Here is a 576716-nt window from a genome sequence, read left to right on the forward strand (position 1 = left end):
CTAAACTGAATGAACTTAGCTATTCCTAGAGCCTTTGTGAGTACGCCTGCTACCTGATCTCCTATGGGGACATACTATAGTTGTATTGCCCCACATTGAACACAGTCTATGATAAAGTGACATCTGATATCAATGTGTTTCGACCGATCATGAAACACTGGATTCTCAGAGAGTTTGATACAACTCTGATTATCGTAGTAAACCCTGGTCACTTGCAACCTTTTTCTGAACAAACTCACAAGCAATTTTCTAATCCATATAGCTTCGCACGTAGTTGTGTTGGCTACCATATATTCATATTTTTCTTAGCTCAGAGCTACTGATTTCTACTTCCTGCTACACCAAGAGATCATTCCTGATCCAACACTAAAGCAGTACCCAGAGGTACTTTTCATATCTACTGAACTAGCTGCCCCATCTGCATCTGTGAATCCATGCAATCTGACATCATCCCCTCGGGAGTATTTCAACCCATATCCAAGTATTCCAAGCACATACCTAAGAATGTGGCTAGCTGCTGCCCAATGCACCCTTTTTAGTTTCACCATGAACTGACTAAGGGTGTTCACAGCGAAGCAAATGTCTGGCCTAGTGTTGACCAAATATATGAGCGACACAATGAGTTGTCTATACAAGGTGGGGTCCACTTCCTTGTCTCTTGATGCATCTATTTTCTTCTAGTCGGTTATCATGGGAGTAGCCATGGGTCGACAATCCTACATTCTGAATCCTTTTAGAATTTCTGTAGCATATCTTCCTTGCCCAAGGAAGATCTCCCCATTCTTCTACCAAACTTCCAACCCTAGAAAATAATGCATCAATCCCATATCCTTCATGTCGAATTCTTCTTCAAGATTATTCTTGCAGTCTTGTCTGAGCCTAGATGATCGTGTTAAAAACAAGTCATCCACATATAATTCCAGAATAAGTGGCTCATTCTCTACCATTAAATAGTAGAGATTAGGATCAACATCACTGTTAACGAATCTCAACTACTGCAAGTGACTATCAATATGCCCATACCATGCTTTGGGTGCATGCTTGAGCCCATAAAGGGATTTCTTAATCTACATACATGAGTTCTCTTTTCATGAGTTTCAAAGCATTCGGGTCGTTCTATATACACCTCTTCTTCTATCACTGCGTTTAAGAATGTTGTCTTGACATCCATATGGTGAATCTCCCATCCCATTTGAGTTGCTAGGGATATAACAAATCTGATAGAGGTATATAGGGCTACTGATGCGAAGGTCTCTTCATAGCCTATTCCTTCTTTTTGTGCATATCCCTTTTCCATGAAATTAACCTTGTACTTCTTTATACTGCCATCTGAAGCATACTTGATCTTGTAGATCCACCTTGATACTACAAATGATCTATCCTTTGGTCTAGGTACTACTTCCCAGACATCATTCGTCATGATGGAACTATACTCTTCTACCATGGCATCCACCCAAACTTGGTGTTGAACAACTTCATGAAAGCTAGAGGGTTCTTCAACCTGTGCTACCAAGGCTTGGTATCTGTTACGTTGTCTATACTGCCTCTTTTCGGTTCTAGGAGTTCCAACAAACTCCTCTGCATCCCTTAGCATCTGTCATACGTCCCTGTTGGTTCTACCACTGGTTGTGGGAGGCTCAATCAAATCCTCCTCCCAGTCCTGTCATTCCATCTGTTGAGAACTATCTGGATTTCCTACTTCTGAGGAAATATTGGTATTGGTCACTGTACTCGATCTAGGTGTTTGTCCTCCTATCTATCCTCCTTGCTGCCCCTGTTACTGCTGGAATAATGGAACATCTACTAAATGGCCTTCTGTTGGCATCTCTCAAGATTTCCTGAAAGCTCTATCCTCCATGAACTTCGCATCTTGTCTCACTACAATCTTCCTGCTGCTAGGAATGTAGATTATGTATGCCTTTGAAGTCTCGCTATATCCTACGAGGTTATCCCTTTTCTACAGTCTGATCTAGTTTATTGCGCTTTTTGTCTGGAATGTGACAATATGCCATGCTTCCAAATATCCTGAGATGACTTACGTTCGACTTCTTCCCTGTGAAGACACCTTTGGGCGTTCTCTTCCCCAATGCTTTGTGAGGAGTTCTATTATGGATATATACTGATGTGTTGCAAGCCTCTGCCCATAAGAATCTAGGCAAGTCTTGATCATACAACATAGCTTTTGCTGCCCCAACAATAGTTCTATTTTTCCGCTCTGCTACTCCATTATGCTCCGGATTATATGGAGTTGTCCATTCTCTTTTGATGCCATCCTTTGCGCAGAAATTTGTGAAGTCTTTGTCTGTATATTCTCAACAATTATCTGAACGCAATACCTTTATCTTTTTCCCTATCATATTTTCAATGAGAGCCTTAAACTCTCTGAATCGATCAAAGACCTCATCCTTGGTCTTTAAGAAATAGATCCAAGTTTTTCTAGAGTGATCATCAATAAAGGTGACGAAGTAATCACCACCACTAAGAGCTCTTGTGGACATTGGACCACAGATATCTGAGCCTATCAATCCTAATACACATTCCGCTCTATTGTTTCTTATGGAAAATGTTGCTTTAACGTACTTCCCTAGTACGCATCCTCTGCATAAATCATCATGCCCAGTACTAAGGATTGGAACTCTTGTAATAGTCTCTTTGAGCATCCTCGGTGCTCCATGGTGTAAGTGTTCTATTCGCTCGTGCCATAATTCATTAAGTTCCTTTTCACCATTATGACTACTACCTATCAGTGCCAGTGGAGGCTCGAGCTGCAACCTATACATTTTGTTGCTACAAGCTCCAATTTGTCTCTTCTTCTTCCAGCTTGGATGTTTGACGTATACTTTCTTTCCAATGAAGTATATATCGTATCCCTTGTCCTGTAACTGGGACATTGAAATCAAATTCATTCCTAACCCAGGCACATGCAGAACATTGGTGACTCGGATGCTGATCCCTGCTTTCGTCTGAAATTCTATGGCACCTCTCCCTACTGGAGTACACTTCGTTTTGTTTCCCATAGTAATTTGGAAGTCCATTTGTTCTTCTTGATAGCTCGAAAAATATTCTTGTACTCTAGTCATATGGGCTGAAGCCCCGCTATCAATGTACCAAACATATGTTGACGTTGAACTTGCTAAGCATGTGAATTATTCTTCTAATCTGGAAGATAATTAGAGATATATTGATTTTCCATATTTTGTTATTTTCTAATGATCTTTGACATTATCCTACCCTAGCAACTACTGCAGGAAAAAACTGCATCTTCTCCTGAAGATTGCTCTGCGCTAAAGTTTTGCGTTCTTACCTTTGTCACTAGCAAACTTCAATTTGGAAATATTCCTCTCTGTCGACTCTCTCAGAGAGATATTTTCTCATGAGAATTTTTCCCTCCTAGGTTGGAATGCACAATTCTTTTGGGGATTCGATTTTTTTCCCATGCAGTAGTTTCGAACTCCCTCCTCCTCTTTAACGTTGGATCTTCCGGTCTGCACTCCTACTTAACCTTCCTCTAATACCATGTGAAATTTTCTAAATAGAAATCCAACTGCAATGATTAATGTTATTTCTTCAACTTATTAACTCAGAAATAAGTTATTCACAATATTTCTACTGCAAATATCGAAATAAATTCTACAACAGGCATCACAATTAAAATACTGTGGAAAGTGAATGCAAATTAAAATACTAGCACAAGTATAACCATGATGACATAGTTATTCTTGGACAACTGTCCCCAGAAAAACCCAATGTGGGAAAACCGGTGCAGCAGATGAGGGCTTCTTTATTATTCTTGAGCAAAAATCTCATGTACAAAATACAACCAGCAGAATAGAAGAGGATTCTCTGTGAGAAATTTTATAGACACTTCTCGAGGAGTTCCTGATCTAGGACAGGACCGATTTCCCACTTTGCATCTCACTGTGTGAAAACTGTGCAGTCCCAACGTCAAACTGTCTCTGCGTTGTCCCTCCTCTGCGTCACAACAGTTGCGTTGTCCTCCCTCTGCTCTGTGTCTTCTGCTTCTGATCTCTCAACTGGTGTTGATACCCTCTCTCTCCTTATCACCTACAACTCTCCCTCTGATTCGTTTTTCTCTTGCCAAACTTCGAGTAGTGATAAAATCGATCTTACTCTGGGTAACTGAGTATTTGCCTATGGTGTGATTTCCAAATGCCCCTTGATGTCCTTATAATCTTCCAGTTGAGAACCAGCAACCCAAATTAGATTCTAATCAATGGCTCAAATCATTTGGACTTGATCTTCATCTTCTTCTAGAAGTTACACCCACAATTTAGATTAATACCCATTAATTATTTTAATTCCCTAAGTTTAGACTTGGGGACCTATTAAAAATAATTAATTATTTTAATAAAACTCTCTCCAGGTGGAATTTCCCAAAACGATTTTTGGGTATTGTGGAATACATATGTCTAAGCCTCCCACAAAATTTGAGACTTAGAGCACATCCCATGCTACCAGAAATCAACAGGGTTGGTGGACGTGGCCAACTCAATTCGTCACATGCCCATTCGTAGGCTTAGGAGGCGGTGACTACTTGTTGCTCAACAACCTCCCATGGTACTTAGGTAGAGATCTAGAGACTTAAGACCTAGGCTACATAAGATCAATAAGCTTATTCAGACTCAAAGCTTTTAGAGGAGGTGTCCCATTAGCTTCCTGACCCTAACCATACCAAGGGAAGAAGGAATTGGTATATGCATTCTGATACTCTTCAATTAAAGACTCTACATGGAAGAGTTTTAAAGGAGAAGCATGAGGACAAGAGAAATATTATCTCCTTTCTCAATGATATTCAGAGTAATTCGTGGATGCAACAGGATTCTCTAGATAGACTGGAAGCTTGCTTAGCTCATATTAAAAGACACATCCAATGTGAGTTTAAGCCCTATATGCCACCTAGTTCAAGTGTGAATGATCTAGCTCCACTAACATCAGTAGACACTTGATTTGGATATTAGTTTCTAGTTATGTTTCTATAGGTTCTTATGTTTTCTGGTATTTTCTTTGGTTTGTTGTTCTTGGTTTTCTATGTAGACATTTTGAACTTTTAATACCGGCCAACAATTTTGGTTTCTTGTGTGGGTAGAGTGAGGTTGGTGTTTTTGATGATTGGCTCATCAACAATGTAACCTAATTTTTGGAGGCAATATAATTAAGTTACCAAAAAAAAAGTGGATAGCTAAGAGGTCTATGGAGCATCAAGCATTAGGGAGTAACATCTAGTGAGAGGAGTGTTAGAGAGTGATGTCAGTAGCGGCTAGCCAGATATCCAACACAAAGAACAACAATGGAAAATGGGTCATTTGTTGAACATTGCCAAAATCAACATAGCTGATGGGATTGACGAGACAAAAACATTTCTAAAACATTTGGGGAATTGATGGTTAGGAGTAGAATCGACAAACCAAAAACTAAGTGAACGACAACTAGTAGAGGAGTTATACTAGAAGAGATATCTAAACTTAGCTCTGATACCATGTCAAGCCAAGGAATAACTCCCAAAATTTTGGATGCTAGTGTGTTAATGAGAAGACTTATATGACATAAAAGTGTGACCCTTGGGATTCATCTTCCAAGATTAGTCCCTATTCTCATCGTTCATTTTCCCTTAATTTACATATTTACAAGTTATTAACCCAATCCCTGAGGGTTAGGTTGTTGAGAAAAGGTACCAAGGAGGTAGTTCCTAATGCTTTAGCCTTTTTGCTTAGGAAAACACATTAAAACACCTTTTTAGTAAGTGACTTTATGAGTTATTAAATTCATGTGTTAAAAGTCACTTTATGAGATACTTCAATACTATGTAATTTATGTTATTAAAGTCATTTTATGTTTTTAAAATGACTTTATGAAAAATAAGTACATGGTACAAAAACAAGTTATAAAGTGACTATGGGAGGGTCATTAATGAGGGGGGCACATGAAAAAGGGGGTCAAGTGAAGATTAGATCTCCACCAGTGATATATGAGAGTTGAGAATTAATCTCAGCCATAGATCAAAAGGGTTAGTGTTTCTCCTCATTATGAGAAACTAAAAAGGGAAAAAGGCAAAGTGAACTCATTATTCTTCATTTGCATTGTTGGAGAATAGGAGCAAGGAGGAAGAGAAGGGCATGAGGCTAAGATAACACTTTTGCAGTAGGAGAAGCACCCACAACAACTTGAATTCCAAGGAAGGTCAAGTTCAATCTAGGAGAGGCATGAATTTATAGAATTTGCAGGCAGAAGATTCCAACGCCGTATTCTAGGTAGGAAGAGAAGGTTTCCTGCGTCATTTTCGAAGCAGAGATTCAACTTTTCAAAGGCACGTATTTCTAGATCTGTTGGGGTATCTTCTAGCAATATTTTTGATGGTGTTTGGTCAAACATACAATAAAGAATTGAAAGCAATTAATGTTGGTCTGACAACAATGAAATCGAGGTAGATTAAGTGCATTTATTGCAGGGTTGTGGCACGTTTTTTAGGAAGAAAGAGTCAAACTTATGGCTTGAATTTCAAGGAAATTAATGATGTTTTATGGCACAGTTTCCAAGGGAGATAAGTAGCACGTGTATTTAATGTTGTCAAAAATTTCATGAGAAAAGCAAAAAAAAAGAAAAAATCCTCCTTATAGTCTAGTTTTCCCCTTGTGGGATTTTCCGGGGTTAAAGATTAACTAAAAAATACTTTCTCTAAACTTATGTGTGTGCTTATTAATTTCTCTATCAGCTTAGAAGTGAATGTGTAGAGATAGCTAAGCAATGTTTCTATTCTAATGCATATGAATTTTATCTATCAACCATGAATGTGTTGCATTGTGGACATTAAACTATATGCAAACAAACAGAAACTTGGTGGGCCGAAAGAATAAAGCTACAAGAAAACAATTTTTCTACATCGTACCAAAGCAATGAACCTTCCGCTGATAGAGAAAAGACAACAAGCGTACCTTCTACTAAAAATAGAGAACAACTAACCAAACTTCCTACATATACCCAGAGATCTGTGGTTGAGAGGGAGGAGTTTGGCAGTTTTTAGTGATTGAGATATTGTGTTGGTTGTGGAGGTCAGATGGCTACTGGTTTGAGGGTTGAAGATAGGTTGAGTAGGGCTCATAAGTTTGGCAATGGAAGGAGAGAATAATGTTGTTGCTTGGGGAGGTTGAGGTGTGGGATATTATCGATAATGTACTACAACCTCCCACTGATCCAGTACAATTGTCAGAATTCAACAAGTGGAATGTGAAGGAAAGGAGAATCATTCTTGATGTTATTAAAGACCACCTATTCCCTCATGTGATAGGGAGGAAGTTTTCCCATGATATGTGGGATTCCCTAGTAACACTTCACGAGAGCTCCAACGAGAATAGGAAAATGGTGTTGTGTCAAAAGTTAAGAAACACCAAGATGACCAAGACATACACGGTGACCTCATACCTCACCAAGATCACATAGGTGAGAGATGAGTTGGTTGCAGTAGGAGAGATTATCCCTGAGGACAAGTTGGTCAGGACGACATTCGATGGTTTTCCCAAGCAGTGGGATAAATTCACAAATGACATTGTTTCCAAAGAGCATTTTCCTGATTGGAGGAGGATGTGGGATGATTTCATCTAGGAGGAGATCAAGAGGAGTTCCAAAAGTGGTAGCTAGAGTGGTGGGGTAGAAAAAGAGGAGAACGTTTCCCTCGCAGTTAAGGGCAAGCAGAAGGCTGAGAAGGGGCCTTCTAGTGGGGCGAAGCAGCAAAAGGGGAAGTAGAAGACCAAAGAGAAGGACATGAGAAAAGTGACATACTTTTCTTGTAAGAAGAAGGGTCATTATGCCTTTAAGTGTTCCAACAGGAGTGCGGAGAAGAAGGGTGTAGCGACTTCAACAGAGGTGGATGATTTTTCCACTAGGTTTTACAATGAGTTTTCTTTAGTGGTGAATCTTGCCACTATTGTCACATCTTCTAGAGTTTGTTTTGTAGACAGTTGAGCTTCCTTCCATATGACTGGAGTGAGGGAGCACTTTATGAGTCTTACTAAGGATGATATAGACTTGGAGGTGGTGCTTGGAGATAACTCCAAGGTCATAGCTACAAGAGTGGGGATTGTACCCTTTCAGAGAGAGTCATCGCCTCCCTTGAAAGTGACGAAGGTCTTATATGTTCCAAGGTTGAAGAAGAACTTGATTTCAGTCTCGAGTATTGAGGACAAGGGATATGTAGTGGTATTCTGAGATGGACAGGTGCATATGTATCCCAAGGGATCCAACATCATTTGTGCTAGAGTGATTGGAGTTTGCAGTGGGAGACTTTACAAGTTTATGTTCCAACCTACTAGAGCCTTAGTGGTGCAAACCATCAATGGTGAGTAGTGTGAGTTATGACACAAGAGGATGTCCCACTCGCACCATGGGATATTCAATATGGTAAGAGAGATGGTTACAAGTTTATCGAAGTTCAACATTAGGCATCATGATGTGTGCATGGGGTGTGATTTGGGAAAGTATACCACAATACCTTTCATGAGCAATGATAGCAGGGTAGCAGGTATTCTAGATTTGATAAACTCTTATGTGCTTGGTCATATGTCTCATGCATCATTGAGAGGTTTTGAGTATTATGTTACTTTCATTGATGAATACTCTAGGAAGACCTAGATTTTCTTTAATAAGACCAAGGATCATGCCTTCAAGAGGTTCCAAGAGTTTAAGGCTCTTGTGGAGAACCAAGAGGGGAAGAAGATCAAGGTCCTAAAGACAGACAATTGGGGAGAGTATACCTCCAATGAGATGGAGTTCTGTAGGAGTGTGAGTATCAACAGGGAGTACATAGTGCCTTATAATCCCCAACAGAATGGGGTGGAAAAGAGGAAGAGCGAGGCCATAGTGGGTGTAGTGAGAGTTATGTTGCATGATCAGAGGCTACCTTTCTTCTTAAGGGCCGAGGCGCGTAACATCATAGTGTATCTGCAAAACAAGTGTCCACATAGAGCCTTGGGGAGTAAAACTCTCGAGGAGGATTTTCATGGGAAGAAGTCTGAGAAAGGCACATCTAGATTTTTGAGTGCCTTACATATTCACACGTCCCTAAGGAGAAGAGGATGAAGCTAGAACCCACCGTAGAGAAGGGTATTCTCGTGGGTTACAGTGAGACTTACAAGGCATATTGCATATACATTCTTGCGTAGAGGAAAGTTGTCGTGAGGAGGGATGTGAGGTTTGAGGAGGAGAGGACCTTGAGGAGGTCAAGGGAGGATGATAGAGTAGAGAAGCGGGTTCCTTAGTAGGGGGCCACACCACAAGTTTCAAGATCTTTAGGTGGTACATCAGGATCATAAGGATCACCAACTTCTAGGGTGATAGGATCACAAAGTTCAGGATCATCGGGCACAAGATCTCAAAGTACATGTTCACCACAGACCACAGGAAGGGCATCCTCATCGGGAGGAGAGTTTCTAGGGGAGAATTTTCCCATATCAATTGAGGAGACTACTTCAAGGAAGAGGGAGCCAATATGGCTTCGTGAGACCCTGGAGGAAGCACAAGAAACAATAGAGAGACCCAAGTGGTCAGTTAAGGAGAGGATAACACCAAGGAGGTTGGGTGGCTATGTGATAGATGTTGTGGAGACTGAGCCAACTAGCTACGAGGAGGGTGTGAGTCAACAAATATTGAGGGATACCATGTTGGAGGAGTATGCTTCCATTATGAAGAATTATGTATGGGAGATAATGCCGAGACCTAAGGGGATTTCAGTGGTGACTTCTAGGTGGCTCTACAAGATCAAACATGCTATGGATGGAAAAGTGGAGAAGTTCAAAGTGAGATTTGTGGCATGGGTGTTCTCATGGGTAAAGGGAGTTGACAATGAGGCGACCTTCACACCAATTTCTCGTTATACCTCTATTAGAGAAGTGATATCCATAACAATAGAGTTGGGTTGGAAGATTCACCAGATGGATGTGAAGACTAACTTTCTCAATGGGGTCATACAAGAGGAGTTGTGCATTAAGTAGCCATAAGGCTTTGAGGTGTATGTGAAAGAGTCTCATGTGTGTAGGCTTAACAAATCCTTATATGGATTGAAGTAGGTGCTAAGAGCACTGAACAAGAGGATAGATGCGTACTTGCAACAGATGGGCTTCCAGAAGAGTGATGCAGATCCAAACCCATATGTCATTATGGTTGGTGAGGTTGCACTCATTCTGGTTCTGTATGTGGATGATTTTTTTTATTATAGGAGATGAGAAACTCATCGAGTACTGTAAGAGGGACCTTGCTTCAGATTTTGACATGACCATTATGGGATTGATGCACTACTATTTGGGTTTGTAGGTTTGGCAAGAGGATGGGCATATCGTCTTAGGCCAGGGAAAGCATGTAGGTGATAGACTGAGAAGATTTTGTGTGAAGGGTTGTAGGCCTATGGTTATGCATATGACCACCAATTGGAAGAAGTTGCATGTTTTAGATTCTGAGTTGGTAAACCCTAGTATGTGTTGTTAGTTGATCGATTTGTTGATGTATCTGGTCAACACTAGGCCAAATATTTGTTCCGTAGTCAACACGTTGAGTCAGTTTATGATGGAGCCTAGGAGGGTGCACTGGGTGGTTGCAAAACATGTGTTATGGTACCTTCAAGCCACAGTGGATTATGGACTAAACTATATCCAGGGGGATGGATACAAGTTGATAGGTTGTACAAACTCAGATTGGGTTAGCAGTGCTAGTGACCTGAAGAGTACTTCCAGATATTGTTTCAAGTTGGGTTCAACAGTGTTGTTATGGTTCAACAGGAAACAAAGATAAGTGGCAGTGAGTTCCCCGGAGGTTGAGTACATTGCATCTAGTTTGTTGATTTTGGGTAGCATCGGATGTGATCTAGCCATGAAAATTGGTTGAGAGGCTAAGGCACATGAGATCTCCAAGACCCAGAAATGGTTTGGACAGATTGTACTTGATTTGGGAGATATTAAAATAATTAATATTTTTAATGGAGTTCCTAAGTCTAAACTTAGGAAAAATAAAATATTAATGGGTATTAATATAAAACTGGGTTAGAAGGTTCCAAAAGTCATGGATCAAGCCAAATCTAATCTTAGTCATTGATTAGAGATTTAATATCGGTCGTTGATGGACCAACGGAAAAGTATAAGAAGAGGCTTGAGGGTCAGTTGAAGAATACACTAGAGTGATCAGTCGTTCATTTTTCTAGAGCGGGGTTGCTAAGCAAAGTTGAATTAGTGACCAGCAGCGAGGGACAGTGAGTACAAGGCAGAGAGGCAGAGGCAATACTGAGAGACCAGCGCAGAAGCAGAGAGAGCGAGAGCAGCAGCTAGTCCAAGTTACGCAAAGCCCAACAAAGACAGCGCATAGGCCAGAGGGACTGCGTCATCCATGCAGAGGTTGTTGGAGTGACACAAAGGGTACTAGAGGCTACACAGTGCCTCAGAGGGCTGACACAGAGGATCTTGGGGTTGACACAGGTCAGCAGGAAGCTGACAAAGAGGCCAGAAGGGTCAGCACTGAGCTTCAGTTGTGCTGGAGAGGGTTTCATGGAACATGTTTTCTGAATACCTGTTTCCAAATATAGAGGTATTGTTGCTGTGTATTTTTCTCTATCGAGTGAGCCAGTTAGGCACCCAGTTGTACTTAGAAAGACTACATAATAATATAACCCTCTGAATAGCTGCACTGGTTTTCCCGCATTGGGTTTTTTCCGGGGACATTTGTCCAAAAATAACGATGTCACTTGTGTGCTTGTTTTCTTTTAGTTGATGATCTGTAGATGTTGTGACTGTATTGTATTTATTTCGGTATTTAAAAGTATTAAATAACTTGTTCGAATTTAAACAAGTAGAAGAAATAAACCTGCAAAATACAAATTAATTTTCTAATGGATTAGAAAATTCAACATAGTCAGGTCAGTTACCAGGCTATTTGGCTTCACAACTTGTTGTGTGACTTATTTGGTCAGAGGCTAAGACTAGCTATGGTATACTATGATAATCAAAGTTGCATTAAATTAACGCAGAATCTAGTATTTCATAACTGATCAAAGCACATAGAGATCAAGTACCACTACACCCGAATTGGGTTCAAAGAGGAGCAGTGAAGCTTGAGTACATATCCACTGAGAAGTAAGTTGCAAACACTCTCACCTAGTTATTTCCAAGGGGTAAGCATGTGTATCTTAGAGACAGGTTGGGAGTGGTGAGAAACACCTTCCTTGGTAAGAGGGAGTGTTGAGAAAAGGTACCAACGAGGTGTTTCCTAGTTTTTTAAAACATATTACAACACCTTTTTAGTTAGTGACTTTATGAATTATTAAATTCATATGTTAAAAGTCACTCTATGAGGTACTTTAGTACTATGTACTTTAGGTTATTAAAGTCACTTTATGTTTTTAAAATGACCTTAAGAGAAAAAAATACATGGTACAAAAACAATTTATAAAGTGACTAGGGAGGCTCATTAATGAAGGGGAACACATGAAAAAGGGGGTTAGGTGAAGATTAGATCTCCACCATTGATCTATGAGAGCTAAGATTTAATCCCAACCCTAAATCAAAAGGGTTACAACCTCTCTTCATTATGAGAAACTAAAAAGTGAAAAAGGCAGAGTGAACCCATTATTCTTCATGTGCATTGTTGGAGAAGAGGAGCAAGGAGGAAAAGAAGGGTTTGAGACCGAGATAACACTTTTGTAGTAGGAGAATCACCTATAGCAACTTGAATTCCAAGGTAGGTCAAAAGATTCCAACACAATTTTCGAGGCAAGAAGAGAAGGTTGCCTTTGTGATTTTTGAAGCAAAGATTCAACATGTCAGAAGCACGCATTTCCAAATCTTGTTAATTTGGCAGCTCAATGACAAATTCCAACCATGGGACAAGATTCCTCTCTTCGAGAAAACCAATTTTGACTATTAAAGCGCACAAATTGGACAAGGGAAAGTGTATTTTTGAATTAAAGCCCACATGTGCATATTTGATCAGGTTAGCCCTAAAGCAAATTGGACACCCTTGGAAGTCTATAAATACAATTAACCTCAACCTCAACTGGACATCTTCATGAGAAATTCTTCTATTCTCTTCTTTAGTTTTGGATCGCACCAGTCTGAGGCAGTTCACGGAAATTGCTTGCACAGGTCTGAAATTGCAGGGTCTAATTCTCACACGCATGTTTAGGGTTTTGGGTCACAATTGCAAGCTTGTAACAAGCAATTTTTGGTTGCAACCACACACAGGTAGGCTCATTTGTACAACTAAAGCCTTTCATCCACATCCACATCACATCATCCCTGCAGTTGAGACCTACGGTTTGAATTTTTCAGTTGACCGAAGATTTCGCCAATTGATCGCATGGTTCGATAGTTTACTGCAGGGAGTGATAGTCAATTGCAGGCTTTTGAAGTAAGGTTTTGATATTAGCATTGTTTATTTCATCTCATGATATTACTTAGTTGATTTTGCTAGATAGGTTTATGGTTGTTGATATGGATCATTGTACTCTCTTTTGCTTAATCATTCAATGACAATCTAATAAGAAGAAGAGTTTGAAAGGGTTTTCCCCATAGTGGCTTTTGCCCTGGTCTCCGATCAATCCTGGTGTCTCTATGTGTGAATGCTTTTCTTCTATTGTACCTTTATGTTCCGCTACATTGATGATGATGTTGCTCTTTCTATATAATTGCTTATGCTATTGAATAATGTTGTAAATCTTAATAATGTTATGATACTATGGGGTGAATTTAATATGGAAATAATAAAATGCAATTATCAAAGCAAAGAACAATATAGCCCTAAGAAAAATTATCATGGTATCAAAGTCAGGCTGAATAAAAGTCATTGAAGATCAACCCTATGAAGACACCTTTGTTGGAATCAAGACAAGATGGTGGAGACCTAAAAGAATACTAGGGTTTGAAGAAAACCCTAGGCAATTTGTGTATTAGGGTTTAATTGATATTATAAGGTTAGGGTTTGGAAGAAACCCTGGATTATGAAAAAGATTTGAGATATGCACTCTAGAAACCCTAGCATGATCATCATGAAGATGTTCAAGCACTTGTGACAGATGTAGCCCTAGATGGGATAGTCTCAATTAGGCCTAGTTGTTGATGAAGTTGGTTAAAATATTGAAGGCAACATTGTCATAAAGATAATGAATGGTAATGACTCTTGAAGGTTGGTTCAAGAGGGAGTTGACCTCCTCTTGTTAAAAGATAAGTACCTTTTAGATTTATGTTACCTCTTTGTGATTCTATCCCTGTTTGGGTTTATTGTTTTGATTATTACTTATACTCCATGCATGTATAGTTGAGTAGTTGAATACTTATAACCTCCTAATGGGTTGTGATAATCCTTCTTAAGGATCATGGCTAGTGCTGGAAGAGAAGAGCTAGCACTGGAAAACGAAAAGAGGCACCTGATGAAAAGTTGACAAAGTGCTACAACTGCCTATGTCAAATAAGAAGGCGCACAAGTATTAGAATTCTAAAAGGTACGTATGGTGGATTGTTTCAAATTGGATGGCAAGGTAAGCCCTAAGGTATGATGGGAATTTTACCTTCATGAATGACTCATATATGTATATGAAAGTAAGCTTGATTCATGGCACCTATGATGAAATGGTGCATTTGGTTTTGAGTCATGGTGAAACTATTAAGAAACATTGATTTTTGATGTATTGGTGCTCTTGATATTTGGCAAGCATATTTTATTTTAGACATGATAGATTTCTTGATCCCATAAAGAAGGCTAGCACATTGATTCTTATATATGGTAGCTTGATACTATTGATAGTGTTTGTGATAAGCATGATAACCATGATGATGGAAGTGTAACAATAATATTATTGCTCAATATCTCCTTGTTGACCTTGGCTTAGTAATTATGACATATGGTAAAATTGGATGCCTTGATTTGATGATTGAATAAATGTAAAAGAAGTGATGAAGTGATTATGATCCTTAAAATATGATGAAGCACTTGACAGATGCCCTAATCATATGACTCTAACCCTTGATGAAAATTTGATGTCATGTTCATATGAGATGATGAAGTAGTTGATGTTAACATGTTATGCCTATGATGAATATGTGTGTTAGAACCTAATATATTTGGATTTCATAATCTAACAGTTTTGTTGATGCATGGCAATATTATGATAGACAAGTTGATGACTTGAATGATGATGATTGAATTGGTTGCTCATTAAGAGGGAGAAACTCTCCATAAAATCCCTACACCTATTATCATGTGCATCAAATGTCTAAAAGATTCCTTATTGTTGAAGTTTTTTGACATAAAGGGACAAATTTATGATGTTGTTGGTCTGCAACAAGTTCTGATCTGAAAAGAGGGTTTTTCTTAGTATAAGCCTCAACCGCACAAAATAAGGCTTAAGAGTGCGATTATAGCCTCCCAATTGTACGAAAAAAGGCCTATGGGTGCGGTTGTGCCTATAGGCACAAAATCTGAAGCCTCGTGCACGAAATCAGGAAGTTGGAATATTTGACTTACTATAGAGAATGTGAATGTGTTGGTTAAACTTGTGTTTGTAAGGGACCGAATATGCATACCAACATGTTATTTTGATTTAATCATTGAAGTCAGTATATCACTGTATTTGATAAAAATTGCAAGGGTTTGACAAGATTTGGGTTGTTGGCTTGACTTCGTGAGCATATTGGCTTGGATGATTGATGACGCTTTAGAACTTTGACATGATACTTGATGGTTCATAGATATATTTTGGCTTATGGATTGTTTGAATTCACAATAATAACAAGTTAGATTTTTTTATTATCTAATTTGGTACTTGATGATTCATGATTTGCCTTGATGACAGTGCTATGTGGGCATAGTGACTTCCAGCGATAGATGTTGGCATTGATTTTGTATTTCCTTCATTGAATTTGGCACATTGGATGAAGTATAAACAATTGTGACTTATCCTTGGTATATGCATCTGCATCTAGTGACAATCCATGTTATGATGGCCTGACAGAATTTGATATTGTTTTATAACAAGTTGTTGACATAAGAATAATATTTGGACTTTGATATTAGCTTTGATTTGATATCTATACGTTGACTTGGTTGATTGGATTGCACAATATTGATTTTTGTAATGCTGAGCATATTGGTTTGGTCAAGTGTTATGTTTGAAAAAAGCATTGTATAAAGCAAGCTCCCAGAGTCTCGTGTGTCCGCATTGACAGTTACCCTATGAAGCCAAGAAGATGTGAAAATCCAAACCTATACTTTGAAAGAGGTCCAAGGTATGACTTTGATTTTGGTTTTATATATTGATAGTCTATTCTTGATAGGTAATGAGCCTCTGATGATCAAAGTAAGAGGGAGTTAGCCTTTGATGTTCGAAATGAAGAATCATGGCATAATGAATTACTTTCTGAAGTTTGGAAAAAAAAATCTACATCGTAAAGCTATTGAAGAGTTTTGGGAAAGTGGAAATGCAAATCCTTGGACACTCTGATTGAATTTCAAGAAGTTATGAAGAGATATTACTAAACCTGACTTGGAAACTGATAGTTGATTGAAGCATTGATTTTCTGTGTGAACACTCGTCTATATATTCATATGTTTTGCATAGAATTTGAGTCAATTCATGATTAACATCTTCGTACACATTGAGTTGTCGCAGAGCACACTTCGAGATATTTGCCTGGGATGATCAATTTTTGGTCTAAGATATTCTTCTTATGATATGTGACTGCATGGATGTACTGATGTTGTTTGGGATCGTTATTGATGATATGAGCACATCTGGGTGTTGTTTTAGTATGAGATATGCCATGATATTTTGATGAAAAGTCTGCAACATTAAGCACGACCAAGATTGAATATGATGTTGCTAACATGGCTAGCTATGAAATAGGATGAAGAAGCTCTTTAGAGAGTTGTTTGAGTAGATTTCGGATATGATATGGATACATTGAAATAAATGGGATCTGATTGGCAGAGAATCTCGTATATAGCTAGGACTGAGATATTTTCATATATTGAGATAGTGTTGATGTTCGAAACAAGCTTATGCTTGTAGTTGTTGCCTCCGGGAGAGGGAGGATTAATAAAGTATATTTTTGTGATATATATTTGTTCTAATATAATATTTGATTTGATGTCCTGTATGAATAGGAGATTGTTGTTATTGAGACATGATGATTACCAGATATGAGCACAATGATATGTTTCTGATCTACAAAGAGTGAGGTTGATCGAGAACACTAAGCCAACTCTTCCCCACTTTCTGAGCTCCCAAGGTGAGGAATTGAGATGGAAGGCTCCTGGGGTTGAGGGATCTTTAGACAATAAGGTCGTAGATGTTGCTTCCCTATATGTCACCCATAGGGTCAAAGATGTTAACTCCCCTATCTTAGTCTATGAGGAGTATACCCTAGTTGGCATCATACCCACAAGTTGGGCTTGTTGGGAATTGATTCGAAATGGATACTAAATCAAGAAGAAAAGGTATTACAGACTCATGTGCAGGAAAATGCGTATATTACTTAGTGCAACGGATCGAAAAGATTGCAAATAATATAGACAATTAACAGTAAGAAAACATAACAAACACACACATCAACACAACAAATAACCAAAGAGTTCACCAAACTTCCTGGTTACGTCTCCTGGTCCAGATTTCAGTGCCGACCTATATATTAAGTCTTTAAGAACAAATTATTACAAGAGTGAGCTCAAAAACAGAGTCTCAACCAACAGTGACATCAAACAGGGATCTGCTCGAAAATCTTGAGTCTAAAAGAATGCACAGACTCTCCCTCTATCCTGTTCCTCTATCCAATCTGCCTCAATTTGACTGACTGACTATCTTTCTGTGACTACCTTCAACTGACTTCTCCCCCCGTTTTCTGTTCTTGCCATTGGATGGCTTTTTAAGCCTAACAACGTTGTCTGTCCGTCTCCCTGTTTGGGCTCTCTGGCTTCCGGCCGTTTCCCTTCTTCCTCGGGATCTCTAGCTCCCGTCGAGCGTTCATGCACTCATTGTTGAAACGCTCGGGGGCACAAGGCTACTAATAGGACAAAATACTGGCGGGCACGGGTGGAACTGGCCGTTTGGCCTTCCCCTGACAAAATCCTTAAAACAATGCATTTTTGGTCTCCAAAGGAAAATACACAGAAAACATAGAAAATCCGACAAAAACACTTTCTATCGGACTTCAAATAATATCCAATCGCGTCCATAATCCCTATCGGGTCCGGCCTTTATCGCATGTCGCAAGGTGCGGCTCTTTCATATGGCTGCGATCCCCCTCCTCCGCTGATCACCGATCGCCGATATCGACGTATCGCATATTACAGGGTCGCGGGTCTTCTACATTTTTGCACCAATCCACTCTGTCGATCGCTGATCATCGATATCGGAGTATCGCATGTCGGCCCATCGTGATGTTCTGGGTCATTTCCGCTTCTGGTTATCTGTGATGCGATATTGCGATGCAATAATCGCAATCGCATATCACAAGAGTCCTTGGCCTGCGGTAAGTCCTCCCTTCGACAATATTGCAATGCGATTCAATCTCACTTCGTCGTTGAGCTGCACGCTTGATCAACAGTTTATATGTCATTGTTAATCGCAATCGCTTTGAGGCTGAGGTTTGATGTGCCATTTGCTTCTCTAATGCGATTTGATCTCATCCGTTGATCCCATGGATCCAACGGCTCTGGTGCATTCCTGCTGCGCTTCCGCTTTCCTTTGGATTTTCAGGTTTTTCCGCCATTCTTTCATTTGCGCTATTAATTAATGAAGACATTAGACTTAGAGGTTTTGTATACAAGATCCATTTTGGATCACGCCTTCCCACTGAAAAAGCTTTTGGACCACCAAAAGTTGGTTTTTAGCATTCGAGCAAGTGAGGATACTGCTCCTTCACCTGTCTAACTTCTATCCATCATGCTTTGCTTGGATTTGAACCTTTGAGTCCCACTCTCAGGTACTCAACATCCCCTTGACGCATAGTTCTTACCTTCCTGTCCAGAATTGTGTCCTCTTGTAACTCATTGAGATACTTAGGCAACAAATCCCCAATAGAAGGCCACTGACTTTGCTCTTCAGGATCTTCAATCAATGAAGGTTCATAAAATCTCAGGTTTTCTGCATTAACGACTGAATAGATCTGCATATAAGCTAGAAAATCAAGGCGAAAAGAATTTTCACCAATTTGATCAAGTATCTTGAAAGGTCCATACCTTATTGGTTTTAGCTTCTTACCTTCACCTTGAATTCTGTCTTTTGCTGATGTGCAACCAGACTTGATCACCAAATTGAAAACTATGCTCAGCTCGATACTTGTCATGTCTTACCTTGTACTTGGCTTGACTTCTTTCCAGCTGTTCCTGTACTGCCTGGTGAATTTCTTGGATTTTTTCAATGAACTTGGTTGCTTTGTCCACATCACTGTGTCCATCAACTGTTATGTCTTTACCAAAGACAAAATCCAAGGGAGACTTTCGTATAAAACCAAAACAAGTCTCAAAAGGAGATCTCTGAGTAAAAGAGTGCTTGGCACAGTTGTAAGCATGCTACACATAACACAAATGCTCATCCCAAAGCTTGGGATGCTTGCTGCAATAGCCTCTAAGCAACTAGATCACTGTCCTGTTGACCACTTCTGTCTAACCATTTGTTTGTGGATGAAATGTTGTGCTCTTCTTCAACCTGGTGTCCATCAACTCCGATAAACTTGACAAAAACTTCCTAACAAATCGAGAATCTCAATCAGATACAATAGAAGTGGGTAACCCAAAATGAACCCATACATTCTGAAAGAACAACTTTTCTGTTTGTTCAAATGTAACCTGCTTGTTATAAGGTACGAAAATACACATTTTACTGAACCTATCCACAACAACGTACAAATAATCGTGACTTTTTTCTAGATTTTGGAAATCCCCCAACAAAATCCATGGAAACACTTTCCTAAGGACGAGAAGGAACTGGAAGTGGAGTGTACAAGCCTAATTTTCTATTACTTGGTTTTCTTGTAGCACACATTGTACATCCTTTAATATATCTAGACACTGTCTCGTACATTCTCGGCCAATAACAAAACCTTTGCAATTGTGCAACTATTTTACTTACACCAAAATGACCTAATATGAGAGAAGTATGTGCTTCTCAGATTATGTTAACTCTTTCAGTTTGTGGAATGCATAACTTTCCCAAATGATATAAGAGTTGGTCCTTTACATAATAATCCAATTCTTCTATTTGCTTGCCATGACTTAAAGTTGCATATACATCTTTAAAATCTACATCTCGAGCATATTGTTCAATGTAACTTTCATGCATTACTGAGTTATGCTTGAGTATGGTAGACGCATTTATGATTGGTCTTGATAACATGTCTGCAACCTTATTGTGTATGCCCTTCTTATATCTGATGACAAGATGACATTGCTGTAGAAAACCCATCCACCTATAATGTCTTGATTGCTGCAATTTAGTTTGTGAGTGCAAATATTGAAGTGGTTGATGATCTATGTGTATTATTATTTCTTTACCCATTAGGTAATGTTTCCACTTTTTCACACTTTGTACTAATGCATACAATTCTTTATCATATGTGGGATAATTAACTACTGCAGAAGTAAATGTCTCAGAATGATAGTATATGGGTTTTTTGTGTTGCATCAACACTGCTCCCATGGCATAGTCACTGGCATTTGTCTCAATCTCAAATGGATGTTGAAGATTTGGCAGTTCTAATACTGGTGTTGTACTGATTTTATCTTTTAAGGTGTCGAAGGCTTTCTGCTGTTTACCTCCCCACTTAAACACCTGTTTCAATCTTGTTAAAGCATGTAATGGAGCTGCAATAAAAGAAAAGTTAGCAATAAACTTTCTCCAGTATTGTGTTGCCCCTAGGAAACTCCTAACCTCTGTAGCAGATTTGGGTTTAGGCCAATTCATAATGACTTCAACCTTAGAGGGATCTATCTTCAATTCACTTCCCCCTACAATATAACCCAAATAATATAAAGATGTTCTGCCAAATTCACATTTTGACAGTTTTGCATAGAGATTTTCTTTTTAAAACATCTGAACTCTGTTTCACATGCTTTACATGGTCTTCCCATGTCTTACTAAAAACAAGAATGTCATCTAAATAAACAATTACAAAATCATCAATAAATGGTCTGAGTACATCATTCATGACTCTCATAAATGTAGCAGGAGCATTAGTTAAGCCAAAAGGCATAACCAACCATTCATACAATCCTTGCTTTGTCTTGAAAGTAGTCTTCCATGCATCATGTTCTACAACTCTGACCTGATGATAACCACTTCGCAAGTCTAACTTAGAAAAGTAAACTGCTTCTTCCAATTGATCTAATAAATCATCAATACGAGGAAGAAGATAACGATTCTTGATCGTTATTTTATTTAGCGCTCTATAATCAATGCACATTCTCCACGAACCATCTTTCTTTCTCACTAGCACGATTGTAGATCCACATGGTGATGTGCTTGGTCGTATAAACCCTTTATCGAGCAATTCCTGTACCTGGTTCTTTATCTCTGCATTCTCTAAAGCTGACAACCTATACATTCCAATGTTAGGTAATGGAACATCTTGCTGCAAATAAATATCATGTACTATTTCTCGCTTGGGTGGCAGACCTTTTGGTTCTTGAAATAGAACATCATACTCCGAAACAACTTTAACTAAATCAGCTTTCTGTTTAGAATCACAACTTTCAAATGCATTGGATTTTTTAGGATCCTTTGCCTTTACAACCATTAGTTAAAATTTCTTACATAATATTTAGATGATCCCCCAACCTCTGGGTTTACATTCTTACCTCTAGCTTCTAGATGTGTGGCTTGAACTGATACATCATCTAAGCTAGTGGGATTAAACATGAGAATAGTATGCTTTAAATAACTATGAAGACCACCTATATACTTCAATAAAGTCTCAGGTGAATCTAATGATATACCTAGAGTTAAAGCTCTCTTTCTGAATTCCTGAGTATAACTTTGTACACTTTGACCCTTCAACTGATGAAGAGTTTTCCAACTCATCATTGCCTGCTGCATGTAAGCTAAAGGATAGAATTTCTTTTTGATAGCAGAAACAAATTCATTCCAAGTAGAAATGATTTTACCATGTTTTTGCAGATCAGCTTGTGTCTTGCCTTCCCACCATACTAGTGCAATTCCTCCAAGTCGAAGGCTAGCCAGCTGAATCTTCTTCCTTTCTGAATCAACGTTCTGTACCCTGCAATATACATCAATTTGTCTTATCCAATTATCTAGCTTTTCTGCATTGAGTTCTCCATCATAAATTGGCAAATCAAACTTCACATCTAATTTGATTAAGGAAGTTTTCTTCTTCTTCTTAGAAGAGCTAGAAGATGATGATGACGATGATGATGAAGGTGATGATGGAGGAGATGGTGGAGAAGGAATTTCCCCTTTCCCTTTGCCTTCTGGAGGGGCAACTAGAAAAGGTTCCTCTGCTCCTTTCTCTGATTTGGGTGTTGAAGTGCTTTCACCTCAACCCTTCTTAAACTCCAGATACATCTCTTCCACCATAGCTTGGATTGTCATAAAAATTTCTATAAACTGAGATTCTAATCCTAATGGAGCTTCTTCTGCCATTCTCCTCTGAGAATAGACTCTTCCAATATCTGGATTAGCCTCAACAAGTTCTCATTCTCCTAGTCTGAGCTTTAATCTAGTTAGCATTCAAAATCCACCACAAGCTTGTCTAACCTTAATAAAACCAAAACCAAATACTTTGATACCACTTGATCTGAAATGGATACTAAATCAAGAAGAAAAGGTATTACAGACTTGTGTAGGAAAATGCCTATATTACTTAGTGCAACAGATTGAAAAGATTACAAACAATATAGACAATTAACAGTCAGAAAACATAACAGACACTTACATCAACACAACAAATAATCAAGGAGTTCACTAGACTTCTTAGCTACATCTCCTGGTCCAGCTTTCAGTGTCGAACTCTATATTAAGTCTTTAAGAATAGATTATTACAAGAGTGAGCTAAAAAACAGAGTCTCAACCAACAGTGACATCAAAGAGGGATCTGCTCGAAAACCTCGAGTCTAAAAGAGTGCATAGACTCTCCCTTTGTCCTGTTCCTCTATCCAATCTGCCTCAATCTGACTGATTGATTGTCTTTCTGTGACTGTCTTCAACTGACTTCTACCCCCGTTTTCTGTTCTGCCATTGGATGGCTTTTTAAGCCTAACAATGCTATCTGTTCGTCTCCCTGTCCGGACTCTCTGGCTTCTGGCCGTTTCCCTTCTTCCCCAAGCTCTCTGGCTCCCGTCGAGCGTTTATGCACTCATTGTTGAAACGCTCGGGGGCACAAGGCTGCTAAGAAGACGAAATACTGGCGGGCACGGGTGGAACTGGCAGTTTGGCCTTCCCACTGAAAAATCCTTAAAACAATGCATTTTTGGTCTCCAAAGGAAAATACACAGAAAACATAGAAAATCTGACAAAAACACTTTCTATTGGACTTCAAATAATATCCAATCGCATCCATAATCCCTATCGGGTCCGGCCTTTATCGCATGTCGCAAGGTGCGGCTCTTTCATATGGTTGTGATCCCCCTCCTCTGCCGATCACCAATCGCCGATATCGGCGTATCACATATCGCGGGGTCGTGGGTCTTTTGCATTGTTGCACCAATCCACTCCATTGATCGTCGATATTGGCATATCACATGTCAGCCCATCGCGATGTTCTGGGTCCTTTCCCCTTCTGGTTATCTGCGATGCGATATTGCGATGCGATAATCACAATCGCATATTGCAAGAGTCCCTGGCCTGCGGTAAGTCCTCCCTTCGGCGATATTGCGATGCGATTCAATCTCACTCCGTCGTTGATCTGCGCGCTTGATCAACGGTTTATATGTCATCGTTGATCGCAATCGCTTTGAGGCTGAGGTTTGATGTGCCGCTGGCTTCTCCGATGCGATTTGATCTCATCCGTTGATCCCGTGGATCCAATGGCTCTGGTGCATTCCTGCTGCGCTTCCGCTTTCCTTTGGATTTTCGGGTTTTTCCGCCATTCTTTCATTTGCACTATTAATTAATGAAGACATTAGACTTAGAGGTTTTGTATACAAGATTCAATTTGGATTAGGAATACCACTCCCCATTTGGCCAATGGGTTGAGAGTGTACTTGGGGTTGTACAACCCAAGCTGATTATGATGCATATATTCTACCACATAACTCTTGTGTTGATTTATGGTACCATCAGACGTGCTCTAAGTCTCAAATTTTGTAGGGAGGCTTGGGCACATGTATTCCAAAGAATCCAAAAAGTGTTTTGGTAAATTCCACATGGAGACAATTTTATTAAAATAATTAATTATTTTTAATGGGTCCCTAAGTCTAAACTTAGGAAATTAAAATAATTAATGGGTATTAATCTAACTACGAGTGTAACTTCTAGAAGAAGACAAGGATCAAGCATAAATGATCTTAGCCATTGATTAGCTTCTAATATGGGTTGTTGAATGTCAACGAGGGGATTATTTAAGGAGGTTTGAGGGTCATTTAGAAGACATAGAGAGAGTTTAGAAGACTGAATTTTTGAAGCAAAGCAGTTGCCGGTGAGAAATTCGAAATGAGCTTTTACAGTGAGGGCAGGGATAGTATCCGAAGGGAAATATTTCCCGATCGGAGAATACTCAACAGAGAAGGCAGAGGGAGATCCAGCAGTGGCAGCGCAGAGCCAGAGGGGTTGACACAAAGGCAGCGCAAACGCCGAGAGGAAGTCCAAAAATCAACTAAAGGAATCAATTGCTGAAGCCGAAAGTCAGGATGTGAGACCGAGGTAGAAATCGAATTTCCTAAGCAACACATTGATCATCTAAAGGGGTGACGTCATCCCTAGACAGTGTGATGTTGGGCTGACGCATATACTGCGTAGAGGCAACACAGAGGCAGCTAGGGGTTGTTCATTCAGTGGCTGGATCAACCAAGACTTGCAGTGATAATGTGAGGTAATCTCACGGATCTCTTTGTTAGTGATATTCTTTGTAACTGAATTGTCGGGAAGGCATCTAGAAGTTGTATTCAAAAATTACTACCGCATAATAATAAAACTCTCAAGGTTGTTGCACCCGTTATCCCACATTGGGTTTTTCCAGGGACATTTGTCCAAAAATAACTGTCATTGCGTTGTATCTTTTTCCTATTCAATTTCTTCTTTCGGCATATTATTTTAAGTAGTGAATGTTGCAGTTGTATTATATGCCCGTGACTCTTTAGTGTTGCTTGGGTCAATTCCAAATAATGGTAGTATTAAATTATATAACAAGTGACCAAACTATCTTTCACAATGTTGTGGTGTGAAACAACATCCTCTATGTTGTATAATTAAAGCAAACCTTTGAAGGACAAAATTAGATATAAAATTCAATTCCATAAAATAAAATAAAATAAAACGAAAGAAAAAAAAGAACATGAGTTGCTTTATTATGAAACCAAGTCTTAGTCCCATGGAAGAAGTATATTTACTCAATCCCTAATACAATCAATACCCCTTGCATTTTCATGGTTGCAAGTGAATAGGGTTTTGAGCAAATGTAAGCATAGAACTATGATAGGTATCCATACGAGGTATTCTTAGTTATTACTATGATGTGATCTTTAATGTTAAAAGCTTGTTTATTCTTGGACCTGGGTTGACATACTTCCCTTCTAGGATCATTGGTAAAATCCAAATGGTGGTTTCATCTCACACTCAATCATGTTATTGGTGTTTAAGAAGATCTGCAATCTACAACATAGACCAAGACCATAATCATAACTTACAATTTTTTTATTTTGTTAAAAAACCTTTAATAAAAAAAAAGGCTTTACTTCCATTTTAGATTTTATGATAAAAGTTACATATTTTGTGAAATTCACCTAAATTTACACCCAACCACCTTTATTGAAATATGTTGCGTTCATGGGCTATCAAGATTGTTGGGCTTCCACCCAATCTCAAACGTAGTCATTAACCATGTTTGTCCTTAATGTAAAATGTACTGTATGGGTTTTGAAGCAACTTCCTTTGCTGAGAGCATTCATGGGCTATCAAGGCTGTTGGGTTTCCACCAAATCTCAAATATGTAGTTGTTAACTATTATGGTCATTAACGTGGCAACATGTATCATAAAGGTTTTGAACTCATATGAAAGTATTAAAAATGCTTTGACTTGACCACTTGATTATAATCCACGTTACATAACCATAACTTAAGGTACGATGACATTAGATAAAAAAAAAAAAATGTTTGATGAAGAATTTTATAGATATTTATATTTTTTTCTAAACAATCACATGTTATTCAACATAAATTAAATTTTTCTGGGGTTATAGTTGGAGCCATTGTATCTTGTATTCAATAGATCCAAGAAGCCTTCAATAAAAGTTTTGATAGGGTTTAATAAGATTATCCTATTCAATGAAATGAAATATACTTTTCTCATCGAATAAAAAATATTATCCTACTAGATTAAATCAAATATGCTTTTCTCATCGAAAATAATGGGCATGGACTAAAATTGGCAAAAGATAATAGCTTCTATTCTCAGAGGCTCATCATCTTAATATTCAAACAAATGCTTGTCAAGCCAAGTGAATACCAAAGAGCATTATGAGGGGTCCTTGGACAAAGTTCAGAAGGAGTTAGTGCAATCGCATTGATTACCACTCAATTGCAAATAACAACGTAAAAAGACACCATTCAAACCACATTATTTGCTCCTTAGGGTATCCCTCAACATTTTCATCTACAATGCACTGGCTGAAAATAATTAATAATCTCTGTAAAATTTGAACCTCTAATAATTTCTATTATTTTTTTATGTTTGAGCTAGCAACGCTCAAGGCTTGAATGCAACTCCATGCTATCCAGGCCAAAACCTTTGGAAGTCCTTTAGCAAGTTCAAAACTCTTATAATCTTATATAAATTAATTCTTTATTTTGAGATGTCAAAGCTCAGGGCTCAAATGTAACTCCATGATTATTAGGCATCCACACTCCCTTGTCCGCTTGGGAGGTCCACACCCAATGCATATGAGCTACATCAAAGAATAAAGTTACTTTGGAACTGAGATTACAATAGAGCTTTTCTCTATCTTCCAAATTAGAAGTTTATTGGAGATTCCTTGGTAGTTTCATTGTGTTGTGGACTGAAAATCAAGGACACCCAAAAGGAAATAGCATTACACAGTAACAAACAGGAAATCAACTTTCCCATCATACACTTATCTTGCAACCTATCTAATAGACTAGTTGAAACAGACTACGTTAGTATGGGATATCCAAAAGGAACCTTCCATGTCACTTCTTATATTCTAATCGCCAATTTTACAACTTTGTAGTCTTTGTAAATCCTGTGATATTACTACAACATAGATTGCACTACCCCGAAAGAGATATTTTATATATCCTCTATAAATTGTATTTCGCTTTCCATCAATCCGAGGACAAATACTATCACTAATATATTGGTTTAAAATCCCATTTTAATTGAAACTTAATCTTAATTACATAAAGCTGGAATGTTGGTCTTCGCCTATGGGAATAAGTACCTCAATAGAGGCAACCCTATTCTGTGAATAAGTACTTCAACAGAGGTGCCACTATAGCGACGCTAAGGCTATTTCCAAGCAATGCATACCTGCAAAATTTGAAAACAAGGCAGTGAAACGTGATGACCCAGCAAGTATGACATCTTCAAATTTACACAAACAACATTGTAAATACACCAGCTAGAATCACGTGAGAAGTTGAATAGAGAATTAAAACAGGGTGATAACTCTCATATGATATTATTAAGGTAGAGACCTCAAATTCAGGGATAAAAATACATGTTAGAAAATAAGACATATACTTTTTTTATCATTATTGATATTTGCAGTGAGCCAACTAAATTCCATTAGCAACACAAAACATTAAATTGGAAGGCCTTGAGAGTTTTCTTGTGGTTCCTTGAAGAACAAGAATCACAAGGTTCTAAATAGGAGTGACTGAACATTTACAAATGAAATACAATTGGACATCAAACACCACCAGAAGATGCAGAAAGATACATGTATGAAATATGTTAAACAAATGGGTTTTAATCTTCACATAGGCCATGAGCCAATCTTGTGGTAATATTAATTACATTGTTGTAAAATTAATCACTTTGGCTTCTTTAAGGCTAACGCTGACCTAGCTTGGCTTCCTGGGACCCTACCTCTTGGATGGTGTATAAATACACCGATTCTCATCTGTAATATTCACTCATGTGGATCACTTTAGAAAGTTATTTCCCTAATGGTGTCTTCTCTATTGTGCTCTCTTTTGCAGGGTATTATGTTATGATTACTTCTCTCTTATGTACTCCTATGGTTGTGGCTATGGCTCACTCTTTTTAGTGCTGATTTATCATTTTCCAAGGGAGATAAATATCCTGTGTATTTAATGTTGTAATAATTTTCCTAAGAAAAGAAAAAATAAAATCTTCCTTCTACACTGGTTTTCCCCTTGTGGGTTTTTCCGGGGTTAGAGAATGACCAAAAATACTCTCTAATTTTTTGTGTGTGCTTATTAATTTCTCTATTAGCTAAAAAGTGAATGTGTAGAGGTAGCCTAACAATGTTTTTGTTCTAATGCATATGAAGTTTAGATATCAACAATGAATATGTTGGGTTGTAGGCATTAAACTACATGCAAACAAACTGAAATTTTGGGGCTACAAAATCAAGTTATAGGAAAGCAATTTTTCTACATAAATGTCTAACTCTAAACAATAGATTGCGCCATTTTTATTTTATGTGTTTATGTATTGATAAGATATATTATTAGCATTGGATATAACATAAAGAATAAAATATGAGTAAATTTTGCATTAAGTAGCACAATTTCACATTATATGTCTACCATCATTTTCTTTTTAAGTCTGATTATGTTTGCTTGCTCACCCTACCCTCCATCTTTTGTGTGGCTTATGTGTGTGTGAAGAAAAATAAGGATGATAATATCAATTACACCTAAATAGTGGTATCTTGAAATCACTTCTACTATGACTATAAAATCCCCTTCTCTTCCATTTCATTGTATTACATGCCCTTGACTCTTTAGTGTTGCTTAGGTCAATTCCAAATAATGGTAGTATTAAATTATATAACAAGTGACCAAACTATCTTTCACAATGTTGTGGTGTGAAACAACATCCTCTATGTTGTATAATTAAAGCAAACCTTTGAAGGACAAAATTAGATATAAAATTCAATTCCATAAAATAAAATAAAATAAAAAGAACGAAAGAAAAAGAACTTGAGTTGCTTTATTATGAAACCAAGTCTTAGTCCCATGCAAGAAATATATTTACTCAATCCCTAATACAATCAATACCCCTTGCATTTTCATGGTTGCAAGTGAATAGGGTTTTGAGCAAATGTAAGCATAGAACTATGATAGGTATCCATACGAGGTATTCTTAGTTATTACTATGATGTGATCTTTAATGCTAAAAGCTTGTTTATTCTTGGACCTGCGTTGACATACTTCCCTTCTAGGATCATTGGTAAAATCCAAATGGTGGTTTCATCTCACACTCAATCATGTTATTGCTGTTTAAGAAGATCTGCAATCTACAACATAGACCAAGACCACAACCATAATTTACACTTTTTTTATTTTGTTAAAATACCTTTAATAAAAAAATAGGCTATACTTTCATTTTAGATTTTATGATAAAAGTTACATATTTTGTGAAATTCACCTAAAATTTTCACCCAACCACCTTTATTGAAATATGTTGCGTTCATGGGCTATCAAGATTGTTGGGATACCACCCAATCTCAAACGTAGTCATTAACCATGTTTGTCCTTAATGTAAAATGTACCGTAAGGGTTTTGAAGCAACTTCCTTTGCTGAGATATGTTGCATTCATGGGCTATTAAGGCTGTTGGGTTTCCACCAAATCTTAAATATGTAGTTGTTAACAATTATGGTCATTAATGTGGCAACATGAAAGTATTAAAAATGCTTTGACTTGACCACTTGATTATAATCCACATTACATAACCATAACTTAAGGTACAATGACATTAGATAAAAAAAAATGTTTGATGAAGAATTTTTTAGATATATATATATATATATATATATATATATATATATTTTTAAACAAACACATGTTATTCAACATAAATTAAATTTTTCTGGGGTTACAGTTGGAGCCATTGTATCTTGTATTCAATAGATCCAAGAAGCCTTCAATAAAAGCTTTGATAGGGTTTAATAATATTATCCTACTAAATGAAATGAAATATGCTTTTCTCATCGAATAAAAAAGATTATCCTAGTAGATTAAATGAAATATGCTTTTCTCATCGAAAAAAATGGGCATGGACTAAAATTGGCAAAAGATAATAGCTACTATTCTCAGAGACTCATCATCTTAATATTCAAACAAATGCTTGTCAAGCCAAGTGAATACCAAAGAGCATTATGAGCAGTCCTTGGACAAAGTTCAGAAGGAGGTAGTGCAATCGCATTGATTACCACTCAATTGCAAATAACAATGTAAAAAGACACCATTCAAACCCCATTATTTGCTCCGTAGGGTATCCCTCAACATCTTCATCTACAATGCACTGGCTGAAAATAATTAATAATCTCTATAAAATTTGAACCTCTAATAATTTCTATTACATTTTATGTTTGAGCTAGCAACGCTCAAGGCTTGAATGCAACTCCATGCTATCCGGGCCAAAACCTTTGGAAGTCCCTTAGCAAGTTCAAAACTCTTATCATCTTATATAATTTAATTCTTTATTTTGAGATGTCAAAGCTCAGGGCTCAAATGTAACTCCATGCTTATTAGGCATCCACACTCCCTTGTCCACTTTGGAGGTCCACACCCAATGCATATGAGCTACATCAAAGAATAAAGTTACTCTGGAACTGAGATTACAACAGAGCTTTTCTCTATCTTCCAAATTAGGAGTTTATTGGAGATTCCTTGGTAGTTTCATTGTGTTGTGGACTGAAAATCAAGGACACCCAAAAGGAAATAACATTGCACAATAACAAACAGGAAATCAACTTTCCCATCATACACTTATCTTGCAACCTGTCTGATAGACTAGTTGAAACGGACTACGTTAGTATGGGATATCCAAAAGGAACCTTCCATGTCACTTCTTATATTCTAATCGCCAATTTTACAACTTTGTGGTCTTTGTAAGTCCCGTGATATTACTACAATGTAGATTGCACTACCCCAAAAGAGATATTTTATATATCCTCTATAAATTGTATTTCGCTTTCCATCGATCTGAGGACAAATAATATCACTAATATATTGGTTTAAAATCCCATTTTAATTGAAACTTAATCTTAATTACATAAAGCTGGAATGTTGGTCTCCGCCTATGGGAATAAGTACTTCAATAGAGGTGCCACTACAACGACGCTAAGGCTATTTCCAAGCAATGCATACCTGCAAAATTTGAAAACAAGGCAGTGAAACATGATGACCCAGCAAGTATGACATCTTGAAATTTACATAAACAACATTGATAATACCCCAGCTAGAATCACGTGAGAAGTTGAATAGAGAATTAAAATAGGGTAATAACTTTCATATGATATTATTAAGGCAGAGACCTCAAATTCAGGGATAAAAATACATGTAAAAATCAAGACATATATTTTTTTATCATTATTGATTTTTGGAGTGAGCCAGCTAAATTCGATTAGCAAAACAAAACATTAAATTGCAAGGCCTTGAGAGTTTTCTGGTGGTTCCTTGAAGAACAAGAATCACAAGGTTCTAAATAGGAGTGACAAAACATTTACAAATGAAATACAATTAGACATCAAACACCAACAGAAGATGCAGAAAGATACATGTATGCAATATGTTAAACAAATGGGTTTTAATCTTCACATAGGCCATGAGCCAATCTTGTGGTAATATTAATTACATTGTTGTAAAATTAATCACTTTGGCTTATTTAAGGCTAAGGCTAACCTAGCCTAGCTTCCTGGGACCCTACCACTTGGATGGTGTATAAAAACACCGATTCTCATCTGTAATATTCACTCATGTGGATCACTTTAGAAAGTTATTTCCCTAATGGTGTCTTCTCTATTGTGCTCTCTTTTGCAGGGTATTATGTTATGATTACTTCTCTCTTATGTACTCCTATGGTTGTGGCTATGGCTCTCTCTTTAGTGTTGATTTATCATTTTCCAAGGGAGATAAATACCCCATGTATTTAATGTTGTAATAATTTTCCTGAGAAAAGAAAAAATAAAATCCTCCTTCTAGACTGGTTTTCCCCTTGTGGGTTTTTCCGAGGTTAGATAATGACCAAAAATACTCTCGAATTTTTTGCGTGTGCTTATTAATTTCTCTATTAGCTAAAAAGTGAATGTGTAGAGGTAGCCTAGCAATGTTTTTGTTCTAATGCATCTGAAGTTTAGATATCAACAATGAATATGATGGGTTGTAGGAATTAAACTATATGCAAACAAACTGAAATTATGGGGCTACAAAATCAAGTTATAGGAAAGCAATTTTTCTACATAGATGTCTAACTCTAAACAATAGATTGCGCCATTTTTATTTTATGTTTTTATGTATTGATAAGATATATTATTAGCATTGGATATAACATAAAGAATACATTATGAGTAAATTTTGCATTAAGTAGCACAATTTCACATTATATGTCTACAATCATTTTCTTTTTAAGTCTGATTATGTTTGCTTGCTCACCCTACCCTCCATCTTTTGTGTGGCTTACGTGTGTGTGAAAAAAAATAAGGATGATAATATCAATTACACCTAAATGTGGTATCTTGAAATCACTTCTACTATGACTAAAATCCCCTTCTCTTCCATTTCATTGTATTACATGCCCTTGACTCTTTAGTGTTGCTTAGGTCAATTCCAAATAATGGTAGTATTAAATTATATAACAAGTGACCAAACTATCTTTCACAATGTTGTGGTGTGAAACAACATCCTCTATGTTGTATAATTAAAGCAAACCTTTGAAGTTCAAAATTAGATATAAAATTCAATTCCATAAAATAAAATAAAAAAGAAAGAAAGAAAGAAAAAAAAGAACTTGAGTTGCTTTATTATGAAACCAAGTCTTAGTCCCATGCAAGAAATATATTTACTCAATCCCTAGTACAATCAATACCCCTTGCATTTTCATGGTTGCAAGTGAATAGGGTTTTGAGCAAATATAAGCATAGAACTATGATAGGTATCCATACGAGGTATTCTTAGTTATTACTATGATGTGATCTATAATGTTAAAAGCTTGTTTATTCTTGGACCTGGGTTGACATACTTCCCTTCTAGGATCATTGGTAAAATCCAAATGGTGGTTTCATCTCACATCTCCAAATTGGTGTTTAAGAAGATCTGCAATCTACAACATGGACCAAGACCATAACCATAACTTATATATATATATATATATATATATATATATATATATTTATTTATTTATTTATTTATTTTTATTTTGTTAAAAAACCTTTAATAAAAAAAGTAGGCTTTACTTTCATTTTAGATTTTATGATAAAAGTTACATATTTTGTGAAATTCACCTAAATTTACACCCAACCACCTTTATTGAAATATGTTGTGTTCATGGGCTATCAAGATTGTTGGGCTTCCACCCAATCTCAAACGTAGTCATTAACCGTGTCTGTCCTTAATGTAACATGTATCGTAAGGGTTTTGAAGCAACTTCCTTTGCTGAGATATGTTGCGTTCATGGGCGATCAAGGTTGTTGGGTTTCCACCAAATCTCAAATATGTAGTTGTTAACTATGATGGTCATTAACGTGGCAACATGTATCATAAAGGTTTTGAACTCATATGAAAGTACTAAAAATGCTTTGACTCGACCACTTGATTATAATCCACGTTACATAACCATAACTTAAGGTACGATGACATTAGATTAAAAAAAAAAATGTTTGATGAAGAATTTTTTAGATATTTATATTTTTTTTAAACAATCACATGTTATTCAACATAAATTAAAATTTTCTGTTGTTATGAAACCAACTCACAAAAAGATAGAAAAGATAGATCAACGCCTTAGAATTCAGCCTCTTCGAGGAGGCAACCTCCTTTACATTACACAAATGAATGATTCTTTGATGATTCAAATGACAAGAGCTCCTTTCCATATATAGGAGTCTAAGGAGTCACAGTATAACCCAGCCGACCTAACAATAATAATATAAATGCACAAAAATAGCAATAGGGGGATTCTATGGGGCACAGTAATAACAATATGGGGACAATAGGGGCACAACAATATTAATAAGGGATACAAATACAATAGTAATGGGGTAATCACTAGTATTATAGGGACCTAACATGCCCCTCTCATTCAAAAAAGTGTTGTCCTCAATGCTTGAGTAGTTCTGGATGCTTCTGTATAAAATTATCATCCTCCCATGTGGAATCTTCAGCGGATAAGTTTTTCCACTTGATGAGATACTCCGAAATTGATCGATTTCGTAGCTATCGAGTTCTTGTTTCTGTGACTGCTTCCGGTTCCAATATAGTTTTTCCTTCCTTGTCAAGTTCTGGCAATATTGTTTGAACTAGGAGCTTGTCGCCTATAAACTTCTTTAAACATGAAACATGGAAAACTGGGTGCACTCGAGAAGCTGCAGGAAGCTCCAATTTGTATTGCATAGTACCAATCTTTTGCAACATCTTGTACGGACCATAATACTTTGGTGATAATTTATTATCCTTCTTAGATTGCTTGAGGGACATTTGTTTATATGGTTGTAGCCGTATGAATACCCAATCACCTACATCAAAACTTCTTTCACTGCGATGTTGATCTGCCTGTTGTTTCATTCTATTCTGCGCCAACACGAGGTTATCCTTTAAGAGTTGGAGGACTTGTTGTTGATGCTCGATGTGATGTTCCATTGCTTGAACCTTAGAATTTTTTCTTAAATATGATGTGATAGATGGTGGCTGATATCCATAAAGTGCCATAAATGGGGTCATTTTTGTTGCTGTATGGAAGGAAGTGTTATACCACCATTCAACTCGAGGCAACCATTTGACCCATTGTGTTTGTTTATCAAATACAAAGCAATGAAGATATCCTTCCAAACATTTGTTTACTATCTCAGTTTGCCCATCGGATTGGGATGATAAGATGAGCTATGAGCTAACTGAGTACCGAGACAAGAAAATAATTTTGTCCAAAAATTTCTAGTGAAAATGGGATCTCTGTCACTTACAATAATCTTTGGGTTTCCATGTAGCTTTTGAATTGTTCCCATAAATACAGTAGAAACTGTACTGGCTTTAAATGGATGTGATAATGCACAAAAGTGTGCATACTTGGTAAGTCTGTCAACTACCACCATGATGACACTCTTTCCCTCAGACTTGGGTAAACCTGTGATAAAATCCATTGAAACCTCCTCCCAACGTTTTCTTGGAATGGATAAAGGTTGTAATAGACCCGGGGCCTTAATTGTTTCAAATTTATTTTGTTGGCAAACCAAACATTCTGCCACAAACTTTTGAATATCCGATTTAAGGCCATCCCAAAAAAATTCCTTCTTAACCCTGTGGTAAGTTTTTAAAAATCTTGAGTGCCCTCATAAGGAAGAAGTGTGCAATTCCATAAGAATATTTTGTTTGAGTTGGGAATTCTTATAGAGGTATAAGTAATCTTTGTACCATAACGAATCATTTTGTCAGCTAAATGTATCAGATGTATTGGAATCTTGTTGTAACTTTTGAATAAGTGCCCACACTTCTTCATCATTCTTCCATTCCTCCCTTGCTTCGTTTATCCAATCTGGTTGGATAATAGAAATGGCACACAACAATGCTTCCACATCCTCATCCTTTCTTGAGAGTACATCTACCACCACATTTTGCTTCCCTTTTTTGTAGATGATTTCAAAGTCATAACCCAACATCTTTGTGACCCACTTTTGTTGCTCTTTAGAGGATAATCTTTGTTCTAAAAAGTATTTAAGGCTATCATGATCCATTTTTACCTTGAAGTGTCTTCCCATTAGGTAGGGTCGCCATTTCTTAAGTGCATGTAGTATTGCCAACATTTCCTTCTCATAAATAGCTTTGTGTAAAAACTTTCCCTTGATTGGACAACTTTCAAAAGCAATGGGTCTTTCATCTTGCATTAAAACAACACCAATTCCATTTTCTGAAGCATCACATTCCATAATAAAGGTTTTTGTGAAGTCTGGTGTAGCTAAGACCGGTGCTTGGCACATTGCCTCTTTAAGATGTTCGAAGGCCTTTGTTGCTTCTAGAGTCCATGAAAATGCGTCTTTCTTCAATAATGTTGTTAGAGGTGCTGCTATTCTCCCATAATTCTTAACAAACTTGCGATAATACCCTGTCAACCTGAGAAATCCTCTCATATGCTTTATGGATGTGGGGATTTTCCATTCCTTAATGGCTTTAATTTTGCTAGGTCTACCTTAAGTCCTTCATGAGATACAATATGACTCATATATTCCACCTCTTGTACTCCAAAGAAACATTTGGATCTTTTTGCATATAATTGTTTCTCCTCCAATAGTTGTAGCACCTTGTCAACATGTTCAACATGATCCTTCCAAGACTTGCTGTAGATTAGTATATCATCAAAAAATACTAACACAAATTTTCTAAGGGTGAGTTTGAAAATGGAATTCATCAAACCTTGAAATGTAGAAGGTGCATTGGTAAGGCCAAAAGGCATGACCAAAAATTCATAATGACCCTCATGAGTTCTAAACGTTGTTTTCAGAATGTCTTCAGTCTTCATTCTAATTTGATGATATCCTGAACGAAGATCCAACTTGGTGAAGTAAAATGATCCATGCAATTCATCCAGTAATTCATCAATGACAGGAATGGAAAACTTATCTTTATAGTGAGCTTGTTGAGCTCCCTATAATCTGGACACATGCGCCATGATCCATCTTTCTTGTGCACCAATACTACTGGAGCAGAGAAATAACTTTGACTAGGTTGAATTATACCAGCCTCTAGCATTTTTGCAACCATACGTTCAATTTCACTCTTTTGGGCATAAGGATATCTGTATGCTCTGATGTTTGGAGGAACACTTCCTGGAATCAGATGAATAACATGATCATGATCATGAATAGGTGGGAGAGCTTTGGGAGTCTCAAATACCTTGGAATGATTGTCCAAGACTTTTTGGAGATCTGGAGAAATAGATGATTTCGATGTGGAAACATCTAGCAAACATAATTGTGCAATTACACCTATTTGTTCCTTTTTTAGAAGCTTTGTCATACTGTTAGCACTGATTATCTTTCCCGGTTTCCCTGCAATACCCCTTAATTCAACTTCCTTTCTTTTCGCAGATAATTTCATGAAAAGTTCTTGAAAATTAAAAACTATTGTACCCAAGGATTGTAGCCATTAGACTCCTAGTACAACATCAACACCTCCCATTGGAATGGAAAGCATTGGGTTAGTCAATACATATTCTCCGATGGATAGCTTGATATTATGGCACTTTCCAGAGCAATTTATTGTTCCTCCATTTGCAACCATCACTTGACACTCTGGTGCTAGATATAGGAAGCAATTCAATTCTTTTGGTACCTTACAATGAATAAAATTATGGGTACTTCCTTAATCAATCAACACTATTACCTTTTTCTTCTTGATTTGTCTTTCTATCTTGATGGTTTGAGGAGTGGTAATTCCCGCCAATGCATTACAAGTTATGGTCGGATTCATTTCTTCTTTATCTAGGCTTTGTTCCTGGAGTATATCCTCTTCTTTTGACCTTTCTTGCTCCTTTTCTTCTTCCTCTTCACAATCTATGTAGAATAATTTCTTCTCAACACACTTATGACCTTTAGTGTATTTGCTATCACAAGTGTAACAAAGCCCTTTTGCTCTTTTTTCTTCCAATTGTTGTGGTGTCAACCTTATAGGTTGTGGAAGACTAGGGGCAACAACACTTCCATCTTTATAGTTGTGAGTGGTATGCTTCCTGGTTGCCATAACTTTGCTTTCCATTTTTCTTGCTAACCTGAATGCCTTCTCTAATGAATCAGGTTTCCAAAGGCGAACATCATGTTGGATATTATCCTTTAAAGTCCCTATGAACACATCAATCCAATGCTCCTCTAGAATATTTTTTTACCCTTATGTTCAATTTTTGGAACTCCTCAATGTGCTCCATTATTGAACCCGTTTGTTTGAGACTTATCAATTGGCTAAAACAAGTGTTGCTTTTTGTATCCTCATAATGTGCTGTCAATTCTTCCGTAAAAATTGCCCAAGTGATAATTTGTTTATGAGAGCAAAGCCATTGATACCATACAAACTGATTTGGTTCCAAATATAAAGTTGCAATACGTACCTTTTTTGTGTTTTGCACATTATTGAGATCGAAAAATTGCTCCATCTGTAATATCCATGTTGCGGGATCCTTGCCATTAAACTTCCTCATATCGATTTTTGGAATATGGTGGGTCTTCGATCCCACATTAGAGTCTATGAAATCATGATTAACATTTCTTTTGTTCGCATCATGAGTTTCCTTTACTACACTTTCACCATTAGTAAGTATTTCTTGTAGAAAATTTGTCAAATCTGTCTTCAAATTTGCCATGTCTCTCTTCAAATCTATCTTCAAATCTATCTTCAAATCGTCCATCTTAGCTTCCACGCCCATTCATCTTAGCTTCCACGCCCTTTATCTTAGATTCCAGGCCATTTATCTTAGCTTCTGTTAGCTTTTGTGAGAGTGACATTTGTTGCACTTGTCTTGCAATTTTGATATATCATGTAGCATTTCTTCCTCTTCTTCATGAGTCATGCTAGAGCTTTCAGGTTGCTTACTAGGTGTTTGCATTTTCTTTCCTCGGGGCATAAGTTACCGATAATAATGCTCTACTATTCCATTTGAGTTCCTTCAAAATAATTTTTCAAACCAAGCTTAAGCAAAAATTTAAAAAAATCTACACACTTTTTTTCACTTTGTAGGAGCTCGATATTGCCTCTGATGTATCTCTATAATTTTAGATCATCCAGTTCTAAAATTACGACCTGCAGTAGCCCTTTGTGTCCTCTGTCCAATGGCACCGGTCTGATCCAAATTGGATTTTCCAAGGAAGAGTGATGCCAAATCTCCCACAGTGACCTGATTATAGACTAGTTCAGTAGAGCGAACTTGTACGACATGCCACGTGTCCATGTTTCGAACTTTGGCTCTGAAAAATATATATAGGAAACTACAGTCCGTTCTCTTTTTGTACCTTCTTACGAAACTTCAATCCGATGCTCAGAGAGAAAGTTATGACGATTTTCCCCAGGTCACCTGTTTGAAATGTAATTCAAGAGTCTGCAAAAAGACCAACTTCCTCAGATCATATCTCCGCAAATATAGCGCGAAAAGCTTTGAAATTCGGATCCAATGTTCAATGCGATTTCATCTCAAATGGGTTTTTTTTCGCTTCTGAAACGTCGCAGAAAAAAGTTATAGCGAAAATGCCACGATGACCTATTTGGAGCAGCAAAACCCTAGAATCCAAAGCTCTGATACCAAATGTTATGAAACCAGCTCACAAAAAGATAGAAAAGATAGATCAACACCTTAGAATTCAGCCTCTTCGAAGGGGCAACCTCCTTTACATTACACAAATGAATGATTCTTTGATGATTCAAATGACAAAACCTTCTTTCTATATATAGGAGTCTAAGGAGTCACAATATAACCCAGCCGACCTAACAATAATAATATAAAGGCACAAAAATAACAATAGAGGGATTCTATGGGGCACAATAATAACAATATGGGGACAATAGGGCACAACAATATTAATAAGGGATACAAATACAATAGTAATGGGGTAATCACTAGTATTATAAGGAGCTAACATCGGGGGTTATAGTTGGAGCCATTGTATCTTGTATTCAATAGATCCAAGAAGCCTTCAATAAAAGCTTTGATAGGGTTTAATAAGATTATCCTACTAAATGAAATGAAATATGCTTTTGTCATCGAATAAAAAGATTATCCTACTAGATTAAATGAAATATGCTTTTCTCATCGAAAAAAATGGGCATGGACTAAAATTGGCAAAAGATAATAGCTACTATTCTCAGAGGCTAATCATCTTAATATTCAAACAAATGCTTGTCAAGCCAAGTGAATACCAAAGAGCATTATGAGCGATCCTTGGAAAAAGTTCGGAAGGAGGTAGTGCAATCACATTGATTACCACTCAATTGCAAATAACAACGTAAAAAGACACCATTCAAACCCCATTATTTGCTCCTTAGGGTATCCCTCAGCATTTTCATCTACAATGCACTGGCTGAAAATAATTAATAATCTCTATAAAATTTGAACCTCTAATAATTTCTATTATTTTTTTATGTTTGAGCTAGCAACGCTCAAGGCTTGAATGCAACTCCATGCTATCCAGGCCAAAACCTTTGGAAGTCCCTTAGCAAGTTCAAAACTCTTATCATCTTATATAAATTAATTCTTTATTTTGAGATGTCAAAGCTCAGGGCTCAAATGTAACTCCATGCTTATTAGGCATCCACACTTCCTTGTCCTCTTGGGAGGTCCACACCCAATGCATATGAGCTACATCAAAGAATAAAGTTACACTGGAACTGAGATTACAACAGAGCTTTTCTCTATCTTCCAAATTAGAAGTTTATTGGAGATTCCTTGGTAGTTCCATTATGTTGTGGATTGAAAATCAAGGACACCCAAAAGGAAATAGCATTGCATAGTAACAAATAGGAAATCAACTTTCCCATCATACACTTATCTTACAACCTGTCTGATAGACTAGTTGAAACGGCCTATGTTAGTATGGGATATCCAAAATGAACCTTACATGTCACTTCTTATATTCTAATCGCCAATTTTACAACTTTGTGGTCTTTGTAAGTCCCGTGATATTACTACAACGTAGATTGCACTACCCTGAAAGAGATATTTTATATATCCTCTATAAATTGTGTTTCGCTTTCCATCAATCCAAGGACAAATAATATCACTAATATATTGGTTTAAAATCCCATTTTAATTGAAACTTAATCTTAACTACATAAAGCTGGAATGTTGGTCTCCGCCTATGGGAATAAGTACCTCAATAGAGGCATCCCTATTCTGTGAATAGGTACTTCAACAAAGGTGCCACTACAACGACGCTAAGGCTATTTCCAAGCAATGCACACCTGCAAAATTTGAAAACAAGGCAGTGAAACATGATGACCCAGCAAGTATTACATCTTCACATTTACACAAACAACAATGTAAGTACACCAACGAGAATCACGTGAGAAGTTGAATAGAGAATTAAAACAAGGTGATAACTTTCATATGATATTATTAAGGCAGAGACCTCAAATTCAGGGATAAAAATACATGCTAAAAAACAAGACATATACTTTTTTATCATTATTGATATTTGCAGTGAGCCAGCTAAATTCCATTAGCAACACAAAACATTAAATTGCAAAGGCCTTGAGAGATTTCTGGTGGTTCTTTGAAGAACAAGAATCAAAAGGTTCTAAATAGGAGTGACAGAGCAGTTACAAATGAAATACAATTAGACATCAAACACCACCAGAAGATGCAAAAAGATACATGTATGCAATATGTTAAACAAATGGGTTTTAATCTTCACATAGGCCATGAGCCAATCTTGCGGTAATAATAATTACATTGTTGTAAAATTAATCACTTTGGCTTCTTTAAGGCTAAGGCTGACCAAGCCTGGCTTCCTGGGACCCTGCCTCTTGGATGGTGTATAAATACACTGATTCTCATCTGTAATCTTCACTCATGTGGATCACTTTAGAAAGCTATTTCCCTAATGGTGTCTTCTCTATTGTGCTTTTTTTTGCAAGGTATTATGTTATGATTACTTCTCTCTTATGTACTCCTATGGTTGTGGTTATGGCTCACTCTCTTTAGTGCTGATTTATCATTTTCCAAGGGAGATAAATACCCTGTGTATTTAATGTTGTACTAATTTTCCTGAGAAAAGAAAAAATAAAGTCCTCCTTCTAAACTGGTTTTCCCCTTGTGGGTTTTTTCGGGGTTAGAGAATGACCAAAAAGACTCTATGTTTTTGTGTGTGCTTATTAATTTCTCTATTAGCTAAAAAGTGAATGTGTAGAGGTAGCCTAGCAATGTTTTTGTTCTAATGCATATGAAGTTTGGATATCAACAATGAATATGTTGGGTTGTAAGCATTAAACTATATGCAAACAAACTGAAATTGTGGGGCTACAAAATCAAGTTATAGGAAAGCAATTTTTCTACATAGATGTCTAACTCTAAACAATAGATTGCCATTTTTATTTTATGTTTTTATGTATTGATAAGATATATTTTAGCATTGGATATAACATAAAGAATACATTATGAGTAAATTTTGCATTAAGTAGCACAATTTCACATTATATGTCTACCATCATTTTCTTTTTAAGTTTGATTATGTTTGCTTGCTCACCCTACCCTCCATCTTTTGTGTGGCTTATGTGCGTGTGAAAAAAAATAAGGATGATAATATCAATTACACCTAAATAGTGGTATCTTGAAATCACTTCTACTATGACTATAAAATCCCCTTCTCTTCTATTTCATTGTATTATGTGCCCTTGACTCTTTAGTGTTGCTTAGGTCAATTCCAAATAATGGTAGTATTAAATTATATAACAAGTGACCAAACCATCTTTCATAATGTTGTGGTGTGAAACAACATCCTCTATGTTGTATAATTAAAGCAAACCTTTGAAGGACAAAATTAGATATAAAATTGAATTCCATAAAATAAAATAAAATGAAAAGAAAGAAAAAAAAAAAGAACTTGAGTTGCTTTATTATGAAACCAAGTCTTAGTCCCATGCAAGAAATATATTTACTCAATCCCTAATACAATCAATACCCCTTGCATTTTCATGGTTGCAAGTGAATAGGGTTTTGAGCAAACATAAGCATAGAACTATGATAGGTATCCATACGAGGTATTCTTAGTTATTACTATGATGTGATCTATAATGTTAAAAGATTTTTTATTCTTGGACCTGGGTTGACATACTTCCCTTCTAGGATCATTGGTAAAATCCAAATGGTGGTTTCATCTCACACTGAATCATGTTATTGGTGTTTAAGAAGATATGCAATCTACAACATAGACCAAGACCATAACCATAACTTACATTTTTTTTATTTCGTTAAAAAACCTATAATAAAAAAAAAAAATAGGCTTTACTTTCATTTTACATTTTATGATAAAAGTTACATATTTTGTGAAATTCACCTAAACTTTACACCCAACCACCTTTATTGAAATATGATGCATTCATGGGCTATCAAGATTGTTGGGCTTCCACCCAATCTCAAACGTAGTCATTAACTATGTTTGTCCTTAATGTAACATGTATCGTAAGGGTTTTGAAGCAACTTCCTTTGCTGAGATATGTTGCGTTCATGGGCTATCAAGGTTGTTGGGTTCCACCAAATTACAAATATGTAGTTGTTAACTATGATGGTCATTAACATGGCAACATGTATCATAAAGGTTTTGAACTCATATGAAACTACTAAAAATGCTTTGACACGACCACTTGATTATAATCCACGTTACATAACCATAACTTAGGGTACGATGACATTAGATAAAAAAAAATGTTTGATGAGGAATTTTTTAGATATTTACATTTTTTTTTAACAATCACATGTTATTCAACATAAATTAAATTTTTCTGGGTTATAGTTGGAGCCATTGTATCTTGTATTCAATAGATCCAAGAAGCCTTCAATAAAAGCTTTGATAGGGTTTAATAAGATTATCCTACTAAATGAAATGAAATATGCTTTTCTCATCGAATAAAAAAGATTATCCTACTAGATTAAATGAAATATGCTTTTATCATCGAAAAAAATGGGCATGGACTAAAATTGACAAAAGATAATAGCTAATATTCTTAGAGGCTGATCATCTTAATATTCAAACAAATGCTTGTCAAGCCAAGTGAATACCAAAGAGCATTATGAGTGGTCCTTGGACAAAGTTCGGAAGGAGGTAGTGCAATCGCATTGATTACCACTCAATTGCAAATAACAACATAAAAAGACACCATTCAAACGCCATTATTTGCTCCTTAGGGTATCCCTCAACATTTTCATCTACAATGCACTGGCTGAAAATAATTAATAATCTCTATAAAATTTGAACCTCTAATAATTTCTATTATTTTTTTATGTTTGAGCTAGCAACGCTCAAGGCTTGAATGCAACTCCCTGCTATACAGGCCAAAACCTTTGGAAGTCCCATAGCAAGTTCAAAACTCTTATCATCTTATGTAAATTAATTCTTTATTTTGAGATCTCAAAGCTCAGGGCTCAAATGTAACTCCATGCTTATTAGGCATCCACACTCCCTTGTCTGCTTGAGAGGTACACACCCAATGCATATGAGCTACATCAAAGAATAAAGTTACTCTGGAACTAAGATTACAACAGAGCTTTTCTCTATCTTCCAAATTAGAAGTTTATTGGAGATTCCTTGGTAGTTTCATTGTGTTGTGCACTGAAAATCAAGGACACCCAAAAGGAAATAACATTGCATAGTAACAAACAAGGAATCAACTTTCCCATCATACACCTATCTTGCAACCTGTCTGATAGACTAGTTGAAATGGACTACGTTAGTATGGGATATCCAAAAGGAACCTTCCATGTCACTTCTTATATTCTAATCGCCAATCTTACAACTTTGTGGTCTTTGTAAGTCTCGTGATATTACTACAACATAGATTGCACTACCCCGAAAGAGATATTTTATATATCCTCTATAAATTGTATTTCGCTTTCCATCGATACGAGGACAAATAATATCACTAATATGTTGGTTTAAAATCCCATTTTAATTGAAACTTAATCTTAATTACATAAAGTTCGAATGTTGGTCTCCACCTATGGGAATAAGTACCTCAATAGAGGCACCCCTATTCTGTGAATAAGTACTTCAACAGAGGTGCCACTACAGCGATGCTAAGGCTATTTCCAAGCAATGCATACCTGCAAAATTTGAAAACAAGGGAGTGAAACATGATGACCCAGCAAGTATGACATCTTCAAATTTACACAAACAACATTGTAAATACACTAGCTAGAATTGCGTGAGAAGTTGAATAGAGAATTAAAACAGGGTGATAAATTTCATATGATATTATTAAGGAGGAGACCTCAAATTCAGGGATAAAAATACATGTTAAAAAACAAGACATATACTTTTTTATCATTATTGATTTTTGCAGTGAGCCAGCTAAATTCCATTAGCAACACAAAACATTAAATTGCAAGGCCTTGAGAGTTTTCTGGTGGTTCCTTGAAGAACAAGAATCACAAGCTTCTAAATAGGAGTGACAGAACATTTACAAATTAAATACAATTAGACATCAAACAACACCAGAAGATGCAGAAAGATAGATGTATGCAATATGTTAAACAAATGGGTTTTAATCTTCACATAGGCCATGAGCCAATCTTGTGGTAATATTAATTACAATGTTGTAAAATTAATCACTTTGGCAAGGCTAAGGCTGACCTAGCCTGGCTTCCTGGGACCCTACCTCTTGGATGGTGTATAAATACACCGATTCTCATCTGTAATATTCACTCATGTGGATCACTTTAGAAAGTTATTTCCCTAATGGTGTCTTCTCTATTGTGCTCTCTTTTGCAATGTATTATGTTATGCTTACTTCTCTCTTATGTACTCCTATGGTTGTGGCTATGGCTCACTCTCTTTAGTGCTAATTTATCATTTTCCAAGGGGGATAAATACCTTGTGTATTTAATGTTGTAATAATTTTCCTGAGAAAAGAAAAAATAAAATCCTCCTTCTAGACTGATTTCCCCTTGTGGGTTTTTCCGAGGTTAGACAATGACCAAAAATACTCTGTAATTTTTTGTGTGTGCTTGTTAATTTCTCTATTAGCTAAAAAGTGAATGTGTAGAGGTAGCCTAGCAATGTTTTTGTTCTAATGCATATGAAGTTTAGATATCAACAATGAATATGTTGGGTTGTAGGCATTAAAATATATTCAAACAAATTGAAATTGTGGGGCTACAAAATCAAGTTATAAGAAAGCAATTTTTCTACATAGATGTCTAACTCTAAACAATAGATTGCGCCATATTTATTTCATGCTTTTATGTATTGATAAGATATATTATTAGCATTGGATATAACATAAAGTATACATTATGACTAAATTTCGCATTAAGTAGCACAATTTCACATTATATGTCTACCATCATTTTCTTTTTAAGTCTGATTATGTTTGCTTGCTCAACCTACCCTCCATCTTTTGTGTGAATTATGTGCGTGTGAAAAAAAATAAGGATTATAATATCAATTACACCTAAATAGTGGTATCTTGAAATCACTTCTACTATGACTATAAAATCCCCTTCTCTTCCATTTCATTGTATTGCATGCCCTTGACTCTTTAGTGTTGCTTAGGTCAATTCCAAATAATGGTAGTATTAAATTCTATAACAAGTGAACAAACTATCTTTCACAATGTTCTGGTGTGAAACAACATCCTCTATGTTGTATAATTAAAGCAAACCTTTGAAGGAAAAAATTAGATATAAAATTCAATTCCATAAAATAAAATAAAATAAAAAGAAAGAAAAAAAAAGAACTTGAGTTGCTTTATTATGAAACCAAGTCTTAGTCCCATGCAAGAAATATATTTACTCAATCCCTAATACAATCAATACCCCTTGCATTTTCATGGTTGCAAGTGAATAGGGTTTTGAGCAAATATAAGCATAGAACTATGATAGGTATCCATACGATGTATTCTTAGTTATTACTATGACGTGATCTTTAATGTTAAAAGCTTGTTTAGTCTTGGACCTGGGTTGACATACTTCCCTTCTAGGATCATTGGTAAAATCCAAATAGTGGTTTCATCTCACACTCAATCATGTTATTGGTGTTTATGAAGATCTGCAATCTACAACACAGACCAAGACCATAACCATAACTTACATTTTTTTTTTATTTTGTTAAAAAACCTTTAATAAAAAAATAGGCTTTACTTTCATTTTACATTTTATGATAAAAGTTACATATTCTGTGAAATTCATCTAAAATTTACACCCAACCACCTTTATTGAAATATGTTGCATTCATGGGCTATCAAGATTGTTGGGCTTCCACCCAATCTCAAACGTAGTCATTAACTATGTTTGTCCTTAATGTAACATGTATCGTAAGGGTTTTGAAGCAACTTCCTTTGCTGAGATATGTTGTGTTCATGGGCTATCAAGGCTGTTGGGTTTCCACCAAATCTCAAATATGTAGTTGTTAACTGTGATGGTCATTAACGTGGCAACATGTATCATAAAGGTTTCGAACTCATATGAAAGTACTAAAAATGCTTTGACTCAACCACTTGATTATAATCCACATTACAAAACCATAACTTAAGGTACGATGACATTAGGTAAAAAAAAAATGTTTCATGAAGAATTTTTTAGATATTTATATTTTTTTAAAACAATCACATGTTATTCAACATAAATTAAATTTTTCTCGGGTTATAGTTGGAACCATTGTATCTTGTATTCAATAGATCCAAGAAGCCTTCAATAAAAGCTTTGATAGGGTTTAATAAGATTATCCTACTAAATGAAATGAAGTATGCTTTTCTAATCGAAGAAAAAAGATTATCCTACTAGATTAAATGAAATATGCTTTTCTCATCGAAAAAAATGGTCATGGACTAAAATTGGCAAAAGATAATAGCTACTATTCTCAGAGGCTCATCATCTTAATATTCAAACAAAAGCTTGTCAAGCCAAGTGAATACCAAAGAGCATTATGAGCGGTCCTTGGACAAAGTTCGGAAGGAGGTAGTGCAATCGCATTGATTACCACTCAATTGCAAATAACAACGTAAAAAGACACCATTCAAACCCCATTAATTGCTCCTTAAGGTATCCCTCAGCATTTTCATCTACAATCCACTGGCTGAAAATAATTAATAATCTCTATAAAATTTGGACCTCTAATAATTTCTATTATTTTTTTATATTTGAGCTAGCAATGCTCAAGGCTTGAATGCAACTCCATGCTATCCAGGCCAAAAAATTTGGAAGTCCCTTAGCAAGTTCAAAACTCTTATTATATTATATAAATTAACTCTTTATTTTGAGATGTCAAAGCTCAAGGCTCAAATGTAACTCCATGCTTATTAGGCATCCACACTCCCTTGTCCGCTTGGGAGGTCCAACGCAATGCATATGAGCTACATCAAAGAATAAAGTTACTCTGGAACTAAGATTACAACAGAGCTTTTCTCTATCTTCCTAATTAGAAGTTTATTAGAGATTCCTTGGTAGTTTCATTGTGTTGTGGACTGAAAATCAAGGACAACCAAAAGGAAATAGCATTGCACAGTAACAAACAGGGAATCAACTTTCCCATCCTACACTTATCTTGCAACTTATCTGATAGACTAGTTGAAACGGACTACGTTAGTATGGGATATCCAAAAGGAACCTTCCATGTCACTTCTTATATTCTAATCGCCAATTTTGCAACTTTGTGGTCTTTGTAAGTCCCGTGATATTACTACAACGTAAATTGCACTACCCCGAAAGAGATATTTTATATATCCTCTATAAATTGTATTTCTCTTTCCATCGATCCGAGTACAAATAATATCACTAATATATTGGTTTAAAATCCCATTTTAATTGAAACTTAATCTTAATTACATAAAGCTAGAATGTTGGTCTCCGCCTATGGGAATAAGTACATCAATAGAGGCACCCCTATTCTGTGAATAAATACTTCAACAGAGGTGCCACTACAACGACGCTAAGGCTATTTCCAAGCAATGCATACCTGCAAAATTTGAAAACAAGGCAGTGAAAAATGATGACCCAACAAGTATGACATCTTGAAATTTACACAAACAACATTGTAAATACACCAGCTAGAATCACGTGAGAAGTTGAATAGAGAATTAAAACAGGGTGATAACTTTCATATGATATTATTAAGGCAGAGACCTCAAATTCAGGGATAAAAATACATGTTAAAAAACAAGACATGTACTTTTTTATCATTATTGATTTTTGCAGTGAGCCAACTAAATTCCATTAGCAACACAAAACATTAAATTGCAAGGCCTTGAGAGTTTTTTGGCGGTTCCTTGAAGAACAAGAATCACAAGGTTCTAAATAGGAGTGACAGAACATTTACAAATGAAATACAATTAGACATCAAACACCACCAAAAGATGCAGAAAGATACATGTATGCAAAATGTTAAACAAATGGGTTTTAATCTTCACATAGGCCATGAGCCAATCTTGTGGTTATATTAATTACATTGTTGTAAAATTAATCACTTTGGCTTATTTAAGGCTAAGGCTGACCTAGCTTGGCTTCCTGGGACCCTACCTCTTGGATGGTGTATAAATACACCAATTCTCATATGTAATCTTCACTCATGTGGATCACTTTAGAAAGTTATTTCCCTAATGTTGTCTTCTCTATTGTGCTCTCTTTTGTAGGGTATTATGTTATGATTACTTCTCTCTTATGTACTCCTATGGTTGTGGCTATGGCTCACTCTCTTTAGTGCTGATTTATCATTTTCCAAGGGAGATAAATACATTGTGTATTTAATGTTGTAATAATTTTCCTGAGAAAAGAAAAAATAAAATCCTCCTTCTAGATTGGTTTTCCCCTTGTGGGTTTTTCCGGGGTTAGAGAATGACCAAAAATACTCTCTAATTTTTTGTGTGTGCTTTTATTAATTTCTCTATTAGAGAAAAAGTGAATGTCTAAAGGTAGCCTTGCAATGTTTTTGTTCTAATGCATATGAAGTTTAGATATCAACAATGAATATGTTGGGTTGTAGGCATTAAACTATATGCCAACAAACTGAAATTGTGGGGCTACAAAATCAAGTTATAGGAAAGCAATTTTTCTACATAGGTGTCTAACTCTAAACAATAGATTACACCATTTTTATTTTATGTTTTCATGTATTGATAAGATATATTATTAGCATTGGATATAACATAAAGAATACGTTATGAGTAAATTTTGCATTAAGTAGCACAATTGCACTTTATATGTCTACCATCATTTTTTTTTAAGTCTGATTATGTTTGCTTGCTCACACTACACTCCATCTTTTGTGTGGTTAATGTGCGTGTGAACAAAAATAAGGATGATAATATCAAATTTTTGAAGAATTCTTCGGCGAAAATCACATGGAGAAATTTTTGTCGACGCGTTTCGAACCAACCAGTGTGGTTCACCGTCAGGACAAGTTGAATGAGCAGATCTCGCTATGCACTTTAAATAGATAGGGCAGAATATCCACTGACTCAAATTTCAGCTAAAAAGACAACAGCTAGATTTGACCTGATAACGGCTAGTTTGACCATGATAAGGGGTATTATATTAATTTATATTATTTATTTATTTTATTTATATAAAAGAAATTTCAGTTATTAATATAGAATAAATTAATATAATAAATAAATTACAAATCAATTAATTTTAAATATATTAATAAACCTAAATTAATTTAAAAATGGTTAGAAAAGTATACTAGAATAGGTCAAATTAGTAAATCATTAAATAATAATAATAAATAAATAAATAATTTCAAATATATTAATTAACAAGAATAAGAATAAAATTAATTTTAAACTGTTAAATAAAAATATTAGTTAGTTATACGGCTAGTTTGACCATGATAAGGGGTATCTATATATATATATATATATATATATATATATATATATATATTCGGTTATTAATATAGAATAAATTAATATAAAATAATAAGTAAAACATAAAATAAATTAATTTCAAATGTATTAATATATTAATAAAGTAAAATTAATAATAATAACATAAATAAATACATATATAATTTCAAATATATTAATTAAAAATTAATTTTAAATTGTTAGATAAAAATATTAGTTAGTAATATAAATATTCGAAAAAAAAAAATTAGAGAACTCGAGGGTTGGAAATATAAAAATTAATTCAAGGTCTATTTAATATATATATATATATATATATATATATATATATATATATATATAGTATATTAAAATAGATTAATTTTAAAATTCACTTTATGTATTATTAATTTTACCATATTAAAATTAATTAATAGTTTAAATTAATTATTTAAAATAGATTTAAATTAATTTTTGTAGATAAATTAAGTTTAAATTAATAGTCAAAAAGCTTTTACATATAAATTAAAAATAAAAATAAATAAATGAATAAAATAAATAAATAAATAATAATAATAATAAATAAATAAATTACCGTATAAAAAATAATATATCGATGAAATAAGGGTGGAAAAGAAAAAAAACGACTAGGAGAAGAGGGCTGGGATCCAGCAACTACTGATCTTCCAGCCATCTTCTCTATTGAGATTGTTCGGTCTCTTTTCAATCTCCAGGGCTTCCCTAAATTTCCGGTGGTGGAACTGTGACACTCTAGCAATCACATTAGCCTCCTCGATGCAGACATGATGATTGGTTTTCTCCACATGCTCTGCTAAAGCGGAAGACTTAGTTCTCATATGCTTGAGGTCAGCTACGTGCTCACTAATCCTTTGATTAATGGAGCGACCAGTCTCACCAATATAGGGGGTCCCATAAGAACAAGGAATAATATAAACCCCTTTCATGTCCTTAGGGTCAATGGGATCCTTTACAAATCTGAGGGATTTACGAATGGTGTTGAGAGGTCTAAAAGTTGCGGGGACATTATGCTTCTTAAGAACCCTCGCAATCTTATCCGTGGTCCCCTGAACATACGGAAGATGGACACTAGGAATCCGCTCTTTAGGCCCTCTTTTGGTTAACGAATTCTTAGCTGCTTTGAGGAAAGCCTTTTGTCCCAAGTGTCTACTATAACCGTTTTCAACAAAGACATTAAGGAGGTGGGATTTCTCCTCCTCGAAGCTCTTATCATCAGAGATCCTTAAGGCACGAGTTGCAAGGGTGTTGAGAACCCCCAACTTCTGGGCCGGGAAATGGTGGGAACTAGCATGAAGATACTGCTCCGTATGAGTTTTCTTGCGAAACACTCGGTGGGAGAGGGAACCATCCTCATTCTTAGAGATAAGAATATCAAGGAACGGGAGGCAACCATTAACCTCTTGTTCCATAGTGAACTTAATAGCCGAGGATTGATTATTGAGATGATCGAAGAAGAGATCTAACTCCTCTTGGCCGTGAGACCAGATGACATTAGTGTCATCTACATACCTTTTCCAAAGTTTGGGAAGGAGACGGGCTGAGTTCAGAGCCTTAGATTCAAAATCCTCCATAAACAGATTAGCAACCACAGGGGATAGGGGTGAGCCCATGGCAACCCCACAAGTTTGCTCAAAGAACTCTCCTTCAAAACTGAAAAAGGTTGAGGTGAGGCAGATCTCAACTAACCGAGCGGTATCAGGATCAGTAAGACGGTTGATCACATCCATTGCCTCATTTATAGGGATGCAAGTGTAGAGGGAAACAACATCAAAACTGACCAGAATGTCTCCAGGGTCCAGCTTGATGTCCTTGAGCTCTTCAATAAAGGAGGCCGAGTCTTTCACGAAGGATGTTGTACGACCAACTAAGGGCTTAAGATTCAAGGCAAGAAACTTAGCAAGAAGATAGGTGGGACCTCCAATGGTATTGACGATAGGCCTAAGGGGAGCTCCTTCCTTATGGAATTTAGGGAGCCCATAGATTCCAGGCGTGATAGGATTGCTCTCAATGAGTTTTTGGTGTAGGGGACTCACCGAGTCACAGGATTTAAAAGCAAGGGCCACCATCTTGGAGATCCTCTTTAATGGGTTTTTGGGAAGCTTCTTATAAATACCGCTATTATGAAGATGATCTAACATTTTACTGCGGTAGTCTTCCTTGTTAAGAATGACAGAAGCCCCCCCCTTTTCGCCGAAGAATTCTTCAAAAATTTGATATGGATCACAGAAGTCTCAATTCAATACTGATAATATCAATTACACCTAAATAGTGGTATCTTGAAATCACTTCTACTATGACTATAAAATCCCCTTCTCTTCCATTTCATTGTATTACATGCCCTTGACTCTTTAGTGTTGCTTAGGGCAATTCCAAATAATGGTAGTGTTAAATTATATAACAAGTGACCAAAATATTTTTCACAATGTTGTGGTGTGAAACAACATCCTCTTTGTTGTGTAATTAAAGCAAACCTTTGAAGGACAAAATTAGATATAAAATTCAATTCCATAAAATAAGATAAAATAAAAGGAAAGAAAAGAAAAAAAAGAACTTTAGTTGCTTTATTATGAAACCAAGTCTTAGTCCCATGCAAGAAATATATTTACTCAATCCCTAATACAATCAATACCCCTTGCGTTTTCATGGTTGCAAGTGAATAGGGTTTTGAGCAAATATAAGCATAGAACTATGACAGGTATCCATACGAGGTATTCTTAGTTATTACTATGATGTGATCTATAATGTTAAAAGCTTGTTTATTCTTGGACCTGGGTTGACATACCTCCCTTCTAGGATCATTGGTAAAATCAAAATGGTGGTTTCATCTCACACTCAATCATGTTATTAGTGTTTAAGAAGATCTGCAATCTACAACATAGACCAAGACCAAGACCATAACTTACATTTTTTTTTATTTTGTTAAAAAACCTTTAATAAAAAAAAATAAGCTTTACTTTCATTTTAGATTTTATGATAAAAGTTACATATTTTGTGAAATTCACCTAAAATTTACACCCAACCACCTTTATTGAAATATGTTGCATTCATGGGATATCAAGATTGTTGGGCTTCCACCCAATCTCAAATGTAGTCAGTAACCATGTTTGTCCTTAATGTAACATGTATCGTAAGGGTTTTGAAGCAACTTCCTTTGCTGAGATATGTTGCGTTCATCCGCTATCAAGGTTGTTGGGTTTCCACCAAATCTCAAATATGTAGTTGTTAACTATGATGGCCATTAATGTGGCAACATGTATCATAAAGTTTTTGAACTCATATGAAAGTACTCAAACTGCTTTGACTCGACCACCTGATTATAATCCACATTACATAACCATAACTTAAGGTACGATGACATTAGATAAAAAAAATGTTTGATGAAATTTTTTTTAGATATTTATATTTTTTTTAAACAATCACATGTTATTCAACATAAATTAAATTTTTCTGGGGTTATAGTTGGAGCCATTGTATCTTGTATTCAATAGATCCAATAAGCCTTTAATAAAAGCTTTGATAGGGTTTAATAGGATTATCCTACTAAATGAAATGAAATATGCTTTTCTCATCGAAGAAAAAAGATTATCCTACTAGATTAAATGAAATATGCTTTTCTCATCGAAGAAAATGGGCATGGACTAAAATTGGCAAAAGATAATAGCTACTATTCTCAGAGGCTCATCATCTTAATATTCAAACAAATGCTTGTCAAGCCACGTGAATACCAAAGAGCATTATGAGCTGTTCTTGGACAAAGTTCGGAAGGAGGTAGTGCAATCGCATTGCTTACCAATCAATTGCAAATAACAACGTAAAAAGACACCATTCAAACCCCATTATTTGCTCCTTAGGGTATCCCTCAGCATTTTCATCTACAATGCACTGGCTGAAAATAATTAATAATCTCTATAAAATTTGAACCTCTAATAATTTCTATTATTTTTTATGTTTGAGCTAGCAACGCTCAAGGCTTGAATGCAACTCCATGCTATCCAGGCCAAAACCTTTGGAAGTCCCTTAGCAAGTTCAAAACTCTTATCATCTTATATAAATTAACTCTTTATTTTGAGATGTCAAAGCTCAGGGCTCAAATGTAACTCCATGCTTATTAGACATCCACACTACCTTGTCCGCTTGGGATGCCCACACCCAATGCATATGAGCTACATCAAAGAATAAAGTTACTCTGGAACTAAGATTACAACATAGCTTTTATCTATCTTCCAAATCAAAGGTTTATTGGAGATTCCTTGGTAGTTTCATTGTGTTGTGAACTGAAAATCAAGGACAACCAAAAGGAAATAGCATTGCACAGTAACAAATAGGAAATCAACTTTCCCATCATACACTTATCTTGCAACCTGTCTGATAGACTAGTTGAAACGAACTACGTTAGTATGGGATATCCAAAATGAACCTTCCATGTTACTTCTTATATTCTAATCGCCAATTTTACAACTTTGTGGTCTTTGTAAGTCCCGTGATATTACTACAACGTAGATTGCACTACCCCGAAAGAGATATTTTATATATCCTCTGTAAATTGTATTTCGCTTTCCATCAATCCGAGGACAAATAATATCACTAATATATTGGTTTAAAATCCCATTTTAATTGAAACTTAATCTTAATTACATAAAGTTGTAATGTTGGTCTCCACCTATGGGAATAAGTACCTCAATAGAGGCATCCCTATTCTGTGAATAAGTACTTCAACAGAGGTGCCACTACAGCGACGCTAAGGCTATTTCCAAGCAATGCATACCTGCAAAATTTGAAAACAAGGCAATGAAACATGATGACCCAGCAAGTATGACATCTTGAAATTTACACAAACAACATTGTAAATACACCAGCTAGAATCACGTGAGAAGTTGAATAGAGAATTAAAACAGGGTGATAACTTTCATATGATATTATTAAGGCAGAGACCTCAAATTCAGGGATAAAAATACATGTTAAAAAACAAGACATGTACTTTTTCATCTTTATTGATTTTTGCAGTGAGCCAGCTAAACTCCATTAGCAACACAAAACATTAAATTGCAAGGCCTTGAGAGTTTTCTGGTGGTTCCTTGAAGAACAAGAATCACAAGGTTCTAAATAGGAGTGACAGAACATTTACAAATGAAATACAATTAGACATCAAACACCACCAGAAGATGCAGAAAGATACATGTATGCAATATGTTAAACAAATGGGTTTTAATCTTCACATAGGCCATGAGCCAATCTTGTGGTAATATTAATTACATTGTTGTAAAATTAATCACTTTGGCTTATTTAAGGCTAACGCTTACCTAGCCTGGCTTCCTGGGACCCTACCTCTTGGATGGTGTATAAATACACTGATTCTCATCTGTAATCTTCACTCATGTGGATCACTTTAGAAAGTTATTTCCCTAATGGTGTCTTCTCTATTGTGCTCTCTTTTGTAGGGTATTATGTTATGATTACTTCTCTCTTATGTATTCCTATGATTGTGGCTATGGCTCACTCTCTTTAGTGCTGATTTATCATTTTGCAGGTTGGTCCCACTTGACCTCTACTATGAATCACCAAATTTGGAGAAGTCCTTCATGTTCTAAGAGTTGGACCCAATCTTCCCTCTATAGACTACATAACTCTTACCAACAAAAAGGCATAATTTTGGCTAGATTGATGGTTTATCAAGGACATAAATGATGGTTTTAAGCTATGTCACCTGACACGGGGATACTGGACACGCAAATTCAAGTGTCTGACACTGATACACATGACACGCAAATTCGAGTGTTTGACACGGGGCACATAGACTTCCTGGAATAGGACATGTAGGACACATTATATATATATATATATATATATATATATATATATATATTTCAATGACTTCATATTACAAAAATTCTCATGATGAAACAAATTCAGCCATACATCTAGATTCTAGATTCTACATTGTAAATTTGTAACTTGTAACTTGTAACATTATGCATACAAATACAATCGTCACATATTCATCAATGATCCAATAGGAGAAAGACTAGAAACTGTAGTTTTCTCATTAAGTCATCAAAATCAAAATATGTTACATAGGTACTGAGTCCTGAGGACTCTTGACTAGCAATGCCAATGGAAAATAGAAATAGCAAATACAAAAACACTACAAGGTATTATGTAGCTCATCAATCATCATCATCAAAATTAGCATCAATGTCATGGTCATCACTGCTCTCCTTGCATCCTCCTTCTTTGTATCTAATGTAATCCCTGCATCTGTTGGTGTGGAGGATGACCCCTTAAGAGTATCACCATCATCAAAAGTAATAGCCTCTAGCGCTGGATCACTAAGATCCAAGTTGGTCAATGCCAACTCAACACTGTTGTCCAAACCCGTATCATCATGAAACACATCCCACATCTTTGTCTTTTCCTTCAACTACTCCTCCCCCTGCCTGTAAATAAGACGAAGGTTGGTGTGCACATACACCATTGTCTTTGCCTTGGACTGCTCAAGCATGCTCTTCTTCAAACTATACAGATTCCCATATGTGCTCCAATTCTTCTCACAACAAAAGGATGAAAACAAAATGCACTCACTGGTTACTTGAATCACCTCCAAAACCCTTTGCTACTCGCTCCCACACAGCCACAACAAGAGAGACACATTACAATGAAGAGCAAGAAACCCAAATCGGTCTTTTAAAGAGTCGTCGCACACATTTTGAGAGGGAAACGTGTCCCAAAATCATGACATGCTACTCGGGCGAATCAGATTTGCTAGGTCCACGAATCCCTTGTGTTCGGACATGTGTCCCTAGAGAATCGTGTCTGACACATGAGATTTAGGACATGTGGGGGGTTGAGGACGAATCCAGTTTCTTAGGTTTTAAAGTGTCTACCTCAAGTGATGGCAATGAATTTGATCATATGTGTAAGTTAGGGAAGTTGCCACCCTCTTCAAAATAGAGGAGATTTATTGCCATGGTAGCCAAAATTGATAGATAGTAGCATCAACACTAAAGTCACACCAACTTTGGATCTTTGCAACATATGAGCCACCTAAAGATAGCTAGTAATCTTCCACAAATTGAACCACCTATGAGTGCTTGTGAAGTTTGTATATTAGGTCAATACCATCAAGAGTCCTTTCCTAAGAATTTAACAAGGTAGCGACTCAACCTCCTAAGTTGATTCATAGTGACTTTTACAACAAAAACTTGCACTTCTGAAGATAAAATCCAAAAGCTCAAGTGTGAATCCATTGCACTCAAGAGGGGGCCACCGTCACCTCACCAACCCACTTCTCACTTCTAGCCAACTCTCCTCTAGCTCAAGAGAGGTCCTCCCTAGGATATGATTGCTAGGGCTTGGTAATTCCAAGATTTGAGTTCGAATAAAAGCTCCCAAAACACATACAATTAAGCGACTACCGGGTGCTCTTGGAGAGTAAACCCCGACAAAAGAATTTAAAAGAATTTAAAGGAAATAAGGTGATGACGGATAGAAAATCACTACCTTAGGTGGCCAATATACTTTTAGGGCATATGGGGTCGAGGAGCAACATACTCGAAGAGCAAGCAAGTGGATGTAGGTTCAAATAATTAAGGGAGACTAACGTGTGTCCCTTAGACCTCCAACCCTAGCATCCTTCAAAATTTTTAAAGATGGAATAAGTGAGCGAGCTTAGCTTAAGTCATCTCAAAAGAGCTTGATGATAGGTTCAAAGATGCTTGGAGCATATCTAACTTCAAATCTAACTTCAAGGAATAGAGTAGACTAGGCTTAGGCTAGGTTCCCTGTAATTTTCAAGGATAAATAAGGGAGGGAGCTTAACTTAAGTCACCTCAAGAGAACTTAATGAAAAACCTTGTTCAATGATAACAAAGAGATAAAAATATCAGTGAAACTATGGTGAACATTTAATAACCCTTATTCATCAACAATAAACAAGATTGAAAGAAGATAACCCATATTGAATGGAACATATCATCAAAATTCACCAATAATCATCCATTAAAATAACTCTATCCACATCAACAAGATCGTCCTCATTGAGATTTACCAATATTCATCAAGAAGAATTACGTTGGGCATGATATATCAATCAATGCCTCCTATTTGTGCCCCCCGAGACATTGGAAAGAGAGGCCTCAAGGAAGGTCACACTAGACTAGGGGCAAGGGGGGTAACCTCCTTAGTGAAGCATGCGAACAAGGATATAATCAAGAGCAATCAATCATCCAACTCAACATGTGATTCATATTAGAATGCCCTTAACATTAAATGAAAGCACATGATTACAAAAATGGTTAGTGTACCTTATAATAGATGACCCACCTTCCTTCAATAAGTATGCTGGTGCAAGAAAGCACTGACAAGACATAACTATTTGTGAATCATCATAAAGTCGTTAGCTATCGAGTCGATCAATTAGGAGAAATTTGTTTCCCCTAGGGTTACGCACTTGGGTGGGTAACAAGCACAAGATATTATATCTCACAATCCTTAAAGGATACTGCTTTGAGATAAACCTTTTGTTTATGTAAAGGAACATGATAAATTGACATGAAACATTTTGACTGCTTACCTCGTCAAATAATGAACCATGAAAACTGAATTCATGTATTATGATAAATGAATGAACCATCAAATCACATATTCTAATGCACCATGAGACAATATACCATGACAGATAGATAAACAATTATTGCTTAAGCATCTCCAAGATGAATGTAGTACAACGAAACAAGAACTTAAAACTTAAAATAATAGAACCAATTCACAAATCATTTCTATTGTTTGTGAAATCATATGACTTGTATCCAATGGGTGGACTAATTATGAAGCAACACTACAAACACTCTCATGAATGTGAAGAGAATGAGGGCTAGAGTCACTTGGTGTCTAATCAGCCAAAGGAATGAAGAGATTACAAGATTCCTAGAGATGTGGAAACTGTGCACCAAGAGATCTAGATTTCCAAATAGTTAGTTGATGGGAATAACCCACGCAAAAATTGTTGTGGATGCACAATTGAGCCAACAATGAGTAGCAAGCATTTCCTAGTTGTCAACTTTTATCTAGGTGACAACTCATAGAGGCCTATCAATGACTAAGTGGAGAGTGCCCTTATGTGTAATTATGTCCCTAGGAGTGTCCAGTGACATTGGATTAGAAAGTTGTGTATTTATGCACTTTGTAATTAAAGAGAATTATTGGCAAGTCTCTTGCCAACTAGTTAGTTTAAGGAATGAGGCAACCACAAGATTGAACCAATCAATATAAATCTGACACTTAGTGGATGAGCACAGCCTAAGTGATAGTTGCACTAGATACACAAAATAAAGCCAAAAGTGAGCAACGAAAGTGTCCTACTTATCGTTTGAATCCAAATTTGGGGGATGGTCCATGAGGCCTCTCATTGGTTGGAAGAAGAGAATTCTTTTGTGCAATGATGTCCTTGTTGTTATCCATGATACTAGTGCCTAGGATAGAATCTTAAATCACTGACGCTACCAAACCAAGTATCACAACAAGTCAACTTTGCACATCAAAATATTATACAACAGTAAATCTACTAGTGCACAAAATATACACAATTTTTTACAAAATTTGTACAATAACCCAATTTTGTTATATTGATCAATCTGATAATACAACAGTGTAGGGCCCCCCTTACCAAGAATAATGGGCCTCATACATCCACTAGTACAAGAATACAACAACTACGGCTTAGTGTCTGTCGTAATTACCACCAATCTACCTGAAACAAAGTACTCTGACCGTTTCGTTGATGTAGAGCTCCTCACAGCTGCCTTAATCATACCTTGTACACATATGCCCGGTCCTTCGGCTCTCGATCTACAACGCTTGCCTCTATCAATGCACCAAGTCCATCTGGCCACTGAATCTCGGTTCCAATCTGATCTCTAGTTGATCGTTCATCCTTCAACACATCAACACCTCGAGACTCTTGTCGAGTTGTTCACAACTTCGTTTGTGAACAACTCTCATCTACCCACTACTACTCATCTCTTTTGGGACTTTATCCCACTAAAGTCTTCCTACATTGCTCCAATGAAGACTAACATAGGGCATGAAGCGCTGCCACCTATCACTGCAAGATGTCCATCTCCCACAATGCACACAGACTAGGAGAATTGCCCTTCTTCTGTTGTAGATGTCCTTCTACACAAGGCAAGTCTAGGGCTAGTCAAACTACTCCTGGTTGATCAGACCTATGAGATCTTCTTCTGCCACAACTAACAATCCCTTGGTCCTTCAAGAGACTTTATTCTTCGGGCTTGAAGCAAGCCTCTACAATCCTCCTAGGTTGTTCTTTAGGTACCTCCAACTCTGCCTCATCTAGGCCCACACTTGGTCCACTTTCACATCGCCCTTCAACAGACCCGAGTTTCCGATACATGTTGTAGCATCTGCTCACTGCTTAGGGCATCCAATCACTAGGATCACTCTTCCTCTTGGCTGCTAACAGACTTCTAGAAACTATCCACCTGGACCCACACCCACTTAGCAACAACATAAATAAATGAAGACAACCATACCTTATCTTTGCCTCACCCAGTGTTATCAAAACCGGTTGGTTCCGCTGCTTTTGGCCCAAAACTGGTCCGAACTGGGCCTCTAAACTGAAATAGGTTAGTTCAGTATCGAACCGGCCTATTTCACCGAACTCGTTGGTTCAGGACCGGTTCCCTGCAGGACAACACAAAAAACAAAAACAAACAAATTGCCTTTTTTTTTTTATTTTTTGATTTTTTTAGTTGGTTGGCCTTCCCCCATAGGCTAGCCTAATATTCAAGCTTATGGCCCTAGCATTGTTATGCAATTCATGGTAATGTTAAATTCTTAAAGTAAAATCCTTTTACTTAAATTTTTAACATTACCATGAAATGACTCACGATGTTTGAGAGTGATTCCAACCTCATTGGATTTCATATGGAGAAAATAGAATTTTAGATTTCACTCAAAATCCAACAGACTTAAAATTTTTTCAAGATTAGCGGGATTGCAACGTTTCCATTGGATTTTTTCATGTACGAGGGTATGGAACTAGTATTTAATAAAAAGAATCAAGCCCTCTATGTACTTTGATGATAGTGGCATTGGTTGTCGAACTCCTCTATCACGACTCTACTAAAAATGTACCCATCACTCAAACAAAATCTTGACATGACATGCTACGTTTTTTCTATCTTATTTTTAAGCTTAAATGGTTATATTGATGGCAAAGACCCCAATATATGCTATGGTTTTGATGATATGTAGGCATTTGTTGTACCATGGTTTTTTTTGGATGCTAAAGGCCATCAAGAGCCTATTTGTTGATGTATTTTTGGTTCAAAGATGGATTGCACTCAAAGCTATTTTGGTTACGTGCACCCTTACATGCTATGTAAATGAAAACTTTTGCATATTTGTGTATAAATGGTTTGGATTCATATGGATCCACATGAATATATATGTTTTTCTTTAAAATATGAATATTTTATGTGTTTTTGGTAAACCATTTTTTTCTAGTTTTTTACCAGTTCCCAGTCCACAAGGTTTTTCAGTTTGGTCTTGATAACATTGAACTCACTTGCCCTTGGCTCCTGGACACTTCTGGCAAACCTGGTTGGGGTACTTGACAACCCTAATTTACTATTGCAACTACCTGTGTTTTCCTTCCAAAATAGTCCCAAAGACTGCGATGTTCCTTTCTATGACTGCGGCCTAGTTTGGCTGCCTTCTAGGCCTCTCTTCCTTCTACACGTGGCTGAGCAAAACCCAGCAATACATCAGAAAGGCTTGAGACCTATTTCAGAGACAAAACAGTCTTAATATGCTCCTCCAATCCCTGTGCTTGGACAATTGTGCATGCGGCCTAGTGTGAGGGCATTCCTAGGCCTTTCAGCCCTTCTCCAAGAGACACCTAGACAACAACAATACACCCTATCATCTGCAGTTGCTAAACATAGGAAGAAAACATCACTCTTGTGTCCAAAATCTACCCAGATCTCCTCTTCATCCCTACGGCCTCCTGCCTGTTGAATTTGGACCTCCAAACACTCTAAAAGATCCACAAAACAATTGCTCTTCTTTCCTTTGTTGGATTCTTCTCAACCTGCAGCTAACTCAGAGAGAGTACTTGATTTGTTGCTCAAAGATGTGCCTAAATGATCTCCACACACCTTATATTTATACAATAATATAAGGGCTTCATCAAATTTCTCTTGTGGCTTGCCAACCTGTCATGAGGCTTATAACACCTCAAGCCAACCTCAAACATGAACCATAAGCTCACACACAAAATTCAAAAATTAATATCCTCATTTCTACAACTCTGATTTGGATGATTTTTGTTGTCACTAGTTCCTCTCGAGGTCCTCTATTATCTCGAGTCATCACATGTGAAAATAACCTCATTGTTTCACACCCACATGCTTGGGTGCAAACACCACAGGCTTGTGTTTTAAGCCCACGAGCCATACTTGTGTGCCCATTCCTCCAAAACCCACTAGCCTAGGGTTTGGAGTACCTCCCAAGCTGCAAATCTCAACACTCCCTCTTAGCGATGGAGGTACTTCCAACACTAGGAAGTCTCCACATCATTGTCAATGATAGCACTAGCCCATCTAGTGTCCATCATTGCAGCATACTCTATAGAATGAAGCCTACAATCTCGGTAGTGCCTCTGCCTCATCTCATCTGAACCTGAAGATCTCAACATTTCCATAGGGTTTCTCCCTCTGAGTCTACACCATCTCCTTTGACTCAAACTGCTGCCGATCTCGTGTCCTACAAGACCAGTCCTACTTGTCGTCGAACACGGGCCATCATCACCACAACCCAATCTTGCAAGCACTAATCCTCCTAGATCAAACACAACCTGTGCAAATCCCTCTAATCACAAATATGCAACATCACAATACGATGAAGAAACTAGCCTGCCAATTTGCAGTCCATAACATGGAGCAATCTCGATCATATTGATCTCGTCCATGCCAAAGCAATCCTTGAGTTGTCCCAACCATCCATGACAAGACATAGGAAGCCCACGATCTGCAAACTGCCACACAACATATTGTAGTGCACCAGGTTCACCACTAATCCACCAAAACTCCCAACCCATCTCATCATGTAGCTTATCGAGACCACATCTCCATATCTTTAACAAAACCTTTTGCTCCATAATTTAGACAATCTCAGCGCCTTCTAAGCTGCCTCGCTGTGCACACTTTGATTCACTGGCCCTTCAAAGTAGCTCTGATACCATGTTGTTTTTCCAAGATACTGATGTCTAGGATAGAATCTTAAATCACCGATGCTACCAAAACAAGTATCACAATGAGTCTACTTTGCACATGTAATATTATACAACAGTATATCTACTAGTGCACAAAATATACACAACTTTTTACAAAATTTGTACAATAACCCAACTTCGTTATATTAATCAATCTGATAATACAAAAGTCTAGGGCTCCCGTACCAGGGATAATGGCCCTCATACATCCACTAGTACAATAATACAACAACAAATAGGGCTTGGGGTCTATCATAATGACCACCAATCTACCCAGAACAAAGTACTCTGACCATCTAGCTAATGTAGAGCTCCTCACAGTTGCCTTGTGTTGTAAAGTGTAACTAGGTTCAGTCTTCATAATGACATGTAATCGTGATTTTATGTAAGAGATGTAAAGAAGAAAAATAAAATTATTGTAATGCTTGCATCATGGGTTTCATGAGCAAGAGATTTTATTTTCGTATACGCTCCCATTGATAGCTCTTAGGAATTTTGCCATCTAGTCATAAAAGTATAAAGAATCATTGTCAAATAATGAAGACATGTTACACATTGTAAAGATTCACACTTGTCTATGTAAAGTCATCCTCCAACACCTTGTCACTAGCCCTCACGAAATCGGCCTACAACAAAGGAAGAATCAAGTAGATGGTGTCAGCCTAAAGGACATGGGAAAACGTGTATACAAGTACTTGGCCTCACTTGGAAGTATGTCATTCGGTCAAGCAAGTCTACAAGGAAGTGCGAAAAACATATGACAAGAAGCCTCTATCTTAGCAAGACAAGAAGGAAGAGAAGCGAAGTTAGTTTGTGAATTGTTTCGGGTATTGCATCCTCCCACGTGCGAAGGCAGAAGATACAAAGGCACCAGAAGTAGGTCGAAGTGTTTGCAGTTGCATCAAAGTGATCGTAAGTCAAGAAGAGGACCTTGCTAGAAACGGCCAAGAAGTACATTAGGTCTCTCTCTTGAGACTTCAAGGAAACCAAGATTCTCAAGGAGATCGAGATCCTCAAGGTAGCTAAGAAGAGGAGGACCGAGATTCTAAAGGAAGTCGAGAAAAGCATGAAGAAGAAGGGCAATGTTGGAGGCTAGTGACTTCGTCTTGGGAGGACTCTAGTGTCAAGGGTCATTGTCATGGTCTTAGTGTTCGTCAATTGAAGATCTATAAGAAGAATTTCATTTGGGTTTTCCCCTTAGAGAGTGAGAGGTTTTGGCCCTGGCTAACAAGCCTATATATTGTGTCTCTTGTCTCTCTATTTGTTCATGATATGGTAATTTCCTTGATGAAAGAATAATAATAAGTACAAATCAAGAAGATTCTAATTAAGATTCAAAAGACTATCACAAGCAGTTACCATAAGCATAAAAATCACTTAACCATTGATTGCCCTAGATTTCTCAACATGGTATCACAGCGAAGGTGCTAAAGTCTAGAAGGGTCATCTAATCAAGAAGACACACAAAGATCGAGTTTCAAAGGATCAAAGTGAGATATCAAGCAAGAAATCAAAAACCCTAGATCAGAGGAAGCAAAAAGAAACCCTAGTAGCATCTTCGAGATCATCATCCGTCCATCATCTAAGAAGTGGAAGCTTTCTAAAGACTAACAAAAGAACCTTCTTATCCTTAAAAATAATCATCCGAGAAGCATCAAGTTCATCTCCACCAAGGAAAAATTAGTTGAAGATTCTATCTTCTCAAGCAAGTACCTTTTCTCTTATAATCTAGTAAAATAACTTCATGTTTCAAGGAAAGTCAGAAGTTGGTTGGGATATCAAACTTCCTTGCATAAAAAAGGAAGGATGGACATAGTCCTTGAAGTAAATGAAGTCATCGATCATGTCCATGGAAAGATCTCCAAGCCATTTGAAGATCAAGCTTTATCTAAATATATGGAAAAATATCTAAAGGTTCAAAAATTCTTAGGGAATCCATCAACGATTCCCTCATTCCTCATATAGCCGCGCTGGAGATATCAAAAGAGATATATGATAAGTTGATAGAACTATTCTCTGAAAATACAATGAGAAGGATCATATCACTTGGATCTTATCTATATAAATTGAAGTTATCAAAGAATGAAGGGATATCTTCATTGCTTTCAAAAGCATCTCAAATAAAAACTCAATTGCAAGACCTAGGAGAGATGGTATCTGATAAGAAATGATCTCCAACATTCTAAATGCACTAACTGATGAACAAGGTAACCTAATATCCAATAAGGAAGAGGAAGCTATCCCTTTCACCAATTTATGGACTCTATGCAAGATAGAAGAAAACAGGTTGAAGGGACAATATGATGAAGAACCTAGAAAAAGGATTCGAACAGTTACTAAAGGAAAAAGGAAGTTCGGAAAATTTAATCCTCAAAAGAAAATTAAGAAAATGGCTAAGGCTCAATGCTATCTATGTCAAGAATATGGACATTATAAAAGAGATTGTCCTCGAAGGGACAATAACAAAAGAAATCAAGAAGAAGCCCATATTACCAAAGAAGTGGAAGACCCTGAAACAAAGAAGTCGAAGAAGGAGAAAGTAAAATATCTCTACTATGACTGAGATGATCTCCTTCAAATATTCTTCTATATAGGTAGGAAGATTTATAAATAGGATGCATCATATTAGAGAATGGCATCATAGTAAAAGCATTAATGATATAGGTAACATGTAAAATGTCTAGGATAAAAATCTATGGCTATATAGGGTATAGCTCTTGAAAACCTCATTGAAAGATACTTATGAAGAAGGAAGAGGTCATCTAGGACAAACTCATCATACATCAGTCTAAAGAAACCATCTAAAGGATAGGATATGCAAGATCCTCAAGATTCTTTGGTAGAATCTTCTCTGTAAGGTTCACCGATCATGAAGGGAAGCAAGTGCCTCATCAAGAATTCAAACTTGTGGAATTCAAGGTATGATGGTATGCTAACATAACAATATAGTAAATCAAGGGGATGAAGCTCCTTCAAAAGAAGTTGCCACAGGAAGTCTGGATGACCCAAAGGAAAGATGAGGTATGTATATATTATGGAAGTCATGTCACATAGATCACTGCTCTATATTAAGAGGCATGATAAAAGAAAGGATCTCCTGCCTCAAAGGGATGCAGGAATGCATGGGTCACATATTTACTGGATGAAATCAACATAATGTGTCCTCATATGCTATATGAGGTGGTTAACCACAATAGATAAACTCTGAAGCGCCTGGGAATGAAATGTGTGAAGAAAGGAAGGAAGAGATCGTGAAATATGCAACAATAGGTAAAGGCAGTGAACATCCAAAAGACTAGGAAAATTTGACTATGATATCTCCCAGAAAAATATGAAGACTCTGATGAAAGTCTGGAAAAGATGGAGACCCTTGACAATTCATATCTTTGGAGATGTGTAAACATATATGCCGGATGTTGATGCCTACAAGAAGATGTCATGGTGAAAAGCCTTCACAAAGGTAATTATGATTTAAGTGTTCATTACTTATTTATGAACTAGTATCTGAATGGGCTTATGTAGGACTACCAAAGGGAAGAACTATGGAAATCTTCCTAGATAACCACATTGAAAGATGAAAGACCTTTCCGAAAAGGAAAGCATGATGAAGGTAGCATAACATGAAGCAATACTAGATGTAGACCAATAGTTCACTTTCAGATGAGAGAGATGATGGCCTGACTAACTCATGGATGAAAGTGATAGATGGTTTGTGCCCTATGTAGAAGTCCCCAAAGTAAGAAGACTCCTTGAATAAAGGAAAATACATGACATTGAAAAGAGTTCTTCTAGCAGTTGGTTGTCCCATCATCTCCACCTGAGGAGTTGTAGGTCCCAAATTAAGAGGGAGCCTGGAAACAAGTTTCTTACTTGATAGAAACTTGGAAATTCCTAAGCCAAGAAGGAGCTTAGGTATGAGTAAATTTGTCCTCCCTAATTGAGAGGGAGAGAGATAGACACATTATTCTTTTCTTCACTTGGGAAGACAGAATAGAGGATTGGGTAATCATTTGGCATCTGATACTCTTTGATGATGTGATAGGACATCTAAAACAAGAGGAGTCGTAGAGGACCGATATTCTTTGAGGTTTGGGGAATCCAAGATAAGAATAGTCCTCATGGAACACATCCTTAGAACCTAGGTGGGGTATGCTCCGAGAGAGACAATGATGATGAGGGTGTCTATAAATCATTAGGTCTCACCAACATTGTGCTCGGATCTCGAGGAGAGATAGAGTTGTTAGTCAAGGCCTTGCTCTGTGACAATGTTGGTTGATATGATGCTAAACAAATGGGTTACCAATCCGATTCTTCTTATGAGAAATTCTTCAGATTGTGAATGACCAAGTACCATTATGAATACCTCCCTAGGTAAGAGGGAGTGTTGTAAAGTGTAACTAGGTTCGGTCTTCATAATGATATGTAATCATGATTTTATGTAAGAGATGTAAAGAAGAAAAATAAAATTATTGTAATGCTTGCATCATGGGTTTCATGAGCAAGAGATTTTATTTTAGTATAGGCTCCCATTGAGAGCTCTTAGGAATTTTATTATCTAGTCATAAAAGTATAAAGAATCATTGTCATGTAATGAAGACATGTTACACACTGTATAAAGAGTCACACTTGTCTATTGAAATTCATCCTCCAAGACCTTGTCACTAGCCCTCATGAAATCAGCCTACAACAAAGGAAGAATCAAGTAGATGGTGTCAGCCTCTCTCCAAGGAAAAGTCGGCCTATTCCTGAGATCATGTCGGCCTAAAAGACATGGGCAAACATGTATATATACAAGTACTCGACCTCACTTGGAAGTAGTCATTCGGTCAAGAAAGTCTACAAGGAAGTGTGAAAAACATATGACAAGAAGCCTCTATCTTAGCAAGACAAGAAGGAAGAGAAGCAAAGTTAGTTTGTGAATTGTTCTGGGTATTACATCCTCCCATGTGCGAAGGCAGAAGATATGAAGGCACTAGAAGTAGGTCGAAGTGTTTGCAGTTGCATCAAAGTGATCGTAAGTTGAGAAGAAGACCTTGCTAGAAAGGGTCGAGAAGAAGTACATTAGGTCTCTCTCTTGAGACTTCAAGGAAACCGAGATTCTCAAGTGTGAAAAATTGGTTACCCGATATTGAATGCAACAACTGATGTTAGTTCTTCTAATTATTAAATTCGATCAACCAATTTACTTGCTGTGTGCTACGACAAATATCGAATTAAATACACTGCAACCTACACAAATAAAAACTACGAAAACTAAATACAACACAGGAGAGAAATAAACATCACACACGTCTACCACAGTTATTTTTGGACAAATGTCCCCATAAAAACCCAATGCAGGAAAACCAGTGCAGCAGTTGAGGGTTTATATTATTAAGCAGTAGTTTTCTGAATACAATCTGTGGATGCCTTGTTGGCTATCTAATACAGAGAATATTACTAACAGAGAGATGAGTGAGATATACCTCACACTATCACAGGTGATCCTCACTGATGCAGCCACAAAATGGCTAGACCCTTCCTGCCTCTACGTAGCCTTTGCGCAGTCATTGCGTAAGCCCTGCGTCATAGCTTCTAGGGATAGTGTCACCCCTTCTGCTGATCGATTTGCCTCTGAGACTTCAATTTTGTCCTCCCGTTCTCACACCCCGACTTCTGGCCTCAGAAATCGACCTCTCCAACTAAAATGCAGATCTCGTGGCTCTGAGCTGCCTCTGGGTCAACCTACGCTGCTTAGCGTAGCCTCTGCGCTGCCTCTCCCGGATCTCTCTCTTCCTCCTCTATTTAGTATTCCCAGATTAGAAAAAAAATATGCAACTGAAACTATCCCTACCCCTCTCCGCAAGAAATCACTTCAAATCTCACTGGCAACTGTTGCACTACTCTCTTCAAAAATTCAATCTTTGATCTCCCACTCGATGTATTTCCAAATGCCCATCAAGCCTCCTTTTATAATCCTTTTGTTGAGAACCCACGGCCCAGATTAGATTCTAATCAATGGCTCATATCATTTTGGCTTGGTCCTCGTCTTCTTCTAGAAGTTTCACCGACAGTTAGATTAATACCCTTTAATTATTTTAATTTCCTAAGTATAGACTTAGGCCTCCATTAAAAATAATTAATTATTTTAATAAAACTGTCTCTGGGTGGAATTTCCCAAAACGATTTCTGTGTATTGTGGAATACATGTGTCCAAGCCTCCCTGCAAATTTTGAGGCTTAGAGCATATCTGATGCGACCAGAAATCAATGCTCCCTCTTAGCAAGGAACGTGCTCTAGTAATGCAAGTTGTTGAAGCATCACCCCTCTTTTTAACATCTCCCTCTATGTTGCTAATGTCTGACATAGCTGCCCACCAAGTACTGCACAAATGCTGCATCTATATTGTTGCTGACACTGCCACTACCAACACTGCATCTGTACTGCAACTCCATCTCAAATTCTACATCTGTGCTGCTACTGGCATTGCCACTACCAACATTCCATCTGCACTGCAACCGTCTCCAACTGCTGCTACCACTGCATCAATAACGGAAAAGCATCCAAAATTACTGAACAGGTGTTCAACATGATGCATCTGTTGTTGGAGTTCTGACTGCTACTAGTTTATGCGCTCACCCTCTGAAGCCTTTGCGTTGTCGTTGACTTTGCTCTGTGCCAACTGCACTGCTACCAACTCTAGCTCTATGTTGCTCAGTCTCTAGCGCTCCTAGCCACTACAACTGTCACTCTAGCACTCTTCTGCACCAACTGACACTGGTCCATCCTGCTACCTCTGATATGGGCTCCCGTAGCAAGGTATTGATCCAGGAGGTGGATTCCTTAAGGATCCTACCCATCTATCGTTATTTTGAACTATAGTTCTATATCACCCCACCTCTGGGCAATCATGGCAAACTCCTCCTCAATCTGTGCAAATGTAGCCTTCAGATCATGCTTCTCGTCCTTGTCCTTCCTCTTGAGAGGACAATGTGGAAACACTTGATCTTCGAAACATTTTTCTTCTTTTTCCGTTGCCCCTTAGATGCGAGGGTTGCATTCTCATCCTCCTCCTTTGGCTTCGTCCCACTGTTGCTCCTGCTACTATCAAGTTTGCACTCGACTAAGTCTCTCCTCATCTCTTCATGTTGAAGAGTGGCCCACATTCCTTCCCAATCCGACAATCTCTCTCTTCCCAAGATACTCTAGACAAACACTTGCCATTCTTCTGAGACTGAATTCAGGGCCAGCCTCACCATCTCAGCAAGCTGAGGTGTTGACCCCACTGCTGCTAATGAGTCTCGGATCTCCTAAATCTTTGTGAAGAATGGATCAATGTGTTCCCCCTTCTGCATTTGCACGGATCTCATCTTTTGCTCCAAGTAAATCTTCCGCTACTCAAAAGATCCTTCGTATAGTGTGGCCAATGCTTCCCACATCTGTCGAGAAATATCCTTGCTGGCAATGTGACATACTACATGATCCCTCACTCCGTCAAGGATCAACCTCTTGGCCTTTGCCATCTCGGAGTTGTACTTCTTAAGCGGATCTGGATCCATGGGTACAGCGACCACACTGTCGATGTAGGTTTTGAGATCGTGTTCATCTAGAAGGTATGAGATCCTTGCCTTCCAAATCACATAGTTGGATGCACCCTCCAACTGATCCTGATCTCGCAACCCATTAGCTTCCATCTCTGCCAATCAAACTGTCGAACTACCTCCTCTCTCCTCTGTGCAGCACCAGGCTAGCCTACACACTCCCTGCTAGAGTTAGTAGATCAGCTCCTCTCTCTTATTGTTCAACACTTCAGAAATTGGACCTCTTGGCTCGAAGTCCTCTGAGGAAGAATTCCCTCAACAGTGTCTCTCTCTCCCACTGACGTTATTTTGCTAGCAACTGCTGCAAAATATCTACATCCCAACTAAAGATATGCTCTTGCAAGGAAAAATAAGTTGCTCTCTTCTGCCTTTAGAAAGCTTCGATCTGGAGATTGAATTTCTCTATCAACTCACTGAGAGAAATCGATTTCTCCTCAAAACTTCGACCTTCTAGCCCAAGGACTGTGCTGCTTGCTAGGGATTTGAATTGTTGCCTCTGCAGTAATTTCGAACTCCTCTTCCTTTCTGCTTCTGATCTCTTCTGCTCACAATCTGTGCTTTGATACCATGTGAAAAATCGGCTACCCGATTCCAACTGCAACAACTGATGTTAATTCTTCTAATTGTTAAATTCGATTAACCAATTTACTTGTGTGTTATGGCAAATATCGAATTAAATACATTGTAGCCTACACAAATAAAAACTACAGAAACTAAATAGAGCACAGGAGAGAAATAAACATCACACACATATACACAATTATTTTTGGACAAATGTCCCCGGAAAAACCTAATGTGGGAAAATTGATGCAACAGATGAGGGTTTGTATTATTAAGCAGTATATTTCTAAATACAATCTTTGGATGCCTTGTTGGCTATCCAATACAGAAAATATGATGTTGGGTTGTGTTATATTCTTTCCACGACTAGCCCACCTAATTAATGGGGGGTTAGAAGGGGGGCAAAGCCCCCCACTTCATTGTGTCGATTACGTAGTGGGGGAATCATAGGGCGTTTGAGGGGTGTAGGTAACCCCACTCTATGGAGTCCACGGCAACGCCCCGGAAAATTTTGGTTTTGGATACTATGTTAGGTTGGGCGGACCTACCTATGGTTTTGTGCATGATTTTCGCACATGGTTTTGGATGCGATGGTTTTTGGTCCATGGTTTTGGACGCAACGGTTTTCGGTCTATGGTATTAGATGCTTCGGCATGTATAAATTTGTATTGTAACATTGAAAGGAACATAATGAAAAATCAAGCTGGTAGTCCCGAATTTGGGATCCAGGGGAAAATCTCTGTGTATATGTGTTTTATGTGTTATGCTCTCGCATTGTTTATTTTATGTGTTTTAGAATTCGTATGCAGGTAATTTTTGTACGGGGTTAAAACCTACATTTGGTATCAGAGTTGTTTTTGGCTTCAAGGGAATGCCTTTGTTGCTAAGGGGTTTCACTCGGGCCTGTGGTAGACCCTGTTCAGTAGGAGATCTGTGAGATCGATTCTGGCGTTGAAAGAAGATGGTGAGCAGTGGAAAGATAGAGATCGAGAAATTTAATGGTCAGAGTTTTGAGTTGTGGAAACTCAAGATGGAGGATCTATTGGTGGATAAAGATCAGTCGATCGCGGTAGATCTGGGTACTATACCAACAGGAGTGTCGGATGAAGAATGGAAGAAGTTGGATCGGAAGGCAAAGAGCACAATACGATTGTGTGTCTCAGATTCAGTATTGCTGAATGTATTAGGGGAAGCTACGGCGAAGGCTTTGTGGGACAAGTTAGGGATTTTGTACCAATCTAAGTCTCTGGTGAATAAATTGTTCCTACGGAAAAAACTGTATAACCTGAGGATGAAAGATGGAGACTCGGTGACAGAGCATCTGAATGCATTTAATACTATGGTAAGTCAATTATCGTCTGTTGATATCAAAATTTCAGATGAAGATAAGTGCATTAGTTTGTTGTGTTCTCTACTAGATTCGTGGGATAGTCAAGTTATTGCAATAGGTAGCAATGCAACTACCTTGCAATTTGATGAAATAGTCTCATCCTTGCTAACGGAGGAGATGAGACGAACAAATATGGAGAGCCAGAATGGTGATGCCTTGTCTCTACGAGGACGGTCCCAGAACAGGAGAACAAAAAAAAAAAGAGAAGTCATCGAGTGGGAGATTTAAATCTAGAGGGAGATCTAAATCTCCAGGAAAACCTATAAAGGTGGTGTGCTGGAAATGCATTAAGGAATGGCACTACAAAAGGGACTGTAAATCCAAAGCTCCTGACAAAGGAAAGGGATCAGATGATGCTCCTTCTGCAGAGGCGAAAACCACCTCAGATGAAGGTGGGGATGTGTACTTGGTTTCTTCAAATACACATGTAGATCATGAAGCATGGTTGATTGACTCAAGTGCATCCTTTCACTTCACTCTCCATAGAGAGTGGTTCTACAAGTATGAGAAATACGATGGTGGTGATGTCTTCCTGGGGGATGACAGAAAGGCTAGAATCATTGGTCGCGGAAAAGTAAAGCTGAAGTTGCAAAGTGGAAGGGTTAGAACACTTCTGAGTGTTCTGCATATTCCTGCATTAGATATAAATCTAATTTCTGTAAGCAAGCTGGATGATTCAGGTGTAAAAACAGTGTTCGAGAAGGATACCTGCAAGATGGTTCGGGCGGCACTGGTATTGATGCAGGGAGTTCGAATTAGAACTCTGTACAAGCTGCAAGGTAGCACTGTTGTTGATGGGTGCAACAGTTCCGTGGTTCCTGAAAGTGGAGCAGAAAATCTAGTGGTCTCTGGAGAGAAAACCATGTTGTGGCATCAAAGGTTTGGACATATTGGAGAGAAGGGCCTTCGAGTACTTCATGGTAAAGGTATGGTAGAAGGTATGAGTAATAGCTCTCTCGATTTTGATTTCTGTGAAAATTGTGTATATGGGAAGCAGCACTGGGTGAGTTCCCCCTCTAGTGGTAAGAGGGCGAAACATATATTAGATCTTGTGCACAATGATGTGTTTGGACCTGTGAAGGTTCCATCACTGGGTAAGTATGTGTACTACGTATCATTTATAGATGACTTCTCAAGGAATACATGGATATATTTCCTTAAGAAGAAATCTGAAGTCTTTCACAGGTTTAAAAAATTTAAGGCTCTGGTAGAAAACCAGACAGAGAAGAAGATAAAGGTGCTGAGGACAGCTAACGGTGGAGAGTTTTGCAGTAAGGAATTTGAAGAATTTTGTAAGAAGTGTGGTATAGCACGGCAGAAGACTACTCCATATACACCTTACCAAAATGGAGTTGTAGAAAGAATGAACAAGACATTGATGGAAAGGGCAAGAAGCATGCTCAGTGGTGCCGAGTTAGGATAGGAATTCTGGGCAGAGGCAGTGGAGACAACATGTTACGTGGTCAACAGATCACCTTCATTAGCGTTAGAAGATAAGACTCCACAAGAGGTATGCACTGGTTAAAAACCCTCTCTTTCACATCTGAGGGTATTTAGATATGATGCATATGTACATGTTCCAAAGGAGAAAAGAACCAAGTAGGATAGTAAATCTGAAAAATGCATCTTTATTGGGTATAAGGATAATTTAAAGGGTTATAGGCTTTGGAACCCAATAACAAGGTTGTGTACAGTCGAGATGTGGTGTTCAGAGAGGTGAAAGAAGTTATTAAACATGAAGTCCAACCAAAAGAACCTGAGAAGATAGAGTTTGAGTTAAAGGAGGAAGAATCAGACTCTACAACAGAGGAGGAATCAGAAGATGAAGAGCCACAAACTCCGGGTGTGAGAAGACCAGTTTGAGAAAGAAGGCAGTCAGAAAGGTATAGTCCATCTGTTTTTTGTTCAAATTTTGCTTTATCTATTACTGATGATGATCCCAGAACTGTGAAGGAAGTAGTAGATTCAGAGGATGGAAAACTCTGGAAAGAGACCATGGTTGATGAAATGGCATCTTTGCACAAAAATGAGGCTTGGGATCTGGTGGAGTTGTGACTGGAAGGAAACCCATTGGCAGCAAATGGGTGTTCAAGAAGAAGACAAATGTAGAAGGAAAGGTGGAGAAATACAAAGCTCAGTTGGTAGCAAAAGGTTATTCCCAGGTGCCGGGAATTGATTTTGGTGATATTTTTTCTCCTGTTGCCAAGGTAACTTCTATTAGATTACTTCTATCTGTTGCTGCTGCTTTTGATTTTGAGGTAGAACAGATGGATGTGAAGACATCATTTCTTCACAGGGATCTAGAAGAGGAGATCTACATGAAGCAACCTGAAGGCTTTGCGGTGAAGGGTAAGAAAAAATTGGTATGCAAGTTAAAGAAGTCTCTATCTGGGTTAAAACAGTCACCAAGGATGTGGTATCAGAAATTTGATACATTTATACGAGGACTTGGCTTCACCAGAAGCAAAGCAGATCACTGTATGTATTTTAAATTAACTGGTGACCGTGTTATTTATCTGGTCTTGTATGTGGATGACATGTTGTTGGTTAGAAATGACAAAGAAATAATCCAGGATTTGAAGACCCAATTGTCCTCCAAATTCCACATGAAAGATCTTGGTGCTGCAAACTATATTTTGGGCATGGAAATTAAAAGAAATCGGGCAAAGAGGAAGCTCTGGTTAAACCAGAGGAAGTGTGTCGAGACAATGTTGCAGAGGTTTAATATGCAGGATAGTACACCGGTGAAGGTTCCTATTCCTGTAGGTGTAAAGTTATCTGCTAAACAGTGTCCCAAGACACAAGAAGAGGAAGAGGACATGTCCCGTGTTCCATATGCAAGTGCAGTCGGTAGCCTGATGTATGCTATGGTCTGTACTAGACCATACATTGCACATGCAGTGGGAGTATTGAGCAGGTTTATGTCAAAACCAGGGAAGGAGCACTGGACAACAGTGAAACGGGTTTTAGGTATTTGTGTGGCACTAGTGATTATGGTTTGTGCTACCAAGGAAGACCAGGATTGGACAGAGTGTTGGATATTCGTGGCTTTGTTGATGCAGACTGGGCTGGAAATCTGGATCAGAAAAGATCTACAAGTGGGTATGTGTTTAATCTATTTGGACGTGCAGTGAATTGGATGAGTAAGAAACAATTTGTAGTGGCACTATCAACTACAGAGGCAGAATACATGGCAGCCACTCATGCAAGCAAGAAAGCAGTTTGGTTGCAGAGATTGTGTTCAAGTATGGGGTTAGTACAAAGAGTTATAAAGATAGATTGTGACAGCCAAAGTACAATTTTCTTGGCAAAGAACCCTGCTTACCATTCAAAGACAAAGCACATTGATGTTTAATATCACTTTGTGAGGGATATGATAGAAGACAAAAAGGTGTTGTTGGTAAAGGTGGACACTTTGAAGAATACTGCAGATGCATTGACAAAATTTGTGAGCTCTGAAAAGTTCTCTTGGTGTAGAGAAACAATGGGTGTTGCAGGGCTGGATAAATGACTAAGCTCTCTTGTGGCCCCTTGTGGAAAGAAAACAAGAAGTGGGAGAATGTTGGGTTGCCTTATATTCTTTCCACGACTAGCCCATGTAGTTAACCGGGGGGTTAGAAGTGGGGTGGAGCCCCCCCTTTCTTGCGCCGATTGCGTAGCGAGGGGAGTCACAGGGGATTTGAGGGGTGCAGGTTAGGTTGGGCAGACCTACCTACGGTTTTGTACATGATTTTCACACATGGTTTTGGACGCAATGGATTTCGGTCCATAGTTTTGGACGCGATGGTTTCGGTCCATGGTATTGGATGCTTCGACATGTATAACTATGTATTGTAACATTGAAAGGAACATAATGAAAAATCAAGCTGGTAGTCCCGATTTTGGGATCCAGTGGAAAACCTCTATGTATATGTGTTTTATGTGTTATGCTCTCGCATTGTTTATTTTCTGTGTTTTAGAATTCGTATGCAGGTAATTTCTGTACGAGGTTAAAACCTACATATGACTGACAGAGAGATGAGTGATATATACCTCACACTATCATTAGTGATCCTGATTGCTCCAACCACAAAATGGCTAGTCCATTGTTACCTCTAAGGAGCCTCTGCGTAGGCCCTGCGTCACAACTTCTAGGGATAGCGTCACCCCTTCTATTGATCGATTTGCCTCTGAGACTTCGATTTTTTCCTCCCGGTCTCACACCCTAGCTTCCGGCTTCAGAAATCGACCTCTCCAGCAAAAATACAGATCTCCTCAAGGCTCTAAACTGCCCAGCATAGCCTCTAAACTGCCTCTCCCAAATCTCTCTCTGCTTCCTCTGCTGAGTATTCCCGAATCAGAAAAAATCTTCAACCAGAACCATCCCTGCCCCTCACTGCAAGAAATTACTTCGAATCTCACTTGCAACTACTACACTGCTCTCTTCATAAATTCGATCTCTGATTTCCCACTCGATGTGTTTCCAAATGCCCATCAAACCTCCTCTTATAATCCTTTTGTTGAGAACCAACGGCCCATATTAGATTCTAATCAATGGCTCAAATCATTTTGGCTTGATATTCGTCTTCTTCTAGAAGTTTCACCTACAATTAGACTAATACCCTTTTAATTATTTTGATTTCCTAAGTTTAGACTTAAGCTTCCATTAAAAATAATTAATTATTTTAATAAAACTGTCTCGAGGTGGAATTTCCCAAAATGATTTCTGGGTATTGTGGAATACATGTGTCCAAGCCTTCCTGCAAATTTTGAGGCTTCGAGCACCTCTGATGCTACCAAAAATCAACATCAAGGAGATTGAGATCCTCAAGGTAGCCGAGAAGAGGAAGACCGAGATTCTAAAGGAAGTCAAGAAAAGCACGAAGAAGAAGGGCAATGTTGGAGGCCGGTGACTTGGTCTTGGGAGGACTCTAGTGTCAAGGGTCATTGTCATGGTCTTCATGTTCGTCAATTGAAGATCTATAAGAAGAATTTCGTTTGGGTTTTCCTCTCAAAGAGTGAGAGGTTTTGGCCCTGGCTAACAAGCCTATATACCGTGTCTCTTGTCTCTTTATTTGTTCATGATATGGTAATTGTCTTGATGAAAAGAATATAATAATAAGTACAAAGCAAGAAGATTTTAATTAAGATTCAAAAGACTATCACAAGTAGTTAAGATAAGCAAAGAAAGCACTTAACCATTGATTGCCCTTGATTTTCAACACCTTGGTCGTACCCTGTACACATATGCCTGGTCCCTTGGCCCTTGATCTACAACACTTTCCTCTATCAATGCACCAAGTCCATCTAGACACTGAATCTTCGCTCCAATCTACTCTCTAGTTGACTATTCGTCCTTCAATGCATCAACACCTCAAGATTCATGTCAAGTTGTTCATAACTCCATTTCTGAACAACTCTCATCTGCCCACTGCTACTCCTAATCTCTTTTGGGACTTTGGCCCATTATAGTTTTCTTGCGCTGCTCCAATGAAGACTAACATAGGGCATGAAGGGTTGCTACCTATCACTACAAGATGTCCATCTCCCACAATGAACATGTGCTAGGAGGACTTCCCTTCTTCTGTTGTAGATGTCCTTCTCCACAAGGAAAGTCTAGGGCTACTCAAACTGCTCCTGGCCGATCAAACCTATGAGCTCTTCTTCTACCACATCTAATAATCCCTCAGTCCTTCAAGAGACTTGTAGCTTCGGGCTTGAAGCAGGCCTCTACAATCCTCCCAGGTTGTTCTTTAGGCTACTCCAACTCTACCTCATCTAGGCCCACACTTGGTCCACTCTCACGCTACCCTCCAACATACCACGAGTGTCCAATACTGTTGATTTGGGGTAGCATCGGATGTGCTCTAGCCATGAAATTTGGTGGAGAGGTTGGAGCACATGAGATCTCCAATACTTAGAAAGGGTTTAGGCAGATTCTAAACAGATCATGAAATATTAAAATAATTAATATTTTTAATGTGTATTAATATGAATATGTGTTAGAGTGGTCCAAAAGACATGGATCAAGCCAGATCTAATCTTAGCTGTTGATTAGAGACTTAATCTCGATCATTGATATGTCAACAGGAAAAGTATAAGAGGAGGCTTGAGGGTCACTTGGAGTAGACACCAGAGTTATCAATGATTCTATTCTCTAGAGCGGGGTTTGCTAAGAGAGATAGAATCAGTGATCGAAGAGCAGCTAAGGGGCATTGAGTATAAAGAGAGAGAGAGACGCAGAGATAGTGTCGGGATAGCAGCAGAGCAGCCAGAGAGAGAGAGACGCAGTAGCAGCAAATGCTCATGTAAGGCCATGCAGAGCACCAGAGGGGCCAGCGTAGCTGACGCAGAGGCTCAGAGAGCTGACACAGGGCCTCTTGGGGCTGACGCAGGCCAAGATAGGTTGACGCAAGGCCAACGTTGGGCTAGGAGAGGCTTACACATCTAGATTGGGCAGACGCTGGGGTTTTAGGGGCAAATTGGCGCTGAGTAGCTGCCAAAGGATTATCTGGGGTTTCAGCCAACAGATTTGTCTGAAACAGAGAGGCATTACTGCTAAGGAAATTCTCTGTTGGGTAGGTCAGTTTCGGCACCCAGATTATACTCTGATATTGCTTCATAAGAAAACCCTCAGATAGCTGCACCGGTTTTCTCGCATTGGGTTTTTCCGAGGACATTAGTCCAAAAATAATGGTGTCATATGGTGTGTTAGTTCTTGTTTCTTTTAGTCGTTGATCTGTAATATGTTGAGCATGCACTAGTGTTTATTTTCAGTATTTACATTATAAATAACTTGTTAAGGAAAATAACAAGTAGGTAGGAATAAATCAGATAAAGTGCATGGAGGGTTTCTGACTAAGTAAACTTAAAAACTTCAACAAATACATGTTGTAGCATCTGTTCACTAGTTAAGGCATCCAATCACTAGGATCACCCTTCCTCTTGCCTGCTAAGAGACTTCTACAAATTGTCCACCTGGACCCACACCCACCTAGCAACAACATCAACAAATGAAGACAACCATACCTTATCTTTGCCTCACTTGTCCTTGGCTCCTAGACATTTTTGGTAGCCCTAGTTAGGGTACTTAACAACTGCTTGCTGCAACTACATGTGTTTGCCTTCCGAAATAGGCCCAAACACTATGTTGTTCCTTTCTGTTATTGTGGCCTAATATGGCTGCCTTCTAGGCCTCTCTACCTTCTACACACGGTTGAGCCAAACCTTGCAATACATCAAAAAGGCTTGCGGCCTATTTCAAAGACAAAACAATCCAAATATGCTCCTCTAATCCCTGTGCTTGGACTATTGTGCATGCGGCCTAGTGTGAGGGTACTCTTAGGCCTTTCAGCCCTTCTCCAAGAGCCACCTAAACACTTGCAATACACCCTGTCATCTGCGGTTGCTAAACATAGTAAGAACACATCACTCATATGCCCAGAATTTGCCCAGATCTCCTCTTCATGCCTGCAACCTCCTACCTGTTGAATTTGAACCTCCAAACACTCTAAAAGAGACACAAAACAACTGCTCTTATTTCCTTCATTGGAGTCTTCTCAACCCACGGCTAAATCAAAGAGAGATCACTTGATTTGTTGCTCAAGGATGTGCCTAGATGATTTTCACACACCTTATATTTAAACAATAATACAAGGGCTTCATCAAACTTGCTCTTGTGCCTTGCCGACCTTAAACATGAGCCACAAGCCCACACGCAAACTTCAAAATTAATTTCTTCATTTCTACAACTCTGACTTGCATGATTTTCGTTGCCTCTGGTTCCTCTCAGGGTCCTCTATCATCTCAAGTCATCACATGTGAAAATCTCCTCACAGTTTCACACCCACATGCTTGGGTTCTAATCCCACAAGCCATACTTGTGTGCCCATTCCTCCAAAACACACTAGCCTAGGGCTTGGAGTACCTCCCAAGCTACAAATCTCAACAATCCCTAACTTTAGAGCATTTGACGTGATGACACTACATTAGCGAGCTCTATACTTATGCCATCTTTAATTAAAGAGAATTCATGTGTGTTCAATTCTTTTGTACTTTTTTGAATCCTTGATTATCATATGGGCTTATAATGGTTTATTTCTTCTACATAGTGGGAAATATTTTCTGAAGTGCTATTTGTTAGTGAAATAAAGAAATGAAGTAAAAGTTGAAAGTGGAAAGTGGTTTGAAAACATCAATAGAAGCTTCTAGTATTTTTTCTAACAAACTATCTCAAAAAGTTAGAATCAAATAGTACAAAATGCTCGAGCCTTAATCCATTCGAATGCACAAATAGGGTATTGACATGAGGGTTTATCTTGGACCTATGAGACCTATTACCCACCAAAATGGGTAGCCCCATAAGAGAAAACTTTTCTCCTACATTTGATAGCTAGTCGACCAGTTAGCAGCTCCTCATAGTCACCACTAGCTGATGATATCCCATTTCTTCCGCCACTTGCTTCTCACCCACTTGGCATGAGCACATGGATGAAGGGGGGCTTCCACTTAAGAGGTAATTTGGTCATTTTGCTATTAGGTGCTTATACTTGTTTGTTCTTAGGCATTTAGTATGGATAATGGCGTGATCTGGAAGACTGACAGACTTTGACCATGATCTTGTTTTCTCACCTTACTTGGGGGGTTAATCTTTGTTCCTAGTCTAGTGGGACCTCCCTTAAGGCCCTTTGGGTATAGATGGGGGACTACTTGGGAAGCCCTAATTGGGATAGCGTAGTTCCATCTTCCTATATGTCATAATTAACACTTTTCATCTTACATTACAAGCATATATCCTACCTCAATTATTTGGGTTCAACTTGTTGGAATTTGAGTAGCCATGGTCGGTAATTTCATCATGAAGAAATTGGAAGATTTGAATTCGTTTTATGCCTCCCAAAATTACTCAAGTCAGCCTCCTTTTGTTCAACTCGGTTGGGCCCCTTTAAAGACACCTATACAACTCCCTTGAGAAATTTGTATATTGAAGAGCCCTCCTCATTTGGGCATCATTCTATCTCATAATTGTTGATTTCGGGTAGCATCGGATGTGCTCTAAGCCTCAAATTTTGCAAGGAGACTTTGGCACATGCATTCCAAAGAACCTAGAAACTATTTTGGGATATTCTACCCAGAGACGATTATATTAATATAATTAATATTTTTAATGGAGTTCCTAAGTCTAAACTTAGGAAAATTAAAATATTAATGGGTATTAATCTAATTGTGGGTGAATCTTCTAGATAAAGACGAAGATCAAGTCAAAATGATTTGAGCCTTTGATTAGGAATTAATCTAGGCTGTTGGTTGTCCAATAGGAAGATATAAGAAGGGGCTTGAGGGTCATTTGGAAAATATACCAAGAGATCAAGATATCGAATTTCTGAAATGAAGTTCTCAGGAGGACATTTTGATCGAAGAGATCTTTTGCAGTAGAGGGATAGGGACAGTGATCTAGAGGAAGATTTCCAAATCCGGAGAGGCAACAACACGAGGCTGACTTATTCCCAGTGCAAGAACGCGTGAGTGCAGGAACGCATAAGTGCAGGAACTCGCAAGTGCAAGAATGCATAAGTGTAGGAACACGCGAGTGCAGGAACTCGTGAGTGCAGGGACGTGCGAGTGTAGGAACGCGAGTGCAGGAACATGAGAGTGCAGGAACGCGTGAGTGCAGGAACGTGCAAGTGCAGGAACACACAAGTGCAGGAACGTGAGTGCAGGCAACACGAGTGTCGAGTTTGCTTAGGGAATATCTCTACCAGATTTTTTTGATGTTTGGATTGACAGTAGGGCATCCATAGATGTACTCAGCTTTCACTATTGCATAATAAAATAAAACCCTCATTGTTGCACCGGTTTTCCCAAGTTGGGTTTTTCTGGGGACATTTGTCCAAAAATAACGGTGTCCTATGTGTTTGTATTTCCTTGCTCAATTTCTATGTTTCAGAATCATATTTAATTTGGTGTAGGCTACTTCAGTGATTTACTTCAATGTTTCAAGAAGAAATCTGAAATAAGTTTGTAATGTAATTTACAATCTAGGTGAAGTAGATTCAGTTGGTTGCAGTGGGATTCCTGAGATTGTTAGATCTAGGAATTTTCACATGGTATTGAGGTGTTCATGTGAAACAGAAAGAGCAGATCTAGCACTGAAGCAAGGGCCAACTTGTTGCAGCAAGCAACAGTTTGAATCCCCTGAGGAATTGCACAGTTCTAGCCAGGGGGCTATATTTTCATGGGTGTCTCTCTCTAAGTGAGTTGACAGAGAGATAACATTGTCAAATCAAGAATTTGGCCAGGCAGAGGGAACCACACAAAGCATCAGCGTAGAGCTATAGGGACGCAGTTTTCTGCAAGCTGAGTGTTGGGCAAAAAAGCCGCCGGAAGAAGGAAGCAAATCTCATAGTGAGGGAATACTTCCTTAGTGGTTTCTTGCCGAGGAAATCATTATTTCTCATTTGCTGAGCTGCAGAGGAGCAACAGATTTATCAGCGTCATCAGGGAGTGTGTAAGCCAGCCTAGAAGGTACGCAGTAAGGAGAAAGAGGGAGTTGCTCAACAGTTTTCGGAGGATATGGCAACCAATGGCTTGAGGGATCAGGACAGGTTAGACGGAGCTTCCAACTACATCATCTGGAAGGCTAGAATGTCCTACCTTTTAGATGAGCATGCCCTCAAGATGTATGTTGATAGTGTGGTAGTTGTCCTTGCAAATGAAAATCCGTTGAAGAAGTACAGAGCTGAAATGGCAAAGGCCAAGAGGATGATCCTTGATGGAGTCAAGGATCACATGGTGTGCCATGTTGCTAGCAGAGCAACTGCTAAGGAGATGTGGGATGCTTTGGCCACATTGTATCAGGGATCTTCAAAGCAACAGAAGATGTACTTGGAACAAAAGTTGAGATCTGCGCAGATGCAGAAGGGAGAACGTGTGGATCCATTCCTCACGAAGCTAAAGGAGACCCGTGATGAGTTTTCGGTTGTGGGGCATACACCTCAGGATTCGGAGTTAGTGAGGCTGGCCCTAAATTCTGTCTCGGATGAGTGGCAAGTCTTTGTCCAGAGTATCCTGGGGAGATGAACATTGCGTAATTGGGATGAGATGTGGGTAGCTATAAAACAAGAAGAGCTGAGGAGAGACCTGGTCAAGGTCAAACTTGACGGAAGCAGTAACAACAGTGGGTCGAAGCCCGGGAGGATAATGCAACCCTTGCATCGAAGGGGCAATAGGGGAAAAAGAGACGAAAGAGGGACATCTCCAAGGTGAAGTGTTTCAGATGTGGCGAGATGGGCACATCCTAGGGTTGTAGCCGCAAAGATCGAATAGGAGTTCGCCATGAGAGCCAAGATACCTCCACAAGGGAGTTGGGATGATATAGAACTGTAGTTCGATAGAGCTACAGATGGGCAAGATCCTTGAGGAGCCCCACCTCTTGGATCATCACCTTGCTACAAGAGCCCATGATCAGTTGTAGCGGGATGGAGGAGTTTTTAGTTGGTGTCATGGAGTGTTGGAGCGATAGATGCAATAGTTAGTAGCGCCAGAACTTGAGCAGCGCAGAGCAAAGAGTCAGTAGTGCAAGGAGACACAGTGCAGAGCTTCAACAACACAGTGGCTTCAGAAGACAGCGTGGGACTAGCAGCAATCAGGCTTTCAGCACCGAGGTGTATCCACGGATACTTATCTAGTTTTGGGTGTTTTCAGTTGCTTCTCTCAGCAACTGAGTTGCAATACGGATGCAGTGTTAGCAGTGGCAGTGCTAGAAGCATAGCAGATGCAACATTTGAGAGGGAGTTGTAGTACAAATGTAGCATTGGCATTGGCAGTGGCAGTGGCAGTGGCAGTGGCAAAGGCAGCAATACAGTTGCAACAACAACGCAGTAGTTGGTGGACAACATGTCAGACATAATGCTTCAGAGTCAGAGCAGTATGCAATAGCAGTATATTGCTAGAGCACATTTCTCTCTAAGAGGGAATGCTGATTTGGGATAGCATCATATGTGCTCTAAGCCTCAAATTTTGCAGGGAGGCTTGGGCACATGCATTCCAAAGAACCCAGAAACTGTTTTGGGAAATTCCACACAAAGACGATTATATTAAAATAATTAATATTTTTAATGGAGTTCCTAAGTCTAATCTTAGGAAAATTAAAATATTAATGGGTATTAACTGTAGGAATTTACAGGGTAAGTTCCACAGAAGAATACCAAAAGGACACCGCTCACAACCAGATCTCAAATCAATACACCAGTATTTTTGACGTGGTTAAAACCCTCAGAGTGCAAGGAGGGAAACAGTCCACGGCCTGTCCCAACGTGGGTACAGACAATTTATTAATCAAAGAATGAAAATTTACATAAGCTTCTCTCATGCACGGATTGCCCGAACAATGACCCTCCATGCGCTTTAAATAGAACTCATGGACCAATCGGGTGTCAAGCCACGGATCAAGTGTCGGTAATACCGAGGTGAGAGTGAACCGTCGGATCACTACATATCGTGACCGTCGGATTGTAAGTTACAAAATGTACAACGGTAAAGAAACACACTTTACCTAACTCTAACCTAACTCTATACTAGACCAAGTTGAACTTAACTATATCCTATGTGTCGGAATATCCTAACATCCCCCCTTAAGAACAACTTGGGATAGGATTGAAGGATTTACAAATATGACACAATAGGAGAAGGAAGGAGGCACTAGAGCCTATCCCCCCTTAGTGACAACTTCCTGAACTCCAAGCATATATCGAAGTTTAGTGAACTTCGCCTCTGTGAGAGCCTTTGTGAAGATGTCTGCAACCTGATCATCGTTGGACAATATTGCACTTCAAGAACATGGTCAAGAATGAGCTTTCTGATGAAGTGCATGTGTAGTTCAATGTGTTTGCTGCGCTGATGCTGGACTGGATCTTTGCATAGCTGAATGGCACTTTGATTATCACACCAAAGTGTGGTTGGATGCTGCTGCTCAAAGCCAAACTCTGATAGGATCTGACGAAGCCACAAGGCTTCCTTACTAGCTTCCACGGCACCACGATACTCTGCTTCTGCTGACGAAAGAGAAATGGCAGCCTGTTTCTTACAAGCCCATGTAATAGGTCCTGAACCAAGAGTGAAGACATAACCGGCAGTAGACTTCCGATCATCAAGGTCACCAGCCCAATCAGAATCAGTGAAACCAACTAACAGAGGAGCTGCTTTGGCACTGTAATGAATCCCAAACTGTATTGTACCTCGAACATAACGAAGTATTCTTTTAGCTGCTTTCCAATGACTTTCACGGGGGTTTTGCATAAAACGAGCAACAAGGCCAACAACAAAGGAAAGATCAGGACGAGTATGGGTTAAATACAAGAGTTTTCCGACAAGTTGACGGTATAAGGTAGCATCAACTTCAGGAGAAGTACAAGAGACTGAAAGTTTGACTCCAGACTGAAAGGGAGAAGGGGCTGGCTTACAGTCTTCCATGTGAAAATGACGAAGAATATCACAAGCATACTTGGACTGGGAAAGGAAAATACCCTCTTGGGATTGCAAGACTTGAAGACCGAGAAAATAGTGTAAGTGTCCTAAGTCTGTCATTTCAAATTTCTTTTTAAGGCTGGACTTCACATGGTTTATAAGGTTGGGATCACTACCAGTAAGAATAAGATCATCAACATAAAGAACAAGGATGATGAGAGAGTTGCCCACTTTCTTGGTGTAGACAGTATTGTCAGAATGACACCTAGAAAAGCCAGATTCTAAAAGAAAGCTATCCATTTTGGCATACCAAGCTCGAGGAGCTTGCTTGAGGCCATAAAGGGATTTCTTAAGTCGACAAACGAGGCTGGAGTCTGTTTGTATGAAGCCAATGGGTTGTTCCATATAGATTTCTTCCTGCAAGTCCCCATGCAAGAAGGCAGATTTAACATCCATTTGATGGACTTCCCATTTTAAAGAGGCAGCAAGGGAAAGAACAAGGCGGATAGAGTTCATTTTGGCAACTGGAGAGAAGGTTTCAGTGTAGTCAATGCCTTCAACCTGTGAAAAGCCCTTAGCAACTAGACGAGCTTTATGTTTGTTAACTTTCCCATCTGGTCCATACTTGGTTCTGTAAACCCATTTGCATCTAACAAGTTTGCGTCCCTTTGGTAGAGGAACAAGATCCCATGTATCATTTGTCATCAATGAATGATATTCTTCATTCATAGCTGTTTCCCAATGTGGATGGCCTGAAGCTTCTGCAAAAGTGTCAGGATCATGATTTACTGGAGCTTGAGCCAGTAAAGAAGAGGCTCTTTCAAACTGAGAACGTGTACGTCGCTGATCTGTAGGATCACCGGCAAGATCACCTGCTGCATCCCGAGTAGCACGGACCCATCTTGGAAGTTGAGGATCCTGAGAAGGTGGGGAAGGATTATCATCCTCGCTTTCATCATCAGAAGAAGAAATGTTTTCAAAGATAGAAGAGATGGGAAGAGGTGGCACATCCGCCGGACTAGGCTCGCAGGCCGATTTATTTTCATCAAATTTTACATCTCTTCTAATGATAACATTTTTGGACTTAAATGGAATAAGTCTATAGCCTTTTACATCTTCAGAATATCCAACAAAAGTACATTTCTCACTCTTAGGTTCTAAGGCTTTATGCTTTTCATCTGGAATATGGGCCCATGCTTCACTTCCAAACACACGAAAGTGACTTACATCTGGTTTAATGGAACTCCAAGCTTCTTCTGGAGTGATATTCTCTAGAACCTTAGTAGGAGTGCGATTGATTATATAATTTGCACAATTAATTGCTTCGGCCCAAAAACTAAGACTGAGTCCTTTAGATTGCAGCATACAATTAGCCATTTCCTTTAAGTGCGATTTTTCCTTTCAGCTACACCATTTTGTTGTGGAGTGTATGGAACAGTATGTTGCATTTGAATTCCATTTTCGGTGCAAAAGGTGATGAATGCATTTTTAACATATTCTCCACCATTATCAGTTCTTAGCTTAAGAATTTGATGTCCAGATTGTTTTTCAACGAATGCTTTGAAGGCCAAAAAGGTGGTAAATACTTCGCTCTTGAGTTTTAAGAAGTATACCCAAGTGCGTCTAGAGAAATCATCAATGAAAGTTAAGAAGTACTTGCAGCCAGAGAATGAAGCAACAGGAAGAGGACCACATAAATCACTGTGCACAAGCTGTAAAGGGGCTGAGGCGTGCCAAGAGGCACGTTTGTCAAAACTGTCCCGATGATGTTTTCCGAGTACACATCCGGAACAAACACCATCTTTGCAAGATACCATAGGAAGACCTGTCACCATGTTTTCTTTACATAGATGCTGAAGGGAGCGATAGTTTAAGTGACCATACCGCTCATGCCAAAGTTTGCTCACTTCATCATTATGAGCAACAAATACTGAGGGAAGATGGGATGACCCAAAGTTGTGAAACTTATACAACCTTTTGGAATCATCAGCAAGACCAGTAGCTAGAATCTGTTTAGGATCTTTTAGATCCTTGATTACAACATCATGAGGTGAAAATTCAACAATTTTACCTTCACCTGAATGAGTTATCTGATAGACAGATAGAAGGTTGCAGGATAAGTTTGGAACACATAATACATCATTGAACTGACCATTGTCTAGATGAACAGTTCCAGTCCCTACAACATTAAGAGATCTATCATCACCAACATATATATTTTTGGTGTTACAATCATTTAAAGAAGAAAACATGGCTTGGTTTTTGGCCATGTGACAAGAGGCTCCAGAATCAATGAGCCACTCATGAGAATGAGAAGAAGAAGAAGATACATTTAATGCATAACCAGACTGAGATGATTGACGATGACATGCAGAAAATGCCGTTCCGGAAGTTGAAGTTGAAGTAGGCTCCAGATGGATGTTATGTTTCTTCATTGCGGCTTCCAAGGCTTCCATCTTCTTAAAGCATTTAGATTCTAAGTGGCCATCTCGATTACAAAAGTTACAATGTCTTTCAGTCTTCTTCCATTTGTTTTTATTGGGCTTATCATATTGCTGAAATGATCTTTCATCTTGAGGCTGAGTTGGTTTAGGACCATTCCTTTGAGGATAAGACTTCTTAGGATTCTTTGAATTTGGTTGCTGCTGGGCGGCTAACGCTTTTGTGGAAGAGTTTCCAAGATTAAGAAGACCAAGGTGTAAGAGTTTTTCTTGTTCTCTTATTAAGGAATCACAAAAGGAGTCAAAGGAAGGGGGCTTGTAGTCTTTGCCTTGACAAATGAAAGCTTCCCTGGTAGAATGGAAAGTGGAAACAAATACAGAGTAGGCTGGCCCAACTTAGTAAGGATGGAATAAATAAGGTTACCATCATCTTTCTTAACTTTAACACCTTCCAAGAGATATCTAAGGTTCTTGAATTTTGACAAGAAATCTTCAATGCAAGAAAAATTATTAGGATCCAAAGTAAGCAGCTCATTTTCAAGTTGATGGGATCTAATTTCATTTTTAATCCCAAAAACTTTAGCAAGTTTTTCTAATGCTTCATGAGGAGTTTCAATTTCTGCAATGTGGAATCTAAGATCAGGAGAAACAGACATTCCTATCAAGCCACGTGCTTGATCTTGTCGATTTTCCCATTTTTCGGCCTTGTCTTCATCTTTGGGTTTCTTCTCTTGGTCTGTGGCTATTCTGAAGAGACCTTTACTTCTAAGTAAATCTCCCATGTAGGACCCATTGGAAGTAGTTAGTGCTGTCAAGAATGACTTGGCATGGACTTTCCATTTTTGAAAAACAACTGAAGCTGAAGATGCTGAAAGTGAGTGGTCCAATGGATAGATCTCGAAAAAATAGGCGGTTTTAAAAAAAACGGCTCTGAAAAAGGCTTCCGGATGAAGAAGTTATGGCTTTTTGAAAAAAAATTGTTGACGTTGCCGGCAAAGTGCGCGAATGTGCGGGAATGAAAAAATCCGCCCCCACAAAATGGAGACTTGAACCCAAGACCTCTACTCTCTTAAAAGGTCTTTGAACCAATTGATCTATACAAAAGATTTGAGAGAGAGAGAGAGAGAGAGAGAGAGAGAGAGAGGGGGGGGGGGGGGGGGGCCTCGATTTGCGTGCTTGCCTTGGGAAGACTCTTTTCCCCTACAAAACACAAAACACAAAACCCAACACGAATATCCAAAGAAAAACGAACCTTACGGCTCGAAGTTAGCTTTAGCCAAAAAAACTAGAAATTTAAAAAAAATCTCAAAGTTAGCTTTTAGCCGAAAAACTAAATATTTTCCTCAATGTTTCTGATTTTCCGAGATCACACTAAGGTGCAGGGAAAAGAGCATACGCATGAGAAAAATCCTTTCTTTCTGTTTCTGATTTGCCCAGATCGCACAGAGTCGCAGGGCAAAGAGCATACGCAGAAATGAAAGGTATAGATCCGGGAAAAAAAAGGCTAAATAAACCGAAACCGAAATAAGCAGAGAGAAAATGACAGTAAACTGCAAAAAAAACACTGTATACCTCCCGATCTGAAAAATGACGCAGCTAGGGCTACCGGAAACCTTTTCGCGTGAAACGAAAGGGGTTCCTCACTGAAACAGATGCTCCGAATGCAACAGAGCAGTCCTCTCGGCCCGAAAGCAGTCAGAAACAGCAGATCTAGGAAACGACAGCCGCATGCAGTTCTACCGGCTTCAGATTTGGATCACCAACGGACGCGGCCCTCAAATAGCTCTGATACCATGTAGGAATTTACAGGGTAAGTTCCACAGAAGAATACCAAAAGGACACCGCTCACAACCAGATCTCAAATCAATACACCAGTATTTTTGACGTGGTTAAAACCCTCAGAGTGCAAGGAGGGAAACAGTCCACGGCCTGTCCCAACGTGGGTACAGACAATTTATTAATCAAAGAATGAAAATTTACATAAGCTTCTCTCATGCACGGATTGCCCGAACAATGACCCTCCATGCGCTTTAAATAGAACTCATGGACCAATCGGGTGTCAAGCCACGGATCAAGTGTCGGTAATACCGAGGTGAGAGTGAACCGTCGGATCACTACATATCGTGACCGTCGGATTGTAAGTTACAAAATGTACAACGGTAAAGAAACACACTTTACCTAACTCTAACCTAACTCTATACTAGACCAAGTTGAACTTAACTATATCCTATGTGTCGGAATATCCTAACATTAACCTAATTGTGGGTGAATCTTCTAGATAAAGACGAAGATCAAGTAAAATGATTTGAGCCTTTGATAAGGAGTTAATCTAGGTCGTTGGTTGTCCAACATGAAGATATAAGAAGGGGCTTGAGGGTCATTTGGAAAATACACCGAGAGATCAAGAGATCAAATTTCTGAAGTGAGAAGTTCTCATGAGGAAATTCTGATTGAAGAGATCTTTTGCAGTAGAGGGGCAAGGACAATGATTTGGAGGAAGATTTCCAGATCCAGAGAGGCCACAGCAAGAGGCTGAGTTATTCCTAGTGCAAGAACTCGCAAGTGCGGGAACGCCGATTGCAGGAACGCAAGTGCAGGAATGCGCAAGTGCACAAACTCGCCAGGGCAAGAACACGTGAGTGCAAGAATATGCAAGTGCAGGAACGCTAGTGTAGGAACGTGCAAGTGCAAGAACGTGCAAGTGCAGGAACGCGAGTGCAAGCAACACGAGTGCCGACGCTGCTTGGGGAATATCTTTGCCAGATTTTCTTGCTATTTGGATTTCCAATTGGGCATCCATAGATGTACTCAGATTTCACTATCGCATAATAAAATAAAACCCTCACTGCTGCACCGGTTTTCCCAAGTTGGGTTTTTCCCGGGACATTTGTCCAAAAATAACGGTGTCTCATGTGTTTGTATTTCCTTGCTCAGTTTCTATGTTTCAAAATCATATTTAATTTGGTGTAGGTGGCTTCAATAATTTACTTCAATGTTTCAAGAAGAAATCTGAAATAAGTTTGTAATGTAATTTACAATCTAGGTGAAGTAGATTCAGTTGGTTGCAGTAGGATTCCGAGATTGTTAGATCTAGGAATTTTCACAATAATGAGTTATGTTCCAACAAAGAAAGGAAGAATGGAGGGGGCCGAAAACCTTAGGAGGCTTGGCATACATGTTTCTGGTTAGATATTATCTTTGATGTCTTGTTTAACTGGATGTATTGATGAAATGAATTCTCTCTCATAAGGAATGACTTTGTTGGGTTTTCCCCTTATGGATTTTGCCCATAGTTTTAAAAACCGGCCTAGCTACCGGTTAGCGGTCTAACCGGCGAGTCAGCAGGCCCACTGGTTGGAACCAGAGCAAAAACCCAATTAAGGAGGCTGGATGGCGAGAAATGGGCCCTACCAGGTCCTAACCAGCCGGTTTAAGACGGACCCAGCCGATTTGTAGGTTGGATGGCGAGAAATGGGCCCTAACCAGTCGGTTTAGGAAGGAACTGGCCGGTTTGTAGCAAACCGGTCGGTTACCGGCCATGCCCACTGAGGCCCCACACAGCGGCTTTCTCAATGAGGTTTAGGGGTTTTGGAGGGAAACTAAGGGTGCTTTCCTTCCAAAAACACCCTCTCCAAGCCTTTAAGAGGCCCCTCTCCCTCTCATTTGTCTCACACATTTGATTTGGAGTGTTTATGAGTGTTTGTGAGTTTGTTTGAGAGCTTAGAAAGTGTTGAGTTTTTGCTAAAGTAGTCATCTTGGAGTTGGAGTTGGAGCTATTTTGGAGATAGTTTGTAGCTGTCAGTGGAGTTGGCATCTTCAAGAGGAGGCTAAGGAAGCTAGTTTGCATTTCCAAGTAAGGATTTTCACTTGAAAAATCCTCATTTGACTGCTGTCCATGAATTAAATTTTTTTGTGTTATAAATTTATAAATTTCTCACTTCTATCATCTATGCTATCAAATCTCTAGTTCTATGCTATCAAATTTTGTAGCTTGCATGTGCATTTGTTTTCCTAAATTTAGCTTTGTTTTTCCACGTTGCTTAGCTGCAATTTTTTTTTAAATGGCAATTTCTTTGCAAATTGTAACTATTTCAAGTAAACATGGCTCCAAAAAGAAAGGACAGTGCATGGGTTCATTGTGATGTAATTGATGGAAAAATGATATGCAAATTATGCCGTAAATTTATTGGAGGTGGGGGGATTCTTAGATTGAAACAACACTTGGCTGGGGTAAGAGGCCAAGTAAAGCCATGTGATGCACCAAATGCAGTGTTAGGTCCTATTAGGGCAGAATACATTTCCAAGCATCAAAAGTTTTATGAGGATAAGGCTAGGGAGAAGGCCATCCAAGATGACATTGCAAGGAAAAGGGAATTATTAGAAGCCATGAAAGAGAGTGTGTATGATGATTATGAGATTCAAGACTCAACTTCTATTCCTTCCACCAATGACCTCTTTCACTATCCTCATCCTTCTTGTGGCCAACCATCAAAAGGAAAAAAGAGAGCAAACATCCAAAGTTTTTTCTCATCTTCTGCCAACATTTCCTCTTCTAATCCCACTTCCTCCCAGCCAAGTCGTCAACCCACTTTGGATCAACATTGGAAAAAACAATGCAAATAAACTTCTTATCAATACATTGCTATATGGTGGTATGGTTCAGATATCCCATTTAATGTTGCTCGCTCACCTTATTAACAAGCTATGTGGGACTCTTTTATAGCTACAGGGAAAGGCTTCAAAGGCCCTAGTATGCATGACTTGAGGGGAGCTCTTTTGCAAAAAGAGATATCTTCCATTGATGAGTATTTGGTTGAGTTTAAAAATTCATGGCTCAAAACAGGGTGTTCCATCATGTCAGATGGATGAACCGATGGAAAGCACCGCACTATCATTAATTTCCTTGTTTCTTTCCCTCAAGGAGCCATGTTTTTGAGATCAGATCATGCATCTGATAAGGTGAAGGATGCAACCCTTATATTTGATCTTTTGGATGACATTATTCAGGAAGTTGGGGAGCAGCATGTTGTGTAGGTCATCACCGATAATGCCTCAAACTATGTTCTTGGTGGAAAGATGCTTGAGTCCAAATATAAGACCATATTTTGGACTCCACGTGCTGCACATTGCATAGACCTCATGCGAGGACATAGGCTAAGTGGAGTGGGCAAAAAACACTGTAGAACATGCCAAGTGCATTACAAAATACATTTACAACCACTCATGGGTATTGAGCCTAATGAGGAAAAAACATTGGGGTCAAAGAGCTTGTTAGGCCTGCAATTACAAGATTTCCAACTCACTTCCTCACGTTGCAATGTCTCAATGGTCAACATAAAAACTTGCAAAAAATGTTTTCTTCTGAAGAATGGTTTGAATCTCGGTGGGCTCGTAGACAAGATGGAAAAGACACCAAAAAGAAAGTGTTAGACAATTATTTTTGGAAAAGGTCTGTAGAGCTTGTGAAAATTACCGAGCCCCTTGTTCAGGTGCTAAGGATGATGGATGGGGAAAAATTGGCCATGGGCTACATTTATGAGGCTATGGATTAAGCAAAGGAGCAGATACGGGTAGCTTACAAGGACAGGTTAGCTAAATATGGCCGTATATGGGAGATCATTGATAACAGATGGAACAATCAACTTCATCGTCCTATACATGCAATTGGGTATTTTTTGAACCCAAAGTATCATTATAAAAATCAGCTAGGAGATATGCAAGATGGGGAGGTTAGAGCTGGATTGATTGATTGGTTGGAGCGCATGGTCCCTATCCATGCAGACCAGTTGGAAATACATAGACAACTTACTGTTTTCACTATGGCAGGTGGTACTTTTGGCAAAAACTTGGCAAAGATGGCAAGAGATGTGGACCAACCAGTTAAGCAATTCCAATTTCCAATTTGTTTTTCTTTTCAAGTTAAAATTGTTTACGTTCTTTACAATTCAAATTATAAACTAAGTTACTAACTAATGTCTTTTTCTTTGTAGCACATTGGTGGGAGTCATTTGGTGGCTAGTGTCCTCAATTGCAAAGGTTTCCAATTAGAGTCCTCAGTCAAACTTGCAGTGCTTCAGGTTGTGAGCACAATTGGTCTGTTTTTGAGCGTATACACACGAAGAAGAGAAACCGTTTGGAACAAAAACAGTTAAATGATATTGTTTTCGTGCAATACAACCTTCGAATGAGGAGGAACCAAATGATGAACAAAACACCTGATCTAGATCCCATTATGTTGTACGATATTGATCCAACATCAGAATGGGTGGAGGAGACTGAAGATCCTCTGTTTGAGGCCGATTTTGATATTGACATGGCTTTAGCGAGGGATGAAGCAGATTATGTGGTGGCATCAGAACCAGGATTAGTAGCGGCATCAAGGAAACGCAAAGAACCAATGGAAGGCACTATTCATGCAGGTCGACAAACTCGTGCTTCCATTAGGTCCACTTCTATTGTTATTGGTGGCATTGCTACTGAGGTTGCAAATCAGGTTGAGGCATCCTCAGACTCTGAACCAAATGATGTCTATGTAGCTCCTGATGACGATCCTATGGCTAGTAGTGGTGATGAACTTGATGATTGATCATGTGTACACTATAGACTTGTAGTAGACCAATGGCCTCATAGCATGCAGCATTGTTTTTGGACTTTAGGCCATATAGAGCCTCATTGCTTATGTATTTTTGTTATTTTGTCGATGATATGTATTGCACTCGGTGCCATTTGGATATATTCACCTTTACATGGTATATAAATGAGCAAACTTTGCATATTTTGTCTCTATTGGCTTGGAATCATGGTTTTAAATCTTAAAAATAGTTTTGTTTCATTAAAAATTAATTATTTAATGTATTTTTCTAAAACCGGTTCGTTTAGACCAAACAAGTCCCGGTTAGACCGGTTCCGGTCAGTAAACCAGTTCATTAGGTGCATTGGTCCGGTCACTGGTTCTGGTTTTAAAAACAATGGAACTTTTGCCCTGGCCATAGGCCTAAATCCTTGTGTTTCTTTTTTATTCCCACTGTTATTTCTACTTCTCTTTCATGTTCAAATGGTTGAATTTTCTTGTATAACTTCTTGATGATGCAATATGGAATTGATGCTAATTAATCATTAAAAGTAGTTATCATGTGAGAAAATTTGTTCTAGTCTACTTCTTTGGGGAAACCAACATGGCATCAGAGCATGGTTCGATTAACAGTTGAGAAAATGATTGCATTACCTCTAAACAAATCTGAAGCATTTATGTATCATCTCTAATGTCTTTGTTCTCCTTTTATGGCTTGCCAGAGCTCCTTTGGAAGGTTTAATTCTATTTCTGTTAATTTAGGTATGTTCTATGCTAGGGAAATTTATTTCAACTTTCATAGTTAGCTCAATATCTTTTTCAGATTAGCAATCACATCAGCATTAAAGTAAACTGCAGATAGAACATAAATATAAATCGCAGAAGACAAGCTAAGACAAGAGGACACAAGATGTGGCACTAACCAGGGGCAAACCCCAATGTGGGGAAACCCTCTATCAATTCTTCTTATATGTTCTTCAATAGTTCAGCAGAGAAAGAGAGAGAGAGATAGCACGTTTCCAATAGAAGTCAACACTTTGACTTATCTAGATAAGAGCATAGATCATCTCTAAGAAGATGATACATGAGATCAGTTGAAGACATGTTGCTTCAACTAATTCTCCAAGGTGACTCCTTCACCTATCGTTGTGCTGCATTTCGTCATCATGTTGCACCTCACCACATTGCACCATGCTGCACCCATAATCACTATGCTGCATCTCATCACGCTTCATTAATCATGACTGTACACATCACTGTACTGCATTATGTGCCATTGCTGCACCATGTTGCCATCCTGACCTATGTGTTGGTTGTACCTTGCTTGTTTGTTGTCCTTAGTATGCTTGTTGTTGCATGCTAGCTGTAACATTGCATGCTTGATGTATTTGCTGCTAGGTAGTATACAACTGTCCCAATGTTAGTTAGCTATCCCTTACATACTGCCCTCCTTCGAAGACAAATGCTTTAGCTGTTCCGGCAGTTCCCAGCAGTTCCGGCAGTTCCAGCGTTTCCAGAGGTTTCGGCTTTTTTGACTTTTCAGGTAGTTCCGGCTTTTTCAGCGATTCCGGCTTTTCCGACAATTCCAACTTTTCCAGCAGTTCCGACTTTCTAGCAGTTCCGGCTTTTCCGGCAATTCCGGCTTCTAGTAGTTCTAGCTTTTCCGGTAGTTTCGACTTTCCCGACTTTCCCGGTTTTTCCGTCTTTTTCGACAGTTCCAGCTTTTCCGGCAGTTCTAGCTTCCGGTAGCTCTAGCTTTTCTGGCAGTTCCAGCTTTTCCGACAGTTCCAGCTTTTCCGACAGTTCCGCCTTTCCAGATTTTCCGACTTTCCTGTCTTTTCCGGCAGTTCCGGCTTTCCCGGCAGTTTCAACGTTTCCGGCTTTCCCGACAGTTTCAGCGTTTCCGGATTTCCTAGTAGTTCCGATATTCCTGCTTTCCCAACAGTTCCAGCTTTTTCGACAATTCCGGCTTTCCCGGCTTTTCCGACAATTCCGACTTTCTCGGCTTTTCCGACAGCTCCAACTTTTCCGACTTTTCCGGTTTTTTTGGCTTTTTGAACAACGTAGAGCTTATTCTCCCATGACTGCATTTAAATCTAGGGCAGCGTATACCTAGGGCACTCCCTCTAGCTCTCATCTTCATCAAACCCAAAACAGGATGAAGTGAGATCACAAGAGTGAGTGTGTGTGTGACAAATGACTTCAAGTCCTCTTCTATTTATACTAAAACATAGAGGTTGAATAGACATGACTGTTGGGCTTCTAAGCGTACATAAGTTGCTGGTCGACTTGACAATTTGTCCATAATCAAAATGAATTCATATCTTCATAAATACTTATCAAAATCGGATGATCTTTAGATCAATCCTACACCTCTCGATGAGAGGGATCCAAGAAAAATATCAACGGCCATAAATAAGATGACCCACATGGAGTTTGGCCCTAGTTGCCAATTTTAACACTCCCTCTCAACTAGGGAGAACTCCATCCGCTGATCCATATGTCTGATTGTACTATCTCTGTCATCAGTGCCCTATACTGCTCTGCTCTACACTGATCTGTTGAGCTCTGCTTTGCTTTGCTCTGCTCTGCTTTGCCCTACTCTACATTGCTCTACTCTACTCTGCTGAACCATGAAGAAGAAGAATTGATCGAGAACGTCACATACCATTCTCTACTGACCCGAAGTCAGTTTCATCTAAAGAGAGCGTGTCACATCACTCTTACTGACTCGAAGTCAGCTTTATTGATCCCAGACCAATATCACAAGAGAGTGTCTGAAACCACTCATACTGATCCCAGATCAGTTTCATTGATCCCAGATCAATATCACAAGAGAGTGTCTCAAACCACTCATACTGATCCCAGATCAGTTTCATTGATCCCAGATCAATGTCACAAGAGAGTGTCTCAAACCACTCATACTGATCCCAGATCAATGGAGGTCATCCTAGCATAGGGAGTACAGTAGATACAACGATGCGTCCATCGATAGAACTACTACGGTCCCTATCCTCATTTCCTTGCTAATTGATCAGATTGAGAGGTACTTCCCATGAGTCCTAGACTGCATGGGTAGGATGCCTCGACAGGAGAACGAATCATCCTGTCAGTGGATGCCACAGAGAACGAATCATCCTATTCCACAGTCGCCATGGAGAACGAATCATCCTGGCCCATAGGAGAATGAATCACCTGTTCCACAGTCGCCACAGAGAATGAATCATCCTGGCCCACAGGAGAATGAATCATCTTGTTCCACAGTCGCCACGAAGAACGAATCATCCTGACCCACAGGAAAACGAATCATCTTGTTCCATAGCACACCACCAGGGGAGGGTGAGTTGCCCTGTGGTCGTATGTTGCTCCAGTAAGTATCCCAAGCCCCCTAGAGCTCCCAGAGCTTAATGCATGCAACATGCAGGACCCTTATAAGAAGGTCTCTCAACGACTCCAAGTCGTTCGGGAAAATTATAGATTTGACCTTTCCCCGGGGCTTTGACCAAAAATGTCTGCAACCTGTACACCAGTCTCAATGTGATGGAGCCTCCTCGCTCATCGACTTACCATATCCCAGATAAGGCAATATCTGATGTCTATCTGCTGGAGCAATCATCGAATACATGATTCCTCAATAATCAAATCCCACCTCTGGTTGTCACATAGAATCACAGTGGTATTCATCATCTGTACAAACAGCTCACTTAAGAGCTTCTGCAACCATGCAGCTTCACACGAGATCATACTTGTAGCTATGTATTCGGTCTCGGTGATGCTTATAGCAACCGATTTTTGCGTCCTGCTCATCCATGATATCGAAGCAGAATCCAAAGAGAACCAGCACTGAGAAGTGCTCTAGTGATCCTCCACACTACCTGCCCACTCAGCATTCGAATAATCATGCAATTTCATATTTCCGACAATGTATCTCAATCCATGAGAGATTATGCCCCGAAGATATCTCAAAAGATTCTTGGCACCTATCTAATGCGGCTCAACCAAATATGAGCTCACCATGCTAACTACAAAATATATGTCCTGACCGAAGTTCACCAAGAACATCAACGCGAATGAGTTTACGAAACTCAGAGGCATTTCCCAAATCTGGTCTGACATCACTACCATATAACTTCTGAAAGTTAATATCCTCAAGGTAGTCACAGGCTTGCAGTTTATCATTCCCCATTCGGAATCCAACTCCCTCTTACTTCTGCAAATGAGAGGGTCTGCACGTGTCAAAAATAGGTCGTCCTCATAAGGTGTCGGTATGAGAGGTCTATCATCCACAACCTTCGGGTAATGGTTTGGATCGGTTTCACTCCTAGTGAATCTCAGCTTCATCTAACAGCTATCAATCCTGTCATACTATGCTCGGGGGGTTTTTCTTCAAGCCACAAAGGGCTTTCTTCCACCTGTATACATGAGATTCCCGATCATGAATCTCAAACTCCTCGGGTTGTTCCAAACCTGTGGACCTACTACATGAGGGGAATGGTCCCCTTGTAAGATTTTGCTTTGGTACATCTCAAAATGTACTTTCATGCTCTTTTTGAATTCAGACATCCCTGTCACCATCTGACTCATAGACCTTTGGCGCTATGTGTTAATGGACATGGTCCCCAATGGACTTCATGCAACTTGATACAACCCTAAACTCAAAAACATCTTTGAAAATTCTATTTTCAAACAGGTACCTTTCCATCGATGAGTGCCACCCTGAAACCTTTGACTTCCATTGTTGAAATGGACACTAGGTTCTTCTTGCAATCAGGTACACAAAAGAGATTCTGTAAATGAATTGAGTTACCCTCATTCAATTGAGGGATAACATTCCATACACCCTTTCCGGGATAGGTGACATCGGCTCCAAGTATAATCCCACGATTGTTTCCATCTCTACCAAATTAGAGAGTGCACCCATCTATCCGATGAAGTGCCTTGAAGCACTACAATCAATAACCCAGATTCCCAAAGAATCTGAAGGAGAGGGCCAATACAAGATAACGCTTCTTTATCTTATGAGAAACAACATTTTATTCTTCATACCTGGGGTTCCTTTCTTTCTTTGAATAGTTGACCATTTCCTTGATGACCTGCATTACCTGCCATTCCTTTGATCATTGAAAATGTCCCTGGAATGATTGTTATCTTCATCAAGAGATGTGTCTCTGCCATTCGGACACTCCTTCGCATAATGGCCGAACTTATTGCAACCAAGGCATCCGCCTTTCCTTCCACCCTTAGATCCGAACTTCCCAATGAAGTGATCTTTAGGTAGGCCATCAGAAACTTCTGCTGCGCCATTCTGATAATATTCTCTGCTTCGACTTCACCCTCGATGAATTTGAAGAGGGATGAGGAATCCACTGATCCTTTTGTCCTTTCCCAACTATCTTCGGTGATTGCTCTTTCACTCTTGCTTGGGCATTGTCTTCACCTCAGCTGTGGTACCATGTTAATTTTAGGCATGTTCTATGCTAGAGCAATTTATTACTATTTTCACAGTTAGCTCAATATCTTTTCCAGATTAGCAATCACATCAGCATTAAAATACACTTCAGATAGAACATAAATATAAATCGCAGAAGACAAGCCAAAACAAGAGGACACAAGATGTGGTGCTAGCCAGGGACAAACCCCAATGTGTGGAAACCTTTGATCAATCCTTCTTATATGTTCTTCAATAGTTCAACAAAGAGAGAGAGAGAGAGAGAGAGATAGCACGTTTACAACAGAAGTCAACACTTTGACTTATCTAGATAAGAGCATAGATCATCTCTAAGAAGATGATACATGAGATCAGTTGAAGACATGTTGCTTCAACTAATTCTCCAAGGTGACTCCACCTATCGTTGTGCTGCATTTCGTCATCATGCTGCACCTCACCGCATTGCACCATGCTGCACCCATCATCACTATGTTGCATCTCATCACGCTTCATTAATCATGACTGTACCCATCACTGTACTGCATTATGTGCCATTGTTGCACCATGTTGCCATCCTGACCTATGTGTTGGTTGTACCTTGCTTGCTTGTTGTCCTTAGCATGCTTATTGTTGCATGCTAGTTGTCCCTTGCATGCTAGCTATAACATTGCATGCTTGGTGTATTTGCTGCTAACTACCATACAACTGTCACAATGTTAGTTAGATATCCCTTGCATACTGCCCTCCTTCGGAGACAGATGCTCCAGTTGTTCCAGCAGTTTCCGCAGTGCCAGCTTTTCTAGCAATTCCGGCGTTTCTAGCAGTTCCGGCTTTTCCGACTTTTCAAGTAGTTTCGGCTTTTTTGATAGTTCCAGCTTTTCCGACTTTTCCAGCTTTTCTGGCATTCTGACATTTCTGACTTTTCTGTCTTTTCCGACAATTCTGGCTTTTCCGACAGTTCTGACTTTCCCGACTTTCCCAGCTTTTCCGACAGTTCCGGTAGTTCCGGCTTTTCCGGCATTTCCGGCGTCCGGTAGTTCTAGCTTTTCCGGCAGTCTCGACTTTTCCGGCTTTTCCAACAATTCCGGCTTTCCCGGCTTTTCCGGCTTCCCGGCTTTACCGGCAGTTCCGACTTTCCCGACAGTTCCGACTTTTCCGACTTTCCCGACAGTTTCGGCTTTTCCGGCTTTTCCGATAGTTCCGGCGTTCCTGGCTTTTCCGGCTTTTCCAGAAGTTCCGGTTTTTCTGGCTTTTCCAACTTTTCAGGCAAATCCAACTTTTCCGACTTTTTCGGCTTTTCCGGCTTTTTGAGCAACGTAGAGCTTATTCTCCCATCACTGCATTTAGATCTAGGGCATGTTATCTCAGGCAGCATATACCCTGGGGCACTCCCTCTAGCTCTCACTTTCATCAAACCCAAAACAGGATGAAGTGAGATCACAAGAGTGAGTGTGTGTGTGACAAATGACTTCAAGTCCTCTTCTATTTATACTAAAATGTAGAGGTTGAATAGACATGACTGTTGGGCTTCTGAGCCTACATACGTTGTTGGCCGACTTGACAATTTGTCCATAATCAAAATAAATTCATATCTTCATAAATACTTATTGGAATCAGATGATCTTTAGATCAATCCTCCACCTCTCGATGAGAGGGAGCCAAGAAAAATATCAATGGCCATAAATAAGATGACCGACATGGAGTTTGGCCCTAGTTGCCAATTTCAAAAATTTCATTCTATAACAAGTCTCTATGGAAAAGAAAAAGTCACCCTTGTACTTTGATTTGAATAAAATGATCAGGATCCCTCATCCAAGGATTGTGGAGAAGGTCTAAAGTTCTAAGCATGATACCTCATTGAAGATATCTGGAGAAGTACTGTGTACTAGCTTGAATTATGGAGAGGAGATCCGAAATCCTGAAGTGTAACCTCTAGTGCGAACCTCCTCCTTCTATATGAATATCTCTGTGGAATCATAATAAGACTGAGCATCTATACATAATCCAAAATTCAAGGTATGTCACAAATATTTGTAAAGACTTGAGTCCAAATTCAATGTATATGTTTGAAATTGTCACCACAAGATCTAGATCCGACAAAATTCAAGGTATGTCACAAATAACATAATCCAAAATTCAAGGTATGTCACAAATATTTGTAAAGACTTGAGTCCAAATTCAATGTATATGTTTGAAATTGTCACCACAAGATCTATATCCGACAAAAAGCTTTAAAAGTTTTAAAGGATCGAGTACCCTGAGTAGTATTTGTGACATATCATTATGAAATATACAACTCTATAATTGACTCGAACTACAGAGGTTTGAGGTCTGTAGTTGATCCAGTATGAGCCCTGCTGTTGATTCATGTTCTTTGAGCATCTGTGTAGTCCTTGTGGCATTCAAATGGCATCTTAGTACAAGCCTCTGAAGTTGTGAACCTAAGCAATATGCCTCTATGGAAGGAAAGTCAAGTCCCTCTATAAAAATAAAAAATCTAATGGCATCTAAAATCTTGTGACATTTTCTGAATCTCTGGTAATTGAGGACGAGTTCTTGGCAAGTCTGAGTTTCTTCTATAGCAGAGCACTGTGTATAGGTCAAAAACATCTTTGTAGAACTATAGCAAGGTTGAGTTTCTTCTGTTTAGTACGTCGAAAGAATGATCAAGTCCAAAGCCATATGAAAAACTATAACAATTGCATTCCTGTGGTGTTGTTCAAGGCAAGACGTAATCCTTGATTCTTAATCTAAGCCAAATATTTATGATGTAGCATGATCCATCTCTGAATTCGAGAACAACTATGAAGGAAATTTGAGGTTGGAGTTATCTCTATATTAAAATCCGAAGTGAGGATCGAATTTCCTTTGTGGTTAAGTTTGCTATTGATATCACAAGAGAAATTCTGAAGCGCTGAGACCCTATGTGATATCTCCTTGATAGACCAAAGGTTGGTAGCATCTAAGATATCTCTATGGCATTTGAGCTACAGTAGTTCTAAAGTATTGTTGTAAAGTCATGAGAGTTTTATATAATGATCCATCTGAGATCTATGCAAAGACAAGTGCGAGATCCAAGTTCCAAGCCAAGTTGATTTTTGTTTGAGCTTGCACAGGAAGGAGACAAGTGTTATATAAAGGAGACAAGTCTGATTTTGAGCATAGTTCTGTGCTCATGACTTTGATATTTAATCGTGAAGTACGAGACAATCCTAACTAGAGTTTGAAGTATGCCATAATTGTAGACTATCCTCAATGATGGAGTTTGAAAGAGTCATCTTGCGCTCTATCCAAACCAAATAATCAAAATTTGCTACCTCAATAAACAATCTACCCACATTGCAAGAGTTAGAGGTCGAACTTCAATCCCCATTGAAGACTTGAACTTTGTCTTGTTGATCGTTTGGAAATGAAGAAAAATGGAAGGTTGACCTGGCCTTTAATGGTTGATAAGCTCTAGAAGGACGACATTCATTAGAGCCAACATGACAGATCAGGTATGTATCATTTGTGTTATTAATCTATGTAATGTATTATCCTATAACAAGATCCAAAAGTTGTTCTCATTGTTCTTCTAAAGTCAAGTTCAAAATGGGAAGTCTAAGAAGATTGATTTGTTGTGCTACTATGGTTAATTGGGATCTACATATTCCCATCTTACAAAATCTTGAAAGTCCAAATTGTGCAAAGGACCCATGATCCTTAAAGACTGGGGTTTCTATATTTGAAGATAATGCAACTATGAGTGTTGAATAATTTGAAGATTTTGTGGCATCTAAATATTCTAGGGTTTGGTAGACTGGACCAAATTCTAGAGTTTTGAACATTGGATTGTTTAGGGTTTGTCAACCCTAGGTAGGGTTTGGAGAATAAATTCCAGGGATCATGGACTCTAGGATTGTTTATTGTTGCTGAAAGAAGAAACCCTAGCACTAGCAAGAAGGATTAACTCCTTGAAGATGTCGACGAAGTTGATTGGATCCAAGAAGGCTAAGATCAAGATGGAGCTGACACTTTCTCAAGAGATAAGTACTTTCTTGTTTGTTCTTTCATTATGAGTCTCTTTTCTTTGTATATCTTGCTTGGCTTTATTTGTTCTTCCATGGCTTCCTATTGAGGATTGCATGTGCATAAGGAAGACTCCCAAGGTGTAGCAATCGTTGAATAAGGATGGAAGAACAAATTGACAAGAAGACTCGTGATTGGATGAGCTCTGGACTTAGAGGGAGCGGACAAGATTAGCCTAAGTTGATCCATGATGTAAAGAAGTCAGTTGAGACATCCAATATCAAGACGGCTTGAATTCTTGAAAGATGATGTTGATACAAATCTGTTGAAGATGAGCCCGTGATTCTTTTCCATGTGTTGATATGCTCTAACATGTTGATTTGGGGTAGCATCGGATGTGCTCTAGCCATGAAAATTGGTGGAGAGGCTAAAGCACATGAGATCACCAAGACCCATAAATGGTTTGGTCAGATTCTAACCGGTTTGGGAGATATTAAAATAATTAATATTTTTAATGGAGTTCCTATGTCTAAACTTAGGAAAAATAAAATATTAATGGGTATTAATATAAAACTGGGTTAGAACCAAAAGTCATGGATCAAGCCAAATCTAATCTTAGTTGTTGATTAGAGATTTAATCTCGGTCATTGAAGGACCAACAGGAAAAGTATAAGAAGAGGCTTGAGGGTCAGTCGAAGAACACACTGAGGGAGACCAGCCAGCTTGATTTCTAGAGTGAGGTTAGCTGAGAAATTCGAACTAGTGGTCTGGAGAGCAACAGGAGTCAGCAAGTACAGAACAGAGTGTCAGGAACAACACCAGGGGAACAGTGCAGACACAAAGACTCTTAAGCAGACGCAGAGCCTGCAAGACTGCGGAGTCACTGGAGGGCCTGCGTGGGTGACGCAGAGAGGCCCAGTGCTAACGTAGAGACGCAGGCGCTGACACAGAGGGTCTGGGAGCTACGCAGAGGTCAACTAGGCTGACGCTGAGACTGGGGGAAGTGCTAAAGAATTATCTCTCTATTGGGTAAGCCAGTTTGGCACCCAGTTGTATTGAAGAATTGTTGAATAATAAAATCCTCCCTTGCTGCACTGGTTTCCCCACATTGGGTTTTTCCGGGGACTGATTGTCCAAAATATTTGTGTCGATGTGTTAATTCTTGTGCATCTGTTTGTTTTTGTATTATGATGTGATATCTGCGACATAATTTATTTTAATGTTTACTGAAGGATATCCATAAATAACTTATCGGGGAATAAGTAGGTAAAATAAATCAGTTGTTGCAGTGATAGAATTTTCACATGGTATCAGAGCAAGTAATCAAAGACAGGAAGGGAAAATCAATTATGGGTCGAGACCATGATGGAGAAGCATCTACATCAGGAGACTCGCACAGATTTTCAGAAAATTGCACAACAGAAAGTGATTTTGATTTCTCTATGTTAGCTTCCAGGCTGGAAGAAGAAGTGGCTTGTGTGACTAGCTCTGCATCATCAAAGGCATGGTATATAGACCATGAGGCCTCTTAGCATATGACGGGAATCCGAGAATGTGTCTCAGATTATTGGGACGAGAAGATGAACTTTTAGATCACCGTGTGGAACAAGGCAAAATGTACTCCAGTAGGGAGGGGTACCATAGTTTTTCAAACAGAAATGAGAGAGCAGTCCCATGCTACCAATGTGTTGCATGTACCAGGATTGGGGATGAACTTACCTTCCGTGTCACAACTTCAAGGCAAAGGCTGTGACATTTTCTTCATCAAGGAGAAAGCATACGTCAAATCCCGAGGTGGAAAAAGAAAGTGTAGATCGGGATCAAAAGTAACAAGTTGTATAGACTACAACTAGAATCACCAATGACACTAATAGGCAGTCTTGGAGACAAGGATTTGAACAAACTATGGCACAGAAGAATGGGACATTTGCACCATGGGGCTCTGAGAATTCTCAGGAGCACTGTAACAGGAGTTCTGAATCTTAGTACGGAACGAGATGATGTGTGCAGAGTGTTAGTGTCAGTCTTTCCAGCCTTCCTCCAGTGATCAAATGTGCTCTTACAAAGTGGTCTCAGAGTGTCAAGGTCAAATTTTGTCATTTCAGTGAGTCTTCAAGCAAAATTTGGTCACTAGGCATTAGGTCTAGGCTTTGCCCAAATGTCAGTTCATGTCATCATTTAGCTGAGCCTATCATCATTCAGAGGGTTGTCATTATCATGTCAGTGTCTAATGAGTCTTTTTACAACTTATTCATGCTTCAGTTGTGCCTAGGCAAGGTCATTTCCCTCTCCTAGGGTTTTGAAGGCAATTTCTCTTGGGCGGCTAAATAATCAGCAAAACTCATATCCTGATGTTCATACACCTTCCCCTATCCTTAAAGTACCTTATAAAACACTTCCCATCCCTTAGATCCGCCAAATTCCTCATTTTTCCACAAACCCTAGTTTCTAGCTACAACCTGGCAATTTTCTAGGTTGGGCCTGTGTTTTGCCCTTTTGGACCCCTTCCCCTCACTCAATCACTGAGATTCCACTTTCCCCTGCTTCCTAACATCCCTCCCCACTCCCACAAATTTCCCCAAGAATTTAGAAGCCCCCTATCCCCTTCATCTCGCTCCATTTCGACAAAATTCCTTGCTTCACACATCGGGACAAGTCGCACTCAAATGATGTTCCAGAGCAATCAAAGATGAATTTTGGAAAACTGAGAGAGGTTTTTGCTCATAACATGCCAAAGAAGAAAAACCTCCTTCACTTTTTGCACAGGTGTCATTGTTTGAGAGAAATGTCAAGAATACCGTTGCCTCAGGAGAATCAAAGACACCTCTGAAGTGACCTTGGGAAAATCAAGTTTTCTCCTAGCTGGGTTGGCCAAATGATTTGCTTGATGGGTAAAATGATAACTAGACACAAAGAGCTTTCCAATGAGCTATCATGAGCTCAATTTGGGGTTGAGGAAGGCATTCAAAAGTTGACTGCAACAGTACTCTTCTTTCAGGCAGCCTCATTTGGCACTTTTTGACCAGTCTTGGGAGATTTGATTTTTGACAGGTCAAATCAACTCCAAATTGAAAAATTCCACTTGGGTTGGAAAGTAGACTCAAAGACCTTTCCAACGAGCCATCCTGCGCCCGATTCCGACACCGGGAAGGCCTCCAAAAGCCTCCTGCAAAAGCGCGACCCGTTGGGAGGTGCGCGACCCGTTGAGAGCCCTCCTGCAGTGTAAAAAATCAACGTGCGCGACCCGTTGGGAGGGGCGCGACCCGTTGAGGATTTCTCCACAAAAACTTGCCAGTGAGCTGCCAAGTGACCACAGACTTGCTCAATCTTCCTCCAAATCATCAAATTTGTTTGAGGTAGGCCTTCTACACTTCAGTTGGTGGTTTGTCATGATTGATGGCTCTCATGTGCAAAAGTTGAATTGGGCAAGTGGATGAAATTTTAAATGGCTCCTCAAACGTGTCAGACACTGAAACATATGAGCAGAGTGATGACCATTCATCATCTTCAGAGGTTCAGGTACAGAGGAGGCCACATAGAGGTGGAAAAGGTGGCCATCACAGGAAAGAGGAGCCTACTTCTTTGGCAGGTCTACAAGCTTGTCCTTTGGCAGTTTCTTGCTTTCAGTACATGTCCTGTTATGAGTTCTTTGTCTTGCACTTGCATGAAGGACATGTCAACCTTGCCGGGGTGGATTTCACTTTGACACCCGAGGTGATTGCACAGGCTACAAGGATTCCAAATGTTGGGGAGATATGAGAAAGTCCTTGATGAGCTATGGAGGATTCGAGGAGACCGAATCTTGAAAAGAAGGAGGCCCGGTGACCTATTGCTTGCGGAACGAGAGTCCATGCTCATCCAGGTGAATGCACACTTAGAAACGCTGTTGGCTAAGGCCAACCAAGAGAAAAAGCTGCTAAGGAACATGAAAAATCACTATTGGGCAAGGATGCATGTTTGCAAGGCTAAAATGAAAGTTTTTCAAAGGAGGTTGTCCGAGGCACTAAAACGGAGAAAAGGGCCAAATCCACTTCGTATCTTGGCTGAGGCATCCCTCAAGGATCATGGCACCCACTAGCCTCTTCACAGCACCAAGCACAAATTTTTTTGGAAGTTTTGGCTCATTTTTGGCATTTTTGGGAAATTTACAGGTTTTGGCTTCTCAACGGGTCTCACCCCCGGTGAGACCCTTTGTCATCGTAGCTCCGTTTTGCAAAAACTCAGCATTGCTAGATTTGTCATGCAAAGTTACACATGCTTATGGATGGACTTGAGTTTTTATGGAGTTTTGGGCCTCCAAAAGATCAAAATACAGCCAAATTTTGACTTTCTGCCCCTTTTTTGAGCTGCAGAAGTAGTCTTGGGAGAATTGACTTTTGACTGGGCAAATGACCTCCAAATCCAAAAATTCCAGTTGGGTTGGAAAGTAGACTCAGAGACCTTTCCAACGAGCTATCCTGCACCTCATTCTGACACCGGGAAGGCCTCCAAACAGGGCTCCAAAGTGCGCGACCCGTTGAGGAAGATGTGCGCGACCCGTTGAGGGAACTTTGCCAGATTTGACCAGTTCAGCCCAGAAAACGCAGTTTAGCTCCAGTTTGACTTTCTGAGGTGGATGGTGATCCTCTTGACTGTACTTGTGGCACTTTTTGGATACTTTTACTCTTCTTTAACTCTTCTAGAAGTTTCTTGAATGTAAATGGTAAATATTTAATGTATGGATAGGTTTCCTAGCTTATAGAGGAAAGTTGTTTTGACTGCCTATTATCTAGTGCTCAGTTTAGAAGTAGTTGAAACAGCTCCTAGAAGGATGAGCTCGACCCCTAGAGGTGGGGAAAGAGGTTAGATCATCTATATTATGCATTCTTTTGCTCATTTTCATGGTTGGATTCTTGAGGGAGGAGCTATCATTGTATATTTCACTTGTATCTCTGCAATTTTTAGCTAAGGAAGACCAGGGTTTTGCAGTCATTTTTGGGATTCTTGTGGACTCATGTGTTGATGGTGTGTTTCTACATGTTATTGTAAGCTTTGTTATGTGATTCATTTCCTTTCTATACTGTTGCATATTAAACAAATGAAGTGATAAAATTAGAATTCATGCTAGCCATGCTCTGCTTTTAAATTTGTTTAATTTCTATGTTTTCTGTTGTCTAAAGAGAATTCAAATCCATTGTTTGCTCTCTTTAGCCCTCTCATCTTTCTTCTTAATCATTCCTTTCAGCTAAAGACATCAATATAGGTTCCTACCTCGCCCCAAGGAACCCCCTGCAGAAACTGTTTCCAATCCCCGCACCCAAAATTGCAATTCCTCAAATTGCCACCAAAAACCCAAAAAACCCCAAATCAACCTTTTTAATCAGTTTACTAGCCTAATATCAGTGTTACCTTGTTTGTCATCTCATCCTATTGAAAATCTACCGAGATTGACCGGAGAGAGCCTTCTCCTGCCCCGTAGGGCTAGCTACGGGGCTGAATGGTTTGATGTTGCCTTGAGGTTTACCTTTCTCAGCCTGAGGTGAAATTTCAAGTGCTAACACAGAGGATGTGCTCTAGGAAAGTATGCCAAGGTAGCATTTCCTAGAAGTAAAAACAGGGCCAAGGGTGTACTAGGATTGATACACTCAGCTATATGTGGACCCATGTCCACTAAAGCTCTTAGTGGCGTTGAGTACTTCCTTACCTTCATTGATGACCAATCAAGGAAAACTTGGCTTTATTTTCTGAAGACCAAGGACAAGATTTTCTGTCGATTCAAAGAGTTCAAGGCTCTGGTGGAGAATTTGATTGGGAAGAAAATAAAAGTTATGCACTCAGATAATGGTGGAGAGTATGTCGATAAGGACTTCACTGATTTTTGTGCTAAGGAGGGAATCAGAAGAGAGTGGACAGCTCTGTACAATCCAAAGCAGAATGGAGTAGTAGAAAGAAAGAACAGGACTATTGTAGAAGCAGCTAGGGCCATGATGTATGATTAGGATATGCCAAAATTCCTTTGGGTAGAAGCATGCAACACAGCAACCTATGTTCAGAATAGAACTCTTCATCAGGCATTGGGCAAGATTACTCCAGAGAAAGTCTTCACAGGGAAGACGCTGGAAGTCAATCATTTCAGGAGATTTGGGAGCTTAGCATATTGTCGCATACCCGGGGAAAAGAGTAAGAAACTAGATTAAACTGCAGAGAAAGGATATCTAGTGGGATATAGAGAGAATGCTCAAGCATACAGAATCTATCTTCTAGGGAGCATGAAGGTAGTAGTTCGATGAGATGTGAAGTTCATGGAAGACAAGGCTTTCAGAAAATCTCGAGAAATGCCTTCCGAGGAGCAGCCAAAAGAGGAACCATTGGTCAAACCTCTTCAACCAACGAAAGAAACGAATTCTTCCTCGAGTCAGGCAGAATAACAGGATGAGGAGGAGCTAATAGAAGCACCTGCTGGTAGAGAAAGAACGAGCCGGGAACTTCGTAAGATTCTTCGAGATGCAGAGGACTTCATCAGTGCGCCAAGGAAGAATAAGAGGGAGCGAATACAACTAGATAGATATCAGGCATTAGTAGCTTAGGATGGGGAGCCTGCCAGTTTTCAATTGGCAGCTCAACATCAGGTTTGGCTGGATTCGATGGTAGAGGAGTACAACTCCATAATGGTGAACGATGTCTAGGAGGTAGTGCCAAGGCCTCAAGACAGATCAGTGGTAGGTTCAAGATGGATCTACAAGATTAAATACACTGCAGACGGCAGTGTTGAGGTATACAAAGCCAGTTTTGTGGTTAAGGGGTATGCTCAGAAGGAAGGAATTAACTATGAAGAGACGTTCGCCCTGGTAGCTAGGTATACATCTATTAAAATTGTGATATCTCTTACAGCACAAATGGGGTGGGAGATTCATTAGATGGATGTCAAAACGGCATTTCTGAACGGTGTGATAGAAGAAGAGGTATACATTGAACAACCAGAGGGCTTTGAGACACATGAGAAGAAGTCTCATGTATGCAGATTGAAAAAAGCCTTGTATGGGCTGAAACAGGCACCTAGAGTGTGGTATGGGCGAATTGATGACTACTTGCAGAAAATGGGATTTGTCAAGAGTGACGCAGATCCAAATCTCTACTATCTTGTTGTAGAGAATGAACCTCTAATCTTAGTATTATATGTGGATGACCTCTTCTTGACAGGATTATCTAGGCTCATAGGGGACTGCAAGAAGAATTTAGCCACGGAGTTCGACATGAAGGATTTGGGACCAATGCATTATTTCCTGGGGTTGGAAGTTTGGCAGCAAAAGGGGGAGATAAGAGATTCAAGATGGAGGACTGTAGACCCATGGCTACTCCAATGATAACCAACTGGAAGAAGATTGATGCATCAAAAGACAAAGATGTTGATCCCACCTTATACAGGCAGCTCATAGGGTCCCTGATGTATAGGGTCAATACCAAGCCAGATATTTGCTAGGTTGTCAACACCCTCAGTGAGTTCATGGTGGAGCCAAAGAGGACGCATTGGGCAGCAGCGAAACATGTTCTCAGGTATTTAGAGGGAACAATGGATTATGGACTCTTGTACACCAAGGGTAAAGATATTAGATTGAGTGGGTTTACTGATGCAGATTGGGCAGGAAGTTCAATGGATCGGAAAAGTACCTCTAGGTACTGTTTCAACCAGTGTTGACAATATCGCCGATATTCGCAAATATCACGATATTTTCGAGTAGACGAGATATCGCCGAGGAAATATCGTGATATTTTGTCTCCCCGAAAATATCGCGATATTTCCGAAATATCAGCAATATCTCGGGAAAATATTGCGCTACGACACAAAATATCACCCAGGCACAGAAAAAATTTATCGTCGCAGCTAGAAAAGGCCAATTTTGTTTTTTTTCATTCATTTTCATTTCTGATTGCTGGAGAAGGAAGGGGAGAGCTATGTGCTTGCTGTCAAGGAGGATTTGACTATTGAATAGCCATTATCGCCACAAACAATGAAGATTTTGTTGATCTAAAATTGAAGAACAATGAGATAATTTCATTTCTTCCATTAACAGGTATGTTCAAACAAACCCCTATGTTAATGAATTTTTTGATAGTTTTAGGATTATTCTCGCTTGCCTATTTGCCTACAAACATTTTTTTTTTTTTTTTTTCGTTTGCTATGATTTTCAAACGCACCCTCTTATTCTCATTTATGGTTTTTCATTGAATTCACATTGCAAATAATGTAGCAAAAAAATAATAAATAATGTAAAATGAGGTGGTTATTACTTATTAATTCCATTATTATTTTTTTTGGTGCCCTAGGTTTGAGTTAGCTCATTACAAAATTCAAATATGCCAAAAGCCTTGGACCCATTTTGGGAGTATGGGGAGCCTAATGGTGGGACAAATCGGGCATATCTTACATGCAAATTGTGTGGGGCCAAGATGGAGGGGTTCAACGATTGAAATACCATCTGGCTAGGCTCACTGGACATGATGTTGGGATTTGTAAAGTTTCTAGTCTGAAGCTTATACAAAATGCTCTTGAGGCAATTGATGAAAAATACACAAAGAAGGAAGAGATAGAAAGAAACAAGGCTGAACGTGTAGGTAGATCTTTTGGGATATCTTCTCCTGATTTTGATGTTGAGGGGAGTGGGAGGGGCTCCACAGCATCACCTACTACTGCTAGTGCAAGGTCATCATCTTTGTTCCACGAACAAGACATGGATCACAACCTGGAATAAAACCACTTGTTAAAAAAAGGAGAAGCAAGAAGCAGATAGAGTCATGGGGAGGTGTCTTTTCTGGAGCGACTTACCTCTCAGCATCACCAAAACCAATCCATTTTGGTAGTGAATGTGTGATGCTATTGTTGTTGTGGGCCCAGGGAACAAAAGTGCTACATATGAGGAGCTGCAGGGGCCAATTCTTCAAGCAGAAAAGCAGGACATCAACTCTAGATTGGTAGAGTTGAAAAAAACATGGGAAGTTACTGGATGCATAGTGATGTCTGATTGTTGGACAGATAGGAAGGGTAGGACCCTTCTAAATTTCTTGGTACATTGTCCTAAAGGTACCATGTTTATTAAATCAGTGGATGCATCAGAACATATCAAAGATGCAGCAACGATATGTGAGTTGTTAGATGGGTTCACTCGGGAGATTGGTGTGCGGAATGTGGTGCAAGTCATAACAGACAATGCAGCTAATTATGTGTCTGCCGACAAGATGCTTATGGAGAAGCATCGTACATTGTTCTAGACTCCGTGTGCAACACATTGTCTCGATTTGCTGCTTGAGGATATGGGGAAACTCTCCTTCATCAAGGACGTGGTTGATATGGCTAGGAGCGCCCCCAAGTTTATTTATAGCCATGTCTTCGTTCTTAGCCTCATGAGGAAGTTCACTAGAAACAAGGAGTTGCAGCGTCCTACAATCACACGTTTTGCCACAAACTTTATTACTCCTCCGTCTTTGTTTCGATGTTAGTTCGAGTTGAAGTAAATGTCTATGTCTGATGACTGGCATAATTGTAGATACAACAGGAGACATGACGGGAAAGCCATTGCAAAAATGGTGTACTCTAAGACATTTTGGTGTGGAGTAGAAGAAGCATGCTCATTTAGTGAACCTATAGTAAAGGTTCTCAGATTAGTAGATGGGGAGAAGCCTGTAATGGCTTATTTGTACGAGGCCATGGATAGGGCCAAGGAGGCCATTCATTCTTATTATGCAGACAAGGGTTACGCTGGCCTTGATAGGCATATGATGTTATGGGATGTGATTGATAGTCGATGGGTGGCCAGGGATGCTTCATTGACCCATTCATGCAGCAGCACTCTTCCTCAACCCCACATTTTCATACAAATGCAGCTTTGATTTTGATGGTGAGGTGATGGAAGGGCTCCATTCATGTATTCATAGAATGGTACCTGATCCTGAGCTTCGTAGCAAAATCAATCATGTGATACAGTTTTATCAGGATTGTGTTGGCCTATTTGGCTTTGATGATGCTATTAGGAAAAAGACCCTCTTCATGCCATGTAAGTGACAAGTCATCACTCATTAGAAATTAGAATTTTCAATTTAGAATTTCCTTACTTATAATTCTATTTTTTTTAGATTCAATTATGTAGCTTTTATTTGAAAGTTTAATTATGTTTTACGTTTTTATTTTGTTGTAGATATTTGGTGGCGAAGCTATGGTGCAAGGGCACCAAATTTGCAGAAATTGGCCATAAGAATCTTGAGTCAAACATGTAGTCCTTCAGGGTGTGAGCACAATTGGAGTGTATTTGAGAAAATACATGCAAAAAAGCGCAATAGGTATAACTTTGAGCTCCAGCCTTCATTGAGCAATTACACTTACTGTAATTTTCAATTTTTAATTTATGACCTTCAAGTGTTTTTTTGACACTCTTACAAGATGGAGTTCGCACACCTCAATGATCTAGTGTATGTGCATTACAACATCCGACTTCATGCGAGGCAAATAGAAGCACCAATTGATCCAGATGCCATTTCCTTAGACAATATTGATGTATTGTCTCAATGGAGGGTGGAGTCTGAGGAGCCCATCTTGAAGGAGTCACCTTCATGGTTAGAGCCAGATGATCCATTAGAACAAGGGCAACAAGAGAAAGAGGACTCGGAGGAGGAGGAGGAAGAGGACACTGAGGGAGCATCAGCATCAACACTATCTGTTATAGATATAGGAGAGCACGGCTCCATACCTAGCACTCATTATTTGACATAGGTGCAGAGACAGGGCCAGGGCCTTCAACTACTAGGGGCAGGCCTGGCAAACAGCCCATCATGTTTTCTCGTAAAAGGGGGAAAGGGCAGTAATTTCAGATAGATAGCTACTATTTTTATTTGTTTTGCTACATATAACTCATGATGATGAGATGCTTTTATATATGTGATGTTATTTTGTATTGGTTCTCCACATTTGAGTCCTTGATTAGAGAATTATCAAGGATCAACAGGATTTGGTATCGCCTTTGATTTATCATTTCTATTTGACATCATATATATCAGTGCTTTCTTCATATTTATGTGCCAATGTGTTTATTTCATGTTGTTATTGTTTTATATGTTTAAAACTCTGAAGAAAAAAATGAATATATTATGCATTTTGCCGGTATTTGCCAATATTTCCGATAAGATGTTTTATGGACCCTCCCCGATATTTTGCCGATACCAATATTTTCAACATTGGATCATGAATGACCTCCTGGTGCAGTAGGAAACAAAAATCCATCGCTCTAAGCTCAGCTGAGGCAGAATATATGGCCACAAACACAGCTTCGTGCGAGACCATATGGCTTAGAAAACTGCTTGTGAACCTATTCAGAAGAAAGATGGAGGCGACCAGGATCATGTGTGATAATCAGAGTTGCATCAAGCTCTCTGAGAATCTGGTGTTTAACGATTAGTCAAAGCATATTGATATCTGATGTCACTTTATCAGAGACTATTGATTTGGGGTAGCATCGGATGTGCTCTAGCTACGAAATTTGGTGGAGAAGTTGAGGCACATGAGATCTCCAATACCCAAAAAGGGTTTGAGCAGATTCTAAATAGATCAGGAGATATTAAAATAATTAATATTTTTAATGGAGTCCCTAAGTCTAAACTTAGGTAAAATAAAATATTAATGTGTATTAATATGAATATGTGTTAGAATGGTCCAAAAAAGACATGGATCAAACCAGATCTAATTTTAGTCGTTGATTAGGGACTTAATCTCGGTCGTTGATATGTCAACAGGAAAAGCATAAGAGGAGGCTTGAGGGTCACTTGGAGAATACACCAGAGTGATCAGTCATTCTATTCTCTAGGGCAGGGTTTGCTAAGAGAGATAGAATTAGTGATCGGGAGTTGCAGCTGAGGGGCATTGAGTACAGAGAGACATAGAGGTAGAGATATTCCGGGAGAGCAGTGCAGTAGCTTGGAGAATACACCAGAGTGATCAGTCATTCTATTATCTAGAGCAGGGTTTGCCAAGAGAGATAGAATTAGTGATCGGGAGTTGCAGCTGAGGGGCATTGAGTACAGAGAAACAGAGAGGCAAAGATAGTGCCAGGAGAGCAGCGCAGTAGCTGGGGAGAGTGACGCAGAGCCAGCCAGGGAGAGTGACGCAGAGCCAACCGGGGAGAGTGACGTAGAGCCAGCCAAGGCTCACGCAGGGCCACGCAGAGGCAGTCAGGAGCTGCGCAGAGCCTCAGAGAGGCCAGCATTGTTGACAGAGAGGGCTAGAGGGCTGACGCAGACCCATCCGAGGTGACGCAGGGCCGGCGCTGGGAAGAGAGGGGCTGACGTAGTCCAGAGAGAGGCTGACGCTGGGGTTTCTTGGGCAGATTGGTGCTGAGGAGCTACCAGAGGGATTTTCCGAGGTTTCAGCTAGGAGATTTGTCAGAAACTGAGAGGTATTACAACCAAGGAAATTCTCTATTGGGTAGGCCAATTTCAACACCCAGATTGTACTCTGATATTGCTTAATAAGAAAACCCTCAGATAGTTGCACCGGTTTTTCCACATTGGGTTTTTCCGGAGACATTGGCTCAAAAATAATGGTGTCATATGCGTGATTATTTCTGTTTCCTTTAGTTGTTGATCTCTAATATGTTGAGCATGCACTAGTGTTTATTTCTAATATTTACATTGTAAATAACGTGTTAAGTAACATAACAAGTAGGTAAGAATAAATTAGAGAAAGTGCATGGAGGGTTTCTAACTAAGAGGACTTAGAAACTTCAACATAGACGGTCTCCAACGAGGAGTTGTACAGTTGAGCTACACTCCTACATGAGAACAAGTGGCAGACGTCCTTACTAAGGCCCTTGGAAGAACCAAGTTTGATTATTTCAGGGAGAAGATGGGGATGATAAAGAATCCATTTCAGTAGCATGAATGCGTGTGATGTTGCAATGCAATAGCAGTCAGCAATAGCACAATGTAACAGGCTGCAGAGGGAGTTGCAGTGCAGATGCAATGTTGGGAAGATGGACTAGCAGCAGCACGAATGCAGAGGGAGCTGCAGTACCCATGTAGCAGTGGTAGTGATAGAGCCATGGGCAGCAGTACAGGACGCAGCAGTGCAAAGGATGTTGGGCAAGGAGGCTTAGCATCAGCACAGATACCAATGTTGTATGATCAGAGTAATGCTTAGTGTGGAGTATTACTAGAGCACAGTCCTCGCTAAGAGGGAGTGTTGATTTGGGGTAGCATCGGATGCGCTCTAGCCATGAAAATTGGTTGAGAGACTAAAGCACATGTGATCTCCAAGACCCAGAAATGGTTTGGGCAGATTCTAACCAGTTTGGGAGATATTTAAATAATTAATATTTTTAATGGAGTTCCTAAGTCTAAACTTAGGAAAATAAAATATTAATGGGTATTAATATAAAACTGGGTTAAAAGGTTCCAAAGTCATGGATCAAGCCAAATCTAATCTTAGTCATTGATTAGAGATTTAATCTCGGACATTGAAGGACCAACAGGAAAAGTATAAGAAGAGGCTTGAGGGTCAGTTGGAGAACACACTAAGGGAGACCAATCAGTGCAATTCCTGGAGCGGGGTTAGCTGAGAAATTCGAACTAGTGGTCTAGAGAGCAACAAGAGGTAGCAAGTACGGAACAGAGAGTCGGGAACAATGCAGAGGTTGGAGAGGCATACGCAAAGCCTCTCAGGCATATGCAGAGCCTGCAAGACTAGGCAGTCACTGGAGGGCCTCCGTGGGTAACGCAGAGAGGCCCAGTGCTGACGCAGAGAAGCAAGGGCTGACACTAAGGGTCTGGGAGCTACGCAGAGGTCAGCCAAGCTGACGCTGAGACTGGGGGAAGTTATGAAGAATTATCTCTCTATTGGGTAAGCCAGTTTGGCACCCAGTTGTACTGAAGAACTGTTGAATAATAAAATCCTCCCTTGCTGCACCGGTTTTCCCACATTGGGTTTTTCCGGGGACTGATTGTCCAAAATATTTGTGTCGATGTGTTAATTCTTGTGCATGCGTTTATTTCTGTATTATGATGTGATATCTGCAGCAGAATTTATTTTAATCTTTACTGAAGGGTATTCATAAATAACTTATCAGGAAATAAGTAGGTAAAATAAATCAGTTGTTATAGTGATAGAATTTTCACATGACAAAGGGCAGAGAACCTCTTCAGTGTGAGAGGGAACTGATTGAAAGATTGTAATGCCATAGAGCCTAGTGAAATCCTTCCTAAGATTGGGGCATGATGGATCATGGATTGTGAGTCCATGGACACTTGCTTGAGGAAGAATTTGAAGAAGCTGTGAGATGTTGTTGTTGTTTTAATGTATCCCTCTGATTGGCTCGTTGAGCAAAGAAAGGGCATTGCTAGGTGTTGTGTTGGTCTGATTGACATGAATATTTCTGTTGCATTTTGGAACATGTAGCATATTTGTGAAGTAGTTTGGCCTCAGAGGATGAATTTTGATCTATTTGATCAAGCGTTGGAATTGACCATGGTATACTCTTCTGTTGTTGAGCAGGTTGTTGATGTTTTTGACAAGCTTGGTGTGGCTGAGATTACCTCTCTTGGAGAGAGGGAGCATTGATGGGATAACATCATAACAATCTTCCTTAAGCATTGGCTAGGAGACCAAGGTTATGGTCGGGATGTTGATTTCTAGGATTCACAAAACTAGAACTATTTTAAGTATTAGGGGTTTACACAGTGCATTATATTAGATATCGTTTTTTGGATTCAACTGTGTTAAGTAATTCATTAACGTATGACCATTTCCATGAGAGGTAGTCGTAACTGACTAATTTCTCATGATTTTTGAATTGTTCACTTAGCACTCATTGCATCGGGTGATGCTCACAGGGGTGAAGAAGTGGGATTGAAACTAGTGAAATGAATCACATAGCATCAATCGTCACTTCCGGGGCTTGTACCTAATAACCAGGACTTCCCGGGAGGTCACCCATCCCAGATCTCCTCTGGCTCAAGCGCGCTTAACTGTGGAGTTTTCCCCACAATCAAGCCCACTTAGCTTGCTACCCCATTTGTAAAACCTTAGCAAGTATTGTGCCTCATGAACCATTCAAGTAGAGATCCCTTCACTCTTTTTGAATTTAAGTATTAGGGGTTTACGCAGTGCATTATATTAGATATCGTTTTTGGAATTCAACTGCATTAAGTAAGTCATTAACGTATGACCATTTCCATGAGAGGTAGTCGTAACTGACTAATTTCTCATGATTTTTGAATTGTTCACTTAGCACTCATTGCATCGGGTGATGCTCACAGGGGTGAAGAAGTGGGATTGAAACTAGTGAAATGAATCACATAGCATCAATCGTCACTTCCAGGGCTTGCACCCGGTAACCAGGACTTCCCGGGAGGTCACCCATCCCAGATCTCCTCTGGCTCAAGCGCGCTTAACTGTGGAGTTTTCCCCACAATCAAGCCCACTTAGCTTGCTACCCCATTTGCAAAACCTTAGCAAGTATTGTGCCTCATGAACCATTCAAGTAGAGATCCCTTCACTCTTTTTGAATTTAAGTATTAGGGGTTTATGCAGTGCATTATATTAGATATCGTTTTTGGGATTCAACTGCATTAAGTAAGTCATTAACGTATGACCATTTCCATGAGAGGTAGTCGTAACTGACTAATTTCTCATGATTTTTGAATTGTTCACTTAGCACTCATTGCATTGGGTGATGCTCACAGGGGTGAAGAAGTGGGATTGAAACTAGTGAAATGAATCACATAGCATCAATCGTCACTTATGGGGCTTGCACCCGGTAACCAGGACTTCCCGGGAGGTCACCCATCCCAGATCTCCTCTGGCTCAAGCGCGCTTAACTGTGGAGTTTTCCCCACAATCAAGACCACTTAGCTTGCTACCCCATTTGCAAAACCTTAGCAAGTATTGTGCCTCATGAACCATTCAAGTAGAGATCCCTTCACTCTTTTTGAATTTAAGTATTAGGGGTTTACACAGTGCATTATATTAGATATCTTTTTTGAGATTCAACTGCGTTAAGTAAGTCATTAACGTATGACCATTTCCATTAGAGGTAGTCGTAACTGACTAATTTCTCATGATTTTTGAATCGTTCACTTAGCACTCATTGCATCGGGTGATGCTCACAAGGGTGAAGAAGTGGGATTGAAACTAGTGAAATGGATTACATAGCATCAATCGTCACTTCCGGGGCTTGCACCCGGTAACCAGGACTTCCCGGGAGGTCACCCTTCCTAGATCTCCTCTTGCTCAAGCGCGCTTAACTGCGGAGTTTTCCCCACAATCAATCCCACTTAGCTTGCTACCCCATTTGCAAAACCTTAGCAAGTATTGTGCCTCATGAACCATTCAAGTAGAGATCTCTTCACTCTTTTTGAATTTAAATTCAAAATTTCCAATTCTTCCTTATATTTCATTGATGGAAATACTGACCCTGGCTACAATTTTCAACACTCCCTCTTAGCCAGGGAGGTATTTCCATTCTCTTTCATATGATTCATCATAAGGAATGCAAAACAATGATGTCACAATTTGAAACTTCTTCTTGACTTGATAGCAATTAGATGTAGAGTGATTCTTCTTAACTTGATAACAATTTGTGAAGTATTTTTACTTTTCTTGTTAGCTTAATCTTCTTCTTCTTATTAATGCATGTGTGTGTACTTCATCAAACTGCTACAAAAACATAAGAACAAGAACACAAGATGTTGGCTCTTTGCTAGGGCCAAAAACTCTCTTCTCTTGAGAGGAAAACCCTTAAGTTTCTCTTATTGAAGTTTCTTATTGATCAATGCCAAACCCTAGACCCTTGACTAGAAGGTCCTCCAAGCACAAGTCAAGTCCTTCCTCCTTTCTACACTTTGTTCCCTGACACTTCCTTCTTCTGGCACTTCGTCCTCCTTCCAACTGTTGTTAGATCTTATTGCACTTGCTCTAGAAGAGATTCCTTTGATGAGACCCCTTCCTTATGAAGATCCCTTCTTTCTCTTCACCAACCAACAAACTTTGCATCACTGCAATGGGAGGGTTGTTATGACAGCAGAGACAACATCCTTCTCCATGCACGTGTGACTGTAATGGGCTTTAGAACAACCCTATTACTTTCACTTTTCTTCCTTGCTACTTCGCTTGAGTGGGAGGCCCTTTAGGCCTATGTCTAGCCCAAATGATGAGATATGTTTCGCTGTGAGTCTCTGTTGTTATGACCTAGGTAGCCTTCCTTTTCCTCGCACGTGTGACTGTATTTTCCCTAGAAACCAGCCTCCAACCTTCACTTATGCTTCCCTTTACTTCGCTGCACTAGAGGCTCCTTGACTTCGTCCTTTTTCGTTCTTTTCTTGGCTCCTTGACTTCGTCCTTTTTCGTTCTTTTCTTGGCTCCTTAACTTCGTTGATTTCATAGATGATTGCATTGTCTTTTGAGGGATTCGACAACCTCTATATATGGAGTTTTGTCCCTCCTTTAGGCAAACTTGCCTTCTTTGCCTCGAATGGTTTCTTTGGTGATGTTGTTGCATGGAGGAGACTTGTTGACTGTTCTTGGAGGTATTCTCTTGACTCTAATACATAAACATACATTGTGTAACATGCCTTTAAGGTCTTCAACATTTTCTTTTGACTATTTGACTCACCTATAGCACTTTAACATGTGCTAGACATATTTCAATGAGCAAGAAACTCATTGACATATATTATAAAAGTAATATTTCTTTTCTTGAATAAATACAAATATCAAAGTACATTTATGAAGACCGAACCTAGTTACATTTTGATGTAGGAGCATTGAGACCTAATCAGCAATTTGATGGTATGATCACATGTTGTGGGTAACAAAGGTTTGGAAGACAAGAGATTAATTAATTTTATTAATTTAAATGTATGAGAGTGTTTTATTTGTTGTCAAAATTTGAGCAGAAAAGGGTATAAGTAGCTGATTGATCCTCCCTACGTGGAGATCAAGCCAAGCAGTTAGATTATCTGGTTTGAATAGGATATGAGGGATGTGAAATATTAAATTAGCATTTGTTTGAGAAAAGAGTGGAGTGAAGATATTCTTTAGGGAAGAATGAGAGATTTCTGGATCTGAACTAAATGAGTTCATGAATCCTCTTTTTGTATAAATTGTAATCTTTAGGAATGAGTGAAGGGTTAGATTCAGATGGAAAGATAGGATGGATGAGTGAGGGTAGAACTGAAACATTCAGGTGTGACTGTTCCTTCTGTAAATATTTATCAATATGAATACAGTGTGGATTGTGTATTTCTTTGTGTAATTTAGTATTGAGTGTGTTAGAGTAGGCAAAGTGTGTTACACAAAGGTTAGATAGTGTAGAGAGAGCTAAGTAGAAGAGAGAACAGATCAGAACACAAGATGTTTTGTACATTATGTAAAAACTGTTATGAATAAAAGGAGTTGTGTACAAAGCTTGTTTTGCGTGATATTTTGTTATGTGATTGGTTTCATATATCGTAGGTTGAATCCTCTGTAATTACAATGAACAGTTAAGAGCCTGGATATGTTTTAAGAAACCAGAGTATATAGTTTAGAGACCGACTAACTTGGCGGAAGCACTAAGTCTTGCTGGAACCTGTTAAATTCGTAAAGAAACCCCAAAATAAGTCAAGACCATCTGTTGGCTGGTAGATCCCACAGTGATCAACGATTGCAAGGGGTAGGAGAGTACGGATTTCTTGATCGTGGTTGAAGCCCCGCACTCACTTCTAGCTGTCCATCTCATATTCAACCTCATAGTTCACAGTCATTTGCGGGAGTTACGCCGTTTTTAAACCATGTGCTAGTTGAAGTCCCGCAAACCATCGATTTGATGGCCTCTTATATCCAATGGACATCGGGTCATAAAGTGATTGAACTTTAATTTCAAAATCGGACCCAAACATTTATACATCAAGGATTTATATTCATTAACCGCTCCGTAAGAGTGGGTAAATGTCACGCAAGATCCCCGTCTGATATCGCTGCTAACCGTTGGATCAAATGTGCTTTGATCAAACGGTGGAGGATCGTCGAGTAGGTTGGTTGATCAGGTGAACCATCAATCTTCGGATTGAAGGGTAAGATCAACAGCGGAAAATTAATCCGATAATATTTGTGGGTAAGGCAAACCAGATAAGAATTGAACTGGGATTTATTTTATTTGGGTTTTGGTTGTATGCGTTCGGAGTGGGTCCAGCGTTCATTGGCGGGTTTTTTGTTATTCCGTTGTTTGTGATTGGTCGGGTTTTTGTTAAAATCCACCAATGCAAAGGCTTTCGATGTATATGTGGCCCATAACTCATAGGTCCACATGGGATTTTTAAAGGATGTCAGTTACCTGGCATCATTTTTGGTATCAGAGCTAGACCAATGCTCTGTGGAGTTTGGTTGAAGGGCTTAATTTTATTCTCAGCAAGTAGCCGTGACAAAGAAGCGAATGAAGCAATTTCAGCAGAGAAACTATAAGGAAAAAGTCTTGGGATGATCAAAAGAACATTGGAGATACCTGTCAGAATTCTTAATTAGAGGCAGTTTGATATTCTGTCAGAATTGTTGAAATCTGGGAATTACTACAAGATATTGCAGATCTGGTAAGAAGATTTATTTTGTGATTTTATAGAGATTTGTTTTGAATGTCTGAAGAACAACAAGGGAATGAAAATTTCCTTTCAGGCAAATGAAATTTCCATGTAAGTTGATTGAATGATTGGTTTGATGAAAACGGTAAATTGAAGTAGAAGGTTTTGAATTTAAAGTCAAAATAGAACAGTGGATTGCTATGACTGAAATCATTTAAATGATTTGAAGATTTTTAATTAGTAAGGATTGCTTAAAGTATTGTTGAATACAATGATATTGATGGTTGAAAGAACAGAGATTGGGTTTAATAGATCTGAAAGAAGAACCACTACAAGGAATGAATTTTGGAATTTGCAGAAGCAAGACAGGATTTGCTTACAACAGATTATCAGAAGGAATTTGTAGTGTGTCATGAATTTGTAAATATAGGTGAATTTCAAATTGAATCTTAATTGTAAGATGAAGAATAGTTGCTGACTGTATGGAGTCTTTTGAATGGAGAAAGTTAAATGAAATAGTGAACAGATGAATCATTTGGAAAAGATTTAACTAATGGAATGGGAATTAGTTTTAAGACATCTTTGAAGGAAAATTGGCAGGTTTGAAAGGTACTTTGATGTACCTTGAGATAAGATTGTACAGGTCAATGGAAGCAGCGAAATTGCTGGAAGGTAGAATGAATTATATCAGCATCATAGCACATGAGCTATGTTAAAAAAGATGAAGCAAGAAGAACTCTCAGATGAGTAAACGTGACAGTACCCAACAGTAAATGAAATTACTGAATGAAAGAAGGAAGTGAGCAATTGAAGATGCAACAGCCTAGAACAAGGAGTGTTCAAGAGAAGCTGAGAACAACTTCCAACTGCAGTTGGGTAGAAGTTGTTGAGGCAGCGCCACAATTATGATTGTGGGTAGAGTTGTCTTAAAGATAACAATTCCAGCAAGAGTAGTGCTAGGTAGAATTGCTAGTGAGTGAAAGGTTCGAGGAAAGAACCAATAGATGCCAAAAGGCTAAACTCATAAAAGTTTGGTGTGGCATGAAGGAGACTTGTTACAGATGAAAGAAAGGGCTAGTTGCAGCTCACCAGTGAACAAGGAACTTCCATCAGAGGAAGAAATGGAATTGACTATTGATAGTCATAACAAGGGTACAGAGGAAAGTCACAGACAGAGGAAAAAGAGTGCCAACACAGTTGGACTCAAAAGAATGAGTAAAGAAGAAATGGACATAGAGTTGGCTGAGATGAAGGCAAAACTCAGTCATTTGAAGAAGTTGGTACAGAAAGGAATCAGAGAAGAATGGAAACAAGGATTTTATGTGCGGAAAAGAGTTAAGTGGCCTATCAAAGAATTGTTTGTTGAGAAAGTAATGCTTCAAAAAGTTGAGGATGAAGGAGTAGAATACATTTGTGAACCAAAGAAAGTATCTCTCCTTGGGGAAGGAGACAGTGATGACAGTGATGATAGTGACGAAGAGATGATCTATTCAGATCAGCATGAGAGAAAGGTGCTAGTAGCATCTTCACAGGCAAGAGAATCTCATAATTTTGGGATTAATTATTTGTGTGAATGTAAAGTTGTAGGTATGTAGCCAAATGAAATTGACTCTATGAAAGAGGCAGAGACAAGAAAAACAGAAAAGGAGATGCAGGAAGACTTTCAAGACTTCGATTGGTGGAGAAAATTAAAAGGTATGAGTAAATGGTTGTGTCTTCTCTTAGTGAAAACTTATTGGATCATGTTAGAAGGAATATTAACATGGATAGAAAACCAATGGAAAATGGGCAGAGGGAGAGAAGCTAGTGCATTGCAGGGTTGTGAAGTGAAGAAAAGCGAAGTTGACATAGAGAACTCAGCTAAAGAAGTTAAGTCAAGGAAATCTTTGAAAGATCAAAGTCTTATCATAGAAGAGAAGGAGACATTGTTGTCTTATTGACGAACTGAGTGTTGGAGAAAATTGTGAAGGACAAGGGGATGTTATGCAGACTTATGATGAAATTGTCAAGAAAAGTCAAGAAGCTGCAGTCCCAGAAGTTTTCTTTCATGAAAAGGAAATCAGATATGTTGAGGAAGAATTTCTCAATAACTTAGTGAATTATCCGAAGAGTTCAAAGGAGCATGAAGGTCTGGTCAATGGGAGTTCAGATGAAGAGCCTTGTATTTTTGAAACTGACATGATGTGTATATTTTCAAGTTTGACAGGTGATGAATAGCAATTGGACAATGTGCTTATGCATGTTGATGAAGAAGTGAAACTGTTTGAGGAAATAGTTGAAATAGAAGGATATTTTGAGCATGTATTTAATACTTTTGAGAATGATGGTATTGACAGAGAAATTGTCATGATTAACGACACTGAAGACAAACAAATGGAAATTTGTGATGATAACTAGAACGAAGTATCTTCAATAGAAAATCCAGACAGTGTGGAAAATGTGAAGGAACATATGATGATGTTGACAAATACAGAAGTTCAGGAATTCAGTGATTTTATAGTGGAATATTTTTATGAATCTGTAAACCATGAAGAAGCTTTAGAAAACCAGAATTTTGTTTATGTTGTAGGTGAAGATGAAACAACATTAATTAGTTGTACAATAGGTTAAAGGATACTTCACAATGATATATTTCAAGAGAATTTAATTCTTGAATTGTTGAATGACATTTTTGTGTCAAAACAGGGAATATTCTGTAATGAACAGGAAAGTGCCCAAATGAAGTTTATTGACAGTTTTATAAATCTCGCAGAGGATCAGTATAAGGACTTGATGACAAAGTTATCTGTGGAGACAAAAATCCATAGTAACTTTAAATCTGATAATTGTGGCAGAAATTCAGTTTTATATAGGAAAGAGGAGTCATATGCAAATGATATGCTTATTGGAGATGAGGGAAGATTCAAATTACTGGAAAAGTTATTAGATGAACCTGATAAGATAAAGGGGAAGATTATCTTTAATGATAATGAAAGGGAAGTTGTAGAGTACAAGCAATAGTTTGTAAATGACAGAGGTGAAGAAGAATTGGACATAAATTTCATAATTTCTATGGTAAGGGAGAATGTACAGTAGACAGATGTCAGTGGAGTTCAGCTAAGAACAAATTGTAAAGAGGAAGTTGAGAAAGTGTGGAAGATGAAGTTAGTTAAGAAGAGAGACAGCAAGGAAGAGAAATTAACAAAAGAAATTTGTATCAGCAAGGAAAGTGGACAACAACAACATAAGATTTGGAATCCTGGAAGAATAGAAGTGATAGTGGCAGAAGAAATGAATCAGCAGCATGATGGAAGTGATGACCAGTTACAAAGTAAAGTTTGGGATACTGGATGATCAGTAGAAGAAACACATGACCAGGAGGTCATGAAAGCTTTCAACTTTGGGAGTCTGATGCAAGAGCATTTAGACCTAGTCAGTAATGTGATGGTATAATCACATGTTGTGGCTAACAAAGGGTTGGAAGACAAGAGATTAATTAGTTTTATTAACTTAAATGTATGAGATTGTTTTATTTGTTGTCAAAATCTGAGCAGAAAAGGGCATAAGTAGCTGATTGATCCTCCCTGCATGGAGATCAAGCCAAGCATTTAGATTCTCTAGTTTGAATAGGATATGAGGGATGTGAAAGCTTAAATTAGCATTTGTTTGAGAAAAGAGTGGAGTGAAGAGATTCTTTAGGGAAGAATGAGAGATTTCTGGATCTGAACTAAATGAGTTCATGAATCCGCATTTTGTATAAATTGTAATCTTTAGGAATGTGTGAAGGGTTAGATTCAGATGGAAAGATAGGATGGATGAGCGAGGGAAGAACTGAAACAGTCGAGTGCGACTGTTCCTTCTGTAAATATTTATCAATATGAATACAGTGTGGATTGTGTATTTCTTTGTGTAATTTAGTATTGAGTGTGTTAGAGTAGGCAGAGTGTGTTACACAGAGGTTAGATAGTGTAGAGAGAGCTAAGTAGAAGAGAGAACAAATCAGAGCACGAGATGTTTTGTACATTATGTAAAGATTGTTATGAATAAAAGGAGTTTGTGTACAAAGCTTGTTTTGCATGATCTTTTGTTATGTGATTGGTTTCATAGATCGTAGGCTGAATCCTCTGTAATTACAATGAACAGTTAAGAGCCTGGATATGTTTTAAGAAACCAGAGTATATAGTTTAGAGACCGACTAACTTGGCGGAAGCACTAAGTCTTGGTGGAACTTGTTAAATTCGTGAAGAAACCCCAAAATAAGTCAAGACCGTTCGTTGGCTGTTAGATCCGATGGTGATCAACAATTGCGGGGGGTAGGAGAGTACGGATTTCTTGATCGTGGCTGAAGCCCCGCACTCACTCCTAGTCGTCGATCTCATATTCAACCTCTTAGTTCACAGTCGTTTGCGAGAGTTAAGCTGTTTTTAAACCATGTGCTAGTTGAAGTCCCGCAAACCATCAATTTGATGGCCTCTTATATCCAATGGATATCGGGTCATAAAGTGATCGAACTTTAATTTCATAATTGGGCCCAAACATTTATACATCAAGGATTTATATTCCTTATCAGCTCCGTAAGGGCAGGTAAACATCGCGCAAGATCCCCATCCGATATCGTTGCTGACCGTTGGATCAAATGTGCTTTGATCAAACGGTGGAGGATCACCAAGTAGGTTGGTTGATCGGGTGAAACATCAACCGTCAGATTGAAGGGTAAGATCAACGGCGGAGAATTAATCCGATAATATTTGTGGGTAAGGCAGACCCGATAAGAATTGAACTGGGATTTATTTTATTTGAGTTCCGGTTGTATGAATTTGGAGTGGGTCCAGCGTTCATTGGCAGGTTCTGTGTTATTCCGTTGTTTGGTGATTGGTCGGGTTTTTGTTAAAATCCACCAATGCAAAGGCTTCCGATGTATATGTGGCCCATAACTCATAGGTCCACATGGGATTTTCAAAGGATGTTAGTTACCTGGCATCACATTTCCTTCAACACTCCCTCTTAGCTACGGAGGTATTCATATAAAGTTACAAGTTGTTTGGCTATGTTTCAATCGTGAAGAATTTACATAAGAGAAACCGGATTGGCAATCCATCTGTTATAGCATCATAGTGACCAACATTGTTTCCACAGTGAGGCCTTGACTAACAGCTCTATCTCTCAATAGATCAGAACACAATGTTGGCGAGACCAATGACTTATAGACACCTTAGTCATTGTCTCTCAAGGTACATACCCACCCAGGTGTTCACTGAGTGTGACCTTCTAGGACTATTCTTATCTTGGGTTCCTAGTCCTCAAAGAATATTGATCCTCTTGCCTACTCTTGTCTTGGATGCCCTACACATCCTTAAAGAGTATCGGAAACCAGATGATTACCCAATCCTCCCATTCTTTCTTCCCAAGTGAAGACAAGAATGTTGTGTCTATCACTTCCTCTCAATTGAGGAAGACATGCCCAAGTATCCACTAACAAGGTACTTGTCCAAGTTCCTTTGTAATTGGGAACTTGTTATAACTCCCTCTTAGCTAGGGACTTGTCCATTCATCGGCAATTTCTTCTTCGTGGGCCCCACCAGCTCTCTGATCTTATTCCTTTCTTTGATGTCATGAAGTCTTTGTTTGAACTTCTTCTTGGTAGGGCACCATCCATCGATCACTTTCCTTCCTGGTTTGTCAAGTCATTGCTTCCTTCATGGAAAGTGGCCTTCTTGTCATATATCAAGTTCTCTTGTCATATGGTTACTCCTTGTCTATGCTTCAAACTACTTCTTCACATGGATGCTTCGTTGTACTTGCTTGTTCCCATGCTTTGATCTAGTAGCCCTTCATGACTTCATCCTGATATTGCTTCAACATTAAATGGTGCTTTTGCTAGATGGCTTCTTCAGCATAATATCTTCGTAGAGAAGAATCAGTTATCTGCACCTTTCATATCTCCAAGGCCTTCACAGGTGTCAAGGGTCCTTTGATCTTTTTCTTCCTTTGTCAGAGTTGTCATGCCTTCTTTCGGGAGATGTCTTCAAAGTATCTTGTCAGATAGTGATTCTTGGTGATCATGGTGTTCTTCACATGCTTGATCTCTTTCTTCACTTGCTTCTTCTTGGATAGATTGGTCAACCACCTTATGCTCCTTGTGAGAGCACTTCTTCATTGCTTGCTTCTAGGACTAGTCAGCATTCCTTCTTCACTTGCTTCTTAGTCAGCAATCTTATACTCCTTATGTGAGTATTTATTTTGTTGACCTTCATTGCATTGTAGTACATGCCTTCGTGCATGTCATTGGTAAAAAAGATTCTTTCCTACTTGATCAGGTTATAGAACTATTCCCATGACTCAATAATATACATATGATAACATGACTAAAATTTGATGCATTCATACCTCATCTTGATTCTCCTTTGATCATCTTATTTTCAATTGATTGTCCATGGTGTGGCCCTTTTTGCTTCATCTTAGCTTGCCTGCATATCATCCTTTTTCTTGAATCCCATGAATGGGATTCCCAATGAGACATCTGCCTTTGTTTATGAATCTTCTTTTGAAGATTCCATCATAGGATCTTAAAGACCCTTACCCTGCAAATATTTGTTTCCTTTTGATGATGGAGGTCTTCTAAGATTCTTAATCATGATCAATTTTCTTTTATTATGGACGAGGTCCTATTCTAGGTATGCTCCTTCTACATGAATATCTTAAGCTATATCTACCATGCTACTATATTCTAGACGATATTTCTAACCATGCATTTTGTTCTCATTTATAAATGCTCTTTCTACATGAGTATTTAGAACTCCATGTACATCATGCTTCTAGATTCTAGAAGATGTTTCTAGCCATGCAATTTTACTCTATTTCTACATGCTCCTATACTACTTAAAACTTTGAAAGAAGACTTTAAGTAAAGAGTTTGACTTAGTCATAGTAGAGATCTGGAGGATCTTCTTTCTTTTGCTTCTTTTCTTCTTCTTTCACCTCTTGAGTCATGTGAGCTTCTTCCCTTTTTCTTTTGTTGTTGTTGTCCTTCTTTAGTTTAGGACAATTCTTTTTGTAGTATCCATATTCTTGGCATCCATACGATTGGACTTTGGAAATATCTTTGTTGTTTGTTCTTCATGGACCAAACTTGCCAAATTTCCCCTTTCTCTTGGCCATGGTAGAAAAGGCTTGCTCCTTTGATCCCACATCCTCCTTTGCTTTGAGTCTCGTTTCCTCTATCTTGCTTAGAGACCACATTTCACTTAGTGGGGTAGCTTCCTTCTTGCCATATATGCTTCATGTGAAGTTGCCCCAATCCTCAGGTAGAGCATTGAGTTCTATAGTTGTCATTTCTTTGTCTAACATGACTTCCCTTAGCTCTTGAAGTTGATCCCTCATCTCAGGGATCTTCATGAAGTAGGGAGCTATTCCTTCCTTTGATATCTTCATCTTGTACAACTCATGTCAAAGAGATATCACTTCTCCAGTTGTGCTTACCGAGAATAGCTTTACTAGTTTATCATAGATTTCTTTTGATGTTTCAAGTTTGGAGACATAAGGAATGAGAGAGTCTTTGATAGATTCTATTAGAATCCTTTGAGCTCTTGTCTCATCCTTATTGTACTTGGCTAAGGCTTGAGTTTGTCCCTTAGCAAGAATAGCAGCATTCCCTTTGATGTGTTCTAGGAGTTCATTCTCCTTGAGAAGTAAATCAGTTCTCTTCTTCCATGAAAGAAAGTTATCGGTACCTACCAATTTGTTGCTTTCATTGCAAAAAGACATTCATGTATATTCAGAAGGGGACATATACTTACTTGATAGATTTTGATATGTAGTAGACTTGCTTTCTCCTTGAAGACTTTATGTATTGCCTTCCTTAGATCTTGATGTTCTTCAAGTTGCTTTCTCCAAGTGAACTTGACTTGATGATGAGAGCTTCTTGATGACTTGTAGCTTGATGTAGATCCTGCTTTGATTTGCTCTTCTTGTAGGTGCCTTTGTGTAAGGCTCTTCTTCTTGCTTTGTAGTCTTCCTTGATGAATGATAGATGGTAGACCTTCTTGGCTTGATGCTTCAACTTTTGTAGATGTCCTTCCTTGATGAGTGTTCTTGAGATGCCCTTTCCTTGATGTGTAACCTTAGCTCTGATACCATGTTGAAGAATCGAGGGCAATTAGATGTAGAGTGATTCTTCTTGACTTGATAAAAATTTGTGGAGTCTTTTTACTTTTCTTGTTAGCTTAATCTTCTTCTTCTTATTAATGCATGTGTGTGTACTTCATCAAACTGCTACCAAAACATAAGAACAAGAACATAAGATGTTGGCTCTCTGCCAGGGCCAAAACCTCTCTTCTCTTGAGAGGAAAACCCTTCAGTAAGTTTCTCTTATTGAAGTTTCTTATTGATCAATGCCAAACACTAGACCCTTGACTAGAATGTCCTCCAAGCACAAGTCAAGTCCTTCTCCTTTCTGCACTTTGTTCCCCAACACTTCCTTCTTCCAACACTTTGTCCTCCTTCCAACTGTTGTTAGATCTTGTTGAACTTGCTCTAGAAGAGATTCCTTTGATGAGACCCTTTCCTTATCATGATCCCTTCTTTCTCTTCACCAACCAACAAACTTTATATGATTGTAATGGGAGGGTTGTTATGACAACATAGACAGCCTCCTCCTCGCACATGTGACTGTAATAGGCTTTAGAATAGCCCTATTAGTTTCGCTTATCTTCCTTGCTACTTCGCTTGAGTGGGAGGCCCTTTAGGCCTATGTCTCTAGCCCAAATGATGAAATATGTTTGGTTGTGAGTCTCTGTTGTTATGACCCCAGGCAGCGTTCCTCTTCTTCGCACGTGTGCCTGTATTTGCCCTAAAAACTAGCCTCCAACCTTCGCTTATGCTTCCCTTTACTTCGCTGCACTAGAGGCTCCTTGACTTCGTCCTTTTTCATTCTTTTCTTGGCTCCTTAACTTCACTAATTTCAAAGATGATTGCATTGTCTTTTGAGGGAGTCGATAGCCTCTATATATAGAGGTCTATCCCTCCCTTAGGCCGACTTATTGTTTGTAGGCCAACTTGCCTTCTTTGCCTCAGATGGGTTCTTTGGTGATGTCATTGCATGGAGGAGACTTGTTGGCTTTGCTTGGAGGTATTCTCGACTCTAATACATTAACATACATGGTGTAACATGCCCTTAAGGTCTTCAACATTTTCTTTTGATTATTTGACTCACCTATAGCACTTTAACATGTGCTAGACTTATTTCAATGAGCAAGAAACTCATTCACATATATTATAAAAATAATAATTCTTTTCTTGAATAAATACAAATATCAAAGTACATTTATGAAGACCGAACCTAGTTACATTTCCTTCAACAGCTTCAACCTATCATGAAACACTGGATTCTCAAAAAGTTTGATCCCTCTTTGATTGTCTCAATATATCACAGTTGTATCTAGCACATGATCAAATAGCTCTAGATGGAACTTTCGTAGCCACACTGCCTCACAGCTGGTCATATTAGCTATAATTTACTCTGCCTTGGTTGTACTGAGAATGACAAATATCTACTTCCTGCTCATCCAAGAAATCATGGCAGATCCCAAGCTAAAACAGCACCCTGATGTGTAACACTCCAATCCAATTTGCATCTGTATACCCATGTAGTCTTCTATCATCACGAAAAACATACCTTAGCCCATGATTGATTCTAGTACCAGATCACACAAGCCAACAAATAGCTTCAATCAACTATGCAACAAAATCATTCATGTCATCCAGGCTACCACAGCACTCAGAAGTGCTCTTCCATTTCTCGAGTCAGAAAATCCATGCATCAGCGAATTCAACGAGTCCAACTTCTTCAAATTATGCCAAAATCTTGAACAAGGATGTTCACACTTTCACGATTCACCATTTAGCTCCCTCTTACACTAGGCATAGAGGTCCTCAACTCTTGTCAGAAACATATCATGAGCACATAGTAGGTTCATCTTCAACATATTCGGATCATCATTGCTCTTCAAAATTTCTAGCCATCTTTGTCTTGGAAGTCGCAACATATTCAAGAATGTAACTAGGTTCAGTCATCATAATTATATTTAAGTCACAATGAAATGTACTTATGAAAAAGAATTTTATTAATATTATTATGACTTATTAAAGCACGGGTTTCATGCTTGGGTAATCATTTTTTAGGTCAAAGTCCCCATTGAGGACTTCTAGGATTTATACTGAGTCATTAGAGCCATTGTACATTTAATGAAACCCTTCTTGGGCTTTTGAATCATGTAAAAAGAATTAATATTGACTCAAATAAGTTATTTGTGACCTCCACACCAATTTGGCCTCAAACTGGGGAATTCGACTTCACTAGAAGCCTATGTATTGGAGCATTTCAAATTCATTTGGAGCATTCACTCTCTCTCACTCAAGTTCGATATCGAGAAAAAAGAGCTGGAAAAGTACGAAGTAGGAAAGGAGGCTAAAAGGAGAGTGAAGTTGGAGAAGAAGGGAGAAAAAGGCAAGATCCAAATTTTGGGCTATCTATCTCTCTCTCGTGTGGACTCCTTTAGGAGGTTGAAGTCTCACTTGTCAAGCCGAAGTTGTTGTTGTTGTTGTTGTTGTTGCCAGTTGTTGGGTCGAAGTTGTTGCTGCTAGGTCGAAATTGTTGTTGAAGGGTTATCATCTGCAAGAAGGAAGAAAGGGTTGACTTGGTGTGGAGGAAGTTTGTGTCTAGGTCAGGAGTCTTGGATTATCTCTTGAAGTTATTAAGGAAGAGTTGTTGACTAGGTTTTCCCCTACATAGGGGTTTTTCCCCGGCTATCTACCTATATCTGGTGTCTGTGATTTTTGTGCTATTGTTTTAGTAATTGGTTGATGAACTAAAAGATAAAAAGAAGAACATAAAGATAAGAAAGTCACAAGTAGTTATCTATATAAAGAAAAATTTTCCTCCTTTCTGATTTTCTAACATGGTTTCAGAGCTAAGGTGAAGAAGGAAAAAGGAAGTTTAAGGATCTACTAAAAGGAGTTTCAGAAACCCCAAAAGGATTAAGCAAGGGATCATATAAAGAGATCTTATAAGGAAAGAATCTTACTATCTTCAAGAAAAATGTCTAATACAATAAAGGGAGAGAACAAATTAGAAGGAGCATCAAATTACAGGTCATGGAAGAAAAGCATTGATCTCATTCTTAATAAGAACAAAGTCTTGGATTTGGTCAGAGGAAAAGTGAAGAAACCTTCTGAAGGATCTAGTGATGCAGAAAAAGTAAAGTTTAGAGAGTCAGAAATATTTGATATGACACTAGTGGTAGAAGGTATAAAGGACAATCTTGTCCCATACATTTCCAACATGGACCATGCTCAAGAAATGTATGAAGCCTTATCAAAATTGTTCACTATCAAGAACATCGATCAAGTAGCAAGTCTTAAGAATGAACTAAGGACTACAAAAATGACAAAAGATGACATTGTGGCTTCCTTCTTTGTAAGCATAGCTAGAATTAGAGATGACCTTCAAGCCATAGATGAGATTGTACCAGAAAAATAGCTAGTGATTACTACATTATTGGGATTGCCACCTACTTTGAGTGCTTTTGCTTCAGGGCTCAACAACTAGAAAGAAACACCTTCATTCAAACAATTATGGAATGTCTGCAACAAAGAAGAGATGAGAATCTCATTAGTAACCAACAATGAAGAAGAGAAAGTTTCAAATGTATACTCTGCTTATCACAAGAAATGAAACTTCAAGAAGTCAAAAGGGCCAAGAAGGAAGGTAGACATGTCCAAAATATAATGTTTCCAATGTCATAAAATGGGTCACTACCAAAATATAATGTGTCCAATGTCATAAAATGGGTCACTATAAAAGTGACTATCCTAACAATCCGAAGAATAAGAAAAGGAATAGGGACCAAGCTAATGTTGCTAAAGAAGGATCTCCAAAGAAGAATAAAGCCGAAGAATAAGATATAAGGGACCTACACTACTAAATCCTTTACTCCAAGCTTTAGTTGTTTCATTTTTTATTTCTAGTATTTGTAGGTTTAACATATTTTGGAAAAACATATTTGAATTGTTTTTATAAGGTTATAGGTATTCGTCGAGCTTGGAGGGAGCCCTCACCAACTTCCAAAGATAAGTATCTTATTCCTTGTATTACCTTTACATTTTTGGTTTCCTTTACTTATCTAAGTTTGTTTATATTAAATACTAATCACATTTATTTTCATATTTTCCTTGTTTAGGAAAGGTTTGTTGAATACTCAAGGACTATAAAAGAAAGCCTCACAAGACAAAAGCATTGGAATTACAAGGTTTGTTAAGAAACAAAAGGTATGCCTTACACTACAAGTTTTTCTCTCTTCATGATAAAGATATATTCATTTCTACATTACTAACATTATTGTGCCTAGCTCTCTTGAATCATAAAGATTCTTGATTGGGTAATTCTTGCCATTTCAGCCCCCGATTTATCATTTTAGCCCTTTTATCCCCACAAATTGGCTTTCCTTGGCCTTGTTTTGCCTTTTCTTGACCTCTTTTGCCCTAATTTGCCCTAAACCCTTATCTGAAATTTTCAAGGCTAAATACTTGGTGTTTTTGCAAATTTTGAGGCTACATCTTCATCCAAATTTTGGGTCACTTGGGCAAGTGTTTCTACAAGGCCTTGGGCCTAGGGTTTGACCTCTAAACCCTTGTTTTACTTCAGTTTTATTACAACAGTAAAATCCAAAACAATTAAGCCTTAAAATCATATTTAACAATCAAAATCACTTAAAATTGTAAAATCTTAATTTTAATGAGTTTTGGCCACTTGGGCACTTATATTTGCCCTAGATCTAAATTTTTGTTTGCTGAAATTTTCTGCATAAATTGTTGAATCGAGCTTGCAAATTTTTCTGAATCAAATACTTAAAGAGGGCCAAAAATTTTGAATTTTCAATTTCTAGCGAAATTTTACTATTTTTGGATGTATTGGGGATTTTCTTGAGCATTGTTGGGTTGCTGATCTGTCATTTATTTATTGTTGTAATAAATAGATCAGATCTGAAATTTCTAAATCACATCTTCTTTTGGGCATCATCTTCAGTATTTTTAGCTCGCTGATTTGTCACTAATTTATTGTTGTAATAAATTTATCAATTCTTAAATTTCCGAATCACATTTCCTAAAAGCCCTAAAATTTGAAATTTTTGAGTTCTAGTGCATTTTTACTATTTTTTGGCATATTGACCATCTATTTTTTGCATCTTTAGATTGTTGATATGTGGTTGTTTACTGTTGTAAACTAACAAATCAGACCTGAAATTTTACTGAATACATCATTACAAAGTGGGCTAAATAAGTTAATTTACATTTACTAGTCAATGAGAATTTTTGTGTTTTATGTCTAACGAAAATTTCATGATTTGAAGTGGTTTCCTCGTTGTTGTTAACATTGATTAAGTCTGAATTTTTATCCCTGATATAAATTGTTATAGATCTAAAATTGGCTAATCTCATCTTTGCACTCAGAATTTGATATTGATCTTGTAGGTTGGCATAATATCTTGTGTTAAAGTCATTGGTGGATAAGTTGGTTACTTGAAATTTACACTTGCATCTCTTAGCACTCATCTTGTTTAAGATTGTATCACAACATTGTTAAGTACTTTTGCATTAAGATAAACTTCACATAAGTACTTAAATAACTTAAACGATCTTAACTCAAGATAATCTCACCCATAATCTCTTGCATAAGCACACTGGATTTAGATTGAATTAATAATTTATCTTCTAGCATAAGCTAGGTTGATAGAGATACAGGGCAACCCTTCTCACTTAGATTGAGGCGCCTCAACAACTCTTCAGTGGTTACCACGATGACCTTGCAGTCGTCAAATCATAATCTCACCCATAATCTCTTGCATAACCATACTAGATTTAGATTGCATTAATAATTTACCTCCTAGCATAAGCTAGGTTGATAGAGATATAGGGCAACCCTTCTCACTTAGCGTGAAGGGCCTCAGGAACTCTTCAATGGTTAACACGGTGACCTTGCAGTCGTCAGAGCCACAGTCCCTAGCCTACTTCCTATTGGCCTCCTTCCCACAACCTACCTTGGAGCCTAGCTTCAAAATAGTTAAAAGAAGGTTACATCTAGATTAGGGATTTAACTAAAAATAACCAAGATCTCTACATCGCACATAGGTCATAGGTTTTCATATCATTCAGGTTAGTCAATCATATTAAGCAGCCGGTGTCCATCCGGCCATTTAGTTCCAATCTACTATAAGCAAGAATTTGAGACTCCATTAAGGCACTGGTCTCATATTTTAAAATCTAATCTAATCAATAATCTTTCTCGAACTTAACCAATTGGCTAGGCCACTCATACATGTCTCCTTCATATCATTCCATAGAGACTATCCCCGATAGCCTCTTGTTGGGAGATAGCTAGAACGGAGTGGGCGGGGATCAAAGTGACAGCAGCATCCTCAACATTATCACGGTGCCTATACAATCCGGGGAACAACATTTTTTGACGCTGTTGTCGGGGATAGATTTTTCCGTTCTAGGGGTTTACGACAAATTTTTCATGCCAACGCCACAACATTTTATCGCGTCATTGCCGAGGACGAGTTTGCTCGTTGTCAGAGTTTATGACAATCTTCCTATCCTGCAATCCTTCATTTCTCTATCATTTCATTAGCCCGTCAAGCGACACAACATTTTCTGGTGCCTTTATCGAGGACCAATTTATTGGACTTTGGTGTTGACGACACTCTCATTAGTGCTCCTAATCTTCTAATCTTCCATCATTCTTCATCTTCTCATCACCTTATCATTTTTCCTTTCACTAATCCTATCATCTTGTTCATTCACACTCTTAGCACCTGGACGTTTAGGTTGGTTTCCTGTTTTGGGTGGCGACTCCACTTATTCATTCATTTTTCTCAGGCAGGAAGCTCTACTTGATATCCATCTGCTTGATCCTTGACTAACTTTTCGGTTTTTACCTTTTGGATCTTGGAGCTAGATTCATGTTCAAGTGGCGACTCCACTTCTTTCATTTTTTATAGGAATTTATGCTTGTGGATCTCTTATTTTATTGAATAGTGGTCTCTCTCGCTCTGACATCCATCAGCTTCCCTTTCCCCTTAAGCAAGTCATCATGGGTGACTTGTTCGCCCCTTGTCGCTTTACTGACATTCTTCATGATCTTCCGGGAGATGCCATTGATAATTTGCCTTCCTTCACGAGTAATAATGCAGTCACTGCTAGTGAGCACCTTACAAAGTTCATTTTTTGTATGGAAAAGTTTGGTGGCTATGCATATGATGAACATGAGGATGTCAAGATGTGACTCTTTGTTCTCTCGTTAGAAGATGATGCATTGAATTGGTTTTGGAAGTTCCCTGATGAAACTTTTGACTCCTTACAATCAATTTTTTAGGCCTTTGAAGATAAATATGGAAATCAAAGGGACCCACCTTGTGCCTCTGGTACTGGATAGAAAGTTGAAAGTGGTCATTAAGAGATTGTGTCGTATTGCAAACCTTGCAAGAAAATTCATAATGAATCCACTTGTGTCATTGCAAGACGAATCCTCGACAGTGGAAAGGCAGGGATGAGAGGTTGAGTTGGTAGCAACAATGAAAAGGAAAAAGATAAGCAACCTATCAATGAGTTAACTCAAATTATAAAAACTTTGTTCACCAAATTAGAAAAACGTGATGAGGAGCTAGAAAGCATGAAGGTCAATCACTTTGATCAAGTGGCCACCATGCAAAACCATTTGATCACTATGGAAGCAAATCATAAAGAAGAAATGAGTTCCATTCAAGTAAATTATAATAAAGTAATAAAAGACATGAAATCATTTTTCAGAACAAGTTGTCAGCTATAGAGGAAAGACATGATGAGGAGGTAAAGATCATGAAAACTAATCACTCTAATCAAATGGCTACCATAGAGGACAAGTGTGCTTGAGAGATGGAGGCTATGAAGTCTAGTATGCAGAATAATTCGATTACCATAAAAACAAATCTGTCTCTAGAATAACGTTGTTGACCATGGAGGAAAGCCATGCCAAAAAAATCAATGCTATGAAGCATGAACACTCAGATCATATGGGTGCCATGAGAATTGAAAAGATCACTCTTCAGAATAAACTACAAATAATGGAAAAGATACAGGTACATGAACTTCAGCATGGATCAAATAATGAAAGAAAGTAAGAGCCTGTGACAGATCACGAGCCTCCCGATCCACCAAAGCAATTCTCATCTCATTTCCAGGAGGTTACTTGTCCCACTCAATACAGGTTAGTTGGGAGTACCAAAATTGAAAAAGAAGCTAAGAATGGTCAGGCTTATGTGTCACCTTTGATCGAGTACATACAGAATAAGGTTGGGCATACTTCACATTCTTCAGATCCTTCATCCAGGCATTCTCAAAATCAAGACAAGAAATCTACAGTGGTCTCATTATTGACATCACCACCCACCAGGTAGAAAATTAAAGGGCAGAACAAAAGAAAAAGGAAGAAGTTTGATGCATTTGATGGTCGAGAGAAGATTGATATTTGGATGAGTCACAGTCCTAGCATTCTCAGAATTCAGCATGGCACATCCGCGAAGCAGCCCATAGACTTGTCGAAGAGTCGGCAAATGCTCAATGTGCACCATGTTGATGACATTTGATGCCATAGGGTATCGTTTTGTATAGTATCTCTAACCCTATTCCCTTTTATTTCATGTCAATTAGATAGTTTTACTTTCAGCATTTATACTATGTCGTTTACATTTCAGTTTATTAGAGCAGATTCTTCCAGCGATATATTTCTATATATGCATATGATTTCGATTTTGAATGGATATCTATTTGATGGACTTTTGTTTTCTTGGATGCAGGATTCTGGGGTTCTCACATTATTTCATGGAAGCAATGTGTCCCCATATGGAGCCAAATGTTGCACTCAAATTGTCAAAGTTCCAAGGAAGCAGAAGTGCCAATTTTTTCAACAAGGATCGGATCACATATCAGCAATCTGTGTGTCATGGTCATCCCATTCTGCAAGTTATATATTGTAAATGATCTTAGTAAAACCTTGAGTCTATGTAATAACCTAGGTAAGCCTATAATTTGATAACGAATTCCATCCAAGGAGGTTTTTAACTTCGTTGATTACCTGTGTTTTTCAACATGGCTAATCAAAAGAGTTTTTTTCCCTCCAGCGTAAACCCCAAAGCTAGGGTGAAACTTATCATCAAATTATCAGGTGAGTTCTAGTGTTTTTAGTCAAGTTTGATGTAAAAGTGGTTTGGGAATAATTTAAGCTAATTGGCTAAATTATTTTATTACAAATCACTTGGTTTACTAGATCATATTGAGTCACAAATGAGTTATGTGTCTTGAGGGTCTAAGCCAAAGATGTATTCCCTCTTTGAGTCTTGTAAATGAAAAACCTTATACATTAGAGGGTTGGAAAAATAATTAAATCCTTCATGTGTATATTAATTAATTTTTCTGGCAAAATAAAATTAAATCCCAAGCCAGAAAGTTAATTAATTAGAGTCAAATTAAATTGTCTTAGGAAAATAAATTCTCCAAATGGGAAAATCTATGGATCTTAAAAGATTCAATATTTAAAGGACCTCCACCAAGGGAATATTGTATTTTTCAAGGAAATTTGGACCCTTGGACCTTCGTGGTTAAGTCAAAGTCAATTTTTTAAAGAAATTAGCTCAAAATAATTAATTTTGAGAAATTTAAATTGGAATTAAATGATAAATTCGAAAATTTCTCAAAAATAAAAAATCAATGGCCAAGATTAAAGGATTTTAAAGTGTTTATCAACGGTGAAGATTATTTTGACAAGGATCAAAGAAAATAGCCATTATTTTTCCATTTGGAGGATTTATCTATAAATTAGAGAGTTAGTTGAGTCTCTAGTCATCTTGATCTCTGGCTAGAATTGCTACTGAAGCATTTTGTAAATTATTGTCCCACGGGGAACTATTTTTTCTACTATAACAAAAGACTTTGGAATGCAACTCGAGGTGTTCTTGTTCATTGATCTGTGTTAGTATTGACTATCTTGATATATTTTGAAATAATACGGTGTTTGCAAATACTCAATCCTTGGTCTCCAAGTTCACAGACTGTGAGCAAGGATCATCTTGCTTGGATTCCTAGTTTTTATATGGTGGATTAAATCTTCGCTAGGGCTATAGTGAGCAATAATTTTTCTGAAGCGTTTTAGCCATTCTTTCAAGAAAAAATATTATAAAATTTATTTTCTCAAAATTTATTTAAAAAACTCATGTACAATTTGTAAAATAATTTTGTAATTTTAAGTGTAAATTATTTTTCTAACTTGGGTTGGGGTTTTAGATCTATTTTGTATATATTTGGGGTTTGGGTGTTTTTATTTTCATTTTTGCAGGTTGGATCAAGGGATCAAGTGAAAGAAGAGCTAGATCTAGGCCCTTGAGGGTAAGATCTAGTCTCTGGACAATTTTGCAGGGAAATTTACTAAAGATTTGACGGCAAAATTCATATCCGAAGAACAAAAAAAGAGTAGAGAACAAAAATGTTGACCGAGTTTTCCCCTAGAGTGGGGTTTTGCCCTGGCTGCGTGCCTATATCTTGTGTCCTCTACTATTTGTTCTTTGGAATTAGTCTTCATGATAAAGAAAAGATAAATCAAACAAAAGAATAATAATAATGAAACATCGCAAGATATTGTCATAATAAGAGAAATCGATTAACTGCCACTCCTTGGATTTCTCAACAGTGTCTACCTCTCCCACTCAACTAGGGAGGATATACCCATTCCAATGAAGGAATGCACCCATTGCTATAAAAGGAATGTACTCAAGCTCCCTCTTAACCAGGGACTTGACCACGCCTCCCCTTAGCTTTGTGGAGATCATGAGACAACCAGCTGCTTGTAGGACTCCCTCTTTCAATGTCATGAATTTCTTCCTTGCTAGGGAGCCTACATCTTTTGGGACTTCTTTGTAGGCCATCGACCATCCATCACTTTCATTTATGAATCATGTCAGTCATGTCATCCTTTCTTTCATCGGAAAGTGATTCACTAATCCATATCTAGCTTTCCTTCATACAGCTACCTTTTCCACATTATATTTTCTTTAGGGTCTTATCATCCCACCACATGAGTATCAGTTATAGATGACATCTACAACTCTTCCTTTGGTAGCCCTGCATTAGCCCATCTAGATGTTCAAAAATAAAAAATAAACATCAAATTACCTTTGTGATGGTCTTACATCATGACATCTGCTTGTTGTATCAACATCCTACATTCATATTGACACATCTCCAAAAAGACATTAAATGTCGAGGGTCATCTTCCTTTCCAGACTTCTTTGGAGTCTTCATACATTTTCCATGGAGATATCATGGTCAATTATTCTAGTTATCAGATATTGATTTCCTTTTTTAGGTGACATTAGTTGCATCTTTCACAATCTCTCCTTACTTTCTTCACATATTGCTTCTCAAGGACTTCCATTTATAGTTCCTTCATTTTTATGAACCACCTCATATTCCATATGAGGACTTATTATGCTGATTTCATCTAGTCAACATGTGAACCATGCCTTTATGCATCTTTCCAAAGGAGGATATCCTTTTCTCTTGATCATGCTCATGAGGTGGAGCATTTATCCATACTATCTGGTACTATATGACATGTCTCAATTTTATCAAATACAAGCATACATACCTCATCTCTTCCTTTTGGTCATCTAGACTTCCTTCAACAGCTTCCTTGATTGAAATAACTTCAATCACCTTAACCCGCTTCACTTCTTTTGACATCATACCATCATTCCATAAATCCTATACAAGGTGGGATTCTCAGCAAGACACTTGTTTCTTCTAGTAGGTGAACCTTCCAATGAAGATTCCAAAGGAGGATTTTGATCATCCTCATCCTCCAAATGCCCCTTGTTTGAATGATGTATGATGAGCTCTATACTAGATGGATTTCTTTTTCCCATAAGTACCACTTATGCTTCTAATGAGGTTACCAAGAGCTAAATTCTTCTATAGGTGACAGCCATAGACTTCTATTTCAACTATCTTTCACACTTCTTTATGACGATGTCACGAGCTCTTGCTTTCAATCATATGCTTCTATGATGTCATCTCCTAACATGATGCATCCTATCATGCTTCTAATGATTCCTACCATGATAGTTATACTTTTCAATAGAAAACTTGAAACAAAAACTTGAAAAGAACTAGGTGAGAAAGACTATCTCGATAATAGTAGAGATCTTTTACTTCCACCCTATTGGATTTCTTCTTTTCAGCTTCTTCCACTTCTTCAATGATATGGGCTTCTTCCCTTCCTCTTTTGTTGTTGTCCTTCTTGAGCTTTGGACAATCTCTCTTGTGGTTCTCGTATTCATGACAGCCATAGCATTGAACCTTCGACATGTTCTTCTTCTTTTTCTGAGGACCAAGCTTCCCAAGCTTCCATTTTCTTCTAACCATGGCAACAAATGCTTGAGCTTGTTCGCTTTATCCTACATCGATCTTTGCCTTCAGCCTAGTTTCTTCGATTTTGCACAATGACCATAGTTCATTGAATGGAGTGGCTTCCTTCTTCCCATAGATTCTTGATATGAAGTTGCTCCATTCCTCTGGTAGTGCATCGAGCACTATGTTAGTCATTTACTTGTTAGAAATTATTTCTCCCAACTCTTGGAGTTGGCTTCTTATTTCTGACACCCTCATAAAGTATGAGGCTATTCCTTCTTCTTTTGATATCCTCATCTTGTAGAGTTATTTCCTTAATGAGATCACTTCTCCTACAATGCTTACAGAGATAAATTCTACAAGTTTGTCATATATTTCTTTTGATGTTTCTAGTTTTGATACATAGGGAATGAGGGGATCCTTGATGGATTTTATGAGAATCCTTCGAGCCCTTACTTCCCCTTTCATGTACTTTGCAAAAGCTTGAGCTTCTTTCTTCGAAGTTTTTGTGATTGAGCTCTTAACATGTTCCACAACTTCATTTTCTATGAGAATTAAATCAGTCCTCTTCTTCCACATAAGAAAGTTTGTAGACCCAACCAACTTGTTGCTCTCCTTGCAAAAAGACATTTTTATAGAATCAGATGTGTACATAAAGGTACTAACTTGCAAAGATATTCTTGATGACAATATTTTCAACTTGTTGCTTGCTTGATTTTGATGACGATATAGAGAATGGGAGATTTATTCTTGAAGAAGATGTCTTCCTACAAATAGTGATTCTTGTTTAATGATAGGGAGATCTTGATTTCTTGATGATGCCAATAGCGCCTTTCTTGCTTCCTTTGGATGAGTATACTTCAAGATGCTTCGATCTTCTATTTGAGTAGAGATAAGGGTCATTTGAGATCTTCTACCATGAGATGATGATTTGAGCAAGGTTCCCAAGAATGCTTCTAGTGTAGACTCTTTTCTTGAATGAGCTAGGGTTTTTGAGATCTTCTTCTTGTTGAGTTCCTTCAAAATGACAATGTAATCCTTGACCTTGTAACGCTTTTGAGATGAGAGGTCCTTCTTGATGATTTTCTAGAACTTCGGTCCTTGAATGTCCTTTATTGAGCTACCCTTCCTTAACTTGTTACCTCAGCTCTAATATCATGTTGAGAAATCTAGGGCAGAGATATTAGACGCTTTATCTTGCTTATGATAACTGTTTGTTATGTATTTTTAATTTTACTTCATTTGTTTCTTCTTTTACTTTCTTATTATTATGTGTTCTCTTCATCAAACAACTACCAAAAACATAAAGAACAATGAGACAATGGGCAAAAGATATAAGCGATCAACCAAGGCCAAAACCTCTCCAATTTTGAGAGGAAAACCCACCGAATTCTTCTTATAGAATCTTCAATTGATGAATTCCAACACCAAGACCCTTGACCTGAGAACCTCTCCAAGACCAAGTCAGAAGGCTTCCTTGAACAACTCTTCTTCTTCTTCAAGTCAACGCTAGTCAAAGTGACTTTTGCACCTCTGATTTCGATTGCACTGGAATTTTGGCCTCTTTTCAAAGACTTGTAATTTTTAGCCTACCTGCAATTATAGAGATCCCACATGTGTGAGCTGATTGGGGCATATGTTAGTGGCTTTTCTCCTTCGCTTGTCTTGAATACTTCTTCTTGAGATCTCGGCCAGCGAATATACCCTTTACTTGGACTAGATCTCGGTTTCCTTGAGGTCTGCAATACCTAACAGCAGAAACCCTAGCTGCAGTCACACGTGTGAGGAAGATGACCAAAAAACAATGCCAAAATACTTTGATCTTCTTCTCTTTCCATTCACTAGATGAGAGGCTCCTTTCTTCCCTTTCCTCGCACTTCCTTCTCCCTTTCAAATGCTTGATGTGTGTCTCTCCAAGTGAGGTCGAGTACTACTTTATATAGTGATCTCTCCATGCAAATAAGCCAACTTGACATCTTCCATAGACCGACTTGTCCTTTTGATAAATCAACTTGCTTCTTTTGAGGACTGACACGATTGCGCACTTGTGACAAGGTCTTGGAGGGTCTTTTGACTCTTACAATGACTCAAATAAATATGTAACATGCCCAAGAAGGGTCTCTCATACATGACAAAGACTCTTTTGACTTGTAGACCACATGACAAGCCCTAGAAGCTCTCAATGGGAGCTTTATCTACAAAAATAAAATTCCTTGAGCATGAAACCCATGTCTCAAGCATAACAAAAATAATTTTCTTTTTCTTTTTTACACCAATTACATACAAATCCTGATTACACATGTCATTATGAAGACTGAACCTAGTTACATATTTCAACACTTATTGACTCAATACACCCTAGAAGCATGAAAAACAAGCTTTGACTAGAAAATAATAATAATAATAATTTATTTTTCTTATTTTTGTTTTTACATGAAATACATATTGATACAAGTATAATGATAATTATGAAGACTGAACCTAGTTACATTTCCAACAGAGGGTTGACTCATCACTTTTAAGTCATAGGGTTTGACTAGGAGACCAATGGGATGGTCGAAGAGATGGACTGTGATTACTCTCTTAGGTCATGTTGATTGAGAGACCATTGCATATGGTCAGAGAATATGGCCTCATGAACAATGTTGATTGATTTGATGCTACCAGTGGTCTTTATGGTGAGACTAATCTCTCCCTTAGGTGTTTACCAAGAGACATACGGTTTGGTCAGAGAGATTGATCTTGAGAGAGAATGAAAAGTACCTCTCTGGCTAAAGAGGGAGTGTTGGAATTTCAGTAGCCATGATCGGTATTTTCATCATGAAGTAATTAGAAAATTTGAATTTGTTTATGCCTCACAAAATTTACTCAAGTCGGACTCCTTTTGTTCAAGTCGGTTGGGCCCCTTTAGAGGCACCTATTCGACCCCCTTGAGAAGTCTATATATTGAAGATCCCTCCTCCTCATTTGGGCATCAATCTATCTCATAATGAGCTTTGTTCCAGCGAAGAAAGGAAGGATGGAGGGGACCACAAATCTCAGAAGGCTTGACATACATATTTCTAGTCATATATTATCTTCGATGTCTTGTTTAGCTAGATGTATTGATGAATCGACTCTCTCTCTCATAAGGAAAGACTTTGTTTGGTTTTCCCCTTGTGGGTTTTGCCCTAGCCATAGGCCTAAATCTTTGTGTCTCTTGTTTATTGTCTCATTGTTATTTCTATTGCTCTTTCATTGTTATAGATCTGACCCAGAAATAATATAGATCTGATAACAAAATATAAGACAATGCAAATAAACCCAAAAATAATATGAAATGATTCTTTATTAATCAAACCCTTATGGTAGGGCAACACCATACAATCACTCCTTAAGGAAGGAGAACACTCCACAAGCCATATGCCTGTTCATACAATAATCTTTCACTATATCTCCATGTGGAGTCTTTAGCCTTTATATAGGCCTCATACATACAATACCATGGGTCATTACCATGGTTCCCTCATACCATCAACTAATACCATGGGCCCATTACATTATTATTAACTACTTGTGGTCCCTTATATGACATGGGTTAACCACCTTATTTATTACTATGGCCCATCCCATTATTACATTATTACCTTGGGTACCTCCCTTGGTACCCCATATTATCCCCCCTAGGTATATAACATTCCACCCCCCTAAGCATGTTTCGTCCCCAAAACATGGGAAGAACACCAATAATAAGATCTACTCAAAAGAGTAGTCCACTGATACCATGCACGTGCATCTAGCCATCCAAGAGAAAGGTGAACCCTCGATCTCGCTGGTTCCTCGCTGGCTTGAGATGGAAGTTGACCATGGCAGCTCTTCTGTGTTGATGTGTAGTAGGTGGATCTTCTCTCCTCGCTATCCGTCATGTGACTACTTGGTTTCCATCTTGATGGTTGTCTTGCGGGGTGATGTGGGTGATGATTTGTTGAAGTTTTAACCCACGATGGCTTTTTATTTACTTCACCCTGTTGTGGTGCCTGTTGTGGTGTCTTCTTTTTCAATATGACTTCAACCACTGAGCCCTCCTCTAATGTATCATCACCTGTAACATTTTCTTCCTCAGCCTCTGTTTGTGTTTGATTGTTGATCATCAAAGGCTCATCATCTGATATGTCAGCCCCTGGAACATCTTCCGCTTCAGCCTCCATGTGCTCTACCTGCTTATTGATGGAAATATCCTGTAATGTAATTTTCTTCTTTTTATACCAGATCTTTAGGAATTTCTTCTGCACATTAATATTGATAGTACCCATGGATTCCATCCAAGGATATCCCAAAACAACATCCATATTATCCATATCTGAAGCATAAAAATCACCATGAAGCACATACTTATCCATAGAAAGCTTCAAATCCTTATAAATTTGAACATCCTCATCATCAACCTGTGTATTTTCAATTTGTTTTGCTGGAACTTGCAATTTTTTTGCCAAATTAACATTGATGAAATTATGCTTGCAACTCGGATTTATAGAAACAATGATTTTCTCTTTCTGAATCAATCCATGAACCTGCAATAAAGATATACCAGTAGGAAATAACCCCACATGTTTCCCCTTATCTTGTTTTCTAGTCTGAGACCATTTGTCCATAAGGAGTTTTTCCATTTCTTCATTCGAGAATTTGGACAAGGCTATATGGCCCAGTGAGTTCCACCATATGGTGGCCTCTTCTTGCAAAAAAAGTGGTACCATAAACTTCCATCTCTCCTCAAATATTTTCTTTAGGTTTTGTATGAATTCTTCAATAGTAGGGCTATCATCTTTTCCAATAAAAGTTTCCATGAAGAGGGTTTGAAAAAATTTCACTTACTTTGGCGAAAATTTGAAATTGTCACAGTTTCGTCAATATTGCTCAGAATCTCTATTATAACCTGTTTTTAGAAATGGAACAATCATTCTGCATCTGCCCATGTGGTAGAAATCTTGATCCAGGCACTTGAAATTTCAGATCTGTGCTGCTACTCTCCCGCCGTCACCAAAATTTCTGCAAAAAGAGCTGATTTTAAATCAGCGATATCTCCCTCATCCGGACTCCGATTCGACTGATTTTTTTTTTGAAATTGGGTATTTTTTCCCAAAGAATCCAGATCTGCAATTAGATTTTGCAGATCTTGTACCAGGACGTCTAGATCTGCGCCGCAAAATCGCTGCCCTGAAAATTGTCTACAACCCCACTGATTTTTAGATCAGTGATATCTCCTTCATCCGGACTCCGATTCAACTGATTTTTTTTTTGAATTCGACTATTTTTGCACAAAGAATCCAGATCTGTAATTATATTTTACAGATCTTGCACCAAAATGTACAGATCTGACCTGCAAAGTCGCCGCCCCCGAAACCCTACAAAAAAAAAAAAAATCTCCACTTTTGTGCCCAAGAAAGAGCTCTGATATCAATTGTTATAGATCTGACCCAAAAATATATGATAATAAGATCTGATATGAAAAGATAAGATAATGCAAAGAAACCCAGAAATAATATGAAATGATATAAATGCTTCTTTATTGTATCAAAACCCTTATGGTAGGGCAACACCATACAATCACTCCTTAAGGAAAGAGAACACTCCATAAGCCATATGCATGTTCATACAATAATCTTTCACTATATCTCCATGTGGAGTCTCTAGCCTTTATATAGGCCTCATACATACAATACCATGGGTCATTACCATGGTTCCCTCATACCATCAACTAATACCATGGGCCCATTACATTATTATTAACTACTTGTGGTCCCTTATATGACATGGGTTAACCACCTTATTTATTACTATGGCCCATCCCATTATTACATTATTACCTTGGGTACCTCCCTTGGTACCCCATATTATCCCCCCTAGGTATATAACATTCATGTTCAAATGGTTGAAGTTTTCTTGTATAACTACTTGATGGCGTAATATGAAGTTGTTGTTGATTAATCATTAAAAGTAGTTATGATGTGAGAAAATTTGTTCTAGTTTGCTTTTGCTGGAAAAATAGCAAAACTTGTCATTGGTTCTTTGGGATTTAGCACTCATATGTCCACATTTATGGGTAGGGCCTAGAAACTTTGCCCTAAGAGATCAATGCAGCGAAAAGAAACAGAAAGAGGAAATCATGGCAACAATAAAATAAAAGAAAGAAAAAATCAAAATGCAAAAGTTAGTCAGGGATATAAACATTAGCATGCTGGCAAAAGCCTAGCATGAGCTCTACCTTACTCATATGGGCATTGTGAAATTTCCTTAGTTGCAGCAACTGGAATTTAATCTTCTATATATTAGAGATTATTTGTCTTCAAAAATTTAATTACGGAAAATAACGATTAATTCACTACTACAATATTCACAAATAAATACAGGAACTGAGAAATAATGCACACACAAAATTATTGACACTAATATTTTTTGACAAATTGTCCCTAGAAAACCCCAACGTGAAGAAAATCAATTATGCAAACAGGTTTTATATTATTAATAAATCTTCAATAAAATTAAGAAACACAAACAGCTTGCCTCTTACTGGCAAAGCTTCGACATACAATATCTCCATTGACAAAATCAATATGGAAACTCAAGTTTCCTTCTGCAAAATTAACTCGACCTCCTCAATGCAATTTGCACTTCTTGCCTGCTACACGCACTGGTTGAACTAGAAATGTGTATGGCTCTCTCTAAAATTTGCACTACCTCTGAAAATCAACTCCAACAATGACCTCTACCTCTTGAAAATCTACTAAGAAACTCGCGCCTCCTCCAACACCTATCTCCAGCAACTGGAAATCAGTGATATCAGAACCGGACTGGAGCTAATGGAACCGACCAGTCCGACCAGAATGGGGACCAAACCAATCTTGTTCGAGTTTTGGAACCAAAAATGGTTGGTTCAATATCAAACCAGCCTTTTTTCACCAAACGATCATTTTTGCATTGAACCAGTCAATTCTATATCAAACTAGTTGGTGTTGAAGAATCTAGGGCAATGAGGTATAGTAGGATTCTTCTAGACTTGATAACAATTTGTGAAGCTCTTTTACAATTTATCTTGTTAGCTTAATCTTCTTCTCTTCTTATTAATGCATGTGTGTTTACTTCATCAAACTGCTACCAAAAACATAAGAACAAGAACACAAGATGTTGGCTCTCTGCCAAGGCAAAACCTCTCTCTCTTGGAGTACTAAACCCTTTCATAAATTTCTCTTATTGATCAATGCCAAACCCTAGACCCTTAACAAGAATATCCTCCAAGCACAAGTCAAGTCCTTCCCTCTCCCTGCACTTTGCTTCCCGGCACTTCGTTCCCCGGCACTTCGTCCTCCTTCTTCCTTCTTCGACTAGAGATAAACCTTGTTTATGTGAGCTCTAGAAGAGATACTTATCTTTTATACTTAGTAAGATCCTTCACCTATGGATACACCTTCCTTCTCTTGACCAGCCAAGTTTCTTCTTGATGTGTAGTTGTAGGCTTGATGTGACAACATAGCAGCCCTAGTTTCTCACATGTGTGGGTGGTTTCCTTGAATATTAGGCTCCTTTGACCTTTGCTTGGGAGAGCCTCTCCTTCGCTTGAGCCTGATAGGCCTAACTTTCAAGCCCAAACAATAAGATATATATGACTGTGATCTTGTTGCTGATGTAACCACAGACTATCCTCTATTTCTCGCACGTGTGACTGTTTTTCACCCTAAAAACAGTGCCTTCAACTTCGGTTTAGACTTCTCCTTCTTCGCTACACTAGAGGCTCCTTAAACTCGACTTTTCTTCACCTTTTCTCGGCTATCTTTCTTCGTTGATTTCAGAGGTGTGTTGGCTTGTCATTGGAGGAGTGGACAGCCTCTATATATAGAGGATTATCCCTCCTTTAGGCCGTCTTGAGGCCGACTTGACGACTGTAGACCGACTTGATTTTTCTTGCTTCGAAATTGCTTCTTTGATGATGTCGTTGCATGGAGAGGACTTGACTTTGCTTGGAGGGATATCTTTTGACTCTTGTACAATATATACATGTTGTAACATGCCCTTAAGGGTCTTCAACATTTTCTTTTGACTCTTTGACTTACCTATAGCACTTTGACATGTGCTACACCTATTTCAATGAGCAAGAAACTCATTGATAAATATAAAAAAATATATATTTCTTTCCTTGAATAAATACAAATATCAAAAGTACATTTATGAAGACAGAACCTAGTTACACTTTCTTCAACAATTGGTTCCATATAAGTTGATCAAATATGTTTGAAACACAATTTTTTAAGAAAAAATAGGAATTTTTCAGTGGGACGACCTAATATTCAAGCCTATGGCCTTGGTATTGTTAGTTTTTCAATGTTCTATGTTGTAATAATCACTTTAACAAATTCTTCTTTCAATATCAGTCATGTTTTCCAATTTATTCCAGTCACCCAATAACCGTAAACAATTGTAGATAGAATAGTAAACAATATGCACAATAGAAGACAACCAAGATCAATGAGACAGAGATTTAGGTCAAAGACCAGGGAAAAACCCCATAAGGGGGAAAACCCAACCAAATTCTTCTTCTATTAGATGTTCATCAAATGTTCAACAGAGATACATAGTCCAAGTACATTCAACAAGTCAAAGGTCAAAGCCTTGACTATCCAAGTCAACAATCCAATATCCAATCAAAGATGAGACAAAAAGTCAAATCTGGTCAAAGTACCAGTCTGTAATTTCAGCCATGTTAAAGTCAAAGTCAACAATAGTCAACACAACCCTAAGCAGTCAAAGTCAATAGTAGTCAACACAACCCTAAGCAGTCGAAGTCAATAGTAGTCAACACAAACCTAAGTAGTCAAAGTCAACAGTCGAAAGTGCTCAGAAAATATGGTCAAGGTAGCAATAAATTCAGTCTCCTCTACCTAGTCAAACCCAGTCAAAACAATTGAAGAATTCAGCACACAAATCAATCAAAGTCAAAAGTTGGCCTATGAAAACCCTAGCTTCAGATTTGCAGTCAAAGATGGTCAAAGTGTCTTGAAAATTTCCGTCAACATACCAATCAAATCAACCTTCCAAAACAGATCAGATTCCAATCAAACCAAGTCAAAGTCACCCCAAGTCAAAGTTGGTCAAAGGAGGCCGAAAATCAGAAAGTCAACGCAGTCAACAGAAATCTCCTCTCTCCTTCACACGTATGAAATCAGACCCTGAAATCTCAGAAGTGATTGAACCAAATGAAGGAATGATGTGTGATGTGATGCCTCCAAGTGATGCCAAGTTAGGTGTATTTATATGTGGCTTAGGAGGTAGAATTTCTCCTCTAGGCCGACATGTACTTTTCAAGATGACTTGGACCCATATTAAAAATAATATTTTTCCATGTGCAAAAATCAATTTTTCTAAGTGCAAGTGGGGTCTCCTTAGGATTTGTTGGCCTTTTCTAAGGAGGGAATTGCTCCCTTAGTTGCCAATTTTCAACACTCTCTCTCAACTAGAGAGGAATTTCCAACTGCATCATAAGTCTCATCTCGGAGGTATTTGTCTCATCATCATCATTGCATCATATCATATCTCGTCTCTGCTCATCTCTGTTCATTTGTTGAACAATGATGTCTCGAGCTAAAGAAGAAGAATCATCATAGGAGATATTAATTTACCACTAGGGTAAAGATCCTTTGAACCCTATATCCAAACCCTATGTCTGACTAGTTGAACAAATAGTCCATCTAGATAATAGGCGAGATCAATTTATCACTGGGGTAAAGATCCTCCAAACCCTATATCTTCAACAATAGGGGAGATCAATTTTCCACAAGTGACAAAGATCCTCCAAACCCTATGTTGTTGAATAAAGTTGTCATTAATCACATTATAGTTGAATTGTTGAAACAAACCCTAGATATTGTGCAAACCCTAGGAGACCTAAACCCTAACTACTTGACTAAACCCTAGGTGCATGTGTATATTAATGAAATTCTAGATGCACTTGCCATAACGAAGCACTAGCAATGATGTCATTATGATATCATGTTTGCATTTTTGAAGCTAGGCATGTCGGTCATTAATGATGGCAAGCCAATAACTTGCCCTTATATGCATTGCCCAAGCTTTGTTTTAAGATGCCCTAAGAAAGAAGTTACCTCGTTGAAGATGCCTATGAACACATATTGAAAAGGCACCCTAGCCTTGTTGAATGATGCTCATAATTACCATGTGATGAAGCCCTAATCTAGTAACCCTAGATATATAAATATGTCAAATAAACCCTAGTCCTTGTATGCAATCCTAATGCATGAATATCACATGCACTAGCATGTCAAAATAGTGAAAAAAATCTAATCCACTTGATGCTCTAATTCCATAAAAGAAATTCTTTAATAGGGTTGTTATGAAAAAATATGCATATGATGAAAGAAAAATTAAATTTCCATCATTAGAGGTCATACCTTGAAGGGAATACTATATAAGCTTATAGAGGAGGTCATAAGCTTTCCAATGAGTACTCACTTGCCTCCTAATTCCTTACCGTTGAAGAGAAATCAATTTTTGAAATTAGCATATGTAAAAAATTGTCAAACTGTCCAAGCTGACTTGAGTAGGCTCATAACCCTCCGCAAAGAGATATGTCCCTTTAGAATATGGAAAAACCACTATAAATATAAACCTAAATTCGTCCATTCAAGCTTAGATTTTACGGTGGAGACAAGACAAGAGGTAGAGAAGCAGTCGTAGCTTAGAAAGGCAAGGAAGACAAGTTTGTGGAATTGTTCTTGGGTTAAATAGTCTCCCACGGGTTCAAGCTATAAGCTCGAAGTTGTCGTAGTTTCTGTGGCTGAAGTTGTCGTAGTTGTTGTGGCCGAAGTTGTCATAGTTGAAGCTACAGTGGTCAAAGTTGCCGCAGATTTCGTGGTCGAAGTTTTCGTAGTTTCAGTGCTCGAAGTTGTCATAGTTGTCCTGGTCGAAGCTGTTGTAGTTGTCGTAGTTGTTGTGGTCGAAGTTGTCGTAGTTGTTGTGGTCGAAGTTGTCGTAGTTGTCGTGGTCGAAGTGTTGATTTATTGGGATTGGAAAAATAGATCTTATTGAAGTCTTCTCTTGAGAAAAAAAGGGAAGAGTTGGAGAACTTTGTGAAGCAGCATATTGAAGATTTGTGGAAATCATTGAAGACCATGATGCATTGAAGCCATCATGAGGTGACCTTGAAGAAGTTTTGTTTGGGTAACATGAAGAGTTGTGGAGACACCTTCTAAGAAGACAAAGTTGTCATTGATGAGCTAAGTGCTTTGGAGATCAAGGGCATTGTTGAGGGTGAAGATTATTGTCAAGGTTGTTTGCAGAAGATATTGGGAGCCTTAAAGAACTATTAAACTTATCTTGACAAATTGAAGTCGTCGGTTGGAGCCCTAGAGGATAGGAGTCCTAAAGAAGACCAGGTTGGAGCCTGTACCAGAGATAGGGTTGGAGCCCCATAGAGACAAGGTTGGTGCCTTAGAAGATAGAGTCGGAGCCCTAAAGCATAGGAGTCCTCAAGAAACCAGGTCGGCGCCTGTACCAAAGATAGGGTTGGATCCCTAGAGGTTGGTGCCTCAAATTGACAAGGTTGGAGCCTTAGAAGTCCAAGTCGATGCTTGGCAAATACAGGTTGGAGCTTGGAAGATTGAAGATCGGTGTCTTCATCTAACGTTGGAGCCCTACATATATTGTACTTGATTTATTGAAAAAATTAATAAAAGCATTTATTCTTATTGTTCATTTTGCATTCTAAATATAAGTGATCTAACTGGTAAAAGTAACAATTGAAAAGGAATACAGATTCACCCCCTGTCCCCCCCTCTCAATAATTCCAACATATGTCACCCAACATGAACCTTAGTGATCAAGTGGTTGAACAATGCGCATCCTAGACGCGTCTGCCAAGGTAAAGATCCTTCAAACCTAAGTCTCCTCACTCATTGACAAGATGATTGGCAATCCTAACAAGCCCAACTTGTGGGTAGGATGCATGTTGGGGTATGTACTCCGTCAAGTCCTGAACTTGACTAGGGGAGATCAACTTATCAACAATGACAAGGATCCTATAACCCTATAGCTCCAAAGGAGTACCCCATGCCTCCCAGGAGCTCCCAAAGCTCAATGTTCATGATCAATCATGACTCCCTCCAAGAAGAGTCACATCCACCAGTCTAAGTTGCTCTATGAAGACCAAGAACTTCCCTTTCGGCAACGGCTTGGTAAGAATGTCGACTATCTACTCATCATTCAAAATGTGATGGAGTCATACAGCTCCTCTTTGCACCATATCCCAAATATAGTGATATTTGATCTCAATATGCTTAGACCTATCGTGGAACACGGGATTCTCTGAAAGTCAGATCACACCCTTGTTTTCGCGGTATATCACAGTCGTATCCAGTGCTTGCTCAAACAACTCTCGAAAGAGCTTCCTCAAGCATACTACCTCACAACTAGCCATGGTAGTAACAACGTACTCAACCTCAACCGCGCTAAGGGCCACAGACTTCTGCTTCTTGCTCATCCAAGATATCATGGCAGACCCCAAGCTAAAGCGGCACCCAAATGTTCTCTTCCCGTCAACAACATTTCTAGCCCAAAAGGTGTTGATTTTTGGTAGCATCGGATGTGCTCTAAGTCTCAAATTTTGTAGGGAGGCTTGACGCTCCAAAAAACATTTTGAGAAATTCCACTCGGAGACAGTTTTATTGAAATAATTAATTATTTTTAATGGGTTACTAAGTCTAAACTTAGGAAATTAAAATAATTAATGGGTATTAATCTAACTGTGGGTGTAACTTCTAGAAGAAGACAAGGATCAAGTAGAAATGATCTTAACCATTTATTAGCTTCTAATTTGGGTTGTTGAATGTCAACGAGGAGATTATTTAAGGAGGCTTGAGGGTCATTTGGAAAACACACAGAGAGTGGATTAGTCAGATCGAATTGTTGAAGCTAGAAGCAGTGCAGTGATTTGTAATGATCACGTAGAGAGGGGCAGAGGGATTTTTGGCTGGAGGATCATCTCTAGAGCCAAGAATACTCAACAGAGAGGTAGAGAGACACACAGAGGAGGCATCGCAGAGGCCAGAGAGGGTGACGCAAAGCCAAGAATGGCTCACGCAAGCCCCACGCAGAGCAGCGTAGAGCCTTCACGCAACAGTCTGAATTTGTTGAGGAGGCTGACGTCTCTGAGCCAGGAGAGCTGGAATCAGCTCGAGAGGGAAAATCGGTTCCCAACAGGGGTGACACAGTACCTTAGAGGTTGACGCAGGCCCACACAAGGCAGCGCAGAAGTAGCCGGGGAACTCATTGGTTTAGTTGCTAAATCAGCGGGGACTTGCAGTGTAGAGTGAGGTAATCTCACTAATTTCTTTTGTCGAGTGATATTCTTTGTACTGGATTGCCAACAAGGCATCCAGAGATTGTATTCAGAAATAACTTCAGCTTAATAATAAAAACCCTTAGATCTGTTGCACCGATTTTCTCGCATTGGGTTTTTCCAGGGACATTTGTCCAAAAACAACTGTGTCATTTGTGTTGTATCTTTCTCTATTGTTCAGTTTCTTGTTTCGGCATATTATTTAATTGGTGTAGGCTATAGTGTATGTATTTCGATGTTTGTCGTAGGAAACTACAAATAACTTGTTCATGTAAATCTAACAAGTAGGAGAAATATCATCAGTTGTCGCAGTAGGGATTCCCAGGTTTAAGGAATTTTCACATGGTATCAGAGCAGTGCAGGTGAAGCAAGAAGAACAGTGCCAGAGAACCCGCCATTGAGCAGAAAAGGAGATCGAAATAGTTGCAAGAGGCAACAATTCGAATCCCCAAAGGGATTGCGCAATCTAAGCCAGGAGGGCTAAATTTCAAGGCGGTCTCTCTCGAAGTGAGTCGACAGAGAGAAGGGCTACCAGATCGAAATCTTGTCGTGGCAGAGGGAGCAGTGCTGAGCCTCAGCATGAGAAAGAGATGGTGGGACGCAATTTTTCTGTAGGTCATTTTGCTGGGCAGAAAGACGTCAGAAGAGAAGAGAAGCACAATGAGGGAATTTTTTCCACAGTAGACTTCCCGCTAAGAAGCTTGTTTTCTTGTTGGCTAAGCAACAGCACTAAAAAGCAGTTCGACATTTTAGTGGCAGAGATGGCAACCAACGGGTTGAGAGATCAGGATAGGTTGGATGGGGCATCCAACTACGTCATCTGGAAGGCAAGAATGTCATTCCTTCTAGATGAGCATTCGCTCAAGACCTATGTCGACAGCGTGGTGGTTGTGCCTACAGATCAAGATCCGCTAAAGAAGTACCGAGCAAAAATGGCGAAGGCCAAGAGGATGATCCTTGATGGAGTAAATGATCATGTAGTCTGCCACATCACTAGCAAAGGGACTGCTAAGGAGATGTGGGATGCCTTGGCAACGCTATATCGAGGATCTTTCGAGGAGCAGAAGATGTACTTAGATCAGAAACTGAGATCTGCATAGATGTAGAAGGGGGAGTGCATAGATTGGTTCCTCACAAAGCTTCAAGAGACTCAGGACGAGTTAGTAGCTATGGGGTCTACAACTCAAGGGTCCGAGTTGGTTAGACTGGCCCTCAATTCAGTCTCAGAAGAGTGGAAAGTCTTTGTCCAGAGTATCCTAGCAGGGTGACTTTGTCAAATTGGGATGAGATGTGGGCAGCTCTTAAGCGAGAGGAGCTGAGGAGAGACCTAGTCAAGTGTAAGCTTGACGGAAGCAGCATCAGTGGGTCAAAGCCCAAGGAGGAGGATGAGAATGTAGCCCTTGCATGTAAGGGGCCACAGGAGCAATGGAGGCAGAAGGACATCTCGAAGATCAAACGCTTCAGGTGTGGTGAAATGGGTCACTACGCAACACAATGTCCTCTCAAGAAGAAGGACAAAGATGAGAAGCATGATCTGAACGTTGCACCCATGAAGATCGAGGAGGAGGAGTTCGCTATGACAATCGAGATACCTCCAGGAGGGAGGTGGGCTGATTTGGAGCTGTAGTTCGAAAGAGCTACAAATGGGCAGGATCCTTGAGGAACCCACCTCTCGGATCAATTCCTAGCTACAGGAGCCCAGATTAGAAGTAGCAGGATGGATCAGTGTCAGTTAGTGCAGAGGAGTGTTGGAGCGACAGATGCAGTGGCTAGAATTCCAAGTCTAAGCAGCATACTGCAGAGTTGTAGTAGTGCAAGGAGGCTCAGTGCAGTAGCAGCAGCAGCGCAGTGGCTTAAGAGGGATAGTGTGGGACTAGCAATAGCCAGATCTTCAACATCGAGATGCATCTATGATGAACACTTGTTCAGTAATTTGGGATGTTTTTCCATTGTTGATGCAGTAGTCGTAGCAATTTGCAGCGTAGGGGCAGTTGGCAGTCGCAGTTCCAGAAGCAGCACGAATGCAAAAATTCAGATGGAGTTGTAGCATGAATGCAGTGTTAACAGTGGCAGTGTCAATAGCAATACAGTTGCAGTAGCAGCGCAGTTGTTTGTGGACAGCATGTCGGACATCAACAAGGCAGAGGACGATGTTATGAAGTCAGGGCGATGCTTCAGTGGAAGGCATTGCTAGAGCACATTCCTCGCTAAGAGGGAGTGTTGATTTCTAGTAGCATCAGATGTGCAATAAGTCTCAAATTTTGCAGGGAGGCTTGGGCACATCTATTCCAAAGAACCCAAAAAGCATTTTGATAAATTCGACCCAGTGACAGTTTTATTAAAATAATTAATTATTTTTAATGGGTCCCTAAGTCTAAACTTAGGAAATTAAAATAATTAATGGGTATTAATCTAATTGTGGGTGTAACTTCTAGAAGAAGACAAGGATCAAGCAGAAATGATCTTAGCCATTGATTAGCTTCTAATCTGGGTTGTTGAATGTCAACGAGGAGATTATTTAAGGAGGCTTGAGAGTCATTTCGAAAACACACAGAGAGTTGATTAGTCAGATCAAATTGTTGAAGCTAGAGGAAGCACAGTGATTTGTATTGATCACGCAGAGAGGGGCAGAGGAAGTTTTCGCTGGAGGATCTTCTCCGGAGCCAAGAATACTCAACAGAGAGGCAGAGAGACACACAAAGGAGGCAACACAAAGGCCAGAGAGGGTGACGCAGAGCTAGGAAGGGCTCATGCAGGCCCCACGCAAAGCAGCGCAGAGCCTTCATGCAAAAGTCTGAATTTGCTGAGGAGGCTGACGTTTTTGAGTCAGGAGGGCTAGAATCAAATCCAGAAGGCAAATCGATTCCCAACAGAGGTGACGCAATACCATAGAGGTTGACACAGGCCCGCATAGGGACAACGTAGAAGTAGCCGAGGAACTCGTTGGTTCAATTGTCGGATTAGCTCGGACTTGCAGTGTAGAGTGAGGTAACATCACTAATTTCTTCTGTCGAGTGATATTCTCTGTACTGGATTGCCAGCAAGGTATCCAGAGATTGTATTCAGAAATAATTTCAACTTAATAATAAAAACCCTCAGATCTGTTGCATCGGTTTTCCCGCATTAGGTTTTTCCAAGGACATTTGTCCAAAAACAACTATGTCATTTGTGTTGCATCTCTCTATTGTTAAGTTTCTTGTTTCTGCATATCATTTAATTGGTGTAGGCTATAGTGTATGTATTTCGATGTTTGTTGTAGGAAACTGCAAATAACTTGCTCATGTAAATCTAACAAGTAGGAGAAATAACATCAGTTGTTGCAGTAATGATTCCCGAGTTTAAGGAATTTTCACAAAAGGAGGTGTCAAAAGGTGGTGGCATGTGGCAGATAGGTGAATGGGGTATGGAATGAGAAGGGGCAACCCTAGGTCACATGTTGGGGCACAAGGGTAGCTAATAAGAGGGAAGCCCACACTTGGGTTTATAAGGTGTAGGAGGGAGCAATCGTGGTACATGAGGTGCCCCGCCTTGATTTTTCCACCCTTTTTATATGTCTTTTGCCTTTTTATGATTTTCTTTGATTAACTGCTTGGGGCTCAAGGGGTTAGAGCATGATGTATAAGATATAGCAGTGAATTCCCCGCTTTAAGGTGGGGTGGTTCATCACCCACTAGGGGTTGGGACAATCATGGGTTCCTATATGATGAAGAAGGCTCATAGAACTTGTTGGAACCAGGGTGATGGCCATGATGATGGGGTAGAGCTCATGTATTGGCTTTTGCCCACGTGTTAAATGTTTTTTGTCCCAGCCATCTTTTGCATTTTGTGGTACTTTTCCTGCTGAATGTGTCCATATATGCTTTTAACTTTCTTTTTAGTTGCATCAACCTTCGGGCTTCATTCCAAGCCATGACCCAAGGTGTGGGCAATGGGAAGGGGTGAGCTAACCCTATTTGGACCTGATTGAGTAATGTGGACCCAAGAGGGAGAAATGATGGGCGAGGTAATAATGAATGGAAAGAGGGTAATATGAGCAAATAAGGGAGCAGGACCTTGGAACCAAAATCGGGGTTTCCCGTGAAATACCATCCCTAGAACCAAATGGTCAATAAAAGAGATCCCATGGGACTAGAATCCAAGGTTAATGCCTAAAAGGGGTCTAGGGGACAGAAGCACAGACCTAGCCCATTCTTTTTGCCAAAACCCCCATTAATCCATACCCAGAAGTGTCCATGGTAAGCAAACTACAACACTCAATTTCAAAATGACAAGGCATACCTTTAGATTCGGGAGGCCCACCTTCAAACATATGATCATGGTAGATGAGCGAGGGACCACATGGTTGGCTCAGGTGGCAGAGATAATGGCACAAAGAGCTAGTTGATGGATGCAAGGGGTTGTTGGCTACCCGCTAAGGACAATCTTCGAGAAAAAATAGCTCCTAAGGATATTACCCATAAAATGGTGGGTAATAGAGACCCATAGAGAACACTTTGTGGTGCCGCCCCAACTAGATCTTTGGACCCCACAAGAGGCAGTGAGGCCCAACCCTCAAATCATGGATTGGACATGTTTCTTCACCACCTTGGACATCACATTTGGAGCGCATTTATTGCATGATGTCAGCCCTAGAGAGCTTTCAGCTCACATGTGTGGGATTATTAGGGCATATTTCTTGAGAGCTAGTGGGTTGGCTTGTAATCCAAATATATTTTGCAATCAAACTTGTTTTACGAGTGTCATTAGGCTAGTTTTAGGCCCTACTAATATAAATAAAGGAGAGGCTCATGTTATTGAATCATCATCATTTGTGACATAATTTCAACCTCTTAAAGAGTTTGGCCTCTTAGATCCTTATGGAGATGTGATTCTATGGAGTATTTTGCATGTTGGAGCTATTTATCAACATTGTAGAAGTTACTTTGGATCAATAAAGGATTGTTCGTGCATTTTGTCTTGTAAGTAAGCCTTGTATTTGACAAATCTTAACTATTGTGTCTAATCTATGGGATGCACTATTATCTAGGGTTTTTCTATTGCGCCATTATTGTTGAAAATTGATTGTGTAGAATTTAAATAATGTCTTTGTATGCATTACTCATGTATGAAATGTGAATGGCAATCCCCTTCGTGAATCTTTAGAATAGCTCTCCCAAGTTACCTTGATCCCTCACAAAGGTAAAAGCTAGGGTTTTGATCTAGGGTATCAAAATATCCTTACTCCTTACCAAGATTTAGCCAATTTTTCACGTAAATAGACTCCATCATCCCAAGGACTAGGCATTGTCCTTGACAATTTGGTGATCACTCATAAATTCATTCATAAACTTAATTTCACTCTCTTTCCCTGATTTTCGGCCCCTTTAAGCTCTAGCAGCTAGCTAGGGCTAAGGTGTGAGTTGACCTAGAGGTGGAGTTTTGGCTTGTGGAAGGATTCAACATTGAGGGGGGCCTTGATTGCCTCAAAATCAACTTCCTTTAGTGGCCAATCTATCCATTTTAAGGTTTAAATATCTTGCCCTTGGTAGATCTAGCCCTAGGAAACCCTAGTTTGCACGAGGCTTCAACTTGAGGTCTTATTGAAGGTTTCTTGTTCCATTGGATTGCTGATATACATTGTTGGAAACCTTTTCTTGGCCTCTTGACTCTAGGTTAGTCAATTTGGATTGCTATACCTCAAGCTCTGGTTTCATTTGTGCCCTAATAGACCTTATTAGACGATGCGAGTTGCCTTTCCTCATTTGTTGATCCTTGTCCTTAAGAAGAGTTATCCTCTATAGGCCTCTAGTCACCTTGATCCTTGAACTTAGAATATATCTCATAGGTGACCTCTATAAAGGGAAGCCTCCCATTGGTGAAAGTCCATTAAGAACAGGAGGTAGTGGTTGTGGTGACAATGGGCCACACCTCATTGTTGTCCTTTAGTCTAGTTTTTTCCTTGTAAGCGTACCCCTTACAAGACCAGTTAGATTTTGAGGAAACGGGACCCAAACCTTGAATCCTATTCAAGCAACCTAGAGACTAGGTTACAAAAAGAAAAAGGTCAAAAAGTAAATTCACTTAATCATTCCATGACATGGTCAGTGATTGTGTATGTCTTCACTAGAGCTATATGGCCACCACTTACTCCCTTTTTCTCAAATATGTCCTTTATCATTTCACATCTTATATGTTTTAGGACATCTGCGATTCTCAGTCAACAAACAAGATGGTTTGGTTAACAAATTCTCTTCATGCTTACTGTCACTTGTTGCGACACAAAGTTACAGAATTCACTTATATAACAAGACCAAAATGTCCACAAGCACAGCTATAATGTATCTGAATACCATATCCAAGTTACAGTGTAACAAAGAGTTATTATTACCATGACATTCATATCAAAGGAAATACATTCCTCTGAACTCACCTTTGCCTTGGACTAACATGACTTGGAAAGCTGAAATCTTCTGGAAAGGAATGTAGATTAGCAATCTGAAATGATAATAAACAATAAATGATTACTGTATAGGAAGAAATGCAATAGACGAAATCATTCAGAAATAAGACTTGTGAATATGAAACTATACCTCATGAGGTGTGAAATACCGTAGATCCAGCTCTTGTAATAATGAGACCTTATCTTTGCTTGCTTGTCTCCAATTATACACATTTATAAATGGATTGTTTAGGGTATCCTATAGATTAAGCAACAAATATATAACATCAAACATTTTTCCAATATCAGGAACTACAAATATATGATTTAGAAAGACAAGTTAAAAGGCAGTGACTGAGAGTTATCAGAAATGTCGGAAGATTGTGCACAAGGCCCTTGCTTGAAGAATATGAGCTTTCCTTTCAAAATTTTATAGATCATAAAAGTGGTTTTGGGTAAGCAACCTACTATATGAGGATAATCATGTTTTTAACCAGTAACCCAATTTCCATGCAGTCAACATGGCAACCCTTACCATAAGGACATAACTGTATGAAAGTGCAGAGCTTTCTTAAATACTTCATCCATTATCTTGGTTCACTATTTTTCAGTGGTGGTTAAAACTTAACATACATATGGGAAGACTAGCAACTTGTATATATGCAAAAACAGGTCTGAAAATAACCATGAACAGGGTCTCTTGCAACAAAGAAAGAGATCATATAGCCAAGGGACTGCAGTAAGCATCTACACAAGATAAAAGTGAGACAAACAACTGAATTGTCAACAATGCATTAACTAAGGATGCTAAAGGATTATAAGTTTTACTCACTGACACTACAATGCTATATAAACTGCTCATAGAAACCACAACAAGTTTACAATGCATGCACTATGAGACCCTCTTCAATTCTTCTATAATGTTTCATCTTAACTTTTGCTTATACTATTGTGCTTTATAGAAGTAATCTGCAGGTATATCTCTATCATCACAAGACTACATTAGATATCCATTGAGGGGCACATATTCTCATGGAAGGTGAGATAAAGGCCCAAGCCATCAACTCACCCTTAGTATCAAAAATACACTTTCCAAGGGTTGGACAAACCCTCTAGGGAAATCTCCAATCAGATTGTGGACTATTGGTGGTATTGTTGCCATAGTAGTTGGAGCATCTTGAATAAGATCCTCCTAGTGAGGTTGATTTTATTGTAGGTGGTTCAAGACTAAGAAAATCGCATAGTTTCACCTCCAACTCCTAACTTATCGTTAGTCTCAAAGGGAAAGTTGACAAAGGAAGGGTTGCAATCACAACTCTGCAAATTGGTAAGTAGGCAAAGGTAAGACTCACTTCTCAAACATTCATTTAAAAAATTCTAAAAATTATTTTTTAGTTTTATTTTACTACTAGATTGCTACAAAATTTGTCTTTTATAGCTAGTAATACTTGGATAAAAGAGCATAATTTCTATGTGCAAACCAAGGAAAAATACATCTGCTTTTGATCTTATTTTGAATATCTTTCATGGGTATATTTAGTTAAATTTTGCAGATCTGCAGTAAGGAATTTTTGTAACAAATCCATTTCAGCAGAATTTTCACTCAACAAGGTGCTATTTTGCCCAAGTATCCAATTTCACCATGTTCTAGCTCAGATTCATTTTAATAGTTTATATCTCAAATTTGTAGCTTAGATTTATTTATTTCATCCATTAAATGTTTTATTATTAGCTGAAAATAATTTTCAGGGTTGTCTACAGAGGGGGTTTTGACTCCAAGACCTCATAAAGTGAATTTCCAGTTTGCTAGAAATTCAATTTTATTGCAGTTCCAAGGTTTAGTAGTGGTCTAGACTCTAAATTGACCAATCTTCTACCTTCTAGCATCCCCATCCATAGAACTAAGATCTGTAAGTGTTTAGGAATTTTGGACGATTGGGGTTGTTTTGTTGTTTTTAGTAGTTTCCGCAGAAATTACAGACCTGTAAAAACAAGGCAGCAAATTGATTTACACACCAACCACCCAACCAAGGGTCTGTTTAAAGAAATACTTAATTTTTGGTTAGTATATTTTTTGTACACTAAATTTAACTACTCACTATATCTTGTTAGATAGAGTATACTTCTTTGCTGCTTTAGTATAATCCCATGCAGATTTTACATAGTAGGCCAACAGGAAAGCAACATAAACTCCTCCACCTCAGTCATTTGACCCCATTACAAGGCATTGGTCTTTTATTGGTGGGCTAGAGTCACCTATTGAAGTTTGTAAGTCTAACAGTTAGAAACCCTCCATGCACTTTATTGATTTATTCCTATCTACTTGTTTTGTTAATTAACAAGTTATTAACCATGTAAATACTAAAAATAAATACAAGTGCATGTTCAACACATTACAGATCATCAACTAAAGGAAACAGAAACAAGCACACAAATGACACCGTTATTTTTGGACTAATGTCCCTGGAAAAATCCAATGCAGGAAAATCGGTGCAGCTATCTGAGGGTTTTATTATTAAGCAGTGCTTTTCTGAGTACATTGGGTGCCAAGCTGGCTAACCTGACAGAGATAAAAAATATGGCAGCAATAGCTCTCTTCGGAAACAGGTATCCGGAAAACCTGCTCCACGAAATCCCTCTCCAGCACAATATGAAGCCCACCATCAGCCCTGTTGTCCTCTGCATCAGCCTGAAACACTCTACGTCAGCCTACTGAGGCTCTGCGCAACCTCTCTGGCTCTCTGCGTCTCTCCTGCAGCCTCTGCGTGGATGACGCAGGCCCCTTCTGGCTTTGCGCAGTCTCTGTTGCCTCTGCGTGGCTCCCTATGGCTCTGTGTCTGCCTCTCTCTGCTTGTGTGCTAGTCTCTCAACACTGTCCCTGCCTCTCTCTGCTTGTGTGCTAGTCTCTCGACACTGTCCCTGCCTCTCTCTGCTTGTGTGCTAGTCTCTCGACACTGTCCCTGCCTCTCTCTGCTTGTGTGCTAGTCTCTCGACACTGTCCCTACCTCTCTGCGTCGTACTCACTGCCCCTTGCTACAACTGATCACTGATTCTACCTCTCTTAGCAAACCTCGCTCTAGAGGATAGAATAATTGATCACTCTAGTGTATTCTCCAAGTGACCCTCAAGCCTCCTCTTATACTTTTGTCGTTGACAAATCAACGGCTAAGATTAGATCTGGCTTGATCCATGTCTTTTGGACCATTCTAACACAGTTTTATATTAATTCACATTAATATTTTAATTTTTTTAAGTTTAGACTTAGGGACTCCATTAAAAATATTAATTATTTTAATATCTCCCAAACTATTTAGAATCTGCCCAAACCCTTTCTGGGTATTGGAGATCTCATGTGCCTTAACCTCTCCACCAAATTTCGTGGCTAGAGCACATCTGATGCTACCCCAAATCAACATCACCCAAAGAAAGCCTCCCATAACCATTTTGGTAGGAGTTGGGCTTAAAAGTGGAGACTTAGGGCGAGGTGACAGTGGGCCTTTGTTCTAGGTGTGTCGACCTAGTAGGTTGCATGTATCTTCAACAACCCTACTGAAAGGAGTGGTAATAACTATAATTTTCAAAAAATGTTAGTATTTACTTGTAGGCCAGATATGATATGTGTTGGTTCATTGGAGTTGGGATGTCATTTCCAAATCTCAAGTACATACTACAGATTTAGTTTACGAATAAACAAGTGATCTGGAAGCCACAAACAATAACCGCCATGTAGTAAGCCAATGATTGGCTCATTTCCTTTGCATCTTATCTAATGGATGAGAATAACGTGGTATTCAACAGATAAGATGGAAAGGTAGTAAGCCAGTGATTGGCTTACTGCATGGTGCTTATTATTTAATGAAGCGGCAAAAAATAACATCGTGCAATAAGTCAATGATTGGCTCAGAAACCTTTCTCAAAGCAAGTGTTGGTTAATAAAAATACCTTTCCTTGCACCAAGCCACCCACCACCATTTAGACAATGGATGAAAATGTTAGAAAGTGGATATATTAATGCCTTTGTTCCATTGTATGTTGATTTGTGGTAGCATCAGATGTGCTCTAGCCATGAAAGTTGGTGGAGAGGCTAGCACATGAGATCTCCAAGACCCAAAAATGGTTTGGGGAAATTCCACTCAGTTAGAGAGATATTAAAATAATTAAAATTTTTAATGGAGTTCCTAAGTCTAGACTCTAAACTTAGGAAAATTAAAATATTAATGGGTATTAATATAAAATTGGGTGAGAATGTTCTAAATGACATGGATCAAGCCAAATCTAATCTTAGTCGTTGATTAGAGACTTAATCTCGGTCGTTGAAGACTCAACAGGAAAAGTATAAGAGGAGGCTTGAAGGTCAGTTGGAGACACACCAAGATTATCAGTCAGTTCGATTTTCTAGAACAGAGTTTGCTAAAAAAATTCGAACAAGTGATCTGAGTTGCAGCGAGGGGCAGAGAATACATAGCAGAGAGGCAGAGATAATGCCAGAGGACTAGCGCAATGACTGAGGAGGCTACACAGAGGCAACAGGAACCACATAGAGGCAGCTAGAGACTACGCAGAGGCTGAGGGGCCTGTGTGGGTGACGCAGAAGGCCAGAGGGCTGACACAGGGGGTTCCAGAGCTACGCAGAGGCTAGCAAGGCTGACGCAGAGCCTTGGAGAAGCGGTGGAAGGATTTTCGTTGGGCAGACTAGTGCTGAAGAAGCTGAATATTTGCTTCCGAGAAGAGGTATTACTGCCATGTAGAAATCTCGATTGGGTGAGCCAGTTTGGCACCCTAGTTGTACTCAAGAAATTTTCTTAATAATAAAACCCTCAAAACTGCTCCATCGGTTTTACCAAGTTGGGTTTTTCAGGGGAAGATTGTCCAAAAATAACGGTGTCCCTTGTGTGTTTGTCTATTATTTTAGTTGATGATCTGTATATGAGTGAGGGTTGCATTTGCGTTTATTTTCGATATTTATATGCATAAATAACTTGTTAAAGGAATAAACAAGTAGGAGAAATAAACCAGATAATGCAATAGGAATCTCTAATGTGTTAGATTCAGAGATTTCAACATTGTATTCAAGTGGTGTGACAGGGGTTGAATTCCACCGAAAACTAGAGATGCATGTGATAGAACCTCCTCGGTACCTTCAAGGTCGATTGAGAGAATGATTGAATGCAAATTAACAACCCCTTACTTTGTCTCAAGATGACAAGGGTGTTGGTTGATGTAGTTCGGCCAGGTGTTCTAGCCTCGGGTGGTGTCAATGAGGCTAGGAACACAAGAGCGGAAAATATCTCCAAGCCCAGATTATTTTATAAGGTCAAAATGTCTTAATTAAATTAATTAATCGATTTTTAATTTTTCTCCGAAGTTTAACATCGGGAAATAGATTAATTAATTCATAATAATTGAGACATAGTCGATTTTCCTCTAGAGACTTCTAATAAAGATTCCAAGTGATCTTAGTCATCGATTAGATCATTTCAGATCTAGGTCTTGGCCACTAAATTCTCAACGAGAGATTATAAAGGAAAACGATGAGAAGTCTTGGAGATCAAGATATCCATTGCATTGAAGAGGTCACAGTAATTGTTGGTAATGTTGACATTGATGTCAAATGATCATGTTGATGATACTATGCTACGGCTGATTTATGTTGAATGTTAGATGGCTATGGCTACAAGACTGCTTGAAGTGCAAAAGCTGAAAGTGATGTGAAGTGCAAAGTTGATCATTGTTAACTATGATGATCATTGTGAAAGCTAAATGTTATTAAATATGTTGATTGGCTATTTTGATGTAAAATGGCACATAATATATTAACACACAAGCTGGAAAAATGTATGCTTTCATTAGACAGGAAAAATGTATGGTACAAGTTTGGAAAATGTAGCTAATACAAATCTGATTTGTCTCTTGCAATCATTACTATTGAGCTATATTATTTCAGCTCTATTTTATATTACAAAATTATGTTTTCCAGATTTGAAAATGAAAACACAGATTGTGAACAGCTTTAGAAGACCAAGAGACGACTCCTCATTTCATATTCCTACATAGAATACAAATAGTCAGTAAGTTATGCTTATAAAAGATACATTGTTGAATGAGAAGAGAACTTTTGGGATGTGAAAAAGTGTGTATGAGAGAATTCATGTGTGGCATTATGATTACAAGAAGAAGAGAAAAGTAGTTGAAAAGGAACAAAACTGAAGAAGAGAAGCAGATAAGATGAGCAGCAGACTTGAGGGCAGAAATTGATATCAGGTAACCAAAAAACTTGACTTTGCTTTGTCATTGGGAGATCGCAGTCTCCTTTCAAGTTGTAACTTGATAAAGAACAGGTTGTAGCTTGTTGAGGTAGGAGCCTCCTGTGGGTTGTAACCTGCAGAAAACTTTGTGGGAGTTGGAGCATCCTTGAGGTGGCAACCTATTGTAGGTTGGAGCCTACAAAAATATGATGTGATTGGGAAGGAGCTTGCCTTCACATCACTTTCAGCCAAAAATTCATGGTTTTCTTCCTTACGGATTTCCACTTAAATCTAGCATCTTCATGTGTTGTTTCTTGAATGTTGTGGGAATGCTCTTAAATTTTGAATACATATATCTGCAATTGTCTCTCTCTCCGGTAATTGTAAAAAGAAACCATTTCAGCAATCCTGGAAGGGGTTTCCAACCAGAGAAGGTTTCTAGCATTCTAGTCAAGAAGGGAGGCTGAGATTTCCAACAAAACAAGATCGAAGGTTTCCAGATCAGCCAGTGCATGTTCAAAGGCAGCAGTTCTATTTTCAATTTAGGGAGGTAATCTGGAGGAAATGTGAGTTGTCTCAATGAGCAATATAAGGCAGTGTGAATTCTAGAGGACTTCCAAAGGCAAGAACGAGTTTCCCAATGGCAGTGATATGCAATCCAGTTGGTCAGTGCATGTTATAGGCAAGAATGTGAGTAGCCAAAAGGTTCTGGAGAGAGTATCTAGAGATAGAAAAAGTTTCCTAGTAACAGTTTTGCACGGTCCAGTTACAGTAGTGCGAGTAGCAGGGAGGAGGTCGAGTTGATTTGTTGGAGGAGATTTCTCAGTTCTTGTTCAGAGGGAGATCAGGTGTGGTCAAACTCACTATTGCAGCAGTTGCAGCAGCAGTGCAATGTTAGAAGCTGAGCAGTGGCAGCGACAGTGCAGTGTTAGCAGCTGAGCAGTGGCAGTGGCAGTGTGAGGAGGATCAGAGTATGCGCAGCATTTGATGGACAATGTTTTCCAGTTGACTTCTTCACAGTGATTTCCAATGACAGGGACTCAGATCAATATGATATGTGAAGAAAGGAGGTGAAACAGATGTCAGACATCAGCGGTGTGTCCAGTCCAGCTACAGGATATTTAGGAGTATGATGAAGAGAGAACACCTTCCTTGCTAAGAGAGAGTTTTAGTTTATGGATTTGGGGTAACATCGACAGGGGTTCTAGTCTCTAAGGTGTCAAAGAGGCTAAGGAACAAAGATCTCCAAAACCCAAAAAAGGTTTCGAGAGAAAACACTTAGAAACCTCTCAATTAAATTAATTGATCAATAATTAAAAATTTCTTAAGTCGAACTTAGGAAAATTGATTAATTAATGTGTATTAATTGAGGAAATCGACTTTTGCTCTAGAGACTTCCAAAAAAGTGTATTGATGGAGTCAAATTGATCTTAGCCATCGATCATGATTAGATCTTGGTCGTTGATGCTCCAGCGAGAAATTATAAGAGCAAGTCGATGGGATGGAGATAGACACAATTGAGAGCAAGCAAGCAAGGCAAATCGAGCTACCCAATTCATAACTTCAGTGAGGACGCAGTTTGAGCTAAAGGGAGACCATCAGAGAGATGGAGCAGCAGAAATTTGGGAGCAGGATTCAAGAGAGTTTTCTAGTGTTTCTTCAATGCCAGAGTGGCAGGAGATAGGAGGTCAAATTATCTACAGAAAGGGTCGCGGAAGATAGTGTGAATAGTTAGAAACCCTTGAGCGAGTTGCCAGAAGAGAGTGGATTCAATTGTCGAAGGCTAGATTAGCTTCTAGGAGGCAAAGCGAGTCATTTCCAAAGGCAGGATAGCTCAATTGGAGCCAATTTCCAAGAAGTGTGAGTTATCCAGAGCCAGCAGTGCAAGTTCCAAGCTACAATGTGAGTAGCCAATGAGGGGTTCAATTAGGGTAAAGGAGGCCGAGTTGTTTTGCAAAGGAGATCTAGGATCTCAACATTAGTTTGCCAGTATATTTGTCAAAGGATTGTCAGTTGGGCATCCAGATTATTGTACTCTCAAATTTGTTGCATAATAATAAAATAAATCTTCATTTGTTGCGCCGGTTTTCCCTTCAGGGTTTTTCCAGGGACTTTTAGTCCAAAATAATTGTGTCAAATAATTATGGGTGTGCATATATTTCTCAATGCCTTATTTTACTTCTGCAACGTATTTAATTTCTGAAGAATGCATCAGTGAGTTATTTTCTATTTGTCGTAAGCAAATAAAATGCTAATCAATCAGGAGAATAATTTCCAGTTGGTGCATTCAAGGAAATTTCACAATGGATGTACCATGTATTTGAAGTACCAACCCGAATTATGGTGAACATACACCATAGGTCTAAGGTATTGACCTAAATGATGGTACCGTGTTGATGTTGTTGACTTACCATGTGTCAAAGATGTTTGACCTGATTATGGTAATTGGTTGATGCCAGTGACTTAACATGTGTCATAGTTGTTAACCCGATTATGGTAACTTGTTTTACCATGTGTCACAATTGTTGACCCAATTATTGTACTTGGATTTGTTATAACCTTTTCTTAGATAAATCTGTCAACATGAGAACATGTGGATAGTCATTATAAATACCTTCCTAGCTAAGAGGGAGTATTGAATTTTGTGGCTATGGTCGGTCTTCATAATTAATATTGTAATCGTTTATGTATTCCATAAAGCATGTTCATCATTCTATCTTTGTTAAAAGAAAAATGTAAAAATGCATGTTCTTCATGTCATTTGAAAAAGAAAAAAAAAATGAATTTAGTGGCTCCAAAAGAAGACATGTTGGCCTCCTCCTAGTCAAGTCAATGCAACCCTCCATGGCACCCATTCAGCCAGCAAGAAAGATATAAGAGTGATTTGACCTCCTCCAATAGCAATTTGGATCTTCATCAAGAAAAAGGATCTCTTATGTTTAACCATGCGACAAAAGGTTTTTCTTTAAACAAGGAAGAAGGGTGGTTACAAGATGAACTTAGAGTATCTTCTGAAGCAGACCGAGTATATTCTGAGGCAGGCCGAGCTAAGGCAAAGCATAAGAATTTTTGAGGTGAAACAGAGTTGCAGTACTGAATTTATGAATGAAAGAGGAGGTCGAAGTTCTACCCTAGGAGAGCGGATCATACAAAATTTATTGGGCAGACCTTGATTTGACTAGGAGGTTTTTTGGCCTAGGTTTGACCCAGCTATCTTGTTGGACTGATGTATCTCTGTTGAACTTGATCATTTTTCTAAGGAAAATGTTGTTGGGTTTTCCCCCATGTGGGTGTTCCCAGGGTAAATTCTTGTGTCCTTGTGTGGTTGTCTCTTTATGATCCTCTAGCATTTTTGTTTTACTATTGAATTTCTTTGTGTGATTGCTTTATAATGACTAATAAATGTAAGAAAATATCAATCTAAGGGAAATCATAAGAAATAATTATTAGTTTAGAGGACTATTGAAAATCAACACTATAACCTATGAGATTCTCCCATCCTGATTTACAGTTCTAGTATCTATCCTATTTTGTATTTGCTATTTTCCATTAGCATTCCCACATATAGTATCTATGGCTCAGTGAGTCAAGACTTAGTATCCATATAATACATTTTGGTTTTGATGACTTAATAAGAAAATTGTAGTTTATGGTTAATTTCTTGTGTTTGTCAATTTGTCGTCATTGATGCAGTAGAAAGCACTAGTTGTATCATTGATGAATCATTATTGTATGTATGATATACTAAGTCACCTGACACGTAGATTTGGGATTCGACGGATACGGGGATTCTAGTGTCGGATACGAACACATTGACCCCTCGAAACAAGACATGTTTGGATAAGTTATATATATATATATATATATATTAAAATCTAGATATTTCTTACACAAATTTTCATTCATGATACAAATTCATTGATTTCAAACATAGATCTCCATCTAGATGTAAGTTTTACGGTTTACAAAGTAAGTTAGTAACATTATGCATAGTACATACAAAATTCAAATACAATTGTAATTTGTGACATGTCACATAAATGATAAATGATAAATTCTGTATTCATAATACATATTCAATTCATCAATGATCCAATAGAAGAAAGACAAGAGAGTAAGATAAAGATACTGACAGTTGTAGTTTTCTCATTAAGTCATCAAAATCAAAATGTGTTACATAGGTAGTGCAATGCCAACGGCAAATAGAAATAGAAAATGCAAAACAACTACAAGTATACAAGCCTCAAGGCAATAGGTAGCTCATGACTCATGAGTCATCAATCCTCATAGTCGTCATCAAAATCAGCATCATTGTCCTCATCATCATGGTCACAACTGCTCTCCTCTATTGCATCCTCCTCCCCTGTCTCCAAAATCATCTCTACATCTGCGGGTGTGGAGGATGACCCCTCTACAGTATCACCATCATCAAATCTGACAGGCTCTAGCACTGGATCATTGAGATCCATGTTGGCCAATGCCAACTCAACACTATTGTCCAGACCCATATCATTAGGAAAGACATCCCACATCTTTGTCTTTCCCTTCAACCACTCTTCCCTTTGCCTGTAAATAAGACGAAGGTTGCTGTGCACATACACCATTGTCTCTACCCTGGACTTCTCAAGCCTTCTCTTCTTAACACTATACAAATTTCCATATGTGCTCCAATTCCTCTCGCAACAAGAGGATGAGGTCACCTGAGAGAGGAGCCTCATGGCTAACTGTTGTAGAGGAGGGCTTGTTGCCCCATGATTTGCCTACAAAGAATAGGGCTTCTTAGGCCCCTTGTCTCTAATCAAATCATATCCTGCAAATTGACCAGTGCCAGTGGAAAACTCTGCAAAGGCATCCTCCACCTCATCAAGCAATGCTTTATCCTGAAAAACCCGCCTGAATGCATCTTTCCTCCCCTATGAGATTTCACCATCCACGTGAGGAGGGAATTTGCGGGAAAGTCTAACATTCAGCCACTCATGGTTGTAGTATTTTGGGTTAAATGAGTGAGCCAAACAATGTAAAGGTGTGCAATCCTTGTCCCATATGCTCACAAGAATATCCTATATAGTGTTATGTCTCATATTCGGGGCACTCACTCTGTAAAATAATGCTCCTCACAAACTCAATCATGGAATCCTGTCTCTCATCAACCTCTCCTAGGATGGGTTGGTTTGTATCTGCAAATCGAAGCAAAGAAATGATAGGGTCAATGATTTGAATAAGTAGATCTACCCTCGCCCACCAACCATCATCTAGCACTGTGTCCTTCACTCTTTTAGAGGCTACTTGATCTGTCTTTCTTCAAAAAGACCAAAATTCCGAAATAACCATGGCCCCAAGAGCGGTCTTGACCTCCCTCAACCTCTTCAACATGATGAATGACGAGGTAAACTGTGTATCCGCAATCTTCAACAATGATAGATTGTTGTACTCCTTGTAGATAGTGAGGGCATTTGTATGATTTTGTACAAAGTTACGGATATGTCGTGCATCCTCAATAATGTTACCAATCCAAAGCACATCAGAAGCAATGGATTTTAGTGCTAAGTTCAATGAATGGACAATGCAAGGTGTCTAAAACACTTGTGGATATTTAGCCAGGTGCATTATCTGTAATGATTTTCACACAAGAATCAAAACCTACATCTTCAATAACTTTAATAAACAACTCACCCATATATTGTGCACCCTTGTATTCTCCAAGTGTATCCATTGCTTTCAAGAAAACTGGACCATTCAAGGAAGACACCATAAATTTGATGAGTGGGTGTCGTGTTGGATCTGTCCATCCATCAGAAACAATGCTAACCCCATATGTTGGCCATGATGCTTTAATAGGCTCAAGCATTTTTTTCACCTCTTTTTTTGCCTTTGTCAACAATGTGGTTCGAAACTTCTCTGAACCAGGAAGCACATAACCTAATGAAGCCCCTTGAGTTAGAGCTTGACACATCTCAATAAATAGAGGTGAGCGTGGAACATTAAAGGATATGAAGTTTTGATAGAAAAAAGGGCAATGGTGAGATCAAGCTTTTCTAGTTTCTCCTTTTGAAAAATCATGTCCACAGGACCAAGTGAAATTGCCTTTCTTTTTGTTGCTTGTCCCCCACTAGAACTCTCAAATGGGAATTTGTCACTGTCTTTCCTCAAAAATGGAAGGGGGTCATCATTCTTGGTTTTTTTTATTTTGCAGCCACATTTTCCATACCAACATTGGACTCTCTTTCCATTTCTCTCCTCTTTGGTAAATCCACTTTTGTACAAGCCCCAACTCCACAACTTGGTAAAGCCAACAAATGGCCTTTCACACAAATATGTGCTCATGAAAGTATTGTTGCAAAAGTTGCATCTCCAATTTACATTGCCTCCTCCCTTCACCTTGTTGCTTGGCCCTTGCTCTCTTGTGATATATTTCCACAAGGGATATTTCTCAATGTTACATTGAGGAGGTCTTCCTTCAACATTACTTGCAATAGAGGGAATACTTGCAGCAGGCTCTAATGAAATTGGGGGAGGAGGGGCATCTCCAATGGGGACATTCTTCCCCTTTCTTTGCCCCTTCCCTACTGCCTTTGATTGAGCCATGAATACTGTAAAAAAGATAAACCAAAAATGCACAAATTTGTAAAAGAAATGCATATGCAAACTGTTGTAATAAAAATGCAAAAAAACATAGAGAGGAAACGCACTTACCTGTTGCTTGAATCTCCTTGAAAACGCTCCCACACCCTTTGCTCCTTGCTTCAAACCCCTCACAACAAACCCACAGCAAAAGAGAGAAGTGAAAATGAAATAAAAGAACAGCAAGTCACCCGTTTTTTATGCAGCACAGCCGTCTTTTCCGGATTCGTGTCCCAATTTCCAGACACAATTTGGCACGAATCATGTCGGATTCGCCGAATTCACGACACGTCGGCCCATTTCAACGAATCTGCTTTCATAGATAATATATGATTAAATTTGTATCATCATCAAGTACATGTTTTAGATTCTAAAGTGAATGAAATTTTATCTAATATTTATTATTTTTTTAATACACACACACACACACATATATATAAAACGTGTCCTTTGTGTCATGTTCTGGGGGTTTTCCATGTCATGTGTTGGATTCTCGTATTTTCATGTCCTTCATGTCATGTGTCCTTGTGTCATGTGACTTGGTTTTGCACAAGCTTAAGTGTAGGCTTGTAGAAGTTGCCTAATACACCCTTAACATTAGCAATTACTTTAGTGATTAAAGTAATTTCCTTTATAAGAAAAAAGTGAGTTAATCTAATGAAATGCAAATGTTTTTACATTAGTGTATTATATCAACAGCGACCATCGATCTCAAGTGAGGTAAGATCTAATCTCCAATTTCAACCATTAATCACTTTGGATATTAGGCTTGTGGATTCGGTCATAACTCAAGCTTATAAAAGAAAGGTTAGGCCAAGGGAGAAGACACACAATACATCTTGAGCATAAGACAGTGAGAATGAGATCTCAGTGGTTGGGTGGAAATGAACTCCCATTCAGGTTTGTTGGGTCCAAGGAAGGTGCAAGGTAGGAAGGGAGATCCAGATCCACCAGAGCAAATCAAAGGACAAACCTAGGGCTTGATCAGCTAGATCAAATCCAAGTTCATTGTCGTGCATGTAACTTCCTCATTTGGACATTTCCCTAGTAAGGGAGCCCCAGTAGGTTCTAAAGTTATTTTTAATGAAGCACTGTTGATTGGGAAGAATATTTGTGTGCTTATGTGATTGAGTTGGTTGTGTTATTTGCTTCCGCTGAATATTTTTGTTTAGGTTAAGATCCTAGTTGTGTTTTTATTTAGTAGATCTGAGATAATCTGCTAGGAAATAAGTTAGCCAAGTTACCAGGTTTAGAATTTAACACTTTGAAATGTTCTACTATTATGGTCATTTTGTCTTTTCTCTTTTGCAGAAGACTTTGTGAATTTGAAGGTTAAAAATCTTAACTTCATTATTGAAAGGTAAATTTCCATTCAAAGCTTCATCATTGAAGGGTCAATTTCTTATCAAAACTTCAGTGTTGAAGTGCACAATTTCAAACCACATTTTTTGATGGGTAACATAGAGACCCAAAACATCAAAAAAAATGTTTGACGGGTAAAAATGAATACAAATCTTGTTAATTTTAGGTATGTTCTATGCTTAGAGCAATTTATTTCAATTTTCACAGTTAGCTCCATATCTTTTCCAGATTAGCAATCACATCAACATTAAAGTAAACTGCAGATAGAACATAAACATAAAGCGCGGAAGACAAGCCAAGACAAGAGGACACAAGATGTGGTGCTAGCCAGGGACAAACCCCAATGTGGGGAAACCCTTGATCAATTCTTTTTATATGTTCTTCAATAGTTCAGCGGAGAGAGAGAGATAGTACATTTACAACAGAAGTTAACACTTTGACTTATCTAGATAAGAGCATAGATCATCTCTAAGAAGATGATACATGAGATCAGTTGATGACATGCTGCTTCAACTAATTCTCCAAGGTGACTCCACCAATCGTTGCACTGCATTTCGTCATCTTGTTGCACCTCACTGCGCTGCACCATGTTGCACCCATCATTACTATGGTGCATCTCATCATGCTTCATTAATCATGACTGTACCCATCACTGTACTGCATTATGTGCCATTGTTGCACCATGTTGCCATCCTGACCTATGTGTTGGTTGCACCTTGCTTGCTCGTTGTCCCTTGCTTTCTCGTTGTCCCTAGCATGTTTTTTGTTGCATGCTAGTTGTCCCTTGCATGCTAGCTGTAACATTGCATGCTTGGTGTATTTGCTGCTAAGTACCATACAATTGTCCCAATGTTAGTTAATTGTCCCTTGCATGTTGCTCTCCTTCGGAGACAAATGCTCTGACTGTTCCGGCAGTTCTGGCAGTTCTAGCTGTTCCCGACAGTTCCGGCAATTCTGGCAGTTCCGACTTTTCCGGCTTTTTCCGGCTTTTCCAGCAGTTTCAGCTTTTTTGGCAGTTCCGGCTTTTCCAGCAGTTTCGGCTTTTTCGACAGTTCCGGCTTTTCCGGCTTTTCTAGTGGTTCTGGTAGTTTCAGCTTTTTTGCCTTTTTCGCCTTTTCCAGTAGCTCCGGCAGTTCCGGCTTTTCTAGCAGTTTTGGCTTTTCTGGCAGTTCCAGCAGTTCGCACTCTGGATTAGGGTAGCGTTATCCCTTAGGATCTCTCCTCCTACTAAAACCCAAAGACAAGTAGAGAGAGGAAGAGATCCCAAGTGTGTTGAAATGACTTGAAGGCCACCTCTATTTATACTAAAATGTTGAGCACATGTGGGGTTTATTTGGTTGCTCACTGACCTTGACGATTTGTCTTATAATGCAAATAAATTCATAACTCCATGAATACTTATCAGAATCGGATGATCTTTAGATCAATCCTACACCTCTCGATGAGAGGGATCCAAGAAAAATATCAATTGCCATAAATAAGATGACCCACATGGAGTTTGGCCCTAGTTTCCAATTTTAACACTCCCACTCAACTAGGGAGAACTCCATCTGTTGATCCATATGTCCAACTGTACTATCTCTGCCATCAGTGCCCTGCACTGCTCTGCTCTGCTCTAATCTGCTAAGCTCTGCTCTGCTAAACCATGAAGAAGAAGAATTGATCGAGAATGTCTCATACCATTCTCTTCTGACCCGAAGTCAATTTCATCTTAAGAGAGTGTGGCACATCACTCTTACTGACCCGAAGTCAGTTTTATTGATCCCAGATCAATATCACAAGAGAGTGTCTCAAACCACTCATATTGATCCCAGATCAATTTCACAAGAGAGTGTCTCAAACCACTCATACTGATCCCAGATTAATGGAGGTCGTCCTAGCATAGGGAGTACGGTAGATACAGCGATGCGTCCATAAATAGTACTACTATGGTCCCTATCCTCATTTCCCTACTCATTGATCAGATGAGAGGTACTGCCCATGAGTCCTAGACTGCATGGGAAGGATGCCTTGACAGGAGAACTAATCATCCTGTCCACAGGAGAACAAATCATCCTGTCAGTGGATGCCACAGAGAACTAATCATCTTGGCCCACAGGAGAACTAATCATCCTGTTCCACAGTCGCCACGGAGAACAAATCATCCTGGCCCATAGGAGAACTAATCATCTTGTTCCATAGTCGCCACGAAGAACAAATCATCCTGGCCCACAGGAGAACTAATCATCTTGTTCCACAGTTGCCACGGGAGAACTAATCATCCCGTTCCACAATTGCCACGGGAGAACTAATCATCCCGACCCACAGAAGAACTAATCATCCTGTTCATAGCACACCACCAGGGGACAGTGAGTCACCCTGTGGTCATATGTTGCTCCAGTAAGTACCCCAAGCCCCCCAGAGCTCCTAGAGCTCAATGCATGCAACATGCAGGACCCTTATAAGAAGGTCTTTCAACGACACCAAGTCGTTTGGGAAAGTCACAGATTTGACCTTTCCCTAGGGCTTTGACAAAATGTCTGCGACCTGTACATCAGTCTCAATGCAATGGAGCCTCCTCGCTCATCGACTTACCATATCGCAGATAAGGCAGTATCTGATGTCTATCTATTGGAGCAATCATCGAATACGGGATTCCTCAATAATCGAATCCCCCTCTAGTTGTCACAGAGAATCACAGTGATATTCATCATGTGTACAAACAGCTCACTTAATAGCTTCTGCAACCATGCAGCTTCACACGAGATCATACTCATAGCTATGTATTCGGTCTCGACGGTGCTTATAGCAATCGACTTCTGCTTCATACTCATCCATGATATCGAAGCAGAATCCAAAGAGAACCAGCACTGAGAAGTGCTCTAGTGATCCTCCACACTACCTGCCCAGTCAGCATTCGAATAATCATGCAGTTTCATATTTCCAGCAGTGTATCTCAATCCATGAGAGATTGTGCCCCAAAGATATCTCAAAAGATTCTTGGCACCAATCCAGTGGGGCTCAACCAAATATGAGCTCAGCATGCTAACTGCAAAACATAAGTCCAGACGGAAGTTCACCAAGAACATCAACGCGAATTAGTTTATGAAACTCAAAGGCATTTCCGAAATCTGGTCCGACATCACTACCATGTAACTTCTGAAAGTTAAGATCCTCGAGGTAGTCACAGGCTTGCAGTTTATCATTCCACATCCAGAATCCAACTCCCTCTTACTTCTGCAAATGAGAGGGTCTGCATCTGTCAGAAATAGGTCGTCCTCATAAGGTGTCGGTATGAGAGGTCTATCATCGACAACCTTCGGGTAATGGTTTGGATCGGTTTCACTCCTAGTGAATCTCAGCTTCATCAGACAGCTATCAATCCTCTCATACTACGCTCGGGGTGTTTTGCTTCAAGCCATAGAGGGCTTTCTTCCACCTGTATACATGAGATTCCCGATCATGAATCTCAAACTCCTCAGGTTGTTCCAAACCTGTGGACCTGCTGCATGAGGGGAATGGTTTCCTTATAAGATTTTCCTTCGGTACATCTCAGACATGTACCTTCATGCTCTACTTGAATTAAAACATCCCTATCACCATTTGACTCACATCAAGTACGGCCCCATAGGTAGACCTCCGGTGTTATAGATGTGATATGTCAATTGACATGATCACCAATGGACCATCGTGCAACTTGATACAAATTGCCAACCCTGAACCCATGAGAAAAAGCATCTTTGAAAATTATTTTTTTTAACACATACCTTTCCACTGATGAATGCCACCCTGAAACCTTTGACTTCCATTTCTGAGATGGACACTAGGTTCTTCTTGCGATTAGGTACATAAAAGAGATTCTGTAAATGAATTGAATTACCCTTCATCAATTGAGAGTTAACATTCCCTACACCCTTTCCGGGATAGGTGGCATCGGCTCCAAGTATAATCCCACGATTATTTCCATCTCTACCAAATTAGAGAGTGCACCCATCTATCCAATGAAGTGCCTTGAAGCACTACAATCTATAAGCCAAATTCCCAAAGAGTCCAAAGGAGAGGGCCAATACAAGATAACACTTCTTTATCTTATCAGAAACAACATTTGATTCTTCATACCTGGGGTTCCTTGCTTTCTTTGAAGAGTAGGCCATTTCCTTGATGACCTGCATTACCTGTCATTCCTTTGATCATTGAAGATGTCCCTGGAATGATTGTTATCATCATCAAGTGATGTGTCCCTGCCATTTGGACACTCCTTCGCATAATGGTCGAACTAGTTATTTGCCTTTCCTTCCACCCTAAGATCCGGTCTTCCAATGAAGTGATCTTTAGGTAGACCATATTCCGCTGCGCCATTCTGATAATATTCTCTGCTTTGACTTCACCCTTGGTGAATTTGAAGAGGGATGAGGAATCCATTGATCCTTTTCTTTCCCAACCGTCTTCGGTGATTACTCTTTCATTCTTGCTTGGGCATTGCCTTCACCTCGGCTCTGATACCATGTTAATTTTAGGTATGTTCTATGCTTAGAGCAATTTATTTCAATTTTCACAGTTAGCTCCATATATTTTCCAAATTAGCAATCACATCAGCATTAAAGTAAACTGCAGATAAAACATAAACATAAATCGCAGAAGAGAAGCCAAGACAAGAGGACACAAGATGTGGCACTAGCCAAGGACAAACCCCAATGTGGGGAAACCCTTGATCAATTCTTCTTATATGTACTTCAATAGTTCAGCAGAGAGAGAGAGAGATAGTACGTTTACAACAGAAGTCAACACTTTGACTTATCTATATAAGAGCATAGATCATCTCTAAGAAGATGATACATGAGATCAGTTGAAGACATGCTGCTTCAACTAATTCTCCAAGGTGACTCCTTCACCTATCATTGTGCTGCATTTCGTCATCATGTTGCACCTCACTGCACTGCACCATGCTGCACCCATCATTACTATGTTGCATCTCATCACGCTTCATTAATCATGACTGTACCCATCATTGTACTGCATTATGTGCCATTGCTGCACCATGTTGCCACCCTAACCTATGTGTTCGATGCACCTTGCTTGCTTGTTGTGCCTTGCTTGCTTGTTGTCTCTACCATGCTTGTTGTCCTTAGCATGCTTGTTGTTGCATGCTAGTTGTCCCTTGCATGCTAGCTGTAACATTGCATGCTTGGTGTATTTGCTGCTAAGTACCATACAACTGTCCCAATGTTAGTTAGTTGTCCCTTGCATGCTGCTCTCCTTCGGAGACAGATGCTCCGGCTGTTCTGGCAGTTCTGGCAATTCTGACTGTTCCCGGCAGTTCCGGCTATTCCCGGCAATTCCCAGCAGTTCTAGCAGTTCCGTCTTTTCCAGCAGTTCCGGCTTTTCCAACAGTTCCAGCTTTTCCGGCTTTTCTGGCTTTTCTAACAGTTTTGTCTTTTTCGGCAGCTCCGGCTTTTCCAACAGTTCCGGCTTTTCCAACAGTTCTGGCTTTTCCAGCAGTTCCGGCTTTTCTAGCTTTTCCGGCAGTTCCAGATTTTCCAGCGGTTCTGGCTTTTCCGGCAATTCCGACTTTTCCAGCGGTTCTGGCTTTTCCGGCAGTTCCGGCTTTCTGCCCTCTGGATCAAGGCAGTGTTATCCCTTAGGATCTCTCCTCCTACTAAAACCCAAAGACAAGTAGAGAGAGGAAGAGATCCCAAGCGTGTTGAAATAACTTGAAGGCCACCTCTATTTATACTAAAATGTTGAGCAGGTGTGGGGTTTAATTGGTTGCTTGCCGACCTTGACGAATTGTCTTATAACGCAAATAAATTCATAACTCCATGAATACTTATCGGAATCGGATGATCTTTAGATCAATCCTACACCTCTCGATGAGAGGGATCCAAGAAAAATATCAGCTGCCATAAATAAGATGACCCACATGGATTTTGGCCCTAGCTGCTAATTTTAACAAATCTCAACGCTAATCGCAATAAACCCCATCATGTGATGCTATCCTACAAAGCGTTATACAAATTGCAATAAATAATTTCAGGTCTGTCATATGAATTATCTTTTTTATTATTTAGCCATTGATTTGATGTAACCTGGTCACAGACATACGAGGAAACAGATAATCGGGTTGCAATCATACAGGAGCACTGGAACTGATTAGATCTTTAAATTGCCTCATCTTCAAGTTGAACTTGTCTCTTTCTCCAGGTTTGTGCCAAACCTTCTCTTGATATGACTTTCAAGTTGCCCTACGCCACAATCACCATGCCTCTGATACCGTGTTTAATTATAATATAGAGATTATGGAAAAAGACAAAGGAGAGACACTAAAAGAGAGATATATATGTATCATATCCTCAATTTTCCCTCACATGACCCTTCACATACTTTTGTGAGTTAAAATCAATTATTCATGTATTTATTACACACCATCCCTAATCCAAGGTTTCAGAGACTGAACCATATAAACACATTAAGTCCCCAGGGGCTGGGACTAGACTAGGATGCTCTCCCCACCATATGATTCTACTGAATGTTTCAAATATGTATCTCGCATTTTCTTGATGCCACAACATATGGTGACATCTGAAAGAACATACACAATAACCAAATAATAAATTATCACTAGGCCAAGGGCGACTACGATTTTCCATGATGCGAATCAAATGGGTCCTTCTAAATTTAACAGGGGACAGTGGGATTGATCTAAAATGTTGATAACTCTATAGCAGCATTGCTCAACTGTAAAACGCCAGCTTAATTAAAGAGAAGACAGGCAATATCTTGTCATAGAGATAGCTAACTAGCTACCATTATTGATATAGTTGAAATGTGATGGGAGTTTAATCATTGGCTTGATATCTCTGGGAGATATCACTTCTTCAAAATGTCAATCTTCTTTCAACGGCTTTGTTACAATTTACCAAGTACCCATGTGCTAAGATAGAGCCACCACTTTATATGATAATATGCTTTCAAACAAATTTGAAGGGTATTTGTTAAATCCAAATATTTTCCTCAGCTATATGGTCAATAAGAGAGAAATATATCAGAAGAATGGTCAAGATATTAATTCATAAAAACAAAGAAAATTCAGAAATCAGAAAGTAGAATAAATAAATAACTACTTTGCCGATGAAATCATGTCCAAAATTTTTTAAAAGAAAAGAATTTTGGAAGAGACTTTTTTCCTAACAGTTTTATAACTGACCATGCAATAAACACCTGACAGGAGATATCTTAGGAATTCATAAAAACTTGCATTCCTACCTTGGAAGTAGCAAGAAGTGAACCAGTACCCTTGACATAGCGGCCATAGCTTTTAGTAAAACAGCAACAACGTTTTGAATTAGGAAAAACAATATCTTAACTGATTAAGGGTCTTCAAAATGGTAGGATATAGGCATGCTCACTAATTGTTAGCCAAAATGGTTAGTGGATAAAACAAAGCTCACTAGATTATAAAAATAAGTCAACAGGTGCAATAAAAAAACCAGCATATTTAAAAAGGATACCCATAGCATCCCCCCATCTCTCAATCAAACCTGGTGGCACCCTGAATTGATCCCAGTCTGAATTTCCGCAATGGTCTTTAGTTTCAAAAGGAATATTGGATCTGTTTTCGGTGATGACTCCAACATAATCACAATCAGCTTGCCCAGTAAAATCTCTCGAAAAATCGAAAACTTCCTTTTCATCTATCCTACAACGTCCTCTTTTAGCATGGTGATCTTCAGACTCATCCCTAGCTTCTTTCGTATCAAGGATTTCAAGAGAAGTCGTGGAGGAATTCATTTCGGTGCAACCAAATGTATTGCTTCTGAGAATGTCAGGTTGAAGGAAATCCTTAATGGGTCTGCATGAACTATTAGTGTCCAATTCCACCTCATTCACATTCTCCATTTTGCATTGAAATGTGCCATTTAAAGAATCCTTGTCCTTGAGCAAATTGTCATCTTCACCTGAAATAAGTGGACCAATATTCGTGACCAATTTTCCATTGAATTCTGGCCTGGGAAATGACAAAGTTGCCTTTTTGGCCTAGAAAACAATTAGAAGTCAGAATGCAGTAAAGGATAAACTATATGATAAACATTAAAACAATTTAATAATTTATCAGTGAAAGTAAGTTGCAATCACCAACATTAAAATCCTTGTAATTTTCCCAAAGACAAGATGCTTTCACATGTTCATAATAATTTATATATCCTACACAAAATGTAACAATGGTAAAAGATGTATATGCAGCGTTAACAGCTTCATATGTATCTACTTCCAAATCAATTACCAGAAATTGGTCAGTAGACATGAAAAAACATATCATGCCTCACTATCTTTTTTACAAGGAAAGAGTGTAGTTTGGTCAGCCTGAAGACTTATTATCAGCTCAACAGCATGAAGGTCAGCAATGATTTTCTTGCAGAGCACTCCTCCCCTGAAATTTTCAAATGGAAAGCAGATTGATCACAGGCCTTGAAGCTAGTGACCCAACAGGACCCCCATATTTGAATCTGTGACCTCTTGGCAATATGCCTTGAAACATTCACTTCAAACCAATTGAGCTATAACCCGTTGGGCTGTCTTGTCTCATATAACATAAGGTTGGTAGGGCATATACATACAGAAAAATCTACAGCTTCATATTTAGCCATTCCCCCATTTCCAAATCAAGTTGTAGAATCTGGCTAGGCATGTCAAATTATTCAGTGTCATTTTCCTAGAAACACACGCAACTCCAAAATTGCTAAAAGTACCCAAAGGAGTGTTAATACCATGAAATCAAAATCCCAACTCAGTAAGAACTTACACAGTACACCTAATCACTTTCTCAAAGTAAAAAACTTAGGCCCGATCTCAAAACCCTGTAATACATAATTGAATCACCTATAAAGGAAATGCCAAGAACACATGCAGCTTCCAAGCAAAAAACGGGAAGAAAGGATACTCCTAGCAAAAGAAATTATAAGTTTGTAGAAAGCACTATGGGCATAATATCTATCAGATCATTTCATTCTCTCCTGCACATATGAAACACTTTGGGAAATGTATGGACACAATCTCTTGTTATTTATTGGCATTGAACTTAATGCTATTTGAGTTAAAAAAAAAATATCTTGAGCAGCTTAGTAAGATGACTGCAGGGTGGCAGAAAGCCAAAGAAGACACCAGGAGGGAAAAAATATAAACAATTGGTAGCCAAACATATAGAACAGAAGGCAGAGGAAGATGGACCCCAGCCCTTTTCTGACCTATATGATTTCCCTGAGGAAGCACGTACTTACACCCAAAAAAGATTTGGGAAAGAGAATCCAACCAACTCAGCTGGAGAGAAAGGGGAGGTTTCCATGGATCAAGAAATCGATTTAATAGTTGACATAGAAGGAGATCCTTTGATTGCAAAAAACATAGAGTTAGGAAGACCATATCTTTAAGTCAGCAATAGAAAGATTCAAGAAAAGTTGTCATCCTGTACTTTCTATAGAAAACACCATTGGACTTGTTAGCACTCATTCCTCCACTTCATATCTGAAGCTCATGTTAGCTTTTCTCTGAGAGTTTCCACCCTTTCTAAACACCATATTTGTAGGACAAGGGGCTTTCCATGAAGGCATCTTGAGCAAATCTTTCGAGAGAGATCAACACTTCGTGTTTGCTTCCTTGAGAAGACAAATCAAAGTGTGCCCCAGTGCTGAGATTAGACATGTCTGATATCAGGCTTATTTTGAGGTGTGTCAGCATTGGGGTTGGCAGATTATGCGGGCCCAGTTTTGGAGAGCCATTTTGGGACCTTGTTGTGCTTATTTCAGCAGTCGATTAAAGAAAAGAACTTTACGAGGAGGTCTTGCTTTTCTATTTTCAAAAAAGCTATTGTTATTAATCGGAAAGGAATCAAATGAAACATACAGGGAATGTGAGAATGTCACCCCGGTGCTTTAATCACTGGCCCGATTTGAACCAGAACCGGTCAAACTGACCAGTAGGACAGGGCTATAGGTCAAACTGGCCACCAGCCTGAGCTGGTGGACTGGTTTTTACTGGTTTCATACCAACCTGGTACAAACTGGTCCAAACCAGTCCTAACCAGCCGATCCCATCCTAAACCGATCATGCTGTAAAAGCCTAACTACTAAACCCTAAACCCTAAACAACCTAACTCCTAAACCATCACAATGTTGGCAATCAATGGTAATGTTAAATTCTTAAAGTAAAAGGATAAAAAGGAAAGATAAAAAAAATGTCAATCTTTCCTTTTTATCCTTTTACTTAAATTTTTAACATTAGCATCAATTTCAAGAGAATTCTTCTGGTAAATCACATTCCAATTTTTTATAGGTTGACACATTTCAAACCACTAAGTGTGGTTCATCATCAGGGCTTGAAACATTATGAATCACAGAAACTTGCATTCTGAAATTACCATCAATTGTTTTAGGATGTTTGGGAGCAGCTCCAACTTTATCGAACTTCATATGGAGAAAGTAGAATTTCATATTCCACTCAAAATTCAACACACTTGACAGTTTTCAGGCTTTTAGAATTGGTAGAATTGCAACATTTTCATTGAATTCTATCATGTATGAGGGTATGGGATTGGTATTTAATCAGGAGGACCATGCCTTTTATGTACCTTCATGTTGGTGGTATTTATTGTTGAACTACTCTAATGTTCGTGATATTGATTGTTGAACTCCTCTTCCATGACCTTAACAAAAATGTACCCTTCACTCAAACCAATATCATTGTTGAGGCATGTTAATCTTTTTCTACCATACTATAAGGTTGAGGAGATGAACCCTCCACTCAAACCAAAATCATTGGTTAGGCATCTTATGCTTTTTCTACCATGATATAAGGATGATGAATCCAAGGAGTCTAGAGACTCTGAGCCAAATGATGTTTATGTAGCCCCTGCTATGAGTACTGGTATGAGTTTGACGAGTAATCATGTTGGTAAATGATTTGTAGCAGGCCAATGGCCCAGTAGCTTGTAGCATGGCTTTTGGATTCTAAAGGCCATTTAGAGGCTCATTAATTATCTAATTTGTTGCTAATATGTGTTGCACTCAGGGCCATTTTGAAATATTCACCCTTGCATGGTATATAGATGAGCAAACTTCGCTTATTTTGTCTCCAATGTTTTGGAGTCAAGGTTTGGAATCTTAAATTTAATTTTTTCATTCAAATTTATTCATTTTATGTATTTTTTTAAATCAGTTCATCGAATCTGGCTTGATCCAGTTTTGGTCCAAAACCCAGTTTGGTAAGTGGCCAGTTTGAAAACACTGCATGACACAGGAACATATTTGTAAATTTTTTGAACATCAAGAAAGTGGAACTACATCAAACACATATCAGGATGCGGTTATGGAAATGTTGGGACACATATACATATAGTTTTGATATATTTTTTTTAATGTTAACATTTTTAAATTTTTGGTGTCCCAAGTGTTGAATGCAACAAAAACAAAATATAGACATAAAGATGTATTTTTTTCGAAAATCAAGAAAGTAGAACTACATCAAACACACATCGGGATGTAGTTATTGACATGTTGGGACACATCTACATAGAGTCTTGAATTTTTTTTTAATGTTAACATCTTTTGGTATCCTAAGTGTCAAACACATTGGGACATACAATGTTTGAGTGTTAAAAATTCATGGGACGTGTGTTCTTGTTACCCACCAAAAAGTGGGTAACCCATAGGAGAAGATATTTCTCCTCCTTGCACAGCCAGCCAGCAAAGAGCCCTATATGTGATCAAGCATAATATGAAGCCCGGATCCTCCACTTCTTGCTCCTTTCAGATTTCTCTCTCCCATCCAGCATTCCTTCTTGAAGTAAGGTGGATCATCCATCGGTAGGTACTTTAACCATTTTGCAATCATGTATTTTTACCTAATGTTATGAGCATACTAATATGGATCAAGGGGCAAACTAGATGATTGACCAATCTTGACTGTATTCTTGTCACCTCACTTCACTAGGGAGGTTAGTCTTTGACTATAGTCCAATGGGAGCCGTTACCAACCAAAAGTGGGTGACCCTATTGGAGAAATTGTTCTCATAGATATCTCTTCAGCTGGTAGCTGGCAGCCCCTGAGTCCTGACAGCCACCATTGTAGCCAATACATTGTGCCATTTGATCTCCGCTCCCTGCATCGGTCATATGTCCCCTTGCCCATCTATCGAGAGCATATGTTAGAAGGTGGGCAATCCAATCCAACAGGTGTGTTTTTCATTGTGCAATGGATGCTTATGCTTGTTTTTCCTTGGGCATCTTGGACATAGATTATTGGGTGACTTGGAAGAAGGGTGTTTTCGTAGCTAACGATTATTGGGTGACTAGTTAGGATGTTTTCCTAGCTAATGAAACAAGGCATAAGATTTTCAAAGTTCTCAACAATATTATCACATTGTGCAAGACTTGATCCACCATTAATCAATTTTCTTTGAAATTGCACTATGCAACATTGGATGAGGACTTATTTGATTATGATTTCAATATACCTTTGGAAATGTTGAATTGGCATCTTAATATCTAAGAATAGAGGTTGCATTCTGTTTCAATTGATGTTGGCATGTTGATTGTTCCTTGCAGCAACTTCTATGATTAGGGTGACAAAAGGACCTAGTGATTGAATTTCCTTCTATTATGTTGACACCCTTGAACCAATATAAAACTTTGTCAGTCGTGATGAATGTGTCTTCTAGAATAACTAGTTTTGTAGGTGTCACTTTAATGATTACTCGAATATGGACTTTTCTGAGAATAGATAAGATTTCTTCAATAATGACACTTAGCTCTCGAATTGCATCTACGAGGGTTCCTCTATCTATAGTTTGCACCTTGATTTCTACAAGCATTGTTGATCCCACTGGATTTGTTACTATTTCTTCATCGATAAGTCATTTCTTGATTTCCTATTGCATCTTCTTTTCATTTTTTTAACTTCATAATTTTTGCAAAAAGGATTTGATTATGATTCTTTAAGCAACAAATTTCTTCATATTTATTTGAAAAGTCTTTGTCAAAATTCTTCTTGACATCTTGATTCTTTCATTGAAATTTGTCATTGTATTGTGGATATATTGCTACTTCACATTAAAATATATTTATTTCTCTAGCAAGCAACCAATTTTCAAATTCTAATGTCTCTTTCATGGGCTAGGTTGAAAATTTTCATTTTGGTTTCTTTCCACCATTGTACCATTTGTTCTCATATGAATAAGTCATGGTCTTCTTCCTTGAATTAACGGTGGACTTTTGAATTTCACCAATGTCCTTCCTTGATAACTTAGTTTGGAAAACGGACCTGTGTTTAATCAATTTGAGACTAAGCTCAAACAACTGAAATGAGGTAATGTACACCTTCAAATCACCACCTATTTTATAATACTTACATTAAATACTTATATAATATATAGCTAGATTATATATGTTATTATTTTATTCTTATACTCTGACAAACGCTGCCATCAACAACCCCACTTGAAACGGTAGAATCACAAAGCGTTAATAGCTACGAAATACTAGAGTTTAGTTTTTCTCATAATGCAGAAGCAGTAAATGCCTTAGTCGCCCCCGCGTTCTTTTGTAAACCTCCACGATGGAGAGTACGGTGCTTGGTGACCATGAAACTTCTTACGAATGGTAGCACAGTTCCCCAAGAAGGGACAACCACCATGGTTATTATAATGGTTTAGTTTCCAAGAGGGTGGCTATCATGTTGCTTACGTCATGCTTTTTGGCAGTAAAATCAAAGAAACAATCCAATGTCGAGGAGCGAAAGTAAAATCAAAGAAACAATCCAATGTTACAAACAAACAGTCATGTTTGTTGACGACTCCGATGAATAACTTGGTAGTTTGATGGATGGATATTGGTGGCTTCTAGTTGAGCTGTCTAACGATTAACTAAATAGCCTCATTTCTGACTGCCTTAGCCAGAATCTAGGAAATAAAAAAATCCTTGAATCTGATTAATCAGTTGTCGAAAATGCGATTCTGACAATCTGAGTTGATTCAGAGACCATAAAATATACTCGAATCATAGTTTTGAGTTGATAAAGTTGCGGTTCTGTGCGATTATTGACATTTTCAGATGCCAGATTTGGACCAAAATCATGCTATGCTGAGAACTGGGCTATTTAGTGAATGATTAGCCCATATTGTTTCAAGTTAGCTCCAACAAGGACTCCGCCCAATAGACTTCGTAGATTTCACTAGTAGTGATGATTGTTACGGAAGTACTCTTGATTTTTCAAATCGAAATGACGTTGACATCTGTGGCGTTTTATCGGAATTCCTATGCCATGATTCGACCTTCTTAACTAGCAAGGTCAGAATATGGTTGTTGTACTGAAGCGGATTTCCCCGTGTATAATATTGCTGTAAATTCTGATTGTTCCCAATTTCACGAAACAGCAATGTTGTATAATGGCGACTTGGGTTCAACGATTGATACAATTTTTGTTTTCACGTCTTCCCAAAATGGCCAACGGAATAATATACCAATCTGATTTTCTTCTATTGGATATCGATTAATATTTTTCACGTTGTGTCGTTCAAACTTTTTTTTCGAAAAAATTGTTTTCAATTTTGCAGCGAAGTTTGGTGTGATTAATTTGACAAAAAAAAAAAAAAAACGCCCAATATGTATTCAAAGGCTGGAATTGTACAGCTTCTAATACCTTTGTTACCAACTACATAAAACATCCAATCAAAATAGAATTCAGGTGTTTTTGTGTAATAATAATAATACAGGTTGGATGGTTCTAAGGGTTAAGAGAACTTATTTCCTTTGTTGAATTTAAGCTTCTGTGATCCATAAGTTTAATAAGATTTTTCGGCTGAAATCACATCATTATAGTCTTTGGTCGACACGTTTCAAACCAACGAGTTTGGTTCATAGTCAAGAGAAGTTGAATTGTTTATGTCTAGAAACTAATTTGCATAATAACTAATTAACTATTTATATATTTAATTTGATAAATGATTTAAGGTTTTGTTTTCATAATATACATGTATTTAGTTCTCCATATATATATATATATCTTTTTTAAATCATTCGTGTTTTTTAGATAGGGGATTAATAGGTCAGGATCTTGTGAGTTAATTCTTACATTTTATGTCTATGATATTAATAATAAATGAAACTATTTTACATAATTACTCATTGACTATTTACTTATATATTTATATTAAACTAGGAAGGTATATTTTAACACATCTTTCCTTACTATAATATTGATGTATTATTTTTGTTTTATAATTATTTCACAATATACAAAATCATTTAATTAGTATTCCTATTAGCAATTTTGAGTTAGCCAAAAAACTAACTTCCTTAATGATTTACCAACCATTTATATATTTTTATAATTGGACAACTAATTTATTAATTTTCAAACAAAGAAAAATCAAATGCTCGTAATATATATAACAATAATTTTGATAATAATCATAGCTTTAATAACTTTTCCTCTCCCTTGGTCCAGTCAAATTTAACCGTTTCTCTATCAAAATAGTTGTTTCCTAGTCAATTATAGCCGTTGGAAGATCTACTCTCCCTATTTACCCTGTAGCCATGATTTGGTTCTTCAACTTGTCCTGATGATAAACCACACTCGTTGGTTCGAAACGCGTCAACAAAAACACTATAATGTGATTCCCGTTGAAAAATCTTCTCATTACACTTATTTCCTCTTATGAGGTCACATGTTGAAAACCAGAGGGGCTAGAGATATATGCTTCATAGACTTTAGCAGTCAAATTGTTGTGCGGAGGTGAGTATCTTGTCTCACAAACAAAAAGTCTCACACCAATTTAGTGTTTGGCTTGGCCATGACCTTAAAATGGGATGTTATATATATAGTATGAGTGACCATTTACAAGAAAGATAAGTATTTACTATTATTAATTACAAAAACACATATTGACTATGACTATTCGCACAACAGGGAAGGGTTATAACCAGTGTGAAAAAAGTTTGCAAAAAATCGTGATTTAATCCTAAAAACACGATTTTTTGAACTAAAAGATTTAATCGCACGACTTTTTGGCGACTTTTTCACAAAGGAAAAAATCGTGATTTTTTTGTTATACTCTCGATTTAATCTGGAGTCAACCCAAAAAGTCGGCCTCCCTTCCCAAGCCGCGGATAAAGAGCCCGCAAAGGTGAAAATGGTCTTATTTTTCGTTGTTTTCTCTCCCATTCGGCGCTATGGAGATACATAGGGGCTTGCCATTGCTTTAGAGGAGAATATTTGTGAGTTTTGAGGTGGAGATTTGGAGATTTTTCCACTGCTCATCGTGGGAGATTCAAACTTCAAAGTGTTGAATTCTTGCTGCCCAGTGCCAGGGATGTATTTTAATTTCTCTCATAGTTTCTTTTACACGTGATTTCTTAAATCTTTCTATACTTCTCTAAAATTCTATTAGTTTGTTTATGTCTTATTTTTGCCTAGAATCTAGATTCTAGATTGAAGCAAAACTTCAACTTTCAAGATTAAATTTTTAAAATGACAAAAATTCAAATTCCAAGCCCTTGTTCACTGAATCTGAGTGTTTTCAAGTGACTGGGAAAAGGCATTTAAAATCTAAAATCAACCATTGCATTTGTGTTTTCTTTTTATGTGATGGTAAATTTTTAATTTGTTTCAATTTTTTTTGTGCCCAGGTTTAAATTAAAGTTCAAAGTTTAAAACAAAATGCCAAGGATTTTGGACGCTATGTGGGAATATGGTGAACCTGATACTATACACGAATCTGGGGGATCAATAGAATGTATTTGACTTGCAAGTTGTGTGGCAAGCATATGTCAAGAGGTATCAACAGATTAAAATTCCATTTCGGGCAAATTCCGGGGCAAAAATGTTGATGTTGTTGTTGTCGTTGGCCCGGGGTACAAAGCCCCCACCTTTACAGAATTGAGAGGGCCTCTTTTTCAATATGAAAACACTAATTGCACTTCTAGATTGGAGGAGTTTAGGGCATCATGGGAACAAACTGGATGCACAGTCATGTCAGATGGTTGACTGACCAGAAAGGTAGGACCCTTCTTAACTTCTTGGTTAGTTGTCCCAAGGGGACAATGTTTATGAAATCTGTTGATGCATCTGTAAAGATGCACGTACATTATGTGAGTTGTTGGACATCTTCACTCGGGAAGTAGGCCCAAGCAATGTTGTCCAAGTCATAACGGACAGCGCTGCAATTATGTTGCAGCTGGCAAGTTGCTTATGGAGAGGTATCCTAACTTGTTTTGGACACCTTGTGCTGCTCATTGCATTGACTTGATGTTGGAGGATATAAGTAAGATTCCTATTGTGAGGGATATTGTTGAATCATCCAAGAGCATAACAAAATTTATATATAATCATGCATCTGTGCTTAGCTTGATGAGAAAATACACCAAAAACAAAGAGTTGGTGCGCCCTGCCATGACACGATTTGACACTACTTTCATATCTCTTCAGTCTCTGTTGAATTCCATGTGGGATGTGAAGAGCATGTTTCTTTCAGAGGATTGGCGTTCTTTATCTATTAGCCGCAAACCAAAGGGAGAGGGCATATGCAAACTAGTTTCATATGATCAGAGCTTTTGGGCAGAAGTAGAGGAGGTGTGTGCCATTTCAGAACCTTTGGTAAGAGTTCTTCGGTTGGTTGATGGAGACAAGCCCGCAATGGGCTACTTGTATGAGGCCATGGATAAGGCCAAAGAAGCCATTCGTGCTTATTATGAAGATAAGGGAGACGAGGGGTTATAGAAACAACAGGTCATACGGAGAGTGATTAATGAGCGATGGAACAATACCCTCCATCGCCCCATTCATGCTACAGGTATCTACCTCAACCTTGCATTTTCTTACGCCTATGGTTTCAGATTTGATGCCGAGGTGATGGATGGATTCTTCACTTGTGTCGAGAAGATGGTGTCATCTAAGCAAGAACGTGAAGATATTTCTAAAGAAATGGAGGTCTATAGGATGGGAGGTGGCACAGTTGGTTTTACCCTAAGTTGCACGAAATGGGGAAACGGAAACGAGTTTCCGAAACGGGAAGTGAAACGAAACGCGACCTCCCCAAATTTTGGAAACGGGGAAACGCGAATATATATATATATATATATATATATATATATATATATTAAAAGTATTTAAAAATTATTATTATATATATGTGCAATCATAAAGCATGAATGATACATTTACATTATATGATTATAATTTATTACATTTAAACATTAAGATTAAATTTACATCACATTTACTCATGAGTCATGAATGATGACATAATGAAAATAAAAATATAGGAAAATCCAAAATCAGCCTTTATTTATATTAGTATATGAGGCTGCAAGTACAATAAAGACTATAAGGCTGCAAGAATTATAGAGACAAGTCACAAAAGACTAATCCTCATCATAACAATCCTCATCAAAAATAGAAGCAGCACAATGCTCAACAGTGGATGGTAGTGCTGAAGAAGATGATGCACCAATTCCACTTCTAGATTCGGCCTCAATATTCAGGGCAGCAAGAGAGAGATCCAAATCAGGATTTTCTGCATCCACATCCCATTCTTTAGAAGGACCACTGTTGTATTCTGGACCCCTACGAGATGCAAGGCGAAGGTTGGAGTGCACATAAACAAGATCCTCTGCTTTCTGTGAGCCCAACCTATTGCGCTTCACAGAATGAATAAAACCATAAGTGCTCCAATTCCTTTCTGCTGATGAAGACCTTGCCACTTGTGAAAGAATACGAATGGCAAGGTTTTGCAAATGTACACCATTTGCTCCATGACAAATCCACCACCTAACTGGATTCATGGTGCTTCTCTCCTCCAACGCTGATATATCTGCATAATCATCTATTCCTGCAACAAAACTGGCAAATTCCTCCTTTACCTCCCTATGTAGATGAGAAGGAAACATTCTCATAAGGGCTTTTTTCACCCTAGTAGCCACCTCTCTATCCTTATGGGGTGTCTTCCTCTTCCCATTGCTTTTAGCAATAAGCTCCTCATCATAAAATTTGGGGTTCAAAGCATGTGCTAAAGTGTGCAATGGTGTATTGAAATTGTTCCACCTATCAACAATGATTTTCTTGATCAAACCAGCAAAATGATCATCAACAAACAAAAGTTGTGGAGACTCCTGCGAAATGATTTCCATAGTTTTCTCAACCATGGAATCCATGTCATCATATACCTCTCCCAAGAAAGGTTGGTCAGTGTCAGCACTCCGGAAAAGCTCAAATGCAGGGGTTGTGAACTTTAGCAAGAAATCTACCTTGCTCCACCAATCCTCATCAAGGCACAATCTACGCACCATAGATCCCCGCTCTGAATCTGCTTGTCTCCACTCAATCCAAAGTTGACTCACCACCATAGAAACTAATGCATGCTTAACCTCAACAAAGCGGCGCAACATCACGAAGTTTGAGGCATATCTTGTCTCAGCAACTTTTAACAACTCCAATTTGGAGTACTCTCGAAATATGGGCTGAGACTGGTGGTGGTTGGTGATGAATTTGATAATCTCCCTTGCTTCCCCTGTGAGTTCCTTTATCCAGGAAACTTTGTTGTCGATCTCCTCTAAGATCAGATTCAGATTATGGACAATGCATGGTGTCCAAAAGATGTGGTCATACCTCCCCTCAATAATTAAACCTGCAGCTTTGCAAACCGGTGCATTATCCGTGATAACTTGCACCACCTTGTTAGGCCCTATTTGTTCAATAGCTTTTATAATAACATCAGCAATGTACTGTGCATCTTTCACCTCTCCTGAGCAGTGTTCTGCCTTGATAAACATTGCTCCTTTGGGGGAAGTGGCAATGATATTTATCAATGGTCTGCGCCTCATATCTGTCCAACCATCTGAGACTATGGTAACCCCAGAGCTACTCCAGGAAGAACGAATTGGAGCTAAAATGTCCTCCACAAGGTCCTTCTCATTTTTGAGAAGTCTGACTTTCTCATAGTTGGGCCCCTTGTACCATTGAGGAGCTTTGTTAACTGCCCTTATCATATCTTGCCAGTAAGGAGAGCGAACAATATTGAATGGGATACCACATGCATAAATGCACCTAGCCACTCTGGAATCAGTTTCTTCTCTTGCTTGCACATTCACCAATCTAGCAATTCTGCTATCCTGAACTGAAGGGGATGCCCCTGGGCCTCTGGTATTTTTGGGTGCTGGTTGTTCATGTTGTTGAGTGTGACCAGCTCTCCTCTTTCTTGCTTCAACTACAATCCTTGGCTCAATGTTAGATGGAGCTTGAGTAAGCTCATCATGCCTTCTCTTAGTACCATCCGCCTCATCTTGCTCTCTTTGATATGCCCTCCTTGCCAACGGATCTGATTTTTTTGTGCAACCTGAAATCCCCTGTCCTCCTCCATGCAATAGATGCGCCTTCACTCTTGGGTAGGAGCCCTTGTACGTATTATTGCAAAGATTGCATCACCATTCCCATGAGCCACCACCTCCACATCTTTGAAGCTTCGTCACATGCCTCCAAAGAGGATAATATTCAGCCCTTGGGTTGGCCCTAGGGCTTGCACTTGCAGCTACACTTTGGCTGGAAGCCATTGCTGCAAAAATAAATTAAAAAAACAAATCTGTAAATAATAAAATTTAAAAACATTTTTCATATTTTTGGCTGTATAAACCCTAGAAAAATTGAAGAAATAGTAAGAAAAAACTAAGAAATGAATGTGGCTTACCCAAATTAATTTTCTGTGGCTGAAACTACCCTAAAATGCCAGAAAAGAGGAGAAATATGGTTGTAGCTGAGCCAAATCTGCTGCAAAAATAAATTTAAAAAACAAATCTATAAATAAAAAACGTTTTTCATATTTTTGGCTGCCTAAACCCTATAAAAATTGAAGAAATAGTAAGAAAAAACTAAAAAAATGAATGTGGCTTACCCAAAATAATTTTCTGTGGCTGAGATTACCCCGAAATGCCAGAAAATAGAAGAGAAATATGGTTGTAGCTGATCCAAATCTGCTGCCACTGAAATCTCCTGCTGAAATCTCTTTCTCTTGCTGCTGAAATCTCTTTCTCCTGTTGCTGAAATCTACTTTGCTCACTGCTCAAAACACCCTAGCTGAAACAATTGTCAGTCTCCAAGAGAAACGACTTGCTAAATAGTGTGATGAGAGAATGAGACAAACTGCTCTTTTATAACTTTAGAATAGGTTTCTAGAATTTTCCAGAAACCTAAAAAAAATTTAAAAACCAATAAAAAAAAAAATTAAAAAACAACACATTAAATTAGGGAAACGTGGCTCGTACGGCCTGGAAACGCGTTTCCAGGCCGTACGGTACGCATTTCCTGGTTTCGTTTCCGTTTCAGGGGGGAAACGATCCCTACCCCCACGTTTCCTGCAACTTAGGTTTTACCATGGCTATTAAGAATAGGACGACCAAAATGCTAGGTAAGCTTCAGTTTGTTTCAAACTTTTAAGTTTAGAATTTCAATGTTTTTTTTTTTTTTTTTATGTTTCTCATTTTTCTTTTAACTTGTAGATACTTAGTGGACAAGCTATGGTGCTAGAGTACCCCATCTCCAAAAGCTTGCCATTCGAGTGCTCGACCAAACATGCAGTTCCTCTGGTTGTGAGCGCAACCAGAGTGTATTTGTCAAAATACACAGCAAAAAGCGCGACAGGTAAAAAATTTCAAATTAAATTTTTTGAATTCATTTTTCTAATTACTATTTTACAATCTATGACCCTAATACAGATTGGAGTCCCAATGCCTTAATGACATGGTCTACATATACTACAATCTTCGATTGTGGGTGAGACAGCTTCAAACACCTACTGATGTGGAAGCCATCTCATTGGACAATATTGATACCACCTTTGCATGGAGAGTCGAAACTAAGAGGCCGATCATGGACTCGATCCCGGATTGGTTAGGTGTGGATCTAGAGGATGTAGCAGTTGTAGGGGAGGGAGAGTCAAAGGTAGAGGAGGAGGAGCAACATCAGGGTCAGGAGGCAGAGCTGGTTGAGGATGATGAGGAGGAGGTGACACCATCTAGGATGGGCAGCAGCAGCATAGGACAAAAGCCACCTCTTCCATCGGCTTCTAGAGGACTATTGAGTCCATTTGTATCCCCAAGGGTAGGGCCTTCTTCCTCTAAATGAAAAAGCAAAGCTGTTCCCTATTCCCGTAAAAGGGGAAGAGGATCTCAGTGACTGATTACTTGATGACTTTTAGATGACTCATGATATACATTTATTATATTTTTTGTTGATATTTTGACTCTTGAGAGTTGAGACTTAGACAGGGCTCAAAATTCAGGAGTTGATTCACTATTTTGATATGTGATGTAGCACTAGACTTCATATACATATTATATATTAGCTTTCTTTACATGTTTATGTGGAAATGCACTTATTTGATGTTGTGGATACTCTATATGTTAAAAAAAAAAAAATGAATAATTTTGTCTTTTTTTAATTTTGCCGACATTTTCAAAAAACTCCGGACTTTGCCAAGTTTTTCAACTTTTGAACCCTTGCCGAATTAATCCCGGTTTCGACTTTTCCCACATTGGTTATGACCCTTGGGTTCATTGTGATAATTATTTTTTTCTTGTAACATCTATAACAACTTCAAAATTCTTTCTTATATATCACCTAATTGGAGTCATTATGTATCATCTCAGCGGAGTCATTTTAATGATGTTGGTATCTACCTCAACCCTGCATTTTCTTACGCCCCATTCATGCTACAGGTATCTACCTCAACCCTGCATTTTCTTACGCCCCATTCATGCTGCAGGTATCTACCCCAACCCTGCATTTTCTTACGCTTGTGGTTTCTGATTTGATGCCGAGGTGATGGATAGATTCTTCACTTGTGTCGAGAAGATGGTGTCATCGGAGCAAGAACGTGAAGATATTTCTAAAGAAATGGAGGTCTATAGGATGGGAGGTGGCACAATTGGTTTTACCATGGCTATTAAGAATAGGACGACCAAAATGCCAGGTAAGCTTCAATTTGTTTCAAACTTTTAAGTTTAGAATTTCAATGTTTTTTTTTATGTTTCTCATTTTTCTTTTAACTTGTAGATGCTTGGTGGACAAGCTATGGTGCCAGAGTACCCCATCTCCAAAAGCTTTCCATTCAAGTGCTCGACCGGACATGTAGTTCCTCTGGTTGTGAGCGCAACTGGAGTGTATTTGACAAAATACACAGTGAAAAGCGCAACAAGGAAAAAATTTCAAATTAAATTTTTTAAATTCATTTGATTATTTTTAATATTTAAATTTTCTAATTACTAATTTACAATCTATGACCCCAATACAGATTGGAGTCCCAATGCCTCAATGACATGGTCTACGTCTACTACAATCTTCAATTGTGGGTGAGATAGCTTCAGACACCTACTGATGTGGAAGCCATCTCATTGGACAATATTGATACCACTTCTGCATGGAGAGTCGAAACTGAGAGGCCGATCATGGACTAGATCCTGGATTGGTTAGGTGTGGATCTAGAGGATGTAGCAGTTGCAGGGGAGGGAGAGCCAGAGGTAGAGGAGGAGGAGCAACATCAAGGTCAGGAGGCAGAGCTGGTTGAGGATGATGAGGAGGAGGTGACACCATCTAGGATGGGCAGCAGCAGCATAGGACAAAGGCCACCTCTTCCATCGGCTTCTAGAGGACGATTGAGTCCATTTGTATCCCCAGGGGTAGGGCCTTCTTCCTCTAGAGGAAAAGGCAAAGCCGTTCCTTATTCCCGTAAAAGGGGAAGAGGATCTCAATGACTGATTACTTGATGACTTTTAGATGACTCATGATATACATTTATTATATTTTTTGTTGATATTTTGACTCTTGAGAGTTGAGACTTAGACAGGGCTCAAAATTCAGGAGTTGATTCACTATTTTGATATGTGATGTAGCACTAGACTTCATATACATATTATATATTAGCTTTCTTTACATGTTTATGTGGAAATGCATTTATTTGATGTTGTGGATACTCTAGATGTTAAAAAAAAAAAAATGAATAATTTTGTGTTTTTTTAATTTTGCCGACTTTTTCAAAAAACTCCCGACTTTGCCGAGTTTTTCAACTTTTGAACCCTTGCCGAATTAATCCCAGCTGGTTATGACCCTTGGGTTCATTGTGATAATTATTTTTTTCTTGTAACATCTATAACAACTTCAAAATTCTTTCTTATATATCACCTCATTGGAGTCATTGTGTATCATCTCAGCAGAGTCATTTTAACATATTCAAATCTATAATTTAATCACGGGCAGAAATTGGATTGAGCAACTGTGGCATTCTTCTAGTAATTATCAGGCATATTGTTAACCTCTATGCATAATATAATCCAATAGTACCGAACCTCTGATCCCCGCATAAGTTCTAACATTAATGTCATTTACCGCCTTGTAAAGAATGCAATTGCAGGGCTCAAAAACATCCCTAGGATTCAGTATGTGTGACCTTCAAAGCTGAAATAACTTGGAAGGCTTCTGGCCCTTGAACTAGGAATCTGGATTCTGAGCCACAATTTTAGCACCGTGCACTTGTCCTCTTTGGAATAAAATTCAGAACGCCTCATTTGGAAGAGCAATTAATTGAGAAACAAACATAAAGTTATAAACATGGAATCTAATCAACTTACAAGGCAGAAGTAACGAGGACGAGAATAAGGTACACAGAACTGAAGAGGACTCAAGATGAATTCTTGTGTGATGAATCCAATTTTCTTCAAGACCTCCATCATCCGCTTGTGTGTAATAGAAGACTGGATAAGAAATTCCATCAGACCACTCTTACGTAAAGAAATTCTGTTCGTGACAAGATTGGAAGCTAATTGACAGAATTCATATAACCAACCTCAAACCCAACTACATTCTCCACAAACAACATAGTTGGAGGAAACAGTGTCAGCGAGATAAGCTCTAGTATCTTCATAAAGGAGGATGCCCGAGCATCTTCAGCATCTTTCTGCAAACCTACAAATAGAATAAGTAATCAACAAGATGGCCGATTTTCCAAAATGTACCAAAATAAACCAATGATATTAGCAGCGCATAAACAAATAAAAGGTTCAGATATTAATTTACAAAATTCTTTTTACGGCACTAACACAGAGACATTTTATTAGGCAAAAGGCAAAACTGTGCACCTTGCCGAGTGTATGGCTGACATGGAGGAGACAATAACCATGCATTTGCCCTGAATTTGTCTAACTGAGCAGCAGTTAGACTCTGGATATTTCCCTGTTTGAGTAAAGCCCAAAATATTTACAAAAGTGTTTGAAACCAACTGTTCTCTCTTGTACTATAAAATATCAAGCAACCAGTTTTTCAGGTCTCAGCTAAAACACATACACAAATAATAATATCGCTAGACATTTGGATCCATAATATCAAATATTGTTGAATTCATTGTACATATTTACAGAAGAATTTCCTCCATGAATATATTATTCTACTTGTCAATCTTCTGAGAAACATCAAAGGAAACTCCTACCCTGCCCCTGTTTCCTTCCTGGAAATGTTTCGAAACCAAAACAGGTAGGGAACTCCCCAGAAAATCACTGGAACGTTTCCAGGGCATTTCCATTTCCGTAAACATCACAGAAACATGTCCGGCATGATTCTGAACGACAATGACATTAGTTTCACAGGTTTAGCTCCCTGTTGAATGCTCTTACAAAACACAACATATGTGCAAAAGACCATGCCTAATAATATTAAAAGGAAGACAACAATCAGAATTTTTGGAGGCCTTCTTAGTGATCACTAGCAAAGACAAGCTATTAACTGGATAATATCATACTTTATTTTGATGTCTGTCACTGGAATTTCCCATTCATTAAAATGTTATTATACTCATGATTTCATTGTATGGAAAGAAAATCTTAAGAGACTAAAATTATTACTAGCCGGAAACTATCTGCTTCGGTAATTTCATTTAACATTACCTGTAGTGAGATTGTCTTTCGGATTAATCGCATCAGAAAGACAATCTCATTATCAATATGGATCACAAAAGTCTAAGATCTAGCATTACCTGTAGTATTAGGTACTGGGTTGACCTTACAACCACCTTAGAAACTTTGTTAAAACTCATTCATAAACACAAATTACAGATCTGGAAATTACTGTGTAACAATTATCATAGATCTGCCCCTGAAATTTTATTGTACTACACATTGGCAAATCATTAAAAGGCTGAATTGAAGAGCATTTAGACCCTACAAAACACTTGTATTGTCAGTTTCATGCCCACCACTCTCTACTTCACATGATGCTGGAAATTACCCTCATGAAACAGTAAGGAAGATCTATACTGTTTTCCAGATTTATACATGTGATTAAAATGTCTTGGTGGACCATTGAACAAGCTGGAAAATCAATAAATAGACTGATTTTAATGTTGTAAAAGAATAAATCTGAATGCCTATTATGAACATCATTATTTCCATCCTTATACATAAGTACACATACAATTTACCACACAGAAAACTCAACAAAAGTCTATATAAACCTCTTTTCCATGACAATTATAAAGATCATCTACACTAATTTCTCAGTAAACAGTATTTTCATTTAATTATCAAACATTTGGGGTTCAAATCTAGAAGACAATTGATATTTAGGGAAGAACCCCCCAGTGGTGATGTTTGATCATCCAGAAGTGTGGGAAGAGGAAATTGAGGTGACAACGGTAACTCTTCCAAGTTCCACTTATTTCTCATCTAGTGAAAACTTTGCATTAATAAGTCACAAATTAAGTGGCATCACATCCCTTCAATCAGCTCTCCAAATCAGTCCAAGAAACACCTCAGAAAGTCCAAATTGCTCAAATGAATTGTGAGTGAAATGGAGGGTGGGGACCTCTTTAAATAGGATTAAGGGGGCTGGGGTTACATTTAGTGTTTCACCTTCTCTTATTTTATAGATTTTTTTTTAAATTTGAGTTTAAGTGGTCCCCATCACTGGTTGTATAGTTCTGTATGGAACCAGCGAATTTTGGCATTTATGGCCAGCTCCATACGAAACTGGGCAGTTCAGTATGGAATTGACCATTAATAACTGGTGCAAAGCCTTCAATGAACCAGCAAGTTTTGCTGGGACTGATTCAATTCTAATAACACTGTGAGAGAAGCCAACTATACAATGTGGGCCCTGTTAGGTGGGTAACCGCAAAGGAAAATTCTTTTCTCGTATCTTGGACAGCTAGCCAACCAGCAGCCCTATACATTGCTCGGTTATGATGATATGCCACATTCCTCTGCCATTTGCACTAGTCATACACTTCCCACCATCCAGCATTCCTATTGAAGGAAGGTGGGTCCCCACTTGGCAGGTACTTTATTGGTTCAACCATTTTGCAATCAAGTGATTTTACTTAATGTTTTGGGCATTCTAACATGGATAAAGGGGTCACCTGGATAATTGACCGATCTTCACCATAAAATTGTTCTCTCACCTTACCAGGGGGGGTAGTCTTTGGCTCTAGTCCCATGGAACCTCCTCTGAGGCCTTAGGGTTTTAGGAGGGGCACTACTTGCAAAACTTGGATTGAGGTAGCGTGTCCATAACCATTTCATACTTAACACCTTTCATCATTCCCTTGATGTCACATGCATCCTTCGGGTTGTTGAAATATGTAACTAGGTTTGGTCTTCATAATAACAGAGCTAATCATGATTATGTATTTAATGTGAAAAGAAAAATAAATTTATTGTTGTTGTTCTTGAGGCATGGGCTTCACGCTCAAGGGAAATTTATTTTTAGGTCAAGCACCCATTGAGTGCTTCTAGGTATGTTATAAAGTCTATTGAGTCATTGTCATGTATGGAAGACCCTTTTGGGCATGTTACATATTGTAAAAAGAATTTGTTTGAGTCAAAAATGAGTCAAAGACCCTCCAAGACCTCGTCATAAATGCAAAGATCAAGTCGGCCTACATGAAGGGACAAGTCAGCGCAAAAGGAGCAATTCGACCCATTGAGAAGCCTATATAAAGGAGACTTTGACATCACTTGGAGACACACTTCACTCACTCAAGTTCGATCACAAGGACAAGAAGAAGTGCGAAGAAAAGGGAGACGAAGGAAGGAAGAAAAGTCAAGTTGTTTTGGGTTTGTTTTTGGGCTACATCTCTCCACACATGCGAAGGAACTAGGGCACGTATTGCAGCAGCAAAGCCGAGCTGTAGAAGTGAAGATAGGTCATTAAGAAGATCTATTTTGGGAATCGAATTCTCTAGAAGAGAGAATCTATCCGAGCGAAGAATAAAGGAGCAGGAATTCACCATCATATCTCACACGTGCATGGGCTAGGGTTTCTACAAAAGAAATTGTTGGGTAAGTCGAAGTTACAAAAGAAACTATTGGGCAGGTCGAAGTTGCAGAAGAAGTTGTTGGTCAAGTCGAAGTTGTAGTTGTTGGGCAAATCGAAGTTGCAGAAGGAGTTGTTGGGTAGGTCGATGTTGCAGAAGAAGTTGTTGGAAGTCAAGTTTGCAAAAGCTACTCGAAGCAAGGTGTGACTTGATCTTGGAGTGTCCTAGTCAAGGGTCAAAGGTCTTGGAATTTGTCAATTGAAGGTCTATAAGAAGAGAGACCTCTAGTGGGTTTTCTTCTCAGATTGGAGAGGTTTTGGCCCTGGCTGATCGCCTATATCTTGTGTCCTTTGCCTTATTGTTCTTTATGGTTTGGTAGTTGTTTGATGAAGAACAATAATAATAATCAAATCAAAGAAGAAGCTAACAAAGTAAAGTAAAAATACATCACAAACAGATATCAAAGTTCGATAGATCACCTACACTTGTTGCCCCCAAATTTCTCAAGACGGGTTTTGTTGTCATTGGTTCATTGGGATTTCGCACCCTCATATCCACATCCTTGAGTCAAGGCTAGAAAAATTTGCCTTGGAGGTTGATGTAGCTAAAAGAAAGATAAAAGCATAAGATGGGCCCAACAAAAGAAAAGAAAAGATAAAATGCAAAAGATGGTTGGGACAATAATTAGTGCATGGGCAAAACGCTAGCATGACCTCTACCCTCCTCATTAGCCATAACCCAATTCTTGAGCACTGGATGCTCCATCATATAATAAACGAGCCCTTGCATGTCCCAACCCCAATGAGCAAGAAACCAACTCATCCTTAAGCGGTAAATAAATCCTACAACATTAAAAGCAAGATTGGAAACCTAAGTTATGCTCCTTATCAAAGATTTATCAAAAAGAAGTAAAAGGTGCTCCAGAGGGGTGGAAAAAGTAGGCCAAGGAAAGAGGTAACTCATGCCTCCATGATTGCTCCCTCCATACATTTATAGACTCAGGATGATGGACCTCCATCAGTTGGTCCCATGGCCATGGCACCTAACCATAAAGAAGCATTTCCCCTCCATTACCACTACTATCACAAACACCAATGAATTGAAGGGTTGACCTTGAACATCTTTGTTGAAAATCTAGCAAGCAAGGTCTTTTGGCTTGAGACTTAGCCAATGAAGACGTCGAATTGTCCTCATAAGTTAGACTTCAATGATGGTGATTTTATTTCTAGTTTATAGGAATAATCATTAAGAGTTCATGTGTAGTGTTGGAGATCCAGTTAAATGAAAATTGTTGAAAATGTAACTAGTTTCGGTCTTCATAATTGTTGTACTCATTTCAATATGTATCTTATGTAACAAACAAGAGAAGAAAAGAAAAATGTATTATTATTAAAGTATGGGTTTCATGCTCATTATTAATGGTCTTTATAAGACATCATGTTTATAAGACCCTTCTGGGCAAAATGTAATTGTAAAAAGAATTATTTTTTAGTCTAGAAAGTCCTAGAATATCCAAGAGTACAAGTCAACCTTGGAATCGTCAAGTTGGAATAAAGGAGGGAATTCGACCCCTTTAGAAAGCTATATAAAGGAGCAATTCGACCTCATTTGAGACACACACACTCACAAGTTCGATATCTCAAGAAAGTGTTCAATCTGTAGCTGAGAAGCTGGAAGAAGGAGAGTGAAAGTCAAGGAGAAAGAAGAAGGACAAAATTTATTGGCTTTTGGGCTCTATCTCTCTCACACGTGCAAAATTCTAGGGTTTATGGGTTGTAGAAACAGGTCGAAGTTGCGGAGCCGAGTTGCAATAGGACGAAGTGCAACATGTAGCTAGGAAGAAGGATACTCTGTCTAGATTTCATTGACCTTAGGAGGAGTTGTCTAGCTCTAGGAAGATCTCAGAAGGAGGTTGATCTAGGGTTTCCTTGGGAGCTACAGGCCAAACTTGTAGGGTCGAAGTTGTAGCTTGAGTAGCAATGTCAACGCTGGTAGGTCGAAGTTGCAGTGTGTAGCAGTTTGGTGCAGATTCAAGGACTTGAGGAAGGTCCGACATGGTAATGGGAGGAGAACTTGTTCTATGGTTTGGGTCTTTGTATCTCATTTGAAGCAAATTCTAAGAAGAGAAGTGTTTTAGGGTTTTCCCCTTGGAGGGCTTTGCCCTAGTTGAGAGCCTATATCTGTGTCCTCTCTTGTTGTTGTTTTTTATTTTGTTTGATGAAAAGATCTAACAAAAGAACATAAAGAAGATAATTAAGATTCACAAGCAAACATCAAGTTTAAAGGAAAATAAGATCTAATAGTTGCCACTTTACATTGTCCAACATGGTTTCAAAGCTAAGGTTGAAAAGGAAGGCAGTTGGAAGGACACCAGAAGAATTCACTTGTCAAGGGAAGGAAAAAGGAAGCTCTTCATGAAAAAGTTGATTATTTAGAATCATTTTAGAAAGGAATCAAAGAAGAAGGTTTTCTATATTAAAGGAGATCAAGTCTACATCAAGCTCACATCAAAGGAAGATCTTGATGAATTCAGGAAAAGTGTTGATCTCTCTCTAGAAGAAAGTCTATTTGAAAGGCATCTTTGAAGGAAGCATTCAAGGTCTTCGAAAGTTGTTCTCAGGGACACCTCAAGGATTTTGAAGGCATCAAGGAGACTGAAGACATCATCAACGAAAATCTTGAGCACAAGTAAGTAACATATTATTACATTATATATGAATCTTCAAGTCATATGGGTTCTTTTTGCAAGGAGAGTAATAAGCTCGTTGGGGCATCAAACTATCTAGCATGGAAGAAAAGAGTTGACTTGATACTCACAAAACAAGAAGTAATGGAATATGTTACTAGGGAAATAACTGAACCAAGCAAGGGCAAGACACAAGAACTAGCAAAGTACAAGAAAGGGGATGTAAGGGCTCAAAGGATCATAGTTAAATCAATTAAGGATTCTCTTGTTTCATTTGTTCCAAATTTGAAGACTTCCAAGGCTATGTATGATAAGCTAGTGAATTTGTACTCTGTAAGTACAATAGGACAAAAGAAGTCTTTGCGGAATAAGTTATATAGAATGAAGAAATCAAAAGATGAGGATGTAGCATATTTCCTCATGAGAGTCTCTCAACTAAGAGACCACTTACAAGGACTTGGGAAACCCATTACTGATTCTGAAGTAACTATCTACATATTGAACACATTGCCACCAAAATGGAGCAACTTTGCAACAAGCATCTACTCCAAGAAAGATTCAACTCCCTTTGATGAGTTGTCGACTCAATGCATATTGGAAGAAACAAGGATCAAGGTCAAGGATGATATTGGATCAGATGAACAATCTCAAGCATTCCTAGCCCAAGTCAACAAACTAAAGAAAGGGAAGTTTGTTAAGTCCAAGAAGAAAGACATGTCCAAGGTTCAATGCTTCAAGTACAATGAGTTTGGACACTTTAAGAGGGAGTGTCCAATCCAACAAAACAACAAGAGAAAAGAAAGAAGTGAAGCTCATGTAGCCGCAGTGGGAGACCCTGAGAAGAAGGTGAAGAAGGAAGAAGTGAAGGATCTTTACTACTAAAGAAGGTTCACTAACTGTTAGGTTCTTTATGAAAATTAATCTTTCTTTTAGGATACTATGTTTTGTATAAGCATCATTGAAAGAAAACATATGATAGCAACATATTTAGAGTATACATGATTAAGTTGCTTAGTAGAGATCATCTAGGATAAAATGATAGGCCATTTTGCATATTGTTCATCCAGATATTATCTAACTTTATGTTAGAGGTTGTCATCTTGCTTAAATGGTTCATCATGATCCGACAAGGGGCCATCATTTTGGAAGGTCCTTGCGAAAAGCATCATGACAAGGGAAATGGACATTCAATGTAATGTGGAATTGATTTTGATAAAAGGATGAAGGAATGCAATGTGTCAAGTTGAAGGGTCACTTCAAAGTCATAAAGCGAGATGATTGGATGAAAGCATAGGAATGCATGTTAAAAGAAAACTTTGGATAAGATTCATAAATATATAGAATCTTGTGAAACAAAAGTTGGTTATAAAAATTATGCTCAAGTGTTTATGACGTTGGAGAATAGAATCTGACTTACTTAAGGATGTATAAGAGATGAAGACTTTCTCTAGAATATATATAATAATGATTAAAATCGAGTATAATCTCCGAAAGAATAGTTGTTGTTGATTTTTGGTAGCATCGTATATGCTTTAAGTCTCAAAATTTGCAGGAAGGCTTAGACAAATGCATTCTCTAATACCTAGAAATCGTTTTCGAAAATTCCTCCTGTAGACAGTTTTATTAAAATAATTAACTATTTTTAATGGGACCCTAAGTCTAAACTTAGGAAATTAAAATAATTAATGGGTATTAATCTAAACCGTGGGTGAAACTTCTAGAATAAGACAGAGATCGAGTCCAAATGATTTGAGCCATTGATTAGAATCTAATCTGGGCCATTGGTTATCAACTGGAGAATTATAAGAAGGACATTGACGGGCACTTGGAGAACACACAGAGGGGAGATCAAAAGTTCGATTTTTTGATGCAGAGTAGCTGCCGGAGAGATTTTCGATAGTGATCTTTGGCAATGAGGGGCAGGGATAGTATCCAAAGGGAATCTTTCCCGGTCGGAGAATACTCAGCAGAGAAAAGAGAGTGAGATCCAGCAGAGGCAGCGCAAAGCCAGAGAGGTTGATGCAGAGCCACGCAGGGCACGCAGAGGTAGCGTAGAAGCCAAGAGGGAATCCAAAAATTTGCTAAAGTAATCAATTGTAGAAGCCAGAAGCCATGTTGTGAGACTAGGAGGTGCAAATCGAAGTTCCTGGGCAGCAAATCGATCAGCTGAAGGGGTGTTGTTGTCCCCAGAGGCTGTGACGTTGGGCTGACGCAGTGATTGCGCAGAGGCTACGCAAAGGCAGTTCATTCAGTGGCTAGATCAACCAGGATTTCCAGTGATAGTGTGAGGTAAGCTCACTTATCTCTCTGTCAGTGATATTCTGTAACTGGATTGCCGGTAAGGCATCCAGAGATTTTATTCAGAGATTACTACTGCATAATAATAAAACCCTCGGAGCTACTGCACTGGTTTTCCCGCATTGGGTTTTTCTGAGGACATTTGTCCAAAAATAACTGTGTAGATGTGTTGTGTGTTTCTTTCTTGTTCAGTTTCTTGTTTCCGTATTTTAATTATGAAGGTTGCAGTGTATTCGTTTCAATGTTTACTGTAGGAAACAGTTAATAATTTGGTTTACTAAATAACAAATAAGAGAAACGTAATCAGTTGTTGCAGTAGGAATTTGGGCATCCGAATTTTCACATGGTATCAAAGCTGCAGGTGAAACAAGTGAGCAGTGTCGGGAGAGCCAAGCGCTGAAGGAGGAAGAGAGTTCGAAATCCCTGCAGAGGCAACAATTTGAATCCTCAAAGGGTTTGCGCAATCAAACCAAGAGGGCAAGATTTTCGTGGTAAATCTCCCTCTGAGTGAGTCGACGAGAGGTAGGATTTCCAGATCGAAATTTGTCAGCGACAAAGGGAGCAACACAGCAAAAGCTTCATCGAAGAGGGGTTTCTGGTGGGACGCAGTTTTCTACACGCAATTGTTGGGCAAAAAGATGTCAAAAGGAAGAAGAGAGACACTTGCACGAATTTCTTCCTCAGAGAATTCCTAGCCAGGGAATTTGAATTCTCATTTGTTGAGCAACAGCAGGAGAGAGGAGGTCATTCGACTTTTTCGATTGGCAGAGATGGTAGCCAGTGGATTGAGAGATTAGGATAGGTTGGATGGTGCATCCAACTATGTGATCTGGAAGGCAAGGATGTCGTGCCTTCTGGATGAGCATTTTCTCAAGATCTATGTCAACAGCGTTGTAGCTGAGCCCGCGGATCTAGATCCGCTCAAGAAGTACAAGGGAGAAATGGCGAAGACCAAGAGAATGATCCTTGATGGAGTGAAGGATCATATAGTCTGTCACATCGCTGGCAGAGACACTGCCAAGGAGATGTGGGATGCTTTGTCGACGCTATATCAGGGATCTTTCAAGCAGCGGAAGATGTACTTGGAGCAAAAGATGAGATCTATGCAGATGCAGAAGGGGGAACGCATTGATCCGTTTCTCACTAAACTTCAAGAAACTCGAAATGAGCTAGCAATTGTGGGGTCAACACCCCAAGGTTCCGAGATGGTAAGACTGACCCTAAATTCAGTATCTGAGGAGTGGCAAGTCTTTGTCCAGAGCATCCTGGACAGGGTGACTTTGCAAAACTGGGATGAAATGCGGGCAGCTCTTAAGCAAGAGGAGCTGAGGAGAGACTTGGTCAAGTGTAAACTTGACGAAAGCAGCAGCAGTAGGTCGAAGCCCAAGGATGAGGAAGAGAATGCATCCCTTGCATCCAAGGGGCAGCAGGAGCAACAGAAGAAGAAGAAAGATGTTTCGAAGATCAAATGCTTCAAGTGTGGTGAATTCGGTCACTATGCAACACAGTGTCCTCTCAGGAAGAAGGACAAAGATAAGAAGCATGATCCGAAGGTTGTAGCGGCGAAGATCAAGGAGGAGGAGTTTGTCATGACAGCCCAGGCATCTCCAGGAGGGAAGTGGGGAGATTTAGAGTTGTATTTCGAAAGGACTGTAGTTGGGCAAGATCCTTGAGGAGCCCACCTCTCGTATCAATTCCTTGTTACGGGAGCCCAGATCAGAAGTAGCAGGATGGACCAATGTCAGTTGGTGCAAAGGAGTGCCGAAGTGATAGTTGTAGTGGCTAGGAGCGCCTGAGACTGAACAGTGCAGAGCTAAAGTTGACATCAATGCAGTTGGCACAGAGCAGAGTTCAGCAGCAACACAGAGGCTTCATAGGGTCAGCATAGAGAATAGCTGCAATCAGACTCCAACAACAAGATGCATCATACTGAACACTTGTTCAATAATTTGGGATGCTTTTTCGTTGCTGATGTAATAGCTGCAGCAGTTGGAGGAGGTTGCAGTGCAGATGCCGTATTGGCAGTGGCAGTGCCAGCAGTAGCACAAATGCAAAATTGAGAGGGAGTTGTAGTACGGATGCAGTGTTGACAGTGCCAGGGTCAGCAGCAGTACAAATGCAACATTTGTGCAAGAGTTGGTAAACAAAATGTCAGACATCAACAGCGTAAAAAGAGATGTTACAGAACAGTGTGATGCTTCAACAAGGTGCCTTGCTAGAGCACATTTCTCGCTAAGACAGAGTATTGATTTCTGGTAGCATCGAATGTGCTTTAAGTCTCAAAATTTGCTAGGAGGCTTAGACATGCATTCTCCTATACCCATAAATCGTTTTGGGAAATTCCCCTAGAGACAGTTTTATTAAAATAATTAAATATTTTTAATGGGACCGTAAGTCTAAACTTAGGAGACTAAAATAATTAATGGGTATTAATCTAAACTGTGGGTGAAACTTCTCAAATAAGACAGAGATCGAGTCCAAATGATCAAAGTCATTGATTAGAATCTAATCTAGCCATTGGTTCTCAACTAGAGGATTATAAGAAGAACATCGATGGCCACTTGGAGAACACGCAGAGGGGAGATCAGAGGTTTGATTTTCTGAAGCAGAGTAGCTGCCAGGGGGATTTTCAATAGTGATTTGTTGTGATGAGGGGCAGGGATAGTATCTGAAGGGAAATCTTTCCCGGTCGGAGAATACTCAACAAAGAAGAGAGAGAGAGATCCAGCAGAGGCAACGCAAAGCCAGAGAAGTTGGCATAGAGCCACGCAAGGCCACGCAGAGGCAGCACAAAAGCCAAGAGGGAATCCAAAAATTTGTTGAAGGAATCGATTGCAGACGCCAGAAGCTGGGGTGTAAGAACCCTCAATTCAAATACCTGAATATGTAATTTAAACACAGAATTCAAATTTATTTATCTAATGAATACCAACCTCTCTGCTCTGCTGCGAAGCTCTACTGCAAATTGTTTTGCTGCAGTTCTTGTTCTAGTTGCAATTCTTGTTCTGGCTGCAATTTTTGTTCCCGCTGTGTTACCAAAACGGCCAAAACAACCCTGCCAAACTGGGTACTCAGTCTCAGAATGCTTTCCAATCGAAGCGATCTGATCCCCCGTGCCCAAAAACTCCAGTACAATCAAAACTCAAGTTCCCTTCATATATGTACCACCGTGTTCCAAAATTATTCTCATGTCTGCTCCCTGCATAAAAATGGTTTTTTCTCCCCCCTTTCCAAATTTCCTTCCTTCTTTTATTTCCTCATCCACCACCTTCTTCCCATCTTCATGTCAATATTTTGGTTACGTATAACTTTTATGAAATCAAATCTCATTTAATTTTGTTGATTTTATTTGGATACACAGTTTTGTTTTAATAATGTTTATTTATTATTTTAATGAATTAATTAAATTTATTTAATTTATAATTTATATTATTATTTTATTGATTTTAAATTTTAAATTTTAAATTTGTAAATTAAAATTAACATTTTCCGCTAGTTTTAAGGATTTATCATATATATATGATACTCTAGTGAGGTATTAATTCATTACCTTAATTTATATTTCCTCTTGTAATAACTAGCTTATATATAGTGCAATACATGCGAGTCCATGCATACGTAGTTATCATATGGAGATCTCGTATGTATACTAATACTCGTATTTTATTTATAAGTGGGTCATTACATACATCTCTCCTTCCAAAAACTTCGTCCCGAAGTTACGGTTTTTAAAATATATTAGTGATTAATGTGAGTATATAAGTTTTTATATTTCAAGATTGAATTCGTTTTATATGGGTATTTAAAATTATGTTTTCTTAAATATTTTAAGATTTTACAACTATAATATTCATGTTCTGCCCCGGTTGGTTCCCCAAGCTACTCTAGAATCATCCTATCGTTCCTAATCTCTTCCGCTTCCATCCTATCCGTCCTCTACTAGAGTGTGCCATGGCGTCAGCTATACTGATTAACCATTCATAGGCTCTCAAGGGTATCAGCGTCGATTATATCAACCTGATTGCCCAGTAGGCATCTGGCAGTCATCATCACACGTCTAGGGGAGCGTGATTTGCACAGTCCTCCCATGACTCCAAGTTTTGGAGGATAAATGGTGGGCAATACCTCCACCCCTCCTAATGGAACCTGAGTCAATGCTCTTTCATGGAACCTCATTAAGTCTTAATTGTACTGAAGTTTTTGTCATCACGTGATCGTTTTGGTAACAATGCTATCTGCAATGTAAACACTTGCCCATATATTATAACATTTGCATCAATAGATATAAAATAAACAGTTTTTGTACAGCTCATACATGTTTTTATCTCCAGTATAACATATGCATTAGTATATATAAAATAAACAGTTTCTGTATAACTCATACATGTTGTTATCTCCAGTGTAACATATTTGGTCATGTCCTACTCATGTTATTGGCTTTCATATTGAAATTGTAATCATTCTTTTATTTATATCTCATTAATTATATCGATATGCATAAATAAAGCAAAATTTACAACATCTTAATTCCTATCATAATTCATAATTTAGATTTTAATGCAAGATTAATCAAATATTAAATTTCACCTTGGTATCCATAACTCAGTAAGGTTAATTTAAATAACATATTTCATCTTGGTATGCATGTACCAGTAGAATTAAGCAGATAACATATATCATATTTCAATAACATAAAAATTCATGTTTATATGTGATCCTTCCAAAATGGTTTTGAGTATCTGATTTAAAGTAAAGTAAATATATACAAAATATGACTTAAAGTTCTTCAAAATTGACACAAGTTGGGATATTTTTGACATATGATTTCCGTATCTTCCCAAGTAGCCGATCCAGGGCTATACTTGTCCCACTGGACCTTAACTTGATCTACCAGACGATTCTTGAGCTGTCGAACCCTACATTCCAGTGCACGTAATGGTTCGACCAAAATGATTCCCTCGTCCAATACTTACAGTTGCTTCCATTAAAGGTTATGAGATTTGTAAGCTATGTAATGTCTTAATACAGATACATGAAATACATTATGAACTTTATGCAGGTGAGGTGGCAGTGCAAGACGATAGGTGACAAGTCCAACTCTTTCCATGACTTTAAATGGTTCAATAAATTGGGGTGACAACTTTGTCCCTTTTCTGAATCAGATAGTGCTTTTATTTGGTTTGATGCGGACGAAAACCTGATCCCCTACTTCATACTTCAGCTCAATTCTGTGAGCATCAACATAACCCTTTTGTTTATCCTGTGCTTCTTTTAACCGTTGTCTAATTTGTTTTACCTATTCCTCCATCTCTTGGATTAATTATAGCCCTACTATCACCCGATCTTCTAACCTGTCCCAACTTAACGATGTTCTGCAGGGTCTGCCATATAATGCTTCAAATGGGGGCATTCTGATTGAACTGTGGTAACTGTTATTGTAATTCGACTAAGAATAAGTATTTTTCTCAGTGTGATTGTTGATCCATAACGTACATCCTCAACATATCTTTTAGTACTTGATTTACCCTTTCTGTTTGCCCATCAGTCTCAAGATGATAAGCTGTACTCAAATTTAATTGAGTTCCTAAGGCTGACTACATGCAAATCCAAAATCTTGAAGTGAATCGTGAATCTCTATCTGATATGATCTTCTTAGGTACTCCATGAAATCTGATAATTTCATTTATGAATACTCAAGCTAGGTCGGCAACTTCGTAAGTGTCTCTTACGGGAATGAAATGGGCATTTTTCGTTAATTTATCCACCACAACCAAAATGGCATTGTGCCTTTGTAGAGTGAGAGGTAATCCGACGATAAAATCCATAGAAATTATCTCCCATTTGGTCATAGGAATGTCATGAGTTTGCAAGAGACCTGCTGGGTGACAATGATCAGCTTTCACTTGCTGACATTCAAGACATTTTGCGACAAATTGAACAATATCGCGTTTCATGCCTAACCAGAAGAAGAGTGTCTTGGTATCAGTATACATTTTCTTAACCCAGGAATGTGCACAATACACTGCTTTTTGGGCTTCCTTAAGGATGGTGTCTCGAAAATCCCCATTATCAGGAATATACATCATTCCATGAAATCGCAAAATTCCATTATCTTCTAGTTCATACCCCTCAAATGTAAGTTCTTTTGACTTTTTACTATCAAGACTAGCTCTTACCTTTAAATACCAGCTATCTCTTATAAAATGTTCTAGTACTCGTTGCCTTAAATCTACTTTGATAGGTATGAGGGAAAATGTTTGAGGTCTTCTGCTTAAAGCATCTGCCACTACATTTTATTTTCCCTTGATGTAAGATATTCCAAAGTCATATTCACTTAGAAATTCATTCCATCGTCTTTGTCTAGCATTCAAGTCTCTTTGAGTAAACAAATACAGTAGACTTTGATGGTCGCTTTGTTAGGATATTCCGACACATAGGATATAGTTAAGTTCAACTTGGTCTAGTATAGAGTTAGGTTAGAGTTAGGTAAAGTGTGTTTCTTTACCGTTGAACATTTTGTAACTTACAATCTGACGGTCACGATATGTAGTGATCCGACGGTTCACTCTCACCTCGGTATTACCGACACTTGATCCGTGGCTTGACACCCGATTGGTCCATGAGTTCTATTTAAAGCGCATGGAGGGTCATTGTTCGGGTAATCCGTGCATGAGAGAAGCTTATGTAAATTTTCATTCTTTGATTAATAAATTGCCTGTAGTACCCACGTTGGGACAGGCCGTGGACTGTTTCCCTCCTTGCACTCTGAGGGTTTTAACCACGTCAAAAATACTGGTGTATTGATTTGAGATCTGGTTGTGAGCGGTGTCCTTTTGGTATTCTTTCTGTGGAACTTACCCTGTAAATTCCTACATGGTTTCAGAGCTATTTGAAGGCCGCGTCCGTTGGTGATCCAAATCTGAAGCCGGTAGAACTGCATGCGGCTGTCGTTTCCTAGATCTGTTGTTTCTGACTGCTTTTGGGCCGAGAGGACTGCTCTGTTGCGTTCGGAGCATCTGTTCCAGTGAGGAACCCCTTTCGTTTCACGCGAAAAGGTTTCCGGTAGCCCTAGCTGCGTCATTTTTCAGATCGGGAGGTATACAGTGTTTTTTTTTGCAGTTTACTGTTATTTTCTCTCTGCTTATTTCGGTTTCAGTTTATTTAGCCTTTTTTTTTAACCGGATCTATACCTTTCATTTCTGCGTATGCTCTTTGTCCTGCGACTCTGTGCGATCTGGGCAAATCAGAAACAGAAAGGAAGGATTTTTCTCATGCGTATGCTCTTTTCCCTGCACCTTAGTGTGATCTCGAAAAATCAGAAACATTGAGAAAAATATTTAGTTTTTCGGCTAAAGCTAACTTTGAGATTTTTTTTTAAAATTTCTAGTTTTTTGGCTAAAGCTAACTTCGAGCCGCAAGGTTCGTTTTTCTTTGCATATTCGTGTTGGGTTTTGTGTTTTGTGTTTTGTAGGGAAAAAGAGGTTTCTCAAGGCAAGCACGCAAACCAAGGCCCCCCCCCCCTCTCTCTCTCTCTCTCTCTCTCTCTCTCTCTCTCAAATTTTTTGTATAGATCAATTGGTTCAAAGCTATTTTAAGAGAGTAGAGGTCTTGGGTTCAAGTCTCCATTTTGTGGGGGCGGATTTTTTCATTCCCGCACATTCGCGCACTTTGCCGGCAACTTCAACAATTATTTTTCAAAAAGCCATAACTTCTTCATTCGGAAACCTTTTTCAGAGCCGTTTTTTTTAAAACTGCCTATTTTTTCGAGATCTATCCATTGGAACACTTACTTTCAGCATCTTCAGCTTCAGTTTTTTTTAAAAAATGGAAAGTCCATGCCAAGTCATTCTTGACAGCACTAACTACTTCCAATGGGTAGCCTACATGGAAGATTTACTTAGAAGTAAAGGTCTCTTCAGAATAGCCACAGACCAAGAGAAGAAACCAAAAGATGAAGACAAGGCGGCAAAATGGGAAAATAGACAAGATCAAGCACGTGGTTTGATAGGGATGTCTATTTCTCCTGATCTTAGATTCCACATTGCAGAACTTGAGACTCCTCATGAAGCATTAGAAAAACTTGCTAAAGTTTTTGGGATTAAAAATGAAATTAGAGCCCATCAACTTGAAAATGAGCTGCTTACTTTGGATCCTAATAATTTTTCTTGCATTGAAGATTTCTTGTCCAAATTCAAGAACCTTAGATATCTCTTGGAAGGTGTTAAAGTTAAGAAAGAAGATGGTAACCTTATTTATTCCATCCTTACTAAGTTGGGACCAGCCTACTCTGTATTTGTTTCCACTTTCCATTCTACAAGGGAAGCTTTCATTTGTCAAGGACAAGACTACAAGGCCCCTTCCTTTGACTCCTTTTGTGATTCCTTAATAAGAGAACAAGAAAAACTCTTACACCTTGGTCTTCTTAATCTTGGAAACTCTTCCACGAAAGCGTTAGCCGCCCAGCAGCAACCAAATTCAAAGAATCCTAAGAAGTCATATCCTCAAAAGAATGGTCCTAAACCATCTCAGCCTCAAAATGAAAGATCATTTCAGCAAAATGATAAGACCAATAAAAACAAATGGAAGAAGACTGATAGACATTGTAACTTTTGTAATCGAGATGGCCACTTAGAATCTAAATGCTTTAAGAAGATGGAAGCCTTGGAAGCCGCAATGAAGAAACATAACATCCATGTGGAGCCTACTTCAACTTCAACTTCCGGAATGGCACTTTCTGCATGTCATCGTCAATCATCTCAGTCTGGTTATGCATTAAATGTATCTTCTTCTTCTTCTCATTCTCATGAGTGGCTCATTGATTCTGGAGCCTCTTGTCACATGGCCAAAAACCAAGCCATGTTTTCTTCTTTAAATGATTGTAACACCAAAAATATATATATTGGTGATGATAGATCTCTTAATGTTGTAGGGACTGGAACTGTTCATCTAGACAATGGTCAGTTTAATGATGTATTATGTGTTCCAACCTTATCCTGCAACCTTCTATCTGTCTATCAGATAACTCATTCAGGTGAAGGTAAAATTGTTGAATTTTCACCTCATGATGTTGTAATCAAGGATCTAAAAGATCCTAAACAGATTCTAGCTACTGGTCTTGCTGATGATTCCAAAAGGTTGTATAAGTTTCACAACTTTGGGTCATCAAATCTTCCCTCAGTATTTGTTGCTCATAATGATGAAGTGAGCAAACTTTGGCATGAGCGATTTGGTCACTTAAACTATCGCTCCCTTCAGCATCTATGTAAAGAAAATATGGTGACAGGTCTTCCTATGGTATCTTGCAGAGATGGTGTTTGTTCCGGATGTGTACTCGGAAAACATCATCGGGACAGTTTTGACAAACGTGCCTCTTGGCACGCCTCAGCCCCTTTACAGCTTGTGCACAGTGATTTATGTGGTCCTCTTCCTGTTGCTTCATTCTCTGGCTGCAAGTACTTCTTAACTTTCATTGATGATTTCTCCAGACGCACTTGGGTATACTTCTTAAAACTCAAGAGCGAAGTATTTAACACTTTTTTGGCCTTCAAAGCCTTTGTTGAAAAACAATCTGGACATCAAATTCTTAAGCTAAGAACTGATAATGGTGGAGAATATGTTAAAAACACATTCATCAACTTTTGCACCGAAAATGGAATTCAAATGCAACATACTGTTCCATACACTCCACAACAAAATGGTGTAGCTGAAAGGAAAAATCGCACCTTAAAGGAAATGGCTAATTGTATGCTGCAATCTAAAGGACTCAGTCTTAGTTTTTGGGCCGAAGCAATTAATTGTGCAAATTATATAATCAATCGCACTCCTACTAAGGTTCTAGAGAATATCACTCCAGAAGAAGCTTGGAGTTCCATTAAACCAGATGTAAGTCACTTTCGTGTGTTTGGAAGTGAAGCATGGGCCCATATTCCAGATGAAAAGCATAAAGCTTTAGAACCTAAGAGTGAGAAATGTACTTTTGTTGGATATTCTGAAGATGTAAAAGGTTATAGACTTATTCCATTTAAGTCCAAAAATGTTATCATTAGAAGAGATGTAAAATTTGATGAAAATAAATCGGCCTGCGAGCCTAGTCCGGCGGATGTGCCACCTCTTCCTATCTCTTCTATCTTTGAAAACATTTCTTCTTCAGATGATGAAAGCGAGGATGATAATCCTCCCCCACCTTCTCAGGATCCTCAACTTCCAAGATGGGTCCGTGCTACTCGGGATGCAGCAGGTGATCTTGCCGGTGATCCTACAGATCAGCGACGTACACGTTCTCAGTTTGAAAGAGCCTCTTCTTTACTGGCTCAAGCTCCAGTAAATCATGATCCTGACACTTTTGCAGAAGCTTCAGGCCATCCACATTGGGAAGCAGCTATGAATGAAGAATATCATTCATTGATGACAAATGATACATGGGATCTTGTTCCTCTACCAAAGGGACGCAAACTTGTTAGATGTAAATGGGTTTACAGAACCAAGTATGGACCAGATGGGAAAGTTGATAAACATAAAGCTCGTCTCGTTGCTAAGGGCTTTTCACAGGTTGAAGGCATTGACTACACTGAAACCTTCTCCCCTGTTGCCAAAATGAACTCTATCCGCCTTGTTCTTTCCCTTGCTGCCTCTTTAAAATGGGAAGTCCATCAGATGGATGTTAAATCTGCCTTCTTGCATGGGGACTTGCAGGAAGAAATCTATATGGAACAACCCATTGGCTTCATACAAACAGACTCCAGCCTTGTTTGTCGACTTAAGAAATCCCTTTATGGCCTCAAGCAAGCTCCTCGGGCTTGGTATGCCAAAATGGATAGCTTTCTTTTAGAATCTGGCTTTTCTAGGTGTCATTCTGACAATACTGTCTACACCAAGAAAGTGGGCAACTCTCTTATCATCCTTGTTCTTTATGTTGATGATCTTATTCTTACTGGTAGTGATCCCAACCTTATAAACCATGTGAAGTCCAGCCTTAAAAAGAAATTTGAAATGACAGACTTAGGACACTTACACTATTTTCTCGGTCTTCAAGTCTTGCAATCCCAAGAGGGTATTTTCCTTTCCCAGTCCAAGTATGCTTGTGATATTCTTCGTCATTTTCACATGGAAGACTGTAAGCCAGCCCCTTCTCCCTTTCAGTCTGGAGTCAAACTTTCAGTCTCTTGTACTTCTCCTGAAGTTGATGCTACCTTATACCGTCAACTTGTCGGAAAACTCTTGTATTTAACCCATACTCGTCCTGATCTTTCCTTTGTTGTTGGCCTTGTTGCTCGTTTTATGCAAAACCCCCGTGAAAGTCATTGGAAAGCAGCTAAAAGAATACTTCGTTATGTTCGAGGTACAGTACAGTTTGGGATTCATTACAGTGCCAAAGCAGCTCCTCTGTTAGTTGGTTTCACTGATTCTGATTGGGCTGGTGACCCTGATGATCGGAAGTCTACTGCCGGTTATGTCTTCACTCTTGGTTCAGGACCTATTACATGGGCTTGTAAGAAACAGGCTGCCATTTCTCTTTCGTCAGCAGAAGCAGAGTATCGTGGTGCCGTGGAAGCTAGTAAGGAAGCCTTGTGGCTTCGTCAGATCCTATCAGAGTTTGGCTTTGAGCAGCAGCATCCAACCACACTTTGGTGTGATAATCAAAGTGCCATTCAGCTATGCAAAGATCCAGTCCAGCATCAGCGCAGCAAACACATTGAACTACACATGCACTTCATCAGAAAGCTCATTCATGACCATGTTCTTGAAGTGCAATATTGTCCAACAGATGATCAGGTTGCAGACATCTTCACAAAGGCTCTCACAGAGGCGAAGTTCACTAAACTTCGATATATGCTTGGAGTTCAGGAAGTTGTCACTAAGGGGGGATAGGCTCTAGTGCCTCCTTCCTTCTCCTATTGTGTCATATTTGTAAATCCTTCAATCCTATCCCAAGTTGTTCTTAAGGGGGGATGTTAGGATATTCCGACACATAGGATATAGTTAAGTTCAACTTGGTCTAGTATAGAGTTAGGTTAGAGTTAGGTAAAGTGTGTTTCTTTACCGTTGTACATTTTGTAACTTACAATCCGACGGTCACGATATGTAGTGATCCGACGGTTCACTCTCACCTCGGTATTACCGACACTTGATCCGTGGCTTGACACCCGATTGGTCCATGAGTTCTATTTAAAGCGCATGGAGGGTCATTGTTCGGGTAATCCGTGCATGAGAGAAGCTTATGTAAATTTTCATTCTTTGATTAATAAATTGCCTGTAGTACCCACGTTGGGACAGGCCGTGGACTGTTTCCCTCCTTGCACTCTGAGGGTTTTAACCACGTCAAAAATACTGGTGTATTGATTTGAGATCTGGTTGTGAGCGGTGTCCTTTTGGTATTCTTTCTGTGGAACTTACCCTGTAAATTCCTACACGCTTTTGAGCATAAAGCTTCGTCCTACTAGATAGTGTCTCCATATCTTTAAAGCTAGCACTACAGCGGCTAACTCTAAATTGTGAGTGGCGTAGAGTTCTTCATGAGGCTTTAACTTTCTTGTTGTATACGCTATTACTCCTCTATCCTACATTAACTCTGCACCTAATCCTTGCTTGGATGCATCAGTACATACAGTAAAATCTTTGTCCATATCAGGGACTCATAAGATTGGTGCACTGGTCAGCAGTGTTTTGAGTTCAGGGAATGCTTTATTACATTCCTCAGTCCATTCATACTTAACACCTTTACGTTGAAGAGTTGTAATTGGCTTTGCAATTTTGGAGAATCCTTCCACAAATCTTCGATAGTAATTGGCTAAACCCATAAAGCTTCGCACTTCATGTGCATTTTTCAGTATTGGCCATTCCATGATTGCTTTTACCTTCTCAATATCTACTGAAATTTCTTCACCATATATGATATGACCTAAGTAATGGATCTTTTTCTGAAAGAAAGAACACTTGGATAATTTTCCATATAACTAGTGTTTTCTGAGACAAGATAATACTATCCGTAAATGGTCTTCATGCTCTTTCTCATTTTTGGAGTAGATGAGAATATCATCTAAGAAAACTTGTACAAATTGATCAAGATATTTGAGGAAAACGTTGTTCATATGGTTCATGAATATTGTTGGTGCATTAGTCAACCCAAATGGTACCACAGTAAATTCATAATGCCCAAAGCGTGTTCGGAATGCAGTCTTAGAAATATCACTTTCTGAAATTCTTAGCTGATGATAGCCTGATCGTAGATCAATTTTTGAAAAGACAACAGCTCTTTTCATTTGGTCGAATAGGTCACCAATTCGAAGCATTGAATACCGATTTTTTACTATAGCTCGATTCAAGTCTCAGTAATCTATCTATAATCTTAAGGAACCGTCTTTCTTCTTGACAAAAATTACAGGAGCACCCCAAGGTGAAACACTGGATCGAATGTGTCCTATATCCAATAGTTCCTTCAATTGAATTTGCAATTCTTGAAGTTCTGGTGTTGTCATTCTATAAGGTGTTTTCGAAGACTAGTTGAGTACCAGGTTTCAATTCTATTGTGAGATCTAGCTCTCTTTCAGGAGGTAATCCTGGTAGTTCCTCTGGAAATATATCTAGAAATTCGGCTAACACCAGATATTGTTTTAAAGATGGTCCTTTTTCTTTACTTACTTCTTGAACTGCATATGCCTGACAACCTTTCCTTAAGCAACGCTTCATTTGCATTGCTAATATGGAGCGTAAAGATACTTTTCTCTTGATACCTTGAATTTGGATCGTCTCTCCTTCATCATTTATACCGAGAATTCTTTTCCCATAACAGTCTACCCAAGCTTGATGAGCTTCTAACCAATCCATACCTATGACAAGATCATAATTTCCTAGGGCTGTGACATAAACTTTTAATTTAGTCGAATAGACCCCTAGATCAATTTTGCATTCTTCCACACTTAAGTCTACAGATTGGAGTTCTCCTAAGGCCATTTCTACTTATCTGAAATCATTTTGTTTGCGAGCTGCCAACCCACATTTATTTAATGCATATGACGAAATGAAACTATCTGTGGCACCAATATCAAATAAGATTTTGAATTTTATACCATTAATAATACCTGAGGATTCCACTACAATGGATTGATGTGCTACTTGATTGTTGTTGACTACTGCATGGATTCTATGATTGCCTTGGGTGTTTGGTGTTGGTTCTTTTCACGCTCTATGCAATATATTTGATAAAGCTTCTGGACAATCACGTTGAAAATGCGGTCCTCCACATCCCCAACAATTAACCTGGGTCGATCCTCTTGAATCAAATTGTGAATTCCTAGATAAAGAGCTTCGTCCTCTTATGCCACTTCCTCTTGCATTTCTTCCTCTATTAGCAGTTCCACGAGATTTCCATGGACTTGTGTTTGATGATTCAGCGGCTATAGTATTAACTGCCATGGGAGCTCTTGCTCCTACTCCTCTTGGGGTAAATCTATTACCATAAGGCGGTGGTCTTGAGCTACTTCCCCTGAAGAAGTTTCGAGGAGTCTTTCCTAGAAATCCTAGTTGTAGAGATTCTGTTGGCCCGACATCCTTTTTTATTCCTAGATGCTCTTTTGCATAACGACCACATTCTACTACCTCGACTACTGATGATGGCTTCGACATCCTAACCAAGGCCCTGATGCGAGGGTTTAACCCATATATGAAGCGTTCAGCTTGTCATTCATCAGAATCTAAGTAGTGAATGTATTTCACAAGCTCCATAAACCTTATTTCATATTCTTCCACTATTTTATTACCCTGGATTAATGTATGAAAGGCCCCGGCTTCTTGTTCTTGAAAATATGAAGGTAAATACTTAGCACAGAATCTTTCCTTGAACAATTCCAAAGGGACATTATCCGTTGTGAGATGTTGTTGTTTTTCCAGATTTCCCTACCAAATCAAGGTGCTGTCCTTTTATTGAAATATGGAAATTTTTGTTTTTGAAGAAGAAGAGTACTCTCTTAGTGTAAAACATCTATTCATTCCTTCTAACCATGGCTCAGCACGTTCTCCAGCTCGTCCTCCTGAAAATTCTGGGAGTTTAATTTTCTGCAGCTCCCTAGAAATATCTTCCTTTGATTGTGCATACTCAGAATTTTTTGGTTCCAGTGGATTTATTTCTTTAGTCTGAGGTTGCTCTTCTTTGGTTTTAGCCATTGTGGACCCTTTTAATGTTTCAAATATGGCTTCCAATGATTGCATTATTACGGTCAACTCCAGTGCTGGAGCGATTGGCCTTGATGGTGGTGGTGATGGAGATGGTGATGACAACGGTGGTGGTGTTAGTGATGTCAATGTTGCTCGATTGCGTCATCATCGTTGATATGTCCTTACCATCGTAGCTTTTCCTGTACATATAATTATAATTATGATAATCTGAGGTATATTTTAGATTTAACATGTATAATTTTGCAAATTCAAGCTCACAAACAGGTATAGTTTTTTTTGCTATTTTTACCTGCTAGGCAGGTCTTACTGGTACCAAGGTCAAGGAGCGTGGTCTCGTGACCTCCTTGTCCTAATGCAAGGTATTCTATCCTTATGTGCAATAATACTTATTCTAATGCGTGGGTCTTTAAATAGACACTTCAATCTATATAATAAACTAAATTTCTTTCAACTAGCATTTATTAATCAATTCAAAATTATGCTATGTTACAATGATTATAATAATATAATTTGAATATAATGCTCCTACATTTACATAACATAATTATTGAGAATGATTTTTTATTTCTTATTTTTGTTTTTTATTATTTTTTTTACAATCTGGTATTCAATATAATAATAATAATTTAATATAACTTAAATGGATATTAACATCATAACCTGGCATGATTATTATTTTAAAATACATTTAATTGATGAATTTAATAATTCCATTTTAAACTTTATTAAATCAATAATTAAAATATGTAAAAATATTTAATAAATTTAAATGAAACTTATAATTCAAAAATGTTCCAACAAACGACAAATAAATAAAATACTCAAAATAATAAAACAAACATAAAAGCTTATTATAATGAAATTTATTTATACTGACATTTTTAAAAATATTTTAGTTCATGACATATTAATAAATTGTATCTGCGGGAATTTGTCCATAATAAATTTCGTCAATCAAGAAGATTCGGTAAATCATATATGACATGGGTCTGCCACTACAGAAAGACTTCCCTCTGCGTGGATATGTAGAAATAATAATCTACACCGTTGTCACTATAATAATATAAAAATAAGTGGGAGGAGTTGTGTGGCATTGAATATATGTATGGATTAAAATTTAACTGACGGACACGACTAATACCTTGCTGTCACGACTAATACCGTGTTGTCGGTTTATACCCAAATCGTATTAATCCTAATCCTTTCATTTTATTTATATGTTCTGATTTGGATATTTTATGGTGATTACTATGACGGCGATGGCGATGGCTGTGTCGAACTTTCTCTGAGTACTTTGTGCTTGTTACAATCTTTTGAAGCAGCAACAACTTCTCCCTGCCCACAATCTTCTCCTCTAGCACTGACGTCAGAAATTTTCCCTTTTGGTGAATTCAATGGACTGCAGCAACATTGTAAGAGCTACCGCATATTGTAGCCTTGCTACCGGATTCATTCTGAACAAAAACTTGACCTTCAGGAGTAGACTCTACGTTTTCACCCTCTAAACCATGCTGACCATTCTTGATCAAAGCAGCAAACACTTTTGCTCTTTTTAATCTCTTTGCCTTCAAATTCTCTTTACGTGACAGGCAAGCTTTAGAAGAGTCTGCTTCACACGCTGCAGCAAGGGCTACAGCGTTTACCATAACCTTGGCAACTGAAGCATCATCTTTCGGTGTTTTTGGATCAACCAACCTCATAATAGATCCAGATGCACCTGAAATGTCTCCAGACTGCTGACGTGGCAAACAACCATCAAGAATTTATTTACTTGCAAGTTGTTTATTGAATCCTACACATTTATGCTATTGTTGACATGAACATCGTTAACCTCAACTGAGATGACTCATACTCTCGGAGTTAACACAACAAAAGTTGCAATACATCAAAGTCTAGCATCAAGCCACTGAATCCATAATTATATTACGTTGTTTAGGTCTGATTGAGGTTATTGTCATTTGATTATTTAATTCCCGAGTCCTGCCTCATTTCAACGAAAGAAACAGGAATAGAGGATTCATAATTTTAGATATCTGAATAGTTATGCAGTAGCAAGCGGACTACGGTACATTTGAATTCATTCCTAACCAATTTATATTTGAGAACTAGCTCACATTCTATCGAAGAGAATTAAATAAGAGCATTAAAACAGAATTAAAACAGAACCACTGAAACTATGGTGAGGTCTGAGAATTGCTGAAACTATGGTGAGGTCTGAGAGTTTGAACCTTCCCTCTGATACCAAATGTAAGAACCCTTAATTCAAATACCTGAATATGTAATTTAAACACAGAATTCAAATTTATTTATCTAATGAATAACAACCTATCTGCTTCGCTGCGAAGCTCTACTGCAAATTGTTCTGCTGCAGTGCTTGTTCTAGTTGCAATTCTTATTCTAGCTACAATTTTTGTTCCGGCTGTGTTACCAAAACGGCCGAAACCACCCTACCGAACTAGGTACAACCTAGGTACTCAATCTCAAAATGCTTTCCAATCGAAGCAATCTGATCCCCCATGCCCAAAAACTCCAGTACAATCAAAACTCAAGTTCCCTTCATAGTTGTACCACCGTGTTCCAAAATTGTTCTCATGTCTGCTCCCTGCATAAAAATGGTTTTTCTCCCCCTCTTTCAAGATTTCCTTCCTTCTTTTATTTCCTCATCCACCGCCTTCTTCCCATCTCCGTGTCAATATTTTGGTTACGTGTAACTTTTATGAAATCAAATCTCATTTGATTTCGTTGATTTTATTTGGATACACAGTTTTGATTTAATAAAGTTTATTTATTATTTTAATGAATTAATTAAATTTATTTAATTTATAATTTCTATTATTATTTTATTAATTTTAAATTTTAAATTTTAATTTGTAAATTAAAATTAACATTTTATGTTGGTTTTAAGGATTTATCATATATATGATACTCTGGTGAGGTATTAATTCATTACCTTAATTTATATCTCCTCTTGTAGTAACTAGCTTATATATAGTGTGATACATGCGGGTCCATGCATACGTAGCTATTGTATGGAGGTCTCGTATGTATGCTAATACTCGTATTTTATTTATAGGTGGGTCATTACACGAGGTGTGAGGCCGAGAGGTGCAAATCGAAGTCACTGGGCAGCAAACCGATCCACTGAAGGGGTGACGTTGTCCCCAGAGGGTGTGACAATGGGCTGACGCAGAGGCAGCTAGGGGCAGTTCATTTAGTCGCTGGATCAAGCAAGATTTCCAGTCACAGTGTGAGGTAACCTCACTTATCTCTCTGCTAGTGATATTTTGTAACTGGATTGTCAGGAAGGCATCTAGAGATTGTATTCAGAAATTACTACTGCATAATAATAAAACCCTCAAAGTTGTTGCACCGGTTTTCCCGCATTGGGTTTTTCCAGGGATATTTGTACAAAAATAACTGTGTAGATGTGTTGTGTATTTCTTTCTTGTTCGGTTTCTTGTTTCCATATTTTAATGGTGAAGGCTGCAATGTATTCGTTTCGGTGTTTACTGTAGGAAACAGCAAATAAATTGTTTTAGTAATTAACAAATAGGAGAAACACAATCAATTGTTGTAGTAGGAATTTGGCATCCAAATTTTCACAATTGTAACTTCGTAAACAAGTTCGATTCTTGCGCACTCTACTGCATGACGGAAACTTTCAAGTGGAGATGGTCGATAAGGATGTTGATGGTGTGATAAGGTCATCATGATGACGTAAGTCTGATTTTTAATTGTTGGTTATCTGGTTAACATATTATTTTTGCTACCTGCAAGAATGTTGCAGGAATACATCATGATAGTTGAGGCAAGTTCAATTGTATGGAAAGTATTGAGGAAATTGTTAAAAAAAAAAAAAAATTGGTGACTAGCGGAATCGACAACGATGGTGGTATCGTACTTGCATTACACAAGGTTGAATCCCATCAACTGCCACTGTAACCTCTAGGAGGAACTGCCCACCCTGCAAGGACGACCCTCGGTTAAGACAAGACTCGAACTCGTGACCTACACAACGGCATGAACGACTTAGCAGATCGTCCGCTAGCCACGAGACCAAACCTCTGCAGCCTCGGAAATTGTGAAAATTTTAACTAGTGCGGCCACTGGAAATTATTCTTCTAACTATAAATTAATTAGCAATTTATTTGCCCACAAACAACAAATAATTCACAACTGCAATATTCACCAAATTAAATTATGTGGAAGATACACTGAAAATTGAGAAATAAGCTAGCAGACATACATAAAAATTGACACAGTTATTTTTGGACAAGTCCGCAGAAAAACCCAACTTCGGAGAACCGGTGCAGCAGTTTGAAGGTTTATTTTATTATGCAGCAACAGAATTTCTAAGTACAATAATATGTCGCCAAACTGGTGATTCTTCATGCGAGAAATATTGGCAAAATAATTGTGAGCAAATACCTCAGCGGTAAAACTCATTGAATCCTGCAGCTTTGCTTGTCTCTACCTTGGAAAGTGACTCGCTTGCCCTGTAAAGAGCAGGAAGCTTTAGTTGAGGTGACAGTGGACTATTGTTCCATCATTACCCTGACCTAGTAGATGTCCCTTTAGGATCCCCTCCTAGGACCCCTGCCAGTTTGAGCAATAATAGGTCCCAGTCAGGGGCAAGGTTTGCAGGGGAAGAAAAAGAAAAAGGAGGACCTATCTAAGGTCAAGTGCTTCAAGTATGGCGAGTTTGGCCATTACAGTACTCAGTGTCAAAGGAAGAAGGACAAGAAGGAGAAGCAAAGATGGCAGCATCTGCAAAGATAGACAAATTGTCCTCCAGGTTGGACGAAGACTTTGCCATCTTTACAGCTATACCTCCAGGAGTGAGGTGGGGTGATATGGAGCTTAAGTCCCAGAGCTTCACAGAGATTTGGGCAGGGTCCAATGAGGCAAGCATCGGATGGTATTTACTTCGGATGGTGTTTCCTCATGGATCATTACCTTGCTACAGTGGCCCACAGTATTCAGTAGCAGGAAGATCAGTGTCAGCCAATGCAGTCAGATTCCAAAGTGACAGTTGCAGACTAGTACCAGTCAAACGCTGAAGAGCGCAGAGCAATGTTGATAGCAGAGTGGGAGGCTCAGTAGAAGAATTAACAGAAACACAGATTTCTCAATAGACAGTGCAGAGGCTAGTAGCAGTCAGATGTTGTGGAGACAATTGCATAAAGACAGTTGATTCAGTATTTTGGATGCTTCTCAGTAGTTGTGGTAGCAACAGCAACAGTTGAGAGGAAGTTGAGTTGCAGTGCAGATAGAGAGTTGGCATTAGTGCAGGATGTACAATTCAGTGTCAACTTCAGCACAGATGCAGAATGGTTAAGCGACAGCCAGTAGCAGATGAATAAGAGTTAACATAATAGTCGGTGGATAGTGGCAGGCAGCTACAGTGGTCAGACATCAGCAGCGTTTATGGGAGGATGTTGCAAAGACAGGGTGTTGTGAATTGGTGCAACACTAGTTGGAGAGAACACCTTCCTCACTAAGAGTGTGTGTTAGTTTTTGTAGCATCAGATGGTGTTCTAGTCTCAAGACTTGGTGGAAAGGCTAAAACGTAGGAGTTTTCCAAAACCCAAAAATTATTTCTAGAAATTCCACTGAGAGATGGCTCAATTAAAATTACTTAACCATAATTAGAAATTTCCTAAGTCTAACTTAGGAAAAGTAGTTAATTAATAAAAATTAAATGAGAAAGGTGTGAATCATTTAGAAACTCACACGGATCGACTTAGAGATGATCTTAACCATCGATTAAGTTTTAATCGTGGTCGTTAGAGACCCAACTAGAGATCATAAGAAGAGGTAGATGGGTAGATGGAGAACACACTAGTGCAGATACTTAGTGACGTAGACAGTTAGATTCTCCAGTGCAAGTGTTTCAGCAGGAGAGATTGAGTCAAAGATCCAGTAGCAAGTGTTAGAGGGGCAGAGAGAGTGATCCGAAGGAAGATTTCTAGTTCCAGAGAAGCAACAGCAAGTGACTAAAGTATTCCACAGCGAAGCTAGCCCAAAACAACAGTAAGGGTCACGCGGAATTTTCTGACAGGTTGCAGTTAGGGGCGCGCGGTTTTCCCATTACAGCCGTGAGTATCGTGCGAGTTTTCCCAACACAGCCGCATGGATCGTCAGAAGCAAAAATGGCCTGCGTTGGGGTTTCCTTATGGAGTGAGCGAGACAGAGGATGGGGTTTTCTTGTGTAGTGAGGGAGACAGAGGTCGGGGTTTTCTTGTGGAGTGAGAGAATTTTCTCTCTAAATATTTTTATCGGATTCTTGCTGATTGGATAGCAAGTTGGTCTTCCAAATATTGTACTCAGATTTTCACTATTACATAATAAAATAAACCCTCGGTTGTTGCAACCGGTTTTCCCACACTAGGTTTTTTCAGGGACTTTTGTCCAAAATAATGGTGTCATAATTTTTGTGTGCTAGGATTTCTCAATTTCCAACATTTTTACTTCCGCAACATTTATTTTATTTTGTGAAGAAATTGCAATGTGATTAATAAGATATTAATCAGTAAATTAATAAATTGAATAATAAATTAGGAGAATTAATTCCAGTTGTTGCATTTCAAGGAATTTTCACATAGTATCAGAGTGTATTTGACAGACAGGAAGCTCATGGGAAAAGGGAAAAATTTGCGGCTCAGAGGGAGCTGCAGTATGAATTTTTCAGAGGACCACGTGGGTTAAGCTTAGAACAATTGCGAGAGCCTCACGAGATTTCCCTGTACAAACACGCAAATCGTGCTAGTATAGATTGGACAGCGACAAGTGCAGCACAGGGAGCAGCAACTCAAATTTTCACTGAGAAGAGTTCTTGTCTGGGTGCAGATGGGTTTTGAAGCAATTTGTTAAAGCGGAATCAACGTCAAGTGGAAAGGAAAGTGAACACACAGAGGGAGGAATTTCCAGATTTTCCTAGAGGGTTTCAAGTTCCAATTTTCGGGAGGAGATCCATAATTTTCCAGTTGCAGAAGGTCATGCGAGTTTGCTAGACTAGCCAGTTTGAGTTGGTGGGGTTACAGCTCATGTGCCAAAAAAGGCCAATTGGAAAGGCTGAGTGAGTAGTTCCATGAAGCAACTAAAGGCGGGGCGAGGTAGTTAGAGCAGTGCTGCACATTCCAATATCAAGTGCAAGTTTCAGAACAAGGAGCCGAATAGGAAAACAAGAGATTCCAATTTTGAGCTTTTGCAGATATGGCCACAGTCAAGCTTAGAGATCAAGACAAAATGGGCAGTGCCTCCATTTATGTCATTTGGAAGGCTAGGATGTCCTTTCTCCTTGATGAGCATGGCCCAAAGATTTATGTAGAGAATGTTGTGGGAGAACCTACTAATGCAGATCCGCTGAAAGAATTCAAGAAGGACATGGCCAAGATGAAAAGGATAATCCTAGATCGAGGTTGAGACCATATACTCTCAGATATATTGGCTAAGAATAGGGCCAAGGAGATGTGGGATGCTCTCGCAAGGTTATACCAGAATGCTTCCAAGCAGCGGAAAATGTTCTTGAAAGAGAAGTTGAGGAACATCAGGATGCATAAGGGTGAAGGCATTGATCCCTTTCTCACCAGAATTCAAGAAATTTGGGATCAGCTTGCAGCCATAGGAGAAGTGCCTCAAGATACAAAGCTTGTGTGTTTGGCCCTGAATAGTGTCTCAGAGGATTGGGAAATCTTTGTCCAAGGTATTCTGGGACGATATACATTACCAAGGTGGGACAGGATGTGGTCAAACCTACAGGATGTGATCAGACCTGCAGTAAGAGGAAATGAGACGGGCACTTGTGAAGACCTCCATCGGCGACAGCAACAGCAAGAGATCAAAGGTGTGAAGGAGGAAGATAATGTGCCCCCCGCATCAAAGGGTCCAAGTCAAGCACTAGGTTCGCAGGGGAAGAAAAAGAAAAAGAAGGATCTATCTAAGGTCAAGTGCTTCAGGCGTGGCGAGTTTGGCCATTATAGTACTCAGTGTCCTCAAAGGAATAAGGACAAGAAGGAGAAGCAGGATCAGGGGCAGCATCCGCAAAGATAGACAAATTGTCCTCCAGGTTGGAAGAAGACTTCACCATCTTTCAGCTATACCTCCAGGAGTGAGGTGGGGCGATATGGAGCTTTAGTCCCGACGCTGCATAGATATTTGGACAGGGTCCAGTGAGGCAAGCATCAGATGGTGTTTCCTCATGGATCATTACCTTGCTACAGGGGCCCACAGTATTCAGTAGCAAGAGAATCAGTGTCAGCTAATGCAGTCAGATTCCAGAGTGACAGTTGCAGACTAGTAGCAATCTGATGATGAAGAGCGCAGAGCAGTGTTGATAGGAGAGCAGAAAGTTCAGTAGCAGAATCAATAGCAGCGCAGATTTCTCAATAGACAGTGCAGAGGCTAGTAGGAGTCAAATGCTTTGTAGACAGTTGCAGCGCAAAGACACAGTGGATTCAATATTTTGGATACTTCTCAGTGGTTGCAGTATCAGCAACAACAGTTGAGAGGGAATTGAGTTGCAGTGCAAAAGCAGAGTTGGCAACTGTACATGATGTACCGTGCAGCGTCAACAGGAACACAGATGCAACATGGTTCATCCACAGTGAGTAGCAGATGAATAAGAGTTAGCACAGTAGTTGAGGACAGTGGCAAGCAACTACAGTAGTCAGACATCAGCAGCACATATGGGAGGATGTTGCAGAGACGAGGTGTTGTGCAGTTGTGCAGCACTAGTTTGAGAGAACACCTTCCTCGCTTAGAAGGAGTGTTAGTTTTTGGAGTATTTGATGTTGCTCTAGTCTTGAGACTTGGTGGAGATGCCAAAACACAAGAGTTCTCCAAAACCCAGAAATCGTTTCTAGAAATAGCACTTAGAGATGGCTCAATTAAAATTAATTGACCATTATTAAAAATTTCCTAAGTCTAACTTACGAAAAGTTGTTAATTAATAGGAATTAATTGAGATATGTGTGAATCTAGAAACTCACACGAATCAACTTGGAGATGATCGCAATAATCGATTAAGTTTTAATCGTGGTTGTTGGAGTCCCAACTGGAGATTATAAGAAGCAGTCAATGGGTAGATGGAGAACACACTAGTGTAGATACCCAGTAGTCTAAACAATTTGATTCTCCAATGCAGGTGTTTCAACAGGGGAGATTGAGTCAGAGATCAAGTAGCAAGTGTCAAAGCGGCAGAGGGAGTGATCCGAAGGAAGATTTCAAATTCCAGAGAGGCAACAACAAGTGACTGAAGTATTCCACAACGAAGCTAGCCCAAAACAACCACAAGGGTTGCACGGAATTTTTTTACGAGTCACGGTTAGGGTCACACGAGTTTTCCCAATACATCTGCGAGTATCGTGTGGATTTTCCCAGCACAGTCGTGTGGATCATCAGAAGTAGAAACGCCCTGCGCAGGGGTTGGACAGCCAATTTTCAGAGGGAGAAAGAGGTCGGAGTTTGCTTGTGTAGTGAGAGAATTTTTTGTCTAAATATGTTTGTCAGATTCTTTCTGATTGGATACTCAGGTTGGCTTCCAAAGATTGTACTCAAATTTTCACTGTTGCGTAATTAAATAAACCCTAGGCTGCTACAACCAGTTTTCCCACAATGGGTTTTTTTGGGGACTTTTGTCCAAAATAACGGTGTCATAAATTTTGTCTGCACTAGCATTTCTCAATTTCCATCATTTTTACCTCTGTAGCTTTTGTTTTATTTTGTGAAGAAATTGCAGTGTATTTAATTCGATATTAATCAATAAATTAATAAACTGAACAATCAGTTAGGAGAATTAATTCTAGTTGTTGCATTTCAAGGAGTTTTCACACCAACCTAACAGATGCTCCAACACCATGTGTACTAGCTACAACTGGGCGAATGCTCCAACACCCTGTGCAGGCTCCAACCTACCCTAGCACCACCCTACTACCCTGATCAGCTAGTAGACCACGTTTTACAATTTTCAGACAAAATCTCCCTGCGCTCAAAATCGATATAAAGAAACTATAATGAAAGTTTTGTTGCTCTGCCCGATATGTATGTCATTATCAAGTTCTAGCAGTCTCCCTACATAACTCTACTCAATCTTACCACTGTACAATCATACCTCAAACAAAATCCCACCTTTGCTCAATCATAGAGCCAAATCAAACCACTGCACAATCCACACATCAAACTCTAGTTGCCACAACAACTCACTATTGCACAATATTGTTGCACTTACACTGTCATTGTTGTTGTTATACCAAACCCAACTTAGCCAAGTATATATCCAATATCCACACTATGATCATCAAGAAGTTGCCATGTATAAGAAACAACGTCAAGTACCAAAACACACTGTCAAATATCAAGTGCACTCTCACTGTCATATCACTAATGTGGTTGTAACTGTCATAGACCCACTGTCACAAATCATAGGTTACACATGTCACAATCATGTCACAATTTTGTCAAGATCAGATCATCAGGTGTATTGTCATGCCATAGGGTCATGTTGCCTTAATGGATCTATCAACAAGACAACTTTTATCATTGTAGTCAACAAGGTTCCTCAAGATCACTTCATGCATATGTGTCATAGATTACCAATTCAAATCACTGCAACATCATATTGTTGTACAATAGAGTTATTATCACTGTCAAGAGTCATATCAACATCTGCTCAAAACTGTGGCACTAAGTCACACTAGGTCAAGAGGACAATGTTGTTGTTGATATCTTTTCTTTGAAGCCACTATTTACTTCATGAGAACTGTGTAATGTCCCTTCCTAAAATAATTTTTGGTTTAAAGGGAGACACAATTTTGCAATTTTGACTATTATGGGGGCCAAGGTTCTTTTGGAAATATACTTAGAAGAATGGAGGGAGGCTGAAATTGTGTGGTTAGTGGAATGTGGGGGCCATCCCTCATGAAATACGCACCACTTGAGGGAGAAATTCGAATTACCAAAGGAGGGAGGTCAAATTGCTAGGTGAAGCGGGGCAACATGAGGAGGTAAGGAGAAATTATAAATAGAAGGAGCATGGCAGCTATAGGGGCTTTTTGACACTTCAACAAATATTTGATTTGCACTTAACACACTTGAGCTGCTTAGCCGAGTTTGCACCACAGATTTTGGTGCGAGATTCTCAACCGTTGCTTCGGTGGACTTTGAGTGCCAGACCAAGGAGGGAAATCGATTTACTTGTGGGTTCATTCAGCCTCTTCCTCAGGCCATTCATGGGAGTCTGCTTGCAGTTTTCTTAGCATAGCAAGAGAGCACATTTTGCTTGAAGGGGCCAGTAAAGAGTAGAGATATTGTTGTGGTTTTCAGGGAAGCATTACTCTTCCATCCGCTGGAAATTCTCGGGGAAAGGGACAGCCAAATCAAGGTGGAGTTTTGTTGAAGCAACGTAGCCATCTGGGTGACTGCGCAAGAGGTCTGATGGGCACATGTGGGAGTTAAGGGAGTGACCACTTAGGGTTGGAGTGAGTTGGGGATTTTGGTAGATTTTGGGAGGAGTATTTCCCTAGCATTTTGCAATGTTTTTGGAGGGTTGGAGCAGTGTTTAATGTTGTGGGCCGAAATTCCCAATTAGTGGAGGAGAATGCTGAAATTGGGGTCAATTTCGAAGGTCGAAAGTAGGCCAAACATTTTTGGGTTTTGGTGGGTTTTTGGAGAGCAGCCCAAAGTCAGTTTCCCGAAATTTTATGAGCACCGGAGGGGGGTCTTTCAGCAGGTTCTTTCCAGCAGACAGAGTAGCTTTTCCAGGGTAGCGCAGAGCATAGTTGGGGCAGCTCATTCCTACATCCAGGCATCGAATTTCTCTACTTGGGGCTTGTCTAGCTTGCCATTTGGCAAGCCCAAGTGTACTCCTTTCATACCCCATTGTACTATTGCTCCATATAATAAAATGGCTCAGCTGGATGGTTGTTTTGGAGACTTTTTGGGTGTTTACTTATGTATCTGAATTTTTGCGTATGCATGTCAGTTTTTACTTGGTTTATCACTGTATTTCCTAAGTAGGAACATTATAGTGGTATCAGAGCTAAGATCTTGGCTCAATTGTGGGGATTTTTCCTATGAACGAGGAGGATAGGCAGAACATTACTTCCCAGAGGCAAAGGTACCGGAGCAAGGAAAGAGAGTTGGAGATTACACCAGATACTGAGGCACCAGAGCAAGCAGTGGTGGTGGAAAATATGGGAGAGCCAGGGAGTAAAGAAGCAGCATTTGATAGTCTCTTATAGACCCTAAATGATTTGGCAAAGGACGGAAGACGTTGGATGAACTCAAGCAGCAGAATCAGGACAAGAGCCTTAATCGAGAGTTCCTATTTGGGGAGACTTCAAGGGCCTCCCACCAGTATGACAACCATTCACCAGCTACTCACCCACAAGCTTTCAGTGGGCCAACCAGGACTACGCTGCCGATGTTTTTGCCTTCAGCACCTAGTGAGCAAGGTGGGCAAGATGAGATGCCCATGGGAGATTATTTCCTGGAATCACAGTCAATGGGGGATGAATTTCGAGTTGCTCTCTCTTTCAACGATTTCTGCCAGCTCAAGCAGAACAAAAAGGGAAGAGGAACAGGGGGTTCCAACATGCAGAGTTTGGAGCTATAGCGCACAGTTGGAAGGATGTAACTTCCCACATTCAATGGGTCTTCTAAGTGCACGGCCAAGGCTTGCGTGGAGAAACTGGACACATATTTCTAGCTCAGCCGCATGACGAAGGTAGAGGCCATCAAGATGGCTACATTACACTTGGAGGGTGAAGCCCACGATTGGTGGTTCCATGGGCTGACTACGTTTGGGCATCCAAGCGTAACTTCTTATGAGGACTTCACACGGAGGGTGATAGAGCATTTTGATCGCAAGGACCCAGAGGCCCATTTTAGAGACCTCACACAGATCAAACAAACCGGCAACCCTGAGCAATACATTTCGGAGTTTTTGAGGGTGTCCATGATGGTGCCAGATTTGTCAAAGGCTAGGAGGGTTTACACGTTTCTTGAGGGGTTGTTTGAGCCTTTACACGGGTTGGTGAGATCTCGCAGACCATTCACACCGCCAAAGGCCGTGACTTGTACCCGGGATTTGCAGGACGTAATCCCAAATACCAAGGCACCGTTCCCACCATGAGCTTCATTCCCTCCTAGGGGTTGTGACACCAGGGCTCCACCACCACTCAGAGCCAACCAAGGGCGTGGGCAGTTGGATGAAGAGACCAAGAGAGACCTTTGGAGGAGGAAGTTATGCTTCACTTTTCAGGAGCCTTGGGCACCAAGCCATAGAGGCACTGTGGGCAAGGCCCATTTCATTGAGGTCTTCTCTGACAGTGACCAGGAGGATGACGTGGAGCTGGAGATAGGTGGGGGTGAGAGTGAGACACATGCAGAGAGGGGACCACCTCCACCACCACCACATGGGGGAGCACCTTTCACAATAGCTGGAGGAGTCTTAGCTTCACTGTGTGGGGTTCCCAAATTTTTGACCTTGAGAATTAGAGGCACAATGCAAGGATAGTGTGTCTTGGTTTTGGTAGACAGTGGAGCCACCCACAATTTCATTGATGCATAGATGGTTCAGAGGCGAGGTGGAGGAGTTTGAGGGATTTTCAATCCTTGTGTCGGGAGATAGAACCATGCAGTGTACCCGATATGTCCTTGCTTTGACAGTGACCATGGGGAACTACTCAATGATGGATCATTTCTTCGTGGTGGATGTACCAAACACCAATGTGGTGATAGGTGTTCAGTGGCTCTACTCTCTAGGGCGAGTGACAACTAATTGGCGGAAGCTAGAGATGTAGTTCATGGGGCCAGATGGGAAGTTGGTTGTTTTGAGGGGCATGCATTCATACCCACCACAGACAATATCAAAACATCGGTTGGAGGCAGATTTGAGACATGGGGACTTTGAGTGGAACTTGGAGTTGAGGATTTCTAAGGTTGGGGGTCAACTCAAGCCACCTCACATGGATATTCAAGCTATGTTGGACAGGTACCCAGCGGTATTTGGGACATCCCACCAAAACGACCACCTAACAAAGGATTTAAGCATACCATTGAGCTGGAGTCGGGGGTGCAAGTAGTCATTACCACCCCTTACAGACATCCCAAGGCTTACCGAGATGAGATCGAGAGGGCCATTTAGGAGTTGCTAGCGTTGGGGCATAAGTAAAAGAAGAATCAAATGAAGAAGCAAGTAAAAGAAGAAGCAAATGAAGTAAAATTAAAAATACATCACAAACAGTTATCATAAGCAAGAGAAATCATCTAATATCTCTGCCCTAGATTTCTCAACACTCTAGCCCTTGTAGGGCTCTTTCACCCCCAGCGTTGGCCTTTCTAGGCTTGACATCAGCCCTTGTGGGCTTGTCTCCCCTTGTGACCTTTTCCAGGCCTTTTGGGCCTTCCTTCCCTTTGTTTTGCCCTTCTAGCTCCTCATTTGTCTCTTCTAGCCCTAGTCTTGGGGTTTCCTAGCCTTCTAGCCTTTGCCATAGCGTTGTTTTCAGTTATCTTTGATTTTTGTATGGTTTTAGAGGGCTAACATTTTGGTTTTGCAACATTTATTTGAGCTAATTTGGTGTTTGCAGGTAGCCAAACTCATTGGAGATCAATCTAGCCTTCAATTAGGCCTTAAGGCCTTTTGGTTTGCTCTCTAACCCACTAATTTTATCACTGTCATAAATTTAAATTCTAAAGTATTTCATGACAGCAGTATATTGGAAGCCCTACCACATTTTTATAAGCCTAAATTCATTAATAATTAACCTAATGCATTTATAATTAATACAATGTTGAATTTGAGTGCATAGAAGTGGTTTTTGTGGACTGTTGGGTAATCTTCAGATCTGGTATGTTTGCTACAGCACATAATAATACCTACAGCAGTGATTAAATTTCATAACAGTGACATAATAACTCATTGGTAATCATATTTCATCATTATATTGTCGCTACCACACATTAGGCTTACATTTCTTGGCATAATTAGTCATTTCTGAAGGTTGTATTAATAATCTGGGGTCTGAAATTCACTGCATAAAGATCTGATATAAATTTAAAGTGGTGATAAAAGCAATTGAAGGTTATCTAATCTCACTTATCTCTTGTTTCTTGCATCTTGTGAATTTTGGATAAGCGTTTAATTGGATAATTGGGCGATTTTCCTATCGCTGCAACCATATGATTATTGGCTAATCCATATTGCATTTTTGCATAATCGTCATCTATTTGCACTCTTGCATTCACACACATAAGTGCTCTAATCAATTTGATAAGTGTTTAGCAAGTTTGGCTAATTGCTCTAAGTGACATTGTGGATTAACTCTCTTAATTTCTCATTAGATAAGTGGATTCATTGCTCATTGTTAAACTGGATATCTCTTATAAAACATCTAATTTTCTCTCTTGCATATCTAATTGACATATTGATAAATTGTCTATCACTTGAGAAATGTCTATTTGTATCACTTTCTGCCACCATTAAGTTTTGAGCACTTCTTCTTTTGTTTGAGATTGCCATTTATTTATTGTATAAGTACTTCATTGTTTCATTAAAGATTATTGCAATCAAGTACTTGAAAACATTAAGTAATCTCACCTTAAGAATACTCACACTTTTGCACTAGCATCTTAGGATTAGACCCTTGCACTAATTAATTAACTTCCAAGCATAAGCCTGGTCAATATAGAAATAGGCCCACATTTCTCATCTAGCTTGAGGAGTCTAGAAACTCTTTAGTGGTTAACACAGTGACCTTGCAGTAATCAAAGCCACACTCTCTGCAACGCTGAAGGCATCAGGTGGTTAGAACCTAAGGGGAGGCCTCGTTAACCAAGCCTTTACTTGCTTCCCCTTGGCTTCTCTCTCACAACCTACTCTAGAGACTAGCTTCAAAACAATTAAGAGGGGGGATACACTTAGAATAGGCATATAACTTAAAATAAACCAAGATCTTACATCTCACCTAGATTGTAGGATTTACATCTCATTTAGGATAGTGAAGCATCCCTTAAGCAACAATTGTTCATCTGGTAACTTGGTATATAATTTGTCTTAAAGCAAGTAATTAACTCCATTTAAGGCACTGGTTTTCCACGATAATCTAATCTAATCTTTTAAACTTGCTATTTCAACCAAGTTGTTAGGCCATTCAATTGTGTCTCTTGGATTTGTTGGTTGCCAACGAATCCCCTATCTTCACATTTCATAGGGACTACCCTCCATAGTTTGTTGTAGAGAGACAGCTAGAACAGAGAGGGCAGCGATCAGAGTGACAACCCCCGCCCTAAGCGTTGTCACATCTTGCATGTACAATTTGGGTGACAACAGAACCCACAGTGGATCATCTAAAGACTTATCATTCGAAATAAAATAGGAGTTTTCTTTCCATTTGCTCTAGATCAAATTTTATCTATCTTTACAATCTTTCAAAATTATTTTAGAGCCTTAAATGAATAGATTTACTATTTGAAGAGCTTATTAGTGCAATATTGTAAAAATATCTTGTATATATTTTCTCCTAGCCTTGTCTATAATTTCCATCTATTTTGTATATATTTGTTGGGTTTTCTTGAGTTTTTCTTTGCAAATTTGAAGAGAAGGCATCGACTTTGGTTTGGATATAATTGTATATATTTTTTTGGAGGATTGATCCCATTGAAACTTGAAGGAAAATTGTTTTTGAAGCCAAGATCAACCTCCTAGCCTAGACAGCTAGGGTTTTGAGGAACGAAGAAATTTTGAAGCCGTCTAGCCTTTTTCTTGTGGCCACAAGGGTTTGGAGGCCTATTTTGCATCCAGGTTGAATTCTCTCCAAGGGTTCTCACTTCATAGAATTTTTGCAAAATATTTTTTGAGGGGTTTTGCTTGGGGTTTGGGCCATTTTTGCTTTCCATATTTCATTTTATGGTAGCCGCTAACCTTCGAAGGCTTGTTTTGGTATATCACAAGGGCTTGGTTCATAATTTGTGGCTCAAATAATTTTCTAAAACGTTTTCTTCAGGGTCGTTAGCATTTTGGGCTCTTTCTCTAGGTCGCAAGCTGTAACGAATAAAATATATAAATAATATAAATATAATGTAAAAGATAATAATCATAAATAATAGTTAATTAAGCTAGTAATTAGGTTGAAGAGGCATGTCTAATAGGATATGACTCTTCATGAAGAGAAACTTGCTTGGTATATAAGCAAGCCTCTTGTTCTCATTTGTAAATCATATTCATTCTTATTCATTTTTATTTAATATAGTATTTATATCCTTAATGGATAATTTGATATTCCAAGTCTTTTGGAGTGATTAATTTGTAGAAGGAACTTTGTACCCTTCATTTGGTATCAGAGCAGTTCAGTCCTCTAGGTTGTTTGACCTGTGCACAAAGCTCGTTCTGCCATCCAAGTCTTTGACTATCGAAATTCGTCAACCTTGTTGCCATAATAATTGAAGCATTTTGCTCAATATTTGGGAGTTTCTCCTTTTCTCTGTTTTTCTAGGCCTTTGGCAATATAAAAAAAAATTAACCAAAAAAGAAAATATATATATATATATATAAGTAAATAAAATAAAAAGAAGAAGAAAAAAAGTAAAAGAAAAAACAAAACGGATACAAAATCTCATACCACGTATATTTAAAACTTTTATGTGAGAAGCCCGTGGTTTTAAAAAACAACCCATGGTAATTGCCCATGGTATTTTAAAAAGTTAGAAAAAAAAGAATACATTTTACTTTTTACGTGGAGAACATTTTAACGGAAGTTTAAAAACAACCCATGGTAATATAGCCCATGGTAAATACTAAAAGGAAAAGTGGGTCTCAGAAAAGTATATAGAAATTTTATATAATTATAATTTTATAATATATATAAATTAAAATTATATAATTTATTATTATATATATATATATATTAAATAAATAAATAAATATTATTATATAAAAAAATTATTAAAAGAGTGAACAAAAGAAGAAGATGAAGAAGAGGATATTTGAAATATATATATTAATATTAGATTTTTATAAGAGAGAAGTGGAAATATATTTTATAGATTAAAAGAATACATACAAATAAAAAGAGAGAGAAACTATATAAAAAGAGAGTAAAAAAAAGGGAGAGAGAATATATCATATAAAAAAAAAAAAAAATAAATAAACAAATTGTTGAAAAAAAAAGGAAAGATAAAAGAAAAAAATATGGAATCCATGAGTAAGGAACAAAGACAATCATTCACAAGAGATATAGAACAATTAATTACAATATTTGAGCGACAGATTGAGAAGAGAGAGAATGGATTCCTTCTTCGATTCTTTACATCCATCATCACTTCCACAGAATGATGTTATCCAGTGTACCAAGAAAGTGCAGCTAAAAGATCAAGAGACAAGCTTTGAGGACAAAGCTTTTTGAGGAAGAAGGCAATGTAACGAATAAAATATATAAATAATATAAATATAATGTAAAAGATAATAATCATAAATAATAGTTAATTAAGCTAGTAATTAGGTTGAAGAGGCATGTCTAATAGGACATGACTCTTCATGAAGAGACACTTGCTTGGTATATAAGCAAGCCTCTTGTTCTCATTTGTAAATCATATTCATTCTTATTCATTTTTATTTAATATAATATTTATATCCTTAATGGATAATTTGATATTCCAAGTCTTTTGGAGTAATTAATTTGTAGAAGGAACTTTGTTCGCTTCACAAGCCATTTAGGGCTTTAAATTTTTTCCCCTGATTTTATTTGCTAACCATCGTCAATTTTGCACAGATTCAAAGAAATTTTGAGAGGGTTTCACCATAATTTTTGGGCATAGAATCAATTTCTTAGAGGCTTATTCTCATTTGCAAACTTTTGAAGAGGTTGAATATCATTAGAGCCTTTTTCCTTAAGCTCAAGAGCTCCTAGAGGAGAGTTCTCTTTCACTAGGGCGAAGAGTTGATTGGTGTGGGAAGATCGAAAATATTTTGAAGAATTTTGAGCCTTCATCCTTAATCAATCACCATTAAAAATTTAATAAAATTCAAATAAAAATGAAAGTAATTTTCTTGGCAAGTCGTAAGGCCTTGAAGGTTTTCCTTCGCCCAGGTCATGGGCATTCAATAACTAGTATCCATCCTTGTTAAAGGCCAAGAGTTCTTGGAGGATTAGATCAGTTGCCTGGAGTATTTGCAATCATAATCATAAATCGATTTGATTTTGTTGATTTGGGGTAGCATCGGATGTGCTCTAAGCCTCAAATTTTGCAAGGCTTGGGCACATGCATTCCAAAGAAGCCAGAAACCGTTTTGGGAAATTCCACCCAGAGACGATTATATTAAAATAATTTATATTTTTAATGGAGTTCCTAAGTCTAAACTTAGGAACATTAAAATATTAATGGGTATTAATCTAATTATGGGTGAATCTTCTAGATAAAGACGGAGATCAAGTCAAAAATTAAAACGATCTGAGCCTTTGATTAGGAGTTAATCTAGGTCGTTGGTTGTCAAACAGGAGGATATAAGAAGGGGCTTGAGGGTCATTTGGAAAATACACCAAGAGAGATCAATAAATCGATTTTCTGAATTGAGAAGTTCTCAGAAGGAAAATTCGATTGAGGATATTTCTTGCAGTTGAGGGGCAGGGATAGCAGCTTCCAGAGAGAGAGATTCTCAGCTAGAGAATCAGCAGCAAAGAGAGGCAGAGAGTGATCTAGTAGCCTTGACGCAGAGGGTGATGCAGGTCCAGAAGGGCCATGCAAAAGCCGTGCAAAGGGAGAGAGAGAAAGTCGAAAATCAGAGCAGAGAGTCAGTTTCAGCAGCAGAAATTCGGGGTGTGAGACCGGGAGGCTGAGAGCAGTGACTCTGGGGTACTGACCAATTTCCCAGTTGGGTGGCGTTGTGCCTGAGAGGGTTGACGTTGGGACAGCGTAGAGGCAGCACAGGGCCTGCCAGGGGCACCCCATGCAACAGCCAGAACAGCCGAGACTTTTTCTCAATGATTGTGTGAGGTAATCTCACTAAGCTTTTGCCAGTATTTCTCTCTTTGTAACTGAATAACCCAAGAGGTATTCAGCGATACATTCAGAATTTGCTGCTTAATAATAATAAACCCTCAGAACTACTCACCGTTTTTCCTGCATTGGGTTTTTCCGGGGAAATTAGTCCAAAAATAACGGTGTCCTATGTGTTTGTATTTGCTTGCTCAGTTTCTACGTTTCATAATCATATTTAATTTGGTGTAGGCTGCTTCAGTAATTTATTTCAATATTTGAAGAAGAAATCTGAAATAAGTTTGTAATGTAATTTACGATCTAGGTGAAGTAGATTCAGCTAGTTGCAGTAGGATTCCTGAGATTGTTAGATCTAGGAATTTTCACATGGTATCAGAGGTGTTGATGTGAAACAGGAAGAGCAGATCTAGCACTGAAGCAAGGGCCAACTTGCTACAGCAAGCAGCAGTTCGAATCCCTTGAGGGATTACGTAGTTCTAGCTAGGAGGGTTATATTTTCGTGGGTGTCTCTCTCTGAGTGAGCCAACAAAGAGGTAAGATTTTCGGATCGAGAATTTGCCAAGGCAGAGGGAACCACGCAGAGCAATAGTGCAGAGCTACAAGGACACAGCTTTCTGCAAGCTAAGTGTTGGGCAGAAAAGTCGTTGGAAGAAGGAAGCATATCGCATAGTGAGGGAATACTTCCCAATGATTTCTTATCAAGGAAATCAGTATTTCTCATTTGCTGGGAAGCAGAGGAGTAACAGACCTACCAGCTCCATCAGGGAGTGCGTAAGCCAGCCTAGAAGCTACGCAGTAGGGAGAAAGAGGGAGTTGTTCGACAATTTTCGGAGGATATGGCAACCAATGGCTTGAGGGATCAAGACAGGTTGGATGGAGCTTCCAACTATGTCATCTAAAAGGCTAGAATGTCTTTCCTTCTAGATGAGCATGCCCTCAAGACGTATGTTGATAGTGTAGTAGTTGAACCTGCGAATGCAAATCCGCTAAAGAAGTACAAGGCTGAAATGGCAAAGGCCAAGAGGATCATCCTGGATGGAGTCAAGGATCACATGGTGTGCCACGTTGCTAGAAAAGCAACTGCTAAAGAGATGTGGGATGCTTTGGCCACATTGTATCAGGCATCTTCCAAGTAGCGGAAGATGTACTTGGAATAGAAGTTGAGATCTACTCAAATGCAGAAGGGAGAACATGTGGATCCATTCCTCACAAAGATGAAGGAGACCCGTGATGAGTTGTCGACTGTGGGGCATACAACTCAGGATTCAGAGTTAGTGAGACTAGCCTAAATTTTGTCTCAGATGAATGACAAATCTTTGTCCAGAGTATCCCGAGCAAAACAGCATTGCCTAATTGGGATGAGATGTGGGCAACTCTAAAACAAGAGGAGCTGAGGAGAGACCTGGTCAAGGTCAAACTTGACGAAAGCAGCAACAGCAATAGATTGAAGCCCAAGGAGGAGAAGGAGAATGTCGCCCTTGCATCGAAGGGGCAGCAGGGGCAACAGAGACAAAAGAAAGACGTCTCCAAGGTAAAGTGTTTCAGATGGGGTGAGATGACCACTATGCATCCCAGTGTCCCCTAAAGAAAAAGGACAAGGATGAGAAGCACGATCTTAAGGTTGCAGTCGCAAAGATCGAACAAGAGGAGGAGTTCGCCATGACAACCAAGATACCTATAGGAGGGAGGTGGGTTGATTTAGAACTGTAGCTCGATAGAGCTACAGATGGGCAAGATCCTTGACGAGTCCACCTCTTAGAGTAATACCTTGCTACGGGAGCCTAGTTTTGCAGTAGCAGGATGGACTAGTGTCGGATGGAGCCAAGGAGTGTCGGGGAGACAGTTGCAGTTCCTAGAAGCGCCAGAGACTGAACAACACAAAGCAGAGTCGGCAGCAGTGCAGATGGCACAAAGCAGAGGTCAGCAGCAGCGCAATAGATTAAGAGGGTCCACGCAGAGACTAGCAGCAGTCAATTCCAGCATTCATGTGGTATCATACTGAACACAATTAGTTCAGTAGTTTTGGATGTTTTTCAGTTGCTTCTCTCAGTAACTGAGTTGCAATACGGATGCAGTTTTAGCAGTTGCAGTGCTAGCAGCATAGCGGATGCAGCAATTGAGAGGCAGTTGTAGTACAGATGTAGCATTGGCAGTGGCAGTGTCAAGGGCAACAGTACAGTAGCAGCGGCATCACAGTAGTTGGTGGACATCATGTCAGATATCAGCAGCGCAAAAGACGATGCTTCAGAGTCAGAGCATTATGTAGCAGCAGTATATTGCTAGAGCACATTCCTTGCTAAGAGGGAGTGTTGATTTGGGGTAGCATCGAATGTGCTCTAAGCCTCAAATTTTGCAGCGAGGTTTGGGCACATGCATTCTAAAGAACCCAGAAACTGTTTTGGAAAATTCCACCAAGAGACGATTATATTAAAATAATTAATATTTTTTATGGGGTTCCTAAGTAAATTAAAATATTAATGGGTATTAATCTAATTGTGGATGAATCTTCTAGATAAAGACGGAGATCAAGTCAAAACGATCTGAGCCTTTGATTAGGAGTTAATCTAGGCCGTTGGTTGTCCAACAAAAGGATATAAGAAGGGGCTTAAGGGTCATTTGGAAAATACACCAAGAGAGATCAAGAAATCGATTTTTTGAAGTGAGAAGTTCTCAGGAGGAAAATTTGATTCATGAGATTTCTTGTAGTGGAGGAGCACGGATAGCAGCATCCAGAGAGAGAGATTCTCAGTCGAAGAATCATCAACAGAGAGAGGCAGAGAGTGATCCAATAGCCTTGATGCAAAGGCTGACATAGGGCTAGAAGGACCACGCAAAAGCAGCGCAGAGAGAGAGAGAGAGAGTTGAAAATCATAGCAGAGACTCAGCGTCAGCAGCTAGAAGTTGGGGTGTGCGACCAGGATGCTGAGAGTAGTGACTTTGGACTACTGATCAATTTTCCAGTTGGGTGGCGTTGTGCCTTAGAGGGTTGATGCTGGGACAGCATAGAGGTAGTGCAGAAACAGCACAGGGCCTGCTAGGGACACCTCATCCAGCAGCCGGAATAACCGAGACTTTTTCTCAGTGATTGTGTGAGGTAATCTCACTAAGCTTCTGCCAGTATTTCTCTCTCTATAACTAAATAACCCGGGAGGTATTCAGCGATGTATTCAGAATTTGCTACTACTTAATAATAATAAACCCTCATAACTATTGCACCGGTTTTCCCACATTGGGTTTTTCCGGGGACATTTGTCCAAAAATAACGGTGTCCTATGTGTTTGTATTTCCTTGCTCAGTTTCTATGTTTCAGAATCATATTTAATTTGGTGTAGGCTACTTCAGTAATTTACTTCAATATTTCAAGAAGAAATCTGAAATAAGTTTGTAATGTAATTTACGATCTAGGTGAAGTAGATTCAGCTGGTTGTAGTAGGATTCTTCAGATTGTTAGATCTAGGAATTTTCATAGATTTGACTTTGTACCTTGAGGAGGTTGTGTTGTGAATTTCTTTCATCATTGCAATTCTCTGAGTCGAAGAATCCTTTCCCTTTGTCAAAAGGACCTTTTCTCTTGTAACATAACAAAAAAAGATCTTGTTCCTGAGAGAGCTTGGGACCTCAAACCCATGGTATCCCACCTCCTTTTTTAAAGGGACGACTTCACTTTCTCTTTCCCTTTCTCTTAGTCTTTAGATCCAACTTACTAACTTGTCTCTCTTGCATTGCTAGTTTCATTGTTATCATAGTTTAGCTCTGATCTCTTTAGTTGCATTCATTAATTGGTTATTTGATCTAATTGCATTTGGAATAATTCTTGTCTTTGTTTCACTTGCAATTCAAGATTTAAAGTAGTTTCTCTAATATCTTGTTAGCAATCTCATTTGCCATAAGTCACTGATGCTTCTTGAAAAGACATCTTAAGAAGCATTCTTGTTAAAAGCATTTGGGACACTACTCTAATATCTAATCTAATTGGATCTTTCTTGTTTCATTGAGTGACTTAAAATTTGCTTCATTAATCAGTAAGATGTAATCTTGTGTTTTGAGTAACTATCAATAAATATTGACTATAAGTTTTCTCTATTGAAGCATCACTATTAGAATTAAATCCTATGTTGTCGGGAAACATGGATGCAGGGATGGGTACGGGCACGTCATTTTTTGAAACAGGGTGTGTGGGTTCATCGGGTGTATATTATAATTTATATATATAATATATAGATATTATATTTTATAAATTATAATATATATGAATTTGTATATTTTTCAACTTTAAACAAGAAAACTAAAATATTTATGATTTAAACTTTATATATTTAAACATGCACATCATTGAACATTCAACATTCACAATGAAATTTCAAAATTTCTAGTTTGATATCAAGTGCAAATTGGAGTTTACATATTAATAAGAATCATGATATATGCCCATTGTCATACTACATTCAAAATTTGTCCCAAGGCATCTCCAAACAAGAACTAGGGAATTTTAAAATACTAAAATAAAAATAGCTAATAGTGAACAATGGCTTCGTCAAGCCATGTCATCAACATCCAGGTCATTAGCATCACTCAGATCTTCAGTTAGCATGCTCTCCAAGTAGGAATCACTCTCATCTTGAGGCTCTTGCTCATCCATAGCAACTAGAGGTAGCTCAATAAGGCCATTTGGTTGTATCTCCTCATCCACACACATAGCATCATCTGTATATTGGTCCCATCTCTTGAAAGGGCCCTCTTTGTACCCAGGGTCTTTTCAAGATATGAAACGAAGCTGAACATACACTAAGTTCTCTGCCTTCTTTGAGCCCAACATATTTCTCTTTACTGAATGGATAAAGGCATAAGTACTCCAATTCCTCTAGCAAGATGAAGAACTAGCTACCTAGAATATTAGGGGAAGCCTGTTAAATTAATTAAATTTTTAAAATAAAAACTAAAATGAACCCCAAAGAACCCAATTTTGGGGTTCCAAGTACCCATCATCAAGGTTCTCCATACCTATCAAGACAAAAGAACCCAATTTTTTAATGAAAAACCCAGTTCTTATGGGTTCTTCTCAGAAGCACCCATACCCAAATCTGGTACTTGGGGACGAGAACCCAGGACGGATTCGAGAATCCCACCCCTGGGTTCGCAAACCTGTGCAACATAGATTAAATCTCATTGGAACATTTGCATATGCATCTTAGATCTAGATTTGTTTCCTTAAAATTTACCTCCAAACATAAGCTTGCTTGATAGAGAGTTAGGATCACCACCTTCATATCATTTTTAAGAAGCTTGACCCTTAAACAAAAGTTAAAACGAGTGATCTTTCAGTTCTCTTGCGGTCAAGCCCTTGTAGGAACAAAGGCACTTGGGTTGCTAGAAGTCCTAAGTAGGTATCATTAATGAGGCCTTAGCCCTCCTTCCCTAGCACTTCTCCCAAAAACCTTGTTTTTAGGACTTGCTTCGATAATTGAAGAGAAGGCCTTTACCTTTGAATAGGCATATAATTAAAATTAACCAAGATCTTGCATCTCACATAGGTAGCCTTGCATTCATTTATCTTTCATTTCAATTGATTACCGTAAATTGCATTGTAGAATCATTTCATACTTGCAAATCTTACATTGTTGTACTTGTAATTTTCAAGTCTATTATCTCTTGAATATCATCTTTACTTGAAGTACAAATCTTGTTTATATTGCAAGCCCATCTTTCATTGCTCATATATACAATTGTTTTAATCTCTACAACGAACTCAGTTCATTCTTCATGTTAAATACTCCAGAAGTCTTGGTATATAAAGATATCCGTTGAGATACAAGAATATATATTAAAATGTATGAATAAGAATTGATGATGCAAATGAGAGTGAGAGGCCTGCTTATATACTAGGCAGGTGCCTCTTCATGGAGAGTCATGTCTCATTCAGACATGCCTCTTCAACCCTAATTACTAATTAACTAATCATTATTTATAATTATTATAATTTACATTATTTCCTATATATTTTATTCATAACAATGCCTTCCTTCTCAAAAAATCTTGGTCCTCAAAGCTTGTTGATGCAAAAGTCTTGATCACTTTTTCAATTTCAAATATCTTCTCGTCTCGACACTGTTATCTTCGTTGATACGAGTTGATATGATCTTCTAAGTGATAAACAAATTGTCGCACTGAGAAGGGATCAGACCATCCTAGATTAATCTTTTGTTGCATGTTTGATTGCTGGAATTTTGTAATGAATTGTCATCATAGGACTAGATTGAGATTACATCAATATTCTTTAGAACATCAATTTGTTGTTTCTGTTCTAAATGGTCCCGATACGTAGCTTGGTTGAGTTGTCTACTCTCATGATTCGGATGTCAATAGGGAACCTTTTTGGTTTGACTTTCCCTTATTAGGTGTCTGGAAAATTTTTTATTCCCTTCTGGTACTACAATTGTTGAGTTAGTTACACAATCCTCGTTTGGAATTTTCATCATTTGGATTGTAACATGTGAGTGTGTTTTTTCTTCAACTGATTGATGTCTTCTCGAGTTCTACTATTGACTGATTCAGTATTTGTTTCTTTATCTTCAAATAGGGATGTTATGACTCGCGTCTTCAATACTTCCTCTTGAATCCAATGTTCTAACTTGTCTTTTAACGACTTCTTGTCCTTCTTAAGCTTTTTAATTTGTGTTAGTAATTTTTTGCTATGATCCTTAAGTCACAAGACTTTTTCATTTCTATCAGCAGTGATTTTGTCAAATTCATTTTGCATATTTTGTAGAACTTTTTACTTTCTTGAAAAATTATTTTTGAAATATCTTGTATGTCTTCTGGTGTTGTTGAATTGAGCTTTAATGTAACATCTTGGAATGTTATTTTCTTCTCCCTGTAGGAAAATGTTAAAAACTTTTTTTTTGTATTTAGAATCAAGGAACCAAGGGTTTCCATCCACAGTGAACCCAAAATGATGTCACCTTGATCGCTCCATACGGTTTGAACTAAGAAGTGCGATATAAATGTATAATCCTCAATGTTTAATTGTAAATTGGTTAGGTCATAATTTTTGTTGTCTATTGACCACTAGAGTGGCACCTGATGATTATATGAAGACTCCATGCCCAAGGATGACCCAAAGGACACTTGTACCATCAGATATCATCAGTCAATAAGAATTTTTAAACTTTACTTCTATTTTTCATGATCTTTCTTGTACCCAGATTCCACACGCTACAGGGAATTGTAATAAGTGATACTAGTAATGATGAGATTTGAGTCTGTAACAGGCCTAGGTTGTTGAGACTCGATCAGCAAACGAGTACTCTTTGGAGTGTTTTTTTTAACTAGCTAATTATCCCTTCTTTTTCATAGACGGATAATTTTTTGGGTTTTTTCACTCACTTTTTACCCCAAAGTCAGGGTGACGGTTTGAAGGTTGAGCCCTTAACACATCTTAGTGTCTACAGCCGATGTATATTACCATACTAGATCACACAAAAAATTTCGTGGAATTTGGTTAGGTCAAGGTAGTCATTTTTTAAATTTTTAGATTTTCCGCACTGCGGAAATTGCTAATAAAATTGTTTTTGTAATGTAATAAGTGATGCCTAGAGAAGTTGTATGGGGTATGGGTAATGAAATTTGCACCCCTCACCTTCAACTTTCTACTATGACACCCTTTGAGGGGTTAAAATGTGTTTTGAACCCTCAAAACCCAATTTTCCTAAGTTTAGTGGGAAACTTGGCAATTAATTAAGTCAGAAATTAAATAAATGGCGAAAAATAAATATCCACACATACTAAATGTTGTGAAAATGAGGTGGAAAATTATGGGGGAGTTAAAGTGAAGTCCCAAGGTGATGTGGACTCCTAAAATCAAAGAAAGGACATGTACTCAAATAAAATCGAATTTCTGGCATTAAATGAGAAAATTGTTTACTTGGAAATTCGAATTTGTGAAGTTAATGCACATTTTAGAGGATTTGGGAGAATATTTGGTGGAGATTTTTGTAGGAAATTGTCCCCACATGGGTTACCACCGATATACACTTATCATTCCATCATAAAATTCAAATTTGGCACATAAGGGAAGAAGAAAATGATGTTCACTTGTCAGAATTCGATTTTTATACTTGGCATTGGAGCTCCGTTCAACAAATTCGAAATTTTCTTTGGGATTGTCACTTTATGCCACTTGTTTAATCACTTCTACATTGGGATTGGCTCCCATAGTTCTATATAATAGTGCCTTGAATTCTCATTTGGATGATATTGTTACTAGCTATTGTGCTTACGGAAGCGTTGTTGCCTTGTACACTTTCAGAAATATCAATAAAGACTTTGTTGTTTCATTCATGAGGTGTTCCTCCTTTTCGAGTGTGATGAATTGTTGATCATTGGTATAATTCCTTTTACTTATGCTTTGATCTAATTTGTTTCCATATGCTCTTGTAGATTTGTTAATGTAGAGCTATCTTGCGTTGACATTTGATTTAGAAGTGTGCTCTAGGTATAGAATGCTCTAATTGGTTTTAAATAAATCTCTAGAGTCTCTTATCATTGTTTATTGTTGAATCTATATGGAACTAATTCTTAATTGAAGTTTTGTAGAGGGAACATCTTGTTGGAATCATAGAATCAAGCGTGAGGGGAAGTCTTTGGAGAAACCAAACCACTCTTGATACATTCTTAAAGGAGCTCCCATTTGTTCTTTGAGGCTTCATAGTCTTATCTTACAAAGTGGTTTGCAGGGGCTTTTGGAACATAACTTGTACACAAGCCGAGTACTTTTAAATTTAAATCTCTTCTAAAAAACATTGTACTTCATTTCTTTTATTTGCTATCTAAGATCTTGAAGATGTCTAAGCAAAGACGAGAGTTTACTCTCACTCTTTAGCTTAGGCTTTCGTGAATTATAATTGTACATATACATTTTATCTTGTTGATTTTTCCATTAATACTTAACTTATTTTGCAGTCATTGTTTGGATTATTTGCTAACTCTTGTGTGGCGGATTTTGAAGAGAAACTTCCCGCAACATCTAACAATTGTTGGCAGAATATTTGGCAAGTGTTGGGGGTTCGATTTCCAAAGATGCCATGAACCCTTTTGAGGTTTATTTTGGCCAAAGTCGAGTTCACTGGAAGGCTACCCATTTTCCTCTCTAAGCCTTGGGCATTTGGAGGAAACTTTCACCTTGTTTACCTTTGCCAATTTTTTGTGAAATCTTGTCATTACTTTCTCAAGAAAGGAGGTCTAATGTCCAAGTTTCAAGCAATTATTGTGAAGACTCTCCTTGAAGTTTAATTGAGGACTTTGAAGGACCCTCTTCTCATGGTAATATTAATAAAAGATCTAATTTGCTTGTGAGAGCTTGGGATTTCTCCCATGGTATCCTATCTCCCCATTTAGAGGGAGGCTTCCCTTGGGTGGATTGACATTTGCATGGTTTAAACTTTCAGACTTCATTCACTTATATGCATGTTTTAATTGGGAATTAACACAACCTCACTATCACATTTCATTTTTAAGTTAAAGTTTGTTACAATTTCATTTGAGTTTTGCATTTTTTATTTCATTGTTGCTTGGAGCCACAAGCTTACACTTTACTTTGGACAATTCATCATTTACATGCAAGCATTTTATATCCTTAACAAACTTTCATTCGTTACCATTTACCTTGGTAAATTGTTTCATGAGCACTTGAATACATGCTTCATTTTTATGCTACATTGTTATCTTGAATATTGGAGCAATTTATTGTCATTGTCTATTTGAAACAATTTTTACTTTCAAGCAAATTATGCGTATCATTTTAATTCATTGATGAGACACATGCAACACTTGTAAACTAATTGTATTCCTCCAATTGAGGTTATAATTGCAACTTATGTTGAACACTATTTCATTTTCAGGCATTGCAAATCAATCTCTTTTTCGAGGAAAAAATTTAAATGCATTTCATCTAGGCATTTTAGTATAGAATGGCACCAAGTCTCATTAAAATTTTACCTCCAACATAAGTTGGTTGAAATAGACATCTTAGGGACCCTCTACTCCTCTATTGACTCCTCACTGTAAGATCCATATCTTTGGGCAAGGGTGAAGTCAAAAGATTGAAGAGTTCAATTGTAATCTTGTTGTAGAGATAATTAATAAAATTAACCAAGAGCACTTTCCATTACATTTACTTTACTTGTCTCTTGATGGCTTGAGTTTTCATATGCAAAGTCTATTTCAAAAGCAAGTATTGTAATCCTTTCAAACAAGTGTTTTTTTTCATGCTTCAAGTCTAATCGCATATTGATGTCTTGGTTTAGCACTTCCTTTCTTTTACATTTCCAAGTTAATTACTAATTTTTGCGTTTTGGCAAGATATGTTTCACGTGTTTTGATTTATAAAGTTGATTATCTCAAAAGCATTGTGTATCTTACATATCTTGTGCTAACAATTTTTGTTTACATTTCAGGGTTACATTGCTTTCTCTTTTGAGAGCATTGCATTTTACTTTGAGAAAATATATCTTTAAATTGTTGAGCAAATTCCTTATAAGGCATTGGTTTTATGGTTTTTGCCATTGTCATTGTTATTTCAAGTTGCTCACATCATATTTGCTCATAAATCCTTAAAAGTAATCCATTTTCACTATAACACTCTCCTAGAAACCCACATCTTTTAACTTAACTTTTCATTAGGCACCAACCCCCTTAGCTAACCTAGGAGATAGTTCAAATGGAGAGAGTCGGGATTAGTGTGACAACCCCTTCTTTGAGTTCCCTGCCACCAACCACACCTTGTGGGGTTGAAGGCTTTTCTCACTAACTTGTAGGTAGGTGTAGGCGGTAGGTGATAACATTGCCAAAATAGTCTAATTTTTCGATTATATTAGACTCCGGGATCACTAATTGGTTTGCGACTTTAGGCGTTATATAATTTTTATCTTCGGCGGATGAGATATCAATAGTGACATCTTTTCCTGCAATGGACCATTTAATTCTCAATAGAAATGAAGCATAATTACATGAAGTTTTCGGAAATCTTCCTTCATTCAATTCCAAATTAAACTCTATTTTTACTTTGTTAAGATGAACTTGGGGTTTTTAAAAGTTTTTTTTTTTTTAATAATAAATATCCCCCTTTTCTATTTATTTTCTTTTGAATAGCTTTTATCTTACAAGGTAGGTTAGGCTTTCAATTAACTTTTAACTCTTTTTTTTATTATTATTATTTTCCTTATCTTTTGTCTTTTTGTGGATATCTCCAACTCCAAAGTCTTAGTAAAAACTTATTATATAACTTGTTTTCCAATATAATTTTCTTTCCTTGTTTCCTTTTGTATTGTAATGAAAAACACTTTAATTATTCATAACAATCTCTTGATCTCTTGTACTATCCTTGTCTTGCAGCATTTCTTATCTTATATCTTGAGATATAGTTTATTACTGTGCAAGTACTTTAATTCATATTTTAAGCATTGTTATTAAGGCACTGGTCTCTCACTATTTATCATTTTAAATGTCTCATTAATCAAATTGAATCTATTTTTAACATTTCCATTGCTCATTAATAATCATACTTGCCAATTAACTTTAAATCAAGTTATCTAGAGAAGCAATTGCATTGCCCTTAGTCTTCTAGAACTTGTTGTTCCAACAATTTTTCCCCTTCATTTACCTTTAGGGACTACCCACCATAGCTTGTCTAAGAGGGGGGCTTAAACAGAGTGAGTAGAGAATAGGTGAGGTGACAGCCCCTACTCTGAGCATTGCGCCTTAGGTGTACACTTTAAGCGACAACACCTCCTAAGTCATATACTTCCCTTACATGAACATTGTCACAAACTAAGCATCCCTGAGCCAACTCCAAGCCTCCATCTAGGAATCTGAGCTACCATTTGTTGTTTAGGGCCTAATGGACTGCTTCAAAATGCACAATGCTCTTCCTCCTAAGTAGGGTGTTCTCCAAGCAAAGGAACCTCTTCATATTATCATCATGAAAGATGTTCTCCAACAAGTTGTCAAGAGAAATCCAACACCCTAAGGAAGAATGCCAAGCAAGCACCCAACTAAGGTCAAGTAATCACTAAGCAAGATATCTCCGATGTGCAAATCCATCACAAACCATCACCCATGTGTCAATCCATCTCAGACTATTCGGGGTTTCCATGTCCTCCAAATGTCATAAAACATCCCCATAAATACTGTAAAAAATTTTGGAGTAACCCCAAAAGCTAACATAGCCTTTGGTTAAGTTATATGGGTTCTCTGAGATTTGGCCTTTGTCTGTGACTTTCTCTCTTTCCATTCGAGTGCTATTTTTCCCTAATTTTATCTACCACATTAGCATATAGAGGGGCACAAGGCCTTTTTTCCATTTTCCTTTAGGGATCGTTGGATATTTTATATCTCTCTCACTCCTGCCAATAGTAGACATTAACAAAGTCTATTTAGCTGCTTATCTGCTCTTAATAACCTTTAGATGTGGATAGCATCTTCTTGTTCCTATGAAAAAGAAAAGACATGTATGTGTTGGTTAATATCTACAGCGTATCATCAGAAAACTGATATAGATCTAGCCAAGATATGTAATCAGGCTTCTATAAACAACTGTGCCGAGATAGACTGCACCACTCCTAAAGTCTTAATGAGACTTCATATATATATACGTTATCATAGTTTATAAATTCTGAACAACATTCTGATATTAGAATATTTCATTTAGTTATTCTACTACTAAGTTTTCAATGGTCCATTATTTATTGCCAAAAACAAGAAATTCAAGATTATGTTTATAAGATGCATTTATGTCTCCCTGGCTCCCTGACCTTCATAAGCTATGAACTGCAGTAGTTCCTTGGTATTGTTTTACCAGAATGGTTCACATTTTCTGAAATAGCCATTTTCTTAGTTGCCATCGCTGATGCTATGACATATATTGCCTACATCAATCTGGACTAAATTACAGGAGTCAAACATTTTGCATCCAGCTCAGACACTAGTGAGCTCACATGTATGATGTGCTAGAAAGGGCAGTTGTACATTGTGATTTCAGGGCATATTTTCATGTTTTCCACAAGTTTTTCTTAGTTGTACAACTCATGCAGGATTAACAAGTGAAATATAGTTGGTTCACTTAGAAAAATACCTCTGATTACATAGAAGCATGATTGAAGAAAGAGATCAAGCCAGTTACACCATCTAGGTAATACAAATCAAAGGAATAGCAAAAAATTTAAGAAAACCTGATATGGAGAATGCCCAAAATTGTGCTTGTAAACCTCGTTTGCAATATTATTGATGTCAAATGCTTCCACAACTTTCGCATGAATTCCAGATTGCTGAAGAGAAAACCTCTGACATAATCAAAGGCTATAGCTGTTAGGAATATTACTTCCATTCAATAAAAGTCTGAGTAGAAAACACTTAAATATATAGAGTCATAAAAATACATTCTCAATCTAACCCACTTTTGTTTGAACAGACTCATCTTATATCAAACTAAGAGATTAAATTGGAACAAGTTTGTATTAACCTGTTCAAAATCTTTGGTCATACTAGATTTATTTTTGAATCATGTCATGCAGATTTTTGTCAACCAGTTAAAGTGTTGAAAGAAATAATTGTTCTGATGCATAATGTCAAATTGCAATAAGATAAGATAATTTTGCTGATGTCCAATGAATGACCACAAAAGTAGGTCAATGGGACTAAAGGATATATCTAGTAGGAATATAATGTGGGAGTGCAAACGCAACTCCTAGAAAATGCCAAAGCTAAAACTAGGATAAAATGAAGCAAACAAGGATACGAAGATAGGACAACCTCAAAAACATGTATATAAGTGGATCAAAAGCCCCCTAGTGATGCAAACGACTAAGTGAATAGGCCCATGATTGTGTTGAAATATTGTTAATTTTGGGTATGTTCTATGCTTAGAGCAATCTAATTCAATTTTCACGGTTAGCTCAATATCTTTTCCAGATTAGCAATCACATCAGCATTAAAGTAAACCACAGATAGAACATAAACATAAATCACAGAAGACAAGCCAAGACAACAGGACACAAGATGTGGTGCTAGCTAGGGACAAACCCTAATGTGGGGAAACCCTTGATCAATTCTTCTTATATGTTCTTCAACAGTTCAGCACAGAGAGAGAGAGTACATTTACAACAGAAGTCAAAACTTCGACTTTCTAGATAAGAAAATAGATCATCTCTACATGAGATCAGTTGAAGACATGTTGCTTCAACTAATTCTCCAAGGTGACTCCTTCACCGATCATTATGCTGCATCTCGTCCACATGCTGCACCTCACCGTGTTGCACTCATCATCACAGTGTTGGACCTAATGACCATACTATGCACTTCATGTTGCTGCTCCTGTCACCATGCTGCTCCAATCACTGTGTTGCACTTCATCATCATGATGCATCCATCATTGTGTTGCACCCAATCACTGAGCTGCTCTTATCATTGTGCTACTCCCATCACCGAGCAACACCCAACTATTACTATGTTGCACTTCACTGTTGTTTCTAACCATTTTGTCTAACATGCTGACCACACAAGCAGTCACATCAACCTTCAGTCCTTATCCTTGTGCAACCCTTAACACAATATGTTGCTGGCTATGGCTTGCGGCCTAGCCCAACAGCAAGCAAGATTGTCATAGAGTACTCAGTTATTACCCTTGAAGAACAATGTCTACCGATCAACCTTATCGCTGCACAGTCATGCCCAGAACTGATCTCAAATGTGTCACGCTGTCATCTACAACAATGTGACATAGATCTGACTTTCCTTACAGCGTCTAAGGGTTCATTCCTTACAGAGTTATGGACCTCTTAAACTTCATCATTTGGCTGATAGGGTCCTCTCCAATTGCAGCCAAGATGACCTCCTTGAGGGCTGAGACTAGGGCAGTATTTGGCCCTACTTGGACTGCGGTTTGAAGCACAAATGACAGCTGCTAGAAACCTTTATTTCGATGGCTGTAACCTTCACCTTTTACTACGGCTAGGGCAGATAGATGCCTCTTTGAAACTGCAGATTAGACTGAGTGTTTAGACAGTGGATGAGGAACCTTTTAGGCAGCGTATGGTGGCTCTCTTTGACTGCTAGAGATCTCCTCGAACTGTGGCCAAGTCTTTCCATTATCAGCGGCTAGGTTAAGGCTCTAGTCCTCCCAATATGACTGCAGCTAGGGCTTGCATTTACAGCAGTCAGGGCACATGAGAACCCTCTTTAAACTGCTTCCTAGAATAGTTTGTTAGGGCAGCGTTAGGGCATCATTTAGGCTTATTCTTGTTGTGTACGAAGGTCATGTTTAGGGCAGCATAGAACCGTACTTAGATGACAGCATCAAGCTTCTACCATACCAGCATTAAGGCTTCATATGAAACCTTCCTTCCTGACTGCGTGAGCCTTCTTCTTGCTGCGTATTAGATTTCTCCATCAGGGCAGCGAAGAGCCTTGTCCATAACAGCTTCTATGGCATCTTCCATTAGGGCAGCGTATCACCTAGGGCACTCCCTCTAGATCTCAACTTCATCAAACCCAAAACAAAAAGGGAGAGGGATCTCAAGAGTGAGTGTGTGAAATGACTTGAAGGCCACCTCTATTTATACTAAAACGTTGAGCACAAGTGGGTTTATTTGGTTGTTGGCCAACCTTGACGAATTGTCCCATAACACTAATAAATTCATATCTCCATGAATACTTATCGGAATCGGATGATCTTTAGATCAATCCTACAACTCTTGATGAGAGGGATTCAAGAAAAATAGCAGCTGCCATTAATAAGATGACCCACATGGAGTTTGGCCCTAGATGCCAATTTTAACAAATATGTAACTAGGTTCGGTCTCCATAATGACATATGTAATCATGATTTTAAGTATTTTATGAAAAGAGAAAAATAAATTTATTATTATTATTCTTGAGGTATGGGTTTCATGCTCAAGGGAGATTTAGTTTTAGGTCAAGCACCCATTGAGTGCTTTTAGGGCTTTTCATTAAGTCTACAAATCAATTGAGTCATTGACATGTATGAAAGACCCTTTTGGGCATGTTACATATTGTAAAAAAAAATTATTTGAGTCAAAAGACCCTCCAAGACCTCGTCATGGTGCAAAGATCAAGTCAGCCTACATGAAGGGCCAAGTCAGCCTAAAGATAGCAATGTGTAGCCCTCAAAAGCCTATAAAGAAGAAGGAACTTGACCTCTTTTGGACACACTCAAGCAAGTTCGATCTCCTCAAGATAGACGCTGCAAAAGGATGAAGAAGAACAAGATCGAAGTTTTGGGCCTCTCTCTCTCTCTCTCTTTTGTTAGGGTTTCTACAGTTATGGGCAAGACAAAATTCTGAAGCTACATCGAAGACGTGAAGATCCATCGAAGTTGTGAAGCGACATCGAAGCTATGAAGTTGCATCGAAGTTGTGAAGCTAAATCAAAATTGTGAAGCTACAGCTAGGTCGAAGCTATGAAAGGTTGAAACTGTGAATCCGTTGGAGAGGTCGAAGTTGTAGTAGAATATGTTGGTCGACGTTGCATAAGAATTTGTTGGGCAGAAGAAGTTGTTGGAGGTCGAAATTGCAATAGTTGCTAAGGAACTGCTAGAAGGAAATCTCGTCAAGGGACTTGGTCAAGGGTCATAGGTCTTGGAATTCGTCAATTAAAGATTTTATAAGAAGAGAAGAATTCTTGTGGGTTTTCCTCTCAAGTGGAGAGATTTTGGCCTTGGTTGATCGCCTATAGCTTGTGTCCTGTTGTCTCACTGTTATTTATGGTTTGGTGGTTGTTTGATGAAAAGAACACAATAATAATTAAGGTGAAAAAGAATCTAATCAATATAAGCAAAAATACATCACAAGCAGTTATCAAAGTAAGAGAAATCACCAATGTTCCAACTTCCACCAAGACTCTGGGACAAGGGTGCGAGGAGACGCACAGGGGGGACGTGTGGGAGTACCCTCAATTTTTATGGAAATTTACGGGGGACAAGGAGACATCAGGGTATATAGTTTTTTAATATATATATAACTCAAATTCATATTCAATAATGAAAGCATAAATATATTGATCCATACATAATTGAATTAAATAATGAAAAACGCAAATGCATATTGATTATTCATATTGGTACATACATCATTCATACTCATCATTCTTTCATACACCACAAGATTCAATAATGAAATACATTGATCCATAGTCATCATTCATCTTTCTAGAATTACAATGATTTAAAAATTAAATTTATCATTCATCATTCTAGAATGTAAATTGATTTAAAATTTAAATTCATCATTCATCATTCTGGAATCTAATTAGCACTAACAAAAATATAATATAGTAGATACCAATGTCATCCGAACCAAACCGGTGATCTATCCGGAAAACCCTCTAAACCGAGAAATGATCGCATTTAGACCAAAACAGGTAAAAACACTGGACCCAAAAACCAGTCGACCAAAAACACCTAAAATATTCAAATTTTAAAGGAAAAAATATATATTTATGTGCATCCATATGAATCCAGACCATTTATACACAATTAGCCAAATGTTCTCATTTATATAGCATGTAAGGGTCCACATAACCAAAATAACACCGAGTGCAATCCATCTCTGAACCAAAAATACATAAACAAATAGGGTCTAGATGACCTCTAGCATCCAAGAAAAAATCATGCTACAACAAATACTTACGTATCATCAAAATCATTACCTATATTGGGGTCTTCGTCATCAATGTCACCCTCTAAGCATTAAAATAATATTGAAAAAATATAGCATGTCAAGTCAATATTCTGTTTGAGCAATAGGTATATTTTTAGTAGGGCCATGATAATAAATTTCGACAACCAATGCCACTAACATCAAGGTACATAGAGGGCTTGGTGCTCTTGATTAAATATTAGTTCCATACCCTTGTACATGATAAAATCCAACGGAAACGTTGCAACCCCCCCGATCTTGAAATAATGAAAAATTGATAAGCCTGTTGGATTTTGAGTGACATCTATATTAAATGATGTAATAATGGTCAATAATAAATTAGACTTAGGCATTTAACTTTATGTTATATTTTTGTTTTTTGTCTTATTGATCAATCCCACATTCATAAGGCAGATTGACTCAGTGTTAATGTAACCTATATAAGAAAGTGTTTGCTCTCTTATTAAGTACATCGAATACCAAGAACTCTTTCGAGTTATTTCTTAACTTTCTCTATGCTCGCATTTTCTTTATATGGTATCAGAGCAAGGTTATCGAACCACGGAACTGTGAGAGCGTGAAGATTCGAGGGACTATTGTCGGCAGTGAAGGATCGAGGGATCACCATCGTAGCACAGTGGAGAACCAAAATCTTTTTGGGTCAATCGAGCGATTTTTAGGTTTTAAAACCAGTACTATGGAATTGTACGGAACATAAGTAAATTCCTGTGCTATTATTTTTTCCTGTACAAATCGCTGCCATTTTCCAGCCGTCAAACAGCTGTCGTACAGCCAACAAACAGCCGCCAAGCAGCCGTACGGTCTGTAATTTTTTAAATTGCTTGCTGTAATTTCTGCAATTTCTCTCGAATTGTGACAAATCAGATTGTTTTATAGCAGATTGGATCTGCTTGTAACTGATTTGTGAACCAGATTTGCAGATCTGGTGTTTTTAGTGTCTGATCTATTATTTTTCAGCGTTTTTGAGGTGCTTTTGATCAGTTTGGTGGGAGATTTCCCAAATTCGACTTGCAGAGATGGCTTCATTGAACAATATCATGTTGGAAAACAGCTAGAAGTTCTCTGGCAAGAACTACAACACGTGGAAACAACGGATGCTCGCAATATTTGAGTATCGTTGCTTGGATGAGGTGGTTCTAGGCAAAACTACCCGACCCACAGTTGCGGGTAAAGATCAGGACAAGTTTGATAGATATGACAAAGAGGCCATGATGCTTATCAAACTGTCAGTTACTAATGAGATGCTTCGTGAAGTTCAAACAGGCAAAACTTCAACTGCAGTTTGGACGTATTTGAAAGATCTTCATGAGACATCTGACAAAGGGCGAGCATTCTTTCTGAAGAACATGTTGTTCTCGATCACGATGAGTGAAGGTGCCTCATTGCAGAAGCATTTGCTCAAGATCGAGAACATCCGAGATCAGTTGCTAGCAATTGGTCAGAAGATGGAGGAAGAAGACATGGTGGTTATCACGTTGAAAAGCTTACCACAAGCCTATGAGCATTTCATTGAAACACTCAACATTACTACTACGAATGTTGACCTGAAGTTCAAAGAGATTTGTAATAAACTCTTACAACAGGACAAATGGAAGAAACAGTTCGGCAACAGCACTGAGACAGAGGGTTCTGAGCAGGCCTTTGCAGCTAGTTACAAAGGCAAAGGAAATGGGGCCAAGAAGAAAGGCCAGCAAAGCGGGGCGGATGGTCCCCAGGGACAGAAGACCGTCACTTGTCATTATTGTGGCAAGACAAGGCATGTAAAGAAATATTGCAGGAAAAGGTTGGCTGACCAGAAATCCAACCAAGGAGGGCCTCAGCCAAAGGCTCATGTTGCAGAGCACATCGAGGAGAAGGAATCAGCCTTCTATGCCTTCAATGCCACAACCCAAGCAGACCAGTCCAAATCATCTGCTTGGTATATTGATTCTGGAGCATCTCGCATTTCACGAACAGGCAAGATTGGTACTCAGAGTTTGGGGCATGCTCATCCAAGCATTCAGTGATATTTGGTCATGGGGCCGAGTATAAGGTCGTTGGTAAAAGACATATTTAGCTTTCCTTTGGAGAAAAAGCATTACTCTTTCTCAATGTCTACTATGTGCCAGGTATGGAACTCAATCTGCTATCAGTTAGTCAGATTATGCGACATTGTCCAAATATAGATATCAACTTTAGCAATCATAAATGCTATATAGTTGACAGGAACACCAAGAAGACTGTTGCTCTTGATATAGAAGATCATGGTTTGTTCAGGTTGGTAAACATTGGTTAGGTAAAAGAACATGCATTGGTAGCCAAATCTGCATCAGATATTGGTACACTATGGCATCTGAGGTATGGGCACCTCAATATGACTTATCTCTCTCAGTTGGCTCAAGAGAAACTAGTCGATGGACTTTCAGATATATCACTGAAGGTCCAGGGAGTTTGCGAACCTTGCCAAGTTGGCAAGCAACATCAATCACCATCTGATGAAGGGCAGGCTTGGAGAGCGCAAAGAGTCCTTCAGCGGATTCATGCAGACGTTTGTGGACCAATGAACACGGCATCAGTGACCAGTGCCAAGTATTTTCTGTTGTTTGTTGATGATTTTAGTAGAAAACAGTGGGTGTATTTTCTCAAATTAAAATCTGAAGTGTTTAATGAATTTCAAAATTTCATAGCATTAGTAGAAAAAGAGTCAAGTTGTCACATAACCACTCTTAAGTCTGATAATGGTGGAGAATTTTGTTCCAAAGAATTACAAAACCTTTTTACTATGCATGGCATACAGAGACAATACACCACACCCTACACAACACAACAAAATGTAGTAGTTGAAAGAAGAAACTGCACCATCACGGAGATGGCCAAATGTATGTTGCAGAACAGGTTTGTTCCACACAGATTTTGGGCTGAAGCAGTATTCACAGTAGTTTACTTGCTGAATAGATCTTCAACGATGTCAGTAAAGAAGAAGACATCGAAGGAAGCATGGTCTGGTAGAAAGCCTAAAGTGAGTCATCTGAAAGTCTTTGGCTCTACTGTGTATGCTTGAATTCAAGCTCAGAAAAGAACCAAGTTAGATCCAAAGAGCAAGAAATTGATGCTTACAGGGTACGGTGATACTCACAACGCTTACAGGTTGGTTGATCCAACCACTCATCAGGTGATCTTCAGCAGAGATGTTTGAAGATATTGGATCTTTCCAATCTTCTTCTAAGTCCCAAATTACCAAACACCCAGAGGTACCACCAGATTTAGGTATCAGGCTTCAGGCAGCTCCACCTGAAGGGGGGAAGATGAGACTCATAGTTCGGTGATTTCTACTCCTGACAGTCTAATTCGACAGTCAGATGATATTCCTACAGGAAGCACAAGTCATGGTGGCAATACTGATTTGGGTGGGGAAGATCCCAAGACAAGACCAAAATGGTGGCACAACACCATTGGTGATGTTCGGATAGGAGAAATGATCGAGGGACGATCATCCAGAGGAAAGAGCATACAACAACCATCTATGGTTAACTTTGCTCTTATGGCTAACCTACAGGAAATCTATGAGCCACAGCACTTTGAGGAGGCAAAAGGAAGACCTGAATGGGAGAAAGCCATGGCATCTGAACATGAGAATTTGATGAAAAATCAGACTTGGGATCTCACATCTCTTCCACCAGGGAAGAAACCCATAGGCTGCAAATGGGTCAACAAGTTCAAGTACAAAGCAAATGGTACACTTGACAAACACAAAGCACGATTGGTTGCAAAAGGATTCTCTCAACGACAAGGCATCGATTATGAGGAAACCTTTCCTCCCATAGCAAAGATGAGCACCAATCGTCTTGTTCTAGCCATAGCAGCACAGTTTGGCTGGAAAGTCAATCAAATGGACGTGAAAAGTGCCTTCTTCAATGGAGATTTTCAGGAAGAAGTCTACATGCAGCGACCACGGGGGTTTTAGGTTTCAGGAACGGAGCATTTGGTCCTTCAACTGAAAAAGGCTCTATATGACTTGAAGCAGGCACTTCGAGCGTGGTACATTAAGATTTACAGATATTTGGATGAACAGGGGTTCCAGCGGAGTCCTTCAGACTCCAACATGTATGTCAAAAGAGTTGGTAATGGCATCATCCTTCTGGTTATATATATAGATGATACCATTGTCACAGGTAGTGAAGAAATGCAATAGAACAGATAAAAATAATATAAGAAAAGCTTTTGACATGACTGATCTAGGCCTCCTACACTACTGTTTAGGTGTGTAAGTCTGGCAAACAGGTAGCAGCATCTTCATATCACAATCAAAATATGCCAGAGGTTTGTTAGATAGATTTAGAATGACAGATTGCAAAATCTCATCTACACCTATGGAGAAACGGTTGAAACTATTAGCCCAGATGGAATCTTAAGGAAGTTAATGAGTCCATATATAGGCAACTACTGGGGAGCTTGATATACCTTGCAGCCACTACACCTGACTTATGTTTTGTTGTGAGCTACATTTCCAGGTTCATGACAGCGCCAAAAGTAGAACACTGGACCGCAGCAAAACGAGTTCTGACATATGTGAAAGGGACACTTGACTTTGGCATTCTGTATAACAGAAGCAAAGAATCCAGGTTGAGTGGATATACAGATTCAGATTGGGCAGGTTTTGTTGATGACAAAAAATCCACTTCTGGATATGTCTTCAGCCTTGGCACAGGTGCAATCACATGGACCAGCAAGAAACATGTTAAAATTGGCAACTAGGGCAAATCTCAATGTGGGTCTTCTTATTTATGGCAGCTGATACTTTTCTTGGATTCCTATCGTCGAGAGGTGTAGGATTGAGATCATCCAATTCCGACATGTATTCATGGAGATATGAATTCATTTGTGTTATGTGACAATTTGTCAAGGTCAATCACCAACCAAATTGCCCCCTCTTATCCTCAACGTTTTAGTATAAATAGAAGAGGACTTTAAGTCATTTGTCACAGACACTCTTGTGATCTCTCTTCATTCTGTTTTGGGTTTGATGAAGATGAGATCTAGAGGGAGTGCCCTAGGATATACGTTGGCCTAATGATGCCTTAATGTTGCCCTAAGGAAGATCAAATCACAGCCATCTATAACACTATCAAGAAGGTGAAGGATGATTCCATTACAAAGCAAGGAGAGGCCTATATGCTAAGCAACCTAATGTTGTCCAAAGGGGTAATAGTCGCAGAGGAAGAATGGCTTATTCACAGCTAGCTGCATTCGAAAAGGGAGAGGGACCTTAGCCACAGAGATCTGACCGCTATCCTAGAGAAGAACCCTAGCCCTAAACGTTGTCTAAGGGCGCTATGATGCACAACCTAGAAGGGTTCTCTAATCCGCAGTCTAGTGGGACACTTCTATCTGTTGTCAAGGAAGCCCTATCCGGAGACAAGGGAAGGCTTGCACACTCAGCTAGACACAGTCAAAGGGAGCATAAAAGAACTCCTAATCTGTTGTAAGAAACAGTCCTCAAAGATGTGATTTAGGTGTTGTCCTGTAGCCTAAACTACAGGTCAAGAGGTGACCTCGATCCACCATGAAGAGTGATTCAAGAAACCCTTATTCGCTGTAATAAGGTGTCTCGTCTCAATCTCTGATCTCAGATGGACAGTGGAAGAGGTTAGTGTAATCACAGGAAAGATAAAGGATAGCGAAGTTCTGTTTAGGATTAATATCAATCAACACATGCTCGGATTCATCTCTGATCTAATACAGTGATAAGCAGATAAACTACAGTGAGATGTGTGATGTACAATACTAGTTCAGATGGCTTGTAGTGAACAAGTATTTCGTTATGTGGGAACTCGAAATACAATGATAAGAATTTTGGTGCTGTTACAGTGGTCACATTTTGGTGACACTTGTTTGAAAGGGCTGACAGTTGTGTTAAGTTCTTATGGTGCTTGGAGGTTGGTTGATATAGGACTGAAGGTCTGTCTTGTTGCTAGGCTAGGCCGCAGGCCATAGCCAGCAACAAAGCTATTCTCAGGATTGCCTATCAGATGGACAGAGCTACTGTCATGGGCTAATATCTATGTTGAGGATTAGTCAGGTAACAAGGATGCAGCATGGCGATAGTTGCAGCATGGTTAATGCAGCACACTGAGGTGCAACACAGTGATGATGAGTGTAGCATAGTGCAATGAAGGGTACAACATAGTGCAGCATGAGGGATGCAGCATAATGATGATGAAGAGCAGCAGATTGGGTATAGCATGATGATGAGGTACAACTCAGTGATGGTGCAGCATGGTGTAGCACAGTGATGATGGACATGGTGTGATGGTGCATCACAGTGATGATGGACATGGTGTGATGGGTGCAGCACGGTGACGATTGCAGCATGGTGATGGAATCACCTGAGTTCAGATCTGCTTCTTAGAGAAGATCTCTCTGCTCTTACTTTGTCAAGTCAAAATGTTGACTTCTGATGTATATGTACTATCTGTCTATCTGCTGAACTATTGAAGAATATAAGAAGAATTGATCAAGGGTTTCCCCACATTGGGGTTTGTCCCTGGCTGGCACCACGTCTTGTGTCCTCTTGTCTTGGCTTGTTCTTCTGCGATTTATGTTTATGTTCTATCTGCATTTTACTATCATGCTAAATGTGATTGCTAATCTGGAATTGATATTGAGCTAATATGGAAAACTGAAGTTAATTTGCTCTCAAAATAGAACATACCTAAAATTAACATGGTATCAAAGGTGAGGTGAAGACAAAGCCCAAGCAAGAGTGAAAGAGTAATCACCAAAGACAGTTGGAAATGACAAAAAGGCTCAATGGGTTCCTCATCCCTCTTCAAATTCACCAAGGGTGAAGTTGAAGCAAAGAACATTATCAAAGTGGCGCAGTGGAAGCATTTGGTTGCCTACCTACAGGTCACTTCAATGGGAAGTCTGGATCTAAGAATGGAAGGAAAGGCAGATGCCTTGCTTTGCAATAAGTTTGGCCATTATGTGGAGGAGTGTCCGAATAGAAGGGACACATCACTTGATGATGATATCAATCATTCCAGGGCATCTTAAATGATCAAAGGAATGACGGGTACAATGGCAAAAAAAAAAGGAATGCAGGTCATCAAGGAAATGGCCAACTCTTCAAAGAAAGCAAGGAACTTCAGGTATGAAGAATCAAATGTTGTTTCTGATAAGCTAAAGGAGTATTATCTTAGATTGGCCCTCTCCACTACTCCTCCAGACTCTTTGGGAATCTGGCTTATTGATAGTAATGCTTCAAGGCACTCCATCGGATACAAGGAAGCTCTCTCTAATTTGATAGAGAAGGAGACAATCGTGGAGATTATTCTTGGAGTCGATGCCACCTATCCCAGAAAGGGTGTAGGGAATGCTACCCTTCAATTGAATGAGAGTAGCACGATTCATTTACAAGAAATTCTTTATGTACCTGATCGCAAGAAGAACCCATTTCGGCAATGAAAGTCAAAGGTTTCAAGGTGGCATTTATCGATGGAAAGGTACGTGTTTGAAAAAGGAATTTTCAAGATGCTTTTACTCTTGGGTTCAGGGTTAGCAATTTGTATCAAGTTGTTGGAAGTCCATTGGGGACCATGTCAGTTGACACATCTCTTTTATCGCACCGGAGGTCTGCTCATTATGGGGCCCTACTCAATGTGAGACAAATGATGAAAGGGATTCTTGAATTCAAGAAAAGCATGGAGGTACATGTCCAAGATGTATAGAAGGAAAACTTACAAAGGGACCATTCCCCGAGGGGTTTGAGATTCATGATCAGGAATCTCATGTATGCAGGTGGATGAAAGCTCTCTATGATTTAAAGCAAGCACCACGAGCTTGGTATGAGAGGATTCACAGCTATCTGATGAAACTGAGATTCACTAGGAGTGAAGTCGATCCAAACCATTGCTTGAAGGTTGTGGATAATAGATCTCTCATACTGGCACCTTATGAGGAGTAGGACGGCCTCTTTCTAACAGGTGCAGACCCTCTCATTTGCAAAAGTAAGAGGGAGTTGGATTCCGGATTTGGAATGGTGAACTGCAAGCCCGTGACTACCTCGATGAAGCCTAACTTTAAGAAGTTATGTGGCAGTGATGTCGGACCTGATTTGGGAAATGCCTCTGAGCTTCATAAACTCATTCTAGCATTGATGTTCTTGGTGAACTTCTGTTCAGATATATGTTTTGCACATAACATGTCGAGCTCATATATGGTTGAGCCCCACTGGATTGGTGCCAAGAATCATTTGAGATATCTTTAGGACATAATCTCTCATGGATTGAGATACACTGCCGGAAATGTGAAGCTGCATGATTATTCGAATGTTGATTGAGCAGGCAGTGTGGAGGATCACAAGAGCACTTCTAGGTGTTGGTTCTCTTTGGGTTTTGCTTCGATATCCTGGATGAGTAGGAAGCAGAAGTCGGTTGTTTTGAGCACCGATTAGGCCGGATACATAGCTGTGAATATGGCCTCTTGTGAAGTTGTCTGGTTGAGGAAGCTCTTCTGTGAGCTGGTTGGACACGTGCGGGATACCAATGTGATATTCTGTGACAACCAGAGTGGGATTCGATTGTTGAGGAATCTCGTGTTCTATGATCGCTCCAAGCATATAGACATCAGGTACCACTTTATCTAGGATATGGTACATCGAGGAGCAAGAAGGCTCCATCGCATTGGGACTGATGTGCAGTTCACCGATATTCTGTCAAAGCCCTTGAGAAAGGTCAAACTCTTGACTTTCCGAGAACGACTAGGAGTCGTGGAGAGACTCTCTCCTAAGGGTCCTGTATTATATGGACATTGAGCTCTGGGAGCTCCAGGGGACTTGGGGGTACATCTTGGAGCGATGAGCAACCATAGGGTGAGTGGTTCAGCCTTCCCCTAGTGGTCTGCTATGTAGGCACAATGAGTGGTTCATCCTTCTCCTGTTGAGACAAAGCCATAGGGTGAGTGGTTCGGCCTTACCCTACTGATTTGTTGTGTACAGGGTGAGTGGTTCAGCCTTCCCTAGGATACCCCTGGCAACATGTAGGCAAGATGAGTAGTTCATCCTTCTCCTGCTGAGACATCCTACCCATGCAGTCTGGGACTCATGGGAAGTACCTCTCATCTGGCCAATGAGTAGGGAAATGAGGATAGGGACCATAGTAGTATCCATGGACGCATCATGTTACTGTCGTACTCCCTATGCTAGGATGATATTGATCTAGAATCAATTGGAACTGACTTCGGGTCAGTAAGAGTTATATAACTCACTCTCTTTTGGAACTGATTTCGGATCAGTAAAAGTGGTATGAGACACTCTCTTTTATATGGGACTAACTTCGGGTCAATAGAGGATGGTACGATACATTCTCGATCACTTCTTCATAGTTCAGTAGAGCAGTGCAGGGAACTGATGGCAGAGATAGTACAGTCTGGCGGATGGATTAGCAAATAGAGTTCTCCCTAGTTGAGAGGGAGTGTTAAAATTGGCAACTAGGGCCAAACTCCATGTGGGTCTTATTATTTATAGCAACTGATATTTTTCTTGGATTCCTCTCGTCGAGAGGTGTAGGATTGATCTAAAGATCATCTGATTCTGACATGTATTCGTGGAGATATGAATTTATTTATGTTATGTGACAATTTATTAAGGTCCAGCAACCAAATTGCCCCCTCTTATCCTCAACGTTTTAGTATAAATAGAAGAGGACAAGTCATTTGTCACACACACACTTGTGATCTCTCTTCATTCTGTTTTGGGTTTGATGAAGATGAGACTAGAGGGAGTGCCCAAGGATATACGCTGGCCTAATGATGCCCTAATGTTGCCCTAAGGAAGATCAAATCATAGCCATATATAACGCTATCAAGAAGGTGAAGGATGATTCCATTACGCAGGAAGGAGAGCCCTATATGCTAAGCAACCTAACGATGTCTTGAAGGGGTCATAGCACAGAGGAAGAATGGCTTTATTCACAGCTAACCACAGTCCAAAAGGGAGACCCTAGCTGCAGTAAGGAGGGACCTTAGCCGCAGAGATTTGGCCGCTATCCTGGAGAAGAACCCTAGCCCTAAACGTTGTCTAAGGGAGCTACAATGCACAACCTAAAAGGGTTATCTAATCCGCAGTCTAGTGGGACACTTCTATCTGTTTTCAGGGAAGCCCTATCAACAAACAAGGGAAGGCTTGCACACTCAGCTAGACACAGTCAAAGGGAGCAAAAAAGAACTCCTAATCCATTGTAACAAACAGTCCTGAAAGATGTGATTTAGGTGTTGTCTTGTAGCCTAAACTACGGTCAAGAGGTGACCTCTAACCACCATCAAGAGTGATTCAAGAAACCCTTATTTGCTATAATACGGTGTCTCGTCTCAATCTCTGATCTCCGATGGATAGTGGAAGAGGTTAGTGTAATCACAGGAAAGATAAAGGATAGTGGAGTTCTATTTAGGATTATCAGACAACACATGCTCGGATTCATCTATGATCTAATACAGTGATAAGCAGATAAACTACAGTGAGATGTTTGATGTACAATACGAGTTCGGATGGCTTGTAGCGAACAAGTATTTCGTTATGTGGGAACTCGGAATACAGTGATAACAATTTCGGTGTTGTTACAGTGCTCACATTTTGTTGACACTTGTTTGAAAGCGCTGACAGTTGTGTTAAGTTCTTATGGTGCTTGGAGGTTATTTGATACAGGACTGAAGGTCTTTCTTGTTGCTAGGCTATGCCTCAAGGCTATTCTCAGGATTGCCTATCAGATGGACAGAGCTACTATCATGGGCTAATATCCATGTTGAGGATTAGTCAGCTAACAAGGATGCAACATGGCGATAGTTGCAACATGGTTAATGCAGCACACTGAGGTGCAGCACAGTGATGATGGGTGCAGCATAGTTCAATGAAGGGTACAACATAGTGCAGCATGAGGGATGTAGCATAATGATGATGAAGAGCAGCATGTTGGGTACAGCATGATGATGAGGTACAAATCAGTGATGGTGCAACACAGTGATGATGGACATGGTGTGATGGTGCAGCGTGCTGTAGCACAGTGATGATAGACATGGTATGATGGGTGCAACATGGTGCAGCACAGTGATGATGGGTGCAACATGATGATGGAATCCACTGAGTTCAGATCTGCTTCTTAGAGAAGATATCTCTGCTCTTACTTTGTCAAGTCAAAATGTTGACTTCTGATGTATATGTACTATCTCTCTCTGCTAAACTATTGAAGAATATAAGAAGAATTGCTCAAGGGTTTCCCCACATTGGGGTTTGTCCCTCGCTGGCGCCACATCTTGTGTCCTCTTGCTTAGCTTGTTTTTCTGCGATTTATGTTTATGTTCTATCTGCATTTTACTATCATGCTAAACATGATTGCTAATCTGGAATTGATATTGAGCTAATATGGAAAATTGAAGTAAATTTGCTCTCAGCATAGAACATACCTAAAATTAACAAGACAGCATGCAGTGGCCCTTTCCTCAACAGAAGCAGAATATCAAGGAGCAGCGAAAGGAGCATGTGAGGCAGTTTGGCTCAGGAGGATGCTTTTAGATATGCGTATGCAATAAACCAAGCCCACACCTCGGGTGATGAAACTTGCCAAAAATCTAGTCTTCCATGAGCAATCAAAACATATTGATATACACTGCCACTTTATCAGACAACTTGTAGAAGATGGATCAATTCAGCTGCAGTATTGTCGCACAGAATATCAAATCGCAGACATTCTTACCATGCCTTCGGGTCCTAAAAAATATGTAAATTTCCAAGATAAGCTTGGTATAGTTAGTAAATTGACCATTAAGTGAGGAGGGTATTTAACTATGTTATAATGGTCAATAACAAATTATACTTAGGCATTTAACTTTATGTTATATTTTTGCTTTTTGTCTTATTGATCAATCCCACATTCATAAAGTGGATTGACTCAGTCTTAATGTAACCTATATAAGAAAGTGGTTTCTCTCTTATTAAATACACCGAATACAAAGAACTCTTTCGAGTTATTTCTTGGCTTTCTCTATGCTCATATTTTCTTTATAATCTAAAGTTCTACTTTCTCCGTATGAAATCCAACAAGGTCAGAACCACTCTCAAACATCCTGAGTCATTTCATGGTAATGTTAAAAATTCAAGTAAAAGGATGAAAATGAAAGATAAAGGAGAATGTCACTTTTACTTTAAGAATTTAACATTACCATGAATTGCATAGCAATAATAGGGCCATAGGCTTGAATATTAGGCTTCCCCACAAAAAAGTACTTGAAACTCAAGAGGGTTGCTTCTGGGCGTCCCCCTTTTGACGGGGTGCACCCAGAAGCACCCCTTTTGGAGAGACATGTCCCCCGCACTAGGGGAACATTTCCCCCTGTGTCTCCCCACGTGTCCCCCCATCCCAGGTGCGTGCACCCCACCCTGGGGGACACGTCCTCATGGAACACTAGAAATCACATCATCTAGTTGCCTCTAGATTTCTCAACATGGAATCAGAGTTAAGGTGACAAGACAAGGAAAGACAACTAAAAAAAGGGCACTCAAAGGCCAAAGCACTAGAAGGACTATCAAAAGGAGTATCAAGAAAGATCAAAACATTAACATTCTACCATCAAGAAGACATTCACAAGGACCGAGTACAAGCAAAGAAGACATCAAAAGCCTAGTTTATCACAAGAAGGTGTTGTTGCACAGAATGTCTAGGCACCGCGACAATGACTCAAATCAGGGGTTGTCACACTAATCCCCAATCACTCCGTTTGAGTTGTCTCTCTATAGCAGACTAAGGGGGTAAACCCTATAGAAATGGGATGAATAAAAATCAGTTGGGAACCACCTAGTTCAAGAGACACAGCTAAGAAACCAATACTTGTTCAAATTGCGCAAGATTTTGAAGGATTCAATTTAATTGAAAGGAAATGATACCAGTGCCTTGTGGAGTCAACTATCTTGCAAAAGAAATAAAGTCCAAGTAAAGGATGGGAAATTGCTGCTAAATGATTCGAGTGTCTTATATCCAGATGCAAAACTTAAAGCTATGTGAAATGCAAGGACTTGGTTAATTTTAGTTAAATGAGGAATTAAATATGAATTATGTTGAGTTATGTTGTGAGTGTTATTTAACTTAAGGCTCAATAAAATGATGATGTTAATGTGAAAACAAAAACTTATACCAACAATGTAAATGTAAAATATGCGCATGTAATCACTGAAATGTACAACAAGGCTGAAATGTAAAACGTTGGAAATAAAACACTTTAAATTCAAAAATCCATTTGCATGAAGTATTCAATCAAAGATCATTAGATGCATAAGTAAAACTAAATTTGTCCTACTTGCATGAGTATGTAAAAAAACAAATGTATTTCAACAGATGCTTTTAAATGACAAGCTGATAACTACAAATTCAGAAAATTTCCGAGTTTAACTATTCCTAATCTAGTGATGCATTTGATCTTAAAACTCATAAAATTACTAAAAAAACAGTGAAATAATATCCAGAAAATAACATGCAAAAGTTTCTGAAAGTAATTATAATTTTGAAATGTAATGACATGAAAAATGCAAACTAATTTGTTGCTAAATTTCAGATAACTAAAATTTTATGCCAGTATTAATCTTGCTTTCAATTAGATCACTCAAAGAGGTAAGGGTTTAGAGGATGTGCACCAGTCAGCCCCTAGGGGCTTGAAGATACTTGAAGATGGGCTGCCCAAGTCACTGAAAGTTTTCCAATGCAAATACCAAACTCAGAAATTTTTTGAGAATTTTTTGTTAAAATTTTTGGGAATTTTTAGGAAAACTTTAGGGAGAAAATTATGGTGAAGAACGCTGCAAAGATGAGAGGCTAAGAAGGAGGTTGGAGATGGCCAACGCAGGGCCTCAAGGCCCTAAAAAAATTTCCCACGATCTTCTTGAAATTTATCTTTAACCTACAAACAAAATGGGGATGCCCTCCGGGGCCTAGATCTCTCTCCAGAATCCACAAAATTTGCTTGCAATCTTCAGGTATGTTCCTACACAAACAAAAGATAACAAACCCCAAAACATGTATATACAAAAATATGAAATACCAAAAACCCCAATGAATTAAAAGTTTGATATTTACAAATCTACAATAATATTCTACATATCTAGCAGATCTGCAAATCAAAAACCTCTTTAGCCAAATTTAAACAGATTTTGCACAAATTTAAAAATAAATTTTAAATTCTAAAGAGGCACAAGCCAAAGAAGAACCCTGCAAATAAAATGTTTTGTAAGATGACTTCAAAAATTAAAAACAATGAGCTCTCTAGATTCTGTGATCTGAGAGTCGGTTGATCCAACTGAGAATTTCCCCAAACGCCCAACTCTTGAATGATAACTTCTGCAAACTTAGATCTGATTGTTAGATTAATAGAGATTAAAAATAATCATAAAATCATCAAGATAGAGATACCTACTACTTCTATCAAATCAAAATGATATTTTAAAAACCCAGAAATCTGTGCAAGATACTTGTGCACAGATCAATCCTCAAAGGCTATTAACCAGCAAATGCAAATAAAAGAAGCAAAGTATTAAAAACAATATTACCACATAAATCTGAAAGAGGAACACCATGGTCTGAAACCCCAAAGTCTTTGTGTTTTATTAACTAGAAAAAGTTATAAGAGTTTTCTTGGAGCAAGTACATGATTTAGAAATCGGATCCAAATAATGGAGAGAGACCTCTAATTTATAGAAAAATTCTCCAACGGCTAGTTGGCTTGATCCCTGTCAAAGCAATCTCAATCGTTGATGAAGATCAAATGATCTTTTAATTATCACCGTTGAAATAAAGTTACTTTTTGAGGAAATTAGAATTTCACTTTTAACTTCCTTTTAATTAACTCAAAAATAATTATTTTGAGTTAATTGTCGCAAAAAGTTGACTTTGACTCAAATACTATGGCCCAAGGATTCAAAATATCTTGAAATTTTCAATTTTCCCTTAGCCGGGGACCTCCAAAAATTAAAAACTTTAAAACCCACGAATTTTAAATGTTGGAGAATTTAATTTTTCCTAGGACCTAAATTAATTAAATTTATAGCTTTAGCATTTTAATTTATTTTACCCAGAAAATTTAATTAATTGACTCATGAGGGAATTATTAATTTTTCCAAACCTCTAATATTTAGCCATGGTGTCTAACTACGAGGGACCATGCACTAAATATTCTTTACATGAAATATTACATTTTTAACCCATGAAGGGGGAACACCCATTCGTTATAGACCCTCAACATTTACCCATTTCTACGACACAAAATATGATCTAGTAGATTAAGTGACTTGTAATAAAATAATCTAACCAAATAGTTAGAATTATTCCCAAATCACTTTTACATAGACTCGATAAATAACACTCGGACTCATTTAAAATCCTGACGACAAAATCCACCCTAGGTTTGGGGTGAGGCTGGAGGGAAAAACTTTGCCTATCATCCATGTTTAGAAACGCACGTGAATCGATGAGACTAAAAACCTCCTAGGATAGAAATCATCATCAGAAAAATAAATTTACCTAAGTTGTTACATATATTTGTCTTACTAGGATTATTTACATTAAAAAATGCAGAATGGGTTTACAAAACTCCAGTGTACATATAGTTGATGATGATGAACCTGTGGATCATCTTAATACTCAGACATGATGGAAATCTATGCGCAAAAAAATGTACAGTTATGGGGTAGTTGACATGGAGTGGTCAACAGAAGGGTTTCTCACTTGAAGCATTGTTGGGAAGCTCGCACATCATCATCAAAGAATATCTCAAGGACCCTACCTAGAAATACCACACATTGAAGCATCTTGAAGTCTCTACATTCAAGGGAATCAAGAAGAGGCGTTGTCGTCATCATCAAGGAATCAAGGTGATCTCCCTCTCTTTGAAGGATTGCTTTTGAAGGAAAACATCTTCATCAAGTAGACATCTTCTATTATTAACCATCATCAAAATCAAGAAGGCATCAAGTTGAAGATATTGTCATCAAGGAGCATCTTCACTTGACAAGTAAGTACCTTTATATTTATGACTGAAACTGTTATCAAAATGACTTCATTTTGCAAGGAAAGCAACAAATTTGTTGGGTCAACAAACTTTCTTGCATGGAAGAAGATGATTGATTTGATCCTCATAGAAAATGAAGTCGTTGAAAATGTTAAGGGATCAATTACTAAGCCTCCAAAGGAAGAAGCTCAAACTCTAACAAAGTATAAGAAAAGGGAAGTTGTTGGAAAATCAAAGATATTATATTAGGGTTTGATTCTCCTTTCTTGATAATTACTTGTGAGTGTGTTGGCTTCTTTTACTTCTTTATTATCTTATCTTTCATCAAGCAATTACCATATTATGTGTGTATGAAGATCACAAAACAAGAGACACAAGATATAGGCACATGCTAGGGCAAGACCCCCCTCGAGGAGAAAACCCAATCAACATAATTCTTCCTTTCAATATTATTCTTTGAGACTCTTTACCCTAGACCAAGACCAGACTTTCCCTCCACACCATGTCAACCTCCCAGATCTTCGACCCCTTCCAGCTACTTCAACTAGGCAGCAGCTGTCGGCAACATACAGCTTTAGGCAACAGCGAAATCTTAGGAGACTTCGATCTCCCAACCCAAACCACGAAACAGAGAAAGAGAGGCACCAAAATCTAGATTTTCTTCCTCTATAGACTTACCCAAACTTGCACTTCTTTCGTCCTCCTAGCAACAGACTTCGCACTTCTCTAGCTCTTCTTGAGATATCGAACTTGCTTGAGAATGAATGCTCCAAATGACTTCGACCTCCTTGTATATATAGGCTTCTTGTGGGTCGAATGAGGGTCCTTAGGCCGACTTGATCTCTCTTAGGCCGACATGATGTGGAGGGTACATAATTCATATTTGACTTGATACAAAACCTTTTTACATTATTCAAAAGCCCAAGAAGGGTCTCTTTGAATGTATAATGACTCTATAAATTCAATATTAATCCTAGGAGTCCACAATGGGGACTTTGACTAAAATAATGATGACCCAAGCATGAAACCCGTGCTTTAATAAGTCATTGTTACAATAATAAAAATTATTTTCTTTCTTCCTTTGACAAGTACATTTCATTCAATATTAATCCTAGGAGTCCACAATGGGGACTTTGACTAAAATAATGATGACCCAAGCATGAAACCCGTGCTTTAATAAGTCATTGTTACAATAATAAAAATTATTTTCTTTCTTCCTTTGACAAGTACATTTCATAATGACTCAAGTACATTATTGAACACTGAACATAGTTACATTTTCTAACAGAAGTAGGGGCTCAAAGGATTCTCATTGAATCCATCGAAGATCCCCTCATACTTTATGTATCAAAGTTGGAGACATCAAAAGAATTATATGATAAGTTAATAGAATTGTTCTCCGGAAGTAGTGCAAGAGAAGTGATATCTTTGAGGAATGAGTTGTATAAAATGAAGATCTCAAAGGAAGATGGAATAGCCCCATATTTTATGAAGGTATCAGAAATAAGAGACCAACTACAAGAGTTGGGAGAAATAATGTCCAACAAAGAAATGACCACCATAGTTCTCAATGCACTTCCAGAGGAATGGGGCAACTTCACATCTAGAATCTTTGCAAAGAAGGAAGCCACCCCATTCAATGAACTTTGGTCATTGTGTAAAATTGAAGAAACCAGGTTGAAAGCAAAGAGTGATGTGGGACCAAGTGAACAAGTTCAAGCATTTGCTGCCATGGCTAAGACAAAAGGAAAGTTTGGAAAATTTGGTTCTCATAAAAAGAAGAAGAATGTGTCAAAAGTCCAATGCTATGGCTACCAGGAATATGGCCACTACAAGAGAGATTGTCTGAAGTTCAAGAAGGACAACAAGAGGAAAGAAAGAAATGAAGCTCATATCACAAAAGAACTGGAAAAAACTGATGAGAAGAAATCCAAAGGGATAGATCTTCATTATTAGGGTTTCTCCAATGCATAGCAAGGAGAAGTAGGAGGTGAAAAGATCTCCACCATGGCAGTCAAGATGAGAAGTATTATGACAAGATGCATCTTAGTAGAAGATGGCATCATACTAGAAGCATACCGTTAAAGCAAGAGCTCATGACATCATTAGAGAAGCTTGAAAGAATAGTTGAAGTAGAAGTCTACAGAGATGTAGCAGTTATCATATAAAGGAAGTAGCTCTTGGCAACCTCATTGAAATCATATATAGTACATATGATTGAAAGAAAGTCATCTAGCATGATAGAAGGAATTCATCATACATCATCATCATGAGAAAGGAGCATTTGTCAGATGAGGATAATCAAGATCCTCCATTGGAATCTTCACTAGAAGGTTCACCTCTACTTGGAAGAAGCAAGTGTCTCATTGATCATTCCACCTTGTGTGGGATACATTGTTTAGAAGGATGATGGTATGGTGACAAAGGAGTGCAGTAGGTCAAGATGATTGAAGTACTCTCAATCAAGGAAAGGAAGTTGTTGAAGGAAGTCTAGATGACCAAAAGGAGAAAAGAGGTATGTATATATTTGATAGATTAAGTCATGTCATCATATAGTTGCAGATAGCATGGGTAAATGCTCTACCTCGTGAGCATGATCAAGGATCTCTTCTTTTGAAAAAATGCATGAAGGCATGGTTCACATATTGATAAGATGAAATCAACATAATATGTCCTCATATGGAATATGAGGTAGTTGACAAAGATGAAAGAACTATGTATGGAAAGTTCCTAGGAAACAATATGTGAAGAAAGAAAGAAGAGATCATGAAAAATGCAACAACGGTCACAGGAAGTCAACATCTAATGATTAGAAGAATTGATCGTAACATCTCCAAAGAGAAGAAGACCATGATAAGGTCTGTAAAGAAAGGAGACCCTTGATATATGAAGTCTTGGAGTTGTGTTTATGAATGTGCAGGATGTTGCAGGCAAGAAAGATGTCATGATGAAAGGCCATCACAAAAGGTAACTTTGAATTGATGTTCATTTTTATTTTTGAACAACATCTAGATGGGTTGATACAGGGCTACAACTAGCACTCATGTGGTTGGATCAAAGATCTTGGAGGAAACATGACTTGAAAGAGGTAGTTGTATGAGGAAAATTCAGATGGGGACTAGAGGATCACTTTCCGACAGAGAAAAGGATGACATGACCGATGTGGCTCATGAAAAAAAGTGATGGATTGTCGATGCCCTATGAATAAGTCCCAAAACATGAAGGCTCCATAATGTTAAAGATTAACTTCATGACATCAAAAGAAGGAGCCACACAAGCAGTTGATAGTCCCATGATCTCCACCTAGAGCAAAAAGTTGCTAGAAGCAAGTCCTTGGTTAAGAGGGAGCTTGGATACATTCCTTTTATAGGAATGGGTACATTCCTTCATAGGAACAGCTATATCCACCCTACTTGAGAGGGGGAGATAGACACATCATTCTTGTCTTCACTTTGGAAGAAAGAATAAAGGATTGGGTAAGCATCTAGCATCCGAAACTCTTTGATGATGAGATAGGGCATCCAAGATAAGAGTAGTCATAGAGGACCGATATTCTTGAGCACTGGGAATCCAAGATAAGAATAGTCCTGGAAGGACATACTCTATGAACACCCGAGTGATGTAGATGCCTTGAGAGACAATGATTATGGTGTTTAAAAGTCATTAGTCTCGCTAGCATTGTGCTATGATCTTGTGGAGAGATAGAGTTGTTAGTCAAGGCCTTGTTATGTGACAATGTTGGATGATACGATGCTAAACAGATGGGTTACCAGTCCGACTCTTCTTATGAGAATTCTTCAGATTGAGAATGTCCAAGTACCTTGTATGGATTATGAATACCTCCCTAATTAAGAGGGAGTGTTGAAATATGTAAGTAGGTTTGGTTTTCATAATGACATATGTAATCATGATTTTATGTATTTAATGAAAAGAGAAAAATAAATTTAATATTGTTATTCTTGAGGCTTGGATTTCATGCTCAAGGGAGATTTATGTTTAGATCAAGCACCCATTGAATGCTTCTAGGGCTTGTCATTGAGTCTATAAATCAATTGAATCATTGTCATGTATGAAAGACCCTTTTGGGCATGTTACATATTGAAAAGAAAATTTATTTGAGTCAAAAGACACTCCAAGACCTCGTCAAGGTGAAAAGATCAAGTCGGCCTAAAGATAGCAATTCCTACCCCTCAAAAGCCTATAAATAAGAAGGAACTTGACCTCATTTTGACACACTCTCAAGCAAGTTTGATCTCCTCAAGATAGAAGATGGAAAATGACGAAGAAGAAAAGAAGAACAAGATCGAAGTTTTGGGCCTCTCTCTCTCTCTCTTTTATTAGGGTTTATACAGTGATTGGGTAAGACAATATTATGAAGTTGCATCGAAGCTGTGAGGCTGTATCGAAGTTGTGAAGTTGCATCAAAGTTGTGAAGCTACATCGAGTTGTGAAGCTACATCGAAGATGTGTTAATTTCTGTAGCATCGGATGTGTTCTAGCCACGAAATTTGGTGGAGAGGCTAGAATACATGAGATCTCCAAAACCCAAAAATAATTTATGGAAATTCCACTAGAAATGACTTAATTAGATTATTAACCCATTTTTTAATGTTTCCTAAGTCTAAACTTAAGAAAATTGGTTAATTAATCATAATTATTTAAGTCAAGGTAAGAATAGTTTAGAAACTCACACGAATTGACTTCAATGATCCTAGCCCTTGATTAAGATTCAATCTTGGTCGTTGGAATCCCAACGGAGGATTATAAGAAGAAGTCGGTGGGCACCTAGAGAATACACTTCAATAGTTTGATTTCCTTGGCAAATCGATTTCCAGAGAGCAGCAGCAATTGTCGGAGAGCTAGAGATCGAAGCAAAGAGTGTAAGGGGCAAAGACAGTGAGGTTAGAGGAAGATTCCCAAATTCAGCAAGTGCATTTGCAGAGAGGCTGAGATTTCTCCATGAGGTTGCGAAAGGTAGCGCAGAGCCTCAAGAAGGCAGTTCGATTTGCTGAGAGGGGAAGATGTCTTTAGTTCCAAAGGCTGGAAAGGAGTTCTAGGGGCTGGAAAGGAGTCCCAGAGTGTCGGAGAAGAATTTTCCCAGCCAACAGTAGGCAGGACAGGTTCAATATTAGTCAGTTTGGGCAGCACGCAGAGTAGGCAACTTCAAAGTGATGCAGAACCTGTGCAAGCGCAGTTGGACGGCTTGCTTTTTAGACGCAATCCAGTGCTAAAATTGCCCAATGTGGGGGTAAATTTACCTCTAGTATTTTTGCCAGTATTTTCTCTGTAGGATAGCCAGATTTCGGCATCCAGATTATTGTACTCAGAATTTCTCACAGTTGCATAATAATAAAACCCTCAGCTGCTACATCGGATTTCCCAAGTTGGGTTTTTTTGGGGACATTTATCCAAAAATAATTGTTTCATACTTTTATGTGTGCGCTAGATTTTCTCGGATTCCAGTGCTATTTTTCTTCCGCAGTTTATTTGTGAAAATCACAGTGTGAATTATTTGATATTAGTCATAGCAGACAACAAATAAATTGTTAAATAAATTAATAATTAAAAAAATAATTTCTAGTTGTCGCGACAGATGAAATTTTCAAATGGAATCAGAGCGTGAGTGATCAACCAAGAAGCTTAGAAGCAAAAGAGAGAATTTTGCTACTCAGAGGGAGAAACAAGCCAAAATCCCTAGAGGCTACGCAATTCATTGACAGGCAAGCTGAATTGTTGGGGCAAAAATTCGATTTTCAGTTGCAGGATTGGCAGAAAAATTCAAGTTGCTCGAGTTAGTGATTGCAGCAGTCAGATGGAGCAACAGCAGCTCAGATTTTCATTGAGCAAATTCCTTGGTTGGACACAGAGGGTTTTGTAGTAGCAGAATTTGCGTCGGGTGGAAGAGAAAAGCACACACAAAGCGAAAATTTCTCTTGAGGTGCTTCAAGTCTCAGAAGTTCGATTTTCTAGCAGTGGATTGGCAATAGCTGAGTGCAGATTTTCTCACTCCAGAAGGGAGAACGAGTAGCAGAGCAACAGCCAAGTAGAGGGAAAGAAGGTGTTTTTGACTTGATTAGAGATGGCCACAGCAGGGCTTAGAAATCACGATAGGTTGGATGGAGCTTTCAACTATGTCATTTGGAAGGCTAGGATGTCCTTCCTTCTAGATAAATATGGCTTGAAAGCCTACATAGATAATGTGGTGGCAGTTCCCCAGGATGCGAATCAGCTCAAAGAATACAGGAAAGAGATGGCGAGGGCAAAGCGATTGATCTTGGATGGAGTTCGAGATCATATAGTCTAACATTTGGCAAACAAGGGTATAGCCAGAAAAGTGTGAGTAGCTCTCTCCACGCTATATCAAAGTCCTTCCAAGCAGCTAAAGATGTTCTTGGAAGAAAGATGAGATGCATCAAGATGCAAAAGGGGGAAGGCATAAATCCCTTCCTCACTAGGATTTAGGAGGTCAGAGATCAGCTTGCAACTATTGGGGCAGCACCTCAACCATCAGAGCTAGTATGGTTGGCACTAAACAGAGTCTCGCAGGATTGGCAAGACTTCGTCAAAAGTATATTGGGCAGAGACACGCTACCTATATGGGGCAGGATGTGGGCCGATTTGCAGTAGGAGGAAATGAGGCGAGCTCTTCTAAAGAGAAGAGCTCCATCAATGGCAGTAGTAGCAGTGGATCGAAGGGTGTGAAGGAGGAGAATAAAAGAAGAAGAAGAAGGAACTATCTAAGGTCAACTGCTTCAGGCGTGGTGAGTTTGGCCACTACAACACCTAGTGTCCTCTCATAAGAAGGACAAGTGGGAGAAGCAGGACCAGGCAGAAACACATGGTGATATAGATAGGTTATCCTCCAAGTTGGAGGAAGATTTTGCTATTTTTGCAGATATACCTCTAGGTGTGAGGTGGGGTGATTTGGTGTTGTAGCCCCAAAGAGCTACAGAGATTGAGCAAGGTCCTTGAGGAGTCCCCATGGATCATTACCTAGCTACGGGGGGCCACTATATTCAGTAGCAGGATGGATCAGTGGTAGTTGATGCAGTCAGTACTAGAGTGACAGTTGCAGACTAGTAGCAGTCATATGCTGGGGAGTGCAGTGTAGTGTTGACAGCAGAGCGGGTGGCTCAGTGCAAAGTTAGTAGCAACGCAGATTCTTCAGTGACAATGCAGAGGCGCAGTCAGAGACTCAGGAGACAGAGGCATCATACTGAACATAGATGATTCAGAGTTCTAGATGCTTCTCAGTTGCAGTAGTTGCAGTTGCAGCAGCAATAGATGAAGAGTTGCAATGCAGATGCAGAGTTGGCAGCAGTATAGCAGTGTCAGCAGCAACACAAATGCAGCATCAGAGTTGCGCAGTAGTTAGTGAGCAGTTGTAACGACTAAAAGTCGTATACGCAACGGAAATATTAAAATACATCATAGACAAAGACATCCATCGTAGAACAGTAATTGTAATTGTATATTGTATAAAGAATCGATGTAGGATGATTGCAAATGAAAATGAGGGCCCGCTTATATACCCTAGGAAAGTGCCTTTTCACGAATGGCCATGTCTCTAGGACATGCCTCTTCATTACTAACTAACTAATCATTAGTTAATTAATTATCGTTTATTATTATTATACTTATATTTACATTTATTATTTTATTATGAATTATATTCATAACATAGCCTTCCCCTTCAAAAATATTTGTCCTCAAAGCTTACTGATGAAAGACTTGATCTCTTTTTCTGTTTCGAATGTCTTCCCGTCTCGACATTGTCATCTTTGTTGATACTAGTTGATATGATCCTCTAAGTGATAAACAAAATCGTCGCACTGAGAAGGGATCAGACCATCCTAGATTGATCTTCTGTGGAATCAATTTTTTTTATGAATAGCTATCATAAGACTGCATTCTGCAAACTTCAATATCCTTGGGAACATAATTTTATCGTTTATTTTCTGAGTGATACTAGTAAGTAACTTGATTGGAAAGTCTACTCTTGTGATTTGGATGTCGATACATAGTTCCTTTGGTTTGTCTTTCCTCTATCATATTAGTGGTTGATTCCTGATTTTCTTCAGACGTTGTTGTTGTTAAGTTGGCGACTGAATCATCATTTGGAATGTCCATTGTTTGGATTGCAGCTTCTGGATATGTTTTAACTTCTTTAGATTCATTTTCTTCCTTGCTTATGATATTGACTGGATCAGTAATTATTTTCTTATCTTCAACTTGGACTGAAACGATTGATGATTTTTTGGTCGTTACATTAGTATCAGAGCCACGTCTGATGCGGCCTTAGGCCTTCAACTCATCATCAATCAAGCATTCACTACGAAGGAGGTTCTCCATTCTGGTGGATTTGCCATATATGCCTTTGGCCATTAAAAAAAAAAATTACAAATGAGAATGAGGGCCCACTTAGCCCTTTCAAGAATGGCCATGTCTCTAAGACATGCCTCTTCATTACTAACTAACGAATCATTAGTTAATTAATTATTGTTTATTATTATTATATTTATATTTACATTTATTATTTTATTATGAATTATATTCATAACAGCAGTAGTAGCCAGACATCAACAGCGTGACAAGAGTTGATACAGAGATAAGGTGTTGCGGCAGGATGTGCAGCAATAGAAATAACACAGTGCTCGTTAAGAGGGGGTGTTAGTTTTTGTAGCATTGAATGTGTTCTAGCCATGAAATTTGGTGGAGAGGCTAGAATGCATGAGATATCCAAAACCCAGAAATCATTTCTGGAAATTCCATCTAGAAATGACTTAATTAGATTATTAACCTATTTTTTTAATGTTTCCTAAATCTAAACTTAGGAAAACTAGTTAATTAATCAGAATTAATTAAGTCAAAGTGAGAATAGTCTAAAAACTCACACAGATCGACTTCAAGATTATCCTAGCCTTTGATTAAGATTTAATCTTGGACACTAGAGTCCCACAGAGGATTATAAGAAGAAGTTGATGGGCACTTGGAGAATACACTTCAATAGTTTGATTTCCTTGGCAGATCAATTTCCAGAGAGCAACAGCAGTTGCCAAAGAGCCAGAGATCAAAGCAAGAAGTGGGATCGAGATAGAGAGGCTGGAGGAAGATTTCCAGATCCAGCGAGTACATTTGTAGAGAGGCCGAGATTTCTCCAGGAGGTTGCACAGAGGTAGCGCAGAGCTTCAAGAACGCAGTTCAATTTGCTGAGAGGGGAAGACGCCTTCAATTCCAAAGGCTGAGAAGGAGTCCCAAAGTGCCGGAGAAGAATTTTCCCAGCCAACAATAGGCAGGACAACTTGAACAGCAGTCAGTTCGGGCAACACGCATAGTAGGTAGCTTCAGAGTGACACAGAGCCTGCATTGGCCCAAGTGGACGGCTTGCTTTTCAAAGGAAGTCCAGTGTCGGATTTGCCCGGAGTGAGGGTAAATTTACCTCTAGTATTTTTGCCAGTATTTTCTCTATAGGATAGCCAAATTTCGGCATCCAAATTATTGTACTGAAAATTTCTCACTATTGCATAATCATAAAACCCTCAGCTGCTACACTGGTTTTCCCAAGTTGGGTTTTTCTAGCGACATTTGTCCAAAAATAACTATCATACTTTTATGTGTCTGTGCTAGATTTTCTTAGATTCTAGTGCTATTTTTCTTCCGCAGTTTATTTCTGAAAATCATAGTGTGAATTATTTGATATTTGTCATAGCAGACAACAAATAAATTGTTAAACAAATTAACAATTAGAAAAATAATTTCCAATTGTTGTGATAGATGAAATTTTCACACTGTGAAGTTGCAGTTAGGTTGCAGCTATGAAAGGTCAATACTGTGAATCTGATGGAGAAATCGAAGTTGCAGTAGAATCTGTTGGCCTAAGTTGCAAAAGAATTTGTTGGGCAGAAGAATTTGTTGGGGGTTGAAATTGCAGTTGTTGCTAAGGAACTACTAGAAGGAAAGTAAGGGACTTGTTCTTGGAGGGTCTTGGTCAAGGATCATATGCCTTGGAATTCGTTAATTGAAGATTCTATAAGAAGAGAAGAATTCTTGTGGGTTTTCCGCTCAAGTGGATATGTTTTGGCCCTCGCTGATCGCCTATATCTTGTGTCCTTTCATCTCACTGTTATTTATGGTTTGGTAGTTGTTTGATGAAAAGAACACAATAATAATTAAAGTGAAAAAGAATCTAATCAAGATAAGCAAATATACATCACAAGAAATTATTAATGTAAGAGAAATCACATAATCTAACTGCCTCTAGATTTCTCAACAAGTTGGAGTTCGATGATGTCACAAATGTTTGAGTCTGATAGTCGATGACCAGGGGGGCAACAATGGTGTTGGCTCGCTATTTGAGTCCTCTAGATACAAAGAAGTGTCTAGTTGCACGCTCCTGGGGGGATGTACAAGCGGGGGATACTAGCATTTAAGGCTGAAGGAAAGAAGCTCGAGATAAGTCCTTGGCTATTTCGTTGGGGTTGGGGAAGAGTCTATCTGGGGTGCACTCTGCTTGGGACCATTCTAGAACCAATCCTTCTCACGCCCAAGCTAGGAGTGAACTGACATGTTTTCGGCACCTCCGCAACTGTCTCGAGGATATTGGTTGACCTCCCAAAGGAGGGGCTGAGGGGAGACCTAAGGTCTCACTATTCTACTATCTGAAATGCTCTGGAACCTAGTTTGTCACTTGTTGCTCTGATCAACTTGTAAGTATGATGTGATTATCGGAATTGTCCCCGAGAGAGGCAGCATACTTAGGATCTAATATGTGTCTAAATATCTCCCTAACGAAGAGGGCTAGGCATCTCTGGTCAGGATACTGAGAAAACATAGAGATAAGATAAGATAATTTTATTAATGTCCAACGAATGACCACAAAGTAGGTCAATGGGACTGTCGGTTACATAAGGGGCCGTGCCCAGCAGGATAACCAATCGGTCTCCTCAGAAAGACAAATGCTGAAAGGAAGATAGAAACTAAAAACGAGGCGGGTTGGGAAGAGCGTATGGAGCTCCGATCCCGGTCGCGCCTGTTGATCTCTAGACTGCATCGTAGTATCACTGGTGAAGAAGATCCTGGGGACGCGGATGTGTGAGTCCGCTACTCCTAACATCCGAGGCCGAGAGAAAAGAACTGTGGGTAGTTCAGTAGGGTTTGCTGGTTTGAAGCGGTGGGCGTTGGTTGTCTCCCATTATGTTGTCTCCGTGATCTAATGATTCTGGACCGCCTATCGGGGAGATGCCTGGAACGGTTCTGCTGCTGGGCCCTCGTAAGCAAGGGGCCTCTCCTCTTAACTGAACGAGGGTCTGTCGATCTGTGTGAGCCGGATTGATCGGTACTTGGACTGGTTGATCTCTTAACTCCTCGGGCTGAGGGAATCTTCCTTAATCTCTATAGAGGCAGTGGCAGTGCAGTCTAATCTCGTAGTATAGGGAGCACCTAAAAATGAGGTGTTGCTCTATCTCTAGTTCCTAATGGTGCCACACCTGGTAGATCCTATCAGATCTTGGTATATGGCGGTCAATCTCCACTTGGAGTCGGTTAGAACCAACCCGGAGTTGGCCCAAAAGAATCTTGAATGATTGCATCTGATGTCTACACGTGCATGGGGGACAGACGATGATGCCATCCTGTAACTACAAGAAATGCTCAAGGTAGAAGGACATCTTCAAGCCCAATCCCACCGGGGGGGGGCGTCCAAGAGACTTGAATGTACACTTTGTAGATATCCTCTCTGATGAACCAATTTAGCACCTGTCTAGGTGGCATGAAATGGCTAGGTGCAACAAGGAAGAATCGAAAGGGGGGAAACGCACTAGGGAGATGGTCAATGTCTGGAGAAGTCGAGAAACATCTGAGACCCAACCGTTACCTGCTCATCTACACATGGCAGGTGTTGACCACTCCATGTCAACTACCTCATAGTTGTACATTTTTTCGCGCATGGATTTCCATCATGTTTGAGCATTCAGATGATCCATAGATTCATCATTATCTTCTATATGTACACTAGAGTTTTGTAAACCCATTTTGCATTTTGTAATGTAAATGATCCTATTAAGACAAATATATGTAAACACAAATGATGATTTCTATCCTAGGAGGTTTTTAGTCTCACTGATTCATGTGTGTTTCTAAACACAAATGATCGGCAGAGTTTTTCCCTCCAACCTCACCCCAAAGCTAGAGTGAATTTTGTCGTCACGATTTTAAATGAGTCCTAATGTTATTTATCAAGTCTCTATAAAAATGATTTGGGAATAATTCTAACTATTTGATTAGATTATTTTATTACAAGTCACTCAGTCTACTAGATCATATTTTGTGTCCCAGAAATGGAAAATTATTGAGGGTCTATAACGAACGGGTGTTCCCCCTTCATGGGTTAGAATTGTAATATTTCATATAAAAGAATATTTAGTGCATGGTCCCTCATAGTTAGACACCATGGTTAAATATTAGAGAGTTGGAAAAATTAATAATCCCCTCATGAGTCAATTAATTAAAATTTCTAGTTAAAATAAATTAAAATGTTAACGACAGAAATTTAATTAATTTAGGTCCCTAGGAAAAATTAAATTCTCCAACATTTAAAATTCGTGAATTTTAAAGTACCTAATTTTTGGAGGTCCTCGGCCAAGGGAATATTGAAAATTTCAAGATACTTTGAACCCTTGGGCCATAGTAATTAAGTCAAAGTCAATTTTTTGCGGCAATTAACTCAAAATAATCATTTTTGAGTTAATTAAAAGGAAATTAAAAGTGAAATTCGAATTTCCTCAAAAAGTAATTTTATTTCAACGGTGATGATTAAAAGATCATTTGATCTTCATCAACAGTTGAGATTGCTTTGACAGGGATCAAGCCAACTAGCCGTTGGAGAATTTTTCTATAAATGAGAGGTTTCTCTCCATTATTTCATCTGATTTCTTAATCGTGTACTTGCTCTAAGAAAGCTCTTGTAACATTTTTTGTTAATAAAACACAAAGACTTTGGGGTTTCAGATCGTGGTGTTCCTCTTTCAGATTTATGTGGTAATATTGTTCTTAATACTTTGTTTTTTTATTTGCATTAGCTGGTTAATAGCCTTTGAGGATTGATCTATGTATAGGTATCTTGCACAGATTTTTTGGCTTTTTAGAATATCATTTTAATTTGATAGAACTAGTGGATATCTCTATTTCTTGATAATTTTATGATCATTTGTTAGATCTTTATTAATCTAACAAGCAGACTTAAGTGTGCAGAAGCTATCATTTAGAATTTGGGCGTTTGGGGAAGTCCTCAGCTGGACCAACTTCTCTCAGTTTATAGAATCTAAAAGAGACCACTATCTTTTTAATTTCTAAAGTCATTTTATAGAATATTTTACTTGCAGGGTTTTTCTTGGGATTGTGCCTCTTTAAAATTTCAAATTTATTTCTAAATATTGTACAAAATTTTGTTTAAATCTGGCTAATAGAGGGCTTTGATCTATAGATCTGTTAGATCTGTAGAATATTATTGTAGATTTGTAAATAGCAAATTTCTAATTCATTGGGGTTCTAGGTATTTCATATTTTTGTATATACATGCTTTGGGGTTTTCTGTCTTTTATTTGTGCAGGAAAAAATCTGAAAATTGCAGGTAATTTTTGTGGAAACGGAGAAAGATCTGAGCCCCAGAAGGCATCTCCATTTTGTTTGCAGGTTGAGGAGAAATTTCAGAAGGATCATGGGCAAATTTGTTTAGGGCCTTGAGGCCCAGCACTGGCCATCTCCAGCCTCATTCTCGGCCTCTATCTTTCAACCCTCGGGCCTCTCATATTTGTAGCTTTCTTCTCATAATTTTCTCACTAAATTTTTTTCCTAAATTTTTCCTAAAATTTCCCAAAAAAATTTAACAAAAATTTCTCACAATTTTATGAGTTTGGCATTTGCATTGGAGAATTTTCAGTGACTTGGGCAACTCGTCTTCAAGTGTCTTCAAGTCCCTAGGCGCTGACTGGTGCACATCTTCTAAACCCTTACCTCTTTCATTGATCTAATTGAAAGCAAGATTAATACTGGCATAAAATCTTAGTTATCTGAAATTTGGCAGCAAATTAGTTTGCATCTTCCACTACATTACGTTTCAAAAATATAATTACTTTCAGAAACTTTTGCATGTTATTTTCTGAATATTATTTCACTATTTTTTTAGTAATTTTCTGACTTTTTAAATCAAATAAATTAATAAATTAGAAAGAATTAAACTTAGAAATTTTCTGAATTTAGCAAGCAGATTTAATTTACATTTTTATTGTTGTATAGTTGCTGAAATAAAATATAGTTTCAGTAACTTTTGCACACAAATTTCTGAAAATTGTTTTACTTTTGTTCGGAAGTATATTTCTGAGTTTTTAGATCAAATAAATTAATAGATCAAAAAGAATTAAACTCAGAAATTTTATGAATTGTAGTTACCAGTTTGTCATTTAAATTTTTTTTGCTGTTATACATAGAAATTTCTGAATATTGCATGGTTACAAGACTGCTGATTTAAAGTATATTGTTGGTATTAACACTTGTTTTAAGAGCAGACTTCTAGACTAATATTTCATTGATTTAATCTGAGTTTAAGCACTTAGTTTAATTTCAGAAATACATTTGTTTTTTTTACATGCTCATGCGAGTTTTACTTATGCATATAATGATCTCTGATTGAGTATTTCATACAAATGAATTTTTGGTGTTTTATTCCAGCATTTTACATTTCAGTCCATTGTGCATTTTAGTAATTACTTGTGCAGCTTTTACATTTTGCAGCTGGTATAAGTTCTTGCTTTCACATTTAAATCACCACCTTTCTGAGCCTCAAGTTAAACAACATTTAAGACATATTTCAAAAATAATTTTAGGCCCTCATTTAACTAAAACTAACCAAGTCCCTGTATTTCACATAGTTTTAAGTTTTGCATTTGCATATGAGACAGTCGAGTCTTTTCAGCAGCAGTTTCCCATCCTTTACTTGAACCTTATTTTCTTTGCAAGATAGTTGACTCCACAAGGCATTGATATCACTTTCTTCAAATCAATTTGAATCCTTAAAATCTTGTGCAATCTAAAACAAGTATTGGTTGCTTCGCTGTGTCTCCCAGGTTGGTTGGTTCCCAACTAATCTTTCCTTTTTCCATTTCCATAGGGTCTACCCTCCTTAGTCTGCTATTGGGAAACAACTCAAACGGAGTGATTGGGGATCAGTGTGACAGCCATCGATCTGAGCTATTGTCGTGGTGCCTAGACATTCTATGCGACAACAGCAAGAAACGAAGACCCCACTACCCAATGTACAAGGCACAGAGAAAAAATTTTGAAGACCGGAAGTTCAGGAGGGTGTGTCTATTACAGTGTTGCAGGAAGCGCCCCCCCCCGCCCCGGATCCTAGGCCGGAATCGCGTCCCGTACGGAAGCGTTTCGGAAGCGCCCTAGGAAGCGCGATTCCATTTTTTCCGAAGCGCGATTCCAAAATTTTAATGCGCTTCCTGGTTTTTGAGAATGCGGATTGCAATGGAGACAGTTCTGTTATGTATTACAGTGACTCAATGTTATTCCTATCACAGTTTCGATGCTACCTTGTTATTCCTATCACAGTTTCGATGCTACCTTGATTTCGATGCTATTACAGTGATCACACTTCGGTGATATTACAGTGATCACACTTCAGTGCAGTGATGCAGTCACAGAAACTCGAATTATCTCTGAAATAAAATTTGGGTACCACAGTAAGGTAATGCAGATTAAAGGTTTTGTGCTACCACAGTCTTGGTGCCTCAAGAGTCAACAGTAAGAACAGTCATCAATAGATTTTGGTATAACTACAGTGATACAAATTTGGTATCACAACAGTGAGAAAGTTTTCATCACAATAAGAAGATCTTGGTACCTAACACAGTCTCAATGATAAGGTTCGGTGAGAAGGTTTCACTGTCAAAGTCTTGACGCATAACAATGATATTACAAGGATAAGGACTTTGCATCACATACATAGAAATTCGATCAAGGCACTTCAGAGTTTCGATGATATTATGTAATGCTTAAATCAAAATTTTCCCATTTAATTTTACAATTGAATTGCTAAATTCATGTAATGCCCAAAACATAATATAATATCCAAATTAAATTTCGAATTTGTTCTAAAATTTACTAACTACAATTTAAGCAAGAAATTTATCAATTTTAATGCACAGACGCCTACAGTTGCTCACTTGCTAGATAAATCATAATATGCTCTATGTTTTATGTTTTATAATATGCTTAAATGTTTTATGTTTTATAATATGCTTAAAAATTTGATGTATGTTTGTAATAGCTAGAATATAGATGATTGTTGTACATACTAGTAACTACAATGGAATCATGGATGCCATATCTATCTTGATTTATGCAAAAATATGCATGTTTTCATGTCTTCTACAATTAATTTGGTATTTGGGATGTTTGTTTTGAGTATAAATGCAAAAAAATATAAAAAAATATATATATATAGCAGACGCTTCCGCGGACGCTTCGCTTCCTAGATTTTTGGAAAATGACGCTTCCGCGCTCCGCGCTTCCGCTTCGCTCCCGCTTCGTGCAACATTGGTCTATTAGAAAATTAGAAAGGTAGAAAGATTTTCTTATTCTTGATAATTATTTGTGATGTTTCTTATTATTACAATTCTTTATATCTTCTTTCTTTTAGTTCCTCAAACAATTACCAAAGCAGCAGCACATAAAACAATAGACACCAGATGTACACACTATGCCAGGGCAAACCCCCCTCGAGGGGAAAACCCAATCAAGAAATTCTTCCTTTCAATAGTATTTGAGACTCTTCACCCTAGACCAAGACCAGACCTTCCCTCCACACCAAGTCAACCTCTAGAACTTCAACCCCTTTCCAACAACTTCGACTAGGCAGCAGCTTCCAGCAACAGTGAAACTTGGAAGACTTCGATCTCCCAATCTAGAGCATGAAACAGAGAGAGAGAGACACCAAAATTTCGATTTTTCCTTTCTCCTTAGACTTCCCCAAACTCGCACTTACTTTGACCTCCCGGCATCAAACTTCGCACTTTTCCCAGCTACAAGAGATAGTGAACTTCTTGTGTGTGAGATGCTCCAAATGACTTTGACTAGTTTGTATTTATAGGCTTCTTGTGGGTCGAATAAGCGTCCTTAGGCCAACTTGATCTTCTTCTAGGCCGACTTGGTGTGGAGGGAACATAAATCATATTTGACTCAATACTAAACCTTTTAACATGATTCAAAAGCCCAAGAAGGGTCTCTTTAAAAGTACAATGACTCTATTGACTCGGAAATAAATCCTAGTAGTCCTTAATGGGGAATTTGACCTAAAACACGCTGACCCAAGCATGAAACCCATGCTTTAATAAGTCACAATAATAATACTAATAATTCTTTTCTTTATTCTTTTGACAAGTACATTACATGATGTCTCAAATACATTAAATGAACACTGAACCTAGTTACATTTTCCAACACTCCCTCTTAACTAGGGAGGTATTCAAAATATACAAGTACAATGGAAGATCTCAAACTATATGAACCATGAAGAACTTTAGGCATTGCAATGCCATGGACTAGATTCCTGACCAGGGCAATCTATCCATTGGTCTCTCAACAATTTAGGCACCGCAATGCCATGGACTAGATTCCTAACCAGGGCAATCTATCCAAGTGGGACTAAGATGGACTCAAGCTTTCAGCCTCTCTAGGTACCATCAGGCTTACTTGCTAACCATCAACCCAGAAATCCAGGTGCATGTCAGAGCTCAATGACCAATGCCACCTTTCCAACTTCGGGACCTAGACATCAACACAAAGTGTCGGCCAGATGTCTTCCTAGGCAATGCTTCACTCACAAAGCCTCAACACCCCTTGATCCAGCAGATCAAGGACCACAAATCTCTCCTGATCAAACTGATCGGTAACCAACATGCTATCAAAAACCTTCGAGAGATTTACTTGTACAAACACAACCCCAATCAATAATATACTTTCACATGTACATAATCAAATACAAACCTTTGGGGTCGTTCTAGATGTTTCTCCTCAACTCAGTAGGACTATCAACCGAATCTTTGACAGAAGATTCCTCAATTATATACTTTCCTTTCCTACTTCTCATGCAGCAACATATCCTCCAAAATTCATTAATCAAAACCAAGTTATGCCCTCCCTGTCAACTAGAAAACATCTCTTCATCTAGACTCCCTCTTAATCTTAGGGAGATTTCTTCTATGAAGGCTTCCTCAGGGAGATTAGCTTCTTTTCGTCACCGAAGAATTTTTCACAGCTTCCAACCAATTCATCAGAGTTATTATCCTCATCATGCTTGTCACATCGAGCATATTCACCAAGTTGAAGATTGTGTACCTGCACAACTTAGATAGCAAGTACAACCAAATCTATAGAAGAATGAAGTTAGCCATATCAAAATCACGGAAGCATTACAAATAAGATACCCAGACTTTTAAACAAGAGACATATACTATTCAACATCTTGCTACGGACTTCGTCATGAACCCTAGGCTACTTCATAGCGACTTTCATTCCATCTAGGATTTCAATGTTTCTTCCAAAGGTATGACATACCTTACTTCAACATATAGCAAACCTTAGAAACAACAAATAGATATCAACAAAGCATCTAACAACTTTCAAAATTCATATGTTAGACTTCTCACTAGGGTTTCATAAATCCTAGATTTCATACAAAAGAATCAATCAAAACCAATCATGGCTTAGTCATTAACATAACCAGCTTCCACTAGGGTTAGTTGCAAGCCCTAGATTTTTCAATCAAACATCAATCCCAACCAAAACTCAAATACAAATCTCAAATTATCATATTGTCTTCATACATCAAAGATTTTTACTTCTACTAAGGTTCAACTCCAAAACCCTAGAATTCTATTTACACAATCTCAATAATCACAAATAGATTTTAGATTGTTACATCACACATATTAGACATTTTAACTACTACTAGGGTTTAGCTGCAAAACCCTAGATTTCTAAATATCATCATCCTAGAAGGACTTCCATTAAATCCTAAAACTTATGACCATCAATAACTAGATCAACACACATATCTAGGAATCCATAATCATTCATAAGCATATCATATGTCCGACAACATTAATACATCTGACCTAGACCAAGCTAGGGTTTCAACCAAAAGGACATATCTATATATGCCTAGATTTCATCATCATGCAAATACATTTCATATCATGTGTTAGTCAAACCCAACTTCACAATAATATCAAATAAGAGTTAGACATACAACTTGATTAGACTAGGGTTTGATCAGAGAAACACACCCTGTAAATCTAGGACATTAGCATTAGGGGATTTCTCTTCCATTAGTAACTGCGTGTGAATGCATTTTATTTCTTTAGATTAGGATCTTCTTCACTTTAGATTATTAGTGTTCTTCTTCATCAAACAGTAACCAATGCATGAACATAAAGACACAAGGGACACATCATGTAGGCTATAAGCCAGGGCCAAAACCTCTCACTCTTTGAGAGGAAAACCCGCACAAATTCTTCTTATATAAATTCCAATTGACAAATACCAAGACCATGACCTCTGACCTATTTTCCACTCCTAGACCAAGGCACATCCTCTGGACAGTCAACCCCCTTGATTCTTCTTCAATTTCGACCTTCATCCAATCATCAAGATCTTCTTATTATTGTCCTTCTTGCTGTCATATTATCTGGACCTTACTTCTATGATGGCACCAAGCCATTTATCTTAACATAGCACTCATATCCTTCTTCTTAAGATAGCACCAAAACTTATACTGAGAGCCCACAGAATCACTGTGATATGTAGCTCCTTCATAGCACTAAGCAGTGGTCTTTGTCATGGCACCATCCTGTGCTTATATATATCCTTATTCGAACTGTTGTCTAGCTGACATGACACCAAACTATATCAAGATCTGAATGCATCACTGTAGTCAACTATTTGATATCTGAACTTGTCACTGTGCTTTTGGTTACCCGAATTTCAAAGGGATCTTGACTGTAGTGACATCTAAATTCTTCACTATAACTATACACCTGAATTTTAGAGACATCCGAACTTGTCTTCCTGTGGAGATCCGAACTTGTTAACTGCCATTGTTCACCGAAACTTCAAAGAGATATCTGAATTCTGAACTGTGCTTATGCGAAGATCATACCCACCTATTTATAGTGGTTGATCCAATAAAATAAGCCAACCCATGCATATCCGAATAAGTGATGATCCACCAAAAGCAAACTTGAAACTTATGAGCAATTGTTTTGCATGTAAAATAAATGGCAATGCTTGTGAAAAGTAAACTCAAGATTGTACTCAAAATAGCCTTGCAAAAGAAAGAAACTTTAACTTGAGAGATTAGCTTGACATAACATAAATAATTGCTTTGGAAAGTGAAATAGCCCAAATACCAAATGCATCAAAACTCAAGATGTATAATTTGTTGCAAAATGATGAAGCATAAGTGAACTTTAGACAAATCCTCAAGCTAAATCTATCAAGTTAAAGAAATGTTTGCATGAAAATGTTTGATTCATGCCATGAAATTGATTGTTGAAATGTTTGCATGAAAATGTTTGATTGGTGAAAAGCAAAAAGTGTTGAGTAGGCCTCTCACTCCAGTGAAGGAAGAGACTACTCAAGCGAAGGAAAGACGGGAAACAAAGCAACAATCCTTGAAGGTATCCCCTCACACATGCGAAGAATAAGGGTCATATTGTTGTTGTCTCAGATCTGCAACTACATAAGAGAAAAGAGCTCAGTTGGTTAAGAATAATATCCTCTTCCTAATTAAGAAAGTTTACTTCCTCTTGCAGCACTTCGTCCTCCTTCTTTGTCCTTCTAGGGCATGCAAACTAGGGTTGTTGCAGTAAAGCTATCAGTGGTCGGAAGAAGGACAAAGAAGGAGGACGAAGTGCTACAAGAGGAAGTAACATCGAATCAAAAGGAAAGGCTTGACTTGTGCTTTGAGGATCTTCTTGTCAAGGGTCTAGTGTTGAAGCTTCAATAAGAGAAATTGCAGAAGAGTTTTCCTCTCTAGGAGAGAAAGGTTTTGCCCTGACTAAGAACCAACATCTTGTGTTCTAGTCTCTTTTGTTTTGGTAACTGTTTGATGAAGTAAGAGAACACACTAATAATAATAAGAGAAGATTGTGCTAATAAGAAAAGTAAGAAGTACTTCACAAATTGTTATCATTGATAGAAGAATCTTATCCTAAGCTAGATGTCCTAGATTCTTCAACATGGAATCAGAGCAAGGTTACACATCAAGGAAGGGCATCTCAAGAACACATAGAAGATCAAAGCATCAAGATCTAGAAGCAAAGGCACATAAAGGTTGAAGCATCAGATCTGCAAGCTAGGGTTCCAGATCCATCAAAGACAAGGAGGATTACTATCTCCTCTCCCAGATCCATCAAGAAGGACTACCATCCTGGGAACAAAGAAAGAAGAAAGCCTTCCATCTAAAGGCAACTATAAGAAGGTTCATCTGAGAGGGGTTTACATCAAAGACTCATCATCTTCAAAGGAAGCCATTTAGATCCAGACCCATCATTGAAGATCTTCAAATCTACACATTGAGAAGCTTTCATCAACAAGCAAATCTATCACAAGGCACCTTGAAAGAAGCATCTTGAAGAACTCCAAGATCCAAGAATTTGAGACTTCATTCATCAAGAAAGCAGCAAGATCTCCTCATCATTAACACTCTCAAGTAAGTATTTTTATGTCCTCTTTTGAAAATATCAAAATGTCTTTTTGCAAGGAAAGCAACAAATTGGTTGGGACTGCTAATTTCCTTGCATGGAAAAAGATGACTACATCAAAGGGAGTGTTGTTCCTGGTAAGGAACAAACTCAAGCCCTAGCAAAGTATAATAAGGATGAAACAAGGGCTCAAAGGATTCTGATAGAATCCATTAAAGACCCTCTCATTCCTTATGTCTCCAAACTTGAAACATCTAAAGAAATCTATGATAAGTTGATAGAGCTATTCTCAGTTAGTACAGCTGGAGAGGTGATATCGTTGCATAATGAACTACACAAAATGAAGATATCCAAGGAAGAAGGAATAGCTCCCTACTTCATGAAGGTCTATGAGACGAGAGACCAGCTACAAGAACTAGGAGAAGTTATGTCAAAGTTCCTATGTTGCAGGAAACATAAGGCAGGAGGGCGTTTCCGTACGGAAACGAGTACGAAACACTGAAACGCGTGTGGGACAGCTGTGAAACACATTTCCAGCCGTACTACCACGTTTTACGAAATTGAAACGTGGCCAGTACTGCCAGAAAAGCGTTTCATGGCCGTACAACTCACATTTCAACATTTTACCTATGTTTTTTTTTTTTTTTTCTTAATTTGTTTTCTAATTTATTTTTAGTTTATCCTAGTGACTTCTAGTTGCTTCTAGATGCCTGTCTAAAGTTATAAAAGTGAACTTTTGCCCTAGTGTTGATATGCAGTTCATCAGCAAGTGTGAGGCATATGCAATTCATGGTAATGTTAAATTCTTAAAGTAAAAGTGATATCCTTTTACTTGAATTTTTAACATTACCATGAAATGACTCAAGATGTTTGAGAGTGGATTCGCCCTCATTGGATTTCATATGGAGAAAGTAGAATTTTAGATCTCACTCAAAATCCAGCAGACTTATCTGTTTTTCAGGATTTCAGGATTGGGGGGATTGTAATGTTTCCATTGGATTTTATCATGTATTAGCGTATGGAACTTGTATTTAATCAAGAGAACCAAGCCCTCTATGCAGGGGAGACTCCCAATAACCAAGAGCATGAAGGGTACTAGGGTATGAAACTTGTATTTAATCAAGAGCACTAAGGTCGTTCGATTATGTAGGAGGAGACTCCCAATCAAGCACGAGACAAGAAATTAGAAATTTCTCGTGGCTGATTTTGGATATTTCTATTTTCATTATGTGATCATTCATGAGTAAATGTGATGTAAATTTAGAGACTTATAATTTATGCATTGAAAATTGACAATTTTATCATAATGTAATAAATTAGAATGTATCATATATGCTTTATGATTGCACATATTTCGTAAATGTCCAAATGTGTGTGTGTGTGTATATATATATATATATATATATATATATATATATATATTCGCGTTTCCCCGTTTCCAAAATTTGGGGAGGTCGCGTTTCGTATCACTTCCCGTTTCGGAAACTCGTATCCGTTTCCCCGTTTCATGCAACCTTGTGTCAAACAAAGAGATGACTATTGTGGTGCTCCATGCACTACTGAGGAATGGGGCAACTTCACATCAAGTATATGTGCCGAGAAAGAAGTTACCTTGTTGAATGAACTTTGGTCTCTATGCAAAATTGAAGAGACTAGACTCAAAGCCAAAGATGATATGGGATCAAAGGAGCAGGCATTTGCTGCTATGGCCAAGAAAAAAGGGGAATTTGACAAGTTTTGTCCACATAGAAAGGGTAAAAGAGATATGTCCAAAGTCCAATGCTTTGGCTGCGAAGAGTATGGACACTATAAAAGGGATTGTCCTAAGTTCAAGAAGGACAACAATAAGAGGAAACGAGAAGAAGCCCACATTACCCAAGAAGTGAAAGAAGAAGATAAGACGCAGAAGAAGGAGGGCCCTCCAGATCATTACTATGATTGAAATCAACTTCTTCACATAAGTTTTCTTTAAAGTTTTGGGTATCATAGGAACATGTAGTAGTAGGATAGAACGCATGGTTTATGGGAATGGCATCTTCAGGAATATAGGAGCATTATGCAGAGATAGCTTAGATAGAAATATTCATGTAGGAAGGATGTAGCCATTGAATGACCTCATCAATGCATAAAGGAATGATCATGATAAAAAAGAATCATCTTAGAAGGCTACCATCATCAACAAAAAGGAGCATTTGCAAGATGAGGACTACAAGGATCCTCCGATAAAATCTTCAATAGAAGGTTCATGATCTTCAGAAAAGGCAGATGTCTTGATGAGAATTCCACTTATGGGGATTCAAGAAAAGGATGATATGTAGGCAAGGAAAGATGTAGCAAAGCAAAGGAGATTGAGGTAATCTCAATCTAGGAAGTTGTCAAAGGAAGTTGAGATGATCAAGGAAAGAACTAAGATGAGATATGAATGCATCTATATTTTCAATTAAAGTCATGTCATCATTTGTATCAATGAGCATGGAGAATTGTTCTGGAAGCATGATCAAGGACAAGATAGATCTCTTTCATCGAAGAAAATGCACAAAGGCATGGTCCACTCACTGATAAAGGTCAACATGAGAAAATTCCTCATATGGAGTATGGGGTGGTTGAAAAAGAAAATCTATAAAGAAGCATATGAGGTAAAGAGATCAAAGATAACAAGACAACATGGACACTAAGAATCAACATCCGACAGATCTGTTGAAGGTATCTCTTGGAAGAAGGCACAAGAATTCTAACAAAGGAAGAAAAAGATCAAAGGACCCTTGACACCTGGAAAGGCCTTGGAAATGTGAAAATACAGGATGTCGATGATTCAAGCCAACAAGATGCCATGATGGAAAGCCATCTCATAAAGGTACTATTTGATTTAATGTTCCGGTACTTCACAAATTGTTATCATCGATAGAAGAATATTATCCTAAGCTAGATGCCCTAAATTCTTCAATAGTTACCTTGAAAGGAAGGCAACTTTTCAATAGCTTTGTCAGGGATATTGTGAGGATAGCCATTTATGTTACTAAAATTACAAAAGGCAAAAAGATCATTCATGATGCTAAGCTCAACTTGTTCTTGAAAAATCAAATGAATATCAGAAATACCCTCTTGCCCGAGATTAGCGAGGATTCTACTATGAGAAAGTCTATTTAACCCCTCTCTAAAATCCTTTTCTGGATCAGGAGTGGAGCTAACTAGACCCCTTCGATTTCTCCTAGTAGAAACTCTTGCAAAACTTGAATTCAATTGAGTTGCCACTTGAGCAAGAATCTAATCATAATGTTCAATATTCTAAAACCAAAAGTTAGTCGATTTCCCAAGTACAAAAAGACTTGTCCCCGAAACCGGCGCCAAAAGATGTTGACCCCACCGCCTACACCTACCTATAGTTAGTGAGAAAAGCCTTTAACCCAACAAGGTGTGGTTGGTGGCAAGGAACTAATAGAAGCGGTTGTCACCTATTCCCAACTCTCTCCGTTTAAAGTTGAACTTTAAACTATCTCCTAGGCTAACTATGGGGGGTGGTCCCGAAAAGAAAACTAAGTTAACAATGTGAGGTTTCTAGGAGAATGTTAAAATGAAGTGGATTAACTTTAAAGATTGCAGGCAAATATGATGTGAGAAATATGAAATGTAATAACCATTAAATCATTGACACATGAGATAAGCATAAGCATATGAAAGACCAGTGCCTTTTAAAGTATTGCTCAAAAAATGAAAGATATTTACTTAATATAAATGAAATGCTTTCAAATAAAAGTACAAGTAACCCTGAAAGTGAAACAAGAAAATGTTAGCACAGATAAAATAATCAATACGAGATATAAGGATGCTTTCAAATATATGTGATCAGTTGCTAAGTCAAAGCATACAAGGATATCTTGCAAAATGAAAACAATTAGTAGTCTACTTGCAAAAAAGTAGATGAAATAATGCTTGCCAAAACAAAGCATTCAATTCAACATTCATTCATAATGACAAGTATAATGACCTATTGCAAGAAAAACCATAAGATGTGTTAAAATGAAATGCACCTATACTAGGTTTGGATGCAATTATCTTGGTTATTTTTAATCTAAAATACCTAATCTAGGTGAGAAGTCCTCCTCTTGAGCTCTTACCAAAGGGTAAAAATTTGGGAGATTATAAGAAAGAGGGGGCGAGGGCACAGAGGTGTCATTAACGATACTCGTCCCCTAAGTCTGATTAGTCAGTGTGTGACTTCTTTCCTACAAAGGGAAAAGCCACCTTCATAAATGCAAGATCACAACACTTTTACCTTACTTCCTACCAAATGGAAGAACTTTCCAAAAAAGTATTTTTTCCCTATGATTTCTATCAACCAAGCTTATGCTTGGAGGTTGATTTTAAATGTGCAACTAAGTTAAGATGCCTACTATGATGTGCAAGTAAATTTGCAAATGTTATGTAAAAGATAGAGATGCTTTAAACACAAGATTGCATAAGCTTTATAACATGTAAAATTGTGAAATGAAAGTATTTGCTTTGACTTATGATAAATTGATGATCCACCAAAAGCAAACTTGAAACTTATGAGCAATTGTTTTGCATGTAAAATAAATGGCAATGCTTGTGAAAAGTAAACTCAAGATTGTACTCAAAATAGCCTTGCAAAAGAAAGAAACTTTAACTTGAGAGATTAGCTTGACATAAAATAAATAATTGCTTTGGAAAGTGAAATTGCCCAAATACCAAATGCATCAAAACTCAAGATGTATAATTTGTTGCACAATGATGAAGCATAAGTGAACTTTAGACAAAGCCTCAAGCTAAATGTATCAAGTTAAAGAAATGCTTGCATGAAAATAAATTGCTATAAAATGGAAATGTAGCTTGTGACTTGTAGCAATAAATGTAAATGGTGCAAGCAAATTGTAGTGAACTTTAGCAAATTAAGTGAGATGCATGGTTGTGTTAATTAGCAAATTAAAGCATGCATGTAAGTGAGAAAAGAAGCTAGAATCAATATATCAAACCAACCACAAGTTCTCTCCCAAAGTGAAAAGATAAGGATGCCAGTGGGTAAAACCCACACTCCCAAAAATCAAAAATTTTATTAATTAAATTACAAGAAGCAAGGGCTCACGAAAGCCTCGTCCAAAATCAAAGAAAGTCTTTTACAATGAAACCTTTAGACCATAGACTTTACCTTGATGAATAACTGCTGCAAATGAGACCAAGGAGGGCCATGAAATCTGAAATTTCAAATGGGTCGCTTTAGATACAAAAATTAGATGTAAGGAAAAGAGAAATTTGCACCGAAGCAAGAGAGGCTAAGCCTCCTTAAGCCCACGGCCAAGAGAGAGAAATGCATCCCCAAAATGGAACTCGGTCTTGCCAAAGAGAGCCTTGAATGCCACGACCAAGAGAGAAAATTAGTCTTGAATTGAGAACCCAAGGTCCTGCACACAATTTGTTAATAGTTTCAACTGATAAATCCCGCACGATGTCATAAGAAACAAGTTAGAGAACACTGCAAGACAAACCAAGTGTTAGCTATGAAAATAATAAAATTACAGATTTATGTGTACAATATAATCTACAAAGACTAAGCTAAAGAGTATGAATAAACGCCACTCTTTGCCTAGCCATGATTTAGCTTAGCAAATGAAACACAATATTTGAAAAATAAATATTGAATTATGAAGCAAGAGATATGAGACCAAAGCTCAAAAGAAATCTTTGCAAGACGAATTCTAATGATAAGACTTTGGCAATTGACAAATGTGGGTTCTCCTTGAGTACTTTCAAGAGTAGGTTGGTTCGCCCGAGAACTTCCCTTCACGCTTGAAGCTTGATCAAAGAAAGATTTTCTACACAACTTCACATGAAAATATTAGATCCACATGGGCTTAATCAAATGCAATGAAGAGAAAATTTTAAAGATATATTTGACATCAACTAAAACATTTCTCTATCTAGAGCAAGTAAATAATCCTTATGCTAATGTGAGATAGCTGCACATCATCATAACTTGAAAAACATCATGGAAATAATAACATAATGAAACAAGTTGAAATATAAGAGCAAGAACATCAAGAAGTTACCATACACAAAGAGAAGAACACCTCAAATGTAACCCCGAAGTATTTAATTTGCAAAGAGTGTACAATCCAACAGAGTATCCTTAAGCACAAGAGCTCATATTCCCGATTACAATATGAGAGCCCAAGGCTCTATTATATAAGAGAGTGGGAGCAAATCCCAATGTAGAGACCAAGTGACAAGTGGAATGATGACAAACCCAAAGAGAAATTCGAATTTGTTCAATAGAGCTCCAATGCCAAGTGTAAAAATCAATTTATGGCAAGTGGGCAGTGTTTTTCTTGAGGCTGAATAGCATACCCATGTGCCAAATTAGAGTTCTTGTTTGGGTTTCCAAGTGTGGTATGAATGTAGGTGATGAGGGAGCAAATATCCCACGCAAATCTCCAACCAAAAATTTGTGTATTGACACCTATTGTAAGTGCCAACGAACTGTTATTCATTTGTTGCGTGTAGCTGTTGACAGGAGTTGTGTATCCTCATCTATTCTTTGCTTGCATTGATTTTGTGTACAGTTGGACGTGCGTAGGTATAAACTTCAACTAAACTCCACGTCAAATTACTCATTGAACTGATCCATATCTACGTTGATTTTTCCCTATTGGCAGCATACTTATGACAATTGTGTTGACTATTCACTTCTGATGCGTGGAGTTCAAATTGGGCATGTGTGTTATTAACTTTCAATATTATGCATTGAGTAAGTGAGGTGGGGTCCTCCACTCATTTCTCTTAACTTTACCTTATAACTTAATTCCATCATCTTTGATTCTAAATTAAATCAAGCTTTGCGTTGCCTCATTGTACCCATCATGGAACAATTGACTTGCTAATTGACCATACTTTGACTTTGACCATGAGATAGGTCGCTTTTGGTGGGCCCCATGTGTATGCCACATCACCTTTGACCTTCACTGGAATTTCCATGTCACTTTTTTACTTTCTTTGACTTTGGAAAATTTTATAATTTTTCCAATTATTGAATTTTTTGAATTTTTTCTAAATTTTTGTCACTATCATTAGAACAATTGACTTTTGAGGGACTATGAGTCTTTTTTTGACCCTCAAAGTGGGTCCTAGGGTAATGTTGGACCTTTGAGGATGAATTTCAAGTAGTCACATGCCCTAGACATTTCCAAAGACCACTTATTTACATCATTACATAGAAATTAATTAAAAAATCTCGTTTTGCGGAAAAATTCAATTATTAAAAAATCCTACTTAGACCTAGTCAAATTCCGCGAAATTTCAGAGATGACCTAGCATGGTAAATTTGGACACTAAGATGAATTATGGTCTCAACCTTCAAGTTGTCACCCTAGCTTTGGGGTAATGCAGTGAATGAAAAAACCTAGAAAATTATTCGCAGCTAAGAAGCAGTAATAATTAACCAATAAAAAAAACACTCCAAGGTGCACTCGCTTGTTGATCAAGTCCCAACACCCTAGGCCTGTTACATGGCTTTATTCATTATTCTAGTGACATTTATACAATATCCTCGTAAGGCTACGGAAAATGAACATTGAAGAAGAAAATTAGAAGAAGTAGAGTTGAAAAACTCTAGTGATATGATGTTTTTTGATGGTACAAGCAGCATTTGGTACATCCTTGGGCATAGAGTCTTAAAAAAATCTACAAGTGCCACTCCAGTGGTCAAAAAGAGGTACTCGACCTCATTTGGAGAACACACCTACACACAAGTTCGATCACAAGAAAATAAGAAAAATAAGTTGAAATCTTAGCGAAGAGAAGGAGATCTAAAGCAAGAAGAATCTGAGATTTTTAAGCATTGTTTTGGGCTAAATCCTCCCACAAGTGTGAAGAATTTGGGCATCAATCTATTGCAGGAAGATCATAGACCTATCAAGAAGTCGAATTTTGTTCTTGAAAAGATTAAATCTACAAGTAGAAATTCTAGGGAGAAGGAAGCACATTAAGCGAAGGAAAGAAGGTCAAAACTACTCTAAAGACAGTCACACATGCGAAGTTGTAGAAAGTGCAGGAACGCTGAAAAAGTGCAGAACTGAAGCAGTAAGATGAATCTCTAAAGTGAGGCCGAAATTTGAAGTATGAAGCAGTATTGACTTGGGTTGACTTTGTGAAAGACAAGCTCATCAAGGAGAAGTTTAACTTGGTCTTGGAGGGGTCTTTAACAAGGATCTTAATTCCTGGAATTCGTCATTTGAAGATTCTATAAGAAAATAATTATTGTGGGTTTTCCTCTCAAGAGGAAAGATTTTGGCCCTAGCTAACAACCTACATTTTGTGTCCTCTTGTCTCTTTGATCTTCATAGTTTGGTAGTTATTTGATGATAACAACACAATAATAATCAAGAGAAAGAAGAATTTAAATACAAGTACATCCAGTTAAGTAAGAGAACATCACAAGCAGTTATCAAAGATAAGAGAAATCACCTTAATCTAGTTGCCCTAGATTTCTCAACATGGTATCAGAGCTAAGGTGACAACAACAACAAGAAGAGGGAGCTTGAAGACCACTCCATTGAAGAAGGATACATAAGGGTCGAATATAAGAAGAGCATCAAGGAGATTTAAGCACATCAACGAGGACTAGTCTACAAATCATCTTGAAGGAAGAAACTCTTGGAAGAAGAAGACGACCTCAAGGCCCCTACCTCCTTTCAAGTAAGGACTCTACATTTGAAGCACCTTTGGAAGCCTACACATTCTACAATCATCAAATAAAGGAAGCAAGAAAGAGTACTTCATCATCAAAGTGATCTCCCTCACATTGAAGAAAGGATCACATCTCAAACATCCTTGAATAAAATCATCTCTCTCAATCTTGAAGACTAAAACTAGTTACATTTCTCAACACTCCCTCTTAACTAGGGAGGTATTCATAATTGTACAACCAATATGTTGACCACTCTGTGTCAACTACCCTATAGCAGTACACTCTTTCGCAAAGAGATTCCATCAGTTCGAGCACCCAGATCATCCTGGATTCATCAATCATCAGTCAACAGTTTCTCAAAGTTGTAAACCCATTCTGAAAGTTTGTAATATAAATGATCTTATTAAGACCATATGTATGTAACAACCTAGGTAAGCCTATTATTTTGGTGACAATTTTCATCCTAGGAGGTTTCATCTCACTGATTCATCTGTGTTTCTAAACACAGATGATCGGCAGAGTTTTTCCCTCCAACCTCACCCCAAAGCTAGGGTGGATTTTGTCGTCAAGATCTTAGGTGAATCCTAGTGTTCTAATCGAGCCTTCTGTAAAAATGATTTGGGAATAATTTTAGCTAATTGGCTAAATTATTTTATTACAAATCACTTAGTCTTTAAATCATATTGAGTCGCAGAATTGGGTAAAAAATTGAGGGTCTATAACAAACGGGTTTTCCTCCTTTGAGAGTTGAAATGTAATTATCTTATGTAAATAATATTTTAGCCATGGTGCTAAAATATTAGACGGTTGGAAAAAATTAGTAATCCCATAATGTGTTAATTAATTAAATTTTCTAGCAAAAATAAATAAAAAATCCTAAGCCAGAAACTCAATTAATTAGAATCAAAATTAAGTCTTGTGAAAAATAAATTCTCCAAACTATAAAAATAAATAAATTTGTGGGTTCTAGAGAAATTACTTTTTGGAGGTCCCCCACCAAGCCAATACTGAAAATTTCAAAAAATTTGGACCCTTGGGCCTTGGTGGTTAAGTCAAAGTCAATTTTTTGAGGAAATTAGCTCAAAATAATTAATTTTGAGCTAATTAAAAAGGAATTAAAAGATAAATTCGAAAATTCCTCAAAAAATAAATATTTCAACGGTGGAGATTAAAAAATAATTAAATCTTTATCAACGGTCGAGATTACTTTGACGAGGATCAAGCCAACTAGCCGTTTGGAGAATTTATCTATAAATTAAAGGTCATTTGTCTCACAAAGGATCCGATCTTTGAATCGTGTACTAGCTCTTGAAGCTCTCTTGTAATTTTTCTGGAATAATAATAACGCAAAAGTCTTTGGGGTTTTCATTGATGGTGGTGTTTCTCTCCTACTTCTTATGGTAATATTGTTCTTAATGTTTTGTTGAAGTATATTTTAGAAGTTGATTATTAGCCTTTGTGGAATAATCTATTGTACAGGTAATTTGCTTAGGTTATTGAATCTCACATAGCATTTTAATTCAATTAAATTAACAGGTATCTCTAATATTTTAGAATTATAGTGTTATTTTATATCTCTATTGATCTGACAACTTAATTCGAGTGTGCAGAGATCTCTTATATTCGAAAGTTTAGGCGTGAGGGGAAGTCCTCGGTTGGACCAGCCAACTCCCAAGGCATAAGATCTTAAGAGTCTCCCTAATTGAAATCCCAAAATTTATCTAACGAAGATTCTATTGCAGGGTTTCTTGGTTAGTGTCTCATTTAAACTTATTTATCTTTTATATACTGTGTTTAATTGATATATCTGGCTAGGAGGAGTTTAATTCTACTGATCTGGGAGCGGAGTTGGACTCATACTCCTAAGATCCAGTAGATCTGTATTGTAATTGTATAGATATGAAGAAAAATTTTAATTTTCTAAATTCCTTGAGTTTTTGGGATTTTATTTTCAAATTGTGTATATATTGAGTCTTAGGTATTTCATTTTTTACTTGTGCAGGTGTAGATCTGAGATTATTCAAGGAGATTTTTTTTAATTTGAGATAGATCTAGGCCCTGGAGGGCAAGATCTAGTCTCAAATCTTTGTTTGCAAAGCCAATTAATTTGAGATTATTCAGTAAAGGAAGAATATTTGGGGTTTAACAGTAAATTTTCGTGAGATTTGGGCATATTTCTAAGCCCCTTAAGGCCAAGAGTTTCCCTAAACTTCTTTGTTTAGCCTTTAAGCCCTTTCGACATCCCCTTTTCACCCTACGGCATTTGTTTTTAGGATTCTCGGCCTTCAAACCCTTTGTCAAATGCCCTGCCATTGCCTGTAGCAGCCCTTCTAAACCTTGCCATAGCTCCCTTTCCCTTCTCCCTCCGTTGCCTTAACGCAACCCTTCCGCTGCCTCTTCTCAACTCCCCTTCCTTTCTTCTGCACCCTCCTTCTAGCCTCTGATCTACCTCTCAATCCTTAACGCAAGCCTTTTAGCCTCTATTCCCTGCTTTTGAAGATTCATTGGACTTGGTTTCATTACTGTGGGAGAAATTTTAATTTTCTGAGTTGATAAATCTTCAAATTTTGCATAGAATTTTGGGTAAGGACTCGTGTTTCAGGGGACACATCACTAGAAACTTTGGACAAGTAGCTTCAAGGCGTAGGGCCTCAGGTTTCGTTTTCTAAACCTCTATTTCTATCACTGTCTAATACATCGAGCTAATCACATCTAAAATAGTGACATTAAACAAACACATTGCATAGACATAACTTGGCTTAAATCTATAATCTATAAGGGTTGTCTTACGCTTTCTGAAGTCTGATAATAATACTGAATTGCATCTTTCTTTTGGAGTACATTTGAGAATAATAAATCCAAAAGTGTTTAAAATATTTTGGCATTAGAAACTTAGTGTTGTCATAAGAGAATTCATTGTTGTCCTGAAGATAATCTTTGAAATTTCAAGTAAATTTTAGCTCATTGGTGAACTGCTTGCATCATCAGAATAATTGTTGGCATTGGTATTTGAGAAGTCTAATGCTTCTTGTCTTTCTCTAAGTTATCACTGCCTAAAGAACATTTATTTCACATGTTTGGTCAAGCAAATAGATCTAAAGAGTCATTGGCATTTGATGTTTTAAGTTGCTCAAAAGTACTCTTGTTCCAGATCTTTTTCTATCTAAGCTAAGTAACATTGAAGGTGATTTACTCCAATTGCATAACATTGAGTAATTTGAAATCTTAGATAATTTGTTGCTTGAGATCTAATTGCATATTGGTCATCTCTAAGATATTTCGTTTTGAAGCTTCAAGTAATTGTCATCAGGTTTTATACCAAGATTGGATAAGTACTCTATTGTGGATCTGTGGGGAATTTTGCATCTTTCAATTACTAAGTTGAGTGAATTTCATTTTTTGGCACTTTCAAAATGGACTTTGTGACTGAGATTTTCCATTGAACCTTTATAACTACTTAGCGATATAACTCAGACTAAATTGTAATTTAAGTACTCCAAGGTTTTAACAATCTTCCTCCAATAATCATTTTCTAATCTCACATTGCATTTGCATCCTAAGATAGTCGTGCATATTAAAATTTACCTCCAAGCATAAGCTTGGTTGATAGAGAAATAGGAACACTTTTGCATCTTCTCTTGAGAAGTCTACCCTTTTTAGTATCTAAAACGGTAACCTTGCAGTCATCAGAGCCACAGTCTCTATAGCGTCGGAGGCACTGGGTACGTTAGATCTCAAGGAAATGGATCATTAATCACACCCTCACGTGCTTCACCTTGACTTCTCCCTACCATTTACTACAGAGTTTAGGCTCCATATAGATAAAGATCAAAGGGTCATACTTAGATTAGGCATTTAAGTAAAATCAACCAAGATTCCAGCTTTTCACATAAGTCCTAGGAATTGCATTTCATATAGGATAGTTACCCATCAAAGCAATTGTCCATCCGGTACTTGCTCTTAAATTTGTAAAGCAAGAGTATTGACTCCACAAAGCACTGGTTTCAAATCTTATAAATCTAATCGAATCCTTAAAATCTTGCTAGATCTAAACAAATACTTGGCCACTCAACTGTGTCTCCCGGATTAGTTGGCTCTCAACTGATAGAGAGCTTCAACCCTAAATCCAAAGTGCGAATGCATCTTTCGGGTTCCTTTGCTAAACACAAACCTTCCCATCAACAAATGTCACCTTGAAACCTTTATCTTCCATCGTAGAAATAGAGACCGGGTTCTTTTTCAAATCAGGTACATATAATACTTCTTGTAAATGAAGGGTTTGACCTTAATTTAAGTGAAGAGTAGCAGTGCCAATTCCTTTCACGAGATAAGTGGCAATATCCCCAAGTATAATCTCCATATTTGTCTTTTTTTCAATTAAGTTTGAGAGGGCCTCCTTGTACCCATTGAAGTGGCTTGAGGCACCACTATCAATCAACCAATGATCCAAAGTAACCAGAGGAGAGGTCGTGGTGAGGGCAAAAATAAGATAAAATTCTTTTTGCTTTTCTACAACATTAGCTTCTTCATACCTAGAGTTTCTCGACTTCTTGGGAGGATGACCATTTCCATATCAAGCAGCGGGAGCATTCCTCTTTCCTTTGTTGTTGAACTTGTTGTTCCTTTGATTGCCATTGCCTTTGTAGTTGTTGTTATTGTTGTCATCATCTCTTGGAGTATCCTTCTTGTGAGGACACTCTTTATCGAAGTGGCCAAACCTGTTGCAATTGAAGCATCTTCCTTTTCTTCCTTCTTTGAATCCCGGCTTGAACCCTTGACCTTGTCTTCTTGGACCAGCATTGTTCTTCCTTTTAGCATGAGCGGAGAAGGCGGTAGGATTATTTCCATTTGAGGGCTTGTCTCTTTCCATCACCCTAATTTCTTCTTGAGTGCAACTAGCCAATAATTCATCAAATCCCGGAATCCTGTCACCAAAAACTTCTCCAATAGATAAGAGATCATTCTTGATTTCGGTAATCCTCATGAAGTAGGATTGAATGGATTCTCCTTTATCCATCTTGATGTCTTTCAACTTGTTCTTGAGAAAGAGGACTCGATTTGCATTGTTTACTTTGAGCATCCCAACCAGCTTGTCATACATCACCTTACAACCAAAGGCTTGTCAATAGGATCAACAATAATTTTCTTACATTTGACCTCACTTTTCTTGTACATTGTTTTTGCAACAGCGGGTGCACTTGAAGGAGGCTCCACCACTCTTCCTTTGACATAGTCCCTAGCATCATTTTCTTCCAAAGTCAAATCCAAAGACATCTTCCATGCATTATAGTCGGATTTGTCCCTAAGCTTGTCCTCGGATTTGAAGTAAGATGTAGTCGTCATTGAGACTAGTTCCAAGTTCTTGTCCAACAGCTTCCCTTAGTGATTACTTTTCCTCACTCTTGCTTGGGCTTTGTCTTCACCTGATCTCTGATACCATGTTAATTTTAGATAACAATGGTATGTTCTATGCTTAGCACAATTTACTTCTATGTTCCTTTAGCAACCCAATGACAATTTCCAATTATTTCCAGTAGCAATCACATTAACTTAATCACATTGGCAGTAAATGCAAATAGAACATAAAAACATATGCAGAAGACAAGCCAAGACAAGAGGACACCAAATTTGGCGGATACCAGCGAAAACCCCAATGTGGGGAAAACCCTTTGATCAAACCTCCTTATTATTATTCAATAGTTCAGCACAGAGAGTACAAAAATCAAATTCACTTGCCCAACACAATCAAATCAGCCTTGTCAAATTCTGCAGTCAAACTTCAACGCTAACCAAAAAGTCAACGTTGTCAAAACAGCAACAAAACTTCACCAATGTAGCTTGGTCTTCCTTAGTCAAACTTGGCCTGAACTGGAGGTCAAATGCAACCCAAAACAGTGCAATCAAACTCGGTCAAAGGAGAGAGAAAATCTATTGTGAATTTTTACGGTCAAACAAAAGTCAACGTTGGTCAACATGCCCAAAAAGCCTCGATTTCTATGCCCAAAAATGCGGCCTAAGGAGATCGAACTTCCTCCCTTGAAAACACAGTCAAACTTGGTCAATAACCCTCTAGTCAACAATGGTCAACGTTGTCCTGAAACTCTGAAATTTTTGGCCTGCAAACTATCCCAGAAATTCATCCTTCATCCACTCGTGTGAGAGAGAGAGAGAGATGATCACAAAGCTATACGAACCAATCTGATTAGGAGAGAGAAGAATAGATGAGTGAGTGATGTCCAAATGAGGAGAGAGGTCACTCCTATTTATACAATTCATTGAGGATGAAAAGACACCTATCTTGGGCTTCTTGAGCCTACATTAAGTTGTGGCCAACCTTAACAATTTGTGCATGTGAGAGAATAAATTCAAAATTTCACTATTGCTTGTCCGAATGAGATGATCTTTATAACAGCATAGATCTATCTTAAATACGGATCTAACATGAGCCGAGAGGGATCCACTTTCTTCATGTGCAAATTTTTTTATGAACCCACATTATTTAAATATTTTGTATAATTATTTAGTTTTTTTTATTTTAAGATTTTTTTTATTTGGGCAAAATTTCAACTTTGATGACAGACGGACAGGGCTACACATCACACTGGGTTGTAGAATGAGCCTTTCAGCTCAATCAAAATTGGACCTCTCAAAAAGAGGAATTAGATGCAAAAATCATCTCCATCATATGAGTTGTCCCAAGGTGGAATTTGGCCCTAGTTGCCAATTTTAACAGGAGACCATGCTACAAGCTTGAGGAGAGGATCTTATTTGTTGATGGTATGCATTTTGTATCTATTTTATGAACAATAAAAATGAATGTTCCCTTTCTTGTACATCTGTGTTTATAATCAATTATTCATGTCTATTTTATTTGTTCAAACTGACGGTCTTGTGCAGAAAACTATTTGTGGTCCTTGTTTGGTGTTGCTTGTGTGCAGGTTCTAGATCTGTTGTGGAGGAAGAGATCTCTTGATTAGAGCAAGGAAACTCTGCATTGGACTCAAGATCCGTCACCAATCTGCAAGGGCTTCAGGTTCTAGCTCAAAGCCTAGTTTAGGGATTGCGAGCATGAATGATTGTTTGGATCATGTGGTTTGGGATCCATTTGCTTGATTGATTTTGGTCTATACTCCTCGATCTGGTAGTCTTGTCAGGGCCATAAGACTACAGAGCAATCACTCCTAGTGGTTGTGTGTAATTTGCCATAACAGTTTCCATATACATGCAAGAGTCTCATGAGCTACACTAGAAATATGCTAAGAGGATTCTTATGTATGTTAAGAGTACTCCTAGTTTTTGTATTCATTATGCAATAGATTGCACATTGGATCTTGTTGGCTATACAAATTTTGATTGGGTTGGTGATGGCACAAATCACAAGTTCACCCCTAATTACAGTTTTAGTTTTGGCTCAAGTCCTATATGTTGGCCAAGCTAGAAGCAGTGTGTTATTGCTTTATCATTTCAGAAAGACAGAGTACAGAGGTGTAGTATATGCAACAGTCCAAGCCATTTGGTTGCAACATATTCTTACTTAGTTTGGTATCCAATTTCACCGTTGAACTGTCATATAGTGTGACAATCAAAGTGCTATACAAATATCCACAAATCCAGTTCAAGGGCAGAGGACCAAACACACAGAGATTCACATGCACTACATTAGGGGATTGATTCATGACAAGGTCATTGCTCTACAACATTGTCCGTCAACGAAACAAGTTGCAAACATCTTCAACAAGCAAAAGTTCACAAACTTGCGAGCTCACTTAAGAGTGAAGGAGGCATCTTCTTCAAAGTAGGCTACTTTACGTACTCCACACTGTCCTCTTTTGTCGGGGGTTTTCTTCCCATTAGGTTTTCCCTATTTCCTTGCCTTTTGGGGATACTTTTTTGTACTTGGGATTTCTTTTTGTACTTCACATATGTTCCCACATTGTAATGTTTCTCAAAAAGTTTGAGTTGAGGTTGGGATGTTTTGGGTATCTAGAACCTTTGGAAATGTGAATCCATAGAGACACTTCTTAATGTTTGGTTTACTCAGCCAGATCTAAAGTGCATTAAAGCAATCCCATTTTTGGTTTGGTGGGGAATACAGATAGCTAGAAACTCTACTTTGTTTGAAGAAAAGATGATGCCTACTTTTCAAGAAGTTTCCCAGGTTAATGCTTTATTTAACTATTATAAAGTTATTCCGAAGGGTAAACCATGAAGAATTCTATCAAAGGTCCAATTGAACAAGCCTCTGGCTTGAGGATATTTTGATGAGGATTTTCAAGGCCTGGATTCTATCAATGGGATTACCTTCATTCTATCGCTTTAAGACACACATAGATTTCAGGTGAAAAGTAATACAGAAATAGGAACAAATAATAAAAGGGGATTCAAAGCCTTATACTACCTACTAAAATTTGATTTTGGCCAGAGGGACTGACAAGCTTCAAGTGTTGGGTGATACAACTACATAATAATTATCTCCTACTAGAACAACAATTAAAGACGGAATCTAATCAATTTTTTTGGGTCAACTATAATCATATTTACAGAGAGCACAACAAGATTGCAGGTTAGCACTCAAAGGAAGAACTTCAACTACCTAAGTTTTATAGTTCCTTGGAAGAAGTAGGAGATGGCCATACAATGGGTTTACAACAATTTTCATTTAATGATGATTTCTGAGCCTCCTTTGAACTTGTAATTTGTTAGTATATGAGATTGTTAAGTCAACTATTTGTTTTCAATTACTTGATAGATTAAATGTTTGATATTATGAAGGCCATGGATCTTTCTGCATATTCTACTATAGTGAAATATTAGGAAGAGATTTATCTCCTCATGATGCTTTTCGATTTTGCATAGAGCACCTAGGTATTGTATTTTTATTATCTCAAATAAAAATACATTTTTTCTTGGAAAAAAGCATTGTGATAAGAGACGAATCAACCCAAAAAAGTAAATGACGTTGAATGGTGTTGTCATTCATGCCAACGTCCGTTAATTGAACGCTCTTTTTATTTGTCTAAATTGCATCAGTTTGAAGCTCCCAAAGACGAGAAGCCTTAGGAAGCCCTAAAAGACCTGTGTTTGTTGAGGAGTTTGAAGATGCAGAGCAATGAATTTGCCTTGGAGACCATCATTATCAAATACTCCTTGTTGTACTAATTCTAACGGTACGTGGCACGTCACGAGGTTCTTTGAGAAGCCATGGGAAGCCCTACGTTTGTTAAGGAGTTTGAAGATGCAGAGCAATGAATTTGCCTTGGAGACCATCATTATCAAATACTCCTGAGTCCTCGTTGTCTGATTCTAATGGTACGTCGCACGTCACGTGATTCCTCACGGTTGAGGAGACATGGCTACGTTAAAATCAAACCCCCTCCCTATGGTTAAAAACCCCAAAAGAATATGAGGTGGATGTGGCACGTCACGAGGTTCCTCACGGTTGAGGAGACATGGCTTCGTTAAAGTCAAAACCCCCTCCTTATGGTTAAAAACACCAAAAGAATATGAGGTGGCAGCTTAGCATTGGTTAGAACATTATTCAAGCTATGAAGAACAAAAAGGGGCATAAAATTTAAATTCAAATCGAAGGTTAATTCCCAACGAAAATTAATTTTGAAAATTCAAATTTCTTTATGGTCCAAATTTGGAGGAAAGTCTTGACTCCAACACAAAATTTAAAACATTCAAATTAAATTTTCTCTCCTAAGTTAAGGTCGGCTAACCTAGAACATGTCCCTCCTAAAACTATATAAAGGCACCCTACTTCTTCACATAAGCACAGATTGAACGCACATCATTTGAAGTGATTTCTGCTCTAAAATATTCTCGGCCTTGAGGAGTTTTTGAAGACTTAACGAGGAGGCAATCTTCTTGAAATGGTTTTTGGTTTATTGCTTAGGGTTATTGGGCTGAAGGGCATCGTTGGGCTTCTTTTCTTTGCAGGTGGATCTAAATGCACTTAAATCTCTGACGTAGAATAAGGATCCACATTGTTTATAAGTCTCGTTCCCTCTGAATTTTTATCTGCCTGGAAGCTCCTAAAATCACCAGTGGTTATGCCTAGAGTTTAAAAGGAGGCTCTCGTTGCGCTACTGTTCTAGGCACTCGCTTATGATATTTTGTGGTCGGTTAAGGGCAAATCTTTGTGCAACCATATCAACAATCCAAGACTCATCACTCCTATGGTCATGTTACTTCTAGAAATTTTCGACCTATCCTGAAGCAATTAGAGTGGTGCTTGGCTTGCCTCTAAGACCTATTTCTTTGTGGTCTTGGTTGGGATATTTTGCACTGTGCTAAGGGTAAAATCCTTGGCCTCTTGTAAATATTTTGAGACATGTCTGTTGGAATTTCTAAGTCTGACACGTTAGAAACCCTCCATGCACTTTACTGATTTATTCCTACCTACTTGTTCTGTTAATTAACAAGTTATTTACCATGTAAATACTGAAAATAAATGCAAGTGCATGCTCAACATATTACAGATCATCAACTGAAGGAAACAGAAACAAGCACACAAATGACAATGTTATTTTTGGACTAATGTCCCCAGAAAAACCCAATGCGAGAAAACCGGTGCAGCTATCTGAGGGTTTTATTATTAAGCAATGCTTTTCTGAGTACACTAGGTGCCAAACTGGCTAACCCGACAGAGACAAAAAATCTGGCAGCAATACCTCTCTTCGGAAACAGGTATTCAAAAAGCCTGCTCCATGAAACCCCTCTCCAGCACAATCTGAAGCCCAGCGTCAACCCTGTTGGCATCTGCGTCAGCTTGAAACCCTCTGCGTCAACCTACTAAGGCTCTGCGCAGCCTCTCTGGCTCTGTGCATCACTCCTGCAGCCTCTGCATGGACGATGCAGGCCCTTCTGGCTCTGCGCAATCTTTGTTGCCTTTGCGTGTCTCCCTCTAGCTCTGTGTCTGCCTCTCTCTGCTTCTGTGCTGGTCTCTCGGCACTGTCTCTGCCTCTCTGCCTCGTACTCACTGCCCCTTGCTGCAACTGATTGCTGATTCTATCTCTCTTAGCAAACCCCGCTCTAGAGAATAGAATGACTGATCACTCTGGTGTGTTCTCCAAGTGACCCTCAAGCCTCCTATTATACTTTTCTCGTTAACATATCAACGACCGAGATTAAGTCCCTAATCGACGGCTAAGATTAGATCTGGCTTGATGCATGTCTTTTGGACCATTCTAACACAGTTTTATATTAATTCACATTAATATTTTAATTTCCCTAAGTTTAAGCTTAGGGACTCCATTAAAAATATTAATTATTTTAATATCTCCCAAACTGTTTAGACTCTGCACAAACCCTTTCTGGGTATTGGAGATCTCATGTGCTCTAACCTCTCCACCAAATTTCGTGGCTAGAGCACATCTGATGCTAACCCAAATCAACAATGTCTATCCTATTTGTACGCAAAACCTGAAATGGAGCATTTGGCAGACGAATTAAGGCAGTTTTTAACAAGAAAAATTCCAATTTATGCGGAATTGTTATGTTGCAAAACTCCTTGGAATTGGCTCACGGTATTGTAAGTTTTTCATTTCAATTAGGGCACAGTTGTTATCACAAAACCTTAAGGAAATGTTATCCATCACCTGCTCAAAGGCAGATCAGGGCACTAATTCAAGGTCATTTCGGTGGGCGAAGTTTTCCAAATTCATGACATAGTGTTGACACTTGTTTAAAGATTTGTTGAAGCATTCTTAGTGTCCTTCAAGAATATATTTTGCTTAATCTGAAGCAAACATATCTTGCTTGAACCTTCAGTCAAAGTTGTGGACCTCTTATACTTTGAAGGCATGATCTGGTGCGACTGTGTTTTGCCTATCTTGACCAAAGAAATTGATCGTTAACTTATTCCAACCTGGTGCATTAATATCCTGGTTCTTGCTAGAGCATGATGTGTCGAACGTGAAGCCTGGTGAGTAAGTCCAACATGGAGTCGAAGTGAGATCGATAGTTGTAGCTCATATCACAGAGATTGGTTTCTCTACTGCGACAGAAGAAGAGGTTCTGAATGCCAAGCATATATTGTGACCCTGTGAAAATTTGGATTCATGCGATAGCAGAAGTTTGAATAAAACCATTATGAACACACAAACTTGGCGAGATTATAAAATGGCACAGAATTTGTAGTTGAGGTTGGCTCGATAGGTCAAATATATTTCATTTGAGGTTGGTCAATGCATTGCCACGTTGGTATTGAGGGATCTAAATTTAAGTTCAATTAATTTTATGAAGTCTAATTTTTAAAAATTAAATTTAAATTTTATGAAGTTTTATTTTGTCAAATAATTAGTCAGCCAAAATATAGTCATTTTGTAGCACTAGCACAAACCTTGTATGACTTGTAAAACACTGCCCAGAAAATATGAAACTGTAGAATGATTAATCTATTATATGTTTTATGGGTTATTGAAGCAAACATTGATCCAAATTAAAAATCGGAAGAAGCACTGAACTTAGTTCACTTGCATATTGTTGATTTGAACATCTAGGGTTTGAGACAACAACAAGTGCTTGCATGATTTTAGTGTAACAATTGAGACAGCTCAAGTTGGGCACAGGACATACTTATGGCACATTGGATTGTGCATTAGTCAGCACGGACAGAGGTTGTAGTAACAATGACAAAGATAGTGGTTATAGGTCATATGGTATAGGTTGTAGATTGCATGATAATGTGTTGGTTGTAGTGTTATTGGCCCATGTGAACAACTGATGAATTTTCAATGCTTCTAACTAGATTGTTTGACATAGGGTGTTATGGCCATATGTTTGGTGTCTTGTTGAACCAGGGTAATTTCAGATGACAGGTTTATGACTTGACAACTAAACAATGAAAAAATAGTTAACGAAGAGCAAAAAGAAGATAGAGTTGTTCAGCAGCTAGGGTTTGAGGTATAAATTGAGCAGAAGCAGATTGAGTAGAGATTTTATTATAATTTGTTTTGTATTGATTATCGAGCACAGGTGGATTCAATCTGAAAATTGGAAAACGTGGTCCGTCTTGGTGAGATGAAGGTTGGAGCCTTCAGGGAAAGTGGCAGCTCGCTGAGCAAGGTGGCGGGGAGGTGCAAGGCAGGAGAGTGGAGTCTCCTTCAAGTTGGAGCCTAAGAACACTTCAAGGCAACAGGGTGGTGTTAGGGCAGGTTGGATCCAATAGCAGCTAGTAAACAGGGTGTTGGAGCATGTAAACCTGAGCGTTGGAGAGTCCTTCTAGTAGCAGCGGGTAAACAGGGTGTTGGTGCATCTATCAAGTTGTAGCTTGTAAACCAGGGGGTTGGAGCCTCCCTTAGTTGTAGCTGAAAACGATGGAAGTTGTAGCTTTCTATTAATGTACTTATTGAAGACAAATATTAAGCATTATGTGGTTTCTCTGCTGAAAGAGTTTCCACCTAAAAATATCTGGTGTCCAACGTCTTGATTCTGTGCATTGTTGAATGGTGTTAATGATTGTTATGTTTAACTAATGTTAATAATGTTTAATGCTCTGAAAAGTTAAAATTACTAATTGAAGTAAGAAATATTGATTCACACCCTTCTCAGTATTTCCAACAAATGAACACTCTAAACCAACACGTTTAGGGTTAGATCATAAAGTCGGGCTTCAAGATATTCAATAAAAAAACAACCAATATAATTGGGACAAGACTACAACAAATTAATTAAAGTGGAATAAAAAAGTCTTGAATGAAGAGGTAAATCCAACTTAGGATTTTGCTAGTATTATCTTGGATTTACTTTAACAAATATTTCCTTAAGTAACTAGGATATGCAAAAGAAAACAACTTAAGGAAAGCTCACAAAATTTTGTAAATAATCCCATTGATCTTAAGGATCTAGTATTTTGATAGGAGCAATAAGATCCATCACAATCAAGGATATATGGCGTTCCAAGTAGCACATTGTAAATGTCCAATAATGTGACATCACAAATGATTTATTGCTTTATAGGGGTGATAATGAATTGAAAGGTACAATAGCACATTACCTTGAGTTCCTTACCTTGTCGAAGCCAACCTAAAGAACATGGTCCAGAATGTGCAGCAGTGGACAAACCAAGGCGCTTCACCACATCATACATGATGATGTTCTTCCACCCCATATTATCAATGCTGATATGAAGAGGTTGTCCTTTGATCTAGTGCTTGGTACGAAAAAAGTGCTCTCATTCTTCTACCACATCAATATGTGAATCAATCATAGTCCTTTGATCCGGTGCTTGGTACAAAAAAAATGCTCTCATTCTTCTACCACATCAATATGTGAATCAATCATAGTATTTGTAATCAAACAAGCAAGATTGTTGAGCATGGTTACAATCTCCAAAGCTTGACTTGGCACAAGCTACAACACCTGAGCGATTAATGACTTGAATGCATGACATTCAATCTTTCTCATGAGGCCACACCTCAGTAAATCATCTTGACTAGAATGGGCATGCAATGATACCCACACTATTTCTAACCTAATTTGTGCTTGCCTTTGTCTTGCTTCACTGTGGGTGCATTACTCTACTCGGGCTAGTGTTATCAGAAGCATCCTCCTAGGGGTCGATCCCACCCCAAAACCAAGCTCCAAGCAAAAGCATCTAGGGAACATGTTTCATACCCTTTTTGTGTGCTCTCAAACCCCAAAACCACACTCCCTAGGTGCTCTCACTACATGTTGAATTTTGTAGCTATGGTCAGTCTTCATAATATTTTCATGTGTACTTGAAATATTGGAAAATAAATTATATTTGTAAAAGAAAATTATATGAAGCATGTTCTTCATGCTTGCAAGAAAAAGATTTATTTTGTATTTAAAAGAAAAATATTATGAGGCTCATCAAAAGCGGGAAAAATGAAAATTTGAATTTGTATTTTGACACAAGTGACCAAGTCAACCCTCTAAGTGTCAAGTTGGATTTGCCCATGGGACACCTTTTCGCATGGATGAAACACTATAAATAGAGCCTATTTTCTCTGTTGAAATGTGTAACTAGGTTTGGTCTTCATAATGTCTAATGCCGTCATGATTTTATGTATTTGATGAAAAGAGAAAGACTTTTTTATTATTGTTATTTTAGCATGGGTTTCACGCTCAAGATTATTTTATTTGTAAGTCAAGCACCCATTGAGTACTTCTAGGTTTTGACATTGAGTCAAAGAAGTCATTTGAGTCATTGTAATATGTATAAGACCCATTTGGGCATCATGTATCAAGTCAAAGAAATTTTATGTAAGTCAAAAGTGTCATAAAAGACCCTCCAAGACCTTGTCAACATGCAGTCAACAAGTCGGCCTTCTAGGAGGGACAAGTCAGCCTACAAGCAAGTGACAAGTCGAACAACAAACAATGACAAGAAGACCATATATAGGAGCTCAACCTCATTTTGAAGAAAGCATCAATGTGAAGTTCGATCATCAAGAAAAGAAGTCTAAATAGCCAGCGAAGAAAGGGAGAATAAAAAGGAGAAGAAGCAAGAAATAAAAGGATTGTTTTTGGGCTAATCACTCATATGTGCAGGCCGTAAAAAGGGCATCCTCTCTGCTGTGACAAGACCGAATCATATTCATCAGAAGAAGCTGAATTAAGGTGCCAAGAGGATCTATTTTGGAAGTCGAGCATTCAAGAAGAAAAGGAGAGACTAAGCGAAGGTGAAAAAGTGACTTTATTCTGCCCTACATAACTCACACATGCGAAAATCACAGATTGCAGGAGGGCTGAAAAAGTTGCAGACTTACTGAAGAAGCCGAAATCTGTTGGAAGGGTCAAAATTGGGAAATCAAAGAAGAGATCGACTAGCATTGACTTGGTGGAAGAAGAGTTGATCAAAGAAGAAGTTTGACTTGGTCTTGGGGGGGTCTTTGTCAAGGGTCATAGGTCTTGGAATTCTTCATTTGAACATTCTATAAGAACAGAAAAATTCTTATGGGTTTTCCTCTCAAGAGAAGAGGTTTTGGCCCTGGCTAGCAGCCTACATTTTGTGTCCTGTTGTCTTATTGATTTTCATTGTCTGGTAGTTGTTTGATCATTGATGATAAAGAACACAATAATAATCAAGTGAAAGAAGAAGCTAATCAAGTTAAGTAAAAAAACATCACAAGCAGTTATCAAAGCAAGAAAATTACTTATTCTAGCCGCCCCTAGATTTCTCAACATGCTCTCCTCCAATGACAGAATTTGGATCTCTTATCTGAGGTTATGTCTCTGTGGTTAAGTACACATGTTGAGGCAAAATTGCTGGACTCCTTTCATTCCTCTTGGAGAACCTATATCTATGCTATATCTCTTGGATATGTCTCGCATTCAGAGGCTAATCTCAGTGACATAGTGCAAGATCTGAGGCAGACTTGGAGGACGTTTTCTTGACCTTGTTGCAAAGATCTTTGTGGACAGAATTATGGAGGGTTGACTTGGTCCTTGGTGGTTGGTCATCTTGTTGGTTAGTTGACTTTGATGTATCTCTTGTTGCATTGGTTCTCTAAGGAAAAGGTTGGTTGGGTTTTTCCTCATTGTGGGTTTTCCCAAGGTAAAACTTTGTGTTCTTTGTGTGGCTATCTCTTTATGATCCTACTGTCTTATTTGCTATATGGTTGATGTATTCTGTGTAATTATTGAATGATGGAATTAAAGAATAAGAATGTGAAAAGATCATAATCATCAAAGATAATTATCAGTTAAGACTATGTAAAAATCAACATGGTTTCAGAGCTTGGTAAAATAGCATCCCTGAAGAAGAAATTATTCTTGCTCTAGTCTAAGATGCTTAATCACCACTGTAACAAGAAGACTTGCATTGTTACATGGAGGCTGAAGTCTTTCAAATAGGACTGAATCTCAGTGATAAAAGCAGTCTTGAGAAATAGAGTAATATCTCTCCGTCTTAACAATCAAAAGAATTCTTGACGCAAATATAATCTCAGATCTCAATATATATAGGGTTGAATGCCTCAGAAATAATTCTTAGGCCGAAAATCTTAGAAGTTCAAAGAAGGTCAATGTTTCAAGTTTTGACCTCTAATAGGCCAAGGTCATTATCTCATCTCAGGAGGAAGCCGAGAATCTAAGAAAGATTAAAGAAGAAGGGCACTTTCAATCCTTATGTTATGAAGGCACTATTCGAAAAGAGGAAGCGTAAATTTGTCTGCAAACACGACAAGCAAAACATTGTTGAAGATGCTAAGAAGTGTCGAGTTATCCTTCAGAGGAGTCTGAGTTTTCCACAGAGTCTACATACCTTGTCTTTAAAGTCTTGATCTCAGAACTTGTTCAAAAGTCAATCTAGAAAGATCTTTGTTCAAAGAAGGACGAGATGCATTGCCAGGAGCCAACCTGATATCCCTTTGAATAATTCAAAAGGCCAAAAATCCAAGTTACAAATCTAAAGTTTGACATATGAGATATGTATTGTCATAATTCTTTTGGAAGCTCTGTCTTGACATATTTGATGTAGGACTCCTTGAGGACAGACATGAAAAGGTCCATCCTTTGATAAATTGATATGGCAAGGTAAAATGACATTATTGTTGTAGTCACACAAGTAAAATATGAGACCTGTATGATGATGTTGTAAAGCATGTCAAAAGCATCATATGAGATTATTTAAAAAGGGTCACATGCATTCTCAAGAAGATGAGCTTGTTAAGACTTGAAGAAAACTTGAAAGACACACATTGTCGATCGCGCGCTCCTCGCCATGGCCGCGCCCTGAGCCCCTCCTGCCTCCCCGTGCCTTGCAGCCTGGCTGCGAGGTCTGTCTGCGATCGGGCCTCCCGCCCCTGAGCCCGCCATCTCCCTCCCTCCCCCTTCCCCGTGTCTCCTCTCTCCCCCTCGCCTTTCCTAACCTCGACCCTGCCTCTCCTTGCTCCTGCGCCTAGCAGCTATTGCTGCTAGGTCGCCTGCCTCTGGCTGTTCCCCGACCATGGCGGCCTTGGGCCCTTCTGGACCGGATCAGGTCGATCTTATGAAATCTTTTGCCTCCCTCACCCAGGAGAACTCCTCGGAGAGGATCAGACCAGTTACTTCTCGCTTCGTCAAAAAAATGGATGAGATCCCAGAAATTCCGCTCCCCCCTGCCCTTCCCCGGAGAACGGCAGTTGCTCTAGCTGATAGAGGTTTGGTTGGTCAGTTCACAGGTTTATGGCCCTCCCCACGCACTGTTCAGCGATGGGTGGAAAGAAACTGGAACTCAATTGTGCAAGGCAAGATAGCGATCCGCTTCTGCGGAAGAGGGTTTTTTACGTTCCTATTCGAAACAGTGGAAGACAGAAACCTAATCTTCCGGAACGGCCCATATTTCATGGATACTAGAGGCCTTTACCTGAACAGATGGACACCGGATTTTGACCCGGAGATGGATGTCCCCAATGCAGTTCCCGTCTGGGTCCGGCTCCCGCATCTCCCTCTACATCGCTGGGGAGATGAATCAGTGAAGGCAATTGGAAACGGAATAGGGAAGTATATTGACAGATCGGAACCAAAGGAGAACATGCACGCATGCGCAAGAATCTGTGTAGAAGTGGACCTCGGGAAGGGACTACCAGAAGCCATCAAGCTCAGAGTTGACCAATGGACGCATCTTCAGCAAGTCGATTACGAACAGCTCCCCTTCAAGTGCAAGGTATGTCACGAGTATGGACATTTTGCCAATAGATGTAGTAAAGCAAATGCAAATGTTTCTGATTCTAACCCTGAAACAACAGAGGAAGCCTGGGAAACCGTCAAAAAGAAGAGGCCCAACCCTCCTAAAGGAAAACTCATCAACCCTACAGCCCCCCCTCTCCCCCCTTCTCCGTCAAGGCCGACCATGCCCGCATCCTCCAACCCATTTGAAACCTTATCAGAAGCTGACCCTCCTTCCCCCCCCCCTCCCCGAGAGTCCCCCCTGTCACCCCCGCCTCCCCCCCGCCTTCCTCCCCCCCTCCCTCCTCCCCCCCCCACACTATAGAGAGAATATTAACCCGGAACAAGTCTAAGGAAAGCAACACTTCCGTAGAACCACCAAGGAAAGTCGGAAGGAAAACAAATAAGGAAGTAAGGGATGAGGCAGCAGCAAAAGAAATGACAACAGGGATTCAACAGCCAATGGATACTTATCTGGATAAGATGAAAGGAAATGGCGAGAAAGGGAAAGAGAAAGGAGGTCCTCAAAACAAATTATTTAAGTAATGAATCTGGTCTCTTGGAATTGTAGGGGGATGGGCTCCTCCCTCAAAGTCAACGCAGTCCGTGACCTTCTTAAATCAGAACACCCAGACATCCTCCTCCTCCAGGAGACCAAAATTAATGAACAGGACTTCAAAAACTACCTAAAGAATAACAGAACTTATGAAGGAATAGCAGTTAGCGCAGCTGGTGCCTCAGGGGGCATAGGGACCATTTGGAACAAACAAAAATGGAAATTGTTAAATAAAAAACAAAGCAGCGGGTGGATCCGCTCAGATATTCAAAACATAACAGAGACAGAAGAATATACTATCTATAATGTCTACGCCCCCCCACACTATCGAGACAAGGATGCCTGTTGGAAGTCAATTGCAGCAGACCTCCAAGAAACTCAAGGACGGAACCTTTTTCTAGGGGGAGACCTAAATTTAATAAGGAATGCTGATGAAAAGATGGGGGGAAACTTCCTGGCTGATCCCTCTAGGGATGCCATTGAGGAAATCATTCTAAATCACAATTTAGTGGACTTCCCTCCTCAGAATGGGAGATTCACCTGGTCCAACAAGAGAGCAGGTAGAAACAATATTAAGGAAAGACTGGACCGAATTCTCGTCCAAGACAGAATAGTGGTTAAATTTGCATGCATCAAAAGTCTCATTATCCAAGGGAGCTTCTCAGACCATAAGCCTGTAGCACTCAAATTGGATAAAGGAGAAAATCTGGGTCCGCTACCATTCAGATACAACAAAGCGTGGGAGGATCAGGAAGATTTCCGAACTCTGATTAAAGAACATTGGTCAACAGAGATCAGAGGGTCCCCGCACTTTGTCTGGGAATCCAAAATAAAGATTCTGCGTTGGGCCATCAAACAGTGGGTCAAAACCAAGGTAATAGAAGAAAATCGAAACAAATCTGCACTCCAAGCCAAACTCATGCAGTGGGATCAAGGGAAAGACAGCAGACAAGACACGGAAGAGGAGCAGATCCAAGAGATGGAACTCCAAAAGGAACTGTACAAGCTGAACAGAAAAGAGGAAGAGGAACAAAGACAAAAGTCAAGATGTCTATGGCTCAAGTCGGGAGATAGGAACACCTCCTTTTTCCACAACAACTTGAAACTCAGGAGAGCAGGTAATAATATAGATAAAATTTCTGTTGATGGAGTAGAAATAAAAGAGCAAAAGGAAATCATGGAGGCTGCGTCTGCTCATTTCCAAGATCTCCTCACCGCGGGCCAGCAAAGCAGTGATGGCATGGAAATTCTTGACACGATGGAATGTAAAACCTCTGAAGATCAAAATTCTGAGCTGGACAAGGAAATTACTGAGGAAGAGATCAAGCAAACAATGCGCAATATGGCCTCAGACAAGGCCCCGGGACCCGATGGTTTCACTATGGACTTCTACAAGACACACTGGGACACCATCAAAAAGGATTACATCAGAGTTGTTAGAAATTTCTTCCAAAGATGCAAGATGGGCAGTGGAATAAAATCCTCCTTCCTTGCCTTAATTCCTAAAGATCCCAACCCTCTCTCCTTTAATCGTTTCCGTCCTATCTCCCTCTGCAACGTCTCCTACAAAATAGTAACTAAGATCCTTGCTAACAGGCTCAAATCCATCCTTCCTACCCTTATCTCTGAGAACCAAGGGGGCTTTGTCCCGAAGAGACAAATTGTTGACAATGTAATTCTCATCCAGGAGGCAATTCAAAGTAGCATCACTAGGAATGAAAAGGGTATGATAATGAAGTTGGACATGGCCAATGCTTTTGACCGAGTAAATCACTCTTTCCTCCAGGCAGTCCTTAAAAAGATGGGAATATCAGAGCTCTTTATAAGCAGGGTCCGGGAGTGCATTTCGGGCAATTGGACCGCCCCCCTCATAAATGGAAGGCCCAGCAAAGCTTTTAAAAGCTCTAGGGGCCTGAGGCAAGGGTGCCCGCTCTCTCCTTTCCTCTACATTCTTATGGCGGAAGCTCTTAGTTCGAAGCTGGAAAATCTGAGGAAGAAAAGAGAAATAACAGGGATTGAAATTGTCAGAGGATCGAAAGGTATCAATCATTCTCTGTTTGCGGATGACACCCTTCTCATAGGAGGTGCATCTAGCATAATGGCGAGGAGATTTAAAAAAGTCTTGGACCTCTTTCTTCTTGCCTCAGGAGGCAAACTCAACAATAACAAATGCATGTTGTATGCCTGGAACATCCCTAACCATATCTTACAGCGCATATCCCTCATCATGGAAATTCCAGCGCAGCTGAATTGGAACCATTTCATGTATCTGGGGCTCCCACTGGCTAAAGAGAAAATCAATTCAGGGATTTGGGTCAAGATTATTGAAAAGCTCAGAGGCAAATTGCAAAGTTGGGGAGTGCACTGGTTGAATTTAGCAGGCAGATCGATTTTGATCAAGTCAGTCCTCGCCTCTCTTCCCATATATCAGTTCGCTATCGCTCTTGCTCCGGCAAGCATTCACAATCATATGGAGTTGATAATTCGGAGTTTTCTGTGGCAAGGTGGTAAGCAGAATACCAAGAAGTTCAGTTTGGTAAAGTGGGATAAGGTGATCCTTCCGGTGGAAAAGGGTGGGCTAGGAATAAGGGTTCCTAGGTTAGCTAATCTAGCATTGGGCTTCAAGTTGATCTGGAGGATTTTAAATGAAAAAGGGGCTTGGTGGACTTCCATAATGAAGAAAAAATACCTAAATGGCCCAAACAGCAATATCCTAACAGAAAACATCATAGAAAGGCAAGGCACTCCAACTTGGAACCTTATCAAGAAAACGATCCCCCTTTGCAAGCCGTTCATCTCTAGAGCTCCGGGGAATGGCAAAGAAATAAGCATCTGGAAAGATAGAATAATGGGGTCTCAGGCCAGAGAAATCCTCCATCACATGGTCCCCCTTCAAAGATGGATGGCTGATTCGAATTTCAACTCTCTCTCTGATATCTCTCTATGGGATCATGATAGCTGGGCTGGCTGGTTCCTCCCCAATCTCCCTCTAAATTTAGTCAAGCTCTGGGATGAGCTCAAAAGCTCCCTCAGTGGTTCAGCACCCACCAGCAAAAGGGATGAAGACAAGTTCGTTTGGGACCCAAATGGGGGCAATTACTCAGTTAAAGAAGGATACAAAGCTCTCCAAGACATCTCTGTGGTAAACAATTGGCCCCTGTACAAAGCTGCATGGCGCCCTGAATGCCCCCCAAAGGTCAAATTATTCAATTGGACCCTTCTCCACGGCAAAATTCTAACTGCTGAGAACCTCAGGAAGCGAGGTATCCAGGGGCCATCTATGTGTTGTCTTTGCAGGTCAGCTGAAGAATCCATAACTCATCTCTTTGTTGAGTGCCCGACATCTAAAGCTTGTTGGTACCTTCTCTCTGGCGCTATCTCTTCAGAAGCCCTCCCTCCTCAGATCTCGACCCTCCACAAAAGCTGGGACAAAAGACTCTATCAACCCAAAAAAGGTAACCACATAGTGCATAGGATCTGGAACAGCATCCCTGCAAATCTGAGTTGGCAAATATGGATTGCACATAACAAATGCATCTTCAACAACCAAAAGCCTTCCATTACAGGTATCGTGGCTAAATCCATTGCCCTCATTGCAGAGTCTTTCGAAGCATCAGGGGTTTCTGAGAAAGACCTGGAGGTCGAGGATGAAAGGCTCAAGGACTGGCTGGGAAAATTCAACCTTACTCCAAGACCTTTTGTAGGCAACAGAGAGAGGAATGGCAATCAGAATTGGAAGCTCCGCGGCACCGAAGAAGAAATTAGTACCTGGATCAGGAAACAAAAAAGGCCTACCCTGTATTTTGATGGAGCCTCAAAAAAGAACCCAGGCCAAGCTGGGGCTGGTGGGATCATTAAGGATGAGCAGGGGAACACTATGGTCTCCTTTGAATGGGGCTTAGGCCAAATGTCTAACAACAAAGCCGAGGCCTATAGCCTCCTTCTGGGCTCTCTCATTGCAAAGAGCAAAGGCCTTCAGAATCTGCTCATCTTAGGAGATTCAGCTATTATAATAGCTGCCATGAATTCAGGTAGAGACTTCAAACAATTGGCCCTTAACAACATTAAGAATCGAATCATGGAGAACGTCAGAGTGTTAGGAGAAGTCAATTTTAATCATATCCTCAGGAATTTCAACAAGGAGGCTGACCAGCAAGCTAACCAAGCGGTCAGAAGGAGGATCGGCCAGGTCAGAGAAAACAATTCATTCTATGCCAAGGAAATCCCGTGAGCACAAGCCAGCCGTCGTTCCATACCAAGGGAGTAGTCAACTCAGACATCAGAGCCACCTTGTCGCATCTCTCTGCATTTTCCGGCTCAATGATGGAGCATCTCAACCTCGGGCATCTAAACCCCTCAGCGTCCGAACTGCCCGCGTGACTCCTTGTCCTTCCAAGGCCGGCTCTCTGGGCGTATACAGCAAAGTCCATACCTCTTGCAATCAGTATGTCAAAATGGTAATCATGGAAACTGATCGTTTTCACTCTATTTTTGAGCACTCTCAGATCCGATCCATCAGCGCGCAGAACCTTCCGTCACCTATAAACAGTGGGCAGCTCCATAACATTTCCTCTGTCAGCGATCGATCTTCTACAGCAAGTTCCTGGTGCACTTGGGTAGCACACTTCTCCTCAAGGATCCTCACCGGTCCTGAGCCTGTGGTAAGAAACTTTCAGTTATATGTGAATTCGTTTTTTTCTAACAGTCGCTCTTGCTCCCCAAGCAGAGATTGCCAGAAGACCGAAAGGCCCCTTCGCCTCCTCTCAAATTCGCAGCTCCTCTGCGGTCCCGCGCTCTTCAAGGCGGACTCTGATTCCCTCTTCAAAAGCACGCTCTCCCTTCTCTTCCCTCAGGTTACTCCAATGGCGGGTCAGCAAGGCCAGACCTCCAACCAGGCCCAGACCAAAGACCCAATGAGGAACATCTTCAATAACAAAGAATGTAATATGTGTAAGGCACATACTGTGATGATTAACAACCTTATAGCTCAGGTTAAAGAACTAACAGAAGACTATCATGCTGATAGAAACTCCAAAAGAAAGAAATTGGAAAAAAGAAAAAGGGAAATTGAAGATCTTAAAGACCGCTGCATCCACATGGAGGCGGTTATTGATCATCTGCGCACTCTCACTGAGAGCCAATATGCAGAAAACTCGACTAGAGCCAGCGTTCGAAAGGAAGACTCGGTCACTGCTCATTATCCTTGATCTTATGCATTACAAATTTGCCTGGTTAGGTGGTTCTTATGTAAGGCAGTATTGCCGTTTGTCTACCGTTTTGTGTTCAATCAAAAGAAACTTTGAGGACTATGGGTCTGCGTACCCGGTTTTGTACCTCAGTTCTTACTCTTTTCCTCGCCATGTACTAGATCTTACTTCAGAAAGTTTTTCTAATATATGAGTAGCCGACATTGTAAAAAAAAAAAGACTTGAAGAAAACTTGCAAGCAAGAATAGAACCCTTGAAGATCTGACGTGACAAGTATCAAATTTTTGGAATATTTTCCTAGGAAATTGTCACAAAGATTTATCCACTAAAAAGATACATTTCGTGCACAATTGCATGAAGAGGCCATGTCCTCTTTCAAAGTTGAGCACTAAAAAAATATCTCAAGAGAGATGTGTAATTGGCAGAACTTATGTGTTTTAGTTAAAAGGCTCGAGTCCAGTAATGTTGAAGCAATACTCAAGTATGATGGGTATTTGAATAATGGAATGGTGAAATTTACTCGTTGTACATTGCAAGATCAATTATTGTTGCTACAATGTCTTGAAGAAGTCAAGCTATTTCACTGAAGATGATTGATCTATGACAACATGTCTGATTTAGGGTTTGCAAACGCTAGTATGCTAAGGGGTTTTTGAAAAACCCTAGGGTTTATGAAAAAAAAACTAGGATTGAACATTTATGCCAAAAGTAGAAATTCTAGATCTTACAAGAAAGAAATGACATCATCGTGATGATGAAGATGAAATTGATAAAGTTGTAGATGGATCCAGGAAGTCTAAAGATCTAGAGGGAGTTAATATTCTTCTCAAAAAGATAAGTACTTTTATCTCTCTTCTTTGTTACTATTATTGTTGTTACTAGATAGTCTCTTGTCTTTGAATTCTTTGCTTGATTGTAATTGTTCTTCCATGGCCTCTATTAATTTTCCACTACTCTATGCTATTTCAATTACTTTACCCCAATTCAATCCTTCATTAAGCAATATTTTCAGTAACAATTAATTCTTCCAAGAATCAACAGCGATTGAAGATAGAACAGTAAATGCAATGGCAATAGGAGAAAATCAAGAACAACAACAAGAGACACCGATTTGGTCAAAGACCAAGGAAAAACCCCACAAGGGGGAAAAACCTTTGAAAATTCTTCTTCTATTAGACTGTTACAAAATGTTCAGTAGAGAGTACAATGAGCCCAAACCTATAAATAAGAGTCAAAGTCAAAGTTTGACTTATCCAACAAATCTACCATCCAAGAATTAATGTCAATGAAGAAATAGTCAAATCTAGTCAATTGTCATAATCTGCAATTCTGGTCAACAGTCAACAGCAGTCAACATGCCCTAACCAGTCCCAAGTCAACAGTCAAATTTGTCTTTTAGGAGCTCGGTCAACTGTCCACAAGCTCGACCTCCACAGTTGATCAAAGTCAGCCCAAAACAATCTTGAAAACTCAGTCAAAAGAGAGAGAATACTATGGTCAATGCAGGTCAAACCCTATGGTCAACACAGGTCAAACTGTCCAGATTACCTCAGTTCTTATGCCAATTAATGCAACCTGCCTACACAGAATATTTCCAAGTCAAATCGCAGTCAAACAATCCCTCAAACACCTCGGTCAATGTTGGTCAAAGTCACCGCTTTAAAAAGTCAACGCAAAAGTCAAAGATGCCAAGAAACCCTTCGCACATGTGGGGAGAGAGAGTTGCCTCAGACCTGTACGAACCAATCAGATTGAGAGGGAGAAGATGAGTTGATGTGATGTGATGTCCAAATGAGCTTGAGTTCACTTGTATTTATATGCGTTGGAGGAGGGGCAATTTGTCCTTAGGCAGACCTTGACAACTTGTGTACCTGTGGGCTTGACTTAAAAAATAAATCTTTCCTTATCCAAATTAATTTTGGTCCTCTCAAAAAGAGGAATTAAGTCCCATGATTGGAATTTGTCACTGAGTTGCCAAATTAACAGCCTCTTAATGAGGATTGCAGGTACATAATAAAGGATACCAAGACTTTGGCAGCAAATAGAAGAATAGAGCAAAGATGCGACAAAGAGATTCTCTGTGATGAGGGATATTGTACTAGTCAAGATATGGACTCAAAGGGAGCAGAATGCCTTGATCTATGCCAAGACAAAGCAAGATTGGATGGCATGGATTTCAAAGCGAAAGATTACCTTGGTAAGAAGGAAGAAGGTTATGAAGGGACATCTTGTCAGGTACACTTCTGTTAAAATTTATTATCTTCAAGACTTCTGTAGAGATCGCATTTCTCGATGAAAGAAGAGAACATAAGAGCTACCTCAAGCTAGTGAGGTACATGAAGAAGTCTTATATTTGCAACTAGAAGGAAGGCTTGTTCAAACTCCTCTGGGGTTGATGGATCAGCGTTGATCCTATATGATTTGTTTTCCAACAAAAACAAAAGACCTTATGTGCCGAAGGGAGTTGCATTGACCAAAGGATTTGCTCTAGAGGGAGAAGTCAAGGCTTCTCTAGGAACTCTTGTTTCTGGCATTAGAAAGAGTTGACCTCATAATTCAAGATGACGGATCTTGACTTGATAGTTGATAGCATCAGTGATAGAGGTAGCAACCAAGTATGCCATGGCAGGATCTGTTTCTGAAAGGATACCCAGTTAGGGCAATTTATGTAATCAAGATTGTGGATCAAGTCAGTTGATGATTGAACCAAGGCATGTAGCTCAACATTTATTGAAGTACCAACATGGTACAACTGGTCACAGCATCAAAAAAAGAAGTTCAGCTGCAAGGCAAGGATTGCTGAGAATAGAAAGAGTTTGTATATCGCTTTTATTTGGGCTCAGATCTCATGGATGAGCAGGAAGCAAACATTTGTTGCACTCAAAGGCCAAGTATGTTGCAACATGAAAAGTGAGTAATGAAGAAGTATGACTGCAACTTGCAAAATTGGTTGATCACGTGCAAGTGACAGCAGGATGACAGGTCAGGGAACCTTGGGATCTAGTACCAACACATGGTAAAGGAAGAGAGTAGTAAGGCTCAAGTACAACTCCACTGATGAGCAAACAGTTGATATCTTGATGAAGTTGTTGCCCAAAGAGAAGTTTGTAGAAAAACTGGGGCATGTGGAAATTAATCCTCTCGTTGAGAGGATGTTGATTTGATAATAGCATGGATGGACATTCTCTCGTTGGAGAGAATGGTCCAAGAGGCCCAGAGTGCTCAACAGGTAGGGTTGAGTGAGTGCCTCTCGGAGGAGACCCGATTACTCACCATGTGGGGTTGAGTGAGCTCTTGACCCAATCACACAACAGGAAAGGGTGTAGTGAGGACTATCGGTATTTGGACCCGATCACACACCGGAACAGTGTAGTGAGGTTCTGGACCCGATCACACACCAGGGAGGGTGTAGTGAGGTCCTTTAGCATCTAGACCCGATCACACACCAAGGAGGGTGTAGTGAGGTCTTTTAGCATCTAGACCCAATCACCAGCCAAGGAGGGGTTGAGTGAGGTCTTGGCCCAGAGTGCTCACCAAGAAGGGTGACTGAGTGCTTGCTAGTTGAGGGTCTCAGCATTTTTGCCTAGGGAGAGGCCTTGGGATTTGAGGAGCGATCACTCTAGAGGAGTGAGTCCTGATATATTGATGACAATTCCATGGGTTCGGTACCGCTCGAGATATGGCCACTAGCAGGTGTTGATGGTAGATGATGGAGCTGATGTGGAGAACCCCTTTATGAGTAAGAGGGAGCATTGGTATCATGACAACAAGGGCATGCCTCAGACCATTGGTAATAAAAGGAGCATGGCCTGGATTGTTGGTGAGATAGCTTGAGGGATGGACATTCTAGAGAGAATCGTCCTTGAGGCTCTGACACTCAATGGAGTGGGTGCCTCTTCAGCATCATGGCCTAGGATAAGGCTTTGGTTTTGGGACGTGGGTTTCCCTAAGGTTTGACCATGAGTAATGGCAACCCTGAACTAGACAAAAGACCATGAAGTGAGGCACCCACCGAATCATGGTGACTAGTTGAGTGAGTACCATTGGTAAGGAGAGCTAACTTGGGTTGTGGTACCTATCGATGATACTTATATAGGTCAAGCGCGTTGCCCTAGATGATGTTGCTATCAATAAGTTGAACCCTTTTCCTTAAAGAGATCATGTATATAGAGAACATCTAGATAGTCATTATGAATACCTCCCTATCTAAGAGGGAGTGTTGAATTTTGTAGCTATGGTCGGTCTTCATAATATTTTCATTTGTACTTGAAATATTCGAAAATGAATTTATTTGTAAAAGAAAATTATATGAAGCATGTTCTTCCTGCTTGCAAGAAACAAATTTATTTTGTATTTAAAAGAAAAATATTATGAGGCTTGTCAAGAGCGGGAAAAATGAAAATTTGTATCTGTATTTTGACACCAAAAGTGAGCAAGTCAGCCCTCCAAGTGTCAAGTTGGCATGCCTATGGGACACACCTTTTAACATGGACGAAACACTATAGATAGAGCCTATTCACTCTCCTCCAACAACAATTCGGATCTCTTATCTGAGGCTATGTCTATGTGGTTAAGTACACATGCTGAGGCAGAATTGTTGGACTCTTTTTGTTCCTCTTGGAGACCCTATCTCAATGATATATCTCTTGGATATGGTGCGCATTCAAAGGCCGATCTCAATGACATAGTGCAAGATCTGAGGCAGACTTGGAGGACGTCTTCTTGACCTTGTTGCAGTTTTTGGATAGAATTGTGGAGGACTGACTTGGTCCTTGGTGGTTGGTCATCTTATTGGTGTTGACTTTGATGTATCTCTTGTTGCATTGATTCTCTAAGGAAAAGGTTGGTTGGGCATTTACCCTTTGAGGGTTTTCCCAAGGTAAAACTTTGGGTTCTTTGTGTGGTTGTCTCTTTATGACCCTACTGTCTTATTTGCTATATGGTTGATGTTTATTGTGTAATTATTGAATGATGGAATTAGTGAATAAGGATGTGAAAAGATAATAATAATCAAAGATAATTATCAGTTAAGAAGACCATGTAAAAAGTAACACTACATTCCCCTTGCACTTTCACAAAAATGAATAAAAAGACCATTTTTTAAAATTGTGTTTTGGACTGGGGAGACATGAGAGAGAGGGGTTATACATAACCCCGAAGGAGAAATAGTGATGAAATTTGCTTGGGGCTCAGGATGGAAAACAAACAATCAAGCAGAGACCTTAGCACTACGACAAGGGTTGAGGATAGCCTTAGCAAAGGGAATTCGTTGGCTTATTGTATTCAAAGACTCCATGATAATAATCCAAAAATTTCACCAAAATAAGAATTTCCTTGGGAAAGATCAGACGCCACTAATTACAAGAATATGGATGCAAATTCAAAAGTTTGAAACTATTGGCTCTTACCATATCAAAAGGGAAAATAATCCAATTGTTAACAAACAGGCCAACAAAGGAGCAAATCTAGAAGAGTGGAGCATTAATCAGGATCAAGGTGATCCTCTTCTTATGCATGTCCTATGAAGCACGACTTATCATCCTTAGGAAGGTTGAGACCCATTATAAGTATGAACAAGTGGATTATGTAGCTCGAAGTCTATTTATCATTGGCACTAATCCCATTTGTATGATTAGATTAGTGGTTTGCTCTTCGAGCAGGCAGATTTATTGGGAATGGCCTTCTAGATGGGGAAGTCGGAATAAGGATCCCATGCCATATGACAAGTGGAGGTCAAGCTTAAGCAAAATTAATTTGAAGATTAAGGCTATGCAAGCTAGTACCACACTGGCGTTGATACACTCCAGTGTAGTTGTGATCGGAAGTTGGGTGAAGGATTTTGAGCAGGGATATTGTGATTCGATGACGCAACCCTTGGACAGAGGCATTAAATGTGAAGCAAGGGTTGATGGCTAATAGAAGAAGGAATTTTGGAATATAAAAGAAGAATCGTATCCCTGAAATATTCCAAGATTCTATTAGAGCCTAGGTGTCTGGTATTATGGCCTCCTCGCGCCAAGAAGGAAGTGGTAATAACAGCAAGGACCACCTGTTGTCCATAATGGAAGCAATCTCAGCTACGATGTCGAAGCTTGGGCAGCAAGTAACTCTGGAAGCTCAATCACATTTTGCCCTGCTTAATCGACAATTGGAAGATCTAAGAAAAGAATTGGAGTGCCTCCAGCTCATGGTGGAGAATCTAGCAAAGAAGGTGGACAATTTGAATGCCAAAGTCGGCGGTATTGAGGTTACAATGGAAATGGCGACAATTGATGTTTTAAAGAAAGTCTATGGTCTCTCTGACCTCCCCTCCAAGTGCTCTTGAAGAGAAGCAGCCCAGCGACCCCTAGGAACAAACTATGGAATAACCTCCCTTGCACTAGCTAGACGCGACGGCGGACAAGCAAGTTGACGATGAAAAGGAGGAAATGGAAGCAAGTGGTCAAGCAATGTAGTAATGTTTGAATGTTTTGTATTTTTGCTAAATACTACGAGGGTTTTTGGCGGATATATAGAATAAATGTTGTAAGAATCTTTGCATGGAAAAGACCAAATAGAAATAGAATGTTTAGTGAACAATTTTGGTCTACTGCAGAAGAAGAATTATCTCTGTATGTAAGGGTTCTAGCCCGTACTGCAGCTGAATCAATATAATCTATCTATTTCTTTAAAAAAAATGTGTTTTGGACCTTTCGGTCTTCATACTTTAGTTGATTATAATATCATAACTTATGCAGGTGGCATATTTTATTAACATCTCTTTGATCACATTAACAATTGGTGAATAGTCTATTTCATTCCACAAATCACTAGTCTACTTCCTATTATATGGTTTAAGGATTTGTATATTTGCAGGTAATAGATGGTTGATGCTTGAATGATTAATCATTAATCCATCATGGATAACATTCTACCAACATAATGTAGTAGGATCTCCTCATTAGATTGTATAGCTCGGACAGGTGTTCTAGTCTTAAGAGGTGTAAATGAGGCTAAGAGCACGAGAGAAATAAATATCTCAAAGCCCAGGAAATTTTTATAAGGGAAAATATCTTAATTAGATTATTAACCAATTTTTAATTATTTTCCTGTCTAACTTAGGAAAACAAGTTAATTAATTAGTATTAATTGAGGTAACTCAATTTCTCTCTAGTGACTTCTAGAAAGAGTGTTTGATTGAGTCAAGGTGATCTTAGCCATCGATGGCCATTTTAGAGATCATTCAAGTGATGCACAGTGGTAGCATGGGGTTTGACACCAATGAGGGTTTCAGCGGTGAATGAGCAATAAGAAATTTTTCGGAGCATATTCTTCATCCAAGAGACTTCCAATGTCTGAGTTTGAAAGGGAGATTTTGCAAGGGCCAAATTATTTTTCAAAGGGCCCGAGTTTTCTCCAGTTGTGCAAATTACCAGAGGGAGCTTGATTTGTCAAGAGGAGGTCGATTTGCCAGAAGAAAAGTTGATTGTCAAAGGAGGCCAATTTACCAGTGGAGGTCGAGTTTATTCCTCTAGGAGTGTGATTTTGCAGTGGAGGTTGAATTCCTCCAAGCTGCACATGTGGGCCGAGATTGTGTCTTATAGGAGGGACAATTTGCTTCCAGAGGGCTGAATTGACTTGCAGAAGTGAAGATTGACTTTTGTCGGAGCTTTTCCATTTTACGACAAGCAGTTGTAATTTCTGTCAAGTACAGATTTGCTAAAACCCTCACTTGCGGAACTAGTTTTCCCACATTGGGGGTTTTCTAGGGACATTTGCCCAAAAATATTCGTGTGGTTTTCTCAATTCCTGTGAATTTTTAATTGGTGAATATTGTAATCGTGTTTTTATTTAGTATTTGCAGCAAATAATTTTGTTGAGATAAATAATCTTTAAAAGATAGGTTGGATAATTACCAAATAACTGCAATAATTTTCACATGGTATCACAATAGATCTGAGGCGCAAAATGTTATTTAAGAAGCTCAGCCCAGGGTGCAAGAGAGGAAACCAAGGGTTTATAAAACCCAAATCGATTTATTCCCGATTTATTAGAGTTTGCTTATTTTATTACGATGGTTTCAGAGAAATGGCTTCAGTTGGTTTACAGGATCAAGACATATTAGAGGGGTCATCTAACTTTGGCATATGGAAATCCATAATCCTATTAATCTTGAAGGAGAATGGGTTAAAAAATATGCAACCAATGTTTTAGTCGTGCCGACAGATGCAGCACAGCTCCTTACCTACAAGGAGGAAGATACCAAAACCAAGCGCATTATTCTGGATAGGGTCAAGGATCACATTGTGCCTCATATAGCAAAAGAAGATATAGGGAAGAAGATGTGGGATGCAGTTTGTAAACTCTATCAAGATTCTAGTGTAAACATGAAGTTGATCCTGAGGGAGAAACTTCGAAGCACGAAACAAAACAAGGGTGAAACCATTGTGCCTTACCTTACCAAGTTGAAACGTGTCAAGGAAGAATTGGCAGGTGTTGGTGAGAAAATTGAGGACGATGAGCTTGTCAAGACAGCCCTCAATGGGTTTACTAAGGAGTGGGATGTCTTCATACAAGTTATTACAGGAAGGCAAGATCTTCTAGATTGGGAAAGACTATGGTCAGATTTTACCCAGGAAGAACTTAAGAGTCTCGTCAGTGACACCAACAGCACCAAACAGAAGGGTGAGGGAGAACAAGAAAACATGGCTCTTGCAAGGAAGAACAAAGCAAAAAAGGGATCCAATAAAGGGTCCAACTCCAAGGGGGACAATAAGAAGGACCTATCAAAGGTCAAGTGCTATGGTTGTCACGAATTTGGTCACTATGTCAGCAATTGCCTGCAGAGAAAGAAAGGTGACAAGAATGGCAGAAGCAAACAACAACTTCAGCAAATGGAGATGAGCTTTCCATCCGAATGAAACAAGAGTTCGCACTCATAGCTTGCCAAACTAGCTCAACCTCATAGGGTGTTTACTACATAGATAGTGGGGCATCATTCCATATGACAGGAGTTAGAGAGTACTTCTCCAGCAACAAGGAGGAAATAAGATTCCAGATCGAGATGCGGAATAAGTCTAAGTGTAATATAGTTGGGAGAGGGACAGTCTTATTTTAGAGGAAGTCTGGTAAGCTGATTTCAATCCACGATGTGTTGCATGTGCCAGGAATGGGGATGAATTTGATTTTCGTTTATGTTCTTCAAGATAAGGGATATAATGTACTCTTTAGAGGGAAGAACATGTTGATTAAGCGCCATAAGTGGAAGTCACCCATATTAATTGGAGTCAAGAGCGGTAGACTATACAAGTTGCAGATGGATACTCCAAAGGCACTAGTAAGCAGCAGTGATCTGAGAGATCAAGGAGAGCTTTGGCATAGGAGGATGGGCCATATCCATCATGGGACACTTAAGTTGCTCAGGGAGACAATGATAGGTGTTCCAGAGGTGAGCACGGAGCACGACGATGTGTGTAAGGTATGTGTGTTGGGGAATTTTGCTAAGGCATTTTTTCTAGGGAGTGACAAGAGGTCCAAAGGAGTACTTGATTTGATTCATTTTGACATATGTGATCCGATATCGACTCAATCTCTCAAAGCGTACAAATATTTCGTTACCTTTATTGATGTCAAATCACTCCAAGAAGACCTGGATTTACTTCTTAAAGACCAAGGCTAAGGTCATCAGTCGCTTCCAAGAGTTCAAAGCTCTTGTGGAGAATCCGACAGGCAAGAAGATAAAGGTCCTTCGATCAAATAATGGAGGCGAGTACACAGGAAAAGATTTCCAAGAGTTTTGTACAAGGGAGGGCATCAAGAGGGAGTGGACGGTTCCTTACAACCCACAACAAAATGGGGTTGCTAAGAGAAAGAATCGTGCCATAACAGAGGCAGCGAAGGCCATGTTGTATGACCAAGATATGCCAAGATACTTATGGGCAAAGGCATGCAGTACTGTAGTATATATTTAAACAGGGTCCCACATAAAGCATTGGGAAAGATGACACTTGAGGAGGTGTTTATAGGAAAGAAGCCAGATGTCAGCCACCTCAAAGTATTCGGTTGCATGGCTTATTGTCGCATTATAAGGATAACATATTCCAAACTGGATCAGACTATAGAGAAGGGCTACTTTGTCGAGTACAATGAAACTTCAAAGGCATATCGTATATTTATTCCAGGGACTAGGAGGATAATTGTCAAGGGAGATGTTTGATTCATGGAGGACAAGGCATATTGAAGGTCCAGAGATTTGCCAGCAATAGTTGATCATAATGAGCAGCCAACAGAAGCTCCAAGGGTAGAACAACAGAATAGGGATAAAATAGTACGAGTACTATTACTAGTACTAGCACAGGATCAAGTACAAATGTTCCAAAGAGTTCATAGAGCACGAAGCAGCGGATGCAACAGATACGAGAGTTGCATTAGGAGGATGTGTAAGTCCAAACTCCAACCTCTATTGTTGGCAAGAGGAACCGAGAAGTTCAACAAACACTTAGGGATGCTCAGGAGTTTGTGGGGACTCCTAGGACGGGAATGAGAGAGAAGAGACAACCAGACAAGTACAATGGCTACAGGCATTGAAGAGTCAATTCGTGGATAACGAGTCTTCCAACAATCAAGAGGTTGCACAGTAGTAGGTGTGGCAAGATGCCATGGTTTAGGAGTACACCTCAATCATGCAGAACTATGTTTGGGAGGTGGTGCCTAGATCGACAAACAGGGTGGAAGTTGGATCATGTTGGATCTATAAGATCAAGCACGGTGCAGACGGTAGCACAGAGAAATACAAGACGAGATTTGTGGCCAAGGGGTTTTCTCAGAAGGAGGGAATGATTACAAAGAGACATTTTCTCTCTTGGTTGTATATAATATATATAACCAGAGGCCTTTGTAGCACACAAAAGTGAGACCCACGTGTGCAAATTAAGGAGAGCTTTGTAGGGGCTCAAGCAAGCTCCTAGGGCGGGATATTAGCGTATCAACAGATACTTGCAAGGGATGGGCCTCGTGAAGAGTGAGGCAGAAGTGAACCTCTATTATTTGATGGTTGGCGATGAGGTACTCATTCTCGTCCTATATGTGGACGACTTGTTCTTGACAGGTTCATTAGGGCTCATAGAAGAATGCAAGAGGGACCTTGCAACAGAGTTCGAGATGAAAAACTTGGGACTAATGCACTACTTTCTAGGCATGGAGGTGCGGCGAATAGATGAGGAGATTTTCCTTAGACAAGGGAAATACTATATCGAGATCTTGAGGAGATTCGAGATGGAAGATTGTAGATACATCTAAGGAGAAGGATGTGGGCCCTACACTATATAAGCAGTTAGTTGGCTCTCTTATGTATTTGGTCGACACCAGGCCAAAGATATCCTTTGCATTAAACTCTTTGAGTCAATTCATGGTCAAAACAAAGGGGGTGCATTAGACAGCAGCAAAGCATGTGTTGCATTATTTGCGTGGTACAATCGAGTATGGAATTAGATATACTTGAGGAAATGGTTTATGGTTGATGGGCTATATTGATGCGGACTAGGCAGGCAATATAGTGGAGAGAAAAAGCACTTCAGAGTGTTGCTTCAACATGGGATCGGGAGTTGTCTCTTGGTACAACAGGAAGCAGAAGTTTGTGGCACTGAGCTCTACAGAAGCAAAGTCTATAGCAACGAGCATGGAAACATGCGAGGCCATTTGGCTTCAAAAGTTGTTAGTAGCCTTGTTTGGTCAAAAGGTGGAGATGACCATGATACACTATGACAATCAGAGTTGCATCAAGCTCTCTGAGAATCCTGTGTTTCATGATAGGTCAAAGAATATAGACATTAGATGTCATTTCATCAGGATTATGTATAGCAAAGGACAGTCCAGCTACAATAAGTGCATACAGATCATTAAGTAGCAGACATCCTAACGAAGGCCTTGGGGAAGGCAAGATTTATCTTCTTCAGAGATAAGTTGGGTGTTATGCAAAACACCTTCCTTCCTAAAAGAGAGTGTTAGATTTTATAGCTTGGACAGGTGTTCTAGTCTCAAGAGGAGTCAATGAGGCTAAGAGCCCAAGAGAATTCAATATCTCCAAGCCCAGGAAATTTTTCTAAGGGAAAATATCTTAATTAGATTATTAACTAGTTTTTAATTATTTTCGTAACTTAGGAAAACAGGTTAATTAATTGATATTAATTGAGATAAGACGATTTCTCTCTAGTGACTTCTACAAAAAGTGTTTGATGGAGTCAAGATGATCTTAGTCATTGATCAAAATTAGATCTTGGTCATTGAATTCTCAACGAGAGATTATAAGAGGAAATCGATGGGCATCTTGGAGATCATTCAAGTGATGTGTAGTGGTAGCATGGGGTTTGACACCAACGAGGGTTTCAGCAGTGATGGAGCAAGAAGAAATTTTCTAGAGCATATTCTTCATCCAAGAGACTTCCAACTTCTCAGTTTCAAAAAGAGTTTCAAAAGGAGGTTTTGCAACGGCCGAATTATTTTGCAAAGGGCCAAGTTTTCTCCAGTTGTGCAAATTACCAAAGGGAGGTTGATTTGCCAGAAGAAAAGCCAAATTGTTAGAGAAGGCCGATTTGCCAATGGAGGCCAAGTTTATTCCTCCAGGAGTACAAGTTGCCAGTGGGGGCTAAATTCCTCCATGCCGCACATGTGGGCCGAGTTTGTGCCATACAAAAGGGTCGAGTTGCTTCTAAAGGGTTGAGTTACTTCGAGAGGGTTGAATTGTCTTATAGAAGTGGATCGAATTTTGTTGAATCTTTGCCATTTTACACCAAGCAATTGTAATTTCAATCAATTACAGATTTGTTGAAGAAATAATAAAACCCTCATCTGGAAAACTAGTTTTCCCCACATTGGGGTTTTTCCAGGGACATTTGTCCAAAAATACCGGTGTCATTTTTATGTGTGTGGTTTTCACAGTTCCTGTGAATTTTTAATTCGTGAAAATTGGAGTAGTGTTTTTATTCAATATTTGCAGCAAATAATTTTGTTGGGACAAATAATCTTTAAAAGATAGGTTGGAAAATTACCAGATAACTGCAATAATTTTCAAACTGCTCTTCTTTAGATGATAGATGTAGGAAGCACCACCCTTGTGCCCTCCTTCAAGGCATTCCCCCCCAAGGAGTCTTTTGTTTTTATCTCTTAAACCCTTAGTTGTTCTTGTATATATTGAGCTCTTCCACTAGCATTTCTTTCTTTTCTAGTCTAGAGAGTTTACATCTTAGATTTAATTTGTCTTTGGTTTCTATAGGAGTGGTCGTTACACTCCCACAATGTATTGATACTTTTGTACTTATCAATCCCATTGGACGTTAATAGAGTCGTCTTATCTTATCTACAAGTAGCACAAATATGTATATTTTCATATATTATACAGCTAATTTAGCATTTTACAACTAATATGTATTGACATCATTGTACTCAATAGTCCTACTATTAAAATTGGCAACTAAGGGCAAACTCCATGTGGGTCATCTTATTTATGGCATCTGATATTTTTCTTGGATTCCTCTCTTCGAGAGGTGTAGGATTGATCTAAAGATCATCCAATTCCGACATGTATTTATGGAGATATGAATTTATTTGTATTATTCACAATTTGTTAAGGTCAGCGAGCAACCAAATTACCCTAGCTCAACCTCAACGTTGCATTATAAATAGAGAAGATCACAAGTCATTTGTTACACACTTCTCTCATCATCTCTCTCCACTCGTTTGGGTTTGGTGGCAAGAGAGGTCAAGAGGGAGTATCCCTAGCCGCAGTCCTCATGAAGAAGCCCTAGCCGCAAGTGAAGAGGAGACTAACGGAGAAGCCCTAGCCGCAAGTGAAGAGGAGACTAAGGGAGAAGCCCTAGCCGCAGTCTTGAAGGAGATCTGGCCGCAGATCAAAGGAGCTCTTATACGCAGCAGAGGAGGCTCTAATCTGCATCAAAGGGAAGGCTCCAATCCGCAGTTAAGGTAGGCTCTATATGTTGTCAAGAAGAGCTCTAATCTACACTTAAAGGGAGGCCCTAATCCGCTGTCCAAGAGGCCCTTATACGCAGTCAAGGAGAAGCCTTAATATGCTGTCAATGAAGGCCCTAATACGCTGCCTGAAGAAGCTCCTATACGCAGCCTAAAGAAGCCCTAATCCGCAGTCATAAAGGAGCCCTAATTCGCTATCAAGAGAGCCCTAAATCCACAGTAAAAGAAGACCTAAAGCCGCAGACAGTGGAGCCCTATACACAGCTAAGAAGGAGACCTAGGAAGCAGCAAAAGGAGCCCTAAATGCAGCAAGAATAATTATGTTAACAGTGTGAAAGAAGGTTGTTCCTAGGCATGGGTTAAGGGACTATTTAGGCAGTCATTTTGTGACTGCGTGAGGTTGTGTTCCTCTTGTAGGAGGGCCGAGTTAGAGGAGATAAAGACCAGATCTGTTGGGGTATCGTTGGAGGGACAAGGAATAAAGATTATGCTGCCTGGAAGCTACAGGAAGACTGTGTGTTAGGCCGCAGGCCATAACACCATAGTCAAGTATTGCGTATGGGTGTTTGAGGGCTTATATATGCCCAGATCATCAACATAATCTAGGAGTTGTCTTGTGAGTTAATACTGCAGAGATTAAAGGTTGTTTTGATGACTGTTGGAGGACTGTTACAGTAGTGCTTGGTGCCCTAATTGCTGAAGCAGTGACAGCTAGTGCAGCAAGAAGACAACAGTGTTTTGGGAGCTGTATTGGGTCAGGGTTTGACCATGTTTGGCTCAGTTTGATGAACATCCTGTTAGTGCCATATGAATGATCTTCAGAGGAAGATTTTGTCTAGTTTGACCAGCACTGACTTCTCTGGTCAAGAGTTTTCTGTTGTAGTCATAAAATATCAATTTTGTATATTTGTGTTATCTCTCTCTCTGCTGAACTATTGAAGAATATAAGAAGAATTGATCAAGGGTTTCCCCACATTGGGGTTTGTCCCTGGCTAGTGCCACATCTTGTGTCCTCTTGTCTTGGCTTGTCTTCTATTCTTTATGTTTATGTTCTATCTGCATTTTACTATCATGTTGATGTGATTGCTAATCTGAATACTGACATTGGGCTAATATGAAAATTTAAAGTAAATTGCTCTAAACATAGAACATACCAAAATTTAACACCTGCTGACCTACTTTTGTGGTCATTAATTAGAGGGGTTTGTCCCTGGCTGGTGCCACATCTTGTGTCCTCTTGTCTTGGCTTGTCTTCTATTGTTTATGTTTATATTCTATCTGCATTTTACTATCATGTTGATGTGATTGCTAATCTGAATACTGACATTGGGCTAATATGAAAAATTGAAGTAAATTGCTCTAAGCATAGAACATACCAGAATTTAACACCTGCTGACCTACTTTTGTGGTCATTAATTAGACATGTTATCTTACGTACATATATATATATATATATATATATATATACCACTAATTTAGCATTTTACAACTAATATGTTTTGACATCAATGTACTCAGTAGTCCTGCTAACCTAATTTGTGGTCATTAATTGGATATGTTATCTTATCTACATTTATATTGACTTATATATATCTATATATATAACTAATTTAGCATTTTAAAACTAATATGTATTGAAATCAATGTAATGGTCATTAATTGGACATGTTACCTTATCTACATTTATATTGTCTTATATATATGCTCCCACAACACTTTACTCGAGGGCTTTTGGGAAATGGAGCTCCCGATGCTCCCATGCTTTGCCAACCTTGGTCAATTCACCAAAGGCCATTGCTTTTGCAAGCGTCAACCTTTGTGCCAATATTGCTTCAAAGGCACAAGAGTGTTTTACACATTCCCTATAGACTTACTCTTGCATGCAAACTTGGATTAAAGAGCTTATCTACTTCAACCCAATTCTAAACTTTTCCTCAATCTTGGAGGCATGTCAACATGCCTAAACCAATGCCATGAAGTTGAGAAACTCTACTTCAACTTGGATGTAGTGTGGAAGACCAATGAAGTACTTCAAGGCCTTGTTATGCTCTACACCGTGCATGTCCAATTAAGTCATAAAAGAGTGAAACTTGTTGGTGTACTCTGTGAAGATTCAGTTGAAAAGGGGGCACTGGAAATTATTCTTCTAACTGGAATTATTATGCTGATTATTTTGTTACTGGCAAAATAACGAATTATTCACACTGCTAATTCTTCAAAATAAAACATTGCGGAAAATAAACTGGAAACTAAGAAATAATATGCACACACAAAATAAAATTTGACGCGGTTATTTTTGGAAAAATGTCCCCAAAAAAACCCAATGTGGGAAAATCGGTGCAGCAAATGAGGGTTTTATTATTATGCAGCAGCAAAATTATCTGAGTACAAATCTGGATGCCCAACTAGCAATCCTCCAACTAAATACATTGCCAAAATATTTGGAGGAATCTCCTCCCTCTGCCAAAATAGTTCGCCCTCCTTCTGGCCTGCTTGCACTGCTTGACTAGTTGCCCGCATTGTTGGCCTAGGCAAGTCATACAACCTCTGAACTCTTCCAACTGGGTCATCTAGCCTCCCTTTGTCACTGAAAATAAGTCGCTTTGCCTTCTGGGTGATCGCCAGGCCTCCAACAATTGAAACAACCCTCTTCTAACACTTTTGTCGAGGTTTTTGGCTTACTCACTCTTCCTGGATGGCTTTCTTGCAAAATAATTCGGCCTCTCAACTATAGCTATTGAGAATATTTGTTAGAAATGTCTTTGTTGCTCCCCCAATCCTCCTTGTCTAGCTCGAACCTTCTAACTGCATTGAATCTTGCACTAGATAGCTCGATCTACCCAAGGAACTCGCTCTCCTAGCTTTCGCTGGCTCTCACAAATGTGCTTCGATGTGTCTTACTCCAATCCCATTGACCTCCTCTTATAATCTCCAATTGGATCACCAACGGCCATGATTAAGTCCTTATCGATGGTTGAGATCATTTTTGAGTTGATCCATGTGAGTTTCTAGAGAAATCTCACCTTTCTCAATTAATTGTTGTTAATTAATCATTTTCCCTGAGTTAGACTTAGGAAAAAGTTAATTATTGATTAATTAACTTAATTGAGTTTCTTCTAGGTGATCTTTTCTAGAAACAATTTCTAGGTTCTGGAGTTCTAGTGTTTATTAGCCTCTCTGACCAAAGTCAAGACTAGAACACCATTTGATGCTACAAAAACTAACACTCCCTCTTAGTGAGGAAGGTTTGCACCCAATATCCATAGCATCCTCCATACACGTTGTTGATGACTAACAACTGTGACCATTGCCCACCAACTACAGCACAACTCCGATTCATCTACCACAACTGTAGTTGAACCACCCTGCATCTGTGTTGTTGCTGACACTGCACTGTACAACTGTACTGTTGTCAACTCTGCCACTGCACTGCAACTAATCTCATGTTGTTGTTGTTGTTGCAACTACTGCAACTAAGATCCTGAATACTGAATCAGCTGTGTACATATGCTGCAACTGTCTCCTGAGTCTCTCGCTGCTACAAGCCTTTGTTGCCCACTGAGTATGTTTGCACTGCGTTCCCCAGCGTCTAAATGCAACTAGCACTACAACTATCCATTGAGAACTGACTACATCAAGTTGACACTGATCCAACTTGCTATTGAATACTGTGAGCCCCTGTAACAAAGGTAATGATCCATGAGGAAACACATGTTTGATGCTCGCCTCTATGGACCCTAACCAGCGCTGCGCAACTCTGGAGTCTAGAGATCAATGTCTCCCCGCCTCTCTCCTAGAGGTATAGTTGCATATAAAGCAAAATCCTCCTCCAACATGGAGGACAACAGATCAATCTCTGCTAAAGTTGTTGCCTGCTCTTGCTTCTCCTTCTTGTCCTTCTTCCTCTAATGACACTGAGTGTTGTAGTGACCAAACTCACCACACCTGAAGCACTTAACCTTCAACAGGTCTTTCTTCTTCTTGTCTCCTCCCTGTGAGCCTTGTCCCTGACTGGGACCTTTCTTTGCCTTTCCCTTCGATGCAAGGGCTACGTTCTCCTCCTCCTTCACACTCTTTGATCCTTTGTTGTTGCCACCGAGACTACTCTTGACTAGAGCAAGTCACATCTCCTCCTGCGTGAAATTTGCCCACAATCGATCCCATCCAAGTAGCTAATCTCGTCCAGTGATGCCTTGGACAAAAGTAGCCCACTCCTCGGTGAAACCATTGATAGCTACATGCACAAGTTCAACTTCTTGTGGCGCCTCTCCTACTGCGGCAAGCTCATTCCAGATATCCTGAATTCTGGTGAGGTAGGGGGTAACTCCTTCTCCCTTCTGCATCCTAGTGGTTCTTAGCTTCTCCTTCAGGAACATCTTCTGATTCTCGGAAGGATTCTGGTATAGTGTTGCAAGAGCATCCCACATTTCTTTGGTCGTATTCTTGGCCGCTAAGTGTGAGACTATATGATCCTAAACTCCATCAAGGATCAATTGCTTCACCTTGGCCATCTCTTTATTATAGTTGTCTAGTTGTTGCGGATCTGTAGGTACGGCTATAACTTGTTCTGCGTATGTCTTCAAACCAAATTCATCCAGCAGAAAGGACATCTTAGCCTTCCAAATAATGTAGTTGGATGCACCATCCAATCTATCCTAATCTCTAAGCCTTGTTGAGGCCATTTTCTGCAAAACTCACAACTGGGATATAAACAGGAATCTCCTCCTCTCCCTGCTAGGGTGTCTGCTTTGCTACACGCACTTCCTTCACAAAATGCACAAATTTGCTTTGTTGTTTCCCTCTACTATTGGAAATTTTGGATTTCCTTTAAGGCTAGAAACCCTCTGAGTAAAATCCCTCAGTGTGCAATTTCTCTTCCACCTGACGTTGATTTTGCTACTGCAAAAACAACTGCGCCCAGATCAAAAATCTACTCTGCAAAAAGAGTTGATTTGCTCACCTACTTCTTGCTAGAATCACTTCCAAAGAAGTTCGAACTTTTCAAGATGCCTACCTCTAAAAATCGAACCCTTGTCTAGTAATTCGCATTGCCTAGCAAGGCCTTGCGCAAACCTAGAAATCGAGATGCCAAACTCCCTCTGAATTTGGACGATTTCCTTCTTCCACTTTTGAGCTTCATGTCTGATCTAATTTGCTCTGGTACCATGTGAAAAATCGCTTGAAAAAGTAGTAACAAGAAATTATTCTTCTAACTAGAATTATTATGCAGTTTATTTTGTTTTTGGCAAAATAACGAATAATTCACAATGCTAATTCTTCAAAATAAAACGCTGCAGAAAATAAACTGGAAACTGAGAAATAAGATGCACACACACAATAAAATTTGACACAGTTATTTTTGGACAAATGTCTCCGCAAAAACCCAATGTGGAAAAATCGGTGCAACAGATAAGGGTTTTATTATTATGCAGTAGCAAAATTATCTGAGTACAAATTTGGATGCCCAACTGGTAATCCTCCAGAAAAATACGCTGCCAAAATATTTGGACGAATTTCCTTCCTCTACCAAAATAATTTGGCCTCCTTCTAGCCTGCGCGCACTACCTAACTAGTTGCTTGCACTACTGGCCTAGGTAAGTCGTACAACCTCTGGAACTCCTCCAAATGGGTTGTCTAGCCTCCCTCTGTCACTGAAAATAAGTCACTTTGCCTTTCAGGTAATCTACCAACCTCCGACAACTGAAACAACCCTCTTCTGACACTTTCGTTGGGGTTTTGCCTTACTTGCTATTCCTGGACAGCTTTCCTGCAGAATAATTCGGCCTCTCAACTACAGATGCTCTGTTGTTGAGAATCTCTACTAGAAGTGTCTTTGCAACTTCCTCAATCCTCCTCGTTTGGCTCGACCCTTCTTCTTGCATTAAATCCTACACTGAATAGCTCGATCTGCCCAAGGCACTCGCTCTCCTAGCTTTCACTGGTTCTCACAAATGTGTTTCGATGTCTTACTCCAACCCCATCGACCTACTCTTACAATCTCCAGTTGGATCGCCAACTACCATGATTAAGTCCTTATCGATGGCTGAGATCATTTCTGAGTTAGTCCATTGGAGTTTCTAGAGAAACCTCACCTTTCTTAATTAATTTTTGTTAATTAATCATTTTCCCTAAGTTAGACTTAGGAAAATTTTAATTACTGATTAATTAACTTAATTGAGTTGCTTCTAGGTGGGTTTCCATAAACGATTTATGGGTTCTGAAGTTCTAGTGTTTCTTAGCCTCTCTGACCAAATTTGAGACTAGAACACCATCCGATGCAACAAAAACTAACATAGTCTTGAATAGTTTGGTCTTTCAATTCGCACAACAATTGACATTTGATACATTGGTTATCATAGTGTTGGAGGGGATAGAACCCCCACACGCAACCTCCCTAAACTCGGGCAAGGTAAGAATGGGATTGTCATCCTCAACATGTTATTTGTTGAGTGTCGTCCACTAGAAAAGCATTAAGAGTACATCTTTAGCATCGCAAAGGTGATCTTTCTTGGTCCATGATGTGATTGACAATGAAATATGACTCCAATTCTTGCGGCCAATATCCAACGCATCAACATCAATATTACCTTGAAAGATTAGGCTTTCTATATCTACTTGAACCTTGAAAGGTCATGCATTATGGGACATAGGGTTGTTGTGACCATGATTATGCAACAACCATGTGTCCCATAATGCATGACCATAAAGGCACCAAGTTGCATCATTATGTCGCAAAACTAGATGAAAAGCATGGTCCTCTATTTCTCTAATACCTTGAGTTGTTGTATCTCTGCAGAATCCTTGAAGGATGATTTGGTAGAGTTGTCCACTCTTGTCTTCATACATCTAGTAGATGGATACTACGAAACAAATTTTGGTTGTATTCCTTCACACGAGGACTGCAATCTCATCTAGGCATGCATGAACTATGCTCTAATACCAATGATCCACGCCAAGAGTTCAGGACGTGCAATGCAAAGGACAATTACAAACTTGAGACAATTCAAAGTTAGAAAAACAACCATGAACATGAAGAAAAACTAGCTCTGTTATCATATTACATGCACAATTCACAATTGAGAAAAAGATATAGCATAAAGGCTCTTCCATTAATCTTCAAAATGGGGAAAAGACATCATAGTATAACTAGCAAAAAACAGAAGAATGAGAAATCATGTATGCCAAAGTCCTAAGGAGAATTCTAAGACAAAATCTTACTTGATAGGTGACTAAATGATCTAGGAGCGCTAATAAAAAATACAAGTATTTATATAAAGGCACCAAGATTTGATTTCGTAAACAATTAGGCTTCCATCAAATCTTAAGCAAATGTTGACATTCTTGGATACAAGTGTGCACATAGAATGCTAAAGGGGGCACACATTGACAACTATTGGCATTCTTGATTGTAGGAGTGTTCATGGGAATGCTAAGATATGTGCACACAAGGACAAGCTTTGCATGCATGCTCTATAATTGTGCTATCGTAGTGTTATCAATGCTAAATTCATCAGAGGTTTCAAGGGACTACCCCGAACCCTATGGGGTCTCTAACTATCGATCCTACCCTAAGAGGCTACCAGGGGCACTACTCCTTGTACCTCAAAACAGGTGTTGAGCACCACAATCTTGGGCCACAAGGGTTGTTGTTCCATTGGGGGTACATGTGCAATTGTCTATGTCTACACTCGAATCATGATTTTCAAGTTTATTTCCTAACACACAAGGTAGAATGTTTGCTCTGTGGCATTGGAATTCTTGACGATTTGTAATGGGAAGTCCACTTTGTTGTCATTGTCACATGTTAAAGTTGTCCAACTAAAATAATGTTGGTCCTATGATTTCATCTTTGCAAAGGCAATTCTATAAGGAATGAATATCCCTACATTTGAAGGAATGTCCATTTAACTATCATGGCTCTCTAGCTTTTTGGCATTACGCTTCCAATTATTGGTACAATTTCCAAGCACATTCAATGTTACAAAAATCATGGGTTGGGTCACTCGCATGTTATTAATCTATGATTCCATTATATGTGGCAGACACAGCTCTATGATTAACAAACATTGATTAGCAAAATTCTAAAAGGCTTCCTGATGAGAGATGAATCCCTTGAGATCAACAGCATCAGGATTTCTAGATTTTGATAAACATAAAGGCTTGGACATAAGGCCATGGCATTAGCATCATTATTGGTTATTGATCACAAACATTTATTAGCAAAATTGTAAAAGGCTTCGTGATTAGCAAAATTGTAAAAGGCTTCGTGATTAGCAATGAATCCCTCAAGATCAACAACAAGAGGATTTCTAGATTTTGACAAACATAAAGGCTTAAACATAAGGCCATGGCATCAAAATCATTATTGGCTATTGATCAAATTCCTTAGCATAATATAAAAGTAACTTGCCTCTATCATCTTTAATCTGTAATCATCCCAACTAGGACTAACCTGCCTCTATTGTCTTTAATCACTCACCTAGGACTAACTTGCTTTTATCATTTTTAATCCCTTCACTTCCTCCAGCCCTGCTGAGGTTCCCTTTAGCAAGCCCATTAAGTTGTAAACCTAAGTTGGACTAGATTGAATATGGAAAAGGATATGAATATGGTATCCATATCAAAAACAACAAATTTTGAAAAAGGCCAAATACAACACAATGAATAAATGTCAAATACACACACACGAACACATAAGCAAAAAGAACATGAAGCAAAAAATTTAGCATTGCCACTTATCAATTAAAGGTGAAAAAGAGAGTTGTCATTTAGATCATCATCAATACTATAGTTACTATGATACTATTTAGATCATCACTACTATCTAGTGTTATACTATGATACGATGTACAATAGTAGTACAATGTAAACATACAATAAAGAATACGTGCAAACTGCATAATGAGTAGCATGCTATATATCCCATGTTCATAACTTCATTACAAATTCCAATTACATATCAATTGTGTCTTCCTCTCTGCCGTGAACTCTTAGCAAACACCAATAAGCCACAACTCTGTCCAGCTTCATCTACTTGTACTACGATAGCGAGCCAATCAACCACTCAGCAACTTTTCACAGTAAGAATAACACTCAAATTACAAATTCTCTCAAGCATAAGTAGTGGTGTGCTCAAGGGAGGCCCAAGAAGATGTATTTATAGGTTAGAGAGTCTGCTTTAACATTTTAGGGTTAGGGTTTGCGTTTTTTATTTTAGGTTTATTTTGCGTTTTCTATGTTTTCTTAAATGTTCCCCGCTGGAAATGCGAGCTAGTGCGCCAAAAACGTTTCTGGCAGGACCAAAAACAGCGGTTTTGGTGTTTCTACCTTTCGAAATGCCGTTTCTGAAAAAAGGAAAAACACAAACGTTTCCATGGCGGTTTTGTTGCATTTCACATCAGAATGAGTATCAAAAGCGTGGAACGCCGTTTCAGGGCTCCCAGAGGGGCATTTCTGATAACATAGTTGTAAACAGAACTGCCACTGTGGGATTAAATATAAAGTGAGAAACTTTGCAACATGGCTACTCCTTAACTGCCTCTCCAAATGAAGTACTTTGAAGCCATTCTGAGTATTACTTTTTAAACAACTTCCATAGACCAGTTGCTCTCGTAGATGACAGCTCTAACTCAATCTGATTCAATCCCCTATTTTGTCACCGCCTATCATCTACATAGGCAGAAGGCCATGTTCCAAAACTTCTATCAAGCAACTAGTGAAAATTTGATGGTGTACTGTACATATTGCCCAAGTGTATAGAGGTCATACGGGATCCACTGGATGTAATAAACTTTCAGCCATTGTAGCAAAACGAAGCTTTGAATCCTAATTACAAGCCAAACAATCTGCTTGAATTACGCATTCGTGACATAATCACCATTCGGCCCAAACAAGTCAAACGATCAAGAACACAACCACCACGGTGGCTTAATGTGCTTCCTAGTTTGGGTTATAACTAAGGGACTGTTAAAAACGAGCTGTTAAAACCTACCAAAACCCCTTTACTTATAAATTTTTCAACATATTCATTGCATTGAACTCATGTCAAATCTCATTCACTAAATTCAATGTTGTAAAATTCTGCCAGCAGCATATGTAGGTAGGTTGATGTCAAGGAAAGGTAGAAGTAAAGAACGACATGCATATCTGATGGAAAATCTTACCATTCCACCAATACCGCTGTAGAATTCCAGCACCCTGAGCGGCTCGTCCTCGTGTTTGAGTTCCCCCTCCATTGACAATTTGTGTGCTTGAGAGACTAGAAGCACTCGACCTTGTTCAGTGATAGCATTGGCACCTAATAAAAAAATATAATTTTTCGCCCGCTGTTTAGGTTCATCTATGGAATATATAGCTATGGATCCGTTTGCTGTGATACTCATGGGCACGCCATGTGATTAAATCAAAAATAGACACTTCCTTTATGGGAAGAAAATTATTGCGGTGGATTAGCCGTAATATTCCATATAATTTTTGTGTGTATAATATTTTTATGATCGGTTTTTTTATATAATATTTATGTTTGATGGGTGAAAATATTTATTTAATTTTTTTATTTTATAACTTTGATCTTAATAGTAAAATTACAAATAAATTTTTAAATAAAAAATATATATTTTGTAATTTTTTAAATAAAAAATATATATATGTATATCATATTAAAATATAATAAATAAATTTTTAAACTATATATATATTATACATTAAAATATAATATATAAATAGTACTTATAAATTAATATTCATTTTGTTTATGGAGTATTGGATAGACGTTGATTTGTGTATTATTAAGGTATTTTTTGCTGTGAAGTTGTTGATCGGGGTGATATATTAGACATGTGGAAGAAGTAATTTTACCAAGCTTAAAAAAAACCATGGCTTATCAATATCACATACTCAAAAATCGTAAGCCATTTCAAAAAAAAAATTATAAATAATTTATTTTAATTTAATTTTATAACATTTTTTAAATTAAAAATTAATACTTACAATAAACGAGATTTTTAATTATGGATATTCACCCCATTTTATCATAAATATTATTAACTTCTAAATAGGCTCTGTTACAATACCATGGCTTATTGATATTATTTGCCCAAAAACCATAACTCATTTCAAAATCAAAATATTTTATATTTTTTAAATTACATCTAAAATAAAAAAGCTTTTGGGGGATGTTGTAAATATTTAGTTTTACAATACCATGGCTTATCAATACCACATACTCAAAAACCGTAACTCATTTCAAAAAAAATTATAAATATTTTATTTTATAGCATTTTTTTAATTAAAACTTAATATTTATAATAAACAACTAGATATTCACCCCATTTTATCATAAATATTATTAACTTCTAAATAGGGTTTGTTACAATACCATGGCTTATCAATATTATTAGCCCAAAAACCATAACTCATTTCAAAAACAAATTATTTTATAACATTTTTTAAATTAAATTTAAAAGTAAAAAGATTTTGGGGGATGTTGTAAACATTTAGTCTTACAATACCACATACCCAAAAACCGTAACTCATTAAAAAAAGAAAAAACAGATTATAAATATTTTATTTTAATTTAATTTTATAACATTTTTTAAATTAAAGCTTAATACTTATAATAAACATACAATATAATATAACAAGATTTTTAACTATGGATATTCACCCCATTTTATCATAAATATTATTAACTTCTAAAATAGGCTTTGTTACAATACCATGGCTTATCAGTATTATTTGCCCGAAAACCATAACTCATTTCAAAATCAAGATATTTTATAACAATTTTTAAATTAAATCTAAAAGCAAAAAGCTTTTGGGGATGTTGTAAACATTTACATGTAAATTAATTTAAAAATTAATAAAAAGGTTAAAAGTAATTACTTGGAGACGCTCTCTTGAGCCAAGTATGTGGAGATGTCATAATGTCTTATAAACATTTGACTCTATCAAAAACAAATTAAAAAATAAATTAAATTAATGATTATAATTATCAAGAAAACATACATTTTGACATCATCAAATTACATAAAAATAAAAATAAAATTTATAAATTATAATTATTAATATAGTTAATTATAATAAGTAATAAAATCCGTCTAGATCCATCTTAATTCAGGATCTATCAAGCACCAATCTTAATTTTGGATCTATCAAACACCAAGAGAGATCAAATCTTTTGAGATACAAACTCTTTTTAAAGTGAAAAGAGATTTGATAAGCTTGCTAGATCTAAAATTAAAATGGATCTAGGCTAGTGTTATTTTGTCAAACTTAGAATTGATTTGTCAAATATGTTTTAAGCAAAATACATCATCCCACCAACTAAATTAATAAATAAATAAAAATTGAACATTGTATAAGAAAAAATTGTATTCTTATTCATAATCATTTATTATTCTATTAATTAAAGATTATGTTTTTAATTTTATTATTTAATTTTTTTTATAAAATTGATTGGTAAATATGTCTTGAATGAACTAATGTTAATACGTAAAATTGGGTAAGGAAACCTGGGTTGTTGGCTTTACTGCATCCCAATTACTAAAATAGTAAAAAGTTAATTAAGCATGGTATGAAAAAGGGTTTACGCTTGTAATCAGTTAAAGATGGTTTCATAATAGTTTTTTTTTAATATGAAATTTGAATATGTATTCCAATTTTTGTGTATGAATTTTTTTGTTATTTTTTTATTGTGTATTTAATGTTGTATTTTTTTTATTGTGCATTTATTAGTGTAGTAGTGTTTTGGTTATTAGAACAGTGTTGTTTATTTAGTGGAAGAAAGATTATTTTATAAAGATGTTTTTAATTTTATTATTTAATTTTTTTTTAAATTGATGGGTAAATATGTCTTGAACTTTTTTTCAATAATAATAATAAGAAATAGAACTAATGTTAATACGTAAAATTGGGTAAGGAAACTTGGGTTGTTGGCATAGAAATACTGCATCCCAATTACTAAAATAGTAAAAAGTTAATTAAGCATGGTATGAAAGCTTGTAAATTTTTTGTTATTTTTTATTGTGTATTTAATGTTGCATTTTTTTATTGTGCATTTATTAGTGTAGTAGTGTTTTGGTTATTAGAACAGTGTTGTTTATTTAGGTGGAAGAATTCTTTGAACAGTTAAAAGTCGTTGACATCCGATTCAAAAAAATTCAAAAAATCTAGTAGTTTTAGTGTTTGAATCATGTTTTTTATGGTGAAAATGGATTAAGTACCATCAAAAAATTATGGGGCACCCAAAATCTTGAAGTTTGACAACTATAACGTGGATTTACAAAAATCTCTACCAGATTTTATCAAAATTTTGTCGAAATATTCATGATTTTGAGAGCAAATTTGCAGATTAGTTAGACTACAATAATTAGAACATTGCATGGTAGTATAGAAGCTTTAAATGAAAAGTTGATTGATAAATGTAATTTTATAAAAGTACAATATTTATGTATTTTCTATGAGAGTACAATATTTTTATGCTCAGATTTTGTTTTATATATATATATATATATGTATATATATAGTAAGAATACTTGTTGTATAAATATGTTTGTTATTCAACTTTTCTAATAATACGTGTATAATTGGTTCGTTAAATATATGTTAATTCTTTTTTATGATCAAATTTAATTTGTAAGAGTCGAAGAATGTTGATGCAGGGTTTTGTCAGATATAGCTAAGGTTTTGCAACCCATGCAGTCCTTCATGTGCTCTAATCTAACCTTGTATGGCCTCCCTCTCTTTTCTGATGATAGTTTTCCCAACTTATTATTTTGGGGCTTTGGTTCAATGCAGCTCTTTCCTCCTTGGTGGTTTTGTTCCAAGAATCGTAACCATTATATTCATTTCCTTAATGCCCCCTACTCTAGTTCACCTAGTTCTCATTCAAAAGCTTGTTGTGATGACTTTGGGAAGTTTAGGGGATTTGCACAAATCTTGTTCTCTAATTTCCAATGTGGCCAATGATTACATATATGGTTGTCTTCCTCTGGATGGTAATATGGGTAAATCTTCTTTCAATGATATTATGAAGAATGTCCCTTGTTTTTCTCATCTCCTCGTTCATGAAGCTACCACAATCATTATTTTGATAGTGAAAAATTATGCTTTTCGAGAAGCCTTCTTCCATTCAAATGAGCTTGTTTTTCGTTTCAATGGCATTTGGCCTTGTTTATTTTATATATATAAATGGATTTCAGTCTCCTGGAAACCTCAGTTAAAAGAAGAAGCCTTTATTTACCCATGTGCAAAGGTTTACTTCATTGTTGAGTTTGTTCTATGTAACAACCCTGGTGAAAAGTTCATGTGATGAAAGTTAATAAAGGCAAAATAAAGCCAGGGTTAAGGGACACTTATTCCAAGCTGAAAGTTGGGAAAATATATCCTAGTGGGCATCACTCAATGTGTGTTTTGGCTAAGGAAATTAACAAAGGCTAAGGCAAAGGCATTAAAAGGCAAAAAGGCATTTTTGGCACATTATTTATGAAAATAAAGGAAATTATGAGAAAAGGAAGGAAAAAGGTCACAGGTTGCATGTGAGGAGGAAACTGAAGGAAAATAGTGGAAAATGAAGAAATTAGAGGCCTCATGCATAAAAAGGCTTATGAGGATCAGTTCATGGCTTTTGTCAAGTTCAAGTTTGGAGCTCTTTCTCTCTCACATGCACCCACACACACACACACTCTTGGTCACTAAGAGTTTTCTTGCTACACTCTAGTTTGGAGTAAAGGAAAGGGAAAGCAAGGAAAGGAAAGGGAAAGCAAGCAAGGAACAAGGAAAGGAAAGCATGATTAAGCAGCTTCAACAGGAATACTTGCAGGTAACCTTTTGCATGTGTGATTTCCTAGGTGGTTTGGACATGCATGGCTTTGCATGTTGGTGTATGGTTCTCTTACTGTCGGTGGCATAGTCTTGTCGGGTTATGATAGTGGATTTCAGTCTAGCCTAGCCTTTTCCGGATGCCATGGTATGTTGGGATGTTTATTTCAGTTTTGGAACTTTGGAATTGTTAGATGGATTTCGAAATCTAGGGCGGAGGTGGTCTCAAGGTTCATTCCCAAAGGCATAGGAATCCCTTAACCGGTTTTGGCAAGATACACGGTAAAGCCTGAGGGAGCAGTATCAGTTTAGGGCCTAGTGATCTGGGTTTGAATTGTGGTAAAGCCTGAGAGACAAGGAGACGGAAAATTCCTCAAGGATAGTGATGGATTTTGAATGGCATTTCTAGTTCTATTTGGTTGTGATTGAAGCATTGATTTTCGTGTGATCACGGTTGGTTGAGGGTGGAGGTGGTTTAACCTCTGGATTCCCTTGATTGTTCTTGGATTAGTTGTTCTATGAGATCCCACATTCATGCTTGGAATATGGTATGGGGGTGACTAGTTGAAAGAGATATTTGGTTCAGCGTGTCTATGGTCGGGTGGTACGTGGAAGTCTCGAACGTGGTCGGATTTGCCTATGATTAATGAAAGCTAATTTCTCTTACTTTTGCACTGAATTATATGTGGATTTAATGGCTATCATATCTCTGATATTTATATGATTTTATGTTGGTTATAAGCATGGTTGAATGATTGGGTTATGTCATGGTTATTTCATATATTTACTTGTAACTGTTAAATGAATGGATGCAAGACCTAATTGATGATGTAGTAATTCAATGGAGAAGGAGGTGATCCTTTTGGTTATGCTTCATAAGTGGTTTCATTCATTTATGCTTTGTCTTGTATCCTAGACCTGTATGTTTCGTTGGTGCCAAGTGTTTGACAGAATGTCAATCCTAGTTGGGGATGCTCAGGCCTAGTCCTAAGGGTGATTTTTGATTGATCAACATGGTTGTCATGTTTTTAATGATTTCTGAAAGTTACAACAAGTTATGGGCAAAGGCCAAGATTCTGGGCTAGAAAAGTGGCTTAAATCTCGGGGTCACTAGCACAAAAATGGCAATTCTGGACCACAGTCGCTAGCAAGCAGGCCTGTGAGAACGACGTTGAGTTGTTGGTCGGTCCCTTGCCCATAGCGTGAGAGAAATTGAGGCCTAAGAGACCTAAAACGACAGTGGGACCCAAGGACAGGTTGTTTGAGTGGTTGACTTGTCTCCTGAGGGGTCTGTTGATGATATTGGATGAACGTATGTGATATTTTTTCGATTCCACTTCCTTAAGGTGGCATAGGAGGTTGAATCTTATTGTAGTAGCATCTCTCCTCATGTTTACCCTGGATGACATGGTTACTTTGGGTAGACTTGGGAGGGGGTGTTACATTCTAGTTGAAGACAAGGATTTGATTTTAAACACTAGTCCTTGGTTTCGGGGAAACTATGGTTTATGTATAAAACTTTGGACACCTTCTTTAAATCCTCTAACTAATTCTCTCTCCTCAACTCTTATGTGGGTTAGACTTCCAAGTCTACCTCTACATTACTTGGGTTCTACCTCTCTTTGAGCCATTGAAAAAGCTCTTGGAAGATATAACCACAATTGTACTGGAATAAAGAGACTATGCACCAATGCATATGCTCACATATGTGTTCATATGGAATTCGGCAAGGGGTTTCTAGTATAAATAATTTTGCAAGGTGAGAACTATTCCTGGACCCAAAAACTAAATTATGAATGTGTTTCTTTTCATGATCAATCATGCTTTGAAACAAGACACCTAGAAACAAAATTCCCAAATGGGCCAAAAACAACTAAGAAGCAACAAGGAAATCCAACCTAGTGGGTTGGAGACAAGGAAGAACGTCAACTAATTTCCAAGGAAGATCCACCTAAACTAATCCCTTCTATAAAATAAACAAAATCAAATTCACAATAAATTAGGGGTACCTTAGTGGAGATCAAGAAATCAAGGGGTATTCCCTTAAACTAAAACCATTCACCTCATTAACAACCCTCACAATAAGTCTCAGTGGAATTTCATAATGTAGAACCTTGTAAGGCAAGTTAGGCGGATCAGGTTAAAGAAGACTAGATACAAGAGCAATTAGAGCCCATAAATATAGACAAATTGGGAAACACAAAAATAGCAAGGACCTTGTCATAGGAAAAGGAAATTTGGACAATGATGACAAAGAATAAAAAAATCCCCTTCAATGGCATAGATAGTGGTGACAAGCAATTGGGCCCATAATCCAAGTTAGTCATGTTTTCTTTTTCTTTATCGTGTCAACAATTTTCTAGAATTTACTCATGTAAGAAAGATAGGGATGAAGTTTTGTGGTCACAAATACTTTAAGTTTTTGGCAAATAAGGAATTCACCTTTTTTCTTGAAACTCAAGGCCAATGATTTTTATAATACCACTTGTTGCATGATCTTGCCATAGAATATTTCTTGATACAATTATTTACCAAGTACTGTTAAAAAAAATCCCTTTGACATTGAATGGAAACCAACTCTGAGAGGTGAAATATCTTCTCCTACACACAAAAGGTGCTATAACTTATTGAGGTTTGTATCTTGGTTGTTTGCACGAAAGTGCCCCATCCCAACCACTAATTTAGTAAACAGGTGTTAGTTGATTTTGAGTGAAAAATGATCTCCCTTTACTTGTAATTGTTCATTGTACTATCCATCAAAAACTAATGCACAATTGAGTACCATTTTCATAGAGTTGGCTTCTACCATTTTTTAGGAAATGCAAGTACCTTCCAACCCTTGGGAGTGTGAGATTCCCAACCATTTGTTATTTCCCATTGTTGTTTATTTATTATTGTGGTTATTTATTATTATAATGGATGACTTTTGTTCATGGGAACACTACATGGTAATTTCAGATATTTAGCCAACTTTTACTATTGTTATATCTTTTGTTTGAAAAAAATGAAAAAAATTGACATAAGAAGGATGCAACATTCTAAAGGATCTAAAAAAATCACTCAAAAGTTCCATACACTAATTGTAGCTATGGCATTGACTTGAAAATTAGGCAGTTTCGACAAAAAAAATCATCCAAAATGGAGGTTGAGTGACCAAAATATTGAAGTTTGAAACAATGTTATTTTAATTGTATTTATGCTATGGTCACAACTATAAATTCCAACTTTGGAAAACATTTACCAAAAGAACATCTTAGGTTAGGTTTACCCATTTATAAAATTATCTTGTTCACATTTTATTGATATGTCATATTCCCTTTTTTAATAAGCCCATGACATGTTAGGATTTATTCCAATACACAAAAAATACATAATTTGTTTGAGATTGCCTATTGGAAAGCGTTAATGAAATTATATACGCTTAGCAAGTGGTGTTCCCATAGATATTCCTTCTAGTAGGACTAAGGTTTGGGGGCTACCTCTCTACTATAGGGCTCAACATTACTAGAATACATGGTTGTATTGTTGTGGTAACTCTCAAACTCATGGCCAAAGTCTTTTTGTTCTCATGTGTTAGATTTTTCAATAGTACACTTTGCATCATGGTTGTGTTATATTAGTGTCATGCATACAACACTCAAAATATCAAAAGAAAAAAACAATATTTTTTTTAACTTCATTGTGCATTGTTATGAGTCATTATTGTGTAGTTTGTGCATCGAATTCATTCTTTTTGCATCGTGTCACCTCGAAATAGCATTTTATTCACAAATATATAACAACATGATATCATATAAAATAATTTTATTCAATAAAATAATTTTGTTGCCATATTTTAATGGTATGAGTTTCATTATTGATTTTGTTGAGGAAGCTGATTTGAACATTTTGGAAGCACACAAGGTACTATTATTGGATGTCACCCTTCAAGCGACGCTGACAAGGTGGTGCGGTTCCCATTACAACCATCTCAGGGGATGGGAGATGATTAAATCCGCATTGATCTGCAAATTATTATATTCATAAGACTTCTCACCCAATCTCATTAAGTACAAAGGGTACACTAATCTTGACCAACATATACAATGTTGTAAAGATAGGTGGACTAGGGAAGGACTTCTAGAGAGTTTGTTGGTGCATAACTTCGTCCACACTCTTGGAAAATTCTCCCAGGCGTGGTACCTTAAGGAAGAGATAAGGAGGACCAGTGAGTGGGATTGCATGAAAACCCAATTCATCCATGATTTCTCCTTTGTCGATGATGAGAAAATAATAACAGTTTCCTTGAAAGTAGTCGAGAGGGTCCTATTCCTAGGAGGAGATATTACTAAGGGCTATTGTGATGAGGATGGTTTCAATAATATATATGAGTCCAGATTTCATGAGGCTGTGGCTTGTGGGAAGATGAATCTTGAACCTAATGGAGATGAATTAGAAGGGTTAAGGTATTTGACCTATAAGGAATCTAAAGGGGAATGAAACGTAGAAGATGGGCCTATAACAATTGATCCGTATCTATAACCTTTGAAGTTGTAGAAGCACAACATTGACATTGAAGAGAAACCAAAATTGGCTTCCATCAAGAACTATTGGGATGAACAAACCACCAAGGAGACTTTCAATCTCCTGAAGGGGTATGAGGATCTTTTCCTTTCATCCATTGCAGAGCTTAAGGGAATTAAAGGGCAGTTGGGAGAAATGAAGCTCATGTTGAAGCCAAATGTGAGATCAATGAAACATTGCCCATTTTGACTAAACCTAAGGGTCAAGGAGAAGGTGAAGAGAGAGAATGATAAGATGTTAGTAGCTGGCCTCATCTTCGCAGTTGAACAAGCTGAGTGGGTCAGTTTAATTTTCATCTAGAATAAGAAATATTTTGAAGAAATCTGGGTCTATGTAGATTACATGAGCTTGAACAATGCCTACATCCATAACCCCTTTGATACTCCATAGGTAATGAAACCTACTCATTCATGGATGTGTTCTCTGGCTATCACCAAGTTCACATTATAGATGAAGATAAGAAAAAACCACCTTCATGACTAAATAGGGCTCTTATGCCTACCATGTCATGCTGCTCGGATTGAAGAATGTACTAGCGATGTTTTCAAGGATCGTGATTGCTTCCTTCTGCGACTATATTAACAGATTCCTGGAGGTTTATATGGATGATTGGACATTGTAAAATTTATTGAAAAGGCACTCCAAACTGCTCAGAGTAATGTTTGATCGCTGTAGACAACCACAAATATATTTGGACTTGAATAAATGCATTTTCGTTGTCGCTTTTGGAACATTGCTAGGGCATATAGTTTGCAAAGAAGGAGTGTGTGTGTCATTCTTGCCAAATTTGTGGTAATTATGAATATGCCTCCACCAATCAATGTCAAGTAGGTAAGATTGACTCTCGACCACATAGGGTACTACCACAAGTTCATCCGTAACTATGCCCTGATTACGACACCATTAGAGAAGGTGCTAAAGAAGTATGAATGGATCACCTTGGCCGATGAATGAGATTATGGCTTTAATATGATAAAAGATAAATTGGTAAATGCACCAATCCTGGTTTACTTGCATTGGAATAAAGAATTCCATGTCCATATTGATGCATCAGGAATCACTCTAGGAGTTGTTTTGGCCCATCCTGGAGACAATAACCTAGATCACCCAATTCATTTTGCCAACATAAAACTTTCCACTTCGAAAATTAACTACACCACTAACGAAGGAGAAGCTCTTGGAATGGTGTATTCGCTACAGAAGTTCAGACACTGTCTTTTGGGTTGTCCATTCAAGTTCTTTGCTGACCACGCTGCACTAAAATACTTGGTAAATAAGCCTGTGCTCGAAGGGAGGATTTGCAGGTGGCTCCTATTGTTTCAGGAGTTTACATTCAAAGTCATTGTGAAGATAGGAAATATGAATGTAGGGCATGATCGTCTCTCCTGTCTGGAATCGGGCGAAACTGGGGGTCAATAAATGACCAACTACCAGATGCTGACCTGTTTTGGGTTAGGGCCATCCCCGACTATATGGAAGACATTGCAATATTTCTAACCACTATAAAATGTTTGGAAGAGTACACAAAAACCCAAAGAAGGAATATGGTGGTTCGAGCTGCAGATTACAAGCCGATTGTAGGTTAATTGTACAATATGGGTCTTGACAAGATATTACGAAAATGTGTCAACCATGAAAAGAAAGATGTGCTAGGGAAATTCCATTTAGGATATGTAGGAGGACACGTAGGAGGAAAACCCATTATGATAAAAGTACTACAAGATGGACTTTGGTGGCCCACATTTTTCCGGGCTGCGAAGGAGTATGTCGAAAAATGTGATGTTTTCCAACAGGTGGGACAACCATCGCATTGGGATGATCTTCCTCTATAGCCTGTACGTGCACTCCAGGTGTTCGAAAAGTGGGCTGTGGACTTCGTGGGGCCTATTTATCCACTAGTACATCATTCACATTCCAGGTACATTATCACATCTACAGATTATCTCACTAGATGAGTCGAAGCTACACTAGTTAAATATTGCACTGCACACACCGCTTCCCGATTATCTTTGAGATATCATAACTCAATTTGGGTGCCCCCGGAGCCTCACCAGTGACTAGGGGACCAACTTCATTAATGATACAAAATCCACAATGTTGCATAACTTCATGATCCAACACCATAAAAGCATCCCCTACCACCCTCAATCAAACGACACTATCGAAGCTTTCAATAAAATCCTAGAGAAGGGCATCACCAAGAAAGTTCTGCCAACTAGGATGACTGAGACGAGTGGGTAATAGCTACCTCTTGTGCCCACCATACCACTGTTAAATGATTTCATAAATATACGTTGTTCCAACTTGTTTATGGCTGAGAGGCTGTAGTATCTGTCGAGTTAATCCTTCCCAACCTCTTTATTTTGTAGGAAACACATATGTCTGATAATAGGTCAATTGCACAAACCATTAGGGGAATTGTGAGGTCTAAAATGGGCCTCCTAAAGAAATTATAAAATAATAGTGGAAATAATAAAATAATATTAAATTACATCATCAAATTTTAAAGGGAAAAAAGAAAAAACTATTATAACAACATCTTTCAGAGAAAATCACATAAGAGATATTCTCGTCGACGTGTTTCGAACCAGCCAGTGTGGTTCATCTTCAGGACAAGATGAGGAACCAGATCCAGACATTGTAATCATAGATGTAGAGAGCTGCTAACTAGTCGTTAGCGAGTAACAACTAGTTTGACTAAGGGCATAAATTAGTAAAGATTTTGACAAAAAAGGGTAAGGGAATCTAATTAAATAATTTAAAAATGATTTTGATAAAATAATATTATAAAATAAAAATAATTAGTTTTTTATTAAAACTTTTTATAACCCCCTTATAACCCTGTTAATGAATATTATTATATAAATATTCTAAAAATATTAATATTAATGGTTTAATCCTATTCGAATCCCGAAATATTAACTAATATAAAATAGAGTCATAAAATAAATGATGCGTGGATTAACAAATAATAATATCATAAAAATATAAATAATATTAAAAAGTAATAATAATATTGTTTAGGTTTTTATAAATTTTATTTTGGTTGCACATTTTTCTTAGGAGGCCCATTTTAGACCTCAAAAGTTCTCTAATGGTTAGATCAACTATGGGAGTTGGATGAAGCCAGTTTGTCGGATTCTTTTCACAATATTCTTGAGAAGGAGATATAGAAAGCATGGCATGACCAACACATCAAGAGGAATTGCTTTGTAGTTGGGGACAAGGTTCTCTTATATGACAATAAGTTTTTGAAACGTCCTGGGAAGCTCCCAATGCACTAGTTAGGACCATTCATTGTTGCATAAGTGAAAGAGTCTGGAGTTGTTAAACTTGCGCAACTAGACGAAATTCGATTTCCTAGATGGGTGAATGGTGCATGCCTAAAGCCCTTCCATGGCCCTCCCAATTCTTAATCAATTGATTTGATCTCCAAAAGGGGATCACAGTTAGTTTTATGATAGAGTTAATTAGTTAAATTTGAAGTTGAGTTAGTTATGTGAGTTATGTCAGTTCTGAATAAGGTTACTCACATCAGGTTTGTTAGTTAGTTGAGTGCATCCCTCTGCAACTGATTGTGGCCGGGGAATCGCACGTGGCAGTTGTCTTATCTGTCATAATTAGTAATAATTCCCTGCGTCTTTTTGAATTTGGTTTAAATCTCTCTCGTAATATCCCTGACACATTTTAGTTATCAAATTTTTGGTTTTGGTATCATATCATAATGATTGACCATCATGACCATTTGCCTTTTGAGTTTTCACTTCATTTGAATCAGGTCCAAGTCACAGTCACCGTTAACGCCATGATTTGAATTAAGTATAGTAAATTTCTATATTTATTAGTTAAACGATCTAATCACAAGCCTCGTGTCAAGTCTTTATATATAGTTTGCATGGAAAAATTAATCTCTCCATTGTAAATATTAGGTGGTTGAACTGCTCTCTCTAGCTTCAATGTCAAATTCTCATGGTTAGCAATCCAAATTCAAGCTCCCTGTGTCTGTTATGTACAGTCGATGACTTACAGTCATGACTAAGGTATCCATATTCCCACTCCTCTGTCCGACCTTGGAGTGACATAACTTGAAAATATTTTTGGTAGATATGAGAAGGATACACTCATCGACAATGATTTATCCAACTCTTTCCATTTCCCTGTGCTCAATTGTGAAGTCTTCACAAATACTGTAGCCATACAAGATGTCAACCACTCTTCTAGGATAAAAAAATGATTTCGGATTATTAGAATGGTCTATGTTGATGAATTTGAGGAATCTACAAGTATTTGGCACTTCAGGCGCAACCATGCAATGCACCAAGTTCCTTATGAGGTGATTGCATGGAGGTTCCCTTTAGCTCGATAGGGAGTACCCAATACATGGCAATGACATATAACAATTGACAAGGATATCTTCAGTGCAGGAATAAAACATGTGACAACAAAAACTATATTAAGTATACTACTCAATGTGGTGGAAAAGGAGCCATTATTGACATGATTAACATTCCATCCATTAAATTCACCTGTCACATAATTGCTAGAAAAATCATGCACCATTATACAAAGGGTGAATGCACCCTAGATACCATCTCAGTGGTAGAAGCATGTGAAAAGAGGGAACAATTGAGCTAGTGCAGTTACTTGCTAATAGATCTTTTGAAGCTTGAGAGGATGTGTATAAGCGAGCGACATACTTCATATATGGATATCTAGTTGTCTCTCTGACAATGATGAAGTGGTGTCATCTTGAAGGTAGAGATCTAGCCCCAGTCATTGAAGATCAACCCCTTCCACTTAGGTAATCTCCATGGCAGACATTAGGGGACCCAAACAATAAAGAAATCAATGAGACCTCCTTCGCTAGTTGGTGTGAAAAAATGATTGCTGTCACAAAGGTTGTCCCTAGAATCCCATATGGTTTGGTGATTTTGACGACACCACATGGATTCGCCCTGAGGTATTCAACTCAAACACATTCCATATGTGGGCTTTTCCTTTTTTTCTCTTAGAAGAGGGCTTCCACAATAAAGTTTTGTCTTGTGCAAACATCATTGGTGAAGTCCGGGACAAAAAACAGACATATTAATTTGAAGGAATCCTGCCATGACCACTACATGGAGAGATCCCCTCATTTTGTTACTAAACCCACATTCTAGGACACCCATCCAATTGCTACCCGAAATCCCTCAGCTTCCCAAAAAACCATTTCAGTTACCTCTGTCGAGGTCATCGACCTCATCGGTGAAGAAACACACTCTCTCACTAGCATCCAAATCATCAAATAAATACCACAATCCACCTCCTCTATGTCCCTAATGTCTGGGAACCCATCACGCCGCATGACCTTCCCCTACTGTTATGACAAATTTTGCATCTATGGATAAATACTAATTCCCTAGGTAGGTAGCTATACCTAGAACAACATATTTAAAGCGCTTATCCTTTTTCTATAGATGATAAATAAGACAAAGGGAATCAAAGGACCTACTTGTTCTTTCACTTTCCTTTTGTCTCCTTTGTATGACTCCCGTCGCTCCTTCTCAAACTTAACTCACTCAAAAAGTACCTGCAAGCATAAATAGAAGATAAAGAACCAATCAAAGCAAGAGATCTATCGACTATAAGTAAATGGAATCATATACATTCACACATATAAACATCATATATCAAGATAAGCATATGGAAAAAGGTGTAAACAACTTTATTAGGTAGAAGGAAGAATTACAACCATGAAGTTCGATCCATTGCCACTCTTCCAGCTTGGGTTCCAACCAACATCACATCAATAGCACAATAGTCCAATAGCATAACACTACTTGCTTATACTCTCAATTCTCACACCAACAGTATCTCCTTACAAATTCTCAAAGTCCATCCCCTGATCACTTAGATGAGTGCTCAATTTATAGGCAAATGGAGGAGGTTTTGTCATAAATGAGGGTATTGAATGGCCTTCCATACTTAGAGTTAGTATCCATGGAGGAAGGGATGAGAGGATATGAGGTTACTTAACTCATTCCCTATCCAATTTTGAGCTCATAGGAGATGATAAGTGTGGGAATCTTCTAGATGGTATCAGAAGATAAGAATATTCCTAGAACCCTATGTGAATTTCGCTCAATCTTGCCCAATGCAGGTCAAAGTGGGCCTAGGTGCTCTGTAGAGCATCCTGACATGGGCCTACCTGCACTGAAGCACACTTACCCCTGTCAAAGGCTACACTGGTCCCTCAAGGAGGCAATTCTAGGGGGGCTTTAGGCCAAGAAACTCTCAGGGAAGGATGCATTCAAAGTGGTGACTTGTCTAGGGCATGTGGCAACTGAATTAGGGTTTGATGAGCCCTAATGGTACTGATATGAATGATGGGAGTGATGTGCCCAAATGGATATGTAACATCTGCCCCCTAAAGCATGAAGTCGAAAATAATGATGTCGAGTGATATGATTTACAATGTGATGAGGAGGTTCCGAAGTGGTTGGTGACTTGCATCGATTACAATACATAATATCATGATATTTTGATTTTTTCTCATGAATCTTAGGGAAGGCATAAACATGCTCAAAATATAAACTTTCATTACAAGTACATATACAGTCTACAGATAGACCCATGATAGGATGACCATCAATGTAATGCCATTATACAGATGATTTGGTACATTTCCTGAAATCGCAGTCTGGATGGATGAAACTAGATCCGGGGTCTTCTATCTCATTCAATCGTTCGCTCAAGTACGAGTCTAATCATGCGAATATGTGATCTGAAGTCAAACATGGGAAGACACTATCTGATTACCAACCAATGATGTAAGCCGTTAACAGACGTGAGAGAAATCATTGATAATGCTAATGATCTATTGGCATTTTGGCACAGGTGTGGCGCTACGGTACAGGTGTTGTCCTTGATGGCAACTCTCTTTGATGACAGATCTCAGTCCAGACTACAAGAATGAAGAGAAATTTCATATACGCAGGTTCATTAAGCCCAAGTTGCGTATACACGCTGGTACGCTATATACTAAGTTGCAGATACGCAGGCTCGCTATATACGAAGTCGTGTATACACGTAGTTTCATGAACATAAAAGAGCGTACATGTCGAGAAGCTTTCCTTTGGTCTGTGGTAGTTAGACCTCGGTACTTGAGCCTATGTTTTTGACCAGGGTATCTCGACAGACGTGTTGATCCCTAGTTTTGAAGTTGATGGTATTGTGTTACTATGGTTTTGGACCGTGGTATTGTGAAGGGCCTAAGGCTATATAAGGAGAAGAAGATCATTAGGCATGGGCATTGAAAAAGGTCTTGAATATCTGATAAAGGAAGAGATCTAGTATGCAGGTTCTGGGTTGCTTGATCTAAGCTAAGGAGAAATCACACCGGTTGATGGAAGACTAGATCTAAGGATAGATCGGGATCAAATGGTTTGAAATGAACTATCGTTATATGGTTGATTATGCGTATTTTTTAGATCTGCATACTGACGCTATGTTATGTTCTGAGTATGACTAATGTCTGGTACAGCTGCAAGTTATGAGAAATTATTTTTAGATCTGTACACAGGTTGTCTTTGGTAAAAGCGCATGTATACGCGGGTTGGTTTCATTGAAGTAGCGTATATCTTTTGAAGCTTAATTTTTGGGGTTGCAGTTGGGTCTGACTGTTATTGCAGAGTTCTGTAGTCTGCTCTGTGTTCTGGTGACTGGGTGTTGACAGGGTTTCAGTGGTTCAGTGATTCAAAGATTGATGATGCTAGTATTGGTTGTTTTGTGCTTCAATGATCTGTTATGAAAATTGGATGAATTGTGGTCTTCAGATAGTAATGTTGTGCTTCAGGAATATCCAGTCTGAAAATGTATGAAAAGTGGTACCTGAAGGAAAGAAGATTGTAGGCCAGCACCTACGTACTAGTATCTTAGCTAGTACAAGAGCAAAGGGGGTTGGAGCACCCTTCCAGGAGAGTCTGAAAACGAGAGAAGGTTGTAGCCTTCTGCAGGTTGTAGCCTGCGTACTGGTATAAGGCTGCACCAGTACAAAAGATTGTAAACTGAAGTTTCTTATTAAAGAAAGATAGAGACGACTTGCAGTAGGTGGTTTTCACCCACATTGGGTTTCCACCTTATATCATGGTGTTCATGTGTGTGGCTTTTGTGTGATGATCTGTTCTGTTATACTGCACCTGTTTACTATTAATATGGTTAATAATGTCCTGATGAATTTACTGAAGATAAACTAACTGAATCATAAGATTTCTGGTTATACGATGGTTGCTTTAGACACAGTAGCGTGTACACGCTGGTTCACTTAACTGAAGTAGCGTATATGTTTCTGAGTATGAAATTGAAAAAGTTTTATTGATCTGATAATACTGATTCACCCCCCCCCCTCTCAGTATTATTTCCAACAATTGGTATCAGAGCAGGTCCTTCAGAGAAGCTTGATCGCTTGAAGGTAGATCGTTCATCATGAGTAACTATGAGAGAGAAGCATCAATCAGGCCACCGATTTTTGATGGGACAAACTTCAATTATTGGAAGGTAAGAGTTACTGCCTATCTTCAATCTCTTGGTACAGAAGTTTGGGACATCGTAGAGACAGGCTACACTTTTCCTTCAGCTACTCCTACAAATTCAGCCGAGAAAAAGAAATATGAAACAAATGCGAAAGCAGTCAGTACTCTATTGGGATGTATATCCCAATCGGAATTCATGAAGGTAATGCACTATAAATCCGCAAAAGAAATATGGGACAAAATTGTCACGAGCTATGAAGGAGACGAACAGGTAAAGCGTGCTAAACTTCAAACTCTCAGGATTAAGTATGAGACTCTCAGAATGTATAATGATGAAAGTGTGGCTAACTATTTCCTTAGGGTAGATGAGATTGTTAATTGCATGAAAAACTTGGGTGAAGAAATAAAAGAGGCTATTGTGGTTGAAAAGGTTCTAAGATCATTGTCCCCCAAATTTGAATCTAAAGTGTTTGCAATAGAAGAAAAGGAAAATCTACGAAGTCTTATTATGTCTCAGCTTCACGGAATTCTAACTGCTTATGAAATGAGAAAGGGAGGTCCATCAGACAGAAGAGAAGCTGCTTCCAAGGCTTCAGGCAAAGAAGATTATTATGAAGCTAGTCACGTGCCAGAAGATGAAGAAGAAGAATCAAATTTTGTCAGAAATCTTCAAAGGGGTTCTGGAAGGTTCAGAGGTAAGTTACCTTTTAAATGCTTTGCTTGTGGAAGAGTAGGTCATTATGCTGCCAAATGTCCTCACAAAGATAACAATGACAAGGGAAAGGAACCTGTTAAATGGAACAAGAAACAGAATGAAAAGAAGAAAAGCTATTACACTCATGAAGATAGTGATGGTCTTTCAAATAGTGACGAAGATGAACAGGGTAATAGATATAAACTTTTAATGGCTTTTGAAGATGATGACTACATGGATGCTATAGATGTAGAAGGCTTTTGTGAAGAAATGAATAATCTCAAAGTTTGCTTAGAAGAGAAAAGTGCTATTATTGATTCTCTACAATGTCAACTGGCTGAAAAGGAAAAACATCTTGAAAAATTGGAATGTGAGATTGTTTGTCTTAGAAAGGAGATTGAGAAAACAAAAGCGATTAATCTTAAATTTGTTAAAGGATCTAAAACCTTGGATGAGATTATCAATGTGCAGCGTTCTCCTCTGATCAAGACAGGTCTGGGATATAATGGAGAAACATCTCAAGCTTCTACCTCTAAAAGTTATCTTGATGCAGTAAGGAGGAGCGAGCAAAGACCAAATAAAAGTCATCAGGTGAATCAGGGACAGTTTACCTCAAGAACAAATAAAGACTATCAAGAAACTTGGGGACAAGCTGCCTTAAGGACAAACAGAAGCTACAATCAACCACAGGTAAAATCTTCCCAATTTGCCCCAAGAATGGATGTCGATAGAAGCTACAACCGGTTGGATGATAGATCTGATTATCGCAGAAATTTCTTTAATGGCCAATGTTTTTCTTACCATAACTTCGGTCACAAAGCAGCTCAATGTGTTGCCTACAAGACAATCATGACTGGAGAAGCTCAAAAGCAAAGAAGTATGACTCGAACCATGAAAAGGACCTATAACAACTTTTTGGTTCTTGAAAATGAAGTTGAATGCTCTATTTGTAATAACTTTGGTCATGAAGACTCTGAATGCAGGAGCAGGTTCTGGAAGACAACTCAGAAGGAACAAACCTCAAATGTCAGAACATGGAAAATAAAGGAACCGCAACCAGAAAGATGTGGGATAGCCTTTTATGCAGAAGGTCAAGAAAGTCTATGGTACATTGACAGCGGATGTTCGAAGCATATGACAGGGGACAAAGAAAAACTTGAATCATATACCACATTAGAAAAGGGAAAGAAAGTTTCTTTTGGAAACGATATCTCTGCAGCCATAAAAGGAAAAGGCGTTGCTCCGTTGAAAGAGAAGGTCAAAGCTGGAAATGTTTTGTATGTTGATGGATTGAAGCATAATCTTCTGAGTGTCAGTCAGATGTGCGATCAAGGAACAGAGGTAATATTTAGATCAAATGGATGTTGTGTTCGTGATCTTGATACAGGTGAAACAGTGATCAAAGGAAGAAGGACTCCAAATAATCTATACATATTTGAAGAAAGACAACAACAATGCTATTTGAGCAAGGATGATGAACAATGGCTATGGCATCGGAGGTTGGGGCATCTAAGCTTTCCACAAATAAGGAAAGCATGCAAATATCAGGCAGTTCGTGATCTTCCAGATATCAAAATTCCAGACAACACCATATGCAAATCATGTCAGTTTGGAAAGCAAACCAGAACTAATTTTCCTGAGAAGGAAGGATCAGCTAGCATGCCTCTTGAGCTAGTACATACAGATACATGTGGTCCATTCAGAAAAAGAACACCTCCAGGAGAAGAATATTTGATATTATTCATTGACGATTTCTCCAGGTTTGTCTGGTTAGGACTTATGAAGCACAAAGATGAAGCATTCGAAAAATTCAAAGCCTTGGCTGAAAATGAATCAGGACACAAAATTAAGTGCCTCGGATCTGACAGAGGTGGGGAGTTTACCTCGAATGAATTTTTCGATTTCTGTGAAGAACATGGGATAAGAAGAGAATTCTCTACAGCGAGAACTCCTCAGCAAAATGGAGTTGTGGAAAGAATGAACAGAACAGTCCAACAAATGGCTCGTGCTATGCTTGATGAATCAGGTACTCCCGCAACTTTCTGGGGTGAAGCTGCACATGCTGCGGTTATTATTCTCAACAAAACAAATGTCCGAGTAAACAACACTCAAACTCCTCATGAGCTCTGGTGTGGTAAGACTCCTTCGGTGAAGCACTTCAAAATCTTTGGGAGCAAATGTTATATTAAGAATACTGATGAGCAACTTGGCAAACTTGAACCAAGAGCAGATGAAGGCATTCTTCTTGGTTATTCTCCACATAGCAAAGCATACAAGTGCTACAATAAAAGACTTGGCAGAATTGTTGACAGCATTGATGTTGTGGTTGATGAGAAGGGATACATTCCTAGGCAAGTTCATCATGAAGACATCGAAGAAGATGAAGGCTACCCTCAAAGACAGAATGATGAAGAAGAACCTCAAGAAGAAGAAGAACCTCAAGAAGAACCAGAGGAGCAGACAAGAATAAAAGAGAAGACTCCATCCAGATATGTTCAGAAGAATCATCCAGAATCTCATATTGTGGGGCAGAAAGAAGCAGGAGTACAAACAAGAAGAACAATTGCAGAAGCTTCAAGCTATTTGGCATTACTCTCTTCCACTGAACCACAAAATGTGAAAGAGGCATGCAAAGATGAATGTTGGGTCAAAGCAATGGATGAAGAACTTGAGCAGATCGAAAAGAACAACACTTGGGAATTGGTTCCTAGACTAAAAGATAAGAATGTCATAGGGACAAAATGGGTCTTCAAAAATAAATTGAATGAAAATGGAGAAGTAATTAGAAACAAGGCCAGACTTGTTTGTAAAGGGTATGCGCAGCAAGAAGGAATAGATTTTAAAGAGACCTTTGCTCCTGTTGCAAGACTTGAGGCCATCCGAATGTTCCTTGCTCTCTCAAGCTTTCAAAACTTCAAGGTATTTCAAATGGACGTGAAATCAGCCTTTCTGAATGGAGACTTAGAAGAAGAAGTATATATTGAGCAGCCAGATGGTTTCATTCTTGGGAATGATCCAAACCTTGTATGAAGATTGAAAAAGTCTCTCTATGGTCTCAAACAAGCTCCAAGGGCTTGGTACTATCGTTTGGACAAATATCTTCACCAACAAGGTTTTTCAAAAGGATCAGCAGATAGAAATCTCTATATAAAAGTTGAAAATAACAAATTGCTAATACTTGTTGTGTATGTAGATGATATTATCTTTGGCAGCAATGAAGAGGCTATGAGTCAAAACTTTGCCTTGGTTATGCAAAAAGAATTCGAAATGTCATTACTTGGAGAATTGACATACTTTCTTGGATTGCAAATCCAACAAAATGAAGGAGGTATTTTCTTGTCTCAAACCAAGTACCTCAAGCAGATCTTGAAGAAGTATGGCATGGAAGAGTCAAAGCCAGTATGTACCCCCATGGTTACAGGATGCAGCCTCAGTGCAAATGATGAATCAGCAGCAGTTCATCAACCAACTTATAGATCCATGATTGGGAGTTTGCTTTATTTGACAGGTACCCGACCAGATATTATGCATGCAGTAGGAATTGTTGGAAGATTTCAAGCCAACCCAAAGGAAACTCATCTTCAGGCAGTCAAAAGAATCTTCAAGTATCTTCAAGGGACTCAAAACTTTGGCTTATGGTATCCTAGAGATACAGATCTCACTCTTCATGCTTACACAGATGCAGATTGGGCCGGAAGTGTGGATGACAGGAAGAACACAAGTGGTGGTGCATTCTTCATGGGTTCCAGATTAGTATCTTGGTTCAGCAAGAAACAGAGTTCGATTGCTTTATCTACAGCTGAAGCAGAATATGTGGTTGCGACATCTTGTTGCACACAACTTCTTTGGATGATGCAAACCTTGCAGGATTTTCAAATCACTTGCACTCCACCTGTCACTATCTTATGTGATAATACAAGTGCAATCAACATTTCAAAGAATCCAGTCATGCATTCAAAGACCAAGCACATACCAATCAAGTATCACTTCCTCCGGGAACAAGTGCTTGAACAAAAGGTCAAGTTGGAGTATGTTTCTTCTAAAGAACAAGTTGATGATATTCTCACAAAACCACTGCCCAGGGAGACTTTTGAATATCTCAGACAAAAGCTGGAAGTAGTTGATGCTTCATCCTGCTGTTGAAGCTTGTCTGTTCTAAAGAAAAGTTGGTGTACGCGTGTTGTATAAGGAATATCCGCGTACATACGCTGATTTATGCAGGTGAAGTCGCGTATATGGAGTTCTGAACAGCAAGGGCAGACTCTGGTTGGAGAAGGTCTGAGATGGGTATGCCAGAGTCCTTCAGGCACAGTTTCAGGGGGTGCAGCAGGCACAGTTTCAGGGGGAGCATCTTAAAGTCTAATAAAGCATTGTTGGCATTTAGATGCTTTTGGTTCTAGCTCACAACTGTTGTTGGTTTCAGGATAAGGAGCACAGAAGGAATTCTTGGTCGCTGATCTAAAAGATGATTATCAGATGCTGCTGGTGACTTTCATAAGTCTTGGTCTAGATTTTTTTTTTCGTCTCTATGTCATGTATCTCTTTTGTGATAACTCTTTTATGGTGTCAAGGTCATGTAACGGCCTATGTTGGTTTCCCCACTATGCCTGGGATGAATGATGTAATGTAATTGGTAGTTATATGTAAATTTATGATGTATCCCCTCTTGGTTGGGAGTATGGATGTATGTATTGAGTCTTTTGGTGATAGGAAGGTCCTTTATGATGTATAAGTCTTGGTTCTTTTTGAAGAACATCTTTTGCAGATCTTGCCTACAGTCAGGGGGAGCATGTTCAGCACAGCAGAGCAGAGATATCAGCATGTACTCAGGGGGAGCACAGCCCTTTGCCCTTGATGACAAAGGGGGAGAATGATTCTAAGGATCTTGGGGTTGCCATCAAGTCCAAAGGGGGAGATTGTTGGCATTTTGGCATAGGTGTGGCGCTACGGTACAGGTGTTGTCCTTGATGGCAACTCTCTTTGATGACAGATCTCAGTCCAGACTACAAGAATGAAGAGAAATTTCATATACGCAGGTTCATTAAGCCCAAGTTGCGTATACACGCTGGTACGCTATATACTAAGTCGCGGATACGCAGGCTCGCTATATACGAAGTCGCGTATACACGCAGTTTCATGAACAGAAAAGAGCGTACATGTCGAGAAGCTTTCCTTTGGTCCATGGTAGTTAGACCTCGGTACTTGAGCCTATGTTTTTGACCAGGGTATCTCGACAGACGTGTTGATCCCTAGTTTTGAAGTTGATGGTATTGTGTTACTATGGTTTTGGACCGTGGTATTGTGAAGGGCCTAAGGCTATATAAGGAGAAGAAGATCATTAGGCATGGGCATTGAAAAAGGTCTTGAATATTTGATAAAGGAAGAGATCTAGTATGCAGGTTTTGGGTTGCTTGATCTAAGCTAAGGAGAAATCACACCGGTTGATGGAAGACTAGATCTAAGGATAGATCGGGATCAAATGGTTTGAAATGAACTATCGTTATATGGTTGATTATGCATATTTTTTAGATCTGCATACTGACGTTATGTTATGTTCTGAGTATGACTGATGTCTAGTACAGCTGCAAGTTATGAGAAATTATTTTTAGATCTGTACGCAGGTTGTCTTTGGTAAAAGCGCGTGTATACGCGGGTTGGTTTCATTGAAGTAGCGTATATCTTTTGAAGCTTAATTTTTGGGGTTGCAGTTGGGTCTGACTGTTATTGCAGAGTTCTGTAGTCTACTCTGTGTTCTGGTGACTGGGTGTTGACAGGGTTTCAGTGGTTCAGTGATTCAAAGATTGATGATGCTAGTATTGGTTGTTCTGTGCTTCAATGATCTGTTATGAAAATTGGATGAATTGTGGTCTTCAGATAGTAATGTTGTGCTTCAGGAATATCCAGTCTGAAAATGTATGAAAAGTGGTACCTGAAGGAAAGAAGATTGTAGGCCAGCACCTACGTACTAGTATCTTAGCTAGTACAAGAGCAAAGGGGGTTGGATCTCCCTTCCAGGAGAGTCTGAAAACGAGAGAAGGTTGTAGCCTTCTGCAGGTTGTAGCCTGCGTACTGGTATAAGGCTGCACCAGTACAAAAGATTGTAAACTGAAGTTTCTTATTAAAGAAAGATAGAGACGACTTGCAGCAGGTGGTTTTCACCCACATTGGGTTTCCACCTTATATCATGGTGTTCATGTGTGTGGCTTTTGTGTGATGATCTGTTCTGTAATACTGCACCTGTTTACTATTAATATGGTTAATAATGTCCTGATGAATTTACTGAAGATAAACTAACTGAATCATAAGATTTATGGTTATACGTTGGTTGCTTTAGACACAGTAGCGTGTACACGCTGGTTCACTTAACTGAAGTAGCGTATATGTTTCTGAGTATGAAATTGAAAAAGTTTTATTGATCTGATAATACTGATTCACCCCCCCCCCTCTCAGTATTATTTCCAACATGATCCTCAATGTACTATAGTACATTCTACATGGTGTGAATGGATGTTTTAATGTCAAACACCATACAAAGTCTTTCAGTTGAATGCTAGTGATGTCAACCTGTTGCCGGAAGCGAGAAACCTACCATTGATGTATGCAAGATTCAAGGTACTAGAAGGGTTTTTCTAAGTCAACTTCTTGGATAATGTGCTGACGACAAGAAGCGACCATCGCAAGAGGGCCTTGATGTATCCCCACATCAACAACACCAAACAAATGTAATGATTTTGGAGACGGAATTTGGCTGACGACACAAGGTTCAGGAATGGAGGTCATGGAAATGAAGGTTTATGACTATTGCAAAGGATGAATTTTAAACTTAGTGAGTTCTCTTGAACATGTCAACGACGCTGAATGGATTGGCAGCATTGACCCAAAAGAAAAGTAATGGATGGTATGATAGACCAAGGTATAATGACCATCAAGCAGATAACCCAACCCAAATAGTCACAATGATGAAGTGAAAGTGTCATATGCAAGAGTGACTTGCTGCCATAAAGTAGTTTACCCCTTTTCCCATTTTCCCCAGTCATTGCTGACCAATACCACTTTATTTTTATCAAGCTTGAGGAGGATAACATATGCTTGTTGTATAATTCCACCCTTCGGGTGAATCCATCGCTATGTGATGTTTTAACGAGCCTAGCGAAGGTGAAACTTGGTCTTGTCATGATGGACAAGTTTGTCGCTATTTGATGTTTTAACAAGTCTAACAACAATGATAACTCGATCCTTTTTATGTTTAGAGAGTTTGAAAAGGGACGAAAAGAAAACTCCAGAAGTTATTTTTTGTATATTTGTCTCTCAAGTTCAAAAAAGCGTAAAACAATACGAGAGAGAACCTATTGACCATGTTCGATCAACATATACCTTTTTCGTAAATAATATGTCTCACTCCGGAAAAGGGTTAAACTTATACTTAGTAGATGTCGTTTCCAATCCGTTAACGAGATGAAAAGGACAAGCACTCATCAATCTTTTCATATTTCAAGCGTCTGAAAAGAGCTTAAAGGGGACTCCACTTAGAGGAACGAGTGGTGTCTAAGGTAACGACTGGTTTTGGTGATGTTGGAACTTCTCAAAACATGTTGATTTATGTGAAGAGGCTGGCTAATAAGACCACTCATTGCAACTATTCCTCAAAAAGGATAAAACTACCAAGTGAAAGCGTATGATCAAGCAAGCAGATAGTGACGATGGAAGGAAAAAAAACAAGGCTCATCTGATGAAAGAGGCTGATAGAATGGAAATCACGAGGGTTAAAATGGAGATGGGTTCGTTTTTACACAAGCTTGAACCATAGGGAACTATGCTTGGATTCTATTTCATGTTTACACAAGCTTGAAACGAAAAACTATGCTTGGATTCAGTTTCATTTTTACACAAGCTTGAACCATGAAAAACAATGCTTGGATTCAGTTTCATTTTTAGACAAGCTTGAAGCATGAAAAAACTATGCTTGAGATTGGTTTACATGCCCCCAACATGATGACTTGATTCTAGGTGCATGCCCCCCAAGCTTCATTGCATTCACTTAAGTAGACTACTCGTGGCTATCAGGTGGATGGAATGAAGGTTCATTTACGAGATCAAGTGAAAGACTCAACTGGGATTTTATGAGATCTAATCAAAGACTCGAATTGGAACTTTGCTCCAGGGGACCTTGTTTCATTTTTTAATGAGCTTGACACAAGACAAGGAACTCTGCTCAGATTCCTTGTTTCATTTTTTAACGAGCTTGACACAAGACAAAGAACTATGCTCTGGGTTCTGTTGCATTTTTTAATGAGTTTGACACAGTAAAAGAACTATCCTCATATTCCTTGTTTCATTTTTTAATGAGCTTGACACAAGACTAGGAACTATCCTCATATTCCTTGTTTCATTTTTTAACGAGCTTGACACAAGACAAGGAACTATGCTCATACCCTTTGTTTCATTTTTTAAGGAGGTTGACGCAAGACCAGGAACTATCCTCATATCCTTGGTTTCATTTTTTAATGAGGTTGACACAAGACAAGGAACTATCCTCATGGGAGTTGTTTCATTTTTTAATGAGGTTGACACAGTAAAATAACTATCCTCATTTTCCTCAATCATGACTCATAAGAGGTCATGACTTCCAAGAGGTTCTCATTAGATGGGAGAATAATGCTTTGGAAGGGATTTGTAGCAAGGAATCCATTAGAGAGATCTGGTTCCAATGCCCCCAGTACATAATGTACAACATCATTGAATTGATCGTCAGTTGATGTAGGCATGGAACGGGTTGCCACATAATTGACCCGTGGCGAGGAAGATACCATTGGGACAAAAGGACCATTTAGGGAATATGGTTGATTGGAAGCCATATTTGGACCAGTAAATGAAAGTTGGTCAATGGTAACAATTCTGCCTTCATGTGGGAAACAGATCACTCAAAAGAGCGTTGAAACAATAGCTCCCATGTCATAAACATAGTCGTGCCCAAGAAGTAAATTGTAATCTAAAGGGCCCGGGACTACCATCACATTGAGATAAACAATTTTTCCTCCCATAGTAATAGGCACGTTGGGAAGGATCCCTAATGGTTGACTAGTTCCTCTGTTAAAATCCAATAGATTTTGAGTAACTGGCACAAGTGGTAGCGAACCGAGCACTTGCCAAACAATGGAGGAAAGGATACTCATAGATGCACCTTCATCTATAATTGTGCCAGGAACAATCATATTACAAACCTATACTATGATCTGGAAAGGCACATAAGAAGGAAGACGACATCCTACCAGTCGATTCCAATCAAAGGAAGTGACCAAACTACTTGGAGGGGGTACCATAGAAACAGGAGTATTATTCCCTTGTGTTACGAAAATGGGAGGATTTTCCTCTTGTCTTGATGGAAGAGGAGGGCTGTCTCCAAGCTCATTAGAATCTGAAGAAACAAAAAGAGCCTGAGTGGTATCATACTCACTCTCTACGGGAAAGGTACAATTAACTGAAGGTGAAATCGGGTCAACTGTTACCTTGACCCGTGATGGGTTAGGTATAGACTCATGGGATTCACATTCAGAGAGAGTGGTTTTCACCGACGGTTGATTTAGGTCAGTCACTTTATCAACTAGTGAAGGATTAAGGGAGCGTCTCTTGTAACTAGATGGAAGTCGCTGTGAAGAAGCAGGATGGTTATCCAACACTTTTTTGGCTTCATCCAAATAGGGACAAAGGTGAATGGGGTGATTACGATCACATAACCTACATGGAAACTTAACTTTACCCTTCTTTCCATGAAATTTACTACCACTAGTTGATGGTGTGTCACCAACATGATCTCCAAAAGTTGATGTCACAGGATGATGTGAACAAGAAGACCATTCTTCTAAGATATGAGGAATATCAAGACAATTTCGAAGAAGATGGTCTCCCATACAAAGTTTGCATGGATATCAAACTTTGTGAGGCTTACCAAATAGTTTCTCATTAGAAGTTGCATTCAAAGCAATGGTTGCTTGGTTGCCCCCCTGTTGAATTGGCTTCTTCTTCCCTTTCTTCTTCTTCTTAGCCACATGGTTACTAGTATCAATACTTTCACCAGGCGAAGAGGAAGAAGGGGAGGAAGAAACAATCGATGAAGAAGGCAAAGCGTAAACTTTGGGCGGAGTACTTGATTGTGGAGAAATCATGACATTTTGAACCAAGGAGGTTGAAAACAACCATACTGGCAACCAATGGTAAATACCGGAGGGGATAATGTAGCCATATAAGGAGCACCAATATTTCTAAAAGGAGGAAAAGGACTAGGATTCCCATCAAAAGGAATTCCTCGATCGGTGGACTCCAGATTTGTCGCCATATGTCTCAACCTAAGATAAACTAAGGAGCGAGCGTGGAGGATGTTATCTGCGATCAATTAATTTTATTTTAATCAAAATAACATAACAAAACAAAAGAGGGATAATCTAAGCAAAAGGAATACTAAGCAACTGTGAAATGCAGAATTCCTCCCTGCAAACCGAGAAGTATGGGCAGGTGATCTCCCCGAATGCTGTGTTTGGTGTATCATAGTGTACAAGGCGGCTGACTTAGTTACCTAAGAATGGATAACAACCTAGTGTTTTTCTCCCTTATATACCTGAAAGTTCGTGGAGTCCCAATCAGTATTAGCGCTATCTAATGTGAAACTGCATAGTGAGAGCATTCCTTTATACTTTACGTACTGTAACACCGCCCTATATACCCGAAGATACGTGGATGAGCTACGATATACTCATGTACGTGGAATGAGGTATCACACTTGGGATGTATCGTATACAATTTAGTGACAACTGCTATGTTTTACGACGCTAGAACACGTCTCTAGCCTAGAACCTCTAAATGTTTTGCGTTAGGTGACAATGCTCCATTAGGTTAATTCAGATGAATTTTAAGTTGATCTTCTTAACAATTTTCCTTTCAAGGTTCACCACGTGATGTATGTTTGCAATTCCTAGAATGCAACTAATATGATAAGCATTCTTTCATTCAATTAATAATGAAAATCGTAGCTAGTAAGGGATAGAGCAATCAGATCTTTGACAAAGAGCAAAGAGCATACCTAATGCAATTTCCCTAGCTATTCCTATCAAGCATTCACAAACTACAATATGCAAAATGAAAGTTTTCCTTTTCAATTCATTAATGTTGAGATGAACAAAAGGAAACTAATGCACATACAATCAATCAATCTTTTTGCAAGAACGAAGACTTTACGACAATTCCTCTTCAAAAGAAATGAAGACTTTTACGACATTTTCTTTTGAACAAAGATTAATCAACTATAAACTAAATTTGACAATGAATTGGTAATGATAAAGAAAACTCTTAAGAAACACTAAACAATCAAGGTCAAATTAGGGCTAGGAGAAAACATACAAGTTGATATCAGAACCATAGAAACATTGATCTTTAAGCAAACAACTTTAGAAGCAAAATTGGAAAAATCTAAGCCAAATATGGGTTTTTAAGCTTAAGGAGGATCAACGTAGGTCAGAGTGGAAGTAACTATGCTGCAGAGCACTGTCTCTAAGCCAAGGGTGCTCTGCAGAGCACTCTCCCGTGACCAAGCCTACGCTGGTGCCAGAGAGGCCAATCAAAATACATCTAACCTCAATTTTTTGACCAAAAACACTTCAAAAAGACTGAAATAAGATCAATGAAAGCAAGTAAAGTCTACTAGGGTGTACTATGATGAGGATAAAATACTTGGATCGATGGTCGATCCCCAGTGGAGTCGCCAATTTGTTATGTGGAATTTTGCACCTACGGATAAATACTAATTCCCTAGGTAGGTAGCTATACCTAGTGTTGTTCCTTAAGAGACCAATTTCTTGGCTGTGGGGAAATTGTGCTTAAGACATTAATAAATATTTGTTTACTATCACTTATTGTTTGTTGTATTCTCAAATGAAGGACCTAGAAAACTTGGTCTTTAACTCTTAATACATGTATGACCAGAACATCTCAGAATTCCATTTGTTGCTAGATATAAATGATGAATGAAGAAAGTTTGAAGGAGAAGTTAAAGATAATATGCTGATCTTTCACAGAAAATACTATCTGTAACTTAGAGGAATTATGATAATGAGAACTGAATCATAGACAATATGCTGGTCTTTCATAGAAACTATTATCTATAATTTAGAAAGGAAGTGAGGACTTCAAGTATAGGAGCACTCTTTTAAGGAATTTTAACTTTATCTACATAAGCAAATAAAGACCTGCAACTTCATTACTATACTTGAAAAGAAGAAAACATAGCATGACACATGACAGAGAAGCTTACAAAATTATATGTAACAAATCATGGAAACTTCTGATCCTTTCATTAATCAACGATGATATCAGGAATACAATAGCCTAGTCTCCGGGTTCTCCAAAATTCCAACCCTTTCTTAGTAAATTTTCCTCTTTTTATACATTATGGAACAATTATTGATTTCTGAAACTACCCAAATTATCTAACTGCTTTTCTAACTATATGAAGTAAAAACTATTACAGAATTTTATAGAGGGTAAAAGACACCTCAAAGAACATGAAATAACAAGAACATAACTGGATTCAAAAGGGGATGATAACTGCTGGCTTGCTCTGTTGATCCGCTACCGAATTCCTTTGTAAATGCCCTAATGATGCTTAATTCATTTTAGCCATAATGAAATGTGTTTAGTTTGTATAATCCTGGGTTTACATGGGCATTATGATTGGCCAAAATGCAAAGAAACATATCAGATTGTCTTCCTCTTCAGCTTCGGCTCTAACCTTGATTTTCCACTTTACACAACGAAATTAACGTGAACTTCTGATAAATCTGGAACTCAAAAGATTTAATCCTACTTTATAAACCTGTCAAATCCGTCCATTCAGCGCTCCGTTGACCTGCATCGCAAATCACAATCAGCTCGAAAATCACTGTAAAACTTAACTTATGCACCCTTAGGCCACATAGCTATGAAAGTGTTGGACTTACGCGTAAATCCTTTATACCTGCATTTTTCTATTGTAAACCTTTTATAATGAAAATATATTATAAAACATGCTTTTTCTGCTTTCACACAATTTTCGAGGTATACTTTCCCACTGATTCATCCCCACCGTTGATCTACACTTTTCAGATTGGATGGTCTATAAAAGTTTCGGGTGGGACATAAGCCCAGAGAATACCCACCAAAAATGGGAAGTTTCCTCTCTCGACCTGACTGCTATGTGTTGAATGTTGAGTGGGATCGAGTGAGCTCCAATAAAACCATTTACCGTTTTTTGCTCTGCTTGAAAACCTGCCTTATATCTTGAAATTTACTTTTTCATATGCCTTGCGGATCTGCCAAACTTATATAACATAATATATATCACTATTAGATCCGGCCCGTCGCAAATCGCAATCGGCATGTCATATACATATATATAAAGTGCTATGCGATGATCGCGGACCCAACGACGCTTTAAAATATATTATATATATATATATGCTTCGAGTCCGACCTTTCTAATATAATTCTTTATAATAGAAATTCATATAAAACAGCGTAAACAAAAAATATATGTGAATATCAATAAAAATATTTACAACCCGCAATAAGATGAATGCGCTGAATTATAAAGTATAGCATATAAACTATCAGGTTGGGAATCCCCATCGCTCATCGCAATTGACAAAGGTACCTGCATAAAGGATTATCAGACCCACCAGAGTTATTAAATATAATATATATATTCGGGTCCGGCCCCTATCGCAGATCGCGATCGACAAGGTCATATATATAAAATATAAGTGCTTTGTGTTGTTTTGGACCCGCCGTCATTATAAAATATGGCATATATAATATCGGGTTCGGAACCCAATCGCAAATCACAATCGACGCTTGTAAGCGGAAACAACCGTCCATAATCATTACGGACCCGCCAAACTTTTAAACGCAACATATATATTTCAGGTTTGGTATTAATGCTTTAACACTTGTTTCCTTTGTAAATTCGATATATTTCTTCATTTCTTTTATATTTTGATTCCGATATACTTGCCTTATCTTTTTTCAAAATATTTTTCAAGTGGTTTTTGAATGACACAATGAATGAAACAAACAACAAAATACATGTTACAACATCTGGCTCCATGCAGGGATAGTGCTTTTGCCACAGAAGCACTACGAACCACAGATTAATGCCTTCACTTCGGGCATGGAGTCATATATTTCTTTGCATAAACTGAAATACTATGGCATTTGTACAATGATTTCACTCTGGTATTCACAATGAAATGATGCTTATTCTTTAGATCTGGAAGTAGTGTTTTAGGTATTACCCATTAACACGCAGCTGTAGAGTTTCACCATCAAGATTCTCAAGGATGAAGGTATTATTGGATCTCACTTCAGAAATTCTGGAAGGACCATACCAGAGAGGATCAAACTTCCCATGTTTGCCCTTATCTTCTCTTCTGGTATCCCATCTCAATACTAAATCTGCAACTTTGAAATCAATTTCCTTGGCTTTCCTGTCAAAAATATGTTTCATCTTGGATTGATACATAATCAAGTTGTCTCTTACCTTGTCCTTGTTCTCGCTTAGCTCCACCACTTTGTTCATTCTTCTTACCAAAGCATTTGGTTCTTCTTTCGCCTCCTGAATCATTGCAATCACTGGCTTCACAAGTTGACTTGGAAACAGAGCCTAAGTTCCATATACTAATTCAAAAGGTGATTTCCCTGTAGATATTCTTGTAGTTACTCTAGCAGCCCATAGAGCAAACTTTAACTTAGAATCCCAATCTCTTTGATTTTCTGCAATGGTTTTCTTAAGGATCTTCATCAAAGTTTTGTTAGTAGATTCAGCTAATCCATTTCCCTGAGGATGGTAAGCTGTTGAATGGGACAAAATAACATTATACTTGTGATAAAAAAGCAATGAACTTACTTGAATTGAAGACTTGAGTATTGTCTGTTATAATTTTAATGGGGCATCGAAACCTGCTGAAAATATTTTCCTCTAGGAACTTCATTACTATCTGATCATTTGCTCTCTTAGTAGGAATTGCCTCTACCCATTTGGTGAAGTAATCAGTTGCTGTGAGAACCCACCTGTGTTGTTTGCTTGAAGGTGGATTGATTTCTCCAACAAAGTCCAATCCCCATTGTCTAAATGGCTCCTGTATGAAAACTGGAATCGAAGGTAAATGGGCTAACCTCTTTTTCTCAACAAAAAGCTGACACTTCTGACAACTTATAACAAACTTATATGTATCACCAAATAAAGTAGGCCAATAAAATCCTGCTTGAAGGATCTTATGTGCATTTACTTTCCAACTGTGATTTCCTCCACAAAACCCCTCATGATAATCTTTGATTGTTTCTGTAAATTCGTCCTCTGTTAAACATAGCAATAGAATTCCAGCAGGATCCTTCGAGTATAATCTGCCTTCCAAAATCACGTATGGTTGTGCCTTGATCTTTGGTGCCCTGTACTTTGTTATATCTAAGGATTGGGGACAAGAAATAAAGCACAAATAATGAATTATATGCTTATACCATTCTGAACACAAAAATTAATACTTGATCTTCATACCTGGATCTTTCTCTCCTTCACTTTCTTCAGCTGCTTTTTCATCCACAGGTGCCAACAAGTTAATTCCCAATGCCTGAAAGTTTGATTCTGTCAACATTTTTGCCAATCCTTGTCCTTTCACCAACTTTGTGGGTTTTATGTCCAAATCATATTCTTGGATCTTGGCAATCCACTTTCCTCTTCGCCTTCTACATCTCCCTGTAGTAATACATCTTTCACTGCAGCATTTGGCACATAAGCAATGCTTTGGGACTGCAGCACATAAGTTCTAAGAGATTTCAAGGCTTTTACCAAAGCATACGCCTATTTCTCAAGAATATATATTTTAGCTTAGAATTCCTAAGAATCTTACTGAAGAATGCAATTGGCTACTCTCTCTCTTCATCATTCTTCTGTAGTAAGACAAAAACTATTGAACTTGATGATGCAAATGAAAAAATTTGGAAAGGCTTTTGGTAATCAGGACTGATTAAGACTGGAGCTACCTGTAATGCCTCTTTAATCCTAGAGAATGATTCTCTAGCTTCTTTGGTTCAACTCACTTCATTCTCCTTTTTTAGCATATTAGTAATTTCTTTTAAAATTTCTGCATAGTTGGATACAAAACTTCTCAAGAAGTTTATTTTTCCCAAAAAAATTTGAGTATCCTTTTTACTCTTGGGCAATGGTATTTTCTGCAGCTTGTACTCTAATCTATCTTCACTCCTTCTCTAGAAAGAATGTGTCCCAATAGTTTTCCTTCTTCCAAAGCAAAAATGGATTTCTTGGGATTTAAGGAAAGTCCAAATCTTCTACATTTATCAAAAGTCCTCTTCAAATGATACAAATGTTCTTCATCAGACTTTGAGTAAACAATAGTATAATCCAAATATATTACTACAAATTTATCTCCAACAAAAGAAATGTCCATAGCCCTTTGAAATGTAGCACCTGCATTCATCAATTCGAAAGGCATTTTGGCATACATAAATGTTCCCCAGGGGGTTGTGAACGTTATTTTCTTCTGATCCTCCTTATCCACAGCCACATGGTTATAACCAGAAAATCCATCTAGCATTGACATTCTAAAAGATCCCGTTACCTTTTGCAGCACATGATCCATCTTAGGCAATGGATAGTTATCTTTCAAAGAAGCCCTGTTGAGATTTCTAAAGTCCACACACAACCTTATTTCTCCATTTTTCTTTCTCACAGGTACTAGATTAGCGACCCAATCAGAATACCTGAGTGGGACTATGATTTTGGCATCAAGCAACTTATTGAACTCCTTTCCAATTTATGGTAGAAGTAGAGGATTTATCTGCCTAAGCTTCTGTTTGTAGGGCTTAACCCCCTCCTTCAAAGGAATTTTATGCTGAATAATATTTACATCATAGGTTTTGAGATCTTCATAGGACCATGCAAAGACATCAACATAATTCTTGAAAAGTTTAATATATATTTCTTGAAAATTAGGTGAAACTCCAAAATATAATTTGACTAACCTGGGATTCTCCTGAGTTTCAATGTTATGATCCTGAATACGTTCATCCTGTGAGATTTTCCCTGAGTCCATAGCTATATCATTGGAATTAAAAGCCTTTCAAGAGGAACAAGTCCCTTTGGTAGAATATTCTCTTTCAATTGAAAGATCTTCTGATTTGCTATTGAATCTTTTAAACCACCAGCTTCTGCAATTTCTGTTGTCTCTTCTTCATCCTGATCAATTTTTGTGCCGTGGAAATCTTCAACCATAGTCAAAAACTCCTTAATCTGTTGGTCATCTTCAAAAACTTGCTAGTGCTTAACATTATCAGGAACATAAGGTCTGTGTCTCATTTCTACCTCATACCTTAATCTTGCATTAATAGGAGGCTTGAAAGTGCTAGCAACCACAACCAATGAATCTACCAATCTATTTTCATCTCTTGGAATAAATTGAATGTTAAAAGCTTCAAAGAAGTTTTCAATCAAATCCCATACCTCATTTCTGTATGCCTAGAGCCTAGGATGCTTTGTTTGGCAGTGATCTTTTATCTACATAATAATTAGCTTCAAATCTCCAAAAGCATAAATTGACTTGACTCCCATCTATTTGGCTGTTTGTGGAGCAATAATCAAGGACTCATATTCTGCCACATTGTTAGTTGCCTCAAACTCTAATTTGAAAGAAAAAGGGAACATATTACCTCCAGGTGCAATTAGAAGAAAACCAACAGCTGTTCCTTCCTTGGAATAAGCTCTGTCAAAGAAACATTTCCACACTTCTTCCGTTTGCAACTATGTAATTACATTGGCTGAAGCAAGCTGCTTCTGAGTATCTTCAACCAGCTCTGCATTATCATGCAGTGTGAAACAAGCAAAGTCATCCTTCTCCAGACTATATACAGGTGAATTTCTTGCTCCATTTTTTGTAATTGTCTTTAAAGACCTAGTTTCTCTGTACAATCTCCCTTCCTCCCCACCAAAAATTGATATAACAACGTATGTAAAAAACACCTCCCAATTTAGCCCCCTAGGACCTAGATAGAAGCATTCCAAGTCTAACAGGAATATCTGCTACTATAACATCCATGACCAAGCTTCTAGCTGGAATTTGGGCTAGTGACACTACCAGATCCTTAATAACCCCCAAACACTTGACCTTGTTTGAATCAAAAGAATACAAATCCCTGTAAGGTTTGGTCACTTGTAGATTTAGTTGCTTCATCACTGACAGAGGCATAAGATTATGTGAAGCTCTCGAATCAAACATACAATTATGTAGGAGGAAATCATGAACCAATAGGGAAATATAAAAAGGAGGTATTGAAGAATCTACTTCCTCTACATGTGGACCAAAAACCACTACTGGTTTATCTTCCTGCAGATTTACAGTGTCACTCTCATTTTCTTTTAAATTAATAAACTCAACAATCTCCTTTTGATAAGTAGGTGTTTTTGCCAATTCTGTAAGGGGAACTTGTATTCTTACCTTTTCCAACTCCTTGGTAAGACTAAACAAGTGACCTTGTTTAGCAGTATTTTCATTCTCATCTTCACCTTTCTTCATGACTGGAATTATTTGAGGAATTGAAACAAGTTTCTCCAAAGGAATTTTTCCAGTTTGATCTTGAGAAGACTCACCTCGAAGTATTTGTGTCTTGCCATTTGCATTTTGTTGTTGCTTTCCTTTATTTACTTGTTTTGCAGGCTGAGATTCTTGTGGAGTCGCCTTTGGTGAGGAAGTTGAAACTTGCTGCTCACTTTCATTTTCTTGATTTCTTAATCTTTTCCTAGATCTCAGGTCATATTTCTTATGTAGTTCAGCCTGCATAAAATCAGAGAATTGTTTCCAATATTCATCAATTTCATTTTCATCATGAATAACATCTGCTTCATCATACACATACTCTTCTCCTTCAATTCCGAGTTCATATTCATCAACTTCATATAATGTAGAAATTTGATCTTCAGGTCATTCTTCACCAGGATCTGCTTCTATATATAATGGTGCTTGGATTTGATTTTGATCTTTTCTTTCCTTTTGCAAGATTTGCAAAGGTTGTCTTCTGAATTGGGGATTAAAGTTCTTATTATAGTGTGTTTGTCTTTGAGAGTTCTTATTTTCTAACTCTAACCTATTTAAATTATCTGACAAAGTTTTAATTACATTACACATATCCTCCAATGATTGACTTTGAGAGGATTCTATCTTTTCCTTTCCCTTGCCTTGGGTAGGCTGTGTTTCTGGTGTTTTTCCTATAGCCACCAGATTCGCTTCTATCTCTAAAGCATCTGTTTGGATTTGATCAAGAGTTGGGGCTCTTCTTTCCTTTAATGTGAATCCAAAAAGCCCCTGCAAAAGTTATTTTTTCTCCAACAGGAGGAGGCTTAATCTTTGCTACGAGACTATTGTACAATTTGTTAAATCTTCTGACAAATTTGGCCACAATTTCATCAGACTTCTTCTTTGTTGACACCTAATCCTCAACGGATGGGTGAACTGGAACGCGATCAGTCATCAAGAAGATGAACTGATCCGTCCTATTTCTGTATATAAATGATAGTTAGCTAATGAATTAAGCAATCAGTTTTTTCTCTGCCCATTCTAGAGTTACCCTGGCCTGACATGGTATCAGAGCGCAGGTCCCAGATTCCTTGTAACTCCCATCTCTGTTCTGAGCACTCCTCTGTCCTGAGCGCTGCATCCGTCCAGAGTATTATTGATTCACTGCGCACTGTCCTGAGACTGCGCCCTCTGTCCTGAGACTGCGTGCCTCTGTCCTGAGACTGCGCCCTCTGTCCTGAGCGCCTCTGTCCTGAGACTGCGCACTGTCCATAGTTATGCGCTGTTGAATGCGCGTTTTTTTGATATCGAATACGCACTGTCCTGGCCAGAGAGGGACTCAGTGGTAACAACTGCATTGTCCCTGCCATTGCGATTACGGCCTTCCTTACTGGATAAGCGTTCAACTTCGATTCGATTCCCATTAGAGCCATCCCCTGCTTGAAACGCATGGTGGTATTTGTTTTAGTCTGCTCCATTGAGAACTATTCCGACCCGGCCGGAACCGCCACTGTGACAATGCCGCTATGATGTTGCTGATCATCCAGAGTACTGGCATCGAAGGTTCGAATCTCCCCGGGGGAAGAGTTACCGTCTTTACTAACGGATTGAACCCGGAGGAAACCGGCAGCGGCGTCATGTAGCTTTGGCTCATCCTTCAGCTTAGAGTTAACAGTGGCCTTGCAGCTACCATTGCCATTGCCTGGAAAGAGCATGAGATTCTCTCCATGAATATCGAGAGCCTTGACCCGTAACTGCCACCATACATACTCCTTTTGGTTTCTCTTCCTATCGAAGCAATCGTAGGCGCATTTAAAGTAAGCTTTCTGGAGAGTGAAGTTGACGTGGTCCTGCACTCCTGAGAGCTGCTGTTGAACCTCATCGTTTATTTCATTCCCAATTTTCATCATTCGTTCTTGAAATATCTGCTGTTCCGAATCATAACTCATCGTGGGGGTTTTGCTTACACTGAATGAACAGTAGGCAGCAACACCTCCAGATATGGAATACGAGATGTTAAACCTCCCTGGCACGAGATGTTAAACCTCCGTAGCTTCAATGTGGGAGCTTCTGTTCAAATGGTATCCTGTGCAGCCGTATGCAGTTTATGTGATTACGCAGTTTATGTGATGGTATGATAGCAGTTTTGGTATAGTGTTGAGCAATTGAGTCAAAATATAAACGTTTGTTAAATTCATGGTATTACGCAGTTTATGTGATGGTATCAAAGCGTTTATATATCATTCAAGTATTGCGGTGTTTTCAGAGTGTTTTATATATCAAAGCATCTGTAGTATTGCAGTGATATATTAATACATTGAAGTGATCCCTTGCACATTTTTTTTAAAAACATAGTAGTATTACAGTGATAAGTACAATGAAATGTTGATGCTTTTAGCAAATATTAGAGGGATTTGAAGGCTGTAACGTAAGGATTTTTTTAGCAGAAGTAATTTTTTACAGAATGCATTCAATCATTTCTATGGTAGGAATAGTTATCACTGGCAAGGAGAACTATTCTGAATGGTCTCGGATGGTAAAACACACCCTCATCTACGATGAGTTGTGGAAAGGAGTGTGTGTCGGAGAAGAAGACAAAGACCCTGTGCAGCCTACATCAGATAAAGAACTTGTCATTTGGGAAAACAAGAACAGCAAAGCCTATGCATTGATCGCAGCATCTGTAAATGAAGAAGTAAGTCGTCATATTTCATCCTATTCCACTGCCTTTGAAGCTTTACAAAAGCTGAAATAACTCTATGATTCACATTCTGCACTTGAATTTGTTCAGCTCATGATTAAACTCTTCACTCTTGAACTGAAAAATAATGATCCTCTTGCTCTTGCATCTGAAATAAAGTCTATAATGCATGATGTTAAATCCACTAAGGTTGAGCTGGATATTTCACTTATTTCCTTTCTCAAAGCACTCTATCCTACCTACTCCAATTATCTTGAGTCTTTACAAGCAAATGGAAATCTTAAAGACATAACCTTTGAGTCTCTTGTGAAAAAGTTTGCTGAAAGAGAGAAAGCCTTTGGAAAGAAAACAGTCCCTGAATCTTCTGAAGAGACTGTTTGCCTTGCTCATAAAGAAAAGCATCCTGCTCAAGATTCTACAAGAGGAAGAGGTGGACGAAGAGGAAGAGGAAGATACTTCAGAGGTAGGGGGGGCAGACATTCTCAAGCAGAAAAAGCATATCTACATTGCATTCGCTGCAAACGAAATGGATCACATGATGCTTCTACATGCAAGCTACCATGGGACAAAATTGAGCAGAGAAGAAATCAACAGAAAGGTAAAACTGATGACACAGACAAAGGTAAAGCACCTGAATCCGCTCACTATATTGAGGCACAATGTAACATTAGAGTAAATGAAGATTTGTTTAATGCTTCACTTGCTTCTTCGAAAAATGACTGGTTGCTTGATTCAGGAGCAACCTGTCATATGACTCATAGGAAAGATTTTTTTGAAGATTTCACTGATAATGTTGATGGAGCAATATACTTTGCAGATCAGTCAAAAATCAAGCCATCAGGGCTTGGCACAATCAGGCTTAAACTGCCTGGTCTTCCAGACTTTCTTCTGGATCATGTTCTATATCTCCCACAGCTCAAGAGAAACTTGCTGTCCCTGGTTCACATCCGCCAGCAAGGTCACTCCATTCACATGTTTGATGGAAAGCTTGAGGTAAGAAAGGCATCTGACCACTCACTTGTCATGAGGGGTATAGAAGAAGAAAGACTTCTTAAATTGTAAGGAACCTCTGCTCATGCACAACATTTCTCATATATTTCTCATCATGAAGAAGGCACACTTCCGTCAAGTTTATTATGGCATGCTAGATTTGGACATTTAAACTATGATAGTCTCCACTTGTTGAAGAAAAATGGTGTTGCTGGTTTGCCTACAATTCCTAGAAAACATAAGCAATGTGATGCTTGCATTCTAGGAAAGCATAGCAAACTGTCTTTTCATGATTCACATTCAAGAGCACATAGAAAGCTTGAACTCATTCATTCAGATTTATGTGGTCCAATGCCTGTTCCTTCTGCAAATGGAAATAAATATATCATGACATTTATTGATGATTACACCAGAATGTGTTGGGTTTATTTATTGAAGAACAAATCTGATGCTTTTCAAACATTCAAAAATTTTCATAAGTGGATTGAAAATGATGCACAATCTCATATTGGGTCTATTCACACTGATAATGGAAAAGAATATACATCAAATGAATTTGAACACTATCTTCGCCAACATGGGATTAAACATCAAACAACTGTGCCTTATAATCCTCAACAGAATGGTGTAGCTGAAAGAATGAACAGAACAATTTTGAATATGGTACGATCCATGCTTTTCTTCAAAAATGTAAAGATAATGTTTTGGGCTGATGCTGTTCTATGTGCTGCATATATAAAGAATAGATGTCCATCTAGTGCTATAAGAAACAAGACTCCTTATGAATTGTGGTATGGACATGTTCCTTCGGTAAAACATCTCAGGATCTTTGGTTCCACCGGTTATGCTTTAATACCAAAGGTACATAGAAACAAACTTGGTGCTAGAAGTCGTAAGTGTATCTTCCTGGGGTATTCAAACACATCTAAAGCATACTGTCTCTATGATGAAGTAAATAAAAAGTTTGTTGTATCTAGAGATGTCATTTTTCTTGAATCATCCAAATCTGACAGTGTTGTTGAGCGGCAACTTGATCGCTTGGATAGATTCACAAAACCGAAATCATTTCAAGAGTTTGATAATCAGATTCCACATCTTGAAGGGGGGATTCCTATACTAGATCAACATGTGGAATCTTCTTCTGAAGAACAATCTCCCCTGCATGACACTCCAACAACGGATGATGCTTTAAGTGATGTAATTGATAGAATTGGGAGACTCAATCTTGATTCAGACCCAACTCAATCAACAGAGCAGCCTGGACCATCTCAGAAAGGTCCCCCAAAATGGCTGACAAAGACACTTGAAAGTGTTCACCCTGATGAAACTGGAAAAACAGGAACCAGAAATACAAACCGACAAGATGGAGGTTGTTATGAAACCAGCTCACAAAAAGATAGAAAAGAGAGATCCACGACTTAGAATTCAGCCTCTTCGAGGGGGAAACCTCCTTTACATTACATAAATGAACAATTCTTGGATGATACAAATGAAAAACCTCCTTTCTATATATAGGAGTCTAAGTGGTCCCAATACAATCAAAGCCTACCTAACAATAATATTGTAGGCACAACAATAACAATAGAGGGATTCTATGTGGCACAATAATAACAATATGGGCACTACATGGGTACAACAATATAAATAAGGGGTATAACTACAATAGTAATGGGGTAATCACTAGTATTATAGGGACCCAACATGCCCCTCTCCTTCAAAAAAGTGTTGTCCTCAACGCTTGAGTAGTTCTGGATACTTCTGCATAAAATTCTCATCCTCCCATGTGGAATCTTCAGCGGATAAGTTCTTCCACTTGATAAGATACTCTGAAATTGATCGATTTCGTAGCTGTCGAGTTCTTGTTTCTGTGACTGCTTCCGGTTCCAATATAATTTTTCCTTCCTCGTCAAGTTCTGGCAATATTGTTTGAACTGGGAGCTTGTCGCCTATAACCTTCTTTAAACATGAAACATGGAAAACTGGGTGCAATCGAGAAGCTGCAGGAAGCTCCAATTTGTATGCCATAGTACCAATCTTTTGCAACACCTTGTACGGACCATAATACTTTGGTGATAATTTATTATCCTTCTTAGCTTGCTTGAGGGACATTTGCTTATATGGTTGTAGCCGTAGGAATACCCAATCACCTACATCAAAACTTCTTTCACTGCGATGTTGATCTGCCTGTTGTTTCATTCTATTCTGTGCCAACACGAGGTTATCCTTTAAGAGTTGGAGGACTTGTTGTTGATGTTCGATGTGATGTTCCACTGCCTGAACCTTAGAATTTTCTCTTAAATATGATGTGATGGATGGTGGTTGATACCCATAAAGTGCCATAAATGGGGTCATTTTTGTTGCTGTATGGAAGGAAGTGTTATACCACCATTCAGCCAGAGGCAACCATTTGACCCATTGTGTCTGTTTATCAGATACAAAGCAACGAAGATATCCTTCCAAACATTTGTTTACTATCTCAGTTTGCCCATCAGATTGAGGATGATAAGATGAGCTATGAGCTAACTGAGTACCAAGACAAGAAAATAATTCTGTCCAAAAATTTCCAGTGAAAATGGGATCTCTGTCACTTACAATAATCTTTGGGTTTCCATGTAGCTTTTGAACTGTTTCCATAAATGCAGTAGAAACTGTACTGGCTTTAAATGGATGTGATAATGCACAAAAGTGTGCATACTTGGTAAGTCTGTCAACTACCACCATGATGACACTCTTTCCCTCAGACTTGGGTAAACCTGTGATAAAATCCATTGAAACCTCCTCCCAACGTTGGCTTGGAATGGATAAAGGTTGTAATAGACCCGGTGTCTTAATTGTTTCAACTTTATTTTGCTGGCAAACCAAACATTCCGCCACAAACTTTTGAATATCTGATTTAAGGCCATCCCAAAAAAATTCCTTCTTAACCCTGTGGTAAGTTTTTAAAAATCCTGAGTGCCCTCCTAAGGGAGAAGTGTGCAATTCCATAAGAATCTTTTGTTTTAGCTGGGAATTCTTACAGAGGTATAAGCGATCTTTGTACCATAACGAATCATTTTTCCAGCTAAATGTATCAGAAGTACTGGAATCTTGTTGTAGCTTTCGAATAAGTGCCCACACTTCTTCGTCATTCTTCCATTCCTCCCTTGCTTCGTTTATCCAATCTGGTTGGATAATAGAAATGGCACACAACAATGCTTCCACATCCTCATCCTTTCTTGAGAGTGCATCTGCCACCACATTTTGCTTCCCTTTTTTGTAGATGATTTCAAAGTCATAACCCAACATCTTTGTGACCCACTTTTGTTGCTCTTCAGAGGATAATCTTTGTTCTAAAAAGTATTTAAGGCTATCATGATCCGTTTTTACCTTGAAGTGTCTTCCCATTAGGTAGGGTCGCCATTTCTTAAGTGCATGGAGTATTGCCAACATTTCCTTCTCATAAATAGCTTTGCTTAAAAACTTTCCCTTGATTGGACGACTTTCAAAAGCAATGGGTCTTTCATCTTGCATTAGAACAGCACCAATTCCATTTCCTGAAGCATCACATTCCACAATAAAGGTTTTTGTGAAGTCCGGTGTAGCTAAGACCGGTGCTTGGCACATTGCCTCTTTAAGATGTTCAAAGGCCTTTGTTGCTTCCGAAGTCCATGAAAATGAATCTTTCTTCAATAATGTTGTTAGAGGTGCTGCTATTCTCCCATAATTCTTAACAAACTTGCGATAATACCCTGTCAACCCAAGAAATCCTCGCAGATGCTTTATGGATGTGGGGATTTTCCATTCCTTAATGGCTTTAATTTTGCTAGGGTCTACCTTAACTCCTTCATGAGATACAATATGACCCAAATATTCCACCTCCTGGACTCCAAAGAAACATTTGGATCTTTTTGCATATAATTGTTTCTCCTCCAATAGTTGTAGCACCTTGTCAACATGTTCAACATGATCCTTCCAAGACTTGCTGTAGATTAGTATATCATCAAAAAATACTAACACAAATTTTCTAAGGAATGGTTTGAAAATTGAATTCATCAAACCTTGAAATGTTGAAGGTGCATTGGTAAGGCCAAAAGGCATGACCAAAAATTCATAATGACCCTCATGAGTTCTAAATGCTGTTTTCGGAATGTCTTCAATCTTCATTCTGATTTGATGATATCCCGAACGAAGATCCAACTTGGTGAAGTAAATTGATCCATGCAATTCATCCAGTAATTCATCAATAACAGGAATGGGGAACTTATCTTTAATAGTGAGCTTGTTGAGCTCCCTATAATCTGGACACATGGACACATGCGCCATGATCCATCCTTCTTGTGCACCAATACTACTGGAGCTGAGAAAGAACTTTGACTCGGTTGAATTATACCAGCCTCTAACATTTCTGCAACCATACGTTCAATTTCACTTTTTTGGACATAGGGATATCTGTACGGCCTGATGTTTGGAGGAACACTTCCTGGAATCAGATGAATAGCATGATCATGATCACGCATAGGTGGGAGACCTTTGGGAGTATCAAATACCTTGGAATGATTGTCCAGGACTTTTTGGAGATCTGGAGAAATAGATGATTCCAATGTGGAAACATCTAGCGAACATAATTGTGCAATTACACCTCTTTGCTCCTTTTTTAGAAGCTTTGTCATTCCATTAGAGCTGATTATCTTTCCTGGTTTCCCTGCAATACCCCTTAATTCAACTTCCTTTCCTTCCACAGAAAATTTCATGAAAAGTTCTTGAAAATTAAAAGCTATTGTACCCAAGGATTGTAGCCATTGGACTCCTAGTACAACATCAGCACCTCCCATTGGAATGGAAAGCATTGGGCTAGTCAATACATATTCTCCCATGGATAGCTTGATATTATGGCACTTTCCAGAACAATTTATTGTTCCTCCATTTGCAATCATCACTTGACACTCTGGTGCTGGATATAGGAAGCAATTCAATTCTTTTGCTACCCTACAATGAATAAAATTGTGGGTGCTTCCTGAATCAATCAACACTATTACCTTTTTCTTCTTGATTTGTCCTTCTATCTTGATGGTTTGAGGAGTGGTAATTCCCGCCAATGCATTACAAGATATGGTCGGATTTATTTGTTCTTCATCTAGGCTTTGTTCCTGGAATATATCCTCTTCTTTTGACCTTTCTTGCTCCTTTTCTTCTTCCTCTTCACAATCTATGTAGAATAATTTCTTCTCAGCACACTTATGACCTTTTGTGTATTTGCTATCACAATTGTAACAAAGCCCTTTTGCTCTTTTTTCTTCCAATTGTTGTGGTGTCAACCTTGTAGGTTGTGGAAGACTATGGGCAACAACACTTCCGTCTTTATAGTTGTGAATGGTATGCTTCCTAGTTGCCATAATTTTGCTTTCCATTTTTCTTGCTAACCTGAATGCCTTCTCTAATGAATCAGGTTCCCAAAGGCGCACATCATGTTGGATATTATCCTTTAAAGACCCTATGAACACATCAATCCTATGCTCCTCTGGAATATCTTTTACCCTTATGTTCAATTTTTGGAACTCCTCAATGTGCTCCATTATTGAACCCTTTTGTTTGAGACTTATCAATTGGCTAAAAAAAGTGTTGCTTTTTGTATCCTCATAATGTGCTATCAATTCTTCCGTAAAAATTGCCCAAGTGATAAATTGTTTACGAGAACAAAGCCATTGATACCATACAAACTGATTTGGTTCCAAATATAAAGTTGCCATACGTACCTTTTGTGTGTTTTGCACATTATTGAGATCGAAGAATTGCTCCATCTGTAATATCCATGTGGCGGGATCCTTGCCATCAAACTTCCTCATATCGATTTTTGGAACATGGTGAGTCTTCGATCCAACATTAGAGTCTATGGAATCATGATTAACATTTCTTTTGTTCTCATCATGAGTTTCCTTTACTACCTTTTCACCATTAGTGACCCTTTCTTGTAGCAACTTCTTCAATTCTTCCATGTTTGTATTCAAATCTATCTTCAAATTTGCCATCGAATCCTCCATCTTAGCTTCCATGCCCTTTATCTTAGATTCCACTCCATTTACCTTAGATTCCACGCCACTTATCTTAGCTTCTGTTAGCTTTTGTGAGCGTGACATTTGTTGCACTTGTTCTTGTAATTTTGATATATCATGTAGCATTTCTTCCTCTTCTTCATGAGTCATGCTAGAGCTTTCAGGTTCCTTACTAGGTGTTTGCATTTTCTTTCCTCGGGGCATCAGTTACCGATAATAATGCTTTACTATGCCCTTTGAATTCCGTTTAACCAAGCTTACACAAAAATTAAAAAAAAAACTACACACCTTTTTTCACTTTATAGAAGCCTGATATTGAATCTGATGTATCTCTGTAATTTCGGATCATCCAATTCTGAAATTTCTACTTGTAGTAGCCTTCTGCGTCCTCTTTCCAATGCCACAAGTCTGAGCCAAATTGGATTCTCCAAGGAAGAGTTATGTGAAATCTCCCACAGTGACTTGCTTTTAGACTGGTTCAGTAGAGCGAACTTGTACGACGTGCCACGAGTCACTGTTTCAACCTTTGGATCTGAAAAACACCCACAAGAAACTACAGTCCGTCCTCTTTCTGTACCTTCTTACGAAATTTCAATCCGATGCTCAGAAAGAAAGTTATGACAATTTTCCCCAGGTCACCTGTTTTGAATGTAATTCAGGAGTCTCAAAAAGACCAACTTCCTCAGATCATATCTCCAAAAATATCGCGCAAAAATATCTGAAATTCGGACCCAAGGTTCAGCGCGATGTCTTCTCAAATGGGTTTTTTTTTGCGACTTCTGAAACGTCACAGAAAAAAAGTTATAGCGAAAATGCCACGATGACCTGTTTGGAGCAGCGAAACCCTAGAATCCAAAGCTCTGATACCAAATGTTATGAAACCAGCTCACAAAAAGATAGAAAAGAGAGATCCACGACTTAGAATTCAGCCTCTTCGAGGGGGCAACCTCCTTTACATTACATAAATGAACAATTCTTGGATGATACAAATGAAAATACCTCCTTTCTATATATAGGAGTCTAAGTGGTCCAATACAATCAAAGCCTACATAACAATAATATTGTAGGCACAACAATAACAATAGTGGGCTTCTATGTGGCACAATAGTAACAATATGGGCACTACATGGGTACATTAATATAAATAAGGGGTATAACTACAATAGTAATGGGGTAATCACTAGTATTATAGGGACCCAACAGAGGTGATGTAGATAACTCTAATTCACCTGTTGATATGGATGTTACTTATGATTGTGAATTGAACTTGTCTACAGATTTCGAACCAACTTCCTTCAAAGAAGCTGCTTCTCATGATGAATGGAAAGAAGCAATGCAGAAGGAGTATGATGCCCTCATAAAGAATGGCACTTGGAAGCTGGTTGATCCTCCATTTGGAACCAAACCAATTGGCTGCAAGTGGGTCTACAAGAACAAATACAAAGCTGATGGCTCACTTGACAAGCACAAAGCTAGGCTTGTGGAAAAAGGTTTTGCACAGAAGGAAGGGGTCGATTATGAGGAAACTTTTGCCCCCATAGCAAAATGGGCCACCATCCGGACACTCTTTGCACTAGCTGCTCAGAACGGTTGGAAAGTCCATCAAATGGATGTAAAAACTGCATTCTTGAATGGAGATCTAAAAGAGAATGTTTTTATGTCCCAGCCTGAAGGATTTGCTATGAAAGGACATGAACATAAAGTATGCAAACTTGTGAAGTCCTTGTATGGCCTCAAACAAGCACCACGAGCCTGGTATGAAAAACTAACTGAGCATCTTCTGAAACTCAACTTCAATCATTTTGATCTTGATGATGCAACTTTATTTGTCAAGAAAGTTGGCAAAATAGTTGTATATCTTGTGGTATATGTAGATGATCTTTTAATGACAGGGAACAATGAAAGCTATATTGCATCCATAAAGAAAGAATTAGGAATTTTTTTTGAAATGACTGATTTGGGCTATGTTCATTACTATCTTGGCATTGAAGTAACCCAACATCCAAAATCTATATTTCTTTCTCAAAAGAAATACATTGGAGATTTGTTAAACAGATTTGGCATGACAGAGTGCAATCCTCTTTCTACTCCAATGGAACAAAACTTGAAGCTCACATCTATTGAAGGAAAGGAATTTGAGGATGCAACAAAGTATAGACAGCTTGTAAGAAGTCTCATCTACCTCACTACTACCAGACCAGACATTTCATTTGCTGTTGGAATCCTCTCCAGGTTTATGAAAAAGCCTTGTGAGGGACATTGGTCTGCTGCAAAAAGAGTTCTAAGGTACTTGAAGGGAACTCAAGACCTTGGAATCAAGTATACACAGGTGGACGACTTCAACTTGATTGGATACTCTGATTCAAACTTCGATGGAGACAAAGAAACTGGGGTATCTACTTCAGGATATGCTATGAGTCTTGGATCAGGAGCTGTCTCCTGGAGATCACGCAAACAATCAGTACCAACAGATTCCACAACAGAAGCAGAATATGTGGTAGCAGCTGAAGCAACAAAAGAAATTGTGTGGCTCAGGAAAATTCTTGAATATTTTCAGGTAAAACAAATACAATCAACTCCACTCATGATTGATAACACCTCTGCAATAAAGTTGGCCAAGAACCCAAAGTTCCATGATCGTACTAAGCACATCAATACTAAATATCATCTGATCCGACATCATGTTGAGGCCAAAACAATCCATCTCCGTCATTGTTCCACAAACGAGCAAATTGCAGACATCTTCACCAAAGCACTTGGAAGAGAAAAGCTTGAAAGATTCAGAACGATGCTTGGACTCACCAACATCCCTTCAGATTAAGGGGGGCAATGTTGACACCTAATCCTCAACGGGGGTGAACTGGAACGCGATCAGTCATCAAGAAGATGAACTGATCCGTCCTATTTCTGTATATAAATGATAGTTAGCTAATGAATTAAGCAATCGGTTTTTTCTCTGCCCATTCTGGAGTTACCCTGGCCTAACATTCTTTATGGCATTAAACTCTATTAATGAATATCCATGGTCTCTTTTTTCTCCCCATCTCTGAATAAACACACGTTCCATATCTTCCCAAGAAGGAATGGTATTATTAGGAAGTCCTTTGAACAATTTCCTTGCTTCTCCATCCAGGGACTGAACAAAAAGTCTTAAAACAACATCTAAATGTTCAACATTTAGGCTTCCTGCAAAATGACAAAATACTACTACATGATTCTCTGTTGTCTATTCATCTTCTCCTGAAAAACGTGGAAGAGTTTTAAGGTAATCCTGTGGCATTTGATTGAAAGGTTGTGGTAGTTGAAGAGGTGCGTACCTATTCACTAAGAATGTAGGTGCTGCAATGTTTAGTGAACTTTGATTACCAATATATGTGGAACTTGATTGAGAGGTAAATGGAATGTGCAAAGGAGGTAATGTGGTTATTGGTTGAGGTTGAATAATTACAACAGGTAAATGAAAAGTAACAGACTCAAAAGATTGGTCTTGACAACTAGGTTCTTGAAATGAATATGATGAAAAAGATGACTCTCTATTAGATGAATGTTTAGATAAGTTGCTACTTGATGTAGACAATGTAGGAATTGGTCTAGTTGAGATCTTAGACTTCCTAACCCTCCTTGAAACCAGCCTTTCAGGATCTGAAAGAGCTTGAACCTTCTTTTGTGAAGTGTCTGATATCGTATGGGGCCTTCTTGAAGTCAGAGTTATTGCTTTGATTCAAAACAACCAAATATTTTCTCCTCACTGAACAACCAGAGGAAAATATTGAAACCCAGGGAAAAATCTTCTTGTCTTCTCTCCCGGCAACGTCGCCAATTAATGTTATTCCTTAAGAAACCAATTTCCTGGCTGTGGGGAAATTATGCTTAAGACATTAATAAATATTTGTTTACTGTCACTTATTGTTTGTTGTATTTTCAAATGAAGGACCTGGAAAACTAGCTCTTTAACTCTCAATACATGTATAACCAGAACATCTTAGAATGCCATTTGTTGCGAGATATAAATGATGAATGAAGAAAGTTTGAAGGAGATGTTAAAGATAATATGTTGATCTTTCACATAAACTACTATCTGTAACTTAGAGGAATTCTGATAATGAGAACTGAATCATAGACAATATGCTGGTCTTTCACAGAAACTATTATCTATAATTTAGAAAGGAAGTGCGGACTTCAAGTATAGGAGCGTTCTTTTAAGGAATTTTAACTTTATCTACATAAGCAAATAAAGACCTGCGAATACATTATTATACTTGAAAATAAGAAAACATAGCATGACACATGACATAGAAGCTTACAAAATTATATGCAACAACTCATGGAAACTTCTGATCCTTTCATTAATCAACGATGATATCAGGAATACAGTAGCCTAGTCTCCGGGTTCTCCAAAATTCCAACGATTTCTTAGTAAATTTTCCTCTTTTATACATTATGGAATAGTTGTTGCTTTTTGAAAATGCCCAAATTATCTAACTATTTTTATAACTATATGAAGTAAAAACTTTTATAGAATTTTACAGAGGGTAAAATACGCCTCAAAGAACATGAAATAACAAGAACATAATTGGATTCAGAAGGGGATGATAACTGCTGGCTTGCTTTGTTGATCCACTACTGAATTCCTCTGTAAATGCCCTAATGATGCTTAATTCGTTTTAGCCATAATGAAATGTGTTTAATTTGTATAATCTTGGGCTTACATGGGCATTCTGATTGGCCAAAATGCAAAGAAACATATCAGATTGTCTTCCTCTTCAGCTTCAGATCTAACCCTGATTTTCCACTTTACATAGTGAAATTAACGCGAACTTATGATTAATCCAGAAATCAAAAGAGTTAATCTTGCTTTATTAACCTATCAAATCCGCTCATTCAGTGCTCCATTGACCTACATCGCAAATCGCAATCGGCTCGAAAATCACTGTAAAACTTAACTTATGCACCCTTACGCCACATAGCTATGAAAGTGTTGGACTTATGCATAAATCCTTTATACCTGCATTTTTCTATTGTAAACCTTTTATAATGAAAATATATTATAAAACATGTTTTTTCCGCTTTCGCACAAGTTTCGAGGTATACTTTCCCGCCGATTCATCCCCACTGTTGATCTATGCTTTTCAGATTGGACAGTCTGTAAAGGTTTCGGGTGGGACATAAGCCCGGAGAATACCTGCCCAAAATGGGCGGTTTCCTCTCTCCACCTGACTGCTACGTGTTGAATGCTGAGTGGGATCAGGTGAGCTCCAATAAAACCATTACCGTTTTTTGCTCCGCCTGAAAACCTACCTTATATCTTAAAATTTTCTTTTTCAGATGCCTTGTGGATCTGCCAGACTTATATAACATAATATATCACTATTGGATCCGGCCTGTCATAAATTGCAATTGACATGTCATATACATATATATAAAGTGCTATGCGATGATTGCGGACCCGCCGAGGCTTTAAAATATAATATATATATGCTTCGAGTCCGGCTTTCTATTATAATCCTTTATAATAGAAACTCACATAAAACAACGTAGACAAAAAATATATATGAATATCAATAAAAATCTTTACAACCCACGATAAGACGAACACACTGAATTATAAAGTATAGCACATAAGCTATCGGGTCTGGAATCCCCATCGCTCATCGCAATTGGCAAATGAACCTGCATAAAGGCTATTCGGGTCCGGCCCTTATCGCAGATCGCGATCAGTAGGGTCATATATATATATAATATATAAGCACTCTGTGTTGTTTCAGACTCGTTGTCATTATAAAATATGACATATATAATATCGGTCCCAGAACCCAATCACAAATCGCAATCGGTGCTTGTCAGTGGAACCAACCGTCCATAATCATTGCGGAACCGCCGAACTTTTAAACGCAACATATATTTTTCAGGTTCGTTGTTAATGCTTTAACACTTGTTTCCTTTGTAAATACGATATATTTCTTCATTTCTTTTATATTTTTATTTTGATATACTTACCTTATATTTTTTCAAAATATTTTTCAAGTGATTTTTGAATGAAACAAACAACAAAATACATGTTACAACACCTAGAACAACAGATTTAAAGCACTTATCCTTTTTCTATAGACAATAAATAAGACAAAGGGAATCAAAGGATCTACTTGTTCTTTCACTTTCCTTTTGTCTCCTTTGTATGATTCCCGTCACTCCTTGAACTTAACTCGCTCAAAAAGTACCTGCAAGCATAAACAAAAGACAAAGAACCAATCAAAGCAAGAGATCTAACAACTATAAGTAAATGGAATTAGATACATTCACACATATAAACATCATATATCAAGATAAGCACATGGAAAAAGTTGTAAACAACTTTATTAGGTAGAAGGAAGAATTACAACCATGAAGTCTGATCCATTGCCACTCTTCCAACTTGGGTTCCAACCAACATCACATCAATAGCATGACACTCTGACAGTATAACACTACTTGCTTATACTCTCAATTCTCACACCAACAATATCTCCTTACAAATTCTCAAAGTCCAGCCCCTGATCACTTAGATGAATGCTCAATTTATAAGTAGATGGAGGAGGTTTTGTCATAAATGAGGGTATTGAATGGCCTTCCACACTTAGAGTTAGTTTCCATGGAGGAAGGGATGAGAGGATAGGAGGTTACTTAACTCATTCCCTATCCAATTTTGAGCTCATAAGAAATGATAAGTGTGGGAATATTCTAGATGGCTTCAGAAGATAAGAATATTCTCGAAACCCTATGTGAATTTCACTCAATCTTGCCTAGCGTAGGTTAAAGTGGGCCTAGATGCTCTGCAGAGCACCCTGACATGGGCATACCTGCACTGGAGCACACTTACCCCTATCCAAGGCTGCGCTAGTCCCTCAAGGGGGCAATTCTGGAGGGCTTGAGGTAAAGAAACTCTCAGGGAAGGTGGCATTCAAAGTGGTGACTTCTCTAGGGCATGTAGCAACTGAATTAGGGTTTGATGAGCCCTAATGGTACTGATATGAATGATGGGAGTGATGTGCCGAAATAGATCTGTAACACCTACAAAACCATTTCAGACCTTCCTCCGACTAGAAACCTCCTCCGTGTTGATTCCGAGATGGAGGTTTATTCCATAATTTAAACCATCACCGAAACTGACTAATATGCCCTTGCTGTTCACCATACAACTATGGATTTGGTTACCATACCTTTGTTATATTTATTACTAGCATCAAGCCCTCAACTAGTAACCAACCAACATATTCACTCTTGTCCATAGGGCCAAGAAGTTATAATCGTCTTACCTTAGGCATCCAATCCCATTCCCATTTCACCAACATGTTTTGTTCTATACCTCACTAGAACCCACACTACAGAGACCCTACACCGAGAAACTTCACATTAAGGACAATCTGAGAAATTGGTTGCCAATGGACAACCACTGCAAGCCTAATACCCTCCACTTTCTATTATGACACTAGATGACCTTCAGAGCTAGTCATCCTCTCAATTATTTACCTTCATTCAACTGGCTATTCACCAAGCAAAGACACTGCACAATAACTTGAAACTTGAACATGAGAAACAACAACAACAACTTCTCCCCATTATGGTCGAGCGCAATTAAATTCTCTAAGAAAATCAAGTGCTACAACAATTGGTTGATGTTATCAACACCAAATTCGAGGCTCTTTGGCCTACCATTGGTGAGGTATCACCAAACACATTGGAGGAAATCTTAGCCTGGATTCTCTCATATTGCTATGATTACATCAGAACTGTATCTACCGACCTTGTTTCAGCAAACAAGGAGCTTCAAAAAACTATCGCAGCTAGCCAAAGAGTGTTCCCTAATCTAGCCACCCAGTATGCCAATGATATTGAGTAGAATACCACTGATGTGGATTCTCTAAAGGCGACCCTTTATCAGGCTCCTAGAGAGGTGAAATAAATCTTCACTCAGGTTCATGACTGGTGGGGGTTCCTTTCCAAGAAAAATCAACCAGCCTATGATTTGCAACAATAGGCTCACTACTTGCTTGACCAAGCCTTGAACACACTTGACCTTGATAAGGAAAATGATATTTTTTCACAGACTGATATGCTAAAAAAAAAAGATCCAACAAATTGAGGATGACTCATGCTCTACCAAGGCTCTACTCTGCAACCTCAAACCACCAACACAGGTCCATTTCCAGAAACTGCTGTAGCTTAGCGCAGAAGAAAAAATTCAATGGAATGCTCTTCTGAATGCACTACCCAACCAACCAACAAATGAAATTACCATACAATTTATTGAGAAAGCTGTCATATTGACGGATTCATGGTGGTCAAGACTTGCTGAATATACCCAATTCAAGACACAACCACCCAATTTGTCCCAGAGTTGGGTCCTTTGTTTGAAGGAGAGTTTGCAACACACAGAGGAATAGTTCAAGAAGAAGCAACATAAGAAAGAGCCTTCCAAAAACAATAAGAAACAAAAACATCAACCAAGGATTGAATCAGGGCATGTTGGGTCCTTCGTTTTGGGGATAGAGTTTTTGATACATTTTGACCAAGTCTGACCAAAGGGAAGTTGTGGAGGAAACAATCGAGGGAAAGAGATAAAATCGGCCAAGGTTCGTCAAACACTGAAGTTGGAAAGCGAAAAATATGGGGACATGAAAGCACAGTCGAGCTGTAAAGGTCTTCAATGAGAGATGGAACAGTTGCAGTCGAGCCACAAAAACATCTAAGGAGGAAAGTGCATGGCATCCGAGGAAGAGATTGGCAGTTTAGGTGAGTGTAGTTTATAAAAGCTAAAGGAAAAGACAACAAGAAGGGAGAAGAAGGTCATATGCTAAGAAGCTATTGCTGAGTCTAATAAACTTAGTTTTGCTTTGTGTTCATCTGATTCTGAGCTACTTTGTATACTGATTCTTCTATTACAATCTCAAGGGCCATAACGCCAAAATGTAATGATGCTTTACATTAATGGGAAGAGTTGTGTGATTTCTTTATGGTTCTGAAAGTGTTAGTTGCATGGGCCTCTTTAATTTTTTTTTCGTATGAATGAATGTAGATGTCTTCTGCCTCTTTGGATACTTTGCAAGTTACACTTTGCGATGGTTATATGCAAGATGTTATGATTTCTAGAGTAGATGGGAATGATAATTTTTGCACAACTCTCCTTGATGCCTAGTTCTAATCCCTATCCTAGTAAGGTCATGACACGCCTTAGGTGAAAAGCCTTATTCCTCTTGAGTAAGGTGAAAATGCTGAATTTACGCTAGACTACAATGAATCCTTTGTTGACCCCTATATCTGAGCCTTGGGTCTCTACCTTTTACAATTTTCCACCAACACATAGGTGGTGTAATAAGAATATTTACTATATGATACGAATTTCCACTACAACACCTGATCAAAAAGTTCTGAGCATAAATAACAATTTGAAGATAAAAGTGTGCTATAATGTACAAGTTATAATAGTAATGAAAGGATTCAAATCTCTCTCGTGAATTTCTGTCATAAGGATATGAAGATCTTGAGTAATGTTATGAATAAAAAAGTAATCTACAAATTAAAACTATAGTGGATTCAAAACATAAAGGTTGTATCCATATTCAAGGAAGCATGGTTGAAAAGGGTCAAAGCAATCATAAGAAGCATGTTTGTGGAAGTCCTTGAAGTATTCCTTGAACTCAACATCTTTGGAAGAAGAAGACCATGGAATTTTGAAGAAATGTTGCAACAGTCTAAGGCAAGTACAATTGATTTTATTCATATAAAATCTAAACTAAAGTAGATTAGGATTTTGAAATCTCATTTTCTTTGTTCTAAGGTTTGTAGCTAAAATTCTTGTAAATCCTAACTAGTAAAGAAACCTTAATCTCATTCTAATTTTGTTCCCTCAAAGAAACCTTAGTTTTGATCTCTAGGTTTTCAAGGAAGTCTAGGGAGAAATTAGAAAACTTAGTAAGTATAGAATTTAATTTGAAACCCTAGAATTGATATTTTAGGGTTTGGATCTAAAATCCTAATTTGTAATCATACTCTTGTACTTGTATACTTTTTGTCGTACTTGTAAGTGAATGTTGTAGGTACATAAAGAAATGAAGATGCTGATACTTCATGGTGAGAGGGAGCCCTTCCAAAGGGATCTTCTACCTTCTCACAAAAGATATGTATTTTATTAGATTTGATATAATATATATCTATCTTTATCTTTATTTTTCCTTGCAAGGACTAAGTTTGTAGGCATATTCTAAGAAAATCATCTAAGTGTGTAAGAGAGGCGACAACATAACCAGAGCTTCCTCTTTTCCTGATCTCATTTAAGTTTCATGCCCAAAATATAGTTTGCAGCACCAAGATCCTTCATGTCGAATTTAGAGGGCAACTGGGTCAAATACTGGATAATTTCTTTGTCATTTCCAATCAACAACATATCATCCACATACAAGACCAAATAAATAACACGGTCACCAATTAATTTAAAATATACACAGTAATGTGCTTTGCTCCTTGTGAAGCCAAGTCCCCGTATATATCTATACATTTTTTTATACCACATCCTTGGTGATTGTTTTAACCAATACATAGATTTTTTTAACCTGCATACCAGTTCTTTCATACCTTCCACTGCAAATCCTCCAGGTTGCTTCATGTAGATCTCTTCTTTCAGATCCTCGTGAAGAAATGTTTCCTTCACATCCATCTGTTCTACCTCAAAATTAATTCCTGACACCCGTGAATAACCTTTTGCTAGTAACCAAGCTTTGTATTTCTCCACCTTTCCTTCTACATTCATCTCCTTCTTAAAAATCCATTTGTTGCCAATGTGTTCCCTTCCAACAAACGACTCCACCAGATCCCAAGCCTCATTTTTATCTAAAGATGTCATTTCATCAACCATAGCCTCCTTCTAGAGTTTTCCATCCTTTGTGTTGGAGAGGTAAATCCCCTCTGCGGACAGAGGCGATCCCCACTAGCCCAAAATGGGTCTAGCAACAATCAAACAATGCTATCACGCAAGTTCCTAATTGCAAATTAAAGGTGGATTATGAGAGCCTACTTGGATTCCAACGCTAGTGTTGTAGAAGAGTCGACACTCCCGTTCCTTTGCTCCGGCCGGTCACCATCCTCACGATCTGCGTGAATGGACACCTGCACATGCAAAGAACGACACAAATACAAGCATAAAATCCAATACTTAGAATCAACATGATGTTGTTATGGTGGAGGGACTGATTGACCAGAAGTTGAAACGGTAGGGACCAAAGAGGTTGGGAACAACCAAACAGGCAACCAGATAATTAACCATAGGAGGGACAACGTTGCCATGTAAGGAGCACCAACATTCCCAAAAGGAGCGAAATGACCAGGGTTTCCGTCAGAGGGGATCCCTGGGTTGGTGAACCCCGGAAAGGTTGCCATTGAAAAAGAAGCCTACTCAAGCTAATGCAAACAAGATCTAACCGGGTAAATGTGAATCGCAGCGGAATAAATTTTAAGACAAAGGAACCGAACTTGACCTTTTCAGTTTTTAAGAGTTGAGAAAAGGACAAAAATATGACTCTAGTCTCCTTCGAATTTTTAATGAGCCCGAAGTGACAAAATGCTCAGATGAGCCTTTTCTTTTAGGGAGTCCGAAAAGGATCAAAAGTGACTACTCTAGAGAACTAGGCAAAGGGTTTAACAAAAAAATCCATAAAACTGCATATACACCTTGGCAATCATATGAAAACCAAGGATTTTCCGTACGGCAATCAATCTTCCCGAATGCTGTGTTCAGTGCGTTACGGCTTGTAAGGCGGCAGACACGGCTTCCTGTGGATAAAGGATGATAACCTAGTGGGGTCTCCCCATATACTCAACGGTACGTGGGAGCACAAATCCGTGCTAGAACACTATTGAGTCACAAAAGGAGGAATCACCCAACCTTAATGTGAAACAACAGTGACTAGGTTTAACGACGCCGGAACACGTCTCTAGCCTAGACCTATAGATGTATGCGTTAAGTTCCAATGCGTTTTTAGATTCATTCAGTTCATTTTACGGTTGATCTTTGATTAGGTTTCAGTTTCCAGGTCCTACCGTATGTAATCTCTCACAATTTCCTAAATGCAAGCTATGTGCCAAAATATATCATTTCATTCGATGAACGCTAGCTACGAGAGAGTTAAGATCTTTCAATCAAACAAAATGATCATAAAACAATCAACAATAACTCTAATGCAGCTAATGGCAATAAACAAAACTTTTCTGTAAAGTCACTAATCACTAACAACAACGAAAAGCTCTAATTTCCATTAACTAATTCAAAGCAAAAGAGATTGTTCGTTTTCTTTTCAATGGAAAAGTGCACTAAACAAATTTTGAGAGATAATAACAAAGAGTAAAAGAGACAAATTTCACTCAATCAAAACACAATCAAGTCCCTGAAACACTAAGGCAATCTTTCAAACCAAGAAAAATCACAAAGACCTCAATGAGCTATGTGATCTAAGCCTAAACGAAGCTAAGCGAAATCCAAGCGAAAAAGAGGTAAATCGCTCGAATAACACAATAAAAAGCTTTAACAACCACTGAACAAGTGCAAGAGAGTAACCAAAAAGTCGATTGGACCAACAGAAGGCCAAAACTCCTAAGGAAGGCTCGATGCACAAAGCCACTAGATGTCCTAGGGCTAAAACGTGAAATCGGTAGAAAAAAGCAAACACCCAAAGGGTAAAGGACAAGAACCAGTCAAACAATACTCTAACACACTCAAGTGATTTAGAGGAAGTATCCAGACACAAAAACCAAGCTTGGAAGGCTCAAAACAAGCAAACTCTAAAAGGTTCCCTGGGCTGGTGCGAATTTCAGGCTAAAATTAGCGCCAATTGAGGATTGGCGTGGGATGTACATTGACAAGCGATGCCAATGGCGCGACTGTCATGCAAAAAAAGAGCGCCAATTGAGTTTTCTATGCTAAAATAAAAAACAAGCAATCCAAGACTAGGCTAGCAGTACCTAGACAGACCAAGAAGCAAGAGACAACCAAAGAATCAACCCGCAAAGCTGACCAAACAAGCAAAACAAGAAAAACCAAAGAGGCAAGATAAACTCCAAGATGTTTAGTTCGTAAACCAAACCGGAGATTGACTAAAGTGGCGTTGATCTACTTCGCTAATGCAAAGCAATATCGTTTCGAAGGCTATCTGGTCGTACTTCAGGCTCCGTCTAAAGTTTACAAATCAAACAACAAGCTAACTTCCTAGCGGAGTCACCAAATTGTTGGGGAGGTAAATCCCCTCTGCGGACAGAGGCGATCCCCACTAGCCCAAAATGGGTCTAGCAACAATCAAACAATGCTATCACGCAAGTTCCTAATTGCAAATTAAAGGTGGATTATGAGAGCCTACTTGGATTCCAACGCTAGTGTTGTAGAAGAGTCGACACTCCCGTTCCTTTGCTCCGACCGGTCACGATCCTCACGATCTCCGTGAATGGACACCTGCACATGCAAAGAACAACACAAATACAAGCATAAAATCCAATAGATGCAATTATATATCGGTCAGAAAAGATATAACTCAAACATCATCACAATGAACAACAAGAGTGGAACCATAATGATAGTCATCTATTATTGATAAACAACAAAGAAGAATACAACCATAGTTCTGACATCAAATCCTCCTTTGGCTGGGTGATCAGCTACATATGTCTTGCAAAGCTCGTCGGGATTGGGAACAAGCCTCTCTCTCTTTGATTATGAATGCAAAGAAGACTCTTATAGCAATCTCTTAGACTTCTGAAAGTATAATTCTCCCTATGCTCGAACTAGCTTGTCAAATGCAACAGAACAAGCTTTTATAGATGGAGGAGAAGGAGATAAGATCAATCACACCATCTATGGGATTGGGTTTATCCTCAAAAAGCTATTATGGATAGAGGAAAGGGAGATATGATGAATCAAGACATCCATGGGATTGGCATTATCCTTAAAAAGCTTCATGAGTCGAAAGGAAAAAGCTTTCGCACGTGCGTTTGTTAAAAAGCTTTCCCAAAATCGGTTGGCACGGGTATAGATCTGAGACAGAGCGCCAACTAGAGCGCCCTCTTTGGAGGATTTCCCCCATTGGCGCGAGTAATACACTGTGGATCCGCGCTAATGGAAAAAGGGAACTTTTTAAGGATATTCTGCAGGAGATGTCTTCAGGGCATATGAAGTCCATACTTAGGGGAACATAATGCAAGTGTTTTCAAGTTATGTCACTTCTCACAGGTCCCGGAATGAGTCCTCCAAAGTGCGGGAGAGGGGTAACAAGGACGGTGACAAATGGTGACAAATTACTGTGTAACACTTTGAATCCACTACCTCTCTGATAGTTTTGGGATAATCATGAGTAATAAATAAAGCAAAATTTGAATAGAAATTTGTTGGAAAATACCTCTCTAGTTTCCTTCTCTCTCAAACCAATCTTCTCAAAATTGGAGTGTGTGGCTCTTCCTCTTTTGATTCCTGTTCCGCTGTAGAGTCCGATTCTTCCTCTTGCAATTCAAATTTTATCTTCTCAGGTTCCTTTGGTAGAACTTCATGCTTAATAACATCTTTCACCTCTCTAAACAACACACCTCAGCTATACACAACCTTCCTTGTTTCTTAGTTCCAAAACCTATAACTCCTTAAACCATCCTTATACCAAATAAAGATTCACCTTTCAGATTTACCATATAGCTTGGTTATTTTCTCCTTTGGAGTGTGTACATATGCATCACAACGAAATACACTCATATGTGAAAGACATGGTTTCGTACCAATCCATACGTGGGGTCTTATCCTCCAAAGTTGATGAAGGTGATCTGTAACCAGGTAACATGTAGTATCCATTTCCTCTAGCCATAATTCCTGACCTAATCTAGTGCCACTGAGCATCCTTTTTGCCTTTTCAATCAATGTCCTATTCATTATTTCTGCAACTAAATTTTGTTGAGGTGTGTATGGGGTAGTATTTTCTCATGCTATACCACACTTCTTACAAACTCTTCAAATTCCTTCTTGCAAAACTTTGCACCATTATCTATCCTCAACACCTTAATCTTCTCCTCCGCCTGATTCCACCAGAGCCTTAAATTATTTAAACTTGTCAAAGACTTCATATTCCTTCCCGAGGAAATATATCCTTGTATTCCTCGAGAAGTCATCTATAAACGAGACATAGTACACAAAATTACCTAGAGATGGAACCAAAACATGTCCAAACACATCAATATGCACAACTCTAATATACCTTTCACCCTCTTAGCACCAAAGGGGAAACTCACCCGATTATTCTCCCCATATACACAATGTTCACAAAAATTAAATCCAGAGAGAAATTAGACATGCCTTCTATCATTACATTACCATGTAGTATTCAAAATCCCTTATCTCCAATGTGTCCCAGTCTTTGATGCCACAACATATTTTTTTCTCCAGAGACTAGAATATTTTTTGCTCCACCTTCAGGAAATACACAATTGTTACATTAATCAATAACAATATTTCCCAACAACTTATATAGAGTTCTGATCTAAACTCCCTGCATCAATACCAATGCTCCTCGAACCATCTTGCAAGCATCTTTCTCCAACACTATTTTACGTTTGCATCATCTATCTTGGTTATAGATTTCAGATTTCTGGTCAATGCAGGAATATGCATAACACTAGGAAGTGTTCTAATCCTTCCACCTTGCAACTTCAACTTGAATTTTCCATGTCTTATGATTCTAGCCTTCCTGTCATCCCCTAGGAAGACATCACCACCATAACATTTCTCGTACTTGCAAAACCACTCCATATGAGGATTGAAGTGAAAGGATGCACCTAAGTCAAACAACCATGCCTCATGATCTACATGTGTACTTGAAGAAGAAGCGAAGTACACATCCCCACCTTCATCTGGGGTGGTTTTCGCCTCTACAAAAGGAGCAGCATCAGATCCCTTTCCTTTCTCAGGAGTTTTAGATCTATAATCCTTTTTGTAGTGCCCCTCCTTTCTTGATTTCCAACATACCTTTGTAGGTTTTCCTGAAGATTTAGATCTCCCTCTATATTTAGATCTACCACTTGAAAACTTATTTTTGTTTTTGTTCTAGGACCGGCCTCCCAGAGATAAGGCATATCCATTCTGGTTCTCCATATTTTTCTGTCTCATCTCCTCTGACAATAAGGATGAGACTCTTTCATCAAAATAAAATATTTCTCATCTCCCCAAACCCAGTGAATTGTGGAAAGAATATAACACACACCCAACATGAAGTATGTGAGATTTTGATGAATACTCAAAGTTTTTTTGACTACTGAAGTATGTGAAGTCAAACTCTTGAATCTTGGGTTGACTTGGAGGATTGGAGGTCACTGTTTGGGTCAAGTGGTCGAAGTTGTCTCAAATTGGTTTGAATCTACTAGTGGAAGAGTTTGACTTGGTTTTCCCCATGTTAGGGGTTTTTCCTTGGCTAAGTGCCTACATCATGTGCTCTCTTGTTGTCTTCGAAGTTTTCGAAATTGTCTTGATGATAAACATGTAATAACAAAGAAGGATAAATAAGAACTAATCACAAGAAATTGTTAAGTAAAAGAGAAATATATTAAAAAAGAAAACCTAACTATGTTGCCCTATGTTTATCAACATGGTATTAGAGCCAGGTTCATTTATGTAAGGGCAGAAATAAGGTCATCTAAGGCTTCAAGACAAGAATAGGAACCAAGTCTCCTAGGACTGAGCTCCTAGAGGAATCAAAAACAAATTTTGGACACATCTATAATCCCTATACACAGTCATTAGGCCGCAAGAAATTCAAAGGAGTTTCAAGAGGTCAAAAGAATTGTTTCAAAGGTACAAATAGATGAGATGACAACTCTCTCAAGGGTAAGCTCCTTGAGCTAGAAATTAAAGTCCTGAGCATCATCTGAAATCACTCTAGAAAGGGTCCGAAATTCTATGTATCCTCAAAAATCCAAAAATATTTTGGGTCACCTCTATAATTCAAAGTTCAAATATAGACTAGCAAAGTATCTTCACTTGAAAGAGTCCAAGACCAAATTAGTCGAAGGTATTAAAGGTTTTATTGGAAGACTTGTCATAAGGTTACAGTCAGCCTAGAAGAGAAATTGAATCTCTTATTACTAACTTTGGGGCAAATCGTACACTTATAACAAGGAAAGAAAAGAGGTCTAAAAGTATCATTGTCAAGGATGGATGATTTAGATAAATGGCCTAGAGTCTTGAAAAGGAAAACGATCTATTCATGTAATTAAGGATCTGCAATCATCTTAGAAGTCCAAACTATATAAGGTTATATACATGATTACATGGGTAACCAATTCTGAACTATATGAAGTCTTTTGACCTAATTGAAAGTTCTGATATATAACTATAGTTACCATGAAAGGAAGACTATATTCCTATAAAAGGCATACCTAGGAATTGTTATATAGTGGCACAAATAAAGAGGATCAAAATCACATCTTTTGAAGAATTTGTTCTGTGATTAAGAAAGCCTTAGTCCAAAGGGTTGACTTTAAGCTACATGTGTCCTATTAAAGAAGTGAAAGAAGAAGAGTTTGCAATAAAATCATCTACTATAATTAGTGATAAAAGAAGGTTATGCTTCTCTGACTACAATAGTAAAAAGAATGTCTTATTGAGGACCTGTAACGGTCTTAGGAAACATCCTCTTATGTCAAAGAAGACGACATTCAACACTTGAGAACCAACTCAAAGTATTCATTTAAAAACATGTATTTCTATTACTTTTCATGTTTTTATCATCTAACAATATGTATGCAGTTTTCATGAAAAGGGAACAAGCCCAATCAAATATCAAAGTCTAAGGTACATAAATTTTAAGGTATGTATAACATGCTTATTTGCTTAGTTGCTCATGTAATCCTAGAATTTGAAAACTCTCAATTTACTTAGAAACCATATCTTATAATATCTAGGATTTATATGCAGTCCAAGATATAATTCTAAGTTGCTAAGAACAAAATTAATTGATGTCTAGGCTTGAAGGTAATAAATAAATTTATACAATCTTTGCACTATTATACCTATATATTTTGTTTGTACTTGCCAATAAATATTGCAGATATGGTGACTTGATAAAGCAAGTTGGATCCTTGGGCACAAGTTGACTCATAAGGAAATGATTCATGAAGTCGTTATCATAATTCAAAGGGAGTCCTTCAAGGTTTATAAAAGGAGCAACTCAAGGTATGTTCAAAGATCACATGATAGTAATGTTTACATAAAAAGGTACTATTGTTTTTGAAATTTAGTATATATTACTAACTCTCTCATGTCTAAGGTCTTGAATCTTAAAGATTCTTGTTCGAGTGATTGATCTTTAGATTTAATCTACCCTTATCACACTTTCTCTTGTTGTTTGCTCATTTTGGTGAAACCCTAACCTTTAGGGTTCACTATAAACCCTAGCTCTTCAATGCTTAGGGTATGTTAATAATGAAACCCTAGTCCGCTTAGGGTTTGTTGATAAATTTTAAGATCACCTGATAAAATCATAATGTTTAGGGTTTTTGGTATTTTCATAACCCTAAGCTTTTTAGGGTTTGTTGTTGATGTCTAGAAACCCTAGTTTTTTCTTAGGGTTTGGTATAGTAGGGATTAAACCCTTGCATAGTCATGGATATTTGGGTATGTATGCTTCCATATAATTAAAACCCTATCCTAGTCAAAATTATTAATTTTTTGAATTTGATGTTTGTATCTAGGGTTTATGATAAAACCATACTATGAGAATGATATAAGTCTCTAGGAAATAATAAAGGAATCCTAGATATGAAATGTTGATATGCTAACTTGATTATTGATATTCATGATTTAGTTTTTGAAATCTAAGGTTTGTAATAAAACCCTAGTAGAGATAGATATTCTAGGGCATGATAATGAAACTTTAGAAGTATAATGTTTTCGAATATTGATATGATTCTATTTTAATGATGAGATCTAGGGTTTATTACAAAACCCTAGTAAATATTGTTGCAAGAATTCTAATAGATGAAACTCTTGATTGATTATAAAACCTAACTAGGTTTAGGTCTTGAATATAAAAAAAACCTAATTTATTATGACATACTTGATTATTGATATTCATGATTTAGTTTTTGAAATCTAAGGTTTGTAATAAAACCCTAGTAGAGATAGATATTCTAGGGCATGATAATGAAACTCTAGAAGTATAATGTTTTCGAATAATGATATGATTCTATTTTAATGATGAAATCTAGGGTTTATTACAAAACCCTAGTAAATATTGTTGCAAGAATTCTAATAGGTGAAACTCTTGACTGATTATAAAACCTAACTAGGTTTAGGTCTTGAATATAAGAAAAACCTAATTTATTATGACATACTTGACTTCACGCTCTTGTACATACATATTTGTGTTTGGTTGTACTTGTTGTTAAAGTTTTATAGGTACATAGTCTTCAAGATGATGAAGATGCTTAGCTCATATTTTATAATAATTTGATAATGATGTGGAGCATGATGGTAAGAGGGAGTTGTGAGAACTTGGATGACATGATCACGTTACCATGTGAAGAAATGATGAAGTTTGGAATGTCTAAATTCTTCGATGAATTGCTTATGCAAAAAGGAAGAGCCTATGTTACTGAAAGAATAAGATAATTGATGAACTTGTCTTCTAATTACTTGGATAAACGAGAGTGTATGTATCCCTAGTTGAGAGGGAGCTTGAAAATAAGTTAACAACCTGATGAAAAGGCCATGAGGATGTTTGAAATCCGAGAATAGCTGAAGCAATAATGATAAAGTTGTGAACAAAACTTCGATGATTTTGGAAGAAAGCGCTAAGGCTGAGTTTGGTGTCGTTGAAAAGTTAAAGAAGTAAAGCTTTCGAGTAGATGTGTTTGATATGATGATGATATAAGAAACATCATAATGAGTCTTTCTGTAGACTCAAGGATATTGTCCTTAAGACGAGTCTTGTTGTAGACTCAAAATACCGACACAAACAATGAATACTATGGAATTGATTCCGAGCACTAAAACTCAATATACCCACCATAAAAATATTCAAACAATCAACATCAGAATGATTAAGAACCACGAAGGTTTGTATTAAATATGTATAGTGAAAGTTTATCACTAATTGGGGTTGTGTTTATGCATATCTCTACAAAAGAAGGTTGATTGTTTGAAGCATGCATGGATTGGTGGATATATTTGATTTAGTTGATAAGGAGAGATGAAGCATCTTGGGGTGACAAGATGCTTGGGAGGAAATCTGGTCAGCGTTTGATGATGTCTACATCCAAAAGTAGGGAGGGCAGCGTTTGTCTTGGAGCCCTGACCTTGGATACGCACCTAGATCCTTGGGTTGGTGTTAGAGCTAAAGTTTGATGGTACCTATAAAGGATAAACCTTGGAACACACCTTAGTCCCACCTAATTAGAATAACTTGGTCGGAATCTGTAGCACTTCTTGTGCTGTAACTCTTTGTAGAGCATATCATTTTGAGATCTTCCATGTACCTATGTATACATGTAATTATGAATACCTCCCTAGTTAAGAGGGAGTCTTGAGGAATGTAAATAGAGTCAGTCTTCATAATTGTATTGGTCACAAGAAAGAAAATTACATTTCTATTATTAAAAGAAATTGATTTATTAAAGCATGGGTTTCATGCTTAGGTCAATAGTCAATAGTCAATAGGTCAAGCCTCCATTGTAGGCTTCTAGGATTATGTCTTGAGTCATTGTCATCATTATTTTGTACTAGACCCTTCTTGGGCTTTGTAAAATCAAGGAAGAAATTTTATTAAGGTCAAAAGTGTCATGTATACTTCATCCTCTAGGCCGGCCTCAGGAAGACATCAATTCAACCTCATGAAGGGACTCAACCATCCAATAGAAGCATCTATATAGCCGTGTATTCGAGCCATTGGAGGAAGATCATCATCGACAATATATCTTTGCAACTAAAAGGGTGAAAAAAGGAAGTCTAAAGAAAGGATCGAAGGTATAGAAAAGAAGGTCAAGATCAACTGATTTCTTTTTATTACTCTGCCACATATGCAAAGATATCTATGGTATATTGCAGGAAAAAAATATACAAATTTACAATCGAAAAGGGTTCAAAGTCGAGATTTATTGTCATGTGAAGTTCTGCTCCTACAAAGTACTAATGTCCCTAAACACAGGTTTGTTGAAGTACGTGAAGTTAAACTCTTGAATCTTGGGTTGACTTGGAGGATTGAAGGAGGTCAGCGTTTGGGTCAAGTGGTCAAGGTTGTCTCAAATTGATTTGAATCTACTAGTGGAAGAGTTTGACTAGGTTTTCCCCTTGTTAGGGGCTTTTCCCTGGCTGAGTGCCTACATCATTTGTTCTTTTGTTGTCTTTGAATTTTTGGCAATTATCTTGATGATAAACATGTAATAACAAAGAATAAGAAATAATAACTAATCACAATAAATTGTCAAGTAAAAGAGAAATAAATTAAATAAAAAGCCCTAACTATGTTGCCCTGGATTTCCCAACATGTGTTGAAGAATGTAACTAGTATATGTCTTCATAATTGTATTTGTCAAAAGAAAAATTTATTGTAAAAGAAAAATATATTTGAAGCATGGGTTTCATGCTCTTTCATTTATTTTCTAGGTCACAACCTCCATTGAAGGCCTCGGGCTTGGTCAAGAATCAAAAGAGTCATTGTCACATTTATTAGACCCTTCTAGGTTTTTTGTATCATGTAAAAAGAATTATTTTTGAGTCAAAAAGTATCATTTGTCACCTCCACACCAAGTCGGACCTATCCTCATGAACTTGGCCTGGATTAGGGCTGTTTGACCCATCAAAAGCAATATATATATATAGAGGTAGCTCAAATCATTTGGAATACACACTCAACAAATTCGATCTACAAGAGAAAGAGGCAGAAAAGAAGAGAGAAGTTGAGGATAAAGAAGGAAGAAGCAAGGGAAGACAAGAACCAATTTTTTGGGAATCTATTTCTCACAAATGCGAAGTTACTAATATAAAGTTGGGGCCAAAATTTATGAATGAACTACAATTCTGAAATTTTGAAGCTGGGGGCCAAAATTTTGGATTGAAGTTGCATCTGAGAAGCTGGCACTTGAAGACTTTGGCAAGGATCATCTACTGGAAGGAAGGGTTGACTTAGTGATTAGAGGATGTATTTTTCTAGGTCTAAAGATTATTGGATTGTCTCATCTTGATTTGAATATACTAGTGGAAGAGTTCGACTAGGTTTTCCCCTAGATAGGGGTTTTTCCCTAGATGAGTTCCTACATCTTTTGTCCCTTGTTGTGATCTTCATTGTTTGGAATTTTTGCTAATGAAAGAAACATAATAAATTGAAAGAAATAATAAGAAGAAAAGAGCAATCATAAGGAAATTTCAAGGTCTAAGAGAAATCTACCTAAAGATCCTAATCCATATGATGCCCTAGATTTCTCAACATGGTATTAGAGCGAGATTTACTTGCATAAGGGCAGGAAGAAGGTCACAAAGGTCTACTTTTCAAGCAAAGTGTCACGTAAAACTATATCCTTATAATTTTATTAACATAAATCATCAACCCAGGGCAAGTAAACTTGTGAGATACTACGCAAAATATATGTAGGCTTAACACTATGAGTGCTGATGAATCTAACTAGTCAATCATACAAAACCAATGACTCTTTCGTGCATCAATCACGTAGCAGTAAAGGCTATAGAGTGGATCAAACATCCCTCTACATCTCTTAATATTACTGATGATGACTAGGAAAAGATAAAAAATCAACTTACAACAAACTCAGAAATTCACTCAACATTAGAAATCAAATCTTCATTAAATGAATTCCACACATTAACATGTAACTAAGTCATTTAATCAATTGTTGCTGATATATCAGAAAGAGTGCATTAGCTGTAGGAACAAATTATTATTAAGGGGGTCCTCCCTTACTCACAACCCCTTCAAATTAGAAGATATTTCTCACTGAAATAGACATAACATATAATATTGTATTAATTTGAAAAAGATACAGTTGAGTACAATCTGATATACAGTCTTAGTTGAAACCAACCCAACAACCCCTTATCATATAAACTAGAACAAAATTTATACAATTACAAAAGCCCATATATGGCTCGAAGGAAGGAAGATTACTATTCTAAGCCATCGGCTAACAATCCCATTACAAAATCAAATTTAGCCATACTGGGTCTAATCCATGGCTGAAAGCATTGATTAGATGAAATCTGTTACATGGTTGTAGCTTTCTTCCAAATGGCCAACGAGAGAAGGTTTATGAATCTAGGTGGTATCGTTGGTAGATTTGAAATGGCCAATAGGACAACATCCATATGTGATCAACTCTCCACAAACCCATGTTCCCGTTTGGCTTATATATTCGTGGAACATAGCTAATTGTCGATGTTGCTGTAGGAAATCTGGGTGGTTACAGGAAATCTGCGACTACAGGAATTCCAGAGTGTTTGCAGGAAATAGGATCACACAGCTATTTGCAGGAAATCCGGGCCTGTTTTCGAATCAAAATAAATCTGCACAAGAACTCTAGATTAGTTGGCATGGTAATTAAATAAACAACAACTAGCTGTAAGGAATACTTAAAGTTAATGTAAAAGCCACTTTTTCATGTTAATTTGCATACCTTTAGCCTATGACACCCTTTTGGCAAAAACCTAAGTATTATAACCGAAATAGGCATAATAGAGGTTAAAAATAGTTTAAAATGGGAGAGGTAAAGTATGGAAAAGGGTGTCAAAATTGGGAAAAACCAAGCCCCAACATCTCCCCCACACCTAGCTTCTTGCATGCCCCTTATGCAAGCAAAAATGTTGCATCTTCCCCAAAAAGAAAAAGAAAAAGGAAATCATTCCTTATCATGAGCTGTAGCTATTGTAGCCAACTGATCTGCTACCTCTACCAACTGGTCCAACTAGTTACCACTGGATTCTGTAGGAATTTGACCCTTGTATAATTCATTCTTCTTTTTCAGATGATCAATCCTAGCCTGCTTCTTTTTCATAATTTGGGCCACTTTCTAAACCCACTCCTCATGTTCTTTTTGTATACACAGGCTGTTCTCTTTCAGGGTCTCGTTTTCCTTTCTCAAGGCTCTCTCTGAAATGGTGAGCTCGGTGATGATTTCTTCCAATTCCTGCAGAGACCATCTCTTCTGGGGGGTTACTTCCCCTTCTTGATGTCCTTGGAGGGATTGAGGGGACCCAAGGTCCTCCTCTACTTGCTGTTCTCCTACTGTGCTATTCCCACTTCCATGCAGTGGGGAGTCCTGAAAGGACATTGCTTCTTCGCCGATGAACTCAGCTGACTCAATCTTCTCTTTACCTTTGGGTGGGCCATGGTGTTTCTCCTTCTTCTTATCCGGTGTCTCGGGCAACACTTCTGCATCCATAGTATCCTTTATAGCCAACTGAACAATGTGGCTTTTGGTAAATCTTTTCACAGAGGTGGAAGTTCCATTCTTCGCCTTAGGTTGTTTGCCCACAGTTTCCCCTATCACCACCACTTCTTCATCCCTTTCTTCTTCCTTCATTTGGAGCCCAAGGGTCCGCGACTTCTTCTTCTTTGGTTTTCTACAGGCTTCTTCTCTATGGGCTTTGGAGAGTCAATGTCGTCCCTTCCTTCCTTCTTTACTAGTGGCCCATGAGTCCGTGACTTATTCTTTGATTTTTCCACTGGTTTCTCCTCTGTAGACTCTAAAGGGTCAGAGTTTTTCTCTTCCTCTTTTTCCTTTATTTGTAGCCCACACATCCATGAATTTTTCTTCGATTTTTTTGCCATTGCGTCCTCCATGGAATTTGAGGAATCAAAATCCTCATTTTTTGCAAAGTAGTTTTCAGCCAGGAACTCCTCCCATGTCCACTTCTTGTCTTTCAAAACCTCCACCAAGATGATTTTCACCAGCCTATGGTGATAGATATTTTCCTCTAAATTGGCCCCCCTTTCCTTGGCGTCAAGTTGACATCTTCATCAGATACATTCTCAAGTAATATGACAAATTTAACGGCTTGTCATGAAAATGGGCGAGGAGCCAAATGTGAAACAAGAATGCAAGCCCAAAGAAATCTTCACACATTATGTATTTCTGTAGGAAAAACAATAAGTTCCAGTACTTGATTTTCAAGAAATCTTGCGAAATTCCCTTACTCCAACCGGGGTCCCAATGTTCTTTACGGAGGAAAGATGCGCACAAGCCCTTGTTGAAATGCTTCTTTTTAAACCAGCATTCTCCCAGTTGTGGAATTCCGCATGCTTGCGCTACCAAACCCTCAATCAACCTGAATTGGACATCCTCAAATTGAGCCTTATCACCATTCAGATTTAGGGAAAAATATTTTGTTACTTCAGTGTCATGGCCGTTGAATCGCTAGAAAAATGGTAGCCATGCTACTTTTTCCAATTTTGCCTTACTACGAGGGTCAACCTCCAACAACTCAAGCCCTTGTGGCTCAAAGCGAATGGGGGCATGAAATTTCGGCATGGTGAAAAGCTGGAAGATAGGGTGTATGCACTTCTTTGAAAATATCGAGCTTAAGCTTTGCAACGGACTCGTGTGATAAGGGAGGGCTTATTATAGAAAGTTATAAAAAAGCACGAGATTTTCAAGAGACAGGTTGTGATCATGATTATCATCATGATCTTACCTGTAGGAAGATATGGGGAGTACATCTACTGGTCGTGTTAGAATCATGGTGATAAGGCATGGAGCTGGAGTCATAATGCACTAGATTACAGTCGTGTTCCGCTGCAAGGGTGACCATAGCCGACAAATCATACACATGCTAAAAATTAAAGCGTTAATTACCCTTTACCTCAAGTGTCCTGTCGTTGGCTATACTTTACCTTTATTACCTTCCAACGGTCTAGTCCTGTAGATGACTCATGCCTGTCCTTGAGATGATAACCCACTTAATAGTTAAATAAGATATATGACTTCATAATTCATGACCTCGACTAGTAATTAAAATCTGTCAATACTTTAAATAATTTAATTTAATTCTCTATTTCTGGTTTTTGTTTTTCATAAAATCAAGGTGTCGCTCTGGGAAATGGAATCAGGATTGCTGAGCCTTCAGCAGGAAATGGAACTGTGACTGCTGAGCCTTCTAGAAAATCAAACCACAACTTTTGAAAATTCTGCAGGAAATCAGACCATAACTTGCGGAACTTCTGCAAGAAATCGGACCGTGACTTGCAGAGCTTCTGTAGGAAATCAAACCATCAATCTACACTTCTCCCTCGTTGGTGTACAATTCACTGCACATGAATAAAGGTGCTGATGTCGAATGTGTAATGAGCTCATTGGATTACTAGCCATTGAGGTCAGCTGTTAACCAATGCGAGGCCCATCACCTTTAATGACAACGAGAACCAAGGTACCCTGATGCATCTTATCGGGTGTGAATTAATGAGCTGTTGTCGAAACCCCCTGTAGGATCTAGCAATCAAGGAGCCATAGTGATTCCCCATTGTTGTTGGCGAGATAGATTGTCAGTACGGCATACAAGCTTCAAGGCATCATCAGACTCTAATCTTGCACCCAGATAACTTGCTGATGTCGATGGGCCAAGATTGTTGGAAGGAGGGCCTTAAGAAATCCCACATCAGTCCAACATGAGCAATCCAGATTTAACTGAAAACAAAATTTATTGAGAGGATCCTAAAGAACCTACTGACCTGTAATTTTAACGAGCCCAGGGTAGTCCATGCTCGCTAGATTTCAATTTTAGAGAGTCTGAAACACTTGGAAAATAAGACTTCGAGGGGGATCCTTTTCCATAACTAGTCCATTGGGCCCAGAAAAAGGAATAAACCTATACCCAATATACATTCCTCTCATGTTTTACCGAGCATGAGGAGGAATAGAGTGAGCTCATTGTGTCAGCAGGAAATCAGGAAGAGATAGTGGAAGGAATGATCCCTTCTCTCACCATCTCCAACTCTCTTTTCTTCACAATTTCTTCCACAAATTCCTCCTTGGATTGGGGTTTTTGATATAACTTGAGTCTGTGCCCATTCACCAATAAGGTAACATTCCCATTATCGATGGTTTTAACCCGAATAGATCCATTATCAAAAACTTTGTCAATTTCATAGGGTCCCAACCAATGTGTGTTAAATTTCCCTTTAAAGTTCTTAAATTTTGAATCATAAAACAATGCCCAATCTCCCTCTTTGAATTGCTTCTTTTTAATGTATCTATCATGCCATTTAGCCCATTGTTGATGAATCAAGTCAGTATGTTGAAAATAATCTCGCCTAATCTCATCCAACTCATTGAGCTGTAGGATTTTTTGCTGCTGAGCTTCGTCAAGGTCTATACCTAAATCTACTGCCATTTTAAAAGTTTTGACCTGAAATTCAATGGGAAATAAAACTTGCTTTCCATACACCAATTCATACAAAGAAAATCTAGTGGTATTTCTCCATGTGATCCTATAGGCCCATAATGCTTCAGGAAATTGGTCAAACCAATCCTTGTTATGTAATTGCTGTGTTTTGCTAAGGATTGTCCCCAACACCTTATTTATTGATTCTACTTGCCCATTGGCCTGTGGGTCATAAGGGGTGGACTTCCGATGAGTAATCTGATATTTCTGCACAATTCCCTGCATAAGATTTGATACAAACTGAGTACCTTGATCAGTGACTATTTCCCTGGGTACCCCAAATCTTACAAAAATATTGGAAAAAAAGAAAATCTACCATTGTTTTCTCTGTTGCTCTAAGTAGTGCTCTTTCCTCCACCCACTTCGTAACATAATCAATACAAACTAAAATATACTTCTTACCTTTGGACATAGTGTTGATGGGACCTACAAAATCAAGATCCCACCTCTCAAAAGGTTCTATGAGAACCTATGGCTGCAAAGGCATCTCATCTGATTGTACAGGCTGCCCCATTCTCTGGCAGCTGTCACACTTCCGGACATATTCTCTTACATATTTGAAAAGACTTGGCCAATAGTAACCTGGGCGAAGGATCTTGTAAGCTGTCCGCTTGTCTGCAAAAATCCTCCACACAGTTCATCGTGACATGCTCTCAAAATGTCATAGATCTCATCTTCCCTGACACACTTGCAGATAATCAAATCAGGTCCAATGAAAAAATATCTCCCCTAATCCAAGAGTAATCAACGCTTTTCCTAATAATTCTCTTTCTTTGATTAGATGAAAAGTAAGGAGGCAATTTTCCTGTAGCAAGGTAATTGGCCATGTCTGCAAACCAAGGTGTTTTAACAGAAATAACAAACAAATTTTCATCAGGAAAGCTATCATTAACAGGAACATCCTCACCTGCATGGTTGAGTTTAGATAAGAAATCAACTACATGATTTTCCTTTCCAGGCCTATCCAATACCATGATGTCAAATTCCTGTAGCAACAAAAGCCACCTAGTAATCCTGCCATTAGTAACTGGTTTATGCATGAGACATCAAATGGCAGAGTGATCGGTGTGTACAAAAACTTCATAGCTCGTGATCTAATTTCTAAACTTGTTAATAACATAAATCACAACAAGGAATTCTTTTTCAGTTATTGTGTAATTTAGTTATGTAGGAGTTAAATTTTTACTAACATAATAAATAGCATGGGTTACAGGATCCTCCTTTTGTCCCAATACTACTCCTATGGCTGAATCAAAGGCATTAGTGGAAATATGAAAAGGCAATTTCCAATCTAGGCCTCTCAAGACCGGTGCTGAAGAAAGTTTTTCCTTGAGTGTATCAAATGCAGCTTGACACTCATCATCCTAATGAAATTCAACTTATTTAGTTAATATTTTAAATAATGGAGAGGCTACCTTTGTAAAATTTTCAACAAACCTTCTATAGTAGCCTGCATGTCCAAGAAAACTTCAGACTCCCTTCTAATTGGTTGGTGGTGATAGCTTTGTAATGACTTCAATCTTTATCCGATCAAGTTTAATACCTACAACATAAACATGATGACCCAAAACAATACCTTCATTCATAATCATAAAACATTTTTCATTACTTAATGAGAGATTAGTGTCTCTACATCTCTGCAAAAATTTCAAGATTATGTAAAGCTTCTTCAAAAGTATCACCCATGACTATAAAGTACTCCATATAAACATCTACGCAATCATGCAAAATATCAGAAAAAATACCAAGGAACTCCCACTGGAATGTGGTTGGTGCGTTACATAGACCAAATGGTAATACCCTATATGCATAGGTACCCCAGGGAATTGTGAATGTAGTATTTTCTTGGTCTTCTGGAGCTATACTAATCTGATTGTACCCATTGAACCCATGTAGGAAGGAAAAATATTTTTTCCCTAATAAAGTGTCTAACACTTAGTCTATAAAAGGCAAGGGAAAGTGATCTTACAAGGTAGCCTTGTTTAGTTCCCTGTAATCCACACACACTCTCCATTTACCATTCTTGGGGACAATAACCAATGGATATACCCTATGGCTATCTGAGATAGGATAGATGAACCCTACATTTAAAAATTTATGCAATTCATCTTTCACAATTTCCCTTAAAGTGGGGTTCATCCTCCTTTGTGTTTGTCTCGTAGGCATGGCTTTCTCTTCTATATAAATATGATGAATGCATGTGTCTAGGTGAATGCCTCTCATATTTGTGTATTCCCAGGCAAAAGTGTTTGAAAAGTTTTTCAATGCTTGAATTAACTGTTTTTCCTGTTCAGGGGTTAAGACATAATTAATATTCAAAGGTTTTTCAGGAAAAATTTCAACTCCCCATTCAGTCATGGAATATGTAGGAAATGCAAATAATAAGGTTGAATGTAGTTCAATTGCTTTACTATACTCATGAAAATCCTGTAGATTAATAATGAAATCTAAATTATGACTAGACTGCCCTTCTTCTTGTTGCAAAAAATCAGGATTAGAAATACAACAATTTATCAAATTTTCTTTAAGGCTCATGGATTGGGTGATTGTCAAAACTAGTCGGGTATATTCTGAATCATGCTCTTCTTCTTCAACCCAATGTATATTTTCTGATCTTAAGAGAGGTTGAGCAGGGGGATACAAATTAATATGTTTTATTTCAGTCCCATGAGTGATGGTCATGTTTCTAGACATACACCCTATGTAAGCATCTGCCGTGGCTAACCACGATCTCCCCAAGATCAAAGGATGCCCTCCTAAGTTAGTTTTTGGTTGAAGAACATAAAAATCTGTAGGATACTTCCAGGAATCCAATGAGATGACAATGTCTTCTAATACCCCCTCTAGATTTACCTTAGACCTTTTTGCTAACTCTAACATGGTAGGAGTGGGCAGTAAGTCAAAGGTTCCTATTCTAGATAAGGTCTCCATAGTCATCACATTAATGGCTGCACCCAAATCAATTAAAGTGTTTTTTATAGGTTGTCCATTGATAAAGGTGGTAACCACAAGGATTCCAGGGTCTGCATATTTTTCAGTAACAAATCCGGTAGACATTAAACTTGCAAGCTTTCCACCTACTTGAATTGTAGAGAGTTCTCTCTTTTGTCTTCCTGGTCTCTTGGTACATAGCTCCCTTACTGTTTTGGCATAGATCAGGATATCTTTAATTGCTTGTAGCAATAGGATCTTAATGCATACATTTCTCAGTTTAGACACAAGATCAAACTTGGGCTGTTTTAGTTTCATTTCCAACCTCTTTGGAAAAGGAGGCTAGATCGTATGGGATGAGGAAGGTTCTTGTGGCCTTGAAGTAGGTTGTTCTACTGGTTCAGGTGTGGTTTCAACTTCAGGCATTTCTAGAGTATCTTCCTCTATAATCTCTTCAATTCTTCCAGGTTAAGTCACCACTTTTCTGGACCTAAGCTGGATTTCTTGCAGCGACATAGAAATTCTTGTAACACGGGAACAAAAATTTCCTACAATGACTATGGTGCAATATAGTAGGTAGGAAAAGTGGGATAAGTGACCAATCCAATGTTGTGAGTGGATTGGATGGTTTTATTATTGGGGTTAGACACTGGCTGGGCAGGAAGTTGCGTAGGACAAGGTTGATTTGGTGGGGTAGGAAACTGAAGTTACTGCTGTTGAGGTTGAATCATTTGCTGTTGTGTGGGCTGCGGTGGATAAAAGTTTTGAGAAGGAAAATTCTGAGTGGTAGGGTAAGAAAATTTCCCCTGCCAAGGCTGTTGTGGAGGCCAAGGCTTCCAGGGCATTGGAATATTCCACATTTGATTTTGATTATAAGGAACTTGATAATGCGACTGAGCCATACCTGCAACACGTGGTTGCCATGGTCTTTGAGATGCCATTGCATAGAGTGCATTGACAACTCCTTGATATGCTAGATATGTTACTTTGATTTAAGGAAGTGAAGGACATTGATCAGTGGAATGCTTTGCTTCATAGATTCGACATACCTCTATACTATCTGTAGGGCATTCCCTCAAGGCATGATTTTTCCTGCATTTCGAACAGAAAATGTCCATGGCTTTCTATAGTTCCTCTTGTTTTTCCTGTTTCTTCTTAACCTGCAAAACATCCAATTGAGAATATAATGTGCTAAGAATATCAGTTTAAATTTTTTCAAATAAATTACCCATTTCCGCTTGGGCTACTCTAGCTCCAACAACTGACTTGACAAGCCTGAAAGAAGTATCTCTTGTTCCTGCTCCAACTTTAGAATTTCCTCTTGAATATCGCTAATATATCCCACATACTTCATCATAGCCCAACTTTGATATGTCACCTCCTCCCATTAAGTTTAGAATCTCCAGAGATTCTGGTCTGATTTCTCTGAGAAAAATTGTTCTTTTAGTATCCTTGCTTAGTTGATTCATTTTGGATCTCTGCAGATTATACTGAAATCTCTCCACCAAGTCCTCAAGACTCTCCCCTTCCTTCTGAGTCATGCCAAAAATTTCTTCTCTAAGGTCCCTAATCTTGCAATTATCTTGATATTTCCTTAAGAATACCTTTTTCATTTCCTCCCAAGTTGTAATGGAGTTTGAAGCCAACCCCATAAACCACCTGAGAGATGCATCCTTCAATGTTGCAGGAAACAACTTTGGTTTATGAGCATTGGAAGAATAGTCATAGCTCCTGCATAACACATCGAACTCGAATAGAAAGGCAGCAGGTGTTGAAAATAGCAACAAGAAATGCTAAAAATAGCATTGCTATAGATAGCATTTCAGGATATATTCCAATTTTAATTTGTCCTTGAATTAAAATTCGAATATAGTCTCACCAGCTGTTTGAAAAATAATTAATTAATTCATCTTGAGTTAATTAGTTGGAGAAATTCAAACATGAAGTCTTTGTGAAGTCATGCAACAATTATCCATTTGATTGAGGAAGTTATCCCTTAATGAAGGAGATAAGGATGAGTTGTATTTGAGTTGTAATTAGTTAGCTTAGTTAACTGAGTTAAGTCTAGTTAGATTAGTTCCAAACAGTTTGTGGAACTGATTGTGAGTTCAGTTAGTTAATGCATGCATGCATGCAACTAGTGTTCTCCAGATAATTGAATATTCTCTCATAAATAACTCATGCATGTCAGTTCAGACAAAGACATAGTTGAGATTAGAGGTAGGGACAATGTACTATCAGTTGCTAGAATATTCCTATGAGAATATCCCTTTCATGCAAAAGGAATTCATTCCTTGAGGATTACGCAGTTACTATAGAGGTCAGAGCAGTGTGTGAGGTGAGAATCACACAGGTTACAGCTGGAGGACCTAGGAGAAACTGCGCAAGGAAAGAGGAGGCTTGGAGGATAGAGGAGAAGGCATATGTGTTGTTTATTCTGTCTATGTGTAGAAGTGAGGGATTGTACTGAGAGCTGGATAGCTTGAGAGCTAAAGCTTTGTGTAATCCTGAGATATTTCCACTTGTATGATAATGCAGATAGCGGGGTTTTTTAGCTGAGGCTTTCCCCAGAGTATTATTCTGTGTTTCATGTGTGATTGATTCTTCTTCTCTGTTATATGTGTTATGTTTGATCTTGCTCAAAATCGATTAAGCTTCCGCAAGTTTGATTGTAGAAGTAGATTAAGTATTTTGCTTTAGTACATTGCATAATCAGTTTAATCTATAGTGAGAATTTCTACATGGTATCGGAGCAAAGGTGATCAAAGCGGAGAACAGTATACAAAGAAGGGAGAAGTTTGAAGTTTGAAGTTCTTGATTGTAGGTAAAAAATCGATTTCTTATCACATCTCAAAGTTCACCAATGGCATTCAATGGCTTGAGACTCGAGTATGCCCTGGATGGCAGCTCAAATTACATAGCATGGAAGGATCGCATGGAAGTGGTATTAGAGGACAATGGTTTGAAGGACTTCATTGATCAAGAAGTCCCCAAGCCAGCAGCAGCTAATGCCCAAGAATTGGCGGAATGGAAGAAATGTGTGGCGAGAGCGAGGAGGATTCTTTTGGAGGGAGTTCGAGACCATATTTTCTCGAGTCTCCATGGGAAGGAGACTCCATTTTCAATGTGGAAGACATTGAAGGACCTATATCAGAACAACAACGACCAGAGGAAGCTAGCGCTGAAGGACAAGCTTCGGAAAATCAAGTGTGAAAAGGGCGACACGATTTCTACATATCTGAACAAGCTCACCACATGCAGAGATGAGCTTGGAAGTGTAGGAATCATGATAGTTGATGATGATATGGTGAGTCTTGCTCTCCTCGGTCTTCCAAAGAGCTAGCATAACTACTAGGATTCAGTGAATGGAAGAGAGAAACTACCAGATTGGGAACGACCGTGGTCGGATCTTATGCAGGAGGATATCAAGAGAAGCACCAGAGATGGTTCTTCATCTAAGCATGATGATGAAAAAAATCTAGCCTTAGCAAGTAAGGCGAGGAAAGGGAAATGGAAGGCTTCCCATTCCAAATCAAGTTCTTCCCATGGAGGGAAGAAGATTGACAAATCTAAAGTGAGATGCTTTAATTGTCATGAGGTGGGCCATTATGCAACTAATTGTCCATTGAAGAAATCCAGGAAGAGATCCTCAAAAGGATCAGATGGTGAGGCACTGGCCTCATAGTTTGAATTGGATTTTATGCTCATTGCATCCATGGTTTCATCGATGGTGGGTTATGTTTGGTACCTGGACAGTGGAGCCTCATTCCACATGACCGGCGATCCGAGTTTATTTAGTACCTTGGAAGAGAAAGACCTCCAAATATGCATCGAGATGGGCGATGATGGAAAGTACCATGTTTTAGGTGAAGGTACAGTTGTGTTTCAGAGGGAGCATGGAGCTCCTCTAACCATGATTGATGTAAAGTATGTGCCTGGACTGAAGGAAAACTTGGTATCGGTCGTGATGTTGGAAGACAAAGGCTATGATGTAGTCTTCAGTAAAGGAAAGGCGTTCCTGAGACACATAGCCACGTGTTAGACCAAGAGGATTGGGATTCAAGTGAAGAATCTCTACAAGATAGAGGTAGATGACTGTGCTGCATTGAGTTCCAAAGCAGAATTGGTGCAAAGCCAAGATATTGGCGAGTTATGGCATAGAAGGTTGGGACACTTGCATCATGGGGCTTTGAAGATAATGCATCAGATTTCTACCGGACTTCCCAAAGGTAAACTTGAGCAAGTGGACACATGCAAAGATTGTACCTTGGGTAAGTATGCAAAATATTCCTTTCATGATCGAGACAGTCGAGTGGAAGCAATCTTAGAGCGAGTTCATACAAATGTGTGTGGACCATTCTCGAATGCCTCCACTGCTAAATAAAGGTATTATGTGATTTTCGTTGATGATTTTTCTCGTAAATGATGGATCTATTTCATACAGAAGAAGGATCAAACCTTCTCAAGGTTTTATGAGTTCAAAGCCTTGGTGGAGAAGGAATCAGGAAAGAAGATTAGGGCCTTGTGAAGCGACAATGGTGGAGAGTATCTCTCTCAAGAGTTTAAGGACTTCTGTGTTGCAGAAGGAATTAAATGGAAGTTGACGACACCCCATAACCCACAACAGAATGGGGTGGCTAAGAAGAAGAACAGAACAATTGTGGGGGCAGCTCGGGCGATGATGCATGACCAAGGCCTACCACTTCATTTGTGGGCTGAGGCATGCAACATAACGGTCTATTTACAGAATAGAAGATTGCATCACATACTTGGGATGAAGACACCAGAGGAAGCTTTCTCCAAGAAGAGATCAGATGTGAGTCACTTCAGGATCTTTAGCTCATCGGTTTATTGCCATGTGACCAAGGATGCCCAGAAGAAGCTAGAACCAACAACAGAGTTGGGAATACTTGTGGGGTACATTGATACTCCCCACAACTATCGGGTATATTTGCCTACCAGTCAGAGGACAGTGGTTCGCAGAGATCTTAAGTTCGATGAGATGAAGGCCATGCAAGTTTCCCTTGAGAGGGAGCTCAAGTTGCAGGCAGAGGAGGAACTTTTGGTTCCTAAGGAGGAGGAGCCTCAGACTGATGCGGAGTAGCTGCATGTAGAGTTTCCAGGAGTGGAGACAACCACTCATGCAGATTCTTCCAAAGAGGGGCAGAAATACACAAGGGAGGCTGACAGATTGTTGATGGATGTGAGAGAGAATGTGGGAGAGCCATCTTCTCAGTGTAGATAGAGAAGGTCACCTGAGTGGTACACTGGTTACATGGCCCTTGTTGGGGAATGTGTAGAGATCGAACCATCTTCCTTTGAGGAAGTAGTGTAATAGCCGATTTCGGTTGATGCTATGGTGGAGGAGTATGACTCCATAGTTTAGAACAATGTTTGGGATGTTGTTCCAAGACCAGAGAACAAGTCAGTTGTGAGTTCCCATTGGCTTTACAAGGTAAATCATGCTGCTGATGGTAGTGTGGAGAAACATAAGGAAAGGTTTGTTGCCCGTGGTTTCTTACAGGTCGAGGGGATCAACTATGATGAGACTTTTTCTCCTGTAGCAAGGTACTCATCTATCAGATAGATGTTGGCACTATCAGCACAGATGGGTTGGAAGATCCATCAAATGGATGTGAAGATTTCATTCCTCAATGGCAAGATTGAGGAAGAGGTGTACATAGAGCAGCCAGAAGGATTTGAGACCTTTGATCGTGAGTCACATGTGTGCCGACTCAAGAGAGATTTGTATGGGCTGAAGCAAGCACCTTGTGCTTGGTACACCAGGATCGACAACTACTTCACCGGGTTAGGCTTCACAAAGAGTGAAGCAGATGCGAACTTGTACCACATCATGGTGGAAGGTAAGCAGTTGATCATTGTTATTTATGTTGATGATCTGATATTGACAAGTGATGATTAGTTGATCATGTCTTGCAAGGAGGACCTTGCAAGAGAGTTTGAGATGAAATACATGGGTCTCATGCACTACTTTCTAGGCATGGAAGTGTGGTAGAAGGATGAGGAAGTGTTTGTGTCTCAAGGCAAGCATTCCAATGAGATACTCAGGAGATTCCACATGGAGAAGTGCAAGCCCATGCAAAATCCTCTAGTAGGTAACTGGAGGAAGGAGGATGCTACTTTAGGAGAAGTAGTAGTAGCTACTATGTATCGGCAGCTTGTGGGTTCACTGATGTACTTAGTGAACACACAACCAGATTTGTGCTATGCGGTGAACCAACTGAGTCAAGCTATGGTTCAATCTACCAAGCTATTTTGGAAGGAAACTAAGCATGTTTTGAGATACCTCAGAGGCACATCTCAGTATGGATTATGGTACAGACAGTCAGAGGGAGTGAAGCTACTGGGCTTCACAGATGCAAATTGGGTAGGGAGTCCATAAGATCGGAAGAGCACATCAGGAGGAATTTTCAACCTTGGTTCAGCTGTAGTTTCTTAGTATAGCAAGAAACATGGTCAGTTGCACTTAGCTTAGCAGAGGCTGAATACATGGCTCCAAGTCAGGCATCATGTGAGGCCATTTGGATGTGGAAAATTCAAGTTGGTTTGTTTAATCAGAGGATGGATCCAACTGTGATCTGTTGTGATAATCAGAGTTGTATCAAACTCTCTGAGAGTCCAGTATTTCATTATAGGTCCAAGCATATCGACATTCAGTATCATCATCTCAGAGACTGTGTGGCGAGGAGGATCATGTTGTTGCAGTATGTTTCAACTGAGGAGCAAGATGCTGACATTTTGACTAAGGCATTGTCAAAGTGTAAATTCGAGTTCCACAGAGACATGATCGGGGTGGTAGATAATCCCTTTCTTGTTGAGAGGGAGTGTTGAAAATAGCAACAAGAAATGCTAAAAATAGCAATGCTAAAATAACATTGCTATAGATAGCATTTCAGGATATATTACAATTTTAATTTGTCCTTGAATTAAAATTAAGAATTAAAATTCGAATTTAGTCTCACCAGCTGTTTGAAAAATAATTAATTAATTCATCTTGAGTTAATTAGTTGGAGAAATTCAAACATGAAGTCTTTGTGAAGTCATGCAACAATTATCCCTTTGATTGAGGAAGTTATTCCTTAATTAAGGAGATAAGGATGAGTTGTAATTAGTTAGCTGAGTTAACTGAGTTAAGTCCAGTTATATTAGTTCCAAACAGTTTGTGGAACTGATTGTGAGTTCAGTCAGTTAATGCATGCATGCATGCAACTAGTGTTCTCCAGATAACTGAATATTCTCTCATAAATAACTCATGCATATCAGTTCAAACAAAGACCCAGTTGAGATTAGAGGCAGGGACAATGTACTATCAGTTGCTAGAATATTCCTATGAGAATATCTCTTGCATGCAGAAGGAATTCATTCCTTGAGGATTGTGAAGTTACTACAGAGGTTAGAGCAGTGTGTGAGGTGAGAATCACACAGGTTACAACTAGAGGACCCAGGAGAAACTGCACAAGGAAATCGAAGGTTTGGAGGACGGAGGAGAAGGCATATGTGTTGTCTGTTTTGTCTATGAGTAGCAGTGAAGGATTGTACTGAGATATGGATAGCTTGAGAGCTAAATATTTGTGTAATCCTGAGATATTTCCACTTGTATGATAATGCAGATAGTGGGGTTTTTAAGCTGAGCCTTTCCCTAGAGTATTCTTCTGTGTTTCATGTGTGATTGATTCTTCTTCTCTGTTATATGTGTTCTATTTGATCTTGCTCAAAATCGATTAAGCTTCCGAGAGTTTGATTGTAGAAGTAGATTAAGTATTTTTCTTTCGTACATTGCATAATCAGTTTAATCTACAGTGAGAATTTCTACACCAGGATCTTCACTAGGAACCCCACGAAAGTTAGGAAAGGCTGAAGGAGGAATATTCTTCATTTGAGTAGCTCCACCACCCTCCCTGATAGGGAATTCAAATGTGACTAATTCTTCTTCCTTCTCATCGTATCCATTTGTGTGACCAGTCCCCTCTTCATGAGCCATTTTGGACCAGAAAAAAGTGGGGCCTTTGTAAACTACGGATTTTGCGGAATCAATGGTTTGGAATTCTGGTTCTTGAATAGGATTGCCAAGGAATTCCTTTTCAAGCTGACCACTGAGCAAAGATGTTTTTTTCCTTGTGACAGGAGATTCAAAATGGGCAGCAACAAAATATTTTCCTGCAGAAGTTGTTACTGTAGAAGCAAGAATATGTTCTGGGCTCTTTTCAGGACCACAGACCTCTTGTCCGGACTCTTCTTCTCTTGTTGCCTTATATCTTGCAGAATTCTTTTTCCTTGCGAGTGTATTAGTAAATGAAGTGGTGCTCACACCACCACAAAAGACATTTGTAGATGTTGGACCCAATCATTTACTATGCAAACAAATTAAAAAAACTACTTACTAAACAATTAGGAAACGACTTTGGTGAATTTATGACCTCCTCCGGTGCGTAGGCTTTGACTTTCGTCTTACCTCTTCGACTCCCCCAATCCTGAAAAATTCCAAACAATGCACGTACTAGAAACACTTCAGTATTATCCATTTAGCACCTCCCCGACAACAGTGCCAAAATGTTGAGTCAAATTATAGCCTTATAATTTGATTAACATAAATCATCAACCTAGGGCAGGTAAACTTGTGAGATGCTGCACAAAATATATGCAGGCTTAACATTGTGAGTGTTGATTAATCTAACTAGTCAATCATACAAAACCAATGACTCTTTCCTGCATCAATCACTTAGCAACAAAGGCTATAGAGTGGATCAAACATCCCTCTACAACTCTTAAGATTGTTGATGATGATTAGGAAAAGATACAAAAATCAACTTACAACAAACTCAGAAATTCACTCAACATTAGAAATCAAATCTTCATTAAATGAATTCCACACATTAACAAGAAACTAATTCATTTAATCAATTGCTGCTGATATATCAGAAAGAGTGCATTAGCTGTAGGAACAAATTATTATTACATAACATAAATAAAATGCATAAACACTAAACTATGGGAGTTGTGAGAAAAGGGGGCCCTCCCTTACTCACAACCCCTTCAAATTAGAAGAGCTTGCTCAATGAAATAGACAGAACATATAATATTGTATTAATCTGAAAAAGATACAGTCGAGTACAATCTGATATACAGTCTTAGCTGAAACCAACCCAGCAACCCCCTATCATATAAACTAGAACAAAATTTATACAATTACAAAAGCCCATATATGGCTCGAAGGAAGGAAGACTACTAATCTAAGCCATCAACTAACAGTCCTGTTACAAGATATCAAATTTAGCCATACTGGGTCTAATCCATGACTGAAAGCATGGATTAGACGAAATTTGTTACATGGCTGTAGCTTTCCTCCAAACGGCCAATGAGAGAAGGTTTATGAATCTGGGTGGTATCATTGGCAAATCTGAAATGACCAATAGGACAACATCCATATGTGATCAATTCTCCACAAAACCCATGTTCCTGTTTGGCTTAGATATTCGTGGAACATAGCTAACCACCGATGTTGTTGCAGGAAATCTGGGCGGTTACAGGAAATCCGTGGCTGCAGGAATTCTGGAGTGTTTGCAGGAAATAGGATCAGACAACTGTCTACAGGAAATCCGGGCCTATTTTCAAATCGAAACAAATTTGCGCAAAAAAATCTAGATTAGTTGGCATGGTAATTATATAAAGAAAAACTAGTTGTAAGGAATACTTAAAGTTAAGGTAAAAGACACTTTTTTCATGTTAATTTGCATACCTTCAGCGTACAACACCCTTTTGGCAAAAACCTAAGTATTATAACCGAAATAGGCATAATAGGGGTTAAAGATAGTTCAATATGGGAGAGGTAAAGTATGGAAAAGGGTGTCAAAATTGGGCAAAACTAAGCCCCAACACAAAGGAAATCATTTATTTAGGACTGTGCTACTAAAATAATTAGTTTACAATTATAGGCATAATTACAAGCCCTAATTATAATTATTTAGTTGCAAGCATATTCAAGAAGAGTGGGGGTATATGAAGGGCATACAAGCCCTGTTCTAGGAAACCAAAGGGCTAATATAATAGCCCTCTCAATGTTGAGCCCATTACAAAAGAAAATGAGGATCTGAGCATAAAAATGAAGGGCTGAAATCACCTTTTAAGAAATCTAAAATTCTGGTACATTCTCAAAATTATGTGCATAATTAAGGGGTGGCTGAATTAGTTTTTAAGGTGTCTTTTAGAAAGGATCTAAGTCTAAGATATAGTCACTTAGAAAATGGAACCAAGACTCATGTAATAACACGATACAAACTTATGGTCATATATCTATATATATATATATATATATATATATATAAAGGGTTTGAATCCTAATAGTGCTTTGTAGGATGACTATTGAATTCGAAGTGTATCTATTTTTTGTAATGAGCGTTAGGCCTGTTTGTAAGGTATATAGCAAGCCCTAATCATAGGGTGTCTCTCTCAAGAAATATATATCTATCAGAGAAGTAAACATATTTTGAATTTTCATTATAAAGGAACCAACCCTATTGAAAAGAGCAGTAAAGGAAGCAATCCTTATTGTTTAAAATAATATGTGAATTTCTACAATTATGACCTAACAACCTTCTTGTTGAAAATAGTATGTGAAGTCTATAATTATGACCTAACCAGAAGTAGAAAAGGAGAATCTGCAAGGAAGAGCTACATGTGTTCCTTTTTGCATTAATAGGAGAATACCTTCTTGGCATTTCTTGGGAATCAATTCAGAGGAAGGAATTAATCTACATTAGTGGGAAAATTGTCCTAAGAAGCATACTGGAAGAATATCTTGAAATTACAGTTAGAAATGTTCATGACATCAAAAAAATTGCAGTACCCCTTGAAAGCAAAAACATATATATATATATATATATATATTTAAGAAAGAGACTATTAGATATCGTGAAGAACACCTTGAGTTGACATACACCTTGAAGAAGATGATAAGGAAATCATGGCAACTAGAAGAGCAGGCCCTTATAGAAGTCTCTATGACAGAGGTATGTAATCATGAGGTATGTATGTATGGCATAATTATTAAGGGTCTAAACATAAGATATTTTTAAATTTGAGTTGGTTATATGGTCCTAGAAGATGTAGTTTTCAATGTCTAGGGCTGCAAATCCTAGGTGGTACATGAAAAACCCTGGTCATATAGAAACCCTAACCCTTGAATTCTAGGGTTTGTAGTTAATCTAGGGTGTCGAGTAAACCCTAGTGTTGATTGAAGGAAAAGATAATTTTATTTTTTCTATATCTAGGGTTTGTACTTGGAAACCCTAGGATTCCACCCTCCATTGTTGCACAGAAACCCTAGATTGACAAATTGACATCATGTTTTTAGTATCAGATACTTTGCTTGGTAATAGTTGTCAATAAGTATTGCAGGTATAAAGATCATAGCTAAATTCATAGGAAGAACTTCAAGGAAACCCTACAAGGTTTGTAAAAATAACAACTCAAGGTATGTCTAAGACCATAATATTTTGTAGCTAAACCTCTTCATTAAAAAATACAATAATTTTGAAATTTGTCTTGTATTACTAAATTTATTATGTTCAAGGTTTTGAATCATAAGGATTCTTGTTATGGTGATTAATCATTAGAATGAATCTACCCTTATCATCCTATCTCTTATTTGATCATTTTTGGTGAAACCCTAACCTTTAGGGTTCATTGTAAATCCCTAAGCCTCCTAATGCTTAGGGTGTGTTGACAACGAAACCCTTAGTATACGTAGGGTTTGTTGATGAAATTTAGAAATGAAATCACTCTTAATATTTATGGGTTGTTACACCCTATTATTTTAGGGTTTGTTATTAATATATATAATGAAACCCTAGATTATTAGGGTTTGGTAAATTAGGGTTTATAAACAAAACCCTTAAAAGTAAAGTCCTAGGAATGAAACCCTAAGTGTATAAGCTTCTGCATATTTGAAAACCTAGCTTGGTCAAAAGTACTGCCTATCTAATTTTGGAGTTTGATGTTTGTATCTAGGGTTTACAATAAAACCCTTATATGAGAATGATATAGGTCTCTAGGAAATATTAATGGAACCCTAGAGATGAATTGCTAGTTTTCTAATTTGATTGTTGATATTCATTAATGAGATTTTGGGTTTATAACAAAATCTTAGTAAATTCTAACATGAAATTCTAAGAGAACATTGTTGAAACCCTAGAAGTATAATATGATTGGATTACTAACTTTCTTTTATTGATAATATCTAAGACTTTAAGTGTTGGTGATGGAACCTAAGGTTTGTGACAAAACCCTAGTAAGTAAAAGATATAACCCATGTTGATTATGAACCTAAAGAGGTTTAGGTATTTGATATCTAAAGCTTGATTATTTTGATGCTTCCATTGTAATCACATGATATAGTTGTCTTATTGCTTCTATGTATTTTTAATTGGTTGTACTTGCTGTTATAGATTTGCAGGCACATAATCTTCAAGATGTTCATAATTAAAGATGTCATGATAATAATAATGAGCATGATGAAAAGAGGGAGATGATAACATTAAAAATGATGATCTTATTGCCATAGAAAGGATGGTGTTCTTGAAGGAATAAAGATTTCAAATATTAAAGTTCACTGATGTAATGATGATGCAAAAAGAAAGAGTCGTGGTTGTTGAAAGAAGAAAAAATGTTGATGGACTTATTCCTTAGTTAAGAAGAAACTTGGATAAAGGAAAAATGTATGTTTCCCTAGTTGAGAGGGAGCTTGGTTGATAAGTTAATCTCTTCGAATTGATAAGGATGATTGAGATTGGAGAATAGCTAAAGCACTACAGATAGGTTGTTCATGATTGATGAAGTTGCAAAAAAAAAATTGGTCACATTGAAAAGTGTTGAGGCAGAGTTTGGTGTTGTTAAAAAAAAAACTAAATAAGGAAGATTTTGATTAGATGTATTTGGATATGATGATGATCTAAGTATGTTATGAATGATTAAGAACACTGAAGGTTTGTGTTAAAATGTATAGTGAAAGTTAATTACTAATTAAGGTTGTATTTTGAAGATCTCTCCATAAGAAGGTTGATTGTTTGAAGCATGCTTGGATTGGTGAATATATTTGGTTAAGTTGATAAGGGGAGATGAATCATCTTAGGGTGACAAGATGCTTGGGAGGACATATGGTTGGCCTGTGATGATGTCTAGATCCTGAAGTAGGGAGGGTGGTGTTGGTCTTGGAGCTCTAAACTTGGATATGCACCTAGATCCTTGGGTCGGTGTTAGAGCTAAAGCTTGATGTTACCTATAGAGGCTAAAGCTTGGAACACACCTTAGTCCCACCCAATTAGAATACCTTGATCATGTATCTAAACTGTATCATTGCATGTGCTGTGACTCTTCATATTGTATATCATTTTGAGATCTTCCATGTACCATTGTATATATGTAATTATGAATACCTCCCTAGTAAAGAGGGAGTGTTGAAAAGTGTAACTAGTGTCGGCCTTCATAATTGTATTTGTCAAAAGAAAAAAAATATTGTAAAGAAATTTTTTATTGAAGCATGGGTTTCATGCTCTTTCATTTATTTTTTAGGTCATATCCTCCATTGAAGGCTTCAAATTTTGTCAAGGATTAAAAGAGTCATTATCACATGTATCAGACCCTTCTTTAGATTTTGTGTCATGTAAAAATAATTATTTTTGAGTCAAAAGTGTCATTTGTCACCTCCACACCAAGTCAGCCCTGTGCCCGTGAAGTCAACCAGGATAAGGGCTTTTCGACCCAACAAAAGTAGTATATATAGAGAGGTAGTTTGACTCATTTCAAATACACACTCAACAAGTTCGATCTATAAGAGATAGATGCAGAAAAGAAGAGCGAAGTTGAGGAGAAAGAAGGAAGAAGCCAGGGAATACAAGAAATGAATTTTTGGGCATCTCTCTCTCACACATGAAGTTACTGAACTGAAGTTAGGTCCGGAATTTTTGAATCAACTGCAGGTCTAAAATATTGAAGTTGGGGGCCAAATTTTTGGATTGAAGTTGCATCTGAGGAGTTGACACTGGGAGACTTTGGCAAGGATCATCTATTGGAAGGAAGGGTTGACTTGGTGATTGGAGGAGGTCTTTGTCTAGGTACAAAGGGTCTTGTATTGTCTCATCTTGATTTGAATATACTAGGGGAATATTTGGACTAGATTTTCCCCTATATAGGGGTTTTCCCCTCGCTGAGTGCCTACATCTTATATCCCATGTTGTGATATTCATTGTTTGGAATTTGTCTTGATGAAAAAAACATAATAAATTGAAAGAAGAACTAATAAGAAGAAAAGAGAAATCATAAGAAATGTCAAGATCTAAGAGAAATCTACCTAGTGATCCTAATCCATATGATGCCCTAAATTTGTCAACACTTTTGTCACCAAGTACTATGTAATATGTGCCCTAATCAAGAAGTGAAAATCTCTATATTTTAATTGTTCAATTGGACCAGGAAAATAGTACTGAATTCTCAAGCCTTAGACCTTGAAGAGGTCGAGACTAATTGCCTTAAGAAAATTCAGTTCATCTAAGTTGAATACCTCAGACTAAAATTAACCTTAGGATGGAAATATCAGAAGGTCTATGGATACCTCTGTTAGGTTATAGGAGGTCAAAAAAACACAAAATTTAAACTTAGTAGACCGAAAGGAGAAATATCAAGGTGGAGGTACTTGAGAAGCCAAGTTGTTGAGGACTATTCCTAATAAAACCGAGATTTTCTTAGATGTTAGCTCATTAATTTGTGGACCAAATACCTTAGCTCTCGAATAGGTCAAAATAAAGTCAAAAGTCCTTGGATGGAGGATTCAAAGAAGAAGATCCAAGTAGTCTGAAATAATCATTCGAAAAGCCAAAACCTACTTGCGTTGTAAGGGATAAATTACTATTGTGTTAAAATGACTTGCATTCAAGGAGTGAGATTATTTACTCAATATCTTAACACTATTTGATGAAGGACGAAAAGGGATACCTCAATTTGAAGATCTAAAGGCCTCAGGACCAAATCTCATAAGGCTGAAAATGTCGTAGTCAAAGATGAAGACCGAGAGGTCTCATAGATAATCTTAGAAGTTTTGAATTACCTCAGATGAGGGAAGAGGAAATCTACATTTTTGTTTTTGATTCAAAATTTGTCTTTGTATAAATCACGTCAGCAAGAAAGTAGAATGATTTACAAGGATAAGTCTTGAGCATACTTTTTCTATAATGTTTTTTTACTGATATACTAATCTAGCAATGTAATTATATCTAACCCTTTAACCTCTGAGTTATGAAAGGTATTATACTCAAAAGAAGAGGTGATAAGTTTGAGAAGAAGGAAGAATGCCTCAAAGTATGCCAAAGTATGAAGTTTGGCATTTGAAATATGAGGTATGTATCATCATAATTTTGTTCTTAGAACTATATGATTTCTTGTCATCATAAAGGAAAATACTAAGTATAGGTCTTGTTGATTCTTAGTGTATAAATTCGATGTAACTTATCATGCTAGATCATGTCTCAAATCTCTCAAAATTTGGTAAAGTCTAAGCGTTTAATTTTAATTATTAAAATTTTCCATTGGTTGGGATTTCAATAATTATTTCGATGTAAAATGTAAAAGGTAATGTCTATAGAAGTTGACGGGGGTATGTGTAGTCATAATTAGAACCTCTGCACCTCAAATCTCTATTTAGACAATTTTTTTAGGGTTGAAATTATGTCTATGCCCTCGAATTATTTTTATTTTCTTTATTTTCAGAAAAAAAGGCTAAATAATTAACGAGAAATTGGTCAAAAAATTAAAATTAGAGAAAATACAAATTATCTGTAAGTGGAAAAACGAATTTTTGGAGAAAGAAGCATTCCCAATGAGGTTTAAATTTGAAGGACTCATTTCCAAGGCAAAAAATTCCCACAAAATATTCACTGGGCAAGAAAAATTAATTTCTAAAGGAAAATCATAATTTTTGGATGGGGATCAAAGCCTTCATCAAGGAATTCAAAATTTTCTTTCAGATCAAGGGCCAAGATTAAATTTGGGCATGGTTCAAGCATCAACTGGCTATTATTTTTCAAGATCAAGCCAAATTTGTGCACTTCCTTAGACCTAGCCATTTTCCACTTGAAGGGGGATCTAGATCTCTCATTTTTCTATAAATTGAGCCCAAGGCTCCTCATTGTAGACATCTTTGGATGGTGTAATTGGCTTTGGAAGCTCTCTCTCTCTATAACACTTTTTTCTAGAATAATAAAAAAAATTGTTTGGGGTTCATTGATGGTGGTGTTTCTCTCATGTATCTTATGGTAATTTTTTTTGGATATTATTGTTAATGCTCTACTGAATAAATTTTAAAGAGTTGTTATTTAATTAGCTAGTTGTGGAGTAACTATTTGCATAGGTATCTTGCATTAGTTACTAGTTTTAGAGAAGCATTTTAATTCAATTGATCTAGCAAGTATCTCTAGTTCTTGAGAATTATTTTGTTATCTAATCTTTATTGATTTATAACTTTATCTTAAGTGTGTAGAGATCTATTTCATATTCAGATCTTGGGCATGAAGGGAAATCTTTGGTTGGACCAACCAACTCCCAAAACATAAGATCTAAAGAGCCTACTTGAATGAATTTCCAAGACTTATCTAACGAATAATTTCTTGCAGGGTTTCTTGGCTAGTGCTCCATCTAAATATATTTATTCATCAACTCCTTTATCTATTGCACTTTAAATGATAGATCTACTAGTAAGAGATTTTATTTTCTAATCAAGGATTGAAGTTGGACTCATAATCCCTTGGTCTAGAAATTTTAAATTTGTAAATAATTTCCTGTGCATAGATCTAACTTTGTATTTAATTTTCAATACTTTGTCTATATTTTTCTTGAATTTTCTTGGGTTTTTCTTGCATATCTGAAACAATATGGTAAGGGTTTGGAATAATTTCATTTGTAAAGTCTTTGCAGGTGGATTTATCTTCTACTTGAGGAGAATGAATTTTTTTGGAGTTAAATTCCTTCATGGCCTAGAAGACTAGGGTTCTTAAGCACTTAGAATTTTTTTTGGGTAGTCGTCTAGCTTGGAGCCCTCTTCTTCAGGACTGCAAGGGTTTGAGGCAACCCCTTTGCTTCAAATTGATTTTTTTTTTGAGTTTTTATTGCTAATAGTTTTTGCAAAAAATTCTTCATAACTTTTCAAGATTTGTTAGCCATTTTGCTTGAAATTTTCGTTTGATTTCAGATTGAAAAAAGAATAATGCATAGCCGCAAGGGTTTGAGGGACTTTCTCCTCAAATTCAAATTTTTTCAAAGGAAATTCAATTTTAAAATTTTGCAAATTTTCTTTATTGATTTCGTTGGGGATAATTCATTATTCTTACAGGTCGAAAATCATTTTTTGGTGAGCCCAAGGGTATGGATTCTCTCTATTCTTCATTGATTAGAGGAATATTTTTGGCCCGAATTAATTTTGTGATCAATATACTAAGCCACAAGGATTTAAAGCCTTTATTTTGTGTATTTTTGTTGCCTCTTCTAATAGTGGTTTTGCAGTGAGAAAGCGAGGAGCATTGGAGGTTCTCCACTGTGATTTCTAGAGCCAAAAATTGATTTGTAGTAGGCCTTTCCCTTAGAAAATATTTGACATAATCAAAAAGCCTTTGGAGACCTATCCTTTTCAAATTCGAGAGTTATATTCATTATCTCCTTCTCTGGTGTGAAGAGATTGAAGGAAGAAGGTTATCAGTTAAAGCTTATCTAAGCTCGGTCCATGTCATATTTTCGGCCTCAGATGGTGTCCAGTTGCTAAGCTCAGTCCTGCTGCCTACGATTTTAATGACTTGGCCATATTGTGAGCGTTAGGTAAGCACAAATGTAACGCCCACTTTGTCACCCTGCACTGATTCCAACTTTTTCCATGTGACAAGGATATGGCTATGAATTTGTTATACAAATACCCTAAAACATTTAAATAAACTATTGTTATAAGATATTAATATCTTACCGAAGCCAAGATTATTGGGAATTTTTCTGCTAAAATTCCAAAAACAAAATCACAGAACAGAGAACAATGATCTGTTTTTACCACAGGATCTTTAACATAGCGGAAACTTAAAAATTTATTTGCAGCGGACAGAGTTTTCACACACCACAGATTTCTATTCATTAATAAAAACTGTTGTTACAAAATATGGTTCTTCCTCTCTCACAGAGGGATTACACTAGGAACACTCCAGTTCTGGTTTCCAATAAACACTCACTGTCTCTCCTAAGAAATACTCTGTCTCAGCTTTTTTTAAATTAACACACTGCTGTGAAGAATTACATACATTGATTTTTCTCACGCTGCTGCGTGTTCCTTTTTTTTTGCATATTCAGAACTATACATACGCACTGCTATGCCTTTCTTTACAATTACATACCCAACACAAAAAAACATTACATATATATGACAAAAAAAAAATTACTTCACGTTTTCACTTTCCATGCTGCCGTAAAATAAAAAACAATAAAATTTAAATGGTTTTACCAACTTTTACTTCTGCCCATACTCCCGCTGATAGAAAATAATAAAATTAAAATCTTCACCAAAACTTACCAAAAGTTAGGTAAGCACAAATGTAACGCCCACTTTGTCACCCTGCACTGATTCCAACTTTTTCCATGTGACAAGGATATGGCTATGACTTTGTTATACAAATACCCTAAAACATTTAAATAAACTATTGTTATAAGATATTAATATCTTACTGAAGCCAAGATTGTTGGGAATTTTTCTGCTAAAATTCCAAAAAAAAAATCACGGAACAGAGAACAATGCTCTGTTTTTACCACAGGATCTTTAACACAGCGGAAACTTAAAAATTTATTTGCAACAGACAGAGTTTTCACACACCACAGGTTTCTATTCATTAATAAAAACTGCTGTTACAAAATATGGTTCTTCCTCTCTCACAGAGGGATTACACCAGGAACACTTCAGTTCCAGTTTCCAATAAACACTCACTGTCTCTCCTGAGAAATACTCTGTCTCAGATTTTTTTTTTAAATTAACAAACTGCTGTGAAGAATTACATACATTGATTTTTCTCACGCTGCTGCGTGTTCCTTTTTTTTGCATATTTAGAACTATACATACACACTGCTGTGCCTTTCTTTACAATTACATACCCAACACAAAGAAACATTACATATATATGACAACAAAAAAAAATTACTTCACGTTTTCACTTGCCATGCTGCCCTCAAATAAAAAACAATAAAATTTAAATGGTTTTACCAACTTTTACTTCTGCCCATACTCCGCTGATAGAAAATAATAAAATTAAAATCTTCACCAAAACATGCCAAAAGTTAGGTAAGCACAAATGTAACGCCCACTTTGTCACCCTGCACTGATTCCAACTTTTTCCATGTGACAAGGATATGGCTATGACATTGTTATACAAATACCCTAAAACATTTAAATAAACTATTGTTATAAGATATTAATATCTTACCGAAGCCAAGATTGTTGGGAATTTTTCTGCTAAAATTCCAAAAACAAAATCACGGAACAGAGAACAATGCTCTGTTTTTACCACAGGATCTTTAACACAGCGGAAACTTAAAAATTTATTTACAGCAGACACAGTTTTCACACACCACAAATTTCTATTCATTAATAAAAACTGTTGTTACAAAATATGGTTCTTCCTCTCTCACAGAGGGATTACACCAGGAACACTTTAGTTCCAGTTTCCAATAAACACTCACTGTCTCTCAGCTTTTTTTTAAATTAACACACTGTTGTGAAGAATTACATACATTGATTTTTCTCACGCTGTTGCGTGTTCCTTTTTTTTCATATTCAGAACTATACATATGCACTGCTGTGCCTTTCTTTAAAATTACATACCCAACACAAAAAAACATTACATATATATGACAACAAAAAAAAATTACTTCACGTTTTCACTTGCCATGCTGCCGTAAAATAAAAAAACAATAAAATTTAAATGGTTTTACCAATTTTTACTTGTGCCCATACTCCCGCTCATAGAAAATAATAAAATTAAAATCTTCACCAAAACTTACCAACCCACAGTAAATTACATTTACTGTTTTACTGACAAAACTGGCGGTAAATGAAACTTTTACTTCACGTCAAATTCATTTGGTGCAGGCCTATACTCAACTGTTGACTTTAATTGGATTGCATCACAGAAACACAAACTGCGGAAGGAAAAATGGAACACTATTATATTGGTGCGATTTGTGATTTGAGATTTGATCGCATCGCAAGATCGCATTTGGCGGAACGAAAAAATATGGAGCACAATCATATGGTGCGATCTGCGATATGCGATTGGATCGCATTGCACCATCGCAATCACCAGAAAACACAGGTCGTAACAAAAAAAATCAGGCCGAGGATGCGATTTGTGATCTGCGATCTCATCGCATCGCAAAGGTAAGGAAAAACGGTTTGCTGCAGTTGAAATTATATTTCAACACTCCCCTTTAATTTCAACTGCTGGGTTATCAATCATACCCAGACGTTTCCTTAAAAACTCAAAACTTTTCTGGTCCAATGGCTTGGTCAGAATATCTGCAACCTGTTCCTGAGTCCTGCAATGCTGTAAAACGATTTCTCCATTGTTCACCAATTCTCTGATGTAATGGAACTTTGTATCAATGTGTTTCGTTCGTTTGTGAAACACAGAATTCTTGGACAGGGCAATAGCTGAGCTATTGTCACAAAAAATAACCGTTGCTTTTGCTTGCTCTTGGCATAGGCTCCTTAGCATCCTTCTCATCCAAACCGCTTGACACGCTGTTGCTGTAGCTGCCACATATTCAGCCTCTATTCAGCCCCTGCTGTAGGCAACGCTACAATAGGCTGCTTCTTAGAAGCCCATGAAATGGCTCCTGAACCCATGTGAAAAATGTAATCGGATGTGCTTTTCCGATCATCCACACTTCCAGCCCAATTGCTATCAGTGTATCCAACTAAATCTGAACTTTATGAAAAAGTATATAAAATGCCAAATCTTTTTGTACCTTTAACATACCTCAAAATTCTTTTTGCTGCCTGCCAATGTGCTTCTTTTGGCTTCTCCATGAATCTGGAAATTAAACTAACAGCAAACATTATATCTGGCCTAGTTGCAGTCAAATACATAAGGCTGCCAACTATGCTCTTGTACACGCTAGGATCAAAATCCTTGTTGCTGTCCTCTTTGTTGAGTTTTAATCCCATTACTGTGGGAGTGATTGCTGCCTTGCTGTCCTGCATATTAAATCTGCCCAACACTTCATTTACATATTTTGCCTGCGAAATAAAAATTCCATTTTCATTTTGATCTTCTTCTATTCCTAAGAAGTATCTTAGCGAACCCATGTTAGTCATTTCAAATTCTTCCTTCATGACTGATTCGAAATTTTTAATAAGGTAGTCATCATTACCTGTAAAAATCACATCATCAACATACAATACTACAATTAAAATTTTACCATCCTTTTCTTTGATGTAAACGGTGGGTTCTCCCTCACACTTTGCAAATTCATTTTCCAGTAGATAGGAATCTATCCTACTGTACCACGCTCTTGGCGCTTGCTTCAACCCATAAAGAGCTTTCTTCAATCTGCATACTTTGTGCTCTTGGCCCTTCTTTTCATAGCCTGGAGGTTGTTCAATGTAAACCTCTTCCATTAATATTCCATTCAAGAATGCTGACTTCACGTCCATTTGGTAAACTTTCCACTTGTTTTGTGCTGCTATGGACAGCACTGCTCTCACGGTTTCCATTCTTGCAACCGGTGCGAAAGTCTCCTCATAGTCTCTCCCATACTGCTGCTTGTATCCCTTGACCACAAGTCTTGCCTTGTGCCTTTCTATCTTTCCTTCGACATTACTCTTGGTCTTATAGTGTTAGGCCCCTATACTACTAGTGTAACCCCTTATTGTTATTAGTATAACCCACTTATTATATTGATGTACCCATGTAGTGCCCATATTGTTACTATTATGCCACATAGAAGCCCACCATTGTTACTGTTGTGCCCTACAATATTATTGTTATGTAGGCTTTGATTGTATTGGGACCACTTAGACTCCTATATATAGAAAGGAGGTATTTTCATTTGTATCATCCAAGAATTGTTCATTTATGTAATGTAAAGGAGGTTGCCCCCTCGAAGAGGCTGAATTCTAAGGCGTGGATCTCTCTTTTCTATCTTTTTGTGAGCTGGTTTCATAACATTTGGTATCAGAGCTTTGGATTCTAGGGTTTCGCTGCTCCAAACAGGTCATCGTGGAATTTTCGCTATAACTTTTTTTTCTGTGACGTTTCCAAAGTCGCAAAAAAAACCCATTTGAGAAGAATTGGCGCTGAACCTTGGGTCCGAATTTCAGATCTTTTCGCGCAATATTTTCAGAGATATGATCTGCAGAAGTTGGTCTTTTTTCAGACTCCTGAATTACACTCAAAACAGGTGACCTGGGGAAAATCGTCATAACTTTCTTTCTGAGCATCGGATTGAAATTTCGTAAGAAGGTACAGAAAGTGGACGGACTGTAGTTTCTGCTTATATATTTTTTAGAGTCAAAGGTTGAAACAGTGACACGTGGCACTTCATACAAGTTCGCTCTACTGAACTAGTCTATAATCAGGTCACTGCGGGAGATTGTGCATAAATTTTTCTTGGAGAATCCAATTTGGATCAGACTTGTGGCATTGGAAAGAGGACACAGAGGGCTACTACAGGTCACAAGTTTAGAACTTAAAGATCCGAAAGTACAGAGTTACAGTCGTTTCAAGGTAGAGCTCCTAAAATCAAGAAAAAGCAAGATGAGGAAGTTTGATGGCAAGGATCCGGTAAATCGGATACTTCAGATGGAGCAATATTTTGATATATATGGTGTACAACTGTTACAAAAGGTATGTATTGCATCTTCATATTTAGAACCAGATCAATTTTTATGGTACAAAGGGCTTTGTTCTCGTAAAAAACTTGTTACGTGGTCAATTTTCACGGAGGAAATGATAGCACATTATGAGGATATAAAGAGCAACACCTTCTTTAGAGCAACACCACAACAATTGGAAAGAGTAAAAGGGCTTTGTGACATAATGGAAAGCAAAATTATGGAAACCAGGAAGCATACCCCTCACAACTATAAAGATGGAAGTGTTGTTTCTCCCAGCCTTCCACAACCTACAAGGGTTACACCACAACAATTGGAAGAAAAAAGAGAAAAAGGGCTTTGTTACAATTGTGATAGCAAATGCACTAAAGGTCATAGGTGTTCTGAGAAGAAATTATTTTACATAGAATATGAAGAGGAGGAAGAAAAGGATCAAGAAACATCAAAAGAAGAGGATATACGTCAGGACACCACCCCAGAGAAAGAAGAAATGAATCAGACCATATCTTGTAAAGCATTGGCAAGAATTACCACTCCTCAAACTCTCAAGATAGAAGGACATATCAAGAAGAAAAAGGTGCAAGAAGTGAAAGATCACATCGAGAAAGAAGAAATGAATCCAACCATATCTTGTAATTCAATGGATGAAATTACCACTCCTCAAACTATCAAGATAGAAGGACACATCAAGAAGAAAAATGTTCAAGAAGTGAAAGATCACATCGAGCATCAAGAAATGAATCCGACCATATCTTGTAAAGGACTGGAAGAAATTACCACTCCTCAAAAGATAGAAGGACATATCAAGAAGAAAAAGGTTCAAGTAGAGAAAGATCATATCGAGCATCAACAACAAGTTCTCCAACTTTTAAAGGATAACGCCACATCGGTGCAAAATAAAATGAAACAACAGGTAGATCAACATCGTAGTGAAAAATGTTTTGATGTGAGTGATTGGGTATTTTTACTGCTACATCTCAAGCAAGCTATTTATTGGAAGGAAATGTTGGCAATACTACATGCACTTAAAAAATGGCGACCTTACCGAATGGGAAGACGCTTCAAGGATGAGGATGTGGAAACATTGTTTTGTGCTATTTATATTATCCAACCAAATTGGATAAACGAAGCAACGGATGAATGGAAGAAGAACGAAGAAGTATGGCCACTTATTCAAAAGTTGCAAAAGATCCCAATTCAAGCAATATTGCCAGAAATTGAAGAGGAAGGAAAAATCATATTGGAACCTGGAGCAGTCACAGAAACAAGAACCCGACAGCTACGAAATCGATCAATTTCAGAGTATCTCATCAAGTGGAAGAACTTACCCGCTGAATATTACACATGGGAGGACAAGAATTTTATATAGAAGCATCAAGAACTACTCAAGCGTTGAGGACAACGCTTTTTGAAGGAGAGGGGCATGTTAGGCCCCTATACTACTAGTGTAACCCCTTATTGTTATTAGTATAACCCACTTATTATATTGAAGTACCCATGTAGTGCCCATATTGTTACTATTATACCACATAGAAGCCCACCATTGTTACTGTTATGCCCTACAATATTATTGTTATGTAGGCTTTGATTGTATTGGGACCACTTAGACTCCTATATATAGAAAGGAGGTATTTTCATTTGTATCATCCAAGAATTTTTCATTTATGTAATGTAAAGGAGGTTGCCCCCTCGAAGAGGCTGAATTCTAAGGCATTGATCTTTCTTTTCTATCTTTTCTTGAGCTGGTTTCATAACATATAGACCCATTTAGCTCCAATGACTTCTTTACCTTTTGGTAGCTCAACCAAATCCCATGTCTTGTTCCTTTCTATGGCATTGATCTCCTCATCCATAGCTTCTATCCATTTCTTATCTTTAATTGCATCTTCGAAATGAACAGGGTCATCAACATGACAATATAAAGCAAATAAAGAATTCATACCTTCATCATAAATGTCACTTAAATTTCTGAACTTCTTACCTCTTTCATTTGGTGTGCAAGTGCTTGAGGACACATTGGATTTCCTCCTTGTGGTGTGCTTGGAGAAGCACTTTCATTTCTCCTCAATGGTGTCCCTTGCTGTCCTTGTGTTGGCACTGCTGTTAGGGGATGTGTTTCAGCCAACTCTTCATCATCTTCATCATGAGACAAACAGTTTTTAACATTAACTGTTTTCTCTATGCTTCCATCCCAAGCTTCCTCCTCAATGAATTGAACATCTCTACTCACAAAAAACTTCTTGGTAGATGGGATATACAACCTGTAAGCTTTGGATTCATCACTGTATCCAATAAAAATACATTTCTCCTCTTTGCTGTCCAACTTCTTCCTTAGCTGATCGGGAATGTGTGCATAAGCCACGCATCCAAAAATTTTCATGTGGGTGACTCCTTGCTTTCTCCCACTCCATGATTCTTCTGACACTTTGTTCATCACTGCTTTTGTTGGGCATCTATTCAAAATATATACTGCACAATGTACAGCTTCAGCCCAATAATCATTTAGCAAATGCTTTGCCTTCAACATGCTCCTCGCCATATCCATAATTGTTCTATTCTTCCTTTCAGCAACTCCATTTTGCTGTGGGGTGTACCTAGCTGTAAACTGCTTGTGAATTCCATTTTCTCTACAAAACCATAGGAATTTTTTGGAGATACACTCACCTCCTTTGTCAGTTCTCAAAAATTTGATGCGCAACCCACTTTGATTTTCTACAAATGCTTTGAAATTTTGAAAATTTTCAAACACTTCACTTTTGTTCTTTAGGAAATAAACCCAAGTATTTCTGGTGAAATCATCAATAAATGTTAGAAAGTATTGGCTGCCTGCAAGTGATGGAGCTTGCATTGGTCCACATAAATCTGAGTGGACAATCTCTAAGGGTGCTTTTGCCCTTATGCTTTTCCCTGATGGAAAACTTTCTCTATGTTGTTTTCCCAATATACAACCTTCACAAAGGCTGTCCGGTTTCTCTATCAATGGTAATCCCCTTACCATTCCTTTTCTGCTCAGCAAGTTAAGACCTCCAAAGTTGAGATGTCCAAATCTCAAGTGGCACAACCAATTTTCATCCTTTGGTACACTTTGGAGAGCCTCTTGGGTCACTGCTGCAATTTATTTATGTTTCAAATCTGCCTTTATTCTGAGAGGGAACATCCTATTCCTCATCATCTTCACTACAGCAATGCATCGTTTGCTGGGTGCTCTATCCATGATGGTGCATACATCATTTACAAAGAAAACATTGTAACCCTTTTGAACAAGCTGTCCAATACTCAAGAGGTTACATCTCATTCCAGGAACATAATAGACATCTGCTATGGTTTTCTTTTCACCTTTCTTTGTAAATATTTTAACTTCTCCTTTACCCATAACATAAACTTTACTATCAGTCCCAAGTGTGACTTGTGACTGCACACTTTGATCTAAAGCAGAAAACAAAGCTATGTTTCCTGTCATATGGTTGCTGCAACCGGAGTCTAGAAACCATATGTCTTCACTGTTTGTTTCAGCCATGTTACAAGCTAAAAGGACATTATCTTGGCTGATATTTTCTCTAGTGATATTTGCACTAGATCTATTATTCATATCATGCTGTTTCTTCTTACATTCATTTGCATAATGCCCATATTTTTTACAGTAATAACATTGGACATTGGATTTTTCATACCTTTGTCCTTGAGCATGATGTTGTCCACTTTGTTGGCTGCTACCTTGGCCTTGGTTCTGATTTGGATTGCTGCCTCTTCCTTGAGCATTTGCTGGACTGTTCCTTCCACCTCTGTTTTGGCTTCTGCCTCTTCCTCTCTTGTTTCCTCTGCCTTGACCTCTTCCTCTTCCAAAGGACATTTGGGTCTTGAAGGCTTGCTCTAGAGATGAGTTTTCATTTCTACTCAACCTCTGTTCATGTGTTATCAGTGATGCATGAAGTTCATCAACTGAAAAGTTTGAGAGATCCTTTGTCTCTTCTATGGTGGTGACAATCACATGGAACTTTGAGGGTAGGCACCTCAATAGTTTCTCCACAATCCTCCTTTCTTCAAGAGTTTCTCCATGAGTCCTTATTTGTGTGACCAGACCAATCACATGTGTGAAGAATGAGTCAATATTGTCTGACTCCTTCATGCACAGATTCTCAAAATCTCTCCTCAGCAACTGTAGTTTTGCTGTCTTCACTTTCTCCATGCCTTGATAAGCTGTCTTGAGGGTTTGCCATGCTTCTTTGGATGTCTTAGCTACTGCTATCCTTGGAAACACACTCTGGTCCACTGCTTGATACAAAAATACGAGGGCTTTTGAATCCTTCTTCTTGTAGCTCTTCAACAGATCTTTCTCTACCTGAGTTAGATTATTAAACTCATTTTCATCTGCTGGTTCTTTAAAACCATCTTCAACTATTTCCCATAAGTCTTGTGAGGCAAACAGGGCTCTCATGGTTATTGCCCAATAGTCATAGTTTTTCCCATTAAACTGTGGGAGCTGAGTATTAAAAATACCCATGCTAGTGTTGGTACTGGTGCTGGCCATTCTTGCACTCTAAACTATGCCTAAAATATACAGTCAAGTATTTAAATAACTGGCTTGAGGAATACCCTGGGTTTTTGACTGAGTCTTCAGTTTGCTGGAGAAGCTGCTGCAACAAGAAACCTTCCTTTAGCTTCTTTGACACCTTCAAATTGCGGAAGGAAAAATGGAACACTATTATATTGGTGCGATTTGCGATTTGAGATTTGATTGCATCGCAAGATCACATTTGGCGGAATGAAAAAATATGGACCACAATCATATGGTGCGATCTGTGATATGTGATCAGATCGCATCGCACCATCGCAATCGCCAGAAAACACAGGTCGTAACAAAAACAATCAGGCTGAGGATGCAGTTTGCGATCCAATTGAAGTCAACGGTTGAGTATAGGCCTGCACCAAATGAATTTGACATGAAGTAAAAGTTTCATTTACCGCCAGTTTTGTCAGTAAAACAGTAAATGTAATTTACTGTGGGTTGGTAAGTTTTGGTGAAGATTTTAATTTTATTATTTTCTATCAGCGGGAGTATGGGCAGAAGTAAAAGTTGGTAAAACCATTTAAATTTTATTGTTTTTTATTTTATGGCAGCATGGCAAGTGAAAACGTGAAGTAATTTTTTTTGTTGTTGTCATATATATGTAATGTTTTTTTTGTGTTGACTATGTAATTGTAAAGAGAGGCACAACAGTGCGTATGTATAGTTCTGAATATGCAAAAAAAAGGAACACGCAGCAGCGTGAGAAAAATCAATGTATGTAATTCTTCACAGCAGTGTGTTAATTTAAAAAAAGCTGAGACAGAGTATTTCTCAGGAGAGACAGTGAGTGTTTATTGGAAACTGGAACTGAAGTGTTCCTGGTGTAATCCCTCTGTGAGAGAGGAAGAACCATATTTTGTAACAACAGTTTTTATTAATGAATAGAAATCTGTGGTGTGTGAAAACTCTGTCCGCTGCAAATAAATTTTTAAGTTTCCGCTGTGTTAAAGATCCTGTGGTAAAAACAGAGCATTGTTCTCTGTTCTGTGATTTTGTTTTTGGAATTTTAGCAGAAAAATTCCCAACAAAGATGGCAAGAAGGCCTGAAAAACTGACTAGAATTAGCAGTAAATGAAGACTGAAAGGAAGGGTTGCCATCCCTGATACTCAAACAGATTAGTGACCTCTAACTTGTATGTAAAGAAAATCATACACTGAGCTCCTGTGAATTGAAATGGCGAAGGATGAAGAGATTATATAGAGGGCGAGACTCTAGAATTGAGCCGACGATAAAGACATTCAGTCCTGCCATGTTGCTCCCAACCAACCTATCTTATCGACAGCTCCAAATTCATGTGCTAGATTCGAGTGGAGGAAATTAAAAAGTATGACCAAATTAAATCAAATTACAGATGACTTTTCACAAACCAATAGACCTTTTGAATAATATGCTTCCACCATGAAAATGCAAGATAAGCAGTCTCATTCATATGTGGTAAAAGAACACGCCTTTGCTATTTAATATCTACGTTCATAGATTTATCAAAATGATGATATTCGTAGCATATTCTTTCTGTCCCATGGATCTTATATTTCAATCAGCGTAGATGTAGTGTTATATCCATAAACATACCATGGGTTGCATAGAACTTTAATTTACAAAGATCTTCATGGATGGTTGTAGGTACATTGCATCTTCTTGTTTGGACTTTTGGTGGATATTTTGCAATTTGTCTCTTATAATGTACTGATGCATGCAAAAGCCGTGCTTCTATCCTTCCAACACAAACAATAGTCCCTCATACACATTTTTTTTGGGCAAACGTGTAAAATTAAAATCATATATATATATATATATATATATATATATATATATAATGGTTGGAGGTACATTGCATCTTCTTGCTTGGACTTTTGTTGGATATTTTGCAATTTGTCTCTCATAATGTACTGATGCATGCAGAAGTTGTGCTTCTATCCTTCCAACACAAACGATAGTCCCTCATATACATTATTAATTAATTAATTAATTAATTTTTTTCTGGCAAAAGTGGAAAATTAAATATATATATATATATATATATATAATTTAAATTCAATAATTTTTTGTAAGTTGATATTGGTGAGGCTAGAAGCCTATCCTTCCAACACAAACGATAATCCATCATATACAATTTTTTTGGCAATCATGGAAAATTAAAACCATATGCATGATAATACATACATATATAAAATTTAAATTTAACAATTTTTTGTAAATTGATATTGGTGAGGATACATCATAGTCATGTCCAATAATAACACTATAATAGGGCTTAAAATTGAACCAGTGACTTAACATCTAAGACTTCCTTTAAAAGGCACCCAACATCCTTAACAAGACACCCCATCGTCTATCCAAGCCTCATGGACAAATTCAAAACTGGTTCAAAAATGAAAAAAGTTTGAAAAAATGAAAAATGACTAAGGCGAAAGAAGAGAAGGCTTCCTGCATAGAGAGGTGATGCAAGTAACTTCACCAGGGTACTGACCATGCTCACTGGTAGTAGAGCTATGCATGTGTTCCTATGTGACTCTGTCGGGGTACTGTCCAGGCCTGCTCGCAGCGGAGCAACACCAGAGATGAAACTAATACTTTGACAACTATATCGCTTGTACACCGATATACCCCTTAATCCCAATTGAAACAATTGTGTTGCCTTGGCTTGGAATGTGTGTCAATCGACCAAAATCTTGGCAGATGCTACATCTTACAATCAAGCTAGTGTCGAAACCAAAAGGAGCTGAGAATTGAACGATACTTCTGAAGGTGTTAGACTTGATTTTCACAAACAAGGTCCATTCAGAGAGCTGGTGATGCAGGGGCATCCGAGCATTCTTCATGAAAGGAGGAATCCAAAGAGGAGAAAAGAAGAGACGTGGACAAATGAGTAAAACAGGAGACAAATTATGTTAAACCAAGCTAAATGATGGAATGGATAAAGTCTCTAGAAGACTTATTTAATATAATTTAATCTGCCATGTATGCATATAGAGAGATTTAGGGGTTGTTGAGAGGAAATCATGGAGAGGATTTGATCGGACCTTTCCAGTGATCCGATCCAATGTTTTCTTATAAAGGATGAACCTGCGTGTTCAATAGGGAGACAGAGGGATATAGAACGATAGATAGAGATTTGTGTAACAAAGTGTATATTCAATGTAGTCAAGAGGAGGAAGTGTGACTAAGGATGAAATGCCTTAGGTTGTAATAGAAGTCTGTATATATAATGAAAATATCCGTGAGTTGTGCAGAATTTGTGTATTTAGATAGTTATGCCTTTCTAAGTTATTCTGTGTTGTTGGAGTGTTGATCGACCATCGATCACTAGAAGGATCGATGGTGATCAAATGTTAATCGAATTATTGTTATATGGGTGTCGTGTGTGGAACCATGTCTTAACGTAGATTCCATCAATAACAAATGAGGTCAAGTCAAAGAAGGAATAGACGAAGTAATGCACAGGAGCCGTCGGATCTTATTGATTGACGATGAGTATTGACGATTAATGGTGGAAGACGAGAAATGATCTGGATTGTTAGATCTACATATGGGTGAGATCGACGGATATCATGTCAGAAGATGCGCCCTGGTTAATTCAAAAAACTAGACCCGATATCAATTAAATATCAGTTTAATATTCCCATTAGATCCGTCCAAAAGAAATAGGCATGTGGAAAACGCTGGACCCGAAAAATCATAAATCGCAACCTAAAATCCTATTGGCTTCGTAATGGTGATTAAGCGTCATGCAAGTGACCTGGCCGATATCGATGTCAACCATTGGATCAATCGTGGTTGATCGGACGGTGGAGGATCGACGACCAGTTTTGTCAATCAGGTGAAGCGTGCGCCGTTGGATGAGAGAAGGTGATGGATGACAGAGATTGAAACCGGTAGAGTTCGGGTGAAGAGACGGACCTGAGGGTTTATGGACACAGATTTAATTCTTTTTGAAGTCCGGTCTTCTATGTCCCAAGTGGTACCGACGTTCGATTGCGGGTTTCCAATATATTCTGATAATTTGTGTTGTCCTGGTTTTAAGGTAAAAGCGCCAATTAAACGCTTCCGAGAGAATCTTGGGCCCATAACCCATAGGTCCACGATCAAAAGTTTTTAACTGAAAGGGAGATTCCCGACATGAAATTTCATTTTCATCAAGTGGTATCAGAGCAGGGAAAGGTTTTCTTGCGTAAAAGAGATTTCATGTGGAAGAAGGAGTGCAAGCAGAAAGAATATTTTGTGCGCAAAAAGGGAAATTCAATCAGTGTTGTTCAATCATGTTGTTCAGTTGTTGTTCAATCGTGTTGTTCAATTGGTGCTATTCAATTGGCGATTGCTGTTCAGTTGTTTTTCAATTTCCGATTACTATTCAATTGTTGTACAATTGGTGATCAATGTTCATTTTTTGTTCAATTGGCGATTGTTGTTCAATCGTGCTGTTCAATTGGTGTTGTTCAGTTGCTGTTCAATTGCGATTTCTGTTCAATTGTTGTTCAATTGAACCCCTGCGTCATTTTAAGCGAAAGGAGGAGGTACAGTTATGTGAATATTGGTGAGTTTGTGGTCTTTATGTTGTTATGCAGGTAACACCATAAGAATGTGAGAAAACTTGCAGCAACCTAGAGCATGGAGTGCTGAAATGGTTCCACAGAGGAGAGAACTAGAAGAATGCCAAAAGAATAAGCTAAGAGGAGAAATCTTGGTGAGGTATCATGTAGTAGAGAAGACTGTTACTGCAGAGGTTTGGTTGCAGCTCATAGAAGATCATGAAAGCAGTTTGACTAAGGAAGTGGGTAGAATTGCTATGGGATTAAGGAGAAGCATATGACCAGGAGGTCATAAAATTTTTGTGCCTCGGGAGTCTGATGCAGGAGCTTCCGAGCACTCTTCATTAAAGGAGGAATCCAAAGTAGAGAAAGGAGGAGACGTGGAAAAACGAGAAAAATAGGGAAAAATTATGTTAAAACTGAGCTAAATGATGGAATGGATAAAGTCTCTAGAAGACTTATTTAATGTAATTTAATCTGCCATGTATGCATATAAAGAGATTTAGGGGTTGTTGAGAGGAAATCATGGAGAGGATTTGATCAGACCTTTCCAGTGATCCGATCCAATGTTTTCTTATAGATGATGAGCCTTCATGTTCAATAAGGAGACAAAGGGATATAGAACGACAAATAAATATTTGTGTAAGAGAGTGTAGATTCAATGTAGTCACTCAGAGGGGGATTTGTGACTAAGGCTGAAATGCCTTAGGTTGTAATAGAAGTCTGTATATATATAATGAAAATATTCGTGAGTTGTGCGGAATTCGTGTATTTAGATAGTTATGCCTTTCTAAGTTATTCTGTGTTGTTGGAGTGTTGATCGACCATCGATCACTAGACGGATTGAAGGCGTCAAATGTTAATTGAATTATTGTTATATAGCTGTCGTGTGTGGAACCGTGTTTTAATGTAGATTCCATCAATAACGAACGAGGTCAAGTCAAAGAAGGAATAGATGGAGTAATGCACAGGATTCGTCGGATCTTATTGATCGACGATGAGTATTGAAGATTAATGGTGGAAGATGAGAACTAATCTGGAGCGTCAGATATACAGATGGGTGAAATTGACGGATATCGGGTCAGAAGATGCATGCTAGTTAATTCAAAAAACCAGACCCGATATCAATTAAATCTCAGTTTAATATTCCCATCGGCTCCATCTAGAGGAAAATGGCACGTGGAAAAAGCCGGACTCGAAAAATCATAAATTGCAACATAAAATCCTATCGGCTTTGTAATAGCAATTAACCATCGTGCAAGCGACCTGGCCGATATCGCGGAAAACCATCAGATCAATCATGGTTGATCGGACGGTGGAGGATCGGTGACTAGTTTTGTCGATCAGGTGAATCATGTGCTATTGGATCAGAGAAGGTGATGGACGGTGGAGATTGAAACCAATAGAGTTCGGGTGAAGAGATGGACCCGACGGTTTATGGACATGAATTTAATTCTTTTTAAGTCTAGTATTCTGTGTCCAGGGTGGGACCAACGTTCGATTGCGGGTTTCCAGTGTATTCCGATAATTTGTGTTGTCCCAGTTTTAAGGTAAAAGAACCAATTAAACACTTCCGATAGAATCGTGGGCCCATGAGCCACAGGTCCACGATTGAAAGTTTGTAATTGAAAGGGAGATTCGCGTCATGAAATTTCATTTTCATCAGCTGGAGTTCTATGTTGGGTGTGGAGCCTGATTATCTTCTTTATTTAGAGGTATCGCCACATTAGACCCCAGTTCTAAATGTGGTGGTAATGCTGCCTATAAAATATACGTTGCAAGGGGGGTTCAGGGGCCGGCTGATTGGGGGAAGTGCCCCTGAAGCTAAAAATAGATGTAAAATTGCCTTATAAAATGTTGTAATTTCATAGTCAAACTGGTCCATTCATTAGACAGAGATCTGATGGTAGAAGTTATGTTTAATTTAGGGTTTTTTTTCCCTAGAAGGCAACCCCTCGCTATATATGAAGAAATTGTATTGCGTCTATGTAGATCTATATTTTGAGTGAGAAAGAGAGAGGAGATTGAGCGAGAGAGAAGGGGAATTATAGTGGATCTGCTGTAGGTTGTATCTATTCAATTTGCTGGATATTATATAAGGAAGGATTGGTTGTTTCTCATGGACGTAGCCCAAATTGGGTGAACCACGTATATATGTGTCTCTCTTGTTTTATGTGTTTTCTATGTTTATTTTTCTGCAATATATTTTATGTGTTCCATTGCTCTGTAATATATAATTTTCTAACAACTAGTACCAGAGCCGAAGGTCTATTTGGCTTATAAACACACAAGAGAGAAGGGTTCCTAGTTCAAGTGGGAGCAATGGCGGAAGATGGTAGGTTTAGGGTCGAAAAATTTAAAGGCCAAAACTACCAGCTATGGAAGATGCTGATGGAAGGTTCATTGTACCAGAAAGATCTGTACCAACCATTGAACGAAAAGGCAAAGAAGCTGATGGGTATGACAGACACAGAATGAGATATTCTCGATAGAAAGGCACTTGGAACAATATGGTTGTGCCTAGCGGCATCAGTAGTGTTTAATATTTCAAAGGAAACAAAAACATAGTCTTTAATGTCGACATTGGCCAAACTATATGAAAAACCCTCAGCCTCAAATAAGGTATTTCTTATCAAGCATTTATTTAACATGAAAATGTCAGAAGGTGGACTGTTGCTGATCATTTAAATGAATTTAATACAGTTACCAGTCAGTTAAGTTTTGTAGGGGTAACTTTTGATGATGAAGTTAGGGCTCTGTTATTTTTCTGCTCATTGCCAGAAAGTTGGAATAGTTTAGTTATGGCCATTAATAACTCTGTCTCTGGATCTAGTACTTTAAATTTTGATGATGTTGTCAGTGCAATCCTTAGCAAGGAAATGCGACGGAAAAACTCCGGTGAGACATCAGCGAATGCTTTGACTATAGAGACTAGGGGAAGAAAAATGGAAAGAGGAAAGAACCCAATATATCATAGTAAGTCAAGGAAAGGCAGATCCAAGTCCAGATCATGGATAGTGTGCTGGAAATGTAGGAAGAAAGGACACCTGAAGAAACACTGCAAGTCTTGGAAGGGAAAAGAAGGAGACACGCAGAAAGGAAACAATCATGAAGTGATTGTGATAGGTGATGTGTTGCAAGATGCTTTGATTCTTTCATTAGAAAATATTATTGATGCCTGGATGGTAGATTCTGGGGCCTCATTCCATGCCACACCTGATAGGAACATTTTCATGATTATGTTCAAGGAGATTTTGAACAAGTTCGATTGGGTGATGATAAACTCTGTAAAATCATTGGAATGGGTACAGTTTTCATAAAACAGTAGAATGGAAATCAATGGCTATTGGAGGAGGTAAGCCATGTTCCAGATTTGAAGAAAAATCTGATTTCAACAGGGTAGTTGGGAGGTGAAGGTTGTGTAACTACTTTCATAGATAAAACCTAGAAGGTCACTAAAGGAGCCCCGGTAATAGCAAAAGGAAAAAAGGTTGGTATATTGTATTTATGCAATCATATTTCTGATTTTGTTAATGATTTAACCTCTACAGGAGAAGATACAACATTGTGGCATCATAGGCTCGGGAACATGAGTGAGAAGGGGATGCAAATTCTTCACTCAAGAAATTTTTTCTAGGTTTGAAGCATGTTCATTTAAAATTCTATGAGAATTGTGTTTATAGAAAACATAAGAGAGTCAGATTCCTCAGAGTCGGGAAAGAAAAGAAGAGTGAAAAATTAGAGCTTGTGCATACATATATATGGGGACCTGTTAAGGTATCATATCTCGGTGGCTCTCATTTTTATAATACTTTTATTGATGATGCAACCAGAAAAACCTGGATTTATTGTATTTGAAATAAATATGATGTATTTGATACTTTCAAGAAATGGAAATATTTGGTTGAAAATGAGACCGAAGAAAGGTTGAAGTGTCTCAGATTAGACACTGGAGGTGAATATTGCAGTTAAGAGTTTGATAGATACTATATAAAGAATGGAATTCACAGAGAGAAGACAGTTCCAGGAACACCACAAGAAAACTCTGTGTCATAAAGGATGAACAAGACAATCATGGAGCGTGCAAGGTGCATGAGATTGCATGCAGGGTTGCCTTTACAATTTCGGGCAGATCTTGTAGATACTGTTGTCTATATAATAAACAGAGGGCCTTCAAGTTCCTTGGATGGTGGAATTCCAGAGGAGGCATGGACAGGTAAAAAGGTAAACTACTCATTTTTAAAGACTTTTGGTTATGAAGCCTTTGTCCACATAAATAAAGAAAATAGAACAAAGCTTGAGGAAAAATCAAAGAAATGTACCTTTATTGGATATGGTGTTAATGATTTTGGTTATCGCTTTTATGATTATGAAAAACAAAAAATAATTAGGAGTAGAGATGTCATATTCAATGAAAAGGTTTTGTATAAGGATCAAATGCAAGAAAAGAAACAGGAAAAAGAAAACAGAGACTACATAGTTCTTAATGACATCACAGAAAAAGTGAAGGTGCCTGAAAATCATCAATAACCAGAACAATAACAACAACCACAACATCAACAAGCACCTCAAACACCTGAAAATGGTGTTAGAAGATCTACCAAGATATGTAGATCCCTTGAACGATACTCTCCTTCATTATATTATGTATTGCTGACCGATTCTGGTGAACCAGAATGTTATGAAGAAGCAGTGTAGGTAGAAAACAGGAAGAAGTGGGAGTAGGCCATGAAAGAAGAAATGGACTCCTTAGCACATAACCAAACTTGGGACTTAGTCAGGTTGCCTACAGGTAAAACAAAATTGTAGAATAAATGGGTTTACATGTTGAAGGAAGAAGATGGAGGTAGACAAAGGTATAAAGCTAGAATTGTGGTGAAAGGGGTTTGCACAGAAAAAGGGTATAGACATTGATGAGATATTCTCTTGTTGTTATAATTACTTCAATCAGAACTATTTTAAGTCTAGTAGCAACTGACGATTTGCATCTTGAGAAGTTAGATGTAAAGACAAACTTTCTCCACGGGGATTTGGAGGAAGAGATATATATGCAGCAGCCACAAGGATATGAGGTAAAAGGGAAGGAGAAACTAGTGTGCAAGTTAAAGAAGAGCTTGTATGGCTTAAAATAGGCTCCAAGGTAGTGGTATCTAAAATTTAAAAAGTTTATGTCTGAACAAGGTTATACTAGATGTCACTCTAATCATCGTGCTTATCTCAAAAGGAAAAATAATGGAAACTATATTATATAATTATTGTATGTAGATGACATGCTTGTTGCAGGTTCTAACATGTAGGAAATAAATGTGCTTAAAAGAAAATTGGCAAACTCATTTGTAATGAAGGATTTTTGTGTTGCAAAACAAATCCTTGGTATGCGAATAACTAGAGATGGAAGAATCGAAAATTAACATTGTCTCAGAGTGAGTACATAGAAAAGGTGTTGAAAAGATTTAATATGCAGAATGCAAAACTAGTTAGTGTACCTTTGGCTACCCATTTAAAACTAAGTAAGGAGGTGTGTCCCAAGACTCAGGAATAAATGGCTTACATGTCTAAAGTTCCATATGCATCAGCAGTTGGAAGTTTAATGTATGCAATGGTTTGCACAAGGCCTGATATTGCACATGCAGTGGGAGTTGTAAGCACGTACATGAACAATCCAGGAAAAGAACATTGGATGGAAGTGAAGTGGATTCTCAAGTATTTGAGAGGTACCACAAATCAAGCATTATGATTTGGTGGTTCAAACATTGCTCTACAGGGATATGTTTATGCAGATATGGCAGCTGATAGAGATATCAAGAGGAGCACAACAGGGTATGTGTTTACTGTAGGTGGAAAAATTGTCAGTTGTGTTTCAAAGCTGCAAAGTGTTGTTGCACTCTCAACAAAAAAAACAAAGTATATTGCTGCTACAGAGGCTAGTAAAGAAATGATTTGGTTACAAAGGTTTCTGGATAAATTGGGTAGAAAGCAGGAGTTGGGCAAGTTATGTAATGACAACCAGAGTGCCATACATCTTGCAAAGAACTCTACATTTCATTCCAAGACTAAACATATATATCTCAAGTACCATTTCATACGGTCATAATTGGAAGATCGAAAGTTGAAGCTGGAAATGATACACACTAGCCAGAATCCCGCAGATATGTTAACAAAAGTTGTGACCAGGGAGAAACTAAAATTCTGCTAAGTTTCAATTGGTCTTCAAGTATGATGAAGAAGATGAGAAATAGCCAAGTCCAAAGTGGAGTCATTGTCCAACAAATGAAGCAGCGGTGGTGTTGCTATAATGGGAGATTGTTGGGTGTGGAGCATGATTATCTTCTTTACTTAGAGGTATCACCACATTGGAACCCAATTCAAAATCGTTGCCGCCCATAAAATATATGCTGCAAGGGGGGTCGAGAGGGGGCTGTTGTGATCTTTGGGAGATGTATTTTGCAATGACAACCACTGTCCACAAACTTTGATATGTGAGGAGGTGCCAACCGCCTTTTTCCTTAAGGCCATGAGAGAAATGAAATATGTTCTTCAACAACCAAAACCCCATATATTTTAGTTTTCCAATTTTATCCCATCCAACCCAAGGAAGTGTAGAATTTGTGTCATTCCCAGAGGATAAGAATTTGAAACATATTCTCCTAACATGTTACATGACTCCTTTTGGGATCCATTGCAATGAAAACCAATATATTGGAACAGCCCCGAGGACATATTTGATGAGAACAAGGCGGCCTGTCGTGGACAACCATTTCTGGCACCAAATGTTGATGCACTTTTCCAAATTGGAGATTAACCAATGCAATTCCTCCTTTTTGTATGAGTTGGGTTTCAAGAGGAAACCTAGGTATTTTAGACCATCGTCTAATTGGGATAATTCCACTCAAATTTAGATGAATTCCATTGGAATTAAATTAATGATGCAATGGACATTTTCTGCTCCCAAATTTGAGATGAGAAGTGAGGATTTGTGATAATAACATCACAAAGTCCTTCCCAAATAGAAAGAGTGTGGTTACTTTGTTGAAAAATGTTTTAAAATTTATAATAAAAAATAAATGTTGAAAACACTTAGAACTTAAATAATATTAAAGTCATATCAAATTCATTATCTAAAAAAATTAAATGTTGAAAACACTTATAACTTAAATAATATTAAAGTCATATTAAATTCATTAACTAAAGTTATTAACTCCAATGACTTTATTATTGTCTATGCCCATGTTCACTATGGGCATGATGCTTATGGTTGATTATGGGTATATGTATATTAGGCATGATGTTTATAGTTAATTATAGGCATGTTGAACATAATGCTTATGGATAATCATGTTTGATTCAACATGACGTCATTTGTTAATGTATAATTAATGTATCACTAACACAACCACATTAGTAAATGTAGTTGATATACACTGTTCGACATCATTTCATATGCCGATTGACATAAAAAAGGTGGAAAATGTTGTCAATCGATGTATATTTACTAATGTGGTTGTGCTAGTTGATGGTTTTCACACTTGGCGAGGATTAGTTGGCTATGGATGATTATGGCTAAATTTGTTAAGGAGCATTTATTATGGTCAATATATAATTGACTATGGATGACCATGGTTGTCCACAAGCAACTATAGTTGACTATGGTTAAAAATGGTTGACAATGATTGACCATGGTTCATGTTTAACGATGGTTGACTGTGTTTGTTGATGGTTGACTATCATTGCGCATGTTCACCATGGCTAGCCATGGGTGAACATGGTTTGATAAATTTGACCATGGTTGACCATTGTTTTCTATCATAGATTATGGTTGCTCATATTGACAATGAAGGGCCATGGTTGATCATGTTCAACCATTAGCATTGTTGAGCATGAGTTGATCATAGTTATCTAAGGATGATTATGGTATGGTTGACTATGTTTGATCAAGGTTGACCATCATTGACCATGGTTAACTATGACTAACTAGATTTGGTTATGATTTACCATGGTGACGAGAGTCAACTATGGTTGATGATGGTTTACCATGCTCACCAAAGTTGATTATGGGCTGCCATAGGTTACTATGGTCAACCATAATAAAGTGTGGCGACCATAATTGTCTATGATTTATCACATTGGCTATGGCTAACAATGGTTGACTATGGTGACTATGGTTGATCGAAGATGATCATGCTTGCTCACAGTTGAGTAAGCTTGAAAATGGTTGAATATATGGTGAATATGATTACTTAAAGATGACCATGCTTGCTCATGGTTGGCTGAGGTTGGCCATGGTTGACTATGATTGTCGTGTTTAACTATTGTTGACTAAGATTGAGATTGATAACTATGGTTGACTATGCTTAACCTTAGTCAAACATGCTCAACTTTGGCCAACTTAGATAAACTATGGCTTGATTTTTGTTTGTCACATTACAATGTTACTTTTCTATTTGTCACATTACAATATAGATTTTTATTTGTCACATTGTGATGCAATTTTTTTACTCACATGCAATATCAATTTTTATTCATCTAATTTTTGTTAAATTAGCTATTATATATAAGGAGATTTTGACTTAAATTATTATACAAAACTACACTATTACACTTTAAACAAGATGCAACCTCTACTTAGAATATAGGCTTTGTCTGTGGATGTGGATGCAAAATAGATATACAATGTTAAACGAATATAATAATTATACAATGTTGAACCAATAGAATGGATATGCTTATAAATTAGAATCCCATATCATTCATAATGCCAATGCCAATGCCTGTAGAGGCAAAGTTGGCACCTCTCAGTATTTCATTTTCGCTGAGCATAGCATTCCGAGCTTCTTTGAAATGAATATATTTCATTCAAATCTTATAGTAATAATAATGGCCCATTCTATTTGTTCAACCATGTATAATTATTCTATTTGTATAAGATTGACATTTACTTGAAATGAGTATATTTCATTCAGATATTATAATAATAATAATAATGTCCCATTCTATTGGTTCAACATTGCATAATTATTCTATTCGTTTCAAGTTGTATAAGATTAACGTTTCAAATAAATTTCCACTATCCATCTTGTATGACAAAATATTGTGGAACTGAAATCCCAACTATCCACTTAATTTTATTTTTAAATAAAACAATAATTCTGAAACATAGATTCCAATGTAGACGTCTATTGGCGAATTAAGCCATCCATAAAGGGCGTGATTGGTGAATTGGAGAATCGACTCTAAAAATTTACAGTTGACTCAATAAATGGTTTATCGTGGGTCTCTTTCATCTAAACATATTAGGTTTAAAACGACAAATATCATCATGCTCTATTATGTTAAATTGTTTGTTCATTTAACGTACCAAACATGGACATGTATGTTCAAAGTCGCTCATGCAAAAAAGTGGGATATTGTGATAAGTTGAAAGGCTCACTTACTTAATATAAGTATGGACATGTATGTTCAAAGTCTCTCATGCAAAAAGTGGGATACTCTGATGAGTTGAAAGGCTCATTTATTTAATATAAGTTCTTTTTGCCACATGTAGAACCTATGATATGAATGTATGTAAGTATTTATGGCCTTTTGTTGTTTGTCATCAAAGAATCATTGTTATGATCAAAGTGATTTTCTTTCTAAATATCAAACAATATTTGATAATGTTTGTTTACAAAATAGATGATTATTGTTATTATGATCAAAGTGATTTGTTTTTGAATCATCAAACAATATTTTCTATTGTTTGTTACTAATGAAATTCATTCCTGTTGCTGTCAACAAAATTTTTGTTGTTAAAATGTTAATAGAATTCGTAAAAAGATTTTACTTTGAAACAATTCGTTTCTTTATTGCGTAGATTTAAGTTTGTGGAGACATATTGTAATTGGCATAATGGCAGCTGATCTATAATTTAAGGATTCTAACATTGGAAATATATAATTTTCTAACATTCTACCAGTGTGTCGCCAAGAGTTGTAGCGGCTACAACCACCCTCCAAAATTTTTCCTTAGGTTCATTTTGGAGCCTCCCCTCCAACCTTCACAACAACTTGCATTGCTTCGTTAAGTTCACAAGCTTCAATCTTGCACAAAGGCAACCTATCGATCACAACTTGATCCATTCCGCTCACAGGCTATTCACCTGGACTTGGTCCAATTGCAGGCTGAGCAGCTTCCCCAAGAAAATTGCACATTTCTGGAGGGAAACTAGCCTTCCCTCCATAAATTATGCAATCCTGTTTGGTAGCCTGCTGGGCTCCAAAGTTGCACAATCCTGCCAGTCAACACTCACAGCAGGAATTGTTCAATTTTCCCCATCAAGGCTGCTCATCCCAGAATTTGTTCAAATTTGGGCAGCAGTTAGTTGCTCTGCCTAGAAATTGCGCAAATATCAGAGGAAGTTGTTAATCTAGGTTGTCATTGATGTAAATATGGAATTGACTAAGATGTCAATATTCTTGAGATGTCTGGTTCCATATGATGATGTCAAGACTCTTGTTTGACAAGGATACCATGAATTGAGATGTCAACCCACTAAGAAGAAGTCTTATCCTAGATGCCTATTGTTCATATTGTCCTAGTTGTCCTTGAACTAACCATGAAGACACTATAACCTCTTGTATCCTTGCTCTTGATGAAGAAGACCTAGAAATCATGATGATGTCCTTACTCTTGATGAAGAAGTCCTTCTTATTGATGCTCATAGTGACTCTTGATGTAGAAGCTCTCCTTGTGATGATCTAATGACATATGGCTAATAACATATCACTGCACTATCATGGTTAATAACATATCACTGCACTAATATATGATGAAGTTTTTGTATGCATAATGCTACACTATCATGATGACAACACTCCTACATGATGACACTATGATCCTATGACAAAGCCAAGAAAAAGCCATGTTGTCCCAAACAATGGAGAAGCCCTAATGACCTTTTTGTTCTGCACTAAAAATTTCAAAAGCAGTCACAAAGAAAAATTATTTTGGACACCTTGGAGGCATCTTTCCACAATGTTTCCTACACCATCTTAAAGAGGGTTTTTTCCTCTTTCTAACGAGCCCTTACATGTGCTCAAACTCCTAACGTTTCAAGAGAAATTGATTTTTGAAGTTATATATCTTTAACTTAATTTCTAGCTGACCTATGATCACTGCTCAAGTCGTCCTACCTCCTGAGATGTGTCCTTTTGTTCAACTGACAAAAACCAATATAAATAAAGATTTCGGACCTCATTTCTTACACATAATTTTTGGTCAAGAAAACAGAGAATTCGGCAGAGAACTTAGAGGCAAATAAGAGGTCGAGGAGGCATTGCAGTTTATTGTTTAGGAAATTTTTAAGGAAAACGAGGAGGAATACATTACAGTAGACCACATTACAACAAAATACACTACAACAAACCAGTCACTGAGTTTGTGAGGCTTGGTTCTTTGTGACAAGTGTGTTGGTAACTCTGCCTATGGATGATAGTCTTGTGTGGAGGGTTCAAAACAGTTACAGAAGGCTTGAACAAGTGTTTTCTATGGTGATTTTTGAGAACTATACTTCTGCTGTCACAGAACTCGCACCCAGACAAATTGCTGACCTGAGGCCAAAATTGTGGAGGATAGTCATCTATTGAATCCTAAAAAAAGAGAACAGTGGAAAGCTACAAGTGGAGGAAAGCTCGTTAAGAACTTACTGAAGCTAGATTGAAGAAAATCCTGGAAAAGATTGAAGGTATTTTTGGGCTCATTTGGAAGACACCTTGAAGACATCCTTGGAGCTGAAGTGTGGAGAAGACTTGGAAACACTTGGCTGCAGAATTTGAAGAGGCTATTAAAGAAGGGCATTGAGCAGCCTTAGAAGAGAATTTAAGGAACATCTTAAAGACTATTCAAAGAGATATTGTACCAGATCTTGAAGTATTTTGAGGAACCGTTGTGAAGACACCTTGAGGCATCTTGGTTGAAGTGTCTTGGAAGCCATTATTGGGACAACTCTTGGAAAATATTTTATGGAGACTTAAACCTTGCTAGAGCATACTTGTTGAACAGATTTGAAGCCTTGAAAAAGAGTTTGCATTAGTCCTTGTACTTGAAGTTGTTTTGAAGACCTTATACAGAACTTGTGCAATTGATTGAAGGACTTATAAGACACCCTTGGTTGGAGAATTCTTGGGAAAATGTTTTGAAGACATCTTGTTGAGAAGCCTTATTGAATATCATGACACATTGATTGTCATCATGAGGTGACCTTGGAGTATCATCCTAGAAGTACCTTGTGAAGACATCTTGAAGAAGACATTATTGGACACCGTGATGCATGAGACATCATAAGTTGACTGCAAGAACTTGTTTGGGTACGATGAAGTGCGGTGGCGATACCTTCTAATTGACAAGGTTGTCATTGTGGAGACTACAGTGAAATTGAAGATTGACAGGGCTTGGTGAAGAAGACTTTGGGAGTCGTGAAGCACAACTAAACATATCTTGACAAAACGAAGCTATAGGATTGGTGTCCTTGGAGTTGGTGCTCCTAAATTCAAGTTTGGTGCCTTGGATAAGATAGGGTTGAAGCCCTAGAGGTCAAAGCCTCACTAAAGTCCAAGTAGGTGCTTGGCACATTTCCGGTTGGAGCCTGGGTGTCTTCATCTAGGGTCAAAGCCCTACCTATATTGTACTTGATTCATTATAAATATTATATTAATAAAGAATTTATTTATATTGTTCATTTTGTGTTCTAAATATAAGTGGTCTAACTGGTAAAAGTAACAATTGAAAGTAAATACTAATTCACCCCCACCTCTCAATATTTCCAATAACATCTAGCCCAACTCCAAATTAGAAATGTGTATTTTTCTCCAGTAGTTGAGCAGTCTCTTGCATGTGTAACTGAGTTGACCGATTCCCCTTAGGACCGAGAAAAAATGACTTGCATGCATGGGATACTTCTCCCAAGGCAGCATGCAAAGGCATCCCTTGTTTTAGGGATCTTTGTTTAATAGTTGGAGGTTACATGCAAGGATCATTTCAGAAACCTCCCACCAAGTGTCGTTTCCCTAGATTTGTGGCATGTGTGCCACAACCTCAATGTTATCAAAACTCATCAATCAGATGCTGCAGAGCTCATTCTTCCCATCTACCTTACATTTTTGACATCCCACATCACATCTAGGAGTAGTCAACACCTTTAGCTCAGTTGTTTTGGGGTAAGCCCACCTTCCATGCCTTGTGTTTCATTTCTGTTGCTTTTCATGTTTTCACTTGTATGACTATTGTTTGCATGATTTCTTTGAATGCCTACTGTCATTTACATGTATATTGGCTTGTTCTAGAACTGTTTCAGTTTTTGTCAACATCCCACTATTGTCGCATGCATGAAACTGTTTTATGCAAACGGTCACCGATTCAGCGACTCGCCTCACCCACATGAATGTCATTCCATTTTCTGAATCTGTCATTCACCATTTGCATGCATGATCATTCACTTATGCTTACACTCAGTATCAACATGCATTCGTACTCACATTCGCTTTCAGTTGCCTGTCGGCGAGTCTTGCCAACCTCGGCCTGGACTCTACCCCACCAAGAGCCTCACCAAGGCAACATTGCACAATCATAAGAAGGAAGGCTCTACATTTCTCCCCATAAATGTGCATTTCTGCCTAGCAACTATTCCCCAGGCCCGTTTTACACAATCCTAAGGGACAATAACCGTTGGCCAAGAAATTTGCACAATGCAGTCACTGAGCCTACAGCCATTTCCAGCTGAGATTGCACATTATGTAATCCCAGCAGTCAACATCCAGAATAGACTGTGCATTGCACAGTTCCAACAATCAGTTAGTCTCCCAGCATCCCAGACTGTTCCTTGTGCAGTCTTGGTAGTCAGTCTCCCGACCTCCCGACTGTAAGTGCGCAACCTTCATGATCAGTCACACATGTATGTTGCAATTCAATTCTCAAGTACATTTTGATTTTCGATAGACAAATTGCTTTCCATGAGTGTTGACATGTCCCCAAGTATTGCAGGTGCTCATCTGCCTCTTAGCAATGCAGGTATAATGTTTTCCAAGAGAGCATAGTCGAAGACACCGTTCAGAGCACACTTGGAGATGTAGTCAATCAAGTGTCTATGAGCTTGCATACTCACGGAGACATCAAGTTGTTCGTAGACAAGGACATCAAGATATGAAAATAGAAGCATCATAGCAAGCAGCATCATGAACAACAACTGAAGGTATGATCAAGTAGATCCACTGATAATGAAAGCAAATTTGGAGATCCAGGCTATGAGGTGATGGCGCGACAGGAAGGTTGCGCGAAGATAAAGAATGGAACAAAGAAGGAGTTGCATGTGCTGAAGCAGCAACTCAAGGAAGAACATGAAACTACATAATAGATGAACGAGTTGCAGCAGGATCAAGAACAACAGTGGGCGCTGTTAGCACTTGAAATTTCACCTCAGGCTGAAAAAGGTAAACTCCAAGGCAACATCAAACCACTTAGCCTCGTAGCTAGCCCTACGGGGCAGGAGAGGGCTCTCTCCGGTCTATCTCGACAAAGATCTTAAAACGGGCGAGATAACCAACAAGGAAACACTGATTTTAGGCTAGTAAACTGATAAAAGGTTTGATTTGGGATTTTTTAGGGTTTTGGTGGAAAATTGGGGAAAGGCAATTCTGGGTGCGGGGATTGGACACAGTTTTTGCAGGGGGTTCTTTGGGGCAAGGTAGGAGACTGTACTGATGCCTTTAAATTAAATGGACGGACAGGAATGACGGTGAGGAGCTAAAGAGAGCAAGAAACCATCAAGAGTTCTCTTTAGACAGATGAAAACATATAATATTAAGCAAACTTGAAAGCAGAGCATGACAATCATGAATTCTACTTTAACACTTCATTCGCCTAATTTTCAGAAGGAAAAGTAAGATGATGAATCACATAAAAAATTTACAAGTACAAAGAGATACACACCATCAATACATATAACCACAGGAATCCCAAAAAGACTGCAAAACCTTGGTCTTTCTTCCTTTGCCAAAACTGCAGAGATACAATGAATAATACAATAGTAGCTTCTCCCTCAAGAGTCCAACCATGAAAATGACCAAGAAAGTACATAATATAGGCAATCTAACATCTTTCCTTGCCTCTAGGGGTCGAGCTCACTATCCTAGGAGCTGTTTCAACCAATTCTAAACTGAGTACTAAAAACTAGGCAGTCAAAACAACTTGCCTCTACAAACTAGGAAACCAATTCATTCATTAAATTTTTACCTATCACATGAATGAATCTTCTAGAATGGGTAAATAAGTGTCATTTCAACATGAAAATACATTAATTACATCAAAGAGGGTGAAAAATCCCATCACAAGTCAAAACTGGTCAAAGCTGGGCGAATTCCTGAGCTGTAGATGAATTCCTGTGAAAACTGCGCAATAGGTCGCGCCCTCTTCCTGAACGGGTCGCGCTACTTTGGAGCTGATTTTGAGGTACTTCCAGGTGTCCAAATGAGGCAAAAGTGGGCTTTTTGGAAAGGTCTGGATGTCTAATTTCCAACCCAAGTGGAATTTCTAAATTTGGTGGTCATTTGCCCCTCCAAAATTGCAATCTCCCAAGACTGCTTCCTGTGTGTCAAAAAGGTGGCAGAAAGTCATTTTTTGCTTGTTTTTTGACTTTCTGGAGGCCCAAAACTTGGTGAAATTTCTTGGCAATGGCTGAGCAAGTGTATCTTTGCATGAAAAATCCAAAAATGCTGAGTTTTCCCAAAAAGGAGTTGCCCAACGAAAAGGTCGCGCGCGGCACGCGACCCGTTGGTGGAGAAAACCTGTTTTTTGCCAAAAAAATCATAAATGACCAAAAATGCTCAAAATTTTTAGAATTTTGTGCTGGAAGTGAGTTATTCAACACCATGCTCCTTCAAAGAAGCCTCATCCAAGATGTGGAGGGGATCGGTCCTTTTCCTTCGTTTTAGTGCTTTGGTCAACCGCCCTTGGATCACCTTCATTTTTGTCTTGCATACATGCATTCGGGCCCAATAGTGGTTTTTCATGTTCCGGAGTAGGTCCTTGTCTTTATTGGCCTTGGCCAGCAGCCGCTCCAAATGAGCATTGACCCGTAGAAGCATAGCCTCACGCTCAACGGGTACCAAGTCACGGGTCTCTTACGTGCCAAGTTGCGGTCCTCATGGATCCTCCGCAACTCATCAAGAGTGTGCTCTTCCTCAAGTTGCTTGTTGCGCTGCTCCAAGTAGGTGATTGTCCAGTTTTCCATGTCCAATCTTTGCTGCAATGAGTCATTTTCAGCTCTAAGGTGCTGAATGATCTCCTTTGACTCTAGGCTAGGAGAAATGATGTCAAGATCAACAACCTCTATGCCTGGAACACCTGATGGCCCCTCATCAATCTTGGGTTGTTTGCCTCTCTCTGGTACATGTGCTACTGAAGAAGGCGAGGCCCCTTCCACCTGGTGTGGAGATAACACTCGCTGAGCTGATGAAGACGGCGAGACCCCTTCCACCTGATGTGGAGAAAATACTCGCCGAGCTGCTGCAAATAAGGCCCTATGGCCTCTCTGATATGTGACCAATGGAGGAGAGCTGACATGTCTGGTCTCAGGAATATCATGCTGCTGTGAAGGCCCTCCCTCCTCATGAATGATCTCAGGGGGTGATGGTGCTGATGCTGTGAAAAAATCCCGAGAGATAAAATCCTCCCATGGGATACCCTGCTGAGCCAACTGATGTATGACCACAAGCTGGATCAAACCATAATGATAGATGCTGCTGTGCTGGACTCCTTCTCTGCACCAAGGGAACCATCCTCTCAATATTCTGGCATATGAAAACTGGTATGTTCATCATCCGTACCCGTGTGAAATGCATCAACAAGCGAATATGGTACGAATACAAAGATGCAAATCTGCCCTCATAGGTGAAATAGCGCATGATAAGCCTCATCAAGGGAACATACTCATCCCTCAAAAATCTGAAAGGAACTACACCAGTCATGTGTCTCATAAAGGTAGGTTTAATGTAGGGCTCATACTGAAATCTATCCAACAGTTTGCGCTTGTTCCACACTTCTCCAATATTAGGTATCCCTGTTGCTTGGGCAATCATCTCAGGTGTCAATGTAAAATCCACCCCTGCCAGGTTCACATGCCCATCATGCAAATGCAAAACAAACAAGCGGGCCAATTCCCTGTGATGCTGGATTTGAGAGATCCTCTCACAAAATTCATAACATGACAGATAACGGAAACATGTGACTGCAATTGGACAAGCCTGCAAATCGGTCAAAGAGGTGGGCTCCTCTCTCTTATGGTGACCACTCTTACCACCCCTGTGAGGCCTCCTTTGTACCTCAACCTCCGGAGTTGACTCACGGTCATCACTTTGCTCATAGTCGGTCTCGGTTTCTGACATGGTTTTGAGAGCAAAGTGGCTGGAATGTACTGCTGCTTCTGCTCAAAAATCTGCTAGTTTAATTGTTGAAATGCTGTTTCAAGGGGACAAATAGCACAAGGGAAATGTTAGGGAAGGGAGACTTTTAAGGGAAATTGGGAAAAATATATGAAATAGGGAGTTTAAGGGTAGGAATCATGATACACCCCATCACACAATTATCATTTGCAAAGTTTTTATGAGAAACAGGGTTTAGGATTAGATTCTTGATTTTTAGGAATAGGGGTAGGGTTTTAGGGCTTTTTGTATTTTTGGTAGAGAGATTGAGTAAAAATGATGAGGGAGGTGGAAATGGGATGTAGGGAAAAAGTGGGGGTGAAAAGGATAACCTTGAAAACAGCAAGACAAACCCTAGCCTTACTAACACTTTGACTTTCTTAAGCAAATATACATTGGACTCATTATTTCAAAATGATGACTTTAAAATACATCCTCATACTTTCCAAGCTTTGGCAAACAATGTATTTTAATGATGGGAGGCCTACCTGCAACCTTGAAGCAATCCGGAGTTGTTTTGCAGCTTGCAGGCGAATTTTGGTGGAAGAATCCCCAACAGGTCGCGCGCAAGGCTCAACTGGTCGCACTCACCCAACGGGTCGCGCCTGTGCTTTTTTTGAACTGCGATGGGCACCCTGACGGGTCGCGCTCACCCAACAGGTCGCGCGCGGGTACTCTATGGAATTTCGCCCAATTCTTCTTCAATCACTCTTCACTATTACTTTGAGGCACAATGAAGACTAAAGGGAGGGAGAGAGGAGCTTTATAGGTTTTGATTTAAATTAATTTCCTTTCAAACCCTCTTTCAAATGTTTTTGTCATGACACTTTTTAAAATTTGAAAACTGCTGATTTTATGGTTTTCTTTTATCCTGAAATTGGTTGAACTGATGTTTTTCTTGAAAATTTTTGCAGGGATAGCTTCTGAGGAATCTTGGCAAAGGGGACCAGGGCTGCATGCTGACTTTCAAAGAATTTTGAATTTTTAGAATTTTTTACAAAATTTTTAGAAAATGACCTTGGGCTTTAAAAACAGGGTTTTTAAATCCAAGGTAAAAATTAGCTGTACAAGATGAAATCTTTTGAAGAAACACTTTGATAGTCATCCCTCTGGCCTGCTGGGCATTTATTGACTTTTGAAGACCGGACCTTAAAGACAAATTGGACCCAAACCCTAGACCTAGGACTTTTGACCTCAAGACAAGACAAGTAACCTTGAAAGAGTTTATTGATTGAAACAACTTGATCCAGCAGTGCCAAGAGGGGAATAAAGACACCAGCTCCTCCATCAGGGTTATGGCATGCCTACTGGAATGCAATGAGATGACACTGATGAGACACCTACTTATGCAAATGCAAAGAGTTTTGATCGCTGATGGAGGGCTACTAGACCGACTCTAACATTGGCTCCAATGGGGATGGTAGCTCCTTGGAGGTACCAAGAACCTTAGACCTCTGGGAGAGCAGACCAGTGCCTTATAATCATTGGGCAATGGAGTCATTATTTACACATGCGACCCAAATTGGGAGAACTTTATTGACTTTGACAACTGACTGAAAATTGGACTAACTTTGACACAAACTAACTCAACTTTGTACAGAAAATTGACTGATAAAAACAACATAAAAAACTCACACCAACTAATCTCCATCTTCAGAATTATAGCCTTCACCACGGGCCCCAGACTAAAGATGAAAGATCAGTTCACACTTGCAGCGGAATAAAAGTAAAATGGTAATTACAATGATAATGACTAGAGCAGAAAATACTCAGACATGATACCTCTTGAGCAGCCGGCCATTGACCGACCCTCCAAGACAATCAACACTGTTCATTTCTTTGAGAAGAAAGGCATTTGGACCACGGTATGCTGCAATTTTGTAAGGACCTTTCCATAAATTATCAAACTTTCCATGTTTCCCTTTGTCTTCATTTCGGGCATCCCACCTCAAAACAACATCATCTATCTGGAAATCATCCGGCTTTGCTTTTCTGTCATAAATTTTCTTTATGCGCTCTTGCAACTTAAGAGTATTTTGAAGGACCTCCTCTCGAGTCTGCTGTAAATGAATCATTTGACTAATCCGCCTTTGCATTGGATCCTCCTCGCCACTAGTTTCTTGAAGCAACTTTGCTACCGGAATACTAAGTGAAGTAGGAAACACCGCATCTGTCCCATAAACTAGTTCAAAAGGTGACATACCAATTGAATTTTTCTGACTTACACGATCAGCCCATAATGCATTTACTAACTGTTTGTGCCAGCTCTTCTTATTGTTTTCCAACAACTTCTTTATGATGTTTACCAATGATTTATTCGAAGATTCAGCCAGCCCATTTCCTTGCGGATGATAGGTGGTTGAATGCCCCAAGCTGATGTTATATTTGTAGCAAAAGTCAACCATCTTCTTTGATTTAAACACTGCTGCATTATCTGTGATCAACTTATGTGGACAGCCGAAACGGGACAATATGTTATTTTCAAGGAAAGAAATAATTACCAAGTCCGTGGCCTGCCAGGTGGGAATGGCTTCAATCCATTTCGTGAAGTAATCGGTGGCTGTCAATATCCATCGATGCTGCCCGGAAGATGCTGGATGAATTTTGCCGATGAAATCTAAGCCCCACTGCTGAAACGGTGCACTGACTTCAATGGGCTTGAGAGGCAAGGGCTGTAATTTCTGCTTTCCTTGAAAAATTTGACATTCATGACAACTTTTGACTGCCTTATATACATCTGAAAACAACGAAGGCCAATAGAAACCGGCCCTTAAGATCTTGTTTGCCGTGGTCTTCCAAAACAAGTGACCCCCACAGTCACCTTTGTGAAAATCCTCTACAGCTCTCTTAGCTTCCTCCTCGACCAAACAATTCAGCAATATGCCACCGGGGTCTTTCCAATATAGTGCAGATTTGATGATGCAAAATTTGGTAGCCTTCAATTTCAATGTCCTTGCTTTGTTTCGAGGCATCCCAGGAGGTGAAGACAAATTTTGAAGCACATATATAATATCAGCATACCAAGGAGAAGAAATAAACATATCAGATACCTGTAGCGCTGAATTTTCTTCATCTTCGTCGGACAAGGCAGCAATCAAATTGATGTCTAGGACATGGAGATTTGTTTCAGCCATCAATTTAGCGAGACCTTGGCCCTTGATCAGCTTGGTGGGCTTGATTTCCACATCATACTCCAAGAGTGCAGCAATCCACTTACCCCACTTTCCTTCCGGTTCCGCTTGTACCAAAACATCTTTAACAGCCGCATTAGGAACATATGCCAAAATGTGAGAATTCAATATGTACACACGGAAGTCCTTCAAGGCTTTTACTAATGCCAATGCTTGTTTTTCAATGATATTATACTTCAGCGCTTTGTCCCTTATAATACGACTGAAAAAAACAATAGGCTTCTCAACTCCATCTCTCTTTTGCATGAGCACAACTGCCAATGTATGCTCAGAAGCAAATGAAAATAAAATAAAATCTTGTGTATAATCCGGGCTGATTAGAGTTGGGGCTGAGGATAAAATTAACTTTACCAAATTAAAAGACTTTACCGCCTCTTCGGTCCACTTGAGCTGGCTGTCCTTTTTAAGCATGTTAGTGATTTCTCTAAGGTGCTCGGCAAGATTCGGAATGAAGCGGCGCAGAAAATTCAACTTGCCATTGAAAGACTGAATCTCTTTCTTGTTTCGGGGCTGCTCTAATTGCTGAATGGCTTCCACACGTGCAGGATCTATACGAATGCCATCTTTGGAAATGATGTGGCCCAACAACTTGCCCTCACTCATGGCGAAAAGACTCTTCTTTGGATTCAATGAGATACCATATTTTCTGCACTTTTGAAACACCATTGTTAAATGATACAAATGCTCTTCATCAGACTTAGAAAACACAGTTAAATCATCAAGATAAACGACCAAAAAGACATCCTTCTCATTAGCAAAGGCCATGTCCATCGCCCGCTGAAAGGTGGCACCTGCATTTTTCAATCCAAATGGCATCTTGGCATAATGAAATGTTCCCCATGGAGTAGTGAATGCAGTCTTGTCGCGGTCATCCTCATGCACCAAAATCTGATTGTAGCCGGAATAACCATCAAGTAGCGACATCCTTGATGCCCCAACTACCCGCTGCAATATATGGTCCATCTTGGGCAACGGATAATTGTCCTTTAGTGACACCTTGTTCAGATTTCTAAAGTCTATACACAAGCGGATCTCACCGGTTTTCTTTCTCACGGGCACCAAGTTGGAAATCCAATCGGAAAATCTGATTGGCACTATAATTCCAGACTTGTACAACCTGTTAACTTCCTTCTCGATCAATGGCAGCAACTTAGGATTAATTCTTCTCAACTTTTGTCGGAAAGGCTTTTGATTTGACTTTATGGGAATGGTATGCTGAATGATACTTGTGTCATAAGTTTTCAAATCTGAATAATCCCATGCAAAAACATTAGAAAATGAAGACAACAATCTGATATACTCTTTCTTTACCTTTGGCGACAATGCTTTCGATAGTTTCACCATCTTTGGATTTTCAGCTGTTCCGAGATTCACTTCTTCGACACCTTCTTCTGTTGGCCTCAAGGTTGGTTTGCGAGCCACATCATCTTGATCGAACAGCTCTTCCAAAGGAATTAATCCTTTAGGAATGAAATTGTCTTTAAGCTGCAATACATCCATTTGATTTACTCCCTCAGGTTCGGTATCTATGGAAATGTCTTCGAACTTACCTTCAACTTGCAGAAAATCCTTGATTTCCTCATCATCTTGGAAAACTTGCCAACATCTTTGATTGTCTGGGACTGTAGGACGGTGCTTCACATAAATCTCAAACTTATTGCTGGAATTCATGGGAATTTTTAGATTACTTGCTGCCTTAGCCAATGCATCCGCAACACCATTTTGGATGCGGGGCACACATGTCAAAGTATGTTCAGAAAACAACTTCAAGATATCTAGAACAACATTTCGATATGCTCGCATACGAGGATGCTTGGCCTGAAATTCACCTTTCACTTGCTTTATAACCAACTCGGAGTCGCCATATACTGCTATCTTCTTTACCTTCAACTTCCGAAGGATTTTCAGGCCAGCAATGAGAGCCTCATATTCCGCCTCATTGTTTGAACAATGAAATGCCAATTTATAAGAGCATACTCTTACCTTGCTTGGGACTTTGTTTCGGACAGAAAATGGACTTCGAATCCACACACCTATACCAGCACCATCGCTGCCCACAGCACCATCAAAATCCATGGTCCAAAGACCATCCTCATCATCTTCTAAATGCTGAAATTATGATGTCTCTGCACTTTCTAGTTGCTGCCCGTTCATTTCAGCTGTTGGCTCCATGACAACGGTCCTTTCTTCACTTTCTTTTCTCAAAATTTCTCTAAAATTTTCTGTAATATCTGGTATATCTTCTGCTTGAACCAACTGGCTATCCATCTCATTAAAATTATCAGCAAACAAAACAAACGATTCCAAATCTGTATGTACATAATTTACAGGATGATTAACTGGCTTGTCTTTACTAGTGATCATGTATTTCATCTTTTGCTCCCTATATAACTTCCTCATCTGAATAAAGACCGTGATTGTAGCATAAGAAAAATCAAGCTGAAGTGTACCTTTGAGCTTGGCTCCCCAAGATCTCGAAAGCAACATGCCGAACCGCGGAGGAATGTCCGCCACCACCACATCCATCAAAACATTCTTTGCTGGGATTTGATCTAGGCTCACCACCAAGTTCTTGATCAAACCAATACATTTTACCCGGCTGGAATCAAATGAATACAAATCATGATATTTCCTTGTGATGTCTAGTCCCAGCTTTTCCATAATTGCTTTCGGCATCAAATTATGTGAAGCTCCCGAGTCAAACATAGCATTATGCAAAACATACTCATGCAATCGCAAACTGATATAGAATGGAGGAACATCACTTTCGGGAGACTCACCATTTAAAGCAGGCCCAAAAATCAATTCCGGCTGATCGTATTCTACATTCACCGTGTCTAGCATTGGATCAAAATTCAACATCTTGGAAATTTGGCCTCGGTAAGTGCTGTTTTTCATGATTTCCGTCAAAGGAATGGACACTTTCAACTTTGAAATTTCGTTCTCCAAACTGAAAGCTGTAACCTTCTCACCTTCTTTAACCGGAACTTCTCTTCTTTCGACTTTATCTCTCAGTGTGCTTGATGGCTGATCCATCCTGTTTGCTGATGATGATTGACTTGCTGAAGGATCAATTACGTCTTTTCCTTTTGTCTGTGGGGAAGCTGAATCATTCTTTGCTGAAGTATCTTTCTTTTTCTGAATGGGATTTATGGGAATAGCTCGGTTTCTTAATTGCCTCTGCCGAATGGACAAAGCATTGAGATATCCCCTTTGGTATTCCTCTGATTCCTCCTCAAGCACTGCCTCATTTGATAAGATATAATGCTCATCCTGATGTATGACTGAATTTCTCACAAATTCTTCTTCTTCTGTAATATAGGTAGGCAGATCATCAGGAGTGAAAAAGTGATTTTCCTCCCCCACCGTATCACCTTCATCCTCTGATTCTTGACTAACAAAATTCTGCTGAAAAGGGGGTTTAATTTGCTGCTGAACTGCTGCCTCTTGTGCTCTTGTTTCACGCTGTTTGATTCTATATTGCGGCTGCTGCGGACCTCAGAAATTAGGATTACGGATCTGCGGTTCCGGCTTGCTGAGATGAGTATGTTCAAGTGCTCTTTCAATCTTTTCAACCTTACGGAGGAGCTGATCTGATGTAGAAGCTTCTTCTTTGATTGTGACTCGCTTTTCCGCCTTCATCCTCGCTCTTTTATCATTCAGATTCACTTCAACACTGACAACAATTTTCGGCATATCCTCCAAGGTAGGCGAATCTCTATCTCGCAATGAATAAGCCATCTCCGGATCAAAACCATCTGGGAATTTGAGAAGTGATGATTTTCTTGACGGTCTCAAATCATCGGGAATAGCATTGTACACTGTATTAAATCTGATTATGTAATCTTGAACGGACTCACCATGATTACGCTTGAGGTTGTTGTATTCGGCATTAATCTGAAGCAGATCCTTTCTGATTTCTCATCGATCTAAAAACTGCCTTTGAAGTGCTTCTAAGGTAGCGATGCTCTGGGCTGTCAAACCTCTGAACCACTTTCTTACTTCGCCATCAAATGTTTGTACAAACAAACGCATAGTTACATCCTCTTCATCAATCTCATATAGATCAAAGAAAGTCATCATTTTGTCTATATGTTGCTGAGCAGAAATACTCTGTGGAGTGCCGTCAAACATGGGAATTTTACTCTGATAATCGGCTGGCATATCATGCAAATTTTGGGGAAGAGCAAGAGGAGCAAATCGGGCAGCCATTGCTTTAGATAGATTAGGTCTAGGAGTAGCAGGTGGAGTGAGTGTAACTGTAGTATGAGGAGTATGAGGAGGAGAAGTGGTATGAGATGTAGTGGGCGAACCAACTGTAGATTCCGGATAAGTGATTATAGGAGAAATAGAAATAAAAGGAGGATTGGACTGCTCATGCGTTGTGATAGTGGATCCGATATGAACAGATATAGTTTCAACGAACTCAGCAAGATTAGTAGCGTGAATATCTGACTGAAGAGATCTTAGGATGAAATTGTCAACCAATCTATTTTGTCTCTCAATTTCAAGGGCGGCTGCAAAATCAGGATTGGGAACTAGAGAATCAAGTGCACTTTCAGATTTAGTTTTGAACAAGGACAACTCGAAACTCTCGTCAAAATCAATGTCTTCAAGATACTCAAAAATAGCTGGACATGAATGAGATTTGAATATATTACCAGAATCTGAAGCCAGTTTGGATATCAAGGAACAAATTGCCAATCAGCCTGTGAAAACTCTTAACCAATCATCCAAAAGTTTAGAGTTTACAAATATACTGGGGTGAAATACAATCGAGGTGGCTGTATTCACAAGCTCACGGAGATTGACTGAAGCAGCGTTTATCTACTTTCGCTAATGCAAAGCAAAAGCGTTTCGAAGGCTACCTGGCATGACTTCAGGCTCCGTCTAAGACTTATGAAACAAACACATCAATCCACAGACAAGTTTTTTCTCCCCAGTATGGTCGCCAATATGTTAGCGCTTGAAATTTCACCTCAGGCTGAAAAAGGTAAACTCCAAGGCAACATCAAACCACTTAGCCTTGTAGCTAGCCCTACGGGGCAGGAGAGGGCTCTCTCCGGTCTATCTTGGCAAAGATCTTCAAACGGGCGAGATAACCAACAAGGAAACATTGATTTTAGGCTAGTAAACTGATAAAAGGTTTGATTTGGGATTTTTTAGGGTTTTGGTGGAAAATTGGGGAAAGGCAATTCTGGGTGTGGGGATTGGACACAGTTTTTGCAGGGGGTTCTTTGGGGCAAGGTAGAAGACTGTACTGATGCCTTTAAATTAAATGGATGGATAGGAATGACCGGTGAGGAGCTAAAGAGAGCAAGAAACCATCAAGAGTTCTCTTTAGACAGATGAAAACATATAATATTAAGCAAACTTGAAAGCAGAGCATGACAATCATGAATTCTACTTTAACACTTCATTCGCCTAATTTGCAGAAGGAAAAGTAAGATGATGAATCACATAAAAAATTTACAAGTACAAAGAGATACACACCATCAATACATATAACCACAGGAATCCCAAAAAGACTGCAAAACCCTGGTCTTTCTTCCTTTGCCAAAACTGCAGAGATACAATGAATAATACAATAGTAGCTTCTCCCTCAAGAGTCCAACCATGAAAATGACCAAGAAAGTACATAATATAGGCAATATAACATATTTCCTTGCCTCTAGGGGTCGAGCTCACTATCCTAGGAGCTGTTTCAACCAATTCTAAACTGAGTACTAAAAACTAGGCAGTCAAAACAACTTGCCTCTACAAACTAGGAAACCAATTCATTCATTAAATTTTTACCTATCACATGAATGAATCTTCTAGAATGGGTAAATAAGTGTCATGTCAACATGAAAATACATTAATTACATCAAAGAGGGTGAAAAATCCCATCACAAGTCAAAACTGGTCAAAGCTGGGCGAATTCCTGAGCTGTAGATGAATTCCTGTGAAAACTGCCCAACAGGTCGCGCCCTCTTCCTGAACGGGTCGCGCTACTTTGGAGCTGATTTTGAGGTACTTATAGGTGTTCAAATGAGGCAAAAGTGGGCTTGTTGGAAAGGTCTGGATGTCTACTTTCCAACTCAAGTGGAATTTCTGAATTTGGTGGTCATTTGCCCCTCCAAAATTGCAATCTCCCAAGACTTCTTCCTGTGTGTCAAAAAGGTGGCAGAAAGTCATTTTTTGCTCTTTTTTGACTTTCTGGAGGCCCAAAACTTGGTGAAATTTCTTGGAAATGGCTGAGAAAGTGTATCTTTGCATGAAAAATCCAAAAATTCTGAGTTTTCCCAAAAAGGAGTTGCCCAACGAAAAGGTCGCGCGCGGCACGCGACCCGTTGGTGGAGAAAACCTGTTTTTTGCCAAAAAAGTCATGGATGACCAAAAATGCTCAAAATTTTTAGAATTTTGTGCTGGAAGTGAGTTATTCAACACCATGCTCCTTCAAAGAAGCCTTAGCCAAGATGTGGAGGGGATCGGGCCTTTTCCTTCGTTTTAGTGCTTTGGTCAACCGCCCTTGGATCACCTTCATTTTTGCCTTGCATACATGCATTCGGGCCCAATAGTGGTTTTTCATGTTCTGGAGCAGGTCCTTGTCTTTATTGGCCTTGGCCAGTAGCCTCTCCAAATGAGCATTGACCCGTAGAAGCATAGCCTCACGCTCAACGGGTACCAAGTCACCGGGTCTCTTACGTGCCAAGTTGCGGTCCTCATGGATCCTCCGCAACTCATCAAGAGTGTGCTCTTCCTCAAGTTGCTTGTTGCGCTGCTCCAAGTAGGTGATTGTCCAATTTTCCATGTCTAATCTTTGTTGTAATGAGTCATTTTCAGCTCTAAGGTGCTGAATGATCTCCTTTGACTCTAGGCTAGGAGAAATGATGTCAAGATCAACAACCTATATGCCTGGAACACCTGATGGCCCCTCATCAATATTGGGCTGTTTGCCTCTCTCTGGTACCTGTGCTGCTGAAGAAGGCGAGGCCCCTTCCACCTGGTGTGGAGATAACACTCGCTGAGCTGATGAAGACGGCGAGACCCCTTCCACCTGACGTGGAGAAAATACTCGCTGAGCTGCTGCAAATAAGGCCCTATGGCCTCTCTGATATGTGACCAATGGAGGAGAGCTGACATGTCTGGTCTCAGGAATATCATGCTGCTGTGAAGGCCCTCCCTCCTCGTGAATGATCTCAGGGGGTGATGGTGCTGATGCTGTGAAAAAATCCCGAGAGATAAAATCCTCCCATGGGATACCCTGCCGAGCCAACTGATGTATGACCATAAGCTGGATCAAACCATAATGATAGATGCTCCTGTGCTGTTGTGCTGGACTCCTTCTCTGCACCAAGGGCACCATCCTCTCAATATTCCGGCATATGAAAACTGGTATGTTCATCATCCGTACCCGTGTGAAATGCATCAACAAGCGAATATGGTACGAATACAAAGATGCAAATCTGCCCTCACAGGTGAAATAGCGCATGATAAGCCTCATCAAGGGAACATACTCATCCCTCAAAAATCTGAAAGGAACTACACCAGTCATGTGTCTCATAAAGGCAGGTTTAATGTAGGGCTCATACTAAAATCTATCCAACAGTTTGCGCTTGTTCCACACTTCTCCAATATTAGGTATCCCTGTTGCTTGGGCAATCATCTCAGGTGTCAATGTAAAATCCACCCCTGCCAGGTTCACATGCCCATCATGCAAATGCAAAACAAACAAGCGGGCCAATTCCCTGTGATGCTGGATTTGAGAGATCCTCTCACAAAATTCATAACATGACAGATAACAGAAACATGTGACTGCAATTGGACAAGCCTGCAAATCGGTCAAAGAGGTGGGCTCCTCTCTCTTATGGTGACCACTCTTACCACCCCTGTGAGGCCTCCTTTGTACCTCAACCTCCGGATTTGACTCACGGTCATCACTTTGCTCATAGTCGGTCTCGGTTTCTGACATGGTTTTGAGAGCAAAGTGGCTGGAATGTACTGCTGCTTCTGCTAAAAAATCTGCTAGTTTAATTGTTGAAATGCTGTTTCAAGGGGACAAATAGCACAAGGGAAATGTTAGGGAAGGGAGACTTTTAAGGGAAATTGGGAAAAATATATGAAATAGGGAGTTTAAGGGTAGGAATCATGATACACCCCATCACACAATTATCATTTGCAAAGTTTTTATGAGAAACAGGGTTTAGGATTAGATTCTTGATTTTTAGGAATAGGGGTAGGGTTTTAGGGCTTTTGGTATTTTTGGTAGAGAGATTGAGTAAAAATGATGAGGGAGGTGGAAATGGGATGTAGGGAAAAAGTGGGGGTGAAAAGGATAACCTTGAAAACAGCAAGACAAACCCTAGCCTTACTAACACTTTGACTTTCTTAAGCAAATATACATTGGACTCATTATTTCAAAATGATGACTTTAAAATACATCCTCATACTTTCCAAGCTTTGGTAAACAATGTATTTTAATGATGGGAGGCCTACCTGCAACCTTGAAGCAATCCAGAGTTGTTTTGCAGCTTGCAGGCGAATTTTGGTGGAAGAATCCCCAACAGGTCGCGCGCAAGCTTGGACGGGTCGCGCGCGGGTACTCTATGCAATTTCGCCCAATTCTTCTTCAATCACTCTTCACTATTACTTTGAGGCACAATGAAGACTAAAGGGAGGGAGAGAGGAGCTTTATAGGTTTTGATTTAAATTAATTTCCTTTCAAACCCTCTTTCAAATGTTTTTGTCATGACACTTTTTAAAATTTGAAAACTGTTGATTTTATGGTTTCCTTTTATCCTGAAATTGGTTGAACTGATGTTTTTCTTGAAAATTTTTGCAGGGATAGCTTCTGAGGAATCTTGGCAAAGGGGACCAGGGCTGCATGCTGACTTTCAAAGAATTTTGAATTTTTACAATTTTTTACAAAATTTTGAGAAAATGACCTTGGGCTTTAAAAACAGGGTTTTTAAATCCAAGGTAAAAATTAGCTGTACAAGATGAAATCTTTTGAAGAAACACTTTGATAGTCATCCCTCTGGCCTGCTGGGCATTTATTGACTTTTGAAGACCGGACCTTAAAGACAAATTGGACCCAAACCCTTGACTTAGGACTTTTGACCTCAAGACAAGACAAGTAACCTTGAAAGAGTTTATTGACTGAAACAACTTGATCCAGCAGTGCCAAGAGGGGAATAAAGACTCCAGCTCCTCCATCAGGGTTATGGCATGCCTACTGGAATGCAATGAGATGACACTGATGAGACACCTACTTATGCAAATGCAAAGAGTTTTGATCACTGATGGAGGGCTACTAGACCGACTCTAACAGGCGCAACGTGCACTCATAGATGAAACTGCGCGTGTACAAGTTAAAGATCCATCCTGGCAGCTAACACAGAGCAGACATGGTGAGCAGTGTTGCTGATCGCATGCAAGGGATTCAGCAGCATGCATTTCATTGTGGGCACACATGCAATCCAACCCATTCAACACACTCACCAAGACGACGACAAGAAGCAAGTCCAAGTGGAGTTGAACATGTACTTCGACAAGTTGATGTGCATGACCACCAACACACACGTGAAGATCATCACAGACATTATGCATCAATGTGTTGCCGGTTCAGCCGCACCAGGAAGACCATGCGCACGTTAGCAAATGAGTTGGATGAAGGGGTTGAACCAATGCACTAGTTGCAACGGAAGCAAGAGTTTTCTTCAACAAGATGTCACCATGAGGTGCATGCACACCATCACGGACGACCAAGCTTAGCATCAGCTCACCACCTTCACCATCACAAGCATGTCAAAGAGTTGGTCTCATCACAGCGAACTGAGTGTCAGTGATGTTTTTCAAGGCTTGCTCAAGCCATTCTGTCTCACATGAGTACATGTGCATTGTAATGTTGAGTCATGTCAAGTGTAAGTCAAATGTCAATTGTTGGATGTAATCGTCATAGAGTAGGTGAAGAGTCACGAGGGTAGTTGAATTGTCGCAAATGGAAATGTCAAGGGTCACCCCACCTTTTGATATAAATAATCCCTCATAACTCATTGTATAGGATTTTGGTCAGCTAAGCTTTCGATAAGACTATCTTGGAAAGAGCTTGGACAACATTGTAACACACCTTGGCTTCACTGCACGGAGCTAGTTAATCTCTTTGGTGGAGCAGGCAGATGTGGCTGTAACATTTCATTGTTGGGGCTAGCGGGTTTACATGGATGTATTTTATGATTAGAACTTACACTTCTTTATATAATAAGAGCCAACATGTTTTCAGACATGTATTGTATCTCTTGTAAGACTGATCTTTAACACTTGTAGTGCATGTTGCTTCAACCTGTGTTCTACATCTGAACTGATTCATTTGTTGTAATGCATAATCTATTAATGGAAATGTGTTGTATATGCTATTAATTCTATCTCATTCATTTTGATTGCTCTGCTGGACATCAGATAGACCTTTCACATGAACCTTGTTGTAACAATCGTTGCACTCATTCAAACTGATCTGTGAGTTTTGTACATGTTATATTACCTTGTATGTTGTGACTACCGCATCCGAGTGGACTGCTCCGCCAAAAGCTGTGTAGGTCTTGTGTTTTGTGTGTTCCTAGCTGAGTTGGGACTGATTTAAACTCACCTTCACCCTCATCTCAACCCACCTGTGTTAGAACCTCTCATGCACCTTCCTTGACTCACTGCAGCAGTCACACCCTTGCTACTGAAAAAGTTATCTTACTTTCTTCTGTGCGACATCACGATCAAGGCATTACTATATGACCCATTGTTGGGACTCCTACACCAAATGGTTTGAGGTCTGATTGGGACTTCTTACCGGGGAGATCCCCTTACATGTTGGCGGGTCCAGCACTGTCAACACATCTAATTGGCATAATTCCATTGGAATTAAATTAATGATGTGATGGACATTTTCTGCTCCCAAATTTGATATGAGAAGTGAGGATTTGTGATAATTAATTAACATCATAAAGGCCTTCCCAAATAAAAAGAGTGTGGTTATGCTGTTGAAAAATGTTTTAAAAGTTATAATAAAAATTAAATGTTGAAAACACTTAGAACTTAAATAATATTAAAGTCATATTAAATTCATTATCTAAAGTTATTAACTCCAATGACTTTAGTATTGTCTATGCCCATGTTCACTATGGGCATGATGCTTATGGTTGATTATGGGTATATTGGGCATGATGTCTATGGTTAATTATAGGCATGTTGAACATAATGCCTATGGATAATCATGTTTGAACATGATGTCATGTGTTAATGTATAATTAATATATCACTAGAGCAACCAAATTAGTAAATGTGGTTGATATACACTGTTTGACATCATTTTATATGCCATTGACATAAAAAAGGTGGAAATGGTTGTCAATCAACGTATATCAACCAAATTTACTAATGTGGTTGTGCTAGTTGACGATTTTCGTGCTTGGCGAGGATTAGTTGGCTATGGTTGATTATGGCTAAATTTGTTAAGGAGCATTTTTTATGGTCAATATATAATTGACTATGGATGATACCAACTATAGGTGACTATGGAGTTGGTTGCTGCTCAATATTTTTGTGCCCTAGACATCTATCAACACTTCTTATTTTTTGTATGTAGCCCTGGTATGAATGTGGCATTATAAATATGTTCTTTGTCCAGTTATTATATACAAGGAGGTAATGTCAATCTCAATTTTTTTGCCTCCATAGGATACACTTTAAGCAGTTGTAGGAAAACATTGAGATTAGCATCTCGAGAAATTTGATATCTCCGGGAATGTAACAGATTGGACAAATCTTTTCCAATGTACATAACCTTAAATACCGCCAGTTTAATGATTTCCAGAAGTCCCAAAGGGATGGGAAGTGTGTTTGAAAATGTGGAACATTGGTTGAACATGTTTATATGATGATGCACCATCATCTGCTTGCCTGCACTACATATGTGGCAACTTCTCTTTGCGAGGGGCATTTTGTATAACATTCCACTAGTTAGTATTCTTATGATCAAAGAAAGCTGGTTGTGGCTTATGCATATGCCCAAAGCTTATTTTCATTAGTTGGCGCACCCAGAGAAATGCAGTGCGTTCTACAACTCAGGTGAGGGTGAGATAATTCATTAACTCTTTCTGTTTGTGTGTACCTCTATGCAGCAGAGTATTGAATTTAGACAACATATTCGGTGCATTGGATGTGGACAATAACAATGACCCATCTAAACCTAGGTCGGATGTGCACCTCAAGGTTGTGAAGATTGAGGATGCATCTCCTGACTTCATAAATTGGGACAAAATATTAGAATTGAACCCATAGTTAGATGGATCTATACTAGTTTCTAGTCATGGACAGAGATTCAAGAAGTGAGCTCAGACCAAATGAGGGTGAAGTGATCCATCAATTTGGTGATCCATCAATTCCTTACCTGACCTCTAAAAAAGAAAAGACTTGTGCCATTCCTTTTTGTGTGTGTACATGTGTATAGAAGCTAGATGCATTATGTCTATAAAATCTAGATGGTGCCTGGATGCATTGTGTTTGTGCAAAATGGCCTATATATATGAAATATTGGGATGGACATACGTGACGTTGGGCTTGGCTATCTGAAGATGCATATCAAATCTGGGTTAATAACTTAATACAGGTCTCCCTAGTACAGTTTCTTGAAGATATTTGTGGATGTGTTAGTTAAGTCGGAATACGTATGATTCATAAGTGCACTGACATATGAAAACAAACCAAAAGCTAACCAACAAGGAAATCCCCTGCAAAGAACAGTTTGAGACTTACCTTTCGCAACACCATGTGCAATCCTTACCCTGGCAAGCCGATCGAGTACCCTTCCATCTTTTGCATCCAGAAACTGCAATAGATTGTCGCAGGGTGCAAAACCATATACAAGAAAGCACTCGCCTCTACCTCTAGAACAACAAAAGCCTCTTAACCTCACCACATTTTCATGCCCAAGTAGCGAAAGAGTCTTGAGACCCTCTTGGAATTCTAATTCCTCTGTCTTGCAACTCATTTTACTGATGCTTTTGATGACCACAAAAGACCCGTCTCTCAATACCCCCTTGTAAGCAGCACAATAGTTGTTTTTCCCCAGCAGATTCTTTTCAGAGAAATACTGTGTTGCAGATTCAATTTCCTCGAGGTTAAATTTGGAGTTCTAGAAGCATTCACATCCTGTTCCATCATCTACCAAATGATTCCAACCAATAGTTATGAAACAGGTAATTCTTGGTAATCAAATCACGATACAAGAGTGAACTAATTAAAGGAAAATAAGAGATTAATATATTATAAATTTCTAATCTTATACGGTATAGTACACAAATAGAGAACTATAATATAACTGAGAGAACCCACTCACTTATATCATTTAAGCCAAAATATATAGCAATAACAGAGGAATACAAACCCTAAGAAGGGGTAACTCTATTCAAAAGTAAAACAAAAGAAAAGTGATGCCAAGTGTATACATTTAGACAGAGTGACTAAATTATGCAACAAAAAAAAATACCATTCTGACTTCCTGAAAAATTGTGAGCCAAGAAATATGGCTTAATTAAAATATATCTTAACAATATGCAAGGCATGAATTGCCTGAATATAAGAAAAATACAACCAAATAAAGTGGCAAGCTTGCATGACCATGCATAACATACAAAACATTTTCTTAATAAGAATCTGGATGAAGATCTTGAAAATTAAGATCCTAGGTAAGGGTACAACCCTTGGTTAGCGTTGTGCCAAACAGTTAAAATATTGAAACATATTTGCATAATTTAAACATCAAAATTCATAAACTGAAATCCACTTTCGAAATGGTTATTTTGTTTTCTTGGTTAAATGTTGACATCTGTATAATCTATACAGGAAGAAAAAAAGGTATTTGAACTTCAGATCAAAGGATTTGAAGGACCCCTAAGTGTTAATGAATGTTTCAAGTAATGCAAACCTTTTACACATGGATATGGATCTTTAACCAAAATATCAAACAGAGATGTTTGGATGAATCCACATTCTAAAATTTCCATGCCTGATCAAGTGAATTGAAGTAGTCATCAGTTGTGTGTGGAGCATGATTGTTCAGAGGTTGTTGAGTCTTGAAAATGTCATTCATTTCCATTACACTTTCACTATTATGTCCATTATATCACCTCCATTTCACCTCCATTTCACTACTATGTCACCACATTCATCCCACTTTCATTATCATTGGGCCACCTTTATGTTTTTCCAATCTTTATTATTTCTAAGCCTTTTAAGTGAATTTATGGTTAAACATTAGAAAATAATGTGCATATGCTTATACCTAACAAATGGGTTGAGGTTGTTGACATGTGAAGGTTGAAAGGAGACTTCTAGAAGACCCTTATGTGGCACCCCAAGGCCAAATTCGAATTTGAGTAGAAAGAATCATGGGATCATGAGGATATGTGTCACATCTCCTAATTGTATTGTAACTCTAAAAAGACATGTGTCTTATCAGTTCCTATTTTGATTAGGACTCTAGAGGTAGAGGGAGAGATTCATGGATTCTCATTAATGAGATGACTCATCTTTTTGTATAAATAGGAGATCTCTCTCCTTCATTTGTTAGTCCTTTTTAGTCTTTAGTCCCTAGTTCTTAAGTTTGTAGTTCTTCCTTGATGGCTTTTGAAAGCTTTGGAGGAATTTGTTGTACTTTGCACTTTTGAAGAAATTGAATAAAGCTTTGATGTTCTCAACATGGAAGGAGATGTGGAGTAGATGTCATGGAGCATATTAGGATGTAAGGTAGAGTAGATTTCATTTTGTAAATATTGCTTTGTAGAATGTAAGGTAGATTAGATTTTTCATTCATGCAATTTTAATTCATGCAAGTGTGTTCAATTTTGCTTTGATTTCATGACTAGTGGCATGTGTGATCATCTTGTCTATGTTGCTGACCTTTATTTTTCTGCAATTTGATTTTCATTAGTATCATTTCTTTGACTTGTACTTTACTTTCTGCTCTTAGATATCAAGTTGTTCATCTATTGATGGTTCTTTTTCCATAATCAAATAACTTTATTGGAGCCAAAATATCACTTAGTAACGCTTGGTTTAGTTTGCTTTAAGGCTCACATTGCTGACTTGTTCATAACTGTTCTCACATGATAAATCTAGCTGAAAGGCAAAAAGGTTAAGAAAAGGTTAAAGTAGTGTGATTTGTCTCCTTTATGTAGTGTCACTTAGATTTCATTTTCATTTTAAATCAGCAGCAGAGATACTTGGCCGATGTCATTAGTCCTTTATTTGATGTCTTTATTTTCCTTTAAGCATTTGATTTTATAGGTGGTAGGGGGCCCCTGCCTTGTATAGTTGTCATTTTATTTTTGCATTTTATTTCACCATGTATATTAGCTGTACATAAATTGCTTTCAAGTTGATTGTAGATTAGTGATGCACATAGCCTTTTAATGAACTAATGACGTGATAGAATCATCTTGTCCTTTTGCTGAAGCAGCAAGGATACTAGGTCTCATAGTCATTCTCTCATTATTTGATTATTGCATTTTATTTCGATTGAACTAGTTGTATATTTACACTTTTGTTTAAATACTAACTCCATCAATAACATGTTTTAAGTTGCATTAAACACTTTAGAAAAGCAACAAGAACAAAACCCCAAAAACAACATAAACTATAAAACGACGAAGTAAGAGAAAGGTTAACTAACCACATATGGTGCACCACACTTCATCAGTTTAGGATACCCGGATTGATAATTTATGTAGAGCAATTTAAGACGTTAAATTGACTAGACATTTTGGCGCCGTTGCCGGGGAAGTGTAATTAGGAGACCTTATTTCTTACATCTGAAAAAAAAAAAAAGGTTAATAATTCTTGAGTATGCTCTCCTCCTGCACTTTGTGTGATCTGGAGGATCAGAAAAAGAATTGTTAAGAAAAAATAGGAGACAAAATAAACTTCATCACTTCAATTGATTCAAAAAAAAAAAAAGAGAAAAGAAAAAAAAAGGAGAAGAGAAAAAATAAACTTCATTTCATTTCCATTTTCACTCCATGCCATCCATTTCATTTCATCAATAAAAGTTATTTCCCCATGATCATTTCCATTAAGATTGCCTAACTATCTCTATTTAGCTAAGTGGTTGCTGTGATACCGGTTTCCGCAGCTGACACCGGTTTCCGCAGCCACCACTCTGTTTTTCAAACTTACAGTCAAGATGTTAGTGCAATAAAATGAAAATACAGGAATGACTAAGTAATATAAATTCACAATTTCAGAGAAAAAAAAGAGAAGAAAAACAATCTATGGCTATCTCCATTCCTAGTTTTCGTTGTGGCTTCGTGACTCTTCAAATAGTGTGTTCTTTATTGGTGTGTCTTTCCTATGGTTGGATTGGAATTTCTTGTCTCCCACATAGATCTCTGATAAGGGTCAACAATGTGAAACTACCACTATCAAACAATGGCATACTGTCTTACTTATGGTATTGATATAGTGTTTAACACATCCCTTGTAGTCCTGGTCATGAGATTATTGTAGGAAGCCGACAGTGAGGAAGATGATATTTAGCGTCAGATTAATCAAATAATTCATCTTCAGCAAATAAGAGAAGAGGTTTCACTAAAATGTGCTCATAACCATTACAACAATGGAATAGATAAGCACTTCATTTTCTGCAGTTAAAAACCACTGTCTCTCTATGCTCTAGGTCAGCTCATATAAGTCATCTGTATGCGTCCTATCTAGATACCCTACCCTCTAAGATCATAACAATTACTGTCTCTTCTTATTGGAATGATGTTCTCTGTCTCAAGGCAATAATTTCTAGCTGCACCGACAAGAGCTAATTGCTGCACTATTCTTTCATTCACGGGCAGACCGGAGCTTCATTCATGTTGACTAGAGGTTCACGCACTTAACTGAGTGTCCAATGAGTCTTTCCATGGACTAGACCTAATTCCTGATTGACAAGAACTTAATGCACTGCCTAGCTGCATCTACCTTCTAGCTAATACTTCCAACGGTAACTACGACTAGGTACTATCGGCAATGGAGAAAAGCCAATGACTAGGGACAATGATTGAACCTTTGTAATACACCTGCAAAACAGTAGATCAAGCAAGAAAAACAAATGCAAATTCATAAGAGGCAGAACAGTGAGAATAGTAAAACTCAGAAAAACGTAAACACAAAAAAAACGTCAAACTTCAAACATTCGATTTGCCCAAATAGAGATGAATTTCAAAAAACTAAAACATGGGTTTTTTTTCCAGGTGGGTTAATTAGATAACCCAGAAACCGTTTGAAGAAATTTGTGGCGGTCTGGGAGAAATCTTCGGTTCTTTGGAGCCTCTTTTTTGCCGCCGCGTGAAGAAATTGAGTTAATTAACTGGTAGTTTGAATGCTGATTTAATTCCGCGTGCCTGAAGAAGGAGAATTCCAATTTGATTATGTGCTGGACTCTTTGCCACCACGTGCTCTGCCCTTATGCCACCCGTTTGCAAATTATTAATACCTGTTAACAGTGATCCAAGTGAAGACGACTCTGTTTTCACTCCATTACGTAAACCAATTACATACGGCTCTTCACAGCCGATTGATAGACGTGGCGTGAATCAAGTGACCAGTTTCATTACGGCTCTTCTCCACCGTATAACTCTTATTTCCGTTGTTTATCTTCTACTCCCTCGTACTCATACCATTTCTACTCTCCATTCCCGCTGCAAACTCCATGGCTGTGCTTCAAACCTTGATTACAGTCACCAATACGCCTTGCAATTCGATTATGGCCACTCCACTTGCCTCAAGAATCCCGTAATCAGTTTGTTTTTCCCTTGAACGTCCACACACAGTAAAATTTTCAGCCGGAGTTGAAAGCCGAGAATGGGAAAGCTTGGCAGAGCTGAACCGTGAATTGCATTAGTTAAGTTAGTTGTCTTGAGGGGGCACTTACACTGTTTCAAAAGATTAGCAGTCAGTAGCATTAATCATGGGAATAGTTTTCCATCTGCCATTGTAGTCTCCAACAATACATAATTGTGTAAATTCCCATCATTTGCAATTGTGTTCTTGCTACAATAGTCTTTTACTGCAGTGAGTTTTGAAGCAGAAGAAACATTGCATTTTACAATCTTCACGTGTATGGACTTTGAGTCAAGCACAACATCCTTCAGGTTCACCACTTCTGCAATAAAAAAGGGTGGTTCCTTTGCTATTTCCATGGAAAAGGCTATCATATGGAAGATCAGTTCGTTTACACCTTAACTTTCTTTTGGCTGATGCTATAAATTATTAATGTCACACAGCGTTTCTGCAGCTCTCACAGGGGTTTCCGCAGCCAATCCCAGTTTCCGCAGCTGATCCCGGTTTCCGCAGCCAATCCCAGTTTCCGCAGCTGTTTTCTTAAATGCTATGTTCCAGGTGTCCTCCGGGTAGAAGAGCCACATGGGCAAGTTTGTGGGATCAAGGACATGGTGTGTGTCCTTCCAGCTCATCCAAACCGGTCATCAAAACCCGTGGTCAACAAGGAGGCAAATACGGTCAAACTGAACTAAAGGCAGAACCGGAAGGGCTTAAGTCTATGAAAGGGTCAAATAGTCATGATAATGGTTATAGACTGTTTTTTTTCATCAATAAAACTATTTTGCTCTGCAGACAATAAAAAAAAAAATTTCAAAATTGATGATCAAACTGTTTTAGCCACTTTCCGCAGCCAGCCCAAACTTTCCGCAGCTGTTTTGTTAAACTCTAGGTTGCAGGTGTCATCAAGCAAAACAAGTCACATGGGTAGCTGGGGGAATGTTGGTACATGGATGGTGTCCTATTCATTCGATCAAATTTGATGAAAAAGACCCCGGTCAAAGGGAAGTCAAATTGTGTGTTATCACAAAGTCGCCACACTGAGTCGCCACACTAAGTCGCTGCATGTCAAGAAAAATAATAATTTTGAATCAATGAAATGAACAAGTTATTTTCTCACTTTTCTGAAGGTATTGATTAATTTTGGATTGATGATGAAAAATGAATGGCTAACTTTGTATCCAAGATTTTTAGCTACAGAATTGTGCACATTCCGCAGCTAAAGTCCAATTCTGCAGCCAGAAAAACCTCATTGTTCAAATCAGCCTAACTTTTTCATACAAAATCGGATTTTGATGATTTAACTATCATTGGAAAGATCTCAACAAGATCTATACAATGAGAAATCTATCATTAGAGTTTGAAATGGCAAATAATGAAATAAATTGCTAAAAAGAAGCAACATTCAACTTGGGCACCAATTCCAAAGCAGGTATAAATTCTTTTGATTTTTCCTTTGAGAACTTGTTTCATTAATACAAATTCTTAGTTTTGTGTGTAAATATCATAACTAGAGAGATTGATCACCTCTCTCCTTTGATAATCTTACATTCCATTGCAGAAGAAGTATTAGTTTTTTTTGCAGGTTTTCAGGAGGAAGGACAAATGACTACAAAAGAATGGTGTCTCTCTAAGAGACCAATTTGTTTCATAAGAGGATGATCAGCAACAAAGAGGAAATATGTTGATGCAAAATCAGATCCAAACACTTGAAAAACTTTCAGATACTATTGTCTCCATCACATCCATCCATCACATCCATACTTCATAATAAACCATTCACCTCATTCCACTCCATACTTTTCACTTACATTCACATACACTTTCCATTTCTTTTTGTCCATTCATAACCCACAAATAAAAGCAAGAGGCTCATTCACATTGCCATTTTTGTTCTCCATTGCCATTTTCCATTTTCATTTTCCATTCCTTGTCATTTTCATTCCGCAAATAAGCCCTGCTTCAATGCAAATTATTGAGTCCATAGTCCTTTGAGTCTAAGTTCTTTGTAAAAACACCTTGAGGCTTGCATGCCTTAATGGCAAGTCCTCATGCTGACAAACAATGGGAATACATTAATGTCCCTTGTTCGTTAGATCTTCTAGGTGACTCGACATCAGCAAATTCATTCGTACCTAGCAAGATGTGTTTGGGCATCTTGACTCTCATTGTCATCAACGGTGAGAGTTCTCGTGTTGACTAGTGGCATCCATTAATGGCCACTAAGCCAACAATTTCCTACTATGTTCGACATCAGAACATCTTTTCACATAGTAGGAATTGTGCCAATGAGTTTTGAAGACATGAAGACTATTATTTTCAGCATTTTGGAGCAGATTCAACAAGTTTTAGTAGAAGCAATAAAAAGTCATCTTATCTCTCTATCCATGACTCCTCTTGTTCAGCCACTTGAAGAAGAATATGATCAGAATTTTTCAGCCACCACACATACAACTCATCCATTCCAAAGGGTAAGTGAAGGTATGTCATTTTCTAACTTTTGACCATAGAATTCCATAAAAAGCTAGAATGATAATTGTTGGAAAAACATTTCTCTTCCTCATTTCATAAAATTGCCAATACCATCAGTTGGGGGGGGGGGAATACATTCATATTCATATCTTGCCATGTCCATATCATATTCAGGAGCTCACATACTTCCAACATATATTAATTATTACATTGCTATTATGAGCATACAGTGCCTTTTGAAAAAGTGCTTAAAGGATAAATTGGATACAAACAAAATCATGGTTGTCACACAAGAACCAACCATCATGCAATCCAATAAAGATATACTTTGCAACAATAATCAAAATATCATTATGCAAAGTTCAAAGATCAAAATAGAAGGCAACAATAAAAAAAAATTGGTTGTAACACAAGAGCCAACCATGTTGCAATTCAAGTAAAACACTTTGCAGAAATATTAAGTTATCAAATGATATCATGCAAAGTTAAGCCAAAGCTCAAGGATCAAAAGAGTTAATGTAATATATATTGCATGAGGACATGCAATAGCTTCAGTTGGAGGGTATGTTGAGTCTTGAAAATGTCATTCATTTCCATTACACTTTCACTATTATGTCCATTATATCACCTCCATTTCACTACTATGTCACCACATTCATCCCACTTTCATTATCATTGGGCCACCTTTATGTTTTTCCAATCTTTATTATTTCTAAGCCTTTTAAGTGAATTTATGGTTAAACATTAGAAAATAATGTGCATATGCTTATACCTAACAAATGGGTTGAGGTTGTTGACATGTGTAGGTTGAAAGGAGACTTCTAGAAGACCCTTATGTGGCACCCCAAGGCCAAATTCGAATTTGAGTAGAAATAATCATGGGATCATGAGGATATGTGTCACATCTCCTAATTGTATTGTAACTCTAAAAAGACATGTGTCTTATCAGTTCCTATTTTGATTAGGACTCTAGAGGTAGAGGGAGAGATTCATGGATTCTCATTAATGAGATGGCTCTCATCTTTTTATATAAATAGGAGATCTCTCTCCTTCATTTGTTAGTCCTTTTTAGTCTTTAGTCCCTAGTTCTTAAGTTTGTAGTTCTTCCTTGATGGCTTTTGAAAGCTTTGAAGGACTTTGTTGTACTTTGCACTTTTGAAGAAATTGAATAAAGCTTTGATGTTCTCAACATGGAAGGAGATGTGAAGTAGATGTCATGGAGCATATTAGGATGTAAGGTAGAGTAGATTTCATTTTGTAAATATTGCTTTGTAGAATGTAAGGTAGATTAGATTTTTCATTCATGCAATTTTAATTCATGCAAGTGTGTTCAATTTTGCTTTGATTTCATGACTAGTGGCATGTGTGATCATCTTGTCTATGTTGCTGACCTTTATTTTTCTGCAATTTGATTTTCATTAGTATCATTTCTTTGACTTGTACTTTACTTTCTGCTCTCAGATATCAAGTTGTTCATCTATTGATGGTTATTTTTCCATAATCAAATAACTTTATTGGAGCCAAAATATCACTTAGTACAGCTTGGTTTAGTTTTCTTTAAGACTCACATTGCTGACTTGTTCATAACTGTTCTCACATGATAAATCTAGCTGAAAGGCAAAAAGGTTAAGAAAAGGTTAAAGTAGTGTGATTTGTCTCCTTTATGTAGTGTCACTTAGATTTCATTTTCATTTTAAATCAGCAGCAGAGATACTGGGCCGATGTCATTAGTCCTTTATTTGATGTCTTTATTTTCCTTTAAGCATTTGATTTTATAGGTGGTAGGGGGCCCCTGCCTTGTATAGTTGTCATTTTATTTTTGCATTTTATTTCACCATGTATATTAGCTGTACATAAATTGCTTTCAAGTTGATTGTAGATTAGTGATGCACATAGCCTTTTAATGAACTAATGACGTGATAGAATCATCTTGTCCTTTTGCTGAAGCAGCAAGGATACTGGGTCTCATAGTCATTCTCTCATTATTTGATTATTGCATTTTATTTCGATTGAACTAGTTGTATATTTACACTTTTGTTTAAATACTAACTCCATCAATAACATGTTTTAAGTTGCATTAAACACTTTAGAAAAGCAACAAGAACAAAACCTCAAAAACAACATAAACTATAAAACGAGGAAGTAAGAGAAATGTTAACTAAGCACATATGGTGCACCACACTTCATCAGTTTACGATACCCGGATTGATAATTTATGTAGAGCAATTTAAGACGTTAAATTGACTAGACAGAGGTCTTTGTTTCAGCCGGATGTATACCCCAGGAAGTTTGTACACGTCCCCCCTGCGGGGGTCCGGGGGGGACCATCCCCCCATGGCTGGGGGGTCCGGGGGCTAGCGGTCCCCCGGCGGGGGCTCGGGGGCAGCGCCCCCGAAGCTAAAAACAGCTGTAAATTGCCTTGTAAATGTATAGTAATTTCTAGTCAATCTGGGCCGTTCATTAGGCGGATGATCTGACGGTAGAACTTATGTTTAGTTTAGGTTTTTTTTTCCCTAGAAGGCAACCCCTCTCTTTGTATGAGGGCATTGTATTTGAGGCTGTGTGATAGATGTGTATTCTGTGAGCATGAAACAAAGAGGTGAGACTGTGAGAGAAAACAAAGGATATTACAGCGGATTTGCTGTAGGTTGTGTCTCTTCATTTTGCTGGATAATAGAAAGGAAGGACTGGCTGTTCGGGGTGGACGTAGCCCAAACTGGGTGAACCACGTATATCTGTCTCTCTTGTTTTTTGCGTTTTCTGTGTTTATATTTCTGCAATATTTTATGTGTTCCATTGCTCTGTAATATATAATTTTCTAACAACTGGTATCAGAGCCGAAGGTATATTTGGCTGATAAACTCGCAGGAAAGAAGGGTTCCTGGTTCGAGTTGGAGCAATGGCAGAAGATGGTAAGTTTAGGGTCGAGAAATTTAACGGCCAAAACTTCTCGCTGTGGAAGATGCAAATGGAAGATTATCTGTATCAGAAAGATCTATACCTACCATTGGGCGGAAAAACAAAGATGCCGATGGGTATGAAAGACGAAGAATGGAACCTTCTCGATAGAAAGGAACTCGGAACAATACGGTTGTGCCTTGCTGCGTCAGTCGCCTTCAACATTTCGAAGGAAACCATGACAGAGGGTTTGATGCAGACGTTGTCGAAACTATATGAAAAACCCTCGGCCTCAAACATGGTATTTCTTATGAAACGATTATTTAATATGAATATGTCGGAAGGTGGATCTGTTGCAAGCCATTTAAATGATTTTAATACAGTTACAAGTCAGTTAAGTTCTGTAGGGGTAAACTTTGATGATGAAGTTAGAGCTATGTTATTCTTGTGCTCATTACCAGAAAGTTGGAATGGTTTGGTAATGGCCATTAGTAACTCCGTTTCTGGATCTAGTACTTTAAAGTTTGATGATGTTGTCGGTGCTATCCTTAGCGAGGAAATGTGACGAAAAAGCTCCGGTGAGACATCGGGAAATGCTTTGAGTGCAGAGTCTAGAGGAAGAAAAATGGAAAGAGGAAAGAGCTCAGGATATCGCAGTAAATCAAGGAAAGGCAGATCCAAGTCCAGATCGGGGATAGTGTGCTGGAAATGTGGAAAGAAAGGACACCTAAAGAAAGACTGTAGATCTCGGAAGGGAAAAGAAGGAGATGCACAACAAGAAAACAATCATGAAGCAAATGTGACAGGTGAGGTGTTACAAGATGCTTTGATTTTTTTGTTCAAAAATATTACTGATTCCTGGGTGGTAGATTCAGGGGCTTCATTCCATGCCACACCTGATAAGAAATACTTTCATGACTATGTTCAATGAGATTTTGGACAAGTTCATCTGGGTGATGATAAACCCTGTAAAATCGTTGGAATGGGTAAGGCTCTTGTAAAACAACAGAATGGAAACCAATGGCTATTAAAGGAGGTAAGGCATGTTCCAGATCTAAAGAAAAATCTGATTTCAACAGGGCAGTTAGGCGGTGAAGGTTGTGTGACAACTTTCACAGATAAATCTTGGAAGGTCACCAAAGGAGCCCTGGTAATAGCAAAAGGCGAAAAGGTTGGTACATTGTATTTATGCAATGGTATTTCTAACTCTGTTAATGCTTTAACTTCCAAAGGAGTAGATGCAGCATTATGGCATCATAGGCTCAGACACATGAGTGAAAAGGGGATGAAGATTCTTCACTCAAGGAATCTGTTGCCGGGTTTCAAGAATGTTGATTTGGACTTCTGTGAGAATTTCATTTATGGAAAAAAGAAGAGAGTCAGATTTCTCAGAGTTGGGAAAGAAAAGAAGAATGAAAAATTAGAGCTTGTGAATCCAGACGTATGGGGACCTGCTCAGGTATCATCTCTCAGTGGCTCTCGTTATTATGTTACTTTTATTGATGATGCAACTAAAAAAACTTGGATTTATTGTATCAAGAATAAATCTGATGTATTTGATACTTTCAAGAAATGGAAAGCTTTGGTTGAGATTGAGACAGGAAAGAAATTGAAGTGTCTTAGATCATACAATGGAGGTGAATATTGCAGCAAAGATTTTGATAGGTACTGTTCAGAGCATGGAATTCGCAGAGAGAAGACAGTTCCAAGAACACCACAAGAAAATGGTGTGTCAGAAAGGATGAACAAAACAATCATGGAGCGTGCAAGGTGCATGAGATTGCATGCAGGATTGCCTTTACAGTTTTGGGCAGATGCTGTAGATACTGCTGTTTATTTAATAAATAGAGGGCCTTCAAGTTCCTTGGATGATGGTGTTCTGGAGGAAGCATGGACAGGTAAAAAGGTAAACTAATATTTTTTAAAGCCTTTTGGTTGTGAGGCCTTTGTCCATATTGATAAAGAAAATAGAACAAAGCTTGAGGCAAAGTCAAAGAAATGTACCTTTATTGGATATGGTGTTAATGATTTTGGTTATCGCTTATATGATTATGAAAATCACAGAATCATTAGGAGCAGAGATGTAATATTCAATGAAAAGGTCTTGTATAAGAATCAGTTGCAGGAAAAGAAGCAAGAAAAAGAAAACAAGGAATACGCAGTTCTTGACGAAATCACTGAAAAAGTAAAGGTGCCTGAAAATAATAATAATCAACAACCACAACAACAGCAACCACCACAACAGCAACAGGCACCCCAAACACCCGAAAGTGGTGTTAGAATATCTACCAAGATAAGTAGACCCCCTGAACGTTACTCTCCTTCATTATATTATTTATTGTTGACTGATTCTGGTGAACTCGAATGTTATGAAGAAGCAGTGCAGGTAGAAACCAGGAAGAAGTGGGAGCAAGCCATGAAAGAAGAGATGGACTCCTTAACACATAACCAGACTTGGGACTTAGTCAGGTTGCCTGTAGGTAAAACAACATTGCAGAATAAATGGGTTTACAGGCTGAAGGAAGAAGATGGAGGAAAACAACGGTATAAAGCTAGACTTGTGGTGAATGGGTTTGCACAGAAGAAAGGTATTGATTTTGATGAAATATTTTCTCCTGTTGTTAAAATGACTTCAATCAGAACCATTTTAAGTCTTGTAGCAGCTGAAGATTTGCATCTTGAGCAGTTAGATGTAAAGACAACCTTTCTCCATGGGGATTTGGAGGAAGAGATATATATGCAGCAACCACAAGGATATGAGGTGAAAGGGAAGGAGAAATTAGTGTGCAGGTTGAAGAAGAGCTTGTATGGCTTAAAACAAGCTCCAAGGCAGTGGTATCTAAAATTTGACAAGTTTATGTCTGAACAAGGTTATACTAGATGTCACTCTAATCATTGTGTTTATTTGAAAAAGCAAAATGATGGCAGCTATATTATATTGTTATTGCATGTAGATGACATGCTTGTTGCAAGATCTAACATGCATGAAATAAATGTTCTCAAAAGAAAATTGGCAAATTCATTTGCAATGAAGGATTTGGGAGCTGCAAAACAAATCCTTGGTATGAGAATAACTAGAGACAGAAAAAATCATAAATTAACATTGTCTCAGAATGAGTACATACAAAAGGTGTTGAAAAGATTTAACATGCACAATGCAAAACCAGTTAGTACACCTTTTGCTAGCCATTTCAAACTTAGCAAGGAAATGTGCCCAAAGACCCAAGAAGACATGGATTATATGTCTAAAGTTCCATATGCATCAACAGTTGGAAGCTTAATGTATGCGATGGTCTGCACAAGGCCTGATATTGCACATGCAGTGGGAGTTGTAAGCAGGTACATGAACAATCCAGGAAAGGAACATTGGATGGCAATGAAATGGATTCTCAGATATTTGAAAGGTACCACAAATCAAGCATTATGCTTTGGTGGTTCAAACATCTGCCTACAAGGATATGTTGATGCAGATATGGCAGGTGACAGAGATAACAGGAGGAGCACTACAGGATATGTATTTATTGTTGGAGGAACAACTGTCAGTTGGGTTTCAAAAATCCAAAGTGTTGTTGCACTTTCAACAACAGAAGCAGAGTATGTTGCTGCTACAGAGGCTAGTAAAGAAATGATTTGGTTACAAAGGTTTATGGGTGAATTGGGTAAGGAGCATGATATCGGCACGTTATACAGTGATAGCCAAAGTGCCATTCATCTTGCAAAGAACTCAAAATTTCATTCCAGGACAAAACACATACAGCTCAAGTACCATTTCATACGATCAGTGTTGGAAGATGGAGAGTTGAAGCTGGAAAAGATACACACTAGCCAGAATCCTGCAGATATGCTAACAAAAGTTGTAACCAGGGAGAAACTGAGAATATGCTCAGTTTCAGTTGGTTTTCAAGGATGACGATGAAGATGAGAAACAACCAGGTCCAAAGAGGAGTCATTTTCCAGCAAATGAAGCAGCAGTGGAGTTTCTACAATCATTCTCCAAGTGGGAGATTGTTGTGTGTGGAGCATGATTGTTCAGAGGTCTTTGTTTCAGCCGGATGTATACCCCAAGAAGTTTGTACACCCCTCCACGTGGCAAGAAAGATACAACCAAATAAAGTGGCAAGCTTGCATGACCATGCATAACATACAAAAGATTTTCTTAATAAGAATCTAGATGAAGATCTTGAAAATTAAGATCCTAGGTAAGGGTACAACCCTTGTTTAGTGTTGTGCCAAACAATTAAAATATTGAAAAATATTTGCATAATTTAAACATCGAAATTCATAAACTGAAATCCACTTTCGAAATGGTTAATTTGTTTTCTTGGTTAAATGTTGACATCTGTATAATCTATACAAGAAGAAAAAAAGGTATTTGAATTTCAGATCAAGGGATTTGAAGGATACCTAAGTGTTAATGAATGTTTCAGGTAATGCAAAACCTTTTACACATGGATATGGATCTTTAACCAAAAGACCAAACATAGATGTTTGGATGAATCCACATTCTAAAATTGCCATGCCTGATCAAGTGAATTGAAGTAGTCATCATTGCTCCTTGTCATCAATCCAAGTGAGTTTCTGTAGTACAACACTGATAGGAGGCCTTTGAGCAGCGACCTCACTAGTGCAATCCAATGCAATGCATGCTAAATTAGAAGCCTCTTCTTTTGAGTACTCCTTTCCAAGAGTTATATCAATGAATTCATTCGGCCTCCCCGATTGTACAAGAGGCCTTATTGAAGAAGAGTTTATCCTTGTTTCTCCAGTGAGAAGCTGTAGCAGTATGATTCCAAAAGCATACACCACTTTCCTCTGTAAGACGACCAACTGTGGTGTATTCTGGGGCCAAATATCCCATGCCTGCATAAGATTTCAGGATTGAATACACTATGTCAACCACTAAAATTTTATTCAGACCGCAATCTAAAAGAAGAAGATTTAAGTGTTGATCAAGAAGAATCTTCTCAGCTGAGATGTTTTGATGCACAACAAATTTGCTTATGCCTTCATGCAGATATTCAATGCCCGCGCAGATTGATACCAGATAACAAAACCAAACAGCGAGTGACTATCAACATAAATAAACGACAGGCTTAAAGTATACCATACCAATGCTCTATCTATCTCATTTACAAGTTATTTTATTGAAACATGTTCGTTTCATGGAGAATTTTGATTAGAAATGTAGGCAATACTCCAAATACTTAAATGTGGGTATGTTTTCCATGAACCTATGGAGTTGGTTGCTGCCCAATATTTTTGTGTCCTAGACATCTATAAACACTTCTTGCTTTTTGTATGTAGCCCTGGTGTGAATGTGGTATTATAAATATGTTTTCTGTCCAGTTATTATATACAGGGAGGTAATGTCATTCTCAATTTTTTTGCCTCCATAGGATACGCTTTAAGCAGTTGTAAGAAAACATTGAGATTAGCACCTTGAGAAATTTGATATCTCCGGGCATGTAACAGATCGGACAAATCTCTGCGAGTTTACATAACCTTAAATACCACCAGTTTAATGATTTCCGAAAGTACCAAAGGGCTAGGAAGTGTGTTTGAAAATGTGGAACATTGGTTGAACATGTTTATATGATGATGCACCATCATCTGCTTGCCTGCACTGCATATGTGGCAACTTCTCTTTGCGAGGGGAATTTTGTGGAACATTCCACTAGTTAGTATTCTAATTATCAAAGAAAGCTGGTTGTGGCTTATGCATATGCCCAAAGCTTATTTGCATTAGTTGGTGCACCCAGAGAAATACTGTGCGTTTTACAACTCAGGTGAGGGTGAGATAATTCATTAACTCTTTTTGTTTGTGTGTACCTCTGTGCAGCAGAGTATTGAATTTATACAACATATTGGGTGCATTGGATGTGGACAATAACATAGACCCATCTAAACCCAGGTCAGATGTGCACCTCGAGGTTGTGAAGATGGAGGATGCATCTCCTGACTTGACAACTTTCGACAAAATGTTAGAATTGAGCCCAGAGTTAGATGTTTCTATACTAGTTTCTAGTCATGGTTAGAGATTCAAGAAGTGAGCTCAGACCAAATGAGGGTGGGGTGATCCATAAATTCGGTGATCCATCAATTCTAATATATTTGTGTGTTTGCATTAAATCTAGATGGTAAAGTAGCAGTGCAAGTTCAGTTCTTATGAGAGTGAGAGTGATCCATCAATTTTGTGAGTGAGTCTACCTTCCCTACCTCACCTCTAAAAGAGAAAAGACTTGTGCCATTCCTTTTTGTGTGTGTACATGTGTATAGAAGCTAGATGAATTAAATCTATAAAATCTAGATGGTGCCTGGATGCATTATGTTTGTGCAAAATGGCCTATATATATGAAATATTGGAATGTACATACGCAACGTTGGGCTTGGCTATCTGAAGATGCATAACAGATCTAGGTTAATAACTTAATACAGGTCTTCCCTAGTAAACACTGACATCTGAAAAAAACCAAAAGCTAACCAACAAGGAAATCCCCTGTAAAGAACGGTTTGAGACTTACCTTTCACAACACCATGTGCAATCCTTACCCTGGCAGGCCAATCGAGTATCGTCCCATATTATGCATCCAAAAACAGTAATAGATTGCCGTTGGGTGCAAAATCATACACAAGAAAGAACTCACCTCTTCCTCTAGAACAACAAAAGCCTCTTAACCTCACCACTCTATCTAATATCACCATCGCCACTGTGTAGGAATCTACCCCTATGCAATATAAAAACTTCACTGCATGAAGCAAAAAAAAGGATCAAACATAGGAATGAATTATAATATGTATAATTTTACAACTCGTAATAAAGATTGTTTCCTCCAAAACATTGTATCAGACAGGCGATACCATCGAAAACTAGGGAAAGTTTTGGTCCTACATGTTATAGAGAAAATTTCAAAGTCAGAGAGACGACGTGCAAATTAAAAAGCAAAGGAAAAAAAATTCTTACAGTTAGCCATTGTGCTCTCAGCTCATCCATGGCACACAAGAGCTGACGAGCTCAACTCGCTCTTGAATTCTAGAATGGATATTTTACTCTTTACTGCACAAAGAGAATTTAATTTACAATTATAATTCAAGCTCCTGGAGATTCAAATTCAATTCAGCCTCCAACCTTTAGAACTTTACAATTTCAAATATACAACAGACACAAGACGTATGATATATTCAGTTGCACTGAAAAGCAGCGATAGCTAACCCTGACCAGGTCGTTGTACACCAGTAAGAGAAGTATAACCTGCAATGACCAAAGAGGGTATATTAGTGATGTAATTTAGCATTAAAAGGAAATAAAGCTCTTAAAAAACTAAAAATAAAAACACCTCCATGTGGGCCCTCCCATGAGCGCCACATGCTTCACCTTCTTCTCTATGGCATAGCATGCAGGGGCTAAACCATGCCACTTAACATTGTATCATGGTCATATGTCAATACATGAGGCAGAAGGATAATCCAATTTCCCACTGCACGTGCATCAGTTTCAACTTCACGGCCTTTTGCGATTTGTCTAATCCAGCTGCCAACACTCCTCGATGAGCAGATAGATATAGGCAAGATGGGCTGAGCTGAACGAACTAGGTTGTGTAGAGGGCAGAGGGAAAGGTTAAGAATCCCAGGGACCAGAACTATTCATTCGTCTCGTTTTCAGAATCCCAGGAACCAGTCATTCGTCTCGTCTCTAGTAGACATGATAGAGAGAACCAGACCTTGCTACCGAATGTTACCAAACCTTGCTTATGTATTTTGCCTAATATAGAAAGATGTGGAACGAAGACACCATATTATATACGTGCCAGGTTCTCTTATGAACGCTAGCTAGGCAACGGAGGTGGGCTTCTGCTTGGATCGATCCTCAATGAAACAAGTTGCCCCTGGGAAAAGAGAGAGACATGCATTAAGGTTCGAAGCTAGAGGGACAGGGAAACAGAAGTGAAAAAAAGGACAGAAGGGATCGGAGACAGCAACAAATACCACCCTGAATCCATTATGCTCTCTACAAAGAAGATCTCTATACACGCTCTGCTCAGATGAACAAAGGCAAAGTGAAGATAAGTAGAGCAAGGAAGCGAAAGGAGCGTACTGCCTAGTCCCAATGAATGAGGAAGAAGTTGCGCCTTGACGTCTAGCCCAGAAGTATTGATTGAGTCAGAAGGATTGAGCAGCCTTAAAGATTTGCCTGGCAGTTCAACCTCATGGCCTTCTGCGCTAGTAAGTATTTTCTTCTTTTATTCGCCTATGAAATATTGTTGCGGGCATGGCAAGGCTGGCAGCTCCATAAATCAAGCGATCCTTAACTGAATAAACCCAGGCCTATATGGATGGAAGGGGAGCCGTGGCGTTCTAAAATGTAATTCAGCATGCTCCCAAACACGTCTTCAGTATGAAAGGCGATAGAAACCTCATTTTCTACCTGGAGAGATGGAAGTTACGCTTCTGCCTCCTCTGCCTGGACAGATGGAAGTTACGCTTCTGCCTCCTCTGCAGATGGAAGTTACGCTTCTGCCTAGACAGACGGAAGTTACGACGGAGGCTGCAAATAGGGAAACTCGCAGCTCGCCAACAACAACACCGTGACTGTGTCGATTCGCCATCTCAATTCGGTGCACTGACCTTAATGTGCATCATGTTGTTGCATGATGTGTTTTGTTGCAGGCTGTGTGCCCTTCCTGTGATTCTTGTTGCACGCTGTGTGCCCTTCCTGAATGTTGAGATAACTTTTAATGCCCTCCAATAATGCTAACATTAGTTTAGGTTGCAGGGAATAACAATTTGAAAATATCAAACAAACAAAAATATAACGTATTGTTTTTGCTTCAGATTAGCTTCGGTTTTTGGCCTCTAGCTTCGGTTTTTTGGGAAGAGGCCAAATAACATGAAAAATCAACATCTCTCTCAAAACTTTGTTTATAGCTAATGAGCGGGGAATAAAACTTTGTTTATAGCTAATGAGCCGGGAATAAAAGCAGCTCAAATAATGCTATATTCTTTGCTTCCGATTACTATAGTCCATCCCTGGACGAGAGGGACTAATAAGAAATTGAAATAAATTTTGTAAAACATGTGTGAAAGGTAAACGTTTTTTTTACATGAGAAAGATGGTTGAATTCACCAGATTAAAGGAGAATATAATGTTTATTTTTTATTTTATTTTTAAAATGTAATTAGGGATAGATTCAATCAATTTGATTAAATTGTTGGAAGTATAAATTAGGAATGTCATACTTAATGTTAACATGATTTGGAATAATTGTTAAAATTTAAAACTTACATGAATATATTTATTATATTTAATATTATAATGTTATTAAAATTTCAGGAATAATCACATTTATTGTTTTGGAGTGGATGTTTTTAATCATTTATTGTGGTTCATCCTCATGACAAATATGAAAAATCAGATCTGAAATTAGGTATAAATATCAGAGATGCCCATGTGGATGTTTTTAATCATTTATTGTGTTCATCCTCAGGGTAAGGATGAAAATCAGATTTGAAATTAGGTATAAATCTCAGAGATGGCCCATGTGTACTTCTGGCACATGGGCATCTCAGATATTTATACCTAATTTCAGATCTGATTTTTCATCTTTGTCTTAAGGATGAAAAACAATAAATGGTTAAATTTTATTCAATAATAATATGGATTAGATCACAGAAATCTGAAATTAAAAAAAAATAAAACTAAAATCATTAAATGCTTATCTATATATATAACCTTACTTTCATTGTGGCTTATCCCTGCTTTCAGGCTTTCAGACTGTGGCTAGCCCTCTTGTGGTAGCATGACCTTTGGCCACAAACAGACCCAAATAAAAAATCTTTTATGTTGTTTCGCCGTTATTTCCCTACGTTGAGAATATATCGTTATAAAGGACAAGATAGGAACTGGTTCCAAACTTTTACCGTCGACTCAATAAATGGTTTATTCTGAATGTCTTTCATGTAAACATATAATGTTAAATGGTTGGTAATAATCGATTCTTTTAACGTAGCGGACATGGACATGTATGTTCCAAGTCACTCATGCAAAAATGGGGATACTGTGATAACTTGAAAGGCTCACTTATTTAAATAAGTTCTTTACGGCCACATGGAAAACCTGTGATATGAAAGAATGCACGGCCTTTTGTTGTTTATCTTCACAGATTTACTGTTATGATCAGAGTAACTTGTTTTCGAAAGATCAAACAATATTTGAACGCTCCACAACATTCTAAAAACAAAGGAGAGACAGAGATCTATATCAGGCAGATTGTCATATTATAATAACACAGAAATTACCACGAGATTCATCAGCAACTGAACAATTTGGACACAGCATAGATACTCATGTGCCCTTATTATTATAAAGTAATACTGCTGCAGTCATAAACCCGGTGCACAGGCAATGCAAGCCATGACCATCGGTACCTAGATAATAGAGTTGACTAAGCGGTTAAAGGTTGATGGGCACGCCCATCCAATGCTGCAAGCATCTGCGTTGCAGGGGTCGCCACACGATTCACTCCAAACAACCTTCTCCACGTAACTGTTATGAGGATAATCCGAAGGCACCTTCAGAATTTGGTTCTCCCTGGGCATCCAGCAATTACACGCCCCCGTGTCAAAGTTCACTACCGTGGCTTTGTATTCATACACAACTCCCTTGTCCAACGTCTGTGTTAGGGAAAAAAATATTAGTGAAAGAGAAGAAACCACACATATAGTATAAATTCAAGATATCATTCCATAAAGACTCAGAAAAATGATCCAATCCCACTAAGCCTTATCCAAACCCAAATTGTGAAATGCAGGTGTCTGCCAAAAGTTCAGTTAAAGCTTATCTAATATGATCACAACATACCACACTGTAAGCCCAAACATTCCCAGTCGTCCATGTCATATTTTCGGCCTCAGAAGGTGTCCAGTTGCTAAGCTCGGTCCCGTTGCCTAGGATTTTAATGACTTGGCCATATTGGGCGCGTTGGGTAAGCACAAATGTAACGCCCACTTTGTCACCCTGCACAAATTCATCCATAGACAAACGCATTAATATATGATATAATTCCAACATTTTCTATGTAGTACAGGAACAATACTGAAATACCCTAAATAAACTATTGTTATAAGATATTAATAGCTTACCGATGCCGAGATGGCAAGAAGGCCTGCAAACCCGACTAGAATTAGCAGTAAACGAAGACTGAAAGGAATGTGGAGGTTTGACCAAACCTCTCGTGCCAAAGCCTACTACTAAGCAATAAGGAGGATTCAGATTCAATAAATTCAGAAAATGTATACAATCTGGCTCCATTGTTTACCTCACCAGTTGCAATTTTGGCATTGCTATGTAGATCATATATGTTCACTGCATCTGGAGTGAATTCCACTCTCTTTCCGGTGCCGGAATGAGTGATCTGATAAACTGAAAGCAGGTTTACCGAAAGTTTTGGAACATGAAGCACATCTTCAAAGCTTCCGTGTAGAAGTTCCACTCTACCTTTTCCGGTGACCTCAATAGGTGAGTCATCTCCCATGAGGATGGGAGGTCCTTTGCATGCATCCAAAGAGGAATAGACTTCCTTTGCAGCAGCCATATGATGTGATGCACCAGAATCTATAATCCATGCATCAGGAGAAGAATTAATTGCAACTAAAGCATGAAAATTGTTACCTTTCCCGTGTGGCGGATCCTCAGTTTTCTTCTTGGCGCCCTGAGGGATGTGGTCCCCAAGGTTGTGCTTCTGAAGGATTTCTGCCATTTGGTCAATTTGTTTCTTAATGCAAGAGGATTCTGGATGGAATCCTCTTTGACAGTAGGTGCATCTGTTTCCTTTCTTCCCTTTCTCATTTCTCGAGCCAGAGGAGTCATTGAAGGGCTTGGTGTACCCTTCCTTCTTTGGATGGGAATGTTCTTTTCCTTTGTCTTTTTGCTGCTGATTTTTCTGATTTGAATCAGATCTGTGATTTTTATTGCGGCTGCCATCATGCACAGCAAGTGCATGTGCTTTTGGAGGTTTGATTTTCCCCATGCCAATGAGTTTATCCTGCTAAAAAATAAGGGACTCCATAAATTCTTTGAGAGAAGGCATAGTGTAGGATTTACCTGTTGCGAGCCTTACTGAATGAAATGTAGACACAAAGACGAAGTATTCCGGTCCGAGCTTTGACATAATAGAGAGAACTTGGCGACTCTCCTCCTTGGATTTGTCAATTCCACAACCATTGAGTTGCAACAATAGATCATTATATTTGGTGAAGAAATCTTGAATTCTGTCATAGTTCTGTGGATCCAATGATAGCAGCTCCACTTCGAGCAGATGTCCTTTCATCTCATCCTATTTCCCGTAGAGCTCTTCAACCTTTTTCCAAATCTCATTGGGAGTATTGCAGGCAGATAGATGAAACTGCAACTGTGGAGAGATGCACATGCATATGGATCCGTGGGCCTCATCCATACAGTTGAGGTACTTGGATTTCTCTATCGCTGAAGTGGGTTCCACTTCTGTAGCCATGGTAATCCTGTACAACCCTTTATGACGAAGGTATCGAGCCATTTGGTCCTTCCATTCATGATAGTTGTACGGTGTTAGGATCGATGCTTTGGGAAACTCCATTTTTCTGTCAATCTTCGATCTCCAAGCTGTAATACTTGTAAAATAAAGTACTGGTGTGCCTTTTATCTAGCAACCTGTGGGCTTTGATACCATGTGGAGGTTTGCCGTTACACCAAAACCCGCAGGTATTGGTAAACATTACAAGCCAGTAACTAGGATCCCCAGGGTGGAAATTACGGATTCTATAGAGGTGCGGTGATTCTTCCAACAAGGAAGGGTTGCCATCCCTGACACTCAAACAGCTTAGTGACCTCTAACTTGTAAGTAAAGCAAATCATACACTGAGCTCCTGTGAATTGAAATGGCGAAGGGTGAAACATTATATAGAGGGCGAGACTCTATAATTGAGCCGACGATAAAGACATTCAGTCCTGCCATGTTGCTCTCAACCAACCTATCTTATCCACAACTCCAAATTCATGTGGTGCATTCGGGTGGAGGAAATTGAAAAAGATGACCAAATTAAATAAAATTACAGATGACTTTTCACTAATATGCCTTTTGAATAATATGCTTCCACCATGAAAACGCAAGATAACACGCCTTTGTTATGTAATATCCACGTTCATAGCTTTGTCACAATGATGATATTCGAAGCATATTCTTTCTATCCCATGGATCTTATATTTCAATCAGTGTTATATCCATAAACATAGCATGGATTGCATAGAACTTTAATTTACATAGATCTTCATGGATGGTTGTAGTTACATTGCATCTTATTGCTTGGACTTTTGTTGGATATTTTGCACTTTGTCTCTTATAATGTACTGATGCATGCAGAAGCCGTGGTTGTATCCTTCCAGCACAAACGATAGTCCCTCATATACATTTTTTTTTGGTTGATAAACGTGGAAAATTAAAACCATAGACATGATGCATATACACATACATAAAATTTAAATTTAACAATTTTTTGTAAATAAATATTAGTGAGGCTACACCATAGTTATGAGTGTAATAATAATACTATAATAGGATTTAGAATTGATAAGTAACTTAACATCTAAGACTTCCTTAAAAAGGGATCCGACTCCCGTAACAAGGCACCCCATGGTCTATCCTAGACTCATGGACAAATTTAAGGCTGGTTAAAAAAGCAAATTTTAACTGGTTTATTATACAATGAATATAATATTAGTAATAAATGATGGAGTTTTCCCATATATTAATAAGCAGAGATAATTTATAATATATATATATATATATATATTTCCAAAAAAACTATAATTTTATTAAAAATAAACAAAAATGACATTTTATAAATACACTATTATGTGTATTCGGTTAAGTTGGTCCATCTTATTCTTCAAGATTTCTAGTTTTATTTTGGGAAAAATTACATAGGTTTCCCATATCATCCATGCAATTGTTGTCATAAATATCCATGCTTAAACAAATAATACAAATCTATTCTTAAAGTTCTAAAAGCAATCTTTTGGCCATCTTAGAAATATATACACACAAAAAAGAATTTGAGAACCCCATAATACGATCATTTAACCCCTATAGGAAGGAGTATATGGGATGGAGATCTACTATAATTTATGGTCTCTAATAACCTATTGCGAACCTCCATAACCCGCCAAAAGTTCTTTTCTAGAGAGAGCACCATATTGAATAGACCATATGCACATAGATTTAATTCCTTGTAGATATGTAGATATGTGCACTGTGAGAGAAAACCCTTTAAATGTAGTGAATTTGACAAAATTGGTTGTAAGAGAAAATTCCTGCATGTTTGTGTACCATTTAACCAATTTACCACAATCTTTGAGTCAACATAAATTTGCAAATGAGATATTCCCTAGTCAATGGAAAGGGAAAGAAGATGCCAACAAGCAAGATTTTCGGCTTAATTATTTGTATTTGACCCCAAACCAATGGAAATATGAAAGGAATGATTAGAGGATAGATGGAGAGAGAAACCAATGACAATTTTCTGACCCAATTCAACGGGGGCACTGTCAAAGAACTCCTAGGGATATGATTTGTCTAGATAGACATCAACAAACACTCACGGTTTACGTGATTCATTTTCTTGTGGAAAATGTTTGAGGATCACCATGTCTTTGGCAGCAATGTGACGGGGAAAGGAAATGTTGTCCTAAAAAATCACCCGATTACAAGAGATCCATACACCCCAGAAAATGATTAAAGGAAGAAACTTAAATTTACGAGAAGATGGGAGGGAAAGCCATTACTGCCAAGGAGAATCCATTGATAGACCACACCAAACACCCACTTTACGTTCAGTTGATCTACAAAGATCCCATGTGGATTGGAAAAAATTGCATTCCATGAAAAGATGATTGATAGTTTGTCCATCATTTTGGAACCTTTTGTAATGTGTCCCATGTAGGAACCTTTCCGTTTAGAATTTACCACATTAAAATCTTTTCCTTGGGAGGGCATTTAGCTTTCCACAACAATTGCCACCACCACTTTGAATCTTGTAACTAATGAGTGAAAGATATATATATATATATATATATTGGTGAATATATTCCACACTTAGAACAAGACCAAATCAATTCATCATCTCTAACTGTTAATTTGATATGACCCTCATGAATTGTATTGATATAGGATTTCCAAAGCTGAACATATTAAATTCGAATACCAAGTTCATATGTTGATTTCCACCCTTGATACCATTTAGATGTAGAAGTATGATCCACGATTTGAGTGAGATTTGTGATCTCTCGGCCTTATAAGGATTCAAATAATGACATGGGAAGAAGATGTTCCTACCAAGAACCAGGCCAAGGGTCCATTCCCAAATGTACTCTAATGCCTGATCCAACACACCATATAAAAACACTATGAATGGTTTCAAAGGTCTTTAGTACTTCCCTCCAGATGATGGAGATATTTTGATGAAGCTTGTCTACACACCTAATCGAGTCCCCCACTAAAAGAAGGTAGATGTATTTGCAATGACAACCATTGTCCAAAAACCTTGATATGTGAGGAGGCACCAACCACCTTTTTCCTTAAGGTCACGAGAGAAATGAAATATTTTCTTCAACAACCAAACCCCCATATATTTTGGTTTTCCAATTTTATCCCATCCAACCCAAGGAAGCGTAGAATTAGTCACATTCAACCTCCATTGTTGATCTGCTCCGTCCAATCGAACGACTATCGCGTCACCTGAGCACCTTTTATGCCCCCAAATCTCCGTCGTTGATCACTCGTGCTCGGTCCAACGGCTATCACACAATCTCACATAGATACTTTCACGATCTTTATCAGACCGAAGGCACGCGAGAAAAGTGGTTTTCTCTTTCCTCCATTTTCTATGTGTTAACCCTTCAGTTTAATCACGTAGAATTTAGATATACCATTTACAGCCTTGAGGGCACGCGAGAAACTACTTACCCCTTGCGAAGACCGCTCTTCTATTCTGCATGTGGTCTTAATCTCTGTTGTTCATCTTCATGACTTTAATATGCGTGACTTAATCCTATCCATCTATCTCCCTTGTTCTTGTTCATTGATCTGACTAATCCAACGACTACACTTCACTGCTACATTCTTTTGTTTCTCACTGTGTAACAGATCATTCGGCTTTCACCCTGTGTATTTACTCCTGCCTTATGGTTTTCACTTCTTCTAATCTTGATCTCCGCTTGCGCCTTTATGCTTCCTTCATAAATCCTTAGGGTTTTAAGAAACCTTACAGTTATTCCTTCATTATGACATCAAAGGCTTCCTCTAACACTGTTTGTGTGTAAAACCGTAACACTCCTCTCTGCACCTCTTCTCTGGTTCTGCACACCTGCAACCTATGTTACATGGAATTACTCTAGTTCACACACAGATTATAATCCAATTACTCAACACACATCACACAGACTTAGAATCGAGTTATATGTATTAATAAACAAACATTTACACAAGGAATTTCTTCCTTGGCATGATCTTCAATATCAATGGCCTTTCTTCTCCTGCCTGTAGGCTTACAATCTGATTGACTGACTTCTGACTCACTAACTACTCTACCTACTAACTCTCTATGCCTTTTAGGCTTACATTTATACAAAAGGTTCTGTTGAACTAATTATGGTTCAAATCCTTAATTTGCTTAACTAAATCTTGAATATCTTCTAAGTCCACTTTTAACTCCAGTTAATCCCTAAGAATCCTCTCTAGTTCCTTGAATCATGACACCACTTTCTAGTCTAAGACTTACAATTGATTTCTAACTCTCTCAATCCCCAATAATCACTCATGTTCTCCTACATTTGAGAGCATTTACAAATATCCTTACAATATCTAATTAATTTCTATTCTAATCACTCAAAACATTAATGATTACATACATAGGAATCCAACTTCCTTGAAAACACAAGACCCCCTAAGTTAACTAGAATGTAATGCAATTGCTGAGATGTATGCTCCTGCATCAAACTCCCAAGGTTAAAATAATCATGATCTCTTGATCATGTGCTTCCATATGTTGATAGAAAACCTCCAGGGTCCCAAATTTTAATTTGTAACTTTCCAAATGCTTTGCACCTTTGTTGTTGCTGCTATATGTCTGTTATCTTCTCATTCATCTTCCTCACCTTGTCAATCAGTTTCAAATTATGATTGATCACCCTCCTATTGCTATCAATCTCCTCCATTTGCACCACTTCATCATTAATTTCCATAATTCTTCAGTCTTTATCCCCAACACATCGTTGGGCTGGTACATACTCTGCCTTTTGTTGTCGTACTCTGTCCACTCATCTTCAAACTGTTGTTTACTATCTTCTCTTTGAAGTTGTTGGATTCTTACTGCTGCCCTTTCATCCTTACCCTCTTGTGACTTTCTAATCAACCTCTGTTCATTACCTGTAAATTTACTTACAAAAAGTAAATAGTCCTCCAATTTCCTTTGTACTTGATTCCTCTCAAATACATCACTATGTTGTTCATCGAGTCTAGCATGTTTTCCTTCCTCTTCTTTGACAACCCTCAGTAATTGTCCTTCACTTCCTTGACTAATTCTGACAGTTAGTTTAACTTCTTCAAGCATGGTATCTTCATGCTTTTCCTTTACATCAAATCCTATAATCATAAAACAATTATCGGAAAAAATATAAGGCCTCATTACCTTTTCCTTCTCTAGAAACATCTCAGTATGTTGCTCTGAGTTTTCCTCCTCTGTCAGCACATGAGTATGCCGATTTAACCTTCTAAAGAATTCTATAAAGGATTCTCTAGACTGTCAGCAAGTCTCTCTTCCACACCATCTGCTTCAATGATGTCTTCCTGCTCTTGTTCACTGTAGTGAACTTCTTCATTCTCATTCAGCTCTGATTTTACAACTTGAACACTTACTCTTTGGTTTTCTAGCCTCTTATCCAAAAGACTTAACTCATGCCATAAATTTTCCATCTCACTTGGGATTTCTCCTAAAATCTCTGTACAATACTCACTATCTTCTTCTTTGTCATTACCAATAACAAATTCCTTATCATAAGATATATCTGTCTCATCTCTACTGAAGATATTTCTTCCACTGAGCAAGGAATTTATGAGCTCCTTTTGCTCTAATAAATCAACTTGATATTCATTTGAAAGATGATCATCATCATACTTTGCTTGGCAACCTTTCGCTTCACTCAAGACAGTTCCATAGGATGGTTTGTCTTCTGCAATACCTGCATTCACACACAACTTGTCAGTTGTAAAACCATAAGATCTTGTGATCTCACTTGATGATTCAATCACCAAGTCCTCTTGCTATTCCAAGTCCTCTACATGACTTATAAATTCTTCAATGGTCTTCTCTTAAATCTCCTAAAATCCTCCATTTAGTTGCTTGATATCCTTCCCTACTTCTTCGTGCTTTTGGCCATCATCATGAGTCAAACTTCCTCTGCTTTCAGTCCTTGCAATATGCTGAAAAGCAAAAATTTTCCCCAACTGTGTACAAGCATTTACATGAGAAATATCTATCTCATCTTCTTTCAGAACAGAATTTAGATTGTGCTTGTCTTCTTCCTTCTTTATGACAATATCAGCAAGTTGTCCTTCTTCACATGTTTCACCTGCAAACATACACAAATTATCAGATTTAAAATCATGTGACCTTTTGGTCTCACTTGAAGTTTCAGTCTTCAAGTCTCTTGTTGCCTTGAATTAATAATATCTTCCATAGATCCCCACTCTTCATCTTCACCCAGAACTTCACCCTGTTTTGCTTCATAAATGGACACTTCCATTTCCAGCTCAGCTTCTCTGAGTTCTTCCACCAAGCACTTCACTTGCTTCTGTTGTAGCCTTCTCTGTAACTTAGACCACTTCATTGCCTTTTTCCTCAAGACCCAACCTTGTTTTTGGTCTTCCTCTAGTATCATCCTTAATACATTGAGTTGTTCTTTTAACTCTGCAATCTCCTTGTCACACTCCACTTGACTCATTCTCTTACCATTTTCCTTGGCATACTCCTTCTTCATTTTTCTTCTGCTGTGGTATTCCTCAAAACCTCTACTATGACTATCAGTAGTCATTTCCTTCTCTATCTTCATGAGTTCCTCACTCACTTACTATGAGCTACATTAAAGCCTGTACAACAACAAGTCCTCCCTACTACCACTTACCTCACCAAGCTTTCCTCTGTACTTGGTCTTTTGGCAAGCATTTGGTTCTCTATTCCCTGGAACCTCTTTGAGCACTTCTCTCTGCTCCTTCTAGGATTCAACTCATCTGCACCTGTTAAGAACACAATTGTCCTCTTGTATTTCAATCATAACGAAATACTAGGTTCTGACCACCTCTTCTTTCACTTAGAAATGTTTACCAGTTTTCTTCATTCCTTAGCGATTCTAGCCACTTCCTTTGTGGAATTTCCTTTATGATCCTTCTGTGAGCTGCAACAAAACCTCTACAGTAACAAGTCTCCTTCTTGCTACACATGCCTCACTAGGCTTCTCTCCTCTAAGCTCAATCTTTTGACATCTCTCTGGTTCTTTCCTCTGGAACCAATTGAACACTCCTTGCTCTAGGTTGTTGCAATCTTCTCACGTTCAAGACCTCTGCATGATCTAGTTCTACCATTCACATGCACTTTGAATGGATTGTTCTCCATTTCTTTGCATCTGCAAATTCTACTACACTTTATCTATGTGTGCCTACTATTTGTCAGATTAAAATCTGATCTCCTCTTGCCTGCATACACACCTTCAAAGCATAACTCTATTCTAAGGTTTCACACAGAATTTCCTTAACCTGGCTTTGATACCAAATGATGCCAGCCTAAGCTGCAAATACCATAATGATGCAGCCTAAGTCGGATATACCCACATTATGCAAATTAAATTGCATGTAAAATGACGTATCAGTCATGTCCCAAGATAAACACCCATATCAATGGTGAAAACCCTCTTGACCAAGGTTTAATGTTCCTTCAATCAACTCTATGCAAAAATGCAACATTTGATGAAAGCCCACTTTATCAAAGTTTAATTCCTTAAGCGAACATATATTCGGTTCTCTTTTAAACCTTTAATTCAACCTTTCGTAATATTTGGTTAATTCTTAATCACCCGCGCATATTAACCATACCATTTTAACTCTGGTCTCAGTTTAACCCAACATTGACCATAATACCTTTATTCCACTTATTTCTATTATAATTCTCATATAATAGAAATATCACATAAACACAATTAAACCTTACCTTTTCGCCATTCCACGGACCTTTGCACATATCTCGATGCTTGCTTTATCGCATTCAACCTCCACTGTTGATCTTTTCCATCCAATCCAACAGCTATCGTGTCACTCGATCACCTTTTGTGCGCCCAAATCTCCATCGCTGATCACTCATGCTCGATCCAATGGCTATCACGCAATCTCACGTAGATACTTGCACGATCGTTATCATATCGAAGGCATGCGAGAAAAGTGGTTTTCTCTTTCCTCTGTTTGCTACATGTAAACCCTTTAAGCTAATCATGTAGAATTTAGAAATACCATTTATCGCCTTGAGGGTGTGCGGGAAACTGCTTACCCCTTGCAAAGATTGCTCTTCTATTCTGCACGTGGTCTTAATCTCCACCATTCATCTTCATGACTTTAATTTGCGTGACTTAATCCTAGACGTCTATCTCCCTCATTCTTGTTCGTTGATCTGACTAATCCAATGACTACGGTTCGCTGCTACATTCTTTTGTTTCTCATTGTGTAACAACTCATTCAACTTTCTCCCTGTGTATTTACTCTCGCCTTATGGTTTCACTTCTTCTAATCTCGATCTCCGCTCGCGCCTTTATGCTTCCTTCATAAATCCTTAGGGTTTTAAGAAACCTTACAATTATTCCTTCATTGTGACATTAAAGGCTTCCTCCAATATTGTCTATGTGTAAAACCGTAACACTCCTCTCTGCACCTCTTCTCTGGTTTTGTACACTTGCAACCTATGTTACACAGAATTACTCTAGTTCACACACATATTATAATCCAATTACTCAATATACATCACACAAACTCAAAATCGAGTTATCTGTATTAATAAACAAACATTTAAATAGGAATTTCATCCTTGGCCCACTCTTCAATATCAATGGCCTTTCTTCTTCTACCCGTAGGCTTACAATCTAACTGATTGACTTCTGACTCACTAACTACTCTACCTACTAACTCTCTATGCCTTTTAGGCTTACATTTATACAAAAGGTTTTGTTGTACTAATTCTGGTTCAGATCCTTAATCTGCTGAACTAAATCCTGAATATCTTCTATGTCCACTTTTCACTCTAGTTAATCCCTACGAATCCTCTCTAGTTCCTCAAATCATGACACCACTTTCTAGTCTAAGACTTACAATTGATTTCTAACTCTCTCAATCCCCACTAATCACTCATGTTCTCTTACATTCGAGAGACTTTACTAATATCCTTACAATATCTAAATAATTCCTATTCTAATCACTCAAAACATTAAAGATTACGTACATAGGAATCCAACTTCCTTGAAAACACAAGACCCCCTAAGTTAACTAGAATGTAATGAAATTGTTGAGCTATATGCTCCTGCATCAAACAGCCTCGAGGACATATTTGATGAGAAAAAGGCGACCTGCCATGGACAACCATTTGTGGCACCAAATGTTGATGTGCTTTTCCACCTTGGAGATTAACCAACACCAATCCTCCATTTTATATGAGTTGGGTTTCAAGAGGAAACCCCAGTATTTTAGACCATCATTTAATTTGGATAATTCCACTAGAATTTAGATGAATTCCATTGGAATTAAATTAATGATGCGATGGACATTTTCTGCTCCAAAATTTGAGATGAGAAGTGAGCATTTGTGATAATTAATTATCATAAAAGCATTCCCAAATAGAAAGAGTGTGGTTACTCTGTTGAAAAATATTTTAAAAGTTATAATAAAAAATAAATATTGAAAACGCTTAGAACTTATGGTATGGTTGACTATGTATGATCAAGGTTGACCATCATTGACCATGGTTAACTATGACTAACTAAAGTTGGTTATGATTGACCATGGTGACGAGAGTCAACTATGGTTGATGATGGTTGACCATGCTCACCAAAGTTGATTATGGGCTGCCATAGGTTACTATGGTCAACCATAATAAAGCGTGGTAGCCATAATTGTCTATGATTTATCACATTGGCTATGGTTAACAATGGTTGACTATGGTGACTATGGTTGATCGAAGATGATCATGCTTGCTCACAGTTGAGTAAGCTTGATAATGGTTGAGTATATGGTGAATATGATTACTTAAAGATGACCATGCTTGCTCATGGTTGGTTGAGGATGGCCGTGGTTGACTATGATTGTCATGTTTAACAGTTGTTGTCTAAGATTGAGATTGATAACTATGATTGACTATGCTCAACCTTAGTCAACCATGCTCAGCTTTGGTTAACCTGCACTTTAAACAAGATGCAACCTCTACTTAGTATATAGGCTTTGTTTGTGGATGTGGATGAAAAATAAATATACAATGTTAAACGAATATAATAATTATACAATGTTGAACCAATAGAATGGATATACTTGTAAATTAGAATCCCATATCATTCATAATGCTAATGCCAACGCCGATAGAGGCGAAGTTGGCATCTCTCAGTGTTTCATTTCCGGTGAGCCCAACATTCCCAGCTTCTTTGAAATGAGTAATAATAATGGCCCATTCTATTTGTTCAACCTTGTATAATTATTCTATTTGTTTCAAGTTTCAAATTGTATAAGATTGACATTTACTTGAAATGAGTATATTTCATTTAGATCTTATAATAATAATAATGGCCCATTCTATTGGTTCAACATTGCATAATTATTCTATTCGTTTCAAGTTGTATAAGTTCTTTCTGGCCACATGTAGAACCTGTGATATGAATGTATGTATGACTTTTTTTGTTTGTCATCAAAGACTCATTGTTATAATCAAAGTGATTTGTTTTCTAAAGATCAAACAATATTTGATATTGTTTGTTACAAAATAGATGATTATTGTTATTATCAAAGTGATTTTTTTTTCGAAAAATCAAACAATATTTGCTACTGTTTGTTACTGATGAAATTCATCCCCGTTTTTATCAACAAAATTGTTATTGTTAAAATGTTAAAAGATTTTACTTTGAAACAATTTGTTTCTTTATTGCCTAGATTTAAGTTTGTGGAGACATATTGTAACTGGCTTGTTAATGATATCGATAAATAATTGTATTTGGTATAATAATGGCAGCTGATCTGTAAGTTAAGGATTCTTCAAAGATTATCATTACTGTTAAAAAATGTTAACAAAATTCTCATTATTGCATCCCAAAAAACAAACTGGAAGTGACAATATCTAGATTCTAAAATATATGAGATTATTGCAAGATCTAAAAATATTTTAAAATTTGAAAATAGAAATATAAATTCTAAAATATTCCCAAAATCTATAATAACTATGTAATTTAATTTATTTTAATATATTTTTTCTCCCCTTCATTTGTTTTATATTTTTATTTACGGAAACTTATTGATGCTAACATTGGAACCTATGATTTCTTATCTTCATTTACTGAGAATTATTGATACTAACATTGCAACCTATAAACCCTGGCGTATTACATTGAACGCTCCACACCCTTCTAAAAACAAAGGAGAGACAGAGATCGATATCAAGCACATTGTCATATTATAATAACACAGAAATTACAATGAGATTCGTCAGTAACTCAACAATTCAGACACAACATAGATACCCATGTGCCCTTATTATTATAAAGTAACACCGCTGCAGTCATAAACCCGGTAGCTAGATACTAGAGTTGATTGAGCGGTTAAAGGTTGATGGGCATGCCCATCCAATGCTGCAAGCATCTGCGTTGCAGGGTCGCCACACGATTCACTCCAAACAACCTTCTCCACGTAACTGTTCCGAGGGCACCTTCAGAATTTGGTTCTGCCGGGGCATCCAGCAATTACACGCCCCCGTGTCAAAGTTCACTACCGTGGCTTTGTATTCATACACAACTCCCTTGTCCAACATCTGTGTTAGGGAAAAAAATATTAGTGAAAGAGAAGAAACCACACATATAGTATAAATTCAATATATCTTTACATAAAGATTCTGAAAAATGATCCAATCCCACTAAACCTTATCCAAACCCAAAGGTTCAGTTAAAGCTTATCTAAGCTCGGTCCATGTCATATTTTCGACCTGAGATGGTGTCCAGTTTCTAAGCTCAGCCCTGTTGCCTACGATTTTAATGACTTGGCCATATTGTGCGCGTTAGGTAAGCACAAATGTAACGCCCAGTTTGTCACCCTGCACTGATTCATCCATTGACAAACGCATTAATACATGATCTAATTCCAACTTTTTCTATGTGAGAATGACATGGCTTGTTATACAAATACCCTAAAACATTTAAATAAACTATTGTTATAAGCTATTAATATCTTACCGAGGCCAAGATGGCAAGAAGGCCTGAAAACCCGACTATGTTGGGGATTTCTGGTAATTTCAAACACAAATTAAATGAATACAGAGTCAATGCTCTGTTTTCCTCCTCAGTATCTTTTGCACAGGGAAGCTAACATGTTTTCTGAGAACAGAGATTTTTCACATCCATAAATCTTTTATATTCATTAATAAAATCCCTGATACATATTTCTTCCTCTTTCTCATAGGGATTCACCAAAAACAAAATACTCTGTCTCTCTTTTACAAATGATTTTTACACTGTTGTATAAAATCATCATTCACATTTTACTGATGTATGTAGAATAATAAATTCTTACATAAGTTTACTTCTGTAAAAACAATTTCATCATACGCTCATACGTATTACAAAACCCTCCAGCAAAACAAAAATTACATACCCACTTCTTGTTTCGCACTGCTGTGCATTTTCAATTTGCTTTCCCTCAAAAATTCACACTGCTCTGTGTAAATTTCATATGCCGTGAACAACAAAAATGACTTACATTAGTTTTGTGCTGCTGCACATTACATTTTCTTTTCAAAATTTCTCTTGTTCTTCATTCGCTGCCGCTAACACTTTTCTTCATCCCGTGTGCTATATTATACAAAGTCAACACGCAGAACAAAACTATATTGCATACTATTTTTATGTGTTAATACATGCCGTATGTAAAATTTAATGTTTTTACCTAAGACCATGACAATTCATTAAATACATTAAATAAAAATGGCGGTAAAAACAAAAACTAATGTTCTAGCAGGTTGAATAAGATCTATGTCCGTTGACCTGATCGGACGCATTTCGCACACCAAACTCACACAAGCCAAACGATGTTTAATGGCCGGGGGATTGGTGGTTTTCAAATCGTACTGAGGACGCGTGTCACTTGGTCGGGGTGTTCGGAGCCCTTCTTACGGATACCGCTTTTGCCAATAGGTGGTGCGGGGAAGTCTGGGTGGTTTTGCCAAAACAACGCTGCAATAAATGTGCGGTTGAAATTAATATTTCAACACTCCCCTTTAATTTCAACTGCTGGGTTATCAGTCATACCCAGACATTTCCTCAAAAATTCAAAGCTTTTCTGGTCCAATGGCTTTGTCAAAATGTCTGCAACCTGTTCCTGAGTCCTGCAATGTTGTAGAACAATTTCTTCATTGCTCACCAATTCTCTGATGTAGTGAAACCTTGTGTCGATGTGTTTCGTTCTCTTATGAAACACCGAATTCTTGGATAATGCAATAGCTGAGCTATTGTCACAAAAAATCACCGTTGCTTTTGCCTGCTCTTGGCCTAAGCTCCTCAACATTCTTCTCATCCAAACTGCTTGACATGCTGCTGCTGTAGCTGCCACATATTCTGCCTCTGCTGTAGACAATGCTACAATGGACTGCTTCTTAGAAGCCCATGAAATGGCTCCTGAACCCATGTGAAAGACATAACCGAAAGTACTTTTCCGATCATTTACACTTCCAACCCAATCACTATCAGTGTATCCAACTAAATTTGAACATTCTAAGACGGTATATAAAATGCCAAACCTTTTAGTACCTTTAACATACCTCAGAATTCTTTTTACTGCTTGCCAATGTGCTTCCTTTAGTCTCTCCATGAATCTGGAAATTAAACTAATAGCAAACATTATGCCAGGCCTAGTTGCAGTTAAATACATAAGGCTGCCAACTATGCTCTTGTACAAACTAGGATCAAAATCCTTGCTGCTGTCCTCTTTGCTGAGTTTTAATCCCATTACTGTGAGAGTGATTGTTGCCTTGCACTCTTGCATGTTAAATCTGCCCAACACTTCATTTACATATTTTTCCTGTGAAATAAAAATTCCATTTTCATTTTGATCTACTTCTATTCCTAAGAAGTATCTCAGCAAACCCATGTCAGTCATTTCAAATTCTTCTTTCATGACTGTTTTGAACTGTTCAATGAGGTAGTCATCATTACCTGTAAAAATCACACCCTCAACATATAACACAACAATTGGCAATTTACCATCATTTTCTTTGACGTAGACAGTGGGTTCTCCCTCACATTTGTCAAATCCATTCTTCAGTAGATAGGAATCTATCCTACTGTACCATGCTCTTGGCGCTTGCTTTAGCCCATAAAGAGCTTTATTCAATCTGCATACTTTGTATTCTTGGCCTTTCTTCTCATAGCCTGGAGGTTGTTCAATGTAAACCTCTTCCATTAACACTCCATTTAGGAATGCTGATTTCACGTCCATCTAGTAAACTTTCCACTTGTTTTGAGTTGCTATGGATAGCACTGCTCTCACGGTTTCCATTCTTGCAACTGGTGCGAAAGTCTCCTCATAATCTCTCCCATACTGCTGCTTATACCCTTTGACAACCAGCCTTGCCTTGTGTCTTTCTATTTTGCCTTCAGCATTGCTCTTGGTCTTGTAGACCCATTTAACTCCAATGACTTCTTTACCTTTTGGTAGCTCAACCAAATCCCATGTCTTGTTTCTCTCTATGGCATTCATCTCCTCATTCATAGCTTCTATCCATTTCTTATCTTTAATTGCATCTTCGAAATGAATAGATTCATCAACATGACAATACAAAGCAAACAATGAATTCATACCTTCATCATAAATGTCACTTAAATTTCTGAACTTCTTATCTCTTTCATTTGGTGTGCAAGTGCTTGAAGATGCACTTGAATTTCCTCCTTGTGGTGTGCTTGGAGAAGCACTTTCATTTATCCTCAAGGGTGTTCCTTGATTTCCTTGTGTTGGCGCTGCTGTTTGGGGATGTATTTCAGCCAACTCCTCATCGTCTTCATCATGAGACAAACATTTTTTAACATTCACTGTTTTCTCTATGCTTCCATCCCAAGCTTCCTCTTCAATGAACTGAACATCTCTGCTGACAAAAAACTTCTTAGTGGATGGGATATACAACCTGTAAGTTTTGGATTCCTCACTGTATCCAATGAAAATACATTTCTCCCCTTTGCTATCCAACTTCCTCCTTAGTTGATCTGGAATGTGTGCATAAGCCATACAACCAAAAACTTTCATGTGGGTGACTCCTTGCTTTCTCCCACTCCATTCTTCTTCCGGCACTTTGTTCATCACTGCTTTTGTAGGACACCTATTCAAAATATATACTGCACAATGTACAACTTCAACCCAATAATCATTTGGCAAATGCTTTGCCTTCAACATGCTCCTCGCCATATCCATGATGGTCATGTTCTTCCTTTCAGCAACTCCATTTTGCTGCGGGGTGTACCTAGCTGTAAACTATTTGTGTATTCCATTTTCTCTACAAAACCATAGGAATTCCTTGGAGATGTACTCACCTCCTCTATCAGTTCTCAAAACTTTGATATGCAGCCCGCTTTGATTTTCTACAAGTGCCTTGAAAGTCCGGAATTTTTCAAACACTTCACTTTTGTTCTTAAGGAAATAAACCCAAGTTTTTATGGTGAAATCATCAATGAATGTTAGAAAATATTGGCTGCCTGCTAATGATGGGGTTTGCATCGGTCCACATAAGTTTGAGTGGACAATCTCTAAGGGTGCTTTTGCCCTTATGCTTTTCCCCGATGGAAAACTTTCTCTGTGTTGTTTACCCAATATGCGACCTTCACAAAGGCTATCCGGTTTCTCTATAAATGGTAATCCTCTTACCATTCCTTTCCTACTCAACAGGTTAAGACCTCCAATGTTGAGATGTCCAAATCTCAAGTGCCACAACCAATTTTCATCCTTTGGTACACTTTGGAAAGCCTCTTGGGTAATTGCTGCAATTACTTTTTTTTTTTTCAAATCTGCCCTTATTCTGAGAGGGAACATCCTGTTCCTTGTCATCTTTACTTCAGCAATACATCTTTTGCTGGGTGCTCTATCCATGATGGTGCATACATCATTTTCAAGGAAAAAATTGTAACCCTTTTGAACAAGCTGTCCAATACTCAAGAGGTTACATCTCATTCCAGGGACATAGTAAACATCTGCTATGGTTTTCTTCTCACCTTTCTTTGTAAATATTTTTACTTCTCCTTTTCCCATAACAGAAATTTTGCTATCAGTCCCAAGTGTGACTTGTGATTTCACACTCTGATCTAAGTTTGAAAGCAGGGCTATGTTTCCTGTAATATGGTTACTACAGCCGGAATCTAAAAACTATATATCTTCACTGTTTGTTTCAGCCATGTTACAAGCTAAAAACACATTATCTTCGCTGATATTTTCTCTAGTGATATTTGCATTTGGTCTATTACTCATATCATGATGCTTTTTCCTACATTCATTTGCATAATGCCCATATTTTTTATAGTAATAACATTGGACATTGGATTTTTCATACCTTTGTCCTTGAGTATGATGTTGTCCTCTTTGTTGACTGCTGCCTTGGCCTTGGTTCTGATTTGCATTGCTGCCTCTTCCTTGAGCATTTGCTAGACTGTTCCTTCCACCTCTGTTTTGGCTTCTGCCTCTTCCTCTCTTGCTTCCTTTGCCTTGATCTCTTCCTCTTCCAAAGGACATCTGGGTCTTGAAGGCTTGCTCTAGAGATGAGTTTTCATTTCTACTCAACCTTTGTTCATGTGTTATCAGTGATGCATGTAGCTCATCAACTGAAAAGTTCGAGAGATCCTTTGTCTCTTCTATGGTGGTGACAATCACATGGAACCTTGAGGGTAGGACTCTCAATATTTTCTCCACAATCCTCCTTTCTTCAAGAGTTTCTCCATGAGTCCTTATTTGTGTGACCAGAACAATTACATGTGTGAAGAATGAGTCAATATTGTCTGACTCCTTCATGCTCAGATTCTCAAAATCTTTCCTCAGCAATTGTAGTTTTGCAGTCTTCACTTTCTCCATGCCTTGATAGGTTGTCTTGAGAGTTTTCCATGCTTCTTTGGATGTCTTAGCTGCTGCTATCCTTGGAAACACACTCTGGTCCACTGCTTGATACAAAAACACAAGGGCTTTTGAATCCTTCTTCCTATTTCTCTTCAACAGATCCTTCTCTCCCTGAGTTAAGCTGTTAAATTCATTTTCATCTGCTGGTTCTTCAAACCCATATTCAACTAATTTCGATAGATCTTGTGAGACAAACAGGGCTCTCATGGTTATTGCCCAGTAGTCATAGTTTTTCCCATTAAACTGTGGGAGCTGAGTATTAAACATGCCCATGCTAATGCTTGTGCTAGCCATTCCTTGCATTCTCAGCTATGCCTCTAAATCCTTGACTGTATATTAAAAAAAAACTGACTGTTTCTTCAGCAGTAACACAAAAACTGGTCTGAGAAATACTTGGATCCTTTTGCCTGAGACTTCACTTTGCTGGAGAGGATTTACTGATGCAACAAAAGGAACCTTCCTTCAGCTTCTTTACACCTTCAAAGAGCCTGAATCTGCTCTGATACCACTGTTGGGGATTTCTGGTAATTTCAAACACAAATTAACTGAATACAGAGTCAATGCTCTGTTTTTCTCCTCAGGATCTTTTGCACAGGGAAGCTAACATGTTTTCTGAGAACAGAGATTTTTCACACCCATAAATCTTTTATATTCATTAATAAAATGCCTTATACATATTTCTTCCTCTTTCTCAGAGGGATTCACCAAAAACAAAATACTATGTCTCTCTTTTACAAATGATTTTTACACTGCTATGTAAAATCTTCATTCACATTTTACTGCTGTAAAAAGGGCTTTTACATTTACTGCTGTAGAATAAGAAATTCTTACATAAGTTTACTGCTGTAAAAACAATTTCATCATACGCTCATGCGTATTACAAAACCCTCCAGCAAAACAAAAATTACATACCCACTTCTTGTTTTGCACTGTGCATTTTCAATTTGCTTCCCCTAAAAAATTCACACTGCTCTGTGTAAATTTCATATGCTGTGAACAACAAAAATGACTTACATTAGTTTTGTGTTGCTGCACATTACATTTTCTTTTCAAAATTTCTCTTGTTCTTCATTCGCTGCCGCGAGCACTTTTCTTCATCCCGTGTGCTATATTATACAAAGTCAACACACACAACAAAACTATATTGCATACGATTTTTATGTGTTAATACATGCCGTATGTAAAATTTAATGTTTTTACCTAAGACCATGACAATTCATTAAATACATTAAATAAAAACGGCGGTAAAAACAAAAACTAATGTTCTGGCAGGTTGAATAAGATCTATGTCCGTTGACCTGATCAGACGCATTTCGCACACCAAACTCACACAAGCCAAACGATGTTTAATGGCCAGGGGATTGGTGGTTTTCAAATCGTACCAAGGACGCGTGTCACTTGGTCGGGGTGTTCGGAGCCCTTCTTACGGATACCGCTTTTGCCAATAGGTGGTGCGGGGAAGTCTAGGTGGTTTTGCCAAAACAACGCTGCAATAAATGTGCGGTTGAATTTAATATTTCAACAGACTAGAATGAGCAGTAAACGAAGACTGAAAGGAAGGGTTGCCATCCCTGATACTCAAACAGCTTAGTGACCTCTAACTTGTAAGTAAAGAAAATCATACACTGAACTCCTGTGAATTGAAATGGTGAAGGGTGAAGAGATTATATAGAGGGCGAGACTCTATAATTGAGCCGACGATAAAGACATTCAGTCTTGCCATGTTGCTCTCAACCAACCTATCTTATCCACAGCTCCAAATTCAGGTGCTAGATTCGAGTGGAGGAAATTAAAAAATATGACCAAATTAAATCAAATGACAGATGGCTTTTCACAGACCAATAGACCTTTTGAATAATATGCTTCCACCATGAAAATTTAAGATAAGTAGTCTCATTCATATGTGGTAAAAGAATACACCTTTGCTATTTAATATCTACGTTCATAGATTTATCACAACGATGATATTCGTAGAATATTCTTTCTGTCCCATGGATCTTATATTTCAATCAGCGTAGATGTAGTGTTATATCCATAAGCATAGCATGGGTTGCATAAAACTTTAATTTACAAAGATCTTCATGGATGGTTGGAGGTACATTGCATCTTCTTGTTTGGACTTTTGGTGGATATTTTGCAATTTGTCTCTTATAATGTATTGATGCATGCAGAAGCCGTGCTTCTATCTTTCCAACACAAACGATTGTCCCTCATATACATTTTTTTTGGGGCAAACATGTAAAATCAAAATCATATATATATATATATATATATAATTTAAATTCAACAATTTTTTGTAAGTTGATATTGGTGAGGCTAGAAGCCTATCCTTCCAACGCAAACAATAATCCATCATATACAATTTTTTTGGCAATCGTGAAAAATTAAAACCATATGCATGATACATACATACATATATAAAATTTAAATTTAACAATTTTGTAAATTGATATTGGTGAGGCTACATCATAGTCATGTTCAATTATAACACTATAATGGGGCTTAAAATTGAACCAGTGAATTAACATCTAAGATTTCCTTTAAAAGGCACCCAGCATCCTTAGCAAGACACCCCACCGTCTATCCAAGCCTCATGGACAAATTCAAAACTGGTTAAAAAATGAAAAAAGTTTGAAAAATGAAAAATGAGTAAGGTGAAAGAAGAGAAAGGATTCCTGCACAGAGAGGTGATGCAAGTAACTCCGTCGGGGTACTGACCAGGCTTGCTAGCAGTGGAGCCATGCTTGTGTTCCTATGTGACTCTGTCGGGGTACTGTCCAGGCCTGCTCGCAACGGAGCAACACCAGAGATGAAACTATGACTTTGACAACTATATCGCTTGTACACCGATATACCCCTCAATCCCAATTGAAACAATTGTGTTGCCTTGGCTTGGAATGTGTATCAATCACCAAGATCTTGGCAGATGCTACATCTTACAATCAAGCTAGTGTCGAAACCAAAAGGAGCTGAGAACTGAACAATACTTCCGAAGGTGTTAGACTTGATTTTCACGAACAAGGTCCATTCAAAGATCTAGTGATGCAGGGGCATCCAAGTACTCTTCATTAAAGGAGGAATCCAAAGCGGAGAAAACAGGAGACGTGGAAAAATGAGTAAAACATGAGACAAATTATGTTAAAACCAAGCTAAATGATGGAATGGATAAAGTCTCTAAAAGACTTATTTAATGTAATTTAATCTGCCATGTATGCATATAGAGAGATTTAGGGGTTGTTGAGAGGAAATCATGGAGAAGATTTGATCGGACCCTTCCAGTGATCCGATCCAATGTTTTCTTATAAAGGATGAACCTGCGTGTTCAATAGGGAGACAGAGGGATATAGAACAACAGATAGAGATTTGTGTAACAAAGTGTAGATTCAATGTAGTCGAGAGGGGGAAGTGTGACTGAGGCTGAAATGCCTTAGGTTGTAATAGAAGTCTGTATATATAATGAAAATATCCGTGAGTTGTGTAGAATTCGTGTATTTAGATAGTTATGCCTTTCTAAGTTATTATGTGTTGTTGGAGTGTTGATCGACCATCGATCACTAGAAGGATCGATGGTGATCAAATGTTAATCGAATTATTGTTATATGGGTGTCATGTGTGGAACCGTGTCTTAACGTAGATTCCATCAATAACAAACGAGGTCAAGTCAAAGAAGGAATAGACGGAGTAATGCACAGGAGTCGTCGGATCTTATTGATCGACGATGAGTATTGACGATTAATGGTGGAAGACGAGAACTGATTTGGATTGTCAGATCTACATATGGGAGAGATCAACAGATATCATGTCAGAAGATGCGCCCTAGTTAATTCAAAAAACTGTACCCGATACCAATTAAATCCCAGTTTAATATTCCCATTGGCTCCGTCCAAAGGAAATAGGCACGTGGAAAACGCTGGACCCGAAAAATCATAAATCGCAACCTAAAGTCGTATCTGCTTCATAATGGAAATTAAGTGTCATGCAAGTGACTTAGGTGATATCAATGACAACCATCAGATCAATCGTGGTTGATCGGACGGTGGAGGATCAATGACCAGTTTTGTCAATCAAGTGAAGCATGCACCGTTGGATCAGAGAAGGTGATGGATGACGAAGATTGAAATCGGTAGAGTTCGGGTGAAGAGATGGACCTGAGGGTTTATGGACACAGATTTAATTCTTTTTGAAGTCGGGCCTTCTATGTCCAGAGTGGTACCGACATTCGATTGCGGGTTTCCAATATATTCCGATAATTTGTGTTGTCCCGATTTTAAGGTAAAAGCGCCAATTAAATGCTTCCGAGAGAATCGTGGGCCCATAACCCATAGGTCCACGATTGAAACTTTTTAACTGAAAGGGAGATTCCCGACATGAAATTTTGTTTTCATCAAGTGGTATCAGAGCAGGGAGAGGTCTTCCTGCGCAAAAGAGATTTTGTGTAGAAGAAGGAGTGCAAGCAGAAGGAAGATTTTGTGTGCAAAAAGGGAAATTCAATCAGTGTTGTTTAGTTGTTGTTCATTCGTGTTGTTCAATCGGTGTTGTTCAATTGGCGATTTTTGTTCAATTGTTGTTCAATTGTCGATTGCTATTCAATTGTTGTACAATTGGCGATTGTTGTTCAATTGGCGATTATTCTTCAATCGTGCTATTCAATTGGTGTTGTTCAATTGCTGTTCAATTGTGATTTCTGTTCAATTGTTGTTCAATTGAACCCCTGTGTCATTTTAAGCGAAAGGAGGAGTTACAATTATGTGAATATTGGTGAGTTTGTGGTCTTTATGTTGTTATGTAGGTAACATCATAAGAAGGTGAGAAAACTTGCAGCAACCTAGAGCATGGAGTGCTCAAATGGTTCCACAGAGGAGAGAACTAGAAGAATGCCGAAAGACTAAGCTAAGAGGAGAAAGCTTGGTGAGGTATCATGTAGCAGAGAAGACTGTTACTACAGAGGTTTGGTTGCAGCTCACAGAAGATCATGAAATCAGTTCGACTAAGGAAGTGGGTAGAATTGCTATGGGATTAAGGAGAAGCATATGACCAGGAGGTCATAAAATTTTTGTGCCTTGGGAGTCTGATGCAGGAGATTCCGAGCACTCTTCTTTAAAGAAGGAATCCAAAGCAGAGAAAAGAGGAGACGTGGACAAACAAGAAAAATAGGGGAAAAATTATGTTAAAACCAAGCTAAATGATGGAATGGATAAAGTCTCTAGAAGACTTATTTAATGTAATTTAATCTGCCATGTATGCATATAGAGAGATTTAGGGGTTGTTGAGAGGAAATCATGGAGAGGATTTGATCGGACCCTTCCAGTGATCCGATCCAATGTTTTCTTATAAATGATGAACCTTCGTGTTCAATAGGGAGACAGAGGGATATAGAATGACAGATAAATATTTGTGTAATAGAGTGTAGATTCAATGTAGTCGAGAGGGGGAAGTGTGACTAAGGTTGAAATGCCTTAGGTTGTAATAGAAGTCTGTATCTATATATATATATATATATAATGAAAATATCTGTGAGTTGTGTGGAATTCGTGTATTTAGATAGTTATGCCTTTCTGAGTTATTCTGTGTTGTTGGAGTGTTGATCGACCATCGATCACTAGACGGATCGATGGCGATCAAATGTTAATCGAATTATTTTTATATAGGTGTCATGCGTGGAACCGTTTTTCAATGTAGATTCCATCAATAATGAACGAGGTCAAGTCAAAAAAGGAATAGACGGAGTAATGCACAGGAGCTGTAGGATCTTATTGATTGATGATGAGTATTGAAGGTTAATGGTGGAAGACGAGAACTAATCTGCAGCGTCAGATATACAGATGGGTGAAATTTACAAATATCGGGTCAGAAGATGCACGTTAGTTAATTCAAAAAACCAGACCCGATATCAATTAAATCTCAGTTTAATATTCCCATCGGCTCCGTTCAGAGGAAAGAGGCACGTGGAAAAATCCAGACCCGAAAAATCATAAATCGCAACATAAAATCCTATCAGCTTCGTAATGGCAATTAAGCATCGTGCAAGCGACTTGGCCGATATCGATGACAACCATCAGATCAATCATGGTTGATCGGACGGTGGAGGATCGGTGACCAGTTTTGTCGATTAGGTGAAGCGTGTGCCACTGGAACAGAGAAGGTGATGGATGGTGGAGATTGAAACTGATAGAGTTCGAGTGAAGAGATGGACCCGACGGTTTATGGACACGGATTTAATTCATTTGGAGTCTGGTATTCTGTGTCCAGGGTGGTACCGGCGTTCGATTGCGTATTTCCAGTGTATTTCGGGTTGAATAGATACAACCTACAGTGGATCTGCTGTAGGTTGTATCTATTCAATTTGCTGGATATTATAAAAGGAAGGATTGGTTATATGTGTCTCTCTTGTTTTATGTGTTTTCTGTGTTTATTTTTCTGCAATATATTTTATGTGTTCCATTGTTTTGTAATATATAATTTTCTGACAACTTGTACGAGAGACAAAGGTCTATTTGGCTTATAAACACATAAGAGAGAAGGGTTCCTAGTTCAAGTGGGAGAAATGGCAGAAGATGGTAGGTTTAGGGTCGAAAAATTTGACGGCCAAAACTACCAGCTATGGAAGATGCTGATGGAAGTTTATTTGTACTAGAAAGATCTGTACCAACCATTGAACAAAAAGGCAAATAAGTTGATGGGTATGACAGACACAGAATGAGATATTCTCGACAGAAAGGCACTTGGAACAATATGGTTGTGCCTAGCGGCATTGGTAGCATTTAATATTTCAAAGGAAACGACAACATAGTGTTTAATGTCGATATTGGCCAAACTATATGAAAAACCCTCGGCCTCAAATAAGGTATTTCTTATGAAGCATTTTTTTTATATGAAGATGTCAGAAGGTGGATCTATTGCTGATCATTTAAATGAATTTAATACAGTTACCAGTCAGTTAAGTTCTGTAGGGGTAACTTTTGATGATGAAGTTAGGGCTCTGTTATGTTTGTGCTCATTGCTAGAAAGTTGGAATGGTTTAGTTATGGCCATTAGTAACTTTGTCTCTGGATATAGTACTTTAAAGTTTGATGATGTTGTCGATGCAATCCTTAGTGATGAAATGTGACGGAAAAGCTCTGGTAGACATCAAGTAATGCTTTGACTGTAGAGACTAGGGGAAGAAAAATGGAAAGAGGAAAAAACCCAATATATCATAGTAGGTCAAGGAAAGGCAGATCCAAGTCCAGATCATGGATAGTGTGCTGGAAATGCAGGAAGAAAGGATACCTAAAGAAATACTGCAAGACTAGGAAGGGAAAAGAAGGAGACGCGTAGAAAGAAAACAATCATGAAGCGAATGTGACAGGTGATGTGTTGCAAGATGCTTTGATTATTTCATTAGAAAATATTATTGATGCCTGGATGGTAGATTCAGGGGCCTCATTCCAAGCCACACCTGATAGGAAACATTTTCATGATTATGTTCAAGGAGATTTTGGACAAGTTCGATTCGGTGATGATAAACTCTGTAAAATCATTGGAATGGGTATAGTTTTCATAAAATAGCAGAATGGAAATCAATGGCTATTGAAGGAGGTAATGTATGTTCTAGATCTAAAGAAAATTTTGATTTCAATAGGGTAGTTGGGAGGTGAAGGTTGTGTCTTTCATAGATAAAACCTAGAAGGTCACTAAAGGAGCCCTGGTAATAGCAAAAGGAAAAAAGGTTGGTATATTGTATTTATGTAATCGTATTTCTAATTTTGTTAATGCTTTAACCTCTACAGGAGATGATACAGCATTGTGGCATCATAGGCTCGTTAACATGAGTGAGAAGGGGATGCAAATTCTTCACTCAAGAATTTTTTTTTCCAGGTTTGAAGCATGTTCATTTAAAATTCTATGAGAATTGTGTTTATAGAAAACAGAAGAGAATCAGATTCCTCAGAGTCGGGAAAGAAAAGAAGAGCAAAAAATTAGAGCTTGTGCATACATATGTATGGGGATATGTTAAGGTATCATATCTCAGTGGCTCTCATTTTTATATTACTTTTATTGATGATGCAACTAGAAAAACCTGGATTTATTGTATTCGAAATAAATATGATGTATTTGATACTTTCAAGAAATGGAAATATTTGGTTGAAAATGAGACCGGAGAAAGGTTGAAGTGTCTCATATTAGACAATGGAGGTGAATATTGCAGCAAAGATTTTGATAGGTACTGTTTAAAGAATGGAATTCATTGACAGAAGACATTTCCAGGAACACCACAAGAAAACGGTGTGTCATAAAGGATGAACAAGACAATCATGGAGTGTGCAAGGTGCATGAGATTGCATGTAGGGTTGCCTTTACAATTTTAGGCAGATGTTGTAGATACTGTTGTCTATATAATAAATAGAGGGCCTTTAAGTTCCTTGGATGGTGGTATTCCAGAGGAGGCATGGACAGGTAAAAAGGAAAACTACTCATTTTTAAAGAATTTTGGTTATGAAACCTTTGTCCACATAAATAAAGAAAATAGAACAAAGCTTGAGGCAAGATCAAAGAAATGTACCTTTATTGGATATGGTGTTAATGATTTTGGTTATCGCTTTTATGATTATGAAAAGCACAAAATAATTAGGAGTAGAGATGTCATATTCAATGAAAAGGTTTTGTATAAGAATCAGATGCAGGAAAAGAAACAGGAAAAAGAAAACAAAGAATACATAGTTCTTAATGACATCACAGAAAAAGTGAAGGTGCCTGAAAATCATCAACAACTAGAACAACAACAGCAACCACAATAGCAACAAGCACCTCAAGCACCTGAAAGTGGTGTTAGAAGATCTACCAGGATAAGTAGACCCCCTGAACGATACTCTCCTTCATTATATTATGTATTACTGATTGATTCTGGCGAACTAGAATGTTATGAAGAAGTAGTGTAGGTAGAAAACAGGAAGAAGTGGGAGTAGGCCATGAAAGAAGAAATGGACTCCTTAGCACATAACCAGACTTGGGACTTAGTCAGGTTTCCTGCAGGTAAAAATAAATGGGTTTACATGTTGAAGGAAGAAGATGGAGGTAGATAAAGGTATAATGCTAGACTTGTGGTGAAGGGGTTTGCACAGAAAATGGGTATAGACTTTGATGAGATATTTTCTCTTGTTGTTATAATGACTTCAATCAGAACTATTTTAAGTCTAGTAGCAGCTGAAGATTTGCATCTTGAGAAGTTAGATGTAAAGACAACCTTTCTCCATGGGGATTTGGAGGAAGAGAAATATATGCAGCAGCCACAAGGATATGAGGTAAAAGGGAGGGAGCAACTAGTGTGCAGGTTAAAGAAGAGCTTGTATGGCTTAAAATAGGCTCCAAGGTAGTGGTATCTAAAATTTGACAAGTTTATGTCTGAACAAGGTTATACTAGCTGTCACTCTAATCATCGTGTTTATCTCAAAAGGAAAAATGATTGAAACTATATTATATAAATATTGTATGTAGATGACATGCTTGTTGCAGGTTCTAACATGTAGGAAATAAATGTGCTTAAAAGAAAATTGGCAAACTCATTTGTAATGAAGGATTTGGGTGCTGCAAAACAAATCCTTGGTATGAGAATAACTAGAGACAGGAAGAATCTAAAATTAACATTGTCTCAGAGTGAGTACATAGAAAAGGTGTTGAAAATATCTAATATGTAGAATGCAAAACCAGTTAGTATACCTTTGGCTACCCATTTAAAACTAAGTAAGGAGGTGTGTCCCAAGACTCAGGAATAAATGGCTTACATGTCTAAAGTTCCATATGCATCAACAGTTGGAAGCTTAATGTATGCAATGGTTTGCACAAGGCCTGATATTGCACATGCAGTGGGAGTTGTAAGCAGGTACACGAACAATCCAAGAAAAAAACATTGGATGGAAGTGAAGTGGATTCTCAGGTATTTGAGAGGTACCACAAATCAAGCATTATGCTTCGATGGTTCAAACATTGCTCTACAGGGATATGTTGATGCAGATATGGCAGCTGATAGAGATATCAAGAGGAGCACAACAGGGTATGTGTTTACTGTAGGTGGAACAACTGTTAGCTGTGCTTCAAAGCTGCAAAGTGTTGTTGCACTCTCAACAACAAAAACTGAGTATGTTGCTGCTACAGAGGCTAGTAAAGAAATGTTTTGGTTACAAAGGTTTCTTGATAAATTGGGTAAGAAGCAGGAGTTGGGAAAGTTATGCAATGACAACCAGAGTGCCATACATCTTGCAAAGAACTCTACATTTCATTCCAAGACTAAACATATATAGCTCAAGTACCATTTCATACAGTCAGAATTGAAAGATCGAAAGTTGAAGCTGGAAAAGATACACACTAGCCAGAATCTTGCAGATATGTTAAGAAAAGTTGTAACCAGGGAGAAACTGAGATTTTTCTCAGTTTCAATTGGTCTTCAAGTATGATGAAGAAGATGAGAAATAGCCAAGTCCAAAGTGGAGTCATTGTCCAACAAATGAAGCAGCGGTGGAGTTCTTATAATCAGTCTTCAAGTGGGAGATTGTTGGGTGTGGAGCATGATTACCTTCTTTATTTAGAGGTATCACCACATTGGACCCCAATTCAAAATGTGGGGGCAACGCTGCCCATAAAATATATGCTGCAAGGGGGGTTTGCGCGGGTGGCTGCGATCTTTGGGAGATGTATTTTGCAATGACAACCATTGTCCACAAACTTTGATATGTGAGGAGGTGCCAATTGCCTTTTTCCTTAAGGCCATGAGAGAAATGAAATATGTTCTTCAACAACCAAAACCCCATATATTTTGGTTTTCCAATTTTATCCCATCCAACCCAAGGAAGTGAAGAATTTGTGTCATTCCCATAGGATAAGAATTTGAAACATATTCTCCTAACATGTTACATGACTCCTTTTGGGATCCATTCCAATGAAAACCAATATACTAGAATAGCCTTGAGGACATATTTGATGAGAACAAGGTAGCCTGTCGTGGACAACCATTTCTGGCAACAAATGTTGATGCACTTTTCCAAATTGGAGATTAACCAATGCCATTCCTCCTTTTTGTATGAGTTGGGCTTCAAGAGGAAACCCAGGTATTTTAGACCATCGTCTAATTGGGATAATTCCACTCGAATTTAGATGAATTCCATTGGAATTAAATTAATGATGCGATGGACATTTTTTGCTCCGAAATTTGAGATGAGAAGTGAGGATTTGTGATAATTAATTAACATCACAATGGCCTTCCCAAATAGAAAGAGTGTGGTTACTTTGTTGAAAAATGTTTTAAAAGTTTATAAAAAAATTTCGGCGTAAATCACAGGTTTTAAAAGTTATAATAAAAAATAAATGTCGAAAACACTTAGTACTTAAATAATATTAAAGTTATATTAAATTCATTATCTAAAAAAATTAAATGTTGAAAACACTTAGAACTTAAATAATATTAAAGTCATATTAAATTCATTATCTAAAGTTATTAACTCCAATGACTTTATTATTGTCTATACCCATGTTCACTATGGGCATGATGCTTATGCTTGATTATGGGTATATGTATATTGGGCATGATGCCTATGGTTAATTATAGGCATGTTGAACATAATGCCTATGGATAATAATGTTTGATTCAACATGATGTCATTTTTTAATGTATAATTAATGTATCACTAGCACAACCACATTAGTAAATGTAGTTGATATACATCGTTCGACATCATTTCATATGTCGATTGACATAAAAAAGGTGGAAAATGTTGTCAATCGATGTATATCAACAACATTTACTAATGTGGTTGTGCTAGTTGATGATTTTCACGCTTGGCAAGGATTAGTTGGCTATGGTTGACGATGGCTAAATTCGTTAAGGAGCATTTATTATGGTCAATATATAATTGACTATGGATGACCATGGTTGTCCACAACCAACTATAGTTGACTATGGTTAAAAATGGTTGACAATGATTGACCATGGTTCATGTTTAACGATGGTTGACTGTGTTTGTCGATGGTTGACTATCGTTGCACACGTTCACCATGGCTGGCCATGGGTGAACATGGTTTGATAAATTTGACCATGGTTGACCATTGTTTTCTATCATAGATTATGGTTGCTCATATTGACAATGAAGGGCCATGGTTGATCATGTTCAACCATTAGCATTGTTGAGCATGAGTTGATCATAGTTATCTAAGGTCGATTATGGTATGGTTGACTTGTTTGATCAAGGTTGACCATCATTGACCATGGTTAACTATGACTAACTAAATTTGGTTATGACTGACCATGGTGATGAGAGTCAACTATGGTTGATGATGGTTGACCATGCTCACCAAAGTTGATTATGGGTTGCCATAGGTTACTATGGTCAACCATAATAAAGTGTGGTGACCATAATTGTCTATGATTTATCACATTGGCTATGGCTAACAATGGTTGACTATGGTGACTATGGTTGATCGAAGATGATCGTGCTTGCTCACAATTGAGTAAGCTTGACAATGGTTGAGTATACGGTGAATACGATTACTTAAAGATGACCATGCTTGCTCATGGTTGGCTGAGGTTGTCCTTGGTTGACTATGATTGTCGTGTTTAACTATTGTTGACTAAGATTGAGATTGATAACTATGGTTGAATATGCTTAACCTTAGTCAACCATGCTCAACTTTGGTCAACTAAGATCAACTATGACTTGATTTTTGTTTGTCACATTACAATGTTACTTTTCTATTTGTCACATTACAATATAGATTTTTATTTGTCACATTGGGATGCAATTTTTTTACTCACATGCAATATCAAATTTTTATTCATCTAATTTTTGTTAAATTAGCTATTATATATAAGGATATTTTGACTTAAATTATTATACAAAACTACACTACTACACTTTAAACAAGATGCAACCTCTACTTAAAGAATATAGGCTTTGTCTATGGATGTGGATGCAAAATAAATATACAATGTTAAACGAATATAATAATATACAATGTTGAACCAATAGAATGGATATACTTATAAATGAGAATCCCATATCACTCATAATGCCAATGTCAATTCCTGTAGAGGCGAAGTTGGCATCTCTCAGTATTTCATTGCCGATGAGCACAACATTCCCAGCTTCTTTGAAATGAGTATATTTCATTCAGATCTTATAGTAATAATAATAGCCCATTCTATTTGTTCAACCATGCATAATTATTCTATTTATTTCAAGTTTCAAATTGTATAAGATTAACATTTACTTGAAATGAGTATATTTCATTTAGATCTTATAATAATAATAATGGCCCATTCTATTGGTTCAGCATTGCATAATTATTCTATTCATTTCAAGTTTTATAAGATTAACGTTTCAAATAAATTTCCACTACCCATCTTGTATGACAAAATATTGTGGAACTGAAATCCCAACTATCCACTTAATTTTATTTTTAAATAAAACAATAATTCTGAAAGACAGATTCCAATGTAGACGCCTATTGGCAAATTAAGCAATACATAAAGGGCGTGATTGGTGAATCGGAGAATCGACTCTAAAAATTTATAGTTGACTCAATAAATGGTTTATCGTGGGTCTCTTTCATCTAAACATATTAGGTTTGAAAAAAAATGTCATCATGCTATATTATGTTAAATGGTTTGTTCATTTAATGTACCAAACATGGACATGTATGTTCAAAGTCGTTCATGCAAAAAGTGGGATAATGTGATAAGTTGAAAGGCTCACTTACTTAATATAAGTATGAACATGTATGTTCAAAGTCTCTCATGCAAAAAGTGGGATACTTTGATAAGTTAAAAGGCTCATTTATTTAATATAAGTTCTTTCTCGCCACATGTAGAACCTATGATATGAATGTATGTAAGTATGTATGGCCTTTTGTTGTTTATCATCAAAGACTCATTGTTATGATCAAAGTGATTTGTTTTCAAAAGATAAAACAATATTTGATAATGTTTGTTACAAAATAGATGATTATTGTTATTATGATCAAAGTGATTTGTTTTTGAAAGATCAAACAATATTTTTTACTGTTTGTTACTGATGAAATTCATCCCTGTTGCTATCAACAAAATTGTTGTTGTTAAAATGTTAATAGAATTCATAAAAAGATTTTACTTTGAAATAATTCGTTTCTTTATTGCCTAGATTTAAGTTTATGGAGACATACTGTAATTGGCTTGTTAATGATATTGATAAATAATTGTATTTGGTATAATAATGGCAACTGGTCTATAATTTAAGGATTCTAACATTGGAAATATATAATTTTCTAACATTCTACCAGTGTGTTGCCAAGAGTTGTAGCGGCTACAACCACCCTCCAAAATTTTTCCTTAGGTTCGTTTTGGAGCCTCCCCTCCAATCTTCACAACAGCTTGCCTTACTTCGTCAAGTCACAAGCTTCAGTGTTTTTCTTGCACAAAGGCAACCTGTCGATCACAACTTGATCCATTCCGTTCACAGGTTGTTCACCCGGACTTGGTCCAGCTACAGGTTGAGCAGCTTCCCCAAGAAAATTGCACATTTCTGGAGGGAAACTAGCCTTCCCTCCATAAATTGTGCAACCCTGTCTGGAAGCCTGTTGGGCTCCAAAATTGCGCAATCCTGCCAGTCAACATTCATAGCAAGAATTGCGCAATTTTCCCCATCAAGGCTGCTCATCCCAGAATTTGTGCAAATTTGGGCAGCAGTCAGTTGCTCTGCCCAGAAATTGCACAAATATTCGAGGAAGTTGTTAATCTAGGTTGTCATTGATGTCAATATGGAATTGACTGAGATGTCAATATTCTTGAGATGTCTGGTTCCATATGATGATGTCAAGACTCTTGTTTGACAAGGATACCGTGAATTGAGATGTCAAGCCACTAAGAAGAAGTCTTATCCTAGATGCCTATTGTTCATATTTTCCTAGATGTCCTTGAACTAACCATGAAGACATTATAACCTCTTGTATCCTTGCTCTTGATGAAGAAGACCTAGAAATCATGATGATGTCCTTACTCTTGATGAATAAGTCCTTCTTATTGATGCTCATAGTGACTCTTGATGTAGAAGCTCTCCTTGTGATGATCTAATGACATATGGCTAATAACATATCACTGCACTATCATGGTTAATAACATATCACTGCACTAATATATGATGAATTTTTTGTATGCATAATGCTACACTATCATGATGACAACACTCCTACATGATGACACTATGATCCTATGACAAAGCCATGAAAAAGCCATGTGAATCTTTGCCAGTGCAAAGTAATATGTTCCTCCAATCCTTCTTTGATATCCAAATAAACCAATATTCAAGCCATGGTCTTGTTACTGCTTGATTCATATGATTTTTCAAAATCTAGATATGTTCCAAGAACATTCCCGATGCATGTAAAAACATCCTTAGACCAGAAATGTAGAGGGAGGCCCGATAACCTGACCCAAATTGGTCCAGCTCCCAATTGTTCGCGCTCAAGGTCGAATAAAGGGTTCTAGTGCTTTAGTAGGACGGGAGCCATCTCAATATGCCAATATCGCGATAGGACCCATGTTTTCTGTTCCTCTCTTGAAAAACTCAGAGCGAACTACCCTCGAGCCAAAGTGGTTACAATTGGGAGTTCCGTAAGTATATGCCCCAAAATTTCCATGACCCATTGTCGTAATCTGCAAGCAGTGTAGGCACGTCCTCGAACCCTACCAACCAGCACCAAGTTATTTGTGTCCACCACCTCCCCCATGCACACACCCACCCCAAAGCTGATCTCCAATTGCTTTCGAGTGGCCTTGACACACTTCTGTTTCTTATCTTTTCTGGTCCACGGAGAAGTGGGATGTTCCCGAAGAGGGTCCTGTGAGCCCGATGCGTGCCGCCGAGATAGAGGGGTTCTGGAGCAAGCTTTAAAAATAGGAGTATCAAAACACCCATATGGGGATGAATAGAGGCCAAGAGTAGCCAAGGAATGAGGCGGGAAGTGTTAAACGGCCGCATGCAGAGGGGAGGCGAAAACAGAGTCTTGTCCGGCCGCGTGAGGGTTTATGGAAGGGGGAGTCAGATGGGGGGTGTACAAAGGCACGAAGTCAAAGGTAGGGGACAAAGGTATGTAGGAAATGAGATATTTTAGGGTTTCCAGCGAGAGGGGAGGGCACTCGAGACCTGGTGTTCCGATGGAGAAGTCGGCGGATGGAATGGGGTGCAAGGAGGGTCCCGGGTCGAAACGACAGTGAGAGTAATCCTGCGAAGTTGGAGATACTGTGCCCAGAGGTCTGTTATCTGTCTACTCCGACGTAGACTTGGGACTTGTCCAGATGGACCCTTTGGGGTTTGGATCCTCCAAATAGTCAAGCACGTCGACATCCATTGCCGACATTCTGTAGACAGCAACAGCGACATCGTGAGAAAGTAGGGTAGCAGGATGACAACATAGGAGATAATGGTTAGGATGTCAACCGTAGCAGTGATAGCGGTGCAGTGAAGGGTGAGAGAATAAAAGGTGACTGCAACGAAAAAGATGAGGGAATCCCTAACCCTTCTCATCCAGGGTTTCAGAGTTGCGAGACCATGCCATCCAATCTCCCATGCTAGCGACCGTTTATAATTAGATGTTTTCAAAATATTGATTATGTTATTTCTAAAACTATGAATGAAAGGTTTATTATTGAAAATTTATTGAGGGCTTGAATCTTAGCATGTTGGAATCTAATTGGATTGTTGATATTGTTGGCAAAAATTATTACTGAAATGTGACATTTTAGATTTGTGGAAATGGGATTGATAACCAACCAAAGGTGGGCACATATTAAACATACTTATTTCCTCATCTACTTATGGTGAAATGAGTGAATACTAATATTGTGAATCTACAACCCATTAAACAATCTCCAATGATTCTAACCTTCTCTATTTACACATATTCTCTATGTAACAACCCCTGGTTAAAAGTTCATGTAATGAAAGTTAATAAAGGAAAAATACAACCATGATTAAGCGACACTTATTCCAAGTTGAATGTTGGGCAGATATATCCTAGTGGGCATCACTAGATGTGTTTATGGCTAAGGGAAATTGGCAAAGGAAATGGCTAAGGCATTAAAAAGGAAAAAAGGTATTTTTGGCACATTTATTTATGAAAATAAAGGAAAATAGGAGAAAAGGAAGGTGAAAGGTCACAGGTTGCATGTGATGAGGAAATTGAAGGAAAATAATGGAAAATGAAGAAAATAAAAGCCTAATTGATAAAAAGGCTTCTCAGGATTAGTTGGTACCTTTTTTTAGTTCAATTTTGGAGCTCTCTCAATATTCTCTCTCTCTCTCTCTCTCACTCTTGGACAATTAGAGTTTTCTTGGAGCACTCTAGCCTTGGGGTAAGGAAGGAAAAGCAAGAAAAAGGAAAGGAAGGAAAGTGAGGATCAAGCAAGGAAGAGCATGATCAAGCAACTTCAACAAGAATACTTGCAGGTAATATATTTCATCTATGATTTCCTAGTTGGTTTTGAGATGCATGGATTTGTGTGTTGGTTTATGGTTCTCTTGTTGTGGGTGGCAAGGTTTTGTCGGGTTATGACAGTGGTTTTCAGCCTAGAATTTCCTTTTTCTAGATAGGAATGGTGTGATGGGATGTTTTTCTTGTTTTTGAGCTTTGGAATTTCCAGATGGTTTCAGAATCTAGGGCAGAGGTGGTCTCAAGAAAATCCCAAAGGCCTAGGAATTCCTTGACTGGTTTTGGCGGGATACATGGTAAAGAATAAGGGTGGAGTATTGGTTTAGGGCCAAGTAATCCTATGTGGATTTCTATAAATCTTGAGAGACTGGTGTCTCATTTTAGGGCCTACTGATCCAATGTGGATTGTAGTAAATCTTGATAGACAAGGAGACAGAAAATTCCTTAAGGATAGTGATGGAGTCTGGAGGCATTCCTAGCTCGGTTTGGTTTTGTGATATCAGTGTCAGTTTTGGCAAGATCACAATTTAGTGAGAGTAGAGGTGGTTTAACCTCTGGATTCCCTTGCTTTTTCTTTGGATTGGTTTGTCCACGATATTCCACATTCATGCTTGGAATATGGCATGAGGGTGACTGGCTAAAATAAATGTTTTGTTTAGCCATGTCTACAGTCGGGTGGTATGTGGAAGTCCCGAACTTGGTCAAATTTTCCTATGTTTAATAAAATCTAAGTTCTCTTGCTTTGGTACTTAGTAATATGTGGATTTAATGGTTGTTATCTCATTGTTATTTTCATGGTTTAATGTTGGCTATAAGCATGGTTATATGACTGGTTATTGTCATGGTTATTTCATGTATTTACTTGTAACTGAAAGGATAATGGATGCAAGAGATAATTGATGTCAAAACAGTTAAGGGAAGAGCATGGTGTAGAAATTTCACCTGTAGAACAAACCGATATATGCAATGTCCTAAAGCATAATACTTGTTCTACTTCTAAAAAACATTAAGCGGAAGCATAATCGAATTCATGAGCAACATCAAGTAGAAACATGCATAACTGATCAAGAGAAATAATCACACATAACACAAGCTATCTCCAGGGGAAAGCACCAGCATAAAACCCCAACCATGTATTATCAATCAAGTGGAAATCCTCTTCACAATACAAAAAGAATCAGCTCTCAAGCTATCCAATTCTCAATGAACTATGAAGATGTGAAGATGTGTCTCATGAACCAACCAAGCCCTATATATAAAGGCTTTACCTATGGTCCAATCCCTATTTCCTTGCGCAGTTTGCTTAGGAAATAATAGCAAAAGCATATGCAATTAATTCCAAACATACCAAGTTAACCAATGGTCCAAATACACAATCCTTGAGGACACTAGTTCCTCAACCATGCAAAAACTACTTACTAGAAATAGGCAAGCATTTGATAGTACACTATCCCACATCTGATTTCAACTGGGTCTCTGACAGAATTGACATGCAACAGTTATCCATGAGTGAATTCTCAGTTATCTAAAATAATAGTTGTCACATGCATGCAAGCATTAACAAACTATATTTTATTATTTTAACAACTTGTTAAAATAATCTAACTGGACTTGACTAGTTAGAACTAAGTCAACTGATTCTGTCATTATAGAACTCATACTTATTCCCTCAATCAGTGGAGGAAATTAAGGATAAATTCCTCAATCAGTGGGACAACTCATGTGCATGCTCACAAAGACTTCAAATTCGAATTTCCTTAACTAATTAACTCAACTGAATTAATTAATTAATATTTCCAACTGCTGTTAAGACCAAAATTAATTTTACTTCCTATAGATAGACTAGGGACTGCTATAAATAGGGAGGGACCCAGAAATGCTATTTTTAGAACTTTCTATTTTTAGCAGCTTCACCTCTCACCCAATGTGGCCAATGACCTCACTGGCCAAATTGCTACTTTTAGACATGCTATTTTTAGCACATTCTAAATTTAACATTTCTTGTTTCACATTTTTCAACACATGGTGATCCTCCTTGTCAAGTCTCATATGAATTATCAGTCATTTATGCTCTATCTTGTATTCATTTCCTATAAATTACATTGATGCCAAGTGTTTAACAAAATGCCAGTCCCGGTTGGGGATGGTCAAAGCTAGTCATGGTGTCAATTTTTGATTTGTAAGACTTGTTATTATGTAAATCATGGATTCTAAAAGTGTCATTGAATTATGAGCAGTGAATTGGGATTTGGGCATGAAAAATTGGCTCAAATCTCGGTGTTGTAGGCACAGTGCTGGGTAGAAAAGTCCCTGGATGCTGGCACACACATGTTGTGCATGCATCCATAGGTCCTCAAATGCACTCTTGCCCATATCAAGGGAGCATTTAGGGTTTTATAGGTCTAAAATTTCAGTGAGACCCAGGGGCTGGTTAGGGGAATGACTGGGATGTATTTTGGGAGTCTTGTACCAGGTGCAGAAGGTCTTGTATGGTGTGTCTCCATCAATTCTACTTCCTTAAGGTTACTTAGGAGGTCGAATCATATCATAGTAACTTCTCGTCACATGTTTACCCTGGTTGGATGGTTACTTGGGTAGATGTGGGAGGAGGGCATTACAAAGTGGTATCAGAGCATGGTTCACCCCTCAGACTAGATGGGATGTGTGTTTTTCATACATTCATATCAGTTTCATGTGTGTTAATCATCCTTGTGGTCTATGTGCTTGTTGCATATGCATGGTGTTGGTCATGGTTGTAGTGATGTCTCCATGTGAAAGAGGATGTTGTTGGTGTGAAGTTTGTCATCATGAGTGTATTATTGGTTACACGTTGTTTATGCATGTTAGTATTCACATGTGGTCAAGTGTACTGTGATATGGTTGTTTTTGTCATGCATGAGTTCATGGTATGTGTAGTTGATATGGTCATGCATTGATGACTGGACTCTAGTTAGAATGATAGATATATGGTTACATACTATGTGCTATATTTCTATATGATGTCATGATTATGTTATCCATGTATTATGTTGATTTGTTCATCTTGGAGACTTGGTATCCTCCTTGAATTATACTAAGGTAAGTTGGTTTATTATGATTTGGTTTCGCTGACATGATATACCTTGCAGGAAGAATATTAAAGGTGACTAGCAATATTGTAGACTATAGTTCCCAAGGCTCTCCCTATGGATTAGATAAGCAACGTGGTGTTGGGCACTCTTATGATTTAGCAGACACGTTGAGAATCTTGAAGGAAGAAATAAGGAGTTTTACAGCGAACAATGAAAAAATCATGCAGGCACAAGAGAAACTAGTAGAGGATAATGCAATACTCCTTTAGAGTTTTTCAAAGTTGTAGCGATAGGGGCCACTTTAGATCATCCATGAGCAGAAGGAAAAAACTAATGGGGCATATGGCAGCAGGTCTCATGGTGAGTACAAGTTGGATGGAGAGGACACGATTAGAGATGGTAGTTCCTTGGATACTCTAGATATGAGGGGTGATAGGCACAAGTACTACTCTAATTCTAGTTCGGATAGGCATTATGATCATCATTTTTATCATCCTTACAGAAGAAGTGACAAGGGGTATTTTCTCGATGAGTTTAAGAAAGCAAAGCCACCTACATTCACTGGAGAGATGAACAAATCACAGCATTTTGAGGCATTGATTTCTTGGTATGAGGAAGTTCTTTAGATTGCATGATTATTCAGAAGACATGAAAGAAAAGATAGCCACTTTCAGTCTTAAAGGGAAAGAAAATATTTGGTGGGATGATGTGAAGAATGTTAGAGGTATTCATGAGAATGACTTGAATTGGAATGAGCTTGAGAGGCTCTTCAAGAAGAAGTATTTTTCAAAAAGGTACTATGATGATAGAGCTAAGGAGTTTTATGAGTTGTAGATGGGTTCCATGATAGATGATGAGTATACTAGCAGGTTCTTGGAGCTATTGAGATATGTGCCTTACCTCAAGGAGGAGAAGGCCAAGGTTCAGAGATTCATCAGTGGACTTCCAATAGCATACACAAACCGAATTGAGTTTGATGAGCCTATATCATTGGAGGAGGCCATCTGAAAGCTGAAACATTGTTATGGGTAGTCGAAGTGCAAAGTTGAGCATAAGCGTGACTTGAAAGGAAATGAGAAAGTTAAAGGAAAATGGCCACCAAAGTGAGGAAGACCTCAAGATGCAAGTGAGAAATAAAATGTAGTCCCTTACAAGAATTTCAATACAGTTGAGAAGGGACATGGAGAGCAGCAGACTAGAGGCAATGGTAGAGCATCGTTGTAGTGTTGGATATGTGGAAAGGATCATCGTAAGAGGGAGTGTCCACAGTATCATGGTGGCAGACCCCAGATCTATAGTTCTAAGGAGGCACATACAATTGGTGATGTTGATCATATCATTCCTCAAATCTATGCAGTTGTGGACAACAGGTAGGTAGATCATCAATCATCTATCATTGATATGGATGGTAAGATTTGTGATCAATTTGTTTCTATTTTGATTGATCCTAGATCAAATTATAGTTATATTAATCATGACCTGGTGGATAAGTGTGGTTTGAGAAAAAAAGTGCATGCAGAATCTTGGTTCGTACAGTTGGATACAAGTAAAAATAAGAGAGTTCACCATCGGGTAAGAGCTTGTGCATTTGAGTTACATGCTATGCCTACAACAATACATTTGAATGTACTTCCATTGGGATTGTATAGCATGATTTTGGGTATGGATTGGTTGTACCTTCACAGGACCAAAGTGGATTGCTTCGACAAGGCCATTAAGTGCTTGGATGATAATGGGGAAAATAGAATTTTGCAGGGAAAGAATAAGCCTACATCAGTGAGGATGGTTACCGCTATGCAGGATAAGCGTAGTTGCAGAAAAGGTTGTGTGATGTTTGCACCATATATCTAGTGATAAGGGTAAAGATGTTGAGGATGCAGAAATATTCAAGACGTACCCTATATTGCAGCAGTATCAAGATGTGTTTCCAGCACAGATTCCATAGTTACCTCCTCACAGGGAAGTAGATTTCTCTATTGAGTTGGTGTCAGGGGCAACACCAACATCAAAGGCACCTTACAGGATGAGTACTCTAGAGATAGTAGAGTTGAAATTACAATTAAAGGAGATCATTGACAAGGGATACATTAGGCCAAGTGTATCACCATAGGGTGCACCACTGTTGTTCATAAAGAAGAAATATGGTACTATAAGATTGTGCTTTGATTACAGACAATTGAACAAGGTAATGATCAATAACATGTACCAATTGTCGAGGATTGTTGATTTGTTTGATCAGTTGAAGGGATAAGCAATGTTCTCTAAGATCGACTTGAGATCAGGATACCATCGGGTATGCATCAAGGAAAACAATACCTACAATATTGCATTCAAGACTAGGTATGGGCATTATGATTTTGTTGTAGTTCCATTCGGTTTTATTAATTCCCTAGCTACATTTATGTGTTTGCTAAATAATGTGTTGTGTCCTTATTTGGAAAAGTCTGTTATTTTATTCATTGATGACATCTTGATATACTCCAAGAATGAAAAAGAGCATGCTGAGCATTTAGTAGCAATATTGAGATTCCTAAGAGAGCATCAGTTGTATGCCAAGCTTAGCAAGTGCAACCTATTTCAGATAGAGGTGCATTACTTGGGACATGTTGTTTCCAAGGAAGGCATAATAGTAGATCCAGAAAAAAGAAGGGCCATCATGGAGTGAGAAGCTCCTAAGAATGTTGATTAGGTGAGATCATTCATGGGATTGGTAGGTTACTATAGGAGGTCCATCAGGAACTTCTCATGCATTACATATCCTATGAAACCCTTGCAGAAGAAACATAAGAAGTTCGAATGGACAGAAGATTGTGCAACGAGTTTCAGGCAGTTGAAGCCGTTGTTGACCAATGCTCTATTCCTTAAGATTGCATATCCAGATAAAGAGTTTGTAGTGTGTACAAATTTCTCTATTCAGTTGGTGTCAGGGGCAACACCAACATCAAAGGCACCTTACAGGATGAGTACTCTAGAGATAGTAGAGTTGAAATTACATTTAAAGGAGATCATTGACAAGGGATACATTAGGCCAAGTGTATCACCTTAGGGTGCACCATTGTTGTTCGTAAAGAAGAAAGATGGTACTATAAGATTGTGATTTGATTACAGACAGTTGAACAAGGTAATGATCAATAACATGTACCGATTGCCGAGGATTGTTGATTTGTTTGATCAGTTGAAGGGAGAAGCAATGTTCTCTAAGATCGACTTGAGATCAGGATACCATCGTATACGCATCAAGGAAAAGGATACCTACAATATTGCATTCAAGACCAGGTATGGGAATTATGATTTTGTTGTATTTCCATTTGGTTTTATTAATTACCTAGCTACATTTATGTGTTTGCTGAATAATGTGTTGTGTCCTTATTTGGAAAATTTTGTTATTGTATTCATTGATGACATCTTGATATACTCCAAGAATGAAGAAGAGCATGCTGAGCATTTAGCAGCAGTATTGAGATTGCTAAGAGAGCATCAATTGTATGCCAAGCTTAGCAAGTGTAGCTTCTTTCAGATAGAGGTGCATTACTTGGGACATGTTGTTTCCAAGGAAGGCATAATAGTAGATCCGCAAAAAAGAAGGGCCATCATGGAGTGAGAAACTCCAAAGAATGTGGATTAGGTGAGATCATTCATGGGATTGGTAGGTTACTATAGGAGGTTCATCAGGAACTTCTCATGCATTACATATCCTATGAAATCCTTGTAGAAGAAACATAAGAAGTTCGAATGGATAGAAGAATGTGCAACGAGTTTCAGGCAGTTGAAGCCATTGTTGACCAATGCTCCATTCCTTAAGATTGCAGATCCAGATAAAGAGTTTGTAGTGTGTACAGATGCATGTAAAATAGGACTTGGTGGAGTCCTTATGAAAGAGGGACAGGTGGTGTGCTATGAGTCCAAGAAGTTGAATGAGCACGAATAGAACGATGTGACTCATGATCTTGAGTTGGCCTTCAATACAACTTATAATTTGCAGACAGATGGACAGATAGAGAGGGTCAATAGGATCTTGGAGGATATGTTGAGGATGTACATGATGCACCAGCAAATAATATGGGAGGATTATCTTCCATTGGTTGAGTTCAAATACAAAAATCGTTATCAGGATTCATTGAGGATGAGTCATTTCGAGGCATTGTATGAGAGGAGTTGTAATACTCCCATCAACTGGAGTGATCCAGTGAACAGGGTACTTATTGGACTGGATATGTTGGCAAACATGGAATAGGAAATGTAGGTTATAAAGAAGAATCTCACGGCAACACAAGATAGACAAAAGATTTATGTGTACCAACATATAGCATTCAAGGAGTTTTAGGTTGGGGAGTATGTGTATTTGCGCATCAAGACCAAGAAGAGTTATTTGAGGATTGGATCATGTGCCAAGTTGGAACCATGGTATTGTGGGCCTTTTGAGATCCTTGAGAGGATTGGAACGGTGGCCTATCGACTTACACTGCCTTGAATAGGGAAATTCGATGATGTTTTCCATGTTTCATTACTTAAAAGGTATATAAAGGATGTTGATCATGTTATTGAGTGGTCTATATTGCAGGTGGAGAAAGAAGGATAATTCTAGTTGGAGCCTCAGTGCATATTGCAGTGGAAGAAACTCATGCTCAGGAACAGATCCATAGAGCAAGTTAAAGTGTAGTGGATGCAGTTTGGGCCCAAAGAAGCTACATCGGAGATGGTAAATCAAATGTGAGCCATGTATCCTTCTTTGTTTTCCAGTGGAGGCAAAGCAGTTTTGGTTTTATGTTTGACATATGTTTGGCATATGTTTTGTTGATATTTTGGTATATGTGCATATGTATATAGATGTAAATACCACCATGAGCTAAGTTATAAAGCTCCAATAAGAATATGGTTGTTAACTTTTCATGTTGTCATGATGTTTTGATTTTGAGCAGGTCATTCATTGTAAATACTACAACGAGCTAAGTTATAAAAATCCACGGGCAATATGTTTTCTTTTCAGCAGTTTTGTTGAGGTCTTGATGTGGTTTAACACTAAGGACGGTGTTCCCCAAGGAGGAGGGGTCTGTAACATCCCCTGGTTACAGACTTGTCAAAAACAATTCACTCTAAATGCCTCATAATTGATAAAGTGATTTTGATTATTGAGCGATATTATCCATTGGTTTAGTTAGGGATATTTTTATAGTTGTGTTTAATACTTTCCGTTCATAAGGTGAAAATGCTACTTCTGGCCTATTCATTCTAACAAACTACCATCCAAGAAACCTTTTCAAAATTCTCTTCGAAGGTATTGATGAAAATACTCCTATGGTGGACCACTCCTATAAAACCCTAATGAGTTATCATGAGAACCATAGTATGATTAATTTGAGGAATATTTTAGTCATTATCTAAGATGTTTTCTTTAAAATGAGTCTTTAGGGTAGAAGTGCCAATCAATAAATATTAGTAATTAAAAACTTTTCACGCCATACCGTGCTCTTAAGGAGCGGATTTTCCTCCCCACCTATTAAGTAACCTATCTGAGGTCAATCATAATCATAGTTTTTTTCATAAACATATTAGTTGAGGGATAGGATGTCTCATTATGATCCAACCTACCATGATCATGGGTCCTAACGAAAATGACATTACCACTACTAGTCCCCAAACCAGGGTAATGGCTTTCAGTTGAAAATTTGGAAGACAACCAGTCTCATCACGAGTCGGCTTATTCATTCTTGTTACTTCTTGTGATGAAATTGTCATTAGTTGGTTACCAAGCCAGGACAATAGCCTTCAATTAATTTCTAAACAAATGTAAATGCTTTCAATTGACTCTAAATCTATATCTAATAGATGGGACAGATGCATTTCGTGGGGTTAAAAGTCATCCTTGTTGAGGTTATAGACACCAGCTGGCAGCAAGGCCATGCCTATGGTATAAGAGTTGATTTTACACTATGGTTTACTTGGTTGCTTTTGTCTTTCCCTAAACTCATTATCATATCTCCCTAAGAATGGCTTTAGGATTCTTCCGACATTATGCTTTGGAGTTATCTTTTGGATTTTTATTTTTTATAATTATTTTTTACTTTTTATTTTTATTTTTTTTACTATGGAGGCAGGACCCTTAGTGCAGGTGATTCAATTTTCCTGGATAAGAGGAGCTTCAAATATATGTTAGATAATGGTAAGACGGTCACTGTGGGAAGGTATTATTCTGTCTATTCTTAACACCATGAATTTCAAATTATGTCACTTATATTTACAATGAGGATATTAAAGTAAAACCTATGATCAATGTTGTCCCTGAGATACTCGTGGAAATTTTAATAGTTGGATATTTAATTCAGTAGTAACACCATCCTCGCAATTTAATATTTCTATGGTAGCCCTTGTGTTAGACTTTCTTGAAATCAGTCTTAATAAATAAAGAGTCCAACAGACACTCTATTTTTTTAGAACAAGCTCTATCTAGCAAAGGAAATGTTGACTGCACAGAGTTGCAGGAACACTATTATGAGTGTAAAGGTCATCCATAGATGTTTTAATAAAAAAAATTTGCAAGGAGCGATAGTACAACAACTGCTTTTCTTGCATGAGGACATGCAAAATGATCAACATGGGGGAATGTCAGGCCTCTGTTTTCTCTTTCTTTATATCACCTTTTACTCAAAAATCCCTGATGATTTTGTTTAGTTTGAATGGTTATTGTCGTGGTTTTGTGCATTCTTGGAGATAATAAAGTAATTATTTACTATTTTCCATGATTCCCTTGTTTTAATGAGATTTAAAAATTAAAAGCATCATTAATAATAGTTCGTGTGTTTGCAGGTTTAAACTTAGTTGATTACCTTTTTATGCATATGCCAACAGACCTTGATCTTGCACTCACCTCCTTATACTATGCATCATATTCCTGCACCAATTGGGATTCATGTACTCATGAGGATTCTTGCACCAGTTTATTATAAGTTATAGACTACCCACACTCTGAAGGGTTCCTGCACCACACATCAAGTTCCTGCACTCACATTCCTGCACTAAAGGCAAAGAATATGTAGACTACTTCAATTATTCAAATTTAGAGGACATTACTTACTTGGAAGTTTGAATATCAGTTCGAGGATATTTTGGGAAATGCTTGTTGGTCAACATTGCAATTAGTTTTCACCACCAGTCACAGGATAAGAAAAGAGGAGCGATTTACCAAAACAGTCCCTCATGTACCAGATTCAACTCCTCTATTTGAAATTTAGTTGCACTAGAACTATATCCGACTTTTATCCATGGAAAATTGTTACGATTTGTAATTTGTTCCTTCTGTACTCGATTGACTTGTAAATAGGCTGATTTGTAACGTAAAGATATATATAAACTGAAAGAAGGCCTTGAGCCTGGGGAGAGACGGTTTCAATGTAACATTACGCGAGTATAGTCAATATGTGTATCACTCCCTCTGTTTGTTGGAGTCTGATCTTTTCCTGCACCATGTAAAGACTGAGATTTCAAATATTAATCAAAGCACTTCACACTAGGTTTTGTTTAATTATGTTATACATTTTATGATTATAATCTCTGCGTGAGCTAAATTGTTGATAGAGGGTGCGAGCTGGCTGGGTTGGCCACAAAACCAGCTCGACACTACTCTGATTTGATGAGATTAGGGTATGTTATTATTTGTTGAGTGAGTATATTGAATTTGTCATTTACTATGTGGCGTGGTGTGCTTAATGTTAGATCTGTAGGGTCTCTTAAAGTGTTTTTCATTCTGATCTCTTTTTACTTTACTTGCGGAAATTGTTACCTGGTATAGAATGAATTTTGTATGAAAAATGATAGGCTAGTGATCTATCATTCTTCCTTTGAATTATGCATATTCATGCTGTGTAATCTTCAAAATATTTTTTGTGATTTGAATTGGTCATTCTGATTTATACTTTGGCTTATGAGACTTTGTTTCTCTAGGCGATGACCATGCATCTTTTGATTCAGCTAGAACTTGAGTTTTGTAATATCGCACTAATTTCGATTTGTCACCTCTACCCTAACGATTGTGATGAAGGATGCACAGTGTATCTGATGTCAAGCTGTAGGGGTTAGTGTGCTTTTTATCCATCAAAATTATTCTAGTTCTAAATGTTTGCATTGGTCTCAAAACGTGTTGAGGGCTTGAGAATTCAATATGCCTGCACTACTTATCATTATTAGAAGACCTCTATGATTTTGAAGCCCGCAGTAATGCATACATTTTTAGATAAATGGTAACACCTAGATTGACAAATTCATCTTTTGAATATTCATTTGATGTGTTTTCTTCCAGGTGTCATTTATTTCAAAGACATGATAATTGCTACAGTAAGAGAGAGAGTGGAAATATTTAAATTAGGTCTATTTTATTTGCACAATAAACTCACTTGAAAATGTGTGATGATGCTTTTAGTAAGCCAAGTTCTAATCTCCTCAAAGCTCTAGTGCATCAAGGTGGGTTGGATAGAATTAGTGCAAAATTGTTAAAAGAGTTTTATGTTTCTTAATCTGCTTTGCATGAAGAATGGTGTGGATTGACCTTGACTTTCTTTCAGCATTTACAATCTTCCTTTTTAAAGTTTAAGAATAAAAAGTCACTACACTCATTTAAAAATCACCAACAAATATAGCAAGAATATCTATAAATAATGACATAAAATATATGAGGCATATCCATATTGAAATATTAATTTTTGCAATGTTAAATATTATAAATTGCATTGGTCAATGCTATAACAACATTTTTTTATCAAAATTTATGAAATGATTGAATTTTATAAATAATGCCAATATGTGAGCTTGCAGTGTTGTTGGTACATACAACAACAACCATTAAACTCTCTAAATGTGATAATTATTCATGTGTCTTGTAACCCTTGAGAAAGTCTGAGCATTTTTTACTTGTGGAAAAAAGGAAAAAAAGTTGTTGAGGATCAAAGAAAAATATTATTTATATTTTTCAAATTTTAATTTATGGTGTAATGATGGTGGTTATCTAGAGTTTTGATATCACTTTGATGGCTAGACAATAAAACCATACAATAATATAATAGATAGAACTGTTACTCTATAAATCAAATCAAGTTAATTAATTATTTGAAAATAAATCATTAAATAAACTCAAAATTATTAATAATTATTTTAATAGAAGTTTATATTTTTTAATAGGGCTTTTATAATTATCAAGAATTATTAGGTGGATGGGAGGGATTTAAAATCCATAGAATAATGTAGAATATTAGTAGTAGGATGCACAAATAAAAAGTTAAGATTTACCTCCAAAATAGCTACGATCTTTTTTCTTTTCAATTAAATTGATTAATTATTTTTTATTTTTTACTAATAAAATTGTATATTATTAATAAAATGTTAATATATTTATATGACTATTATATATTATCAATAAAATGTGGACATAGTATATAAAAGTGAGGGAGTATTTAATTATTTTTTTTATCATTTTTATTTATTTGTACAAACTTTTTATTTAATCCAATAAAAAAAAATATAAATAATCAATTATTTTTCATTATTTTTATTCATTTATACATTTTTTTTTAAAAATAATATAAATAATCAATTATTTTTCATTACTTTTATTCATTTTTACAAAAAATAAATATTTTTTTCACTCATTTTTCAATCTGAAAATGAAATAGAAAACAAAAAATAATTAATTATTAATCTAATAAGTAGTAAATATAAATACCTAATTATTTTAATATTTTTTTAAAATTTATACAAATTCTCAGATTAAAATGTCATATAAAAATAGTAATTAATCAGTTATTTTTATCTTTTTTATTAATCTATCTGTTTCTTTTTTCCATCTTAAAATATAATGATAAACGTAAATAATCAATTTTATTTTTAATATTTTATTATTTTTTCTCATATATTGAAAAGTAATATAAAATAAATATAAATTATTTTCTATATCCATTATAATAAAAATAAATAAATAACTAATTATTTTTACGAATAAATGACTATTAATAAATAATAATAACTATTATTTCATATTTTAATATTAAATGTTGAAATGCAATAGAAAATAAGTATAAAAAACTACTATTATTTTTCTCCACTTTCACCACACCGCTATGACTCTGAGACTGATTGCTCTAGCGATTCTGTCTTCGCCCCTCAATCACGCCCCTCAATCACGGAGCTCTTCTTATTACGCCTCCTCGCACACGCCACACTTAATCCAATCCATCCCTTGCCCCTTCCTCAATTAATCCAATTCATCCATCCTTTGTCTTTCCCATCTTTCACTTTCTCCGGGCGGACTCGCAGCTTCACCACAGCGACAAGTCATGATTATATATCTACTCTCCACTTTGACAGTAGATAAATATCGCAAAGTTGTTTTGAGTTCTCTCACCAAGTCTTCGTGTCACAGTGAAATGTGTTCAACACAACACATAGTTACATGTCTCAAATGATGGATAACCACTTAATAAATGTTTTCAAAGTATCAAATCATGAGACTTCGAACCATAACCACTTAATGAATATTTTCAAAGTTTCAAGATTGCGAAGCATAACTACTTAATAAATATTTTCAAAGTTTCAAGATTGCGAAGGATAACCACTAAATAAATATTTTCAAATCACGAGACTGCGAAGACTAACCACTGAACAAATATTTAATAAATATTTTCAAAGATTGTTGAATTGAATTGTTTAATAAATTTCATTTGTATGAAAATTTAAGTGATTTACGCTAAAAAAAAATCTCTCATAAATTTTCAAAGATTGTGAAAGATAACCACTAATAAATATTTTCAAATGACGAGACTGCGAAGAATAACCACCGAACAAATATCTAATAAATATTTTCAAAGTTTCAAGATTGCGAAGATAACCACTCAATAAATATCTTCAAATCACGAGGCTGCGAAGAATAACGACTGAACGAATGTTGTCAAAGTATTAAATAATGAGGACTGCGAAGGATAACCACGGGATAAGTATTTTCAAAGTATCAAGTATCAATATTTTCAAACTTTCAAGATTGCGAAGGATAACCACTAAATAAATCGTTTCAAATCACGAGACTGCGAAGAATAACCTGTTAAGGGATTAATGAATCCACGTGTGTACGCCACTTCCTGTTAAGGGATTAATGAATCCACGTGTGTTTGCATCCTCCAAATAGTCAAGCACGTCGACATCCATTGCCGACATTCTATAGACAACAACAGCGACATCGTGAGAAAGTAGGGTAGCAGGATTAAAACATAGGAGATAATGGTTAGGATGTCAACCGTAGCAGTGATAGCGGTGCAGTGAAGGGTGAGAGAATAAAAGGTGACTGCAACGAAAAATATGAGGGAATCCCTAACCCTTCTCATCCAGGGTTTCAGAGTTGCGAGATCGTGCCATCCAATCTCCCATGCTAGCGACCGAAAAATATGAGGGAATCCCTAACCCTTCTCATCCAGGGTTTCAGAGTTGCGAGATCGTGCCATCCAATCTCCCATGCTAGCGACCGTTTATAATTAGATGTTTTCAAAATATTGATTATGTTATTTCTAAAACTATGAATGAAAGGTTTATTATTGAAAATTTATTGAGGGCTTGAATCTTAGCATGTTGGAATCTAATTGGATTGTTGATATTGTTGGCAAAAATTATTATTGAAATGTGACATTTTAGATTTGTGGAAATGGGATTGATAACCAACCAAAGGTGGGCACATCTTAAACATACTTATTTCCTCATCTACTTATGGTGAAATGAGTGAATACTAATATTGTGAATCTACAATCCATTAAACAATCTCTAATGATTCTAACCTTCTCTATTTACACATATTCTCTATGTAACAACTCCTGGTTAAAAATTCATGTAATGAAAGTTAATAAAGGAAAAATACAATCATGATTAAGCGACACTTATTCCAAGTTGAATGTTGGGCAGATATATCCTAGTGGGCATCACTGGATGTGTTTATGGCTAAGGGAAATTGGCAAAGTAAATGGCTAAGGCATTAAAAAGGAAAAAAGGTATTTTTGGCACATTTATTTATGAAAATAAAAGAAAATAGGAGAAAAGGAAGGTGAAAGGTCACAGGTTGTATGTGATGAGGAAATTGAAGGAAAATAATGGAAATGAAGAAAATAAAAGCCTAATTGATAAAAGGGCTTCTCAGGATTAGTTGGTACCTTTTTTTAGTTCAATTTTGGAGCTCTCTCAATATTCTCTCTCTCTCTCTCTCTCTCTCTCACTCTTGGACAATTAGAGTTTTCTTGGAGCACTCTAGCCTTGGGTAAGGAAGGAAAAGCAAGAAAAAGGAAAGGAAGGAAAGTGAGGATCAAGCAAGGAAGATCATGATCAAGCAACTTCAACAAGAATACTTGCAGGTAATATATTTCATCTATGATTTCCTAGTTGGTTTTGAGATGCATGGATTTGCGTGTTGGTTTATGGTTCTCTTGTTGTGGGTGGCAAGGTTTTGTCGGGTTATGACAGTGGTTTTCAGCCTAGAATTTCCTTTTTCTAGATAGGAATGGTGTGATGGGATGTTTTTCTTGTTTTTGAGCTTTGGAATTTCTAGATGGTTTCAGAATCTAGGGCAGAGGTGGTCTCAAGAAAATCCCAAAGGCCTAGGAATTCCTTGACTGGTTTTGTCGGGATACATGGTAAAGAATAAGGGTGGAGTATTGGTTTAGGGCCAAGTAATCCTGTGTGGATTTCTATAAATCTTGAGAGACTGGTGTCTCATTTTAGGGCCTAGTGATCCAGTGTGGATTGTAGTAAAGCTTGATAGACAAGGAGACAGAAAATTCCTTAAGGATAGTGATGGAGTCTGGAGGCATTCCTAGCTCGGTTTGGTTTTGTGATATCAGTGTCAGTTTTGGTGGGATCACAATTTAGTGAGAGTAGAGGTGG

At 38.3% G+C, this 576716-nt stretch overlaps 2 protein-coding genes across 6 annotated transcripts in view; both read right to left on the minus strand.

Moving 5' to 3' along the window:
* Positions 1–41067: 41067 nt before the first annotated feature.
* On the minus strand, positions 41068–361090 carry DNMT2 (DNA methyltransferase-2). Of its 5 annotated transcripts, XR_016252859.1 has the most exons (11): positions 360871–361089; positions 261371–261481; positions 204834–204927; positions 204542–204660; positions 204327–204449; positions 187173–187698; positions 186928–187022; positions 165609–165716; positions 165449–165513; positions 136737–136805; positions 55310–55669 (listed from the first exon to the last, which is right to left on the minus strand). XR_016252859.1 is itself a non-coding variant. In XM_089396361.1 (10 exons), exons 1-10 carry the CDS (start codon positions 361087–361089, stop codon positions 41220–41222), a joined length of 1533 nt encoding a protein of 510 aa, XP_089252487.1. In that variant the 5' UTR covers position 361090; the 3' UTR covers positions 41068–41219. The 5 variants fall into 5 exon arrangements, 4 of the variants coding, with proteins under 4 accessions (XP_089252487.1, XP_089252486.1, XP_089252485.1 ...); XM_089396361.1 differs by lacking the exons at positions 55310–55669; positions 136737–136805 and adding an exon at positions 41068–41292 and having other exon boundaries at positions 360871–361090; XM_089396360.1 differs by lacking the exons at positions 55310–55669; positions 136737–136805 and adding an exon at positions 44782–45148 and having other exon boundaries at positions 360871–361090.
* A 163075-nt stretch (positions 361091–524165) lies between these two features.
* The window catches only part of LOC149209404 (glucoamylase-like), a 71111-nt gene continuing 18560 nt past the window's right edge, over positions 524166–576716 (minus strand). The window contains exons 2-3 of the mRNA XM_089398614.1: positions 524721–524876; positions 524166–524533 (exon numbers count right to left, since the gene is read on the minus strand). Of these exons, the coding sequence (XP_089254740.1) occupies positions 524288–524533; positions 524721–524876 (402 nt within the window). The 3' untranslated portion in view covers positions 524166–524287. The remainder of the gene's footprint in view (positions 524534–524720; positions 524877–576716) is intronic.

This window comes from Pinus tabuliformis, chromosome 1_2 (genome assembly GCF_031772625.1).
Source record: "Pinus tabuliformis cultivar Carrire ecotype Pingquan chromosome 1_2, CPIR1, whole genome shotgun sequence".
Lineage (NCBI taxonomy): Eukaryota > Viridiplantae > Streptophyta > Pinopsida > Pinales > Pinaceae > Pinus > Pinus tabuliformis.

Bases quoted from the DNA above. Each gene is read 5' to 3' on its own strand.
- DNMT2 (XM_089396361.1), bottom strand. From the start codon at position 361,089: ATGAGTATCACAGCAAACGGATCCATAGCTATATATTCCATAGATGAA. The intron at 204,928-261,370 runs GTTTTCTTAAAT...TTACTCAAACAG, and splicing joins TTGGGCATTCTCCATATCAG to GGAAATATCCAGAGTCTAAC. The intron at 204,661-204,833 runs GTGCACAGTTTT...TTCTATTTGTAG, and splicing joins TCAGCCATACACTCGGCAAG to GTTTGCAGAAAGATGCTGAA.